The sequence below is a fragment of the Chanodichthys erythropterus genome, chromosome 21 (genome assembly GCF_024489055.1).
Source record: "Chanodichthys erythropterus isolate Z2021 chromosome 21, ASM2448905v1, whole genome shotgun sequence".
NCBI classification, from domain to species: Eukaryota; Metazoa; Chordata; class Actinopteri; order Cypriniformes; family Xenocyprididae; genus Chanodichthys; species Chanodichthys erythropterus.
The window spans coordinates 6,851,523-7,397,555 of record NC_090241.1 but is presented as its reverse complement, the minus strand read 5'-3'; the positions used below and the strand labels follow the sequence as shown (position 1 = coordinate 7,397,555).

General features: G+C 37.4%; 20 protein-coding genes and 4 non-coding genes across 39 annotated transcripts; 13 read left to right on the top strand and 11 right to left on the bottom strand.

The window, feature by feature from the left end:
• The first annotated feature begins 15,401 nt into the window (after window positions 1–15,401).
• abcc4 (ATP binding cassette subfamily C member 4 (PEL blood group)) lies at window positions 15,402–67,456 on the top strand. The gene is made up of 30 exons (XM_067372592.1): window positions 15,402–15,618; window positions 16,899–17,009; window positions 22,112–22,232; window positions 25,125–25,349; window positions 25,733–25,822; window positions 29,511–29,674; window positions 30,955–31,080; window positions 33,260–33,509; window positions 35,100–35,207; window positions 39,469–39,558; window positions 39,679–39,870; window positions 40,174–40,268; window positions 40,739–40,825; window positions 43,422–43,518; window positions 43,604–43,813; window positions 44,049–44,186; window positions 44,280–44,317; window positions 48,567–48,670; window positions 48,759–48,905; window positions 50,955–51,034; window positions 55,393–55,543; window positions 55,682–55,801; window positions 55,888–55,998; window positions 57,058–57,158; window positions 57,432–57,623; window positions 57,705–57,950; window positions 58,266–58,438; window positions 58,546–58,651; window positions 61,733–61,867; window positions 64,692–67,456. The coding sequence occupies exons 1-30, from the start codon at window positions 15,533–15,535 to the stop codon at window positions 64,779–64,781; spliced, it is 3,984 nt and encodes a 1,327-aa protein (XP_067228693.1). The 5' UTR covers window positions 15,402–15,532; the 3' UTR covers window positions 64,782–67,456.
• Window positions 67,457–88,956: 21,500 nt separating this feature from the next.
• On the top strand, window positions 88,957–89,993 carry sox21a (SRY-box transcription factor 21a). The gene has a single exon (XM_067373780.1). It carries the CDS (start codon window positions 89,240–89,242, stop codon window positions 89,954–89,956), a length of 717 nt encoding a protein of 238 aa, XP_067229881.1. The 5' UTR covers window positions 88,957–89,239; the 3' UTR covers window positions 89,957–89,993.
• Window positions 89,994–93,078: 3,085 nt separating this feature from the next.
• On the top strand, window positions 93,079–103,362 carry ccdc65 (coiled-coil domain containing 65). Its single transcript, XM_067374640.1, has 8 exons — window positions 93,079–93,222; window positions 95,575–95,742; window positions 96,080–96,249; window positions 99,156–99,294; window positions 101,113–101,310; window positions 101,444–101,656; window positions 102,761–102,913; window positions 103,009–103,362. Exons 1-8 carry the CDS (start codon window positions 93,079–93,081, stop codon window positions 103,300–103,302), a joined length of 1,479 nt encoding a protein of 492 aa, XP_067230741.1. The 3' UTR covers window positions 103,303–103,362.
• Window positions 103,363–111,344: 7,982 nt separating this feature from the next.
• fkbp11 (FKBP prolyl isomerase 11) lies at window positions 111,345–117,521 on the bottom strand. The gene is made up of 6 exons (XM_067373899.1): window positions 117,125–117,521; window positions 116,844–116,906; window positions 115,351–115,438; window positions 114,225–114,258; window positions 113,970–114,040; window positions 111,345–111,565 (listed from the first exon to the last, which is right to left on the bottom strand). The coding sequence occupies exons 1-6, from the start codon at window positions 117,236–117,238 to the stop codon at window positions 111,357–111,359; spliced, it is 579 nt and encodes a 192-aa protein (XP_067230000.1). The 5' UTR covers window positions 117,239–117,521; the 3' UTR covers window positions 111,345–111,356.
• An 11,391-nt stretch (window positions 117,522–128,912) lies between these two features.
• arf3b (ADP-ribosylation factor 3b) lies at window positions 128,913–143,952 on the top strand. 2 transcript variants are annotated; one of them, XM_067373554.1, is made up of 5 exons: window positions 128,913–129,002; window positions 133,548–133,831; window positions 134,456–134,566; window positions 137,343–137,467; window positions 139,717–143,952. In XM_067373554.1, exons 2-5 carry the CDS (start codon window positions 133,684–133,686, stop codon window positions 139,876–139,878), a joined length of 546 nt encoding a protein of 181 aa, XP_067229655.1. In that variant the 5' UTR covers window positions 128,913–129,002; window positions 133,548–133,683; the 3' UTR covers window positions 139,879–143,952. The 2 variants fall into 2 exon arrangements, with proteins under 2 accessions (XP_067229655.1, XP_067229656.1); XM_067373555.1 differs by lacking the exon at window positions 128,913–129,002 and adding an exon at window positions 132,417–132,880.
• A 3,020-nt stretch (window positions 143,953–146,972) lies between these two features.
• erbb3a (erb-b2 receptor tyrosine kinase 3a) lies at window positions 146,973–185,799 on the top strand. 3 transcript variants are annotated; one of them, XM_067374751.1, is made up of 29 exons: window positions 146,973–147,702; window positions 157,201–157,358; window positions 157,478–157,664; window positions 159,301–159,426; window positions 159,581–159,643; window positions 161,560–161,678; window positions 161,777–161,918; window positions 162,066–162,179; window positions 163,271–163,388; window positions 164,433–164,506; window positions 164,589–164,679; window positions 165,583–165,600; window positions 166,639–166,856; window positions 168,955–169,087; window positions 169,479–169,572; window positions 169,661–169,818; window positions 170,532–170,585; window positions 170,668–170,809; window positions 170,888–171,007; window positions 171,182–171,280; window positions 172,902–173,087; window positions 173,188–173,343; window positions 174,028–174,103; window positions 174,192–174,338; window positions 176,589–176,686; window positions 176,791–176,901; window positions 182,709–182,777; window positions 182,984–183,254; window positions 183,980–185,799. In XM_067374751.1, exons 1-29 carry the CDS (start codon window positions 147,597–147,599, stop codon window positions 184,822–184,824), a joined length of 4,293 nt encoding a protein of 1,430 aa, XP_067230852.1. In that variant the 5' UTR covers window positions 146,973–147,596; the 3' UTR covers window positions 184,825–185,799. The 3 variants fall into 3 exon arrangements, with proteins under 3 accessions (XP_067230852.1, XP_067230850.1, XP_067230851.1); XM_067374749.1 differs by having other exon boundaries at window positions 176,791–176,970; XM_067374750.1 differs by lacking the exon at window positions 165,583–165,600 and having other exon boundaries at window positions 176,791–176,970.
• A 1,683-nt stretch (window positions 185,800–187,482) lies between these two features.
• On the top strand, window positions 187,483–200,947 carry pa2g4a (proliferation-associated 2G4, a). Its single transcript, XM_067373176.1, has 13 exons — window positions 187,483–187,693; window positions 190,758–190,886; window positions 191,102–191,207; window positions 193,173–193,242; window positions 194,508–194,600; window positions 194,799–194,862; window positions 196,441–196,519; window positions 196,841–196,919; window positions 197,053–197,186; window positions 197,432–197,526; window positions 197,627–197,754; window positions 197,840–197,893; window positions 199,579–200,947. Exons 1-13 carry the CDS (start codon window positions 187,609–187,611, stop codon window positions 199,639–199,641), a joined length of 1,179 nt encoding a protein of 392 aa, XP_067229277.1. The 5' UTR covers window positions 187,483–187,608; the 3' UTR covers window positions 199,642–200,947.
• Window positions 200,948–202,074: 1,127 nt separating this feature from the next.
• On the top strand, window positions 202,075–275,815 carry myh10 (myosin, heavy chain 10, non-muscle). Of its 3 annotated transcripts, XM_067374340.1 has the most exons (43): window positions 202,075–202,222; window positions 203,363–203,737; window positions 209,496–209,652; window positions 230,458–230,485; window positions 233,598–233,700; window positions 234,521–234,550; window positions 236,623–236,640; window positions 238,237–238,329; window positions 239,006–239,069; window positions 239,513–239,611; window positions 239,841–239,984; window positions 240,582–240,677; window positions 241,504–241,622; window positions 242,012–242,164; window positions 243,287–243,460; window positions 243,674–243,847; window positions 244,428–244,542; window positions 248,736–248,929; window positions 249,052–249,173; window positions 249,277–249,346; window positions 250,292–250,452; window positions 250,613–250,721; window positions 252,355–252,486; window positions 252,656–252,862; window positions 253,028–253,165; window positions 253,282–253,405; window positions 253,490–253,661; window positions 255,257–255,469; window positions 255,896–256,040; window positions 256,255–256,461; window positions 257,630–257,734; window positions 257,862–258,014; window positions 258,259–258,507; window positions 259,182–259,394; window positions 260,480–260,692; window positions 262,747–262,908; window positions 264,152–264,280; window positions 264,411–264,499; window positions 265,601–265,724; window positions 265,833–266,041; window positions 266,151–266,259; window positions 268,731–268,903; window positions 273,832–275,815. In XM_067374340.1, exons 2-43 carry the CDS (start codon window positions 203,384–203,386, stop codon window positions 273,965–273,967), a joined length of 5,979 nt encoding a protein of 1,992 aa, XP_067230441.1. In that variant the 5' UTR covers window positions 202,075–202,222; window positions 203,363–203,383; the 3' UTR covers window positions 273,968–275,815. The 3 variants fall into 3 exon arrangements, with proteins under 3 accessions (XP_067230441.1, XP_067230442.1, XP_067230443.1); XM_067374341.1 differs by lacking the exon at window positions 236,623–236,640; XM_067374342.1 differs by lacking the exons at window positions 202,075–202,222; window positions 203,363–203,737; window positions 209,496–209,652; ... (4 more) ...; window positions 238,237–238,329; window positions 239,006–239,069 and adding an exon at window positions 239,083–239,159 and having other exon boundaries at window positions 239,506–239,611; window positions 273,832–275,814.
• Window positions 275,816–277,460: 1,645 nt separating this feature from the next.
• On the bottom strand, window positions 277,461–295,893 carry ubn2a (ubinuclein 2a). 3 transcript variants are annotated; one of them, XM_067374091.1, is made up of 17 exons: window positions 295,295–295,893; window positions 294,020–294,136; window positions 293,823–293,924; window positions 293,407–293,535; window positions 292,116–292,216; window positions 291,431–291,947; window positions 290,619–290,689; window positions 290,417–290,546; window positions 288,823–288,932; window positions 288,582–288,692; window positions 288,290–288,430; window positions 288,166–288,213; window positions 285,654–285,699; window positions 284,216–285,529; window positions 282,066–282,273; window positions 281,747–281,815; window positions 277,461–278,992 (listed from the first exon to the last, which is right to left on the bottom strand). In XM_067374091.1, the coding sequence occupies exons 1-17, from the start codon at window positions 295,595–295,597 to the stop codon at window positions 278,946–278,948; spliced, it is 3,564 nt and encodes a 1,187-aa protein (XP_067230192.1). In that variant the 5' UTR covers window positions 295,598–295,893; the 3' UTR covers window positions 277,461–278,945. The 3 variants fall into 3 exon arrangements, with proteins under 3 accessions (XP_067230192.1, XP_067230194.1, XP_067230193.1); XM_067374093.1 differs by lacking the exon at window positions 293,823–293,924 and having other exon boundaries at window positions 277,462–278,992; XM_067374092.1 differs by lacking the exon at window positions 281,747–281,815 and having other exon boundaries at window positions 277,463–278,992.
• A 779-nt stretch (window positions 295,894–296,672) lies between these two features.
• ift56 (intraflagellar transport 56) lies at window positions 296,673–307,221 on the bottom strand. The gene is made up of 17 exons (XM_067373742.1): window positions 306,831–307,221; window positions 305,540–305,686; window positions 305,357–305,449; window positions 304,770–304,884; window positions 304,325–304,374; window positions 304,083–304,228; window positions 303,753–303,924; window positions 301,441–301,618; window positions 301,299–301,354; window positions 300,640–300,693; window positions 300,441–300,504; window positions 299,315–299,403; window positions 299,149–299,232; window positions 298,993–299,062; window positions 298,675–298,781; window positions 298,246–298,379; window positions 296,673–297,112 (listed from the first exon to the last, which is right to left on the bottom strand). The coding sequence occupies exons 1-17, from the start codon at window positions 306,831–306,833 to the stop codon at window positions 297,001–297,003; spliced, it is 1,674 nt and encodes a 557-aa protein (XP_067229843.1). The 5' UTR covers window positions 306,834–307,221; the 3' UTR covers window positions 296,673–297,000.
• Window positions 307,222–307,481: 260 nt separating this feature from the next.
• trnar-ccu (transfer RNA arginine (anticodon CCU)) lies at window positions 307,482–307,554 on the top strand. The gene has a single exon. It is a non-coding gene; the product is annotated as a tRNA-Arg (tRNA).
• Window positions 307,555–309,643: 2,089 nt separating this feature from the next.
• rpsa (ribosomal protein SA) lies at window positions 309,644–314,453 on the bottom strand. The gene is made up of 8 exons (XM_067373265.1): window positions 314,378–314,453; window positions 313,583–313,754; window positions 311,935–312,053; window positions 311,407–311,652; window positions 310,923–311,051; window positions 310,104–310,272; window positions 309,912–309,947; window positions 309,644–309,793 (listed from the first exon to the last, which is right to left on the bottom strand). The coding sequence occupies exons 2-8, from the start codon at window positions 313,713–313,715 to the stop codon at window positions 309,699–309,701; spliced, it is 927 nt and encodes a 308-aa protein (XP_067229366.1). The 5' UTR covers window positions 313,716–313,754; window positions 314,378–314,453; the 3' UTR covers window positions 309,644–309,698.
• LOC137011781 (small nucleolar RNA SNORA62/SNORA6 family) lies at window positions 311,734–311,872 on the bottom strand. The gene has a single exon (XR_010893526.1). It is a non-coding gene; the product is annotated as a small nucleolar RNA SNORA62/SNORA6 family (small nucleolar RNA).
• LOC137011778 (small nucleolar RNA SNORA62/SNORA6 family) lies at window positions 313,264–313,405 on the bottom strand. Its single transcript, XR_010893524.1, has one exon. It is a non-coding gene; the product is annotated as a small nucleolar RNA SNORA62/SNORA6 family (small nucleolar RNA).
• LOC137011780 (small nucleolar RNA SNORA62/SNORA6 family) lies at window positions 313,831–313,972 on the bottom strand. The gene has a single exon (XR_010893525.1). It is a non-coding gene; the product is annotated as a small nucleolar RNA SNORA62/SNORA6 family (small nucleolar RNA).
• Window positions 314,454–315,164: 711 nt separating the features above from the next.
• slc25a38b (solute carrier family 25 member 38b) lies at window positions 315,165–326,499 on the bottom strand. Its single transcript, XM_067374090.1, has 9 exons — window positions 326,334–326,499; window positions 325,878–325,959; window positions 325,579–325,705; window positions 322,354–322,475; window positions 320,094–320,178; window positions 318,769–318,948; window positions 318,232–318,400; window positions 317,978–318,144; window positions 315,165–317,436 (listed from the first exon to the last, which is right to left on the bottom strand). Exons 3-9 carry the CDS (start codon window positions 325,591–325,593, stop codon window positions 317,314–317,316), a joined length of 861 nt encoding a protein of 286 aa, XP_067230191.1. The 5' UTR covers window positions 325,594–325,705; window positions 325,878–325,959; window positions 326,334–326,499; the 3' UTR covers window positions 315,165–317,313.
• Window positions 326,500–327,303: 804 nt separating this feature from the next.
• Window positions 327,304–349,467, bottom strand: myh9a (myosin, heavy chain 9a, non-muscle). 2 transcript variants are annotated; one of them, XM_067374572.1, is made up of 41 exons: window positions 349,300–349,467; window positions 345,105–345,436; window positions 342,978–343,134; window positions 342,863–342,890; window positions 342,674–342,767; window positions 341,886–341,906; window positions 341,388–341,480; window positions 341,235–341,298; window positions 341,009–341,107; window positions 340,632–340,775; window positions 340,300–340,395; window positions 339,820–340,091; window positions 339,565–339,738; window positions 339,263–339,436; window positions 338,823–338,937; window positions 338,330–338,520; window positions 338,104–338,225; window positions 337,858–337,927; window positions 337,589–337,749; window positions 337,345–337,453; window positions 337,128–337,259; window positions 336,826–337,032; window positions 336,554–336,691; window positions 335,826–335,949; window positions 335,452–335,623; window positions 335,068–335,280; window positions 334,728–334,872; window positions 334,223–334,429; window positions 333,980–334,084; window positions 333,648–333,800; window positions 333,261–333,509; window positions 332,876–333,088; window positions 331,657–331,869; window positions 331,398–331,559; window positions 331,063–331,191; window positions 330,831–330,919; window positions 330,619–330,742; window positions 330,293–330,501; window positions 329,067–329,175; window positions 328,667–328,839; window positions 327,304–328,519 (listed from the first exon to the last, which is right to left on the bottom strand). In XM_067374572.1, the coding sequence occupies exons 2-41, from the start codon at window positions 345,429–345,431 to the stop codon at window positions 328,411–328,413; spliced, it is 5,886 nt and encodes a 1,961-aa protein (XP_067230673.1). In that variant the 5' UTR covers window positions 345,432–345,436; window positions 349,300–349,467; the 3' UTR covers window positions 327,304–328,410. The 2 variants fall into 2 exon arrangements, with proteins under 2 accessions (XP_067230673.1, XP_067230674.1); XM_067374573.1 differs by lacking the exon at window positions 341,886–341,906.
• Window positions 349,468–356,818: 7,351 nt separating this feature from the next.
• plppr2b (phospholipid phosphatase related 2b) lies at window positions 356,819–422,832 on the bottom strand. The gene is made up of 8 exons (XM_067374074.1): window positions 422,783–422,832; window positions 412,657–412,765; window positions 394,463–394,651; window positions 376,724–376,844; window positions 372,158–372,408; window positions 369,688–369,864; window positions 366,732–366,871; window positions 356,819–356,927 (listed from the first exon to the last, which is right to left on the bottom strand). The coding sequence occupies exons 2-8, from the start codon at window positions 412,732–412,734 to the stop codon at window positions 356,819–356,821; spliced, it is 1,065 nt and encodes a 354-aa protein (XP_067230175.1). The 5' UTR covers window positions 412,735–412,765; window positions 422,783–422,832.
• A 5,076-nt stretch (window positions 422,833–427,908) lies between these two features.
• palm3 (paralemmin 3) lies at window positions 427,909–487,346 on the top strand. Of its 3 annotated transcripts, none has more exons than XM_067373605.1 (8): window positions 427,909–428,302; window positions 464,230–464,284; window positions 466,941–467,021; window positions 472,142–472,260; window positions 479,202–479,307; window positions 481,442–481,472; window positions 482,301–482,360; window positions 484,688–487,344. In XM_067373605.1, the coding sequence occupies exons 2-8, from the start codon at window positions 464,237–464,239 to the stop codon at window positions 485,602–485,604; spliced, it is 1,362 nt and encodes a 453-aa protein (XP_067229706.1). In that variant the 5' UTR covers window positions 427,909–428,302; window positions 464,230–464,236; the 3' UTR covers window positions 485,605–487,344. The 3 variants fall into 3 exon arrangements, with proteins under 3 accessions (XP_067229706.1, XP_067229705.1, XP_067229707.1); XM_067373604.1 differs by lacking the exon at window positions 427,909–428,302 and adding an exon at window positions 438,447–438,570 and having other exon boundaries at window positions 484,688–487,345; XM_067373606.1 differs by lacking the exons at window positions 427,909–428,302; window positions 464,230–464,284; window positions 466,941–467,021; window positions 472,142–472,260 and adding an exon at window positions 477,947–478,354 and having other exon boundaries at window positions 484,688–487,346.
• Window positions 487,347–489,129: 1,783 nt separating this feature from the next.
• On the top strand, window positions 489,130–499,835 carry misp3 (MISP family member 3). Of its 2 annotated transcripts, XM_067374119.1 has the most exons (5): window positions 489,130–489,499; window positions 490,916–493,310; window positions 496,175–496,251; window positions 498,499–498,593; window positions 498,706–499,835. In XM_067374119.1, the coding sequence occupies exons 2-5, from the start codon at window positions 490,928–490,930 to the stop codon at window positions 498,713–498,715; spliced, it is 2,565 nt and encodes an 854-aa protein (XP_067230220.1). In that variant the 5' UTR covers window positions 489,130–489,499; window positions 490,916–490,927; the 3' UTR covers window positions 498,716–499,835. The 2 variants fall into 2 exon arrangements, with proteins under 2 accessions (XP_067230220.1, XP_067230221.1); XM_067374120.1 differs by lacking the exon at window positions 498,499–498,593 and having other exon boundaries at window positions 489,213–489,499; window positions 498,706–499,830.
• A 1,872-nt stretch (window positions 499,836–501,707) lies between these two features.
• LOC137011081 (alpha-1B-glycoprotein-like) lies at window positions 501,708–510,502 on the bottom strand. 3 transcript variants are annotated; one of them, XM_067373660.1, is made up of 10 exons: window positions 509,573–510,502; window positions 508,954–509,226; window positions 507,999–508,340; window positions 504,137–504,418; window positions 504,024–504,053; window positions 503,831–503,926; window positions 503,607–503,637; window positions 502,394–502,443; window positions 502,209–502,243; window positions 501,708–501,938 (listed from the first exon to the last, which is right to left on the bottom strand). In XM_067373660.1, the coding sequence occupies exons 1-10, from the start codon at window positions 509,628–509,630 to the stop codon at window positions 501,846–501,848; spliced, it is 1,290 nt and encodes a 429-aa protein (XP_067229761.1). In that variant the 5' UTR covers window positions 509,631–510,502; the 3' UTR covers window positions 501,708–501,845. The 3 variants fall into 3 exon arrangements, with proteins under 3 accessions (XP_067229761.1, XP_067229764.1, XP_067229763.1); XM_067373662.1 differs by having other exon boundaries at window positions 501,728–501,938; window positions 503,831–503,922; XM_067373663.1 differs by lacking the exon at window positions 504,137–504,418.
• Window positions 510,503–513,132: 2,630 nt separating this feature from the next.
• klf1 (Kruppel like factor 1 (erythroid)) lies at window positions 513,133–516,889 on the top strand. Of its 3 annotated transcripts, XM_067373830.1 has the most exons (4): window positions 513,133–513,418; window positions 513,730–514,609; window positions 515,715–515,937; window positions 516,790–516,889. In XM_067373830.1, the coding sequence occupies exons 1-3, from the start codon at window positions 513,353–513,355 to the stop codon at window positions 515,888–515,890; spliced, it is 1,122 nt and encodes a 373-aa protein (XP_067229931.1). In that variant the 5' UTR covers window positions 513,133–513,352; the 3' UTR covers window positions 515,891–515,937; window positions 516,790–516,889. The 3 variants fall into 3 exon arrangements, with proteins under 3 accessions (XP_067229931.1, XP_067229930.1, XP_067229932.1); XM_067373829.1 differs by lacking the exon at window positions 516,790–516,889 and having other exon boundaries at window positions 515,715–516,754; XM_067373831.1 differs by lacking the exon at window positions 516,790–516,889 and having other exon boundaries at window positions 513,678–514,609; window positions 515,715–516,754.
• Window positions 516,890–525,868: 8,979 nt separating this feature from the next.
• nfil3-3 (nuclear factor, interleukin 3 regulated, member 3) lies at window positions 525,869–528,386 on the top strand. The gene is made up of 2 exons (XM_067373983.1): window positions 525,869–526,390; window positions 526,984–528,386. The coding sequence occupies exon 2, from the start codon at window positions 527,097–527,099 to the stop codon at window positions 528,072–528,074; it is 978 nt and encodes a 325-aa protein (XP_067230084.1). The 5' UTR covers window positions 525,869–526,390; window positions 526,984–527,096; the 3' UTR covers window positions 528,075–528,386.
• A 9,506-nt stretch (window positions 528,387–537,892) lies between these two features.
• On the top strand, window positions 537,893–545,787 carry nfil3-5 (nuclear factor, interleukin 3 regulated, member 5). The gene is made up of 2 exons (XM_067373824.1): window positions 537,893–538,450; window positions 541,757–545,787. The coding sequence occupies exon 2, from the start codon at window positions 542,282–542,284 to the stop codon at window positions 544,070–544,072; it is 1,791 nt and encodes a 596-aa protein (XP_067229925.1). The 5' UTR covers window positions 537,893–538,450; window positions 541,757–542,281; the 3' UTR covers window positions 544,073–545,787.
• The last annotated feature ends 246 nt before the right edge of the window (window positions 545,788–546,033 follow it).

Sequence of the window (546,033 nt, the reverse complement as noted above, 5' to 3'; positions counted from 1 at the left end):
TGGAAGGGCCTGAAAAGCCAATGCTTCCAGCGGATATTGGGGAAAAGTGTTCAGATAAGGGTCTGATGTTCGAGATAGATCTTTAAAGCATGTCATTTTGCATATAGGATTCATTTGGACCAGTGTTATTTTATATTAAAGGGTTAGTTCACCCAGAAATGAAAATTCTGTCATCATTTACTCCCCCTCATGTCGTTCCAAACCCGTAAGACTTTCGTTCATCTTCGGGACACAAATGTAGGTATATTTAAAGAAATCTGACAAGTTCATAAAGCAGTTTAGTCCAAATTTTCTGAAGAGACACGATCGCTTTATATGATGATCAGATTTAGGATTTTATTCACATATTGATCAGTGAACATAAACAAGCTCAACCGTACATGCTTTGACACACAAGAATAAACCTCATTGGTTCTTGTGGAAGCTCGAACGTGCTATGTAACATGAGAATGTTGGTTCAACATGTTGGTTCTCGCATGTCAAACATGAGTTTCTGTTTACCATAACAGATGTGTGCAGTGATGAATTTTTATATGTATATATGTTTTTATATATATCCGGGCCATAACCACCATAGACATTGAGGGGGACAAGAAGCTTGGTCTTTTTGTAAAAAGTGACATTTGCCAAATTACTTGTCTGGTCCGCATAATACAGAAAAATTAGTTGTGTCTGCGGATCTATGCGAACTGGAATAATTTTGATAACGTTTTACCTATACATAGGGAAAGGAAAGGGAAGGAGGCCTTCGCGGGGGATAGTTTAGTTGACACTTCAGTGCTGCGTTTTCATTGTGTCTAGATGCATGTCTTTCATCTCTTCTGGATTGGCTATGAATAAGAGTGAATATGGATATTTTAAAATAAAATATTTGCAAATAGTTTAAATTGATTACTTAATAACTGTTCTTCTTTCTTTTTCTTTATTCACTTTTAATCCAATAATTATTTAATTCTTTCAAATAAAGACCAAACCCCCCCCCTACACACACACACACACAAACACATACACGCGCACAAAAAATTATAATTGGTACCCCCATGAATAAAAGCCTAAATTAATTAGTGTTCATCATATAAAGTGAACAAATCTCTTCAGAATTTGGACTAAACCGCTTAAAGGATTACTTCACTTTATAATGAAAATTAGACCAAGCTTTACTCACCCTCAAACCATCCTTTCTTCTTTCTGATGAAAACAATCGCAGAAATTTTAATAAATATCCTGATGCATCTGACCTTTATAATGGCAGTGAACGGGATCACTGGGTATGAGCTGAAGAAAGTGCTTTCATCCACATCCATCCATCCATCAAAAACGTGTATTACACGGTTCCGGGGGGTTAATAAAGGCCTTCTGAATCAAAGCGATGTGTTTGTGTAAAAACAAATCCATATTTAACAAGTTATGAAGTAAAATATCTAGTTTCCACACAAGCCACCTTCCGTATTAAACACGCAGAAAGTGTAAAACTCTTGCAGTTCATAAAGCTTACGTTACGTCCTATTCCCTATTCAATTTACGAAAAAAGTGTAACAGACGTGACGGCAGTTTAAACTTTCTTTGTATCTACAATACGGAAGGCGGTCTGGCGGAAGCTACATATTTTACTTCATAACGTGGAACTTTAAATATGGATATTTTTTACACACAAACGCATCACTTTGCTTCCGAAGGCCTTTATTAACCCCCCGAAGCCGTGTGGAGCACATATTTATGATGGATGGATGTGGATGGAAGCACTATCTTCAGCTCATACTCATTGATCCCTATCACTGCTATTATAAAGGTTGGATGCATCCGGATGTTTATTAATATTTCTGCAATTATGTTCATCAGAAAGAAGAAAGTCGTATACACCTAGGGTGGCTTGAGGGTGAATAAAGCTTGGGCTAATTTTCATTTCAAAGTGAACTAATTAACCTTTTTGAAGTGTCAAAGTGGTAGTTTCATAGACTGTCAATTGAGGGACAGAAATCTCTATGATTTAATTAAAAGTATCTTCATTTGTGCTCCTGAAGATGAACAAAAGTCTTACAGGTTTGGAGCCATAGATATGTATAGGTAGTCTGACTATCACCAGACCAAGCTCAATTTAAAATTGAACATTGGTCTGGGGAGTTTGCTATGTATTTCCTACTGCACAAGAGGCGTGATCAATGAGCATTAGTCACGCAATTGGATAGTCCTTAAACCAATCAGATCAACGATCCGGATGATGTACTTTGCAGAGCGATGCGAAAACTCCAGACAGGTTTACCGTGTGTCTCAATCAGCTCCCTAGTTCAGTAGTCAGGGCACTGATCAGGGAATCAGCCACATTCACTTGCATGATATACTGATTCACGACCTAGGGAACTAGGGAGCTGATTGAGACGCAGGGTTAGTTTGTATTGGTTTGTAGCATTGATCCGCGGTTTGCAAAAGCAGCAATGGCATCGAGCGATTTTTGCAGGTTGTGCAAAAAAACATGTAAGTGATCGGTATTTACACCCACTCGAGCAATTTGTTTGCTAACTAAAGAAGTCATTCAGCATCGTCGAGAGTTTAAAAGGCGTTTTGGTTCAGTGTAAATAAATACGGAATATAGCCGCCCTAAACTACGTCATTGTCATGACAACAAAAAAGAATTCCAGTCAGCTCAGGTGGTCCGAGATTCAAGAAGCAGGGAGACGAAACATATAGAGCAAATGATAAAAATATTGTCTAACATCAAGGGGCATTGAAGTAAAAGAGTCCTGTACTCACATCGTGAAGCAAACCACCAAAATAACTGCAGAGAATCATCGTGTGTCATTAATCGCTGTTTGTAATCTTTCTATGAAGAGACTGTCGGATCAACGCTCTGCTACATTTCTCTCAGATAAGGTAAATGCTTAACACAGTTGGCGTCACTGTGATTGTGCATTGTTATTTTGGAGTGACGGTCGTGCGAGAGACGGGTCGATCAGATAGAGTTTGAAAGCTGCTTGCCGTTGCTTCTCTATCGTCATCGTGTTATACCCGCCAATAGCGAGCAAGGTGGATAAGCCAGTCTGTGATTGGTTCCCGCGAAAGTGTAACAGCGCAGCAGAAATGAATGCACAGGTTTCCAGACTGAGCGAAATCAAATCAAAATCAAATCGCTGGAAGATCAGGCTGGGTTTACCCAGACTAATGTATAGGTACAGTAGATGCCAAATACAGCCACTCCAGACATGTTGACGCTTCTGAACATGAAAAGTATGAGCATGTACAGCACTCAATACTGGGGCTCCTTTTGCCTGAATTACTGCAGCAATGCAGCGTGGCATGGAGTCGATCAGTCTGTGGAACTGCTCAGGTGTTATGAGAGCCCAGGTTGCTCTGATAGTGGCCTTCAGCTCTTCTGCATTGTTGGGTCTGGCAAATCACATCTTCCTCTTCACAATACCCCATAGATTTTCTATGGGGTTAAGGTCAGGAGAGTTTTCTGGCCAATTAAGAACAGGGATACCATGGTCCTTAAACCAGGTACTGGTAGCTTTGGCACAGTGTGCAGGTGACAAGTCCTGTTGGAAAGTTAAATCTGCATCTCCATAAAGTTGGTCAGCAGCAGGAAGCATGAAGTGCTCTAAAACTTCCTGGTATACGGCTGCGTTGACTTTGGACCTCAGAAAACAAAACCATCACTGACTGTGGAAACTTTACACTGGACCTCAAGCAATGTGGATTGTGTGCCTCTCCTCTCTTCCTCCAGACTCTGGGACCCTGATTTCCAAAGGAAATGCAAAATTTACTTTCATCAGAGAACATAACTTTGGACCACTCGCCCAGGCGAGACGCTTCTGACGCTGTCTGTTGTTCAAGAGTGGCTTGACACAAGGAATGCGACAGCTGAAACCCGTGTCTTGCATACATCTGTGCGTAGTGGTTCTTGAAGCACTGACTCCAGCTGCAGTCCACTCTTTGTGAATCTCCCCCACATTTTTTAATGGGTTTTGTTTCACAATCCTCTCCACAATCCTCTCCACTTTTTTTCTACCACATCTTTTCCTTCCCTTCGCCTCTCTATTAATGTGGACACAGCTCTGTGAACAGCCAACCCTTTTTTGCAATGACCTTTTGTGTCTTGCCCTCCTTGTGCAAGGTGTCAATGGTCGTCTTTTGGACAACTGTCAAGTCAGCAGTCTTCCACATGATTGTGTAGCCTAGAACTAGACTGAGAGACCATTTAAAGGCCTTTGCTGGTGTTTTGAGTTAATTAGCTGATTAGAGTGTGGCACCAGGTGTCTTCAATATTGAAGCTTTTCATAATATTCTAATTTTCTGAGATACTGAATTTGGGATTTTCCTTAGTTGTCAGTTATAATCATCAAAATTAAAAGAAATAAACATTTGAAATATATCAGTCTGTGTGGAATGAATGAATATAATATATTATATGAATGAATATAATATAATTTTATTTCAGTTGATGTTTATTATCAAAAATGTTTTTATGGTTTTGGTTTAACTACAACAATCAAGATTTGGACCAAGGTTGAGGTTCTGAGGTTTCGTTGCTATCTAGAGGTACTGTAAGAATTTGGGTAAAAACTCTTTGATTTGAGAATCAGAAATTATTAATTGTTATATAAGCATCAGTTTTATATCTTGTTGCTATTCATGTTTTTGTATTGGTCCTGCAATTATGTTTTTATAATGCACATAAAAAGAGTGCTTCAAAACTCGTAGAAGGGAGTCCATGTAAAATATCCACACTGTCTAGAATTTCAGTCATGCTTCCTGTGTGAAAACCACACCTTGAGCTTAAAATAACAGATCTTCACTTTACTAAAATGTCACTGGTGTTTTACTGCTGTTTGATAAAAAAGGGCTATTTGGCAAGAATATTTAAATGGTAAATGTGTTTGTATGTGTGAGTTGGAGAGCATGTTTGTGTAACCAGGAGTCTCCAGTTAGCAGAGGTCAAATGGGTCTTCCTGCCTGTTTTCAGCCTCAGATCCTGTTAATGGTTTCCCTCTGTCCCCCAGAGGGAGTTACAAAACATAACCTGACCTGACCAAAACAGTGAGGCTTCTTCAGTCAACAGCTGCTCGGCTCAGCCAAGAACACATAAATTACAATTATGTAATATTTGAAGGTAGTATCAGTTACATTTATCATTTCATTTAATAACTAATTAGGTCAACAAAACATTCTCAGGAATGTAACAAAACCTTTACAAAATAAATATTCTACAAAAATAACCAAACTAGATTTACAAGTTCTGAATAAATTGTGAAAAGTCATGTGGTTTCAGTAAATGAGGCTTATTTCCACCATGACCGTTTCAAAATGTTTTAAACAGGTGAACGTGATGTTTATTTATTTATTTATTTTTTAATCTGACCTTAGATCGGTTTTATTATTTTAAGGCCACATTTGTATAATAATAATAATAAAAAAAAAAAAAGGGGGGGAAGAACATTATATAATATACTATACACTTACAACCAATTTATTAGGTACACTTTGCTAGTACCATGTTGCCTTCAGAACTGCCTCAATTCTTCATGGCATAGATACAACAAGGTGTTGGAAACATTCCTCAGAGATTTTGGTCCATATTGACATGATAGCTCACGCAGTTGCTGCAGATTTGTCAGCTGCACGTCCATGATGCGAATCTCCCATTCCACCACATTCCAAACATGCTCTATTGGATTGAGATCTGGTGACTGTGTAGACCATTTGAGTATAGTGAACTCACCATCATGTTCAAGAAACCAGTTTGAGATGATTTGAGCTTTATGACATGTTATGCTGCTGGAAGTAGCCATCAGATGGTACAATGTGATCATAAAGGGATGGACATGGACAGCAACAATTCTCAGGTAGGCTGTGGAGTTTAAACGATGTTCAGTTGGTACTAAGGGGCCCAAAGTGTGCCAAGAAAATATCCAACATACCATTACACCAGCAGCAGCCTGAACCATTGATACAAGGCTGGATGGATCCATGGTTTCATGTTATTTACACCAAATTCAGACCCTACCATCTGAATGTCGCAGCAGAATTTGAGACTCATCAGACCAGGCAATGTTTTTCCAATCTTCTATTGTCCAATATTGGTGAGCCGGTGTGAATTGTAGCCTCAGTTTCCTGTTCTTAGCTGACAGGAATGGCACCTGTGTGTCTTCTGCTGCTGTAGTTCATCTGCTTCAAGGTTCAAAGTGTTGTGTGTTCAGAGATGCTCTTCTGCAGGCCTCAGTTGTAACAAGTGGTTATTTGAGTTGCCTTTCTATCAGCTTAAACCAATCTGGTCATTCTCCTCTGACCTCTGGCATCAACAAGGCAGCCACTTACTGGATATTTTCTCTTTTTCGGACCATTCTCTGTAAACCCTAGAGATGGTTGTGTGTGAAAATCCCAGTAGATCAGCAGTTTCTGTAATACTCAGCCCGTCTGGCACCAACAACCATGCCACATTCAAACTCATTAAATTACCTTCCCCATTCTGATGCTCAGTTTGAACTTCAGCAGGCCATCTTGTCATCTACATGCCTAAATGCATTGAGTTGCTGCCATGTCGTTTGCTAATTCACGCAAAAAAAAAAAAAAAAACAGATTTTTTGATGCTGTTCAGTTTATTTAAACAATTTATTTTGATTTAACACCATTGTATCAGGTTTCTGGATTAAATGTGATTGATTCATGTTAAATTGACTTGAAACTATTACTCTTTGACTTAACTTGATGTTTTCATATTGGAATAACATGTTTTAATCAAGTAAACCCAACCAGGACTCAATCAAACAGGATTTTTACTTCCCATCATGCTTTGCAAAGGGGCTGAACTAGGAGTGTAAATGTTGAAATAAAGTGTTATTTTAAGAAGTTTTTAGAAAGATGAGAAAATGGAAAGACTTTTTAATGTTTACTATTATGTTGGTATTTAAAAGTTTCTGTTAATTAATAGTTTTGGGGGGACCATTGTGGTGAATTGTTGCACTTGTGCTTGGGTTGAGGACCTGCTAACAAAATTTCAAATTACTTTAATAAGAAAGTAATCACTGTGGTAGTGCTCTGGATTGCATTTCCTAAAAGCACTGTAAGCCTATGTTTATTGTTAAACCATTGCCATTAATGGAGTTATGATCAATTTAGGCTTTACAATGTTTTTGGTTAAGGCAGTTTAGAATGAATCCAGTATCACATCTAGATTTCTAACTCAGAACATCACAAAAGTTATATAAATCACAAAATTAAACAAGTAATTGTAAAAATCAATGTATATGAAAACTATTTATTTATTTATTACTTTTTATTTATTTTCCAAAACATTGCAAATTAGTTGGGCTGACACTATTAAATTAAGCTGTGCCCAACCATAGTACATAAGTTGAATCAACCTTAATAAATTAAGTTGATCCAAAGTAAGTACATTAAATTGGAATAACATAATTGCATAATGCTGAAATAAAGCAACTTAATCATGTGGAAATTCTTTCCATAATTTTTTTATGTTCGTTCAAAGAGTTATTTTTTTGAGCGTTAGATATTTGTGTTAATTAGCAGTTGAACAGGTGTACCTAATAAAGTGGCCGGTGAGTGTAGATCAGTGGTCTATGACAACAAAAGCAACTTAATAAAATACAAAATTACTAACAACTTCTTTTTCCACTAAACATGTTAGAGAGACATTCTCTCTTACGCCTGTGGGGATGGATGACTCAAAACAGCCTGTAATTGTTTTTCAGGTGAGCTGTTGCTGAGTGATACAAGGTCAGCGAGAACGTCAAACTAAATATCTGCTGTCATAGCAACCACATAGATTCCCTCGAGGAGACCCCTGTTCTAAATCTGATTAAACACATGGATCACCTCCAATGTGCAATTATATTGTTGTAAATTACATGTGTGAATTTAATCTTGCCATATAAAAAGGAGAAGGTGGTACTTTTATGATTTCAGAATAATTCTGATGGGGTTAGATGGAAGCATGGTGAGTGAGATTATGCAGTTATTCATCTTCAGGAAGCTTAAAGGTCACAAACCTCACATCATCATGACATAATACTATGACTTCTTAGAAAAATGTGAAAGACTCAAGTCAATCACACAAAACTAGTTTATATTTGCATGTCAAACAGAGTACCCTGAAGTTAAGATTTACACATGAAAAATGTTAATCAGAATGACTTCATGATAGCATTCCCAAGAAAGTTGACTGAACATGACTGTACCTGCTGTGCAATGCACCACTTACTGTATTTACACCACACAAATTTAAACTATTTTTTTTTCATAACCCTGAATAATAAAATTTGTGATGCTCAAACAGAGCTAAGGTTAATAGTTGGTCACTTTCAGCACTGCACAGTGATAAAGTAGCTAGGTGAAAAGGCAGGAATTTGTTTTATAATCAGTGCTGTCAAAATTAATGCATTAACGCATTAATTAACATTAACTTGTGCGCACAGAAAGCCGATTCGGCCTCATTGAGTTCTCTTTCGAGCTTCAACAGACAAAAACACACAAAATTATGCCAGAATGCCCATTTTGTCGAGTATCCTCATAAGCACAGTCTTAAATGAGTCTTATATGAACATAGAGAGTTGTGAGAAAATAGGATGTAGTCAGTGGGGCAGGTCTTAAAGTGACAGCAGCCTAATAAACCTGTTACAGTCTGCCTAAAGGGTTAGTTCACCCAGAAATAAAATTTCTGTCATAAATTACTCACCCTCATGTCGTTCCAAACCCATAAGACCTTTGTTCATCTTCAGAACACAAATTAAGATATTTTTGATGAAATCTGAGAGGTTTCTGAACCACACATCGGCAGCAACGTCATAGCACCTGCATCAGCATCACAAGCATGCGTCATGATTATGATTACATGATATATGATTACATGATATTTTTAGTGATATTTGTGAATTGTCTTTTTAAATGTTTCGTTAGCATGTTGCTAATGTACTGTTAAATGTGGTTAAAGTTACCATCGTTTCTTACTGTATTCACGGAGACAAGAAAGACGTCGCTATTTTCATTTTTAAACACTTGCAGTCTGTATAATTCATAAACACAACTTCATTCTTTATAAATCTCTCCAATAGTGTAGCATTAGCCGCTAGCCACGGAGCATAGCCTCAAACTCATTCAGAATCAAATGTAAACATCCAAATAAATACAATACTCACATGATCCGACGCATGCATGCAGTATGCATGATGGACATCTTGTAAAGATCAGTTTGAGGGTTACATTAGCTGTGTGTACTTTGTAAATACACTGTATTATAGTCGAGAGCTGGGGGCAGGGAGTGCGTGATTTAAAGGGGCCGCGCTGAATCGGTGCACAGTTAATGATGCCCCAAAATAGGCCGTTTAAAAAAAGTAATAAAAAAAAATCGATGGGGTATTTTGAGCTGAAACTTCACAGACACATTCAGGGGACACCTTAGACTTAAATTACATCTTGTAAAAACTGGTTCTAGGGCACCTTTAAGGTTGAACCACTGCAGTCACATTGACTACTTTAACAGTGTCTTTACTACCTTTCTGGGCCTTGAAAGGTGCAGAGACGTTGCTGTCTATGAGTGGTTCAGAAATCTCACAGATTTCATCAAAAATCTCTTTGTATTTGTATTTGTATTCCGAAGATGAATGAAGATCTTACATGAGGATGAGTACTTAATGATGGAAACTTCATTTTTGGGTGAACTAACACTTTAATGTTAATCAAAGAACAAAATAAAAAGAAAATCACTCACTGCTCTTAACTGAATAAGTTAATAAAATGAATCTGTATTTTAATCTAAATTATGCAGTGAAGACTGTGAAGTGTTTGATAACTGCTTTAATTCTGGATATTTCCTACCTGTCATATCAAATATTTAAAATATACTGTCTTTGTGTTGCTTCTACATTAATTTGGAGTATATAAAATATAAAAATATATTAAAAACTTTAATGTTAGATGTGATTAATTACTATGAATGTAACGATACCCTAATGTCACAATTCAATACATATCACGATATTATTGCCATACTTCAAGAAATAAGGTTAAAAGGTTAACAAAAAAAGAACTGTTGATTAAAATGCTAAATTTGGTATTAGATTGGGGGTGGAAATTAATAGGCTTGGACCTGGTAACCCAATGCACAGGACAAAGTTGATACCAAAATAAAAAATATTCATGATTCTGAAGCTGAAAATACAGAAAAATATGAATATATGAATATGCTTGCACTCTTTTTACTGTTAACACAAGACATTTGGCGTTATCACGACCCACAGATGTTCCCCCATTGCATTATTATTATACATTATATTCAACATTATATATAGTAGTTCCTAAAGCTCACATTTTTTCTCACACAGTAATTTTCATTTTGGGTGAACTATTGTAACGTAGGACTCAGAGTGAGATCCATATGCAAAGCTTTATTAAATGTTGAGCGTGGTCGTACAGGCATGGTCAAACGGGGCAAACAGGAACATCAGAGACAGGCAGGAACATAGTCAGAGAACAGGCAGTGGTCAAAAGGCAGGCAGCTATCAATCACCGAACAGTAGAATCAGACAGGGATCAGAAACAGGAACTGGAACAGACAGGATAAACAGGACAAACGCTTGGAAATGTTACACTGGGAAAACAAGACCTAGCAATGAGGTGATGTGTGTAAGAGTCTTTTATAGTCCTGGTAATGAGCTGCAGCTGGGTGTGGTGATTAGTGATTAGTGTAAAGTGTGTGCAGGTGAGTGGCAGAGAGGATGATGGGAGATGTAGTCCGGGAACTGACAGGAACAGACGGTGATCATGACATAACGCCCCCCTCCCGGAAGGCGCGTAAGCGGCGTAAAAGGAACAGCTAGGGAGGGAGGGTGGGTGCATTGGAGACCTGCATGCAGACAGGAACGGGGTCCCCAATGCAGGTCCAGGAGCCTCGGGCAGCCACGGCGGGTCAGGTGGCTCAGGCGGCCACGGCAGGTCAGGTGGCTCAGGCGGCCACGGCAGGTCAAGAGCCTCGGGCGGCCACGGCGGGTCAGGAGGCTTGGGCAGCCACTGCGGGACAGAGTCCAAAGATGTCCATGGTGGGTCAGAGTCCATTAGTGACCACAACAAGTTGCAAACCAAAGGTGGCCGGGCATGGTCCCCACCCACAAGCTCCCCACCCTTGGGTATACTGCCCCCTCCCAAAAAGTTCTTGGGGATTTCAGCAGGGTCCTTAGTGGGTTCGTGGACAGAAGGCCTGGGTGGCGCCAGCAGGGCAAAACGCTTGGGCGGCGGCGGCAGGGCTGGCCAAGGATGCTCAGTGGCCATATCAAGGAGAGCGGACAGCTCAGTGACGGCAGCGGGCTCAGGCTGGGGCTGCTCTGGGACGGCAGCGGGCTCAGGCTGGGGCTGCTCTGGGACGGCAGCGGGCTCAGGCTGGGGCTGCTCTGGGACGGCAGCGGGCTCAGGCTGGGGCTGCTCTGGGACGGCAGCGGGCTCAGGCTGGGGCTGCTCTGGGACGGCAGCGGGCTCAGGCTGGGGCTGCTCTGGGACGGCAGCGGGCTCAGGCTGGGGCTGCTCTGGGACGGCAGCGGGCTCAGGCTGGGGCTGCTCTGGGACGGCAGCGGGCTCAGGCTGGGGCTGCTCTGGGACGGCAGCGGGCTCAGGCTGGGGCTGCTCTGGGACGGCAGCGGGCTCAGGCTGGGGCTGCTCTGGGACGGCAGCGGGCTCAGGCTGGGGCTGCTCTGGGACGGCAGCGGGCTCAGGCTGGGGCTGCTCTGGGACGGCAGCGGGCTCAGGCTGGGGCTGCTCTGGGACGGCAGCGGGCTCAGGCTGGGGCTGCTCTGGGACGGCAGCGGGCTCAGGCTGGGGCTGCTCTGGGACGGCAGCGGGCTCAGGCTGGGGCTGCTCTGGGACGGCAGCGGGCTCAGGCTGGGGCTGCTCTGGGACGGCAGCGGGCTCAGGCTGGGGCTGCTCTGGGACGGCAGCGGGCTCAGGCTGGGGCTGCTCTGGGACGGCAGCGGGCTCAGGCTGGGGCTGCTCTGGGACGGCAGCGGGCTCAGGCTGGGGCTGCTCTGGGACGGCAGCGGGCTCAGGCTGGGGCTGCTCTGGGACGGCAGCGGGCTCAGGCTGGGGCTGCTCTGGGACGACAGCGGGCTGCTCCAAAGTCAATAGGGCTCGAGTTCCTCAATGCACGCATGACAGCCAAGACATAAAAAGTGAGCACAGCCTTCTGGGCCAGGACAGGACAGACCAGGAGAGCAGGCTGCGCTGGAGCGGACTCACTGGCTAGAGCGGACTCACTGGTTGGAGCGGGTTCTGGAGTGGACTCAATGGCTGGGACGAGCCCTTCTATTCCAGACACTGAAGGGCCGGCCATCTTGCCCGTGGGCACTGGCGAAACGGCCATCTCGTCCTTCGCATCCAGAGAGTTTGAGTGCGTAGCAACCGGCGGACTCGAACTTGAGTGCATTGAAACAGACGAGCTTGAGTGCGTTGAAACAGACGAGCTTGAGAGCGAAGCGGCCGGCTGGCTTGAGAGTTTTGGAATGCCAGCTGCTCGTGCTGTAGTCAGTGGAGGATCATTCGTGCTGGATCGCAATCCTCTCCACTCTCGGGCAGGACCAGCGACGTGACGTGACACTGGGCGATCAGCGGAGACGTGACGTGACTCTGGGCGATCAGCGGAGACGTGACGTGACTCTGGGCGATCAGCGGAGACGTGACGTGACTCTGGGCGATCAGCGGAGACGTGACGTGACTCTGGGCGATCAGCGGAGACGTGACGTGACTCTGGGCGATCAGCGGAGACGTGACGTGAAGTCGTAGTGACCGCCATTTTGTGAGTGTTCTGATGCTGAAGCGGCGGCCATTATGTGGTTTACTACGGTGTCGCATTTCCCCGTGACACCCACCGTAAAACGTGAACCAACGGTAAGCAGGGCAAAGTCCAAGAATTCCATAAACGTCCCTCGGGGACCATTGGCGATTAAATAACCCTTAAGAGGTTTGTTTAGTCCATGGGCAAAAAAGTCAATCAGGGCACAGTCCGGTAAATCAGAAAAATGAGAAATGTCCAGGAATATCTGAATATGTGCCTCCAAGGTGCAGTTACCTTGACGAAGGCCTACAAGGCACATTGCGGGATCCATGCTGGGACTAGGACGCCCAACAAAGCTGCTGGATCTTGATGTGGCTAGGTCTTCTGTAACGTAGGCGGGACTCAGAGTGAGATCCATATGCAAAGCTTTATTAAATGTTGAGCGTGGTCGTACAGGCATGGTCAAACGGGGCAAACAGGAACATCAGAGACAGGCAGGAACGTAGTCAGAGAACAGGCAGTGGTCAAAAGGCAGGCAGCTATCAATCACCGAACAGTAGAACCAGACAGAGATCAGAAACAGGAACCGGAACCGGAACAGACAGGATAAACAGGACAAACGCTTAGAAATATTACACTGGGAAAACAAGACCTAGCAATGAGGTGATGTGTGTAAGAGTCTTTTATAGTCCTGGTAATGAGCTGCAGCTGGGTGTGGTGATTAGTGATTAGTGTGAAGTGTGTGCAGGTGAGTGGCAGAGAGGATGATGGGAGATGTAGTCCGGGAACTGACAGGAACAGACGGTGATCATGACAACTATATACAATACATATTGTCACTATCCACGATAGTTATTGTTGCTTTTTTGTATTGCAACATATTGTGACACGATATATTGTTACACCCTTATTAATTACAGAAAAATGTGTGATTAACTTTTTTTATTTGTTTGACAGCACTATTTATAATACAAATTATAATTCTAATTTTCATGTCACCCACAATAAAACATTTTGCCCGTGAGAACAAGAGAGAATCCACAAGCTTGCTGTGTTTTCAAACATTGGAATGAACATTTGGTGACCAAAATAAATAAATAAATAAATAAATACATAAAATCCCAGAATGAAGAAATTTACCAGACTCTATTATAACCGGAATGTTGTTGATCCATGTTTCATTGTTTTTTCTGAGTCATGCATTTTTCCACCAGAAATATGTAATCCCTTACTAAATATGTAATCCCTTACTTGGACTTTGTTGTAGAGTTCACGTTTAAGATGTTTAGCAAAGTAATAATGACTCATGCTTTTTTTTTTTTTTTTTGCATTACAGAACATGGCATGGAAGTCAATGATTCAGTTCTAGCTCCTCCCTGCTATTTTTCTATATACTTTGTCTTGGAGGCTTCAGATAGGCTAAGGGCCTCCCTTCTCACGTGTGTGTATGTGTGTGTGGGTCTGTGTCTGTCAGCATTACCTTTATCAGTGTAGTGGCCAGCTGCTCTGTCTCATTGTGGGTCTCTCATCTTCTGTTCTTTCAGTGCTTTATCTATATCGGAAATCCAAGAAAGAGAGAGAGAGAGAGAGAGGAAGAGAGGGAATGAACGTACATACAGTGTGTTTCCAAAAAGGAATGAAAATGATATGATTGGATTACGATGTACTAATCGTTTTTTAATGAACTGCTTCACAAGTGAATATTTTTATTTTACAGACTAATTTTTGTGTTCGTTATCTTAGAGTTGGAATATAGCGCACAAATCAAATCAAATGAAATTGTAAATTATACTTTTATTATGTATGAAAGAACAACCAGTACATTATTCAAAATGTATCCATTTGAAAAAAGAAAAAAGAAAAAAGTCATATGGGTTTGGAATAACATGAGGATGAGTAAATGATTTTCATTTTGGAACATTCTATATGTTAATAAATAAATAAATAAAAGATTAGTTTTGTGTAACTTTTTGTTTTCCTCTGTTTAGACACTCTAATTAAAGATGATTGCTTCCAGCACACTGCATGAGTGGGTTGTGTATGCAGAGCTAATAAAGAACAGATGGTAGAGAAGAAGCCTCCTCATCCAGTACATACGAAGCACAATAACACAATCTCATGTATCAGAATGGGCGACCAAATTTGCTTAAAAGAAAAATAAACATAAAGTTGTATCCTTCACCAATTCCACCTAACAACAATTTTTCTGCGGTTTCACCCTGAGTTCGTTTAATCTTGATCTCAAATTCGATCCAAATCTAGAAAACTACTACTACGGTAAAGGTTTGAGTTATAAATATTAATTACATGACGTTCGCCCAGTTGGTCTGATTGGTTGCAAAGTCGAATATAGTAAATAAGTGGGCTGTTGAGCGGCGAGAACATGAATATTAATTAGGTCACTTGAAGCGACACTCAGTGAGGGTTACCAAGCAACGTATGTATTCTGTAATCATTATTCATGAGATAGGTCTTCACCATAGTAGGATTTGTAATCTTGTAAGTAGGCTTGATCAGTGTGTGTGGAATATGTAAAACGCCTTGCCTATTAGTCCTCGGAGAGCCAATCAGAGTGACTCAGCTGCTCGGTCAGAGGCGGGGCTTACTCAGCGCTCACACTCACAGTAGGAAATGAACGGTTTACCTCAGCCTGTAGTTACCGACATGTGCGTGATAGAAAGTTACACAACAGTTTATAAGGTTAATGTCTCGCTCTGATAACAGGTTATGCGTGGAGTGGCAGTGTCCGGCTGAACTTCAGGGAGGATGGCGGTCGATATGGAGCCAATAAACAAAGATGCGAAAAGCAACCCTTCCGCAACGGCTAATCTCTTCTCACAGATATTTTTCTGGTAAGTGTTTACGAATCTAGACTGGAGAAAGAGGGTGGCAGATGATCAGTTTCAGGCTATTTTGTGTTTTCTCCCGTGAAGTTAAAAGCCTTCACCAATGAATTTAAGCGTTGTGGTGTTTGTTACTTTATGTGTACGTTACATTGTCTAAAACTAAAGACATTATTAGTTCAACCTTATTTATTAAAGCTGGTACTGTTCAGCAACCACTTCCAAAGATTTTTTTATTTTATTTTTTTTGTTCTTCTTCTTCTTCAGTATTCACATTTATATCTTTAATGTGTCGGCAATGCCATATTATGATAAATGAGAGCCCATGATGATAACAAAATTATTAGGAATATACGTTAACCTTTGTATTCATGTTAGTTCAAAGCATTTCTGAAAACGTGTATAATTACTTTATACCAAAAAAATAATTAATGAGTAACATTTTAAGTGGTCAAAATTAAACTTTTCTTTTACAATATGTAAACTTTTCTTCATTTTAAGAATGTGAGTGTACACAGCTACACTTTGATTAAATTTTCAAATGCACACATGTATGAGTCATTAATATATTAGATAATATTAGATATTTTTGAAATGGGAATCATTTTTATTTCACAGGGCAGAAATTTAGCTGCTTGTTGCTTACACCACACTGACATTGAATTGTTGGATAAAAGTTTTTCAAATAATATTTCAAAGCAGATTTTCTTCACTGCTATTTTTTTAAGGAAAGAAATAATAAAAGACAATTTTATATATATATATATATATATATATATATATATATATATATATATATATATATATATATAAAAGAACCATTACACAATACAGTAGGCATTTTTGACATTAATCAGAAAATATTTAGAACTGACTTTTAATTTAGAAATTAAAAGCAGGTTTAAGTATCTGTAAGAGTCACGTTTTAATATATAATGTTATTCTGTGTTATTTTAATGTAATACATCTGGAAAAATGTCATGTCATGGACCCATATGCTTAGAGTATTTTTTTGTTTGTTTGTTTGTTTGTTTGTTTTCAAACGCTTCACTCTCAGAAACACTCTTTGCTGACACAGGAGAGCATCTGTTACTGTCATTTTAAAATGATTGTGTACCTGCATCATGTATGTTGGTTTTGTTTAATTACTGCTTTCACTGTCATGAGACATGTGGTTTGTACACTTTAGGCCACTGCCATCACTCATCAATAATTTAGCATCGTTTGCCACACACCTTTTAAAGCATTCTGTTTACCAAATCCTTTTTTCTCTTCTCAATTGACATCAGCTGGCTGAACCCTCTTTTCCGTATCGGATCTAAGAGAAGACTTGAAGAAGATGACATGTTTAAAGTGCTTCCAGAGGACGGGTCCAAGAGACTTGGGGAGGAACTGCAGAGGTGAGAAAGCTGCTGGGAATAAACCGATTAAACAACAGGCTGTTCCCATACAAACCCTCAGAAGACTTATCGTGAAATATGAGAACAGGGGGTGGTGCGGGTCCTATTAGGTGTTGGGAAGGTGATGCTCCCAACTGTTTGTGCATTGAGTGCATTATGCAATGTTGAGTCCTAGTGAAAAGTCATTCACAAATTAATTATACTGAAATGAAAGGATGAGTTTAGGCTGGTTTAGTATTCCTAGAAGGAGTTGTGGATGGACACATGGGACCTGAGGCAGTTGATCCTGGTGGTGTGGCTCAGCGGATTAAGATCTGTCTTGGTAACCCTGGAAACTGTAGGTTCAAAATTCACAAGGGGACAGATTGCTCCAGAAGTACTGTCACTGTAGGTAAAATGTGCTGTAAGTTGTCGTGGTTATTTGGCCAGGTGAAAACCATGTCAGATGACAGAGAAAAGCAATAGAACACACATTTTCTCATGCCACATGATTTGTTGATCATTCATGTTTGTAGCACAAATGGTGTGGGACAAGTTATGCATCAAAATGTAGTATTTATGGCTAGGCTATATTATGCTCTGTTACAAGACTTGATTTTGTTTTTGGGGTCTACTAGAACAGGTTTTCATGCATGAATGTTCAAAAAACACCTTCATTTTCACATATTTTACATTGTTGCAGCACCTCTCTTCCCAGTCTGTCAGTAACGCTCTGGAGTACATTTCCCAAAAGCATTGTTAGCCAACTATGGTCGCAAGCTCCGTTGAACTGAATTGGTAACGACCGAACTTGCGACCATAGTTGGCTTCGTGAAATGCATCCCGGTTTATTTCCTGTCTCTATGAAGCCCCTCCTTCTGAAAAGCGCAATGTTTTGTGATTGGTCGGCTGGACCAGTGTGTTGTTTCAGAAATGTCCTGACCCTTACCATAACCACAAGTTTTAACATACTATTATCTAACGCAATCCAACTAGCCATCGCCCTGCCTTTATTTTGCATACGCCTTGGTGGGAATTATTTAAATGAGGGATATTGTAACCTGGAAGAAAACGTAAGACTACAATCGAGTAGGGGTGGTGGAAAAAATCGATTATTGATTAATCGCGAGTATGTTATGGACGAGTATGAATCGATTATTAAATTTTCAAAAATCGATTTTTTTATTTATTTATTTTATTTTTTTTTTGCATTATTTTATTTTGTAAAAAATGTTATACCGGGAGTTGAACGTCACGAACGCGCCCAGTTCCAGTTAGCAAGCGCGTGTAACGGCAGCCAGAGCAGGTGTGTCAAATGGAAGAACCAGGAACGAGCAACCAACCGATCCACCCAGCCAGGGGCGGACTGGCCATCTGTGTGATCTGGAGAATCACAGAACGGCCGGTACTCCAGGACGGCCGGCGGGCCGGCCCACCACCCACCGCCACGCACGCAGTCATCATCTGTTTTTTCCCCCCACTAATCTGTTTCACACTCCAGTACTGTAGGGGGCAGCAATGCACCTTTAAGTTGGATGCCAGCTGCACTGGCCGTGGCCGCCAAGTAAGCAGCAAAGACGTTAGATCAGTGGTCTCAAACTGCCGGCCCGCAACTGATCTCAAAAATAAAACATAATCCGGCCCGCTAAATTATTCTTATTCTTATTCTCTAGTTGCTACCTGTCTGATATGCAAAGAAAAAGTCGCCGTTCTAAGGGGCATTCACATATCGCGTCCGCGCCGCATTCTCCTTTCCAATGCGCTTTCGCTCCAGTGGCGTCTGTCGTTGCTATGCAACCATGAGCCGCGCTCTCAATCGCTTCTATTATGAGCGCGCCTGCCTAAATTACAGTAAAAGCACTCGACTTTAAGTCACAAGCGCCGATTTAAACCACCGAAACTTTTTCTTTACCTTGACATGTTTCGACTGCAACCTGCAGTCTTCCTCCACCTGAACACATTGTCTTTCTAGAAGAAAATTGTCCAATTTCTACAGTATGTTGGTTCTGATCTACTTCCTAAAGGAAATAAGCCTTTCATTTATTTGTTATTGTTTAGTTCAACTTGATGAGTCACAACACAATGTGATGTATTCATTTCTGTGTTCTACAGAACATAAGCTACATACAAATAATTCTGAAGTTATAACTACAAGACACAGAAAGTGCTTTGAGTTGTTGTTACTCAATGAAAGAGTTAAGTAATTCAGTAGCTGACTTTTTTTTTAATACTGCAATCACTTTGTAGTGTATTTTCGTTTACTGTTCTGAAATGGAAAATCAATAATCGCTAATCGAGAATCGTTAATAATCGAAAATCGACTGTAATCGAATCGGGACTTCAATAATCGTAATCGAATCGAATCGGGAAATCAGACAGATTAACCACCCCTACAATCGAGGTGTTTCAGAGGGTTCAGAAACAGTGCTGATTGATAAATACAATAACTCCCTTTGGAGTGACTTTGTGTTTTGTAAAATAGCAGACCTTTTTCATGCTTAATACACTCTAAAGAAATTTGAAAATGTGAAAAAGCATAATAGCTCCTCTTTAAGAAACACAGATAATCTGTGGAGCCACAACAGAAGGGCACATAATTTGGAAGGTTCTACTGTTGCTATTACAGGACAGAACTCTTGGCAGAGGGTACAGAGAGCAGGATGTCAAGTTAACTGTCTGTCTGGTATTCCTGCTCACTTTCTTTGATAGTTTTCAGGAAGCTACTCTGAAACTAAAGCTACAGGCCACTCATAATGTATAGTATTTTAGCAGAAGTTTAGCTACTCTTTTGAAAAAGAAGCTACAACTGCAAACAGATAATAAAAAGTTGTTAACTACATTAAAGGGTTAGTTCACCCAAAAAATCAAAATTTGAAGTTCTTTTTGGAAAACTGGGATGCCATGTCATCCGGACTAAAGAGGACAAGGACAACCCAAGTTGTTATCAGCACTCATCACATCAGCAGCTTACACATCTGGAAAGGCACCATTAATGCTGAAAGGTATATCCAAGTTCTAGAACAATATATGCTCCCATCCAGACATTGTCTCTTTCAGGGAAGACCTTGCATTTTCCAACATGACAATGCCAGACCACATACTGCATCAATTACAACATCATGGCTGCGTAGAAGGAGGATCCCGATACTGAAATGGCCAGATCTTTCACCCATAGAAAACATTTGGCGCATCATAACGAGGAAGATGCGACAAAGAAGACCTAAGACAGTTGAGCAACTAGAAGCCTGTATTAGACAAGAATGGGACAACATTCCTATTCCTAAACTTGAGCAACTTGTCTCCGCAGTCCCCAGACCTTTGCAGACTGTTATAAAAAGAAGAGGGGATGCCACACAGTGGTAAACATGGCCTTGTCCTAACTTTTTTGAGATGTGTTGATGCCATGAAATTTAAAATCAACTTATTTTTCCCTTAAAATGATACATTTTCCCAGTTTAAACATTTGATATTTCATCTATGTATCTATGTACAGTGTTCCAACTTTTTTTGGGGTTTGTATTATTTTGTAAAATAATTGTAATATTCTTTTTATGTATTACTGCAAAAAAAGTGCAAAATGCTGCACAGGCATCACTTTTATCTAACAGTTGTTTAATGTTTCTGAGTTGACTGTGCATCTTATTTGACTGCCTGAAACTTGAAGTCTACATAAAATCAGACATTACTCTAACTTAAATACATGGTCCTTGTTTTATTGCGATCAATTCACAAGTCTTTCTAACCTTAATTCAAATAAAACTGGTCCACCTCTGAAAAATCGTTCCTTTTTTGCTTTTATGAAATGCAGCCTTTTGGATAATGTTTAGATAAACATTAGGGAGTAATCCGTTTAAAACTCATAACATTACATTTGTGCATTTGGCTGACACTTAAACTTAAATTTGGACTAAACCGCTCAATTCATATGGATTAGTTTTACAAAGTTTTTGAAACGTCAAAGTGGTACTAACCCATTAACTAACCCATTAAACTGCATTCAAGATAAACATTTTTATCAGTTCATGTATTGCCTGGGAGTCAAACCCATGACTGGTTTGCTTACGTTCTGATATCGAATGGCCCCTTTTCACCATCCAGTAAATTAAATTCCCTATGACGTATCCAGTGTCAAGTTTTATCTTATCACTTTTATTGCTCATTGAATATCCTGTTTCATTCAAAAATATGTCACATTAGTAAAATGGGTTGCGTAAAATGGGTTACTTCGGTATATATGGATATTTGTTACTGCGCAATTGAAGATTCCATGGTGGTTATTTGTTCTTTTAGTCTTGATTTTACTGATTATTCACAGACACGGCACATAACACACACTGTAACATAAAGATCACTGCTCTCTTAAGTATAATTAGTCTATCATGTTAGTGAGGTTTTATTTCTTCACCTTGAGGTTTTATTACATAAGAACAGATAAGCAGATAAATGATTTGCTGACCCTTTATACAGCAGAGAAAACCACTGATAATCAGCAGTCTCCCACAAAGTTCTCATATAATCTCATTCTCCAGCCGTGAAGGCATGAAAATGAATGACAATGAACACAATCCTGTCTTTCATTAAAAAGCACCTCCACACACAGTGTTTCTCTAGCCTCTAAACGTACACTTTAAAATGGATCATTGCTGGTTCGTTTAGCACAGAGCTCTGGGCTTTGACACTAATTAGTGAAGCTTTTACTGCGATCAGCAGCATGAAGAGTGGCGGGGCCTAGGCGTAAACACAAATGTTCTGCCTTGAAGTAAACTGTTATTTGCAAAAGTAAAATTTACTGCCGGACGTTGCTGCTGGAAAACATCAACTGAAGAGTCTAAGCAGCTGTTTTGAAAATGCGCTCTAGTAGTTTTCCTGATCTGGCTAGAAATGGACCTTGTTTGGTCTGCATTTTTCCTGTGTAATAAAGAATCAAGATTTTTAGTGACGACAATTTTTTCATAGTGAAATCATTTTGTGTGCGTTGAAGTAATTATACCATTATGTTGTATGTGAGATTACACAATGTAGGTAATAAAGGGGAATTATAATTCACAGATTGTTTTATGATGTCCTCTCTCAGCCTTTTTAATTTAGCCTTATTCTTTGTTTTCTTTTTCTGACACTCATAGCTACTGGGACCAAGAAGTGGAGAAAGCAACCAAAGAACTCAAGAAACCAAAACTTACCAAAGCCATTATCAGGTGCTACTGGAAATCTTATGCAGTACTGGGAGTCTTCACTCTTATAGAGGTACGATCTAATCTGAGACTTTGCATAATTTTTTTTTTTTTTGTAAATGGTACACAAAGTAAAGGCAGTAAATCCCCCCTCTAATTAACTGCAAGCCTGGTGTATATTCAAACTACATTTAGTTTAATTTTTAAACCAACTCCACTGGCTGTCAAATGACACAGCACATCTTATAAATTCTGTTGATGATTCACCGTCTTGATGCGAGTCACCTGAAGTGCATCACACAGAAGTCAGTTTTAAGAGTGTTTATAGCCAATGTTCCCTTAAATTTTTTTTCTTGCTGAGCAGAACTTTTCTGTTGAGCGCACATTTTGGCCACCTAAAAACAAAAACATACTTTATATCAGACCTGTACAATGAACGTAAACACACACAAAAAAAATGTAAAAACACTTTAATGTGCCGTTTCTATTTTATTTGGCCCTTGATGTAACTTAGTGATATATTAAATAATGTTTGAAAATAAGCAGTTCAGTCACTAAATTAAGCACATTTTAGGTTACTTGAGATTTTTTCACATTGCTGTATATGTACCAGACTTTACTGAGAAATTCTATTAAAAAATAATTTCTGTCCTCCTGTAGGACAGTTCAGTTCTTTTATAATAATATAATTGAGCAGTTACAAAGATGGTTTGGGACAACCATAATGTGTTTTTGTACAGTCAATTATTAGCAACAGACAGTGTTAAACCATCAAAATTACAAATTATTGCTTATGAATTTCCCAGATTTTACATACCAGGAGGTTAAGATTTTTTTGTGGCAAGGAGCCCTAAACAATCCCCTTGTGAGATCAATTTTTTTATTAGGCTTACATTATAATATAATCAAATATAATATAATATTTAAGCATTTAAACTGATATACAGTATTATATCAGTTTAAATGCTTCCATTTGTTTTCATATATTATAAAGTGAAAACAAACTGAAGCATTTAAAAAGATCTGATAGCTAAATATTTTTAAGAAAAGTGAACATGTTAACTCTTTTATAGTTATCTAAACATCCCTGAAACCCACACCACCACCACACACAATAATCTATTTAAACTGAGGTATATCACTGATGTATTTTGAGTTTGCAAGCTACACTTGTGGTGGGTGTGTGATTGTAAATGTCTGTTCAGTTTTGTTAGCATTCTGTGCCCATCATCCGTTATTTTCAACACTTTTCATTAAAACATGACGTTTTATTTCACATTTCTTTTTGTTTCGCGTTGCCTCTCGTATTGAGGTATTTAGTCCGCAAACATGACAGTATTCTTACCGCTCAGGGCCATCCAGCTCACACTAGCTCAATCGTTCTCTTTCTATGAAACCTGTAAACCGCATTCACCGGTTCTAACTCTATAGTGACAATAACTCCATAGCGGTTGTCCAGAGCACTGCAATTATTTCTCATTTAAACTACTACTATCAAATGGATTTTCATGATTTTCATGTCTGTTCTCTGCGCGGCAATAATTTTTTCTGCACGGTCACGGCTTCAGAAGTGCGCGGCCACGCACGCGCGCAGCTTAGAGGGAACATTGTTTATAGCACATCCACGAGACCTGAGAGAAGGGTGGTCGATATCCACTGTTCCGGGGGTTTTGGAACCAATTGGAAAGTGCATGTAAAGGTGAATCGTTCACCAAAAAATGAAAAAGTTGTCATAATTTAGTCTATTGTCCCTCTAGGTAACTCCTAGAATTTTGGTTGCACTTTATTTGACAGTACATTGACTTATAGTGTATTTACAAAAGAAAGTACTGAGTAATATAAAGTAAATACTATAATATAAATATAAATAACTATAATAATAAATAAATAATATTTGTTAAGGTTAAGTTTATGGTTGGTTTCAGGGTAAGTACCTACCTAGCTATTAAGTACATAGTACATATAGGGCCCTATTAAGTGTGGGCGATACCCGTAGAAATTTGTTTACCGGTAGAGATTTTGGAAAATTGTCTCTGTTGTGGTTATGCTCATGTGGCGTTTCCGTGCTGCGGTGTCATGAAAGTGTATAATTTGCATGCATTTTTAAGCATTGTGGTTTAAAAACAAGTGCTTTTTAAACCGTTGAAGTGCAAAATGCAGTACCCAGTGAGTACTGAATTGAGTTCTTTTTGGTGCCTTATGGCCCTTTCACACAGGACGTGGAATGCGCTGCGCTTGCTGCTAGGTTCAACGCAGCCCTTCAGATACAAAGCGATTTGTGCTATGCTGGCCAGAGCAAAGTAGGCAGAGGTTTCAAAACTTTTAGCGGCATTTCTATGCGTCTAGTCATTTGATTGTTCCACCTTTCGGTCAGCAGCAAAATGTGTATGTCCCATGCTAAGAAGCGAACGATAGCACTAGCCCTGCCAGTAAGAAGAAAGATGGCAGCTCTTGACGATGTCTGTCATGTCTCCATGAAACGGCTTTTCTCCAGAACGCAAACTTGTATTGCATAGCTCTGGAAATTCCGACACACACCGTACTAGCTGTTCATCCATTTTGCTTTCCACGTTTGTTTGGATGCCCCGTCTCTATTGGTCGCACAGGTAATCGTCAAAGAACGCAGTGGCAAAAGTTTAGAACTTTGACCGCGGCGTGTGCAAGCTCGCCAATGGTGCGCTCCACTGCGCGTGCGCTTTGGTCGACCGTCCTGGTGCAGCGCAAGCCATTGAAATAAATGGGTTTCATAGTGCAGCGCATCGCATTCCACGTCCTGTGTGAAAGCCCCATTATTGTGCTTGAATGCGAACAGTCAAATACTGTACACACACACTCATGTATCAAAATATAAAATATATCAGAATATTTTTTGAGGGGGGATTTCATAGGGCCTTATACATACAAGTAGAACAGGACAATTGTTTTTATATTATTATTATCGGATGTCTTCTCTTCCCCATTATAGGAGGTGATTAAGGTGATCCAACCAGTGTTTTTAGGACAACTCATTCGGTATTTTGAGAGCTATGACCCCGATAACATGGCAGCTTTGTACAAAGCTTATGGATATGCAGCAGGCGTCTCTCTCTCCACTCTGGGTCTGGCATTACTCCACCACCTCTACTTTTACCACGTCCAAAGAGCTGGAATGAAAATCCGCATTGCAATGTGCCACATGATCTACAAGAAGGTAAGATTTTCTTATAATAAAATCAAATAAAAACCTTCAAAAAAAAAAAAAAAAAAAAAGAAAAGGTGCCAAGTTACAGTGTTGGTATCAAATAGTAGTACCAGGATTTTTAATAAATAGAATATTTGTATACCATGTCTGGATTCTAAAGTTCTTTAAAGAATGGACCAAAAAATTCCTCTGTACTTTTATTTTGTGAGTGTACCACATCTCTTTTTTTTAAATAATATGTCTATAGATGTAAGCGATACGAATTATTTATTTAATTATTATTATTAATAATAATATTGTTATTTTATTTTTATTTATTTTTTTGGCTTGGCTGAGGGTTATTGCTTATCACAATTTGTCCCACAAACCTCTGCAATTGTTTCTTCTTGTAGGCGCTGTGCCTTAGTGCCACAGCTATGGGCCAAACCACCACAGGGCAGATTGTTAACCTTTTGTCGAATGACGTCAACAAGTTTGATGAGGTAGGAAATTTCCATAACTTCTTTGTCTTCCACTTTAGGGTTATGGTCACAGGTTGTCCATTTCCTGTTTTTGAAGCAGGCCTTTTTCAGTGTTTTTTTTTTTTTTTTTTTTTTAAAGAATTAGACATGGCACTTGTTTGGTCAGGGAATTGTTTTGTGTATTTAATTTTCCAGTTAAAACAGCCAAAGGCAGCACGAGTGATTTACTGTAAAGGGCTTGTGTTACCGGGTAACAGGTTGGCTAGCGTTCAGAGAGCGTGTTAGGAGAGGTCGCAAATAGTTTGTCTTAACCTTTTGTGCATTTACGGCCGGACTTCAGATTATTAGGAAATTAAAATGATTAGTTAAACAGTTTTAAACTGTAGTCATTCATAAAGTGGACTTTCCCTCAGATGAGTTAGTGTCACTCTCAACACATATGTTGGCTTTGTGGCATGAAACATTACTTTAGAGATCTAATGCAGCTCCATAAACATACACACGTTGACATCATTTTAAACCATGTACATTCTATCGGAGCAGTTATGTCTAATCCAAATAGGAATGTCATTGTTTTAAATCGGTCCTTTGAGGCTTTTCTCCTGCATTTACCAGCAGACATCAGAGGGGTTCTATTAAGAATTACAGGAAGTTCTGTTTTTGTTCAGGCCATGTTACCCAAAATTAGAACTTTGAAGTTCAAGTTCCTTTTGTGGATTCTGAAATAATCTCTTGGGCTGTTTGAAATATAATACTACAAATGCAGTACACCATATCCCAAGTACTACACTAAATTTTTCTCACATGAACTACGTGCAAACATCATGGTTGTATTGGGATAGAATTGTTCCTTTATTCCAAATAAATAGATTATGACAATCCACAAAAATGTAAAGATAGGTGGGAGTCACCCATTTGTGGTTCTGTCTGCACAAATGTTTGCGGCGAACCACAAATGCACAGAAAGCCATCCACAAATATACAGGAAGAAATTCACAAATTAATGCTAGAGTTGTTTGTGACAACATATTTGTGTATGTTTTTTAATTTGCAAATCTCATTTTATTTATTTGTGAATGTAATTCATTTTTGTGAAACTCCTAACATATATTTGTGGATCTCATTCGATTTGTTTGTGAAAATGTTTATTTTTTGTGAATCTTTTTACATTTATTTGTGGATCATAATCTATTTATTTGGAATAAAGGAGCAAAACCAACCCCATATGGTTGTGTGCCACTATTTAAAAGCTTAAATAAATGAACACTGATGCATTTTATTATGGCATCCAGAATTTTGTTTTTACTTTTATTCAGCAAGGTTGCATTAAATAGATCAAAAATGACAGTACATTTTAAAATTTAAAATGTTACAAAAGATTTCTATTTAAAAATATGCTGTATTTTTACTTTCCAGTCATTTATTCATAAAATTATCCCAAAAAAAAATGCATCACTGTTTCCACAAATAATATTTATATTGCTTATTAAAGGTGCCCTAGAATAAAAAATTGAATTTATCTTGGCATAGTTAAATAACAAGAGTTCAGTACATGGAAAAGACATACGCTGAGTTTCAAACTCCATTGTTTACTCCTTCTTATATAAGTCTCATTTGTTTAAGGGTGCTTTCACACCTGCCTCATTTAGTTCGGTTGAATCGTACCAGAGTTCGTTTGCCCCTTTGGTGCGGTTCGTTTGGGCAGGTGGGAAAGCAGCAATCGCACTCGGGTGCGCACCAAAAGCGGACCAAACAAGCGTACCGAGACCTGCTTGAAGAGGTGGTCTCGGTACGCTTTCAAACGAACTCTGGAGCGGTTTGCTTGAGATGTGAAAGCAATCGACCCAGTTAACGGACCAACGAACCAAATTATATCATTTTCATAACGGAAAATATGATATAAAAATCAGTAATGTCTGATTCTGTGAGTGAGCACATTATTTACAATATCTGAAAGCCAACGATCGCCTCTGGTGTGTAATTACACTTCTCCGTGCGAGAATGCTGTCCCGACGAAGTCTCAATTCCCGCTCTGCTTCATTATAAAAAATTCAAATGGTCTCTCTCGACAAACACACGGACAACAGGTCGCCTACCAGACAGCGCTGGGAAATCCAGAGATGGAGAGAGAGAAAGAGCGCGGGTTTGAATTTGCCGCAGCGAATTAACTGCGTGAGAGACGGCTACATTTATAAAGTGTTTGTGTGTGTCTCGACAGTTACAAATAAAGCCACAATAAGCTCATGGAGCTAGCTTGTCAATCATTATTTTGATGGATGACGCAGCGAAAACTCTGACCAATAAGAGGACAGTTGTACTCGCATGTGACTTGCCTGAATGCATTTTGGTACGCTTTGAAATGTTGCCATGTGAAAGCGAACCGAACCAAGAAGAAAATGCAACATTGTAACAAATGTAGTCCCTGTTTCGGAACAAAACAAGCGATCCATAGGTGTGAAAACACCCTAAAAGACCTCCGAAGAATAGGCGAATCTCAACATAAAACTGACTGTTACGTAACAGTCAGGGTGTACGCCCCCAATATTTGCAAATGCCAGCCCATGATCGAGGCATTACATAAGGGCAGTTAGTATTACACAAGGGCAGAACGTCTGGATGTGCACAGCTGAATCATCAGACTAGGTAAGCAAGCAAGGAAAACAGCGAAAAATGGCAGATGGAGCAATAATAACTGACATGATCCATGATAACATGATATTTTTAGTGATATTTGTAAACTGTCTTTCTAAATGTTTCGTTAGCATGTTGCTAATGTATTGTTAAATGTGGTTAAAGTTACCATCGTTTCTTACTGTATTCATGGAGACAAGAGCCGTCGTTATTTTCATTTTTAAACACTTTCAGTCTGTATAATTCATAAACACAACTTCATTCTTTATGAATCTCTCCAACAGTGTAGTGTTAGCCAGTTAGCCACAGAGCATAGCCTCAAACTCATTCAATATCAAATGTAAACACCCAAATAAATACAATACTCACATAATCCGACGCATGCATTCAGCATGCATGACGAACACTTTGTAAAGATCCATTTTGAGGGTTATATTAGCTGTGTAAACTTTGTTTAGGCACTGTTTAAGGCAAGTGCGAGCTCTGGGGGCGGAGAGCGCGCGATTTAAAGGGGCCACAACCTGAAATAGGCACGTTTCTAATTATGCCCCAAAATAGGCAGTTAAAAAAAATTAATTAAAAACATCTATGGGGTATTTTGAGCTGAAACTTCACAGACACATTCAGGGGACACCTTAGACTTATATTACATCTTCAAAAAAAAAAGGTTCTAGGGCACCATTAATATATTAAGCAACACAACAGTTTTCAACATTGATACTGTAATAATAAGAAAAGTTTCTTGAGCATCAAATCGGCAAATTAGAATGATTTCTGAAGGATCATGTGACACTGAAGACTGGAGTAATGATGCTGAAAATGTAGCTTTGCATCACAGGAATAAATTACATTTTAAAAAACATTAATATTTAAATACAAAGCAGTTATTTTAAATTGTAATAAATTCACAATATTTATGTTTTATTGTATTTTTGATTCAAATAAATGCAGCCTTTGTGCTTTTTTTATATATAATATATATTAATTATTATTAATGATTATTTAATTTTTTTCTTTGTCTCTTTTTGATAACGAAGTAGTATGGTTTAATGCTGTTTTGTTTACATCTGTTTTCCAGGTGACTATTTTTCTGCACTTCCTGTGGGTGGGGCCTCTTCAAGCTGCAGCTGTTATTGGTCTGCTGTGGCAAGAGATCGGACCATCATGCCTTGCAGGCATGGCAGTTTTGGTCTTTCTTATGCCACTTCAGACCATGTTTGGGAAACTGTTTTCCAAGTACAGGTACAATCTCAGGATTACTCTTGACAGGGATTTTTTAAATTGGATCAGAAAAAAGGAATCCTGTGAATGTGAAAGGTTTAATCACAGTCACAAGATGCTCCTCGTGTCATGGTGAATAGTCTCAAGTAGGCTTCAGAAAACATGTAAAACACATTTATCTCTTAACCTCTGCAAACAAAACTTGGCCCTTTTAATTGTTAATAATACTTTCAGTCATTTTTGTTTTTCAAAAATCAGTTCTGATTAAATAATTAACAAATGTTTGCTGCTGAAGATGGTGTATTTTTCTGTTTCTAGTAGTAATTCTATCAATAATGAGATGTTAATCATCATCTCCAATCAAGTAATTTATAAAACATTATTGTGGTCAGTCTTACAGTAAGTTACCACAGTACTCAAACACAATGGATCATAGTCACACATGTGACCACATCCTCTTTCCTTCTGGGGTTATGCACTCTTTCTGTCCAAGGTCTGACTTCGGGTTTGAAATCCATATGATTCAAGTTAGAGGAACCTTTCTGTCACATAAGACTATTTTAAAGAAAACATTCCTCTAAAAAACATGCTTCTTTAAAGGAAAAATAATACATACATAATAGTTTTAAATTCAAATACTTTAAATATTAAGTTTAAATATTTCAGAATTTCTTAATTTTTTTACTTGGACTTTATAGTGAACTCCCTCTATAATAATTAAGTGTTAAATCAGAAAAATTTATTTTGCCTTTCAAAGTTCCCTAAAGTAAACAATGCCCCCAATTCTCCTGTCATTACCATCACTTCAAACATTCAAACAACTTTTATTTTTCATAAAAAGATTAATATAATAAAGGCCAATGACAGAACAGATGACTGATAGTATGAAAATCGAAAAATGTATTTTCACATCATGATCTGAGACCTTAATTTGGTGTCATTGCTTAATCATTATTTCTTTGAACATTTTAATTGTTAATTGGCTGCTAGCCAACTTCTTTTAGCAAGTCCAAAACTTATCCAACTGTTTTTTTTTCTTTTGTTAAAAAAAAAAAAGTTATTACCAGCACACTTTATTACCATCGCACACAATATCAAAAATCCATTTCTAAGTTGATTAAAGGCCATGGTCAGATCCAATTCTAGGGCATGTAATATGTTTTAACAAAGATGAAACCTTGTTTTAAGAAGTTACATTTTTTTTGCTCCTAATTGCAGGATCACTCTTATGTTTTATAATATATCCCAAAAATGTTCTCCCTCTCTCTCACTCACTCTCTGTATGTTCCTCTCTCTCACAGGAGTAAGACCGCAGCCTTGACTGACAATAGGATACGTACTATGAATGAGGTGGTATCTGGTATACGTATAATTAAGATGTATGCCTGGGAGAAGCCATTCGCAGCACTGGTTAATGATGTACGAAGGTAAATTATATACTGCAGGCTTATTTAGTCTTATTATACTGCTATGGCTCTGACATAGGTCAGCAGAATTCTTCACTGAGGACAAGCACATTGTCAAAGATTTTACTTTTGACTTAGTCTTAAAATGACTGTATTTTACAGATCTGTAAATCTTAGGTCACTCAAGGGAGTGATAGAACATGCCTCTGCCATTAAAGTGGATTTGATATTATCAGGTGGCTGTATATAAACGGTTATAAAACTGACTATGGAAAAGAATGCGCAGCATTTACTGTCAATGCCATAACATCACATGACTAGAACCGGTTGTGTTTACATTATTTTGTTGTATGTTTCAGGAACTAGGGTGAATGCCAGCCAGCATGTCAAAACATAATGTTTATCATATTTTGAAGCCATGAAATCTCAGTTCACAGGGTTTCCGCGGGGTCTTAAAAAGTCTTAAAAAGTCTAAAATTCTGAACTTTAAATTTAAGGCCTTAAAAAGTCTTAAAAACGGCCAGATTTTCATCCAAGGTCTTAAATTTCATTTAGTCAGGTCTTAAATTTTTTTTACCCATTTCCAGAAACGCTACCTGCTGAAAGTTATTACAAAGTAGCATAAAAGTAGCGAGTCGTAGTTCTTTCTGGGGTATATTGGTGTTGGTATACGCGGTGATAAAACTACAAATCCCGTGATAAATGCAATACCTGCCCGCGAAATACGTCTGCGTCTCCTCAGAGTTTGTTAAAGTTCGGCTACGTGTGGAAAATGGGAGTGTACATTCAACGAGACATGGCTAGATCACAGCGATTTCTGCTGTTGGTTACAAGCGGTACCCAGCTCCAGGTACGAGGCTCACTGCAAACTTTGAAGAAAAAAAAAAATCAGTTAGAGAGTCTGGGTGTGAAGCGGTGTAAAGGCGCTGGAGTCACACGACAGAGCGGAGAAACACAAACTAGCCGCAAAATCCCTTCAGCGGACTCGGCCAATTAGCCTCACCACTGCCGTCGTACTCCTCAATGCCTGGTCCCTCCGGTCTCCAGCGCAATATCATCACACCTCCGTCGAACAACCTTCGGGGTACTTTTGGAGCGACTGACACATCGGAAGCCGAGGTGATTTGTATACTAACGTACACACGCGGTGACTAAACAAACACCACTCATTTAATAGCAACAGTGAGATTAGCGATCTCTTTCAAGGGATGTTCCCTGATTCAGTAATCGTGAAGCCGTTCTCTTGCGGGCCCAACAAGATCGCTTATGGCGAGATTCGGATTGGGGGAGTTTATAAAGAGGGAATTGATTCGTACTCTTACCGGGCCGTATGTCGTAAAGTTCAATGAAAGCTAAAATCAGACCACCAGGACCATTGTTCTGGAACAATGGAATTGTTAAGTCGAGGTACCTGGGCTCACAGTTTATGGGACAGTGCGGGACACACACATACACATACACACATACATATATCAGATAATCCATGTTAGATAGATACTCTAATTATCCCGAGGTAAGTATCTATCTATCTATCTAAAATGGATTATCTGGTGTGTGTGTGTGTGTGTGTGTGTGTGCTACATTGGTTGTTACATGGGTTGGAGTAGCCTGTTCAATCTTTATTAGGCTATTAATATGCTGTTTTGTAATGTAAATAAATATGAGATGAAATCTATTCTATTTGAGGGCAAGTTTGTTTTAGCCTATTTTCATTTTGGGCCTAAGGTTTTGGGCATTTGGCACACTGATGTGTGTGGAAGGTTACTAATGTGATTGCTTTATCTGTAAATTAAATTAATGCTTTTTCAATGACTGAATTCATTGAAATAAAGTGATTTTTTTTTTCAGAATTTCTTTGATTTGAATATTTTTTGGTAATGCGTCGTGTAGGTCTTAAATTTCAATCTTTATGGTCTTAAAATGTCTTAAAAAGGTCTTAAATTTGACTTACTGAAACCTGCATAAACCCTGGTTCAGCTTTAAACTTGCAGTGCCACAAACAGTGCATCTTTTAATCTTATCTGTGGTTCTGCATGTAATCTGTCTTTTTAACTGTGAAAAGACAGAATGAACATTTATTGTACAAATCGACCTTGTAAAGTACTATGCAGTGTCATCCAGCTCTAGGACGTAATATATTTGTGATTTCTTAGGCATGAATAGATAATGCTCTTATTTTTTTTTTTTTTTTTTCTTGTAGGAAGGAGATCTCAAAAATCATGAGTAGCTCTTACCTCCGTGGGCTGAATATGGCCGCATTCTTTACGGCAAATAAAATCATCCTGTTTGTGACCTTCACCGTGTACGTGCTAGTGGGCAACACCATCTCTGCCAGTCGTGTGTTCGTGGCCGTGTCGCTGTACGGTGCCGTCCGCCTCACCGTTACTCTGTTCTTCCCTTCCGCAATCGAGAAAGTATCTGAGACTGCCATCAGCATCCGGAGGATCAAGGTACCACCTCCATCATTAGAAAAACTAATCTCAATGAAGTTTATGGAAAACCTAAAGTTGTGTCTGGGAAAGCCATGGAAATTATTACAGTCTTGAAAGAAAAACTAGAGCATACTGCATGGAATATGTTTAACATCTCTTTTATGACTCTATTATTTTATCACACTGGCTATATGTGATTTTTACACAAAATTAAATTAAAAATGCAAAAATGTAAATTTCCAAGTTGACAACTGGACACCACTAACATGCAACATGGTGTCCAAAAAGTCCCTTCATGTTTTCTTTTCATACTGTATAGATTTTTTTTAAAATTCAATTTTTTGTCTTCAAGGCAAGATAAAAACTTGTGCTGGGCATTGACACAAATGTCATGATTTGATTCAATTTTGATTCACAAGCTTGATATATTTCAGTGAGTTTTAAGTTTTAACATACTTTCTGAGGCCTGTTGCATGAAGCTAACTGAACAAACTCTGAGTTTCAGAGTAGGTTTAGAGTTGACAAATCCAGATAAATCCAACCTGGTTTAGATCAGGTTCAGCGGGCTCACAAGACTCGGTATAAATGTTCTCTGTCAACTCAGGGTTTGATCCAGAGTTTGAGATTAGCTCTGAAGCATGTGCACCTGAAAGTGTGACACGTGCGGCAAACAGCCAATCACACGGAACATGGACGTTCAGCCGTTTTGAACGTTTGAGAAGGCAGCTAAAAAGAAAATGTCTGACAATATCAATGCATGTGAATCAAAGAAAAAGGCCTAATAATTTATATAGCTTCACAAATAGCAACAGCCCACTGATGTTCATTCATGTTTATTTGGTGCTGTAACTAGTAGTAAAGAGGATGAGATGATCGCTTCACAGCTACTGTATATGTCAAGAGCAACAAAATGATGATAATTGTTAGAATTGCGTATCATTTACACAATTTGAAAGCTAAGATTTTGTTTGATATCAAAAGTAACAAAGCTTATTGCAGTTTATTGGATGGGAGGTGTGCTACAAATATTGTTTAGTGAAGTTTTGTACACGCATCAACTGAACACAGCATAGACTCAATGATCGATTCTTGAATCGATAACAGTTCATAAAAATGAGAATCGATTAAAATGTGATGAGAAATCTATATTTTCAGAAACTTGCATATTAGAAATGAGCAGAATTTATATAACATAAATATACAACTCTCAATACAAATAACAAGTGAGTGAAATGTTATGCCATAACTAATAAGATATAAATCTCTGGCTTCTCTGGTTGTGCTGAAGTGCTGCAGGTGTCATTTTCAGGGTTAATTTTAGATCTATTCCAAAGTTCCCACTGACGCAGCTACTGTTGCATAAGTCCAACATGAACCTGCAGATTTTGTAATCATGGAGTGTCTGTTTAGAAAAAGCTGATCATTTATTTTGCGATTTGATCACACTGAACTCAATTCTTCTGCTTATTGGACAATCCTAATTTGCGTTAACCACAGAAACTCCAAAGTACTGCGACTACACTGTCAGAGTGTTATTACAACAGTTTTTTGTGTGATAATCTTGTGTTCATGCATCATGAGTGTCTGTGGTCTTTCTCTCTCATGTAGAAGTTCCTGTTGCTCGATGAGCTTGTGAAAACCCATGTCCCACTTTCTCAGGAGGAGAAAAAAGAGGCGTCTGTGGAGATTCAGGATCTCATATGTTACTGGGACAAGGTGAGTTCAGTGTATATAAATATAAAAAGTACAAACACTTTCCCCAGATTTATACTTTTGGAAATGCAGAACTGCAAGCTTATATAGTGCCCATCGAGCAGCTGAAGTTTTCTAGAAATCTTCTATCCGAAAAGCATGTTAGCTCAATTATAGTGACTTTTTTTTTTTTGGCTTCCTTATTTATTTTATCAAATGTTTTTGTAGTAGATAAAATGTAATAATAAAATGAATTAATTAGTGTAGATGTTGTTTGTTTTAATTAGTTTTGATATTATGATCAGTTGAACAAATAGTTCCCTCTGTGATTCTGTATTTATACACATCATGATGTTATGAAAAACATTTGTAATATTAAGTTAGAAAATGTGTTAATAGGAAAAACATATATAATGGGAAGAAAACTGCACTTCTTGAGCCATTTCATAACACATTTCTATTACAACAGGAAGTTTGGTTGGGATTTTAAATAAAGAATTGCCAGTGGGCTACCACAAAGATATAGATATAGAAAGACTGTTCACTCCTATTAGTTATGAAAGCGAAACTGCAAAACACAATATGGTATAATACGTCCTGCTTTCTGAATAAAATAGCCATTTGCTGATTTATAAATGCATTGCGTCACTGCAGCTGCTGTTAGAGGCTCCGGTTCCCATAGAAACCTGAGAATCACTTAGGACTGCACATGCGCATTGACTGATCTAGCCTGAAAAATAAGCTTTTTTTTTTAATGCTATTTGAGCATAAGTAACAACATTTATGGGACAGTTCATGTCAGATTTTTTTGCTGATTTGAAATATGTTATTTAATTGTGATTTCGGCAAGTAGTTTTTGAGATTTCAAGATTACTCCATTCAAATAGATAGGACTTGGTCTTGGATGCCCAAAATAGCTGTTGTTGCAATATGGTCGCCGAGTGAACAGATTTTCCTTGAAAGGGACTTTGGCTACCATCAAAGATGGCATTAAGAGGGAAGGGACATCAGTGTTTTACTCCATTTTCTTGGAAGAAAAAGTGCACTTTTTATTCGTTAAGTTTGCTTATTTTGTCAACCTAACCCTAACCTCAAAATGACATTTTATAGATGTTATAGATAGATATTTTATTTAGGTAATAATGAAATAAGTACAATATAAGTTGTATAATAAAGTGTATATACAGTGCTCAGCGTAAATGAGTACACCCCCTTTGAAAAGTAACATTTTAAACAATATCTCAATGAACACAAAAACAATTTCCAAAATGTTGACAAGACTAAGTTTAATATAACATGTTTAGCTCATAACATGAAAGTAAGGTTAATAATATAACTTAGATTACACATTTTTCAGTTTGTTTTTTTTTTTCAAATTAGGGTGATGCAAAAATGAGTACATCATTGTCATGTTGGAAAAGTGATCGACGACCAAGGGCACGGAGTGATGGTAGCATCTTCTCTTTCAGTATAGAGCAGTACATCTGTGCATTCATGACGCCATCAATGAAACGCAGCTCCCCGACAGTTTTGAAACCATCAGTTCCAAAAACATTTATCTTGGTCTCATCACTCTAGAGCAGGGGTTCCCAAACTTTTCAGCCCACGACCCCCAAAATAACGATGCCAGTGACTCGCGACCCCCACTATCCTCGGAGGTGGTTAACGAGTTGTGCACAAAGGCGAACACGCACTAACGCATGTTTCACACATACTCTGTTTGCAGTGTGCATTTTTTTCTGTGCCCATATTAACGGATTTCACACTGCACGCGGATGCGGTCCGGCAGTGCGTTCCAGGAGCGGTGCGTCCAACGTGCGTCTGCAGCAGTGCAGCGATCATTTACGCGCCGAGTCTATTTTTGCTGTGCTGCACAGCGCTGAATTAAAACGACAGCGCACTGTTCGCATTAAAATAAACGTGTATTGACGCGAAAAAACTAGTAATTTCATCATAGATTCATATAGTTCAGTCTCTGTTACACAGTTTAAACACGGCTGCCTCGGGTAAAGCAAGGAAAATAACACCTTACCAGGCAATTAGGTGAACAAGGAGACATAAACAATAGCACTCGCCTCTGAAGGTGGAAAAACAGTTCTTTATGACCTGAGGGATTTATTGTAAAAAGATTTAAAAGGAAAGAAAAGACGAGAGTCGCCTGTTTTTGTCTATTTTAAGTTTAAAAAAAAAAAGTTTTTGATTTTAACATAAAGCTTAAGTTTAAATGTTTTGCCACTTGCGTGAGCAATATATAAATCTAAAGTATTACTTCAGATAAATATAAAGTAATGAAATTAATAAAACGTTTAAATATAGTGCGTTTAAACGTGACATCTATGAAATATAGTGTAGGCCTATAAAAAGAGAATCGCTGTGCTGACAAGCCATATTCAGTAACAACTTTTGGATTTGAAATAAAAATAAGTAAATGTTGTGTTTGTGATACACAGCCATGGATCAGTTGCGCACTGCAAACGCGGCATGTGAAACGCGTGCTTCTCCGCTCTCCTCCGCTGGCCTCCCTTGTCTTTTTTGATCGATATTAACCAACGTTTCATTTTGACAAAAATAATATCCAAAGCTTAAAGCCTAAAGAATTACGTGCACATGTCTTAATGTTTAACATGTTGCAGTAAACTGACCCTCTGCAGCTGTCGTAATCACCTCAGGAGTCACGGCCAAGCGAAAGGAAAATCGAAAGGTTGATGGCTTTTTTTTATTTGCATGGTTTTTGTTTTTAATTTAACTACTATTTTTAGTATTTTGTGACAATTATTGATAGAATATACTATTTCTAATCGTTTAATTATTTTTTATTTTATTATTATTATTTTTTTTTTTTTTTTTTGATTGCTGGAAATCATCTCGCGACCCCTTCCTCACTGTCTCGGTGGGTCGCGACCCCGACTTTGGGAACCACTGCTCTAGAGTATAGAGTCCCAGTAGTCTTCATCTTTGTCAGCATGGGCCCTGGCAAACTCTAGGCGGGCTTTTTTGTGCATGGGCTTTAGGAGAGGCTTCTTTCGTGGTCTTGTGACATTTCTCTTCCATGTGGTGCCATTGCTGACAGCATGAAATGGGAAGGGGTTTTAACACCCTTTTATAGTCAACTGTCTGCTGGACACCTGTGTAATGAATAATTAGACTCACCTGTGGTTGAATTCTTGTTAAATTAGACATTTTTAGTCTAAAATTTAGCTTTGCTCCAGAGACTTTCAGTGGGGTGTACTCATTTTTGCATTACCCTAATTTGAGTAAAACTGAAAATTTTGTTCTTTTAAGTTATTTTATTAACCTTACTTTCATATTATAAGTTAAACAGATGTTTTATAAAACTTTGTCTTGTCAGCATTTTGGAAATTGTTTTTGTGTTCAATGAGATATTGTTTAAAATTAGGGATGCACTGATACTAGTATCGGTATCGGTCCCGATACCAAGCTTGTGTACTTGTACTCGTACTCGTACTCGTACTCGTAAAAATCCCCCTGATATCAAAGACCGATACCTCACGTGATGTAACTGACAGAATTTCCCATGCACAGAGACACAGACGGCACCATAGCCTAATTAAATATGTCATTAATGTTAATAAAACGACAAAAGATTAAAAAAAAAAAAAAGTTAAATGTATACATGGTATATAAACCTACTGTATCTGAAAAAACCTACTGTATCTGAAAAACAAGTTTATTTAATTTGTATCTCTATAGTATTATTATTATTATTATTATTATTATTATAGTATTATCGTTTGAAATTTGTTTGAAAATTTCTTTTTATATAACAACAATTATATATATTGGTAATTATGCCCTTTTGAAGGTGAAATTTTTGTTTTTTTAAGTTTGTGACAAGCACACTAAAGCTGCATGCTCATCAAAGCTGCATTTATTTGATCAAAAAACATCACAGTAAAAGCAGTAATATTGTGAAATATTATTACAATATGAAATGACTGTTTTCTGTTTTAATATATTTTAAAATGTAATTTATTCCTGTGATCAAAGCTGAATTTTCAGCATCATTACTCCAGTCTTCAGTGTCACATGATCCTTCAGAAATCATTCTAATATGCTGATTTGCTGCTCAATCAATATTTCTTATTGATACATTTTTGTTCAGAATTCAAAACTGAATTGAAATGTCAAAAGAACAAAATGTATTTGAAATACAAATTTGTTGTAACGTTATGAAATGTTTTTGCAGCTTTCAGTAATTTCTAGTGAAATGGTTTTCCCTTTTTTCATGTTAAGATTAATATATTTTCTCCTTTTTATTTGGCAGACTCTTGATGCACCAACATTACAAAACGTGTCTTTTACTGTGAAGCCAGGTCAACTTCTGGCTGTTATTGGTCCTGTAGGGGCTGGAAAGGTCAGTCACAATAATTCAGTTTTCTGACTTCCCAAACTTCCCAAGTTTGCAAATTAAAATAGAAGTGATCATGTCAACCACAAGTGTTTTTAGTTACTAATCATCACCTGTATCCTGCAGTCCTCTCTCCTCAGCACTGTTCTGGCAGAGCTTCCAGCAGAAAAGGGTGTTATAAAGGTCAAAGGTGAGCTGACGTATGCCTCGCAGCAGCCTTGGGTTTTTCCAGGGACCATTCGCAGCAACATACTGTTCGGAAAGGAGCTGCAGCCCCAGCGATATGAGAGGGTCCTCAGAGCCTGTGCGCTCAAAAGGGTGAGACGCTTTTTAGTTATTCATCCATCACACTCTTGCCTTTCTGATCTTTTCCATCTACTTCCATATTAAATTGTGTTGTATTTTGTCTTTTCAGTGTAATTTTCTATTTATGTACCGGGATTATTTTAAAGAAAAACATTAATTCCATCAAATAACACATTAAACTGACATCACTAGTTTTAGTATTTGTGGTTCTCCCCAAAGCTATTAAAGTTTAAATTGACATCTACACCAGCATAAAACTTAAGTTATAAGCAAACTGTAGTATACTAAAATTGTAGTTCTTTCTTTGTCATATAGGACATGGAGCTGCTTCCTGATGGGGATCTGACTGTGATCGGAGACAGAGGCGCAACTCTCAGTGGAGGGCAGAAAGCTCGAGTCAACCTGGCCAGGTATCCCAACCTGTTAAATAAACACAACCCCTTTCCTAACCTTAACGGATACATTAGTCTGAGCAAAACAAGAAAGAAAAAAGGAAAAAAAAAATCATATAGCTTGTCACAACAGCTACAGATAAAGCCACAATATATATATATATATATATATATATATATATATATATATATATATATATATATATATATATATATATATATATATATATATATATATATATATATATATATATATATATATATATGAAATGCATAATATGTGCATTCAGAAGACTGAATCCTGAGGATATATTTAATGTAAACATTGATATTTCGTAAGGTGAATAATACATAATAAAGTGGGGGAAAGTCAACCATAAGCCATTTCTATATAAGCAAACTTGCATATATTTACTAATAGGAAGTGTATATTTTAGAGCTGTTTAATTAGATTTTGATGCAGACCAGTTACTGTCTGTGCGTTTTAGGGCAGTGTATCAGGATGCTGACATTTACCTGTTGGATGATCCATTGAGTGCAGTGGATGCTGAAGTAGGAAGACACCTGTTTGAACAGTAAGTCCATACTCTTCATGGATCCTGTTGCATTTGATTGTTGCTCTTCATGCTGTTCTTTTCCATACAATAAGAGCTTTTAGTGTTTAGGGATTGTCAAACTCCAAAAAGTAAAAAAAGAACCCATAAAAGATTCATGAAAGTAGTTCATATCAAGACACTAGTGATGGGAAGTCTGATTCTTTTCCGCGATCTGGTTCTTTCTGACAGTTTCAATAAATCAGTTCAAAAAACATTTTACCAGTTCAAATATGTAATCATGCAGTGACGTCATGTGTATATATACAATAATGATGTGAAACGTGGATGGTTTTACATATCTAAAGCATATAAAGTGAATAAATTAGTCTCACCTCACTCACCTTTTTACATAAACCATTGGAAACCATTAAAAAGTTAATTTCGCTCCGTCTTTTGAGTAAACTGCTTGATTTACACATGCCAATATCGGCAGCTCATCAGTTCAAAGACAAAGACATCAGGAACATACATTTTGGCCCCATTTTGGTACCATTTTGGTTCACTAAAAAGAACCCGTTCAAAAAAAAGATAATATGAGGGCGTTTTCACACCTAGCTCTTTTGGAGCATTTGTTTTGGAACCTGGTGCGTTTCCTCCCTTAGTTCAGTTTGTTTAGGCATATATAAACATGACAAGTGTGCTTGGATCCATAACAAAACAATCGCTCCGAAATCGCCTAAACAAGGTGGTCTCAGCCCGATTGAAAATTAACTCTGGAGTGGATCACTGAGGTGAGAAAGCAATACAATCCAACGAACCAATCAGTATCGTAATTCATAACAGGAAATGTGTTTTGTATAAAAAGCAGCAGTGTCACATTCTCACATTCTTTGAGTTTTTGTGGTTGAAAACCAAAGAGTGCCTTGTCATCTTAAAATGTTGTGTAATTGCTCTTCACTGCATTACAAGAATGCTGTCCCGACAAGCCTTGTTTCCCACTCTAACTGCGTTATAAATTATATATAATTTAAAAGTCAGTCAGAGCGGGAATCAAGGGTACGTTCATATAGCTTGTCACAACAGCTACAGATAAAGCTTATCAGCTAACTTATCAGTCCATCTTGATGGATAATGCAGAGGAACATAAACTGTAAACTCATATGTGACTTACATAAACGCACTTTGATACACTTTGAAATGTTGCCTTGTAAAAGCGAACCAAAGCGAATGATCTACAGGTCTGAAAAAGTCCACTAATAGTGTCACAACATTGCCTGCATTAGTGTCAGTGCCAAAAAGCACCACACTTTTATTATTATTCAGCAAGAACGCATTAAATATTAATCAAAAGTGACAGTAAATATTTATACAGTACATTATTACAAATGAGTTTCAATTTCAAATAAATGCTATTCTTTTGAACTTTCCATTCATCAAAAACCCTGAAAAAGTCTTCTTCTTCTTCATAATAATAATAAGAAATGTTTATTGAGCAGCAAATCAGCATATTAGAATGATTTCTGAAGGATCATGTGAACCTGAAGACTGATGACAAACTTTTGAAATTGTCAACATCATTACTCCAAAGAATAAATTACATTTTAAAATGGATTAAAATCGAAAACAGTTATTTTCAATTGTAATAATTACTCTATTACCAAAGTAATTGTTAGAAAGCCCTAGAAATATCTGTCGATTTTGACAATTAATCGAGTAATCAGATTTTTGTGTGGTAATAAAAATAGACCTAAGCAAAGACCTAAGCCTTTAAAATGACTTAAAATACATATATAATAGCAATGAGGCAATAATATTTGATTCAAATAAAGTATCAAAAGCATATAACATCAAATATAAAGCATAAAATACACAATATAAACAATCATCTTGACTTATGTACATTATGTATTATAACAAATGCCTGCAGAGGGCGCCAACGGCCTGGTGCTGTTACACTTTACAGCAGATCAAATTCTTGTTTAATTTTGCCCAAACAAAATTTATTTCAGATGTTTACTTGATCCTTAATATTTGGCCACTTCGTTATGAAAGAAATGCTACAGCCACTGTATTTCTTGAATATGAGGACATCAACATTGCAAACTCAGAGCGAGGGTTTAAACTTTTATTTTTATATCACGATGAACAGTTAGCATATTTAGAAACATATTGATGTCTCCTGTGTTGCTGTATGTTTATAAATGATTTACCTTATAAATCTGATGAAACGGCGCACATAGCATTCCCAGATGAACGTTATAAGCAACCCAAACAAATAAATAAATAAAAATATATAAATAGCACTATGCTATAGTAAGTTTTTTTAAATGGTTTTAATAATGCGGTTCATGGATTCTTGTCCGTGGAATGTGCCCCTTCCGGTATTTTGACAGTTATTTAACACTGGTAAATTGCAATCAAGGACATTTTTTTAAATCGAGTACTCCAATTTAATTGAGGAATTCGTGACAAGATAATAGGTTTTTATTAAATAAATTTAGCCATTTCAGACTTTTTTTCAAAAACATTAACAAATCTTACCAACCTCAAACTACTGAACCAAAAGTTGTTGTTTTCACTGTTATGTTAACGTTTTCTTTGAGGTGAGTATTAAGAGCACTGACTGTCCTTGCAGGTGTATTTGTGGTATTCTGAAGGAGAAGCCGAGGATCTTGGTTACTCATCAGCTGCAGTACCTGAAGGCCGCAGATCAGATCCTGGTTTTGAAGGAGGTGAGCCGTAGCACTGCACACCATTCAATTTGCAATCCACTGGTGAATAAATGAAACATAAGTGAACTAATTTGATCTCTCTCAGGGGCACATGGTTGCAAGCGGCACATTCTCTGAGCTTCAGCAATCAGGAGTGGATTTCACCTCTCTGCTGAAAAAGGATGAGGAAGAGGAGGTTGGGAGTGAAAAAGGAGAGGCTCCTCGCTCCCCCCGCAGACGGACCATCTCCCAGAACTCCGTTCGTTCCCACTCGTCATCTGTTCTGTCTGTTAAAGATGAATCCGATCAGCTGCCGGTAGGTGTGACTTCACCACCACATGGTTTTTGCAAGGAATAGAATAAAATTGTCATGATTCACTCACTCTCTTGTTGTTATTTTTGGGTGAACTTTCCCTGTACATTCACATTTACAGATCAGATGGGTCAGAATAACTTAATCTAGTGGATTGGTGGGATTTTATTTACTGATCATGATCATGATCTGATCATGAACATAGACATTTCTAACTAAAATTGTTTGTAATGGGTAGGTGGACCATGTGCATACCATGGTCGAGGAGACTCGCTCAGAGGGGACCATCGGATTTCGCATGTATTGGAAATATTTTAGAGCTGGAGCCAATGTCGTCATGTTGATTCTGCTTGTGGTCCTCAACCTGCTGGCACAGGTAAAAGGCATAGCTGTGCTACTGGAGTTATACAATGAAAGACCTCTCGCTTACACACAGAGATTCATGCTATTGCTGTTTTCTGCTCCATAGGCTTTTTATATCCTGCAGGACTGGTGGCTTTCATATTGGTGAGTGAGCTATAGTGTTAATATCTTCACTGCCAAGCTTCCATTTTTAAAGGGATAGTTCACCCAAAAATGAAAATTCTGTCATTATTTACTCCCCCTCAAGTTGTTCCAAACCTATATGAATTTCTTTGTTCTGCTGTACTCAAAGGAAGGTATTTGGAAGAAGGTTAGTAACCAAGCAGATCTCGCCCCCCATTGACTACCATATTAGGGGGGGAAAAAAACACTATGGCAGACAATGAGGGGCGAGATCTGCATGTACTGCAGACCAAAGAAATTCATACAGGTTTGGAACAACTTGAGGGGGATAGCCTGGGTGCCAGCCCGAACCCCGCCCGCAACATTTTTTGGACGGGAAGTTCGGTCTGGACTCGATCCATTGTGGAGTAAGTATGCTCGGCTCCCAGAAGGCCGAGCCAATCAAATAGCCAGGGCGGGCTTTAATCGATGATGGACAGGCTATCTGCGGTTACGTAACCACTCACGTCATCAAAGAGCGCTTGGTTTGTATTGGTTTTCACCAACGATGACTGCAGCTGGAGAAGTAAGATGTTTAGATTCCGCTATCACGTCTGTAATAAAAGAAATCGACAGCGCATTAATTTTAAAAGACGAACAAAGAACCGCATTCAAGGCATTTGTCAATGGGAAAGATGTGTTTGCCGTCCTTCCAACGGGATTCGGTACAAGTACAAGTTCAACATACGTCACTTACTGCGTTGCTCTGATTGGTTGTAGGTCTATCCAATTGAGTGCAGAGTTTTTTGTTTTTTTTTACTGGTTCGGTTAAGACACGCCCCATAATTCAAGTGCAATAGAGCAGTATCAGACTCACATTCTGCCTAGAATATGAGTATGACGAAGTCAGGCTATGAGGGGGAGTAAATGATGACAGAATTTTTTGGGGGAACTATCCCTTTAAGTGCATTACTGCATTAATGTACTGTAAATGCATTTTTAAGTAAATTATGTATACTTGTACATGCATATATATACTACAGTTTTTAAAGTTTTTTTTTTTTTTTAATATATATAAATTAAATTAATCAAAAGTGACAGTAAATAATGTCTTAATGAGTGCTGAGTCATCATTCTAAAACGTAGTGTACCGCCCGTGGGCACCACCTAATAGGTCATTACAAAATAAGTGTCATTTGAAAGCTTAGAGTCTGAACTTTACAATGAATGTAGCCAATTTGATGAACTCCTAAGTACTGCTGAGTTATTTGCTGAAAAACATAAAAATAATTTCTGAAATATTTTTTTGTACCATGTACTCCAATGTGTCAAAAGCATCATACAGCTCAGATAATCATGTTGTATTCTACTCCGTGAAACCCTTTCAAATGACATATAAAACGAGTATAATTGTTTTGGGCTTTTTGTACAAACACGATTCCAGAAAAGTTGGGACACTCTACAAATTGTGAATAAAAAAGGAATGCAGTAGTTTACAAATCTCATAAACTTATATTTTATTCACAATAGAATATAGATAACATATGAAATGTTGAAAGTGAGACATTTTGAAATGTCATGCCAAATATTGGCTCATTTTGGATTTCATGAGAGCTACACATTCCAAATAAGTTGGGACAGGTAGCAATAAGAGGCCAGAAAAGTTAAATGTACATATAAGGAACAGCTGGAGGACCAATTTGCAATTTATTAGGTAAATTGGCAACATGATAGGGTATAAAAAGAGCCTCTCAGAGTGGCAGTGTCTCTCAGAAGTCAAGATGGGCAGAGGATCACCAATTTCCCCCTATGCTGCGGCAAAAAATAGTGGAGCAATATCAGAAAGGAGTTTCTCAGAGAAAAATGGCAAAGAGTTTGAAGTTATCATCATCTACAGTGCATAATATCATCTAAAGATTCAGAGAATCTGGAACAATCTCTGTGCGTAAGGGTCAAGGCCGGAAAACCATACTGGATGCCCGTGATCTTCGGGCCCTTAGACGGCACTGCATCACATACAGGAATGCTACTGTAATGGAAATCACAACATGGGCCCAGGAATACTTCCAGAAAACATTGTCGTTGAACACAATGCACCGTGCCGTTGCCGGCTAAAACTATAGGTAAAAAAAGAAGCCATATCTAAACATGATCCAGAAGCGCAGGCATTTTCTCTGGGCCAAGGCTCATTTAAAATGGACTGTGGCAAAGTGGAAAACTGTTCTGTGGTCAGACGAAACAAACTTTGAAGTTCTTTTTGGAAAACTGGGACGCCATGTCATCCGGACTAAAGAATACAAGGACAACCCAAGTTGTTATCAGCGCTCAGTTCAGAAGCCTGCATCTCTGATGGTATGGGGTTGCATGAGTGCATGTGGCATGGGCAGCTTACACATCTGGAAAGGCACCATCAATGCTGAAAGGTATATCCAAGTTCTAGAACAACATATGCTCCCATCCAGACGTCGTCTCTTTCAGGGAAGACCTTGCATTTTCCAACATGACATTGCCAGACCACATACTGCATCATTTACATCATCATGGCTGTGTAGAAGAAGGATCCAGGTACTGAAATGGCCAGCCTGCAGTCCAGATCTTTCACCCATAGAAAACATTTGGCGCATCATAAAGAGGAAGATGCAACAAAGAAGACCTATTATTAGACAAGCCTGTATTAGACAAGAATGGGACAGCATTCCTATTCCTAAACTTCTCCTCAGTCCCCAGACGTTTGCTGTTATAAAAAGAAGAGGGGATGCCACACAGTGGTAAAAATGGCCTTGTCCCAACTTTTCTGAGATGCAATGGAATTTAAAATCAACTTATTTTTCCCTTAAAATTATACATTTTCTCAGTTTAAACATTTGATATGTCATCTATGTTGTATTCTGAATAAAATATTGAAATTTGAAACTTCCACATCGTTGCATTCTGTTTTTATTCACAATTTGTACAGTGTCCCAACTTTTTTGGAATTGGGTTTGTACGTGAAGCCCCACAAGACCCATATGTAAATAATAAACTGATGCAGCATTTGTCATGTTTTGGCTCCTAACTTCAAGGAACATGCTCCGATTGTGGAACAACATTATTTACAGCAGATTCTCATGATTAAAATGAGTCCAACATCAGCATAATCCAATAAGCCAATCACGAGATATTGATCATGCAATTACGACACACAAAACTCCACAGGAGCACAAATGCTAACTAAAACTAAAATGTAGCTATCACTTGGCATTTCCACTTATAAATTCATGAAACATGCATAGATTGTAGAAAATGGCACATCATTATTTAAAGTGGATTGTCACGATAGAAATGAGTCCAAGATCAACATAATCCAATAAGCCGTTCACTCTAGTTATTGAGCGTGAAAAAGCGATTTTAAAAATGCCCATCAGGGGGTGCCAATGGACAAACAAAAAGGCTACCTTGGTTCCATATGCTGTAACTTTTGGATCACGAAATTTGATCCAGATACAGCTCAGATATAGAGGAACATCACCAAAAAAAATTGTCGTCCTACCTTATTTCCTCTCGGAGTTATTGCATGTCAAATAGGAAATATATGTAAAATTTCCCTTGAGCAAACTTTTATTTTTTGTCTTTGTCAGCAGTTTCTCAGCATGAGAATGTCCAAATAGTTTCCTTTCAAACGATACCAACCTTTTGACTCTCCTTGCTATAGTTTTGGAGTTACTATTTGAAATATCCTAGCTATTTGAAATGGTAGTAATATTACTGCTTTGTACTGTATTTTTGATCAAATAAATGTTACCTAGGTGAGCAAAAGAGACTTTCGAAAAATTGTTATATTATAATATATTATATTATATATTACAAACTATAGTAAATTATATTTATTAAATTATACATCTTTTTTTTCATACTTTTTCAAAACAAGTCTTTTTTGTCTAAAAAAAAAAAAAAAAAAAAAATCTACACAAATTTAACACCTGAAAATACCTTGCTATACATTTGACTTTACCCTTGTGTTATGTGTAAATTTCAGCAATGTTTTTGTGTGGGGATCAAAATGCCCCCAGACATCACAAATTGGGTAAAAATGTGTACAGACATTTTAAAAACTATGTAAAACTGTTTATGAATGTTTATACATTTTTCTAATAAATACAATTAGCATATTTTTCAGAGATGTCAAAGTTGCTTTGGGGTCAGTTTGTTACACAACCTAAAGTAGTGCTTAATAGCTGGATGTGCAGAATGGATGTGGTGGTGTTCTGGTGAATTACTAGCTACTGTAATGTCATTATTTTGTGATTGACAGGGCCACAGAGCAGGAGAAGCTGGACTCCGCTAACGTCACTTTAACAAACGGCACTAACACAACTCAAACGCTCAACCTGGATTTCTATCTGGGCATCTATGCAGGTATGCTCATAATCGAAGTCAGCTAAAGTATAAATGGAGACCTGTTGCATGTGTCTCCAAATTGTGTATCTTTGCTTATCTTCATCAGGTTTAACAGGAGCCACCATCATCTTCGGCTTCATGCGCGGTCTGATTATGTTTAACGCTCTGGTGAGAGCGGCGGAGACATTACACAGCCGCATGTTCAACAGCATCCTGAGAACCCCAGTCCGATTCTTTGACATCAACCCTATTGGTGAGTTCAAAAACAGGAATGACTTGTTATATTCCTGTCTGTTTATTAAGCTAGTTTGAGAGGCAGTGTTGAAAAAGACCAATAGAGGGCAGCACATCCTGTGAAATGTTCTGTTCTGTGCTGTTCTTTCTGTACTCAACAAACAAAATCCCTCATACACAGACTCCATATAGTATCTCAATATTGGGCATTAGAAGAAATACTAGTGATGGTAGTGCCCTGATACTTTGATACTAGATAAAGATGTTCATTATTAATGGATTATTGATTTAATTGTTATTAAGTAATTGATTAAGCTTATCGATTGTCATAATAGCCAGCTGCGTCAGCATCACATGTATGCGCCATGGTGCTCACGTGTTCAGCTTCGGCCAATACCGAGTTGGCGTTTGGTACCTCTATAAAACAATGTAGTTACTATGGTAGTGGAATGTATTTAAGTTTTCTTTTGTACCCTGAAAATATCATGTCCAAATAAAACATGTTAATTTCATGGTACATTTTGCTACTTATTTGTTAGTGTCTGTGTTTTTCTTTTGTAAGGATTGTGGTTATTGATTGTTGTTGAACTTAACTATTATGTGCACTGTCCAAAAACGTCTTTAATTTAGTGCTTATCGGTAACTATTGTTACTGAAAAACATTAATCTAGAAGTAGTTAGTCTTTCAGGTGCACTTTATCTGTTTCAAAGTGATTTCCAGACTTCCTCGGTGGAGGGGTAATGCTGTGTTTTCAATGATGTTTACCCTAGATTTCAGTGTTTACTCTGGTGTATTGTGTAAATGGCAGCATTTGAGGCCTTTGCTCATGCTGCGAGGTTGTTGAGCGTGAAGTGTAGGTGTGTGTGAACTCAAACCTTCAGCTCTCACTTGCTGTTTTGCCTGCCATGTTTCTCTTGTACGTATCTATATAAAATTATGCTCTAGATTGAGAAGTCATAGAGCATTATTAGGACAATTTGAGCTGTAGCCTTTTATAAGCCTGATGTTTTTTGCTATTGCACCTTATTTGCTATAACATTTCACCTATACAATAATGAATTAAATTATTTGGAGATACCATCAAAACTTCCTCTGTTGGGGAAAAAAAAAAAAAGAATATATATATATATATATATATATATATATATATATATATATATAATATATATATATATATATATATATATATATATAATAAATTATCAAAGCACAAACGCATCAGTGTATTATAATGATAATTGTGCCAGATAATGGTGGTATCCTGAAATGGCCAGTACGGTACAGTTTCTTCTCACCTTCTAAAGAGCAAACAGCAGACCTGGGTTCTGTCATCATGGTCTCCTTATCGGGGTGTTACTGTTGATAACACAAGCAAAAGAGCATTTACAAGTCTCAAAAGTCTAATAGATAGTTTTATGACTGCTGAAGAGTCAGTTGGAGCCCTTTTCCATGATACTGTTATCAGCAGCGCAATTACTGCTAGATGCACTCATAGAAATCACATTTAGAAAAACTTTTATGGTTGGAATAAGCTTGTGGTGTGGATTAATTGCCACAACTACTGTATCCTGTGTCTCTACGTTCTAGGCTTTTTTGTTGATAATTTATGGTCTCTAATAATAAAGAATGGTTAACACTAATGGGTGTTTATGTGTGCCAATTCTTTGGAACTTGTAATCTCAGCATGATTAGCTATAAACATTTCTGACAAATGACAAATAGATATCCAGCATGGTGCCATTGTTGATTTGAGTTCTCCTTTGTTTGCATTATTTGTGTTTAATCTGTCATTTATTATCCTTCCAGTCATTCAAAATCGTGGGTTAAAGGCCTTTATTGCTAGTATCATCATAACCAGTTAGATAAGTAAATGGCATTATGGGATTGTTATTGATAAAATAATGCAACAGAAGAAAACAAAGAAAAACAAAGCTTGTTCAAATATTAATAAGGGCTTTGTTTCTCTTTAATTCCTTTTATCACGCTGTCCTGTCTAGTTAAATTGTTTAGTATTGTTGTTAAGGAAGCAGTTATGTTTGCTAAATGGCTTTTCCCTTTTCATTTCAGGAAGAATCCTCAACCGATTCTCTAAAGACATTGGCCAACTTGATTCCTTACTTCCGTGGACATTTGTGGATTTTATCCAGGTAAGTTTTGTAGTTCAGTGTCTTTTAAACACAGTGTATAATATGCACATTGCTAACGTGGCTGTATTAGAACACCCATCACTTGTGGCCATACGCATTATTATTCGCTCTGGTAAACCAAGTGTTGTAGTCCAACAACATATTGTGGCTTTTCCCCTGGCAAATGACAATGTGGTCAATGCGTGGGTGACAGGCGTCACTTTATGTGCTCAGAGCGCTATTGTCTAAAGCTTGACAGACTGAGTGGAAGTACAATAGTCTTTCTTTTAAGGAGCTTTTCATTGTGTGGGGCTGCAGAATCCTTCTCGTTCTCTCTCAGGATGAGAAAATGCTGCAGTCACTATAGCCTTTCCCACAGTCCTCTCTCACTATTGGTTCCCTTTAGTGTGACCACAAAGTCAGCATGCATTGTTGAATGCTTCCTAAAGAATAACATACCACTATGCTGCTTGTACTATGTATTGGTGCCTTCAAGTCTGAATGATTGTACTTACTGATGTACTTCAAGCGGTGTCTTTTAGATGAACACTTGTAGGAATCGTGGAGGAAATTAATATCGTGTCTGATTTCTTGCATTTGTGCCAATAATCTTCTTGTGTTTCTCTGTTTAGTGAAAGTACAGATGAAAGAATCTTTGCCCAACGCATTCATTTTATTTTGAGTAAAATCACTTAGTGTTAGTTCGCCGATTTTTAACCTGCTTTATTTTGTTACAATGTCAGTAGTATAAGTGAACGATGTTTACTCTTTTTCTGTGTTACCTGGACCTTCAACTTCCTATTTATTTGTCAGCAACACGTTGGATGTTGCAAAACATGTTATTCAGACTTTTGACAGCTCCGGGGCTTTCGTGGAATCTACAGATTGTACTTCTGCATTTTTGTATCCCTACTCATAGACCGCCGGAACGACAGAGGGTTATTAACAGAACAGTTGTTGTAAGAGTAGGTTTATCGCTGAAAATGGTATTGCACTTTGTCTGCTCTTGAACCAGCATTATGGTAACGGCTTTCTTAAAGGGATAGTTCACCCAAAAATGAAAATTTGATGTTTATCTGCTTACCCCCAGGGCATCCAAGATGTAGAGGACTTTTTTTCTTCAGTCGAACGCAAATTATGATTTTTAACTGCAACCGCTGCCGTCTGTCAGTCAAACAATAGCAGTGATTGGGAACTTGAACAATAAGAGTCGAAAAAACTTCCATAGACAAATCCAAATTAAACCCTGCGGCTCGTGACGGCACATTGATGTCCTAAGACACGAAACGATTCGACCAACCATTCGACTGAAGAAACAAAGTCACCTACATCTTGGATGCACTGGGGGTAAGCAGATAAACATCAAATTTTCATTTTTGGGTGAACTATCCCTTTAACTGTATGCGACGCCATTTTGTTTTGGGGGTTGAGCAGAACTGACGGACTGAACCAATAGTTTCTTTCAGTTTTTTCCCCTGGGTTTGACCTAAAATACTGTTCATTGTCATCCAATTTGAAAATACGAACAGAGGTTTTTCTGCCACAGCGTTGTCTGCATATTTATGATTCTTTGCTGCCTTTAGCCACTGCCTACAATGCGCTGGATCCTTTACTGGAAACTAAAAATAACTGACTTCCGTTAAACGTTTACTCTTTGAATTCTTGCACCCTGGAACAATACATTTTGACACCATTATAGCTAAAAGTTTGCTAAGAAGTATTTCCTACTAAAGGGTTTCACTCTGGTCAGATGTATCCATTAGGGCTGGGTATTGACACATTTCACGATTCGATTCGATTACAATTTCGATTCACAAGCTTATGATTAAGTTCTGATTCGATTCAATATTGATAATTTTGGATATATATCAGGTACAATACATTGCAAATTTTCTCAAGGAAAAAAATCTCTCAACTAATGTTGTAAACTATTCATGAGTCAGTTGGTACTACATTACCAGGTAATATTAAAGGTTAAAATGAACTGATTTGTGCTTAACACTCTCGGGTTGGTGGTAACGTGTTTTTTTTCTAACCAGTGTGAAAGAGACTCAAAATACTCTGTCAATGTTGCACATACAATTAAGAGCTATACACCATTTTAATCTGTGGAATATCTTCTTTTATTTGTGTACACTCAGAGTAAAAACAAAATGTTGTGCTTTTTGCAAAATAAAGAAAACTAACATGATGCGTGATCTCTCGTCTCCCTCTGAACGAAGTCCAATCTGATAGTTCTCAGAAAATGAACTAACTTGGTGAATACTAATCACAAAAAAGAGACTTCTGTCTAAAAACAAAAGTTGAAATGTCAGGTTTTAAATTGTGTAAGTCAAATCGAAAACAAAAATTCTGTGTTTATGTAATCTGTATGAAAAGAGAGCCATGTCAGAAGTCAGTGATTCAGCTTATTATCCGCTAATGCGGCCACGCCCACAGAGCCAGCGCTATTCAGAGGCAAATTCTGAGGCAATTCATGCATTCATCGTCTCAATCGTGTATTTATTGTCTTGAAAAGTGTTTATCTGGATGTTAAAGCCATGGTTAGTGAGCTCTAGAAGACATGCAGTTAGTTCCTGGTTCTTCTTCTTTATATGGATTTGTGGACTAAAGGTGTACAGAGCGCCCTCCGGCTGCAAGTATGAATTGAAAACAGTATCCAGCGTTCATAGTGAAGACAATAAATATTGAATAAATATTACTCCACTGTATAGAAAATTGACAAACATATGAGAATCCATCAATATTTCTCTAAATGCGCATGCTTTTAAGCTAAAAGCCTATATGAAATGCCATAGAGGTAACATAACTGTTCAGACACTTTGCATCACAGAAATGCATTACATTTTAAAGAATATAATAGAATACCATTATTTTAAATTGTAATAATATTTCACAGTATTGCAGTTTTTTCTGTATGTTTGATTTACACCATGATGAGCTGAGACATGATTTTTTCACAGCCTAACTGACTGAAAGAGCTCATTATTTATGCAGCTCATTAGAGCTCTTTATGCGATTCTCTTGTATTCTCAGGTGAGAAGCACCCATTATTCATGATGATTCACACCTCCACGCATACTGTGTTTCTTGACCAAAGATGTTTTAGAAAATTTAAATCTCTCTATTGTTTTATATGAACAAGCAGGCAGCATAATTTTTACCTCATTTTGAAGCAAAAACTCTAGTCTACAACCTCCAATACCCAGAAGTCTTGTGAACACAAATTTAATATATATTTTTTGGCTTTATTTCAGTGACTTAAGTTTTTTGTTTTTTCAATAACCATGCATAAACGTTATTCCTTCAAAAATACAAACATGTACATACATGTTCCTTACATATTATTGTAGCCTAGTTTGTGCTGAATACAGTTTAATGACACTTTTTCCATTTAATAGGTTTATGAACAACTGAAAAAAGTACAAATGTAAGGGCATGTCAAACCTTCTCCAGGGCCCCAAAAATACTCAGACCCCTGAGGGTTAAATTACACTTTTTTTTAAAAATGATAATAAAGTTATAATGCTAAGTTTACAATCACAATTATATTTCAACTCCAATTTGCTGTAACTGTAACATTCTTTAAAATATCATCTTTTGTGTTCAACTTGAGGGTGCGTAAAAGATGACTGATTTTTCATTCTTGGGTGCACTATCCCTTTAACATCTCCTCGTAATTTCTTTGGACTGCCAAAATTTTAGGCATTTTGTGCAAAATTGGATTACATTGCATATGCAAATGAACCATAAATTCCAAGATCCTGACTGGATCCCAGTTGCTAAATTAATACTACTTTTTAGAATGGTTTTTACTACATAATTCATACATAATTTTTGTAAAATAGTAGGCATACACTGTATAGTGTATGCGCAGTATTCTGGTTTTCCATTCTGAATATGACCACGCTGAAATTGCGACCAAAGCAGTTTCTAAAAGAAGTTTTAAAGAGGGAGATCTCACTCTGACGTTATTGTGGATCTTTTACGTGGCGAGTACCAAAATCACGAGCACAGTAATGCCTCTGTCAGTTTGTGTTCTGCCATAGTCTGTGGTCATTCTCACACTAACCTTAAGTTTTTAACATGGTTGCGGGGATTATGGGTCATTTGAGTGAGATTGCACTCAGAAAGTGTCGAGTCATGCTGTCATGGCAGTCTCACTGTTTTTCTTCCGTGTTCTTTGATAAATGTTTGTGGTCAAAAGGAGCAGCCAAAACCACAAAGTGCATTTAATGACAGCAGTCAACTGCCATGACGCAGTGTTTCTAAAGCTCGCTTCCCATTTGGAACACACTTTGTTCACTTATTTTACGGTTTATTTATTTTAATTTTTATTCTGTACATCTCTCCCTTTTTCATGCTTTTGTGTACTACAGGTGTTTCTTCAAATCATTGGAGTCATTGCTGTGGCATCTTCAGTCATCCCATGGATTCTAATTCCTGTGCTGCCCCTATTGATTTGCTTCCTGTTTCTACGCCGCTACTTCCTGCGGACATCTCGAGATGTCAAGCGCATTGAATCCACTAGTTAGTGTCTTCAATTTTCGCAAATCAAATCTGAGAATAAAATCATCTTCAGTAATGTTTCGTCAGAACATCTTCTTATGTGTCCTATGAGTTAAGTCAATCTGATGTTGATGACTGTGTGTATTTGCGTTCCTACAGCTCGAAGTCCTGTATTCTCCCATCTGTCATCCTCACTGCAAGGCCTCTGGACCATTCGTGCCTTTAAAGCCGAGGAAAGGTTTCAGCAAGCGTTTGATGCCCATCAAGATCTTCACTCAGGTCAGTTCAGGAGTCGGCCAATTACAGGACTCAACTTAGCTCTTACCTTATGAATGTGGTGTTTAAAATGTTGTGTACTCCTACAGAGGCCTGGTTCTTGTTCTTGACCACTTCACGCTGGTTTGCAGTACGTTTGGATGGAATGTGTTCTGTGTTTGTGACCATCACAGCCTTTGGATGTCTTCTTCTTAAAGACAGTAAGAAATCCAGATCAAAGCATAAAAAAAACATACAAAGCACTACTCAACAAGCGCAATCCTCAGCGTTCATGGTGACAGTGCACTTGAGTCTTGAGTACTGGGACAACACAAGCTACACAACTAGGGGGAGAAATATTATAGATATTATGCATTTCATAAATATTTAATGGTATTGACAAAAAGTAGCTGTGAATCCTTAAAGATTTTTTAAATGAAACACTATAATTTAAATGTACTTTAATTTGAAATACATATTGTGTATATGCACTACTGTTCAAAGGTTTGGGGTCTTTTTTTGTTTGTTTGTTTGTTTTAATAAAGAAATGAATATCTTTATTCAGCAGTTATAAATATCTTTACTGTCACTTTTAATCAATTTAATGAAATTGATTAAAAGTGACTGTAAAGACATTTAAAATGTTAGAAAAGTTATATATTTAAAATAAATGCTGTTCTTGTGAACTTTGTATTCATCAAAGAACCCTGAAAAAAAAGTATCTTCACAAAAACAATGATTCATATTAGAATGATTTCTGAAGGATCATGTGACACTGAAGACTGAAGTAATGATGCTGAAAATTCAGCTTTGATCAGAGGAGTAAATTACATGTTAAAATGTATTAACATAGAAAACAGAAATATTATTACAGTTTAAAATAACTGTTTTTACTGTATTTGCAGCCTTGTTTGAGCATAAGAGCCCAAATTTTTGAATGGTAGTGCATGTATGTTTATACGTTCATACATTTATTCTATATGAAGCATGAAGTGAAAATGTTGCTCTCATAGTTATATGGGATGCCCCATGTCTCAAAAATGTATGGTCTTTGATGCTCATATTGCCTCAGATCACCAACTTTCTTTGAAAATAAACTTCTGGATGTTTCACTGTCAGTGGAAACATTTTTTTTTTTCTAGGATTAATATCAATTTTGTTTTAAAATCATTGTTACCCAACGCATTATGTTACTCATTATGATACCCAACTGTACTAGCTGAATCTCTTTTTTGAGACCAGTATGTGAATGGAGTATTGATTGTGTCTGATTTTCACAGGTATGAAGGCGGGAGATGTGGGATTGGCCTTGTCTTATGCAGTCACCCTAATGGGAATGTTCCAGTGGGGCGTTAGACAGAGTGCCGAGGTGGAGAACATGGTAAGAACCTTGAAATATTTGTCACATGATCTTTCAGAAGTAATTCTAATATGCAGATTTTATGCTCAAGAAACATTTATTGTGGGGAAAAAATATTTATTTAAAATAGAAATATGTTGTAACAATGTTAAAAAGTCTTTACTGCCACTTTTGATCAATGTATTGCAACCTTGCTGAATAATAGAAGGATGAGATCCACTGACGTAAACCTCTTATGGTGTGTGTGCATATTTACATAAATTAATATGCTTTCTGAATGATGTGTCCTTCTAGATGACGTCAGTGGAGAGAGTATTAGAGTACACAGAGCTAGAAAGTGAAGCACCTTGGGAAACCCAAAAACGCCCCCCTCCCGACTGGCCAAATCGGGGCCTGATAACCTTCGACAAGGTCAACTTCTCTTACAGTTCTGATGGACCTGTCATCCTCAAAAACCTCTCAGCCATGTTCAGACCTAAAGAGAAGGTGAGTCCAGCACCAGCTCCAGATAATCATACGAGTCAGTCAGGACATTTGCGCTGATGTCTTCTGCTCTGCGTTGATCAGGTTGGAATAGTTGGACGGACTGGTGCAGGGAAAAGTTCTCTGATTTCAGCACTGTTCCGTCTGATGGAGCCAGAAGGAAAAATCTTTGTGGACGGAGTGTTGACCTCGGAGATCGGCCTGCACGACCTCCGCCAGAAGATGTCAATCATCCCACAGGATCCTGTACTGTTCACAGGAACCATGAGGAAGAACCTAGACCCCTTCGGCCAGCACTCAGACCAGGACTTGTGGAACGCTCTGGAAGAGGTGAACACTCGCTGTAATAGAGAGCTGCAGGGATGACGTATTTATGTAGGCCAAAAAACGAGTTAGCATTTCAATTTTTAACATTTAATAGGTTTTAAAAAATATAACAACTTTTGATTTAAGTGAACAATCTTCACATAAACCCATTATAATAAATGTCCACATGATTGAATCACCCTAGATTGATCTTTTGTAACGGGCACATAGATCCATTTTCCAATGGACCTTTTACCTCAGTAGACTTCCATTACTATTATAGATATAATACAGTTAATAAGTGATCTCTGACTTCTGGCATATGCTGTCTGCTCAAAGGTCCAGCTGAAGGCTGCTGTGGAGGAGTTGCCTAGTAAGCTCGAGACAGAACTGGCTGAGTCCGGATCAAACTTCAGCGTGGGTCAACGGCAACTCGTCTGTCTAGCTAGAGCCATTCTGAGGAAGAACCGTATTCTCATCATCGATGAGGCCACTGCAAATGTGGACCCTCGGTGAGTCCTTTACCTAGTTACTTTTGACCTGGCTCTGAGATTGTTGAATATATAAATGAATATATAGGCACTCTGAGAGCTTTAAATGTATGTTATGTGTCCTACAGGACAGACGAGCTGATCCAGAAAACCATCCGGGAGAAGTTCAAGGAATGCACCGTACTCACCATCGCACACAGACTCAACACCATCATAGACAGTGACCGCATCCTGGTGAGTGCAGAGATGAAGAGCTCTTTATAATGCATTCGAATCCATTATGACCTGGGGTGCGTTTCCCAAAGCTAATCATCATCGCAAGTTCCGTCGTTACCAATAGAATTCAATGGAACTTGCGAACATAGTTGGCTAACGATGATTTTGGGAAATGCACCCCTGGAAAAGAAACAAAAATGCTTAGTTTTTAGTTCAGAAACTAAACATTGAAAATGAGCCAAAACTATTAAAATACACCATTTATTTAATTTCTATAGATTTTTTAAAAGATATAGCACCATTTACAAAAAAAAAAAAAAGGTAACACCTTTTACATTAGGGTCCACTTTACCCAAGCATCAACTGAGGCTTTACAAATTAATTAAAAATGCATACTTTTGTTTTTTAGTTTGTTTGTTATTTTACATTCGTAACATTGTAAGTTACATTTGGCTCGGAAATACCATAGACTGTAAAAAAAATATGGACGTAGTGTCCGTGACGTCACCCATAGAGTTCTGAACAGCAGTTTTGACGCGTAAATAAGGCCGCGGCCATCTTAGCTGTTCGTCACCGCACGTCACTCCCGGATAACTGAAAATGGGCAAAGAGGCGGGACGAAGTTGGAGCCTATGCGACTTGTTGCTGAAACCACGTCCGCCCTAGCTATCTATCTTAGATACTATCTAAAATATTAATAAAGATAACAATATCATTAGAAAGTACTAAAGGATTACTGTCAATCTACGGTGATTTTTTTTTACGTTATAGATGCTCCAACACTAGTAGGCTAATTAATTTGTGTGGGGTGTGCAAATAACACAAATCAAATGGGATTTCATACCTTTATAATGAAATGGAGATTGCGAGATGAATCCAATCCGTGGCACTTGGGTAAAATAGATGTATATCTCTCAAATGTTCTCTCAAACTAATGAGCACGTGTCCAAAGCATAATTTTTCAAAATAGTGCAGCATTTTGAGTTATATCCAAGCAGTGCTGTCGGAGTTATATTTCCTAGCTCCTGGTATTGTCATTGTAGTAAATCTCAGGAACAAAAATTTTAGCCAATGCCACGACGATCCAACAACGTGTGTTCCGCATGCGAGCACATGTACACAGACTGACATCTGTCTCAAGTATGCAGCAAGCCATATATTGTATAAAATAATCCAGAAAAAAGCACAAATACGACTGAGATGCCAAATTCAGCGGCTGAAATGAGCTGTTGAGGTAACATGACGGCTCACAGACAGCAGCGGCATACCTGTCACTCAAGTGACCACACCCTTAATTATGCAGAACTTTAAGGCTTAATATAATTTAAACAGATGAGCTATAAAAAAATTCACCCCCCTCAAAGTTGTCATGAAGGGCAAAATTTGCAGTATAGACCAAAACCACAATATGAACCAGAGTGTAAACATGTTTTTTTCTGCTGTAAACTTTGCTAATTTAATATGATGGTCAATGAGATTCTGCTCACTTCTGCAGCCTGTCCCTAGCGGCCAGTTGATGAATTGCAGTTTAATTCACTTCCGTATTGGCTTCACGAGAAACAGGGGGAGGTTGCCGCTTGGGAAATACTTAAAAATTAATTATCTTTTATCTGAAATTCCAGAGTAGGGGTGTAACGGTACGCATATTCGTACCGAGCGATTCACGGGGAAAGTTCCAAATGGAAGTGATCATCCCTATGCCCTATGTGATCATCCCTATACCCTATGTGATCATCCCTATGTGAGCAGGGCACGCGCGTGCCATATGTAGACGCTTGGAATGCACTTGGCTAAGAGAGCGGCATAATTTCCTCATTATCTTCAGCTGGGATGTTCCCGTGACAATGCAGCGCCAGCATAAATAATATACAATTCATATTTTTAAAAGTTTTATATATATTACTTTTTATATACAGTATTATATAGCATATTTTAAAAACTTTTTAAAATATAAAATGTATGTTTTTATTTGCAACAGTTAGGCTAAAAAAAAAAAAAAGAATTGTGCCGTCAAAACAGCGACATCTGTTGACGGACACTGTGCTGCGTTGTCACTGGAACATCCCAGCTGAAGATAATGAGGAAATTATGCCGCTCCCTTTGCCAAGTGCATTCCGTGTCCTGCTCACATAGGGCATAGCGATGATCACTTACATTTGGAATTTGCCTCGTGAACCGTTCGGTACTAATACGCGTACCATTAGACCCCTATTCCAGAGTAATATCAATGTTGTTTTGTTAGAAAATGAATATGTAGGTTTCATAAATTTGGATTGTTTTTGAGCAGTCATGAGTTCGAAGGAATTTAATGAATTTCAATGGAGTTAATACTGGTAATTACGAGATTATTCTTAGAAATTTCATATAATGATATATTTAAATAAGAATTCAGATGAATTTTGAAAAATATATTTTTTCTTGCACCAGTTTTTTTTTTTGTAATTCATGTAAAATTTCTCAATAGTTAATTACAAGAATTAAAAAGGGGTCAATGTAGTAAAAACACTAATTTAAAACAGATTTTTTCACTCATTAATGAGAAGTTATTAATATGGTTCCAGTTCAAAAATATTAAGTTATGAAAATCATATGCAGATTTTGAATGTTTTATGAGGATTAAAGGGATAGTGAAAATAATGAAGATTCTATCATATTTACATAATTTCTCACCCTCATATCTTTCTAAACCTTCATGGTTTTCATCCTGCTTTTTTCCATGCTACATAAGTGAGCCATCAAGCTCAAAGTCAACAACAAAAAAAAAGGCACCATAAGAATACCACAAATGTACTTTTATAGTAATTTTTATGTATGCTGCATATTTATGAACAAAAATGATTAAAGTAATCACTTGCTGTTTCGGTGAGTGAGCCAGTGGACTAATTCGAAGCAATAACTTGTGAGTTTAACTGACTGATCTTTTGAGTCTTTTTATTTGATTCATTAAAAAGTACCAGATCATAAGAGTCATTAGTTACCAGATCTTAATTTCACAAATCATTTAGTTCCAGTATTTTTCTTTCCAATGGAACCAGTTTTGTAAAGGTACTCAATACTAAAAGGGAGGCATAAAAAAATAGATGTTTATTTTTCTTGCAGGTTCTGGATGCAGGTCGGATCCATGAGTATGACGCCCCCCACGTTCTCCTACAGAACCAGAACGGGATCTTGTACAAGATGGTGCAGCAGACAGGAAAGGCAGAGGCAGCCTCGCTCCTGCAGACCGCCAAAGAGGTAAGCAGATCACTGGACGTCCACAGGAGCATGGTGACCCCCTGCATCAGTTTAATACCGATGTGAAGTCTCCCATCCATGTTGCCCTGTCCGATGGCCAAATATGTGCCACATGTACCTGTGCCAGAAACCCACAATACGCAGTGTTTCAAAGAGCCCAGGCCTTTGTGCTGTCAGTCAGTATTAGTTTCCCCCTCCTCAGCGGCATGTTGTTCTCCCTTCGGATCAGGTTCCTCTCCACCTCCTTCAACCGGTGAGCTCATTCTCCGAACCGGCCCCTCTGGAGCTGACCGCCGGGGCTTTCAAGCACACATCTACCTGATATTAGACCACTCTGCCTTTGTGTGCTCTGAATACCGGCTCAATTGAGAGTATATCTGATAGTGTGGCCAACTGTTTGTCGGCCATGCTTTGTGTTGTTGGGACTTTTCTCTGTGTATCTGCGGGGGGTGTGGGTCTGAACACCAGGTGCTTTTTCTTCTTTTTGTCTTTACGCTCATTGTTAGCCATGGGTGCTTTTAAATACAATGAGAGGTTTTGATTACTGCATAATAATGATATTAAATAAGGGGGGATTTTTACTTCCATTCAGCCTCCTGTGTTCTGTCCCCTGTGTTTAGAAAAGCATTGTCAGGGAAGGTTTGGGAAAAGAGTGACGCCTTTCATCCCATTCCAGGTCTCATTAAAGGGTCATATATATATATAAATACACAGTGCTGGGTAGATTACTTACAAATTGTAATGCGTTACAGATTGCAAATCACATGATAAAAATCGTAGTTATTAATGTAATCTGTTAGATTAAACATTTTAGGTAAAGTACCTTCTGATTACTTTTAGATTACTTTTGACCTAATTCATTGATCATATTGATTTAAAATATTAATACCATATTGATGTAAAAATACAAAGAGAAAGAAAATATATTCCACAATATTAAGGGCATTAACCCCCTGCAGTTTTTTGGGAAACCATGACAATGTTTTATTTAGTGAGTTCATGAAAAGCTGCTAATTAATTCAATCATAAAAAATGCAAATTAAAGTAAATAAATAAAAACAAATCAAATATGAAATATTTTATTTGTTTACCTGCATGTCATGTGACCGTTAATCAGCATCAGAGAACCGTGAATATGCGAATGTGTTGTTAAATTGACTTAAATATATATATATAAAAGAGGTGCAGCTGACAAAATGACTCACTGAGTGATTTGTTGTATGAATATCTGAACATACAACATATTAGGGCTGCACGATTAATCGAAAATAAACTGCACGTGATTTGGCAAATGGCTGCGTTTGTTTTGTTGTTTTTTTTATGCGCAGCTTGTCAGTGAAGTACGGCTAAATGCTGCTCCATATGAAAGCCGAAAGCTGCAATAACTAAACTTATCATTTTGTTGGCAGATTGTAATCCAGAAAGGTCCAAATGACAATCATCAGTGACAACTGGAGATTCACCCATAGTCAAGATTTATTGCTTTTTTTCTCAGTTGGTCAGAACAAAAGTAGCAGACATGTTACTTGCTTGTTCAGATGACATGTTCTTATTTTTTTTCTTAATAAAATTCTTATTTTGGTCATACTTCCAAGATGTAGAATCTGTGATTCTGAAGTATAGTACCCATAGTATCCACACCGACGTAGTGATTGACGGCAAACATGCGCTGAGGAGCCGTGCCGTTGCACAACCCATGTAAAGATGATAATTCCGCAAATAACTGCAGTTGCAGGTTTCAGACAGAGATGGCGACAAAGAGGCAAAACTTACGGCCTGCAGCTTTAAACATGACTAATAAACACACGACTACTACAAAGTATGGTTTATCCGAGTTCTTCAAGCCTTCTCGGGTATTTTCATGATAATAAAGTATATTTATAATGCAATGCCAATCGACATAGCCTTTATCACTGTATAGAATACTATGAAATATGTGTGCTTTATTCTGTGTAAGAAGCCACATCTCACAGAATGATGTTATTTCAAACACTCAACTGACATTATGTGAGTTTTAAGTGAGACATTAAGTGAGTTTGGAGTAAAAACATGCTATTACATGTTGTCTTTTGTTGGACAAGAGGTTCATAAATGCTTATGTTTGAAAAGATGTTTGATGCATGTTGCTTTTTCAAAAGCACATTATAAGCACTCTCAGTGCTTTCAGATGGAGTAGCATTTACTTCTGATCACAGAGCCATGCTTCACTGACAAGCTGCGCATGAAAAAAAAAAAATCACACAATGGTTTAAGCACGATTTTCGGATTTCAGGGGACTACGCATTGTGCATAAGCAATGCTGTTATCGCTTGTTTCTGCTTCTTTTTTTTTTTTGGCTGTGTTTTGATCTGGAGATTCTCTCCTCTTTCAGAAGATGCGTAATAGCGTATAACAGTGAAAACACTGAAAGCTGGAAAATTCCATTAATGGTGGGGAGAGAGTTACAATGTGTTCATCAGGATTTAATTAGATATGCAATAGAGAAAACACTCCTTAAATGTGAAATGATTTCTGTAAATTTAGTGGTCAAGAGCTGTTGCCTTTCTGTACTTGTGGCTGGTGTGTGCAATTCCACAAATCGAGAAGACTTTACCAACATCTATAAGTGATAAGCTTTTTTGAAAACTGAAAAGATAAAAAAACATGATGTGGGGAGAATCAATGAATATATAATCTAAAAATGTAACATTTCAAAATTCTCATAATCGGACTATAACTACAATTTTTGGAATCTGATTATGGAATCCAGATTACATGTAATCGGTTACTACCAAGCACACTGCGTGTACATCACACTAACCACGCTCTCTCTTTTCATTTTCAGTCTTACATGAACCGCAGTCCGGCCCACCAGCTCAATGGTTTCGCCACCACTGGAGATGGCAGCTTGGTTATCTTCGAGACAGCTTTATAACAGCCTGGAATGTGATGTACATGGGGCACAGCTTCCCCAGCATCCTCAGCTTCTGCGGAAGACAACAGCCAAACGTTCTGTCTCCCTCGCTCAAGACACCAGGCTGAGCGGAGCAGGAGATGCGTACATGCGCTGAACGCACACGCCAATGACTCCAGAGAGGACGGGCTGCAATCACACGAGAGGAAGCACCAGTTAGACTTTATACACCAGCGTTCTGATTTCTCCAGTATCCTAGCGATAGGTTGTACACTGTATATTATGATTATAAATATGTGCCTTAATGTGTACCAGCACTGCTATAGGCCAAAGAGATTGCTTGCCTTTGCTCAAATTAAACACTATGCTATGAGCTTAGACTAACTTAGTTTTACTAACGGTGCCTTTATACTCATGAACCTTCTGAAAGTTACAATAAGGCCTTATAAACATTGACAACAATGTACTGAGAGGGCTCTAAAAAGTAGTTTAAAAATGGCATCTATTTTTATTATTATTATTATTATTCTGACACTCCATTTGCCTTAATCAAAAACAATAATCACCTTTTAGAGACAGCTTGGAGAAAAACATTTGCTGGAAAACAATCTTTCTGTAAATGCTGTATTGTATAGAATATGGAGACTCTTAATGTTTGACACAATTTCTTGTGCAATACAAAAAAGACTGAGCTGTTACTTTTGAGATTAATGTTCCCTTTAAATGCAAAGCTGTCCCTGATTCTTTTGATCTTTAAAAAAAAAAATTTTTTTTTAATATAATTTGATTTGTGAATTTGAAACTGAGAATGAAAGGGATGTTGAGTGACTGAAAACACCATTGTAATTTATATATACACGTTTAGTCCTTTTTACGCTTTCATTTGTTTTGTTTTTTTCACGGAGGTAAAAAGAAAGAAAGTTGCAGTACTAGCCAAAAAGATTTTTTTGAAGTGCAGTTTAGCTCAAAAGCTTTATTTAAAATTTACATTTATTTAAACTTGTTGGTTATTTGTTCAAGAATTAAGTTAAATATTTGTCAAATACCATCTGGGATTGTGTTCTGTTAAAAATGACTGCTGTTTAAGGAAACAGCATTTGCTGTTTAAAAGTCAAAAGTACATGTTTGTCTTATTTGTCGTCATGTTAAAATTTGTGTTTGCAATTGTGTCATATCAGATTCTTATATTTGGATTAAACCACTTTGATAAATATAAAAAGAGAAAGATGTGGCAAAATGTGATTTAAACAATCTGTGTAATATAAGTGTACAATGAATATACATTATTATCACTTAATAGTTTAGTTTGAACTTGTTTGTTCGTCTTTGGCTCAAAGCCACTTGCTACAAACGTTTCTTCGCGGAAGCTTTAATTTCAGTGAGTGAGATAAAATATTTCAACTCAATTTTGTGTCCAATTATTTTCCAGATGTAGTTTTGGTATTAATGTCAAAGTTAACTTGCCTTGTGTTCGCTATACAACAGTGGGTGATGTTCATGAAGACGACTCGGCAGATTTGAAGTGTTTCCCCATATTGCAGCTACTTTCTTTTTGCATGTTCGATTGAAGGGTTAGTTCACCCAAAAATGAAAAGTCTGTCATTAATTACTCACCCTCATATTGTTTCACACATGTAAGACCTTCGTTCATCTTCGGAACACAAATTAAGATATTTTTGATGAAATCTGAGAAGTATATGACTCGTCCATAGACAGCAATTTAACCAACACTTTCAAGGTCCAGAAAGGTACTAAAGACATCTTTAAAACAGTTGAAATGACTGCAGTCACTTTTTAGTTTTAGCGACGAGAATACTTTTTGTGCACAAAAACAAAAAAATAACGACTTTATACAACAATCTCTTCTCTTCCCTGTCATTATCCTTACGTAGTTGCAAGTACAGTGAAGGCTTTCATGTTCACGTCCAGCCAAAGCTGATCACATGAGCAGCACGACGCATGCTTTGATGCTGACGCAGGAGCCGGCCAATAATGAGTCGGCGTTCTGACATGGAAGCGCTGGACTTTAACAACATGAGAATGACACACCAGAGAAGATATTATTGAATAAAGTCATTATTTTTGTTTTGTTTTTGTGGATAAAAAGTATTCTCATCACTTTATAAAATTAAGGTTGAACCACTGCAGTCATGTCGACCTTTTTAACAATGTCTTTAGTACCTTTCTGGACCTTGAAAGTGTTGGTTAAATTGCTGTCTGACGAGAGTATTGTAGAAAAGAGAACATGGCCCCTTTAAGTATTTTAGTTACTCTTTCTGTGATCTAGTCTCTTATTGGTTGTTCAGTTACGACTGCGGTCACGTCCACTGAGTGGCAAAAGACTGAGCGGCAACGTTTGTTTTCAGCGTGAATGTCGCGAAAAACACGCAAAATCAGAGCTTTTTGATTGACTGTACAAATCGCTTTGACACAAAACTTGAGGTATATATTTAAAAACTGCAGAAAGCAACAGAAAAATAAGCAAATGGATCACTGAAATTCACAGAAACAACTGGACTCCAGCAGAGAAACATGATTTGCAGTTATCATTTTGTGTCAAATTGTTGGTTTTTGAGGTAAAATCATACCGTATATGTTGTATTGTTATATATTATGTTGACAACTCATCAATTAAATATTTGCCATCTTATTTTCTGCATAATTTGGTGTTTTTAAATAAACAACACTGACAAAAACTACACTGCGTTCCAAATTATTATGCAAATGACATATAAGATTTCAGTACAATAAACATTCAGATTTTAGTTTTTCTAAGAAAATGTTTGTTTGTTTGTTTATCCATGTCTTTTTAGACAACTGGTATCAATCTCAGACAAAATAATTTTCCAGATCTATGGAAACCCTACTTAGAGGTTGTTCCACATTATTAAGCAAGTTATGGTTCTCATGCAATATGGGGAGGGAGGAAGAAATATCTTTCTGAAGATGAAAAACATGAAATGGTGCAATGTTGTGCAAAAGGCATGAAAACAACTAATATTGTGTGAAACTGAATGGCGATTATCGAATTATCATAAGATAATTACATTTAAATACATTTTCAAACAGTTTTATTGCTGTGGTGTTTTTTTGCAGCATGGGATAGTGCATAGTGCATTGTACAATAGTGCATTGTACTATGCACTATCCTCCTTTTTATACCATAGCTGAAAATGGCCAGTTATGAACTCCACATATCTTGCAAAAGTCATTTTAATACCCTCCATCTCACTTCCCAATATTCCAGTCCAAATCATCACCCGCCAGCTCCTTGCAGACGTTACAGTCTTATTGGAACGTGGTGGCCATTCACCAACCATCCAGGAATCCATCCATTTAGACCATCCAGTAGTAGTACAGCATTATTCAGTAAATAAAAGTATTTAAAAATTAGTCTTCATGTATTTCTAAACCCACTGTAAATGTTTCTCTTTGTGAGGTTTGGTTTGGAGTGGCTGAAATGCATCTTTACGCACAACTGCCAGCCTGCATGGAGAGCTTCTTGAGACTCCAGAGGCACCAGCAGCTTCAAATACCTGTTTGCTGCTCAACACTGGCTTTTTTATAGCTGCCCTTTTAATACAATAAATTTTTTTTTAATGGGACTTTCATTAATAAGCCTTTATCTGACCGAGTTCTGCTGTGCTCTAAATCACTCACAAATCTTATGATAATTCGATAATCTCCATTCAGTTTCACACAATATTAGTTGTTTTCATGCCTTTTGCACAACATTGCACCATTTCATGTTTTTCATCTTCAGAAAGATCTTTCTTCCTCTCCATATTGCATGAGAACTGTGACTTGCTTAATAATGTGGAACAACCTCTAAGTAGGGTTTCCATAGATCTGGCAAATTATTTTGTCTGAGATTGATTCCAGTTATCTAAAAAGACATGGATAAATAAACGAACAAACATTTTCTTAGAAAAACTAAAATCTGAATGTTTATTGTACAGAAATCTTACTGATTTGTCTCTTGCATAATAATTTGGAACGCAGTGTATACTATAAAACTATATATGTTTTAAGGCTGGACAATATGACGATATAACATTGATATAAGTGATTACGCGGATTTAGACCTACCGATATTGGAGTTATATAAAATATTCACAGGCAGATTTACTATATGTATTTCCCCACAGTCGAAAACAGGCACATATAAATGTCAGGAAACACGATTCGCTGCATGTCAATATCCATGGATTAGGTTTATTTAGGAACACTATGTTATAAGGAACACTTTCGAGTCCAACCTTTAGTGTAATTCGTTAGTTTTAGTCGCGTTTTCGCAGTTTCCTCTATTAAATCCAGTCATGCAGCAGGTTCTTTTGCCACTCAGTCCACCTGAGGGAGCGCGTTTTCAGCGGGAAAGTGACGTCGTTGCATACCCTCTAAAGAGCGTAAAGTTACGTTTTACTTTAGTTAGTTTTTGGAGTCGCTCGCATGCTCATCACACGTCGGAAAAACTGCCGTCCTGTGCCGGAGCAAGAGCGCCTATATCTGCCCCATCAATTTCAAATAAAGTGTGTGTTCATGAATGCTATACTGTTGGTGGGTACGCTGGAACTTTGACTTACATCTATGCATTAGTTCAATGAACTCTGTGAATGAATCTCCTTGTCGTGGTTCATTTCACCCACGTTTCCATTGCATCAACTCAAATCAGTAGCATGACAATATACCTCGCGGATTTCATCAAAAAATATCTTAATTTGTGTTCCGAAGTTGAATGAAGGTCTCACGGAACGACATGAGGGTGAGTAATAAATGACACAATTTTCATTTTTGGGCGAACTAACCCATTAAGTTTCCCTCAGGACTTTTGTAAAAGCCAAATGACCATACCTCAGATTTGGTCCTCATTATGGTTCACATATCACGTCTAAAAACACATGGAAAGCGCAGCCGCGCTGCTTTCTTCTTCTTTCTAAAGCGCTTGTGCTCCTTTAGTGTCTGTCATTGAACTGCGCTCTCCTTGACGACGAGGAAGTTTCAGCAAAGGATAAATTGATTTCTAGCCCTTACATTAGCTCTACTACTAGATATATTTATGGAGATGAGATATAAAAACCACATTGTACAGCAATGATCAGCTGTCCAGCTGAGCTTTCAATGTTTTGTTACAGAAAGCCCATAGCTGATCAGTTGGTTCTTGTCACATGACCTGCGGTGCACTTGCAGCATTCTGAAAAGTTGAGAATTTTTCATCTCGATGCGCCTGGAAAACGCACCGCACGGCATGCGTCATGATCGCAAGGCTTCCAATATGAGCACGCCTGCCGCAAGCCTACATTTGAAATAACAAATTTGATTGCGCAAAAAACGCAATATGTGAACGGCTCCTTAGAAGGCTGAAAAATCTCCTGAGCACAATCACTGCCTTCTGCCATTCCTTCTCGAATAAAAAAATAAAACGTTGTATGCTGCGCCTGCGTCAGGCTGTTGCTGGCTGGACAGGATTTACCGCGAGTTTTCAAAATCGTGTTAATCAAACACTGTTTTAATGATAATTAAATATTAAATGGTAATACTAACCATCAGTATTTTATCGTGATTTATTGTAAAAACCGGTAATCGTCCCATCCCTAGTGGCTAACAAAATATCTGTGTGTACAATTCCATAAAACTTTTGAGAAAGGAAAATTTAAAAGATAAAAAAGAAGAATTTGGGGGAATCAATGAATTCTGAATAATTTACTGCCATTTTGAGAATATTAAGTATTCATGTAATCAATAAAAAATAACTGTAATCTGATTGCGATATTTAAAAAATAAAAGTATTGTAATCTAATTACAAGTAGTTAATTTTTGGAATCTGATTACATAATCCAGATTACATATAATCAGTAACTACTCAGCACTGGTCAGGGGCTTGATTAATTCATATTGCATTTTATTTTATTTCCCTTTTTTTAATTAATCTCACTAGAATGACTACACTAATAATTATCATGTCACAGTGCATAATATGTTATCCTAACCTTCATTTCCATATGGGTTGATTACAACTGGGAAACCCCCTGTATTCCAATAACCCGGAGAAGAAAAAACGTTGTCACTTTACATCCCGCCCCATAATGTCTTTAAGATTTGGTGCCGGAGGTGACAGCAGGTATTTGTTTACAGTCTGTCATCCGTGTCTCATGGTGTTTTGAGACGATGTTATGTTAGGGCATAAAGGAATTAACCTGAAGGCAAAATCCTGGATTGACTGAGAACAAGAGGCAATGTGTTAGGCAAGCAGGCATCGAATCACAGCCTCTTGTCCTCAACATTTGTGGCTTTGTCTGTAATCGTAACCATCATCTCTGGAGAGTAAGTGATACTGTAGGCCTTTCTCCTCTTGGATGGACAAACAAAAGTGTGAGATCTTTGCAGTAGACGATCCTATTGTGTTCAGTTCAAAGGTGTGCACAAGAAGGAATGCTTGCCTTTACTTTTCCATTGAAAAAGCACTTTCAATACACTCTGGTAATGCGCAAAAATTGAGAGAAGATATGAAAGGATAGCCAGATCCATTATTATAGGAGATATGTGGTATGCTTCCCTTACAGCGATGATCTCATGAAAAAGCTGTACGCACACTCGCACACACACTCTCTCTTAAACATGTTGATAAGTAGGCCAGAGTTACTTTAATTCTGTGCATTAATCGTGTAATTTAGCCTGACCTTGTATATTATCATTTGAAGTGGAATTTGCAATACCATTACATAACCATTATGCACCATTAATCAAAATGATTCTCACTGGATGAATTTGTGTTTAAGCTTTTGAATAATACCTAATTTATGATAATTACTAAAATATGTGATGGGGGGGGGGGGGGGGGGGGCAAAAAAAAACCCACCAAGTGTCCCGCTACCAGGACAGCTAAAGAAAGCACAAATATTTCTATTGTTAAAAATGATGATGTGAACTTCTTGTAGGTAATAGAGTTTATTCACAAATACCACTATGTTTTGAAGAATGAGTGGTTTAGTCCAAATTTTCTGAAAAGACATCACTTTATATGATGAACAGATTAAATTTAGGCTTTTATTCACATATAAGCTTTGATCAGCAAACATAAACAGAAGCTCAACCAAACCTGCTTGACACACAAGAACAAACCTCTTGCGGAAGCTCAAATATGCTGCGTTACAGACGAAAATAGACCTCATTGGTTCTTGAAGAAGCTCAAATATGCTGCATAACACATGAGAATGAACTTCAAACGTGCTGCGTAACACATGAGAATAGACCTCACTGGTTCTTCCGGAAGCTCAAATGTACTGCGTAACACATGAAAATGAACCTCGTTAGTTCTTCCGGAAGCTCAAACATGCTGGGTAATACACAAGAATGAACCTCGTTGGTTCTTCCGGAAGCTCAAACATGCTGCGAACACACAAATGGACCTCATTGGTTCTTCCGGAAGCTCAGACGTGCTGCGTAATACACAAGAATGGACCTCATTGGTTCTTCCTGAAGCTCAGACGTGCTGCGTAATACACAAGAATGAACCTTTTTGGTTCTTCTGGAAGCTCAGACGTGCTGCGTAACACACAAATGGACCTCATTGGTTCTTCCGGATGCTAAGACGTGCTGCGTAATGCACAAGAATGAACCTTGTTGGTTCTTCCGGAAGCTCAAACATGCTGTGTAACACATGAGAATGAACCTCGTTGGTTCTTCCGGAAACTCAAACATGCTGTGTAACACATGAGAATGAACCTCGTTGGTTCTTCCGGAAGCTCAAACATGCTGTGTAACACATGAGAATGAACCTCGTTGGTTCTTCCGGAAGCTCAAACATGCTGTGTAACACATGAGAATGAACCTCTTTGGTTCTTCCGGAAGCTCAAACATGCTGTGTAACACATGAGAATGAACCTCGTTGGTTCTTCCGGAAGCTCAAACATGCTGTGTAACACATGAGAATGAACCTCGTTGGTTCTTCCGGAAGCTCAAACATGCTGTGTAACACATGAGAATGAACCTCGTTGGTTCTTCCGGAAGCTCAAACATGCTGTGTAACACATGAGAATGAACCTCGTTGGTTCTTCTGGAAGCTCAAACATGCTGTGTAACACATGAGAATGAACCTCGTTGGTTCTTCCGGAAGCTCAAACATGCTGTGTAACACATGAGAATGAACCTCGATGGTTCTTCTGGAAGCTCAAACATGCTGTGTAACACATGAGAATGAACCTCGTTGGTTCTTCCGGAAGCTCAAATGTGCTGGGTAACACACAAGAATGAACCTCATTGGTTCTTCCGGAAGCTCAAACATGCTGTGTAACACATGAGAATGAACCTCGTTGGTTCTTCCGGAAGCTCAAACATGCTGTGTAACACATGAGAATGAACCTCGTTAGTTCTTCGGGAAGCTCGAATGTCTGCGTAACACACAAATGGACCTCATTGGTTCTTCCGGAAGCTCAGACGTGGTGCATAATACACAAGAATGAACCTTGTTGGTTCTTCCGGAAGCTCAAACGTGCTGCGTAACACACAAATGGACCTCATTGGTTCTTCCGGAAGCTCAGACGTGGTGCATAATACACAAGAATGAACCTTGTTGGTTCTTCCGGAAGCTCAAACGTGCTGTGTAACACACGAGAATGAACCTCGTTGGTTCTTCCGGAAGCTCAAACATGCTGTGTAACACATGAGAATGAACCTCGTTGGTTCTTCCTGAAGCTCAAACATGCTGTGTAACACATGAGAATGAACCTCGTTAGTTCTTCCGGAAGCTCAAATGTACTGGGTAACACATGAGAATGAACCTCGATGGTTCTTCTGGAAGCTCAAACATGCTGTGTAACACATGAGAATGAACCTCGTTGGTTCTTCCGGAAGCTCAAACATGTTGTGTAACACATGAGAATGAACCTCGATGGTTCTTCTGGAAGCTCAAACATGCTGTGTAACACACGAGAATGAACCTCGTTGGTTCTTCGGGAAGCTCGAATGTCTGCGTAACACACAAATGGACCTCATTGGTTCTTCCGGAAGCTCAGACGTGGTGCATAATACACAAGAATGAACCTTGTTGGTTCTTCTGGAAGCTCAAATGTGCTGGGTAACACACAAGAATGAACCTCGTTGGTTCTTCCGGAAGCTCAAATGTGCTGGGTAACACACAAGAATGAACCTCGTTGGTTCTTCCGGAAGCTCAAATGTGCTGGGTAACACACAAGAATGAACCTCGTTGGTTCTTCCGGAAGCTCAAACATGCTGTGTAACACACAAGAATGAACCTCGTTGGTTCTTCCGGAAGCTCAAACATGCTGTGTCACACACAAGAATGAACCTCATTGGTTCTTCCGGAAGCTCAAACATGCTGTGTCACACACAAGAATGAACCTCATTGGTTCTTCCGGAAGCTCAAACATGCTGTGTAACACACAAGAATGAACCTCGTTGGTTCTTCCGGAAGCTCAAATGTGCTGGGTAACACACAAGAATGAACCTCGTTGGTTCTTCCGGAAGCTCAAATGTGCTGGGTAACACACAAGAATGAACCTCGTTGGTTCTTCCGGAAGCTCAAACATGCTGTGTAACACATGAGAATGAACCTCATTGGTTCTTCCGGAAGCTCAAACATGCTGTGTCACACACAAGAATGAACCTCATTGGTTCTTCCGGAAGCTCAAACATGCTGTGTAACACACAAGAATGAACCTCGTTGGTTCTTCCGGAAGCTCGAACATGCTGTGTAACACACAAGAATGAACCTCATTGGTTCTTCCGGAAGCTCAAACATGCTGTGTAACACACAAATGGACCTCATTGGTTCTTCCGGAAGCTCAAACATGCTGTGTAACACATGAAAATTAACCTCGTTAGTTCTTCCGGAAGCTCAAATGTGCTGTGTAACACACAAGAATGAACCTCGATGGTTCTTCTGGAAGCTCAAACATGTTGTGTAACACATGAGAATGAACCTCGTTGGTTCTTCCGGAAGCTCAAACATGCTGTGTAACACACAAGAATGAACCTCATTGGTTCTTCCGGAAGCTCAAACATGCTGTGTAACACACAAATGGACCTCATTGGTTCTTCCGGAAGCTCAAACATGCTGTGTAACACATGAGAATGAACCTCGTTGGTTCTTCCGGAAGCTCAAATGTGCTGTGTAACACACAAGAATGAACCTCGATGGTTCTTCTGGAAGCTCAAACATGTTGTGTAACACATGAGAATGAACCTCGTTGGTTCTTCCGGAAGCTCAAACATGCTGTGTAATACACAAGAATGAACCTCGTTAGTTCTTCCGGAAGCTCAAACATGCTGTGTAACACATGAGAATGAACCTCGTTGGTTCTTCCGGAAGCTCAAACATGCTGTGTAACACATGAAAATGAACCTCGTTAGTTCTTCGGGAAGCTCGAATGTCTGCGTAACACACAAATGGACCTCATTGGTTCTTCCGGAAGCTCAGACGTGGTGCATAATACACAAGAATGAACCTTGTTGGTTCTTCCGGAAGCTCAAACGTGCTGCGTAACACACAAATGGACCTCATTGGTTCTTCCGGAAGCTCAGACGTGGTGCATAATACACAAGAATGAACCTTGTTGGTTCTTCCGGAAGCTCAAACGTGCTGTGTAACACACGAGAATGAACCTCGTTGGTTCTTCCGGAAGCTCAAACATGCTGTGTAACACATGAGAATGAACCTCGTTGGTTCTTCCGGAAGCTCAAACATGCTGTGTAACACATGAGAATGAACCTCGTTAGTTCTTCCGGAAGCTCAAATGTACTGGGTAACACATGAGAATGAACCTCGATGGTTCTTCTGGAAGCTCAAACATGCTGTGTAACACATGAGAATGAACCTTGTTGGTTCTTCCGGAAGCTCAAACATGCTGTGTAACACATGAGAATGAACCTCGTTGGTTCTTCCGGAAGCTCAAACATGCTGTGTAACACACGAGAATGAACCTCGTTGGTTCTTCCGGAAGCTCAAATGTGCTGGGTAACACACAAGAATGAACCTCGTTGGTTCTTCCGGAAGCTCAAATGTGCTGGGTAACACACAAGAATGAACCTCGTTGGTTCTTCCGGAAGCTCAAACATGCAGTGTAACACACAAGAATGAACCTTGTTGGTTCTTCCGGAAGCTCAAACGTGCTGCGTAACACACAAATGGACCTCGTTGGTTCTTGAAGAAGCTCAAATATGCTGTTTAACACACGAGAATGAACCTCATTGTTCTCGCACGTCAAGCAACATCTGTGGTTAGGACACCAGTTTGAAATTGAGGAGAACAGACTTCATATAGCCACTAAAAATCACCTTTGACAATTTTTTTTTTTTTTTTTTATGGAATTTTTTTTTAATCAAATCGACTTCCCCTCCCTCTTGCAACGAAAGGCAGGACAACCTGTCACTCACATGAGATCGACCAATAGCAAACCACAACCATCCAATTAATTCCCCTTGGACAAAATTAAGTCCCTACATTTTTCCTTGTTTGAGAAGCTGTTTCACTCGAATATACATCACGATAGGAATGAAAAGACTATCACAACTTCCATTTCATGACAACTTTAAATAACTGGACCATTGGCTCAGAAAAGTTTGTTTTTGCAGACACTGCTTGATTTATTTTGTATTCTAATGTGAAGACATAAAGACATTTTAGGTGTGGCCTAAGTATCCCAAAACATTTAGGAGTAGTTTATCATGTTGTTTTATATGTGCCATTTCCTTATGAACAGAACAAAATAACTATAGTTAACTCTTCTAAACAAAACACTTTCTGACAGAAATTGCTTTTCTGTAGCAAATTGCTTAAAGAACCAGGGAGAGAAGCATTGGTTATGCTACCACCTCCATTCTGTGTCTTATGGCACGGTCTTAATATCAGTTGCAAAGCTGCACAATGCCCTGATGAAGGTGACCGTGCCTTTAGAAATCAGTGTGACATGGAAAGCAGCTGTTCGCTTCTCTTTTGGACCGCTGCAGTCTGCAGTGACAATGTAGATTGATAACTGATTGCACTCGACACACTAAAATGATTTTCCTATAGTTCAAACCTAATTAAGTTCTACTGACGGCATCTGTGATTTCTGTCATTTCCCAATGCATTTACAGTAAAGCTCTTACAGTAGACGTCAGAGGGGCAAAGCATTGCACCGGTATAAAAGTTTGCTCCACTAAAGCTACTAAAAATATGATACATTTTTGTATGTAAGAATTAATATTAGAGCTTTAACAAACAAGAATGTGTTGCTCCCATAGACTTCCATTGTGTATGTATTAACGTTAACATTATTTAAAGTGGTGGTTCACTGTTTTTTTTTTTTCTTTCTTTTTTTTTCTGTCCTGGAGGACCCCCAGCCCTGCACATTTTGTATGTCTCCCTACTTCTGATACACCCATTTCAGGTCTTGCAGTTTCTACAAATGAGCACATGAGTTTAATCAGGTGTGATATATGAGGGAGACATACAAAATGTGCAGGGCTGGGGGTCCTCCAGGACAGGTTTGGGAACCATTTTTCTAGGCTTTACTGTGTTTATGGGGTGCAATTTAACATGTCTTAATGCTTTTTCAAAAACACTGTATTTTTCATATATTTTACCTTTAATCTACACTGCTGTTTCCCTTCGCCTAAAAACGCTCTGTTAAGTTCCAGGTTCTATGAAACCCCTCCATCAGAAATACGTAATGGGCTCAGATTGGTTAGCTGGCCCTGTGTATTGTGATTCGGAAAACGTTGTCATGATTCGCATTGACGGGAAACACCACAACCCTTACTATTACGGGCAATAGTAGCATGTGCTTCGGTGGAAATGTAAATAATGGCGTCAATATTGCTGTATGAATTTGAGCCCGAATCAGACCCAGATAGCAGTAATGAAGAGGGTCAAGCAGAACCTCTGCAAGCACGGCTTTTAAAGGATGTTTATGAATGGTAAGTATTTTTGTTTTATATTTGTGTTAGTGTGTTTAGATATGCTGTCTCTTGTAAATGTTACTGCTGTTTATGTTAGTTTTCAATATACAGTTTTATCCTGATTAAAGCTTTACTGTAGCTGAATACATGACTGAGTAGTAGCATTTTTGTAACGGTATTGTTTAATTTGTGGGTAAACACAACATAAAAGCCATAATGTAACAATGCTGTACACTGATAACAGAAACGCCAACAAACACCAACAGAAGTTCGCTGGTATGATTACATAGAAGTTTTTTGGTGTTTGTAGGCATTTGTTGGAGAAGTATGAAATAGAATTTAGCTAACTGGCTAGTGAAGCCAAACCACGTTGGTCTTTGTTTGCATCCCAGAAACGATATAACTTTATAAACAATAAAACATACTTACAGTTTGAGGCCCATAAACAGCAGCTTCTGCTTTTAAAGTGGGAACTGCTTTCATCTTTCAGTAATAGCTGGAAGCTGTCTTCCGTAAAATGTGCAGCACAGACAGCTAAATTATTATTATAATGGTCAGGAACAGAATTAAACATACATTTTAAACATTGTTCCCGAAGTCCAGCATCTCTAGGTAGGCCAAACACAGACATGGCCTCGCCCACTTTGTTGTGTGTTCCCGGGGGCAGTGTTTATGTTAATTGCAGGGTTTATGATGTCACCAATCCGGAAAAGAAGCTTGTTGTAGTACAAACCGGTCATAATTGTAGGCATTAAACTGCCATAACAATATCTCAGTTTGCATTAAACTTTCAGCGCTGTAACTTTGCAGATACTGTTTATGCTCAAGCAGCAACATTACACACTAACTAAAGTTAAAAAATTCAAATCGGAATGAACCACCCCTTTAAAATGAATTTTAAAATATTTTGATTATTTCAGTTTTCTATTAAAATGAGAAGCTAAACATCATAAATACAGTATAGAGAGATTGCGATTTATAATCGCTTGGGAACATGATCACTTTATGTTATGCACTCTATCATATTTTTGTAACTTTTTCATTCATTCATTTTTACTTGTCTAGTATTTTACGTATTAGGGATATTTATCTTTGATATCTTTACATTATTTTGTTTCCACTTAATTCTGTTTTAAACATAATTTCATATATTTAATTTAATAATAAATATAATTTAAATATACCATGCTGTTTCCCTTTGTGGACCTCACGTTTGTTGTAGTGCATGCCTTATAAGAAAACTAAGTAGTTTATTTGAAAAAAAAAAAAAAAAAGTGAATTAAAAACAATTTTCTGTGACAACTAAAAAGCGTTATGTATTTAAGAGCTTGAAATATGTAATTACAAAGCTAATTATAGAAGAGTTTGTCATCAATTGTATAAATTTAACCTCCAAAAATTTTTTCAAGGTTTCATAGTCCATAACAAAGAACTTCAACAACAACAACAACTCAAGCCGTTCTCATGCACGTGATGGTCGAGCATGTCTGATGACTTTTTGAGAGAATAAACGTTGGCTTTTCTCTCCAATCCTCTCCATTCATCCCGTGTTTTCTTTGGACCCAAATCCCTGTCTTAAAGTCCAGCTGTCATGGTGATAGATGGGGATTCTTCCCCTTTCTGTCCTTTTGTTCACAGGCCCAAACTCTCAGCAGTTTCTGTTTCGAACAAAACCTTCAAATGACTCTGAGTGAATGTGATTAGGTTGAAGGACCTCAGACAAATTGAGTGGACAAAAACACTGGTCATTGTCCTGCCATTTGCTCCCATTGTTACCATTCTCCACAGTGAAACCCTTCAGAACATTAGCCACACAGTGTGACCATCCTTCACTCTCACTGGAGCTGTCCTTTTATCTCCTTTCACATTCACTGGATTCATTACGGCCTACAAAGGACAGCCAACAAAACAGCTTGTGATGTCAGCTGGATTCTGGGTTCGTCATGGGAGGGCTGTGTGCTCGACGCTGGAGTGGGTGAAAAGACTCAGGACCCCTGTAATGGCGGCCCGAAAGCACGTCAAGCGCTGGGTGGCCGTATGTTGTGGTAGATACTGCATGTCGTCAATGCTGAAGGATGCTGTATGTTATAGACATTTCAAGTGGAATTCATTCAAATGATCAGACTGTTTCATGCGCAGTGTGACTCGATACTTTTTAAGGTTTCATGATTGGTTATTGGACCCGGAGAATTTCAAATCCATTCCTGGTGCTAACTTGGATATAAGCAGTGTTGGGGAAAGTTACTTTTAAAAGTAATGTGTTACAATATAGACCCCTTAAAAGTTTGTAGACATTGCAATGTTTCCTGGTGGGCGGGGCTTAGCTGGAGGCAAAAAGGCTTATTGTCTAATGTAACCTAACGCTGGGCTAACTATGATTATGGCTAGCAATGTGGATTATTTTAATAGACCATTCAAAGGATGCAACACACATTAACATTTAAAGGAACACTCCACTTTTTTTGAAAATAGGCTCATTTTCCAACTCCCCTAGAGTTGAGTTTTACCGTTTTCGAATCCATTCAGCCGATCTCCGGTTCTGGCGGTACCACTTTTAGCATAGCTTAGCATAGTTCATTGAATCTGATTAGACCGTTAGCATTGCGCTTAAAAATGACCAAAGAGTTTGGATATTTTTCCTATTTAAAACTTGACTCTTCTGTAGTTACATCGTGTACTAAGACCGGCGGAAAATTTTCTAGGCTGATATGGCTAGGAACTATACTCTCATTCCAGCATAATAATCAAGGAATTTTGCTGCCGTTCCATGGCTGCAGCAGTGCAATGATATTACGCAGAGTCTCTCACAAACGTCTCCATGGTTGCAAGGCACGTTCCCTGTGCAAGCAGAGGCTCACAGGCGCTGCGTAATATCATTGCACTGCTGCAGCCATGGAACGGCAGCAAAGTTCCTTGATTATTACGCCTGAATGAGAGTATAGTTCCTAGCCATATCAGCCTAGAAAATCACAACTTTTCATTTTCCGCCGGTCTTAGTACACGATGTAACTACAGAAGAGTCAAGTTTTAAATAGGAAAAATATCAAAACTCTTTGGTCATTTTTAAGCGCAATGCTAACGGTCTAATCAGATTCAATGAACTATGCTAAGCTATGCTAAAAGTGTTACCGCCAGAACCGGAGATCGGCTGAATGGATTCTAAAACGGTAAAACTCAACTGTTTAACTCTAGGGGAGTTGGAAAATTAGCCCATTTTCAAAAAAAGTGTAGTGTTCCTTTAAGCTAGCTAGTGCGCTGAAAGTTGGCGACTTTCAGCCAACACACCATTACATATGCATCAATTATTTTACCCGATATGAAGTGTGCACTGCAAACACGAGTATTATTTATGATCGTCTCCTTTCAGTCTGTACGCCGTATTGCTTTCAACCACAATTATCTTTTTGATTTCTGTGAAGGAATGTCTGCTGGGATCTGGTAAAACTTTAGTTTTTAGCCAAAAGTCCTGTTCCTTCTATTCTGGCAGCCAAAAACACAACAAGACGACATTTTAAAGTCCAAACCTCAAACTTTTAGTGTGCCTGCTATTAGTTCTTCCTTATGTTTTGCCTCCAGCTAGAGCGGTTACGTCACAGTGACGTAGGCGATTAAGGGGTCTATAGGGTTACTCCCTATAAAAGTAACTAATTGCTTGACTTAGTTACTTTTTATTTAAAGGTGCCCTCGAATGAAAAACTGAATTTATCTTGGCATAGTTGAATAACGAGTTCAGTACATGGAAAAGACATACAGTGAGTCTCAAACTCCATTGTTTCCTCCTTCTTATATAAATCTCATTTGTTTAAAAGACTTCCGGAAAACACTCGGATCTCAACATAACACCGACTGTTACGTAACAGTCGGGGTCATTAATATGTATGACCCCAATATTTGCATAATGCCAGCCCATTCGACGCATTAGACAAGGAAAGGCAGTATTAACGGCTGGATCTGTGCACAGACAAGGTAAGCAAGCAAGAACAACAGCGAAAAATGGCAGATGGAGCAATAATAACTGACATGATCCATGATATCATGATATTTTTAGTGATATTTGTAAATTGTCTTTCTAAATGTTTTGTTAGCATGTTGCTAATGTAAGTTACTGTTAAATGTGGTTAAAGTTACCATCGTTTCTTACTGTATTCACGGAGACGAGAGTCGTTGCAATTTTCATTTTTAAACACGTGCAGTCTGTATAATGCATAAACACAACTTCATTCTTTATAAATCTCTCCAACAGTGTAGAATTAGCCGTTAACCACAGAGCATAGCCTCAAACTCACACAAAATCAAACGTAACCATCTAAATAAATACTTTACTCACATAATTTGAAGCATGCATACAGCATGCATGACGAACATCTTGTAAAGATCCATTTGAGGGTTATATTAGCTGTGTAAACTTTGTTTATGCGATGTATATAGTCGAGTGCTGGTGGGGCAGAGGGAACGCATCTCTTAAAGGGGCCGTGCTGAAAAAATCAGTGCATAGTTAATGATGCCCCAAAATAGGCAGCTAAAAAAATTAATTAAAAAAAAATCTATGGGGTATTTTGAGCTGAAACTTCACAGACACATTCAGGGGACACCTAGGACTTTTATTACATCTTGTAAAAAAACAATCTAGGGCACCTTTAAAGTAATGTGTTACATTACTTTTGAGTTACTTTTTCTCACCTGGGCTGGGCTTGCTTGTTTGTTTTTGATAACAAAAAGATTCTATTTTTAGCAAATGTGAAGGCCCTTTCACACCAAAAGTGAAATAAATATAAGCCTCATGCTGAAGGAAATGCAAATTCAGGCCTGTACAGTAGAGGGTGCAGCTCAAACAAACCTTTCAGCTGTGCTGCCATTCTGGATTACAGAAGATAGGACACAGGAGGAGAAGGTTCAACACTCTTAACAAAAAATGAAACACAAATATGATGTTTAACTAAAGTCGTTTTTGCTTATTAGTATGGTTTAATTGAATCATCAAAGGTCAGCAGCAAAGGCACTGGTTAATAAAGTGAGATTAAACACATAAAGTATATTTGTATTAAAGGTCAGCAGCAAAGGCACTGGTTAATAAAGTGAGATTAAACACATAAAGTATATTTGTATTAAAGGTCAGCAGCAAAGACACTGGTTAACAAAGTGAGATTAAAAATCATTTAATATAATTTAACATTTATTACACGTACATGAAATCAGATATAGTAATTTATGCTTATTTGGCGTGCTGTCCTGGGGAGGGCTCCGAGCTCGGAATTTGGCCCAAACCCATGTACTCCCCCTCCTTGACTGGGATAGAAATCAGCCAAGAGTGAGGCGATGGGGTGGTGGAGGGATGCTGTGAAACTGTCGCGGGACAGAGGTGAGGGATGCCTATATACACCGGCTTCCTCTTGTGCTGATTGGTTGATTATATGAACGTGCTCCTCCTGAACTTTGTTAAATAAATCTTAATTTATTGCAGTTTGCATTTCACTGTTTTTATTTATTTTGAGGGATACTGAATCTGTTTTTGTGCAAGTGAGATGAGTAAATGCATTTCCACATTTAGTCTAGAACTACAATAAGCATCATGTTCACACAGCACACACAACACCTCTGCACTAACTCCTGATTTCTCTCAACATGGGGACGGGAGAGCTCTCAGTCAATAAATGGGAAAACAAAGTAACACGTTAATTATTTGAAAAAGTCACTGAGATATTTTGTTGTTAATTGAAAAGTAATCCATTACTTTACTCGGTACTTAAAAAAAGTAATCTGATTACGTAACACATGTTACTTGTAATGTGCTACCCCAACGAATAACAATAAATTAAACTAAAATTCAAAGAAATGTATGTAAACACAGTGCAGCGCTTCCGGGTTCTACATCAGACCACCAGCTCAGCATTGGCCGAAGCTGTACATCGACACACGCGTGTGATGCTGATGCAGGAGCCGGCCAATAATGAGTTGCCGCTCTGACGTAGAACCTGGAAGCACTTCACTGCGTTCAATACATCAATTGCGTAGAAGAGACTGACAGGGAAGAAAATAAATTGTTGAATAAAGTCGCTATTTTTGTTTTGTTTTTGCGGACAAAAAGTATTCTCCTCGCTTCAGAACATTAAGGTTGAACCACTGTAGACACATGGACTATTTTAACAATGTCTTTACTACTTTTCTGGGCCTTGAAATTGGTTATGACGTTGCTGTCCATAAAGAGGTCAGAAAGCTCTCGAATTTCAGCAAAAATATCCTAATTTGTGTTCTGAAGTTAAACGAAGGTCTTACGGGTTTGGAACGATATAAGCGTGAGTAATTAATGACAGAAATTTCATTTTTGGAAATTTCATTCTTAGTTCATGTTAACTAAAGTAGTTAACTAATGAAACCTTATTGTAAAGAGTTACATTTTTAACTGGAAGAGCAAAGTTTGTCAAAACATATTTTGAATTCTCGCTTCCCAAAACTTTTCCCATGAATGCATTGAAGTACTATTCAGCAAATTCCTATTCCTGTAATAATATTTCAAACTCCAATTTAGGTTTCTGTGTGTTGTTGCCAATTCAGTACAAATTTACACTCATGAACTCATTTTTCCCAATCCTTTGCACCATGTACATTTTCTTCAGTAAATATATAGTTTATCAATATTGTTATAATGCTACTTTCTTTTGCACAGTTATATAACTGATTCTTTCTGCAACACGTTAATGTTCTTTAGAACACAAATGTTTAAAGCTCTAAAAGCTTTGGTTGTTCTGTCAAAGCGCAGTGGAGATGAAGTACTGAAGGCAGGGCAAAGCTGGACATATACAATGGCCCTTCTTCTAGCTGAAAATTAAAGGATTTCTCCTTTTAACGCATTGTTCTTTTCTTCCGCTCTCTCCAAAGGACCTTCTTTTCCTTTCTGCTAAATAAGCTTCTCTTTGAGAGATAACCGAGAGCACTCATGCAGTTCCAAGATGCGTTCCAAGATGTTTTCAGGAGAATAAAAGGAGGCTAAACACAGAGCCGGTTTTAAGAGTCATTTGTTCCTTTAATTACTCCGGAGCATATTGTTCTGTGTGGTCCTGACTCATGACAGACACCTCCTAGTTCTCAGGGTGTGACCGCTCCAATTACAAAAGGATCTTATCACTTCCTGTTGATGAAAACATGGTTTGATTTCTTGTTCATTTGTGTATGCAATAATGAAATACAATGAAAACACATTGACTAGTGTCAATGTTTATTGTACTTGAGTGAAAAAAGAGATCACAGGGCTATGTTTGTAATAAATACTAGTTAACATTGTAACCATAATAAACATTGTAACCAGTAATATTCTACATTGTCACATGACCTCATCACATTGCATGTAAATGCCATCCAGTTATTTAATATACTTTTATAAGAAGCACAGTTAAGCTGTTATGCTTTATTGCTGCCAATTTGGGCTTGAGTAGTTTATATTACAAGGATGTGAGGCTGATCGTCTGCAAATAGTACATCCATGGTTACAAGCAGATTATGGAGATGAACAAAGAGACACCATTAACAGAAACAACAGTGTCGAATTTCCACTTGCTTGTCTTAATAATAAGCACTTCCCTTCTCTAGAAACCCTCTAATATTGAAAGCCATTCAACAAAATGCATCATAATCACATAGTAACGGAAAAACGCATATGACCTGCAGTTGGACACAAAACTGAACTTCTCTGGGTGTCTTTTAATGGCACAGTATCTGAGGAAATGTAGTGGTTAAGCACTGAGTTGCCAAAACAAAAGTGACAACTTCTTTTCAGCCAAGTATTTATTTATACAGGTGCTGGTCATATAATTAGAATATCGTGAAAAAGTTCATTTTTTTATTGTAAATTATTTTTAAAAATGAAAAGTTTTTTTTTTTTTTAATTTTGATTACAGCGTACAGCTCATGAAAGTCCAAAATCCAGTATCTCAAAATATTAGAATATTTCATAAGATCAATCAAAAAATGGATTTTCAAAACAGAAAAGTTCAAGTTCTTTAAAGTATGTTCATTTGTACACTCAATACTTGGTCGGCAGCACATATTACAGCAAATGACTTGCTCCTAGCACAAATTACAGCATCAGTGAAGTGTGGCATGGAAGTGATCAGCCTGTGGCACTGCTGAGGCACTATTGAGCCTTCAGATCATCTGTATATTGTTGGATCGACTGTTTCTCATCTTTCTTCAAATATCCCATAGATTCAGGGGTCAGGCATGTTGGCTGGCCAATAAACTACAGTCATATCATGGTCAACAAACCACTTGGAAGTGGTTTTTGCACTGTGGGCAGGTGCTAAAGTCCTGCTGAAAAAGGAAATCAGCATCTCCATAAAGCTTGTCAGCAGATGGAAGCATAAAGTGCTCCAAAATCTCCTGGAAGATGGCTGCATTGACTTTGCACTTGATAAAACACAATGGACCAACACCAGCAGACGTTACGGCCCCCCAAATCATTACTAACTTCAGAAACTTCCCACTAGACTTCAAGCAGCTTGGATTCTGTGCCTCTCCAGTCTTCCTTCAGTCTCTGGGACCATGATTTCAACATGAAATGCAAAATTTACTTTTATCTGAAAAGAGGACTTTCGACCACTGTTCACTGTCCAGTTCTTTTTCTCCTTAGCCCAGGTAAGATGCTTCTGACGTTGTTTCTGTTTCAGAAGAAGCTTGGTAGTCCTTTTCCTGAAGATGTCTGAGTGTGGTGACTCTTGATGCGCTGACTCCGGCATTTTTTAACATAATTTACAATAAAAAAAATGAACTTTTTCACAATATTCTAATTATATGACCAGCACCTGTATATCCATTTAGCCTTGGAGGGCTAATTTATATATTCTTAAAATAACTATGTCCCAGGAAATGAACTGATAAAATGCACACCTTCAATGCGATGTAAGTCACTTTGGATAATGCAATAATTGTAAATGTAAATTTTCACCTCAGGTTAAACAACATTAAAAAACAAAAACACATTGTGATTTCAATGCATTCATCAGGATGCATACAGGTCTCAAAATAGTTGGGACAGGGGTATGTTTACCATGATGTAGCATCTCCTCTTCTTTTCAAAACAGTGTGAAGATATCTGGGCATCGAGGTTATGGGTTTCTGGAGTTTTGGTGTTGGAATTTGGTCCCATTCTTGCCTGATATAGGTTTCCAGCTGCTGAAGATTTCATGGTCATCTTTGATGTATTTTTCTCTATAGGTGAAAGATCTGGACAGCAGACAGGCCATTTCAGCACCCGGACTCTTCATGCTGTTGTAATAGCTGCAGTATGTGGTTTTTCATTATCCTGCTGAAATACACAAGGCTTTCCCTGAAATAGACATCGTCTGGAGGGGAGCATACGTTGCTCTACAACCTTTCAGCATTCATAGCGCCTTCCAAAACATGCAAGCTGCCCATACCGTGTGCACTTATGCACCCTCATACCATCAGAGATGCTGGCTTTTGAACTGAACGCTGATAACAGGCTGGAAGGTCTCCCTCTTTTTTAGCCAAGGACACGGCGTCCTTGATTTCAAACAAGAATGTCAAATTTGACCATAGAACACTTTTCCACTTTGAAACAGTCCATTTTAAAAGAGCCTTGGCCCACAGGACACGACGACGCTTCTGGACCATGTTCACATATGGCTTCCTTTTTGCATGATAGAGATTTAGTTGGCATCTGCAGATGGCACGGCGGATTGTAGTAATGTCTCATTTAGTAATGTCACTGACACAATCATGCCGTTGAGTGATGCAGTATTGTCTGAGGCCCTGAAGACCACGGCATCCAATAAAGGTCTTTGGCCTGGTCCCTTACGCACAGAGATTTCTCCAGTTTCTCTGAATCTTTTGATGATGTTATGCACTGTATATGATGAGATTTGCAAAGCCTTTGCAATTTGACATTGAGGAACATTGTTTTTAAAGGGGTAGTTCACCCAAAAATAAAAATTTGATGTTTATCTGCTTTCCCCCAGGGCATCCAAGATGTAGGTGACTTTGTTTCTTCAGTAGAACACAAATGATGATTTTTAACTCCAACCGTTGCGGTCTGTCAGACGTATAATGCATTGAAACGGTAACACCATCTATAAGAGTCAAAAAACACGCACAGACAAATCCAAATTAAACCCTGCGCTTGTGACGACACATTGATGTCCTAAGACATGAAACGATAGGTTTGTGCGAGAAACCAAACAGTATTTATGTCACTTTTTACCTCTAAAACACCACTATGTACAACCGCCCTGCGCATCCGGTTAGTGAGGTCTGAATGCGCTCTGACAACAGAAGTGATGTCTCGCACTCATTGAAGCAAAGCGCAAGACATCACATCCGTCATCAGAGCGCGTTTTTTGACCTTACTAACCGGGTGCTGAATGCAGCTGGAAATAGTGGTGTTTTAGAGGTTAAAAAATTATATAAATACTGTTCGGTTTCTTGCACAAACCGATCGTTTTGTGTCTTAGGACATCAATGTGTCGTCACAAGAGTTTAATTAGGATTTGTCTGTACTTGTTTATTTGACTCTTATAGATGCTGTTACCGTTTCAATGCATTATACAGCTGACAGACCACAACGGTTGGAGTTAAAAATCATCATTTGCGTTCAACTGAAGAAACAAAGTCACCTACATCTTGGATGCCCTGGGGGTAAGCAGATAAACATCAAATTTTTATTTTTGGGTGAACTATCCCTTTAAAGTATTCCACAATCTTTTCATTCACTCTTTCACAGCTCTCTGCCCATCTTTAATTCTGAGAGACATCCCTTTTATAGCTAATCATGTTACAAACCTGATATCAATTAACTTAATTAGTTGCTAGATGTCATCCCAGCTGAAACTTTTCAAAATGTCTTGCTTTTTCAGCCATTTGTTGCCCCTTTGCCAACTTTTTGAGACCCTGTAGCAGGCATCAAATTTGAAATTAGCTCATTTTGTGGATAAAAGTGTAAAATTTCTCCATTTAAATATTTATGTTATCTATGTTCTATTGTGAATAAAATATTGCCTCATGTGATTTGAAAATCTTTTAGTTTTCATTTTATTGAAATTTTAAAAAAAGTCCCAACATTTATGGAATTCGGGTTGTACAATGAACTAATTATCTGTTAAAGATTAAATAATGATATATTCTCATCGAAGTAGAAGACGTGCAAAACTGGCTCACAGTGCTGCTCAGCGTGTAGTATCTAGATTTCACAGCGCAGTGACGGCATTTATCTCAGGCCGAAGTGACACGCCCACTTCATTCAAAACTCAGCGCAGGCGGCACAAATCTAAGCAGTGTGATTCGCTTTTAAGCCCAGGTCACTTCAGAGACTCCCACACACACCGTGCGTCCATGGATAACAACTCCAACTACTGGCACTTGTTTGAAGAGATAAATAGGACTATCTGATGGCATTTTTGTAAGTCAGTGATACTTGACAAATAGTAAAACTTATTTCTAGGCGGAGACTCAGATTTTGGTGCCATGTTACAAAGGTAAAATCCAGGTCTGACTGAACTGTGCGTGAAAGGAACTTTGGGCTGCTTTCCGTTGGACTGAACTGAAAAAGGAGCACCAGACAAACTGTTTCAGAAATGGCAAAGCCTATGGACCATGTTAAGCGTCCTATGAACGCTTTTATGGTGTGGTCGAGAGCCCAGAGACGGAAGATGGCACTGGACAACCCGAAAATGCACAACTCTGAGATCAGCAAACGCCTCGGAGGCGAATGGAAGCTCTTGTCAGACTCTGAAAAAAGACCTTTTATCGACGAAGCCAAACGACTTCGAGCCGTTCACATGAAAGAACACCCGGATTACAAATACAGACCGCGGCGAAAGCCCAAAACCTTGATCAAAAAAGACAGGTATCATTTTAATGTGACGTATAATCTAGGTGACAGCGACCCGTTGAAAAGTGCGCGGTTACCCGGTGACGCGCTCACGGACTCGCTGAACGCGGAGAAAACGTCTGTTGCTGCTACTCGGGTGTTTTTCAGTCACCACCACCTGTCCGCCAACCCCTATCCGTTTCTCGACCTGTCCTCCAAAATGACGGAATTACCGCCTGCACCTTTCCCACATTATTCTTTGCTCGGGTATCCCGGTGGAGTCTCCGCGTTTCCCGGCATGGGGGTTCTGGCCGGTGCGCCACACGCTCATCCGTCTCCGGGTAACCCGGGCCACATGGTGCCCTATAACTGCCTGGGCTGGCCGGGTTCTGGACCTGTTGTTCCTTCATCTTACGTGCTTTTACCAGGAATGACCAAAGCTCAGCATGAACCTTACCTGACTTATGCAGCAACGATATGACTGGAAATTAAAGAACCACAATGTTCATGTGGTATAAGGTCACGTGCACTTGTTTAAAGTTTTGCATTTGAATAAATTTCTTAAATATTATTTCTGCAAAGAGTTCGCTTTTAATTTTTCTTTTGTATTTTATTGCATTTAAAAGGGCAGCTGATAAGAACTTTGCTGTAAAAACAATGATGTTACAAGCATTATGGGCATGTTGGTGGCTACATTTTACAGTTACTTACTGTATATGTCATTATACCTGCTTATTATAGAGCTATTAAAAATGTTACTGTAAAATGTGCTGATAACAGGTGGTAAATGCAAAGCCACATGTGGTCAATAATAACAGTTTTACACACACAAACACACGACACCATGAAATCATGTTATAAATCTTATTAACTAATCAACATAAAACTCTAAAATGTACATAATTACAAAAAAAAAAGTTAAATACTTAAACTTTTTGGAAATGTCCCTATCGGCAAAATTAAATTATGAGACCATTCATACTTTAAATCATACTTTAATACCTAAAAAATATGTGCATTTTTTAACTGTATTGTACTTTGATGGTAGGCTATGTATAGTTTTCTTCATATATTATAAAGTACATCAAACTTTTGCAATATATTTTCTTTAACATTTTTATTTTATACCATGTGTTTAAGTAACGTACAGTTAGCCAGATTTTTACTGTAGTATACATTCTTCTGTTAAAATTCATTTAATGTTTACAGTAAGAAATAACAAAATTTACAGAAGGAATCATCTGCAGTCACCTTCTGATATATCTGTTTGTTGTTGTCAAAATAATTTGTTTCTTCTAAAAGACCAGTTTGAAGACTAATAATTCTGCAATATAATGAGAACAACAGACAACAAGTGACAGAATGGTGAACGAACAGGGAAACAATCTGTTGAGAGGACAGCCATCAAACGCAGAGACGCCATAACAGCAGCTAGCTCAAAAATCAGCTGGTTCAAAAGCTTAAGCAGATCAAACCAAGAACAGTCTCTGAGTGATGTTGAGAAACATGAAGACAGTCTTCAGCAAGCTCTTAAGAGGGAAGTGAAGGAAAAGGCCATAAAAAATACATAACAAAGGCAACTCAGACACAACTAGCTCCTCTTTTCACCAGCTCATGTGATGTTAAATTGCACTTCTCATCCTTTTGCTGGCTAAACTCAAGACACAAAGAAAGAAGTAAGCAATAAGTGTTTTGATGAATAAATTGAACTGAGTTTAGAAAAAGGTCTTTCTCCATGGTGAGTTTTAAAACTGGCAGAATTTTTCAGAACAATTAATCATATAACATCAGCGACCTTCAGTTAATAAATAGCTTTAGCATGTGCTACCTGATATTATTGACATCTTTAGGCCAAGCAATACAAATGAAACCTGTTTTGCATGTCAGTCAACTGAAAACACCTTATAAACCCAGTGGTATGTTGTCTATCTATAATCAGCTGAAAACAGGTTACAAAGATCATGAGTAATTATCTGCACCTTGTGTTTTATATAAGTAAGATAAGAAATCATTAATAGCACAATGATTACACAGGATGCAACTGTTCTATTATATTTTTATATATATATATATATATATATATATATATATATATATATATATATATATATATATGTGTGTGTGTTTTTTATATATATATATATATCAAAATATGCTAGAAACTTTTATAAAAAAAATTATCCTGGGACCAAAATACTACAACAGCATTAAAAGTGTCATGTAGGCCCTATCTATTAACTTAAAAAAGCATAAGAATCTTTAAGAAACCCTTTTTTTTTTTTTTTAAATGACATCTCTCGAATAAGACAAAATGTTAATAGGCTACTGAATTTGAGAAATTCCAAACTAATTTGCGTTTTTGCTGCAGCTCATAATTAAAGAGTCTTTTATTGTAGAATAAGAATATATGTACAATTAAAGTAATAGCTCCCTCTGCTGCTAACAACTAGTATCACAAACACACACACACACACAAATCGTGGACGTGATTCGAAAGGGCTATGGTTAAATGCTATTAAAATGAATTTTTAATTTAAAAAAAAAAAACGAAAATACCGATTTTTTTTTGAGAGGTAGCCTACAAACAATCTGCAAAACATTCTACAAAAGAAGTTAAATAAAAAAGTTAAATAAAAAATAATAAGGAATGTAGGCCTATGTAGTAGGCTAATGTATTAATTAATTGTATGGATTAATTAATTCTATTATGTTGTAAAAATTGTAAATAGGCCTATTACAATATAATAACAACATACATTCTACTTAAATTACCACAAAATACAAACTATTAAATAAAAATATTATTGAAAAATAGTTTATTAATAGCATTTATTACATTGATTTTGATATATATATATATATATATATATATATATATATATATATATATATATATATATATATATATATATATATATATATATATATATATATATTACATTTGGAATCCTTCATTGACTTTATCCAGTGTCAGAACGGTATCAACTGTCTGTGGTGTGAAAGATACGCGCGCACTACTGGAAAAATGTGGTAGTGCAGTCGCCTTTATCGGGTGGTTGCTAGGAAACGGTCAACAGAAACGCGTCAGAGGCGGAAGACGATAAAACATCAGAGGGTAAGACGATAAGAAATAATGCTAGTAGCCCTAAAATATTTTTATTTTTACCAACCAGAATTGTAAATATTAAAAATTGATACGTTTTGTGTATCTTTTTCCATTTCTAACACTTACTGCATGGAAAATGTTTAACGAAGGTCGGCATGGAAAAACAGCGTGTGTTTTAATATTTTCAACATCTTGTTCTTTAATTAGCCTGAATGAAGATTAGTACAAACACCTATCTATCTATCTATCTATCTATCTATCTATCTATCTATCTATCTATCTATCTATCTATCTATCTATCTATCTATCTATCTATCTATCTATCTATCTATCTATCTATCTATCTATCTATCTATCTTATGGCCAAAAAGAGAATGTTTTTTTAATATAGTAAATTGTTTTTAATTTGGTGTGTTGACAAGCCAGTTCTGATTTTGTGTAATAAAATGCATCTTTTGAGGACTTTTGAATCTGTGATCCACAGAAATTCAGCAAACATGTCTAAAAAAGCAGGGAAGAAAGGAGGTGGAAAACATGCCGGGATGACAGAGGAGGAGAAACTTCTGTACCTGCAGCACAAGGCTCAAGCTGAGGAGGAGATTGCCAAGAGAAAAGAGGACATGCTTACCCAGTTCCTCAAGGTGTGACAAACAGTGATTGAGAAGCTGACAACAAATAACATATCAAATATCTATGAGCTGAAGTAAATATTTTAGATTTAGAAATCGTTGAGTCATGTCGTTTATTTGTATGCCGCTTTTCACAGTACACATCGTTTCAAAGCAGATTGACACAAAAATAAAATTTCTGTCAGTAATGACTCACCCTCATGTCGTTCCAAACCCGTAAGACCTTAGTTCATCTTCAGAACACAAATTAAGATATTTTTGATGAAATCCGAGAGGTATCTAAACCACACATAGGGAATGTTATTACCACTTTCAAGGCCCAGAAAAGTAGAAAAGACATTGTTAAAATAGTCCATGTGTCTACAGTGGTTCAACCTTAATGTTACGAAGCGATAAGAATACTTTTAGTGCGCAAAAATAAAACAAAAATAGCGACTTTATTCAACAATACCATCACTTCGGTGTCAAAAAAATTGTGTATTCAGCAGAGTGGTCCAAGACCTTAGGACTTTTGTCACACTTGAACTTGTAATACACACACACACACACACAAATGTATGTGGTTGAAATTTAAAAAAGTAACAAATCCTTTCCTCGCGGGTCAGTATGGAAATATAAAAGAACAAACAAACATACAAATGAAGGCATGAGACTATAGAACATCCCCAATGCAGAACACACTCACATGCACACACACACACACGTACACACACACACCTAGGAATTTCCATTAAATTAACAAGAGGTCATATAATGGGGCAGTTTTTTTTTTTTCTCCAATTTTTTTAAAATAAAAATCAATCAGTCACAATGCAGACTGCACACAGATATGAAGTGGTTAGATTTGAACACATTTAGAATGCAGAACATTCCCCACCCCACACAAATGCTAAAATAAATGGTGAAATTATAACAGCATTTCTTGAAGATGTAACAGCATTTTTTTTTTTTTTTTTTTTACTCTGAATTGAAATCAGCATTTCCAAATAAGTATTTTTCTAGGTTTTACTTGTTTTCCACTGATGTTCACCTTACTAACCTGAATTATTACAATATCTGACACTTCAGTACATACATAAAAAAAGGTAAAAATTACAACTAAAAATGCTAAAACTTTAACAAATGTAATTTTATAATGTCTAAATAAATACCTGAATGCATACTAAAGAAGAAATCTGAATGAAACTGTCTTTTGGACTCAGGGGAAGAGCTCATTTGCTCCATATAGAGCTATACGGCCATCTAGTGGCAAGAGTCATGAAATATCATGTTATATTATTTTTTTTCCACATGAGTTCGTTAGAGACACCCAATGTGAGATATTTTGAGCTGAACTTACAGAGTTATGATTTTTATTTTATTTTTTTTAAGTTGAAAGAATGTGCTTAAATTATTATTTATTTATAATTTATTGATAAACGTAGTAATTTAAAAGTAAAAAGAAAAATCTTCAAAAAATAAATAATAATAAATAAATATAATTTTAGGGCTTTGGGTCATTTTGACCGTGAGGGACGGATTTGTTACAATTTGCGAGGAGAGGATGAGGGTTAATATATTATTTAATAAATATAGCTACATGAAAGATTTAGTAAAATATTTTAAGTAAAATTCACAGGCCTTTGGTTTGCCCTAAAATCTCATTTTGTAAATTAAATTTTATGCATAAAATATTTATCTATGAATACATATTTATGCATAAAATCATCAAAAAAGGTGGTTTTATTATTTATTTTTATTATTATTTGTGTTGACGGTTTTTGGTGTATTGCATAATAATCAGGAGTTTTTTTCTTTTTTTTCAAAACATTTATTTACTTAGAACTTATTACAGTTTTTTAGAATCTCTAAAGGACACATTTCTGTCCTCTTTTGCACTGATGGTAATGAAACTGAACTAACTACTGACTAACACCTGTGTAGGTGTTCAGCTACAACTAATTGTTTTGATTGTATTTCATTTTTTAGATTCTGAATGTATTTCAGTATGGCATTCCTGTAGAAATGTAGCAAATTACTGTCTTGTTCATTTTTGCATCATGCTAGGTTTTGAACTTAAACTGAACAGTTTTGAATAGAGTATAAACATGCAAATTGGCCTGTAGGTATATAGAGTTTTGATGGTGTTTGCGTTTAATTGAGAAAAGAATTCATGTAATTTGAAAGATATGATCATCGAATGCTTTTTGTGCCAGAGCAGTGATACGTAAATGATCCAAAGTTTAGACCGCTGTTGTTCTCGCTGCTTAGTGCATACTGTGTGAAGAGTTTTGAAAAAGTGGCCTAAGTATTGAGAAATGGGTCCTGGCGATCTTAAAAATCTCAGACAATGGAGTTCTGCACCAGAATTGATTTGTTTTTTAGGATAAACTGCAGAAAGAGGAGAGGAACACCATTCTGAATCTCCACAAGCTGCGGCAGCAGTGGCGTGCTGTTTTAACACAGACCAAGACAGCAGAGCTACGCAATGACATGTCAGTGCTCAGCCAGAGCTTTGAGAGAGTCCTCGACTACAAAGACAACATCATTAAGGTGACTATATATAAAATATATAGACTTAACTCTCACTTTTAAATTCAATAGCTTTCATTACAGTGTCTGGGAGTAACAAACACATGTCTATGTGTGTGTTCCTGGTAAATCCTACATAATGGGGACAAAGTGGGTCCCCATAACGTAGGGTTTACCAGGACCACACACACACAGCTTATAAATCATACCAAGTTATGTTTTTTGAAAATGTAAAGGTGCAAAGTTTTCTGTGATGGGTTGGTTTAGGGGTAGGATATACAGTTTATACAGTATAAAAATGTCAATGGAATGTTCCCATAAAACATGAAAACCCAACTTGTGTGTGTGTGTTTTACAGAGTTTGGTGGTTGATCTGTCTGAGAGGGAGCAACAGTCAGAGCTGGCGCGCAGTTCTCATCTGCAGAACGTGGACTGTCTGCTAGAGCTTCATAGGAGTCGGCTGGCAGATCTAGAGCTCAGCTTCAACACCAGTCTTGAAGAACTTAGCTCAGAGTATAATACTGAGAGGTAAATAAAATGGTATACCAGACTTTTTAGAAATATACTGGTCAAGCTCAGGCAATTTTGAATTATATCCTGATTATTTATGCAATGACAAGAAGGTTAGGTAACACTTTATTTCGTTAGTCTGCTTTAGACATTCTACTAACTATGCATGTAAGTAGCTTTGCAACTACATTACTATCAGTCATTAGAGTATTAGTAGAATTTCTGCTTAATATCTGCTAACACTTTATTTTGATGCTCCCCAAGCAACATTCTAGTCAAGTCAAGTCAAGTCAAGTCAAATTTATTTATATAGCGCTTTTACAATTGGTAATTGTTCAAAGCAGCTTTACATATTAGAAGCACAGAAAAAGGGAAGTGGTTAAAAATAAGCTGTACAACCAAGCGTGGTAATATGTAACATATACAAGATGGTGCTACATTAAGCCAATGTCGGCTGACTCCCAGGGGTGGAAAAAAACCCCTAGGAGAAAAACCCAGCGTGCTAGCACTGGGAAAAAAGTCCTTGGAGGGAAAAAACCTCTTGGAAGATATATATATAATATATGTAAATGGATATGGAGATCAAAATCTGAATTATACATTTTTATTATAGAGATTAAAAATAGATTATATATAAATACATGTAAGCGGATACGGGGATCAAAAATCTGAATTATAGATGCAGCCAGAATTGGGTCTGTAGGCCCATTGTCTCCTGGGCTACGTTGTAGTCAGGTCCAGATGCAGGTTCTCCATCTGATCTGGATACGGCCTGAATCCAGCACCCGGCAATCCTCAGGATAAGCAGAGAGACAGATATTAGCGTAGATGCCATTCTTATTTCTGATGTACAGGTATATCTAGTGTTATAGGAAATGTTCTCGGTTCCAGCCGACCTAAATATTGCAGCGTAACAATCCTTTAACGGATTTGAAAAATGTTAATGTATTGATAATGTGTTATGTGTATGCAAGAGCAAAGAGATGTGTTTTTAGTCTAGATTTAAACTGACAGAGTGTGTCTGTGTCCCAAACAATGCTAGGAAGATTGTTCCAGAGTTTAGGTGCTAAATAGGAAAATGATCTGCCGCCTTCAGTTGATTTTGATATTCTGGGTATTATCAACTGGCCTGAATTCTGAGATCGCAATAAATGTGAAGGACTATAATGCATTAAGAGCTCACTTAGGTACTGGGGAGCTAAACCATTTAGAGCTTTATAAGTAAGTAGCAAGATTTTAAAATCTATACGATGTTTAATAGGGAGCCAATGTAATGTTGACAGAACTGGGCTAATATGGTCATACTTTCTGGTTCTAGTAAGAACTCTAGCTGCCGCATTTTGGACCAACTGTAGTTTGTTTAAAAGCCGAGCAGAACAACCACCCAGTAGAGCGTTACAATAATCTAGTCTTGAGGTCATGAATGCATGAACCAACTGTTCCGCATTTGTCATTGAGAGCATATGCCGTAATTTAGATATATTTTTTAGATGGAAGAAGGCGGTTTTACAGATACTAGAAACATGACTTTCAAATGAAAGATTGGTATCAAAGAGCACACCCAGGTTTCTAACTGAGGATGAAGATTTGATGGAGCACCCGTTAAGTATTAGAAAGTATTCAAGGTTTTTTCGTGAGGAAGTTTTTGGTCCAAAGATTAGGATATCATGTTTTTAATTTTCTCTCTAATATTATCAGTCTTGCAAGTAAAGAAGTTCATAAAGTCATTACTGCTGTGCTCTATGGAAACGTCAGCAGTTGAATCTCTGTTTCTAGTTAATTTAGCCACTGTGTCAAATAAATAACTAGGATTATGTTTGTTTTCTATTAAGAGATTTGAAAAATAAGTAGATCTAGCATTTCTTATAGCCGTTCTGTACTCAATCATTTTTTCTTTCCACGAAAGGCGAAAAACTTCTAGTTTTGTTTTCTTCCAACTACGTTCAGCTTTTCTAACAGCTCATTTTAGAGCCCGAGTGTGCTCATCATACCACGGCGTTGGATTAGTTTCCTTAATCTTCTTTAGACGTAAAGGAGCGACTGCATCTAATGTGCTGGAAAAGAGAGAGCCAATAGTTTCTGTTGCAGCATCGAGTTCTTCTAAGTTGTCAGGTATACTAAGGCGATGAAACTGCTCGGGGAGATTATTTATAAAGCAATCTTTAGTGGTAGACGTGATGGTTCTACAATATTTATGGCTGGGTGGTGGTTTTGCAGCCTTGGCTAATTGTATTATACACGAGACTAGATAATGATCTGATATATCATCGCTCTGCTGTAGAATTTCAACAGCATCAATATCAATTCCATGCGACAGTATTAGATCTAGGGTATGATTACGACAATGAGTGGGTCCTGACACGTGTTGTCTAACTCCAATAGAGTTTAAAATATCTGCAAATGCCAATCCAAATTCTAATGACTGTATATAACTTTGCAAGTACATGTCAACTTATTCTACTAACCCAAACCCTAACACCTAACCTTAAAGTCTACTAATACTCTGATGAGAGATAATTGACATGTAGTTGCAAATTAATTAGAGTTAGAATGTTTAAAGTGGACTACATTAAGTTTAACCAAAGGTTAACAACAGGATGGAACCTAGGTCTAAAAGCTATTTCAGCTTTGTAGTAGAATTTGTATATTTTCTAATTATCTATTAAAATATTATCATAAGGATTTATGGAATTTAATGCTAGAAACTACAGTAATACCACAAAACATCACCAAATTCACAAGATCATTAGGCTACTAATAATGATGTTTATGCTGTTGTTTTCCCACTAAAAATTATGTCATGAACTGGATTTCACAAAAAAGTAATATTTTATATAATAAGACACATATGGGGACATGAAAATGCACTGAAAAGGAATGAGCCAATGTAGCATCATCTCTATGTTATTTCTTTTAAATTCCAGGGAACAAATTCTTTCACAGCACCAGCAGGAGAGTATGAATTTGGAGAATGTGATGTTTTCCATGGAAAAGCACTACGCTGATCTTGACAATGAGGCTAAACGTGACCACGAGAGCACTGGCAATCAAATTATAAAACAGGTACTGCTTTTATATTTATTCATTTGGCAGATGCTGTTATCCAAACTGACTTACAAATGAGGAACATCACAAACAATTTGTCATATTACCAGCAATATTCAAAAGCTTAGTAAAAACTAGATTAATTCAACAAGCTAGAGCAGAGGTGAAATAAGGGTGCGTTCACACTTATAGTTCGGTTCGTTTGGTTCATTTGGTCCGGACCAAAGAAGAAAAAAAAAACATTTAGTCCTGGTCCGGTTAGCGTTCACATTGGCAATTTTATCACCGAACCAAAAGATACCGAACCTTAAGGCATAGGGATACATTCACAACGTGATTGATCGGATTTTATGACGTATCGCCAATTTTGAGACGGAACTTACCGAACATCCAAAACAATGCTGTTTTCTGAGGTAAATGCGCTCGTTGTGTGTGCGTAGCGGTGCGTAGCCTGCATGTGATGGTATTTTGGCCAGCTGGGAACTCGTGAAGAGCTTATAAAATGTGTAAAGTAGTCAAAACAACGGCGGGAATCCATCCGTCACACACACAAATGATCTGCTGCTTGGAGACGCGCGTCTGATGCCTGTCATGGGCAAACTCGTGTCTATAACGAGAAAAACCGACATGCGTGAGGATTCTGTCCTTTTAGGGTCTCGTCTTCCTGTTTTTGGTTCGGTTACATGTCTTTGGTCCGTGTTGCGTTCATATATCATTCGAACCGCACCAGAGTTCGTTTGGAAGTGGACCGAGACCCATCTTTTCAGCGGTCTCAGTCCGCTTGTTTGGTGCGCACCAGGGTTCGGATGGCAGCGTTCACATATGTTCAAATGAACCGCACTAACCGAGCAATCGCACAAGGGTTCGTTTTAATCGAACCAAACATGGTAAGTGTGAACGCACCCTAAGAAAGAAGAAAACTGAATTTTTTAAAAAATATATATATATAATAAGAGTTAGAGTAAGTGTCTTGGTTTACAAAATCATAATTATTGCATTAACCTAAAATGTATGCAGTGCTATACAAATATAAAAAGATGTACTCATGGATTACAAAAATACAGATTACACAAATATATGTATATATGTGTAAACTACCAATCAAAAGTTTAGAATCATATTTTCTTTATATTTTTAACAGAATCCTTTATGATCACCAAACCTGCATTTATTTGATCAAAAATAAAAACAGTGATATTGTGCAATATTAATACATTTTTATTGTATTCATATTTTAATATAATTTAGAATGTGCATCATTACTGCAGTGTTCAGTGTGTCACATGGTCCTTCAGAAATCATTCTAATATGCTGATAACATTCCTTATTATTATCCATGTTGAAAACAGCTGTGCTGCTTAGTATTTTTTGTGGAAACTATGACATATTTTCTTTTAGGATTTTTTAAGTTATATTTTTGGCCTTTTCATGGCTTTATTGAATAGGACAGTACAGACGAGACAGGAAAGCATGGGGTGGAGAGAGGGGAAAAGATCTGCAAAGGACCTCGAGTCGGGAATTGAACTCGGGTAACCGGAGGCGTGCTGCCCACAAGGCTATCGGCGCCAACTATTTCAGGATTCTTTGATAAATATAAAGTAAAAAAAAAAACAGCATTTATTTGATATATAAAGGGGGGAGAGGGTGTGATGTTATGCATTAGAAGTAAGGGGGCACAGCGACCACGGTAGCCGGGCGCTGGCGCTGTGGTATGGTCACTACAACAGATGGATGCTGTGCTAATTAGGTTTTGAAAATGTGCTTGGACAAAAGGTTGTTAGCAATTGAAAAAAAAAACTGTAATGTAATAATAAGTTATTGGTTTTGTTTCTGCAGAACAAAGAGGAAAAGCAAGCAGTGAAAGATCAGATGGAAGGGGTGTTGGAAAAACTGTGGCGAGACATGCAGGTGGTTTTACACGAATATAATGTGTCCACCAAAGACAAAATCATCGCAGCTGACTCTCTGCATGTCAAGGATAAACAAAGTGCTAAAGAGATTGACGCACATAAGAAGCACATTCAGAAGCTGCAGGTCAGACAAAAATCCAGTGTGGTATCTGTTTTTTGGAGACTACTTTGGATAAGCTTTTTTTCTTCGAATTGTGATATTTCATCATTTTGATGATTTTATTGTAATTTAAAATGTTAAAAAAAAACTTTTGCAGGAGTCCATCTCTGCTCTGCGCTGTCAGCTGAGCTCTAGTCAAACCGGAGAAACAGTTCTGCAGCTTCGTTCAGACCGTGATGAGCTCGCCCAGGAAGTTCAACATCTCAGAGTCCAGCTCGGTGCGGCCCAAACGATTCGGAGAAAGCAGCTCACTAAACTTACCATTCAAAGCAACAATGCTGCTAAGAAACTACAGGAGACTGTAGCACTGGTAAATTTAATACACCCACATTTATTGTTTACATATTTCCACACCACCAAACACATATTGTTCTTATTTTTCCAAACAACTGCTTTATCCCTTCAAGTAATGGTCGCTGTGATTTTGCCAAGTAAGACGTTCCTGGAACAACATCTTGCGTTGATCCTGAAGCAAAATTCCTGTCCAAAAACATTGTCCTAACCCTATTCATACCCCTAAACCTAACTTCAGAGGGACGTTATCCCTCAATTCTCATTTGTTGATTGGAATGTTGTTCCAAGATCAGCAAGGATGTTGATCCAGGAACATGGTCTACCTGATATGCAATTTTGGATTGCTTACCATTTTTTAGCTTACACACAAAATCCTTACTTGTCACACAATTACTGAAACCTGACACTCAAACACCAGAACCACACACCAAATCTGCAAAACCATACACTAGTTTTCAATTTCATACACTTTATGCAAAACACAACACGCAATTCTCTATGTAACACACAAAAATCTAACAGGAAGTATCTTGATTTCCTTTTTCAAACACAACTATTGTTTATGTCCAACTACACATGGCTGATGTATTTCTTTTCTTTCGTATTGTGTAATACTGTATTCACAACCACAGTAAAAAACAGTAAAAAAATAAAAATAAAAAATTGGGGTTTCAATCTTTCATGTTTACCGTGAATTTTTCAACATCTCTCTGCCTATCTACAAAACCTTACAATGTATATAGTATCCAATCATGTGCTCAGAATCATGGACATACCTGATTAGCAGGTTGAATATTGGCAATATATTTAAAAACATAATTTCCTGCTACATGCAAAATCATATCAGAACACTGAATGCATTTTAATGATACATTTAAGCATTTTTATTCATAAAAGATTCAACTTTATTAGTTAATATCTCAGTCAAGCTGAACAGGGAGAAACTGTCTTGTATCATTAGCAGGCCAGATTAGTAGACCAGAATTATTTTCTTCTTGCAACAGGGATCCATTTTGAAAATGTATTGGAAGAGGAGATTATATGTAATTCTGGAATTAAATAAATACATTTTAGCAATACTCCCAACATCTAATCAGTCAAAATTTTGTCTCTTCCATAGGGGGAAAGGTTGGTGCGTCTCTCTGAGGTGTGTAGTAAGATGGAGACAGAGCATGAGAAGGTGCGGCCCTTCTACAAATCATCACTGAATGAAGAAGAGCTGAATCAGGAGAGAGCCTATGCCATGGAATCACCGACTGAGAAACTCGCTCAGGTTTATTTTCCATTATTCTTATAATTGGTTAAATTCAGTATATCATTTGTGTTGTCTTTTGACTTTCCTCCCCTTGTCCTGTCCTCTGTCCACAGCTAATACATGACTATTCTCCTCTTGGGAAGTTCTGGCAACGTTACAACAAGGTTCAGCTTGACCGTTTGTGTCTGAAGCGAGAGAAAATGCTTCTGTTACAGGAGAATGAACGACTGAGGATATATCTGAAGCAGTACCTGGATGAAGTTTCGGTTTCTGATGAGAGTTTTCAGCAGAAAAAGCTTCTGGTGGTGTCATCTCCAACTCTACAGGCCTCCGCTGCCACCGAAAGACGTGATCAAAAGCGCTATGTGGTCCAAGAAGCAGCAAATATTGTGCAGAAACAGCTTTAAGGAATACATGTGAAACATGTAATGCAAAAGTGTGTTTCTGGAAGCAATTAAAATGTTTTATGCCTGGCATTCAATCGGGCAGCCTGTTTATTGCAATGATCTCAGTATTTTATATTAAATTTAACCTAGATAAGGTTTGTCCAAGAAGTTGCTAGATTTTAAAAAAGTCTCAAAAGAGGTGGTGAAGACACAAAATCTAGTGACAAAATCCCTGAATTGGCAACACTGCTTACAGCCTTTTCTTAAAGGGTTAGTTCACCCAAAAATGAAAATTCTGTCATTTATTACTCACCCTCATGCCGTTCCACACCTGTAAGACCTTCATTAATCTTAAGAACACAAATTAAGATATTTTAGTTGAAATCCGATAGCTCCATAAGGCCTCCATAGGGAGCAATGTCATTTCCTCTCTCAAGATCCATAAAGGTACTAAAAACATATTAAAATCGTACAGTGTACAGTGGTTCAATATTAATATTATAGAGCGACGAGAATATTTTTGGAGCGCCAAAAAAACAAAAACAAAAAGAAGTGTCCATTGCTCCCTATGGAGGCCTCACGGAGCTATCGGATTTCAACTGAAATATCTTAATTTGTGTTCTGAAGATTAACGAATGTCTTACGGGTGTGGAACAACATGAGGGTAAGTAATAAATGACAGAATTTTCACTTTTGGGTGAACTAACTCTTTAAAACTATATCAACTCTATATCAATAACGTAGATGTGACGGTTCTAGAGCAAAAAGTTCATTGCCTCAAGATGGCGCCAAATCATCGAAGATTATCAAGCAAAGAACAACAAATGAAGTATGGATTTTGTGCCCTGAAAATCCAATATTGAAAGTGCTGTATGAAGATTTGCTGCAACAAAGTCTACTACTAAGGGTTTGTCTGCACTTTTCAATCTGCTTAACGATGCTGACCTGGAGCAAATGTTATATTTTACTTGTACTCACATGCTAATGAAAGATGCTAATCACAAATTTGCATGAGAGACTTGAAGCATCTACATTTGTTGCTGTGTAGACGAACCAAACATTCTCTCAACAAAAATCCTATTTATACATCAGGAAAACATATTAAAATACATATTAAAATGTAAGGTAAGTTGATTAAGTTGAAAATAGACTCTTTTATTATTATTATTATAGTTATTTGAAACTCGTCATTTAATGTCAAATAAGCCCAACTATATACGCTCTATCACTCATAGATGCATGATGTCTAGTATAAAACAGGACAACAAATAACATGAAGCTATGTTTTAGAGACATGGAGCTTGTTAATGTAATATATAATATTTATGATGAGAAATAGCATACTGGAAAAATGAAATTTTGAAGAAAAAAGGCCTCACAAAACAAATGTTTTATTTTGCACTGCAAATATAAAAATCAAGGCAACATGATTAGGATCTCAAAATGTCTTCATTTAGCCAACTTGAATTGTTCATCATTAATGCAAAGCTGTTGTATTAAAAAACGATTTTAGTGAGAATCAAATCCTCAACACAACATAAACCTCAAAATTAACTATCATTTATTCATGCTGGGAAAACACAAATCCCTAACAAATCTTCATTATGAAAGGCTTAGCACAATATATCGTACAGTTGAAGATGGTGCCTAAAGATCTGCTGACTTAAAAATCTAATCCTAATCTTTTGTCTTTGCCCTTTAACCCTTAACCCTTAACCTCCACTGCTTGCTGATAATGCTGGACTGATCACCTGGAGGAAAACATTCTTTCCAGAGCAGAGAAAGTCAGAATTCCGTTTGGAGAAGCAGTGAGTGCTGAGCTCTATCAAGTGTCTTGATTGAATTTTGGCCAACTGAAAGACCTTTAACCTGCAAAACATGCAATATTACTGATAGTTATCTTGATTATTTTAAAACATTTTATCCAAAGCGACTTGAATTGCATTCAGGTTAAATATTTTTATCAGTTCATGCATTCACTGAGAATGATGTATGCCGATTAATTAGAGACGCATACTACAATGTACTACCCAGCTAACAAAAATATAGTCTGAGGATATTTTTCTAACATTCCCATTAATTTATGAAAACATTATTTCTGAATTTTCCGTAAATGTTCAAAACGTCCAGTTTTTTAAATTGTTTTAAAAAAAAATTCTTATAACAATGTTAAGGGAACATTCCGTTTTATAATTTTCAAACATTATGGGAACATTGCTTTTGAATGTTCTCTGAAATTATTCAAAAATGTTACACAAACGTCCAACTGAAATGTTTCAGAAAAAAAAAAAAAACGTTCCATGAACGACGTATAACTTAAATACAACTTTTTTTTGTGCTAACATTTTGAGAATGTTATTAAAGACCACATAACTTTGAATGAACGTTCTATTTACGTTACTGAAAGAACGTTTGTTCATAACCTTAAGAGAACCTTGCCAGAATGTTGGCTAAAGTTCTGAGAACGTTTGCTGGGGGTCATAAGGGCCACTGATGTTATTTGCATACACACATACATCTCTAACACTAGTTCATTTTTAATCAACAAATAAAGACAAAACTCACTGATTGGGATAATCACTACTAATCTATATTTAGACTGGCCTTAACAACTTTTAAAATCTGAATAATGCCAAAGTTGTAATGTTTTACATTTAAACAAATACAACCACATCACACAACCTAAGAACCTAGTCACAAGTTGTTTACATACAGTCTGTATTGGTCATTAATGTCCATCCCTCATATTCCTTGTAATCTAAGATAAGTGTAATGCTTGAGGATGTGTTGTGTGTTAACTAACATCAGCATGTACACACAAAATATAATTACTCATATTATAAAGCATTTACTGTTATATTTACCATATACCACTGTAACAATTATACAGCAAGGGTGTTATTTATGTAACACTTCATGTACATCTAGTTTAATTGTATGTGGCTCAGTTAAGTCATACACTATTATTCAAAAGTTTGGGGTCAGAAAAGATGCATTAAATTGATCAAAAGTGACAGCAAAGACTTACAGACTTTAGTGTTACAAAAATGCATTTCAAAGAAGTGCTATTCTTTTGAACTTGATATTCATCTAAGGATCTATGGAGTTTCTTTTGTGTCTTTTTTATTCAAACAAACATATTGTGTTTGAGAGTAAAACTAATCATTTTGTAATTAAAAAATATATATATTGCAAAAAAAGTCTTCTTAAGGTTCAAAAATAAAGAAGTTGATAACAGAATTATTTGCAGTGCGTGTAAATCTTTAAAAACCTTTATTTTTCCTTGTGCACTTCGAGAACTTTTCATCCCAAACCCACACATTTTGCTCTCTTTTCTGCTGTCTTTTTTGCGGGTCAAAATATTTTGCTTGCGAGGTGAATAGGTTTGCAAGCTGAAAAGTTTTGCAAGTTGAAAAGTTTTGCGAATTGAAGTTTTGTTTGCACGTGAAGCTGTAGCTCAGTGGGCGGTCTCTACCAACCAGGATGAAAGGCATTTTTCTATTGGTCACCCTCGATTGAAGTGACAAGTTGGCCACACCCACTACGGTTTCCCGCCGCTGCTGCTGCCACCGAGAAGATAGAGAAGCGAGAATGGCGAGCAACAGGTCGTTTACTGGGTAAGATAACTAATTTAGTATCATAAACGCAGTGACAAGTGAACTGAATGATTTTCTCTTCTTATGCTGTCCCATTTAAATACTTAACGTTGGCTAGACCAGTCTGTAGTTAGTGTTACCGTTGACTAGATTTTATTAACGTTAGCCAACACTAGCAGCCAGAGCCACCTTTAGTAACGTTTGCCGTGTGGTCGATGTCCAGTGTTGCTAGCTGAGCTGACATTCATAATCACATTTAGATTTTCTCAGCGTAAAGGTTGAGAGGCACTATTTTCGATGTTCGTAGAGTTGGGCCTAGGTTCTGGGGTAAAAATATCCGCTTGTTAACTCGTGACGTAAGGAACGCCGTTTCTGGGTCCAAGCCCCGGCTAGTTTGATTTGAGAATGCCATCTCCGCGGCCGTTTATGAGCGCTATTTATTCATAATAAACATTTATCATTTTAAAGTTACACGTTTAAAATACTTAGTCTATACAACAGTCTCCATGGTCACAGCGTCACAGACATTAATATTGTAACGATTTATAAAAGATGAATCACTGTCTGGCCATCTGGGATTTTGGTATGGAGGTAAAGGTTATGATTATATATATATTTTTTGTAGTATTACACCACATTATGTCTGTATATTAGCACCGTTTGTTGTTTTCTTACGTCACGAGTTAACAAGCGGATATTTTAACCCCAGACCAAACTATACGAATTGTAGATCCTGCAATAAAAATAAAGGTATGAGTGACAGGTGCACTAACACCTCACAGCACCAGTAACTGAACCCTACCTAGAGTGGTTTTCCTCAGTGTTAGTGATGTCTGCACAGAGGCAACATCAGACAGCTGCTCGAAGATCTCGTCTTTGTACTCAAAGTAGTAAAAAATACTTAAAATTAAGATTACACCAGAATGAGCTGCTTTTCTAACACACAATAATGATGATAAATGCTGACAAAAACGTTTACAGTTTAGTTTTACTTTTCATTTTACTACTTTAATAAAACAAGGAAAATGTAATGTTTAGTTATATGACAGCTGTGCATGAACACAGCTGATGTGAATTCATGCATTAATTCATTGCTTAATATATACATTTACTGATAATAGCATAATTAATAAGTAAAGAATTAATAAAAGTAATAATGACAAATAAATGCATATACAAGTCAACAACACACAAAACAAAGCTTTATTCAAATGTATTGATCTAACAATCAGGTATATACAGTCCTGTTGTCATCTCAACACAGCTGTGCCAATTCTGCAGCTTTATTCTGATGAAGCAGCTGATGAACACCTTCATTATCATGTCCCTCACTGCTGAAGATGATGATGATGGACCCCTGAACCCCTCAACCCTGGAGCAGGAGTGGGAGAAGTTGTGCGGGACAATCTGCTGCTGCAAACATTCATGTGCGCTCCATCAGCAGATTAAAACATTTTACAATTAATTCATGTCAGCATTCTGTTTCTTGCATATGGCATTTCATATTTTTACCATTACTTGCTAATTTTTGTCGTGGCTTCATTCGTTTTGTGGTTTTATGGTCTAAACCACTGAGCTGGTCAGCAGAAGGTTGCTGGTTCGATCTCTGCAGCGTCTCCTCCAGTGTGTCCTTGATAGAGACACTTGAAAGGAGGAGTGATGGAGGATCTCGTCCATGACATTGAACCATTCCCAGGATCTGCTGTGTCTCTCCATCCAGTCTGATGACATTCACATTGTACAATAATGCACAAATATAATACAAAAGCAGTCATTTTAACAGCACAATGTCACTTGATTTGTGCATTAGAAATAACAAAGTGATCTTACTTTATATTTTGTTACTTTATATACATTTTTATTTAGTTTCAGGTTTTCCTCTTTTTCCTAACAAATACTGTCGTCAGCTTTTCTTGCAGGTCCTGCTCCACCAAAGCTTTGCAGCAAATGCACGGACATCAAGAATCAGAAAAGTGCTGTAATAACTGTTTAAATTCCAATAATTAAAATAAACTAGACTTTAGATTTAAATAGACTTTGTATTCATTTCTGTAGTATCCACACTCAAAGCCTTTGATGGCATCATTCCCCAGATTCAAGTTTCCTCTGAGATTTATGTGCTCAAATCTACATTCACATGATGATGTGTTAACTCACTTCTTATCCAATACAAATGTTCCTTAATTTATTAACAGTACTAATGGACAAATAAAATAGATTAAACTTGTGTAGTTACTGTAGATTTGTTTATTTACATTCTTTTCATTCATGTAATGTAAGCAGTGTTGACAACAGTGAATAATAGCACAAACACATCACTCATAATACATAACCAGCACTCATAAATCATAATACTTGCAGAAGATATTCGTGTCAGATGTTAAATAAACATTTAGTAAGCATCTTTAAGATGTATATGGTTTAGAATATGTAAAACCACTTTGGAAAATTAAGGTGTTTAATAGAGATCCCGTTATCTATACATAATAAATCGTGATTTTACTGCAAAATCACAACAATAGTGTCTAGCATCTTTACACATTCAGCAGTTTACTCTACAGTAGTTCAGCAAATGTGTTTTTGGTTTTCAATACTCACTTTTGACACATTTTTCTCCTCCGTGTTTGTTTATGACGTATCCTCAGCCGTGGCCTCCTGGGATAGAAAAGTATCCAGCGAGGAATACTTCAGAATCCGGGCGGAAGTAGTAGGCCATCCGGGAACTCCTCGACTACTATTTTATGACTACTGAGGTTTCTGACATACTTATTTGCTCGCCTACTGCTTTTCCCTATTATATATTAGGTAAGTAGGCGGTTTCGGTCGCACTTTAAGTAGGCGCTCGTCCGAATCTCGCGAGAATTAGTACGTCACGCAGGTACTTTTCGCCTACTCTTTTTGCTTCAGACATACTTATTCGCTCGCCTACTGCTTTTCCCTTACTAAATAGTAGAGAAGTAGGCGGTTTCGGACGCAGACAATGTGATTATGAATGTCAGCTCAGCTAGCAACACTGGACATCGACCACACGGCAAACGTTACTAAAGGTGGCTCTGGCTGCTAGTGTTGGCTAACGTTAATAAAATCTAGTCAACGGTAATACTAACTACAGACTGGTCTAGCCAACGTTAAGTATTTAAATGGGACAGCATAAGAAGAGAAAATCATTCAGTTCACTTGTCACTGCGTTTATGATACTAAATTAGTTATCTTACCCAGTAAACGACCTGTTGCTCGCCATTCTCGCTTCTCTATCTTCTCGGTGGCAGCAGCAGCGGCGGGAAACCGTAGTGGGCGTGGCCAACTTGTCACTTCAATCGAGGGTGACCAATAGAAAAATGCCTTTCATCCTGGTTGGTAGAGACCGCCCACTGAGCTACAGCTTCACGTGCAAACAAAACTTTTCAATTCGCAAAACTTTTCAACTTGCAAAACTTTTCAGCTTGCAAACCTATTCACCTCGCAAGCAAAATATTTTGACCCGCAAAAAAGACAGCAGAAAAGAGAGCAAAATGTGTGGGTTTGGGATGAAAAGTTCTCGAAGTGCAAAAAAAAAAAGTTTTTAAAGATTTACACGCACTGCAAATAATTCTGTTATCAACTTTTTATTTTTGAACCTTAAGAAGACTTTTTTTTGCAATATATATATTTTTTAATTACAAAATGATTAGTTTTACTCTCAAACACAATATGTTTGTTTGAATAAAAAAGACACAAAAGAAACTCCATAAGGATCCTGGGGGGAAAATCTATCACATTTTCCACAAAAAATATTAAGCAGCACAGCTATTTTAAACAATGGTGATAAGAACTGTTTCTTGAGCATCAAATCAGCATATTAGAATGATTTCTGAAGGATCAGAATGTGATACTGAAGACTGGAGTAATGATGCTGAAAATTCAGTTTTGCATCACAGGAATAAACTACATTTTAAAATATATTAGAATAGAAAGCACTTATTTTTAATTGTAATATTATTTCATAATATTTACTGTTTTTACTGTATTTTTGATCAAATAACTGCAGCCTTGGTGAGCAGAAGAGACTTTTTGGAAAAATTATTTTTTTTAAAAATACCACTGACCCCAAACCTTTGGACAGTAGTGTATATTTATATTGAATCAGGTATTGGCTGACTAATATATCAAAGATGTTTGAGGTGGAATGTCTACAGTTTAGGCTAAACATTGTCTGAATAAATTACAAAAATATATATATATATTCCTGCTCTCCCCCTATTTCTGATATACTTGAAATGCGTCTAACAAAAGAATACTTTACATTTTTTGTGTAATTTTTTTTGGGACCACTGTACATCCTAAACACACAATTTAAAGTATCTGTTCAGTATCTTAAACATAAATGTAAGAGACTTTTTTTGATGTTTTAATGACTCAAACAAGTCACAAGAAAAAATAGAAAGCACCAAACAAAGCATTTTTATTTATTTAAATAGTTTATTCTTTTTGGCTTTGATCTCACTTCTTCTTGCTTTTCTTGTCTTTGTTCTTCTTCTTGCCCTGAGGTTGAGCGTGTGCTTTGTTGTAGAGGTAGAGACCCACTAAGCCCAGTAAAGTGGGAACCAGTGCCAAGCACAAAAGAGGCAAGACGTCGTTAACTAGCTTCTGCCAGGGCGTTTGCTGGGACAGAGAGATCACCTCCACTTCAAACTCAAGTGTGCTGTCCCCTGTGAGGAACAGACAGATGGAAAGATGAAGAAAAAATGATCACATCGAATAACATTTAATCATCCAAAGATTTATCATCATTGCTCTCCAGCTTTACTGCTAAAAAATCTTGACAATTTTACTACTTCTGATGGTGATGGATTAGTTTATGGACTTTTTCTTTTTACATTTTCAACTTTCTTTTAGTATGTAATATTGCAGTTTGAGCATGAAAACGTCACACCAAAGTTATTCTCTATATCAGTGAGCACTGTTTCTGAACTCCCTGAAATGTCTCGATTCAGCAAATCGAGAGAACTAAATAGTAAATCGTGCGTACCATTTAGCAAATCGAGAGAACTAAATAGTAAATCGTGCGTACAATTTAGCAAAACGAGAGAACTAAATACTAAATCGTGCGTACCATTTAGCAAAACGAGAAAACTAAATAGTAAATCGTGCGTACCATTTAGCAAATCGAGAGAACTAAATAGTAAATCGTGCGTACCATTTAGCAAATCGAGAGAACTCAATAGTAAATCGTGGGTACAATTTAGCAAATCGAGAGAACTAAATAGTAAATCGTGTGTACCATTTAGCAAATCGAGAGAATAGTAAATCGTGCGAACCATTTAGCAAAACGAGAGAACTAAATAGTAAATCGTGGGTACAATTTAGCAAATCGAGAGAACTAAATAGTAAATTGTGAGTACCATTTAGCAAATCGAGAGAACTAAATAGTAAATCGTGCGTACCATTTAGCAAAACGAGAAAACTAAATAGTAAATCGTGCGTACCATTTAGCAAATCGAGAGAACTAAATAGTAAATCGTGCGTACCATTTAGCAAATCGAGAGAACTAAATAGTAAATCGTGGGTACAATTTAGCAAATCGAGAGAACTAAATAGTAAATCGTGTGTACCATTTAGCAAATCGAGAGAACTAAATAGTAAATTGTGCGAACCATTTAGCAAAACGAGAGAACTAAATAGTAAATCGTGGGTACAATTTAGCAAATCGAGAGAACTAAATAGTAAATTGTGTGTACCATTTAGCAAATCGAGAGAACTAAATAGTAAATTGTGCGTACCATTTAGCAAATCGAGAGAACTAAATAGTAAATCGTGGGTACAATTTAGCAAATCGAGAGAACTAAATAGTAAATCGTGTGTACCATTTAGCAAATCGAGAGAACTAAATAGTAAATCGTGCGTACCATTTAGCAAATCGAGAGAACTAAATAGTAAATCGTGGGTACAATTTAGCAAATCGAGAGAACTAAATAGTAAATCGTGTGTACCATTTAGCAAATCGAGAGAACTAAATAGTAAATCGTGCGAACCATTTAGCAAAACGAGAGAACTAAATAGTAAATTGTGGGTACAATTTAGCAAATCGAGAGAACTAAATAGTAAATTGTGTGTACCATTTAGCAAATCGAGAGAACTAAATAGTAAATCGTGCGTACCATTTAGCAAATCGAGAGAACTAAATAGTAAATCGTGGGTACAATTTAGCAAATCGAGAGAACTAAATAGTAAATCATGCGAATGATATAGGAAATCGCAAGAAATAAATAGTAAATCGTAGGTACAATTTAGCAAATCGAGAGAACTAAATAGTAAATCGTGGGTACAATTTAGCAAATCGAGAGAACTAAATAGTAAATCATGCGAATGCTTTAGGAAATCGCGAGAAATAAATAGTAAATCGTGGGTACAATTTAGCAAATCGAGAGAACTAAATAGTAAATCATGCGAATGATATAGGAAATCGCGAGAACTAAATAGTAAATCGTGGGTAAAATTTTATCAAATCGAGAGAACTAAATAGTAAATCGTGCGTACGATTTAGCAAATCGAGAGAACTAAATAGTGAATCGTGCGTACGATTTAGCAAATCGAGAGAACTAAATTGTAAATCGTGCGTACCATTTAGCAAATCGAGAGAATGAAATAGTAAATCATGCGTACCATTTAGCAAATCGAGAGAACTAAATAGTAAATCGTGCGTACGATTTAGCAAATCGAGAGAACTAAATTGTAAATCGTGCGTACCATTTAACAAATCGAGAGAATGAAATAGTAAATCATGCGTACCATTTACTTTTTTTCCCTGCATGTCATGTAATTTTCAATTAAAAATGGTGAAATTAGACAAAAGTAATATGAAAATAAGCCAACTATGGTCGCAAGTTCCATTGAATTGTGTTGGTAACGACGGAACTTGCAACCATAGTTGACGTCAAGAAATGCACCCAGAGCGTTACTGACAGACTGGGAAGTGAGGTGCTGCAATGATGTAAAATATCTGAAAAATAAGGTGTTTTTGAACATTCAAGCATAGAAACCTCTTCTAGTAAACTCTAAAAGCAAAATCAAGACTTTGTAAAATGGTCCTTATTAAGTGTGTTGCCATGGTACCTGGAATGGTTGGAGGGTATCCTCTCTTTCCATACGCTAGATGAGCTGGAATCGTGGCCTTGATTTTTTGCCTGTGCAAAAACATAGACAGAAAAGACTGAAAAAAGGCTTTCAAGTGGGTGATTCAAACCTCACCCTAAAAGACCTTTTCTTTAAGTGGTCTTGAACATATTGTTCAACAGCTGTACTCTCACCATCTCTGCCAACATGCATTGATACAACTGTACATCCCAAACTCAAATACAGTCGACTTACCCTTCACACACTCCGACCAGGGCTTGCTCTAGACCTGCCAAGCAAAAAAAAAGTTTTAAAGTATGTGCAATTGTGGAAACACCACATCATTTCTGATTATTATGTTTTTACAGAAGAAAACACAGCCCAAAAAGCTGTCCTTAGTAATTATAACCATCTTTTTCAAATTCAAAATGACATTATAGTTACCCTAAACCAGAAGTATTCAATTAAAGTTCCAAGAGGTCCGGTCTCTATATTTCCTTCCCAGCTGAGGTCCAGACAATACTTTTTTTTTTTTTTTTTTGGAATAGTTATATACATTTCCCTCTGGGCAGCAGTAGTACTTTGTAAAAGAAAAAAAAAATCCTAAACAGTCAAAATAGTCATTAAAGATGAAGATATTGGGTCCTGAGAGCCAAAGCAGTGGCGACTGAGAATTTATTTATTTTTATATTTAAACAGTTGAGGTAAGATCAGATGTTTTATCAGGCTATTATTATTTTCTACGTTTAGATACCTATGAATGGCCATGTGACTGATAAAAGATACTGTAAGATGGTTCAAGGTTGTCCTCTTGAGGTCTGGAGCATTTTTAAATTTTGCTTAAAATAAGTATAACAAACAAACTATTTACATAATTATCAAAATGCTCTCATTTTGAGCAGAAAACAAAGTTAACTAATTTCAAAGTTTTAATTGTCTTTCCTTGCCCTCTACAAATAATTTTCATAATTATATCATTGTTTATTATGAAATGCTCTTAACATGCTGATTAATAGGCCTAACTGTAGCCTAAATGTAGATAAAAGAAAAAACATCTCGTCACACACCTGGTTTAAACGGTCTGGAGTCATATACTGTGTGTACGGCAGACAAAAATAACTACATTTGCTGCATTCTCGTTTTCTGAAGCATTTTAGCGAAAGTATCTTTTCCCCCTGCTACTGTATAATGGTATAAATGGTAAAACTGTGCTACAGATGTCATTTTGTCTCGCGGTCCGGTTGGAACAAAGCCTGCAGTAAACTATACAAGAATATATTCAACCTAAATATGATGAGTTCTGAAATCTGTGTCTGTTTTACTTCTGTTGTTATGAACATCATGTCATTTTGGGTTCCACTGAGATGACTGAGCCTTGTACCTGTGATGACAGACCTCTTGCCCAACTCTACGACCAGAGGCTCACGAGACAGAGAAGTGTCAATCACCTTCCCGTCCATTAATCGGCCCTGCACAGGAGATGAAAAAGAGTTGCCGGTTAGTTGCATCCCTTTTTATGTAGATGCAGCAAATGATCTGTAGTAAGTACCTATAGAATAAGACTCAATAAAAAACAGCAAGTATTAAAAAGTGACAGCCACCCAGGTCACTGCCAAACCACAAAATTAGTGTAACAGAACCACATCAGCCTGCATTCAGACAAGGATGAACTATACAGCAGATTTTAAAAGAAACAATATTAGGTTGGGGCATGTTGTCACATGTTTTATATGTAAAAATGTTATACATTTTATTAATTACAATTTCTGTTTGCCAAAACAGTTGTTTGTGTGAATATTTGTATAATATTTACCTATTAAATATTTAAAATTTATTATATATATATATATATATATATATATATATATATATATATATATATATATATATATATAGAAAGAAAGTTAGTATTTTTTAATTAATTTTGTTTTAATTTTAATTTAAAATTGTTTTTGTCATTTTATTAGTTTTAGTTATTTTAGTACTTCAAGTTAAACTAAACGAAATGTGATATACAATAAGAATTTTTTTTATTTAATATTTTGTGTTTTTATTTTATTTTCAGTTAAAGTTCATTTTAAGTAACAATAGTAATATATATGTACAAAAAAAAAATATATATATATATATATATATATATATATATATATATATATATATATATTTATACAAAAGTAATTGTACAACTTTTTTAAAAAGTTCAACTTGGTTATAATGGCACGTTTAATATAGTATACCCCATACATGACAAAAAAATGGGGCATGTTGTCACAAAATGTAATATATTAAATTAATTATTTATTAATTTAAAAATCCTGATTTTTCTTATTTGTAGAAGACTTTAAAGATTTCAAAAACATAAGTTAAGAACCATTCACAGGAGTAAAAAATAAACAAATAATAAAAAATACTCGGTCTCCCCTACATGTTTCCTGTAGCGCGAGTGCGAGTGCGCGCGCACACGGCTCTCTCGCGCATTTCCTCGAGTCCGAATCGACGCTGCTCGCCCTGACTCAAATGCTGACGTGTTGCTCCGCCTCCTCCAGAACATTTGGTTTCATTTAAAACTAAAATACTATTACAAATAAGTGCATTTCGAAACTAAACGTGACTCCGTGATAAACTTCTATTCTGTCTGAACTGAAAAGCAATGTGTTAATCGTGTTCATCCTTCACACGTAATGCATTACAACAACTCTATTTTCATTCAGATATGGCGAGTCCAGATGTCAGCTCGAGTCTGCCACATCACTGAATGACTTCATGTGCAAATAACCCCGCATTAGTCCATTTCGTGTGTTTTATGCCATAATACCAAGATATTTCATAGGGAGGTGCCTCGCTTTACAACATAATAACGCTTCATTTATATACCGTGTAATGGATTTGAAGTGTGTCTCCCATCTCGGATGTAATCGTGCATGTCTCCGGCATCACCTAAAATAGCCAACATATTACTGAGAAACATTGAAGAGTGGCATTGAAAAGGAAATGAAATGCGCAGAACATTGGCTTTACTAAAATAGATGCAACATTGCATGTTTGCACTGAGACGTTAACATACATTTGTGATAAAAGCACGCATGCAGTGATCTGCTACGTGGACTCTTGTAATAATAGTCATTTATAAAAATAAAAAACTTGATCCAACTTACCAATGTCTCCACAACCAACTGTTCGATCACGCTTTCTTTGCTTTCTCCGTCCTCAGCTGCAACAAATGCAAAAGCTGCGAGAAAAATCAAGGCGATCCCCGTCCGAATTCCCATCGTGTGTCACGTTATGAGAAAATAAGCACTGACAATAACCACAGAAAGGATAAATGCTACTCTAATGGCTCACTTCCGTCACGAGAGTCTCGCCACTGCAGCCTGCAGCGTTGGGGGAGGCAATAAATACTCGAGCGGATGATCAGATTCAAGAAGTCGCTCAAGGCTAGATGCCAGTTAAAGCTGATGTGTTATTATAGTGAAGAGATAACGGCGGGTAAGACGACCCTCGAACACTGGACCAATACCTGGGTCACTGGAATCCCCGCCTCATAATCCTCCAGCATCCCAGAAGTCTCTCCACATGGCTGCTGCTGTTAGAGAACTTCCCCGCTAGAGGGCGCTTAATATTCTGAGGTTGAAAAAAAAAACCTGCATCCTTCTGCTGTTTTTTCTTTATTTAAAGGCACAATATGTAAGAATTTTGCAATAAAATATCCAAAAACCACTAGGCCAGTGTTATATATTTTGTTCACTTGAGTACTTACAATATCCCAAATGTTTGCAAATATTTGTAAATCGTGAGAAAATTGCAATTTTAACGTGTGAGGAGTCGCCTGTCGATTGTGTCATGCCCGCGTTACCCTCAGTTTCCGTAAAAACCATGGAAACACCAAAGACGCTTTAATATATTACATGTTTTAATGGGCAAGGGAACAATTGTTTTGATATATACATGGAGAAACTAATTGTTGTTATCAACACAGTCTTATTGTTTAAATCTAATTTTCTTGATTTTTTGTGAGTACCATGCTTTACCATGCCTCGGAGAAAAACTCTATTTTGTCAAGTAGCTAACATAGCATAATCAGATGCAGCTTTATTTTTAGTAACAGCTTACAGCATTTTCTCCATCATACAATACGTTTTAAAATTAATTGCATGCCATTTATCAACACAAGCCATCCAGCATTTAATATGATATCCTAAAATCGATCAGGCTTGCTGCACTGTGAAACAAGTGTCTCACAACAGCCACGAGTGAACGCACAAAGTAATGTTATAACATCATTTTCAACACTCTCAAATGTATCTAATATGATAAACAGAGCTGTGTTACCTCATACTCATGACCGGAAAAGTGGAAGCGGCACCGGCGACTGTATAAAAGTTCCACTGCTCGCAATCGCTCCAGCGGCCTCGTTCGGCTCCCTCGGTTCTGCTCTTCTTCATACTACAGTAACGTTAATAATCTCATCCATGAACATGATTTCTGCCCAAGTCCTATCCCAATTATTTTCCACTGGTTGTGACTGTGAGGTGGAGACCACATGTCCCAAGATTCTGTGTATAAACTTGGCGTCATCAAGCTACGCCTTTGTTTTGAATAGGCCTCTAGCGGACAGAAAATTTCACATATTGTACCTTTAAAGGAAAAGTGTGTAATTACTACATCACAAGCATCACTTAAAAGGAACTGCAAAAATAATACTTGTCAAACAAGTTTCCTGAACACTCCCCCATCTTCCATTGGTCATACAAACAGATAGCCTGGCCCCCAAACTCATGCCAATGGTTGAACCAATAAGCAATGTTTTGAAACCGTGATCAAAGTCAACATTAAATAAAAATGGACAATTATTATTTCTTTCTTTTCTTTATTTATAAAGCACAGTTTAACAAAAACAGTTGCCCAAAGTGCTGTACATAGAACTTCAATATAATACTATTGATACATAAAACAAATAGCACAAAAATAACATGCATACAACATTAACCCTCTATTTGTTATGGAATATTGCCATATAGATTATAAATGGTTTATCCATGTGCATCATTTTTTTTATTTTTTTTTATTGATGTGCCCTTGTAATTTTAATCTAAATAACTTCCCCTCCCTCTTGCAATGACATCCCTTCTGTTCTCTGATGATGTGTTTACTGGCTCGAGGGCGGGGCAACCTGTTACTTACATGAGATTACTGCAATAGCCAGTGTTGGTGTTAAGATTGGGTCCCCTGCACCAGATCTCTCGGGCCGCCAGAGGGAGCCCTCACCAGAGTACTAGTTTCATTCAGACTACATTTCCCTTACACCCACATACCTGGGACTGATCACACCTGCACCTGCCACCAATCTCCTCATTACCATTCACTATATAACACGCATTCTCACAACAGTTCTTTGCGAAGTCTTGATCAGCCACGGTTATCATTTCTGAGCGTTTATTACTGATTGTTTGCCTGTTATCGATTGGACTGTTATTCTGGACTGTGATTTTTGCTGCCTGCCTTTTGACCTGCCTGTTATCGTTTATCCCTGTCTGCCGCCTGCCACGACCCTTTGCCTGTATTCTGGTTTATGATTCCTGTATTGCCCTTGTTACTGAATAAACTGCAAATGGATCATCACCCGTCTGAGTCGTTACAGTTGGGGAAAGTTACTTTTAAAAGTAATGCATTACAATATTGCGTTACTCCCTAAAAAGTAACTAATTGCGTTACTTAGTTACTTTTTATGAAAAGTAATCTGTTACATTACTTTTGCGTTACGTCTTCTCACCTGGGCTGGGCTTGCTTGTTTTATAACAACAACAACAAAAACAACAAAAAATCTATTTTCGGCAAATGTTAAGGCCCTTTCACAACAAAAGTGAAATAAATAAACCTCAGGCTGAAGGAAATGCAAATTTAAGACTGTACAGTAGAGGGCGCAGCTCAAACAAACCTTTCAGATTAGAATAAAAGAAAAATAGGATACAAAAGAAGTAAGTTCAACACTATAATTTCTAAATCTAATCTACAAAAGAAGTAAGTTCAACACTATAATTTCTAAATCTAATCTAAAGTCATTTTTGCTTATTAGTATGGTTGAATTAAATCACTGAAGGTCAGTAGCAAAGACATTGGTTAATAAAGTGAGATTAAATACATAAAATATATTTGTGTAATTTAATATAGTTAATTACTACATATTTGTGTAAAATTATGAGATTGCATTTCATTGTTTTTATTCATTTTAAGGAATACTGAATGTTTTTGTGCAAGTGAGATGAGTAAATGTATGCTCTAGATTAGAACTACAATAACCATCATGTTCACACAGCGCACACAACGCCTCTGCACTAACATGGGGGCAGGATCGCCTGTCAGGCAATAAATGTGAAAAAAGTAACTTGCGTTACGTATTTGAAAAAGTAACTTAGATATTTTGTTGTAAATTGAAAAAGTAACTTAAGTTACTTGTAATGTGTTACTCCCAACACTGGCAATAGCAAACCACAACTATCCAACCATCCTATCAATTCCTCATGGACAAAATCAAGCCCCACCCTATTTTGTTTTGTTTAAGGCCCTGTCCCAAATGGCACCATAAACACTTGCAGTCTTCCTACGAGTCCGCACTTTCGTGACATAATGCTGCTTTGGCTGTCGGGAAGAAGTCTGCTGCTGAGCTCGCTTCTGTGGGCTGAAACTTACAAATGGGACACCATATGGTCTCATGAATGTAACGGACATGCACACACGGTAGCCAGTGTAAAGCCCAAAGTGTACTTCACTTATTACGCATACGCGAGGGTCAGCGAGTAAAAGAAGAGTATGCGCCTACTGTATGCACACCCCCAAATTTTTGTAACCACGCGTACTTGTACGCACAGGTCGCACATACGCATTTAATTTTTTTGCAGTAAATAGTTTATCCACAAGGTGGCAACCTTGCCCTGTGGGCGTCGATTCAAAAGGTAGTCAAAGAAAAACCGCATAAACAGTATGGCAAGCCGTTTTAACATTTAATCCTTAAAACATACTAATATGTATTTTCATGCTACTAGTACTTATTTTTTCGATACTAGTGTCTATTCCATTAAGTACTAGTACTTATTCATTAACTACTAGTGCTTTTTCTTTAGATACTAGTACCTTTTTAAAAGATACTAATACTTATTTATTAGATACTAGTACTTAATCATTAGAGACTGGTACTCATTTGTTAGATACTACCTATTCATTAGATACTAGTACTTAATCATTATTACATTGTGTGGCGAGGGGGGCGTGGTTCAGCGAGGTCTGCAACCGGAGAGAATAGCGGGAGACGCGTGGTAAGTGAGTGGCTTGAATACAAATCACGAACACCTGTTTTTCATTCCAGTGATTGGCGCGGAGACAGGACAAAACGCCGTGAGAAGCAGGAGTGTGTGAGAGAGAGGGGAACTGTTGACTGAGTCGAGTCGAGGTTCGTGGAGTGAAGCCCTTGTGGATAGTGTAAGCCCAACGTGGAGTGAAGCCCTTGTGGATAGTGTATACCGAACCTGGAGTGAAGCCCTTTGTGGATTGTTTATTTTCGTTGTTGTGCGTTGCACAGTCCTTCTGTTTGACATTCAATAAAGACTCAGTCACCAGTTGTTCGTCGTCCCTGACCACTTCCTTCCCCACTACGAACTTAAGTTTACTACACTGGTGCCGAAACCCGGGAAGGAAGTCGGTGTGCACGTCGCCATGCAATCGTCGTCCTCCGCCACATTTGCGGACATCATCGCGTCCCTCGCGGTCCTGCACCGCGAACAACAACAGGCCCTGCTGGAGTTAAGAGGCGACCAGGAGCGGTGTTTTCAAGCCATCCTACAGACCCAGCAGGAGGACCGCGAGGCGTTCCGGAGCTGGATTGACCGGGAGGTTCCCCAGGAGCCCATCGAACCGCCCGCTGTGCCTGTCCACCTGCCCTTAAATAAGATGGGCCCACTGGATGATCCAGAGGTGTTCTTAGACCTCTTCCAGAGATCCGCGGAGGCGTGTAAATGGCCGCGGGACCAGTGGTCGATGAGGCTGGTCCCGCTCCTCTCAGGAGAAGCACAGGTGGCGGCACAGCAGCTCCCCGTCCCGAACCTCCTGGTCTATGAAGACCTACGACGGGCCATCATCCAGCGGGTCGGTCGGACCCCGGAGCAGCACCGACAGCGCTTTCGCTCCCTCGACCTGGGTGAGTCCGGCCGGCCCTTCACGTTGGCCCAGCAGCTCCGGGACTCGTGCCGCAAATGGTTGCTGGCTGAGGGAAGCGACGTGGACCTGGTCGTCGATCGCGTGGTGCTGGAGCAATTCATCACTCGGCTCCCGGAAAAGACGGCCGAGTGGGTCCAGTGCCACCGCCCCACGTCGCTGGACTCAGCCATCCAACTGGCGGAGGATCATCTGGTGGCGTGCCAAGGGGGCGGCGAACCCCTTCCAGCTGCCTCTCTCTCTCCCTCTCTTTTGTCCCCCTCTCTCTCTAGACCTGTCCCTTTCCCTAGGTCTCGTCCGCCCGGCCCACCTCGTGTTCCGCCCCGAGGGCGGGGCGGAACGGGACAGGCACCTTCCTACGGACCCAGAGCCCCGCCCAGGGGGGCGGGACTCCCTGCTGCCGGGGCGGATCCCGCTCCTGCTTCCCCCCTCTCCGCGCCATGTATTCAGCCCACTCTCTGCCACTGGAGCGGCGGGCAGGTCTGGGCCGGCCTGTTGGCGGTGCGGGGATCCGGATCATTTTGTGGATAAATGTCCGGTTATGGAGGTCGGGACGGTGATCCGGGTCCCCGACGATCCTCAGGCCGCCCCTGGTCAGGCTGGCGGGTACCAAATACCTGTGAGTATCAAGGGGGGTACCTATCAGGCTTTGGTGGACTCGGGCTGTAACCAAACCTCTCTCCATCAAAGCCTGATTTCGTCTGGGGCATTGGATACAGGCCGCATGGTTGGGGTTCGGTGCGTGCACGGGGATGTGGTAAGATATCCCGTAATGTCCGTCATAATTAAATTTAGGGGACAAAAGCATAGTGTTGAGGTGGCAGTTAACCCGCACCTCCGGCATCCGATAATTTTGGGGACGGATTGGCCCGCGTTTAAACAATTATTGGGATGTCTATGCTCGGATGCCTCATGGGGGGAAAGAACGCGGGGTGAGCAAGCGCGAGTGCAGGTCGGAGAGACTGATCAGAGACCGGAGAGTTCTGCTGCAGGGGATCTGAGTGAAGCCGGAAGACTAATTCTTCCGGAACGCGATGATTTTCCCCTGGAGCAGTCTCAGGATGAGACATTAAAGAATGCTTTTGATAGGGTCTCGATGATTGATGGTCAGCCTCTCCAGCCTGGACGTCCGCTTGCTTACCCATATTTCGCGATTATAAAAGATAGGTTGTATCGAGTGACCCAAGACACTCAGACAAAAGAAGATACAACCCAGTTATTAGTGCCAAAGAGCCGCAGGGAAATGCTTTTCCACGCGGCTCATTCTAATCCAATGGCGGGGCATTTGGGACAGGCAGCGACACTAAATCGTCTCATGACCCGGTTTTTCTGGCCGGGCATTCACGAGAATGTACGCAGGTGGTGCGCGTCTTGTCGTGAATGCCAGTTGGTGAACCCACCGGCCACCCTAAAAGCGCCATTGCGCCCACTTCCCTTAATGCAGGTCCCCTTCGAGAGAATTGGTATGGACCTCATCGGGCCATTAGAACGATCAGCAAGGGGACATCGCTTTGCATTAGTCATTGTTGATTATGCAACACGATATCCTGAAGCAGTGGCTCTCCGCAACATTTCTGCTAAAAGTGTTGCGGATGCACTGTTTCGCTTAATCTCCCGGGTGGGGATTCCAAAAGAAATCCTCACTGATCAAGGCACGGCGTTTATGTCACGCACGTTACGCGAACTGTACGAATTATTGGGCATTAAATCGGTTCGTACCAGCGTCTTTCACCCACAAACGGACGGGCTGGTCGAACGTTTTAATCGCACGCTTAAATCCATGATTCGTAAGTTCGTGCAAGAGGACGCCAAAAATTGGGATAAGTGGTTGGAACCTCTGTTATTCGCAGTGCGAGAAGTCCCGCAAGCCTCCACGGGGTTTTCCCCCTTCGAGCTTCTCTTTGGGCGCCAGCCCCGTGGGGTGCTGGACGTCCTCAGGGAAACTTGGGAGGATGGACCATCTCAGGCCAAAAATGAAATTCAGTATGTGCTGGACTTGCGATCAAAACTCCACACTTTGGGGCGGCTATCAATGGAGAATTTGTTACAGGCCCAGCACAGACAGAGCCAACTGTATAACAGACGGTCTAACCTACGTAAATTCGCACCGGGGGAAAAAGTGCTTGTATTGCTCCCTACTTCCAGTTCGAAATTACTTGCAAAGTGGCAAGGACCCTTTGAGGTCACACGGCAAGTCGGCGAGCTCGATTACGAGGTGGTACGGTCCGACAGGAGGGGGGCACGTCAAATCTATCACCTCAACCTACTAAAAAAATGGAATGAGGCAGAATCAGTGATGCTGGCGACGGTGATTAGTGGGGAGGATGATCTCGGACCAGAGGCGAATGTAAAAACTCAATCTCTCGCTCTGGTCCCGGGGGAGATCACCTCTCGCCCTCCCAGCTCACTGATTTATCCAAATTGCAAAAGGAATTTGCAGACGTGTTCTCTCCCCTGCCGGGGCGTACGAACCTTATTCAGCACCATGTCGAGACGGAGCCGGGCGTGGTGGTTCGCAGCCGGCCGTATAGGTTACCTGAACACAAAAAAAAGGTAGTTCAGGACGAATTAGAGGCAATGCTGAAAATGGGAGTAATAGAAGAGTCCAGCAGTAACTGGGCGAGCCCGATAGTTTTGGTCCCTAAGACCGACGGCTCGGTTCGTTTCTGTGTGGATTATCGCAGGGTGAATGCAGTGTCGAAATTCGACGCGTATCCAATGCCGCGGGTGGACGAATTGCTTGACCGGCTAGGTGCGGCTTGATTTTATTCGACACTGGACTTAACGAAAGGGTACTGGCAGATCCCCTTGTCGCCTTTATCCAAAGAAAAGACAGCTTTCACGACGCCGTTCGGATTACACCAATTCGTTACGCTTCCGTTCGGGCTGTTCGGGGCACCGGCTACCTTTCAGCGACTCATGGATAAGATTCTCCGGCCCCATGCTGCGTATGCGGCTGCCTATCTAGATGATATTATTATCTAACGATTGGCAGCGGCATATGCAGCATGTGAGAGCCGTCCTGAGATCGCTGAGAGGGGCTGGGCTCACGGCCAACCCGAAGAAGTGTGCAATTGGGCGCGTGGAGGTAAAGTATCTGGGCTTCCACTTGGGGCATGGGCAGGTGCGTCCCCAAATTGACAAGACGGCAGCGATTGCGACCTGTCCGTGCCCCAAGACCAAAAAGGAGGTTAGACAGTTCCTCGGGCTGGCGGGATACTACAGAAGGTTTGTACCTAACTATTCGGCCCTCACCAGCTCGTTGACTGATCTAACTAAAAAGGATGCTCCAGATACGGTCCAGTGGACGGAGCTGTGCCAGCAGGCCTTCACCCAAGTAAAGGCTGCTCTGTGTGGCGGGCCACTACTTCACTCTCCTGACTTTTCTCTCCCCTTTCTATTGCAGACTGACGCGTCGGACAGAGGGCTGGGTGCTGTCCTGTCCCAGGAGATAGAGGGTGAGGAGCGGCCGGTACTGTACATTAGCCGTAAGCTCTCTAAGAGAGAAGCTAAGTACAGTACCGTAGAAAAAGAGTGTCTGGCTATCAGGTGGGCCGTCCTCACCCTCCGCTATTATCTCCTGGGACGGGAATTCACTCTCTGTTCGGACCATGCTCCCCTGCAGTGGCTCCACCGCATGAAGGATACCAACGCGCGGATCACTCTTTGGTATCTGGCTCTACAGCCTTTTAAGTTCAAGGTGGTCCACAGGCCGGGTGTTCGGATGGCTGTGGCCGATTTCCTCTCCAGAAATGGGGGGGGGGGGGGGCTGCAGGCCGGACGGCTCCCCGGCCTGAGTCGGGCGGTGGGGGTATGTGGCGAGGGGGGCGTGGTTCAGCGAGGTCTGCAACCGGAGAGAATAGCGGGAGACGCGTGGTAAGTGAGTGGCTTGAATACAAATCACGAACACCTGTTTCTCATTCCAGTGATTGGCGCGGAGACAGGACAAAACGCCGTGAGAAGCAGGAGTGTGTGAGAGAGAGGGGAACTGTTGACTGAGTCGAGTCGAGGTTCGTGGAGTGAAGCCCTTGTGGATAGTGTAAGCCCAACGTGGAGTGAAGCCCTTGTGGATAGTGTATACCGAACCTGGAGTGAAGCCCTTTGTGGATTGTTTATTTTCGTTGTTGTGCGTTGCACAGTCCTTCTGTTTGACATTCAATAAAGACTCAGTCACCAGTTGTTCGTCGTCCCTGACCACTTCCTTCCCCACTACAAACTTAAGTTTACTACACATTGGTACTAGTATTTATTTATTAGATACTAGTACTTATTCATTAGATACTAGTACTTATTTCTGTAGTGACTAGTAACTATAATGATACTAGTAACACATTTAAATTATTTCGGGTTTCGCATAGCTCAGTTGGTAGAGCATTGCAATATACAACGATATGCAATCATGTGATCATGCAATTGATCCCAGGGAACACATGTGCTCATTAAGTGTATATGCACTATAAATCACTAAGGGTAGGTTTAGGGTTGGGGTAGGTGTAGTCATTAATATACAGTAAAAATGCGTTTTGCCATATAGAAATAGGATTTTGGGTAAGGGACTGTATAAAAAGTCCACAAATTGCATTTAAATGAACACACATTTTGATTGGCAACAACGGTCATACATAATAAGGTGCTCGAAAAAACGACCTATAGGGTCATTTTTTGGAGGAGGACAGTCTCTATTTTTTAGATAGTACCTATTACTAAATACTATTACTTAATTATTAGAACTTCTTTATTAGATACTTGTACCTGTTAAAAAGATACTAGTACCTAATAAATAAATACTAGTACTTAATCATTAACTACTAGTACTTATTCATTAGCAACTAGTACTTATTCATTAGCTACTACCTATTAAATAGATACTATACACATTTATTAGATAATACTATTTATTTAATTGAACTATTTAATTTATATAATTGAACTATACAGTGGCCATTCTGACTAGTCATAACATAAGATGAGTAAAAAAGCAAACTGGTAAAATAAGAAATGTTAGTTACAAAACAAGTTTAAGGATTAACGTTTTAAGGATTAAATGTTAAAACGGCTTGCCATATTAAAGGAACAGACTGGAACGCATGCAAGCTACAGCGACGATGGAGGCCTACATAGATGAGAGATTGTGCAAAGAGGTTAGAAAGTAACCTCATTTGTACAACTCTAGAATGAAAGAATACAAAGATGCTTACATGGGTTGTAACTCGTATCGAGATTGCTCAAAACTGTGCATGCGTCTAACGCCTGTGTATGCGTACGAGTCAAATGAAGTATACATTGCAAGGCTGTGTGCTTGACTGTGCGCGTACTGGCCTATGTGTAAAAAAACTAAGTGTACCCAGGGCTTTAGTCCACAAGACCGCAAAAGCATGAATTGTTCCATTTGGGACAAGGCCTAAGAAGCTTTCACTATTTGTTAGAATAGGGAAGAAAAGACTATCACAACTTCTGTTTCATGCTGACTTTAAAATCACATAGACCAACTAAATGAAAATGTAGGATTGATTTTCTATTCTTTTTTGTTTTGTTTACAAATTGTACATTTTAATCTACAATACTTTATCTCCATATAAGCTGTAAAGCAAGGTGTACATCTGCTGTGAGTTTATGTAATACGCTGAAGATTTACTAATGCTACAGATGTGTTCTCCTTAGGGCCATTTCAGTTCATACAATGGGTTATCAGTTTAAATAATTATTAATATTCATATGTTGGCAAATACTACGTGTATGAAAATAAACACATGAAAATATTACGTTTTGTAATAATTAAGCTGTTTATTAAATTCATATTAGCTTAAAAAGCAAAATGTTAATAAGCTTAAAATGGTGCTTCTGATTGGTTGTGTATGTGCGTGCATCTTCTCGTTAACTGGGAAGTTCTCGCAATGCGCTTCATTCTCAGTACTTTGAGACTATACTTAAAAACCTTGTCAAAAACAAAAAATAAAAAAGCTGGCATTTTATTAGATTTATTGGAAAATATATAATTTGTTATCATGTTTTTATTTATCCCCTGTAGTTAATCTTTATTTATTAATATAGATGGATTAAAAAAAAATGTTTTTATATTCTATGTTAAGTCTAAGCCCATCTTAACATTGATGCTTTTGAATGTAAATTTCGTTTTGTAATTTTGTTTTGTAAATTTGTAATAATTTTGTCAATATTTCAATTAAAAAAAAAATAATAATAATAATAAAAAGCTTCTTTCTAAGTAAAGTTATGATTGTGAAGCATCGCGTTTGAGTATTTACCTAACATCCTCCCTTACTGGGGTACTACCTACATATAATTAATTACTTCTTTGAATTCAGATTAGGTTGACAATCTTTTATTTAACAGTTTATTCATTGCTTCTAACAATAAACTGTTGCTACCTAATCATTTCTGTCTTAGGATAGGAGATATTTAGGCTACTTAAAATTAAAAATATACCATGCTGTCATAATTTATTCACTATTTGTTTTTAATCATTTATTCTTGGGTTTTTTATTTGATGTTTCAGAAGTTCATACTACAGTAAATGCAAGCCTGCATCTTTTAGGCTCAAAGAAATAGGCTACAAAAATGCTAGAAATTTGTTAAGAATTTCCAGTGAAGTTGTAGTTTGAAAGAGTGTTGTAACACCTCTAGCGTTTCCTTGATATGTCATTTATTTGACTAAAGGCTACCTGACCTGACTGACTGGAGGCAGTCTCAAGATGCGAAAACCAAACATCGCGAGAAATCCCCATCGAAGCCTGTGCTGTCGGTGTAAACTCTCGCGAGATCTTCTCTCCGTTTCTCCGCGTCCAAAATCGGCTGGTGTCATCTCGCAAGGTAATCCGGATATGTTCATTTGTTGTGATTGCTTTAAAATGAAACCCTTCGAAATGGTCCTGACTGGTTGAAATGTTGCTTGTGTGTTCGGTAGAGTATGACAGCCATCTTATATTCATATTGGAAACAGGGAGGCGACAGGCCTTCTGCGAGGCACGCAGCGTCTCTATCTTTCCAAATGAATGAAGATCAGTATCACAGATGATGTGCTGCCGTACGCCTCTTTAGACATTAAGACGGCTTGTGTTGCGCTTGGGTTGTGATTGAGGCCGGTTTGCTTTCGCTTGAATTGTGGTGATCTTGCATAAGAACTATTTCAGCCTGCTTCGTGCCAAACGCCTCTCTTCACGGAGAAGCTCCGATCTTTGTATCCTACGCCGACATTGTCAAAGGGTCGTGGGCCTTTATGAGCAAACCGGCAGTAATCGAAATATATAATTGAGAAGCATATTAATGTTTTTAAAGACCATCGTGTTAGATATAATGTGGACAAGCGTCTAGCGCTGTAGTATTTTGACATTATAGCCTACATTGTTGGTGTCTCTTGCACGGGTTTCTGTAAGCCTGGGTTTGTCGAATCATTCCGACACAAGGAAGCTTTTAAAATGAGAAAGTCTGTTACAAATCTCCGTGGAAAAATATACCTGGAGTGTTTTCTGGGGAAGGGATTTTCTGGAGGTGGGTCGGGCGTCAGCACCATGGACAGCGCAGCCGGAGTCAGACCCCCCTCAGCTTCCATAAAGCATCATTATTATCAGATTATTCATTCTCACAACCACACTATTACTGTTTTAGTGGACACATTTACATGTGCATCACGTAAAGATCATTATTGTTTGTTATGCACCTTTTGATTTGATTTTATGTAGTTAGATCTGTTAATATTACTCATGATAGGTTTATTTTTAAAAGTCAGTTTCTTTATAGGCATGTACATTACTGTATTTGCTACACAGGGTTATTGAACATTTCAACTGTGAAATTATAAGATGTAAACATGCACACAATGTAAACATGCTTAATTCTAGGTTTTTGAGAAAAATGTAATATTTGAAACATGAAACAAGTCTTGAAACTGCAAACATGTAAAATCTGATTTTAGAAAATTACAGCATTTAAAACATTTGAGAACCTGAGATTTATGAAAATAATCTTGTCCTTGAGCACACATTTTGGTTCAAATCTAACTTCATTATATAGCTGACTGTTGTGTATGTGTGTCAGCCTTGATTTGTTTACTCAACAGTTCTGTCAGGACCACTATCGTCGAATATGATTGATAATTGCTTGGAGTTTGTATTGGCGGTATGGTTCTGTTCTGGGCAAGAAATCCCCGTGCATCCATGCAGCCTAGCATGGATAAGAGCAGGAAGAGGAGCAATAAACTCCCTAGTGTAAACAGAACAGAACCAATATATGCAGATATAATTAATATCAATAATTTAACATGTACACACTTTTCAAGAATTAGTTGATTCAGGGGAATCATAAGGCCGATCCTGACTGAAGAGAGGAGGAGCTGGGGATGGAGGAGGGTAATTAGCTCCTGAGAAATGCAATAGCTGCTGATAATACTGAAGAGCTTATATATGGGTGCTGTTATAGGCGTTGTATTCCTATAGGTAGACGTGAGTCAGTTGATGCGAGCTTGACTGACGTGACCTGCCAGAACTGATGCTAACGCTGAATTTACTGCAAGAATATGGTGATTGGTATTTTAGTTTGTAGGGTGGAATTAAGAACAACAAAAATCTAATTTAAAAGGGATTAAAACTAGTTATTCGACACTGACTCACACAGCCACTGAGAAAGCAAACATTTTTGTAATTGGACATTTTACTCAAAACCTTATAGCAACAGTGTGACTAATAGCCGGTCACTGTGATTTTGTCTACATACATATATATATATATATATATATATATATATAATTTTTTTTTTTTTTGAAAATTTAGTTCCAACCCTAACCCTACCCCAAAACCTAACCCTACTCATAAGTCATCTCTAAAATCAAAGGGAAAAGATAGGTGAAATATGAATGGTGGAGGGGGCTAACCCTTGTTGTAAGCCCGAACTTGATATAAACTCTAAACTTGTCCCTCAAATCTGATTGGATGATTGGAATGTTGTTCAGTGTGATTCATCAGACCAGGCCACCTTCTTTTATTGCTCCGTAGTCCAGTTCTGATGCTCACGTGTTGGCGCTTTCGGCGGCGGACAGGGGTCAGCAATGGGCACCCTGACTGGTCTGCAGCCCCATATGCAACAAACTGTATGTATTCTGACACCTTTCTATCAGAACCAGCATTAACTTCTTGAGCAATTTGAGCTACAGTAGCTCGTCTGTTGGATCGGACCACACGGGCCAGCCTTCGCTCCCCACGTGCATCAATGAGCCTTGGCCGCCCATGACCCTGTCGCCGGTTCACCACTGTTCCTTCCTTGGACCACTTTTGATAGATACTGACCACTGCAGACCGGGAACACCCCACAAGAGCGGCAGTTTTGGAGATGCTCTGACCCAGTCGTCTAGCCATCACAGTTTGGCCCTTGTCAAACTCTCTCAAATCCTTATGCTTGCCCATTGTTCCTGCTTCTAACACATCAACTTTGAGGACAAAATGTTCACTTGCTGCCTAATATATCACACCCACTAACAGGTGCCGCGATGAAGAGATAATCAGTGTTATTCACTTCACCTGTCAGTGCTCATAATGATATGCCTGATCTGTGTATCCGGTTGCACTTGGTGAAATCACGTTCGCCGTGACTAGTCTCAGTCTCCCTTAAACAAGTATAAGCTTTATACTTTGACATTCATGAATTAGGACAAAATGGTTATCAGGAAATGTGTTCTACATCTTGGATAACTCCATCTGGGAATGTTCAGGGATGACTAGTGGGGGTTTGCGTGATGGAGGGAAATGAGAGGGATGAACAGATTGCTATACAGCCTGAAGACATGGCAGGATCATAGTTTCTTCAGTTCAGTCTGTGTATGTAGTTGTTCACATTCATGTAGCTTCTACACTTGAAGCATATACTAGTGAAGATAAGAAATGTAAAGACGCATCCAGAAGCGTCATGCTCATTCAACCCGCCCCCTCAGAATTTTGAGACGTGGATTTTTCATTGCAACTTCCAAACACCTCTTTGTTGCAAGATTACAGCGGGTACAAGAATGTTTATCTGAAACATTTCAGATTACACAGATCGCCATTCAAATGCCAAATTCAGTCAGTCGAATTGAATTGCACCTTATGAAGATTGTTTGCTTTAAACTGAAACCTCCATGCTGCTCATGTGACTTTTTTTCTATGGAATCAATTTTAAATTTGCTTTTTTCCATGCTGATCTCGCTCTCTCTGATAAGAAATTGTTATACAGGTTGATTGTTAAAATTTTGAATAGAGATAAATTAAATGGTAAAATTGACACTCCACAGAGAGCTCGCTCAAGTCTTATTGATGGTGTTGGATCTGAATGGAGAGCGCTGTACAAAGCAGCATTGTTGAAGATGGTAGCCGATTTGCAATGGTGGTTACATACAGCCATGGCTGTTAAAGGTGCCCTAGAACCAGTTTTTACAAGATGTAATATAAGTCTAAGGTGTCCCCTGAACGTGTCTGTGAAGTTTCAGCTCAAAATACACCATAGATTATTTTTAATTAATTTTTTTAACTGCCTATTTTGGGGCATCATTAACTATGCACCGATTCAGGCTGCAGCCCCTTTAAATCGCGCACTTCCTGGGGGCGTACATTTTAATGATCCCGACTGTTACGTAACATATGTTGAGATTCGCCTGTTCTTCTGAGGTCTTTTAAACAAATGAGATTTACACAAGAAGGGGGAAACAATGGAGTTTGAGACTCACTGTATGTCATTTCCATGTACTGAACTCTTGTTATTTAACTATGCCGAGGTAAATTCAATTAAACAAAAATAATGACTTTATTTAACAATTTGAACTGTGAACAGAGTGCAGGTTTCCAGGTTCTGCATCTGAACGCTGACTCAGCCGGCATTTGGATGTAAACACAGAAGTCTGCACTGTGTTCATTATGTCAACTGTGTATGACAACAGTTCAAATTGGTAAATAAAGTTGTTATTTTTGTTTTGTTATTGCGCACAAAAAGTATTCTCGTTGTATTCTCATCCAAACCATACATACACACTACGTTTATATGATGAAGTAAAAGTAAAAGCAGTGCTATAATATTACAACAATTTAAAATAACTATATATATATATATATATATATATATATATATATATATATATATATATATATATAGTTATATATATAGTTATATATATAGTTATATATAGTTATTTTAAAAATATATAAAAATATGAAAATATAAAAATAGAAGAGTTATTTAAAATAATAATATTTCACAATATTATTATTTTAAACAACTCTTCTATTTATATATTTTCATATTTTTATATATACACTTAATAAAGGAATACAACAAATATAGTTTAATTGATGGCCATGTACATGTCATCCACATTGATTTTCTTTTTTCCCTTTGCAGGACTCCAGATTCTTTTTCTCAGCTATATAGTCTTATTTCTCGAGGCTTTCAGTCTTTTACCTCAGTGGATTGTTCTACAAAAAGGACTTGCAGCTTTCTGGATTGTGATTGGCTAGAGGAAGCAAAACATTGAATCATGGGGAATATTTTTGGCAATCTGCTGAAGAGTCTAATAGGGAAGAAAGAGATGAGAATTCTGATGGTTGGATTAGATGCTGCTGGTAAAACCACCATCCTTTACAAACTGAAGCTGGGAGAGATCGTCACCACCATCCCAACCATTGGTAAAATCATTCTCTTACTTTATTTTATCATTTTGTAGATTTTGTTATAACACTGTTTAAACAGGTATCTGTACATCCCCCGACAGAATTCAAGGTCATTTCAAAAACACAGTATATATAAAATTGTATTTGTTTATGTATTTCGTCATATAATAAGTAAACTTTTTATTAACCAGGGAGGAACAACATTTCTAGATCATTTTCTAGAATGCTTTGATTGTGTAGAATTCTACTGTTGAAACTACAAATAAGTAATTTTTTTTTATTTAATTGGCCTCATAAGTAATTTTTTTTTATTTAATTGGCCTCATTCTGCAAAGAGAGTTGTGGAATGAGGCCAATTTAAAAAAAAAATTCTTGTGAAATGAAAAGAAGATTCTTTAGTTCTGATTTTTGTCTAAACCTGTTGCACTGTAGCTGGTGGCTTCCATATAGCTGAATATTTTATTGCTGCTATAGAGTGCATCAGTGACTGCCCACTTTTGAAGCAGCGTTGATTCAGAAAGTATTTTTTCCATTAATTTCTCCAATAGGGTTTTTTTTTTTTTTTAAGTCTTCATTAAGTGGTATAAGCCATGAACCAAACTAACCATGTTTGATGTGTGATGTTTGTGTTTTGGTTAGGCTTTAATGTGGAGACAGTGGAGTACAAGAACATCAGCTTCACTGTGTGGGATGTGGGTGGTCAGGATAAAATCAGACCACTCTGGAGACACTACTTTCAAAATACACAGGGTGAGTTACACATGCACTTAACTTCTCCCACTTAAACACAGGTTGTATTGAGTTGTCTGTGTAAATGACTGTAATTTAGTGTGCCTGTACAGAGCCACCTTGTAAACATCAGTGAAACAGGGTTATTATACTTAACTAAAACTAAAGCCATAAAAAAAAAAAATGTTACTTCAAATAATATAAACATTAACCACAATAAAATGTAAAAATCTAAACTTCAATTTCATCTAGTTGCCAAGGCAACATTTTTCATTTAGTTTACCTTGATGTACTAAACTAAAACTGAAATGAAACTTTATTGGGTACACCAGTTCAACTGCCTGTTAACGCAAATATCTAATCAGCCAATCACATGGCAGCAACTCAATGCATTTGGGCATGTATTCGCTGTAGTTCAAACTGAGCATCAGAATGGTGAAGAAAGCTGATTTAAGTGACTTTGAATGTAGCATGGTTGTTGGACGGTCTGAGTGTTTCAGAAACCGCTGATCTACTTGGGATTTTCATGCATAACCATCTCTAGGGTTTACGACGGAAGAGGATTAGGGCCAAGCAATAATAAAAAAATAAAACCATCTCGAGATTAAAGTTGTTAAATGTTGAGAAAAAACTTGTTAAATTTCGAGAAAAAGTTTAAATAAAATGTTGAGAATAAAGTCATTAAATTACAAGAAAAAAGTCGTTAGATTATGAGAACAAATTCGTTAAATTATGAGAAAAAAAGTCGTTAAATTTCGAGAAAAAAAGTCGAGATAAAATGTTGAGAATAAAGTAATTAAATTACAAGAAAAAAGTTGTTAGATTGTGATAACAAATTCGTTAAATTATGAGAAAAAAGTCGTTAAATTTCAAGAAAAAGGTCGAGATAAAATGTTGATAATAAACTCATTAAATTACGAGAAAAAAATCGTTAGATTATGAGAACAAATTCCTTAAGTTATGAGAAAAGAGTCATTACATTTCGAGAAAAAATTCGAGATAAATGTTGAATAAAGTCATTAAATTACAAGAAAAAACTCATTAGATTGAGAACAAATTCGTTAAATTATGAGAAAAAAATAGTTAAATTTCTAGAAAAATGTTGAGATAAAATGTTGAGAATAAAGTCATTAAATTACGAGAAAAAACTTGTTAGATTATGAGAACAAATTCGTTAAATTATGAGAAAAAAAAAGTTACATTTCAAGAAAAAGTCAAGATAAAATGTTGAGAATAAAGTCATTAAATTACGAGAAAAAATTAATAAGTTTCAAGAAAAATGTCGAGATAAAATGTTGAGAATAAACTTGTTAAATTACGAGAAAAAAATCGTTAATTTCGAGAAAAAAGTTGAGATAAAATGTTGAGAATAAAGTAATTAAATTACAAGAAAAAAGTTGTTAGTTTATGAGAACAAATTCGTTAATTTCGAGAAAAAAAGTCGAGATAAAATGTTGAGAATAAAGTCATTAAATTATGAGAAAAAACTTGAGAAAAAGGTCGAGATAAAATGTTGAGAATAAAGTCATTAAATTACAAGAAAAAAGTCATTAGATTATGAGAACAAATTTGATAAATTATGAGAAAAAAAGTCATTCAATTTAGAGAAAAAAAGTCGAAATAAAATGTTGAGAATAAAGTCATAAAATTACAAGAAAAAAGTTGTTAGATTATGAGAACAAATTTGTTAAATTATGAGAAAAAAAGTCGTTAAATTTCGAGAAAAAAAGTCGAGATAAAATGTTGAGAATAAAGTCATTAAATTACAAGAAAAAAGTCGTTAGATTATGAGAACAAATTTGTTAAATTTCGAGAAAAAAAGTTGAGATAAAATGTTGAGAATAAAGTTGAGAATAAAGTCATTAAATTACAAGAAAAAACTCGTTAAATTATGAGAACAAATTTGTAATTTAACAAATTTGTTCTCGTAATTCAACAACTTTTTTCTCGTAATTTAATGACTTTATTCTCAACATTTTATTTTTTTAATATTGCTTGGCCCTAATCCTCTTTCGTAGTTTAAAGAGAATGGTCAGAAAAAGAGAAAATATCTAGGGGGCATCAGTTCTGTGTGTGAAAATGCCTTGTTGATGCCAGAGGTCAGATGATAATTGCCAGACTGGTTCAAGCTGATAGAAAGATAACAGTAACTCAATAACCACTCGTTACAACCGAGGTCTGCAGAAGAGCTTCTCTGAACACACAACATGTCCAACATTGAAGCAGATGGACTATAGCAGCAGAAGACACACCGGGTGACACTCCTGTCAGCTAAAAACAAGAAACTGAGGATACAATTCACACCAGCTCACCAAAATGAGTCTCGATTTCTGCTGCGACATTCAGATGGTAGGGTCAGAATTGGGTGTAAACAACATGAAAGCATGGATCCATCCTGCCTTTTATCACCGGTTCAGGCTGGTGCTGGTGTAATGCTGTGAGGGAGATTTTCTTGGATCACTTTGGGCCCCTTAGTAACAACTGAGCGCCATTAAAACTAATAGAAATGACAAAAATAGAACAAAATGAATAAAACATTCATATTTAAATACATTTAAATAAAAACAAATTCAAAAATATGAATAAAAACTATAATAGTGTTTCAATGATATAAAACAACACTGGTTAACATTGCAAAATAGCTCAGAAGTAATATCATTGTATGTTTTCTTTCTAAAGCAAAACATTGCATAGTTGGATACAATCTGTGTATGCTTTTGTGTTGTGTTAATGTTTGTTGCTTGTTGAATAATAATAAATCTGTATTCTTTATCTCTGCTGGTTTTTCTTACCTTAGGTCTTATCTTCGTGGTTGACAGCAATGATCGGGAGAGAGTGAACGAAGCGCGGGAGGAGTTAATGAGGATGCTCGCAGAAGATGAACTGCGTGATGCTGTTCTTCTTGTCTTTGCAAACAAACAGGTACTGCGCCTCTCCTTCATGTGACATATTCTTGACATATTTACAGCTGGACTTTTTAAAGGGGCTATATGTAGAATTCAGAAACCTGTTATTAGCAACACCAGTGGCCATTAAGTGAACAACAGCCAGCAACTTATCACTCATGCTCGTGCTCGCATTTGCACTCATAACAGAGACTGAACGTGACTCAAGGCAACTATACACTCACTGCAAAGTTCTTTTTCATTCATTGGCTTGGAAGTAAAAAGATGTTGGAAATACCTCTGCAGTGACATGCTGAAGAGCGACATTTAGATAAATATGTAAATATATTCTGGCCACTTTCCTCTCAATTTCAAAATTAACACACAACAAAAATGACAGCGGTGAGAGAGCAGCAGTTAAGAAAGCATCTGATCATAGTGATTTGGATATGTTTGCACAGGCTCAGCGGCATCATGGTGACAGATGAAGTAATGACACTGTTATGATAGTTTGAATATAAAGTATGTTTGAGAAAATAAACTGTATAGATCCGGCTATTGGAGACTATAGTTTGAATTAATCCATTTGTTTTGAACAACACATTGACAATACAGTATAGAATAGCACTTTCGGCATTATCCTGAACATAAACATTTGTTTCATGTGTCATTTAATGGAAGCACGTGTGTAAACATCACATCCTTTTGATTTTCCTTCACATAAAAATCAGTCTACAGGCTTTCATAGACAACCTAGGAAGTTAGGAAAGGTCTCGTTTTTTTAAAGTTATGTTTCACACAAGCTGTTCACACATTGGCAAAAAAAAAAAAAAAAAAAAACGGTTAAAGGTGCCCTAGATTAGATTCAAAAATTGAATTTAGCTCGGCATAGTTGAATAACAAGAATTCAGTACATGGAAATGACATACAGTGAGTCTCAAACTCCATTGTTTCCTCCTTCTTATGTAAATCTCATTTGTTTAAACGACCTCCGAAGAACAGGCGAATCTCAACATAACACCGACTGTTACGTAATAGCGAAAAATGGCAGATGGAGCGATAATAAGTGACATAATCCATGATAACATGATATTTTTAATGATATTTGTAAATTGTCTTACTAAATGTTTCGTTAGCATGTTGCTAATGTACTGTTAAATGTGGTTAAAGTTACCATCGTTTCTTACTGTATTCATGGAGACAAGACTGTCATTATTTTCATTTTTTAAACACTTGCAGTCTGTATAATTCATAAACATCTTCATTCTTTATAAATCTCCAACAGTGTGTAATGTTAGCTTTACCAACGGAGCACTATCAAATTCATTCAGAATCAAATGTAAACATCCAAATAAATACTATACTTACATGATTAGACATGTTGCATGATGAACACTTTGTAAAGATCCATTTTGAGGGTTATATTAGCTGTGTGAACTTTGTTTATGGTGTTTAAGGCAAGCGCGAGCTCTTGGGGCGTGGAGCATGAGATTTAAAGTGGCCACGTACCCTGAATCGGCGCATTTATAATGATAGGCAGTTAAAAATAATAATAATTTTTAAAAAAAACTACGGGGTATTTTGAGCTGAAACTTCACAGACACATTTAGGGGACACTTAAGACTTATATTACATCTTTTGAAAACATTGTTCTTCGGCACCTTAAATACATGGAAATTCGTACATATAGCCCCCTTAAATTGTGGCAATAGCCTATAAAAGAGCTTTAAGCATTTTTTTTTTTAAATCTACTTCCTGACAGATATCAAAAAATAGATAATAAAATATTTTGATATTTACACTACCATTCAAAAGTTTGGGGTCATTGATAACAAGGTTGTATTAAACTAATCAGAAGTGATGGTAAAGACATTTACTTTCTATTTATCAAAGAATCCTGCATCACCGTTTCCACCAAAAAATTAAGCAGCACAACTGTTTTCAACATTGATAATAAAAACTGTTTCTTGAGCAGCAAATCAGCATATATTAGAATGATTTCTTAAGGATCATGTGACACTAAAGACTAATAGTAATGATGAGTAATGATGCTGAAAATTTAGCTTTGCCATCCCAGGAATAAATGATATTTTATAATATTATTGTTTTTACTGTTTAAAAAATCTTACCAGCCCCAAACATTTTGAAAAGTAGTACATATGTTTAAATTTCAATTAATCATAATTTATCGTCTGTAAATCTGCTGCTAAATTGTGTGCTTATTTCAGAATAAAAATGTATGGTTCTATTTACTCATCATCTCTATTTACTCTATTTACTCATCAGGATCTGCCAAACGCTATGAATGCAGCTGAGATCACAGATAAACTCGGCCTCCACTCGCTCCGCCACCGCAACTGGTATATACAAGCGACCTGTGCGACCAGCGGCGACGGTCTGTACGAAGGGCTCGACTGGCTTGCCAATCAGCTCAAGAATAAGAAGTGAGGGGCGGGATTTTCATTAGGTGGCCGTCTCTCGCTTTGGGAAGGGGGTGGGACTAATTTGGCCTTTGGAATCCTTATGTTTGATTTTTCTTTGTTTGATTTTCTTTATTTTTGTTGTATTCTGGCAAATACAGTATGTGGTTTATAGAGCCTTCTATGCTCTGTGTAAATCATCTGTATGTATGTACGCACACGCATTTCAATGCACACTCGCAGATCAACAGGCGTCTAATTTTCTCTGTTCACTTTCCATTTTCACTGTATAATGAACGCCGGTCAGTACAGTGTCGGTATATAGCATCAACGTTTGGTCGATATCATCACCGTCTCTCCCACACTCACTCACTCTTTCCATGTTTACAATCAGTGATCAGTGTTGTCCTTGACTGCAATGAAAAAGATAGCTAGCTATGGTCTCAGCATGCTCATGTGTTATGTAATATGCTTTACCTTGTATTGTCGAAATGCTCTGTTTTTAGGAGATGCGATTATGATGCAGTTTGCCTCCTCACGCACACACAATACCCACAGTCTACGAGCCCCGCGGTCTGTGATTGCGTTAGATACCCTGCTGTGTTTTGCATGGCTCTTTCTCTCGGTGTCGTGTGTTAAGCGTTGTGGTGTAGTAGAGGTTAGATCTGCATGTGTGTGTTTAGTCACACAGAGCTGGCTGGTGTTGCATGCTGCTTTGTGGCTGTGCTGTACTAGAATGGACACAGTGATTGGATGCTGTACAACGAATGTAGTTTGTTTCTGAAAACTTCCCTCGCCTAAATTATGAGTCAAATGTGGTGCTTTTGATAGTCCATCATGAACCAACGCATTCGAGTAAAGCTGTAAATAAAGCTTTTTTCAATCAAACGCCCCCCTTCACTCTGTTGTACTGTAGAATTGACTTGGCTAATTGTTGCATGGGTAAAACGGTAGTATTGTTTCATAAGAATCACTAGCATTGTCTGCATGGCATGCATGCTGTGCTGTTAGTTAGATAGATAGATAGATAGATAGATAGATAGATAGATAGATAGATAGATAGATAGATAGATAGATAGATAGATAGATAGATAGATAGATAGATAGATAGATAGATAGATAGATAGATAGATAGATAGATAGATAGATAGATAGATAGATAGATAGATAGATAGATAGATAGATAGATAGATAGATAGATAGATACTGTTTAACATAGTTGCTAGTACTAATTTGCCACTGACATGATAAATAGATTGTAATGACACTAAACTGCTGGCTGTTTTTTTTTGCTTTTGCTCTCTGACAATTTGAATCATATTAGCGAACAGCATAAAAACAGCACACAAGTACACAAAACCGTGGTATGTCAGTGGTCTGCGGCAAACTGCATAATATCGCATCTCCCTCTGTGTTAGATTGTTTGTTTCATGTGCGGTGTGTTTTGTGGGTTCAGACTAACATATCACCCCCAATGAATGTGAATTTTGTTGACACATTTTGGCTTTATTCATGGTGTTTTTTATTAGTATAGGCTAGTTCAGAAACAAGAAAAATATATAGATATATATATATTTAGGTTGTTTTTTTGTGTTTAACACTTCAGGTTATAGCAAACATCACAGATACTAGTGATGTTTAGATTAGTACTTACATAATCTATATGTGTCACAGACTACATAGACAAATGGAAGATCAAATACCATACTATTTTACCGTACTAGCTAGTGTAAATAATGTGTAATGCATCCTTCACACAAATCTAATAGCAACACAATCTGTTTGAAATTGTAGGCTATTTGTTTTTGGGAATAGCATTGCTCTTAGTTTGCAACACATATGTGGCATTTTCCCACTTAAAGGGATAGTTCACCTAAAAAAATGAAAATTCTGTCATCATTTACTCCGCCTCAAGTTGTTCCAAACCTGTATAAATTTCTTTGTTCTGCTGAACACAAAGGAACATATTTTGAAGAATGTTTGCAACCAAGCATATCTCACCCCCATTGACTACCATAGTATTTTATTTCCTACAATGGTAGTCATTGGGGGGCGAGATCTGCTTGGCAGAACAAAGAAATTTATACAGGTTTGGAACAACTTGAGGCGGAGTAAATGATGACAGAATTTTCATTTTTGGGTGAACTATCCCTTTAATGTACACTAAAACCCATTATTACGACTCTTACCACTGTAAAAAGACCAAAAACAAACAAACAAAAAAAAGTTTTAGTCCCTGAAATTCACTGTTATGAACCAGTAAATTCAGCTTGTTAGACTTCAACTAAAATGGCATTTGCAATGGCAGAGTTAAATCCTTTTTACATTTAAAATTCTTTCGGACATTCCGTTTCTTCCTAACTGACAGTTTATGCCCCATTTCCGGAAAGGAGCATCGACAGAAAGATACAAGTCCTGAGCTGCCTTAGCTCTGCTATGCTTTTTACTCTGTACACAGATGACTGTCATTCAGATAGGTCTAATCAATGTCTTAAAGTACTCAAAGTGAGCCTTGAACTGCATAGATTATTAGAGTGGTGTGACAACAATGGCCTTGATATTAATATCCAAACAACTGAGGAGATTTTATTCGGGATATTCGTACAGTGCCTGTCGTTATACACAATGAAAACATCAGACAGGTACTAGGAGTAATGATAGATAATAAAGTATCGTAGACAGTATCTGTAAAAAGACAACGCGGAGAATATACTTCCTTCGCCGTCTCAGGTTTTTTGGAGCGAGAAAACAAATTCTTTTGTAATTTTTCATGTCTGTGTTTTACACTACTGTAATTCCGTATGGTACATTCCAAGCTGGTCTGTTAGTTGCTGAATCAATTTAAAAATTTGCTCTAAGATTGAAGGTCAGCCTCTCAAAAAAAAGTGTATGAATTATCCTATTATAAGAACCTGTTACGGTTGGCTAATAATCATGTGCTGCATAATGAATACGTGCTCTTGCCATCTAATCAGCGTTACTAGATATAATCGAGTTAGACTAAAGCACCATTTTTTTGTGCATCAAGCTGTATTTTAATTGAATAAGGTATATAAAAAATCAACTGCAACTGTTGTGGAATTATTAATTTTGTTTTATGTGATGACAGTATTGTGGATTGTTAGGGTTTGGGGATGTATGGGTAATAGTGGTGAATGCGTGAACACTGTCACACAAGAAAAATTTCAGACTTTGTCTGACAATGAAGTTATATCATCATCATGAACATTTTAAAAAGGCAAGTCTTTTCAATCTAGGACATGATTGGAGTCTTGTTTTATTTTGAGTGCTGTCGCGTGTGGGTGATGCAGGAATGGGAGACTTACCAAAACAATTGTGCTATTTAACAAGACACTTAACCTCAAATGATTCAGTTTGACTATGGAACATAAGCATAGTTAGTGTAACACACCCTACAGTTCAGTAGTATTTCAGCATCGAATGCAAACAACGATACGTCTGCAAGGCCATTTCTACACAAGTCTGCAGTGTGAATCGTCCAGTCTGTTAAGTTTCGTGGCCTTATCTTCTTACAAAAGTGTTTTCACATGGTTATTTATTAACTAAGTTATTGGGTCACTGAGTTACTTGTTTAGTTTTTAGTTGATCTGGGAACAAAAGGGGATAAAACATCTCAAATATATTGTTTGCTTGATTTCAAAGAATTTATTCTTTGCATTAAATAGTTTTTGTGCTTATTGAGTAGCTAGGGTTGACCTTTTAGGATGGTTTAAAGATTTTATCTTCTTCAACATTATATTTTTATGTATGTATTTATTTTGGTGAGTGTTTTGGTGAATGTGTTTTTACCTCTGTGTGCTTATGCATTTTCTTTGTTTTTTTTGTTTTTTGTTTTTTTTACTGTGTTGGGTAAATCATTTTGATGGCTTATACAGTGTCAGTGAACATAATCAATGAAGGGGAAAACAATTTCTCAATGAATAATAAATAGAACTCTTAGAAATCATGGATGAAATGTGTAATTATCTGTTACAGTAGATTAAAAAAGACTATTGTTGATTATGATGTAGACACCAAAATCTTTCTCTCCCTCCGATCCTCTGACTGTAACACTACACTCAAATAAAAACATGGAAATGACCATATTCTTTGCAGTGTCTTCTCTAATTTATATTTGTTCCATTTTACATTTTTAATGCTTGCACTAATCAGATGAGCAACATTTGTATCCAAGATACAGATATATAAATCTTATATAATGACTGCACCCCTGCTGGCAGATTAAAGTGGATTCTGTTGCATTGTTTAATAAACCTCCTGGTCTGGAAAATGCTTTAGTAAAGCCACCCAATGACTTCATGAGATTGTAAATTATGTGTAATATCTCATAGTGAACTCTAGTAGGCGCCAGAAATAATCCTAGGTTTAATTACAGTATTCACCCAAGAACAGCGTTGCCAAGTCTGCGGTTTTCCGAGCAGATTTGAGCTACTTTAACACTGCTGCACTGGGTTTTTTTTTTTTTTTTTTTTTTTTTTCCTGGAATACACATTTTACCTGGGGAACCCCGCCAAAAATGTGAACCCTGCCCGGAATGCGATTGGGCTAGTTTTGGGCTAGTTTTGAGTAGCAATTAGGTGGGCTTTGTTGGGAAAACCTGGCAGCCCTGCCCAAGAATTAACAAATTGTCATTAATTACTAACCCTCATGTGGTTCCAAACCCATGAGACTTTATCTTCAAAACACAAATGAAGATATTTTAATGAAATCTTAGAGATTTCTGTCCCTGACAGTCCACACAACTATCACTTTAAAAGTTCATAAAGAGATCAAAAACTAATCCATATCAATCAAGCGGTTTAGTCCAAATTTTTTGAAGAGACACAAGTGCTTTAAATGACAAACGTATTTATTTAAGCTTTTATTCTCATATAAACATTCATCAACTCACACATAAGTAAAGCTCAGGCTCATGTTCGCTTGATATGCGAGAACCAATGAGGTTCATTCTTGTGTGTTAAGCAGCTCGTTTGAGCTTCCGCAAGAACCAATGAGGTTTGTTCTCCCGTGTCAAGCATGTACTGTTTGAGCTTCTGTTTATGTTCGCTGATGAATATTTATATGTGAATAAAAGCCTAAATTCAATCTGCATAAAGTGATTGTGTCTCTTCTGAAAATTTGGACTAAACTGCTCAATTCATATAGATTAGTTTTTAGATCTCTTTATGTGCTTTTTGAAATGACAAAGTGGTAGTTGCGTGGACAGAAATCTGATGTTGATCAGATGAACAAAAGTCTTACGGGTTTGGAACGACATGAGGGTGAGTAAATGATGACCTTTTTTTCATTTTTGGGTGAACTAAGCCTTTAATGCTTTGCATTATTTAATGCAAATGTCTTACAAAGATAAACTGTGCCTTGAAACAACTGGATTCTTGGAGTACATTGAGTGTTTTTCTGCACTGCAGTCCCTTATGTCAGCCAGAAGAGGGCAGAACTGTTATGAGAACCCACACGGGTTTAGACACTTTTCAGTTCAGGAAAGGAAGGATAACAAATGTATTCTTTCTCATCATGGCATATATGCATAAATATGTCTTTACTAATGTATAATATACAGATATCCAATGCTAAATATAATTATACAAACCCTCAACCTGCTGAGACCAGAGAGTGTGTGAGAGAGCTCAATGAATGAGGGTGTGTTCTGGCCCATAATGCTGTTTGCTGGTGAGATATTAACAGACAAGGAATGTGCTCCAAAATGATAAAAGACCTTGTTTATGCAGTGCATCTGTCTGAACAAATGATATGATGCATAAGAGCATATAGAGTGAAGAATTCATTATGGTTTGTTGTTCAAGAATATCTGTCTGTCTGTGTTCTACTTGTTTGTTCAATCGGTGCCTCACAGACCGGTAGTGCTGGAAGAGCTGGTCTTTAAAACCTGTTTTCCAACTGTGACTACAACACACTCACATGCTGCTGTTTGAACGCAGAACAAGGGGGAAGTTAATTGTTCGAAATGTACCAGCATGATCAAAGCTGTAGAAAAACACACTCAAAATCATGATTTTTTTAGAATTTAAGTAATTATAAGGAATAAATTAAAAAAGAAACTTAAAAATAAAAATGTAAAAAGACACTGTATTATGTATATTTTTATTTTCAAATAAATGATTGCTAATATTCTGAATTATAATTAAGTGCATTGTTGTGAAGCGTTATGTGTGCTCTAAACTTAAAGTTTAGTGTTTACTGTTGAGGAATTACAATGACTATACAAAAAGGACATTAAAATGCAATATATACAGTCAAACCAAAATTTATTCAGACACTTTTTATTCATTGATACAGTTCATTCAAAATGGTAATAAAATATGACAAGATCTCAGAGTTAAACTGTCAAAAAATAATAATCTTAATTATGTCAGATAAAACCTAAGCAAAACATGTTCAGGTCAAAGTGTCTGAATAATTTTTGGTTCCAAATTTTTTATCAATTTTACTGGTAGTCCACTGTATCAAGAAGTTTTGGGTATAATATTTCACAGTTTACTTTATTTTGCTATCCTCACTTACATAAATTAACTATAGTGTCCTGCGCCCACTAGCAAAAAAAAAAAAAAAAAATTGTTATATATATATATATATTTATATATATATATATTATTATATATATTTATTATGTATTATTATATATTTATTTTTTTTTAATGTCTGAATAATTTTTGGTTTGACTGTATGTACAGAGAGAGATTTGTATACCTACTTTAAAAGTTTATTTACTATTGAGGTATTTGTAATTTGAATTGCACTATTAAAAAATATATTATGTATTATTTAGGCAGTTATTTTTTTAATGTCTGAGAATGATGTGTGCTCTGAACTCAAACACTTTCTTGTCTCAGAGTTCTAAAGCCATCTGAGCTGAGGGACAAAGTTGCCTTTGTGAGACTGTGAGTCCAGAGCCATCAAAGAAACAGTGATAAACTAGTGGACGATACCGGGACACAATGCCACCCTTGACTTGTACACAATGAGACCCCTCACTCCAAGATGACATTATTATCGATACAGCAAAGCCCAGATGTGTGTGTATGTGTGTTTGTTCAGAGAGAGAGAGAGAGAGAGCAATCTTGGCACATGAATGTATCACACTCTCGTCGGTGTTTTCGGTGGAGGCTGTGAGGACTGTCGGTTACTGAGGGGAATTTAGAACACTGTCTGTTTATAATGGCAAAGAGCACACTATCAAGGCTTAATGACTTGTTTACATGTTTGAGATAAATCAATGTTCGGGCTTTGGAATTACACGGTCGACGTCACAGCCAATCAGCGTACAGCATCGTTCACCTGTCCTAGTAAACAGGTAACAAACCTCGAGACAACATTCCTCCCTGCTCGAGCGTTTTCATGTTTACAAGCCTTTTAACCTCTTCTGTATTTCTGATCGCTTTCCCACCAACATTTTGATTGTATTATTATGTTTCAGTCAAAATGTTTGTTTTGAACTGACGTATGGGCTACTGAAGGATTTTACAGTCTACAAACTTTTCGTTAACAGAAGGAAACGGACTACTTGATATTTTTTTTGTTTGCTCTACACCGAATGTATTATTTTGAACTCTCTGGGGAAAAAGGCAAAGAAAAAATTCCTGTCAGACTCGAACAAGCCGAAGTGAAGGGAGCATCATCTCTTCCACGCTTCTTTCGCCATGGATATGTGACTGTCTGTTCAGCCTGACGGACTGACTTCACATTGGGAATATTCTGAGAACGATAATGAAGATGAAGATGAAGATGAATGCTGCTGCGCTGCAGATGCTCGCGCTGTGTCTCGCGCTCCGTTCACCTGCGCGCGCTCAGACGCAGGACGGGAAACCTGAAGGTAAATCTGTTTTTACAGTCTGTGACCAGAGCAGTAAAACAGCATAAACGTTTTGCACTGGAATCTTTACAATGTTTATGCATTAACTATATCATATATGCTACCTAAAATTATATTTTACATTATGTATCTAAGTTGCATTCAATAGGCTAGTAATAATAACGTGTAATCTGCATATAAATATATAATTTTATCTCATTTAAAAAGGTGTATTTCCAAACAGCTCCACCAATTTGTAACAAAATGTGTTTTTGAATCCAAATGCACATTGCTTTATTTTGTTGCCCTGATAAATATCCCAAAATAGTGATGTTGCTCTCAGTAATGTATTCAGAAAACCTGTTTCTGCACCATTGTTTAAGCGCGATATGTTTCTCTTAGACTATGTGTAAAAGGAGAGATTTGTTCCTGTACTAAATCAGTGCTCAGTTCAAATAACAAGTGACTCAACCAACCTGTAGATTTTGTTAAACCTGTTTCCTGACTCAACGGCTGTCCTCTGAAAGGAAATAATCACAGAGGAGTTTAAACTTGTGATGCCAACTGTGTTTTCTGTTGAATCTCATAAGTTTTAATTTTTTAGTTTCACAAATTTGTGTAGTTTTATATATATATATATATTTTTTGCCCCGGGGTCTGTATGTCTCTATTCAATGAGAGCATCCCAATGTTCAATAGTTCAATATAGTGGTCTATTATTATGTTGTTGTTGTTTTTTTTTTTTTAATTGGTTAATTCCTAAACTTTTAATACCCCTCTCCCCCCATATTAATTATTTGGTTACATGCATGGTTAAATATGTTGTAGATTATTTGCATGTGCACATAAGCTCATTTTGCTGATGAGGAATTATCTGCTACAGGAAGTATCCAAAAGGAAATCACAGTACACAACAAGGAAAACAATCTGTTTTTAGCTCACACACAGAGACATAGTGAGATTTGATTTGTTGATCTTTGGCCTCTTCAGTAGTGTTGACTAAGAAGGGTGGCGCACAATCGGCATGAAAAACAACAACAGGTGTATAGTCCAGGTGATCTCACTGGAAACAGGTGGAACTATACTGGACAGAGTCGCAAAATTCCACGTCATCTCTTATTTGACTGCAACCCCCTGAGTGCATGCAGCTGTAGAATCCCTTACAAATCATGCATTACTTTCATTTTATTGTGAATAACTAAGACAGTGTTGGAGATAGCATCTAAAAAAAGAACAAATATACAGTAAATATAAAAAAAATGCATCATTGATCTCAGATTACTTTTTTATATAACCTATACTTAAAGGGATTGTTCACCCAAAAATGAAAATTCTGTCATTAATTACTCACACACATCGTTCCAAACCCGTAAGACCTTCAGAACACAAATTAAGATATTTTTAATGAAATCCGAGAGGTTTTTTTTTTAATCTCCCATAGAAAGCAATACAATTAACATATTAAAGGTCCAGAAAAGGTAGTAAAGACATTGTTAAAATAGTCCATGTGACTGCAGTGGTTCGACCTTAATGTTATGAAGCGACGAGAATACTTTTTGTGTGCAAAAACAAAACTAAAATAAGGACTTTATTCAATAATTTCTTCTCTCCCCTGTCATTCTCCTATGCTGTTTACGTTGTTCTATGTCAGAATGCCAAATCCTAATTTCGACATGAGGGTGAGTAATTAATGACAGAAATTTCATTTTTGGGTGAACTAACCCTTTAAGGCTTATATCACAAAAAACAAATGTTTTAAAATGTAAATTAGTCCTTTCAGATCAGTATTCTTTAAAAAAAAAATGTACTTTTTATCCATGCAATTGGATCAAATGTTGACTGGGGTTGTTAAGCTTCAAAAAGGACACAAAAGCACCATGAAACTATCATGCACTATATTCCAAGTCCAATAAAGGTTCTTTATTGGCTTCAGTGGTTCCTTGAAGAACCTTTTAACATCCATAGAATTTTATTTATAGTGAAAAAAAAAGTTCTTTAGATTATTAAAATGTTCTTTACTCTAAAAAAAGAGGTTCTTTTAAGAACTGTTCACTGAACGGTTCTTTGTAGAACCAAAAATGGTTCTTCTATGGCATAGTTGTGAAATCTCTCTTTTGGAACGTTTATTACTGAAGCTTACAGATCAAAATTTAATTTGTTATTTGGTGAAAAGCTTGCCATTTACATTCTTGAGAGTTCAGAAAAAGTAGCAATCAGATTGTTTCAATGAATTGTTTAGATTCAGTTCATAATTTGGTTAGATTCCACTTTATGAATCATGCTGTTCTTGTTCTGATGACTCAGTGATCTGGTTTCAGTGGTTAACAGCTCAGTCGAGGTGATGGTTATCCGTGAATAACAACTTCAGCTTTGCTTTTCTTTAAAAATTCTCCTTTTGTGTTTCATGGAACAATTGTTGTTTGAAATGACATGAGGGCGAGTAAAGGTTGGAATACACACACAACCTTTAAAATCTGAACTACCAGATTTTTCGTTGTTTTACCGAACACAACAAACTCACATAGAAACATGCGCCTTGTTGCATGACAGATGAAAAACAATGTTTTACAATCGTCTCAAAACAAGTTTGATATCCTGATGGAATCAAATCATCATACACTACATGATTTTCCGTGAAATCTGTCAACTCCAAATGCCCAAAATATGCAAAAATCTGTGCAAAAGTCATGTATTTTAATTTCTGGGTGAACTACCCCTTTAGCCTAAATGTTTTTAACTTATTTCTGCTGCAGTCATTATAAAGAATTATGAATAGCACTCATAATTTATCTGCATGGCACTCTAATGTTTGTATCAATATCATATTGGACAGCGAAATATGTTTATCTAGCTTCCGGAGTTATGTTGGAATGTTTCAAGCTATTCTTCTGTACTGAATGTACTATGTACAGAATAGTTTTCATGGTGACAGACTGCCATTGTCATGTTATGTCACAATGAACTGCAGCGGTACATGTAGGAAAACAACAAACAGGACATATAGTGAATATAGTTTCTCTACAAAACATGTTTGAAAGAATGTATTCAGGAACACATGCGCCAGTCATGTTTATTGGAAATGCTGAGACAGTACACTATTATTTTACTAATATGCAACACTGGCTTATCTGACTACATACTTTTCAGATGACCAGTACACTTGAATGGTACAACCAGATATATTTCAAATGTCTCATAAAGATAACGGCAGTTGTCAACCTTTTGGCATTGTTGTTATGTTCTGAGAAGAGTTTGAAGACGTCAATATGAGTAGAACAGCGTTTGTTAAAGGCTCCCACACACATACTAAAGGCCGCTCCTCCAAGAGTGTTGAATAGATTCAAAAGCGCAGTGTGTAGCCTCTCTGTTTCTGCCATCGCCTCTGCATTCATTGAAAATTCATTTATGGAAATACTCCGTTTTGAGCACTGCCAAACTCTTGGTTTACGTCAAAGAATCATTTGAGTGAACAGCAAACAGTTAGGCCCAATGTTAGGCCGCAAAGAGCAGGATTCGAACCATGGTCACTGGCATTGGAAGCGGGTGCACAAACAAGTCGCTAGTGTGCCTTTTGAAGCCAGGGGAGTGAAGTTTACCTGCTCAGCTCTTTACTAGCTGGCCTCTGTTACATATTGAACCTTTAATTAGAAGATTATAAATTGATGAAGTCGAGTGGGTAATTTCTGTTCTGTTCACTGTTTTTGAACAGGTTTCCGAAAGCTCACCTTGTATCTCATTTGTCAAACAAACAGATATACTCAAATATTTGGCAAGTTTGGTAACATTTTACAATAGTGAACTACAAATGTTTCATTTGTTAAAACAGCATATATTAATCTTAATGTTAATTTCAACATTTACTAACACATTTTTGAATTAAAAATGGATTGTATGTGTTAACATAATGCACTTTGTTAACATTAACAAAGGTTAGATAGATAGTGTAAAAATATATTGCTCATAGTTAGCTCATGTTATCTAATTAACTAATGTTAACAAATGAGACCTCTTTGTAAATTTTTACCCAGCATTTTAATAGCGCCATTTTTCTCTACATATTAAGATAAAATTTATTTATTTATTTATTTTCTCTTTTTTAACTGCTAATTATTATATTTCCAGTATTCATTAGAGCTGATCAACACCAAAAACGTTTATAATTTACTATGATCGGTAAGATATGGCAACTTATATTTTTACATTACTTTAACTCATCAAAATAATTGAAGCAATTTCAACTTTATATATTATATGAGATTCAACGATTTTTTTAAGTCAGTTTAATATAATTTAAGTTGAAATGACTTGTATACCCAATGCTTAAAAATTGAATGCAGCAACTGAAGTTGAAATAGGTGGACATTTTACACTGTGTGTTTTTTGTGTGTGTAATGCTGAGCGTCTAGGATTGCATGCACAAACTCACATACCCAAACATGTGTCTGATAAATCATAATACCTTTTCTTGCCCGGGGAACAGGAGTAACCTGTGACTTAAAATGGCTTTTAGGTGCAAAACAAAGTCATTAAGCTAGGCATGGTTTCTGTGTGTGTGCATGCCTATGTGTTGTGTGTTAGCTGACCCAGTAATGACAATAAATGATTCAGACATTAATGTGTATTTATGCTCATGAGAACCAATCAGTCAGGTTTGCATAATCTCTTTGTGATCATAGCCAAGTTTCTGTTTACAAGGCAGCTAAGACATGTCTGTTGTCTGCAGCTTCAGACCTCCCCTGGCTTTTGTTTTTTGTACCTGTCTCTGTACCTTTGATGTAAACCTGATAGTTGAACCTAGCGTGTGTATTTTGTGTGCGTTTGTTTGAGTTTTGGCGGGTTCCTACACTTGTTTTCGCGCTCTGGCTGAATGGGAGCATTGTATCATTGTCTGCACAATAAGGGGCCTTTCACACGAACACGTTCTTGCATTTAACACAGTGAAATGGAAAAGTATGCACATGTGCTTTTAAGCTTCTTTCTGCTGTTAGCATGCTTTCATAAAAATGCAGAATCCATGCGTAAGTCATGCAGGAGTGTCCAAACGTGGTCCTGGAGGGCCACTGTCCTGCAGTGTTTAGCTCCAACTTGCCTCAACACACCTGCCTGGAAGTTTCTAGTATGCCTAGTAAGACCTTAATTAGCTCAGGTGTGTTTAATTGGGGTTGAAGCTAATGCTGCATTCACGCCATGATGTAATTAACGTAATTTCGAGATGACAACACGTGACGTTCTACTTGGAGCTGTTGATACCCTCGGACAGATCTTAATGAATCTGCAGCGGTCAGGGTACAGCAGTCACATGGTACAAGTAGGAGCTCTCAGAAAATTCCCAGCTTACAAGTTGTAATCATGAATTATATGAAGAGGTGAATGCTTTATATAAGTTGAAATCTCGTAGTTACAGTAATTACAACATGGCGTGAATGCACTTTAAACTGGAAGCTTGTTTCCGCCAATAAATAAAATATGAATAATGTAATTGCAACTTTTTATCTCACAATTCTGACTTTTTTCTCTCACAATTGCAAGTTTACATCTCGCAATTCTGTCCTTTTTTTCAAAATTGTGTATAAACTTGCAATTGCGCGTTATAAAGTCAGAATTGCGAGATATAAACAATTCTGAGAAAAGTTTTTTGCCTCAGAATTGAATTTTATACCTAACATTTGCGAGTTTTGCGACAATTGCGAATATTCTGACAAAAGAAGTCATGTACATGTTATTTACAATGAAATGAAAATGCATTATACTAAGTAGGACTTAAGTACATCTTTATAAGTAATTACACTCTAAAAAATGCTGGGTTAAAAACAACCCAAGTTGGGTTGAAAATGGACAAACCCAGCGATTGGGTTGTTTTAACCCAGCAGTTGGGTTAAATGTTTGCCCAACCTGCTGGGTAGTTTTACTTAACTCAACTATTGTTTAAAAATTACAGTATTGCTTACTTAAAATGAATATCCCAATATCTTGAAAATTAACATTTATTAATATGTTTAATAAATGAACATTTTAATTTCATTTTAGATTCATTTTAAGTCAGCCATAGTTGGGTTAAATAAAACTACCCAGCAGGTTGGGCAAACATTTAACCCAACAGTTGGGTTAAAACAACCCAATTGCTGGGTTTGTCCATTTTCAACCCAACTTGGGTTGTTTTTAACCCAGCATTTTTTACTACTATTGTCTGAAATATAGTTAAAGTGTACTACTAAATACTGACAAGCATTTATGGTAAAATATTTCTAGTGAACCTTATATATCACGCATTTAAATATATTTATAATGGTAGTACATTTGTAATGATGACGTTGCAATTTAGTGCATTTAATATGCATTGACTTTAAATGTAATATCAAATAACACACTATAGTTAAAATTGTATTAAAGTTCTTTGCATGTGCTTAAGTGTTCTTCTTTAAAGCCTTAGAAAATATTATTAAACATGATGATTTAAAATGTAGGTCTATTTTAAAGTAAAACTTTTTTTTAAGTACACTTAAGAGGACTTTTATTTAATTAATAATATATTATCTGCAAGTAAAATTTTTTTTAATGCTTTTAAGATTTTAAGATTATAAGCGCACATTCATTTCAATTAAGCACACTTATTTTTCACCAGGGGAGTTATGAAATTATTCTTTACTTATAGTTGTTCATTTTATTGTCCTGTGCTGGTTTGAAACATTACAGGTGGAACGCAGTGTTACTGCTACCATTTAATGGCTTCTGTGAACTTAAACCTATAGGAGAATTGCAATGCTCAGAGGTGGTTATGTCATAACACAGGAGATGTAAAGAGTTAAGTTTCATTTAAGTAGCAAATAAAAACTGAAACAAATGCTGGCATACAAATGAATAGCATATAGCTCAGATGTGACAAAAAGTTTAATATTGAAATCTCAAAACTTTTAAATGCAGACTTTAGTGTTTTGAGAGATCTGAGCAATGTTTAAATACATTCTGAGGAGAAATGTGAGATTATGGGGTCGTTTTCCTCAAGATCTGATCATCTAATAATCTGAGCAGGAAAAAGTTCAGTACGTTTTTTACCTTTAAAAATGCAAATGTCTGGTTTGACTGATGGTTCAAAGCCATTTCTGACATTACTGGCCTTACCTGTCCCATTTTTGTCCCAAAAAAGGCATCATTTCTTATTTTTTTTATAATAAAACTGTATGGACATATTTTGAAAAAAACATAATAAAATTACTAAAAGTTTAACCAAAAGTAAAGTGAAAACAGAAACTAGTATAATAACACTGCTGTGAAATGTGTTTGCACTGTGTTGTGTGTATGGGTATATGTCTCTGAAACATTCACTACGTTTACAAAAGGAGAAGTTTGATAAGAGCTAAAAGGTTTCCAAATACAACCTGGACCTACAGGAATTCTTTCTTAAAAGCATATCAACACGATGTCTGACCCACATATCATACCTTTGTGGTTGGACTGAACACCTGTTTGCATTTCACAAGAGACTTTTAGGTTGATTTGTTGGACTCTGAAATGCTGTTAAAGTTTATGTGTGTTATCAGAGTCTGTGTTTCTCAGTTCCTATAAAAAGAAGAGATATATTGCTTTATTTGTGAGATTAGAAATATATAGACAGTGTTGGATAAAAGTTACTTTTAAATGTAATGTGTTACAATATTGCGTTACTCCCTAAAAAGTAACTAATTGTGTTACTTAGTTACTTTTTATAGATTACTTTTGTGTTAATTTTTCTCACCTGGGCTGGGCTTGCTTGTTTGATTTAAACAACAACAACAACAACAGTAAAAAATCCTATTTTTGGCTAATGTAAAAACTCTTTCATACCAAAAATGAAATGAATAAGCCTCAGGCTGAAGGAAATGCATATTTACTCCTGTACAGTAGAGGACGCAGCTCAAACAAACCTTTCAGATGTGCTACCATTTTGAATTGCAGAAGAATAAGATATAGGAGAAGAAAGTTCAACACTCTTACTTCAGCAATAAAAACATAAAAATTAAACAAATTTGATGTTTAACTAAAGTCATTTTTGCTTATTGGTGTGGTTGAATTGGATCATCAAAGGTCAGCAGCAAAGATATTGGTTAATAAAGTGAGATTAAATACATAAAGTATTTTTTTTTTTTTTGGTTTGTAATTTAACATTTAATTATGGCAGGTTTTCGTAATATTATGATTTTGCATTTCACTGTTTTTATTCATTTTGAGGAATACTGAATCTGTTTTTGTGCAATTGAGTAAATGCATGCTCACATTTAGCCTAGAACTACAAGAAGCATCAGTTTTCTCAACATGGGGACTTGAGAGCTGGCAATAAATGGGAAATCTTGCATACTTATTTGAAAAATGAAACTCAGACATTTAATTGTTTTAATTTAATTTAATTTAAAAGTATAGCATTACTTTATTAGTTACTTGTAAAAGTAACCTGATTATGTAACCCACGTTACTTGTAATGTGTTACCCCCCCGCACTGTTTTTTTATTGTAGTTGCAGAAACCCTATATAACTGTGAGATTAATGGGAAAATTACACCATAGCTCTAACCAAAACATTTTTATACACCTGCCTTTATCGATGAGTGATCTCAAATGCTCTATTATTTAACCAGCATTCTGAACCTAATGGACCATTTTCCTAAGAACTCTGTTTCTTTGAGTTTTAATCTGTAAAAGCTCCTGGGGCAATTCCTGAGAACCTCTTTGAGTATTAGCGGGAATATTTTTTCCTAGACTCCCCCTCAGTAATGGCTTGTTTTGACCATGGCATATTTGAACCAAGGACAAAATTTGAAATGCAAAGTAGCTTCACCTCAAACTCCCTCAGTCCTCTTTTACTAAGATTACCTCTCTGGTGTCACTACATGAACAACAATGCAAGAAAAATGGCAACAGCTGTATCAGTGTTATCATCAGCTGATGCACATTTTAAGATTTTTTGCATTAAATAAGGCATAATGTGCAGTCAGTCGGTTATTATTTTAAAATGACACCTGTCTAGTCATTACCCCACTAATTACAAGGCTTCTTACCACATAAATATATAAATGAGCATGTTTCATATTAGCTGAGAGTATTGCAATTGACATTATGCACTTTAGCAATCATTATACAGAAATATTTGATATTTATTTTAATTAGAAATGTATTATATACATTACCATTTAAAAGTGTGGGGACAGTAAGATTTTCTATTTTTATTTTTTGAAGAAATTAATAGTTTTATTCAGCAAAGATCCAATAAATTGATCAAAAGTGATAGTAAAGACAATGTATATTGTTTTAAACATTAATAACAATGTTTCTTGAGATGCAAATCAGCATATCAAAATGATTTCTGAAGGATCATGTGACACTGAAGACGTATGTTTTCATCAGATATATGCAGAACAAAGACAAAAGAGAACAAAAACATTTAAAAATTGTACCGATCCCAAACTTTTGAACGGTAGTTTACTGACTATATATTCAACATTAAATTCACTCTCTCTCTCTCTCTCTCTCTCTCTCTCTGTCTCTACAGTGGCGATGTGTACAGGCACTCAGAACTTGTTGAGTGTGACAGGAACCTCTGAGGTCCAGTACAAGCTCATGAAGGAGATGTACACAGGCTGCCAGATTGTCATAGGAAACCTAGAGATCACACAGATGGAGCACAACCGTGATTTCTCATTCCTACAGGTGGGGAAAACAGACCACGTTTGTAGGATTTAAAGGATTTAACAATAGATCCATGTCTGAGTGTGTTGTATATCTATTATGTTTCGTCTTGTGAATGTGTAACCCATCCCTCTTCACAGTCTATCCGTGAGGTAACAGGGTACATCCTCATCGCTATAAACCAGTTCAGACGTTTACCGCTGGAGCAGTTGCGAGTCATCCGAGGGACGTCTCTGTACGAAGATCGGTTTGCTCTTGCCGTCCTCGTCAACTACCAGAAAGATGGGGTGTATGGACTAAAGGAGTTGGGCCTCACACACTTGACAGGTGCGCTAACACATACTTGACAGGTGACACATTCTCACCCACAGAAACACATATGTCAAAACACCCACGCTGTTTCCATGGCAACACTCTGTAGGGTGTGGTATAGAAGAGTGAGTCAACGGACAGAAAAAAAGATTTTTGTGTGTGTGGTTTATTAAAGGAATTGTTCAACCACAAATGAGCCATCGCTCATCATGAACCCAAACCTGGACCGATAAACATTTGCGACTGTCCTATATTTACATAACATTTGCGAAAAATCCTATATAATATTGTTCCTCATGAGAAATTCCAGGAGATTGATGTTAGATGGCTACAGTTAGGCTAGAGCATGCTCCGACCTGCTTCAGCAAACATGACATGTCTGATGTGTAATAAAATCCACGTACTTTTATCTTTCCATTGTGTGTCTCAGTGAACAGTGTGTGAATCAATGAACATGTTTGTCATCCTTTCCAGTGCCCTTCCTTTAACCTCTTACTGATTCCATTGTGACTCAAAGTGTAGAATCAATATGAATGTTACTTATTTTTAAACTCAGCACATTAGTACTTATCTTTATTAGTAATGTTTGATTATTCGTAGATGTTTTTCAAAATCTCTAAGTGCATAATTTGTTCTGTACTGTTTGTGCTATGAACTTAAAGGGTTAGTTCACCCAAAAATGAAATTTCTGTCATTAATTACTCCACACCTGTATGACCTTCGTTAATTTTTGGAACACAAATTAAGATATTTTTGGAACACAAATTAAGATATTTTTGATGAAATCCAAGAGCTTTCTTGCCTCCAATAGACTGCAACATTATTACCACTTTCAAGGTCCAGAAAGGCAGTAAAGACATTGTTAAAACAGTCGACGTGTCTACAGTGGTTCAACCTTAATGTTATGGAACGACGAGAATCATTTTTGTGCGCAAAAAACAGACAAAAATAACGACTTTATTCAACAATTTCTTCTCTTCCCTGTCAGTCTCCTATGCAGTTGACGTAGGGAACACAGTGGAACGCTTCCGTGTTTACGTCTGAATGCTGGCTCAGTATTGGCCGACGCTGTACATGTGATCACCACAATGCATGCGTGTGATGATGACACAGGAGCTGGCCAATAATGAGTCTGCGTTCTGACGTAGAACCCGGAAGTGCTGCACTGTGTTTACTACGTCAACAGCAACTTTTTGTTTGTTTTTGCGCACAAAAGGCCAGAGAGGCCAAAAAGCTCAAAAATCTATTTTTTTGTGTGTGTGTTCCGAAGATGAACAAAGGTCTTACGGATTTGAAACGACATGAGGGTGAGTAATAAATGACAGAGATTTCATTTTTGGGTGAACTAAACATTGAAATGATTCCTTAAATGAGCAGAGGTGTGCAACCACCTTACACACCTTAACATTCACCTAACAAAACCTTAACAAACATTCATAAAACCCTTGAATTGTGGTAGTAACTTTTAAACAGTGAAGCACTGCTCAAACTGTCTTCAGGAAATCATAAAATTCTATCCTTCATAAAATCTCATCCTGGCTATATATTTATTTTCTTCTGAGAGTTTAGAGAACATGTTTTGAGTTCTACATTTGATCTTATCTTTTTTTTTTGATATTTCTATATTTCTCATATTCATTATGATCTACAGAAATCCTGGAGGGTGGAGTGCAGATCATCCAGAATAAATTCTTAAGCTATGCGCCGCAGATTAACTGGTTAGATATTGTGAAGGACAGTGGAGCAGAAGTCATCATCAAAGACAATGGACCAGAACGTAAGGAGACAATAATATATGCACACGCAATATGTATAATATGCTCTTTCATAGTTTAGAAGGCTTAATAGTGTGGCCAAATAGATAGACAGACTTTTACTTAGACTGATGATCTTATGGAAATGTCTCAATTATAATGCATTTTTTTGTTTAGTTCCCTGTCATGGGTCTTGCGGGGCTCGGTGTTGGGGTCCAGGAAATGACAGTTGTCAAATCTGTAAGTCTCTGGAAACCTCACACACACACACACACACACACACACACACACACTGGTTTCAATGTTTTATCAGGACTTCCCATAGATGTCATTTTTACTGTATATTCTACCCCCTACCCCTAAACATATCCATCACAGAAAACTTTCTGCATTTTTAGATTTTCAAAACACTTAATTTAGTATGATTTATAAGCTGTTTTCCTCATGGGGGCCAAAAATGTCCCCATAAGGTCAAAATTTAATGGTATGAAGCAGAATTTATCTTTATTTGCTTTATTTTTATGCTGTTTTTACAAATGAGGACATCCCAATTTACAAATTTGTCCCCAAATTATGGCTAAGTAGTTACACACACACATACACACATCTACTTTGGATCCATCAGTTTTTGCTCATTATAGACCTATCTCAAAACTCCCATTTCTATCCAAACTATTGGAGAAGGTTGTATTTGGACAAATGAATTCATTTTTAGATCTACATGGTATTCATGAAGTGTTTCAGTCTGGTTTTAAAGCACTACACAGCACGGAAACTGCACTGTTGAAGGTTTTTAATGACTTACTACTTATCACTGACTCTGGTGACTGTGCTATCTTAATTTTAATGGACCTTTCAGCTGCATTTGATACAGTTGACCATAATATCCTGATTTCGAGGCTAGAACAATGTGTTGGTATTAAGGGTACTGCATTGGAATGGTTTAAATCCTATTTGGCTGAAAGATCTTTTTCAGTTCATCTTGGAGACTATACCTCCTCAACTGCTGCACTCACATGTGGGGTCCCCCAGGGCTCCATTTTGGGGCCTATTCTGTTCTCCCTGTACATACTCCCATTGGGTCATATTTTTAGGAAATTTGGTATTTCTTTTCATTGCTATGCAGATGATCTGCAAATTTATCTGCCCTTGAAACGTAAAGATACCTGCTCTTTAGCACCTCTTTTGCAGTGTTTTGAAGAAATTAAGACCTGGATGACACTAAATTTCCTTAATTTTAATGAAAAGAAAACCGAAGTGGTGTTGTTTACGCCAGGGGGAACCTGTGAGACAGTAGACCTAAACCTCGGAGAGCTGAATCCATATGTGAAGCCCCATGTAAAAAATGTAGGTGTTGTTATGGATTGTGATTTTAAATTGGATAAACAGATTAATTTAGTAGTTAAATCATGTTTTTTCAAATTGAGACAACTCACCAAGGTGAAACCTTTCTTGTCATCTAAAGACTTTCAAAGAGTTGTGCATATTTTCATTTCAAGCCGCCTTGATTATTGTAACAGCCTTTATTTAGGCATTAGTCAGGCCTCTCTCTCCAGACTGCAAGTGGTCCAGAATGTGGCAGCTCGCCTATTGACGGGCACACGAAAGCGGGAACATATCACTCCCATTCTTGCGTCTCTTCACTGGCTACCTGTCCATTATAGGATTAATTTTAAAATTTTGGTGCTCGTTTTTAAATCTCTTAATGGTTCGGTGCCAAGTTATTTATCAGATTTGATTAATCTGTATTCTCTGTCACGAGCACTAAGGTCTGCTGACCATTTGCTTTTAGCTGTTCCTAGGGCAAAACTGAAGAGCAGGGGGGACAGAGCATTTGCAGGGGCGGCCCCGAAGCTCTGGAACAGCTTGCCTCTCTATATCAGACAGGCTCAAACACTTGAGGTCTTCAAATCTGGCCTAAAAACTTATTTTTATAGTCTGGCTTTCAATGCCATGTGGGAGCTGCTTTCTTTTACTGTTTTATTGTGTCTTAAGTGTTTTTTCTTTTATGGTGCTGACTGTTTGTATTATTGAATATGTTTTCTTTTTGTATGTACAGCACTTTGATAAACACTTGTTGTTTTAAAAAAGTGCTTTATAAATAAACTTTGACTTTGACTTTGACACACACTACTCACTTCCTCTCCGGTTCTCAGTGACGAAGACAGTGTGCGCACCGCAGTGTAACGGCCGCTGTTTTGGACGCAGCCCCAGCGAATGCTGTCACATAGAGTGTGCCGGGGGCTGCACTGGACCCCTCGACACCAACTGCTTTGTATGTTCAAGAAACTCTCACCAGTTCTTCAACATGTATCACTCTAAAATAACAACTTCACTTTACTTGCTTTGATATGACTATGTATGTGTTCACAGGCCTGCAGAAATTTTAACAACTCAGGGTCGTGTGTGCCGCAGTGTCCCCAGGCTCTCATCTATAACAAAGTGACGTTTAAATTGGAACCGAATCCTAATGCAAAATACCAGTTTGGCACGATGTGTGTAGCACATTGTCCTAGTAAGTGATTCTTTTGTCATTTCATGGATTACGCAGTGTGTTTACCTGTAGCCTATATCATGTCAAAATATTGAAGGATGTATGGTGTAATCTAATTGTTTGACTTCCTGCCTTTATACTTATTTGCTCTCTTCTCTTGTTCTTCAGCTAACTTTGTTGTAGATGGTAGTTCATGTGTTAGCAGCTGTCCAGCAAACAAGATGGAGGTGGATAAAAAGGGGATGAAAAGATGTGAGCCGTGTGTGGGTCTCTGTCCAAAAGGTAACATGCACACCTTTGTTTACCTAGTTGTCTTCAATGGGAACATATCGGCTTCTGTTGTTTTTATACCTTCGGTCAAAAGTTGGAATAATTTAATGTTTTTGAATGTAGTCTCTTATGCTCACCAAGGCTGTATTTATTTGATCAAAAATACAGTAATATTGTTAAATGTTATTACAATTTAAAAGAATTGTATTCTATGGTAAAGTGTATTTATTCCTTTGATCAAAGCTGAATTTTCAGCATCATTACTCCAGTCTTCAATCATTGTAATATGCTGATTTGGTGCTCAAGAAACATTTCTATTTATTATCAATGGTGAAAACTGTTTTTGCTACTTAATATATTTGTGGAATCTGTGATAAAAACTATCATTAAAAAAGTTTGGGGTAAATAAGATAAAAAAGCAAGGGTGCATTAAATTGATCAAAAGTGACAGTAAAAAGACATTTAAAAAGTTACAAAAGATATACATGCTGTTAAATAAATAAATACTGTTCTTCTGGTTCATCAAAGAATCCTGAAAAATGTATAACTGTTTCCACAAAAATATTAAGCTGCAAAACATTGATGATAAAAAAGCATGATTGAGTACCAGTATAAACTAATGATAATTAAGCACCAAATCGGCACATCAGAATGACTTCTGAAGGATCATGTGACCCTGAAGACTGGAGTAATGATGCTTTACATCACAGGAATTTTACAATATATTCAAATGGAAAACAATTCTTTTACACTGACTATAATAATAATATTCTTTTTCACCATATTACTGTTTTTTATAGTATTTTTGATCAAATAAATGCAGCCTTAGTGAGCACAAGAGCACAAAGCATTTTGCATTTGTAGGAAAAAACATACTTTACAAGCAAAAATCTCTATTGCTCATGACCTTGAGTGATTTACTATGTATGTATGACTCCTCATCATAGATTTGTCTCAAAAGATGAGTTACATTTCTTGGAAATTTTTTTGAAAGTTGCATCACTGTCCATTGAGAAACAAGCACAGTCTCCTTTATGTCCATCTTAATGTGTTCTCAATCATAACCATGTTTCTTGTTTTGTATTTTCCTTCTCTTTGTGCAGCGTGTGTTGGCACTGGTACACCTTCCAGACAGACTGTAGACTCACAGAACATCGACAGCTTCATAAACTGCACTAAGATTCAGGGCAGCCTGCATTTCCTTGTAACAGGAATTAGAGGGTGAGTGGGAGAAAATTCTTGGGAAATTAAAAGTAAATCTTCTGAAATTAAATGCGTGTAAACTTTAATTTTAAAATCGGTTGTGGTCAGATTTTGTAATTTGATCAAATTAGAAAATATTGTATAATCGTGATTATTAAGGATACATGCAGTATGCTAACTGTAAAAAAAAAAATGTTTAAAATGTCATCACCATTCCACCACAGAATGTTATTTAACAATAGGGGCTTTTGCATCGAATAGTTCTAGGAAATAGCCACTAGGATATTCCCTGGGAACTAATTTCTCCCCCAGGCCATGTTCCTGGTTGCATTCGCACCGGTAATAGGAACTCTGAAGTGGCCGACAACGGCATCTATAAGCATGGCATTTACAAACGCTAAATGATGGAATGTAAATGCATAATTTACACGACTGAAAGAGCAAAAAGTGGGGCTAAGAGACTAAATCTCCTATGACAACTTTCAGTATTACATACATATCATCAAGGTGGAGAAAAGAACATCTCCCTGCAGACAACAGGTTAATGCTGTTATCGCTGTTTTCCATGTTCTTGAAGTAAATATGTTTAAACAGCTTTTTAAAAATGCCGGGTGTTTGACATACGTTTGACCAATCAATGTACATTTACGTCACTCATAGTTCCTATAGTGCTGGTTTAGACCCTATTCTGAAGTAGGAGCTAATTTAGTTCCCCCAAAAGGAGTTCCTAGAACTAAAATCGTTCCCATTTCCTGCGGTGCGAACACGGCAAAATCTGAGTACTCCAGCAAATAGTTCTAGGAACCACGAAAAGGTTCCTCCAGTGCGAAAGCGGCTAATATGTCATTTAAGAAGCCTGGTGTTTGAAATATTCATGACAAAAATGAGTTCTCCTTTCTGTTGGAAATAGTGGACAAATTAAACAAGCGAGAGAGTGAAAGGGTTTTTTTTTTTTTTTTTTTAAGGGAGTTTATTTTACAAAAATTCACAGGGCCAAAGTGCCCAGTTGAAGGTGCTGGGTAATGGTTCATCTGACCTTTCACATCTCTCTTTCATCCACAGTGATAGTTACAATAATATTAGTGCTCTTGATCCAAAGAAACTGAAGATCTTCAACACTGTCAGAGAGATCACAGGTGTGTGTGTTTCTCTGTGTGTATTTTTGCCATTTCTTTTTCACTGTACACCGTCTAACTCATTCTTCTGTCCGCTTGATAGACATTCTGAGTATTCAGTCTTGGCCCGACGAGTTGGAAGATCTTTCTGTCTTCTCAAATCTTGCAACAATACAAGGACGAACACTGTACAGGTGAGCACACAGCCTGTCCTTTGTTTGTTGAAAGGAGTCATTTACCTGTCTCCTTATTTCTTAACACTTAAATGCATCAGCGTAAACATAGTATTAATATTATTTCTACTAGTGTATGCACTGTTTGTACTATGAGCAAGATTGATACTTCAATCTGTTCAACTTGTTGTGGAGAGGTGTGCTATCACTTTTCAAAGATATTGGATTTATCTAGCCAACAATTAAACAATAAAAATAAATAAATAAATAAATAATTTTTTTACTTGCATTTAAAGTGGGAGGATATTTATTGTAGGGATTGGATTAGAATATATTGGTGGGCTTTTTTGACTTGGACCAGAAACCACCTAGCAGCAGCCTAGCAGCCATTTAGAACCAGTGATATTTTAGTATTATTTGTTTACTTTATAGTATTTATTAATATTTTATTTTTATATTTTCTGTTTTCATTTTAATTTTGGTTTACATTTAGTACATTTATGTGCTTTAGTTATTTTTATTAGCTTTTGTTTTTTATATTTCTTTTTAGTGGTAGCTTATTTTTATTTTAGTTTGTTTTAGTAATTTTTTAGTACTTAAAGTTATTTTATTTCAGTTATTTGCCAAGGCAACACATTTTCATTTGTTTTTTTTATTTTAAGTTTTTCCATCTAATATTTATATTTTACTTCAACTTTGTTTTAATTAACATTTCAGTTTTAGTTCTCGTTTTTGTATAAATTTTAGTTAAACCCCATAGCACCCACTCAGAACCACCTCACAAAGTTTCTTTAGAAAAGTAAAAAATTAGTTATTATTACAACACAACAATAATTGTTGCCTGACATTTCTAGAAGTCATGTAATATTCATTATTCATGTTCATTATTATTATTTTCATGTTCCTGTCTTGTTCTTCCTCCAGAGGAGTAAGTTCTAAGAGGTAGGATTGTGTGTCAGCTTTTAGATTGTACTACTCATTTTCTCTCTTTGTAATTATTTTACAATCAGCTCAGTGGTGTGGTATTTCTAAGCTTCAGATTGGTGGTGGGAAATCCTGCATGGGGAACATGGAAACCTTTCTGTCGAAAAAGCTAATTTACAATGTTGATTTCACCTAATCACCAGGAATAAAGCTCTTGAGATGTTGTTTGAAGTGTATACTCTTCATGAAATTAGATGGGAGCGATGTTATTTTTTGATCGTTGATCCCAAGCTAGCAGATTGTCTTAAAGTCAACATGAAATGCTGTTCACATTCCGTTTTACTTCCTTATCTGACATACGCTACCATTCAAAAATTTTGAGTCTGTACGTTTTTTTTATTTTTTTAAAGAAATTAATGCTTTTATTCAGCAAGGACGCATTACATTGATCAAAAGTGAATACATATTTCAAATAATTCTTTTGAACTTTGTATTCATCAAAGAACCCTGAAAAAAATATTAAGCAGCACAACTGTTTGCAACATTGATAATAATCAGGAATGTTTCTTCATCATATTAGAATGATTTCTGAAGGATCATGTGACATTGAAAACGAGTAATGGCTACTGAAGATTTAGCTAAATCAAACATTTATTTTGTAATAATTGTAATAATATGTCACAATATTACTGTTTTGATCAAATACATGCAGAAACTTCTTTCAAAAATATTTTAAAAATCATCCCGACCCCAAACTTTTGAACAGTCATGTATGTCTGAATGAACATTAAATCTAAAAAAAAAAATAAATAAAAAAAAAAGCCCGAACTGACATACACAGGATATTCAGTGGGACTTGATTTTCTGTATTGTGAATCTGTAGACTTTTGTATTTCTTCTGTAGAATCATGTACACCAATAAATCGTGCACAATGAAACCAGCAACTTCTATTAAGCAAGTAAATAGGGTCAGCTCATTTCATGTTGACTATAAGTACCATGTAATTTTATTTGTCTTTTATCTTTTAAATGACATTTCCACTCGCTCTGTCTCAGGGGTTACTCGCTTTTGGTGATGAAGATTCCTACGTTGAAATCCCTGGGTCTTCGTTCTCTCAAGCGAATTGGTGACGGAGGCATCTACATTACAGGAAACAAGCAGCTCTGCTATCACCACACAGTTAACTGGACACGTCTGTTCGGGAGCGGCCCCAGAGCCGTGCGCCGCCAGAAGTCCCTCGACATCAAAGAGAACCACCCACAAGAGCTATGCAGTGAGTATTACCAAAATTACTTTTTCACTATTGACTATTTATGGGTTGTCGAATGACTAGTTAATAGGGGTGTGATGAGAAATTAGGATAGAATATGCCACCTCTTCGTTCACATTAAGCCTTCACTGTCATTTTACTTTTTATAGAAATAAAAACCATTTATTTTAGTTGGATAATGGTCGCTTCAGACCCATCCAGCTCATCCAACACGAGCTGCAGCCTGCAGAGTCGTACATAGTGCAACAGGAATTAGAGTTCACTAATCACGTGACGAGAGTAAGTGACGAGATGACTGACAAGCCCATGGCGGAGGATTTGTTTGTACAACAGAGCTGAGCTTAAGTGTCTGACAAATGTTTAATCTTACAGAATGCGTGCTCATCACTGGCGATCGCGAAAGCGAAAGTAAAACGCAAGTGCGCATTCAAACGCGAATTCAATATCTCGCATTTTGAAAGCGGCTCCCTGGTGCATGCAAATATCTCCCAATATGAAAAGGTGCTACAGAGGATCTTTTCGTCGACTGAGAAACCAAAGACTGTTAGTGAGTTTATTTCGAGGGAACGCCTCCCAAAACTCGTGCACGAGTGTTTACCACCGGCATTCGCTGTGTCGTGTTAGTGGATTCATTGTGTCGGACTCACCGCAGGTAACTCATAATCTGCAGTTGTTACTCCTGACAAAAACATTGCATGCGGCGCCTGTGGAGTGTGGAAAGTTACTGGAGCGCGCAGTCACACTCATCTCTCACAAGAAACGTCATGGCAGTGATTGACAAGCCAGAGGGCCAATTGTTTACGCGATGATCGAGTAAACGATTGGCTGATGTTTTTAAGGCCCTACCTCGTGCACAGATGATGTATATTAATATTATTCCTTTCAGTGCACCTAATAAATAGTCTTTTATCAGTTAATATTGTAATATTGCAAAAATATATAAAACAAAACATCCTCTGTAGCACATTTAATAAGACTAAGAGAAAACTGTTATTCATTTTTATGGTAATACTTTACAATAAGGTTTCATGAGTTAACTACTGCAGTTACATGAACTAAGAAAGATCTATACTTCTACAGCATTTATTAATATGTTAATGTTAATTTCAACATTTACTAATACATTATTATAATCAAAATTTGTATTTGTTAACATTAGTTAATGCACTGTGAACAAACATGAACAAACATAGAATAACTGTAACTAACATTAACAAAGATTAATAAGCACAGTAACAAATGTATTGCTCTTTGTTAGTTCATGTTAGTTAATACATTAACTAATGTTAACAAATGAGACCTTATTGTAAAGTGTTACCTTTTTTGTACTGTTTTTATTTCTATGATCAATTTGTGTTCAGTTAGGAGGTCAAAGGTTGTAAAAGCTCATAATTCATGTACAGGTATAAGGTCTGAAGAGACTCATATGAAATCATACAGGAGAGAAGTCAGTCAGTTGAGTTTGTGGCAAAACCTTTTATAGTGCTTGAGTATTATTGTCTTTTACTGCTTATGATAATTCATAATCAGAAAGTAGAATTGAAATGACATTCATTATAAGATGATTAGTTAAAATATTTCAAATACACCTGCGGACTATTTTTTTAGTCAAAATACTGTGTAAAAACATGACTTGTCTCGTTCTCGTGTCCTCAATCTCGTGTCTCGTCTCGTGAGCAAACTGTCTTGTCATACCCCTACTAGTTAATCATTGGGAAGTGGTTGTCACCATAAAATCAAAATGGACACTTTAATTTTTTTATGAAATATTGTAGTATTTATTATAAGTGATTTATCATTATTTTTGAAAAAATGTATTCCCTTGTAATCTTTAATCAAAATATCGTCCCCTCCCTCTTGCAACGACATCTCTTCTCTGATGAAGTCCCACCCTACGTTTTTTCTTGTTTGAGAAGCTGTTTCACTCTGATTTATCACAATAGGGAAGAAAAGACGCGAAAATCCTAAAAATATTAAATACATGATATTGAATTGAATATATATTAATGAATAATAAATAAATGTATCACTAATCAACTCATTACTATTTAAAATACTATATAAAATCTCATATTCAGTATTGCTGTGTGTTTGTTTGTAGTTGAAGAAGGGCATGTGTGTGATCCCTTGTGTTCATCTGAGGGCTGCTGGGGTCCGGGACCCGATCAGTGTCTGTCCTGCAAGAACTACAGCAGAGGAGGAACATGTGTACCACACTGCAACTTCCTGTCTGGGTCAGTATAGGACAATGGCTGTCTCTCATTCTGCACCATACTTCCTTAGTATATTGCGGACAAAAATTATTTGTATTGTTTAGCATGCATCTTTATTGTAACTGTTAAAAAGTGTATGACATTTGGGCTCATAACCATTTCTGATGACTATATTGAATACTTTGAGAAATCGACGCTCACAGGAATGTCTCTGGAATAAATATTGGAATGATTTTAACATTTAATAGTGCTTAGAAATGGCCGACTCCCTTGGCAGTGAACTAGGGAGTGGATTGAGACACACCCAAAGTGCCCTTTTGATGTGTGTGTGTTGTAGATAAGAAAACAATTAATTATTTTGTACTATGAGAAAGGAGATGTTCTGAAGAGATGACCTCTGACCTCTCCACAGTGAAAAACGCGAGTTTGCAGGACCTAAAGGAGAGTGTATGCCTTGTCACCAGGAGTGTGCAGTGCAGGACAACAAACTCACCTGCAAAGGACCGGTAATCTAGTGTTTGATAGAATGTCACTCGCTGTTTGCACGGATTGTTTGATTTATTAAATCATCTCTCCATCTCATTTGTCCCGCAGGGTTCTGATGAGTGTGAAGCATGTGTGCATTTGCAGGACGGGCCGTACTGCGTGTCCTCGTGTCCAGAGGGGGTTCAGGGGGAAAATGGGCTCATCATTTATAAGTTCGCCAGTGACCAGTACAAATGTCAACCATGCCATGCCAACTGCACCCTGGGGTGAGGAGGCTCAGAATGTCAAATAAAGTGCAATAAAATACATCAAATAAATATGAAAAATTGTTATGCGCATTTTAGAGCTTTTATCCAAAACATTCAGTTTGCCTGGGGATGATAAAATGAAGAGAAAAAAAAAAATACATAGACTTGAAAAAAATGAGGAAATAGACAGAAAATGAGGAAACTTTGGGGTTGGTAAGAATTCTCTTATGCTCATCAAAAATACAGTATAACAGTAATATTGTGAAATGTGTTTACACTGTTAAAGAACTGTTTTCTATATGAATATATTTGAAAATGTAATTTATTCCTGTGATGCAAAGCTGAATTTTCAACATCATTACTCCAGTCTTCAGTGTCACATGATCCTTCAGAAATCATTCTAATATTTTCTGCTCAAGAAACCTTTCTTATTATCATCAATGTAAAAAACAGTTGCAGTGCTGCCTAATATTTTTTTGTTGAAACGTCATACTTTTATTTTCAGGATATTTTTGGCAAAAAGAAAGCTAAAATAGAACCGCATTCATTTGAAATAGAAATCATTTGTAACACTATAAACTTTTGATCAAATATTTGTCCTTGCTTAATAAAAGTATGATTTTTTTTTCAAAGAAAATATCTTACTCACCCCAAACTTTTGAATGGTTGTGTATATCATTCTAATTATACTATTTTTGCTATCAGTTAATTCTGTATATTTCTCATCTCAGATGTTTGGGTCCAGGTCAGAATGATTGTGTGAATTCGTCCAGGTCGGCTGCTGGGTAAGTGTCTCCCCCTGATGGTGTGATGTATCACCTGCAGTTGCCAGTAAGCCTCTAATTGTGTAAACATATTGTGTTGCAGCTTGCCGGTGACAGCAATAGTGCTGAGCGTTATATTCATGGTGATGGTCGCATTCTCAGTGTTTGTGCTGAGTGTTCTTTATCGCAGAAGTGTTGCTATCCGCCAAAAACGTGCCATGAGGAGATACCTGCAGAGTGGAGAGGTGTGTAGTCAAAATGAATTCAGCAAATTGAATTGGTGAAGCGTTGTGGAGTTTTATAACATTTAAAAATGTATTTAGAGTTTTGAACCGCTGGATCCCGGAGAAAAAGGTGTGAAAGTTCATGCTCGGATTTTGAGAGGGCCTGAACTACGAAAGATCAAACCTCTCGGCTCTGGAGTGTTTGGCACTGTGCACAAGGTATTCTGATGTCATTACATGAGCTCATACTGAAACCTGACTATAACTCGGATAAGTTACTGAACTGTTTGCTCAAGGTGTTCTCGTAATACATTGTTTTCTTTCTTATTTTGGCTCTCTTACTCTTTCTTCATGCTTAGTTCTCTTTTTTTTTTCTCATTTGTTTCTTCACAGGGAGTTTGGATACCAGAGGGAGACACAGTAAAGATTCCAGTGGCTATCAAGACTATTCAAGACCGTACAGGACGACAGACCTTTCAGGAACTCACAGATGTAAGACACACACACACACACACACACATAGCCTGTATACAATACCATTTAAAAGTTTGCGGCCAGTAAGTTATTTTTTAAGAAATGAACACTTTATTTTAGGGTCTTTTTAACTAGTTGCTTATTAGCTTGCTTATGACTAGTACATTGGCTCTTTATTAGTTATTATTAAGCACTTATTAATGCCTCATTCTACATGACCTTATTTTGTATTCTTAATCCTACCCAATACCTACATTTAAAAACTACCTTACGAACTATTAATATGCAGTAAATTGGGAGTTAATTGAGGGAAACTTCATAGTTAATAGTGAATATGTGTTCCCCATATTAAAGTGTTACCTAAATTAGTACTTGTATTCAGCAAAAATGCATTAATTTAAACAATAAAAACAGTTATACTGTTACAAAAGCTTTCTATTTCTAATAAATGCTATTCTTTTGAACTTTCTATTCATCAAAGAATACTGAAAAATATTAAATACTGTTTTCAATATTGAGAACAATATGAAATGTGACCCTGGACCACAAAACCAGTCATAAGGGTCAATGTTTTTAAAATTGAGATTTATACCTCATCTGAAAGCTGAATAAATAAGCTTTCCATTGATGTATGGTTTATTAGGACAATATTTGGTTGAGATACAGTACAACTATTTAAAAATCTGGAATCCGAGGGTGCAAAAAAATCAAAATATTGAGAAAATCACCTTTAAAGTTGTCCAAATGAAGTCTTTAGCAATGCATATCCACTCACAAAAATACATTTTTGATATATAATTATATATATATATATATATTTTTTTTTTACAAAATATCTTCATGGAACATGATCTTTACATAATATCCTAATGATTGTTGGCATAAAAGAATTTATATTTTATCGATAATTTTGACGCATACAGTGTATTGTTGGCTATTGCTACAAATATACCCGTGTGACTTATGACTGGTTTTGTGGTCCAGTATCACAAATGTTTCTTTAGCAGCAAATCAGCACATTAGAATGATTTCTGAAGGATCAGGTGATTCTGAAGACTGGAGTAATGATGCTGAAAAAAACAGATCACAATTTTGCCATCACAATTTTACATTAAATTACATTTTTTTTTAAATTGTAATAATATGTGAAATATTATTAAAATGTAAATTAAATGTTTTCTAAATAATTTAAATAAATGTAGCCTTGTTGAGCATTACTTCAAAAACATTTTAAAATCATACCAACCCCAAATTATTGAATGATACAGTAGTTTAGGGTTGCCCTGTGATTACTAAATGAATGCAATTTATGTTAATTTATTTCATTTTTAATAGGTCATAGTGACATTTAGTTCATCCAAAAATGAAAATTCAGTCATTAATTACTCACCCTCATGTCGTTCCAAACCCTTAAGACCTTCATTCAACTTCGAAACACAAATTAAGATATTTTTGATGAAATCTGAGAGATTTTTTAACAAAAATAATGACTTTATTCAACAATTTCTTCTCTTCCATGTCATTCCCCTATGTTGTTTACGTTCAACGCTTCCAGATTCTGTGTCAGAACGCCGACTCAAAATAAAAGCATTGAAAAACACAAAATGACATTCTGAATGATTTCTTTTCTGTCTTGCAGCATATGTTGGCTATGGGGAGTTTGGACCACGCGTATATAGTGCGGCTCTTAGGCATCTGTCCAGGGCCCAGTCTGCAGCTGGTCACTCAGCTCAGTCCACAGGGGTCGTTGCTGGAGCACATCCGGCAGCGCAGAGAGGGACTCAACCCTCAGAGACTGCTCAACTGGTGTGTGCAGATTGCCAAGGTGAGTGGGACAGAAAGTCTGGCTATGCGTTTTGAGGTATTCAGATCATTTCAAGCCCACTTAAACAAACTAAAATCTTTCCTCGCTTGTTCCCTCCTAGGGTATGTACTATCTAGAGGAGCAGAGAATGGTCCACAGGAACCTGGCTGCTCGCAACATTCTGCTCAAGAGTGACTTTATAGTTCAAATAGCTGATTATGGCATCGCTGACCTCCTTTACCCTGATGACAAGAAATACTTCTTCAATGAAATTAAGGTAAAGAAGACTTCCAAGTTACACTGCCAGTCAAAAAATTGCAATAATAAAGTTTTTTTGGTAACACTTTACATTAAGGTTTCATTTGTTAACATTAGTTAATCTATTAACTAACATGAACTAACTATGAGCAATAAGTTTGTTACAGTATTAATCTTTGTTAATGTTCACAGTGTATTTGCAACTTTTGATTTTAATTATGTATTAATAAATGTTGAACTTAACATTAATAAAGATTAATAAATGATGTAGAAGTGCATTACATTATTAGTTTTAACTAATTAAAACTATTTTAACTAATGTAGTTAACTAATGTTAACTAATGAAACCTTATTGTAAAGTGTTACCGATTTTCTTTATGTTTTTGAAAGAAGACTTATGCTCACCAAGGCTGCATTTATTTGATACAGTATACAAAAAACAGTAATATTGTGAAGTAAGATCAGCTTTACCATCACAGGAATAAATTACATTTTAACATATACTTAAATAGAAAACAGTTATTTTAAAGTGCAATAATATTCCACAATATTATTATTTTTTTAATGTATTTTTGAGCAAATAAATGCAGCCTTGCTGAACATAAGAGACTTTTTTCAAAAAAAAAACATTAAAAAAGTGTTCCTGAGCCGGTAATCACTATACTGTGGCTCTGACTTTTTTCCTAATGTTTGTAATTCCTAGACACCAATTAAGTGGATGGCCCTTGAAAGCATCTTGTTCCGCAGATACACACACCAGAGTGATGTATGGAGCTATGGTGAGTCCATGTGTTGCAAGATAAAATGGCACTGTAAAATACTGCACTTTGGAGTTGGAGATTTAATAAAACAGCTCTCTATCTCTAGGTGTGACAGTCTGGGAAATGATGTCATATGGGGCAGAGCCTTACTCTGCTATGCGACCACAAGAAGTACCTGATCTGTTAGAGAAAGGGGAACGCCTTTCTCAACCTCAGATCTGCACCATTGATGTTTACATGGTCATGGTCAAATGTGAGTCTAATAGCCCATAATGCAAAGAGGAACTGATCTTATGCTTCTTGATTTGATCCCATCACATACATCATCTAGACACAGGCATGTTAGCACAAAAGCTTCTGGAAAGATTGTAAATACAAATTAAGGATGCACAATATATCAGTGCCATATCAGAGACTTGAAAGTATGTCTATATTGGCCAGTTTTGGACATTGTGCATGCTTATTTCCTCTATTTTTTTATTTGATGTCATCTCATGCACAATTAAAGTGAATTGTTTATTATTTAATAACATTTTTAAATATAATATTTAGCAAATATTAAAGTTAATATCCATTTTAATATTGTACATTATAATGTTGTGAGTCCTAAATTCACTTGTAGCATTTAAAATAATTGCTTTTTGTTTTAGTTTTTATTATTAATGTATTTTGACAAAATATTATACAATTTACACTACTGTTCAAAGGTTTCTTAGATATAGTAAAATATAGTAAATATAGTAAAAGCAGTAATATCGTGAAGTATTATTAAAATGTTATATATATATATATATATATATATATATATATATATATATATATATATATATATATATATATACCTGTATACAGACTGATATATTTCAAATACTTATTTCTTTTAATTTTGATGACTATAACTGACAATTAAGGAAAAACCCAAATTCATTATCTCAGAAAATTAGAATATTACTTAAGACCAATACAAAGAAAGGATTTTTAGAAATTTTGGCCAACTGAAAAGTATGATCATGACAAGTATGAGCATGTACAGCACTCAATACTTAGTTGGGGCTCCTTTTGCCTGAATTACTGCAGCAATGCGGCGTGGCATGGAGTCGATCAGTCTGTGGCACTGCTCAGGTGTTATGAGAGCCCAGGTTGCTCTGATAGTGGCCTTCAGCTCTTCTGCATTGTTGGGTCTAGCATATCACATCTTCCTCTTCACGATAAAATATATGGGGTTAAGGTCAGGCGAGTTTGCTGGCCAATTAAGAACAGGGATACCATGGTCCTTAAACCAGGTACTGGTAGCTTTGGCACTTTGTGCAGGTGCCAAGTCCTGTTGGAAAATGAAATCTGCATCTCCATAAAGTTGGTCAGGAGCAGGAAGCATGAAGTGCTCTAAAACTTCCTGGTATACGGCTGCGTTGACCTTGGACCTCAGAAAACACAGTGGAGCAACACCAGCAGATGACATGGCACCCCAAACCATCACTGACTGTGGAAACTTTACACTGGACCTCAAGCAATGTGGATTGTGTGCCTCTCCTTCTTCCTCCAGACTCTGGGACCCTGATTTCCAAAGGAAATGCAAAATTTACTTTCATCAGAGAACATAACTTTGGACCACTCAGCAGCAGTCCAGTCCTTTTTGTATTTAGCCCAGGCGAGACGCTTCTGACGCTGTCTGTTGTTCAAGAGTGGCTTGACACAAGGATTGCGACAGCTGAAACCCGTGTCTTGCATACGTCTGTGCGTAGTAGTTCTTGAAGCACTGACTCCAGCTGCAGTCCACTCTTTGTGAATCTCCCCCACATTTTTGAATGGGTTTTGTTCACAATCCTCTCCAGGGTGCGGTTATCCCTATTGCTTGTACACTTTTTTTCTACCACATCTTGTCCTTCCCTTCGCCTCTCTATTAATGTGCTTGGACACAGAGCTCTGTGAACAGCCAGGCTCTTTTGCAATGACCTTTTGTGTCTTGCCCTCCTTGTGCAAGGTGTCAGTGGTCGTCTTTTGGACAACTGTCAAGTCAGCAGTCTTCCCCATTATTGTGTAGCCTATAGAACTAGACTGAGAGACCATTTAAAGGCCTTTGCTGGTGTTTTGAGTTAATTAGCTGATTAGAGTGTGGCACCAGGTGTCTTCAATATTGAACCTTTTCACAATATTCTAATTTTCTGAGATACTGAATTTGGGATTTTCCTTAGTTGTCAGTTATAATCATCAAAATTATATGTTTCACTTTTTGAATGGAATTAGTGAAATAAATCAACTTTTTTATATATATATTTAAATTAAATTTATTCCTGTGATCAAAGCTATATTTTCAGCATCATTACCCCAATCTTCAGTGTCACATGATCCTTCTGAAATCATTCTAATATGCTGATTTGCTGTTCAAGAATTTTTTGAACTGCTGTTTATTGTTTATTGGCCTTAACTTGAAAATAATTATCGGTCTGGAATTCTATATCACTCAGAATATTTATATATCTGTGCATTCCTACTGTTTAAACAGGTTGGATGATTGATGAAAATGTTCGGCCAACTTTCAAGGAGCTAGCCAATGAGTTCACCCGAATGGCCAGAGACCCTTCTCGGTATCTTGTCATCAATGTAAGGCAAACAAACAGAGTACTTCAGTGTTTACTGGTTGCAAATTACATTTCAGAACATGGAACTGTTTGGCTGACTGTTGTTGATTGATGTTTCACCACTAGGAGGAGTACAGAGCTCCTGAATCGGCCATAGAAGAGTCACATCAGAGAGGAACTGAGATGGACATTCTAGGAGTGGCTCTGGATGACCAGGAAGATGAAGTCTCGGAAGATGTAATAGACATGCATCGCTATGTAACGCCATCTAGAAGCTTCTCTAGACTGCGTATAGATTCTCATCGGGTGCGTTATATTATATCTAATATTATACTGTAACGAAGGTTCTTTGTGTAATGGGAAGGAAGAGGACAGGAATCGGCTTTAGGGCTGCTGACAGTCTTTATTCTCACCAGAGAAAAAATATCCAACACATAAACAAAAAGACGGTGCAACGCACACTCAATAATTCCACATCCAAGGACGGGCTTCACTCCACGACACGAGCACAGCTCACTTAGTCCGACTGTCAGCAGTCCCTCTCTCTCTCCCACGCTCCTGCTTCTCCTGGCGTTTTATCCTGTCTCCACGCCAGTTACTGGAACGAGAAACAGGTGTTCGTGATTTACATTCAACCCGTTCAATCACCGCACATCCCCAGACACTCCCTCCTGCCGCAGACCCCGCTAAACCACGCCCCCCTCGCCACATACCCCCACCGCCCGACTCAGGCCGGGGAGCCGTCCGGCCTGCAGCCCCCCCCCCCCCATTTCTGGAGAGGAAGTCGGCCACAGCCATCTGAACACCCGGCCTGTGGATCACTTTGAATTTAAAAGGCTGTAAAGCAAGATACCAACGAGTGATCCGCGCGTTGGTGTCCTTCATGCGGTGGAGCCACTGCAGAGGGGCATGGTCCGAACAGAGGGTGAATTCCCGCCCCAGGAGATAATAGCGGAGGGTGAGGACGGCCCACCTGATGGCTAAACACTCTTTCTCCACGGTGCTGTACTTAGCCTCTCTCTTAGAGAGCTTGCGGCTAATGTACAGCACCGGCCGCTCCTCACCCTCTATCTCCTGGGGACAGGACCGCACCCAGCCCTCTGTCCGACGCGTCTGTCTGCAACAAAAAGGGGAGAGAGAAATCAGGGGAATGAAGTAACGGCCCGCCACATAAAGCAGCCTTCACCTGGGTGAAGGCCTGCTGGCACAGCTCCGTCCACTGGACCGTATCTGGTGCATCCTTTTTAGTCAGATCAGTCAACGGGCTGGTGAGGTCCGAATAATTAGGAACAAACCTTCTGTAATATCCCGCCAGCCCGAGGAACTGTCTTACCTCCTTTTTGGTCTTGGGACGCGGACAGGTTGCAACCGCTGCTGTCTTATCAATTTGGGGACGCACCTGTCCATATCCCAAGTGGAAGCCCAGATACCTTACTTCCACGCGCCCAATTGCGCACTTCTTCGGGTTGGCCGTGAGCCCAGCCCCTCTCAGCGATCTCAGGACAGCCCTCAAATGCTGCATATGCCGCTGCCAATCATTACTAAAAATAATAATGTCATCCAGATAGGCAGCCGCATACGCAGCATGGGGCCGTAAGATCTTGTCCATGAGTCGCTGAAAGGTAGCCGGTGCCCCGAACAGCCCGAACGGAAGGGTCACGAATTGGTGTAATCCAAACGGCGTCGTGAAAGCGGTCTTTTCTTTGGATAATGGAGACAAGGGGATCTGCCAATACCCTTTTGTTAAGTCCAGTGTCGAATAAAAGCGAGCTGTACCGAGCCGGTCAAGCAATTCGTCCACACGCGGCATTGGATACGCGTCGAATTTCGACACTGCATTCACCTTGCGATAATCCACACAGAACCGTACTGAGCCGTCTGTTTTGGGGACCAAAACTATCGGGCTCGCCCAGTTACTGCTGGATTCCTCTATTACCCCCATTTCAAGCATTGCCTCTAATTCTGCCTGAACCACTTTTTTTTTTGTGTTCAGGTAACCTATACGGCCGGCTGCGAATCACCACGCCCGGCTCTGTCTCGATGTGGTGCTGAATGAGGTCAGTACGGCCCGGTAGGGGAGAGAACACGTCGGCAAATTCAGCCTGTAATTTGGAAACATCAGTGAGCTGTGAGGGCGAAAGGTGATCTCCCCCGGGGCCAGAGCGAGGGATTGTTTTTTTACATTCGCCTCTGGCCCGAGATCATCCTCCCCGCTAATCACCGTCGCCAGCATCACTGATTCCGCCTCACTCCACTTTTTCAGGAGGTTGAGGTGATAAATTTGACGTGCCCCTCTCCTATCGGACCGTATTACTTCATAATCGAGATCACCAACTCGCCGTGTGACCTCAAATGGTCCTTGCCACTTCGCCAGTAATTTTGAGCTTGATGTGGGGAGTAATACGAGCACTTTCTCTCCCGGTGCAAATTTACGCAGATTAGTTCCCCTGTTATACAACCGGCACTGTCTGTCCTGGGCTTGTAACAAATTCTCCATAGATAGCCGCCCCAAAGTGTGGAGTTTTGTTCTCAAGTCCAGCACATACTGAATTTCATTTTTTGATTGAGACGGTCCGTCCTCCCAAGATTCTCTTAGGACATCCAACACCCCGCGGGGGTGGCGCCCAAAGAGAAGCTCGAAGGGGGAAAAACCCCGTGGAGGCTTGCGGGACCTCTCGCACAGCGAACAACAGGGGTTCCAACCATTTATCCCAATTTTTGGCGTCTTCTTGAACGAACTTACGAATCATGGATTTAAGCGTGCGATTAAAACGTTCGACCAGCCCGTCCGTTTGTGGGTGAAAGACGCTGGTTCGAATCGAGTTAATGCCCAACAATTCGTACAGTTCGCGTAGCGTACGTGACATAAACGCCGTGCCTTGATCAGTGAGGATTTCTTTCGGAATCCCCACTCGGGAGATTAAACTGAAGAGGGCGTCCGCAACACTCTTAGCGGAAATGTTGCGGAGAGCCACTGCTTCTGGATATCGTGTTGCATAATCCACAATGACCAATGCAAAAACGATGCCCTCTCGCTGATCGCTCTAATGGCCCGATGAGGTCCATGCCAATTCGTTCGAAGGGGACCTGCATTAATGGAAGGGGGCGCAAAGGCGCTTTTGGAGTGGCCGGAGGATTTACCAGCTGACATTCACGACAAGACGCGCACCACCTGCGCACGTTCTCGTGAATGCCCGGCCAAAAGAATCGGGTCATGAGGCGATTTAGTGTCGCTGTTTGTCCTAAGTGTCCAGCCATTGGGTTGGAGTGAGCCGCATGGAAAAGCATTTCCCTGCGGCTCTTTGGTACTAACAACTGGGTTGTATCTTCCTTTGATTGAGTGTCTTGGGTCACTCGATACAACCTATCTTTAATAATCGCAAAATAGGGATAAGTTAGTGGTCGTCCAGGCTGGAGAGGCTGACCGTCAATCGTACTGACCCTCTCAAACGCACTTTTCAGCGTCTCATCGTGAGACTGCTCCAGGGGAAAATCATCACGGTCCGAGAGAATCAGTCTCCCGATCCCGCTCGGTTCCCCTGAGGCAGTCACCACTGGTCCCCGGTCAGTCTCCCCCGCCTGCACTCGCACTTCCCTTCCCCGCGTACACTTACTCCAAGAGGCACCCGAGCATAAATGCCCCAATAATTTATTAAATGCGGGCCAATTCGTCCCCAAAATTAACGGGTGCCGGAGGTGCGGATTAACTGCCACCTCCACACTATGCTTTTGACCCCTAAATAGAATCCCGACTGACACCAACGGATAACTCGCGATATCCCCGTGCACACACCGTACCTTAACCACGCGGCCTGTATCCAATGCCCCGGATGAAATCAGGCTTTGATGCACGGAGGTTTGGTTACAACCCGAGTCCACCAAAGCCTGATATGTACCCCCCTTGATACTCACTGGTATCTGGTACTGACCAGCCTGACCGGGGGCGACCTGCAGGTCGTCCGGGACCCGGATCAATGTCCCCACCTCCATCACTGGGCACCGGTCTATGAAGTGATCCGGGTCCCCGCAACGCCAACAGGCCGGCCCAGACCTGCCCGCCGCTCCAGTGGCGGAGAACGGGCCGAATGATTGGCGTGAGAGAGGGGAGAAGCAGGCGCGGGGTCCAGCCCGGCGGTGGCCAGTCCCGCCCCCTGGGCGGGGCTCTTGGCGCCACGAACTGCCGAGGATCCGTTCCACCCCGCCCTCGGGGCGGAACACGAGGCGGACCGGGCGGACGGGACCTAGGTAGAGGGACAGGTTTAGAGAGAGAGAGGGGAAGAAGAGAGGGAGAGAGAGAGACAGATGGCAGGGATTCGCCGACCACCCCTGGGCACGCCACCAAGTGGTCCTCCGCCAATTGGATGGCCGAATCCAGCGACGTGGGCCGGTGGCACTGGACCCACTCGGCGGTCTTCTTTGGGAGCCGAGTGGTGAACTGTTCCAGCACCACGCGATCGATCATTTGCTCCGCGTCGCCTCCGTCGGCCATCAGCCATTTGCGGCACGAGTCCCGGAGCTGTTGGGCCAACACGAAGGGTCGGCCCGCCTCCCCCAGCTCCAGAGACCGGAAGCGCTGACGGTGCTGCTCGGGGGAGCGGCCGACCCGCTTTGCAGGATGGCCCTCTTGAGGTCGTTGAAGACCAGGAGGTTCTGGACGGGCAGCTGCTGTGCTGCCACCTGCGACTCGCCCGAGAGCAGCGGGACGAGCCGCATGGGCCACTGGTCCCCGGGGCCAACCTGAGACCTCAGCAGCCTTTTCGAACAGGTCCAGGAAGGCCTCCGGGTCATCTTGCGGGCCCATCTTCTGCAGTGGCAGCTGGAAGGGGCCAGCAGCTGCCGCGCTGGTCGCCGTGGGAACCTCCCGGTCTATCCAGCTCCGGAACCTCTCACGGTCCTCGTGCTGGCCCTGGATGATCGCCTCGAAGCGGCGTTCCTGGTCACTCCGAAGATCCATCAGGGCCCGATGTTGTTCTTGATGCAGGACCGCGAGGGATGCAATGATGTCCGCAAACGGCTTTCCAGCGGCGGGGGATGCCTGCATGGCGGCGGCTTCCGTCTTCCTTCCCGGGTTTCGGCACCAGTGTAACGAAGGTTCTTTGTGTAATGGGAAGGAAGAGGACAGGAATCGGCTTTAGGGCTGCTGACAGTCTTTATTCTCACCAGAGAAAAATATCCAACACATAAACAAAAAGACGGTGCAACGCACACTCAATAATTCCACATCCAAGGACGGGCTTCACTCCACGACACGAGCACAGCTCACTTAGTCCGACTGTCAGCAGTCCCTCTCTCTCTCCCACGCTCCTGCTTCTCCTGGCGTTTTATCCTGTCTCCACGCCAGTTACTGGAACGAGAAACAGGTGTTCGTGATTTACATTCAACCCGTTCAATCACCGCACATCCCCAGACACTCCCTCCTGCCGCAGACCCCGCTAAACCACGCCCCCCTCGCCACATATACATTGTAATATTGCATTATAATATTGACCATGATCAAAACATAATGGTTTGAAAATAGACTAATACACTATTGTTCAAACATTTGGGGAAAGATTTTTGAATGTTTTTGAAAGAAGATTCTTATGTTCAGTAAGGCATTTATTTGATCAAAAAAATACAATGAAAACAGGAATATTATGAAATATTATTACTATTTAAATGGAATGTTTTCTATTTTTAATATATTTTGAAATGTAGTTTATTCCTGTGATGCAAATCTGAATTTTCAGCATCATTACTCCAGTCTTCAGTGTCACATGATCCTTCAGAAATCATTCTAATATTATCAGTGCTGAAACAGTTGTGCTGCTTAATGTTTTTGTGGAAATCATTCCACATTTATTCCAGGATTCTTTGATAAATAGAATGTTTTTGTAACAAATGTTTTATTGTCACTTTTGATCTATTTAATGCATGCTTACTGCATCATTTCTTTCAAAAACATACTTTGAAAAAAGAAAAAAAAAACTTACTGACTCATATCTTCAGATGCTTTGTGGAGGCTGTTTGAATAACATGACACTTTCTTTTTATTGTTACACCAGTCAAGTCTGACTCCATCCAGTATCGCTGGATATCTACCAATGACCCCTGGTCTGGAGAGCTCTGTGCAGGTCAGTGTTTCACAATTATGTCTAAAGCTCATTTCAGAGCAATAGTTTTAAGCTGAGACCATCCATATGGAAAAAACATTTGATAAGTTATGAATGAATATTGGAGGAATAATGGACTTGTTATTATTTGAGGAAAAAAATGGAAACAGCATGTCTTAACACCACTTATAATAGCTCAATATATTTTCCACCTCATTTTGCTGTAGACGACGGGATGGGCATCTCGTTCCCGTCTGGACTCTGCGTGCACTGTTTCTGTGAGCTCGGAGGGACCGGGAACTGCAGTGGAGCTGGAAATAAACGAGGACTTCCCATTGGTTGGCAGCACGAGGAGGGTCACGCATCGCGAGGACAGTGCTTATATGTCACAGCGGGACAGCCTATCAGGTCCTCTGGAAACAACCTCCACAGGGACTCAAGGAGAAGAGGACCAAAATGAATATGTGTTGCCTGGATTTGGTGAAAGTCCAGAGAAAGGTGAGGATAAGCAAATTAGAGCAGCATGTGTGTGTGTAACATTTATCAAACAATTTCTGCAAAATTTTGATGCTTTGAACTTTGGATGGTTCTGTGAAGCCATAACGAAATATCTGCGGAAGCCCATTTCTACCTTCAGAGTAAAATTAATATTAGATAATGTTTAATATAAGAAATACATTTATGTTGTTATTAAGATTGTTTTCTGACAGTTTAACTCTGAGATCTTGTCATATTTTATTACCATATAGTGAATAAACTGTAATAATGAATGCAATAGTCAAGGTGTCTGAATAAATTTTCTATAGATATAATCAACAACTTTAAATGAATAGTTTTATATTTCTTTCTATACATCGTTTTTAATTCGATTATGTTGCTCGCAGTGCTTCATGGGATTGTAATTCTGTCTCTCATTCAAGCCGTTAAGTACACAGTCTTGTACTTTTGTCTTTTTGTCTGATTTTTAAATACTTTTGTGCTTCAAATAAAACAGTTTAATGTTGTGATTCACATCATAGCAGGCTGGCTTGGTTCATTGCACTTTTTAACATCCCTATGGGACAAATAAATGGAAACAAAAATTCTTCTGGAACTAACACTGCTAAAAAAGCTAAGAAATAAGTCGCATTTTTTTTTTTTTTTTTTTTAGCATTGGTGGACATTAGCTTCTGTATTTATGAGTACTCATGTTAACACATCTCTTGTTTTATGATTTTCTTTAGAAACTCATCTATTCACACCATCACATGCAACACGTTCTCAAAGGAGACTGTCAAGAGGTCATTCCGGGGACTTTTTAGAAGCCCACACCAGGGCAGGTGAAGAATACGAGTATATGAACAACCAGACCCTCTCACTCAGTCATATACCAGGGCAGCTTAAAGACTCCAATCAGCGACCGCCGCGAAACCGCAGTGCCTCCTTCAACCCTGCGGGGTTGTACAGCAATCACAAACCTCATGGGTCCGGCAGACCCAGTAAGAGATCATCAATTGAGGGTTCAGAAAGTAGTGGAGGTCTCTCCCAGTCCTCGACTGACCAAAGAAGTCACAGCGACGGCGATTTCCTGTCCAGTGAAGCAGAGTACACGGACGCTGATCTGGATCTTCAGGAGGTTCAGTACGAGTACATGGACATCCGTGGTGGAGGAGGAGGACCACCAAGCAACATGGTACTCAAACTTCACCTCCCGAGACCAGTTTCCCACCCTCTTCTCAAAAGGTCGCCACAAGACGATGAAGATGAGGATGTGGAGGATGACTATCAGTACACTAACCACCAGCCTCGGCTGAGGAACTCACTCAGGGTGCAGGGGTTAACAGAAGGGGATGGAGAAGTGTATGAATACGAGGATATGGACTCATTGGCTGCAGGTGGAGCCTCGGCAGCTGAATACCAGAACATGGAAGGAGAAGACGAGGAGAGCGTTGGGCTGAGGAACGGAGAGTGTTCAGGGGGGCCTGGAGCGTATGTAAAAGTGCACGCAGGGATGGAACATAAAGCTTTCGATAATCCTGACTACTGGCACAGCAGGTCGTTTCATAAAGCTAGTGCTCTCCGCACATAGAAACGGAGAATGGATTGAAGGAACTTGATGCAAATGAACAAATGCAGGTTGTCTTCAGTGACCAATGTTCAGGACATTATTCAATATTGCACTTCTTACTGGCATAAATCCATGATAAAACTGATACAACCATGACAAAATAAATTTATTTTAATGTAAAATGTATTCTTGATGTGGCATTAAGTGGTTGAAATATCTTTATGCCAGAGCAGCTTTGTTTTTTAATACCCTCTTAAAAATAAAGGTTCTTTATTGGCATTGATGGTTCCATTAAGAAACATTCATGGAACCTTTCCATTCCACAAAAGGTTCTCTATAGTGGAAACTATAAACATTCTTTGGACTACAAGGTTCTTTCACACTAAGAAAAACATTGTGGAACCTTTAATTTTAGGAGCATGTGGTGGAGGTCCCAGAATGACCAGATTTATGAGCTTCACATTGAAAGCACTGATTTTTTACGTCTGGATTGTGTATGTACCATGTATGCCAAGTTTGTGTAACTCATCAAGAGAAGCCATAAGTTTGCTGTTTGTGTATGTGAGAGTGAGTGTTCTTCTTAAATATCTGTTATACTGTGTATTCATGAAGTGCCCAATTCAGTCAACAGCTGTTACTGCCATTCCACTGTGCACTCGAATTATCTTCCAATGTCAAATCTGGGGTATTTGCAGTTGGAATTTATAAAATGATGATGTGATAATGTCAGTTAAATAGCATATTGATTGAATTTGGGTAAAGTTTTTTTTTTTTTTTGAGTGGTGTTGTGTATGCCTTATGAACAAATCATAATGAAGTACTTGTATTATATTTCAAATGAAATGGCCAGTAAACAAGCTTTTACAACAAAACTATAGTTTTATAAACACATATCAAACTAAAGTATTTTCTCAACTTTGTAACCGTTTGAAATGATTTTTATTCACTGTTTGAAACCTGTTATATTACGCTTTTAATAAAATGTTTCTATGTAAACCTGAACAAAACTTTTGAATCCTTTACTCTCATACTCCCCCATTTTTCTGCATTCTGTGTTTTGTTAAAATGTGGTAGTTTCTCAGCACATATTTTAATATTATTTTATAGCTAGCTATATGGCCTAGTTTCACAGACAGGGCTTAGATTAAGCCAGGAGTAGGCTTTAGTTAAAATTAGGACATTTAGGCCCAGTGTCTCAGACAGGGGTTAGGCTAAGCCAGGATTAGGCCTTAGTTCAATTAGGATATTTAAGTATCTTTTATAAAAGTACACTAGAAAAATCATTACGGGTGTGCATCTTGAGACCAAACAATGGCATTGACATATTTTAAGATATATCAAAACAAATTGCCTTCAGTTAAAACAGCTCAAACATGCATTTTAGTTTGGGACTAAGCTTAAGCCTTGTCTGTGAAACCAGGCATATAAGTAAGAACAATAAAGACAGTTCCCATGAACAGCCAGACAGATTTATCCTCTGTGTGTGTTTATGTGTCTCAAATGGTTGTAGGTGGAGAACCTCTTAGTGGATAATGAACTGGTCTAATTTTCAGACATGCTACTTACTATATCTGTGACCCTGGACCACAAAACCAGTCATAAGTCATATTTGTAGCAATAGCCAAAAATACATTATATAACAATTATCTTTTATGGCAAAAATCATTATGATATTAAGTAAAGATCATGTTCCATGAAGATATTTTGTAAATTTCCTACCATAAATATATCAAAAATTTATTTTTGTGAGTGGATATGCATTGCTAAGGACTTTGTTTATCCTAATAAACCATACATCAATGGACAGCTTATTTATACAGCTTCCAGATGATGTATAAATCTCAATTTCAAAAACTTGACCCTTATGACTGTCCTTTTTTTTTTTTTTTTTTTTTTTACAAAATATCTTCATGGAACATAATCTTTTTCTTAATATCTAATAATTTTTGGCATAAAAGAAAAAGCTATAATTTTGACCCATACAATGTATTGTTGGCTATTGCTACAAATATACCCGTGTGACTTATGACTGGTTTTGTGGTCCAGCCAGGGTCACAGATAAGTCATTTACAACAGAAAAAATGCATATTCTTAAAGATAAAAGCCAGTTTTATGATTTATTTTTGTATATTATAGTAGATTTATCAAGTGAAAAGAAAATTATTCTTGTGTTGACAAATTAATTAATTAATTATCAACTTATGGTTTATAATATTTCAATTATAAGTAATTTTTATTTACACAAATGTAGATTTGTTAGCTTTTTGTGCAATTTAAAAATGATTTGAACATTTTATTTCAATCCATGAAGCAACTGAAAAAGAGTGTCTTAAAACTCTCTAAATTACTTGCAGTAGGCCATATGTTGATTAACCCCCTAAAGTAAAATTTTATTTAAGTTATAATTTGCTTTTATATATTTTGCCATTTATTATTTGTAAGTTATCTTTTTCTTTCAATGTTAGCTGAGAGGTGTAGTAAAGGTTTAAAAACTTACTGTGAATTGTGAATTGTGCACAGATAGATGCTATATTATAAAAAAAAAACTATCACCAAAAAAAAAACTATTTTTTACTATTGTGCCCTTTATGGAAAATATCCAAAAGCCTCGGTTGGTTTTTGGCGCCATCGTATATGACGACACCTCTGATGTGGCTGCGTAGTAGGCGTGGCTACGCTGTGCGTGGAGGCCGTGGGCGGAGCGTGACGGTCGGCGAGCCGCTTGTGCCTGTAGTAGCGTGACTGATTTCTGCTGTCCGCTCAACATATTGACAGAGAGAGAGACGTCTGAGAGCCGGTACAACGATGTCCGACGACGAACAGCAAGAGCAAACCATCGCCGAGGATTTGGTCGTGACCAAATACAAGATGGGCGGTGACATAGCCAACCGTGAGTTTGACGTTTGAGTGATGGAGGTGTTGAGTCGGTGACACGGGCCTCCACGCTGCTCTCTCGTGCATGCCATGTGTTAGGACGAGCTGAGCAGCGTGGGACATCCAATCCCAGCGCTCTGACCTTGTGCAATATACAGCCGCTTAAGACTTGTTTTAAATGCATGGCTGTTCCTCCAGTGCATGTCTATAAAGCTTGTACACTTTTTGTAGTCCTACAGTATGGAGGGACCCTTTCTGGAGCTAATGCTAGCTAGCATTAGCCCTTAGTGCATGTCAGTGGACACTTGTGGCTCTGGCACTGCCAGCTGGTAGGGGTTAGTCCTCAAAGGCATGACTTATTTGTGAACTCTCTACATGGATATGTCCACTACTGCCTTACTATTGCAGATCACAGTGTCTTGAGAGCTTTCACATCCCATCTGTCAGCATTGCTCACACAGGCAGTGAACACCATGAAGATGTTGAGGGGATGCTGATGACCGGGCTTTTGATATTATCAGTCCAGTGCAGTTGGTGTCCTAGGTCATTGTATTTTTTTTCACAGTGAACTTGAATGGTAGTGCACTACTCTTTGAGCTCCATTGATGACTCAATGATTTGAAGTTTTGCCATGTTTGTCGTCTTTTCTGAGATGAAATTAGGATGTGTTGTGAAGTTCCTTCCATCATATTAGCTCAAACACCTGTTATCCGCATATCTTCTCTGTATTAAAGGGTTAGTTCACTTAAAAATGAAAATTCTGTCATCATTTACTCACCCTCATTTCATTCCAAACCCGTAAGACTTTCGTTCATCTTCGGAACACAAATGAAGATCTTTTGGTTGAAATCTGAGAGCTTTTAGTCCCTTCATGGACAGCTACGCAACTGAAACTTTGATGCTTCAAAAAGTTCATAAAGAGATCGTAAAACTAATCCACATGAATTGAGTGGTTTAGTCCAAATTTTCGGAAGAGACACGATCACTTTATATGATGAACAGATTGAATTTAGGCTTTTATTTGCATATAAACATTGATCAGCAAACATAAACAGAAGCTCATCTGAACCTGCTCGATGCACAAGAACAAACCTCTTCCGAAAGCTCAAACGAGGTTCATTCTCATGTGTTAGCACGTTTGAGCTTCCGGAAGAGGTTTGTTCTCGCGCATCATTCAGGTTCGGTTGAGAAATTGAACTTGAACATTTAAACGCGGTGAAATTAGCATGATCTTGTGTTTTCTGTCTCCTGCATTTGCATGCATACGCATGGAAGTAAATGGAATGAAAAGTGTATTGTGAACGCACCTTTAAATGTGGATCTCAGTTGGTTTTGTTTCAGGACTCTTTTTTTTTTTTTAGTTAAATAAAAAATGTCCTTAACATCTGATGTTGAAATGTATTAAAGGGTTAGTTCACCCAAATGAAAATAACGTCATTAATTACTCACCCTCATGTTGTTCCACACCCGTAAGACCTTTGTTCATCTTCGGAGCACAAATTAAGATATTTCTGATGAAATCCGATGGCTCAGTGAGGGCTCTATTGCCACTTTACCAGCAATATCACTGAACCTCTCGATCCATAAAGGTACTAAAGGTGTATATAAAACAGATAATGTGAGTACAGTGGTTCAACCTTAATTTTATAAAGCAACAAGAATACTTTTTGTGTGCCATAAAAACAAAATAACGACTTATCAACAATATCTAGTGATGGGCGATTTCAGAACACTGCTTTGAAGCTCCATTTATGTTCGGAGCACCAAAATCACATGATTTCAGTAAACGATGCTTCGTTTACGGGATCCGAACCATTGATTCGAATGCAAATGCTGGAGGCCAAAACTAAAGCTCATGCGAAGAAGTTTGGCATTTCATTGCGTTCGAAAGTTCAAGTTTGGTGAACTCTTTTTGACCTGCAAATTTGTCAGATGTGAGACCAGAAGAAGATTGATTCATCATTTAGCTTTTTACATTGCGATTAATGTTGTGGTCACACACACTACACTTTGTGCATGCAAAATTATATTCTATGGACAATGCAATCATCGTAATATGGTGCCGCACTCTGTTGCATTTTTTTTTTTTTTAAATAATTCAACAAATAATGCATCTAGAATGTAAAAAAAAAAAAAAAAGGTTTTACTGCAATTCTGCAGATTTAAAGGTACCGTATGTAATATTGACAGCTAGTGGTTGAAATGGGTATTGCAGTCCAAATTCAAAATATTTGAGAATCGTTTCCCCCGCCGCCACCTCGTCAGACTTGACACTCGCATGGGTTGCCAGTTTGAGAACACGTAACAGGAGTGAGCACAATTGACAATGGAAAGCGAAGAGACTTCATCAAGTTGATTAGTTGATTTTTCCGCATTTTAATATGCTCTCGTTCATAGAGATTTTTAGATGGATGCCAAGGCTTTTTAGGTTGGGTAGAATCTGTGATCTCTGACCCAGTTTGTTTGCTGGCTTCCAAGGCTGCAATACACTGTGTTTTCCATCAACGGGCAACCTGGGGTGTCGAAATACTATTGGGTAAATTGGCAGTGGGCGGGATCACACAGACCAAAACAAAAACAGACAGTTTGACACTGGCTGTAGCATTGTTTTTCAGAGAAACAAGCATGTTTCCTAAATATCTGCAAACATATTATGCTATTTTTATGCTTTAGTACAGTCAAAAAGTTACATACAGCACCTTTTAAAGTTTTTAATTTTAATTCAGCTAAGAAATCACACCGTGGCGACATAATCGTCTATTAACATGATACGATATATTCACCAAACTTGTGAAATTTGCATTTTCTTGGACGGAATCCAGCCATTTCAATAGGAATCCACACTATTGGGAATTTCGCGTGAGAGCGAAAGATTTCCCCATGCAAATTTTGCTGCAGGTTCAGTTTAGATGCACGGATTCGCCACATTGACCAACAGAAAGCTGCTTGGTTTGAAATGGACTTCTTTGTGAGCTATGCTTCATAAATTGGTACACTATTGACAAAAGACAATTAACTTTTTTTCCCCCCGAAATTTGTGAACCACACCTTTAGTCTCTATTTTTGTGTTCTCTCTTTAGAGGCGTTGAGGGTGGTCATCGAGGCAGCCAAACCAGGAGTATCAGTTCTCAGCCTCTGTGAGAAAGGAGATGCTTTCATCATGGCAGAGACTGGGAAGATCTTTAAGAAGGAGAAAGACATGAAGAAAGGTGAGACAGAAAGGTAGACCTGGCTAAATGCTTGTGGTTGCATAAGAGAGTGAGTGGGCTTTTATTAAGAGGTGTCCTATTGAGCCCATTCAGACTATATCGCTTCAGGTTTAATCTCCTCCAGAGAAATCTGCAAGTCTAATTTGAAATATCTCTCCTCACAAATTATGCAGAAGGTTTATTTGTTGAGGATTGGTGGTTGTCCTTTCTTGCAGGCATTGCGTTCCCCACCAGTGTGTCAGTCAATAACTGTGTCTGCCACTTCTCTCCCCTGAAGAGCGACCCAGACTACACGATGAAAGATGGAGATTTGGTCAAAATGTAGGCAAAATCCCTCTCCAGTTTGTCTGCATCTGTCTAACCTCCCCATGTCTCTTCCTTCCTCTCCTTTTCCTTCTTGGTCCACCTTGTCTGCAGTGTTCTCCACTCTATCCCCCAGTGACATCCCAGTGCCTTCTCTACCCCTTCCAATTGTGTCTTCCTGCTTGTTTCCTTGTTTTTTGTGATTCACTTTGCACGTTAATGTCACGCTTAACAATTTTTAACAAAGTGTTTTTATGTAGATTCTGCAATACAATTATAAAATCTCTTTTAGAGAACATGTCATTTTCTGTGTAAATGTATTTCCTATTAGAGCAGGACATATTGAGTATATTGTCCTTTTTTAAAAATTGCCTTTTTTATTTTATTCATTTGGAGATGCTCAAAGTTTTGCAATGGACCCTTTTCACATTTCCAGGCTTCTCAGAAGCGGAAGTCATCATAGTTGATTAAACTTCTACAGTGGGGGAAATAAGTATTCACACAGTTCCACGGTTCCAATGCAGCAATTCACATAAAATTTTGACCAGACACTGGTATTAACTCTAGAAATCACACAGATAAAGAAATCTATTACAATCCATAAAAACGTTATATTTAGTAAAGTGGAATGACTCATGGAAAACGTATTTAACACACTTAGAAAAAGCAGTACACCAAGGCAGGAAAGACAAGACCGCAGCAGATTTCGCTAAGTAGTTCTACCTCCTACCTGTGCAAATTAGAATCAGCTGGGTTAGTGCATGTTGATAGGTTAGAAAAAGACAACAGCGGAACTGGTTACTGACGGATTTCACAACTCCTAAATGTTCCTGTAAGCACCATTTGGGGCCATTATCTGCAAGTGGAAAAAACAATATTCCATTATCAACCAGCCATGCACAGGATCTCCTTGCAAAATTTCTGATCAGGGAGTCAGAAGGTTAGTCAGAAGAGTAGCCTAAGAGCCAAGGACCACTCGGAAAGCTCCAGAAAGACTTGGAGGCAGCAGGTACAGTTGTCAAAAAGAAAACTATAGGCAATGCACTCCACAGCCACAGCCTCCATGCATGCTCACCCCATTATTGAAGAAAAGGCATGTTGAAGCTCATTTGAAGTTTGCTAGACAAAATTTGGAAAAGCCTGTGAATTACTGGGAGAATGTAATCTGATCAGATGAGACAAAAATCCAACTAATAGAAAGAATAGAAATAAAGAAATGGCACGGACAACAATTCAAAACATACTGCAAAGGAGACTCTGAATTGGTTCCAGAGGAAGAAAATAAAGTTGTTTTGAATGACCCAGTCATTCACCAGACTTAAACCCAGGGCTCCCAGGAATATTCAAGATTTAAAGACAGTCTGTTTAGAAGATTGGACCCATATCCCACCTGAGCACTGTGAGCGATTAGTTTGTTAATCTTGAAGCTGTCATTGCAAACAAAGGCTTTTCCACCAAGTATTAAATACAATTTCAGTTAGCGTGTTCAATACTTTTCTGTCTCATTTCACTTTATTACACATCATTTTTTATGGATTGTAATATTAGGATTTCTTTAACTGTAGATAATCCTGTAAAACTGTAAAAAAATCCACAATAGCATTTCTGTGGCTTTCCAAAATAGGAAAAAAATATTGAGAGATCGATTGCAGTGGTCAGAAGTGAGAAAGAAATCAAATTTGCCATCAGTCCCATAACTAGTTTTAACACAGCACTATTAACTAGTTTTCTGAAGCTTAAGGCCAAGGTAATAAAACACAGTATTGTGTTATAAATGAACATTATATTTAAAAAATAAAAAAATAAACGTAGCTAGATTTATGTTGTTAATAACTGTAGAAACGCATCATCACATCTGTGAAAAGGGTCCGTTTTTTGGATGCTCTCTGAAAACACATAGGAGTTTAATGGCTTTGCTTAGGTTTCCCTGTTTATGTCTATATTTCTGTTCCCTTATAAACTTCTCTTTATTTCTCTCAACAGTGATTTAGGAGTACATGTTGATGGCTTCATCTCCAACGTGGCCCATAGCTTTGTTATTGGTGCTACTAAGGTGTGTGTGCACGCATATATACTTTTTCCCCACTGTTATTACATTTTACATTTTATAAATCTTCATAACTGTATGGACACCTAAAGTGCAATTATAAAGTTTTATTACATGCCTCACTGGAATATTTCTGATTGGTCAATCACTTAATGGTCAGAAAGTTTTGTAAAACCCTTTTTAAACCCTTTTGAAATTGTTTCCCTTCCCAGGCAAACAATTTCTTTCATCAATATGCTAGTTTATTTCACTCATATTGGTCTGCAGAGCTGGGTAGTAACGGATTACATGTAATCTGGATTATGTATTCAGATTCCAAAGATCAAGTACTTGTAATTAGAGTAAACTACTTTTTAAAATACTCGTAAGAGTAAACTACTTTTTAAAATACTCGTAATCAGACTACAGTTTTACAGACTTACAGTTTTTAATGGATTACATGATTACATATTATTTACACAATGGCAGTTAGTTGCTCACAATTCATTGATTCTCCTAATTTTTCTTTTTTTTAATGTTTATATTTTTTTCATAATAAACCTGCCGCTTATATACGTTTGTGAGTTTTTCCGCCGGGTTGGGGAAATATAGATGAAATATATATTAAATAATAATAATAATAATAATATATGAAATATAGATGAAATATTTGATGTAGCAGTGATATTGCTGTGAATTTCATGTTTTTCAATATTTGTATTTGTAATGTTGCTGTTATCTAAATTTACTTAATTTTAAGTAAATATGTTTTAAAATTTTATTCAGTGTTACTATCAGCAAACACTAACAGGTACATTAGTGTTAGTATTTTGAAGTATTAACTGTCCATACATTGCAGTTTAAAAAGAATCTGTTGAGGCTCTTGTTGGTGAATATATTTTGTGGAATATATTTTTTCTTTCTGTTAAAATGGTACAAGATTATCCTACAATAGTTGCGACATCAAATAAGGGTTAGCACAAAAGTAATCTAAATGTAATTCAAAAGTAGTCAGAGTACGTTACCAAAAATGTGTTGGGATAATCTATGAGATTATATTACTGATTACAAATTTTGTCATGTAATTTGTAATCAGTAACTGATTACAATTCATAAGTAATCTACCCAGTTCTGTTTCCTCTACTACATAATAGAATAATTAAATCAAAATTTCATGTCCATGTAATAAGTCTTGTGATAAAAGCAACATAAACCTCAACACAAAACAAATGACTTTCTGGCTGACAGTACATTATTCCTTAATTTTGTGATACAATTTTGATTTCTTTTAGGAAGCACCTGTGACCGGAAGGAAAGCTGATGTCATCAAAGCAGCACACCTGTGTGCAGAAGCAGCTTTGCGTCTCGTCAAACCAGGCAACCAGGTTAGTACATACTTCACACAAATTAAAGTGGAAAATAAATAAGGTTGAAACTCTTTAACATCTGAGACCATTAGCTGCCAGCTCCTCAACACAAGATTGTAGAGAATAAGGCAGTATGTCTTATGTTTAAATATAGCAATGGTCTGTTTCTCATGCAAAGTCTTTTATCTTCTCCATCCGCCCCATTTACCTTTGAAGAACACTCAAGTAACTGAGGCCTGGAACAAGATTGCCCAGTCATTCAAGTGCAATCCAATTGAGGGTGAGTTATGGCTGTTATTTCATTTGGGACAGCCCAACCACAATTAAAACATTATCCGCTCAGAGAGAGGTTTGTATTGTGGACTTTGAAGGTGTGCTTAATCTGAGTAAACTCATTATTCAGCAAAACTGAGAGTGAGAACAAATTACTTGTTCAAAAAGGGATTGTAGTGATGTCTGATATTTGCTTTAAAAAGAAACTTCTCCCAAAAATGAAAATAATTTTGTCCTCATTTAACCACCCTCATGTCATTCCCTTCCAATAAGACTTAATCTTTGAAACACAAATGAAAATATTTTAATGCCCGGTTCAGACTGCACAATATTTTCATCTGTTATGACACTGTCACAGTGTCAGAGTATGCAGTTTTGACTCCTAAATTCTTGTTTCGTGGATAAGAAACATGTCAGACTATACATTGCTTCCCAACCAATCATCGCTTGCCATCTTTAATGTCATCGAGAATGTGTACCTAGCGACTGACTTCCAAAAACATGAGCGTAAACAAACATTAGTTACCAAAGTGGTGTGTTAGTTTAATGCTAATTCCAGTACTCACCGGGTTACTCGCCAGCATTTATCTGTCGTGGTATCTGTCCCTCAAGGAAACATCATATAGGCAAGAGTATTGTTGCCATGCGGACAACATTTTATTCTATTATACATATTACACCCTTTGCAAACAATGCTACATACGAACTATGCGAACAAAAAAACTAGGCTAACATACAAACGTTCTTTTCAATTCTGGAGTAACAATAAATATAACTATGTAATGATATTTGTAGAACATAGTGTAACACGGGCTACTTTGCCTGGTCGGTGGACATGGTTTCCAAACGAGGTTTCTGCATTCGCCTGTTCCGTCATCTTAGTCAACAAATTCAAGTGTATTGTGCTGCCTACGGGGAAGCTTATACAACGATAGTATTTACGGCACTGGTAAAAGACAATTGCGCTTATCAACCACATGGGGGAACCGTAAGCAAATGTTCCATGGTGTTGCTTTAAATGCAGACGCGGCGTCAGTTGTCTTCCACTATGACACACTATAAGAGATAAAATGATTGATTTTTAGCGTCTCGATGCCCATTGTTGTTTACGAATCAGCACAACATCCTACGTCAAACGAATCGTGCCAATTTCTACCTGATATTGTGTAGTCTGAACCCAGCATTAATGAAACCTGAGATTTCTCTCCTTGTCCGCACATCCATAACTTTGATGCTTCAAAAAGTACATAAAGAGATATAAAAAAAGTAAGCCATATGAATCAACTGGTTTAATCCATGTCTTCTGAACGGATACAATTGCTTTATATGATTAACATTTTTAATTTTGGCTATTATTCACAGAGAAACTTTGATGAACACACACATACACATAGAGCACATCAAATATAATAAATGGAATTTCAAACATTTCATTTTTGTTTTTTAACTAACCCGTTAAACATATTTAATCACACAAAACATCCAAAGTACCTGCAGATGCCAATTGGAAAGTCTGTCTGTGATCTGCCCATTGTTCAAAGAAGCATGTGTCCTTATTCAGTTTTTCTCTTTTGTTCATGTGTAGGTATGCTATCTCATCAACTAAAGCAACATGTTATTGATGGAGAGAAGACCATTATCCAGAACCCTTCAGATCAACAACGGTATAAACAAAACACAGTATTGTTCCTTGATTTCAAATAAGCAAGTGTTTATGCCACCACAGAGCCATAGTGTTTAAACTTTTTGGGGAAATTGATTAACAAATGGTTTATTTGGAGTATCAGCTTGTAAAGGTGGGATATGAATTTTAGTATTAATAAAAATGGCTGTTTAACTGTAAGATCTTTGCCTGTTGGATGATATCTTGTGAACAAAGTTTTGGGCTAGGTAGGCTCTTTTGACTTGAAAGCAAACAATCACCCTAGCTACCACATGGCAACATATTAAATATTAAGAACATGTTTGACTTTGTCTCATAACAGGAAGGACCATGAGAAGGCAGAGTTTGAGGTTCATGAAGTTTATGCCGTGGACGTGCTGATCAGCACAGGAGAGGGGAAGGTAAGTGATACCCACACTTTATGATTGACACCTGCCACTGTGAATCTGTTCTGCTTGATTGTAATCCCATATATTTGAGATTCTAATACAATGGAGACAAATGGACATTTAGCCTGTATGATCTATCCCATAGGCAAGAGATGGAGGCCTGAGGACAACCATCTACAAACGGGACCCCAGTAAGCAGTATGGGCTGAAGATGAAGACCTCCAGAATGTTCTTCAGTGAGGTGGAGAGACGTTTTGACGCCATGCCCTTCACTCTTAGGTGGGCAACACCATTTTTCAGTCCTTTAGTTCTTACTTGGCTAATCATGTTGCTAGCAAAGAGGTGTATCTGCATTAGGTATTCTGTTCCTCTATTTTGATGTACAGTTTGACTAGAAGGATGTGGACGCTGTGAGAACTTGCCGGAACAGTGTTGTCGAGTTTTTGATAACATGCTCTATATTTGTATTGCCACATGAAAATGCTAGGAGAATGACTTAGTAATGTCTTCTATGTGTCCCACAGGGCGTTTGAGGATGAAGGGAAAGCTCGTTTGGGAGTGGTGGAGTGTGCCAAACATGAGCTTCTGCAGCCTTTTAGTGTACTGAATGAGAAAGAAGGTCAGTCTCATTATCATTGCACCATTTTTTCCTGCTTTGACCTCTTTCTTTAGCTGCTCAAATGGTAAATCTCTCTTTCCACCTGTTTCTTTTTATTTAGGTGAATTTGTTGCTCAGTTTAAGTTCACAGTGCTGCTGATGGCCAATGGGCCCCTGAGAATCACTAGTGGACCATTTGAAGCAGAACTCTACAAGTCTGAACATGATGTTCAAGATCCTGAACTGAAGGTATGTTAGACCATTTATTCTGTTTAAATTTACATTAAACGGGTTTCTCCTACCTTGATGTTTTGGTTTCTTCTGTCATTTTCAGTCTCTGATCCAGAGTTCTGCAAGTCGCAAAGCACAGAAGAAGAAGAAAAAGAAGGTGAGGCCTCATGTTGTTTCCAAACATATATGTTTCTTCTATCAAAGACAAAATGAGAAGCTTAGTAAAATGTCCTGAATGCTCTTTTCCATACAATGAAAACTGAATGGGGACAGATGCTTTGAAAATGCACCATTAAATTTCCTTAAAGGTAGTCCAGATGTCTCGTGTTACATATTACAAAGCTTTAGAAGCTATACAACAATGATATGGAAGCTTAGAGGAACAAAACAAACATTTTAAAGATGATTTTAAGATTAGACATTTATCAGATGCTTAGGCTCTGTTGCGCAACGAATTATCCGCCATGGTCTTGTCAGTCATCTCGCGTTACACTGTGTCCTAACCAGACGCGCCGTGACACGTGATAAAAGGATCTTTTCCATGTTAATTTGAGTTTTTGTCTTAACCAGCCGCGATGGCGACACACGAATATTAGAAACTGTTTCTATTTCTCCGCGACATTGCGGCTGGAACAGCAACACAAAGTATGGCAATGATAATATCAGGTACTGTTTATGTGCTTTATTTAATGTTAAAAGCGTCTAATGTGAGTTTGAATATCATTTTGTGCTCCCAGCATTTTAGCTGTAATGAAAACAACATTGGCTCACCAAGAGATCTTGAAAATAAATAAATGGACACAGGAACGTTCAAACTGTCAACTCAATGCGAACAAACAAGTGTATTCTATGACAAAGATTGGTTTAGTCACTCAGGATGTACTTTAAACAGTGTTTAAATTTTTGATATGTACTTGCCCATTTCATTGTGTCTGCTGTGCTCTTGCTGAGAGAGCCCACCCACACTCTCTTCTGATTGGCTGTGGTTTTTGATTGATTTTTATCGCTTCTCAATGTCGCGTCACGTCTAGTGTGGACAGTCAAATTGCTCGTCGCTGGAATCTTACAGCATCGCGTCTGGTTACTTTCGTCACATGATCAGTGAACTGATTCCTGCTGCACTGTGTGCGACTCTGCAGCTCATGCTGGATGAGCAGAGCACATGTTTACAATTGAAGAGACCGTTATCCAACTGAATTAAATGGTTTTTATTTCTATAAAAAACGCAAACTGCAGTGGAGGTCATGTAAACGTGGCGGTAGGGCTGGGCGATATATTGCATGCGATTGTACATTGAACGCGATATTGCGTAGCTTGTCAGTGAACCATGACTCTGTCTATTAAATGCCACTCCATTTGAAAGCAGGTGATGGCGATTTAGCGGTAATCAGGGAGCCGGCTTTACTGACAAAATGCGCGTGACAATCGCATGCGATATATCGCCCAGCCCTACGTGGCGGTGGCATATTCTATGCTAATGTGATTCGATTCCAACAAAATCATTCCTCTGTGTTGTTATTGTTCTAGCTGTGGCATGGACTTCCTTATTCTCATAGAATTAGAATGATTATTAAAACTTTATATCTTTATAGCTTATCGTTACAGTTGTTATCCTTGGTGAACTGGCCTTTAGCCTTTATGATGCTTTTGTCATTACGACGCTGACTGTCCCCATTCATATCAATTATATGAAAAAGTCTGCGTCAGCTTGCTCAAAGGAATGACAGCCATGCGTGTATAAAGCTATTTGAATTTTATGGGTGCGCTGTAACCTTTTTGGCTAGTTTACATAATTGAATATCATCAGTCAATTGTCTTCATTCACTTGTCTGTCTGTTACAGGCCTCTAAAACTGCAGAGACTGCTACAGGCCAACCAGCTGAGAATGAAGTTACGGCCAAATAGAGGCGACACAACTCCACCCTCTCACGAAACCCCCGAAGAGCAAAAACTTCAACATTTCACTCTCGCCCTACTGTTTTAACCTCTTCTTTATCAAACATTTGATCAAGAGTCTGTGTTAAAGCCTTGTTTAAACATTTTCGCCTTCCCCTGTAACGAAGAAATGTCATTTAGATTTGGACTCCAAGCGAGTGCAACAAATTTGTACTTTCATAATGAATCTATTTACTCTTTTGAAGCACTCGATTTACATTTCAACTGGAACGCTATGCCTTTTTCAAAATGTAATTAAAAAAGATTCGCAATTCTTTTGTAGAGTTGCGTTTTTCACAAGTACTGTTGACTGTTTGAAATGCTTCGATTGGCCCAAAGGTTAATTTGAAACTGCATTACACGAGATTAGATTAAGTGGTTTGGAGAAAGGAACTAACTCGATTTGCAGCTATTTCTCAGGGTTCCTAAGATAAAACAAAGTCTCCCTTATCTGAGAAGTAGTTTTGTACTATTAGGATCGAGAACGCATCCATGGAGAATTTCATGACTTACTGGGGCATTAGAATTCGAATTCAATGTACAGAATTCCTAAGCACTCCAGTCTTGTGAAGCTATAGTGTTTCATAACAGGGAAAAATCACGTCTCTTCTCTTACTGCCATCCATTTCCACAAGTGTCATGTTTAGTATGTGCATCTGAAGATGACTCTTAAACGTTAGGGAATTTTTTTGATCATACTTTGTTCTTGCCCATTTCCTTTTATTCACGTTTTGGTGTGTCTAATTATCTTTTGTTGGTGCAGGGAGATTTTCCAAACAAATTTTAATTTGTATTAATTCAAGTTGATATTAAAAATTCAGATTTATTAGGGGTTTGGTTAAAGGTCTGGTCCAAAATACACTAAAGCTACTTCTACCAACTGAAGAGGGTTATCACTTCCACTTGCCAAGGGCCAACACATTATCACTTTATCTTTACTTCTACAAAGCAATAGAGTGTTTGACTGAGTATTCAGGTCAAAACTAAGCTCGGACTGGATTGAGAAGCTTTCCAGGCATTATTTTACAAGCCTGTCTGCAGTTATTTCAAGAGCGGCAATGAGAAGCAGCTCTAGAGCATTTCTGGATCAGTCCTATTATTTGAGGTTGGCTCAGTAGATCATTTGAAATGTTGGTTATTGTGACTTTTTGTTCTGTTTCCAGATTGTACAGGTTTATGTGGGAGAGGAGGCCGAAGGTTTGAAATTGACACAATCTTGTTTTTGTAGTAAGAACCATCATATGGGACTATTTTACAACTAATGAAATAAAACATAACTTTGAATATAATTTTTTTTAAAGATTGTCATCATTAATTGTAAAAATTGACACTGCCTTTGCATTGTTGGTGTTTCATTTGAGTTCTATGGAAACTTATGAATAAGCCATTTACAAGTTCAATAGCAGTAAGTGAATGGCTCCGAGATAAAATAACAGAGGTTTTGTGTCGATGTTTCTATATATAAACCAGATAACTACATATCTACCGATTTATTTCTATCTCCAGCTAAAGAGAAGTCGAACCTTTGAATGGATAAGTACATTTATTTATATATATGGCAACAGGGGGCGCTGTGCGGCCAAGATTATTAAAGCCCTGCTAATATTAATTTATATCCTTGGTCTACCAAAACTTTGTTTAATTGTGACAGAAACATTATTAAAGTCGATAAATACCAAAGATAGACCATTATGCATACGTTCAAACTTGGTGTTTTTATCTTCGCTGTGACATGAGGTACATCTTGGATTTTGTTAACAATGAAAATGTCAGTGAGGAAATCAATGGATAAACATTTATCCTAAAATGCTACCGATTTTTTAACGAATCATAATTTGGAGTCGGATCTTTTAAATGAATCGAAAAGTAAGTTATCATAGCCCAATAGCAGAAATGTTACAAATACAACGTACTGACATTTATATTTGCGGTTTATATTAATTGAATAAATATAATAATAAATTATTGTATATAATAACTGTTTGAAAGAATCGTTTGGAAATCAAAATGTAAGAAGTATTTCCCTCAATAATGCGTCAAGATAGGTAGACTTTCCATGCTTCACAGTTTTATTTTTCATATTCAATTTTAAAAACCGTTTTTTTTCTCTCTTATGTAGGCTATTTTGCGTCTATTAAATAAAAACGCCCTCCTCTCTTCGGTAAACATTTCATGCTCATCGCCTTGCAACCAATATATTTCTATGGATCCAGCTCCCGCTAGAAGAAAGCTTGCATGAACAATCAGTTTTGTTGGGGGTGTAATGTTAACAAACCAATAGCTTGTGGTCAAGCGCCGTTACAATCCAATCCCCGTTCCATAAGGGACCCGGTGGGTGTGACCGGAGAGGCGGGCGCAAGAGAGTGCGATGCTGAGTTCGGTTGAGGAGTCCAGAGTGAGCAGGGCTGCGGACGGCGGCATCAGTGTGAAGGGGCGAAACAAGGGAATATTTGGCCGACTTTCAAAATAACTGGATTATAAAAACTGGACGCGCTGGATAGCAACTCATTCATCTCTTCGTGCACGTAGGTCTCATCGCTGACAGCCCCTGGTAAGTTCATGCGTCTTTTAATTTTGGCCCAGTTTTTTTCCCGTTGCCGTATAACGGATTATTTTTCGCATTACTTTTCAAGCAACGGGGAGAGCTCGCGCTAAGCTCGCGCGCTAACCCACGTTAGCGAGCTTGTTATTGCGGTTCCTTTAAAAGCAGAAATATACATTTCCAATTTGTAGAATCCTTTGGCAAGTCACGAGCACCATATGTTGGCTAATGCACTAAGAAAACGTTTGTCCGCCTCGCCACAGGCCATATATACCGGGAGATGATGATGATGATGAGGAGGAGGAGGAGAAGGCGCGTGCAGCTCCCGGTTTGCAGGCGCGAGGAATGAGCACGAGCTAGACGGCCGCAAACTTCGGCTAGTGCAGGAGAAAATGTTTTCTCAGTCAACGGTCACTTCGTCGCGTGGTTTATATATGTAACGTACTAATATAGTATTTGTCGGTAATATCAAACTATTTGTAAGACCGTGACCGTTAGAAAGTTGTTTTGAGGGGGTTTATCATTGAATTAATTTTTGAAGGACTGTCCCGGCCCGCTTCATTTCACATCATCCGCATAACGGCTCTCATCGGTGAAATAACAGGCACGACCCATCTTTTTTGCCCTGCTTGCCTTATTTTAGCCTCATTTTTTCCTCCGCGAGAATTACAGTAACTCTTAGTCCAGTTGTAGGCCAGACCATCTGGCTCCTGCTTTTATTGGGTTGTTGTTTTTTTGTTAATGCGTCTGTGAAGGTCCACTGGAGGTGGTACTGAGATATTTAACCTATGTTAACCGTTATTTTTCAGAAACTGTTTTACATGAAAATTATTCAGCTGTATGTTCCACCATGTAGTATTTAACTATTCATCACCTATAACAGTGAGCTACAAATCCATACATTTAAAATTCATACAGTAGTCTAATGTTTATATCCTAAGAAGTTAAGCAATTCACTACAACTATTTTATTATTATTATTATTATAAGAACTGGTTTAAAATATTAACCATAGATTAAATGCATGTCGATGAACTTTCTTGGCTATATCCATGTAAAACCAATGAAATATTTGACTATGCCAAAGCTGTCCCATATTCTAGTGAATTTCTGCTCTTCCATCACTAACTCCCTCTAACTATTTTTCCAGGTGGCCTATTTTTAATTCCTCATGCCGGAGATGGCACAGCGGAGCGGGCAAGAGGACCCAGAGCGGTACCTCTTTGTGGATCGGGCCGTGGTCTACAACCCAGCTTCCCAGGCAGACTGGACGGCCAAGAAGCTGGTGTGGGTTCCTTCCGAACGGCATGGATTCGAGGCAGCCAGCATTCGAGAGGAACGTGGAGAGGAGGTGCTCGTTGAGCTTGCTGAAAATGGCAAGAAGGCCCTGGTGAACAAAGATGACATCCAGAAGATGAACCCGCCCAAGTTCAGCAAAGTGGAGGATATGGCAGAGCTCACCTGCCTGAATGAGGCATCCGTTTTACACAACCTGAAGGATCGTTACTACTCTGGGCTCATATACGTAAGTGTGATGTGATGATGATTGCTCTCTTTTTTTGCTTTCAAGTTGAAGTCTTTTTCTACCTTGGTTTTTGAGGTGTTTTTAATTTAATAAGAGTATATAGGCTTGTTTGAGAGTAGGGAGTAGGGCTGCTACTAATGATTATTTTGCTTATCGATTCATTGGATAAAAAAATCTAATTTTATTTTCTGGGTGCTCATTCAGTGAAGTCTGAAGTTTAACAGAGGGTAGCTTGCTGTCAGGACAAACCTTTGTTCAAAATGGAAATGCTCATGAGAGATTCTAACAATCACAGATATGGATATAATAGTAAAATGTAAGTTATTTCCTGAGGAAAATGCATCTCTAAACACATTAAACGGCACACACATCTGACAAAGCACCTGACCGGGCAAGCTGCATTAAACTGTATGCTTACGAGTTTATTTGAAGCGCATAATAAGAAGCATCTCATGTTCAGCTTAGTTCATGCATTTTTTTTCACAGTGTCCTCCTCTATATTTCAGATGTGTTTTGTTTATAGAAATGCATTTTTTTACGACCCTAAAGTGATGTGACTGGTGGATGTTTTCTGTGCACAGACATAATCCATAATCAAATTTGTTGATTATTTTCATTACTGATTTTATTGATCAGTTGTTGCAGGCTTGCAGCACTAGTTGGAGTTCATCTTACCTTGTGATCTTGACCCACTTTTTACATCACGTACTCCGAGAGAGAGAGAGAAACAGGGAATTTTATAGTTCAAGAGAGAGAGAGAAAGAGAGTGTGAAGCAAGCTGTTTGGAGTTGTAGCACCATCATTTCCTACTTTTCCCCAAGTGTGGAAGAGCTGCTATGAGGTCATTATGGAATCTCAATGAGAGAGGCCACTTGTCTTCACACTGTCCACCAAGAATCTCACTCTGAAGAGCCTCTTCTGTTGATATTCCCACCCAGTTGCAGAAAGTAGTGGATTCAATTTATCCAGTTGAACTTTTAATTTCCCATCATTGAAATATTTTTCAGGTCATTGGTAACAGAAATTATCTAGATTGCATGCTTTCATAACGTCTGAAGTGCAGCCAAAGTTCTCTTACATTTTGAACTATTAGAGAGGGCAGACAACTCTCCCATAGCCGTTAGCAGCATGGAACATAGTCAGACTGCTCCCTGCCTTGTTATTTAAGCCTATGTTTCTGTGGCTGCTGTGCTCCCTCCCTATAGGCTACAGTAATTAGCTCTGGAGGCCCATGCTTGGCCAAGTCAAAGCTGAAGTTTTATAACAGGACCTTTGTTTGGCTTTAAGCCAACTGGCTCGTAATATCTGAAAGATGTCAAGATGTTAGACTGACTGTTGATAACACCTGCATACCTCAGCATTCCCCAAATTTCTCGGTTTCCTGATAGCTAATTATTGTTGGGCTTATTATTGTTGTATTAAGACACAAAATGGAAGAATAATATTTACTTATAGGCAAGGCACAGTGTGTAATATGTTTTGATTAAAATATATATGAAAAAAAAAAAATACTAGAAAAATGTTGACTTGTGCACTTACTTTATCCCAAATGTTTCCAACAATGTTTAAATCCAGAGAAATCACTGGTTAAAAATCAGTGATTTCTCTGGCCCATGTTATTGCGTCGTCTGTCAATGACTTCATATCTCAATTTCCTGTTTTACTTGCGTAGAAACCATGGAAACACTAAATGCGCTTTAATGTATTATGTTTTTTAGTCAGGTGAGCAACCGTTTGGATACATTTATCAACAGAAAACGAATCTTTATATAGCTCAACACCGTTAGGGCTCGTTCACACACAACGTGTCTTTGTGTCTAAAAATGTGAGACGCAGTGCTCAGGAATGGTTTTAGGGTGCTTTCACACTTTGTTCAATTGCCTGGACTGAACCCGAGTTGGATTGCTCCCACCACACTGGACTGTGTGGTCATATATTATTTGGGTGCGACCTACAGTTCGTTTGTGTCATCAAACCAGCAACCGTTTACTCCATTGCTTATAGGGCTGCAACAATCTATTCAATAAAATCGATAATGAAAATCATCGACAACGATTCTCATTATCGATTAGTTGGCTCCGCCCACCGTGCACGGAATAACGCATTTCTATGGACCAAAATGCATCTAAAAATAGTGGAAATCAAAGCTGATCAATGAGAATTATTTATTTTAAGCTTCAAGCTAATGCATTAGCGTAATGGCTTGCCCTGTCAGGCGCTTTGACAGATGCATGTGCGTCCTCAGCTGCGCCTTTATTATTTTGTATAGGCGACCTCTAGCGGTGAAACGTACATACCGTGCCTTTAATAGTTATCTATACTTTTCGTGTGTGTGTGGATGGTGACCAGACCTCAGGCTGGTGTGTGGTATGTGCACTCATAACTGCTGTGTGGGCAGAGTTGCTGCGTTCCTCTCTGCCTTCCCACGCCCCTCTGTTCTTGAATTGGATGGTGGGTGATGTTGACATTGTATCGGAGTGAATCGTATATTTCATTTCTCTCTATGGGTTGTTTAAAACCTATGTTTTCCAGTTCCTTGAAGTCATAAGCATATGTTTCATTTTTAAAAAAAATTCACCTGTAACTTCAAAATGTTACATTCTCTCTGGTGGCACATGCTGGACTAATGCAATAATTTAGTCCCATTAATCCTCGCCTATTTCTTACGGTCACCTGCAACTTTGTATTCAAACCAACTGATGGTTACTGTAGAACCAAGTCCCCACACTACATTTTTTCTTTTCTGATAATCTGTTTGTTACACTCAAATGTACATCACATTATTGAAAAAAAAGGGGATCTGCTGCTACTTCCATTATTGCAGAGAAAACACAAGTGATCTGGTGTGAAGAGGCCCTTTGAAACAATGGCCTGGGCCAATGTTGCCACCTTGTAGACAAACAAATTAGTGGGGATATCCCGATCATTTTTTTTTTTGTGGCCCCAATACGATAAGAGTCATTGAATATTGAGTATCTGCTGATACCAAGTCCCAAACTGACACTTGTAATTTCCTAGTGCTTGGTGCACACTTCAAGTACATTCAAGTTATTAAAATCTTATGTATACAGGGCTGTTCAGAGAGTTTCTCTGGGGCAGGGGCTCAAATTCCAATATTTATCCAACAGTTACTACAGTAATTATATTTAAAAGCCTATATATACTTTATAAAGAAAACATTGGTAGATGTAAACATCTGTTACAATAGTAAACGTTGCACAGACTGTATGGTCATAATTATAAATATGGGACTGCTGATATAAATGTGTTGCATTTTATTTGTACTATAAGAAAAGTAATTGCAACAAAAAGGGAAAAAGAGTGGACTTGAGGTTAGAAAGCATGAAGCTTGCATTGTCAGAATGCCAGTCTGTCAGTCAAGTCTGAAGCAAGATGCAACCCATAGCAACACGTTATGGCAATGTCATTTCAGATAGTCTGACGGCAGATAAACGGTAAATGAATAACTTTTGAGTTTGTTACAAAAGTGTGCATCAGATATGCTAAACACAGAAGCTCGAACATGCATGTGATGCGCTAGAACATACCTCATTCACGCACACACATTGAGCTTCTTTTCCTTTTAATGGTGATTAAATCACCACCTACTGCACAACACCTGCACGACAGCTGACATAAAATAAAGGATTGGACTTAGGAGAGCTTATACCAGTCAGTTAAAAAAATGTTAAATTGGCCCTGATACTGATCTTTGAGTTTGGCTCGGGACATGCCTACTAATTAGTGCAAAAAAATGCAAAGCGTAACATTATATTTTACAGGGATTTTCAAAATAGTCTGAACAACTAGTAAGTTTAAAGCAATTTCTGTGTAATTAGGCTGGTTTAAAAAGTACCAGTCAAATGCATTTTTAGGGATATATGGCTGTTGAGCATTTCAATATGGTGACTGGCAAATTATTTGTTGGATAAGCTTTGAAGACTCAGGATTCAGTACAGAAAATGGATTCATAACTGATGCAGTACATTAAAGTTCTTAAGTGTTCAATTGTTTATGACTGCAGTTGTGCATATATCATATATGGGAAGCATTTTTCCTCCATATATTCCCTGACAAACATGTGAGAATGATGCTGGAGAGAAACAAATTTCCAGCCACAAGTCTCTTGAGTCCCAAGTCTATTGTTCTGGCCTGAGATCTAGTTTGGCAGGATGGCTTTGTCTGGTGGGGACTTGGGAGTGGGATGTAGACCGATCTGTCCTGAATGCACCCCCATATATATATATATAATAATATATTCAGATTTCCTCTCCCCTGACTTGCCCCTTCACCATGTGTCAGGATCATCCAGCAGTGGCCAAAGTCATTCAAACAAACAAGTTGCTCTCAGTTATAGACTTGTATGTGGAACAGCCTGAATAGGACTAACGAAGTGCATGCTCACTGCAGGACAGCTGCACTGGCAGTGAAAGCATGGCAGCATTTCTCAAGAAAAATACCTTTGTTTCATTCTGTACTCTTAATGCAGATATCAGTATTAGGCCCTTGATGTGACAAGTTTCCACTGCCCCTTCTTAAAAAAGATCTTAAATTCATGATGATGAATTTAAATGAAATCTGTATTTTATCTCATTACTATATCGTTATCGTTATAGCTGTGGTGTGGACTCTGCTATTCTTTTATATTTAGAATGATTTTTAGAACTATATCTTTATAGTTATCATTCTTGGTGTGAACAGGCCTTTAATCCTGTCTCAAATATTCTGTTTTATTCGACTGAATTTCGGAGAAAATTTGTCTAGTTTTAGTCAATATAAAAATGAGTACATTTTCATCATACATGATGGTTAAATTGATAATCATGACTATTTTGCTCTAAATTATAATCACAACCATTGTTGCATTTGAGAAATTAATTTTTACATTTTATCAGAATTATTACACTTTAACATAGGCTATAAGCACAAATCATTGTCAATTCATATGAATTTTTTTTATTACCTCATCTAGTTTCCTGATTAATAACTGCTATTTATTATATAAATTAATGTACTCTCAACATTATGAAAACTGGTAAATCAAGAAACTTCTCTCAAATTAAAACGGTGAAAGTCCTAATAGTAATTCCAATAATTACAAATTACATTAATGTTTTTTGATTAAAACAACTGCAAAAAAGACTTCCAATCACAAATACAGTCGAGATCCATGTTTGGATTTATTACAGTTCATCACTTAGAAGTTTTGATCACAGATTTAATCGCAGCAAACAGCGCAAGCAGCTTGTGAAGGAACACAGTCTGACTGAATGACACTTTCATTTAAGCAGAATATCTCAAATGCAGATCGCTGAACTCCAGCTTACTTGTTTGTTGGTGTTTTCAGATCATCCAGCAGCACTTCCACAGTGTAGAGCGATTGTTCATGGTTGCCAGATTGCAAATATTAAGTAAAAAGCGGGGCAGAAAATGTATCTTTTTTAAAAAAAGCTCTGAATTAAAGTCTTGACATCTGGCAAACGCAAGCATGAAAGCTCATAGAGGTTTGTTAAAAACAGTCAAGAGAAAAACAAAGAGAGATTTTGGTAAAATTATTTTTTTTAGCTACATTTTAGTGTCTTTTTTTTCTGTCAAAGATATTGCATATTGATGTTGGTGTCTTGGTCATGAGGAGAAAAGGTCGTAAACAAACTTTTTTTTTTTGTCATAGTTAACAAAATTAACACTATTTAACATGAATGATTTATTACATAAATCATTCAGTATTATCTTTTTGTTTGTGTTCTTGTCTCTGCAGACGTACTCAGGACTCTTCTGTGTGGTCATAAATCCATACAAAAACCTCCCCATATACTCAGAGAACATCATTGAGATGTACAGGGGTAAGAAGAGGCATGAAATGCCACCTCATATCTACGCCATTTCTGAATCGGCCTACAGATGCATGCTTCAAGGTAAGAGCATAAATATCAAATATTCCTTCCGATGAACTGTCTCAGTCAGTTCATCATGTTAAGCTCAAATAACACTTCTGGCTGAAGAATTCTGGATTTTCAATGAGGATTTTGCAGCAAAAATAAAGAGGGTGTGTTTACTGATTTTTTTGTTCAGCACTTGCTGCTAGATGAAGATAAGACCACCAGTTTTTATTAAGCAGAAAAATTCTCCTTCTTTTGTCGTTTTAAGCAGTTCAAGATTTCCTAAACCATAAAACAGAATATGAAATTACTAGCAGTTTGAGCCAACCTTTAATGTTATTGGCTGTGCTGTGTTTCATAGTATCATGTGACATAGACAGAAATGGAATGGTCACTATTTCCAATGGTATCTATTATATTTCAGTTTATTTTTCCACCCCATGAGATAAATTAATTTTCTCTCCCACATCTGGTGTTCTCAGATAAGCCCAGAGAATGGAAAGAAAAAAGGGCTGGATTTTTTTCATATTTCACTGTGGTGGGCTTGAGTTTTTCTTGTCTCAGCTGTGGATCTGTGCCTATTGAAGTGAGAAGTGCAAGATAATATGTATAAGAACCTTCTTTATCAGACACTGTTAAACTACAAGGTTACTAAATACTCCAGAAGTTTCAGTGAGTCAGGCTTTTGAATACAGCACTGTTCTTTATCATGTGTCATTGGCTGTGAATACTAAGCCTCTGTCCATCACAGCAGGAGATCAGACAAAGTAAGCCCCATCGCTCCTCTTCTTGGACAATTGGAGCTTTTTCAGACCATTTCCTGTGTGTTTTCATACTGGTTCTCTACTCAATGAAGTAGATCGGTTATGGCTGATTGTGTAAGGCAAGATTAGGAGGTGTAATTCTGTGATTCAGTCAACCATAATTTTTTTTTCTACTGCTGGCATAATCTTTAAGTCATCTCTTAGTAAATCTGGGGCAGTTGGATATTGGAGTGGGCAACTGTGTCACAGATTAAGATGGCGTTTGGCAGAGATGTTAGTGTGTTCCATTACAACTGAATTAATTTAATCTCTTAAAGGGGCTCTAAGTAGGAATGACACCCAGTGGTCGAAATAGATACTGCAGTCCAAATTCAAAAATATTGTTTGCCCCGCCCCCTAGTTCAAAGACACGGGTGGCCAGCTTGAGGACACGCAACAAGAGGGAGCGCAATTGACAATGAAAGCTGAGGAGACTTACACACTGTAAGCTGATAAGTTGATTTATCTGTGTTTTAATATGCTGTCATTCATAGAGATTTTTAGATGGATGCCGAGGCTTTTTACGTCAAGTAGAATCTGCGATTCTCTGAACCAATTTGTTTGATGGTTTCCATGGCTGCAATACGCTATGTTTTCCGCCAACTGGCAACCTGTGATGCCGGAATACTATTGGATAAACAGGCAGCACGCGGTTTCGCACAGACCAAAACAAAGACCGACATTCTGACACGAAACACACATTTCAAATTAGAATGTCTGGCTGTAGCATTGTTTTTCTGAGAAACAAGTAGGTAAACTTAGCATGTTTTCTAAATGTGTTTAAACATATTGGGGTATTTTTATGCTTTTATTAAAGTAAATGCACACTTTTGATTTGCATAAATGTAGCTGTATTATGTAATATGGGATTCGTATAATAAATAAATGCATTTAAAAAAAACGAAACTTACTGACAACAATCTTTTGAACGGTAGTGTATCTATAATATGTAAAATGTAATTGCACTGCAAGGTACATGACAATTATTTAAAAAAAAAAAATGTCATAGACATAAAATTGAATTAATTTTATGAGTCCTTTCATTGGTGAATTTTTGTTAGTAGTGAACAATCATCCAAACTTGGAATCAAAGAAGTTCATCCAGGAAATGGAGAAGCATTTGGCATGAATGCAATGCTGAATTGTCCACCAAAGCTGTCTCTCTTACATAGGACAGACCAGTTGTCGTGATCAGTCAGAGGCCAGGGAACAAGAGCCGTCCCAGGCTGGGAAGGAGAGGCTGACCTGCATTGTGGGGTACAATGTTGCCTTTGTGTGGCGATGGTTGGGGGGAAGTACGTACTGTGACGTGCTGGGTCAAGTGTGGCTGGGACACATGGACCTTGGTGTCTGCCTCTGGAGGAAACACCCCCAACAATGCTGCATGTGCCGGTATCATTAGATCTACAAGGATTATGGCAGTGAGTTGTTTATTGTTCCTCAGAGTTGTTTCCTCCGTCATGGCTCCGTTCCAGTTTTGCCCAAGTGCACTTGTGGTTTTAATCACATTTATGGCTCGAAACCACTCTTTTTACACTCTTTTATCAGAGTGCCAAAACTGTTCAAGGTTTTATCAAAGTTTCTAATGTTTCTTGTTGGCTGTTTCGGTTGTTCCCCTTGTTTGGTGGTCCAATCGTAAATTGGGAATCGAACTGATTTGTGAAATCTGTGTCAATACCCAGCCCTTGTAGGTGAGGTAATATAACACTCTATAGTTGAGTATAGGGCTGCACGATATTGGAAAAAAATTACATTGCGATATTTTTTTTCCCAACGATATATATTGCGATATTGAGAGCCATCAATCCAGGCTAAAGTCAATAAAGTCAATAACTTAAAAACAAAAGATTGTGAACCAAAATGCTTATAAGTTGTTTTATAAAAAATATATTTATTTTAAGTCAACTTTTCTTAGCAAAAGTGCCAAAGTAAAACAGTGTTGGTCATCATCATAATCATGGCTAAACAAAATGAAATAAAACTTCTAAACTGAGTATTCTTTAGCATGATCATGACCATGCATGTGTATGCTGTATGCTTTGCTTACTCAAGGTTTTTAGCTAAGAACACAAGTCTATCAACCTTTGCAGGCTTGAGACAGGTTCGTTGGCAAGTGACCGCGATGCGACCGCAAAAGGCACTTTCACTTTCACGATCAAAGTGCACGCCACTGATAAGCATTGAAATGCAGTATTCCAGTATACACATACCAATGAAACGCACAGATCTCCTCTCGTGCGTCCTCCACTGGATGAGGCAATATCACTTTCGTTTCTATTTCAGATATGTTTTATGGATGCCATCAATGCTTTTGCCTTTCAAGATGTAATTACCGAAATCAAAACAGTCCATAAACTATAAATCCTCATGAAAACGTCAGTCAAGCCAGCTCGCGCGTCAACCTGAGAGAACAGCCTCCTTACCTTAAAGTGTCAAATTTCTCGGTTTCTGAATGGACGGTTTGGCTTGATTGACAAACGCTAACGTTCGGGCATGACTTGTATACCATCGACCTGTCCTAAAACGTTAGCACGCTATGATCGATGGTTTGGAGATCGCGTGTTTCTCCGTTTGAGAGCGCATTTCCTGTTCACATCCGCAACAAAACAGCTGATTATTTATGAACGAAAGCTCACAGAAACGTGAAAATTGTCTCATTTGAAAGAAAATATCCTAAGCTAAAAGGTGATATAGTGTGACTGAAGCAGCCCTTATCAAAAGTGCGGGGGTTGACTTCTAAATTTTCAAAACCAAGGGGGTCCTGACCCCCCTGTCCCCCGTGCCAACGGCGCCCCTGTTTAGCAGTGAATGTTGGCTGTGAGCGGTGAGCAGCGGAACGTGCATGTCACCCCAGCAACAAGCCATACAACAAACTCGTGTTTGTGCTACCCTGGTGCTAACGTTCTCTTAATACACCATGGGCTACTATACCCTTCACATCGCATGTTCCGGCGATGTGACTATCGCTTGCGCGCACATCGCGATGTCGATGTTAAAACAGAATATCGTTCAGCCCTAGTTGAGTATATTGCTTTATTAAAGGGGGACTCTGTAATATTTCAAATACACTGTTTGGAAGTTAGTCGGGCCGATACCAACAACAGACATCTAACCAATCAGCATTAGGGGGCGTATGATGGTTGAGGAGAGAGAACGAGCTCAAAAGAATATCATTGGAATGAAGGTTTATGTCTGGGCAAGCGCTTTAGGACTTTTATATTAGAAAAGCTTTCCAGCGCTGGAGAGAGCTAAGTGGGAAGGCCTGAAAACAGACGCAGAGACATCTGCGCTTTATTTTTCCTGGAGCATTTTGTTGCGCGTCAACTGTGATAAACAGACATCCACTCGCATTGCGTGTGTAACAGCGGCCAGATAGTGAGGGATGTTAAATCACTGCACACTGATGACCACCAGAGAATGCGGTGTTTAGCATCATTGGTGCATTTGCCATGCATGCCAGCAGTGATTGGGCCGGGTTTGAGGCCGACTCGGAGCAGGGTGGTTAGGATTAGAGTGTGAGATTTGGAGGCGGAGCTATGAAGAGAGGGATGGATTTGTTTGTCCAACAGCGTAGTTCAAATACTACTTACAGCACCTTTTTAAAGGAGAATATTTATTTTCTGACATGTCTGATATGCAGCTTTAAAGGTTAAATGAGACTTGGCTCATACAAAGGTACATTTTATAATGTCTCTGGACACACTAACTTACACAACCACACATCTATTCACATCTGTCTTTGATTCGTCAGCCAGAAACCAGCCACAATCCCCCTCTCTGGCTGTTGACTGAACTTGGTTACAAAGGGCTAATTATAATAACTTTGAAAACTTTGGAAGTGCTGATCTTCACTTCAACAATAACCTTTTTGGAAAAGGCCCAGTCAGTACAACCACTGGAGCATAGGAATGTCAGTGGCACCCGTCTCTCTTCATATGGAAGCTATGAAATCTAAACATGGGCACTGACTGAAAAGTTAAGTTTGAAACATAATTACAACCTTTGAAAATGCAATCTCACAACCACATTTACCCAGTGTAGAGGCACACTTAAATTTCAAGTATGCTAAGAGATGTCGAGCCCCCCAATTTATCTGTTAGGTATGGGATGGGATGGAATGGGTTGTGTGCTAAGATGGTTACTGTTCAGGGGAGTTTTTGGAATTTTTGACCCACCTGTTACCAATACATGTGTAATGAGCAGTAATGTATTTCATGACTCTGTCCTTTTGAACTCAGTCCAGGTGGTTGCAGAAAGATCTCATCTGTCCTGACTGAGTCCACTGGAACATAAAGATCTTGTGTAGATAATGGTGACCAGAGACTCTGTTTCAAAGGCATTCCGAGGGGAGCTCAAAAACATTTTTGTATCCGTTTCAAATCAGCTGTGCTTTCTTCAGTGCTTCTCAGACAGGGTAACTAAGCAATACTGTAGAGCAGGGACTCAAACTCAAATTGGCGGGTGGCCGTTTCTGTGATTGACACCTCATAGGAGGGCAATAACCTTCAAGCGCAAGAAAGCGCAACATTTCAGAAAATTTACTTTCCTTTGCATTATTTCTCATTTACATCAAATTTGCCTACTAAAATATCTTTATAACTATACTCTAAATATTCTATTTACCATACTAAATGTAAACAGCAGTGTCTCTCTCATTGTTACAGTGTGTAATATAATTATATAATACTATTACTAATATAATACTACTAGACCTAATATACTATTAATTGCAATAGTCTGGTGCAACTTCTCAAATCCAACAAGGTGCATGGAATAAAAAAAATATAGTAATTTAGGAACAAAACCATCAACACTTGTGGTGTGGAGGGGTCAGAAATAAACAAAAAACTGGAGCTATATATCAACTTTATTTTGCCCAAAAATAAAAATCTCTCATTGTTACATACATTATTAGTTTTTAATATTTAGTGGAAGTATTTTCCCTTACTTTATGTTAGCTTAAATAACATTAAAATTGCACTGACCAACACTGTACTGAACAAATACAATCCCTGAAGACATTCGTACACTCTTCTGTTACTTGACAGACACCTGGCAGCGCATTTGTCCAAGATGCCGTTTGAGCATCGGTAACGTTTAATGGCTGCATCGGACGCGTTTCGGTGGTTTAAATCGACGCTCGTGACTTAAAGTCGAGTGCTTTTACTGTAATTTAGGTAAGCGCGCTCATAATAGAAGCGATTGAGAGCGCGGCTCATGGTTGCATAGCAACGACAGACGCCACTGCAGCGAAAGCGCATTGGAAAGAAGGAGAATGCGGCTCGGCCGCTTATGTGACGCGATATGTGAATGATCCCATAGAACGGCGACTTTTTCTTTGCATATCAGACAGGTAGCAACTAGAGAAGAATAATAATAATAATTTAGCGGGCCAGATTATGTTTTATTTTTGAGATCAGTTGCGGGCCGGGTAGAGAGGGAGGGCGGGCCGTAAATGGCCCGCGGGCCGGCAGTTTGAGACCACTGCAGTGCTGTAGAGGATACATAAATATTACTTTATAGTTCTCATGCAGCATCTGGATTAATCTTGCTTGTTGTTTGAGTTAACCAGTGTACTTATATTTAGACTGAGCTCCACCTAAAACTTTCAGTTTTGAGAGGAATCTGCTCAGAAAAAGGCCAAACGTATTTTAAAATTGTGTTTTGTAAATCAGTATTACTAATTATAACTATACTTTCCAAGTTTCTGGAGTTGACGTTGCAAATTTCAGTTTTTGGTCTGTGCAAAGGTACTGTGATACAACTGACAATTATGAAACTACGTTTGTGCCAAAATCACTGAACTATAAAGTGTCAAAGTAAAATTTTGAGAGAGAATTAACACCCTTTAAAGTTCTGGCGCTGTCGCTACATCTTCAGTTTTGACTTTAAAGCTCATATTCTCTCATTTGATATTTTTATTTGCTACTTTTTTGCTTGTTTGGTTAGGGTTATGATGTTTTATGTTCAGTACTTTTCATGTATAAATAATGCTTGAGTTAAGTATTTTTTTGGACCTCTGCATAGCATGAAGCTCCAGGGTTGTTTGTGTCAGACAGTCGTGACCTTTGAGGTGTTTGTTTTTCAGTAGTCTGGGGCTGGCTGCCCACACTGCAGCACACACCCCTTCAACACAACAGGATCAGGAAACAACTGCCCTGCATGGCTACAGTATCCCATAATGCCTCTGTAAACTGAGCCTCTGACAAAGCAGATGAGATATTCTTAGTTTGCTAAACATCAGCTGCTGCCATGATACACTTTATTATTTAATTCCAGCAAGGATTACATTTTTTTCCCCTGTCTATAAATCAATGCCTTGTAGATACTATTTTAGCCACATAGTGGGAATGTCAGTAATGTAGTTAGGACATAATGAAATTGCACAGCATTTGTTTAATTGGAGTATGAATGTCTGTAGATGTTTGTTTGTGTTGACGTGTGGGACGATGTTAAAGAGTTATAAGCACAATATATCGGTGCTGTGCTCGTGCTGACACAAGTGCACACACAGAAAGCTGCCTCTCTCAGAAGGTGATTACGAATTTGGGATGTGCTTGATGTTTTAAAAATGTGTTAAGCACAATAAGCATTAAAATTGACTGACACAGCGTGAGCGTGCTCACAGAAGGCAGTGTCTCTCAGCATGTGATCGCAAATTCAGTTCTCTTTCATGTCTTATTGTGCTTGAATGGTTGAATACACAAGCAGTCGGTTTTTTTGTTTTTTTTTAACCCTGTTAATACTTTCCCCTTAAAAACATACTACCGTGTGTGTAGTCGCGTGACTCCGCCCCGTCCAGTCAGCTCGATGAAATCAACACAGAGGCGAACTGAAACACTGTGAACAGTCAGACAGTGCGAGCCCTCAGTGAAACTTTGTCAGTTGTATGTGTTTTTTTTAAGGCTTGCCAGTTTGGACATTCATGGGATTTTTAGACTCTGCTGTGTATCATTATATTGAGCTACTGCGCTGATGCATTGTGGCACACGTACACTCATACAGCTCACAGTGAAGATCGTGTGCTGAGAGAGGGGTGCAGAAACTCACTGTCAACGCTGTCCTGTGATTTATCAGTAAAGTAGCTTAGAAACTCACAACTTATAGCATATATATTTGTTAAGTTGGAGCACTCTGTCATTAGGAAAAAAATATCCCACCTTTTAATATTTAAGCATATTTACAGTACAAACCTTGTCAGTGAAATATGAGGGCAAAACAAAAACAAAAAAATCGTTCATTAATCGTAATCGAGGTCAAATGTTCAATTAATCGAGATTTTGATTTTTAGGTCACAATCATCCAGCCCTAATCATGATGTATATTTTTATCCTGAAATAAGAATTTGGTCATGTCGCCCACCCCTAGGTGTGACATCCAAACATGATGGTGTTCTGTGTAATAGATCTGCATTCTCCAATAGTTATTGTCACCTCTTATCAGGCCATATCTGGCTCATCTCACTGAGTAGCTAGTGAGTCATATTTCTCTGTGTGTGACTGATGGGCTCGTCACTCCAAACGGCTCCATGCTAAATTCCTGCGGACAGCAATTGCAGCAGATGGGCTGTTTATTCTGTTGCGGATGCTTGTCGTTGCCCTCTTGTTGCTTGGCTCTGTTGTACTGCAGTTCATACAAATGATTCACTCAGACCAGATTATTTTTGTCTATGAGCTCATGTGGATTATCTGTTTACTTTTGCCATTGTCATTTGCTCAAAGGGTTAGTTCACTCAAAAATGAATATTCTGTTATTAATTATTCACCCTCATGTTGTTCCAAACTAGGGCTGCACGATTAATCGCATGCTATTCTCACGCGCATTTCGTCAGTAAAGCCGGTTCCCTGATTACCGCTAAATCGCCATCACCTGCTTTCAAATGAAGCGGCATTTAATAGACAGAGCCGTAGATCACTGAAAAGCCACGCAATATCGCGTTCATATCGCAGATGAATCGCCTGCGATAATGAACGCGATATTGCGTGGCTTGTCTGTGAACTACGGCTCTGTCTATTAAAAGGCGCTCCGTTTAAAAACAGGTGATGGCGATTTAGCGGTAATCAGGGAACCGGCTTTACTGACGAAATGCGCGTGAGAATAGCATGCGATTAATCGTGCAGCCCTAGTTCCAAACCTGTAAGACTTTCGTTTAGAACGCAAACGAAGATGTTTTTAAAGTCTGAGAGCCTTCTGTCCCTCCATGGACAGCTATGCAACAGCATTTAGTCATAAAGGTCTAGAGTGACAGACCTTCTGTCTGTTATCATTTAGTATTGTATCATCTTCCAGAGAAGTCATTCTGACAGGCTTTGTTTACTTTGCACTTTACTGCCTCTCTTTATCACCATTATGGGTGAAATAGACTTGTATGATCAGTTTGTAAACACAGACAAATTCAAATTTAGAACCATCGTCACCACGTATTGTAAATTGAATGCATTATTAAAATATTTTCCTAACCTTATGCTGCTCTAGATGAAATTGTCGGCAGCCCTTTTGGCATTCAGTATTAGTTTGTTTTAATCTCTGCCGTCATTTCTTCCGGTGGTGTAGATGTTGTGTTGAACCCATTTTAGCTTAAGCATAAACAGGCACAAGATGTTTTGTTTGTTTTAAATTGCCTGTTTAATCGTCTGCAATTTTTCCAAAATCCTTTTTAATCCATTTTAAGATCTGTTCAATTCTATGCAAGCAAAATTGTGCATTATAATTTTTTCCATACTTTGTGCAGTTCCCAAAACGTTGCTATATTTCAGTGCTGTCTTGATATTTTGCAATAAACTCTGTTTGTTCGAAACCAGTTGTGAAGCGAGGAGTTCAGTGTGTTTTGTGCCCAGCAGCTCAGTTTTACTAGCACTGGCACACATGCATAAGAAAGTGTAATGAATGTTTGTTTGTGCATCCCGTGTTACTGAGGTGAAAGAGACTGTAGCTCTGACATTGAAAGGTTTTTCCTTTGTGTCTGTGTCCACTCTCTGGTGTCTGGCAGCGATGTGGTTTGGTATGTGAGGAATGTGTCCTGTTGTAGGTTAATCCAGTAGAAGGGGATGGGCCAGCTGAGGGGGTGCCGAGTGAGAACTTGGAGTTGAAGCTCATGGCGCTCTGTGTGGAGGTTTGGGCAGGATAAGCACCAGACTACCCTGACATTAACCCCTTAAACACAAAGTGTAACCCTGCGAAAAAATTCATAATCAAATTACTAAGCAACCACTGAATTGAATAACACAAAATAGGTATCATTTTAAAGCTTAGAAACTTTTTAACCATTTGATCAACACTTAACATGTGTTGAGTAGTCCCTTTAAAACTGTAATTTTAAAGAGTTTTTGTACGTGAAACCCTGCAAAACCCATGTGTAAATTATACAGATAGCATTTGTCACGTTTTCGCTTTAATGAAACATGCTCAGATTGTGGAATATAGCACATCATTATTTACAGCAGATTCTAACAATTAAAAATCCAAAATCAACATAAACCATAGCAGTGCTTCCCACAGGTTTGAAATATACTTGCGGTGGTAGCCGGGTGAAAAATCCTCCTATTACCCATGGCACAAAAATGGTCTACTACATGTGACAAACAAGTAATATGTGATTTTTAACAGTATTTTTATTTATTTAAATTAATTTGAATTACAAAGCATACTATTACATTTATTATGCATTATTATGCATTGTAAATTATTCAGAATTACAGCATTTAATGGTATAGTTCCCCTTGCTATGTCATTCAGTGAATGGGACACAGATTTTACTAGTAAAATTATATAATGAATAATATGCATGTCAAATGATGTTCTTAGTCTTTTCTTCCTGTGGGGGAGACTACAATAATTTACTATGAATTAAATGGAAATCAAATTAAATACAATTTATTGTGTAACCAAAATGTCAATAATGCTCGGAAGGAAAAAAAAAAAAACTTGGCTCGTTACTTTTAATTATAAACAAGTCCGAAATACACAGGGACTCTTATTTTGAAATGTCTACACAATTGACCGTTCGCAAAGACTTGCCCCCTTTAGTTACTGTTGCTATGTCCAGTAAGCCATGCCGGTCTCTCGCCTAACATCATGTTCTCACGCAGTGAAAAATGCATCGCAGAGCAAACAGGACACTGACACTGTGACAGACAAGACAGAGCAGGTTACTTTTGATATGAAACAAAGTTTCAAATTTCAGATGTTGTCATTTTTAAAGAAATTTAAACCATAAATACCGTTTTGTGGCTCTTTTAATGTAGAGCCCGACCGATATATTGTTTTGCTGATTTTATCAGCCGATATGAGCCTGTCGCCGATATATCTGCATCGGCATAGATGGCCGATGCAGATATGATCATTTATTTTTACAGAACATATAATGCAGATAAAATGGTTGTAAATGGTGTGATTACGTAGTTTGTCCAGCAGAGCGTACTCCATTGTTCACTTTCACTAAAGAGGCCTCTTGTTTGGGCAGCTACAAGCAGTCAAGCAGTGTCTTCACGAGAGTCAAATCGCTGTCTTAGCGGTAAGTTGCTAACTAGTTTGTGAAATAATACATAACTTACTGTAAAGTTAATAAACCCCCCCCCCCCATAAGTTTCCTTTTTCAATATATCCATCCAGTATAACAAGCGTGTCTGCACCCCCTTAAAACTGCAATGTCACTCATGCATATCACATCACTCGCATCACATATCCTAAATTAGCATAGTTTGTCAGTACAGGCAGTTAACGTAGTAGATTGAAAAGTTGGTATATTACTGCAGTTGAATGGACTGCGGTGCGGTGGTGTCCTGAGTCTGTTGAATGGTGATTTAATGCTACATTGTCACCTAGTTGGTGAAACGCGCTGCTATAAAGTAAATAAACATGTTCCCATCTTTTACTCTTACAATGAGTTCAACATACTCGTTTGCTACATTAGTAGGATTTCCATGATGCAGAAAATGTGGACGAAATCACGGAATCCAGTCATAAAACAGATTTTACTGTATAACACGGAATGTGAAATATCAACCGTGTCTCTGCAACGCAAGTGGAAATTTCAGCAGGAGTAAACAGTTCTCACGCATACAGAACGAGCAGCTACGAAATGCGTAGGGCGAGGGGAGATTTTCCAACTAGTTAATCAATCGTGGATGGTTTCATTATCTTGGGCGGATACAAAAGTATGAGGATAAAAATAATAAAAGCATATATGTGTCTCCAAATATACTTGGGAGGCTGTTAATATACCTGGGCGGCCCGCCCAAGTAAAGTCTGTGTGGGAAGCACAGCTATTGCGTCGATCACGAGATATTCCTCACAGAATTGAGACACCTAAAGCCGGGCACACATTTAACGACTACCTAAAACCATAGACTGTAAAAAAAGATGGCGACGCCGCTTCCTTCCATTGTAATGAACTGAAGCCAAAATGGGCCGACGAATGGCCGCCGACACGTTACGCAATATGTCAAAAAAATAAAAGCTTGGAGCCTGGGCATGCACAGAAGGAATCGTCAGTGGAGCCCGGAGGTGGAGTCGTGGTATCAAACTTCCGCCCAGACGACTGCGTCATCATTCATGTATTTTAAATAGACTATAAAAATTATACACAATTTAAAATTCTACCTCTAAAATAATAGGCTATTCTGTTTCTAGAGCAGTAATATTTTTGAAACAGCAAATTCAGTAGATAAACTCAATATAATATGCCACTAGAAACAACTCTAAATCGTCAGAAATGGTCCTGCCATTTTAAATTAAGTTCAACTAACGTTACAGGAGATCAATTGCTGTAATTAGAGTAGGCTATCATTAGTTTTGTCCTGCTAATTATTATTTTATACCCATAAAAATAATAAGTAACTGCCAGATAACGATCACCGGCTTTTTCCCGACATGGTTAACATTAGTTGTGTTATCTTAACTAATAACATTTATTAATTGGCTTATGAAACCCACATTTAATGTTACAGAAAAAAGTTCAGTGATCCGTCAGATCCTGTAGGTCGGTTAGGACAGTTTACTGCTGAACAGCTCATTTTGTTGGTGTTAAATAACAAAGAAATCGAAAATTAATAGTTAGTTAATACATCTTCAATCTCCCCTTGAAGCTCCGACAGTCCTCAGACAAGCTGTCAATCAACTGCAAATCATGATGACACGGCCCGTTTTTATAGTATCAAATTGCTAGCTAAAATCTAAATTATCACACAAACGAACAATTGAATAGATATCAGCGTGTAACAACTACCTTAAATGACCAAAACCATCTTTCAGAAAGTTTTATTTGAAGCAGAATTTATTTTTAAGTTTTCACTGAAGTCTCATTGGACTGCATTGAGAGGGCGGGGTTTATGACCTGTACTGCATACAGCCACCAGGGGGGCGATCAAGGAGCCCGCAGCTTCACTTTTCAGGACGTATGAGACACACCTGCCTAAAACATTCTAAGACTGTGCTCAAAATACAAGCGATTGTTTCCTGCGACTGAAGCAGATTTATATACTTACCCATGGAATTTGAACACCGACTGTAATCGCAGACTGAACGCAACTGGCTCTGACTGGAGGCGTTTGAGCGTGATCAGTCATAAGTATCAATTTACCTTCATAATCGGCCTTACAATCGTTAAGTGTGTGTGCGGCTTAACTCCACAGGTGCACATATCCAAGTAAAAGCAAATGTAGCTTTAACATGAAGTTTTTCGATCATCACATGTAGAGGAACTTCGCCAACAAAGATTTTTCCTCCTACCTCATTACCTTCAGTTATTGCATTTCAAAATGTCATCTTTTATCAGCAGTTTCTCAGCATGAGAATGTCCAAATGTAATAATTTTAAGTTTTCTATGAAACAGTACCAACCTTTTGCCTCTCCTCGCTATAGTTTTGGAGTTATGAGTCTTTTACTTTTTTGTTTGTCACTCTAAAAAGCCTTCAAGGGTTAACTAGAGAGAGGCTGATAATGGGTTTGAACTATCTGTATCTATAGATCTGTATAATTTTAAAAAGCTGAATTTTCAACAACCATTACTCCAGTCTTCACATAAGCTGTTTATTTTGAAGAGTTTCATTCATTTGGGTCAAAACCAGACTTGAATCATGCCCCCAACTCTTTCAGTTCTGATCAGGTTTTGAACTAATCAGTGAACAAATTAAATGTAAATGGAAGAATGCAAGGTATGATCTGCTGACCTAGCCTTGTCACGTTACAAAAATAGCAGGTTATAAGTAATTTTTGAATGCTTGTTTGGGAGCTCCATTTGATTTTAATTGTAATTTCTACACATTATTACTCTGTGTCTGAATTATGCCTACTTATGCTGGCATCTCTGTAATCAGCCATTCTTGGTTCATAGAAGAGTTGCTAAGGCCTTGACAATGGATGCAGTGAAAAGAAGTCAAGAGCCCTCTCTTCACTTGATTATATGCTTCCCTTTTCTGCAGCTGTGCTGATAGGAGATGCCATTCTTCAGAATCCTTGGCTGCCATATCTGTGTCTCTGTATCCGAGACAGATAGTGTCATAAACGTTCACAGAGGTTGATGAACACCACACAGAAGGAAGTGCCTCTGAGAGGCCTCCATCCTGGGAACAGCTTCCAGTTCTTGTAACCTGAGTCCTGAACTTTTTATCTAAAACATTGTCTTTGAACACGAACATCTATCGTAGTTCTGCTTAGGACAACATCAATCCTACATTCTGTTCAGGTTGTTTCATGCATAAGGACACAATGAGTTATACATTTTTTGTGTTTTATGCTATCTAGCTTTTAAACAAAAGATCTTCCAGTGCTTTTCCTTTTTTGGTATTATCATTCTCTCCCACATTCTTTTACGGGTTTGGCCTCTGCTATAAGGGCGGGTTCTCAAATGTTAAACTTTTAGTGAGCAAACTGAATCCAGGTGGAGGAAACCCCATACTGAGGGTCTGCCCAGCTCTAGATCCTCTTCGTCCCAGACAGCCCTGACCTCCTGCAGCCAGAACGGGAAAGCAGTCAGCACTATTTTATCTTCATGCATCCTCTGTTCCCATAGGTGGACTTAGTCAGATACCCCTGTGATTCATTAAAGGACTGCAGAACAGACTCCTTTCGATGCCTAAAAGAATGATTGATTTTGTCACTCTAAACAGCCTCACTAGTTTTTAAGAGTTTGAATCCTCTCCACAATTTCTTTGAGGATGCAAATTATGTATAAAGCAATCATAATTTTGACTGCTTTAGCGGAGCAGTGTCCAGTATCCAAGCAGTCATTTAAAGCACTGCTGGTATTTTATTTTAATAAAGGTCTTGGATCGATTTCCTGCAGTCTGTTCAAACAAGGAGGCATGCGACAAAGCTAATAAAGCTCCCAATATAATGTTAATAACGAAGCAACCTTTTATTTTCTTTGGTCATTGCATTTTGCTCTATGCGAATATGCCTTTATCACTTGTCATGTTGCAGGTACCAGGAGAAATAATCATATAATTCCTGATCTAAAGTAAAATTTTTTTATAAAGGTTTTGTGGGTGGTTTTGGCTGGCAAGAACTGAGAAATTACTTATTCATATTATCTGTAGCACAAACAGCACTGAATGAGTTACATGGCAAAATTTCATACTTGGAGTTTAAGAAAAAATCTCATTCTCTCTATATTAACTTTTTAAGGGAATAACTTTTTATAGGAATTGCTCCTGTGAAGAAAATATGTCTGTAACCATAATTTTTGGGATGGGTTGGTCAGGTTTATCTTATCTAGTACTTTTTGGTTCCACCAGACATACACAAATGCCTGACATTTCAGTGATGGCCTGAACTCAGCAGTTATCTGATACTGCAAGAGCAACAGTTTAACAGTGACGTGAAGTTATTTATCTACATCATTAGCAACATTCTGCAGCAACAGATTCGGGAACAGAGACACCACCCAAATGATCACTTGGAAGAGATCCCAGGGTGGCTGCATGTTCAGTTACCCCTGGTTTACAGAAAATGTTTAAGGATGCAGAGAGTTGTTATGCTGTAAAACAAATGAAATGCATAATCCAGTGTAGAGGTAGGCGATATGACCAAAATCTTATTTTATTTTGCAATAATGATATGTCCTGTTACAAACTATTAGGGCTGCCCTGGAGTCAAATTTTTCTGGTCGACTAGTAGTCATTCATTTTAAGAGATAGTCGACTAATTGCATGTTTTATTATTAAACCATATAAATCATAATAAAGAGCCTTTAATGCCTACATAGCCTAATCAGCGCTCAAGAGCATGCATAAAGCTTGCCAAAGTGCACTGGCAGAAGTAATGATTATGAATTTGTTGGGGAAAAACAGCATGAAGACTGTTTTAACAGTGTTTTCTGTATTTTCGGCCACAGTGATGAAGTCGTCGATGCTGACTTGTCATCTCCGCGGTAGTGGACGAGTATATGCACGTTTCATACGGATTACATAACCTAAGAATATTTATTTTTCAGTTGAATTGGTTCATTTAAAAGTAGACATTTCACTTTCTGTAGATATAATTTTCATGTCTCTGAGGCAAGTTTGATGAAAATGATTTTTATTTTAAGTGCAAGTGATTGCATCATGTGATCATAACACCAGTCATGTTAGCTGTCATGCAGTGAGCGTGCTACTATTGAGCTTTCACACTCCACACAAACACTTGAATAGCTCACATTTTTCTTGGTTAATGTTAGAGCGAGCGGCCATGTAAAGTTGCTTCTACTTACATGTTTCAGATGATAAGCCATATTTGAGGTTGATGAATGACAGGCGAGTTTTTCGATGTCCTTCCCGATGTACTGTAATTACCACATAGACCAGCTGTTAACAATCTGTCCATCACAGACTGTGTGACTTCGCCACTTCTTGTGGATTTTTTTTCTTTCTGTGACCTAATAAGATTTTGGCCAACTAGGCCTCTTTTCACCGACTAACAGTTAGTCGACTATTAGGGGGCAGCCCTACAAAATTTTATTACAAATGATAGGAAAAATACAATAGAACAAAGATACAAATTAAATAAGTTTAGGTACAGTAGGTTTATTTACCATGTGGTAAGAAGTACTACAGAAATTGAATAATCAAAATAAAATAAACTGCATAGTCTTAATTCACTTTATGAATTTAATTTAAATTGATTCTTATTGAAGTTATTCAGTCTTTTGTTGTTTGAACATTAATGACACTGATGGCAGCAGGTATATTAGGCTGCTGTCACTTTGAGACCAAATGCTCAGAGTAATATAATGACATGCATTTGGTTTTCACCCAACTGTTCACGTTCAGTTAGACAGACATAAGACATAATCACCTGTGGTTGTGAATACTCCAAACGATGGCCATTTTGACATAATTGTATATATTTGACCATTCAAGTGCAATAAACTGCGAAAAGAAATGAAATTCATACTTCTTGCTGTCTTAGAGCGGTGTCATTCTCTATGTCCCTTTCTTAATCTTTCTCATGCGTGATACTTCACTCTAAATGTCTAACTTTAAGTATTACTGTGCTGCATCATGAATATATTTGCATACTGCAATATCAATATAGCAAAATCTCTGATTACTTTATATCATCCCATATCGTCCCACTTTACATCATATATCTGATACACTTTATATCGTCTCCACGATATATCATCATACTGCCCAGCCCTGCTTTAGTGTGATGCACAAAACCATCCTGAAACATGAGGAGTACTGTGTATTTGGTTTTGTAACTGATGTACAATGCGGAGGAAGTAGTTTACTTTATGAGCTTATTGAATCAATGTCCTGCAGCCTCCTCCTCAAGCAGGACCTCTAAGTAGTACATTGAATCTGCTGATCTGTGTCTATTTGGATTGTTCTGTCTCTGCCGCTCCACGCTGGGCATGACCTGAGCCCACTCTGGCCAGTATTGGCCATAGTCTCTTAAAATTCAAAATCCAATTAATTGTTTGATTTAAAATGAGCTGAAATTAGAGATCAGTGCACTTAAAGCATGATTTCTCATGCACATGGTAATGTTCTTGCAAGTTTTTCTGACATATACCCGAGTTGTCATTTAAAGTGCATATTGCAGGTTAAAAAATTTTTTCGAGATGAATATATAACCTTGTACAAAAATACTATATAAAAGGTACTGCAGGGTTTAAAAATGTTTTGCAGGACATAAGAGCATGAATTTAGTAGATAAAGTGATGGTCTCTGTAAAAAACACTTTTTCTTTTCAGCATCGCGTCATTTTACGTCACTCAAGGGAGTCGTTCGCTGAGCTCTGTGTTGACTCAGTGCAGCTTAGGTTGGTATTCAGTAACAGCGAATCAGTGTGTTTTCAGTAGTTTTTGTATTCTGTTTATCATCGTCGTGGTAAATTGTGTTTGTGGAGGCTGCACAAACTCCAGCCTGTCAGGACATTGAGTACAGAGGTTTACTAACAAGAAAAGGACGGTGCTATCTTCCGTGCCGGGGTGTGTTTTGTGCAGGTGAAGAGACAGACTTCACTTCTGCATCTGCTTCGATAAACGCGTTCATTATAGACCGGAGGATTATCATCCCGGCGTTATGATGGAGTTCAACATTGTAATAGTACTGTAAATGATTATATTAAATGAATAAACTTACACACGCGATGCTGCTTCACTGTTTTTACTTGAATTAATTTCAACTGATGAATACAAATTATGTACACAAATACATAGTCTCACACTCACACAAAACAGTTTTGAATTATGTGCTGGTAATGTACTCCAATGAAATGTATATAAACTTGACTGTAAATGTATAGCCTATACGTTCAAGTTCACACAACTACATAATCATGGCGTCATATACATCCTCACACTATCAGTGATCGGCACGGAATAAACTCACATAATTAATGAATAAAGGATAACATTAAAAGTAACGCTGCATGTTCGGCCGCCTAACATTACCAAATCAGTCGTGATGAGAAACCGCTATATCACGCAACATTAGTGTGAACGGATATTAAGGAAGTTTATTAGTTTGTTATTAGTAATCAATAACGTTACTCTTAGATGACCAATAGCTTTGCTTTTGCCTGATTCATGATAATAATCTGTACAATATTGTGATCTGAGAACAGTGTTACATATCGATTGTTAACGTGTATAGGCTTTCTATAAGCTAACACCTGTCTCCTACCCTGTTCTCCACTGGTTCTCCTCACACAACAGCTCAATTTGTCTCTTTTGACCGTTGTTGTGAATAATCCTGGCCTGTTGCTGCTCTCTTGACCACATAGCAGGCTAATTGTATGGCTGTGGTTTGTTATACGAGTATGAAAAAACATTTACAATTTCCTCAGCATCCGAACGGTCATTGCGATCCATTGTTTTCCTATTATCCAAATATTGATCGCGCTCCCTTCAGTTACGTCACTTCCGATTTGGCATTTTTCAGATGTGGAAGTAAAATTTTCTCACAAAAAACGACTCTAGAATCCAAGTATATTTGAAGACATAATACATTTTTATCCTTTCATACTTTATCCATCCGAGATGATGAAACCGTGATTGAATCTATGTGCACGAGAACTGATTACTCCCACTGACATTCCCATGTGCGCTGCAGAGACACTGTGGATATGTCACAATGGCGGCGCTGTTGCGTGTTATAAAGGCTCACGCAACAGCGCTTCAGACTGCTTCAAAGTGATTCCCAGTCAGTCAATCAAGCGCACATTTATGCCAAGCAATTGCTAACGAACTCGAGTTGATGAATTATGACAATGTCTACTTTTTTGGCCTTTATATAATGTTTTAGAGATGGCTGTAAGAATGCATATTTTATCTCTCTCATCTGAAGGATCAGCCTGCAATAGACATTTCAAAATAAGAGTCCCTGTGTATTTCGGGCTTGTTTATAATTAAGTCACATTATTGGTATTTTGGTTACACAATAAATTAGAGTATTTAATTTGATTTCCATTTAATTCATAGTAAACTATTGTAGTCTCTGGATGGGATGGTCCCCCACAGGAAGAAACGACTAAAAATATTATTTGACACATATTATTCAATACATAGATTTTACTGTATCAGTAAAATCTGTGTCCCATTTACTGAGAGAGACACTATATGACAAAGCAAGGAGAACTCTACCATTTAAATGCTGTAATTTTGCATAATTTACTATGCATAATAATGCATAATATTAGTATGTAATTAAATGTAATGGTAGCCTATGTAATTAAAATGAATTTCAATAAATAAAAAATATTGTTAAAAATCACACATCATTTGTTCTGTCACACGTAGTAGACTATTTTTGTGCCGTGGGTAATAGGAGGATTTTTCACCTGGCTACCACTGCAAGTATATTTCAAACCTGTGGGAAGCACTGACATCAATATCAGTAAAACAACTTTGCGAATCAAAATCCATATCATATAAGCAATATGATATATGCCATTTAAAGCCTTTTATAAACCCACCCTCAAATAAGTGGTCATATGACATCTCTTATCTTTCTCTTGCAGAAGTTTAGTATCACTATGAAATAGCTTAAGAAATGATTGATTGCTTCAGAATTTTCCTATAAACCTTCACTTTTGAAGTTGCAAAACCATTCCGTTTTGTGGAAGACCAACCTGTTTATGAAGTGAATTTTACAGATGAGTGAGAAACCTACTTTGAATATAGACAAGATTTGACATAACGAGATTCACAGATGTTTTCTGGCTTGCATTTTAGGCCAACACAGCATTTTCAGTTGGCACTCATTTCCATTGTTTTCCTCCATGCTGTTTTCTTTTACTAAAACTTTCCAGCTGTCAAAAAGACAGAATAGTCATAATGTACAATGTTGATGATGGTACAAATATGATGGTAGGTTGTAATCAGAGGAGAGAAACCTTAAAAATAAGTTTTATGGTTTCTTTTGCAGGATTGCATCAGTGTACGTGTCTTCAGTATTTGATAAATTACTTTCTGGTGAAATGTTTTTTTTTTTTTTTTTTTGCTGTTTTAGGTCCTTTTTAAATCTCAACGTGTATTGATTTGAATTAAAGGCTCAGATGAACTTAAATGAAAATGCTGACCTATTTTTCTTCTCTGTCTCTTTTGCAGATCGTGAGGACCAATCAATTCTTTGCACGTGAGTAACCATTAGGTCATCTCTTTTCAGCAGTTACAGGTTACGTCAATCAGTTTGGGCTAATGGAAGTGATGTCACATCCCCAGGGCTGCACAGGAATCAGCTTTTTTGGAATCATACGTGTACAGCCATTCCTGAAAACATGAGTCATGTATCATTTCGGCATTAAATATCAGTAGCTGCAGCTGTTCGGCATGTAGAGCATCTCACACTATGAGTCAGACCCATGGCAAATATTTCTAGTCAGTCTGAGAATTCATCCATAGAAATTTGAGCTCTTGATGCATTAAGCCTGAATTATTGTCTTTGCGCATTGTAAATAAGTAAACAGCCTCGTGTCTTTTATAATGTGTCCTTATAACTGTATGAGAGTAGGTTTTTACATCCTCTCTCAAAGTCGACCCCTTCTGACCTACTGATACCACTGCAGCACATGCCATTCTCTCTGCACACCCACTGTGATGTCCATGAAGCCATATGTCCATAGAGCTGGAATGCAGGGAATTAAGGAGTCTCACAGTCAATAGACAGAAAAAAGCAGACATATTTTTCTGTGGAATACAAGTTAATTTTAGCACAATGTCCAAGCTGTTCTTTTCATTTTACAGTGAAAATAAATGGTGACTACAGTTCATTGCTTAAGAATACTTGAGGGCTTTTCACACTGCACTTAAACCCTGGGTTATCGCCGTTCTAAACCCCACTTTTAACAGCAGGTATAGAAACATTTCACAATTGTAATTCAGAAGCGGGCTTAGCACCACTTTTTACTAGGGGTTATGAAACCCTGCACCAGAGCAGGGTCAGCACTAGTGGTCGACCGATATATCGCCAAGGCCTACATATTTCTCTTTTTTTAAATTTTTTTTTATTTTTTAAATATCTGAATCGGCTGATAAGTTTTTCTGTTTGATCGATTTGTTGGACTCTTCACAGCCCTACTAATTTTAATAAATAAAGTTAAATGGTGATATGGAACTTCTGTCATTACTGAAAAATTATTAGTAACAAAAAGCTGAATTTACCGCCAGCATTTCTCATTCTCAACGTTTTCATTTACCGTCACCCAGGACTAATTGTTAACCACAGGTAAATTATGAGAATGAGAATGACCCAGGGTTAAATATTTCAAGTGTGAAAAGCCCTTTGGAGTATAGTGCACAAGTCAAATGGACTACTTTTATGATGCTTTTTTTTTTTTTTTTTAAATTATAATCTCTTTTTATTTATTTTTTTACCTTTTTGGAGCTTGAGGGCCATATCCACTTTTATTGTATGGAAGAGAGCAGACGTTCTGCTCAAACATTCTGCTTTTAAGGGTCTTAACTTTCTTAAAGGAGTTTTATAAACTGGTTGTTAGACAAATAATCAACCATCTATTTGGCACATTAGTGACAATATCCTTAGGGTGCTTTTTCAGTAATGACAGAAGTTCCATATCACCATTTAACTTTATTTATTAAAATCAGTAGGGCTGTGAAGAGATCTTGTGCCATGAGATCTCGCAAGATTACAATCTGACGATTTCTCGTCGAGGTGAGAAGTTGCCTCATGAGTGATATTGCCATGGCAAAGTGTGAGGGTGAAATTAGTATAGAATATGCCACCGCTACATTTTCATTACGCCTCCACTGTCGTTTTGGTTTTTATAGAAATAAAAACCATTTAATTCAGCTGGATAATGGTCGCCGCCGATCCCTATACACTGAGTACACGTGATAGCGAAATCGAAAGTAAAAGCAAGCGCGATCTCAATACTCCACACTTTGAAAGTGGCTCCCTGATGCATGCTGATGTTGATTAAGACACATTTTTTCCAAGACTGTCTTTGTCTAATGAATTGTATTGCTTTTGTTGTTTTTGTTTTGTTCTATTACTGTAGCACTTTGGGTTTAAGAAAAGCGCATTACATAAAATGTATTATTATTATTATGCAAATATCTAATAACTTAATGTTAATTTCAACATTTAGTAATACATTATTAAAATCAAGAGATGTATTTGTTAACTGAACTAACATGAACTAGAACTAACAATGATTGACACTTTTTATTAACTAATATTAACAAAGATTAATAATGTAGCAGATGTATTGCTCATTGTTAGTTCATGTTAGTTAATACATTAATGTTAACAAATGAACCTTATTGTAAAATGTTACCATATTTTGTATTCTATATTTTTATTTCCATGATCAATTTGTGGAAAGGAGTTCAGTTAGGAGGTCAAAGGTTGTAAAAGCTCATAATTCATGTACAGTTCTAAGGTCTGAAGAGACTCATATGAAATCATACAGGAGAGAAGCCGGTCACCTTTTACAGTGCTTGAGAATTGTTGTCTTTTACTGCATATGATAATTCATACTCAGAAAGTAGAACTGAAATGACATTCATTCCAAGATGATTAGTTAAAACATTTCAAATGCACCTGCGGACTATTTTTAGTCATGTATTTCATCATTGAGGATTTCTTAAAAATATTGTGTAAAAATCTTGTCTTGTCTCGTGAGCTACCTGTCTTGTCACACCCCTAAAAATCTGCATTATATTCAACATAACGTCAAACATAAGATTTTGCTATTATATTTCTTTGAATAAAGCCAGTATTAAGTGAATGACTTTACAGGCCTTTGTGGAAAAAGTCTGGCTGTGTTTTTCTAAAGATTTTTTTTTCCATTTATGGGCAGATTAGGGAAAAGAATATTTGAATCAGACTTTTTATGACTTTTTTTTCTTTTATCCGTATCACTGTGTTATAAGGTAAAGTAATTAAAACACCATCTTAGGCATTCCAATAATATTAAATAAGACTTTTAATGTTTACATAATAAAAGCCATTGTGTAACGCTTCAGTAGTATAGGCCAAATTCTCCTCAATTAGAGTTCTAGCTGCTGAAAGGAACTGCAGCTGGAAAAACAAACGACAGTGCTAGCAGATACAGGATGTAGCCTGATGGCTTATTTAGCTTGTGGAATGCATTGATCATGCAAATGTGCATGAGTATGTGCCCAATCTAATGTTTCGTTTTATTTTATTTTGGGTAAAGCTTCTAAAAAGGCTGTTGTCTTATGATGTTTTGATGTTTGCTGTTGATTGTGATCTTCTTTTGCAGAGGGGAATCCGGTGCTGGAAAGACAGAAAACACTAAAAAAGTCATCCAGTACCTGGCTCATGTTGCATCGTCACACAAAGGAAGGAAGGATCACAACATTCCAGTGAGTTCCTTTTCTCTCAGCCATTCTGAATCATTAGGGCCCGAGCACCAAAAGGTGTGAGGACCCTCTTGGAATTGCTCTGTTTATTCATTTTGAAATTCATGTGGAATTCCACCAGTGATATAGGTGTTTATTGACATGCCTTCTTAAAAAAACAACAAACAATGAACAAAAACAAAGTGGGATGTGTTGCAATGGGAAAAGTAAACTAATCATCTCTTTATGAGAGGGTTTTACCAATTTTAGATGGTTAGACAAAGTAAATCAGCGTGAGCTGCTCGTAATGTCACATATACATTTGCTTTGCAAATCATATTAGTCTAACTTATCTGTAATGCATTTACAGCTGAAGATCTCACAAAGTAATTTATTTTATCTTAGACACAGTAGTCACAGTGACATCAGGGTGCTTTTGCTAGAAGAGTAATTTTAACCAAATTAACACACATCAATGGATAACATGCACTTGTATGTCATGGATAGTGTTGTGTGTAGATTCTAATGTACTAGTAATGTTGGCTAGATGTTCATCAAGTAATAACTGTTGGCTCTGATGTGTGTATAAGTAGTACACATGGGTCTGTATAAGAAATCATCTTAAAAGTCTGCAGTGCTGGCCTGATAACATGTATTTCCTTCAAAAATATATGAAAGCATGCTGAACAATTTTACATGCTGCAGTTATTGGTCTTACTGTATTCGCATGGCCAAATTTATGCAACATACTAAAGGCTTAGATCTTTCCCGTGGTCTAAGATACTTGCAGAATGTGGCCCTGATGCCTTCTAACATATTACATTTGTTTATTACATACAAACAGCCAGAATCACCTAAAGCAGTCAAACTCCAGGCAAGTTCCCTTTAAGCTTTTTATACCTGCTTTGCTTGTGCATGCAAAACTAACCTGCTGTATAAACATGAATGGAATGTAGCCAATCCAAAGTGAATTTTTCTGCACTCTGGGATATTCTTGATAAAAATAAACGGGTTTGAATGGTTTACTTTTGATTTATTTGTGCACAATTTGTCACATGTGCTAAATAGTTTTGAATGTATGCAACCTTCAAGATGTGTACAATTATTTTAAACAACTTTAGTGTTGGATAAAACATATTAGAGATTAACCTAGGTAACATGCCTAGTTGGCTTGGGGCATAGTGGTGGTATATTTATGCTTGCATGATGTGAAAACCTGTCATTTTACTGAAATTTCATCTTTAACATAGTCTGGAAGTAATGAGTTTATAATACAATCTGACTTGATGTGTAATGAAAGGTTCAGACTACATAATATCTTTTTTTTATTACAATAGTCACTGATTATGTGATTTTTGACTCTAAATTTTTGTGTCATGGATAAGAAATATGTCAGACTACAAATTGCTTCCCAGCCAATCATCGCTTGCCATCTTTAACGACGTGCTTGATGTCATTGAGAAGGCGGAACTAGTGACTTACTTCCAGAAACAAGAATGTTATCAAACAGGCTACAGAAGCGGCGTGTTAGCTTAATGCTAATTCCTGTACTCCCCGGTTTACTGAAGCACCTCCTTTTTTTCCATTCTGTCATAGTAGTCCCTCGAGGAAACATCATAAAGGCAGGAGGATTGTTACCATAGCTTCACGAACCTTTCCTCTATTACATAAATCCATCAAGTAGCACCAAGGGCTGCCCCCTAATAATCAACTAATTAGTCGACTAGAAAGAATTTTCAGTCAACCAAAAATTGTATTAGTCGCAGAAAAAAGGGGGCATGACATGGATGTCTGTGCAATAACAGCGGAAACCACTTAAAATACTGTCATTTTTGGTCATACAGATGACACAAATACATCATTAAAAACCTTTGTAAAGTATAGAAAACACATAGGGTGTTTCTGCTGTCTTGGTCTCTTTGAACTTGAGCGCATCTATAAAATAAACCAAAACTCAGTGTATATTTGCCTCACAGACATGAGAAATATATCTATAGAAAGCCTGAAATGTTGAATGATTGTCAACCAATTCAAGTTGAAAACAAATATTCTCCGAATATGTAGTCCGTATGAAACGTGCATAGGTCTACAGAGTAACTCTACAGCTGAAAACAGTCTCCTTGCTGCCCCCCCCCCCCCCCCCACACACCGACAATTTTTTATATATAATATAATATAATATAATATAATATAATATAATATATGCAATTAAAGGCTCATTATTATGATTTACATGTCTAATAAACGTGCGATTAGTCGACTAATCGCTTAAATTAACGACTACAGGTTGACTACAAAAATCTTTAGTCGAGGGCAGCCCTAACCAATACCATCGTCTCTCTTTCGTTTCACCATGTTTGAAAGCTGTGTATGGAAGAGCCTCTGTGCTCCCATTGGTCAGTGCCACAGATGTGATGGATCTTGTTGTGGAGGACCTCAAAAAGAATTAAACATTATAGTGTCTGTCGGGACGTAGTGAAGCGTCACAGACTCGCCGTCAATTGTCATCCACTATGACACGCTATATGAGAAAACGATTGATTCTTGCATCGCTATAGCCATTGTCGCTTTACGAATTGCCATGACACCCTACATCAAACAGTTCATGCCAAAATCGGCCTGATATTGTGTAGTCTGAAACTGGCATAAGAATAATTGTGTTACGGATCTTTGCATGTTTAAAGATTTTGTATCAAAAGAACTAATGAAAGCCGAGATTTTTTGCACCACACATATAGTTCAGTTCTGTTGTTTAGAACAGCAACATTTTAAACCAGCAAAAGCCTTGATCCCAAACTAAGAATGCATCCTTCAGATATGTTCACAACACATTTGTTCAACTTATAAATCACCCCTTACTGAGTGTGTTCTGTCTCTCATGTGTTTGTGTGCATTTCCCTCTGTGACATTAATACCTCTGTTTCCATTATAATGATTTGATTACAGAACGGAATCCTGTTTTATGTGAGTAGCTTGTAGTCCCTTGTTTTTCCCCTGTTTTCTTTTTTATATATCACCACATCTTTTATGGGCACAATAAACCTGTAATTTTTATTTTACTCTCATCTTTTGTTTATTTATTTGTTTTTACTAATGACTTCTCATTCTGCTGTATAACATCTGCTTTCTTAATTATTCTTTTCTGTTCTCAGTGGATCCATTTTACTATACTTTTGGGGTGATGTCAAGTAATTTCTGTAAAACTTTACACTGTTGCATGTAAAAATACTGCATTATGGTTCTGTGGTCACGGTGCTTAATTCCCATTTCTCAAGTCACGTTACCTTGCTCCATCCGTACAGTTAGAAGGTTCTGGAATGTCTATTTACAAAGAGCTCAAATACAAGTAGTTCTTGGCATATTTTCTATAATGATTTGAAGTGACTTTTTGACATATGTAATCTTATCAGACCAGAAGTTGTCATTGCTAAAGCAATTTTGTCATATTAATGGTTAATTTATTTCCTATTTAGATGAGAGCGAAACCTGTTACTGTTCTTATAAAGCTTCATTACTAATGCTTTTTAAAAAGTCAATTGTTCTGACTTTAGTTACTGACTTGTGCTGTCAGATATACCCAGATATGTTAAAACAATTCAGCAATTACTAAACAGAGAAATGGATTCATCTTGTAGTCTATTTTAGGCTCTTTATAATAATACATTTTAAAAATTTAAACCACAAAATTCCCTGGACTGTACCCACTATTCTGCTCGTTTTGGTTACGTAATGGGAACAGTGTGTAAAATCGCAGTGGTCATTCTTTCACATTTGTGCTGTGATGTTCCTGTCTCATGACAACAGCAAGAACAATGGGACACCTGTCCAAACTTCCTATCAGATGGACATGAACAACACTGAGGGTGGCTAGGGGGAATAAAGGGGTGGATGTTCCAGATTTGTTGCTGGGGGAGCTGTGATGTGGCGCATCTGTCGTTGCTAATTTGAGGAGTTTCCTGTCCATTCCCTCAGTGCCTGTATTTCAGGCAGCCAGGGAGAATTTGCACAAAAACCCTCTCATGGCTACCCAGGTTTTAATTAGGTTTGTAGGTTAGTGTATTTTTACTCCATGTAGATGATCTGCTTCTGGTTTGAGGGTCAAATGAAGAGAAATGGCTTTGCTGTAGATGCAAGCTGATTGTTGTTAGCCATACAACATCTAAACAAAATACTGTAAAGAATGCTGCAAACAGATTCAATTTGTGTTGTAGATGATATGGAATATTTGAGTTTGGAATTATTCATCCCCCTCAAATTTACGTGTTTAAAAGGGGGATGAACTGATTAATCCATGATAGTTGGGTTAAACCTTACAACTTGTACAACCCAGGATGGTCTGAAGTGTGCTGTTTAGATAGAAGACTTTGGCTTTCACTCTGTTTGTTGATGTTAAATGGCAAATATTCACTGGGTTTCTTGTCTAGGTTTCCCAAAGAATTTATTGCTCTTATTTCAGTTACACACCACCTTTGAACCTCAGTTGCATCTGTTCTTGTATGAAACTTAATTTAATCATGTGTCTTAATAGTTTTTTTCTAACCAGTGATTGTTGCATTACAGGGAGAGTTAGAACGTCAACTTCTGCAGGCAAACCCTATTCTGGAATCTTTTGGGAATGCCAAGACAGTGAAAAATGATAACTCTTCACGCTTTGTAAGTTTTTTTATTATGACTGATGTGATAATTTCACTATTGTTTTTCTCACCGTAACATTACTTTGAAAATTGCTGCAATGTTTTGTTACTTTCTTGTTACATTTTGGCAATTATATTTATTAAGCTTATTGTTAGTTTTTTTTTTTGTTTTTTTTTTTGACTCTGCATGTTGCATCTGGAAAGGGCCATTTAGGTACACACTCACTAAAATCCACATTCAGCACTCTGAAAGAGCTAGGCGTCTGTCTTGCATCTGCTCCTCTGGCAATCTGATTGAGTTTTTGCTGGCATGCTTTAAAGTCAGCAGAAAGCTTTTAAGCATACAAACAAATCAAAAGCCGTAGAGGAATTTGATTCTTCTGGCCTTTCTTTAGGTAATTATTTTGGGGACATTTGCTGCAAATAAGCATGTCTTTTAGCCACTTATGCATGTTTTGAGTACCGTTTCCTTTTAAGTAGAGCTGTTTAAATATGCTGCATATCACGTACACATAAGCCCCTCTGTTCAAACAATAAAAGAGACAATCATCTGTTCAAATGGATTCTTAGAAATGTTGATTAGGCCTATAAAATATAATCATAGTTATGACGCAATGGTATGGCTTATAAAGCATGACCAGTATAACACATCATGGAAAAAAAAATATGCATCTTAAATATTTGTTTTTCCACAGGGCAAGTTCATCCGCATCAACTTTGATGTAACCGGTTACATTGTGGGGGCCAACATTGAAACCTGTATCCTGATCTGATAACTGTTCAGTTACATTTGAGTAATGCTGCAAACAGCTGTGAAGTCAAGGCGAGCCTTCATTAACAATGATATGGGTGAATTTCTGTGTCTTTATTATCAGCAGAAATGTATTCAAATTAACTTTCTATGTGCTTTTAGACTAGTGAAACCATTTTAAACCATTACAATGGCTTCAGTTAGTATGCCAGTTTTGCCAGGAACCACATCTGAAAGTTTGCTTTGAGGGTTATATAGATATTTAATAAATAAAATTCAAAACAAATTATGATATATATATATATATATATATGTGTGTGTGTGTGTTTTATTGCATTTAAATAAAGTGCCATAAAAAAGCTGTACAATAGCCCATCATGATGTAAATGATTTGACACAGTGAACAGTGAGCTGTAAAATAGGCTTTTCCTGCCCTTAACTCAGTCTCAAGATCTTCTTGAAAAGTCCAGGGCCATTCGCCAAGCCAAAGATGAACGCACCTTCCACGTCTTCTACCAGCTGTTGGCTGGTGCTGGGGAACATCTAAAATGTGAGTATTTTTTTGTTACGTAGTTACAGCTTGATTTTTAGTAAGAGTTTTTAATGAGATCCCTTATTATAAATGCAAGGTCAATATGGACATGCTTGTTTCCTGTGTCATGAAGCAGGCTTTGGGTATTTTGAATGTGTGAAGGTATCTGCCTGATTATGGAGAGTTTGATGCATTGTGGTGTCTAAAGGCTGCAGCTGTCTTATTAATGCTCTTGTTCTTCTGGCAGCTGATCTACTCCTGGAGGGCTTCAATAACTACCGCTTCCTCTCCAATGGTAACATTCCCATTCCTGGCCAACAGGACAAGGACAATTTCCAAGAGACCATGGAAGCCATGAATATTATGAGCTTCTCCCATGATGAAATCTTATGTAAGCATACATGAAACAAACACACCTCTACTAAATTGTCTATTTACTGCTGGTTTTATATATGTTTACTAGTAAATTATCATGAACACATGCTGCCATTTCCTTTAAGGAAAACGTTTCTTATATTTCTTCACTTTTCCAAAAAAAAAAAAAAAAATCTTTTTACTATTGCATTTAAAATGGTCCTTCAGTGACACAAATAAATTTACAGTACAAATGTTCTGTGTAGTCTCTTAATTAATGAGTACATAACTGCATGCATTGAAATAAAAATAAATTCAATTGAATAAAATCAATATAATAATATTTATAAATTATTGATTTAAAAAGTTTAATGTGTATTTTTATACAATTTCAAAAATGTAAAATGTTTGTGAGTGAATAAAATTGCTGCATACATAAATCAACCTGTCCAGTTTAATGTTGTAATCGATTGAAAGTCCTAATAATGAGTATACAAGAATCAGCAAAATGCAGGTTAAAATTGTTTTAGATTGAGTCTAAGCCACACCGCAGGACATCGACTTCCCAAAAATATTTTGTGTCTACTACCCACATACCGTTGACTGTCTTGTCCTTGTTTTTCTGTCAATGCAGCAATGCTTAAGGTGGTATCAGCTGTCTTGCAGTTTGGTAACATTGTGTTCAAAAAGGAGAGAAACACTGATCAGGCCTCCATGCCAGAAAACACAGGTACCTCATACTTTCTCATCTGGGTTTTTTACAGGTTTCAAAAATGCATAAAGCCTTATTTTAGCACAGAGATAATGTTTCTTTTTTCAGTAATGGAAAGTAATGTATTATGTGCCTCAATAACTCTGTAAATCTTTTGGCAGTGCATTAGCATTAAAGTGTTTTCGGTATCCAGAGTAGCCTTTGGTCTAAACTCTTGCACCATATGGTTTTGTGCAGTTCTCCAATGCACTGTTTTGACAAATTACCCGTTGGATTTCTCTTGGGCTTCCATGGTGACAGCTTGAATGGTTTTTGGAGGCATTTCATATTAAAAGAAAATACCAGAATAGTTGTGCTAAGTTGTGTTAAATCAAACGTGTTTACATAAGAGCCCCAAAAGCGACTGTTTTACCGTCATGATGCATTCCAGCAAGCATACTCCACTGACATTTTGATTAATTCATTTTTATCATCACCGTTCATGGTAAGATATTGAAACTTTCATCTGTACAGGCCACCAATTTGTTTCATTCATGACATGAAGCTGGAAAGTTATAGTCCTGCTGGTGGTCCAAAGGGGGATCTCTTGGGGTTTATTTGGCTGCTAAATGTGCTGTAAGGTTTTAGAAGTCAGTAAATTGCTATAACGACCTAACTTATTTCAAATATCTCTTATACTCATGAGCAAATATGTCTTATCATAACTTCTTGCACTGCCATTTAAGTGCATAAGGGAAGCTCCTAAAATCCTATCAATCGAAATAGAATGTCACCATTTTTGGTCAGTTTGCATTACAGATGACCATTTTCTGAACAAGTGTTTTATTTTTCTTCTGTTTTTCAGCTGCTCAAAAACTTTGCCATCTGCTCGGCATGAATGTCATGGAGTTCACACGTGCCATCCTGTCTCCAAAAATCAAAGTGGGCAGAGATTCTGTACAAAAAGCCCAAACTAAAGAACAGGTAATGAACTATTCAGTTCTCCACTTATATCTGTCAGAGTAGCCTCCCTCCTATCTATGAAATAATGTTTTCATTAGTGTTTTACCTCTCTGCCCCTTTCAGGCCTGATCGTTGACCAGTGCTATACTTTTGTTCGTCACATTTCCTTTTCACCTCTGTCCATTTACAACAATAGGCTGATAATGTCCTGTCGTTAAAATGTCATCATAATAAAATCCACAGATGGGAGAGCGTAGGAATTTTCAAAAACTTCCACTGTAGGGTCCTTTCAGGTTTTGCACACTTTATAGTGTAATCTTAATGCATATTTTTGTAAATCCAGATGTATGTCACTTTTTCTTTTTCTTTTCTTTTTTTGCCTGATCCTGTCTCTCTGTTCCTCTGACCAGGCTGATTTTGCAGTGGAAGCTCTGGCCAAGGCCACATACGAACGGTTGTTCCGTTGGCTTGTTCACCGAATTAATAAAGCTCTGGACAGAACCAAGCGCCAGGGAGCTTCCTTTATTGGCATCCTGGACATTGCTGGCTTTGAGATATTCCAGGTGTGGCTTCCTCGGATTTAGTGCTCAGCTGTCTCTTATGCTAAATCATAAATATTAATCATTATACTGCAACAAATCAGAGGTCATATGTACCCAGGTATTCTGTATTTTTTGGTTAAAAAAAGGATATTATTTGGGACCAAATTTTATTTGCATATAGTTTACCACAGATTTAGCAGGTTTTATACCTCAGATTTAGAGGGTTTTGTTTCATCACTAATTAAAAACAACTATTGTACAAAATGATGGGATTTCTGTTGAGGGAATAATGTGTACAAGTTCTTAGGAGGTTATTGGATGGCATGGTAACATGCAAAACAACCCATCAAAATAAATTGTGACAGAATCATATTACTATAGTGCAATAGAATTTAATTCTTAAAGTAACAATACAATTTTTGTAACAGATTTATTAAGAAATATCAATATTTTACTAGTACACCTCTACAAATAAAAAGAATGGCAATTATTAGTATTATTTTTTTTTATTTACATTTTAAAAGGTTAATTGAATTAAATAAAAAAAAATAAAAAGGACAACACAGAATTTCAGAAAAACATTTATTAACATATTATTATATTTTTTAAAAATAAATTATAAAATTGTTAGTTTTATGAATTCAAATTATTAGACATGCTTTTTGATTATTAAAATGTAATTAAACCATTAAAACACAATCCAGAAAAATAAAAAAAAAACAGGATTTGGAAAAAAATAAATCTGAAAATGTAACTTTTGTTAAACCTTTTAATAAATTGTTTTAAAATTTGAATTCAATTTGAAAACGAATTTGTGAAATAACAGATTTCATAGGGCCCATTTTGTGCCATTAAGAAAGTTTCTTCCTTCAAATTGTGCTTGAGGATGTCTTTGCTATCTTGGTGTTGGGCATTATTTCGGATAAGATGCAGTAATTATAATTATCTCATAGTTAGGAAGAAATAAGGTTTACAGTAAACTGTGTAATTGGATACCCACTCATAGCTATAGTATTCAGTTAAGTGATATTGATATTGATGATACTGATATTGGTTAAAGAATCAATTATGTATACTTTGGGACTAAAATGCTATGGACAAAAACAATTTGATCATTTTATTGCTCTCTCCATCTTTTGGCAGCTGAACTCATTTGAGCAGCTCTGCATCAACTACACCAACGAGAAGCTTCAGCAACTGTTCAACCACACCATGTTCATCTTGGAGCAGGAGGAGTACCAGCGTGAAGGCATCGAATGGAGCTTCATCGACTTCGGCCTTGACCTGCAGCCCTGTATTGACCTCATCGAGAGACCGGTAAGCTCCCGCACCAGCTCTTTTATACATATTTTTTTATTGCAGTTGTGTTTGTCCTCCAATTCTTTGTTCTGGGTTGCTATGAATATTTTCTACCCCAAGCATTTGCAGAATTTAATGTGATTTTAGTTACTGTGCAATTAAAAATGCTTTTAGTGTTTTCTTTCAGCTTTTCTATAGTTGTTTTGATCAGTCATATGTTGCCGTTCCCAGGCAAATCCTCCCGGTGTGTTGGCTCTGTTGGATGAGGAGTGCTGGTTCCCAAAAGCCACTGATAAAACCTTCGTGGACAAACTGGTGCAAGAGCAAGGCACTCATGGCAAGTTCCAGAAACCACGGCAGCTAAAGGACAAAGCCGATTTCTGCATCATTCACTATGCTGGCAGGGTACGTCTGCATTCATAATTATGACACCACACTTAGCTATAGGATTGACCTCTTGTACATCAGTTCTGTGATATTTCTTATAATTTAGTTTTTTTTTTTTTTTGTAAGTGTTTAATTGCAACACGGAATGCATCATAACCTTATGTAATTGGATTTAGTCAGGTCATACTGGCTTGCAGTAAAATGTTGCGTTTCTGTCTTTCAAAGGTAGCAGCAACCAGCTGTGGTATGTGCTAACCATAGGCCACATCTGTTTCAGATCAGTGAACTGTTTGCAATAGAAACTTGACACTGCATGAAATGAGGAACTTTTGATATTTTTCTCCCTTTGAGCTATGTTTGGGTTAAAAGTCAGAAAATTAGAGCTTGCTTTGTTTCCTGTTGTTTAAGCAAAGTAATATAGTGCATTGATTTATACTTTATCACTTTCAGTAGTTACATAACACTATGCAAACTGCCAACAACTGCAGAACCCCTTAAATCAAACGATCCAGATTGAACCAATCCTGGCCTAATTCCATTATTACCATCTTGAGTGTTTTAGTGAGTTAACATAGTGTTTATTTCCCTCATCCTGCAGGTTGACTATAAGGCAGATGAGTGGTTAATGAAAAACATGGACCCTCTAAACGACAACGTGGCCACGCTCCTGCACCAGTCCACGGATAAGTTTGTGGCTGAACTGTGGAAGGATGGTAAGCGGTTTTCTTCTCGAGTGCCTTCCAGATTCCTCCTGACATATGAAACGGCCATTTTTATTGCTCTACCCTCCCACTCTGTGAAGAAAGAGACTGTTGTTTTCAATCTTCAGTTTCATGTCTTTTCTGTCTTGTAAAAAGTGCTTGTCATGCATTTCGGTGGTTTGACGCAAATATTTTAATGAAGCGGAAGGGAACTATTAATTCAGTTACAAAGAGTCAAACTTGGGGCTGGGCAGTGTTCGAGAAAGGATTTTCCAACACTGTTGATACCACAGTGGTTATACATTATATGTAGGCAAGACTGCTTTACATTACATACAGGTGAGAGAAGTGAAGAAATATGGAGTAATGCAAAAATACAGACTGGGGCGTATCATATTTTGTGTCTTATTTATGTCTGACAGCATTTTTCACTGCATTTCCCTATATGTTACATTAAAGGATTAGTTCATTTCAGAATTAAAATTTCCTGATAATTTACTCACCCCCATGTCATCCAAGATGTTCATGTCTTTCTTTCTTCAGTCGAAAAGAAATTTAAGGTTTTTGAGGAAAACATTCCAGGATTTTTCCATGGACTTCACCAGGATACAACGGGTTGAAGGTCCAAATTGCAGCTTCAAACCAGCCGAGAAGTAAGGGTCTTGTCTAGAGAAAGATTGGTAATTTTCAAAAAAAAAAAAGAAAATTAAATACTTTTTAACCACAAATGCTCAACTTGTACTGCTGTGCAATGCATTACACAATGTTGGAAAGGTCACACGTGACGTAGGCGTAAGTACCACGGTAGGGCGAAAACTTTCTCCTCCAACTTCAAAATCATCCAACATCGTTTTACCATTTTTTTTTTTTTTTTTTTTTTTTTTTTTTACCTTAACCTTAATTTCTTTTCGACTAAAGAAAGAAAGAAAGACATGAACATCTTTGATGACATGGGGGTGAGTAAATTATCAGGAAATTTGGAAGTGAACTAATCCTTTAAAATAACCTGATATAAATGTTTGTTAAATTATTTATACTATGGCAAATAATTACTTAAAAGTAAATGCTGTTTGTGTGTGCGCCAAGATTGATCAGCAGGATCTTAAATTGTTAAAATTTAAAAGGACACTTAACAACCCGATATATTTAAAACTAGTGCAAATGGAATGATGACTTACTGTTGCTTGTTCTCACCTGTGTTGCATAGAACTAACCAGTGTTTACTGCCATGTATGTCTTTATATGCTAGCTGTGTTCTACTACTATTTTATTTTGCTTTTTTTTTTCTTGTTTATCCCCCTTTGCCCCCTTCTCTGTCTCTCGACCATAGAGATTCAGAATATCCAAAGAGCGTCTTTTTATGATGTCTCTAGTCTCCATGAATCGCCAGGTGAAGGTATACGATGCTGTAGGTCTCTGCTTACCAGCGCATTGTGTACTTTCAAACACACCCATGGCTTGTAGACCTGGGCCCTGGTCCCTCTAGCTGGCTAACTTTAGAGTTAGCTGGATCCATTTGGAAGAAAGCTTGACTTGGCTGATTCATTAGGATGCCCAAACTGACCATGAATGAAGATTGCATGAAAAATGAATGCATGTGCATAGCGAGTAATGCAGAGTACTGACACAACACAACATTTAAAAGTGACCTGGGTAACTCTCTGGGTGTGCTGGCTACAAGGATTAGGGGCCCTGCTTGTTCCTTGAGTGCCTTTTTTAGCATTTTTGACCACTTCACATGCCCGCCAAAATATTTTTCCTCTAATTTGATAGTTTAAAAGGTGCACCTGTAGTATTTTCAGTCCAGACAGAGTTGAAAGAGTCCATTTTGACAGAAGAATAGATGAATCTCACAAAACTTTTCAAGAACATGTGCGAGTCATATTTCAACCTAAAATCAAATATAACACATGATACTTCGCTTATGGAAAATAAGTTTTTATTAAATAATCAGTTCAATTTTTTAATTTATTTTTCGCTTTATTTTGATAGTACAGTGCAAGGATAGACATGAAATCAAAGACATAAATGTTTTTTATAAAGTAAAATTATATAATTTATATATTATTTATTATAAAAATAGTTTTTAGAATTTTTTTAAATTAAGCTATTTAAAGATTTTAATCATAATAAAGCACATGAAAATTCCTACTTTGGTCATACTTCAAGACTACAATCTGTGATTCCGAAGTACAGTATCCACACCTGTATGGTGACTGACAGCAAACATTAGATTCATCCGTGCTGAGGAGCTATGCCGTTGCACAATTCACGTAAAGATAATAATTCTGCATATAACTGCAATTGCAGGTTTCAAACAGAGATGGCGACTAAGAGGCAAATCTTACAGACAGCAGCTTTAAAAAGAAATACTGCATTACAGTAGTAAGAATCATCAAGAATAATATCCTGAATGCGTAGTAATTAGTGTTTTTTGTTTTTTTGTTTTTTGTGGAAAATGTGCTTAATTGTCATTAAAACAATGCAAAAAAAAAAAAATTAAAATGGGCTTCATCCAATCTGTATGTTAAATATTATTCCCTTTTTTATTCTTATAACTTTGGAGTGAAATATGACCTGGACCTTTCATAAGATTCCCCCGAACACAGCTTGGTTTTCAGCAGACAGTGCAGTGTGTGTGTGTGGTATGGTGGTTATGCCCTTGCACCTCATGGTCAGACTACTTGTTTGTTTTAAGTGTCAGACGGCGATTTAATAGGCCGTGTGAGGGAGATAGAGTTTGGGTGAGGGGTGGAGGAATTCTGTAGTGTCTCCGACAGGGAACGTGGAACAATACACGTCTTGTTTCACTGGAATCCGAATGACTCGCTCAGCTCTGTGCCAGTCAACACTGACAGCTCAGTAGATTCTCCATGGAGGTAAAGGAAGCCACGTCAGGAGCCCAATTATGAGCAGAACATTGCTTGGAAGCAGTTCTTAAGAATGACATTTACAGGAATGCTGCAATATCTAAAATTGTAGTTCTAGCAACAGTAGGTACTGTTGGGGACTTGGCCAGCCCCCACTGAATCAAAAACAAAATGCAGTCTGATTACTTGGACGTTACATGATTGAAGTTTGACTTGTTTTGTCCTATGGCACTGTTATCAGACTCAAATTTGTGAATATAATTTTTTTGATTGGTATCATATTTATTGCTAAGCATATTTATTCACATTGATTTATTCAGTAGTTGAAAGGAGACATTTTAGTTATATTACTCAGAGGGAGGGAATCACCAAAAAAAAAGCACATTTTCAAAAAATTCTAATTGATGTAATGTTAATGTTTTACTTTTGAATGTATTTTGGTCATTTTCATTGTTGATTCTCATTAGAAACTGACTTGTTTTATTAAAATCGGTATACATTTTAGGCAGTACAACAAATACTTACACAATGTATCATTACTTTACAAAGCACATTTTTGTAGTACAGTAATTAGACTGAAATTATTCTGCATTTGTCTTCCTTTTATCAAGAATGAAATAAGAGATTATAAAGCACTGCTAAATCTACTCTACCATTGCTGACATTCCATCTCCGCACCAAAAGAAATCAGATTTGCACTAGATACTAGATTTGTAAATATGAGCTGCATTCAAAGATATATACAGTGTGTAATCAGTGTAGGCTGATCTCAAAGAATCAATGAGAGCAGTTACTGAATTACCATCTGACTCACTGAAGTGCAAGGTATTGGGGTGATACTTGTCCTGGATATGATCTAGGTTTTGAGGTTCACCCTTCCATTTTATTTATTTTGCAGCTTGTGCTTGTTAATAGATGTAGTCTTATCCCTGTCACTCTTCATCTATTTCATATCTCCATTTGCCTAGCACTGGACTTGCTGGCATAGTAGGGGCCATTGGCTCTTGAATTGGCTGTCTGAACTTGTGGCATTGAGTCAAAATACACTGTACTAACTTTCAGAAAATTATTTCTTATTTCTTCTATGATTTATTTTGGGATATGATAATTAAAGGCTTTTAAAAAAAAAATTACAGCACAGTTTGTAAAAATGCAAACAATCACAGCGTATTTTGACCACCTGCTTGGTGTTGTTGAATTAGAGCTTTAGTTGTAGATTCCATCTTCACATGATTTGGCTGTGCTGTGTCACTCTTCTTTAATTAGATTCTGTAAATACTCTTAATATCAACCTAACCGCTTGGTATCTTTCTTTTCTCTTACCCTTCATGGTAGTGGATCGTATTGTTGGTTTGGACCAGGTGGCAGGGATGAATGAGACTGCATTTGGAGCTACGTATAAGACCAAGAAGGGCATGTTCCGTACTGTGGGTCAGCTCTATAAAGAGTCCCTTACAAAACTTATGGCCACACTCAGGAACACCAACCCCAACTTTGTCCGCTGTATCATCCCCAATCATGAGAAAAGAGTAAGTGACATTTATCCCTTCAGTTGTAAGTAAATATTCTTTTATCTGAATTAAATAAATTTGACTAGAGTTTATTTAATGTAGTCATGCAACTCATTGTCATTGCTGTTCTTCTCTGTTAGGCTGGTAAACTGGAGCCCCATCTGGTTCTAGACCAGCTGAGGTGTAATGGAGTTCTAGAAGGAATCCGGATCTGCAGGCAGGGGTTCCCTAACCGTATCATCTTCCAGGAGTTTAGACAGAGGTGTGTTACAGATATCTCATTCAGATACCTCCTCAGATGCTGTAGCACCAATATTATCATATTTTATCAGTGATTAAATCTGTTAAATCTGTTTTACTATCAGATATGAGATCCTTACCCCTAATGCAATACCCAAAGGTTTTATGGATGGCAAGCAGGCTTGTGAGAGAATGGTGAGTTTTCTTAAACCTCAGATGACTGACGTGAGGTTGACCAGTCCTTTTTACCATCAAGTTTCATATGGAGGTACAAAGCCCAAAATAAAATAATTAAATCACAATATTTTAAAATATCAGTATTTTATGAAATATTCCATGAAAACATTCTCACTACCATTTAAACGTTTTGGATCAGGAAGATTTTTTTTTTCTCAAAGAAAAAAAATAATACTTTTATTCAGCAAAAAAAAAAACATTAAATTGATCAAAAGTGACAGTTTTACATTGTTGCAAAAAAACAAACATATTGAGCAGCACAACTGTTTTTAGCATTGATAATAAGAAATTTTTCTTGAGCAGCAAAGGATCATGTGACACTGAAGACTAGAGTAAAGATGCTGAAAATTCAACTCTGCCATCACAGGAATAAATTACATTTAAAAATGCAAAAAATATATTTAACTTATTTTAAATTGTAATATTTCAGAATATTATTGTTTTACTGTATTTTGATCAAATAAATGCAGCTTCGATGAGCATAAGAGACATTAAAAAACGTACCTACCCACACTTTTGAATGGTAGTGTAATTATGGTTTTAAAAATGTCATAATATCCATTTTAATACTAAATGAATCATCATAATCATGCAAATAGTATGTCCATATGTCACTTTAAATAATAGTAGGCTTCATTTCCGAATCGCAACTGATAATGCATTTCCCCAAGTAGCTTTATCATAATGATTTTTATTATTATTATTATTATTATTATTATTATTATTATTTTTTTTTTTTTTATAAATTTAGAATTGAATTCAAGAGCTACTCCAACATAAACATTAATCATTTAATTAAGTACTTTGGTCATCTGTAGTTTCATATAATTTTCAATGATGCCTAATATTGAAAAATTAGCATCTTAGAATCTGCCAAGTATCAACTAATATTGTCATCTGTAGATCCGAGCCTTGGAGTTAGACCCAAACCTCTACCGGATCGGTCAGAGTAAGATCTTCTTCCGCACTGGAGTTTTGGCACACCTGGAGGAAGAGAGAGACCTGAAAATAACAGATATTATCATCTACTTTCAGTCGGTCTGTCGAGGATACCTGGCTCGCAAGTAAGTCCATATGCAAATGGCTGATATAAATCTGCTCTTAAAAGGGCCAGTGGTAATATGCAGCTCTTACTGTTTTTAGTGTAGAGAACACAATATATAAAAAGTATTCCTATGAGACCTTATTAGTGAACTACTGCTGTTTTGTGGTTGTGTTTCTCAGAGCCTTTGCTAAAAAACAGCAGCAGCTAAGCGCTTTGAAAGTCCTCCAGAGAAACTGTGCCGCCTACCTGAAACTACGCCACTGGCAGTGGTGGAGACTTTTCACCAAGGTTGGTCTCGGTTTTCAGTAGAGACTGTTTACAGTTGGAATGATTTGACTAGCTTTTCTGTACAAGCAGGGTACCCGCGGGGTCTTAAAAGCATTGAAAAAGTCTTAAATTTGATAATCTAAAATTAAGGCCTTAATAGCCTTGAATTTGGTATACAAAGTCTTGGATTTCGTTACAAAGGTCTTATTTATTTATTTAAAGTTCATACTGTAACAAAATGAACTGTTACTAGTGTAGGCTAATTAAAAATTCATGCAGCGTAATGTTGAGTGCACCTCGCGCTCCACGTCATAGCAGTAAGCGCGAAAGCTCGCGCACCCGTTACTATAGTTACTAGGCAAGTGAGGTAAATTAGAGATGAGCCAGATACTCGGCTGAAACGAGTATCCGGTACGGATAAAGCACTTCTGCCGAGTACGAGTATTATACGAGTAATACGAGTCAATATCTGTGCTCGGAATGAATGAAAATCATCATTGGGTAGCTGATTGTGTCAGCGTTCTGTGAAAGTCTAGTCCAGTGGTCTCAAACTGCCGGCCCGCGGGCCATTTACGGCCCGCAACTGATCTCAAAAATAAAACATAATCCGGCCGCTAAATTATTATTATTATTATTATTATTATTATCATCTAGTACGCGTCACATACGCGGCCGCGCCGGCATTCTCCTTCTTTCCAATGCGCTTTCGCTCCCGTGGCGTCTGTCGTTGCTATGCAACCATGAGCCGCGCTCTCAACCGCGTCGCTTCTATTATGAGCGCGCTTGCCTAAATTACAGTAAAAGCACTCGATTTTAAGTCGCGAGCGTCGTTTTAAATCACCGAAACGCGCCCGATGCTACCATGTCAAGAAACAGAAGAGTGTACAAATGTATTCAAGGGTTGTATTTGTTCTGTACAGTGTTGTTCAGTGCAAGATTTTAATTTTATTTAAGCTAGCAAAGTAAAAGTAAAGGAAAACAGCCTACTTCCACTAAATGTTAAAAACTAATAACAATGAGAGATTTTTATTTTTTGGCAAAATAAAGTTATATATAGCTTCACTTTTTGTTTATTTCTGACCCCTCCATGGCATCTATGAGTGTTGCTGGTTTTGTTCCTAAATTACTAATTTTTTTTATTCCATGCACCTTGTTGGATGTGAGAAGTTGCACCAGACTATTGCAATTAATAGTATTATATTAGTATATTAGTAGTATTACATCAATTACATTAGTAGTATTACATCAATTTCATCATAGTATTAGCCTATACAATTATATTACACTCTGTAACAATGAGAGAGACACTGCTGTTTACATTTAGTAGGCCTATGGTAAATAAAATATTTATAGTATAGGTATAAAAATATATGCCGAATTAATTATTTTCTAGGGTTCAAAATTTATACAGATTTGACATTTTCCCCTCATACTTCTGTCAGAATGGGTACGATCTTGGCATTGAATTTCATTTAAAATGGTATTAAAAAGGTCTTAAAAAGCCTTGAATTTCATTTGGAGGATCCTGGGGGTACCCTGACAAGTAAAATCTGTGTCTGTGTGGTTGCAAGAGAAATTTACTCTTTAACAACTGATTTGCAGTATGATTGTGAGTAGTTTACTCTTGAGACATGCATTACAATTGTGCCTGCAGGTGAAACCTCTCCTCCAGGTGACCCGTCAGGAGGAAGAAATGCAGGCCAAAGATGAGGAGCTCATTAAAGTGAAGGAGAGGCAGGTGAAAGTGGAGAATGAATTGGTGGAAATGGAGAGGAAACACCAGCAGGTTAGCACACACATTACAACTCACCTGCTCTCTCTGTTTGGACCTAATATCTGATTTAATGAGCCACATTCAAAGCCATTATAACGTAACTGCTATATATGTTTACCTGAGAGCACATGCTTGCTAAAATCACTGTAACTCATGGTCTCTTGTGTGATGTTTGTTTCAGCTTTTGGAGGAGAAGAACATCTTGGCAGAGCAACTACAGGCCGAGACAGAATTGTTTGCTGAAGCTGAAGAGATGAGAGCTCGCCTGGTGGCTAAAAAACAAGAGCTGGAAGAGATTCTTCATGACCTGGAATCCCGTGTAGAGGAGGAAGAGGAGAGGAACCAATCGTTGCAGAATGAGAAGAAAAAAATGCAGTCACACATACAGGTGACAGCTTTATGGGGGAAATATAATCTTGGATCTGCTGTAAACTTATAATAGTAAATCTGTATCTAAAACTTCTGCAATAAGTACTAGCTAATAGTAAACACTATTGCTGTCCACAAACCATAAGTGTGTGTGTGTGTGTGTGTGTGTGTGTGTGTCATATAGGACCTAGAGGAACAGCTAGATGAAGAAGAGGCTGCCCGACAGAAGCTTCAGTTGGAGAAGGTGACTGCTGAGGCCAAGATAAAGAAGATGGAGGAAGATATCCTGCTGTTGGAGGACCAGAACTCCAAATTCCTAAAGGTCAGTGTGGATGTCAAACTTCCTGACACAAAATGTAGCCCAGGGCCTTTGCAATAAGGATTCTTAGAGAAAAACTTTGAGCGAACTGAACTCTTCCCTCCCTCCCTATCCCTCAGGAGAAAAAACTCCTGGAGGACCGTGTCAGTGAGATGACCTCCCAGCTGGCTGAGGAAGAAGAGAAGGCGAAGAACCTTGGCAAAGTGAAAAATAAGCAAGAAATGATGATGGTGGACCTGGAAGGTGAGGACAGGGTTAAATATGAATCATTTTAATCAAGTAAAACAATGAGACTTATATGTTTGTGTGTGCGCGTTTGACCATCAGAGCGTCTGAAGAAAGAAGAGAAGACTAGGCAAGAGCTTGAGAAAGCCAAAAGAAAACTGGATGGTGAGACCACAGACCTACAAGACCAGATAGCTGAGCTGCAGGCTCAAATTGAGGAACTCAAGATCCAACTGGCCAAGAAAGAAGAGGAGCTGCAGGCTGTACTGACCAGGTGAAGATCAGTGAGGAGCACAGGTTAAGAGAGGAGGTTATTTTGATGAGTAAAATATAATAGTTGAGCCAAAAAACTTTGGCTGTCATCTAGATGACTATTGTCTAAACCAGTGGTTCTCAACCTGCGGCCCATCAAGAAAGCAAACGCGGCCCGCGATATGCCGACCACAATTAAAAAATAAATGATAGTTTTACAATTTATTTTTGTATTTAATTTAAATTAAAATGGATTAAACAAATATAAATTTGAGCTATAATGTTGTATAAAATAATTTTGGCGGGCATTTATTGTTTTAAGACACGCACAGACCTATATGTACTGACGCAATTACGCAGTTAACGAACACTTTCAAGCGCGCGCTTTGGCAGAATTCCAACAGTAGCTGTTATTTTTGTAAATTTAGAGATCAAAATGGTCAAATTTGTTATTAGAGGAGAAAAACGAAATGAGGAACATACAATGAATGAACATGCAAACAAGAAGAGTCGTAGCATCAGCAGCAAAGGTAAGAAGAATGGAAGAATCCGTTTAATGAGCGAGATGGGCAGCCTTCCGGTTTGCTCTGTAGTAAAGTAACGTTAGCCTGCTTGACATTTGCAAAACCTACAATTTCAAAAGACATGAATTCGATGTGTTTGATGCACTTGTATTTTAAATCAATAAAAATGACCGCATCAGCGCACCGCATCTGGAATGAGGCCAATTCGGGCACTGCACGCTTGCGGATCCGATGCTGCGCGAGGGATTGCGACGTTACAGAATGCTTGATATCGTCAGAGATTGTAATTACAATGTGCTCAATGTTGATTATAAAAAGAGCTGAGCAACATATGATTATTAAGACGTTTGTGGGATTGTTTGGTGACAGTTGTACAGAGTTAAATAGCTACTTAAAGTTTATGTTCATGAAGAATTATTATTTGATTACTGTAAAGCTAATGTCAGTAAGTTTTTATTTGGTGGAATACATTGTTTGCAATATCTAGGTATAATAATAATATTATTATCTGCTAATGCCATAACATTAAATCTGATTGGTTTACTTTGGTGACGTCATATGCAAATTTTATGCGGCCCGTGACACATGCAGTTGGACCACTTTGTGGCCCACTGGGAAAAAAGGTTGAGAACCACTGGTCTAAACAATAACTTATGGTTGGCTGAGTTATGCTGGAATCAAATAAATTTGTATATTAGTCATGGAATATTCTTGACCACCTTGTTTGTGTTTGTCTTGTTTATTTAAAAATAAATCTTTCTTACCCCAAATTTTCTTACCTCCACTTTGTAGAGTGTCTTCCACAAAAATAAGCACCAAAAATGTTTCAACATTGATAATAATGAGAAATGTTTCTTAAGTACCAAAACACCCATTCAGTAATATCAAATTTCACATGTCAAGAAATATACCAGTCATAACAGAGGTTATTTACAAATCGTCTTAAAGATACGGTAGCAAAATTGGCCTAGATTTTAAACTGGCCTGCCTCTATTCTAAGGATCAAAAAGAGTTTGAAAAAAAATAAGTGTAGAATATAAACCCTTAAATTGTGCATCGTTTTGCAAATAATCTTTGCTTTTATTATTCACAGAGGTGATGAGGAAGTTGCTCAGAAAAACAATGCCCTGAAACAAGTACGGGAGCTGCAGGCCCAAATAGCTGAGCTGCAGGAAGATTTGGAGTCTGAGAAAGCGGCCAGAAACAAAGCTGAGAAACTTAAGAGAGATTTGAGCGAGGAACTGGAGGCTCTGAAGACTGAGCTGGAAGACACCCTGGACACCACTGCTGCCCAGCAGGAACTGAGGTACAAGAGTAAATAAATCCAATCTACCACAAAATGAAATTGGGGACATTTTTAATCCATCCCCATTAAAAAAAAAAAAAAAAAAAAAGCAAGAAGAAATATCCAAGTTTTTTGTATAAGTGTTCCGATATTAGAATCATGGTGCAGTGATTAACATGCCTGCTGCAGACACGTTGCAGGTTCAAGTTGTGTGTTGCACAAATGGTTTGCTCTGAAAAAATATTTGACTTTCCATATATCTCATAGCTAAATAAAACAATGATTACCCTTCCATGTGTGCCTAAGGCCCTCAAAATGGACATTTTGGTATTGTAAGTGGAGAGCGATGTAAGCCAGATTGAGTTAATTGATATCTGACCTTTTCTGTTTTCTTTGAGCCCTGCTTCCTAAATTTGTCACCTAATAATGTGTCTTTTGCTCATAAAGGACCAAACGAGAGCAAGAGGTGGCAGAGCTAAAGAAGGCCATCGATGACGAGACGAAAAACCATGAGTCTCAGATCCAGGAGATAAGACAGAGGCACGGCTCTGCTTTGGAGGAGATCTCCGAGCAGCTGGAGCAGGCCAAGAGAGTAAGCCATAGAGATGAAGACTACATGACTCATTACTGTAGGGAGCCATTTCAATTCTAATGTCTTGACTGGAACACTGCCAGTCATCTGCTGTCAAGAGTGATGTGTTTGGAATTCATTTCCTTGTTCAGTGATTGAATGTGCTACAGTCTCCTGTTGATACAGGTCAGGAAAAAAACCTGGCTCTCTCACACTGTCTGTCTGTCAACACTAGGTAAAGGCAAATCTGGAGAAAAACAAACAGACTCTGGAGAGCGATAATAAGGAGCTGGCCAGTGAGGTGAAGACTTTGCAGCAGGCCAAGTCTGAATCTGAGCACAAGAGAAAGAAACTTGAGGCTCAGCTGCAGGAGTTCATGGCCCGCTTCAGTGAGGGAGAGAAGGTTAAAGGAGAACTTTCAGACCGCTCCCACAAACTACAGGTCAGTTCTGTTACACTGTCACATCAACTACAAGTGAGTGCTGCAACACTTCCCCTCATAATCTTCTGGTCATTTCTTTTACACCCAGTTACACAAACTACCAGTACACTCTCTCCCCCTCTCATAAACTACAGATCACTGTTGTTTGATTTGATTTTGCAATAAATAAAATTGGCTTGCTGCAGTGTTTCCCATACATTGATTTGTTTGTGGCGGCCTGCCACAGTATCAACATTGACTGCCACAAATAGATTTCAGTGCTTTCCATTCATTAGACTCTGGTGGCCCGAAAATATATTTAATATGTACTCATTATAACATAAAAGGTTTTTAATGTTGTGTTTTGCGGCATTGCTGTTAAACAAACTAAAATCGAAAGCATGATAAGGCTTTGTGTTCTTATCAAATTGCAAAAGACTGTCCGTTTGCGCTGCTCAATGAGAAGCGCACACTTCGTTCAGGCGATCAGCACGTGATCTGCTCCTCTTGGTTCACAGTGAATGAATGCACTGAACTCCATCTCTGCATGTGCTCAGCTTCGCATGCATTTGTGCACGTAACGGCCCCAGTTACACATTATTTCTACATTTGCATAGTTGATGATTACAGTATTTCAAACTAGATTTGTAATAAGTTTACAAACGCATTTGTAAGATTGTTTTTCCATCAAATAGAAGCTCGACTGCAGTTTGCATCACAAATAAAAGCCATTTTATATCTTGCAAATATAGAAATTAGGACAGAACTAATTATGAAAGTTTCATTTATTTTTTTGTGCATTTTTTTTTTTAATACAATATATGGACCGAGGGGGGGTCCAAGGTCGACCGAAGTCCACCCACCAGAGTTTCACAAAATCCTGTGGGAAACACTGCTTGGTGTGATCATCAAATTATTAAAGATTTACTGTTAAAATAAAAAAATATTATTATACAACAATAAACATGTATTATTATTATTATTAATATTAATATTAATATTATTATTATATAATCATATTGATATATAAACACAAAATGTATTTTTTTTATTTATTTTTTTTAAGCAGATACAATTTGACAATTCTGGTAAATTCTGACTCTGTCTATGGTCATATACCCTTGTACATTTGAAATGGATCAGAATACAGGGTACATGTAAAATATCCTTTGTTTGTCATTTGTTGCAGACGGAGCTGGACAATGTTTCTTCTCTTTTGGAAGATGCTGAGAAGAAGGGAATAAAGCTGGCCAAAGATGCCTCCAGCCTAGAGAGTCAGCTTCAGGATACTCAGGTAATGTGTCTCTACAAACTTTAGAGTATGAGAGCATAGTATGCTCCTGAAGTATCTTTATTGTTAAAACGGCACTAAAAAACTGCACAGATTTAAAAAAAACAGTTGTTTAATATTATGTATGTAGGAGCTGCTTCAAGAGGAGACACGTCAGAAGCTGAACCTGAGCAGCCGTATCCGTCAGCTGGAGGAGGAGAAGAACAACCTCCTGGAGCAGCAGGAGGAGGAAGAGGAGGCACGAAGAAACCTGGAGAAACAACTGGCAACATTACAAGCCCAGGTACACATGACATGCCAGTTCATATCAACATCTAGCGCATTATATGACACATTCATCAATGATGTGTGTTACTCTGCCAAATAACATGTTGGCAAGAACGTCACAAAGCCTGTCATTTCACAAAAGTTGGGTGATGTAAAAATTAAATTTTTAGACTTCTGCTTAGAATGGAAATCAATGTACTCTTTACTACTTAACATTTAAAAAGAAAAGCACTCCAATGTAATCCTCCTTTTTTGGATAGCTGGTTGAGACGAAGAAGAAGCTGGAGGATGATGTGGGAACTCTTGAGGGTCTGGAGGAGGTCAAGAGGAAGCTGCAGAAGGACATGGAAGGGACCAGTCAGAAGCTTGAGGAAAAGGCCATCGCTTATGACAAGCTGGAGAAAACCAAGAATAGACTGCAGCAGGAGCTTGATGACCTTATAGTAGACCTGGACCACCAAAGACAGATTGTCTCAAACCTAGAGAAGAAACAGAAGAAGTTTGACCAGGTATGCATTGGTTTTGCTTAAGGAATAGTTCACCCAAAATAAAAATAAAAAATGTCATCATTTACTCAACCTCATGTTATCCTAAACCCATTTGATTTTCATTAATCTTTGAAACACAGATAAAGATATTTTTAATGAAACCTGAGAGATTTCTGTACTTATTTTGAAAGTCCATTCCGCGCAAACGTTGATGAGTCAAATGAAACATTTTAATGCTTAATTTAAGTCTTCTGAAAAGATGTATTCTCTTTATAAATCTGTTCATCATAATTTAAGCTTTTATACACATATTGACAGATGAACGCACGTACATAGAGCACATAAAATATGGTAAATAAGCATCAGTTTTGGTGGAATGAACTTAAATAGAGGGAAAGAAATCCCAGGTTTCATTTAAAATATCTTCATTTGTATATAGAAGATGATCGAAAGTCTTATGTGTTTACAACAACAAGAGGGAGGGTGGGTAACTGATGACAGAATTTAGATTTTAGGTGAACTATCCTTTTTTTTTTTTTTTTTTTAAATCTAATAAAAAGATTTTTTTAATAGCATTATACAAATTGTATTTGTTTTTTATTTTAATATACAGTCATTGAGATCATCTTTAGGTACTACTGAAAAACTTTTGTTAATAATAAAAATAACCTTAAAGCATTTGATGTGTATGATAGATGTTGGCAGAAGAGAAGAACATCTCTGCACGTTACGCTGAGGAGAGGGACCGCGCTGAGGCAGAGGCTAGAGAGAAGGAGACCAAAGCGCTATCTATGGCCCGAGCTCTGGATGAAGCTCTGGAGGCTAAAGAGGAATTTGAGAGACTCAACAAGCAACTCAGAGCTGAGATGGAGGATTTGATGAGTTCCAAGGATGACGTAGGCAAGAATGTAAGTATGTTATTGGACTGTTTTATGAGGGTAATGAAGTTAGTACTGTTTATTATATGTGTAATGGTTCTTCATCATGATGTTTTAAGAATCTTTGGTGTTTTGTAAACAGCAGATTTTGTCAGCTGTATTTGTTTTGAGACCTAATTTTTGTGCTGATATCATGTGCTACATGTGCTAACCAAGTGTGAGGCAGCAAGTTTCAGGTGTCATGTCATTTGCGTGTCATCACTGACAACAGAATACTTAGCAAAGCAACAAAATTAGCAAGTCGTAACATATGCACGTTTAATATACAACATGTGGAGCAAGATTTTGGGCTTATGGGATTTCACTGTTGCTGGATCTATTCAGCAGTTGTGATTGCAATTTAAAAAATAAAATTAAAAATCCAGGTTTGCTGTGCTTGTTTGTTGGGTTGCACAGTTTAGCCGAAATTTTGTTGATTATCAGTATGGCTATATAATAAAAATAATATATATATTTTTTTATAAAAACAAATTACATTACAAGTATGGGAATATGGTGGGCACATGTTGCGTTCCCAAATGCATGTTAAAGCACCCCAAACTCAGAGATGGCGTTCATGTGGAGCAGCATTTACTGCAAACCGAGCCTCTCTGAGCTGCTCTGAGATGCTGCAAACTCCGGTGGATAATGAGTTGCTCACGTGCAAGAACACAGTGCTGCACTTCACTCTGAAACACGCAGCATGTATGTTTATTTCATTAAATCGCAGACTTTGTGATTTTGGTTTTATTTTGGTTAATCATGCAGTGCTAAAGCAAGCAATAAAATGTTGTGCTGGCTGTAGCCATGATGGAAATGCAAATGTTAAAAGTGATCAGAAAAATGTGAAATTTCTATTGTGAAAATGTATGAAAAAAGGGAAATCTTCCTCAGCAATCTATACAATATTTTTGAAATGTCGAGTAATCATAAATGACTTGAATGGACCAAGACAAGTCATGCAAACTCATTGTTTAAAATAGTGTGAATCCTGGATTGATCATTTGGCCCTTGATTATGATGTGACCGGTTAGGACACTGTTACTGTGTATTTATTTATATTCTGTAATCTGTAGGTCCATGAGCTGGAGAAATCCAAACGCACTCTGGAGCAGCAGGTGGAGGAGATGCGCACTCAGCTAGAGGAGCTGGAGGACGAACTACAGGCCACAGAGGATGCCAAGCTGCGTTTGGAGGTCAACATGCAGGCAATGAAGGCCCAGTTTGACCGAGACCTGCAGGCCAGAGATGAGCAGAACGAGGAAAAGAAGAGAGCACTGGTCAAGCAGGTGAGGGGAATTTACAGTTTTTTGAGGATTACAAGTCATTTGAAGATGAAGATTATCCATTCATTTAAGATTAAAAGTGATTTTTATTCACTCATACCAGTTTCCATCAACTTAACGTTGCAGTAAAAGAGCACTAAAATCCATGTAGCCAATCAGCAAAAGGGGGCATATGGTGGGGGTGGAGAGAGAGTGAGCAAGAGGGAGGTTTCTAGAAAGACTGTAGAAAGAGAGTTAGCTGAGATATTACCAATCTATAATTGGAATATAATTGGAAGAAGAAGGGTTAGGACTGCGTTAATATTGGAAAAGCTTTCCAGCACTGGAGAGACATTAGAGAGCAGGAAGGCCTAGAAAATGGAGGCAGAGGTTGCTGTTTCTGCTCGATACATGAGTAACATTGTTTTTTTGCTATGTTTCATGGCACCAAGATATGCTGTTGTTGCTGAATCACATCTGATTCATCCATTCTTGCACAAGCTGTCTGATGCAGCAGCTGTTAGTGGCTGCCTGTTATAGTCCCTTTCAAGGAAAGTCTGTTCACTCAGCGGCCATATTTGCAATGCCTCCGGGCAGCTGTTTCAGGCATCCAAGACCAAGTCCTATCTATTTGAATGGGGGAATCCTGAAATCTCAAAAACTCACAATTAAAATCTTGGCGAACTCACAATTAAATAACATATTTCAAATCAGCAACAAAATCTGACATGAGCTGTCTCATAAATGTTGTTTCTTATGCTCAAATAGTATTAAAAAAGCTTATTTTTCAGGCTATACGAGCCAATGCACATGTGCAGTCCTAAGCTCGAGTCTCGGGTTTCTATGGGAACCGGAGCCTCTAACGCAGCTGTAGTGACACATTGACTTTATCAATCAGCGATGGGCTCTTTTACTTAGAAGGCGGGATGTATTCCCCCATATTGTGTGTTGCATTTTCTCCCACTCATAAGTAACAGGAGTGAACAGTCTTTCTATATCTGTAGTCTTTGCTGCCTGTGCATAGCGTGTTTGCTATTTGGGGGCAGGGCAATGAAGGGAGGCGGGGTTATTTTAGGTGTCTATTTCAAATATCAACAGTGTTTCTCAGAAATTGCTTACTGTACCTTTAATTTATAATTTGTTAACACTCCATTAATTATTTTCTAATGTTTGATTTTCTTTCTTTCTGATGAAGAGCCTGCATGCTTGAAACGTCATCTATGTGAGTCCATTATTAAATTTTTGCCTTGGTGTGCCGACTTCATTGTCTGGCTATCAACAGACCAAGCTCAATTGAAAATTGAACATTGGTCTATGAAGTTTGCTATGTATTTCCTACTGCACAAGAGGCGTGAACAACTAGCATTATTCACGCAATTGGATAGTCTTTCAACCAATCAGATCAACGATCCGGGTGACGTACTTTGCAGAGCGACACGAAAACTCCAGACAGGTTTGGTTTGTAGCATTGATCAGCGGTTTGCAGAAGCAGCAATGGCATCGAGCGATTTTTGCAGGTTGCGCAAAAAACATGAAAGTGAGTGGTATTTACACCCAGTCGAGCGATTTTGTTTGCTAAACTAAAGAAGTCATTTTGCATCATTGAGGCGTTAAAAGGAATTGGATTGACTGTTGTGCGAGAGACGTCATCGTGTTATACCCGCCCAGAGCCATAGAAAGAGCTCTGTACCTGCCAATAGTGAGCAAGGTGGATAAGCCAGTCTGTGATTGGTTCCCGCAAAAGTGTAATAGATGCAGCAGAAATGAATGTACGGGTTTCCAGACTGAGTTGCCTGGCGAAATCAAATCGCTGGCAGATCAGGCTGGGTTTACCCAGTCTACCGACTTCACCCAACTTGAGCATTTTTGCTAGTGATGCGTGTGCTTTTGTCCCATTTTTGCTAACTTGTAATTATTAACCATTTTATTTCCATTTTATGTAGATCATATGCTTGCAAAGTGAAGAAAATTGGATTGTTATCTTTTGGAAGCATTGTGTCTTCAAGAAAGACAGCAACAAGTTTTTAAACGAGACAAACCTGGCTCAGCGTTTTGATCCATGAGCCCTGTTCCTTCAGGTGCGTGAGATGGAGGCGGAGCTTGAAGATGAAAGGAAGCAGAGAGCTCTTGCTGTAGCTGCCAAGAAGAAACTGGAGCTGGACCTCAAAGATGTGGAAGCTCAGATCGAGGCTGCAAACAAGGCCCGTGATGAAGCCATTAAACAGCTACGAAAACTCCAGGTAGAATCTTTCCCACAATGCTGTTGTTCATGCACAGAAGTTTATCTTCAAAAGCTCCTAGCAGCTAAAGAGCACCAGTCATTTAGTAGTGAGACAGATGTCTGCAACACTGACTGCTAGGGCTGGGTATCAATACAGATACCCCTATTCAATTTCAGTTTGCATTTTCTCATTTCGATTCAATTCCCAATTCGATTCAATTAATAATTTTCACTGGCCCCACCACAAAAAAATAATAAACAAATAAAATAGTTGTTGTTTTTGACCCATGTAACCTTGAATTGTAATAACGTTATGACACCAAAATTTTTAGATACCAGTGAAATTTCACAATTCTCGATTCCAATTTTGATACCACAGCTAAAACTCCCTCTCTACAAGCAATAGCAATTTGAATAATCAAATGAAAAATAACACTGCATAATCTGTATAAATGAAATATAGAATAATCCTATTACAGTTACAAAAGTTATTCAATCAAGAGTAGTGAGTAATTTTTCTTTTCCTTTTGTTGTTTGATTAACATTAATGACAGGAATATTATGCTGTTGTCACTTTAAGACTAATGCTTGGATCCAGTATACCCGATACACATGTTGTCTTTCTCTACTGTTTAAGTACGCTTAAGCCATAAATGACTATATTTACAAGGATACTCGCCTAGAAGAGCATTTTGACATAATTTTGTGTGAATTTGTCCATTCAAGCGCATTAAGGGGAAATGTAGTTTTCGCACGCTGAGACGCTCAAAATTTCTCATACAGTGCTGTACTGAATTGAGTTCTCTTTCTCTTTGTCTTGCACGTGAGTGTTTAAATTGGCAAGGCTTAAAAAAACGAGCAAATGAAAAACTTTCAATGCATCAGTCGGGCACTGGGACACTAACAGTTGCTTCAACTGTCCGGAATATCTTTCACGCTGTTAAGCACCATGTTAAGCACTGAATGAATGACAGACTCGCCGCAATATAAATAAGAGGATGACATCTAGTGCAGGAGACTAGTAATAAGATACTCGTTAATCAGGTATTATTTTCAATATTTGCGGAAATATATACACGGAAAAAATGTTCATTGCTTTTGTGAATCGAATCAACCACATTTAAAAAAAAAAATTATAATTGAAAAATCTAATTTTTTTCCCAGCCCTACTGACTGCATTACTGATTATATAGTATTAAGTCTCTAGAATTAGTGCAGAGATATGAATTAGAAGCACAGATGGCAACATCTCTTCAAAACAGGCCCAGATGAAAGACTATCAGAGAGAGCTGGAGGAGGCACGCACGTCTCGTGATGAGATCTTTGCTCAGTCTAAAGAGAATGAGAAGAAACTCAAGAGTCTTGAGGCTGAAATTCTGCAGCTGCAAGAGGTGAGCCATCTGAAAAATACATCTGAAAATAGCCTTTCTGAAGCATCTGTTGCTTGTTTTTCCACACACTGTTTTAAATGATTAGTTTGACTGGCAAGTCTTTATGGTTTGGTTGTGATTGTGTTTTTAGGACCTGGCATCTTCAGAGCGAGCCAGACGTCATGCAGAACAGGAAAGAGATGAGCTGGCAGATGAAATCTCTAACAGCGCCTCTGGAAAGTAAGTCATTGTGCTGCAAAGTTTCTTAAAGGGATAGTTCACCCAAAAATGAAAATTATCCCATGGTTTACTCAAGGGTTACTCTTTTGCTGTAAATCGATGCGTACGGCCGTCTACTGGAAGCTAGTTAATGAAGTTAAATTTTGTTTTAAAAATGGATATTTTTCTTACAAAAATCCATCACTATACTTCAGAAGGCCTTTATTAACACCCCTGGAGCCGTATGGATTACTTTTATGATGGATGTATGCGCTTTTTGGGCTTCAAAATGTTACGTCCCCTTTCACTACAATTATAAATCTTGGAAGAGGCAGGATGATTTTAAATCTGTCTCCGATTGCGTTCATCTGAAAGAAGATAGTCATATACACCTAGGATGGTTTGAGGGTGAGTAAATCATGGGATAATTTTCATTTTTGGGTGAACTATCCCTTTAAAGTCAGCTTGAACCGGACGTTGCAATTGACTTCAGTATTTTGACGTATTTCTGAGTGAAGCGGAATAGGAATGCCATTCCAGAGGGGAAGTGATGTATTTTTTTTTTTCTGTGGATTAACAGATTAATTGTTAACCACAAGACTAGTACTTTAGCAAAGTAAATATGGTGACTTGAAATCAAGTCCACATGAAATCAAAATTGACCCTGAGATCAATTCTTATATTTGATGAAATCTTGTGGTGTTTTTTTTTTTTATAAATGATTTATTCATGCACTTTTATTTCTTGCCCCCTCAAAGTCTTTAAACAAAAACATTAACTTCCCCTGCCACTCGCAGTTACATCTCTTCTGACGATATGTGTACCGGCATAACGGCAGGACAATAATCCCTCCTCTCCAGCAGCTTGTTACTCGCATAAGATCGCAGCAATTGGCCAACAAAAACAATCCGATCAGTTCCCGATGGCCAAAATCAAGTCATGCACTCATTTCACTCATTCGAGAGGCCGTTTCACTCATGCATATCAGAATAGAGGAGAAAAGATGATCACAATTTCCATTTCATGCTGGCTTTAATATATTTTACTGTTCATTCATTTGCTCCTGTTCATAGTTTGTACAAAAACAAGTTTTATCATTCATTCACATTTGTTTTCCTTCAGGGCAGCTCTCTTGGATGAGAAGAGAAGGCTGGAGGCTCGTATCGCCCAGCTGGAAGAAGAGCTTGAAGAAGAACAAAGCAACATGGAGCTTCTCAACGACCGTTTCCGCAAGACCACTATGCAGGTGCAGTGTTGAGGAAGCTACTGGGAAACTTGTCTAGTTTTTAAAAACATCAAAGCTCAAAGCTGTATATGCTTGGGAGCTTTGTAAGATGCATAATCTACATTTCAGGTGGATACCTTGAACACGGAGCTGGCAGGAGAGCGCAGTGCTGCCCAGAAGAGCGAGAACGCCCGTCAGCAGCTGGAGCGGCAAAACAAAGATCTGAAGGCCAAACTGCAAGAACTGGAGGGATCCATCAAATCAAAATTCAAGGCATCTATCGCCGCCCTGGAGGCCAAGATTATCCAGCTAGAGGAGCAACTTGAACAGGAAGCGAAGTAAGCAACAATGAAAAGAAACCATTTAACATCACATTCTGTATCTACCAAAACACAAATTAGTGCCAGTGGTTTTTTGTTAATGATGTATGATCTGTGCACTTCACAGGGAGAGAGCTGCAGCAAATAAGATTGTGCGTCGCACAGAGAAGAAACTGAAAGAAGTGTTCATGCAAGTGGAGGATGAGCGTCGCCATGCCGACCAGTACAAAGAACAGGTGAATGAAACCCAAAATACTAATCTTCATTCTCAAAGTGTACTGGGTCGTGAGCTGCTTCTACTGATTAAATGCAATAAATTAAACTAAATTTCCACTTTCAGCGTTTCAGTCAACATTTCCATGGGCTGTTTATGAAACATGTGATGCCTACAAAAATGGCAAACTGTCTGAAGTTGTCCATTTCAATTTGATTGGCTTGCTTTTCCAAAATGTATTTTGCCACCAAGGCACCAGACTGCTTTTGTGGATAAACTAGTCACTGGACTTGCCAAAGTTCGTGAGGTTCATGTCAACTCAAAGACATCCACAGGTTTGTTTGAGACACTTGATGACACATAAGCCCTTTGCAACAAATCAGCATATTAGAATGATTTCTGAAGGATCATGTGACACTGAAGACGTGCATCAAGAGTAATGATGCTAAAAATACAGCTTTGATCACAGGAATAAATTACATTTTAAAGTATATTCAAATAGAAAACAGTTGTTTTAAATTGTACTAATATTTCACAATATTACTATTTTTGATAGAGAATTTTGGCTGCCAAATGGCATTTTCAGTATTTGGCAAAAAGGCCGAAAATATGTGCTGAAAATATGCTGCCCCGCCCCACCCTCAGTGTTCAGTGCTCAAGTTTCACTCTTGCTCTAGCCGTTATCGCTGCACGGTGTGAAGCTCTGCTCAATATTCCACTTAATGCACGTGTGCTACATTCAGTTGCTCACGGCCCATGCAAATGCTCCACTCATGTACCGCTCATGCTTATCCGAAAAGCAAAGTCGGCTCAAATAATGTATCGACATGAAATTTCTATGTAGTACTTTACTTGTTTCTGTTTGCAGTAGACCTACTTGCTGTAACATGGTGTGGTATAGCCATGCTGGGCAACACTGGTAAAATGACACTACCCTCTCGTTCACTGATCCACTCCCCGCTATGTTTTGCTCACATGCTCTGATAATAATAGCTTTGTAGGACTATACATTATTTGGATAATTGGTCAAAAAACAAATCTGTTTAATCTGATTCTGTCGCATAGAACCGAATAAAGAATAATATATTGATATTTAATATTAATATATTTTGTTACTTTTGTTAGAAGTGTGGTTATTTTATTTAATTGGTTATTGGTTTTATTAGTACAATTCTAAAAAAAAAAAAAAAAAAAAAAAGCTAATTTAAAATAAGAAATAAATCATCTTTAAAAAGCGGTTTCGGTTTTCAGCCAAGTGCATCCAGAATTTTCAGTTTTGGGCCAAAATTTTCATTTCGGTGCATCCCTAATTTTTGATCAAATAAATGCAGCCTTGGTAAGCATAAGAAACAAAAACATTTAAAAAAAAAAATCTTATTTATTCCAAACTTTGGACTGGTAGTGTACATATCAGCTTACTATATATAGGTGGGCCTTCAAATATTGTCTTGCACAAAGTCGGGCCTTGGAGTCAAAAAGGTTGAGATCTAGTGCACTATATCCCACTTTGCTCTCAGAGCTGTATTCAAATTAATATTTACAACCCTAAATCTCATGGACAATAAATCTTGGTTAGAGCTGGGGGATATGGCCAAAAAATTAGCACAATTTAATTTTTTCCTAACATTCAATATATAGATAATTATCACAATAAATGTCAAATCTTTAATTTCTTTCAAGTTTAAAAGCAGGTTTTCACTCCCAACTGTAAACTGTAGAAACCAGACAGTTAATTATGTTTTGTCTCTTAAAAATGCCCATTTGACAGTAGCTTGAGTTGGGATGCAGTTGGAATACATTAACAAAAACCGTAACATCTGTGAAAATTGTAACAACCTCATTTTTAATAGGGTAAAATTTGGTCTTCCATATTATTTGGATCATGTTAACCACAGGTTAAACCACACATTGGACTTCACTACCATGGTAAAATGTACAAGTTGTCTCAATGTTTTGTCTTGTTTTCCGGATCAGTGTTGTTGAGAATGTCAGCGCTGTTTCATCTGGCCTTTAAACTAGTTTAAATCATGAGGTGTTTGATTTGTGGTTTGTATGGCCTAACTCCGCACCAAACTCAGACACTTCTCACTGGATCTCACGGCACTGTTCAGTGGTTACTTGACTGAGATGGTCAGCGAGTAAATGCATTCGCTCTAAGCTCACGCCGAGGTGGATTTTGAGCCGAGCTGATAAATTTTCCGTGTGGTGCACGGTTCAAACGAGCAGCTCTGTGTCATTGCGCTTTTGGCATGTTTGCTGTTTAATGTTTCTCGTACGCAACCGAAATGGCAGCGCTTCTCAGTTAGGCGTATTGGTACTGGCACCAGTGCGACGGTCTGCAACACGCATGTGCAGCATTATTCGCATAATGCATAAACATTTTATCAAACACTTGTCGAATTCGGCCCTAATTGTGGTTATTTGTTTATCTCTTATCCTGTCAATTACAGCAATATAAGAAATCAAAGACTCACAACTTCTGTCTGTCTTTAGATGGAAAAGGCAAACTCCCGCATGAAGCAGCTGAAAAGGCAGCTGGAGGAGGCTGAGGAAGAGGCGACTCGAGCTAACGCCTCACGCAGGAAGCTGCAGAGAGAGCTGGACGATGCCACCGAAGCCAATGAGGGTCTGAGCCGTGAGGTCAACACGCTCAAAAACCGTCTCAGGTATAGGCCTGTGCCAATATAGTTATATATTGATGTACTTTAGTTTATTTGTGCTTTCATGTCATGTCCTACAGTTTAATAATGAAGCAGCAAATGGTCAGACTGTCAGTGCGGACAGTTGAGCTGATATTTACTGCAATTTCAGACAAAATGGATCCAAAAAAGCTGGATCAACTTTAAAAACAGACAAAGTCCTGTCAGCAGTGAAACAGTACAGTCCCATAGCAGCACTTTTGGAATGACAACCTAATTGGTGGACTGGAGCTGATTGTTGTATAAATTGTAAATTCATTGGTTGGGTCTGTGTTGTTACTGTTGATTTAAAACTAAACCTTTTAAAAATAATTTTCAGAAATTGAAATAAAGCTGAAATTAAATAAAATATAAATATTAGATGGGGAAAAAAAAACACTTAAAATTAGTGATCGACTGATATTGATTTTTTTATTTTTATTTTTTAGAACCGATACTGATCATTTATGTGCCCAATAACCAATGTGCAGAACCGATATTTATTTACTGTTATGCTTTTGTTTTTGACACAATTACAACACCACTGAACTGAACAAATCACTATTTATAACAATCACTCCCTCATTGCATAGAAAACAAAACAAATCTTATTTAAAAAGCATCAGCAGCAACACTAATGTTAACAGTAAGCAAAATAAATGTAGAATGTCTAATGTTTTCAAATGGAGAAAATAAATTAAAAACAGGAGTCATATTAACTTTGCAGAAATATAATACTTCATTTTAAACTACAATTTTAGTAGATTTATAAGCTGTTTAATAGGCTAAAGCAGGGGTGGGCAAGTTCGGTCCTAGAGAGCCGCTGTCCGGCTGAGTTTAGCTCCAACCTTAATCAAACACACTAGAGCCCTGCGCGGGACAGTTTTCTTCATCCCGCTCCCACCCGCGCCCGCCGAATTTCTAACCATTACCGCCCGCTCCCGCAACGTATGTGTTACACTCCCACCCGCTCCCGCAATATGTATGTCCACTCCCGCCCGCACCCGCAAAACTCTGAGAATTTATTCCCGCACAATAATAGAGATGCATTGATTTTGTGTGTTCTCCCGTCCCGCAGGAAAAAAAAACACGTATTTGTATTGATATTATTAAAGAGATTCATGGGGTTGTTTGTTTCGTTACCCTGGCCTGCATGTAAAAAAAAAAAAAAAAAAAAAAAAAAAAAATACAAAACACACAATACATTCAAATACAATTTCGTTTTTATCAAAAACTTTGCACATAAAAATAGACTGCTTTGCAAAAAAAAAAAAAAAAAACATAAAATGATAAACTAGGCTACATGAAAAACAGCAGTTTTACAATTATTAGCCAAATGTCGCAGGTATTCTGTTTGAAAAATAAGAATAAAAACATTCAAACTTAGGCAGCCTGCTCAATAACACTGGCATCATCACGCCTCTTGACCTAATTAACAAATGGCAACGAGGGGCTGTGCTCAAAAAACACTAATAAATAACGTAAAATAAACAACGTTAACGAATGAATTTAACAAATGAATCACTTTGCAATATTGCTGTGGAGTAAGAGAATGTTGCTGATCGACTGCGGTCCCAATCCCGTGCGTCTCTCTTCCAAGATGCGCCCACAGACACTAAAGGCCCGCTCTGAAGGCGCACTGGATGCGGGGATACTAAAGATGAAACGTGCCAGCTTTGCTAGCGCTGGGAAGCGCTCTTTGTTGAACTTCCACCAATGTAAATACCTCGTTTGAGGTTCTTTTCTACATCATCTATTGACATCATCTCCATCATGTCGCTAGGCAACCTCCCTATCCCGCGGTGTTTTTTTTAGCCGCCCATTCCCGCCCGCAGCAAAATTCAAACCGCCCGCTCCCGCAAGATTTGCGTTGGGTCCCGCGGGACCCGGCGGGACTCAATCCCAATGCAGCCCTCTAAAACACACCTGAACAAGCTAATCAAGCTCTTCAGGATTACTAAGGCTATAGGCAGCTGAAGGTTTTTTTTCAGGGTTGGAGCTAAACTCTGCAGGACAGCGGCTCTCTAGGACCGAGCTTGCCTACCCCTGGGCTAAAGAGTGAAGAATAATTTGCTGGATAATGTAAAATAACTGAATAATATTCTCTGGAATATAGAAATATAACAAACAAAACATTGTATTTTATTGCATTTCTCAACTGGTATGTTATATCAGAATTATTAATAATGTTTTTGCCATTCTAGATTATGAAATATCTGCTGACAAAGCGCTTTTTATCTGTGTTTTAACAAGTGAATCTTGTTAAAAGTTACATGCGGTGGCCGAGCATCAACCCCGCTGAGTGAACAGCAAAATGCAGATGAGACTAATGATGAGCATAGCAGGAGAGAATTAAATTCAGTGCTTTTATTTCCAACATGCTCATTCATGGCTGTATTATTTAATTCATGCAAAGTCATATCTTTATTGGGATAGGATGTGACGGATTATCTTGCGTGACTCTGTGAGCTTGTCTCTATTTCTTAGAGACAAGCTGCATAAACTAGCTACATTTCAGGCATTTATGTAACGCATCTAATTTGTGCATTAATGGCTGTTATGTTAAATAAAGTTTATTAATAACAGCAAAGCAGATAAGTATACTTTACCCGTGCACGCCTTTGTCTTGTCTCCCCTCAGATGCGCTGTAATGGCGATCATGCACGCAATTCTCAAAACACCCACAAGATGGTGCTGTTTATCGTAAATCCGTTATTACAAAACCGATATCCGATTATGGTAAAATGCTTAAATATCAGGGAAAATATCGGTAAATCAATATATCGGTCAATCTCTACTTAAAATACTTAAAGGTCCCGTTTTTCGTGGTTTTTTTTGAAGCTTTGATTGTGTTTATAGTGTGCAATATAACATGTTCATGTTTCGCGTGTAAAAAAAAAACACAGTATTTTTCACATAATTTACTTATCTGTATACCGCTGTTCCCACTGTCATAAAAACGGGCTGATGACTTCCTTGTTCTATGAAGTTCCTCCTTCAGAAATACGTAACGAGTTCTGATTGTGCCAGCGGTTCCTGTGTTGTGATTCGACAGCTCTGAGCGCATCTTGCCCGGAAAGGTCACGCCTCTTACCATAACGTGGAGATGCACGCGCTCAGTGTTATTGTAAACATGTCTTTAATTTTACCCTATCAATTTGAGCCGGAATCAGACCCGGTGATTGGACTGCGGGATGAAAATAACTGCGTTTTGACGACATGGCGACAAACACACTCTACAAACGCAACTCTTGTGTATTCCTGTGGGCAGAGGTTAGTCAAAAAACTGTTTTAGTGACGTCATTAAAGAAGGAAGTAGAGGGATGTAGTCCAAACTGGCCGTTCGATGTAGGCGACTTCTGTTAAATAAAATATCTCGCTTGGCATTGAACTTTGAGCTTTAAAATTTTACACATTTTATTTATACTCTAACAACAACATTACACACTAACTAAAGCTTGAAACATGGGATCACGAAGAACGGGACCTTTAAAGGTGCCATCGAATGTTTTTTTACAAGATGTAATAAACTGTATCAGTGAAATATTTAACCCTCTGGTCCTCTTCATTTAGGGGTCACACTTGGCTTCCTCAGGGTCAAAAATGGCTGAAGCCTTAAAGGTGCCCTAGAACTTTTTTTTTTTTTTTTAAAGATGTAATATAAGTCTAAGGTGTCCCCTGAATGTGTCTGTGAAGTTTCAGCTCAAAATACACCATAGATTTTTTTTAATTAATTTTTTTAACTGCCTATTTTGGGGCATAATTAGAAATGCGCGATTCAGGTTGCGGTCCCTTTAAATCGCGCACTCTCTGCCCCCGAAGCTCGCGCTTGCCTTAAACAGTGCACAAACAAAGTTCACACAGCTAATATAACCCTCAAAATGGATCTTTACAAAGTGTTCGTCATGTATGCGTCAGATTATGTGAGTATTGTATACTGTTATATTGTTTACATTTGATTCTGAATGAATTTGAGGCTGTGCTCTGTGGCTAACGGCTAATTCTACACTGTTGGAGAGATTTATAAAGAATGAAGTTGTGTTTATGAATTATACAGACTGCAAGTGTTTAAAAATGAAAATAGCGACGTCTCTTGTCTCCGTGAATACAGTAAGAAACGATGGTAAATTTAACCACATTTAACAGTACATTAGCAACATGCTAACGAAACATTTAGAAAGACAATTCACAAATATCACTAAAAATATCATGCTATCATGGATCATGTCAGTTATTATTGCTCCATCTGCCATTTTTCGCTGTTTTCCTTGCTTGCTTACCTAGTCTGATGATTCAGCTGTGCACATCCAGACATTAATACTGCCTGCCCTTGTGTAATGCCTCAATCATGGGCTGACATATGCAAATATTGGGGGCGTACATCCCGACTGTTACATAAAAGTCTGTGTTATGTTGAGATTCGCCTGTTCTTCGGAGGTCTTTTAAACAAATGAGATTTATATAAGAAGAAGGAGGAAATAATGGAGTTTGAGACTCACTGTATGTCATTTCCATGTACTGAACTCTTGTTATTCAACTATGCCAAGATAAATTCAATTTTTAATTCTAGGGCAACTTTAAATGAAAATCAGAAATGCCTTAACCAAAACAAATGAAGTACTAAAATTATGTAAATTGAAATAAAAAAATAATACTAAAAAGAAATATTAAAGATGATTAAAAATTTAAAAAAGCACAACAAAATTGCTAAAACTGAAATAAAAATAAATGAATGCTAAATATAAAAAAAAAAAACTAATAAAAATGACAAGCACATAAAATTACTTAAATTAAAATGAAAATATAAAAATAAAAGCCAATTCAAAATAGGAATAAATCATCTCATAGTATATTAATAATATTAAAGTGACAGTGGGTTAGGGACCCTCTAATGCCCTGTTGGCTCTCTCCTGCAGGCGAGGAGGTCCTGTTAGCTTCTCATCAAGCCGTTCTGGGCGCAGGCAGCTGCAGATGGAGGGAGAATTGTCTGACGATGATGCAGACAGCAAGGCCAGCGACCTGAACGAGAACCAGTCGGCTCAAGCGGAATAGAGCACAGCGCCCTCCTGTGGTCATCCAGCCCCACTGCTTCCTCCTCTATAAAATTACACCTTGCAGCACCTCATTCTTCTCCTTTAGCTATGTGGGGTCAGCGGTACAGAAAGAGGACCAGTGAGCTATGTACACACACACACACTAACACTTCCACATACTCACTCAGACATAAGCTACCCTCAGCCCTACATTTCTATCCCCACCCTACCAAAAGAGCTTCAACTCTGCCTTGTTCTTAATACAAGATGCTTCAAGACAGCATACACACACCAATTAGTGTTTTCCTGCAACTGTAGCCTACAAAATACTGCGCTCACAACAGATCACACTAGAAGTACAAGTGCATTTCAAACATCAGAGTTTGCTTTGTGTACATGAATATGCTCATTCATACGAGCGTTAGTTTAATGATGTAAAACCATCAGCTAGCTAAGCAAATGTGACAGATCGGATCTTAGTTGTACAGTGCAGTTCTCCGGATTAACACGTTCTGCAGATTTTGGGTCAATTTGAGATGCATGTGCTGCTCGTTTGCTACAAGCCAACATTTAAAGAAAAAAAAAAAATGTCCTGTGGCACTGGACCGGATCTGAAACGGACCAGAAAAGGAAAAAAAACTGTGAAAAAGCTGCTCACTTCAACATCTCATTACCATTTAAACACATTAAATAGTTAAAAGACAAGAAATACGGCAGGTGACTGTGTTAGTGATCGATCTTCATTTAACTCGAGGTCCGTTTATCTTATTTGGGAGATTCAGCTGACAGATGTGTTTTAAGAATTTGGATCTAACTGCAAATCGCTTTTAACTGCACATTGTAAGAAAAGCCGTACGAGGCCACTTCAACTGGAAAGGAAATATGAAGTATTGTGGATGCAAATGCATGCCAAGATGAAGCATTACACGCCTTTACATACGTAATCTCTTTATGGTTGTTTTCCCCCTATATGTGACAGAATGATGGTACTTCTCAAATCCAGCTGCTCTATTAGATACACTACAAGTGAATATAGCCACCAAAGGAAGTGGATTGAAACTTAAAGATGTTTGAAGCGCTTCAGTTAGGTCCAGACGTCAGTGAGAGATCTCATTCATCAGCGCTGAAAGCAACTGGAAATACTGAACACGATAATTCACAGGCACTTCACTGAATTTTCCTAAACTCAAGAGCATCTTCTTCAAAGACGTTGAGTTTAGCTGTGGATGGGATGCTTTGAACACTAGTAGTATTAAGAGAAACCGTACTAACATGTTTCACTGTTAGCATTTAATGACGTGTTTCTTAAAGTGCCTTAGACACTAATTAGAAAACATCCATGAAAGTATGTCACGTATCCGTAATGAAGAAACGCTAACATGAAGGCAAAACTGGCTGAAGGCAATTGAAATAAAAATGCGATGTAACCCTTTTTTTGTTGTTCTTTTGTATTTTACTGTGCTATGAATCATATCCAGTATATAGGTCTCCTATCCCTTGTATTCTCATGCAGATCTGAGGGAAATCAGTGTTAATGATGGTTTGATATGAAGAAGCCTCTGCCTCTGGCAGCGAGGAGCAAGTGTGATTTCATTTGGTTTAAAGCTTTATCATCCACGATCTAGTTACTATTATTGCAGTTATCATTATTATTGCGATATTATCACTTCTATTATTGGACTGGCTGTTGACAACCAGGCGTTCAACTGCAAATGTCTCTCCTCTTGTTTTTCTCTTGTATACTGTAACTATTTCTAGATGACAGTGAGTTTTGTAAAGGAAAAAATAAAACATTCATTGTAGAAGCAGCATGATTTTTTTTCCTGTTTCTGAGGTTGCTCTTCATTTCTTATTGAAATAAAAAAAAAAAGGGTGACGAGTGTTCATTACAGTATCATATGTTACGTAGTGGTTAACAGATATGGGATTTTTAATGCTTGCTAACTATACACGTATGTATGTATGTATGTATGTATGTATATATAAATGTGTGTGTGTGGGTCAAAGACATTTAGAGGTCCGCATCAATACAAATTTACAAAATTGATTTTATATAGATAGAAAGCACATTAAATGCAAGTAAAATGTCTACTTTTAAGGTTCAAATAAGTTTTGGGAGAATAAAATATCAAAATGTTGGTGAAATAATGCTCCATTGTCATTCAGTGTAACATTTATGTAAAAATTGAAGAAAAAAAACATTCTGACCTGTATGTATTAAAATACATAAGTGAGCATACTAAATTTTATTGCATTTAAATGATTAAAATATTCTTGCTTTAAAATGTGGCAAAGTTTAAAAATGTAAAATTACAAGTAATTAGCATTTGGGGTAATGGCATAGATTTTTTGTTGTAAATATCCCTGACCAGATTGTTTCACTGAATGACATTTTAGTGGGTGTCTTCTGTAAAACATGGTAAAAATGTATATTTATTTTTTGCTCAGGAAAAAAAAAAAAAAACAGGACCGATTCTGATGCATTTAAAACAATTCAAAGCTGTATTACTTATTTTGACGCTTGAAAACCCTTTTTTAGGCCTCATTTATGCAATGTTGCGCAGAAACCGTCCTAAATTTGATCTTACTTTATTAATTTCTCAGATGTGCATCCATGTGATTCATAGAATGAACGTACACACACACAGGAAACGAGCGTACGCCTCTTTCAGATGTGAAATCTATAAATCACAAATGATCCTGATCTTGCACGCAGCTGAATAGTTTCAGTTCTCCGTATTGTAAACGACACAATGTCATTTACATATAAAAGAACACTAGTCATCGTCCAAATCCTTTCATTTAGAATGGCGAGCTGCAAGCATAGATTAGATTTACAAAAACCTGCAGTAATCTGACAAGAAGTGTGTACGTCTGCTCAGACTCGGATGTGGCGCTATAAACACTTTTCCACGTCAAAGACCGTTTTTATAAAAATTAGCGTTGGAGTGGATTTAAGCGTACGCACACTTTATAAATGAGGCCCCATGTGTATATTATATTGTTATATTATGGGTGTTTTTGTGATCTAGTTTGTCCAGTATAAAAACCATTGCGCATATAGAATGTCCCCATAATTCACAAAAGCGTGTGTGTGTGTGTGTGTGTGTGTGTGTGTGTGTCTGTATGGACACATCTGTTTGTATATAACCGGGGTGTCTAAACTCAGTCCTGGAGGGCCACTGTCCTGCAGAGTTTAGCTTCAACCCTAATTAAACACACTTGAACCAGCTGTTTGGAGCGAAACTCTGCAGGACAGTCATATTTTATATATATAAAATATCTATCTATCTATCTATCTATCTATCTCTCTCTCTCTATATATATATATATAGATATACACAATTTAATGGGTTATTTACTGAATTTCTGAATTTAATAATAATGTGTATTTGTACCTGCTATTCATGTACGGGTAGTCAAGGCTGCTAACTTCGAAATGGCCAAATAGCCTAATGAATCATCCTGGCTGGTATATTGATTGACCATGAATATTAAAGCCTTGTAAACTAACGCATTCCTCACTTAAGCTAGTAACATCACCACCTCCGCCAATTTTTTTTATTGAATTAATTTTTAGAGCTTGTACTTGAAACAAAAATGACAGCATTTTAATTCCAGAATCAAGACAAAAATAATCTACCCAAATAAGAATTTTTCTTCAAGGTGAGCATCAGAGCACCCAATTCAGCATTTTTAGAAAATAAAATAAAGCAATATATAAAATTCCATTTTAAAAGTCTGTCCATCACAACGTCCACAGAGACAACCAGAGACCACACATTTAGCTTGGCCAACAAATAGTTACAGGATGTTACACCGAGCACAAACCGACACCTGACCCGTTGCTTGCAAACTCTGAGCGAATGCTGTCATCTTTGGTGCCATTTCTCATTTTAACACAGTCATAAGATGCAGGTGAGCGGTGCCAGACATTTTGAAGGATATTTAGTGAAAGAAGTGGTGATGAGACAGGATGAAATGGAACAGAGACATCGAAGGAAGAACTAACTGTCCAGTGAGGTATCGGGGCAGAAGAGACCAGACAGATGTAGTAAGACAAACCCATCAAACACACAAAGGAATCTTCTCCACTCAGAAAACACACAAACACAACTAATGGTTAAAAGTGGAGCTCTAAGCAATAGCTTACTTTGCATTGAAGCATTTACAGTCCTGCATAGTTATTCAAACTTACAAACTAAGGCGTTTTATTGAAAGTCTTGGGAGTTCTTGTACTGATATTAAGCAAAACTAAACTGAAAGTTCAAGTAGGCTATAATCTTATAATTTTTCTCTATGAAAAGCTTTCACACATGATTCATTCATCCATAAAAGAACGTTTTTTTTCTTTCACAAGGTCCAGTGAGATACGCAGCACCAAAGACAGCAAGACATCTGCACGCACAGATCATACATACTGACCTTGAAAGAAAATATATCACATAATATTTATGTATATTTTATATACATACCCATTTTATTCTACTAATACACTTAAACATCATAATATGTCCCTGTCAAAAATTATAAATAATTTACCCATATGTATTATTAACAGCTACTATTCTAACAGTCTGTAGAAGGAAACGGTTGGACTACCACATCCCTTTAGGAGTTTAACAAAAATCTACTAAGAAAATAAACACGGGAATGCACGTTTCCAGCCGACATTAACTTAAATAGAAATTATGTTGCTTTGTCTCGTACTCCTCTCACGTCTAGCTCTATGTCCACAGTGATTAAGGTCTTGTGTAAACATGTTGACGGACAACAACAAAAAAAAATTAAAAAGCGCCCGGCTCGCTCCAATCATCCAGAACACTGATCGATTAAAAGCAGAATGACGTTAATTGAAGAAGGGTAGTTAATGAAGTTCCGTCTGAATGAAAGCGCAGAAGGTGTCCATCCATAATTCGAACTTTTCAGTTGAGAATCTGAGCAGCTGAAAACATCCGTCACCAATGGTGTCGAATTGTACATTCTGGTTCTGGTGGTCAGTGGGTCTTCCTCTTCGTGTCTCCCCCCTGACTTTGGTTTGCATCTGAAGAAAAATCGAGACAAACTCTTCGGTCATGGTGCAGTAAAGGATTTCAGTTCAGTACAAAATCTGCATTTCAAATGACAGAACAAATGATCTGTTCCAAACCCTAGAGAGATGTCAACGTTTCTGTTCCAAACCGTAACCCGTGAAAAGGATTCTGGCCGTAGCTTGTGAATTGAGACGGGATAATAAAAGATTACAAGAAAACATTTTATTTGATATTTGACAGAAAATTGTCCGTATTAATCTTAGTTAATGATGAATGAGAATTTAAATAATACATTACTAAAATCAAGAAGTTGTATTTGTTCCTGCTGGACTTCAGCTAACATGAACTAACAGAGAACAATTGTATTTTATGAAATAAACAAAGATTAATAGTAGTGTATTGTTCATTGTTAATATATTAACTAAAGTTAACACATCTTATTGTGGAATCTTAAAGTTTTCCTTAAGAAAAACTGACATGTACTGCACCTGAAATATTTCAAAATGAATCAACTGTGAATTGGAATCGAATGTGTGAAATCTGAGTCAGTACCCAGCCTTAGTAGAGTCCTTTACCAAACACAACGCCACGCGATAAAAGGTATCTTTTCCATGTTAAAGGGATAGCTCACCCAAAAATGAAAAAATAAAATAAAAATAAAAATCTTCTAGGAGGTGTCTAAACTTACAACACTCCTACATCCTGCACCATAAATCGCATCAGAGGGTTACTCATTTGGCGCAAATCGACTTGCACATTCTGCGTACGGTCGTCCGCTGGAAGCTAGTTATTTGAATTTATAAAGTTTTAAATATAACAAAAACGCATCGCTTCACTTCAGTAGGCCTTTATTAACCCCCCAGAGTCGTATGGATTACTTTTATTATGAATGGATGCTTTATTTTGGCTTCAAAATGCTTCTATTTTTCTGTGACGTCATGGCTGGACCAACACCAAAAAGTATGGCAATGATCTCAGGTACTGTTAATGTACTTTATTTAATGTTAAAGGCGTCTAATGTCATTGTGTGTATTTTACAGCCATACTGAAAGCAACAACGGACAATAGAGTGCCCCAGGGATGACGCATTTTTGAAGGCAAAACCCGGAAGCGAGTTAGCATTTTAGGACTTCCGGTTCCAACGTCGTAAAGTCTATGGGTTTTTGCTAAATCGCCTGAAATAAGGTCTGTGGTTAACAAAAATATTTTCACGTTTTGATCTATGACATAAAACACACCAGTTATAACCTGCTTGTGATTTTTTAAACCTTTATTGTGTCTTAAAAACGGCGGTTGCTAACAAATTGCTAAAAGGGACTACTTCCTTTGGCGGGGACTTTAGACGTCATCATTAAAAACGGGACATTTGAACAACATTTCTCATGAAAAAGTGGATAAGTATTCATACACAGCGCAGATCATAATCAGCGAACATGTTTTTAAATAATGTTGTTTTTTTAAATACAGTTTGAGGAAGCTTGGTGGTGACGACGTTGATCCGCGACCATGGTGTGCTGTAGTCCGTTTATAGTCTACTGTTAGCCTTCTATATCTGACGACTTTAGTTAGGCTTAAAAATGTATTTATGTTGTTTTAACTTGATTAGAACTTTTCTGTGATTTTCCTATAGTCTATGGGAAAAACGCATAGGCTTTCAACCGAGGGAACCCGTGCGCTGCTAACTTCCGGGTTGGCCTACAAAAACGCGTCATCCCTGAGGTACTTTATTGACCCTTCTCCAGGAGTTTGATTGACAAATGATCCAACCAATCATAATGCCAAATCTGCCATTTTATCCGACAAAACAGGAGTTAGAGGATTAACCTCGGTCGACTTGAACTTGAAAAATGGTGTGTACTGACGTCTTTCCGCATTTTAAACATTCCTTCTCATGTTCATTCATGTTTATTTGATGCTATAAATTAACTAGTAGGAAGAGACGATCGGTTCACGAACCGCTTGAGCTACAGCAATCGGTCACGACACAGATCTTCAAAATAAATTAAAGGAAACAAGAACGTTCAAACTGTCATTGTGAACAGAAAAGTGTATTCTATGACAAAACATTTTCAGTAACTATGTATTTTTAATAATGTTAAAAGGTGTAATATTCATGAATTTGAATTTGATTTATGTACTTTATGTCCATTTTGTTGTGACGGGAGCTTGCCGATAGAGCCCGCCCTCATGCTCTCCTGATTGTATGCGATTTTTGATTGAAATTGGGAGTAACTATGAGACATAAAGTCATAGAAACCATTTTGAGACTGATTTAAATCCAATCACTGGTTTGAGACGCATTCCAAATTAAACTGGACAAGTGTAAATCCATCTGGTTGTTAAACCACATGTGGTATATGTATATGAAAATTTTATTCCTCCCAAAAAAAAATAAATGTGTGAGAGCATGTTATACATATGACAGCACTGCTGCAGATACTGTATGGCTCGCCACAGAGGAGAAGCTGAGTATCTGTTCAGCAAGCCGACGTGCAAACTGCTGCAAATGAAACTGAAAACACACAGTCATCACAGTCTGTGCCGATGCCACTCTGAAGAAGAGGGTTTCAAATGAGGTCCCTCAGAAGGTAGCTGCCAATGTAGACAGTGATTAATTCACTAGGTTTTGGAACAGAGCTAATATCGCAATAATGAAACACAAAAGGGGATTGAAACAAGCAAAGGGGAGTAAAGGGTGGGTCAACATCAACAGCCTAAATCTAAGAGAGAGCGACAGTGAGGCGGAGGGTTTTTGCAGCATTTACCTGAGAAAGCAAGCTGCAAGTGAGGAGGTAGAGCAACCTGAGACCCTGGCTGCAGACTCTTAAACAGATCTGGGGGACAGCAGGAAAGAAAGAGGGACACAGTGCACAGCAATCCAGGAGCAAATGAGATGGAAGAAATGCAATCACCAAAACAGGATGTGATGTGGAGAAAGAGGAAGAAAAGAAGGAAAATTGAAAAAACATTAGGGGGAGACAGAAAAACTCTAGCCACATTACATAAACACGGCAAACACGATACACGTGAACACAGAAGCACAGAACGCATGAGCGCGGATCCGCTGAGGGTGCAGACACTCACTCTGGGCCAGGGTGTATCCTGAGTTGGTAGCGGGTGAAGCCCCCATGTTGCTGCAGCCAGGAACTCCAGGGCCTGTGGGGTTGAAGTTGAGGAGCGACGGGAACTGGAAGGGTAAAGAAACAGGCACTAGACCCCCGAGCATCCCAAAACCCAGGGGGAGGGAGGGGGGCACCGAGCCCAAGAGGTTACTTCCTGAAGATGAAGACACCTGAAGGAAAAAAGGGCTTGATTAATGGTTACAAAATACTGGAGAAAAAAGGTTTAGATGGCTGAATGAATTGTTTGGCATCTGAATAAACTGAATAACAAAATTAAAGTATATTTGCAAAAAAATTCTCACAAATAAATGATCTTTGGCTAAGCCCCGCTTTAGAACGGTCACTGACAAATTCTAACTATTGTCGTCTGTCCATTTTTTCAGACAAACTTTCGCTCGTTTCTATTATAGGTCCTGTGTGTTTGGAAAGTTTTAAAAATGATTTTATGGAAATTATTCACAAATACGGTGAAAGGTTGTGTGACACAAGATGCATTTTTCCAAATCTTTAAATAAGTGCATCGTATAGATTAAACTACACAACCATTCAAAACTTTTTAAGAAATTAACACTTTTACTTGGAAAGGATGCACTGAATTGTTCAAAAGAAACAGAATTTTATGGAACTATGTAAAAATCATTACTATTTGAAATAAATGCTGTTCTTTTAAACTTTCTATTCAAAGAATCCTGAACAAAAAGTCTAACTTTCCACAAAAATATTAATTGTTTTAACTGTTTTCATCATTGATAATAAGAAATGCTGAAATTCCACTTTACCATCACAGGAATAAATTACACTACTACAATATATTAAAATAGAAATCAGATATTTTAATTGTAGCAATGATTAACAATATTGCTATTTTTTACTGTATTTTTGATTAAATAAATACAGCCTTGGTGACACTTTCAAAAACATAAAAATAAAAAAATAAATAAAAAAAATCAAACTTTCAAACAATAATGTACGTGTCAATCCTCTGTTCTAAATGCACTTCACTAACATCAATACAGGCTCCTACATTTGCTCACAGGGAAATTTAAATTTAGGGTTGTCAAACGATTAATCGCGATTAATCGTACACAAAATAAAAGTTTGAGTTTGCATAATATATGTGGGTGTACTGTGTGTAATTATTATATATTATATATATATATATATAATAATTACACACAGTACACCCACATATATTATGCAAACTCAAACTTTTATTTTGTGTACGATTAATCGCGATTAATCGTTTGACAACCCTAAATTTAAATTTCCCTGGGAGCATATTATATATATATATATATATATACACATACACACACACACAAATTAATGTATATATTTAAGAGAAATATGTTATGTAAAAAATATTTTTATATATAATATAAATTATATAAAAATATAAAGAAATACATATACTTGTAAATATCTCAAATATATAAATGAATGTGTTTGTATTTATATATACATAATAATTACACACAGTACACTCACATATAACTCATATATATTAATTGCGATTAATCATTTGACAGCCCTATTTAAATTCATTCAAAGATTTGATGTAATTATTTATGTATTGACTTAGATCAGTCAAAGAAACTGACTCAAAATACTTTCACAGTTCCACAATGAATGTTCATTAGTAACATTTCTGTTGTTTACTTACACTAAAGTTAGTTCTAATTACTGTAAAAAAAAAAAAAAAGTCTGCATAAATTCTAAGTCACCATCTATTATTGTTAATCAATTATGCTGAAATTTAATTTCTTTAAAGAAAAATGGCAGATGAAACACTTTGCAATGTCACAATAATTCCAATATCAATAATAATCCATTTTTTTTTACAATTTAAATGCAACTACAATAAGAAAATAAGGTACAATAAGAAAATAAAGACTTAAAGCATAGTACTAACAATGCCAAAGCAATGTGTTCTCAGGGAACACATACTGATCTACTAAGCAACCAACTACTGAAGTCACTCTGCATAAAAACAGCTGCCAAATGTATAATGTATAGTGCTACCACTTAGAGTTAGCAACTGCAGAAACAGGTTTAGCATGACTCGACATTTAGTACGCGCAAGTTTGGAGTGATAGAGGCTGCTGGACTCACCTGTGACAGATGAGAGGAGACAGGAGGAGAGGGCAGGGTCATGGCTGATGCCCGACTCGTTGAAGACTTGGCACTCTGACTAGTCCCTCCCACTGGCCTCTGCCGCTGGCTGTGATTGGCTGGTACTGCTGAAGGGGACGGGCTACTATTCTGGCACCCTGCAGACATAGGAGTGGCCATCGAGGTGGAGATGGTGTTGTTTGCTCCACTGCCAGGCGGACTGGTGGATTTGTGTCCACCTGCAAAACTGTAACTGGCTTGTCCCGATCCGGATTTGACTCCAGATGCGATTCCAGTTCCTTGTGCGGTAAACGGCGGCCTAAAGGCCGGGCTCTTGGGGCTGTACTGGTGCGAGCTGGGAATAATTTGAGGTCTGGGGTGGGCAAGAGAGGGAGTTGATGAAGGAGAAGGTGAGGATGAAGGAGGAGGTGTCGGAGCAGGGGGTCGTGGTGTGAGTTTGATGATGGGAGAACTGCTACTGTGGGAAGACTTAGTAAGTGTGGCCTGCATGGGCGTGATGAAGTTTGACTGGTTGTGTGGGATAGAGGTTGTCTTGGTCTGTGACAGCAGGGTAGAAGGAGAGGAAGGAGTAGGAGGGGGAGACTGCTGAGGGCTCATCTGTGAAGGATGAGCATTCACACGAGGCTGTTGGGAAACCACGGTACCGCCACCAGTACCGGATTTGTTAGCGCAGTTTTTCGCTTGTCCACCAGGAGGCGGAGTCTGAACCAGCTTCACTCCCATTGTCCCAAATGGCCTCTGCTGAGGAGGCAAGAGGGGCGAGGCGGTAGGGGGTGGACGGGGTTTTGCAGACTGTGCTGTGCTCATTCCTGAAATGCCAACTCTGTGAGTTGGTGTTCCTAAGTGTCTCTGCACAGACCCGCCATCCTTTAGCATCCCAAAGGTCTCGCCTCGCATGGAAGCTGAAGGAGATGCGGTGAGAGGAGTGGTGAGGGAAGGAGAGGTAGATAGACTGCTCATATTCGCCAGAGAGATACCAGAAGGCTCCATTTTTCCTGGAAGGGTGGAATGTGACAGAGGAGAAGAGTAGTGGCCGACTCCAGTTGAGGATCCAGGGACACTGGGAGAAGAGGCGGCGGGAACGCCGTTGTTTGGCGTCAGGCCCTTGGCAGCATTACTGAGGAGAGCAAGAGCCTGGGAAATGGAGTCCAGAGAGTTTGCCGCCAGATCCTCATCCAGTGAATCCGAGAGGCAGATGGGTTCAGAGGGAGAGGATGGCGGTCTGCACCCTGGGGCAGGTAAGGCAGAGGTGGATCCAACACCTGGAGCAGGTCTCTGTGTCCAGCCCACATCCTGGAGCAGATCATGGGTGGAACGACAGAAAATACAGAGCTTAGAAATCTCATCATAGTCAACAGGAGGACATATAAAACTGATGAATTTGAGTATATGGACATAATGATGTGAAGTTTTATACCGTAATTTTGGCAGCTTTTGGGGGTGGAACAATTCTTTTCTTGCCACTGTTGAAACAACAATTCACCAATCACAATGTTGCATTAAAAAAAAAAAAATCAACAATATTGAAGTAGTTTAAAGGATTAGTCCTATTATAAATAACATTTTCCTGATAATTTACCCACCCCCATGTCATCAGAGATGCTCATGTCTTTCTTTCTTCAGTCGAAAAGAAATTAAGGTTTTTGATGAAAACATTCCAGGATTTTTCTCCTTATAGTGGACTTCAGTGTCCTCCAGAGGGTTGAAGGTCAAAATTACTGTTTCAGTGCAGCTTTAAAGGGCTTTAAACAATACCAGACGAGGAATAAGGGTCTTATCTAGTGAAACGATCTGTCATTTTCGAAAAAAATACAACCGTGTTACTTTATAAACACAAATGATCGCCTTGCACGTGCTTCCGCTTTCCGTATTCTCCAAAACGCTTATGCTGTATGTCCTACGCCTTCCCTATTCTACTTATGGAACAAACGTGGTGCTAGTTTCATTTTTTCTGTAAGAGAATAGGGAAGGAGTAGGACATACGGCGTAAGCGTTTTGAGGAATACAGAAAGCAGAAGCACGTGCAAGCCATTAATTTGTGTTTATCAAGTACATGCAGTTGAAAATAACCAATCGTTTCGTAATTTTGACCTTCAACCGTCTGGAGACCATTGAAGTTCACTATAAAGGAGAATAATCCTGGAATGTTTTTCATCAAAACCTTCATTTCTTTTCGACTGACGAAAGAAAGACATGAACATCTTGGATGACATGGGGGTGAATGAATTATCAGGAAAATTTTATTTAAAAGTTTATTTAAAATTTTATCTAATCCTTTAAAGGCCCGTCCACATCAAGAAATATTTGGTGCGATAAACACTGCAATTTGAATGTTAATGCATCTGTTCAGACCATCACAAACTCTTGCATGCTGCCAATGCGACTTAAGTTTTGTATGGACTGGTATTTTTTATCTCTTATCCACTCCATCGCACTGCAAATAAAACTGGCCAAACAAGAGATGCACTTTTGGTCACATCAGCCACTGCTGTAACATAAAACTATGACTTGGTGGTAGAGGTCTGCATTCTCATAAGACCCAACACATCTGAGTGCAGCATGGGACAACTTTTGAATTGCCGAGCGTAGGTGTGGGGAGGAAGAAACAGACATGTGCACGGGAAGCTAGAGAAAGAAATGACTTGTGGGAAAAATATAAATATCTAAAAATAAAAGTAACTCATCTATTGCTCAACAAAAATAAAAGATTTACAGGTGCAGAGTTGGACGTTCTCAGTGTTTTTCGTTCTCAATCTTGCAGTAGCGGGACTGAAAAAAAAAAAAAATCAATCCTATGCAGACCTCTACTTGGTGGAGCTCAGGAACAGCCTATTTTGCCAAGCAAAAGTGAGTAGCAGAGGTCATCTTTCTGTTGTTTCTTTTTGAACAGCTGTTTGAAAATATTTAAAAACTGTTTGACTTCCTTTCTTCTCCATGACAAGTGTGTGTCATAGTTGAGCAGTGCTTTGTGTACCGGGGTATGTTTTTTTTTTTGTTTTTTTTGGTTTTAATAAGTGCCACCTACTGTCAGAGGGTAAATATGCATTTTCATTTAGCCCGTCTGCCATTTTTGCTTTGGACAGAAAACTCAGATGCAAAAATTGGACAGATCTTTAACGCCGAACATTAGTTTTGATGTGAACAGGCCTTAAAACACAGATTCTCCATGTAATCCCATGAAGCCTATTTTAGGACCATCAGGATAATTTTTGTATTTAGACACTAATTTCACAACAGCCAAGCACATTTGCCCTCAAACCAACACTGCCATAGAAAAGCACCAATTTAAGTTCAAGGGATGTCCCTTTGGACTAAGATGAGGTTAAATGTGTTGTCCTCTAGGCAAGACAACATGAGAGATCACTCACACACCCTATTTATATTTCAGGATGTCTGCCATCAACTGAAATTAGAAGAATATCTATAACATGGGGTGCTAGAAATACAGCTTCTCAACAAATCAGTAGAAATCTTTGTTTTTTCAAGGGGTAAATTGGGACATATTTTATCTTATTTTGCAGCAAATCATTCAGATTTTTATAAACCAACCAGGAAAAAGAAACATTCTATTTGGATGCAAAGTTTATAAATTATTAGTGTTACCACTGGCACACTTTATTGCTAATCTTTAGCCAAATAATTTACATGTTTTTTTTTGTTTGTTTGTTTTTACACATCAGCAACTCACCAGTGAGATATATGCTCTTTATATAAGTCATGTTCAAAAAAAATTAAAGTTTCCTGGATTAAAGCAGTGACAGCTTATTCAGTCACCTAACTGACTCTACTCCCCACAATGCATGTTCTCTTTGGTGATTGCAAACAGTGTGAATATACACTTGGTTGCACTTTGGTCAACCAAGGTTGTTTTATAAATAAATTGAACTTGAAACAAACTTGAATATATATGAAAAGGCTGATCTACTCACAGGCCAGTGAGATGACCATGTACCGCACGACTCTCCTTAAAAAGCATCCTGAAAAAGACGGAGAGTTTTAAATCACATGGTATTTTTCCAGCAGAAGGTAACGCCGGCACAGTCAGACACACACCTGGTCTGCATCCAGCCTTTGGGCCAGAGGGGCTTGACTTCATTCTCCATGAAGGCTTTCAGATAGTCCTCCACAGACAGAGAGCACTGCTCTAGCTCATAACAGCTCAGCTTCACACGCACCAGGTTACACAACAGAGTCCTGGGAAAACCAAGACACATGTATGTTTATGGGATAACCCTCAATTTCTGCCATTGTCAACCAATTAGTGGCATTTAAAAAAAAAAAAAAAAAAAAAACTGATGTGTTCTCTGCTTCATTATTAATGATTTTAACTTGTGAAAGTCAAAACCTGAGTTTGTCATCCCATATGAACTTCTTCCGTGGTCCCATCACCCTCTTTCCTGGTTTCTCTTCATCATCATCCTCAGATCCATTCTTCTCTCCATCTTCTATTTGTTGCCTGTAATGCACACAGTGGACCTTTTCTAAATATCTACGTCATCCATTTGCCCTTCTTCACAGTTTCTTTCGCAAATCTAAACAAGCAGATCATGAAAGCAGGAAGGAACTTGGGAAAGATTACTACTTACTTAGCAGCAGCTTTTGCCATGCAATCCATGTTATATCTGGCGATCTGCTCTGGCATCACGCTGCACACAGCCAGTTTGAGCTTTAGCAAGGGTGTGCGCAGCCGGTCATCCTGCAGAAGAGGAAAACACAGACACATTAGCGAGATTTAAGTTGTATCCAGTGTTGGGGATGTTACTTCGGAACTATAGGCTGTCTTACAGTCTTTCTGCTACAGACTACTCATAAGTTAAAGTAGTTAAACTAGCCACTCACGACATTTGTCGAGGCTGTATTTTTATCCTAAAAATCATGTTCAGATTCTTGCACAGACCAGTCGTTTTGCATCATACGACCTCAATGTATCGTCAGGAGCCACAGGTATTAATTTTTGTTTTGCCTGTTTTTTGACTCCCAAAGTGACGGTAGCCATTGACATGCATTATATGAATCATCAAGGACCACGGCTAAAAATCTTCTACAGTTCTACTAAAAAAAAAAAAAAAAAAAAAAAAAAAAAAAAAAAGACACCTACATCTTAGATGGCCTAAGGGTGAGTAAATTAACAGCAATTTTTCATTTTTGGGTGAACTATCCTTTTAAGGCCCTGACACACCAAGCCTATGATCGGTTGCCCCAGTTTTTGTGGTGTTCCACACCGTCAGCACTAGTTGGACCTCGTTGGTGGGTTTTTGGCCGATTGAGCATGTTGAATCGGTGTCAGCACCGTCAGGGAGAGAGGTCGCTCTGCTGTTCAGTTTAGCGAACGAGTCAGGCCCTATCCCAAATGGCACACTTCATATGCACTTACAGTCTTGTGGCTTTACAGTGGCTGCCCAAGAGACTGTAGTGTGTCCCATTTGTCATTTTAGGCTTCAGAAGGGTGCTGCTCGTGAGCGCCCCCTTTGTGGTTGATATGCACCCTCAATGTGCACTTTTGCCAAGCCCACACTGAAGCTAGCTCTGCAGCAGACTTCTTCCCGACAGTCAAAGCGGTGTAATGTCACAAAAGTGCGGACTCATAGGATAACCGCAAGTGTTTAGGGGCCTCAGAGAACGAGAATAAAAGCCAAAGTGATGAAAGTGAGCAAAGTCAAAATGGCACAGACAGAAGGGTGTTCTAATTTTACGTCATCTTACCTAAGCATTCCAATATGCAAATATTTTCATAACAATATGAGCCACCTGGAAGAAAATGATCAGCATGATTGATATTCAAAATGGTAAGCAAGCGCTGCTTTGTATATCTGCAGTCCTAGATTCCGTTTCCCTTTTTGAATGGCGAATATATATATACTATTTATACCTGCAGATATAGACAGTCATTTCCTTACATGCAGATGCAGAACGCACGTGCTAGTTGACAGTTGACTGCAGTCCTTTTGGTGTGTTCAAGCGCAGCTTTTTGTCCGAGACGCAGCCAACACAAAGCGACAACACAGTCGGCTTCCATCGCTGCTAGTTCTTTTACGTCGACTTGGTGTATCATGGCATTTAGCTACTCCAACACTACTTGTATCATTATTGTTTGTGAGAAAGCAACAAATACCATTCTGGTTTTAGTGTAAAATCTCAATACCCTCTTTAGGTAGGGGAAAGCATAGTATAGTCCTTCACCTGTATGTTGAGGCTGAGTTTCTTGAGTCGTTTGAGTAGCGCTTCCTTGTTACAGGGCACAAAGGCCTCCAGGTGAGAGTAGACCTCCGAACGCACGTTTGCGGGTTGCTCCTGAACCTGCAGCTCAATACTGAATGAGAAGAAAATGCTCAACAACAAGAAACGACTTTTGTGGATGAGAACAAGATGAGATTTTACTTACTCCAGCAAGATATTATTCATATCCAGAGTGAAGAATTTCTTTCTGCCTTCTTGATCAAATTGCCTCGATGCCTGAGTAAAAAAAAAAATAAAACATATCAAGTTAGGGAGGAAAATGGTATTACTGTCAGAACATGAAGTCCCTGAAGTGTTTTTAAAATGAGAAGTGGATTTGTGGGCGGATTATTTGCTCTCTGTACCTCTATGCATTTACCTCCAGTGAAAACATTTAATGCATAACATTTTAAATTTAGATGTAATGCAGATTATATAACTGGCATCTATGTCAATATTCATCAGTATTATATTCAGTTCCCTTTATTCTATAAATGTATCTGATCTCACAAAACAGGCTGGGATGGACTTTAAACTTCTAATGGCTTTAAAGAGGTAATTTCATACATTTTCCCATTCAGGCCTATTAGAAAAAGCAATAATTTCTAAGACTTCTATATACACACTCCTACATTGCTTTGCTCTCACTTGGGCTGTGGGTTTGCAATATAGTTTGAACTGCCACATCCTTCAATAGCAGTCTCTCTGCAAATCCTACATTACAATGTGAGAGATTCACAAAACAGGCTGTGCTGAAATGTGCCACTAAAACTGACAAGATCAGACTGAAATCATAAGGGATCTTGTTAAAAATACACTTCAGTCGCCTAACATTAGAGACATACACAGCGTTTTTTCAGCGTGGATTTTTTTGTGAACTGAGGATGGATTTTTGTGCCTCAGTATGGTTTTGACTTTTCATACGACACCGTTTAACTGAAACGAGGGCCGTAGAAAAACAACCAAAACGGGACTCACAGCTCGTAGGTCCTCTATGCGCTTGATCAAGGGGGCTGGAAGTCCATCGGGGAGAGGTGGAAAAGAGATGAGACTGGCCTGCCCTCGATTCAGTCCCCCTCCTCCAATCTTGTGCACAGATGATGAACCCAACCCAACCTGACCGTTCTCCCTGCCTGATGGGGGCATCTGAGGCCCTGCGTCCAAAAAACTAAAGTCCAGGTCACGCATGATATCCTGAAGCTCGCTTTCATTGGCTGAATTAAGCAATGTCATCATAGCGGGGTCGGCCGTCAAGTCGGCTAGCGAAAGGTCACTGTTGTTGGCGTTGCCGTGGAGGTGGGAGTTTTGCAGCAGGTTGTTGGAGTTGGGAGTGCTGGTGAGACCAGGGCCCAAGTGAGACGCACTGGCATCCCGTTTCCGCATCTCTTCCTTCTCTCGTGTGAAACGGCGGAGCATTGCAGCCAGACAGAGCGAATCCTTCATCAGTTTCTTCCTCTTCTTCTTCTCGGGACGATGAAGGCTCAGACCAGACACTCTGTAAGGTAATATAAAGGTAAAAAACACCTGCATTCATAATAATAAACTTCAGTCTACAAATGGCTTACTTGCAAATCAAACACTTCACCTTTAAGAAAACTAATGTGACCTGATTTATACAAGTAGTTTTATAAAACTACTTTTTACAAAAGCACTTTTTCCTCACCCTTGTTTGGCTACTTTGTTCTTTCTGGGTTTTTTCTCCTCTAAACTGGTTCCATCTTTCTTCTTCCTTCTTTTTATCAGTGGTTCCTCTCCATCTCTCATCTACAATCAGAAAACAATCATCAATCCTACAATCATATCCAAGACACAAATCAAAAATGGGGTCTTATGAAAAACAAACTCTTACACCACATCTACTGGACGCAACTAGAAGCTGTCCACACCGGACACAACAAAGCGATCATTGCAATCCATTAGTCATTTGCATTGGAAGTAGTGCGAGCACTTGAAGTACATCAAAAGTAGAATGAGGCATCAGTTTACCAATGGGAATTTGTCATGTCGCATCCAGTGTAGACAGCATCACTGATTATAATGGGTTCTATTTGCTTTTGTTGCGTCGTGCAGCACACATATGGTGTAGACAGTGTAAAAATTATATTCACCCAAAAATTACAATTCTGTCATCACTCATCCTGTCCCAACTTTAGCCAAACAAAAATGTTAAATGTTCATAGTCTTAAGGTACACAATCTTTATGTGATTAACTGAATTTAGTTTTTTTTTTTTTTTTTTTTTGGGTTCAGATGTATTTTTAGATTTTAGATTTAATTTAGACTTTTATTTACACAAATGATCAGAACAAACCTCACTGGTTCTCGTGCATCAAGCATGATTGGGCTTCTGTCATTATCATATTTAATGTGGTCTATGTATGTGCTCAACGATTACACGTGAATATAAGCCTACATTAAATCTGTGCATCATTAAAGCAACCATGTTTTTTCAAAAGACTTGTATTAAACTGCTTGTTTTTGAAGAGTTGAGTTTTGCATGCATGGAGAGGTAGCAATCTCTCAGGTTTCATTAAAAATATCTTAATTTGTATTTGAAAGATGAATGAAAGTGGTTTGGAACAACATGAGAATGAGTAAATTGATACAATTTAAATTTTTGGGTGAACTGTTTCTTTAACAGGTCTATATAACATTTAGTGGCCCTGCTTTCAAATGGTAATAACATCCATCTGTGGTGATTTGATCACATGTGGTCAGTTGAGACAGATATTATAAATAGAGGTGTAAATGGAGTCCAAATTGTTTTGTGATCTGATCACTCAAACCGCATTTGAAGGTAGTCGAATGTGACCAAGGGTTTTTGCTACTTAATCTGATAAAACCAGATGTAAACGACAATCTGTCTCAACTGACCACTTCTGATCGGATCACCCGACACGGATATTTATAACCAGTTGTACAAAGGGTCACTTGGCAAAAACCATGGAAACTCACCCTGGATTTTACATCTTTCCCCCCGTCCTCTCCCTCAGATTCAGAGGCAGCTCTGAACTGCAAAGTACCCGTATTAATGTAGAATCCGCCAAGCTTGGTGGTCAGGGAGGCTGGTACAAGCTCATCATACTGACAGGAAGAAGACACAGTGATTTACAGATGTGTTAGTCTGTTTGTTGGCTGAAGTTAGGTCAAAGTTGAAGGTCGCTATGATGCAACAAATGACTCCAAAACCACACATTTCAAATCTTATCGATAACATAAATCTAAATACATCTATCCATCACTGACATGAATATGAAAAACACCCTTAAGTTCAGAGAGCAATGAGGCAGAGTTGGTAAACAGCATGTTAAATGCCAATCGATCATCTCCATAGTGATGTCTGTCTGTTGCCATGGCAAGTGCCCACTCACAGCTTCCGAGTTGTCTATGAAGGGGTCACTCTCATCATAGCCGAAGCCAATGTCAATCAAATCCTGCATCCGATCTTTCCGCCTCTTTTTCCCTGCGTTACCCTGTAAGGACGTCAGCGGTAGCGGCAACGTGACATTTGGCATTTGAGCGCCCACACATTTTAAAATGCAACTTAAAATCATAGAGCAATACTTACATATTTGCTTTCAAACTTTTTGGCCAGTGCCTCAACCTCCAGACGTTCTTTCTCGTCATCATTAAAGGGATCGTTCGGGTCCAGGGAAGACTTAGAACTTGGTGGATGCTTCTTGGCCTGTGGAGGGAAAACGTGTGAGCCAAATTAATCCAACAAGTTTGGACATTTTTCCAGTTCGGATTAGTGGATCAGCATTTGTACAATATATTCTGTATCAATATCATTCTTTATTACGCTGATGACTGCGATGTTATACATGTTATTTTTCCATTTACACTAAAAGGAATAGTTTTGATTCCCATCGACTTCCATTGTATTCTTTGTGCATTAAACAACACTATTTTATAACGAAACTATATGATTATCAATATTCATTTTGGCGTGAACTATCCCGTTAGGCCCATTCACACCAAGGACATTAACTTTAAAGTTTTAATAATCATTCTAACTCTATGAGAATAGAGAAGTCCACACCACAACGATAATGACACAGAGGAATGGAATTGCTTTCAGGACAATGAACAATAAAGAGTGACGGCCAATCAGAGTCCACCAGAATTTAAAGAGCTCAAGCAATTAAAGTGGCAGATGGTATAAAAAAAAAAAAAACAGATTCTATTTGAACTGGTGTTGCTGTTGACTCCACTTTCATATTGTGTAGCAGTAGTATTAAAATGTATATTATTAGTAGAAACTTAAAATGCTGGTCATGTGATCTCAATATGGTGGCACCCATGAGGTGGTGACCCACTTCACGTAGAACAAAACAGCTATTTCTAGAAGACCTTATCGCAAGTCATTTTAATTATATTTCTCAAAAGTGGCGTTCATTTATTAATTCATTTACAAAACTTTTTTAATTAACAAAAAAAAAAAAATGACTTGACATATGTCAAAGGCCAGGTTTACTAAGCAACATGAACAGCACTTGAATTAAGTTATCAGCAATTCAGCTCTCATTCAACTCCATTTGGGCGCAGAGGGGCCTGAGGGCCACAAAGGTCACATACTCAACAAAGTGCTCCAAAGTTTATAAGCACAAAGTATAGAGACACTTCATAAAAATTAATCGCGCTTCACACTCGCTCATAGCATATGTTACACTTGCCATTAAGACGAAGATCCCCTGAAGAGGACTTTATTTTTAACTCCTCAGCTAACAGGCTAATGCATAAGCAAACTCAGCAAAAAACAAACAAGAGGTGTCTTTATAATAACAAGCAAAGGTTCGCCTGCATAATCTCTTTTCTAAAGTGGTCCGGATAGTTATTGTACCTGTTGAGACTGGATGAGCTCGCTGTAGTTAAACTCGGCCGAACACTGCTCGTTTGGCTCGGACAGACACAGGTTGAGGCGTACTGTCTTTCCTTTGGGCTCTTCGCTGTCTCTCTTCCCGATCAAAGCCCCGCGGTCACCCGCTGTCGTCACCCCGGTCCCCATCATCTTCATCCTGCCCTCTCTGTCAAAACTCATCTCGGCGGCTCCGTCCTCCTCCAGCCGCCGTCTCCTGCCCTCCGCACCCGGACCACCGGCCAGGGCCGACAGGGTGACAAACTGCACTTTTCTCGGTTCGGCCATTTGGATGTTCAGTGCTCTTGGACACTCACTCACTCACTCACTCTCAGTGGCGGGGCTTGACTTCGCCAAACAACTTGATTTAAAGAGCTTCAAGCCGGATGGAAAGGGCGCTCGGAGGCTGTAGTGATGCTAGAGTCCCCTCCACACCTCACGGGATGCGCATGGGAAGGGATGGCCGGGTGAAAGTTGATTTTGGAGGCGCAAGCATCCTCGGTCGCTACGCTCGGGGGACTCAGGAGCTCCGAACAGCCATCTTAGATGAGAGAGAGTAAATAAAAGAGTGGAGACGAGCGAACTGAGCCTGCGCGCACACGGACACCGGAAACGGCGTGCGCGACGGAGAGGTCGCGGTGGCCAATCAGAGGACGCCGACGGCAGAAGCTCGTCCAATCAGAGGCGGGCCTACAGGCAACAGACGCTCTAATGAGCAATTAGAGATGTTACAGTGGACAAAAAGGATTCCCCTTGAAATTGAACTAATGTGGATATAATAGAGGAAAGTGTTTTTCAATGAATTGTGGTTCACGATGTTTCATAAGTGCGCGACTTGTATGTTAAGAGGTTCTGTTGTTTTGGATTTAAGATTTAAATAGCCCAGAAGTCTTTAAATATAATAAAATGGTAACACTTTACATTAAGGTTCCATTAGTTAACGTTAATGCATTTAATAATATGAACAATAAACAATACATTTGTTAAAATATGTATTAATCTTTGTTAATGCTAGTTAATAAAGGTCCATTAAATAATATTAAGAGATACAACTTTTGACTTTAAGATGACTTTTTTTACTTTTGACAAGTAGATGTCTAAATAATCAAACTAAGATGAATAAATTATTTAATTTTTCAATGTTAATGTTAAATAATGTAGTTAACTTATATATATATATATATATAAAGTCACCTTTTCTGAGGTTGTAAGTCTGCTTTTAAAAAAATGTTAGTGCGTTAGTCATTGCTATCACTTCTTCCAAAGGTATAAATTTAAAAAATATAATGCCCAAAATTAAAACACAGACGTTTGTTGCAAAGATATGAAAAGATATAAACTTTATTTGTTGCATTGTTGTCCGTCTCACAGAAAACATAACTGACATGGACACATTGTAAATATAGAGATTTCTCTTTGTGACAACTGAAAATATAAAAACAAAGATACAATGTAACAAACACTAAATAAATGTTATAGTGAGGCCGCAGTTGTTGAAGCCTTGAAGATGTTGAAGATGTTTTCTCCTTCTAAGATGCATCTGAAATGTTGTGCTTATCACATATTTTGTTGACAGACAAACAAGCAGACATAAGGATACCATACAAAAAAATATATTTTTAATAACATTTACAAAAGAATTAATGTCCAAGACCAAGTCCTGGTGTGTGTTGGCTCATTTGTAAAGGCGATCAGAGAGCCACTCTGTTGTCTTTGGCCCATTTCTTCATGATGCGGATGATGTACTCAACTTGTGGGTTGCCAGTGCTTCTCAACATTGGCAAAACCTCCTTCAGTGTCTCTCTGAAATCAAACAAAGCAGAATAAAAAGAAAAATATGAACATAGAAAACATGAGCAAAGTTCACAAACTCAGTCTCAGCCACTTAATGATGGTGCTGAGCTACAGATGTTCATTTTAACCCTATAATATCATATTTAATACACAAATTTTTAAAACCTCCAAATTTTCAATATGATCCTACAATCTGCTACATTCCTTCTGGCATCTGATTGATAGTTCATACTTTTTAGCAAGTAAAAGGCCATTTAGTGTAATTATAAAAAGTCCCCCTTCAGGTCGTGGTTCTGCTGTGAAAATATTTACAGATTTTTATAAAGTAAACATAAGAAAACCTTTATTTTGTTAATAATATTTCAATACATAATATTTTTATTATATATATATATATATATATATATATATATATATATATATATATATATATATATTATATATATATATATATATATATATAATTTTTTTTCTTTCTAAAATGTGAGTATCAAATAATACAGCTATGGAAAAAATTAAGAGACCACTCCAAGTTCAGAAATCAATGTTAAGTGGTCTCTTAATTTTTTCCATAGCTGTATATCAGGCTTTTAAGAAACAATTATTTGTTCATCTCTTAATCATCACTGTATTGCATTGCATTTTATGTTTTGCCCCATAATAAAAACTAGATAGCTTTGATTATAAAACCAATCATTTAAATATCATTTTATTAAGACAGATTATTGGAAGATATATATAGTGGCTGACAACTGATAATTATATGGATTTCATGTACATAGTCTGCACTGCTGTTATAAAGTAAATCTCATTGATTTACATTAAGCTATCAGAATTTAATTTTACTTTTTGGCCATATAAATATCAGCAACTGCACCGAATTGCATATTTTTGCTCAGTTTGGACCTCTGAATAAAGGTGTTTTTTGAGCTCTATACTCTCATATATGATATGAGCAATAAAAGCCTAATGTGTATTATATTACTAATATATACTTTATGAGAACCCTTGACCCTTTACAGGATCAAGTAAAGAGCTAATAAGAGTCCAATAAGAATTTAGTTTAACCATCTGAACCTAATAACAATGGCTTTTAACTTGATTTAAACATTTCATTGCTCAGGTATGGCATTGGTTCATACCTAGACTCTCGGCCTGCCAGTATGAGCTGGAAGATCCCAACACATGCTCCACGCTTCCCCTCCCAGTACTCAGGGTTTTGATCCAGTCTCTCTAGAGCATCAAACGCTTTAGCTGCATAGTAGAACTGCCCCATCTGAAAAGAGGTCAGAGAATAAATATAAATAATCCAGAGAAACTTCAGAAGAAAACTTTTTTTGGGGACACAACATGCAGAATTAGGGATGTAGAAGCAACAGCAAAACCTGACGGTGTCTGAAGGACAGTGAGATGAACAAATGGTAATGGTTATCCTCAGCTACTTGCAACGGATTGGTTTAAGTTATTGCAATTTTCTTAGCAACCAAGTAAGAAAGTCATATGTTAGTGACACAATTAAGCTGATATATTAATGAGAATGTGTTTACAGAATCAGAATGATAAAATTGCACCTTGTAGCAGTCATTTGCGATGAGCTGCAGGAGGCTGAATGGGTCAGATGAGGTTTCCAGCCTCAGATAAAGCTCCCAGGCCTGTCGAGCCTTCTGATTCATGATGTCTACAACAGAGGGGGGAGGACGACATCAGAGAGTGAGTGGTCTGATGTGTCTAGAAATGACTAATCAAAAAGAGTTGCCATGTTAAAGAAGTTTCCAAAGCCATTCATCTTCTTTACAGGCAAAGCAGAATTTTACTAAAGCAGAATAGAAAAATCTGCTGGCCACAGAACAAAATGGTCTAAAACTTTTGAAACACATAGAAGAACCTACAGCAGCGTGCCAACCAGCTCAGGTAAACGTAATCATTCTTGATCTTCTCACTCTGGATGACCAGGAACACCTGTTCACATTAAATTCAGATTTAGTCAGACTTGCAATTGGTGCCTAAATCATATAATATTTACTGAACCCCCGGTTGCTCTGTACCTCTTCAGCCTCCCTGTAGTTTCCCAGGGCAGCCTTGGCCTGGGCGTAGTTAAAGCTGAATGTGTCGTCGTTGTAGAAGTAACTCTGCCAAGAAACCAGATGAATATTTGAGGGTGATGTTTTAATGTTTCTGCTCTCAATTCAAACACCCTGATATGTGAACTACCTTGACTGAGTTGAGATATATAAGCACATCTTCAAACTGTTTCAGCAGGAAGAAACAAGAGGCCATACACTGCCTGCCCGGTATTGTGTCTTATATAAAAAAAATGACAGAAAATACATCATTATATGCATTTTACATGTCCAGGAAAAAATAAACTGCATCCTCTAATGTACAAAATTTATATTTTTAATTATGTTCGATAAGCAAAAAAAGGCATATAACATTCAACAAGTAAAATTAAATAAAAAAATAAATAAAATAAAAAAAATATCTCTTTTGTGAGTAAATAAAGTTATTTTATTACGCTGTAATCAATCAATCTATCTATCTATAATAATAATATAATAAATTATCATTATTATTATTATTTTTTTTATAATTTATTATTATTATATATACATTTATAAATTTAAAGGAAACCCATAAAGAAACATTATGGTAATATTACTGTTGCGCTGTAAAATAAAAGATAATTATTACTACATATTTAGATATTTATTAAATAAATAATTAAAAATGAATAATAATAATAATAATAATAATAATTAAACAATAAATAATTAAAAGTAAATAATAATAATTATTATTATTTATTTTTTATTTTACAGAACAACAGTAAAATTGCAATACTAATATTAATGGCTGTAATTTCTCTGCTTTCAAACATTTAACCATAGAGCTTTTATTTTGGCAGAAACCTTATTTTGTTGATCACAGATCCTCATTCCAATTTTTTTTTTATTTTTCATCAAAACATCTGCTGCTTATGAGTAAATAAACAGTGCCACCATTCAAGCACTATTCAGATCTACATGAATCACACAAATTACCTATTTTGGCGATTTTTTTAAATTGTTTTCAGACTGTTTTAAAACAGCGTCCCTGCATTATAGACACACATAATTTTAATAAAAATATTTATAAAATAATACTTTATTTTGACCATGTTAGGGACACATTACATTTAGTACTAAAATAGAAAAGACATCTAATTGAGAGCCACCTTTTCAGTCTAGGTTCAGGCATAGTTTGTGCCAAGAAAACAAACTCCCTTCCATACAGCACAGGGGCCCGGCTGCTGAACCAGCGCTAATATTGTTATTGTTAGCCTAAACAATGATGTTACCGCATTCACTGGCTGAGCCTCCAACCAGCTGGAAAAACTGCTGGGCAATTTTTAAATGGTCCCTCTGTAAAAATACACAAACATATAACAAGATAAGAGAACATGGATTTGGGAAACATGCACAAAGGCTTTGCTGAGAAATGGAGTTTGAGAGGAAATACTGTTATCTTCAAAACTGATATAAATAAACCTCACGAACCGATCCAATTTCTTGTCCCAAAGCAGCATTCACCACCCCTTTCAGAATATATTCCTGTGAATCACACCAGAGGATAACATGCTATCATTAGACCCACAATGTATTTAAAGGATCATGAAATGCTAAAGCACATTTTTTAAAACATATTTACAGGTTGCACATCAATAAAAACAACAATAGAACAACTCATTGTGTTTACTATTAAGGGGAATGTGGTTATATTTTACATTTTTCTGAGCCATTTCGTTCTTAAAACATAGTCAAACCAATGTCACAAAATGTGAGGTATATGCGTTAATTCAGAGTGGTGATTGGCTGCCGTGGCTGGAGAATGCATGTCTACATCATTAGTTTCTGAGATTTTCTCTGCATTATTCATGAAAATGAATTATTTTTATCCAATCACTGCACTGTATTATGCATGAGATTGCATTACAGCGGAGAATGTATGTAGTGTCTAGCCCAAACATGATGATAGAAAATAGTGGCATATGGTGGAAAATATTATTTGATTTGTTTATAATTGTCAGTCCATTCAAACTTGTATGTCCAAGATGATTACAGCAGATAAAACACTCTCTAATCAGTTATAACCCCTAATCTAGTCACTGAGAGAAAATAAAAAATAAGAGAAACAATCATTAGTGTGGCCTAAATACCTGGGGTGTGGTGGGCTCAAGGTCTTTAATGAGTTTGTAGGCCTCCTGAATGTCATCTAAAGTGAGATGACAAAGTTATTAACAAACCTGATAAGCCAGTCTCATTCAGCTAAAGACAAAAGGCCACGCCTGATCAACATACCTTGTCTGAGATAATAGATGACCAGGTTGAGTCTAGCCTCTGATATGACGTCAATCAGAGGAGGCAAAACCTGCAAGGCCCCCTCACCCCCACGAAACACCACCAGATTGTGCTGAATGAGCTCTTTAGCAAACTGAAACGAGCTGGAGGAGATATCTATCAGGTTCTTCAACTCAGTCTGAAGAGTCAAGAGGGAGAAAAATGTTAAACAGAGAATTTAAAACCACATGCAGTTTCCTCTAAAATGAGAAGACCTGAAACCAGTTTAACATTGTTTACACTTAAAGGTGCCCTAGAATAAAAAATTTAATTTACCTCGGCATAGTTGAATAACAAGAGTTCAGTACATGGAAAAGACATACATTGAGTCTCAAACTCCATTGTTTCCTCCTTCTTATATAAATCTCATTTGTTTAAAAGACCTCCGAAGAACAGGCGAATCTCAACATAACACCGACTGTTACGTAACAGTCGGGATTATTAATATGTACGCCCCCAATATGTACGTCTGGATCTGTGCACAGCTGAATCATCAGAGTAGGCAAGCAAGCAAGGACAATAGCGAAAAATGGCAGATGGAGCGATAATAACTGACATGATCCATGATATCATGATATTTTTAGTGATATTTGTAAATTGTCTTTCTAAATGTTTCATTAGCATGTTGCTAATGTACTGTTAAATGTGGTTAAAGTTACCATCGTTTCTTACTGTATTCACAGAGACAAGAGCCGTCACTATTTTCATTTTTAAACACTTGCAGTCTGTATAATTCATAAACACAACTTCATTCTTTATAAATCTCTCCAACAGTGTGTAATGTTAGCTTTAGCCACGGAGTACTATCAAACTCATTCAGAATCAAATGTAAACATCAAAATAAATACTATACTCACATGATCCGACGCATGCATGCAGTTATATTAGCTGTGTGAACTTTGTAAATGCACTGTAATATAGTTAAATGGGCCGCACGCTGAATCGGTGCATAGATAATGATGCCCCAAAATAGGCAGTTAAAAAAATTTATTAAAAAAAATCATGTGGTATTTTGAGCTGAAACTTCACAGACACATTCAGGGGACACCTTAGACTTATATTACTTTTTTTAAAAACTGGTTTTAGGGCACCTTCAATATTACCACACTTCCTTTCACATTTCTTAATCCAACCAAATCACGGATGGGTAAAATTAAGTGCTACATTATTTCTACTGAATATTCAGTTTCACTCAAAAATACACAACACAAAATACACAACAGTTTGAAGGTTTGAAGTCAGTAGGAAGGTAGGGTAGGCAATTTCTAGCTTTGAAAACAAAATCCCACCCTCCCTCAAAAAGCCACACCTCCTCCGCAACATATGAACACACACAGCAGAATCTGCAAAGCATCACGAGATGAGAGAAGGCGGTAAATTACTTCCACAGAAGATATATGTACACGTTTTAATATTTAGACAACTTCTATTATTGATTGCTATCAGGATGTGAAGAGAGTTTCAACCAGTATAACAAAAAGTAACTTTTTTGTATTGTAAAAAAAAAAATTGTATATATATTATATATATACACACATATATATATATATATATAATTTTTTATTTTTTTTTAAATAAATGCTGTTCTTTTGAACTTTCTATTCAACAAAGTATCAAGGTTTTCACAAATATAGTAGGCAACACAACAGTTTTAGACATTTGAAATTTTTCTTTAGAAACCAAATCAGCATATTAGAATGATTTCTGAAGGAACATGTGACTACGAAGCCCCTTAAGGGACATGGTGGTGGAAAAAAATGTGATGGGAGGAAAAATAATAAGTCAATGCTTTTGCGTTCCGCCGAGAAACTCACAAAATCTTTTGAGATGTTTGCGAGCAAACGCAAAGTTTTTCAGGGGAACGCAAAACATTTGCGAGTGAACACAAAATAATTGTCAAATAATTTTTCCTCCATCTCATATTTTTATCCTTTAGGAGCTCCATTTGTGACACTGAAGACTGGCGTAATGATGCTGAAAATTCAGCTTTGCCATCACAGGAATAAATGGCATTTTTATTCAAATAGAAAACAGTTATTTGAAATTGTAATAATGTTTCACAATATTACTGTATTTTTGATCAAATGAAATTTCTTTTAAAAAACATTTTAAAAAATCTTACCTTTGAACGGTAGCGTATGTCACATTACCGAATGTAAATTAATGTTGCTAAGTTCATAATCATCAAAATAACTTTGGTTTTGACTACACAATCTCAGCCCCTAATGTCATAAAATAATTAGTATACTAGTATACATGTTAGTGTAACTGACCTCAGCCGCTTTGCCATTGTAGAGTCTGAAGTGGTTGCAGGCTTTGAGGTTGAGGGCGACAGTCGAGTCAGGAACACTCTGAAGATACACGGCCAACACCTCCTGAGACACGTCATAATAATCCAGCTTATAGTAACACAGAGCCACATACACATTCAGGGCAAGAAAGTCCCTGTAGAATTTGAGAGAGACAAATCATTAGTTAATGTTGTGCTGTTGACTATAATAAAAACATGTTTTATATGATTGTATTTTAGTATAAATGCATTCTATTGTTTCTCAGAGATGCTAGTTCAGATGTTGATGTGATGAAGATGTGTTGTGAAGCACCTGTTCTGCAGTAAGATGCGTTTGTAGATGTCAATGGCCTCCTGGTAATGAGAGCGCATGTAGTGAATGGAAGCCAAGCTCAGTTGATCCTCTGTCACGTCCTCCAGGTTCTGATGGAAACCCATCAGCTTCTTTTCATCATTGAACTTCAGAGAGCCGAACAAAGCAGATAATACCATTATCATCAGATGCGCTACCATAATAATGTCACGTAGGGGATGAAATATTATGGAAAAACTGACCTTATGAGCTAAATGAAAGAGTAGGCGATTCTGAAGCTGAGATTTTGGCCCTGAAAAAGACAGTATGTTATAATGTTTGGATGATGAGCTACAAAAAAATATGTATTTCTAATAAATGCAGTTCTTTCTATTCATAAAAGAATCCTGAAAAAATGTACCATGGTTTCCAGAAATATATGAAGCAACACAACTGTTTTTAAAATTGATAATTATTATAAATGAGTAGCAAATCAACATATTTGAATGATTTCTGAAGGATCATGTGACACTGAAGACTGGAGTAATGATGCTGAAAATTCATCATAAAAATAAAATAAATAAATTGAAACAGAAAGCAGTTATTTCAAATTATACTGCCTTTTTTATCAAGTAAAGAAGAGACTTCTTTGAAAAACATTTACAAATCTCATTGACCCCAAACTTTTGAAAAGTTGTGAAGACAAACCTTTTAGCGCTGCCTCCTCCGCCTCTTTATAAAGCCCCAGGAAAAAGAGAGAACAGCCCAGATATACCCAAACATCCTCTGGACATTCCGGCCTCAAAGTGAGGGCCTTGTACTCCTGAATAAATGTAACAAGTCAGAATATTTCATGTTACAAACAACCCATTTCAAATGACAATAGTGTCCCCCAACATCACTCTTTAGGGATAGTTCACCAAAAAAATTAAAATTCTGTTATTTACTCCCCCTCAAGTTGTTCCAAACCTGTATGAATGTATTTGTTCTGCTGAACACAAAGGAAGATATTTAGAAGAAGTTTGTAACCAAGCAGATCTTGCCCCCCATAGACTACCATAGTTTTTTTTTTCTTCTTATGGTAGTCATATGGGGGTGAGATCTGTTTGGTTACAAACATTCTTCAGAATATCTTCCTTTGTGTTTATACAGGTTTGGATCAGCTTAAGGGTGAGTAAATGATGATGAAATTTTCATTTTTTGAATGATGAACTATCCCTTTAAATGTGATTTATCCCCCAATAAACAGATTGGTTACAATATCCTTCAGTTTCTGCAGAATCTCTTTCACTAACCTCCATTGCTCTCTTATGGTCCCCCAAATGAAAAGCACAGTAGCCAATCCAAAGGTCTGCATGCTCCACTGACTCTCCGCCATTACGCTGGAACTGATATTACAGAGAGTTTAGTGTACGAAAGTTCGTAAGATCATATAAATAGCATAGAGTTGTAATCTGTTAATGTGGTTGTTTTTGTACCTCTAATAGAGTCAGAGCTCCCAGGTAGTCTCTTTGGTTTAGATAATCCTCGAGTCTTGGAATCTTTTTTGTTTTATTTTTCTTTTTCTTCTCATTAGAGCCGGTGGATGCCTCACCACCCACTGCTGGCTTCATCCGTGACAAGAGCTTCAGAACACAAACAAGAGTTTGATGCTATCATGATGTAAAACAGTTCACCTAAATTATATATTTATTTTATCCTAAGCATGTGCATATTTTGTGCGTGTTTAATCATTTCACACAACATTTGCACAATCCTTGCACATTAGTCATGCACTGCAGCTCATTTTTGCAGAAAGTGACTATTTTTTAAGTATCTATTGCATTTACTGTAGATAGTACTAAATACTATTATATAGTATACTATAAATATTATATAGTATACACTACAATTTAAAAGTTTGGGGTTGGTAAGATTTTTTAAAACTTTTTGAAAGAAATCTCATGCTCACACAGGCTACATTTATAACTATGAACTATTATTACAGTTACTTAAAAAAACTGTTTTTATATTGATAGTAATTTTGTACATTAAAATGTAAAAGCCATTACTCTAGTCTTCAGTGTCACATGATCCTTCATAAATCATTCTAATATGCTGATTTGGTGCTCAAGAAACATTTCTTACTATTATCAATGTTGAAAACAGTTGTAACTTTACTGCTTAATATTTTTCACATTCTTAGAAATCTTTGACGAATATAAAGTGCAAAAGAACAGCATTTATTTGAAATAGAAATCTTTTGTAAAATGAATTTAGATTAGTTTTTTTAATATTTAAAACTAGGAATGGATACATTATATATATATATATATATATATATATATATATATATATATATATATATATATATATATATATATATATATATATTAGTTCAAAAAGTAAAGACACCAGCAAAACAAATCTTTAATAATAACCCATACAAAAATTAACCATGGTTTTAATACGGATTAAAAAAATACATGGTTATTGTAGTTATTTCATGGTAATCACAAATTAACCATGGTTTTGCTTTAAAAACCATAGTTTAACTATGGTATTTGTGTGGTTATAAAAATGGTAATTAATACGACAAAAAATGGTTTTACTATAATGAAGCTATGGTTAATTTTCATAAGGGAATTAATTCTTAAAGTATCCTTACAATGAGCATATGTTCTTGAATAAAAAACGCAATTACGCTTGCTTGCTTGCTTACTGCATTTTATTGTATGAATTTAATAACAAACCCAAAGCAGCAGAGAATATATGTTGGTTGATACTCACCATGGTGATGTTTCACTGTCCCCAAACACACAGTCCTGAAACTAGCCTGTTAGCCAGTCATTTTACTATCACTTTGACCACCATAAAGCCGAAAAAATGAATCACTATATCTACAAACAACGCTGACTTCGATGACCGTTAATCCAGGAACAGTATTTTCTGTAGGTGAGGTGAATTAGCCAGATAGCCTAATGGCTAGCAAACTTGCTAAGCGAATATGTTTAGGCGTGCATACAAGATCTTAAGCAGATCCGCGTTCACTTTTGAACAACACACCCGGTCCTATCTCCTGAATTAAATCAAATGATATATAATAACACGAGTATGAATAAATTTGCTCGTGGAGTTGTGTGCATTTTCCCTAGCTAATCTCGACAGCCATGTTTGGCGGCGCGGCGTCACGCTGTTGCTACGCAACCCACTCTTCACTAGATCAATGACAAAAGACCACCATCATGTGATGTGATTCATGCAGCGCTTTGCCGTTTGTTTTTAATCGAAAAATTATTAAACTATCACAGAGATGCCAAATAAAATATATGAGTCAACCAGAAATACAAATATGAGTTTTTATTATTATTATTATTATTATTATTATTATTATTATTATCATTTATAAATATACTATGTTGTCACACTGCAAACATAAAAGCCCCAGTGGCCTAATGGATAAGGCACTGGCCTCCTAAGCCAGGGATTGTGGGTTCGAGTCCCATCTGGGGTGGAATGTTTTCGTTATACCTCAAACAATACGACCATTTGATTGGTAAACAGACCCGCAGTATGTCCCAAAAGGCAAAACGAGCAAATCTGAATCAGATGTTTCAGTTCATAAGACAATTATGTTTAAATTTCATTCTGCTCCCTCATTTCTGCTTTATGAACTGACCACAGCTGGACTGATATGCAAACAAATTTGGAATACAAGTGCTAAATTGTTCAACTCGAAGTTTGAGGAGTTTGAAAGGTTTGTTACCTATATTTTGCCCAAGGATGTTTTGTCTTAAGATATACACCAGGGGCTGTATTCACAAAACATTTTATCTTACCACTAAGAGTTTTCTCTTAAAACATATTCACAAAGCTGCTGAGACCAACTTTTTACTAAGGAATAGACTGAAGTCTTAAGCTAAGAGTAAGGGCGGGGCTGACCTCGTTGCTATGGAGTATACACACAGTGATTGGCTGATGGGGAGGAGTCAGCAATTTAATCATAGAAATATTGTAGAATGAGGTGTCATGTTTCCACATTAAAATAAAGGTTTTAAAATACAAATGTTGCCCTATTCAAATAAATATGTTTTAATAAAAATGTTGCCCTATTCAAATAAATATGTTTTAATAAAAATGTTGCCCTATTCAAATAATGTTTTAAAATGTAGGCTAAGTGTCACTTATTAAACTAATATTTACAGTTAATTGTGGACTGCCTCATGGATGTCTGCATCTCAAGAGAATGCAAAATGCAAGCTCCCAAACTTTGTTTTATAAACAAAGTTTGGGAGGAACACATTCAAACGGTAACTCGAGAGGAGGAATATATACACAGATGAGTTTTCTGCATCCCTCAGCCACCTCGTCCCTCACTCTCGGGTGGGGATACGGGGGAGAACTCTTGGGCTAAATTTCAAGCTCGGAGCCCTTGATCCCCTTGGACAGCACACCTTTATATATAAATATATATATATATATATTTTCATGTGCATTTTTTATTTGTAAGTGTGAATTCATGAAAACCATTGTCACAGGTAATCAGATAATATTTATTTGTTAAAGATTTTTTTTGCCATATCATAGATTCAAATCTATAAATCAAAATGCATTGTATTTATGAAGAAAAAGTTGAGCACCTAAGGCTCTATCGTTATTGCCTCAATGGTGTACAGTGTCTTTGGGTGGATTAGGACTGTTTGTGATTTGGTCTTAGTGACTTAGGAGTCCTCTTGACTACTCCTAACGTTTCACAGATTTAGGAGCTAGTTTTAGCGCTAAAATGCTTTGTGAAATTTAGGACTCCTAAAATTAGGACTGACACGCCCATTATTTTTAAGTTTCTCCTAAATCGGCAAGTTAGGAGCTACTTTTAGCCTCAAGATGTTTTGTGAATATGGCCCCAGTAATACACCCGTTTATAAAAGCCATTTAAATATCCTAATGAAACTAATCCTAATCCCAGTCTGTGAAACCAGGCCTATATGTGAATTGGTACCACCATTTGCAATCAAATAAAGCTTCACAACAAACAATACAAGTGAAATACTTGGATTAGATTTATCACACTATCATCCATATTGTGATAAATCTAATCCAAGTATTTCACTTGTATTATTGAATGGCTCAGAAGAAAACCAAATTACAACTGACTTAGTGATTTCAGTGGTCAAATATTGAATGACTGCTATCCAATGCAACCTGTCACTGAAGTGTCTGTACCCTGTTATGGTTTATTATATAATACTGCTCAGCTGACATCATCCCTTCATTAAACCATCACTTAAAATATGTCAGTGCCATCGTTGTCTCAATACAAACCAGTAATTTTTTTTTTTTTTCTTTCTTCATAGGGTGCGTTTATAAAAGCTACTTAAATGTCATAATTAAACTAAGGCCTAATCCTGCTTTAGCTCTAACCAGGCCCACATTTCACAAGACTTAAAGCATATCCATCTACATCCATAATGTCTGATTTTTATAATTACAGATGTAGATGCAGGAAAGGTGGACCTGGTAGTCAAAAAAAAAAAAAAAAAAAAAAAAATCACTATGCTGTTAAGCCTTAATTACTTGTTCAAATAAATGCATCAGAAGCAAGATTTTAAACAATCAAATTTATTGATTCACAAGCATAACACCAGGTTAACGCTTCACTTAAGACCAGTCAGCAGCAGTGCCGCCCCAGTCTCCGGCCTGAGCGGTGGGGGCAGCAGACCAATCCTCAGTGGCAGGCTGAGCACTCCAGTCCTCTGTTGGAGAAAGAAAAATTCAAAGTTACCCAAAATGTTACAGACTTCAAAATTATGCATTGTGTAGTCTATTCTATTATGTCAATTTGATCTCAAAAAGAGGGAAAACATTGCTTACCTGCAAACACCTCAGCAGGTGCAGCTTTGGCAGGAGCTGAAGTTCAGAAAAGTTGATTATTAGTTCACAGTAATTTCTCATAGCATCATCAAGTTACATTTAGTTCAAATATAATTGCTTGAAACTTGTGTTCACCCAAAACTGTTCAATTAACTATAATTTTTGGGGAAATTAGTATAAAAGGCAGCTTACCCTCTATGCCAGCTGGGAACTGCTGGATGGGAACAGATGGAACCTGAACACCTTCAGACCAGTCAGCAACCTCAGGCTGGTTGAAGTCGGGAACAGGAGCGGTCCATTCACCCTGGAACTCCTCCTTACCAACAGCCTTCTCAGCAGCAGCCTGCTCTTCCTTCTCAATCTAGGGGTGGAGAAAAATCAGTCACACATAAGCCCATTCTGAATAAACAAGTGATGCTATAAAGCTACACCAGAACGGATTCTGAATGTTTGTTGGATATTTAAATTTGCAATATCGGTTTCACAGACTATTACATGACAGACAGATTCAACATTTGACAAATACACTAAACATTTGATAAAATTGAACTTAGGAAAAACTAGTTATATACATACTATATACACAATACACTATATACACAACTCATAACTCATAAAAGATCCTCAATGTACTCGTTTTTTCTTGGACCATCTTACAAAATAAGCCATTTAAAGCTTGTACTGATAAAGTTTGTCATCTTATGACATTAGCACATTACCTGTCAGTGTCCCTTTTTAGTGCCCCAAATATTTTAGTAATCAAATTAAAGTTTAAACAATTGATCCTGTGAAAAGTTCTGAAATCAGATTTTTTTACCATGGCAAACAACTTTAAACCTTTTTTAAAGCTCAACTTCAAATTTGAATATTCAACATATGGCTTAGATTTAAGCAAATTTAGAGTTCAAATTATTTTGTAAAATATATACTTTGTATAAAAAAATGTTTAGTTCAGGACAATTGCTTTACAGTAAACAAACTTTACATCTGACTATACAAAATTCCACATACCTCTTCAGGATCTCTGTAGAAGTACAGATCAGGCATGACCTCCCATGGGTGCTCTCTGGAGATGGTGCCCCTCATCCTCAGCACCTCTCTGGCCAACATCCACCACATCAAACCCACAGAGTGGGGACCCTAAAACACAACACATTTAAAACTATAACATTTGTACACTTGGCAGATGCTTTTATCCAAAGCAAACTGCATTGCTTTCAGAGTAAACTTTTTCCAGTTCTTGCTTTGCCTGAGAATCAAACCCTGATGAATTGTTCACAATAAGATACAGAAGTCAACATTTGAAGTGGATCAATATCTTTCATCAAAGTTGTCCTAAAACCTTTTTCTTTGATCCACTTCAAATGTTGACTACTGTATATAATATGCATTTAGAAAACCGATGGGTTCGATTTCCCTGGCGCCATGCTCTGCTGTTTGAACTTCCCACAGAACAAACATTGCATGCATTAACAGTTGGGTTTCTCATTCATACCTTGTTGTTGCATGGGATGGCAATGTCGACGTATCTCAGAGGGGAGTCTGTGTTGCAGAGGGCAATGGTTGGGATGTTGACGTAAGAGGCTTCAGTCAGCGGCTGGTGGTCAGCGCGAGGATCTGTCACGATCAGGAGGCGGGGCTCCCTGAAAGCAGCCTGAATCTGATTGGTGAAGGTTCCGGGTGTGAAACGACCAGCGAAAGTGGTCGCGCCAGTGGCAGAGGCGAACTTGAGCACAGCCCTCTGACAGGAAAGAGCAGTGACAATCAACATCACTGAAATCACCCCAACAGTCATGTTCTCAAAGAAAACATCCAGTAAAAACATTGTGGCTCAGGTCACTATCAAACCCCAGTCATGGAGCAAAGCCCTCATGGTGTTAGCGAAACCCCGGCCAAGTCACTCTAGCACACTTCCGACACCCAAACACCAACAACAGTGCCAGGTTTTAATAGTGTGCCAGTCTAAAAAGCGTTTTATTTTTAAACATGCTGACGTCATCTAGTCGCTGAGTTTGACAATTACCTGACCAGTGTTTCTGGAGGAGATAACGCACACATCGGCTGGATTCTCAATGGCAACGATAGCACGAGCAGCCAACAGCAGTTTCTCCCAGGTCTTTTTAAGGTTGATGATGTACACGCCTGCAGAAATGCAAAAGTCAGATCAGTTATGGTCTGTTATTAAAATATCACTGGTCAAGTGTATCAAAACTATCACCTGAACACTTTTGAAAAAAAAAAAATCTTCTTGAAGTACCCCCTGAGAACAAGTTAATCTTCCATATTTTAACAGATTCATGGTTTACATAACCACAATCTGTCAGTTAATGGTCAAATGGAGTTAAAGGTGCAGTACGTAATAATTCTGTCCGCTAGAGGCCTATTCAAAACAAAGGTGTAGTTTGATGACGCCAAGTTTGAGAGCGGTATCTCGGGACATGTGGTCTTCGTCTCAACGGATGGGGCAAAAGAATATGGATTGGACTCGGGAACAAATCATGTTCATGGATTTGATTATTAACATTACTGTAGCGTGAAGCAGAGCAGGACCGAGTGTTGTGGGAGCTGAACGAGGCCGCTGGAGCGATTGCGCAACACACGCCTCATGAGCAGCAGGACTTTTATTACAGTCACCGCCACTGCTATTCCGGTCATGAGTATGAGGTAACAGCTCTGTTTATCATATTAGATACATTTGTGTTAAAAATATGTAATATCTAATATGTGAGCGTGTTAAAAATCATGTTATAATGTTACTGTGCGTTTGTTCGGTGACTGCTGTGAGACTTGTTTGAGACACTGCAGTAAGATAGATCGATTTTAGAATATATTAAATGCTGGATGGCTTGTGTTGACAAATGGCATGCAGTTAATTTTAAAACGAGGAAAAAAAAAAAAAAAGACTAAACTTGTTGAGCTATATAACAATTAGTTTTCAGTCTATAAATATATCAAAACAAGTTGTTCCCTTGTCTATTAAAACTTGTAATATATTAAAGTGTCTTTGGTGTTTCCATGGTTTCTACAAAATAACCGAAAACTGAGGGTAACGCGGGTATGACGCAATTGACAGGCGACTCCTCACATGTTCCTGAGGCTTGGTTAAAATTGCAATTTTGTCATGATTTACAAATAGTCGGAAACATTTGGGATATTTTAAGTACTCAAGTGAACAAAATATAACACTGGCCTAGTGGTTTTTGGATAATTTACTGCAAAAACAATTACATATTGCACCTTTAAATAATTTAATCTTGTTTTATTTTGATAATTTTATAATTTTTTTAACTATTTAAGCACTACTATATTAATACAGTTGTAGTTTAAATGTTATTACACTACTAATTTGGATGAATGTAGCTCTGGCCACTATCAAACCCCAGTCATAGGGCGCATCAGCCCTCATGGTGTTAGCGAAAACCCAGCTGAATCACTTTAGCACACTTCCGACACCCAAACACCGACATCAGTGCCAGGCTTTAACAGTGTGCGTGTTGTTTACAGATTCAACACCAATCTTTCATCATTATCACCTGAGATGCTACACATGTTCAATGCCAACTCAATGAGGAAACGTAACATTGCTTATATCAACTAAGTTATAGTTAAACATTGATAAAACACCTGCAAGGCATTTCTAAGGCATATTCTAGTCTTCTTTCGCTTCTTACCGTCACTCTTTCTTTTGTAGACGTAGTGCTCCATCTGGAAGTCCAGGTTGGTACCTCCCAGATGGGTTCCTGCGGCCAGGAACTTCAGCACATCCTCCTCCTTCATTTGAAGGACATCCAGACCTCCGGACATCGTGACCACTTTCCCTGTGTAACGAGTTTAGTGGGAGAGCTGGAAGAAAATACACCAACATACAGAGTTAGTCGAGAAGTTGATAAGTGGAACATTTTCTAACATGAATTTGGATGAATGTAGCTCTGGCCACTATCAAACCCCAGTCATAGGGCGCATCAGCCCTCATGGTGTTAGCGAAAACCCAGCTGAATTACTTTAGCACACTTCCGACACCCAAACACCGACATCAGTGTCAGGTTTTAACAGTGTGCGTGATGTTTACAGATTGAAGATAACTTAGATCTTGCATTATTAGCACATGAGATGCTACACAACGTTACTCGCGCCAGTTCATTGAGGAAATGTATAACTTAATCCAACAACTACCTAAAATAGACTATAAAAACTAAGTAGAAACATAATGTCTATCAAAATACACGAGTGTTAATTAAATCTCACGATTGACCACCGCGCGCGCACTACACTGACTGTAGTCGTACACGCGCTTCCTTGCGCGAGATCACACGTCGCGTTTAAGGCCTTCATATTTTAAGGGAAGTAGCGCAAACTTAACGTTTAACATAACATCTGATGAGTATTTACAATTATAACCTTTATTCAAAAAAATCTGACTCAAATAGACGTTTAAAAGTCGTCAAAATAATACATTTTCTGCTCACCACGAGACAACGCCGTATGGAGTTCTGCACCTCACGGCGAAAAGAGGGCGGGAATAGGAAATGACGTACATTTTATACCAGAGTGGCCACCAATCATATTAGGGAGGTTTCTTGCTCTCTGCATTTCTCCTGTCTACCCAAGACATTAATATACTACCCCCTACTGGAGGAGGATATTAAATTTGATCGGCCTAAAACTAAAGCCTTAAAAACATTTTCTTTACTAAAAATAACAAAAAAAAAAAAAAAAAAAAATCTAAAAATAATAAGAACTAAAACATTACTCATTTTGCTTAATTTGCAACATTACACCATCCTGCTGGTTTATGATGGACATTATTGAGATATTATTTCCGAGATCCTAGCTGGTTTCTGATGCAGTTAGGTAAATAAATGCTGACAGGAGTCTCTCATAACTCAAAGAGCTGATGAGGTTTGGTGTCTGAGTTATAGTTACAGCTCCCCTTTTGATGTGTGTCATTGCAGTGATTCAGCCCTCATACCTGACCCCATTTATTATGTCTGGCTGGATGTCTGGGGACACTGATGGCTATCAGACTGTCAGTTTTTGTGCCATCAGCAGAGCACAGCGTAACAGTGACGCAAGACCACTTTGTGCCATGTTAACAATATACTAGACCACTGTTCTGTACAGGCTATTAAAGCAAAAAGAGCATCAGTGATTTTTATGCAGTGTTAAAACTCAGTGACGAAAGCCGAGAATGTAGTGCAAGTTATAAAACTAGATGCATAAAATAAACTTTTACCACCATTTATAAAACGGGGCAGATTTATTCACATATTAACATAGGCACAACATTTGCATGTGCAAAAATTCTCACATACAGACAAAATATCAACAATAATGCTGAAGAGACAATACTGATTGTGTGAAGGCAAAAGAATATCTCCACAGTACAGCACAAAGGCTTACATAGCAACATGTGACCAACACACACACCACAGATTCAGTTTGAATGGAGTCAACTTTATGGAGTTTAAAGTGCTTTCACAAACTATGTATGTAGTGTGCAGTGTGATGGAAACTTGTAAACCCTCTTAATGGATATAAAACTAGTGTTTTGGCTCCATGTGTCTTCAAACTTCATATTATGGTCATTAAACTGCATACTGCAGATCATCTTGCTTTGTAGGGGAGAAGCTAATAAATACAATTCCAAACAATTAGTTAACTGAATTGAATTCAGCTAACTAAATGAAATTATGACTCAAATACATCAAATTCCTCAAAGTATATAAAGTGGCAAATGACAAAGTACCATCACCAAGACAGAATGCTGGAGAGAATGAGAAACCCAAAGGCTTATGGGGTGAATTTCATGAAAACGTGTCCCGGAGATGTTAAGGAAAAAAATGATAATTAAAAAGAAAGAACTTATATTTGGCTTAAAGAAACTGAAATCTATTTAAATACATTAAGATTTTTGCATTTTGACAATTAAGCATATTTCCCCTAAATTCTCATTATTGTAATGCATCCCTGCATTGTACTTTTAAGGTTTTCTCCCCAAAGTTGTTATAGTAAAAATATTTATATATATATATATTATATATATATAAAAATTATATTGAAGGCAGTACAACAAAGACTACTATGGTGTAAAAAAAAAAAATAAATAAGTGTGTGCATGTATATATATATTAAAATAAAACATCACATTAAAGTAATGATAATTTGGAAAGAAAATGTGCCTAATTGCACTAAAAATATATATCACAATGCCAAAAATCCTAATAGTTCTAACAGATTTCATTTTCTTTAACATTTTTATTGGTTCTCTCTCTTTGTTAAGAGTAAACAACAACCACCCGGACATGTTCTTGGCAGATTTCATAAAATTCACCCTATGGATCACGTAGAATTAACATTAAGCTGTTGTGTTCACACCAAGCACCACTGATGATACTATGGCGTCTTACAGCAGTTATTACACAATACGTCAATACGAAAAAAAGTCGATTAAAATTGTCCGACAACACGTTTGCAAATACGATAAATTAAGTATTGTAATTTCTCACTGTAAAAAAAAAAAAACTTTCCATTTCAAACATCATTTTCTTAGGAACTATAACACTTGTTTCCATCTTCCTTTAATAAATATTAAGCATTTCTCCTGGTCTACATCTTACAAAGTCTCATTCTATCCAAATCCTGCCTTTGTCTGTGCCAAGCAGTGAGTGATCAAGAAATTAAAAGCCCAGTGTACTGGAATGCACTGATAAATCCATCCAGTCATATAACACAGGAGATCAGTAGAACAGCACAAATCATCGCATAGAGACGCGCAATTATCAGTCGGAACGGAGTGTGTTGATGAGACAGTCATGTGTTGTCAGTTCAGTTTCTCAGCCCTAGAGTAATTCGGTCTGATTGTCGGAGCGCTGGAGTATTATGTCAACATGTCTTGGATACCCTGCTAGCCTCATCCTCGACTAAAAGGGATTTTCGAATCAGTAGACTAGGCTTAAATGGTCTCAAACACAGGGTCGTCCATTTCTGAAAAACCTGCAACTTTTTTTTTCAAATGACACCAACACGTGTGGTATATGGAGTTAGGTATATGGAGTTTATCACTGGTTAGTGAGGACGTTTCAAAGGATTTAGGGAGTGATTTTCTTGTGAGCTGACGACACATGATTTAGCAGTCTGTCTCTCATTGGTATTCTTCAGTGCGGACTCCTGTCTCAATGAGCAGGTGTCTACAAGGCAGATAAATGTGGCAATTTAGGAATGTCACTGTCAGAGGTGTCACAGGGTAAAGCACTGAAAGCACAAACACATACACACAACCATTCTATTACCGGCACCTCAGCCAAAACGAGCCGCTTTCGTTTTTATCAACTCTTCAAGGATGACAGAACGCTATCTTTTGCCAGTGTCTGAAAAGTCTACAAAAAAAGTGCATGAGATGACTTTAGGACTTCAGGCCCATGCGCGCCATCAGCTGCTCGTACACAGTCCAGGCCATGGCAGCCATCAGGGTCCTCCTCAGAGAACGAGGAACCGCTCCCCGAAAGAACCCGTTCAAGCCATGCTTCTAAAAAAGAAAGAAAGTGATGTTACTTGTAATGCGACATAGTCAAGAAAATAATGTTGGGTGGGACTTAATTTTATCATTAAAGAATTGACTGAATACTGAAAAGTGGAAACTAGATAGGATATGTTATTATGAGTTCATACTATTTTTCAATTGCATCTATAGAAATCACTCCAGATGAAAAATATAAGAACAAACATTTTCATTTTTAGAACATCATGACTCTTGAGCAACACCAGGAACATTTATAAAGTAAATATGGTGCCATTCAAAAGTTTGGTTTGGTAAGATTTTATTTTTATTTTTTTAAATAAGTATTTTATGTATACCATGGCATAATAATTTCCTATTTTAAAATCTAATTTATTCCTGTGACACAAAGCTGAATTTTCAGCATCCTTACTCCAGTCTTCAGTGTCACATGATCACGTGTTTTAGGGACTTCATACCATGTTTAAAATAACATTTTGTAACTGAAGGTACTTTATATTTGAAGAGATTATTAAAGGTCAACAAATATGTTTCGTCCCATGATGCTTACCTCATAAACGTGGCGTACAGCATCGCTGGTCTTGCGATACAATGCCGGGCTGACTTGCATGTGAGTTTTGATCACATCCGCTGGTTGAGTGGCTAGAGAGGCCAAAATACCAGCCACCACACCACAGCCAAAATTAACCAGTGGGACAAAGGATGATGAGCTGATCTCTGAGTGAGAGAGAAAAAGCAGACATTATTCAACAACGCCACAGCCTCAGATAACAACATCATTTTCACAACTGATCAGAAGCTCACCCTGTGGCAAAGCCTTTTTGGCCTGGCTATAGAACATGACATAGATGCCAGAGAACGGAGCGTCTCTGAGCAGAGTCGCCGTGAGCCCGGAGTAAAGAGCCCTTGGACCTTCGTTCTGACACACACTTTTAAGAGCTCCAGCTACGCTTACGTAATTGTACCGCCCACTCTGAAATAAAACATGCAATGGTGAATAAACATACAGATACAGCTGAAAATAAGTATTTTCAGGGCTCAAAATTAACTTTTTGAGACTTTTGGGCATTTTTTCCTAAGAACAAAAAGATGAAGTTTAATTGGTCATGTTATAGAACGGTGGACACCGTCCAGCTCACAGCAGGCACATATTGTGCAGTAATTAGCCAGATTTTAAGAGAAATGAAACGGGTTGCACCTCAATATTGCATTCGCAAAAATGTCCCCAAATATATTTTGAGGAAACATACATTAAATTTAGGGAGCATATGCGACCAAAATAGGTGCAATTTCGAGCCTTGATTGTCAATGTATATGCAGTGTCTCAGCAATGATCCTTACCTCAAAACGAGTCTTAATGACTGTGATGGGCAGCATGGCCACACCTGCCACACAACGAGCCCCTGCCCCTAGCAACACCGCCTCCCCAGCACTCGGAGAGCCATCCTGGAAGTAATGCTGCTTCAGCGAGTAAAATGTGCTGAAGTAGATCCCTACACCAGGGATACAGCGCATGAATGACTGCAAGACAGAAAAAGAGAGAAAGAGAAATTCATTGATATACAAAAACAAAACAGGTGCTAGAAAGTGCACTTCTAATCCATACAACATGTTATAATAATTCTCACAGGTAGGGATGCAAAAAGTGAAAAGACAGAATACATTTTCCCGACACGTGACGTTTTTATATAACACAATCAAATAGCAAGCAGCATAGAGTAAGAGGCACATCCAAAGCAAACATGTCGGCAGTGTGGAAGCATTTAGTGTCTGAGAAAGACGCAAGAATGTCAGTTTGCAGACACTGTTCTGCTGAATTGTCCATTTCATTATCTCCGTTTTTAAATGAGCAACTGTCAAAAAATGACAATATTTAAATATTATTGATTCTGATCCTAGGTACTTGTCTGCTCCATGCACAAGCACCGGCAGCAAGAGACTGTTTAGAGCATCAATGAGAGGAGAAATCGACTTTCATGTGAGAAAGCAGATAATCTACTTTTTATAAAGAACCTGTCACTTTTCCTAAAGAAGTAGGCTAAGTAGGTTTATGTCAAGGATGATTATTTGTTGTGGGTTCATCCAGTTTTTTGCACTCTTTTCAATGCACTTTTTGATGCACTTTTTTGTTGTAGGCATATAGAGTACGTTGCATTCTTTCAGCAGTTAGTCAGAGGCTTATTCAAGAAGGGGGGCTCAAAGATAGCCAAATAAAAATATTTTTATTTTACTAATTTATTTATTTTAAGTTACATTGTGCTTTGTTAGTATAATGTAATGTTAAAAAATGTTCAGTGTTAATTATTTTTAAATTTTAGTTTTGTAATAGATTTTTTTCTTTGAACAGCAAGACAAAATAGTAAAAGGCACATTTTGACTATTTAATTTAAGCAATGGTGAAAAATTAATGACAAAATAAATGAGGGGGAAAAAAATGCAAAAAAAAAAAAAAACGTTCTGTTTCAGCCAAGAATTTTAGTTTCGGTGCATCCCTACTCACAGGAGTTCTTTTTGTTTGTGCCACATTAAAAATGCCGTCTACTCTGACAAAGGTCTACAGTTGCAATTAAATGAAAAACAGGACATATCCCTGAGATCAGAGCACTGGTGCTGTTGTGAGCGGGGACCAAATGAAATGGAGAAATCAGCCACCACAGTTGACTTACCGGTGAAACCCCCTTCCACAGGCCAAACAGCTTCTCTGTGCGGATCACGTTGAAAAAGACTGTAATCATTCCCACTTTAGGAGCACTGAGAGACAAAGACAGAAATAGAAATGATCACAACAGACATGGGCAGAAAGACAAAGAAGGGGCGAAAACAGACAGAAGGAGCCAAAAATCTTTATGTTTAGATGGCATGTCTGAGCATATGAGGACAAATAATTTGACACGGGTACAATGTTATTCTCTGCAAAGCTGAGAGAGGCAGACAGTTTAATAATAGAGCTCATGACACTCCCACACAGCATACAGAGAGGGCACAGTTATATAAACAGACACAATGATACTCAACACGCATCTTACCAAAAACAGGCTAAAACCTCACAGTCGCCACAACAATCAAAAAGGGTAACAAAAATGCTAAATCAAACCAAAAGCCAGAGAATTAAAAAAAAAAAAAAGTTTAAAAATAAATATTTTTCAGAACAAGGGGTACTGGCTTACCGTTATGTGGTTGCTAGGGTGTTGCTATGCACTTGGTAAAGTGCTCGGAGTAGTTTGTAAGCATTGCTAGAGTCGCTGAGGTACTGCTATGAGGTTGCTAAAGTATTCAGTGTAGTTTTTTTTAAGCATTGTTATGGGCTTGTTGGGTACTGCTATATGGTTGCTAGGGTGTTGTTATGTGGTTGATAAAGTGGTCTGAATTGTTTTTAGTGCGTTGCTATGGACTTGCTTGGGAACTGCTATGTGGTTGCTAGGGTGTTGTTAATGTGGTTGGTAAAGTGCGCTAAATAGTTTTAGTGCGTTGCTATGGAGTTGCTGGGGTAGTCCTATGTGGTTGCTTAGGTGTTGTTATGTGGTTGGTAAAGTGCTCTAAATAGTTTTATATAATCACATTCTATGACTCAATTGGTAGTCATTAAATTTGGCCGATCTCACAAACCGATTGTAATTTCTTGTCGTAAAACTGTAAAAAGTTGCCACCGGTGCGCATGCAAACAGTATTACAGACGAGGCGTTTTGCACCACATTCTGCTTTGTAACATCGCAAAACATTAGTAAACCATCGTAAATTGTCTTTATTTAGAACAGGGTGTCTCGTTTCAAATGTGCCCATACACAACATAACATGATGAGTGACATGACATGCTGCATGGCTAAAGCTATAGATTTCTGGAATCCGATCGCGTCGTGATCATGAAGCAGTGTTTTTCAACGTCATCTGTAGGGGTGTGACGATATTCAAACAAAACCGATACAAAAACCACGATACACCACCCACGGTACATACCGTGGTACTCTCATGTCATACTGAATGCTAAGCCCTGGCCCATTGTTGAGTTTGACCTCACTTATGTCACAAAACTAAATTCTTCTTTGGTACACTTTCATCTTTTTAACCGTACACGTATTCATCCCGCAAATCTTTGGTACGTGTCTTGTGTACACAACGAATACAGCGTAGTAGCATAACCACCATTAACCACCAATAATTGCAATAAGCCCCAAGTTTAGTTCCTTTCGGTAAGAAACAAAGTGTCATCTTGCAAATTCTGTCTATTTTAATCACAAAATTCATCAAAAATGTAGTTTTAATGCTAATGTGGCGTGACAGATCACTGTATAGGCGCCTCAGTTCAAGCGGCAGCGTGGAGCACGAGTGAACGCGATCATCTCTTCCTCTTTAATACTAGTTACAGAATAAACATGAATGAACATCTGAAGGTATGTTAAAAGATACAGTATTACTGAAACGTATCATATCTCATGTAATCGCTCAATTAGTGTTTCAACGGAGAAAAGACATCAATAAAACAATGTCATGTAGCATCTACCTCAACCAAGTCATTCAGTGTCCACAGCTTGTTAGTTCGCCAGAGAAATTAACTCTAAATATATGCACTGTATTAGCCTATTTGTTAATTATATTTTGCTGAACCTGTTAGTGATGTTTTGATTATTTAATGTATGTTTAAATCACTCTGTCAAGAAAATGACAAGCCACTGTGTAAATGATTATATTTCAACAAGGAATTGGAGAAAAAAAAAACATAATTTTATAATTAGATTTAGAAGTTAATGCAATCCCTAATGCATCCCTAATGATTATGCATTTTAACTGTGCAGGACATGTTTATTATCTGTCAAGCAAGTCATGAAACCCAGCACTGACACCTAATACCAAACAAAGACCAGGGCACAAAGACTGCAGGGTTACGTCTAGACATGGTCAGCGCAGGCGTGTCGGTTAGTGGCATCTCACCCCGGGTGCATGTTCTGCAGGGTCTGCAGTCTGGTCTTCACCAGATCCAATGGCTGGAACAGCAGAGTGGAGCAGGTGCCACTGAGAGAGCCGCACATGAAGGCCTTCAGGGCAGGATGAGCCTGAGAGAAAAAAAACAAGAAAGACAGAATTTGAGAAAACAAGGACTGAAGGAGGAGACAGAGGTTAAAGCTAGAAAAGGGTATGAATGGATGGATACAAAATGTGGGGTGACAGCAGAGGAGAAGACAAATAATTGTGAGATGAATAGAAAGATCAGATTATGAAACTGCAGTTTAATGGAATAGAATTCAGGAAGCACTTTAAAGGGGCCATATTCAACACTGACTGCTCTACCATTTTATTTTATTTTTAGTCCACTGTTAGTCAATATTTCTTGCATCAAATTAAAAATTAAATACCTGTCTAATGACTGACTAACCTCCATAATTTACAAAATTTGTTCTGTAATGAGCACTTGGTATATACTTCCTGAATACCAAGCAAGCATTCATATGTTAATAGGGCCCTATTATTTCTGCTATGTGGAAAATCACGGAATCTAGACATAAAAAAGGGATTTGCGGTATAGCACAAAGTGTCACAAGATTTGGCAATTCATTAATCAAATATAGCAAATACAACACAGAAACTTGAAGGCCTTCACAACAAAACACCAACATAAAAGTTTGGTTTAACTTGAAATTATGACAGAAATATATTGCCTTTACAATAAAATTATGCAAAACTTTATTTGACAAAAAAAAAAATGCAATGTTCTGTTGTAATTTATATTTTCATTTGATTATATTTTAAAAGATTCCTTAAAATGAAATCCGAAAAACAGAGAATTTGAGGGGACAAAACTAAGATGAATTTAGGAGAAATAAAAAGGACTTCATACTGCTGGAACATGGGCAGTCATATGCTAATTTGCTCATGGCTGTGATGTCATAGTCATGATGATTCCTGATGATGAACATCATATTTTTGTAGCTTGGTTTTCATTTACTGTGTGGACTAGGGAGGAAGCTTTGCAAAATGTTTTCATGTTATGCCCCCTTTAACAGGCTTGGGTATAAAAACTGCCTTCATTTTCTTAACACAAAAGTCACCATCTACTGCAGGAACACTAAAAATACCACAGTGACCAACACTGACACCCCAGAAAAAAGGATATTCTCATATTCTCACACACTGAATATCCATTCTACATTTGGTGCCCTGTATGGATGCCAAACCTTACAATACACAGTGTCATTTGCATGTACATGTATGCAAATGAAACAATTTGTGTAAGTGTGCATGACCACACAAAACAAATGATGCACTTCAAAACAGATTGACCGTAGAGAATCACACCAAACACATATGCATAATCACACACTGACACTGTCAGCATCATCACACGCATATTGATATGCACATCAAGACTCGAGCTCTGCCGACAGGCTTTTCGGAGTGCCGAGATTCATTTAGAAGCGTGAAAACACCAAGACACAAGTGATGGGAAGACGCGCACACACAGCTGTGCATATACACAGAAACGCACAAACACTGACTAGAGAAACATACAGTGAGCCACTGACTAATCTGCCCTACCTTTCCCAGGCTGCTGGCAGATTTGGGCTGAGGGTCCTTTTTCTCTTGCATCTCTCTCTATCACACTCTTACTGCTGCCACTAACAGCACATGACAGAGTAAGCCTCCATCTCTCTCCTCTCAAACACAATACCCAGAAATCTCTCTTTAACCCCCTCCCACCCCCAGCAGGAGATTCAGCGGCTTAATCCATAAGCTTCCATGTTTGCTGCTGTTCCGCACTCCTTCTCACCCATTTACACCTAAACACACATCCGTGGTTTCACTCTCCACGTTTGTGTTCCTCTCCACCGGATCAAGTGCTTTCAGCACAGCGTGAGTCATACAGTTGCCGAAGGCATATGTATATGTGCGTTAGCATGTGCTTGTGTGGATGTGACAGAAAATGTGGGTCATTCATTGGATGCATGTATCCTAATATTCCAACATAGGTTCAGCAGAGTTGCACAACAAAAAAAGAATGGCTTATAGATCTCTATATGACATTTGCACATAAAAATGGGTTATGTTCTGGGAAAACAGTGTCATCATAACATACTGTGCACACTCTCTCGAACCTCCAAATACAAATAAGTAGCAAAAAAAAAAAAAAAAAAATCTGATTGCATTTCTCTACTGGTGATAGACTGATATGTCAGTCAGAACAATCATTCAGTCAGTATTTGGCCATTCTGAGATAATCAGCATCAGCCGGCGACTATGACTTATTGGTCATATTAACACAAGTGGAAGGTTCTGCTTGCATCATTTTCAATATGACTGCCTTCTGAAGTGGAGCGATGCGTTTGTGTAAGGAAAAATATCCATATTTAACTAGCTATAAAGTAAAATATCTAGCTTCCACCAGACCGCCTTCCATATTCAACTTACAAAGAAAGTGTAACGCCTCTCGCAGTTCAAAACGCTTACTATACGTCTAACGCCTTCCTTATTCAACTTATGAAAAAAGCACAACTGACGTAACGTCAGTTAAACTTTTTCCGTAAATTTAATACGGAAGGCGGTGCGGCGGAAGCTAGATATTTTACTTTATAACTTGTTAAATATGGATATTTTTCTTCCACAAACGCATTGCTTTGCTTCAGAAGGCCTTTATTAACCCCCCGGAGCCGTGTTGAGTACGTTTATGATGGATGGATGCACTTTCTTGAGCACCAAACTCATTGGTTCCGTTCACTCCCATTATAAAGCCTGGATGCATCAGGATATTTATTAATATAACTCCAATTTTGTTTATCAGAAAGAAGTCATGAACACCTAGGATGGCTTGAGGGTGAGTAAAGCTTGGGGCAATTTTCATTTTACAGTGAACTAATCCTTTAATTTCAGCAATTTTCTGTGTGTTTCTTTTGGTATCATTGCAAATTGTATTACATGTTGACCTCGACCCCTAAAAAACCCATTTCAAACAACCACTATTCTCCCCTGAATCTAATGTCACACATTCACGCAGACCTTAATGTAATGCAATCAATCTGTAATGTAGATTATATAAGAAAAGCATGACATTTAAGTATTAAAAGCCTGCTGAACCAACCTTCAGGTTACAAATATTCAACATTTTACATTTAACTTCAGCAGAACAAATCAACGCTAAAGCAAACAGTAATGCCACCAACTCACCAGGGCAATCTCCATTGCAGATGGAGAGGAGGATGCTGAAGCTTGCACAGAGGAAGAGCTCAACTCCCTCCTTTTTATCTCTTCTATGGCCGTTGTGATGTCTTACACGTCAAAGCTAAGATTCCGACTGCATGAGGGAGAAATTAAGTTAATACCCAACCTGATTAATTGAATAACACTGCTAATAATTTCACACAAAACCAAGCACAGAATCAAGACGAACCAGAGTGACGTATATTAAAGCCTCCAAATAAAAGAAGAGGCTGTCAAGACAGATTTAAGTTCTGTTTAATGTTTACCTGTCTGTTAAGGACCGAAGAGAAACAGTAAATGAGGACTGATCTTCATCATGATTCTCGCTCTTTCTGTCACTCTACACAGCTGTCAACAGTACAAAAGAGAGCGCCGACGAATTTAGACACAGAAACCACCATTTAAATAATGAAATACTACGTAAACATGTAGAAATATGCAGCACATCTCAGAAATAAATGTCAAATAAAAACAAAACTACTATATCAGATCGGAGTGAAAGCTAATGCTAATTCTTCTGACCCAGCATAACGCGTTTCAAATATTCTGCAACGGCTAACAACTTATATGTGTTTTTCTTAATAAAATACAAAAAAGACAACAAACACAACGAAAATATTGGAAATTAGGTGGTGCAACACACGTCAGCTGATTTCTGTCAGTTAGCCGGTAATGCTAACAGTCACCGTTCACTCCATTATTATCAGTAAACTTTAACTTACATACAACAGTTCTGTTTTTCGATGTCTAAAACTGCGTATTTTCGTTCCAAACAATCAATACATGTTAACAGAGCTGTTAAATAGCCGGTGAAACAGCAGGCGTACGCGTACGTCACACAAGAGATTTCAAGACCGTGATCTGTGAGTTTGGAGTTACGCTCGCGTAAGAAAGTTCTGCGTTGTTTGCGTAACTCCTACGTACTTTTTGCTTAGTCTCCAGAACAACGGGCAAGAACCGGTTTCAGCTCGATTATTCCAGCGGTGCCGGTTTCACACGTGCTCCGGGGAGAGACACTTGATGCGTGAGGCTCGATGCCCCCCACTGGAGCACTGAGGTACATGCGTTTCCTTCTCTTAAAAAGTGACTCATTTAAAGCAGAACTAAGCAAGATTCGCGAAGCTCCCCCTACAGTTTCCTTCAGTGAATGACACTGTCATAAATACTCCAAGTTGCAAGTGCTGTATTCTGGCACTGGCATAGACGTGCCAGAGGGGGTTAGTGCTCGCCTCAAACACACCACTACAAGTCAATTAACCATCATAAGGACTTTGAAAACTATTTATGAAGGTAAAAAAAAGTTACTTAGTTCTGCTTTAACACTTCATTCTCTTATAAATTGGTTAACAAAACTGAATTATGCACCATTTGGGAATTAGAGTTCCAATAAAAATATTAAAATCTATAGATTTTAAATGGTTTGCCCTCTAATATTATTAGAGACTGGACTTTATTACTAATTTTGGTCTTTATAGATCTAGTAAATATAAATAAAACCCACCAAGAAGCTGGTTTACTTTGGTCAAACTCAGAAGCATCATTCACCAATTCAAAATTACAGAGACAGCCTCAATAGAAGCAGCCTTGTGTTTTATATTTCATGGATAAAACCTTCTTGGGTTTTAACCTACAGCCTTTTAGTCAGCACAGAACTTCAACCATCAGATCACTCCATTTATTAAGAAAACAACTCTTGAACCAGTTTCCAAAATTGATGTTTTTAATGAAATACTGCTGTGTTTGGAGAAATATTAGGGGTAAAATTGAGAGTACAAAAGACAAAGCTTTAATCAGAAGCAATGAAATCGTATGTGACATTAAAAGTGAGAGGAAAATAATTTTCAATTGTTCCAAATACAGTCGTTCCACTACCATTGCACTGGAAGTTTAACAGTTTATAGGACTTTCACATGTTTTACAAACATAAAAAAAAAGAAAAAAAAAAAGAAAAGTGGAATATCATTTAGGCAAAACTGTATGCAAGAAGAACGTTAGCAAATAAATTGAAAAGTACCAAAAATAAAATGTTGACCAATACAAATGAATTTTTTTTTTACACCCCCACCACCTAAAGTGTAAACTTCAAAACATAATGCAGGAATTTACAAAGAAAAAAAAAAAACAAAAACCCTCGCAGTTTGTATTAATGTGGTGTATGAGTGAGAACTCACAAAACATTAACAATATTTTATGTAATTAAGGCAAACAGTCTTAATTTTAAAACATGGTGGAAAAGTGCCAGTGAAATGATTAGAAAAAGGCTTAATTGGTGCTGAAGTGCTCTTGAAACAAAACTGAAAAATTAATCTCTTTGGCTGATGGGTAATATCCTGCAATATGCTTCCTAAATTGTAATTTTATTGCAAAATGAAATTTCTTCCCATTATCAATTATAAAAATTTCCCAACATTTAATTTACTTTGTAAATGGATAAATACTCCCATGTAAAATATAAATAGCCAATATTTATTCAATGCATTGCAAGGCAGTTATCAATAGGGTAAAACAGATTAGGCCAACTGAAAGGATTCAGTTTTTTTGGAAAGTTAAATGGCAAGATGAAAAATTCTCATCCTGAATCACTTATTTTTTGTTCATCTTGGAAGCAAAGTTAGTCTTATGGCTGGAATAACTGTTTGGCTCAAAATCTGCTTTAAAACATTGAAAATTGCAGTGAAAACCCCATTAAGCATACAGTTGCCTTCAGAACATACAAAAATCATTGACAAGACAAGCATGGTGGAAAATAATAGCTCCTCATCTGGTAAACCCGTGGGCATAGTTTTCATACGCTGAAATTTACTCAGGAGTTGGCTCTGATGCATCACTTTTCAGATCATTCTCCTCATCACTATCCACACCAGAGCGTCCAACTGCACGGCGTACGTTGACGGTGAAATCTCCACGTCTGGAGAAGACGAACATAAGTTGTATATAAACAGTAAATACATGGCAAATAAAATTACAAATGTTTCAGGCTGATTTGTCACCAAGTTTAAAGGAATGTTTAAAGAGAAATGATACCACGACTATCACAAAGCAGCAGAGTACACACCTGAGTTTGTTCTTTAGGATGCCGACTTCTCGGTTCATAGTATTAGCAGATTCCGTAGCATCTTCCAGCTCTCTCTGCAGCTTCCTGCGTGAGGCATTAGCTCGAGCCGCTTCCTCCTCAGTCTCCTCTAGCTGCCTCTTCAACTGCTTCATACGCGTGTTCAGCTTCTCAGCCTGACAAAGAAGATTCGTTACAAATGGCACTGAAAATTACCACAATTTTTAAAATTTCAGATAAAGAAAATGACAAAAACAGGCCTGGAATTTAAGTTAATTTTACAGTTTTTGTTTTTAAACCACATTATTGAAATCAATCAATCATAATCATCCTCTTAAGATCAAATGCTTTGCAGTAGTTTGAACACAAGCTTATTGCATTTTAAATTCACTCCACAACCCACCTCATTTTTGAATTGGTCAGCATTCCGTCTCTCATCCTCAACCTGCAGTAACAACTCTTTGATTTTCTTTTCCACACGTCGCACCTGTTTAGTGGACTGCTGCCTCTCCCTGAAGAGTTTAGCACAGAGGAACAATGTAAATGAAGTGTCACTGAGGAAGACTAACAAAGACCGTACAACTCAAGCTATCAACTGAAAGATTGGGGAAATTGCGGTTCTGTATAGCCTAGATTATTAGGTAGGAGTCCATGAAGATATCCATATAGCAGGGGCGTTTCCGAGGAGGCAAGGAAGGCAGTGCCTCAAAAATAGTTCATGTTACAGAAACAAAAAGCAAATATTACAAAACGTAACATTAAAAAGTGTGTAAGTCACTCGTATTTCTAAAGGAATAGTCCAACAGCGACACCCACAGGTAAAGTTACAGCGGGAGTCCACGTCTCTCGTGCCTCCCTTCCCCTCATAGAAAACCAAAAGACCCCCTAAAGTGTGCGGTGGGTTTTGTGGGGGGTAATTGAGAATGAATGGGGGAAAGCCATGTGAGAGGCAATGCCTCCATCGCGCTATGATTGGATGAAATTTGTTATGATTGGATATGATTGGTTTGTGCGATAAATCCTGCCTCGTTTATGTGCGTGTTCCACACGTCAGTCTGAAAGAACAAAATTATGGCATCAATGGGAAGACTAATTGAACAGCAAGTAAACGGCTCAGCCACTTAGATATCCCCGCTTTGTCAAGTCAAAATTAAACTCAAAGACCCAAAAACATGATAACTGCAGGGGTTTTAGTGCAATCAGCTTGGTGAAATTAAAGATACATTGTGTCTGTGACACAGGCTATTTAGGATCAGCAGTCATGCTCTGTAAACTAAGTTAACTCTTAAAAAGAACAGCCAAACATCAATACACAAAATATATCGTTTAAATTGTTACTGCCTTTAGTTATTTTGGAATAAATGTAAAGATGCTTATACACTAACTTGATGAGATTAACAAGTCAATGTAAAAATACAAAATAAAATAAAAGTAATATTCATTTAACGAGGAAAATGTGACAATGTTGAGTGTAATGCACATGAATTTACATTTTATTTATAAAAAAAACCAAAAAAAAAAACCTTGCCTCCTCATTTCAGAACACCACTGCCATATAGTATGCCAGTACTTGTGGAGTATGAAAGTTGATTCTAATAACCTACATAAACCATCTCTACCATTACTCACTTCATCTCAATATCCAACTGCTCTTCGAGCTGTGGGATCTTGGCCTCCAGTGCAGCAATGGTGGACTTGTACTTGCTCTTCACAGCTCCTTCCAACTCTTGAAGCTTCTGCTTTAGATCCTTGTTCTGGCGCTCCAGCTGAGAGCGCAAACCCTCCAAACGCTGGCTATTACCACGCTCTGCAGTCAACTCCACTGTAACCTGTTCAGCCTGTGGTTCAAACAAAATAAAGTCATTAGCAGCAGAGTATCATGATGAACATATACAGTTCTCACATCCAAAGAGTTCCCAATTTTCCATCATCTCATGAAGCTCTCAGTACTCTACCTGCAGTGTTGCCTTCTTCATTCGATCATTGACCAACTCCACATTGAGATGTTCTTCCTCAAGTTCCTCCTCAAGCTGAGCAATACGTGCGTCCAGTCTTCTCTTCTCATCACTGCTCAGTGAGCTGAGTGAGAGGAAAAAAAAAAAAGGCACAATTAAGCCACTCAACACTATAAGCTAACCAATACACTTTGATTTTCTTGGTAACTCACTTCTTGGCATTCTGGCTATTGATTTCATCCTGTAGCTCATCTCGTTCTTGCTGGATTTGTCTCTTTGCTCTGTCAGCAGTAGCCAGATCCTAAAGAGATAAAAAGGGAAACATTTTCCACATGCCTAATTCTACCCTAAATAATCCTTTAGAGTAAATGAACACTCAAATTGACCCTAGAATTTCAAATTGAAGTACAATTCTGATCCAACCTGAAAAACAACAAGACAAACCTCATGAAGCTGAATGATCTCAGCCTCCATGCTCTTGATCTTGCGCTCGTTTTCTTTGGCCTGGTTAAGAACTTCATCTCTGGATAGACGCAGATCCTCAAACTCTCTCATCTGTTCTTTCATCTGGGCCTGCAAAGCAAACGAGGGAATGACTTAGATACCATGTCAGAGTCATGAAGTTAATGCATTAGCGGTTAACGCATGTGCTTTAATTGTAATCAGGCAAAAGTACAGACCTGATCTCTGGTTCTACACACCAAAAATATGTCCCCACAAATTTAATACAGAAGTAATGCCCTTGCTCATGCAGAATGTGTACGTGTAGTTTCTTATACCTGCAGTTTCTTGAGCTGTTTGAGGGCCTCATCTCGAGCCTTGTTGGAAGCGTCGATCTGAGCAGCCAACTCAGACAGATCCAACTCAAGCTTCTTGCGCACAGAAACGGCCTGAACCCGCTGTTTCCGCTCATCCTCGAGCTCCATCTCCATTTCACGCACCTAACATTCAAGCACAATCAGTAGTTTGGTTTGTGTATTATTTCCGTTTCCCAACATTTATTTTAGTTCTGCGTCAGGCAGGCAGGAGAGCGCGTACCTGTTTGACAAGCTGCTTCCGTTTCTCCTCACCCTGCTCATCTCTGGCCTGCAGGTCTCGGTCAAACTGAGCCTTCATGGCCTGCATGTTGACCTCCAGGCGCAGTTTGGCATCTTCCGTGAGCTGCAGTTCATCCTCCAACTCCTCTAGCTGAGTCTTCATTTCCTCCAACTGCTGTTCCATACCTCGCTTGGCCCGCTCAAGCTCATGCACCTTAAAAGAAAAAAAAAGAACAAAAGTTTGCACACAAGATAAGTGGCAAGAATAAATCATGACCTCCATTTGTAGAAAATTGTTGAAGTGCACCAGATGAGCCAGGTTTTATATTTGCCCACCAGTCAAACTTTCAATCAGTAATGAATTTGAAAGTTTGATAATGATAATGAATTTTACATGCCAATAAAAAATAAAATTAAAAAAAAAGCGCTTTACCACAATGAGTTAATTTAATGCACAAAGAATTACATCTTTAAACTTAAAAATTAACAGATGCTTTGTTTATATCTTGGCTTGTAGACATTAGCTCTGTTCCAAAACAGTTAGCATGCTCTAAAGCCATTTTTAACTCTCGAATAATTTAACAGTTGAACCATTTGAATAAGTTGTTTTTGGTATTGAAAGACTTAAATTCAACAATTTCTTCTCTTGCCTGTCAGTCTCCTACACTGTTGACATGGTAAATGTAGTGCACTTCTGGGTTCTGCGTCAGAATGCTGGCTAAGTATTGGCCGACTCTGTGCATGTGAGCAGCACAAAGCATGCGTGTGATGCTGATGCAGGAGCTGGCCAATAATGAGCCGGTGTTCTGATGTAGAACACGGAAGTGCTGCACTGCGTTTACCACGTCAACAGCGTAGGAGACTGACAGGCAAGAGAAGAAATTGTTGAATCAAGTTATTTTTGCACACAAATATTCTCATAACATTAAGGCTGAACCACTGTAGTCACATGGACTATTTTATGTCTTGATTACCTTTCTTTTGGCCTTGAAAGTTGCAGTGAGGTTACTGCCTATTTGTGGTTCAGAAACCTCTCAGATTTCATCACAAATATCTTAATTTGTGGTCCGAAGATGAACGAAGGACTTGGAACAACATGAGGGTGAGTACTTAATGACAAATTTCAGTTTTGGGTGAACTAACCCTGGCAGCTTAGGTTTTGGAACAGAGCTGTGTTCTTAATACACATGCTAGACATAAAATGCTTGCGTTTCACATACACTCTTGCCAGCGTCGTCCTTGGATGACATCAGGTCCTCCATCTCAGTTTTGAGCTGCTTGTTGACCCGCTCCAGTTCATCTTTCAAATCAGTAATGGCCTCCAGCTCTCGGGTCAGAGTCAGGGTTCTGGTCTCCTTCTCACGGGCCTCTGCCTCAGCACGATCCCTTTCCTCAGCATACTTCAGAGAAATACTCTTCTCCTCCGCCAGCATCTGCACAAATTGAGGTATTTTATTACTTAAAAGGACTGCAAGACTATGAAGGCAATTGAAAATGATTTTTTTTTAAATTTGTCAAACACCCAGAAAATTAGCATTTGAAATGCCCTATAAAATATGTTCATAAATTCATTTCTGCTCCATTTACAGACAAACTATTCTTTACCTGGTCAAACTTTTTCTGCTTGCGTTCCAGCTCCTGAACAGTCTGACGCAGATGATCCTGGTCTACCAGGACATCATCTAGCTCCCGCTGCAGACGTGTCTTGGTCTTATCCAGTTTATCGTAGCCAGCATTCCTCTCCTCCAACTGCTGCATGATGCTTTCCACCTCTCTCTGCAACTTCTTTTTCCCATCCTCCAAGCTCTCTAGAGATTGGGCCTCTTGCTCAACCTTTTTCTTCATCTCTGCCAACTAAAAACAAAAAGCAAAAACAGAATAACACTTCTAATCTAAAAATCTAAGTGGAATAAGAAAGTTCTCAAACAAACTGCTCCTAAGCCAGCATTATCATCCACCAGAACATGTCCACAGACTCAAGATCACACACACCTGAGCTTGAGCAGTGTACAGCTGCTTCTCAACATTTTTCTTGCTCTCCTCTTCCTCCTCCAGCATCTCTTTCAGGTTGTTCTGTTCATCCTCCATTTGCCGAAGACGAGTAGAGAGCGCAAGCTTCTGCCTGGTCTCCTCCTCCAGCAAGGCCTAACCACATAGGAAAAACAATATAAACCAATTCAGAATGGTCTTTACCTGCAAACACCAGTTAGCTCACATTAATATTAGGGCAAGCAGGAACTACTTGTAACCAACAGTAGAGTCACTCCGCAACCTCCAGTGATAAGTGAGCGAATGGTGCACAATAGTGCATGAACAAGTTGTACCTGCGTGTCTTTAAGTTGAGATTCAACAGTAGAACAATCTTTGGCAGCTTTGATGGATTTGCTCTCCACCTTGCTCAGGGTCCCGTGAAGAGCATCAAGCTCCACCTAAAAATTAAATTTAAAAATTAAAGTGTATAATTATATTATATTGTGTGTATTAAAGCAGGCACAAGTTTGCTCTAAATGGATCTCATAGACCGGAGACTTTTATACTTTGATGGATAATTGCACATTTTAGTCTACCTGCATTTTAGCCACTTTATCGGCCAGTTCCAGTTTCTGTCTCTCACTCTCTCCATGTTTGACTTGCAGCTCCTGGAGCTGCGATTCAGCTTTCTTCCTGCGGTGCTCCGACTCATTTTTACCTTGGGTCAGTGACTGAAGTTCAATCTGAAGCTCATTGCGTTCACTCTCCAGAGCCTGTTTAGCTTTTTCCACAGATGCTTTATTCTGAGGGGACACAACAGTGAGAGTCAACACTTTTCTACAAAGTTTGCTTTTGTGGATGGAAAAAAAAAAATCTACACATCTCAGAGAGACACTACCTTACCAAAAGAAACTGGTCAAATTAGAAAAACAGTTATCCTAATGAGTGCCATTATGTACAAAATTATTTTAATCATAGCAGCACCTTTTCAAATGAGACACTCATAAGATCAGCACATTTTTTTCAAGATTATCATTCCCTAAATATTAAAGCAGCACCACTAAAAGCCATCAATGCTTTAGGAGAGACACAAGGTCTTACCCTCTTAGACTGCTCAAGCTGTTCATTGAGCTCCTCAAAGGCCTGGTTGTGTTTCTGTCGCACTTCAACTAGCATCTGTTCATGTGAACGAGCCTCATCATCCAGAGTCTTCTTCAGTTGAGCAACTTCAGTCTCTCTCTTTGCCCTTCAGATAGGAAGCAGCATTTTTTTAAATGATATAGGATACTGCAATACCTTAATTTTCCCATAAGAATGGCACACTACCCATACACTACTCTAATTAAAACGTTGTTTTGAATTTATCTTTGGAAATGAAGAAACAAGATGTTGCAAAATATCTCAGATAAGTCAAGCCCAGTCAGTTTTCCTCATGGCTGACCTGAGTTCTTGCTGAGCAGCAGTAGAGTCCAGCGTGTCCTCAAGTTCTGTCTTTAGAGCTTCCAGCTCCTCTGCCAGGTCCCTACGCTGTTTCTCGGCTTTAGCACGAGCAGCTTTCTCCAGCTCCAGATCTTCCTGCAACTCTGAGATCTGGGCCTCAAGCTCACGAATGTTTTTCTGGGCAGCGTTCTTCAGAGCAGCTTCCTCCTCAATCCTACAGCGAAAAACAAACAAACAAATTACAAAATGTAGCTAGAGTAGAAAAACACAATTAAGGGAAAGTGTTGCATGACATAGAAGTGGAAGTGATGGACCATTCGATGAAATGGACACACTGAGCTGCAAGTTAGTCTCAAATTACAGCTAACAAAAATGTTTCACTCACCTCGCTAGTGCAGCCTGGAGCTCTTCCTCTTTCTTGGCCAGTTGGGCACGGAGCTCTGCAATCTGGGCCTGCAGCTCTGCGATCTGATCATGCAGCTCTGTCGAGTCGCCCTCCAACTTTCGCCTGTTCTTCTCCAACTCTTGCCTCTGCTTCTCTTCCTTCCTTAAACGATCTGAGTGCGTCAAGGAGAGAAGTGAACAATTAAGCTGTATGGAGATGGACCAAAGAGAACACTACAACAATTATTTGTTGCTGCAAATACAGCAACACAGTTAGACTCAAGTTTATCATCAGCATTCTTGGGCTGACTTTAGACGCAAGAGTGTTTTCAAAATCCGGTTTCAAAATGACTTGAGGGTCCGGAGTATACTTGCCCTCCAGGTCAGTAATCATGGCCTCATGTTTGTTCTTGAGTTTCTGCAAACTCTTGGATTTCTCTTCCTCTTCAGCCAGGTTCGAGGTGAACTCAGCGACTCTCTCTTCCAGCTGCTTTTTTTCCTGTAAAAACAGATACCCGCATACAACCATCACTTTCAGGATAAGAAGCACTAAATAGTTTTTGCAGCAGATTACGCAGTCACTGCAAGCAGGTAGAAGAGATGGTTGACTTTAAGGTTGGAAATTGAGAACTGGTTGTTCAAAACAACTCAAAAAGAACCAAGAATTGTTATTAACTGTTAATTGTTTTTTATTGGTGCACTAAATGTATTCTTGTCGCTTTATAATATTAAGAGAACGACTGAACTCACATTATTTGTTTCAAATATGTTTTTAGTACCTTTATGGACCTTTATTATCTTGAGAGTTTCAATGGCTTTGCTCTCAATAGTGGCCTCACTGAGCCACCGGATTTCATCAAAAATATATTAGTGTTCCGAAGATAAACGAAGGTCTTACGGGTGTAGAACAACATGAGGGTGAGTAATTAATGACATTATTTTTATTTTTGGGTGAACTAACCCTTTAAACGTGTAGCATTAATTGAATTGTTCAGGACAAGAATCATATGGTGGAATCCAAGTCAGATTTTGATTCCCCCAATTTCTGAAATTTGAATTGAAACTACATTGTTGATTTATGTAAAAACAGAACCATTTCACACCTTGACAAGTTTGTTGTTTTGGTCATCAAGAAGCATAATGTCCTCCTCAATCTTCTTTAGCTTGGAATCCATGGTGACTTTCTCCAACTGCAGCTTCTGTCTGGCAGCCTCTTCTTCATCCAGTTGCTGCTCCAGATCCTGAGAAAAGAATTTTATTTTCTTCAATTACAATTACCAGAACCAGACAACTAACTTGGTATGAAGTTCTAAATGCCAACCTCCCAAATACAAACTCTAAATGTCCATTTCATTCACCAAACGTCCTCGCTCACCGATATATTCTGTTGCATCTTCTTCTTCTCTGTCTGAAGCTGTGCGACTCTCTCCTCCTCTTCCTCCAAGCGGGACTCTAGGTCATGCAGGACATCCTCCTGCTCATGCAGGCGTGTAGCAAGACGTGCCCTCATCTCTTCAGCCTCTTGACACAGTTCTGTCTCAGCCTGCAGCTGCTCCTGCAGGGCCATCTTCTCTGCATTTAACTGTTACAGGGAATGACAATAAGTTTATGGACACCAAGAATGAATAAACAGTCATCTTGTAGTGGGGGAAAACAAAACACAAAAACACTATATACCTGTTTTTGTTTGGCCTCAAACTCTTTCAGCTGATCTTCAGCCTCCTGCTGTCTCTCCTTCATCTTTACCAACTCTTCCTCTTTAGCAACCATTTCCTCTTCTTGTCTGGTCACCTGCAGTAAAGGCTTCACCTGAAGAGAAAAACGTGGAGACATTGCTTTTAGATCTCCGTTTGACCTCTAGTAAACATACAAATTTATGAACCCTGATGTATACCTTGGTAAAGAGTCGCCACCAATGCCAATTCCTGAGTTTCAAATAGGCTGCACAGTTCCTCTGGATCACCCTCATGGCAGTCAGCTGCTGCTGCCTCTTAGCAAAGGCTCTACATGAAACAAACCAAGAGGTCATTGTCAAACAGTCCTGTTTAATTAGCACCTCACAGACATCTTCAATCATCTACATCCAAGACAACATTTCAGAGTCATTTAGAAGCTATTAGCCAGAAATCTATATCTACCTCCTAGCTACATATCCTCTACACCAGGCCTGGAAGGTGATAATGACATCAGTGATCTTCAGATCTCTCTCCTCTTCTAGGTGGGCAAGAACACCAGCCCTGAAGAACACTTTACTTTGACCTATGCGGTACAAGTTCGAATCCAGCTCCAGGGCCTTGACCTGAGAGAGAAATTAATTTTATGCATGTTAGATAAGTTAATTTTTCAAACACAAATGTATCAATTGTCAAAGCTGAAGAGTTGAATAAAGATCTGCATACACTCTTACCATGAGGACACAGGCCTGCTTCCCATCCATAAAGCCCTTGGGGATAGCATTTGGTGTGAGGATTTCATATCTGAAATTACATTAGGGGAAAATAAATTTGAGACCAAGTTGATTCAAGAAGTCTATAGATACTAAAAAGTCAAGCCCTGCATACTGGATATACATAATTCCCTGCTAAGTAGTATGCAGAAAGCAGTATGTCAGACAAGCAGTTCAAATACTCAACATTCATGATAATCCAAATACCTTTGTCTGAACTCTTGGAAGACAATGCGATTGGGGAACCCTTGTCTACAGATTCGAATTCCTTCTAGAACGCCATTACATCTTAGTTGCTCTAGAACCAGGTTGTGTGCCAATTTACCAGCCTAGAAGAGTTAAAAATTGTTAGAAGCCTCAAAAGATGCGTGAACCACCTGGCTGTACAAATGTGTTGAGGATGGAATGGGGTGTAAAGTTTCTTTCTTCACACCTTCTTCTCATGGTTGGGGATTATGCATCGGACAAAGTTAGGATTGGTATTTCTAAGGGTGGTCATCAGATTTGTCAGCTGTTCTTTGTACAGTTGTCCTACTGTGCGGAACATTCCCTTACGAGTCTTGACAGCTCCATGCAAGGATTCAGCCATTCCGGCCACTTTGTCTAATCCCACAATTCTATCCACTGATGAAAAAGAAAACAAAACATTATGCAGGAAACCAACACAAGAGTGTTCAAGATGACTTCATCTTTAACTGTGGAGTCTTTTAGTGTCCAGGATGAACAGTAGCAGACAATCTGCATATTACACACTGGCAGAACCAGACTCACTTTTTTCTATGACGACCTAAAAGCCTGACACACAAAAGCTCAATGCAGCAGGTGGATTGTCGTCAAAACTTTAGACATTAGCAACATCTGTAATCATACTCCAATTATAATTCCTTAAATCAATCTACTGGTTAATCATCTTTAGGGTCTCATACCATCTTTCCAGAGCTCAGACACAAACTTGTCCACTGACTGGTTAAGCAGAGTTGCCACATTGTCATTAAGAGGGTCCATGTTTTTCATTAGCCATTCATTTGCCTTGTAATCAACCTGTAGAGGACCAGATAGACACATACATGATACACTTTTAAAAGCAAAATTCTCCTCTTCAACCCTATTCGGATGGGATTAGTTTTACATGGGGAGGTGAGGGAAATGTAATGGTCAGAGCATGTAAACTAAATTAACTAAATTCACTTTTCATACTGTGCTTTATAACATTGTGATGCCTGAATTCAGTTGTCCACCTCAGCAATTTCCAGAGACATTGCTTACCCAATATGACTTCATGATAAATATTACAGATGTTCACAGTATCCTTTTACAAACACATGAAAAACTAATCCCAGTATTTAAGACGCATAAGAGTTCTCACTTTGCCAGCGTAGTGAATGATACAGAAGTCAGCATCATCTTTGAGCTTCTTGGGTTTTTGAAATTTTGGGTTGTTGCCCAATTCCTGGACTACTTTCTCCACAAAGGATTTGTCTGTGGCTTTGGGAAACCAGCACTCCTCATCCAATAGAGCCAGGATTCCTGGAGGACCATTCTGATGGGGGGAAAAAAAAAAGACAAAAAAAACAACAAAAAAAAAATGCATCAATGCATGCAGGGTTTGAATTGGGGGGGAAGGTCTAAAAAGTTGAAAAAAAAAAAAAAAAAAAAGAATAAACCTACAGGCTTCTCAATGAGGTCAATACAGGGCTGCAGATCAAGGCCAAAGTCAATGAAACTCCATTCGATGCCTTCACGCTGGTACTCCTCCTGCTCCAGGACGAACATGGTGTGGTTGAACAGCTGCTGAAGCTTCTCGTTGGTGTAATTGATGCAGAGCTGCTCAAATGAGTTCAGCTACAGAGAGAGAATGAGAGCTTTAATCAAAATGGTCAATTATAATCAAGACCAAAAAAAATAAAAAAAATAAAACCACACCTCAAAGATCTCAAATCCAGCGATGTCCAGGATTCCGATAAAAGAAGCACCCTGACGCTTGGTCTTGTCTAAAGCTTTGTTGATACGCATAACCAACCAGCGAAACAGTCTCTCATATGTGGCTTTGGCCAGGGCCTCCACCGCAAACTCCGCCTGCTCCTGAGTCTGAGCCTTCTGAACGCAATCACGGCCCACTTTGATGCGCGGTGTGAGAATGGCACGTGTGAAATCGGTCACATTCATGCCCAAGAGATGGGACACCTTTTGGGCAGCTGATAAATAAAAGTTAAAATAATGAACATGACTTTTAGAGCTCAGAAAAGATGTTTGATTCCAATCTAGAATAAGCAATGTATAAAACATGCAAGAAGAAAACAAGCAGAGGATGTGCATTCTGCCATTTTTGTTGCAAATACAAGTAGGGGTGATGAAATTAACTTGGGACTGATTTGTAGTGCAAGTTAATAAAGAAAGTGAGACCTGTGTCATCGGGCATGGAGGCTTGGTCTGAGTTGCGTTCCTTCTTAAAACTCATGCTTCCTAGCTGCAGCACAGAAGAAACCACCTTCAAAAGACCTGGGACACAATAACAGAACACCCATTACATTTTCTCAGACATGAGACAATAAACGCATCACCCCGCAATAATTTAAACCCCAAACTTCAAGTTCAGTCAATATACTAGAACAGTTCTAGTTCTCAGCATGAGACACTGGTGATCTTTCACCTGATTCATGAAAGACGTCACACCGTTAGGTGAATAAACACATTAGTTGTGATTACAGATGAAAGGGTGCCTTGTTAATCTATACCTGTCTGCTCCTCCTCAGAGATGCCCATAATCCTGAAGGCCTCTATGGTTTCAACAAACAAATCTTTATCCTGTTGTCCGGGGATAGTTACATTTCCATTCGACAAGAAACGGTACTTTTTGTAGTCCTCTAGGCACAGCTCAGCTGTAGAGTAGAGAACAAACTTTATAAACTTTCCATAGAGATTAGTCCCAGAGCATATTACACTGTCACATGTGTATTCAGTATTAAATTCCTGAAATAAGTTTGCTATATACTGGGAAAACAGTTTTACATTAAGAAAAGATTTATACATGTTCCTTTTGACCCTAACACTGCATGTATGATTTTAAAGAATTCATAGCTTAAATTTGTTCATGACAAGAAATGGTCCTCACCACGCAATTTGTCTCCTGCTCCTGATAGCAAGTAATAGAAAATATGGAAGGCCCGCTCATCTTTGGCCTGCCTGATTGCACGAGACTTCTCTAAAAGATCTGAAAAACACTTGTTAAGGAATTAACAGAATAAGTCAAATCCATTATGCATGAGAACTTTAAAATGGCAATAAGCTAACATTACATATTTCAGTTTCCCAAGAGATGGTTCAGTCAAAAAGGATACAGGTCTCAATGTTGGCTCCAACGATGTAACCATTGACATCGAAGTTTATCCTGATAAACTTTCCCTGTGAATAAAAAGCTCATATTGATTCATGTCAACATTTTGTGGGACCCTTTAAAAGGGAGTCAATTGGATTTGTCTGTGCACACTTACAAATCGAGAAGAATTATCATTCTTCACTGTCTTGGCATTGCCAAAGGCCTCCAGAATTGGGTTGGCCTGGAGCAACTGTTTTTCCAACTCACCCTGGCAGACAAAATAATTGATAGAAGGGGAGGATAAGTGCATTTAAAGTTACAATTCACAGTTGCAGGAACTAATAGACCATTAGTGAAACAGACAACATTGTGAAACAAAAGGTCCCAAACCATCAATATACAGATTTGCAAACGAAAGCTTTGCCAAATAACTGATGCCCATTTGTGCACATTCTTCAACTACATTTATAATGCCAAAAACCATACATGCATTAAACTTTCCACACCAGTGTTAGAATTTGCATTGACCGAAGCAGTTAGGAGACTTTGCAACATAACACCATATAATTAAGCCTGTAGAAAACCACGGTCACATGACCAGGAAAGTGGGGTGTGAATACAACAGGAAAAGTGAAGGATGGTATGGTTGGACAAAGATAGGCGTATAACTCACATGTGACAGGGTGACACTGCTCTGCAGGATGACAGAGAGAGAAAGTCTCAAAATATGGACAAAAATGAAGGGGGAGTATTTTTAAACCATATGGGGCAACATTGAACAACTGGATGCTTGAAGTGTCTTTAAAAGGGCTTAGTATATAAACACTGAACAAAATACACAGGTATTCACAGTCATTAGATACACCATGGGAACAGGTCTAGGCCTGATACAGGAATGCGAACACAGAATTTTGACTTCCTTGTCCAAATGACAGAGATGGGAGTATTAAACCCTCTTAAATAAAAGGAGGAAGACTTTTGACAGGATAAAAAAAAAAAAAAAAAAAAAAAAAAAAAAAAGGGGATGAAAAACAGGAAGAGATAAAACTGACATCAACAAAACATTTACCACAAAGGGGGTTGGAGACAGAATAGCCGATATTAAAAATGGATGTGGTTATTTATGAACAGCTCTGCCATGATAATCCGCACTCTTCTTATCTGGCGGTTGTGCATGCGAATCAACATTCACTTGTCAATGACTGTTTTCCACAACTGTAAATCCATGTAAATGTGTTCATGGCACCTCAGTGTACAATATTTCTGTAGCTTCTATGCAGCTTAAAACCACCAGTGGAGACAGACTGGAGAGTGGAGGGTAAGATGGGGAATGGGATCAGGGAATGAATCAGGTCAATTCAAATCTGAATACTGTGAATACACAACTCTTGTATGTCGTGAACACATGCAACACCCACTGTGCCACAACTCTGAGGAAAAAAGAAAAACTATTGTACTCACTTGATCTTTCTTTGTTTTGAAGGATGATGCTACATGTGCAAGGTACTGAATGACCTTTTTGGTGTTTTCAGTTTTTCCAGCACCAGATTCACCCCTAAGGAAAGAATAAGTTTAGAAGAAGCTACAATGCTGGCCATTTTAATACTTTATTTTGGTACTGGTATTTCACAAGTGGCAAGTCAAGCTTACGTGCATAATATGGACTGATCCTCACGATCTAAAAAGGATCAAGAAAAATGAATTAACAGTGCTCCATCACATGAACAGAAGTGGCAATTTGGCCTGAATAATAGTACATTCTCACCCTGCATCATACTCCTGTAGGCCGTATCCGTGATGGCGTAGATATGAGGCGGCATCTCGTGCCTCTTCTTGCCTTTGTACATCTCTACGATCTCTTCCGTGTAGATGGGCAGATGCTTATATGGGTTTATAACCACACAGAAGAGCCCAGAGTATGTCTGAAACAATGATTTACACATGCCATTCATCACAAAAAGCACATTTGTATCAAGCCGATTGAGTATCAGTCAAGAGTAGTCACTCTTTACAAACATTTTACAAAAATTAAAAATCAAAAATACCTTAGCATTAGACGATTCTCATGCTTTAATGATCCAAGCAATGATGAAACTACATAACTGCACATTTTCTACATTAGTTTTCTGCACTGTTTGTGTTCATTTGTTAACCTAGACAGTATTATTTCGAAAAATCACTATTTACAACGATTATTGGAGTTTTACAATAAAATTCTATTTCAGTCTTTTTACTTCAAAATTTCACATTCAAATCAATGTTACTTGTATTTTTTTTCCCAGTAAAATGTGTATTATTTAATGCCATGCGAGCTCATACCATCTGTCCTAAATAGTATTCAAAATTAGAATTAGTGTGTCCCAAATCATAGTATGTAGAAATGAGTATTCCAAAGATACACTGATGGTCTACTTTTTCCGGTTAAAAACCAAAGTGCAGGTATGTGCACACTCTACCGGCTAATATTGCCCATAACACATTGCGCTGTGGACAAGGATTCGATCAGAAATAAAAATGCGTATAAAAAAAAAAAGTAAAAAAAAACAACAAAAAACAAACATGATGGATGTGCGAGACTGACGGTTAAGCAGAGCGGTTAAGATAAAGGGGTTTGAGTGACTAATAATCAGTAGGTGTTTCTCAATGTCAGGGAAGGATCATCGGAAGCCAGAATTGAGGATGCTACGTCATCGACATCCATCGAAGGACTGTTCCAATGTCGAGGATCCTCGGAATTTCAAACAAGGACTGAGTCCTTCGTTCGAAAAATATCCCATATACAGGAAAGGATGCATATGTGTAGCCTTTGCGCTCTCAAATCACCCACAATCCTATGCGCGCAGCTTTGCGATCTTGTTCAAAAAAAAAAACAAAGTTGGACGTTAGCGGGAAATATGCTTTCAAATGTAAGTATATTTACGTTACCAAACATGTGTTATAACTGTAGTAAATATGTCAGATAAATAAAGTTTAACATTTAAATGCCCGTACAAATGACTACCGTATTGATATTGTAAATTATACAAATAACGTTATTGATGGCTAACTGAACCGGACCGTCATTTAACAATTGTTAGCTTGGTTGCGGTCACCGGCATTTCTTTTATAAAAAACTAGTTAAGTTGTCCAAAGTAATTTAACGTTAATATTATACCATTATACCATTCACAGCGTTTATTCATAGCTTTCTCGTCTTTTTTAACTGGGACCAAGGAACAAACGGAGGTGTTCATACGTCTCTGAAGAAAACAAGCAGCCGTTTACCGAAAGCGGACCTTTTCACTGACATGACGACGTGCACTTGCTAGTCTGTTCCATTTACGTGTTCTCCGAATGCTAAAGAGGAGCCTTGCCTAGCCTCTGAAGGAAGTGACTTGGAAGGACCAGTCCTGCCAAGGAAGTATCCTTGACATTGAGAAATGCCTAGTATCTAACCTGACAAATATATTCATTAAATGTTATCCACATTATATTTCATCTGCAACAGCATTGTGAACTTTTATAACAATGCGTTTGGTCATCAATATTTAAATGCATCATTATGCAAAGATTCTCCACATACGACTACATTTCTCTCCAAAACAGTAGGAAGTTAAATTGAGGATTTTAACTGCGACAAGATGATTGACAGGGCATAGTTTAAATGGTTACAGGTTGCGTAACAGAACATCCGTTAAAGGCGCAATTGACAAAGTAATAGGTCCCAAAGCTTGCACACTCTTCTGCTACACCCTCAAAAGTATGTACTTTTTCTTCACAAAAACAATACATACTTTTAGGTATAGTTTAAGTAGGCAAATTGGGACGCAGAAAAAGTAAATCAAACCAAATACCAGAACATGCAAAAAAATAAAAATCCTTAATTCTCAGTCACATTTTAAGACAGACTTACATAGATAAGTCCCGAGTAGTATCGCTCCCTCAGGTTGTGCAGAACAGAAGCTTCATTCAGGCAGGTGAGCTCCGCCATATCCTCCACCTTGCTGAACTTGGGTGGGTTCATCTTCTGGATGTCATCCTTGCTCACCTTGATTTTCCTGCCAGAGTCGGCCAGCTCCACAAGACACTCATCTCCAGTCTCCTCTTTGACGGAGCCAGCCTCAAAGCCGAGCTTCTCTGAGGGAACCCACACCAGCTTCTTAGAGGCCCAGTCTGCCTGCGCCAAAGGGTCGTTGATAGTGTTGCGGTCGGCATAGAGGAACTTCTCTGCGTCTGACATTTTGGCTACGTGTGAGAGAATGAGAAAGTATTTATGGTTGAATGTACTAGTTTTGTGGTTTTAAAAAGTTTCACAGGATACCATAGTAATACTAATGTTAATCAAAAAGGATCTGAGAATTAAATCCAGCATGACGACAGCATCTTATTTCCTCAATTGTACACAAACATTTACACGGTGACTCGTTCGATCATCTGACTCTTGTATGTCAATATTGTCCTATAAAATGACAACCACATTTACTCAGGCCTGACTGATACTGTACTACCTCAATTTTTATGCTTCCCTTTCCCTTTTTATTCTTAAAAAGGTAAATTATTTTAACAACCCCCAATTATAAGAATTCCATAAATTCCCACACTAGTTTCAGAATACCACCAAATTGTGTTTTATAATTGCATATCACCAAATACAAGTGCTTGGTAATGTTTTGTTGGGCTAGAAACCAAGTCTGACTAACCTGGAAAGTGGTAAAACACAAACAGTAAGTGGGTGTGTGCACATGTTTAACATTTTCCTTGCAGATTCAGCAAAAAGGTCATAATTTAGGATAAAATGTACAACCTATTTAAACACCACATTTAACCCAAAACCTTTACATTTATAATTTACATGATGCATTTTATAATTTAAAACATTCTGAAGAAATTGTGCATGCACAATTTTGTGCACAGAACTATGCAGCAACAATGCAATTCTTAGTGAATTGGAGATTATTAGAGACCCACAGTTTCCATATTACCTTAAGTTTTGCAGCATTTATGGTGTCATGCCTACATTTAGCTAGTGTGCATTAAAATTCCTTCGCTTACTTGTGCTAAAGCAAACATACACAAGACACACGCTCCTATTGCTTTGAAGAAAGGAGAACATCTGCTTTGAAGGAGTAATTCCTAAACAAGTTTGGACAAAGACAATTTCATTATCCGCCACACCCTGTGGAAGACTCCAGAACTCAGAAATTAACACCTTTCTGTCGAAAAGAGCAAAAATGTAACCTAATATGGCTCAAACGGCTTCGAGCACATGTTTAAAAATGTTTAATATAACTGCACCTCAAGAGCCCACTTAAATATTCAAATGGCAAATAAACATCAGATGAATGATTAATTATGCAAAGTTCCTTTGGAAAGGGAAAAAAAAATTATATATATATATATAGTCTCTGGTGCCAGAGCTGAAATAGCTAAATCCTAATATACATAATATGAATATCATACCAATGTTACTCAAGAAGATAAAGATAAAGTAGGCATCCCTACACATACATCTCTACTGGTGTATGGAAACCAGTTAAAAACTCTAGATGTCTGTGGGTTTTGGGGTGTGTCTATAGTACATGGTAAATTTACATACAGTATTACAGTATCTAATCAGATTTTGGGTTTTATATTTTTAGCTCATTCGGAGGATTTTAGTAAAATAGACCAGGAATGCAAGTTGACGATGCCACAGTAATGAATATGCACATTCAGCATTTGTTCTTTAGCAAATTTTGCAGGCAGCTACCACTTTAAAAGGTCAATCAATATATATATATATATATATATATAACTTGGAAATAAAAGTTTCATTGCTTACTGAAACACTAACATAAGCAGCATGATAACATATTCATGCCCAAGATATTTTTTTTTTTTTTAAAACTGGAAGAATACAAAATTATGCAACTCCACACCACTTGCACATCATCTTTTAACAGAATCAAAGATGCTCAAAGTGGTCAAGCTTTTTTTCCCCCACAAGATTTGAATATGAAATGTACTTGCATGCGTCCTTACACTCATGAGTGTCAAATCAGTATCAGTTTAAAATTGCAACTTTAAAAAAATATATATTTCTCCCCACCTCTAATTTATATTGTCAATTGTTTTTCTAATTGCATACAGGTTCTCTTTTCTTTCATTACACAGTCTTTTTTTATCCCATTGTTATTTTTATTATTTTTTATTATTTAAAAAAAAAAAAAAAAAAAAAAAAAAATCAAAACCTAAATAAGTGCCCCACAGTTAGGATTTTTCTAATGTGACTCAGGTGAGCAAGTATTTCAGTGTCCCATATATACCCATCACTCAGAGGGGAGGGAAAGACAGGATTCTGGGAGTCAAAGTTCTATACCCATTCAGACTATGAATGTACTTCCTGTCAGTGACCTCTAAACTTATTTGAATCTGCCAATTCCTATCCAGGAAGACAAATAGAGGGTCAACCAGAGTGGGAAAGAGACCAAAAAGATGCCAAACAAGGTGTGGCGGTACCAATCGCAGCACTGAGAGTAATCTAGAAAGTGAAAATAGATGACAACAGCACAGCTTTAGTGTACTGTTGAGATGAAGGGATAAGGGGATTAGCAGGGTGTCATCTCTGTCTGCAAGTTCATTAGCAGCTCAAATACAGTCGCTGTGATTAAATGCAGATGACAGCACGTGCGTGTGCACATGCACCTTTATCAGGCTGACCCACGACGGTTTGTCATCCGATTACAAGAACAAAAAAGGAACAAACTATGAGTGCATAATATACATTTAATGGACACAAGAGTTAAACAATCATAGTTGAGCAAAGAGGAACAAAAGGCCATCAGTGACAGAACAAAATAGTGAAATAGTTTCTGGGACATGTTGATATTGAAAAGTTGCTTCACCACACTGACACACTTCCTCTAGAAAGCATTAATGCAAGACCTTAGAAGGCAACATGTTAGAGCTTGTTATGTGCCTGAAAAAGTTTAACAGAAGAACCGCAGAAAACTTAATTCTACGGTCTATAGCTAAAATGGAGAAATTCAATCAAATCTGGTTATATTTGACAAACACAAGAGTTGGCAAAATATCTATTATATTTAACCAAAAATTTGAAAAAAAAAATACAATGTTTCAGGTCAACACCCATTTTGCATCATCATTAGTATTGGTTGTCCTGCCTTTAAATGCCAATTTTATGTCGACATTTATGCCCTTTAAAGCCAATTTCATGCCAGAAAATACAAGCACAATAAAACTGTTGCTTTTTAAAAATGGCCCTAAAATAGGCTTTAAATTAAACCAATTAGATTTATTTTATTTGAGTGCGAAATATGCCCAGATCAAGTCTATGGGCAAATTAATAAATGGCATTACCTAGCAAAACTATTTTTATTTGTTTGCTTTTTGCAAGGGGAGGTAATATGGGACATGTTTTTATATTCTATTATATATAAAAGATTCACTCTTATACAGCGAGTTTGTCAAGGAGTCTGTCCTGCAGTCACAGTGGTCACCTGCAGTGCCATACCTTATTTTATCCTTCAATCAGCACGTTCTCTCATCCCACTGATCTTGGCTTATATTCAATCCTTGCTTATAGTTCAAATGCCAAGAGCTCTGAGATGAAGTCAACAACAGCAACACAGGAGACGCCAGTGCTCACGAACAGAGCATTTTATGCAGTGCAAGTTGGAAGCACTCTAGTGCAAAAGACTTCACAATGAAATTAAGACATTAAAGTAACTTTGTAACTGGTATTGTTACATAACAGTTGAGGCCTCTTGTTAAGAGTGTGATCTGAATGTGTGTCCTCAGGGCTGAGCAAATCAGGTTGTGTCCATGCAAGAAACTGGTCTTAAAGCAAACTGGGCGTGTTGCAAAGAGCAGACAGATCACCTGAACTGAGATGTTACTGATAGCGGGGGGGAAAAATGTAACAAAATGTAGTGATATTCTGGGTTGTAATAAGTTTAAGCGAGTCAGCCTAAATTAAGATTACTTTCTTTTCATTTAGGCCACATGAAATAATCACTTCATAGAGCAGCACAACTACACGCGCGTGCATTGGCTGATTGTGCGGAACAGGTTCAGGTGAGAATGTGGCTGTTAAAAAGTTTACTGACCTGTTTTCTCTCAGGCGCCGTTTGTTGAGAAGACCCGCTTTGCCCACTTTTTTGTAGGAAAAATGACACAGCTGAGACAAATGTATCCAAAAATATCTGGGGTTTGTGATACTTTCCTGCTTTCTCATCGGCGTTCCGCTCTCTTGTTTCCTCTCACGTCTCTCAGTAAAGTGCCTCTGACTCTTAAATCAGCTGTGTGGGCGTGGTTTACAACGTCGTCAAACCTAATGTCCCGCCTCTTTTGATTCTTTGGAAGTGTCAATCAAGATATGTGCTTTCATTGATTGGTCATTAATTTAGCGCGTCCATTATTGTGCCAAACACTTCAGTTTTTTAGGCTGTTAGGTATATCCTGGAGATATACATACGTTTTAGAATTTAGAGTTTTTACTTAGAAAATATACAGGAAATATGTATATAATATACACAAGACATATTTAAGAGCTGCACAAGAAATAATGAATATAGGGGATTCATAATAGATAATCCAGGAAATAAACAAAGGTTTAGGTTTAAGCTTTTTTTTTGAATATTTTCACATTAAAAAACATAAATTGTTATGCTGAAAATATAATTTGTAATGAAAACAAATGCAAAATAGAAGCATTTCCATATGTCGTCTCAGACTTCATTATGGCCTATGTTATTTATTCACAACACCTGTTCATAAAACCATCATAAAATTGATTATTACATGCCTTATTACTTCTATAATTATACAAAAATCATAATGTATTTTGTAGTTCAGAGGGAGTTTATAGAATATTAGCCTAATTGTTGGAAGCTGGACTGCAGGAAGGCTGCTGGTGGAGGGTGAAGGAATGCAGAGCTTTGTCTGTACCTGCAAACCTGCAGTGATTTTCCTCAGTATATTTAAAGAGTCGTGCTGTGGAGGTGGAGACAGAGAGAGAGCATGGGACTAAAATGAGCCTACACTGCTATTGGCATGAGTCATCCATGGGATATCATAAAATATTAAACATTGGTCAGGTGATAAGCTGGCCTGTAAACTACTGACAGATTATCTTCATGGGTGTTTTTAGATATTGCATTTTTCACTGTGTGTCAATCAGGGGTTGCCAGATATGTGCATTGATTATTGTAAATGATGCTGTTATTGTCAACTAAGTAAACATGCCTCTTTTACAGAAAAACAAAAAGTCAAAGTTCATGTAGGGTCACAGAGAAGCTCGGACAATGCAAAGATTCGTCCAAGTATCTTATGCTAAACTGTCTTAAGGAAAAAAGTTTTCTTTTACAAAAAGGAACAAAATGAATGCCCACAGCAAAACACGCTTAAGTATGAGTCTACCTGGCCTGGCCTGGGTTGATTCTTCCTTATATGGTATGAGAGCGACGCAAACACAAAGTGAAAGGATGGGCTGTAGTTTAAGCAGCAGAGGTTTAGGATTACCCATAATGCCAACCCCCCACACCAGCACCTTCCTTCTTCCTCCTCGTCATCTGAAATGTTCAGTGGCATGAAAGATAGATAAATGTTCAAGAAAAGGCTTGTTGCTTCATGACCTTACACCAGATAAGCAGACAGCAAATGAGATTGCTAAATTCTGCTCATGTTTGAACATTGCTCGGCTGTGTTCTGCTTCATATACACTGTGGCATCAGTAATCTTATCCATAGTATGAATACCATTCGTACGCAGGGTGTGTAACTTGGCTGGCTTGTCTAGCCATGCTATTGTCTCAGCTATTCTCAGCCTGATGCAGTTTTCTGTGGTTTTTACTCCAACAGAGCAGATGACATGACACGACACAGCAGTGTCTTGCACAGTGACATAATACTATACTGCATATATACACTCAACGGCCACTTTATTAGGTACACTTGTTCAACAGTTAGTTAAAGGTACAATATGTAACATTTTTGCAGTAAAATATCCAAAAACCACTAGGCTAGTGTTATATATTTTGTCCAGCTGATTACTAACAATATCTCTAATGTTTTCAACTACTTGTAAATCATGAGAAAATTCCCATTATAAACAGTGACACGGGGCAGTGCAGTCGCCTGTCAATGACGTCAGTTACCTTTGTTGCCGCCTTTACTGACGTAGAAACCACATGACAACAGTGCCGTGGACAAATGCGGAAGTAGAGTCTAGCGTCCAGCAAACCCATAGCAAACCACTAGCTTGCTTCAAGCAGTTCCTTATTTACTTCTTGCACGTTTTATGGTGGACTGTGTTACTTATTTATGGAACATAATTACTGTTTACCATCTTTCGCTGGTTCTGTCGACAAGGACAGCTCCCGTAAACTCATGACCGGAAAAGCGGAAGCGGCGCCGGCGACTGTGTCACAATAAAAGTCCCGCCGCTCGTGAATCGTGAGGCGTGTGTTGGTGCTGATCAATCGCTCCAGCTCCTCGTTCAGCTCCCGCAACACTCGGTCCTGCTCTGCTTCATACTACAGTAACGTTAATAATCGCATCCATGAACATGAGTTCTTCCAGACTCCAATCCCTATTCTTTTGCACCGTCCGTTGAGATGGAGACCACATGTCCCAAATTTCCGCTCTAAAACTTGGCGTCATCAAACTACGCCTTTGCCTCTCGCTAGGCTTCTAGCGACCTCTAGCGGAAAAAAATATCACAAATTGTACCTTTAATGCAAATATCTAATCAGAAAAATGCCTTGTTGATGGCAGAGGTCAGAGGTGATTGGCCAGATTGGTTCAAGCTGATAGAAAGGCTTACAACATTACAACCGAGGTCTGCACAACACGCCCAACCTTTAAGCAGATGAGCTCCAGCAGCAGGAGAGACACCGGTGCCACTCCTGTCAGCTAAGAACAGGAAACTGAGACTACAATTCACACAGGCTCACCAAAATTGGACAATAGAAAATTGGAATGTTGCCTGTTCTGAATTTTGCTGTGACATTCAGATGGTAGGGTCAGAATTTGGCATAAACAATATGAAAGCATGGATCCATCCTTCCTTGTATCAGCAGTTCAGGCAGCTGGTGGTGTAAAGGTGTGTGTAAATATTTTCCTGGCACACTTTGGGCCCCTTAATACCAATTGAGCATCGTTTAAACTCCACAACCTACCTGAGTATTGTTGCTGACCATGTTCATCCCTTTATGATCATCTTCTGATGGATACTTCCAGCAGGATAACGCTCCATGTCACAAAGCTCAAATCATCTCAAACTGGTTTCTTGAGTTCATTATACTCAAATGGCCTCCACAGTCACCAGATCTCAATCCAATAGAGCATCTTTGGGTTGTGGTAAATACATTTGCAGCAACTGTGTGATTCTATCATGTCAGTACGGACCAAAATATCCGAGGAATGTTTCCAGCACCTTGTTGAATCTATGCCATGAAGAATTAAGGCAAAAGGGGGTCCAACCCAGCAAGGTAAAGTGACTGGTGAGTGTGTATATACAGTGGCAAGAAAAAGTATGTGAACCCCTTGCAGAATCTGTGAAAATGTGAATAATTTTAATAAAATAAGAGGGGTTTTAAAAAATGCATGTTATTTTTTATTTAGTACTGTCCTGAGTAAGATATTTTACATAAAAGATGTTTGCATTTAGTTCACAAGACAAAACAATATGAATTTATTAAAATGACCCCATTCATAAGTATGTGAACCATTGATTCTCAATACTGTGTGTGGTTACCTGATGATCCACGACTGTTTTTATGTTTTGTGATGGTTGTTCATGAGTCTCTTGTTTGTCCTGAGCAGTTAAACTGAGCTCTGTTCTTCAGGTCTTGCAGAAATTTCAGTTGTCAAGCATTTTTGGGGTATTTGAACCCTTTCCAGCAGCGATTGAATGATTTTGAGAGCCGTCTTTTCACACTGAGGACAATTGAGGGACTCAAACACAACTATTACAAACGGTTCAAACATTCACTGATGCTCCAGAAGGAAACACGATGCATTAAGAGTCGAGGGGTGAAAACTTTTGAATTCAAATATCAAGGTAAATTCTACTTAATTTTTTTCCCGGGAAACAAGCAAGTATCTTCTGTTGGTTCCGAAGGGCAGTACTAAATGAAAAACAACCTATATTTAAACAAAATAAGGAAAATTGTGACATCTTCATCCTGTTCAAAAGTTTTCACCCCCCGACTCTTAATGCATCGTGTTTCCTTCTGGAGAATCAGTGAATGTTTGAACCTTTTTTAATAGTTGTGTTTGAGTCCCTCAGTTGTTCTCAGTATGAAAACACAGATCTCAAAATCATTCAGTCACTGCTGGAAAGGGATCAAATATGCAAAAATGCTGGAAAACTGATGAATCTGCAGGAGCTGGAGGATTTTTCTGAAGAACAGAGCTCAGTTTAACTGTTCAGGACAAACAAGAGACTCATGAACAACCATCACAAAACAAACAAACAGTTGATCATCAGGTAACCACACAGTATTGAGAATCAATGGTTCACATACTTATGAATGGGGTTATTTTAATAAGTTCAGCTATTGTTTTGTCTTGTAAACTAAATGTAAACATATTTTATGTAAATTATCTTACTCAGGACAGTATTAAATAAAAAATAACATGCTTTTTTTATGATCTCACTTATTTTATTAAAATTATTCACATTTTCACAGATTCTACAAGTGGTTCACATACTTTTTCTTGCCACTGTATATATATATATATATATATATATATATATATATATATATATATAATATATTTTATTCAGCAAGGTTGCATTAAAGTATTCAAAAGTGAAATGTATAATGTCTGGTATTATAATGTCTAATTTTTATTTCACATAGATGTTGCACATCAATGTTGTAAATTCTTAGGGTAGGCCTATTTGTGGGTCAGTCTGACCTGAACTGGTTTTAATACAATTCATCAAAAATCACGCTATGAAAAATAGTAAATAGTAACCATTGGTAATTGCAGACAGATTAAAACTATATTATTATTATAATATATTATATTAACAAAATTATAACTTTACAAAAATAAAATTAAATAAGTATGGTGTAAAACAACCTAGTACACTGTTCATGCCCTGTTGTAAACTATAGTACATAACATTAGTATGTGTCCACAACCGACAACGAGGGGTAATGCCTGCGTCTCAATGTGCATATTATCCATCCTAAATAGTATGTGACACTAGTAATATTCAATACTATTTAGGGTGGATAGTATGCACATTGGGATGCAGGGAGAGTGTGCTCTGTTCTCATAGGTTCTTCATGGCTAAAGTAGCGGCGCGTGAACAAATAATCACTTGCAGCCCCCTCTGATGGTTGAAAATAATCACTACACGACTGCTCTGGTAACTAGCAGGCCAAATGTTTGTTTGAAGTGGTTCCCAAACCTGTCCTGGAAGACCCCCAGCCCTGCACATTTTGTATGTCTCCCTCATCTATCACACCTGATTCAACTCATGTGCTCATCAGTAGAGACCTGAAATGGGTGTGTCAGAAAGTCCTCCAGGACAGGTTTGGGAGCCACTGGATTGACCGATTGATTGTAAAACGGGGACATTTTCAGGGAAAAGTTAAATTAAAATAAATAATAATAATAATAAAATCTAAATAAACCCTTACTAAAAAAAATGAAATATTTTATTTGTTTAACTGCATGTCATGTGACCATTACTTGACTTCAGATACCTCTGTATATGGTAACTTAATTAACTTATTACCATAAAATCTCAGAGGGTACTTCAAGTAAATAGGCTATATTAGGTCCAAAAAAGTTAATCAGTACTTGATGGTATGCTATGCTGAAATCATTTTACTTCTTAAAAGTGAAAAGATTTCTGTAAATCCAGTGATCAAACTGTGGATCTCAGTTTTCAGTGACAAGCTCATGACTAGCGGCTGGTCTGGGTGGGCAATTCAACAAACCTGGAAGACCTTCTGAATGTACATAAGCAGTATATTTTAGAAAGGAAATTTTTAAAAGATGAAAAGAGAATCAGTTAATTATGAATATTTTTTTTTGCCATCGTGTGAATAATATGTAATCATGTAATTTATCAAAAAGTAACTGTATGCTTATATTTTAAAATGTAATATAATCTAATTACAAGTAGGCCCACTTAATTTGTGGAATCTGATTACGTAACCCAGATTACATGTAATCAGTTACCCGGCACTGCCGGGGGCAATCTGCAATTAAAAGTTCCAGCCATTTCCTTTTAATTAAATGTTTAATTAACAATCAGGCGATCTGTTTTGCAAGAATCATCTATCTTCATATTGAACCTTTTTTTTTTTTTTTTTTTTTACAAAATGAAAGGGGAGCTATACCTGAACAGTCACATTCAAGCACCATGTTACATACAGAGGCTTTATCTCACTTCCTTCAGTGGACAAACTATGTAGAAAAATGCTGGCTTACAAAATAGCCAAAAACATCAATAGACAAAATGTTTGACAACAAGCTAAACAGAATATATTTCCCTCTGTTTAGTGGTCAGTTTTCACAATCTCTCACTCTCAAAAAAAAAAAAAAAAAAAAAAAAAAATCACAAATTAGTGTTTCACATAAGTCTCTTGAACACGTGATCATTAAATTCTACAGACTAAAGCTGTTTAATGATAACATAGCAATATGTTTGTAAAATGCCAAAACTGATGTGAAAAATACAGTTATTTACAAAACATGATATACTCTTATGGAGAGACAGTCGGCAGATGTAGCCCATTAACCTTAGGATGAAACCTGAGGTAATTCCTTAGTCTCTGTATTTTTGGTTCTGGATTATATCTCTGAATTGACTTAACACGTCAATAATTCTAACAGGAAATTTCCAAGGGAAAAACATTCACATTTTATACAATTTAAGATATAAAACATTTGCTACATCCTGTACATATTTGTCTCCTTTACATCCCAGCTTACTGGTGTTGAAATTTACTTAAATATGGTATAGTCTTGAAAACTGTCTCTGTACAGCAATAGTTTTGATTAATATTTGATTCATGTTATTTCTGAATAACACTTTTTTTCCCCATGGATACTTAATAATAGTGCTAATAATCTATTTAATATCTTTCAAATACGCTTACTAGTAGATTGCTACATCCTACCAATCTGTATTTCCAAAAATAGAATTGCTTTTCCACTTTTCTCTCTTAAATGTCAATAAATGTTAATTTAAATCTTAAATTTCACAGTTGATATTCAGTTTCTGTATGGCTGTTAGATGAGAAAATATTTTTAGAATGTACATAAAATGTCAACATTTGCCATTAATAATGGTAATACTCTACAAAATTATAGAGGTGGAAGATTATTATCTGTTGGAACACTTTCCTTTAATAATAAATAATAAAAAAAAACACCCAAAAGACAAGAGACGGAAACCAAAAGGATTCAGATAAACATGAAATGTTCTCATTAAAAAACAATTTCCCGATTGAAATGTGTGGATATTGCTGTCGTTGTCTCTGTCAGCCGGTAGGGGGCAGTAGAGGTGAATACAGGAGCCTCTAGACCTGAGTGGAGTATGATCTTGTGAGAGAGGGTCTAGGGCGGGCGCAGGTAGAATATTCTGAAGGCATGTCTAGACTGCGCTGGAGATGGAGCGACGTGAGTGGATGAGGACATCTGGAGGGGCGGGGGCCAGGTATGGCTGATGGTCATGTGATGCCTGTGTACAAAACCCCTGGAACCTGCTGAGCATAGAAAACAAAGCGTTTCTGAAAGAGTGTGAGAGGGAGAGAAAAGGGTTAAGGTAATATTTAACTACTGAAGGGTATGATGCTGCTCAATATATGGTGACTATGATATGTTTTAGAGCATCTAAAGCACACATGATGCCTTAAAATGTTGGAACAGAGCTAATGAGACACTTTGAAAACCTCAAACACAATGCACCAAATTCTCCTTCATAACCAAATAAATAAGTATTTCCCCATCCTGGATATCACTCTTAAAAATGCTGGGTTAAAACAACCCATTTTAGGTCATTTTGGCAGCCCAGCGCTGGGTCTAAAATGCCACAAACCCAGTGTTAGATTGTTTTGATTCAGCTGTGTTAGGTTAATGTCTGACCCAACTCAAACTCAATTGTTTAAAAATGACTATACTGCTGGGTTAAAATGGCTTGCACATTAAAATCATTTTAACATGCGGAATGACTACAGGAACAACACAGCAACAGTAATAAACAAAAGGTGAGATTTATTAAAGGTGCCCTAGAATTAAATATTGAATTTACCTTGGCATAGTTGAATAACAAGAGTTCAGTACATGGAAATGACTCCATTGTTTCCTCCTTCTTATATAAATCTCATTTGTTTAAAAGACCTCAGAAAAACAGGCGAATCTCAACATAACACCGACTGTTACTTAACAGTATATTTGCATATGCCAGCTCATGATCGAGGCATTAGACAAGGGCAGCCAGTATTAATGTCTGGATGTGCACAGCTGAATCATCAGACTAGGTAAGCAAGCAAGGACAACAGAGAAAAATGGCAGATGGAGCAATAATAACTGACATGATCCATGATAACATGATATTTTTTAGTGATATTTGTAAATTGTCTTTCTAAATGTTTCGTTAGCATGTTGCTAATGTTCTGTTAAATGTGGTTAAAATTACTATTGTTTATTACTGTATTCACGGAGACAAGAGCCGTTGCTATTTTCATTTTTAAACACTTGCAGTCTGTATAATTCATAAACACAACTTCATTCTTTATAAATCTCTCCAGCAGTGTGTAATGTTAGCTTTAGCCACAGAGCACTATCAAACTCATTCAGAATCAAATGTAAACATCCAAATAAATACAATACTCACATAATCCAACGCATGCATGCATTATGCATGACGAACACTTTGTAAAGATCTATTTGAGGGTTATATTAGCTGTGTAAACTTTGTTTATGCACTGTTTAAGGCAAGCGCGAGCTCTGGGGGTGGAGAGCGCGATTTAAAGGGGCCACGACCTGAATCGGTGCATAGTTAATGATGCCCCAAAACAGGCAGTTAAAAAAATTAATAAAAAAAATCTATGGGGTATTTTGAGCTGAAACATTCGATGGCACCTTTAAGCAAGAACACCTAGAACAGGAAAAATAAAAAAAATATATAGGCAAAAGTAAAAACATGTGTAGAGTGTGAAAAAAAGTACAGAAAATGGCAAGTCAAAATATAAAGCTTATAATAGCAATGAAGCAATAGCAATAGGATATTAGAAATAGCAATAAAGTTGCTATTTGTGAAATAAACATTGTTGAATACATTTTTAATAGCTTACGTTAAAGTTACCTTGAAATCAAAATCAACATTTTTTTTATGGAATGTTGCAGCATTTATTATAAATGATTTATATGTGCACATTATTATTATTTTTTAATTCATGTGCCCTCGTAATCTTTAATCAAAATAACTTCCTCTCCCTCTTGCAGTAACATCTCTTCACTTCTCTGATGATGTGTTTACTGCAACCTGTCACTCACATGAGCTCAACCAATAGCAAACCACAACCATCCAACGATCCAATCAATTCCCCATGGCCAGAAATCAAGTCCCGCCCTACATTTTTTCGTGTTTAAGAAGCCATTTCACTCAGAAATATGCAATTATGAAGAAAATACTATCGCCTCAGGCTTTGAGTGCTGCCAAGAAACACACAGACTGAAAACCTAGTAATAAACACTAAAAAGTGAGAATAAACTGTGTATAGCGAATCGATAGGATTAAAGTGTTTTTAAAGTGCCCCTATTATGCTATTTTAAACTTTCCTAATTTTGTTTTGGAAATTAGGAAAGTTACATACATCCAATGTAAAAAAATAAAAAAATAAAAAAAATAATTCCCAATATACACTGCAGCATCACCTCTTTTCTCACAGTGTCTGAAACAGTTTGATAAAGGATTCATTCTCTCTAAACCCCTCCTTTCCGAGAGTCTACTCTGCTCTGATTGGTCAGATGGCTCAGTCTGTTGTGATTGGCCTACAGCTTACAGCACGAGCCGGAAACGAAACCGTAACTATATTTTAATTTCAGCTCCAGAGGCTTCCTATTATACAAACAGTAACAATAGTGTTGGTGTGGCAGGGGGGCGAGGTAAAGCACAGTCTGTGACAGGAGAGAGAGTGCGGAGACAAGCAGTAAGAATTGGGTCAAGAGCTTGATGACTAACACCTGTCTCTGATTCTAGTAACCGGCGGAGAGATAGGATATAAGACACCGGAAGACCAGTGAGAGAAAGAGATGTACCCGTGTTCAGTTAAGCTGAATGAAAGCTCTTTGAGTTGATTTAATAAATACATTTGGAAAGGATTCTCGCCGCCCTGACTTCTTCCCCAACCCTTGAACCTTATCACAGTCAGTTTTACTGTACCAATTCCAGTGCGAGTCCTCATCCTTTGAAATAAGGAAATATGGAAGTCCACACAAAGTGGATTCGCAGTGCAGAAAAAAGATGTTTGCTACAACATGTTGCTTTTTGGGGGGTCAAAGTGGTAACACTTTACAATAACAGTACATGAATAACCATGAACTAATACCTGAGTTAATAGTTACTTCAACATGAACTCAAGATTAGTTAAGATATGAACTAATGAAGAGTGATCCTACGACAGGAGTCATAGGGATTCATGCATGAAAACAGAAGCCTTAACTATGCGTTAATACATGTTTGATAATTAATGCATTAATTAACATTTAGGGTAAACTAAATCAAACATCTCTATAAGAAGGTATAATACATATTTGGACTTTGAAATAAATTTAAACAATTTATTATTGTCAGAATTTAAACTACTGACATCAGCAGCTTCATTATAAACATCACTGAAAGGCACATGATTAGTTTGCCATTATTTTCACTTATCCTCCTTATCAAACATATAAAATACTAAATACACTATTTATCTTAAAAGGTCTTAACATGTTTTGTGATATTCTTTCCTATCAAACTAAACTACTGTGACTTACATCAGTTCCTTAGGAATCGGTTCCCGAAAAAATAACCAAACAGGAAACATGAACTAAGGTCAGGGAGCGTTTGCTGGTATCAGATTCAGAAGATCACTCTCCATCCAGACGCAGGCCGTGATCATACTGTACCTCCATTCTCTGACTTTTTGAAAAGTCACACAACATCACTTAACTGGGCTGAATACTTATATAGTTGTGTTAGTACAAGTGTATTTGATAGTAAGTTAATGATAATCATGAGCTGAATTTGGTAAGTAGTTAACAGTGAGTTAATTATGATTGTGCCCCCTCAAGTAAAGTCATGACATAAGTATACATTAACAAACCATTAGTTGATGTTAGTATATGCTTAGCTAATAATGAGTTAATTATGATTGTGCCCCCTCAAGTAAAGTCATGACATGATGCACATATCACACATCATTAACTAATATATGAATAAACACTATAGAGTGCCATCCTTATTCCTTTACACCCCGGTACAAAAAATAAAAAGTATTTGTATTTTACTTTTATTTATATAATTAAACATATATGGACTTGAAAGCAAGCCATAAACATACCTGTAAAGACACACATAAGGCACATTTACATGTAAAATCGCGAGCGTCCACAAGCTAATGCTAATCAAAGCATATAAATTTAAATGACAAAAATACAAATACAGTTAATAACTGCACATAACCTCCTGAAAACCCCAATAAAACATACATGTAAATATGTCTTTAATTATTAATTCGGCTTACCAAAGCAGTCAACATTTATTAGTTTAAAATGCCAGCAACACAACAAACGCGCCAAGAGAACACCTAGCGTGCGCCACTAATGAGTGTCCCGCCAGAAACAAACCCTACATACTTTAGTTCCGGGAATAAACTAGGCCTATGACTATTTAGCTATGACTAAATGTAAATGAACTATAAAAATCAGAAAACAGTTTAGATCAAATTAAATTTAATAGTGGTAGTTAGTCTATTTTCCACATTTGATTAGACAGATCTATGTAATTAATGGCTAAATAATCATGTGCCATTGCAATTATTTGTCACAAAGCTGCAGATGGCAGATTATGATATTACAGTGTAAATTATGACAGTATTAAATCACGTTTAATTCAAATTCAGAGTACTTCTTGTTTACTCTTATGGAGGCTGATTTATTTAGTTTACCCCTAAATGTTAATTAATGCATTAATTAACAAACATGTATTAACGCGTAGTTAAGGTTGCTGTTTTCATGCATGAATCCCTATGACTCCTGTCGTAGTTAAGGATCACTCTTCATTAGTTCATATCTTAACTAATCATGAGTTCATGTTGAAGTAACTATTAATTTATGTATTAGTTCATGGTTATTCATGTACTGTTATTAGGGGCCAAGCACCGAAGGTGCTTAGGCACCTATTGTTATTGTTGGCGTTCCGTACGCTTATTAGGGGCCAAGCACCGAAGGTGCTTAGGCACCTATTGTTATTGTTGGCGTTCCGTACGCTTATTATTATTCTTCCGCTTCTTCTTCCGCTCTTGAAGTCTATGGCAGCCCATAGAACCGCTTGCGGGAAAGTTGTGAAATTTGGCACACAGTTAGAGGACAGTCTGACCTTTGTCCATAGCAAATTTGGAGTCTCTAACTCAATCCCTCTAGCGCCATCAGCTGTCCAAAGTTGCACTTATGTTTATGTTAATAACTTTTGAACCATAAGGGCTAGAAACAAAATTCTTTTTTCCTCTGATTCCTTGGGTCAAGACGAATCGACTGCACCATATGACGTCATTTTCCGTCATGAAAATTTTTCCGCCATTTTGAATTTTCTGAAAAACGTACTTTTTCGAACTCCTCCTAGGCCGTTACTCCAATTTTCACGAAAATTGAACCAGATCATCTTCAGACCATGCCGACAAAATGTTATGGAATTCAAGTTGATTTCTCAAACCGTTTTCGAAAAACACGCAAACGAATTGTACGTAGTGCTTGCGAAAATAGACATAAGGCTGTATCTCCGCAACGCTTTATCGTATTCAGACCAAACTTGGTAACTGTCATCACAAGCATGACCTGAGGCAACATGCAGCGTTTCGGCGCAGCGCCACCTAGTGGTGCGGAGATATGAAAAATGGCTATTTTTACTTATAACTTCTGATGGGTTTGGCCAAAAATCATGAATTTGGTCTCGTTGGATTCGGGGAATCATGCCGAGTCGAATGATATCCAATTTTCCCATATTGGACATTTTGGCCGTAGGCCATTTTAAATTTGGTGCTAAAATGCTGTATTTTACGAACGCATTAGCGTATCGTTATGAAACTCGGTATGGGTCATCAGCACAATGCCCTGAAGGAGCATACCAAGTTTAGGACCAGCGCCACCTTGTGGTCAAAAGTTATAACAAAATTTACAAAAATGCTAATAACTTTTGACTATATTAACCGATTGTAATGAAACTGTTTTCAGTAGATTCCTTGGGTCATGCTGAGAACATAGATATCAAACTTTCCATAGTCAGCTGAACTTCCTGTCCGCCATATTGTTTTTCTTTAAAAACCTACTTTTTCGAACTCCTCCTAGACCGTTGCTCCGATTTTCACCAAAATCGAACCGTATCATCTTCAGACCATGCTGACAAAAAGTTATGGATTTCAAGTCGATAAGTCAAACCGTTTTCGTATACCAGAGCAACGAATTTGAGGCATGATGCAAAAATGACTCTTGAAGCTGTATCTCTGCAATGCTTTATCATATTCAGACCAAACTTGGTATGTGTCATCACAAGCATGACCTGAGGCATCATACAATGTTTCAGCACAGCGCCACCTACTGGAGTGGAGATATGAAAAATGGCTGTTTTTGCTTATAACTTCTGATGGGTTTGACCAAAATTCATAAATTTGGTATGGTTCATCAGGACAATGCCCTGAAGGAGCCTGAGAAGTTTCGGACCAACACCACCTTTTGGTCAAAAGTTATAACAAAATTGACAAAAATGCTAATAACTTTTGATAATATCTACCGATTGTAATGAAACTGGTCTCAATAGATTCCTTGGGTCATGCTGAGAACATAGATATCAAATTTGCCATATTCAGCTGAACTTCCTGTCCGCCATATTGTTTTTCTTTAAAAACCTACTTTTTCAAACTCCTCCTAGACCTTTGCTCCGATTTTCACCAAAATTGAACCGTATCATCTTCAGACCATGCCGACAAAAAGTTATGGATTTCAAGTTGATAAGTCAAACCGTTTTCGTATACCGGAGCAAAGAATTTGAGAGATGATGCAAAAATTACTCTTGAAGCTGTATCTCTACAATGCTTTGACATATTCAGACCAAACTTGGTACGTGTCATCACAAGCATGACCTGAGGCATCATACAGTGTTTCGGCGCAGCGCCACCTACTGGAGTGGAGATATGAAAAATGGCTATTTTTGCTTATAACTTCTGATGGGTTTGACCAAAATTCATTAATTTGGTATGGGTCATCAGGACAATGCCCTGAAGCAGCCTGAGAAGTTTCGGACCAGCGCCACCTCGTGCTCAAAAGTTATAACAAACTTGACAAAAATGCTAATAACTTTTTTTTCTAATTGCTCACTGCTGCTGTTGGTCTGATGCTCACGGCCATGTTGGCTGGCTTCTTGTGCCGTTTTTGTGCTTGGCCCCGTAATTGCTGCTTGCAGCTATATTTATTATTCTTCCGCTTCTTCTTCCGCTCTTGAAGTCTATGGCAGCCCATAGAACCGCTTGCGGGAAGTTGTGAAATTTGGCACACAGTTAGAGGACAGTCTGAACTATGCCCATAGCAAATTTGGAATCTCTAACTCAATCCCTCTAGCGCCACCAGCTGTCCAAAGTTGCACTTATGTTTATGTTAATAACTTTTGAACCATAAGGGCTAGAAACAAAATTCTTTTTTCCTCTGATTCCTTGGGTCAAGACGAATCGACTGCACCCTATGACGTCATTTTCCGTCATGAAAATTTTTCCGCCATTTTGAATTTTCTGAAAAACGTACTTTTTCGAACTCCTCCTAGGCCGTTACTCCAATTTTCACGAAAATTGAACCAGATCATCTTCAGACCATGCCGACAAAATGTTATGGAATTCAAGTTGATTTCTCAAACCGTTTTCGAAAAACACGCAAACGAATTGTACGTAGTGCTTGCGAAAATAGACATAAGGCTGTATCTCCGCAACGCTTTATCGTATTCAGACCAAACTTGGTAACTGTCATCACAAGCATGACCTGAGGCAACATGCAGCGTTTCGGCGCAGCGCCACCTAGTGGTGCGGAGATATGAAAAATGGCTATTTTTACTTATAACTTCTGATGGGTTTGGCCAAAAATCATGAATTTGGTCTAGTTGGATTGTGGGAATCATACCGAGTCGAATGATATCCAATTTTCCCATATTGGACATTTTGGCCGTCGGCCATTTTAAATTTGGTGCTAAAATGTTGTATTTTACGAACGCATTAGCGTATCGTTATGAAACTCGGTATGGGTCATCAGCACAATGCCCTGAAGGAGCATACCAAGTTTAGGACCAGCGCCACCTTGTGGTCAAAAGTTATAACAAAATTTACAAAAATGCTAATAACTTTTGACTATATTAACCGATTGTAATGAAACTGTTTTCAGTAGATTCCTTGGGTCATGCTGAGAACATAGATATCAAACTTTCCATAGTCAGCTGAACTTCCTGTCCGCCATATTGTTTTTCTTTAAAAACCTACTTTTTCGAACTCCTCCTAGACCGTTGCTCCGATTTTCACCAAAATCGAACCGTATCATCTTCAGACCATGCTGACAAAAGGTATGGATTTCAAGTCGATAAGTCAAACCGTTTTCGTATACCAGAGCAACGAATTTGAGGCATGATGCAAAAATGACTCTTGAAGCTGTATCTCTGCAATGCTTTATCATATTCAGACCAAACTTGGTATGTGTCATCACAAGCATGACCTGAGGCATCATACAATGTTTCAGCACAGCGCCACCTACTGGAGTGGAGATATGAAAAATGGCTGTTTTTGCTTATAACTTCTGATGGGTTTGACCAAAATTCATAAATTTGGTATGGTTCATCAGGACAATGCCCTGAAGGAGCCTGAGAAGTTTCGGACCAGCACCACCTTGTGGTCAAAAGTTATAACAAAATTGACAAAAATGCTAATAACTTTTGATAATATCTACCGATTGTAATGAAACTGGTCTCAATAGATTCCTTGGGTCATGCTGAGAACATAGATATCAAATTTGCCATATTCAGCTGAACTTCCTGTCCGCCATATTGTTTTTCTTTAAAAACCTACTTTTTCAAACTCCTCCTAGACCTTTGCTCCGATTTTCACCAAAATTGAACCGTATCATCTTCAGACCATGCCGACAAAAAGTTATGGATTTCAAGTTGATAAGTCAAACCGGTGTCGACTCACGGAGCAACGAATTTGAGAGATGATGCAAAAATTACTCTTGAAGCTGTATCTCTACAATGCTTTGACATATTCAGACCAAACTTGGTACGTGTCATCACAAGCATGACCTGAGGCATCATACAGTGTTTCGGCGCAGCGCCACCTACTGGAGTGGAGATATGAAAAATGGCTATTTTTGCTTATAACTTCTGATGGGTTTGACCAAAATTCATTAATTTGGTATGGGTCATCAGGACAATGCCCTGAAGCAGCCTGAGAAGTTTCGGACCAGCGCCACCTCGTGCTCAAAAGTTATAACAAACTTGACAAAAATGCTAATAACTTTTTTTTCTAATTGCTCACTGCTGCTGTCGGTCTGATGCTCACGGCCATGTTGGCTTGCTTCTTGTGCCGTTTTTGTGCTTGGCCCCGTAATTGCTGCTTGCAGCTATATTTGTAAAGTGTTACTGTCAAAGTAGACGTTGTTTGTGGAAGACCATAGGAAGACTATAGGCTTTCATTATGCAAATTTGTTACAAACCTACGTAGATGTGTTGACTGGAATTGCTGATTTTCGTTTGGAAAACTTGGCTCATTTCACCAAGTTAGAATTGATTCTGTCTTTTAGGAGACAAGTGTGAACTCTGATCTTTGAAACTTTGCAGACCTTTACATTCACAAACAGCTGTATTATTACACATTACTGGACACACTATTTTCCACACTTATTCCTCTCATGTGTGCCACGAACATAGATAGGCGAAGTTTAATTTGAACCGTTTGAACTTGCGTGATATGCTCTTTCACATTACTGTTACTGGTTACTGGTTATGAATGATTATTACCCCAAATCAACCCAGCTTCCTCACCTAACAGTCTCAAACCAGCATCTAGGTTAAAAAATCACTAGGTTATTTTTTAAAGTGTATGATACAATTATTCATGGCTTTTTAAATACCACAAGTATGTGGGAAGCAGACCTCATTCAGCTGAAGAATAGGCACATTATTATACAGTACAGTTAGCAGTTAGATTTCCCACGCTTCCCCTCCCTATCTCGGTGTCCAATGCACCCACCCGTCACCCCTTACCTGAGGGCCACTTAACTTTTCGAGTGGACTCTCTACGCAGGGCATGGCCACCATGGGCATGTTGAGCAAGGGCTCCGGGCGCGGAGGGTGCACAGGGGGCCGTAAGGGTGGCAGATAAGGCTGGGTCTGCTTGAAGTTATTGATCACACATGTAACCTAGAGGTGAACCAAGAAGGGAGGATTATAATGACAACAAAAATGTGCAAGACATATACTGTATGACAATGTAGGATTAAGGCTTAATGCCCAGAGCATGTTCAGCCTTGGCATGTTTGTGATTGTACTAAGAGGATGAAGGATGAAGTCTAAAGCCAGTGGATTAGCTGAAGACTTACTAAACATCTGAGTACTAGTATTAACTGATAAACAGGTAATGACCTGTTTCACCCTCTGACATGGCGTGAGACTTTAGATGTATTCCAATTAGATTTTAGTTTGTTGAAAATAGTATTATTTCAGCGTGGGTTTTCTGGCATTCTTTTTGATGGAAATAACATCACAACAGTTATTTACATTAAGAAGTACATCAACTTTTGGTCAAGATCTTGTATTGACAGTGCAAGAGGTGAGCACTCTGTAAAGTCGTCTCCAGCACATCCCTCAGACTTTTAATGAATTTAAGGTCTAGACTCAGAGGTGCCAATTCATGTGTGAAAAACCATTCTTTCACAATTTGAGTCTGATGAATCTTGACATTGTCATCCAATATGGCCATGATGTGTCTTCCTACATGGTTGTTTAAGAGATGAAAAGCTACACACTCCATCAATTAGGGTTAGAAGCTGTTCCCAAACATATAACATGCTAGAAGCATAATAATCACTGCAATAATGATCCAGTCATAGACTCTTAAAGGATTAGTTCACTTTAAAAAAAAAAATGTCCTGATAATTTACTCACCCCCATGTCATCCAAGATGTTCATGTCTTTCTTTCTTCAGTCGAAAAGAAATTAAGGTTTTTGATGAAAACATTCCAGGAATATTCTCCTTATAGTGGACTTCAATGGCCTGCAAACGGTTGAAGGTCAAAATTAAAGTTTCAGTGCAGCTTTAAAGGGCTTTAAACAATACCAGACAAGGAATAAGGGTCTTATCTAGCGAAACGATCGGTCATTTTCGAAAAAAAAAAATGTAAATGTATATGCTTTATATACACAAATGATCGCCTTGCACTTGTTTCTGCTAAAACCGCACTTCCGTATTCTTCAAAAATCTTACACTGTATGTTCTACGCCTTCATTTACATTTTTTTTTAAAAATCGTTTCTCTAAATAAGACCCTTATTCCTTGTCTGGTATTGTTTAAAGCCCTTTGAAGCTGCACTGAAACTGTAATTTTGACCTTCAGCCGTTTAGAGGCCATTGAAATCCACTATAAGGAGAATAATCCTGGAATGCTTTCATCAAAAACCTTAATTTATTTTCGACTGAAGAAAGAAAGACATGAACATCTTGGATGACATGGGGGTGAGTAAATTATCAGGAAATTTTTTTTGAAAGTGAACTAATCCTTTAAGTATTTGCCTTAAATCCAAACAGTGACTTCTTTTTTGGCTGGGCAGTGTATTATTACAATTTAAAATATCTGTTCTATATTTTAATCTATTTGACAAAGTAATTTATTCCTGTGATGCAAAGCTGAATTTTCAGCATCATTACTCCAGTCTTCAGTGTCACATGATCCTTCAGAAATCATTCTAATATGCTGATCTGCTGCTCAATAAACATTTATTACTATGTTGTGCAAAAAGAACAGCATTTATTTTTTGTAACATATCTTTTGTAACATAATAAATGTTACGGTCACTTTTGATCAGTTTAATGCATCCTTGATGAATAAAAATGATTAACATCTCTTAATATATATTTTATATATATATATACAGTACAGTCCAAAAGTTTGGAACCACTAAGATTTTTAATGTTTTTAAAAGAAGTTTCGTCTGCTCACCAAGGCTACATTTATTTAATTCAAAATACAGTAAAAAACTGTAATATTGTGAAATATTATTACAATTTAAAATAACTGTGTACTATTTAAATATATTTGACAAAGTAATTTATTCCTGTGATGCAAAGCTGAATTTTCAGCATTGTTACTCCAGTCTTCAGTGTCACATGATCCTTCAGAAATCATTCTAATATGCTGATTTGCTGCTCAATAAACATTTATGATTATTTTCAATGTTAAAAACAGTTGTGTACTTTTTTTTTCAGGATTCCTTGATGAATAGAAAGTTCAAAAGAACAGCATTTATCTGAAATACAAAGCTTCTGTAGCATTATACACTACCGTTCAAAAGTTTGGGGTCAGTAAGAATTTTTATTTTTTTGAAAAGAAATTAAAGAAATGAATACTTTTATTCAGCAAGGATGCATTAAATCAATCAAAAGTGGCAGTAAAGACATTTATAATGTTACAAAAGATTAGATTTCAGATAAACACTGTTCTTTTGAACTTTCTATTCATCAAATAATCCTGAAAAAAAATATTGTACACAAATATTTTGTACAATTGTACACATTAAATGTTTCTTGAGCAGCAGATCAGCATATTAGAATGATTTCTGAAGGATCATGTGACACTGAAGACTAGAGTAATGATTCTGAAAATTCAGCTTTGCATCACAGGAATAAATGACTTTGTGAAATATATTCAAATAGAAAACAGTTATTTTAAATTTTAATAATATTTCACAATATTACTGTTTTTACTGTATTTTTAATTAAATAAATGTAGCCTTGGTGAGCAGACGAAACTTCTTTTAAAAACATTAAAAATCTTAGTGGTTCCAAACTTTTGGACTGACTGTATAATATATATATATATATATATATATATATATATATATATATATATATATATATATATATATATATAAATATATATATATATACACACTGAAGAACACATTGAACAGTCTGGCTGCGGTGAATGTATGTTCTAGTCTCTAAGCTTGGCAGATTCTCACCAGAAAAGCAGCAATAGCTCCTCCGGTGAGATATCCAGCGAGAACATCAGACCAGTGGTTGCGGTACTCAGCTACACGCACGATGCCCACCAGAACAGCCAGTGAGATGAGAGTCAGACAGAGAGTGGGTTTGGTCAGCCTTGTGCCTTTAGTCTTCCATACCAGAGTTACATACATCTGAAGGAAACACAAAAATACACATTGGTATGCATAAATACTTATTTCCTGACAGTTCTCTCAGCTGTATGCAATACAATGAAACATTATGCAATATAAAACATTTGTTGTAGGGAGCTTCTAACAGCACAACACCTCGGACATAGATTTATGCATGCATAATACTCTTGTCGAATCATTTTTCAACTAAACTTTGCCTATTCTGTCCTTTTATTTGTGTTTTTACTTCACAGCTCTGCCTGAAGGCCAGCAGCAGCATCTCAGAGTCTTCTCTGCACTGTTGCAGGAGTTTATTGTGTGCAGAGCTTCTAGCTGTTTCTCAAACTAGAGACTCTGATGTACTCCGCATCTTGATGTCTGGGCTGTGCACTTTTCTCTGTGGTGGTTAGATTGAGTAGTCCATGGAATAGACTTCATCTATTAAAAGAACAGCACTAATGGGGCTAATAGGTTTTTAGAGGAACTTGTTTGTTTTTGGCCCTTTTTAAATCCAAAATTTGACTTGAAACAAGTATACTCTATACTTCAGCAGTGCAAAAGACACTGCACTGCCGTCTCCACGCCTCATTAAAGCTGCATAATCATTCCCAAGTGTGCTAATAATAGGAAAAAGATCTCGAGTACCAAATCGACACATTATGATAATTTCTTAAGGATTATATAACACAAAATTTCCTTAATACACTGGATTAATGGCTGCTGAAAACAGGAATTTGCAATCACAGCATAAAAAATAATTTTTAAAATATCTCAAAATAGAAAAGTTATTTAAAGCAGTAATAATCATTTACAATATCACTTTTTTGTATGGTATATTGATTAATTAAATGCTAAATTGGTGAATAGTTTGTGAATTTCTTACAAAAACATAGAAATGTCTTAAGAAATTATATTTTAATTTGGGTTTTAGCATCACAGTAAACATGTAATTTTAAAATGATCTAAAAATATAAAAGTTATTTTAAACATTACAGATTATGTACCATATTACATTTTTTATATTGTGATTCATTAAATGCTACATTGGTTTCAAACATATAAACATCTTAAGAAATTATATTGTACACTGTCATCACAAAAGAAAAAAGTAATTTTAAAAAATATCTAAAAATAAAAAAAACTGTAATTTTAAAACAGTCATAATTACTATATTATGTATTCTTTTTTGATTAATTAATGCCACATTTGGAGAATAGGATTATGAATTTGGCATCATGGCACATATAAATAAATAAACATTTTTTAAAAATTAAAAAACAAATAAAAATATCTAAAAATATATTTGGCATTAATAATTATTTACTATATTACATATTTATTGTATTTTAATTAATTAAAGGTGCTAAAGAGGATATTTTGTTTTATACATTTTTGCAATATTACTTGAAACTGTCTTTACTAACTGATAAAAGACTATTTATTAGGTGCACTGAAAGGAATAATATTAATATACATCATCTGTGCACAAGGTAGGGCTTTAAAAACATCAGCCAAATGCGTAAACGATTGGCCCTCTGGGTTGTCAATCACTGCCATTACGTTCCTTGTGAGAGACGTGCGCGGCTGCGCTCTCCAGTAATTTTCCACACTCCACCGGCGCCGCATGCAATGTTTTTGTCAGGAGACAGGAGTAACAACTGCAGATTATGAGTTACCTGCAGTGAGTCCGACATAATGAATCCACTAACACGACACAGCGAATGCCGGTGGTAAACAAACACTCATGCACGAGTTTTGGGAGGCGTTCCCTCGAAATGAGCTGTGAAGGAGGGGGGTTGTTCTTACGCATGCGCTCATTTCAAAAACTCACTAATAGTCTTTGGTTTCTCAGTCGACGAAAAGATCCTCTTTAGCACCTTTAAATGCCACATTTGCGAATAGAATTATGAATTTCTTTCACAAACATAAAAATGTCTTAAGAAATGATATTGTAAACTACGTTTTGCCATTACAGCAAAAAATGTCATTTTAAAAATATCTAAAAATATAAAAAAATATTAATATTTAGTTATTTAATGGTACATTTGTGAATTATGAATAGAATTATACATTTCTTTCAAAAACATAAAAATGTCCGAAATGATAAACTGGGGATCAGAATTCAAAACAGAAAGTTGAACAGTCAGATATACTGGTCATTTCAGCAGAATCATGAGCAGAACAGATATTCACGATAGCACAGGATCTAGATCTCTGTCGTTATAACATCAGCTCTACTGAAGGAGAGGAGAGAATGGCAGTGATTTCTTCATATGCTGTGTCATGTTTGATGACTTGTCCTGGCTGTACTCACCACCGTATAGACAGCGGAGTACATACTCAGCGCTGCGTCCTTCGAGGGGAAAGATTTGCGGGCAGAGATGATGAGGTAAGGGTTGCCGGTGCACGCTCGGCGCTCTGTGATGTACTGCAGTGGTGAATGGCAGCCCAGTGCTGTGTAGTTTGGGCGGCATGTAGACAGGAAGTGAGGTGTCTGGTTTCCTGTCACTACCTGCCCTGCATTGGCAAAGATGGTGGTGGTAAAGAGGCCAAAAGAATACACACCTGAGAACAAGAGGAAGAGGGGGAAAGATTTAAAAGTTTCATCAAACACTTGATAATTATAAGATTATTTTAAAATGCTGGCCATTTAGAGAGGTTTGATATACACTACCGTTCAAAAGTTCGGAAGCATTAAGATATATATATATTTTTTTAAAGAAATTATTTTCAGAAAGGATGCATTAAATTGATCAAAAGTGACAGTAAAAACATTCAGCCTGTAATGTTACAAAATATTTGTATTTAAATACAGTAAATGCTGTTATTTCAAACTTTATATTCATCAAAGAATCCTGAACAAAATGTATCATGGTTTTCACAAAAATATTAAGCAGCACAACTGTTTTCAACATCCATAATAATTAGCAAGAAAATCATCATATTAGAATGATTTCTGAAGGATCATGTGACACAGAAGACTGGAGTAATGATGCTGAAAATTCAGATTTGCATCACAGGAATAAATTACATTTAAAATATATTAGAATAGAAAAGTGTTGCTTTAAATTGTAATACCATTTCAAAATATTACCGTTTTTACTGTACTTTTGCTCAAATAAATGCAGTCTTGGTGAGCACATGCAGGTGACATTTTTCGAAAACATTAATTCTACTTTGCAACTACATGTCAACTAACTACACTGTTAACTTGAATAAGTTGGCAAAACTGAAAACAATTTTTAAGTTAAGAAATTCAAAGTTTAAGTAAGCAGAACTGGCAGATTTTTATGTTATACTAGGACTACATTTTAATTGTTCTTAACTTAAAATTATCATATAACCCCAACGTAAATATTTTTATTAGTGTAAAATTAGCTAGCTATAACAAGCTAATTCAGAAAATGCTAATTTGCCAACATGTTACCTAGAATGTATAGCACTTGCTGAAGGAGTACACTAATATAAAGCATTTAACATACTTGCTCTCAAACCAACCCACATGCGCCACTTGTCACCATGATGGTAACTCTCCAAAACCCAACATTAACAGAAACTCTTCTAAGCATAACAAAACGTTAAACACTAAATTTCCCATATAACAATAATCTTGCACAAAAAAAACACACACTATATAACACTTAATTTGAGGATTTACTGTCCCTTTCGAGTGCCATAGTCAAAGCATGCTAGGAAATAGAAATCCCAGCCCAGTTTCAGATAAACTTAAGTTAGTCTAAATTAAAACAAATAAGCTCATAAAACTGAAAACAATGAAACAGTTCAGCTTACTTAAAAAATATCAGTTCTGTGAACTTGAAAGAAAAAAGTACTAAATACTCATAAAAGCTAATTTGACTGAACTAATTTGTTTCAATTAATTATTTTGAGCGTTAGGGTTTACAGTGGTAGACTGTAGTAGACTCTTAGGTTATGGTTAGTAGAATAGCTGACTTGTAATTGCAAAGTTACTTTGTAACGCAGTTCGTATATACAGGAAGGAGGAGGCGGGAACCGGCGAACATTCAACAAAACTTTAATATAAAATAAACAAAGAACAAAACAAAAGTAATGCCTCGCGGATGTCTGACGGCCACACAAACATTATAAAACATAACATAAAATCCAGGCCTGGTCCTCTCTCGTCCTTCAATGTCCTTTTTATGCTTCCGGAGCTTCTCCGTGATGGATTCACGGCCGGTGCTAATAAATTTAAGCAGCAGCTGCTGATACAACGGCAACGGCATTCTGGCGTTCCATTGCGCATGCGCAAATTTAACTGCTACTTCTTGTCGTTCTACTGTAACCGTCTACTACGGCAGGGTAGCCGATTTGCCGTAGTCGATAATACGTGACAGACTAGATAAGTAAATGTTATGCTCTATGGTTATGTGGTATTTTAGTTGTATCTGTATGTCATTTAATGCCAACAGCAACCATTCTCTTGCTTTTATTTACATGTAATGTATTGTTTACTATGTCAAATGATCCACGCCATCCTCTTTGTTGTTGCTTAGTGATTTTTGCGTTCTTTAGCTACGGCAGTTGACAGTTTACTTCCGGTCGTCGTTGCCGTTCCATCAACAGCTGTTGCTTAAAGTCCCATTATCTTCTCGCGTCACCGGCCTCGCGCCGTTCCCTCACGGCTCTCGCCCGCCCTGCTCGCCACATACTTTTAGGGTGTGTCTCAATCAGTTCCCTAGATCCCGAGCTCGTGAATCAGTATATCGTGTACACGAATTCGGGCACTGGTAAGGACAGTAAAAGATACTGGTTCACTAAGTTACACATTGGGACACTCATGACTCTATTTCCAGCGACGTGACAACGTCCTCATTGTACAACATCACTACTGGTATTTATGAACAACAACAGATCTGATATTTTCTGACATTACTTGTAATGTTATTTAAAGTACGTTATGATTAATTATTTGCTTGTTACATATACGTGCAACATTTCAGCCGTGAATAAATTATAAATGTTAGCTAGATTATGTTCATTAACTTACTTGTCTAGCGATGTAGGTTTATGCTGAAATATAATAAAATAACGGTTTGTATTTTTAAAAACATCTATCGCGTATCGTTATGTGTAGTGAGTTGGCTCACGTGATTCAAGTTTCGCGCTTCATAGGCTGCGTTCCAGTCCAGTTTTAGACACACACTCGCAAACTTCCCTAAACACTTCCCCTCCGGGGAATCCCTGCCGCCATTTTGAAGTGCGTTCCACTTCGCGAAGTGGACGAGGGAAGTTTATGGACAGACCCTCGCTCCCTCGATTTTGACCGAGGGAGCGAGTCTACTTCATATGTACACTTCAGGCAGCTTCATAACCCACAATGCAACAAGATTATGACATCACCGCATATCACGTTTAATTTACTCCACCACAAACAACTCTATGATATTTTAATTATTTTTTAAAACATTTAAAACACACATATATACATATAGAATGCTGTATTAAACAATTTTTAAGGGGACAAAATAAATAATAAATCAGCTCCATTGCGAATTCCAAGTGATGAAGGGCTTAGGACGTTCCAGTTCAGCCCATTGCAAGGTTCCGCCAGAAGTGGGCACTCGTGCAACGTAAGCAATGGCGTACATCCGAGTCAACGAGACCGAGTGAAGTTAGCGAGGGAAGGGCATTTATAAACTGAACTGGAACGCAGCCATAGAGTGCCCCAGGGATGACACGTTTTTGTAGGCCAACCCGGAAGTTAGCGGCGCACGGGTTCCCTCGGTTGAAAGCCTATGCATTTTTCCCATACACTTTTGGAAAATCGCAGAAAATAAACTCTGTGTTTAACAAAGGGTTATGACACTTACACGTTTTGTCTATCAAGATAATCTTTACAAGTTAACACAACATTTATACATTGTGAAGCCTAAATAAAGTCGTCAGATATAAAAAGCTAACAGTAGGCTATAAACGGACTACAGCACACCATGGTCGCGGATCAACGTCGTCACCACCAAGCGTTCTCAAACTTTATTTAGAAAACAACTCTATTTAAAAACATGCTCACTGATTATGATCTGCGCTGTGTATGAATACTTATCCACTTTTTCATGAGAAATGCTGTTCAAATGTCCCGTTTTTAATGATGACGTCTAAAGTCCCCACCAAAGGAAGTAGTCCCTTTTAGCAATTTGTTAGCAACCGCCGATTTGAAGACACAGTAAAAGTTTAAAAAAATCACAAGTGGGTTATAACTGGTGTGTTTTATGTCATAGATCAAAACGTGAAAGTATTTAGAGGCTTTGTTAACCACAGACCTTATTTCAGGCGATTTAGCAAAAACCCATTCAAAAAACCCATAGGCTTTATGGCGTTGGAACCGGAAGTCCTAAAATGCTAACTCGCTTCCGGGTTTCGCCTACAAAAACGCGTCATCCCTGGGGCACTCTATTGTGGGACTTTTCAGGGAGCGAACGTTTCAGTGCCCTGAAAGGATTCTGTGATTGAGACAGCCCTTAAAATGGCCGACTCCCTGGTCAGTGCCCTGACTACTGAACTAGGGAGCTGATTGAGACACAGGGAAAGTTAGTATAATGTCTAAAGTGGACCAGATCGAGTCTATAGAATAGACTTCATTCCTTAAAAGAATGGGGCTAATATGTTTCTAGAGAAACCTTTTGGCCCTTTTTAAACTCAAAATTTCCGTTAAAATTTCTTTATTGAAATAAAGTGTTATTAAAAATCTTACCAACCCCAAATTTTTGAACAGCAGTGTAAGGTGCTTCACACCTACACACATACCCATTTCATAAAGAAGTTGTAACGTGGCAGGAAAAGTTTGATTCTATGTGTCTGAAACACTAACATTTGAATAAGAACCCTAGAAGCAAAGGAAACTCAAAGCATTGCTTACCAAGGAAGCGGACGATGCGTCTCAGCAGCGGGTTGAAATAGCAGCAGTCAGCCGTAACAATCGTCTTCTCCTGTGTGGCCTCAGGTTTAGTGAAGAAGGATGCGAGCTCCCCCAGCAGTATCTGCAGGAGACAGGCGTGGGAATGAGATTTCTCAGGTGCATATAGCTTACAAAGAACAGCGCTTAGGGGGAAACACAATATTTATTTTCCTTAAACTGATTAAAATGATTGCCAAATGTACAAGGCAACATTTGTCATTGTCAAGACTGCTCGTGTTCCAGTTCCAGAATTTACAAGAAATTTACGAGAATAATAGAATCTCATTTTCAATCCCATGAATGTATAAATGCTAAATGTACCAGCACAGCTGAGACATACATGTTCAATGTGCTCTAATGAGACTGCATTCATAAAACATGAATCCTCACAGATTGGAAAGCTGACAAATTAAAGTGTCTATGATAAAGAAAATATTTTTTTCAAAAATGTGTTCTTAGAAATATATAGGCCTATATTTATGTTGGTGTTACATGGTTTTGAGAACCATTCTCTAGAAAGGTTTAATCACTCTAAAAATGTCATGTGGTCTAACCATCAAGTAAAAAGTAATATTTCTTTATACAGTTTTGAATATTTCAAGGGTTAGTTCACACAAAAATGAAATGTCATTATTTACTCGCTCTCATGTCGTTCCAAGACCTTCGTTCATCTTCGGAACACAAATTAAGATATTTTGATGAAATCCAGGTTTGGAAAGACATGAGGGTTAATGACAGAAATTCAATTTTTGGGTGAACTAACCCTTTTAAGTGTATTTAAAAGTAAGTGTATTTAAAAGTATTTGTACAAATATCACAAATTATGTTCTGTTTTGTGTTTTTTTCTGCAATATCTTATTTTGTAGGTCACTCATGCCACATTTTGATGACTTTGATTCAGCAGACAAACTTGTTTTACATATTAATAAACAATAAAGCAGTTTCTAACAGTTTCTAAGAAATAATTATAACTTTTGGCTTTTTGTTTCCGTCACTATGACAGTATCACTTTTTTACTTTATGCTTCCCCACCCCTTCCACCACCAAAAATAGCAAAAATTCAGAAATGAAAACATGCTCATCATCATTTATGCATCATATATGTTTTCATATGTCATTGTATGAAAGAATTGCATTTTCAGTAATTGCACTCAATGAAAAAACAATTATATCAATACCAAGAAACATGGACAAGCAGAAAATACTTTTATTACTTTTAAAAAGATACAATTGGCTATGGTATTAAGTGTCTGAGTTAGTTGCACTTGTGAAAATGTTTGTTTGCAGCAAATGTCTGGTGTTAAATATCACACCGAGACACCTTTTTATGTGTTACTTAACCTAACTGAAAAGTCTTTGAACTATCTGACCTCCATAGACATGAAGATCAGCGTTTTGTAAAAGTGGTTGTTGCCTGTGCTAAAAGATCTCTAATGCCTAATTTTTATGTGTTGACAAATGCCACTCCAACCCTCTCACAGAGCGAAAATGGATATTATTCAGGGACATAAAAGCCTGAATTTCTGAGTAACCTTCAAATGTTTAGTGATGCTCTATGAATGATATTTTGTGGGGCATATTGTGCCGTTTTGAGGGCTCTTGTGTTGCGGTTTAACAAAAAAGGTGAAAATAGACAGATAGAGGAAGAGAAAGCGAGAAAATAAGAGAGAGAGAGAATGAATATTTGACAAGAACATCCTTGATATATCAGAGTGCTCTGAAGCTGCAATGTTGAAGCAGCAGTGATACTGGCAGCCATTATGCTTTCAAATCCTTAACACACATCACGATTATAACACATCTGCTCTGAAGAGACACACACACAGATAGATGAAACATTTGGAGTTCACTGAATGCCTCAGTGTCAAACATTAAAGGAGCTCAAAGCACTCTTAGTAGAGTTCACATTTATGGACACATTAGGATTGTTTTGTTGTGGTTACTTCTGCGTTATCCTTCCATAAAATAGAGTAAAAAATGTATTCAAAATGAATTAATGGTTCAGTCATTTAAAGAAATAGATTACCCAATGTCATCATTTATTCCTCCAAGTTACAAGTGGCCTCATACAAGTTACTCCAAACTCATGTGACTTTCCTTTTTCAATTTTATAATACTGAGAAACATACAGTAGTTGCTAAAAATGATGTCTGTTCTAGAAAAACTTTATTCAAATATTATTAAAAATTTGTCAAAGATTTTATACGCGTATTGAATAGTTGTACTTGGAGTCCATTGTTTTAATAACGCAATGAAACATGACAAATTGTGCGGACATCATTTTTGGCTATATGTCATATAAAGAAATTGAACTCTTTTTTTTTTTTTTTTTTTTTCTTTTTTTTGCATAGTAAAATAAAACCTGTAGTTGACGACACCCATTGACTTCCATATTATTTTGTTCCTACTATGGAAGTCAATGGGTGCCATCAACTGTCTGGTTACCAACATTGTTCAAAATATCTTCTTTTGTGTTCAACAGAAGAAAGAAACTCATACACATTTGTAACAACTCAAGGGTGTGTAAATGATGACAAAAATTCCATTTTTGGGTGAAATTTCCCTTTAAATTTTGGTTTATTTATCACACATTACTACTTCAGAAGACTTAATATAGCATCATATGGTACTTCAATGGAGATTTTTAGCACTTTAGGAGATTGAAAACCCACTTTTATCATGTTTTTATGTTCTTGCTCTGACAAAATGACAAAGTTAGGTTTACTTAATTTTATTTTCTACATTTCTTTTATTGTGAATAATTTACCCTTGCATAAGTTCCATTTGAATAAATGTCATAACTAGACCTTCTGGTGAAAAATACTTCTCTCTGGTGACATATCCAATAATTTAGTTCACTTAAACCATGCAAGCTTGCATTCATCTGCCTCCACTTTTGAACTCAACGCCCATATATCAAAATCCAATCAACAACCGATGCTTAGAAGAACCAGGTCCCCACCCTTTTCTTTTATAATAATCCATTTCAATAGGATGTACATCATTTAAAACAGTAGAAATCATCTCTTGCTAGTTCCTTTTCATCACATCTCCTTTTGTGTTTTGGAGGAAATTAAGTCAAATGGCTTTGGAATGATATGTGGGTGCGTAAATAATGAAAAAAACTTTCATGTTTGTGTGAATTATCCTTTTAATTTATTGTTTGAACTGAAACGACTCAATTATTTTACAGTGACATTGTCAGTAAGCATTTTGCTGTGGTTTGCTGCATTTTGCTGTAATTGACATAGATAATGAGAATGAAACTGATAAACCAGCAAGAAGTGCTCAGCAGTATAGCAAACCCCCAAGGCAACATCATCCTTGATCCTCACTAATCAGACAAAAAGGGAGCTGTCGGTGTCATTTCGTATAAATTAAGACACAAGGTTTAACTTGTCCTCTAGAAGCTGCAGCTAGAGAGGACAAAAAAAACACGGTCTTTAGAGTGAATTAATGGAAGCTGTTGAAGTGAAGTGCTTACATGTTTAATTGATGAAACAGCTCTACTGACTGAAGACGGAGGGAAAGACAGACGGAGGGTACAAGGAGTTCAAAGCATGGTGAGAATGAGATCGATAGTGAAAACAAACCACCAAAATAGGGGGAAATAAAAGAGGAAAGAGAGCTGAAGTGGCGGGCCTGTCTGTTTCCTAAGGAAATCATATAGTACTTGAACATAGATACAGACATTTTGTGGCAGCTGGGAATGCTGTCAAATCCAAAGCTTCTAGCAAAAAAGCAGAGCACTAAAAAATGTAGGCACTTAGCGATGTTGAAAACCCTTTTTGGTCTACAGCGGGTGTCAGACTGTCGGTCAAAAATAAACCATACAAACACCGCAGAATGCCGAATAATCCGAACGTTCTAGCAAAGGTGTCATGAAAACAAATCCCACACTCTTAGCCCGGATTTTATATTTACTTAAAAATATAATTACAATATACTTAAAATATTTAAGTTTGGTTGCATTACTTATAAAATATAAGTATATTCTACTAATTTGTGGGTGTATTTGAATGTGTTAATAAATGTAAGTTAAATGCACTTACAATTATGAAGTTTTTCTCCTGGCCACGCCTCCTACACACTGGTTTGCGGCAGGTAATGATGCCATTTTGTCGTGGTGTGTGTGAATTCAAGGAGCTGTTGATGAGCAGTTGGAACATTTGTTTTGGCTGTTCTACAGACATTTTTTTTCCATTTACCTTTTTATAGTTTTTCACCAAAGGAGAAAATCACAATTTTTAAGTTACCATCATCGAGGTCAGGGTTTGTGTTAGTTGAGCTCTTGACCCTTGACTTTTTAATATTACATTTTGTTTGGGCAGTTTTAACTGCATTAAAACCAACCAGACAAGCAAAGTTAAAAGGTGACCTGAATCACTGAACTCATTTAGAGCCCAATCTCTGAGTTAGATTTACATTATTGATTACAGCAGCACTGTGATCCTACAGCGGAGGATCAACTTCTACAAACCACTTTTTTTTTTTTTTTTAAAGTTGTCCTTATCACAAAAAAAAAAAAAAAAAAAAAAATATATATATATATATATATATATATATATATATATATATATATATATATATTGTGTGTGCCTAAAATATATATATATATTTTAGGCACACACAGACATCAAGAATCAGCCTGTGAATCTCAACGACGGTGACAAGCAACATATTCTGATAAACAGATCAACTCTGAACATTTGAAAACAAGCTACTAAAAAGTCACAGAAAAACAGCCAAATTTAAATAGTGAGAATAAAGACAATTAAGACAATTCAGCTCATAATTTATTCATGCAGCAATGCATGATGGGAGGCATGGATGAATTTTGATTGGTGGCAAGTTAACTTGCTTAGTACATTGAACTTAAATATACTAGTTGTAATAACTACAAAGTAATTAATATTACAAAACATTTTAAGTTAAATGAACTCGAATTATAAAGGTTCACATTACTTAATCATTACTTAATTTTTTTAGGGCAACCAGTTTCCTCAAATTTTTTAAGTAAATTCAACTTATCCGGGCTAACAGTGCATGCTGCAAATCATGAAATCAAAAGGGAGTGGGAGTAAGAGTATATAGGGACACCAACTCAACTACATCATTTACAATGCTTCCTGGGAGTGGACAGCCACTGTTGACTTATATTGTACTGATGTTTAACACAGTACTCTGATCAGTGGATCTTTCTTTTTAACATTATGGCTATTCAGTTCTTCACATGGAATTTGGCGATTCAGTTTGCTTATGCTGATTATGATTAAGTTGAAATACCACTAACTTGTGAATTCAATAGATGCATCTACCATTGATAACATCAAGGTAGTTTTGTACTGAAATCAATTTCACTATGTATAAAGCAATGGAATGACTGAAATATCTAGAATTGTCTAAAGTAAGTAAGGTCATAAGACTGACCAAAAATGGGATTGCATTTTTACATCAGATGGGATGATCAGCAGTACTTGAACCACCAACTGTTATTTTACTCAGAAACTTGGCAAAAGGGTCTAAATCGAAAATGAAGGTGCAGCAGGCAGCCAGAAGATTTGTGCACAAGGACCAAATTAGCTTTAATTATGGCTTTTGACAAAGGTCAAATTAAATGAGAAGAAGCATTGTGAAAATACATCTTAACAGAAATTAAATTTCTCAGAGGATGCCTGAGCCAGAAAAGCAGTCTGCAATTTGCTCTGTAATTTTTACTGAGCTTGTGTGAAGAAAAATACAGACGCGCTTGATTAAGTCATAAAGCACGTCTGCCAAATTTACATAGCCCTGTCTTGTCTGACACTGCACTTTTTCAGACCAGGGGCCAGTTGCATAAACACAGCCATAATGTTAACACTGTCTTAAAGGGTTAGTTCACCCATCATCATCTTTGTAACACAAATTAAGATATTTTTGATGAAATCTGAAAGCTTTCTGACCTCCCTATAGACAGCAACGTCATAACCAATTTCAAGACCCAAAAAGGCAGTAAAGACATTGTTAAAACAGTTCATGTGACTACAGTGGTTCAACCTTAAAGGTGCCATCGATTTTTTACAAGATGTAATATAAGTCTAAGGTGTCCCATAAATGTGTCTGTGAAGTTTCAGCTCAAAATACCCCATAGATTTTTTTTAATTATTTTTTTGGGGGCATAATTAGAAATACACCGATTTAGGCTGCGGCCCCTTTAATTGCTCGTGCTCTCCGCCCCCTCCCGAGCTCTCGACTCTATCATTGCATAAACAAAGTTCACACAGCTAATATAACCCTCAAAATGGATCTTTACAAAGTGTTCGTCATGCATGCATACATTTGATTATGTGAGTATAGTATTTATTTGGATGTTTACATTTGATTCTGAAAGAGTTTGATAGTGCTCCGTGGCTAACGGCTAATGCTACACTGTTGGAGAGATTTATAAAGAATAAAGCTGTGTTCATGAATTATACAGACTGCAAGTGTTTAAAAATGAAAATAATGATGGCTCTTGTCTCCGTGAATACAGTATGAAACGATGGTAACTTTAACCACATTTAACAGTATATTAGCAACATGCAAACGAAACATTTAGAAAGACAGTTTACAAATATCACTAAAAATATCATGTTATCATGGATCATGTCAGTTATTATTGCTCCATCTGCCATTTTTTGCTATTGTTCTTGCTTGCTTACCTAGTCTGATGATTCACCTTTGCACAGATCCAGACATTAATACTGGCTTGAATGCCTTGAACATGGGCTGGCATATGTAAATATTGGGGGCGTACATATTAATGATCCCGACTGTTACGTAACAGTCGGTGTTATGTTGAGAGTCGCCTGTTTTTCTGAGGTCTTTTAAACAAATGAGATTTATATAAGAAGGAGGAAACAATGGTGTTTGAGACTCACTGTATGTCTTTTCCATGTACTGAACTCTTGTTATTTAACTATGCCAAGATAAATTCAATTTTTAATTCTAGGGCACCTTTAATGTTATGAAGCGACAAGAATACTTTTTGTGCGCAAAAACAAAAGAACTTTATTCAACAATTTCTTGTCTTCCCTGTCAGTCTCCTACACTGTTGACATTGTAAACACAGTGCAGCGCTTCCAGGTTCTCTGTTAGAAAGCCGACTCATTATTGGCCAGCTCCTGCGTCAGCATCACATGCATGCGTCATGATGCTCACATGTACAGCGTTGACCAATACTTAGCCAACGTTCTGACGTAGAACCTGGAAGTGCTGCTCTGTGTGTAGATATTGGTTATGACATTGCTGTCTATAGGGAGGTCAGAAATCTCTCGGATTTCATCAAAAATATCTTAAATTGTTTTCCGAAGGTGAACCAAGGTCTTACGGGTTTGGAACGACATGAGAGTGAGTAATTAATGACAGAAATTTCATTTTTAGGTGAACTAACCCTTTAAGAACAAGTCTGTTTATCTACAGCAGTTACCCAAGGGGTAATCAGACTTATTTTTCAGATTCAAATAGTTAGTTTTTTATGTAAATGTCTTTAAAAAGTTATGGCCCATCTTAAAGAAAAAAAAAAAAACTTGTAAGACTAGTCTTTGCAGTTTATGTAACCAGCTACAGCTTAAAATCAACATAAATCTCCATGCTGGTCAAAGCCGTTTCGCTGGTCTGGCAGGCTGACCAAACAAATCTTGCTTGTTTGACTAAGGAACCTGCCCCACAGCATCAAGTCTTCTATGACGATGACCAAAATCAAAAACACTATATAGTTATGATTTATCTTTTCTGCAGGATGGAACAACCATGTTTTTTGCGGAACAGGACCGTATCACACCACCAACAGTACTGGACATTTCACAAGCAGTGCACTGCCCCAGGCGCTGGCCCACTTCTCTTCTGCCAAACCAATTCTCTCGGTGGACTGAGTACTTATAATATACCGTCCAGTCCATAGTGACATAGAACAATATTAATAATTCACTGTACACTTCACATGCCTTAAAGAGGCTGTTTGGAAAAGGAGCAAGGTCATCGTTTCTAGGGAGAAGAGGGAGAAGATCAGAATTCCTAAAGTAATAGTTCGACCAAAACAAATGAATATTCTATCATCATTTATTCACCCTTATATCATTCCAAATCAGAATGTTTTTTCTTTCTTCCATGGAACTGCAATTACTGATGGCTCATTTACTTTTGGGAGGCAATAACTCCACTTATCGTGAATTTTGATTTTTAAAACTTTGCAGACCTTTTACATTCACAAACAGCTATATTACAGTCTATATGAAAGATAATATCCAAAAAAGCATAATAGAGGCACTTTAAATCACTACTCATGGACCGTCTTTCCCTCCACCTCCGCTTGTTTCACATTTTTTTCTACACACATTCCCATATTTATGTGAAAAGCAGCGAAATTAACCTTCTGCTACATATCTTGTTTGGTGTTTCACAGAAAAAACATGTCATTTGGGTTTGGAAAGACATGAGGGTGAATCAATGATGACAGAAAAGAAGAACAAATTGGACATCAACTTATTCGGAAATGATGCACTCGCTAAGCAGACTTCCAGTTCCTCCTGAGACTGGCAGCCCGCTTAGGATCGTCTTTCCGGGTGACATGCTCAAGGATACAACCTGCTCTGTTGTCATAGCGTTACCATGGCATCGGTATGACAGCTGATGCACTCATGCTCCTGCTAATCCAATGCAGATCACAAATAGACCGCACCACATCACAGATCACATTCATTTCCACATGCTGTCAGCCAAATTTTTAGCTGTCGTTTGATTACAGCAAACTGAGAAACCAGTGCCAGTGTGTTTACATTAATCTTTCCTGTCCATAATGTCTGTTCACTGTTATCACAACCTTCTTAGATTTCTTTCATCTAGTTGTTCTTTTTTTCTTGCCCTTTTTGTGGGTTTTACACTCTGTCATTCCTGATTTCTGGGATTTTGTCCTTCTGTCTTTCTGCAGGCATCTCTCCAAGTGCCGTATAGGGAAACTGGGTTAGCATCATCCCTCTATCTCTCTCTACCCACCACCAGCTCTTGTTTTTTCTTCAGTTCACATGCTTTATTCTCCTCTGTAAACTCAACATGAAATCTAATTTGACCCCATTTATTTTCCTAATGCATCTTTTTAGTCCCATTGTGGATTATTCATCAGTGCACATTACTGCAAGGAAAAACAAATGTTAGTCTTTGTAATCATCAAAATGTAATAACGCTCTTCCTCTGAAATGCCTTTTCTTGGTGATGCAGGTCTAAAATACAGAGTGCTATCTGTTAGCATTCCCATCTCAATGGAAGTTGCTTGGTTGGTGCAGGACGTACACAATTTGAAATCTGCCAAATTTTGGGCACAGAACTGCAGCCAATTTTTACTTTGCAGCTGCAGAAAATGACATCATGACAACACTGATTGGCTGATGGCACCACAAGACTACACACAAACCCATAATTATTGACTATCCTGACCTGTGACATCAAAGGCAGTCAAAACAAACAGGGCACTGGTAAAATATATGCTATATATATAAAATATATGATCCTTTCTGGTAACGCCCACTTTTCATGACCCAATCATTTCCCAATCAAAATAAAAGTCCTGTTTTTTCGTACTCAGTATCCATTCTCACTCTGAAACACTGAAACTACAAAGATGTAATATAAGTCTAAGGTGTCCCCTGAATGTGTCTGTGAAGTTTCAGCTCAAAATACCCCATAGATTTTTTTTTTATTAATTTTTTTAACTGCCTGTTTTGGGACATCATTAAATATGAGCCGATTTAGGCTGCGGCCTCTTTAAATGCTCCCTGCCCATGGAGCTCGCGCTTCCCTTAAAAAGTGCATAAACAAAGTTCACACAGCTAATATAACCCTCAAATGGATCTTTACAAAGTGTTCATCATGCAACATGTCTAATCGTGTAAGTATGGTATTTATTTGGATGTTTTCTCCTGCATTTGATTCTGAATGAGTTTGATAGTATGCTCTGTGGCTAACGGCTAATGCTACACTGTTGGAGAGATTTATAAAGAATGAAGTTGTGTTTATGCATTATACAGACTGCAAGTGTTTAAAAATGAAAATAACGACAGTCTTGTCTCCGTGAATACAGTAAGAAACGGTGGTAACTTTAACCACATTTAACAGAACATTAGCAACATGCTCACGAAACATTTAGAAAGACAATTTACAAATATCACTAAAAATATCATGATATCATGGATCATGTCAGTTATTATCACTCCATCTGCCATTTTTCGCTATTTTCCTTGCTTGCTTACCTATTCAGCTGTGCACAGATCCAGACGTTAATACTGCCTGCCCTTGTGTAATGCCTTGAACATGAGCTGGCATATGCAAATATTGGGGGCGTACATATTAATGATCCCAACTGTTACATAACAGTCGGTGTTATGTTGAGAGTCGCCTGTTCTTCGGAGGTCTTTTAAACAAATGAGATTTATATAAGAAGGAGGAAACAATGGAGTTTGAGACGCACTGTATGTCTTTTCCATGTACTGAACTCTTGTTATTCAACTATGCCGAGGTAATTTCGATGGCACCTTTAAACTTCTTATTTTGATGCACATTTACAATTTCAATTAGCTTTTTCTCTTTATAAACATTTCCTTTTTGTGTGTGTGTTAATGAATAAATTTTCTGCTGTTAATTTTAGTTGTTATTCTCTAATAATTTTGGTTTGATGAGTGCCTCTTTTCTATTGTAAACTCACTTTCTATTTCCAGTGGATTACTGTGCACACTTCCTGCTTTCTTGCTACCTAGCAACCTTGTAGAATCGCTATCTGCCAAGCTTTTCATGTGAAGGTCACAGCAGTGTACGATGCTTGGTTTGAGCTGCGCGCTGAAGTCCTGACACAAGTCAGGTGAAAGGGCCTTCATTTTCTCCATTTTTCACATTTCCATCCACAAACAGTCCTGCTTCTCTCTTTACTCGAGCACATCTCTCTCTCTCCATGCCCACATGACCAACTCCCAGTGTTCCCGAAGCTGAGTAGGAGTGTTAAACAAAAGCTGATGCTTTAATCTAAGGCTTACTAAGATTAGGCTGTGGATCGTCTCCACAGAGAGAGGTTAAACACATCCCCTGGGCATTGCTGTACACTTACGAGAGCTGAGTGCGGATGACACGGATCTCAATAAGAATATCATCTTTATATGTGTGTCTCTTCCTCTATTCCTCTTTTTACACCCTATTTTCCATCAGTATGTTTTCCATTTCTCTGCCTTGCTCAAACACTTATTAGAGCGGTAAGTAAAATAGATCATTTCAGAAGTGAGGCTGCTCCATTAAAACTAATTCTCATATGTGTTTCTAAACAATAATGATAATTTTAACTGTAAAACACTGTAAAAATGCTAAAGTAAAAACCTGTTAATCAGTTATCGGTAAGTCGCCTAACTGGTGAAATACTGTAATAAATCTAATGGGACATTTCATATCATTTTATAGTAAAATTCAGTTAAATGTACAGTTTTTGGAAGTGAAAAAGAACAAGTCATCTTATGTGTCATAATTTACAATGAAAAAAAAAATGTAAATTGACATTCGCAGTTTTTCACTGAAATAATTCTTTACTTTTTCTTCTCAGTTATGGACAATAAGGTCTTATGTTGTTAGATTAATGTTTATTCCATATTAGTCTCATGTGACCATGAGAGTGTTTTTTATTTGCGTGCACCTTCTCTATATTAATATTTATCTCTGCTCATGAAAAAGCTATTACATCAGTTAATAAAAAAGTGAACATTTACTGTAAATTTAAAGGGGACCGATATTATGTCCCTTTTTACAAGATGTAATATAAGTCTTGAATAAGTAACTTAGTAGAGTTAATAAGAATACATTTCTTGAATCTTGAATGCTGCTGTGAAATGCTCTGGCGAGGAGATAAACATGGCGGACTCAGGGCGGGGTCTATGCTAATAGAGTGCCTCAGGGATGACGCATTTTTGTAGGCAAAACCCGGAAGCGAGTTAGCATTTTAGGACTTCCGGTTCCAATGCCGTAAAGTCTATGGGTTATTGCTAAATCGCCTGAAATAAGGTCTGTGGTTAACAAAGCCTCTAAATACTTTCACGTTTTGATCTATGACATAAAACACACCAGTTATAACCCACTTGTGATTTTTTTTATAACTTTTAATGTGTCTTAAAATCGGCGATTGCTAACAAATTGCTAAAAGGGACTACTTCCTTTGGCGGGGACTTTAGACGTCATCATTAAAAATCGGGACATTTGAACAGCATTTCTCATGAAAAAGTGGATAAGTATTCATACACAGCGCATATATAATCAGTGAGCATGTTTTTAAATAAAGTTGTTTTTTAAATAAAGTTTGAGAATGCTTGGTGGTGACGACGTTGATCCGCGACCATGGTGTGCTGTAGTCCGTTTATAGCCTACTGTTAGCTTTTTATATCTGACGACTTTATTTAGGCTTCAAAATCTATAAATGTTGTATTCACTTGTAAAGATTATCTTGATAGACAAAACGTGTAAGTGTCATAACCCTTTGTTAAACACAGAGCTTATTTTCAGCGATTTTCCAAAAGTCTATGGGAAAAATGCATAGGCTTTCAACCGAGGGAACCCATGCGGCGCTAACTTCCAGGTTGGCCTACAAAAACGCGTCATCCCTGGGGCACTCTATAGAGTCTGTCGGTAGTCGTGGGCGGGGCATAAGCATTTGTGATGTCACAAGCTACAATCTGCAAACGGCTTATACTGAGACACTGCTTGTGAAATGAATATTTTTGCTACTGCCATTTTTTTCTTTTCCAGTGTATGGTAAGAACATCATCCTCTCTCACATTAACAATTATAGAGCAATTAGTTCCTGTCCTCAAATTTGATTACCCGATCAGTACCGGGAAATGTCACTGTTTGTTTGACTCCAACTGTCTGTGTTCCCAGCATTCTTCAGTCTCTCTCTCCACTATCATGTGAGCATCCACAGTCAAACAGAATGAGGTCACAGAAACACACTTATGGCAAACCCGCATTACTGGCATATAGGAGCACATAGTCCCCAAACATCCATCATGAATACAGAATTGTGACATCAGCAAGCTGCAGTTTCTCAGTGGATGACGCTGTACATCTCTGCTGGGCCAGAGCTCGCTTCAGATCAAAGGCACAGACTGTACCAGAGCTGCCATATTTACCAGAAAAAACAGACTGCCAAAAACTCAGAGAGCAGCATGAATAATTTAAGGTGCATTTGTTAGCATTTGTAGACTTCATTAAAAGCAGCATTAATGGAATAGTGTCACTATTTACTCACCCTCATGTTGTTCCAAACCTACATGCTGTTACTGGTTACATGGAACACAGAGAAAGATTTTTTTTCTTCCTTTTAACGACAAAGAGGTGATCTGATTTTAAGTGGTTGTTCACTAGCCCACAACGACAATACATACGATCTGAGGTTTCAGTCATGTCCGTAACAAAAAAACAGTGTGAGTTTTGAGTTATGCGCTATAAAGGTTAGTTTATTAAAATCACTAACCCTATATGATCAATAATAAAAATAACAGTGATGCATTTACCTGTATCAACAAACACAATTGAGAGAAATTATTTTTTAATTAAAGAAATGGGAAAGCTGCCAGTGGAGGTTTTCAATATATATACTTTTAATTCTGCTTTAAAAATAATTTCAACCCAGGCTTCTTTGGAAAAACGTTCCTGTGGCAACATTTCAGCAAAATTATATTGCTTCTTAACATTTTACAACATTTTCAAAGTGAAATGTCTAGTGAGTTGTACTAAAAGCATGTTCAGTTTCAACCAAATTAGATGAACGTGTTGGGGAAAATAATGCATTACAATATTGCGTTACTCTCTAAAAAAGTAACTGCCATAGTTACATTTAATGGAAAGTAATGCGTTGCGTTACTTTTTCTCACCTGGGCTGGGCTTGCTTCTTTGTTTTTTATAAGAACAACAAAACAAAAAGTTATATTTTTGGCAAATGTAAAGGCCCTTTCATGCCAAAAGTGAAATGAATAAGCCTCAGGCTGCAGGAAATGCAAATTCACACCTGTACAGTAGAGGGCGCAGCTCAAACAAACCTTTCAGCTGTGCTGCCATTCTGAATTATAGAAGGATTGGATCCAGGTTCAACAATCTTCAGCAATAAAAACATAAAAATTGCACAAAAATATGAGTCAGCAGCAAAGACATTAATAAAGTGAGATTAAATACATAAAGTGTAATTTGTGTAGTAACTTGCATTAGTAATTTAAAAAAGTAACTCATATATTTTGTTGTAAATTTAAAAGTAATGCGTTACTTCACTACTTACTTGAAAAAAGTAATCTGATTACGTAACTTACATTACTTGTAATGCGTTACCCCTAACACTGAATGTGCATCTGGCAATGTTTCACTACTTTGGTTATTGTACATATAACAGCAGTTCGGAAATGATCTTCATCCGGATGAGATAAAAATGCAACCATGCTATTTTAGCTTGCTTCTGTAAGTCTTTGAGCTTTTTTTTTTTATCTCTTTTAGTTCTTTTTATTTCTCTGTTAATTGTCTACTATAAAGGTAAACATTCAAGGAAGACTTTGAATATAATGTTGTTAAACTAATTGATTGAGATTTTAGTAATATTCTGAGCTTGTCAGCCCTTTACTCCTATTTCTAAGGACAAGACCAGCCTTTACATTCTGACAAATAACTGTTTTTGTGTCTGACAGAAGAAAGTAAGTCATGTGGGTTTGGAATAACATGAATAAATGTTGACAAAATTAAAATTTTTGGTGAATTATTCATTGTAAGGAATTTAAGGCATGAAAATTACTCCCTCCTGTTAAAGAGAAGACAGTTTTTGTTTGACTTCCATTATATTTTTTTGTACATTCAGTGGAAATCAATGGAAATCAAACCTCTTTGGATCGAAATGAGGGTGAGTAAATGATGACAGAATTTTCATTTTTAGGTGGACTATCCCTTTGAACTAGCCATACTGAAAAGGAACTGACCCCAATCCAGGACTCAGTGGCACTCCTCTCATTAGAGAACACAAACGTCGATGACTGCTGAGAATTAGAGGGCCACTTGACATCTTCAGATGTGGAGAGGAAGCATATCTCAATAATTAAGCCCTTCAGCGGGGTTCAAACACGTGTTTACAGCGGGAAAAGCTGCCTTGTTTAAGGCGCTAGAACTGACGGGAGAGTTTTTCCCTTTCACTATCACCGTTTCCAGCTTCAACTCTCAGCAAAAGATAGAAAGCTCTAACCGCCCACACACACTCCAAGATCCCACATATTCACACACGTGCACACTCATACATGCATGCACACACACACAGAGGGCGCAGATGCAAATGCTCACTATCCTCAAGACAAAGAGATAAGGGCAATTACTCACAAAGAGAGCATGCTCGCTCTCTCACACACACATTGCATTTCCAACGTTTTATGGGGACTTTCCATAGACATAATGATATTTATACTGTACAAACAAATTTTTTCTAACTGTAACCTTAACCCTACCCCTTCTGTATGATTTATAAGCTGATTTCCTTATGGGGACCAAACCCTAACCCTATAAACCGTATATTCTATCCCCTAACCCTAACCCTACCCATCACAGAAAAATGTCTGAGTGAAATATGACCTGAAGGTTTCATGATTCACCCCTCTATATGTTCTATATGTTCACAGACACCTATACATACATTCTTTTTTTCAATTTCCATTTTTCCATTACAATTTATTACATAGGCCTAATATAATTAGTAAGATACAATAAAAAATAATACAACACAATTAAAATAAAACACAATCACAAAATACACATGGCAAAAGATATCATCACTAAAATAATTTCGTACTGTTTTCAGAGTTCACATTCACAAACAGAGACACACACGGCAAAAAAAACACACAGCTTTGCCGAAATTAAACCTCAGGTGACTCTCAGCACGCACAGGGAGCCTCAGGTGTCCCTGTGCACACTGCTGTCATTTCCTTGTGAAGGAAGAAAAGAGCTTTTTCCACCTTCTGCTCTCATTTGCACAGATGAGGAACGTGTATGTATGTGTGTGCAGTGTGTGTATAAATACTCAAAAGTGAAGAAAGCGCCTCTGATGTCTGATGTTGTGGTATCTCACCATCTGTTTCTGTGATGTTGGGTGAGAGACAGACATTAATTCACCCTTCCTCTGATAATGAATCATTTGACACCACTGGGAAATCTGAATTTTTTTTCCTGGCTAGCTGAATCAAGACTCTTGTGTTGACCTCTTCTAGCTTCCATTCATTACATTGTACCACACTGTAGATATCTGACCTTGTTAATGTCACTTTTGTTCGGTCTGACCTAAAAAATAATGACATCTCAGCCCTTACATCCAAACAGGAGACAGAGCAGGCCCAAAGCATGCTCTGCGCAAGTACATGGACTACCATTCAAAGGTTTGAGGTCCATAAGATCTTTTAAAAAGAAATACTTACTTTTATTCAGCAAGGATGCATTACATGTATCAAAAGTAAAAAAAATTAATACATTGTTACAAAAAATTCTATTTCAAATAACTGTTGTTCTTTTCCTGTTCATCATAGAATCCTGAAAGAAAAAATTATCACAGTTTTCACAAAAATATTAAGTAGCGCAACTGTTTAACAATGATGATAAGAAATGTTTCATAAGCAGCAAATCAGCATATTAGAATGATTTCTGAAGGATCATGTGACACTGAAGACTGGAGTAATGATGCTGAAAATTCAGCTTTGCATCACAGGAATGAATTACGTTTTAAAATATATTCAAATAGAAAACAATTATTTTAAATTGTAATAATATTTCATAACATTACTGTATTTTCATCAAATAAATGCAGCCTTGGTGAGCAAAAGTGACAATGCAGTCACATTAGCAAAATTTTGTAGGGAAAAATGTCCATTATCAACTGTAGAGATGCATCAAGAACTGCTCACACTTTCAAATCAAGCCGCTTCCCGTTGGTCAACATGCAAAAATTTGTATGACCAACTTGAAACCGATGCGGAATATTTCACCCTAAAGGGAAATTCCTGATCACATGGATTCCAACTGAAATGACTGGATTTCATCTGCAAGATTCACTGAACAACAGTAAATGTGAGCAATGTAGGCTCCTTTAACCTGATGAAAAAAAGCTTAAACCAGTTCAGACCGTTCCAAAATGGTCTCAACTAATTTTTGATTAATAATTCTGGTCTGTATCTGACACAAGAAGCTGTTTTTTTGCAGGTAAACCAGCCTGACCAGTGTGACCGTGGAAGATGACCAACCAAAACCAGCATGAAAGTGCCCAAAACAAGCCAAATGCAGCTTCTTAAATCAGTTGAACCAGTTAAGATAGTCTAGGGTGATTTTATTATTTTTAATTCTTAGGTAAATCATTAATTTAACCAATGCAATAAATTATTATTTCTCTTATATTGCAATGAGATTAAAAAGCATTTGAACTCAATATATGTATATATATATATATATATATTTTTTTTTTTTCATTTTCATTATCGAGATTGTTAACAAATGGCAAACAAAGTTGAAGTTAGTGAAATATCCAATGCATAAGATCACGTTGAGACATTCACACAGTCATTAACAATCCCACATGCAGACACACTGACGTACACACACGTGTGACACCTCAGAGAAGTGTGAGTTTATGAATGGCAGTAAAACTCTTACGGTGACAGTGGGGATGGCGGTGACCAGCGAATACACCAGCACCGGGGGAGCTTTGCTGTCATCTTCAGGTCCTGGATACGGCTTGGAGAAGGATTTATCGAAGCAGAAGAATCCTTGAACGTGCACCGGGAATGTGTCCGTATACTCAAAGTAGTATGCCAGGAGAACCGTTCCTGCCATGATCACCAGCTGGAAATAGAACATGATTCCAGTTTAGAATAGAAAATCCGTTCTTATACGTGGATGGTGGGGTTCTGGAATAAAACACAAGCTGCAGTCAGAATCTTCGGCTGAGTGAAGGAATAAGAAAAAGACAATTCTCCCCCGTGAGAGAAGTGATAGAAGATTTTGTGGTGCGAATGAGTGGAGGCAGCATGAAAGGATACTGAGAGAATGGCTAGAATCCCTTCAGCTGTGCCTATCTATAGAAATAAAAAAAGAGCCATGGAAGACACAAATAAAGACAGGCATTTTATGGAAAAGGAAATAAGCAGATGAGAATGATCAAGGAAGAGAAGAAAAATAGGGGAGGAGGAAAAGAGATGGCAATGTTATAGAGAGAGAAAGAGAGGGAGGATGACTGGAGATGGTAGAGAGAGAGAGAGAGAGAGAGAGAGAGAGAGGAAGGGGGGCGTGTGCATCTGTGCTCACAGCGGGAGAGGAAATGGGTACATTGCTACAAGTAAAGCATGCAGATCTTTAGATTTTGGGGCAGATAAATAGCATGACATTTATTACAATAATTTATTGAATGGCACTTTCAGTCAATAGGGTACAAAAAAGTGTCTGAAACTCTAAAAATATATATTTTTTTTCTTTTCAACAAATGGTCAGTGAAATGACATGCTTCGTTGCAAATTTTTTTTTGTATTTTCTAGCAATACATACCAAAATAAAAAATGTACCAAAAATAGGTTACACTTTATATTAAAGTGTCCGTGTTACAGTGTATTTATGCATTTAAGTACTAATAATAATAATTAACTACATGTAGTACAGGGTTAGGGTTAGGATTAGGGTGTAAAAAGGACACTGTAAAATAAAGTGTTACCTAAAAATATCATGGCAGAATGAGAAACAGGGTCCATATTTAGGCTAAACTGTTGGGGTTTGCTAGTTTTGGATCAACTGTTGGTTTACATTTGAATACATGTAACGTGTAACAAGGAAACAGTAAAATAAAGTGTTACCAAAAAATATGATGGCAGAATAAGAAATGGGGTTCCATATTAAGCCTAAACTGTTGGGGTTTGCTAGTTTGGAACCAACTGTTAGTTTAGATTTGACAATCTCATAAATAACTACATGTAACATGTGTAACAAAGACACTGTAAAATAAAGTGTTACCTAAAAATATCATGGCAGAATGAGAAACAGGGTCCATATTTAGGCTAAACTGTTGGGGTTTGCTAGGGATCAATGGTTTACATTTGACAAGTTCATATTTCCAATAGATTAAAGAGGAAATAGAAATATATTTCCAATAGAAATATATTTTAATTTAATTTTTTTTTAAACAATAACTTTGGTAACAGAGCTGAATCTAATCTCTCTAGTTCTTACTACATAAAAACATGTTGGTTTGTTGTTCTAATGCATGAAAAAAAGCTTGAGACAAGTGTATTCATGGAAAGTATGTGCATGCATGTGTAGGTGCAGGTGTGTGAATCAGCAATGACATATTGGATCCATAACCATCTTGTGCCAGTGCTACCAGTAATGTTCTATGAACAACTTATAGTTCAGTACAACCTCATACTGTAGCAGCTGATGTTCAGATTTATCAACTAAACATGTTTTTTGTTTTGTTTTGTTTTTTTATGGTTGTAATATTGCTCACCTTATCAGTCAACATGGTTCTTCCTGGCTTCTGAAATCATTTAGTTTTTCAACATATGCACGTGTAAAGCTATCACGACAGTGACAATCATGACAAATTCCATTCACTTAGAGGTTCAGAACCTGCAAAACATACACTAAACTACATACAGTTGCTTTATCACTATTTACTGTGCAAGCCAAAATAATTTTAATAAAATAAAGCAATTGTATTTTTAAAAGTTTGTTTTTTATCAGAATTGTTTTCATCAGCCAATCTGCATGTCTCCATTCATTAAAATTATATCTGTTAAATAAAAATGTCTTTATCACTCTTTTCAACACTGACATTGCCCCCTTTAACAAATAAAGTATATTGGTACTGCCATCATATTTTTATTTATTTATTTTTCTTACTGTATTTATCAGTATCTCATTTACACATGATCTTCTCAAGCTCAGTAGTTCAATGTTTTGGGAAACATCACAGGGATCCATTTTTACAGACAAAATATTTCGCTCTTAGCACAAAGAAAGAATATTGACTGTGAATAATGTGGTGTGGTGCAAATATATTTGCATTAGATTGCACTGATCATCAAACCCTGTAACATTTAACTCCAAAACCCCACTAATGTAAGAATTGCCAATTGTTGACCACTAATCACAATATTGGAGCTAATGCATCCATCTATGGTGGCCTCTCAATGTATTTCTATGGTATTTACAGCTTTTTTTCAATATAAACTTTTGAAATTATATTCAGTCATCATGAATAGCATGATGACCCATGTACAAACTACAGTTAAATTGTACAAGAAAGGATAGAAGACATGCAACTTCCAGCATAGACTCAGGAACTTCCTCAGGAACATCTCAGATCTTGAGATGTTCTACAAGTATAGTGGTTAGTGTGTTTTTACAAAGCCTAAATAAACTTCTGGTCTCTTTGGAGTCAGTGGCAGAGATAATAATTGCCAAATTCTATCATCCATTAGTGGTTCAGTTCATGATAAGCAATTCTGAAATTCCATGAAGCTCTTGTATAAACCGTTGCCTAGTTATCGCTTCATTCTTGTTTTACTCTACTATGATCTTTTCTGCTGACTTCTTCTGTCTCCCCCACTGTGCCTGCTTTCATGTTATTTCTAGCTCCTATCCCACATGAACACGAACATGAGTTTTCCACTCTCACTCTAAAAGCGATCAACAGAGTTCTGCACCCAGCTTTAGTCTGCTTTATAAGCCCTCACAGCGTGTCCTAATTTATTTATTTATTTTTTTCATCCAATAGCTCCACGAGGTAGCCTTTCATAAACACCAAACCAGAAATGGATTTCACTGATGTTAGACTGGTCATGTTCACACAACAGCAGAATATGGCTATTAGTCCTGTATTTGAGTCCTTAATACGGTTACATTCACACACAGTACGGTAATTTACGGGAGTGACAACCATATTCTATAACCAAACTCACACCGTAAATTTTCAGGACTCACAACCGCATTCTCGGAAAACCCACACTGTGTGAACAGAACCAGACTGGACCCCTAAGCTACATTCACACTGTCAGTTTTTGGGATTGACAACCATATTTACCTAATGGTGTGAGTCTCAAAATGTCCCGTTCACACAGCAACTTACAGTAGCGTCTTGAATACTGTCTGAATGAATGTGATGAACAACTAGGTCCTGTTCCGGTCACCGTGATTTTGCCAAGTAAAACATGTTCCTGGATCAACATCTTTGCTGATCCTGGAACAACATTCCAATCAACCAATCAGATTTGAGGGACAATTTTACCGTTTATTTCAAGTTTAGGCTTGCAACCAGGGTTAGGTGCTTCTACATCAATGTTATTCACCTATCTTTCCCCTCTGATTTTAGGGATAAGTTATGGGTAGGATTAGGTTTAGGAGTAGGAACTGGAATGTTGTTCCAGGATCAACAAAATATGTTGATCCAGGAACATGTCTTACTTGGCAAAATCACGGTGACCGTCCGGTTCCGTTCACACAGTGTGTATTTTCTGAGAATGTGCTTGTCCTGAAAAATTATGGGTCTGAGTTCAGATATAGAATGTGGTTGTCATTCCCGTAAATAATCTCTATTGGTCACTGTTCCTATTGTTAGTGTTAAGAGAATACGGGCTTGAATCCTGTTGCATGTTTATACAGACAGTATTTGAGACGCTACTGTAAGTTGCTGTGTGAACGAGACATTTTGAGACTCACACCTGTAAGTAAATGCAGATTTCAATCTCAAAAACTAATACTGTGAATGCAGTGTTTAAGCAGGGCCGTAGCTAGGGTATCTGGGCCCCCAGTTGTTGCTGTGGGCCTCTTTGAAATCACTTTCTGCTGATAATAATTTTAGAAATTTTTCCTGAAAGGAAAGGAAAGATAAATCCCCATTTGATTCCTTCCACTTTCACAGTCCTACTGTATGTTACAGGGTTAAAATGCAAATGGCAAATTAATATTTTCCAAAGTAGGTTACAGCTAAATCTTGACACAAGGCTCAGAATAATAAATTCATGTCTCAAATCCTGAGTTGATAACAATATTCTAAACACAAACATTCTAATTCAGTTTTAGTGTGGAATTAACCATTTGCTTGAAGATAATAACCCTCATCCAAACATAACACAGAGAAATCCTCTCTGAACTGGTTTGTAATAAAACTGGCATTTAGAAATAGAAACTGATAACAACTCGCAATAATCTGAAGATTCCAACTACAAACCTTAAGAACAAATATTAAGTTGTATTCATATTTTTGGTTATTCTCCACATTATATATTCATTTTTAAATGATAATATAATAATATTTTATTAATAATAAACATTTTTTTTTACACAATGCATACAGGTACTGTTCATACTGTCATACTAATACATTAAATTGATATATTTAACATTGTTACAAAAGAGTTCTATTTCAAATAAATGATGTTCTTTTGAACTTAAAACATTTTTTAAAATATTACCAACCTCAAACTTTTGTATATAAAAACTTTTGTGCATTCTATTGTGTACTATAATTACTGTCTTAAAGCTCAAAATAGTTTAATGTAAAATTATTACCAGGACAGAAATACAATTCCATTGCCTCAAGTGCACATACGGTTGAAAGCCAATGAACTCGACTGTGTATTTAATTGAACAACAATCCCTGCATGTTTAACTGTAATGTGAATGCTTGTTATATAATGTAATCAGTGCAGGCTAATCCTTCAGGTTCTTTGTCAAGATGAATAAGTGTGGAAAATAAATGCATGACAGGAATGACAGAATTAAGTTCATTATCTCACTTTCAACAGACCTGCTAATTGACAGCAGAAGGCATCTGCCCTTGTTTAGCAATGCTGAAGAAGAAAGGTCACACATTTACATAAACAGCAGGAAAACAGAACAGATGGACACAAAGTCAAGTGAACCAAACACTTTCAGATGAAATAATTATAAATATAAATAAGAAACATGACCACAGTTTTGACAAATCTTGGGTGAGTGCAGTGAATGCCATATATACACATCTCAATTTATTCGTTGAGAGAAATGTCACAGATGTGTTTGATTACACATGGGACTTTTAAAGAGCAGTCCACTTTTGTGGCCTCATTTCTCAGAGTGAGTCCATTGCTTAGTCAGTTTTTCACTCTTTCTGAATTTTTTAACTGCTGTGCCAGCAAATAAAAATTCAGCCGTCATGCTAACTCTGCCACTCTGTCAAAAACATGGAGAAAACTGACAAGATGGTGACAGAGAGATAGAAAATGTCTTTGGCTAACTTTAGCTTTTACCGTTAACTCTTACACACAGGAAAGAGGAATTGCCCTGTTGAAAAAAAAACAAAAAAAAGAGCTTAAACCAGTCTAGGATGGTTAATCAGTCTCCCACCTTGGCCAAGCCAGATACGTTGGTATTAGATGGGACCAGCTGACCGACTAGCTAAACAAGCTTCACCAAGCTGGGGAAGCAGATAAATTACCTTAAAAGGGGGCCTATTATGCCCCTTTTACAAGATGTAATATAAGTCGCTGGAGTCTCCAGAATGTGTCTGTGAAGTTTCAGCTCAAAATACCCCACGGATCATTTATTATAGCTTATCAAATTTGCCCCTATTTGGGTGTGAGCAAAAACATGCAATTTTTTGTGTATGTCCCTTTAAATGCAAATGAGCAGCTTCTCCCGGCCCCCTTTCCAGAAGAGGGTGGAGCTTTAACAGCACACGCTTCGGTTGCTCAACAACAACAAAGCTATAAAATCTCACTCAGCCAAAATGACAATTTTCAGTAACGGTGTTCAGACTTATATTGTTCAAACCGGAGTCGGACACTGATGGAAAGACTCAGGAAGAAGTTATAACTTTTAAAATGCAACTGGATGTTTCTGAATGGTTAGTGGATAAATTTATGAAGTTGCTGTGGAGTTGATTCAACTCATCCACTAGCATGTGCTGTCATGATAATCTTTTGTGCAAATCCAGTGTTGAATTGACCCTCGTTTGTGAAGCAGTCCATTGTAAACTGACGGCATGGCATCAACACTCTTTTACAACAACTCTTCCTCTTCTCTAAAGCAGCCCAACATGGCCTCACACCCTTTGTTGTGTGTTCCTGGGGGCAGGGTTTATGTACATTTTAGGGTTTGTGATGTCACTGACCCGGGAAGAAGCTCATTGTAGTCCCTACCAGCTGTTTGTTGTAGTCCTTAAACAGTGAATTCTTTAAAAGAATATCTCCCTTTGCTTTGGAATTTGAGCATAGTGACTTTGCAGATGTGTTTATGCACAAACAGCAACATTTAAAAAAATGTGGAGAAAAAAAGTAAAATCATAACGAATCACCCCTTTGGTTGCCACCAGCAAAACCATCAGATGCAGAAATGAAGTATTTTTGTTTGTTTGTTTATTAGCAGGGTGATTTCAAATCCATTTTATATCTCTGTAATTGTGAGCCATTTAAAAGTAAACAAGCCTCCCTGACAAAATACAGTACAAAAAATCTAGTATCTTGATGATGAAAAATTTATAGCAATATTAAAAGTTTAATAATCTCACAGACCTAAATAAGAAATTTGCCTGTGAGCTTCCCACCCACACCAGTGGGATAATTGTGCCCTCTGCTGTTCACAAAACTTAGTTAAAAGATTTTTAGTTTTTTTAGTTCAGACTCATCTGTCACTGATATCTTGATTATTTATTATATATAGTTTCATTAGAGGCTTTCTTTAATTATCCAGGTCTAATGTAGGGAACAGTTATCTGACAAAAACATGATTTGTTGAATCACACACACACACACACACACACACACACACACACACACACACACACACACACACACACACACACACACACACACACACACACACACACACACAGTCTATTGTATTTGCAAAGAATTTGTCAGATGCTTTTATGCCGAGTGAGTGTATTAAAAAAAAGTGATTTAGCTTCACATGCCAAAATGCCGTTGTGAACAGATGGCAAGCATGCAAAGTTAGGTGCTGGATTAAGGATTTTATTAATAGAAGTACAAATAAAAAATGGTCAGAAGTGGATCATTTCTATTAATCTTATTCTTCTTTTTCCAGAAACCCAAAGAGCCACTAGCTGAGAGGTTAGCTGCATCTTTTCTATAGTATGCATAGTATACATAGTATATGTATATTCTACATAGTCCAGTGCTTTTTACAACAACTAAACCATATATAATCCTACAGTATATTGCACTGTTGTATTCCATAAAAAAAATGACAGTTTGCTGTATGTAGTGTAGGCTGCATGACATTTGGGTTTTACATTTCGCAACTTGTTGATCGTAACCCATTTTTCTGTAGATGAAAACATAATAAAGTGGCAGAACTACTGAAGGAGTGAGTTCATAAAACTGGCTCACTGAAACTCATGTAGGATGTTCAATGATGCCCACACGTTGTTAAAATAACTGATCTGAGATGAATAACAAACTGGGTCTGTAAACCCCAGAGGAAAACAACTTTGAACAGAACTCTTTTGTATGGTTTTATTGTTGTTTGCTTCAGCAAGTTACCAAATGAATGCAAAATTGAGAATTCATAGAGGCACACCTACCAAATTATTCAGTGAAAAAAAAATTGCATGACTGCCCAAGCATTTCTGTGTGCAAGAGAATACATTAGTGAAGATTTTACCTAAGTAGATGAGCACATGAAAAGAAACACCAGAATAATTTTTCAGAAAAATATTTTTTTTTTGTGTATATGCAAACTGCTCAAATTCTACCAGATCTTTTTTTCCCTCAACAAACCAAATTCATTATTCATGCAATGATATTCCTTTTAATGATTTTCCTTTTGTCTTCTGTTAACATTGTATGAGCACTGTATTCGGTTCTTCGGAGAGTTTACATCTGTTCTCTACTTGGGTGAATTTTTCCAATGGATTCTTTCTTTAAGTTCCATATTTACCATTACATTTTTATGCAACACATTGCATTTTTCATCTAATTCAGTTTGGACTTGCTTTTGTGATTGGCTGCAAAGAACTAAGACAAATTGTGATCAAAGTAAAGATCTTTCCTCTTGGCAAACACTTCCATGTGTTCCGCCCACCTCTGCTGTTCTGTGGAAGTTTAGAATTAGTCTCTTATCTGTGGTCTTATCTAATCTCCAGCAACACATGCTGAACATCAACACAGGAATGAGTTTTCTCCTCTGGGGGACATAAGTGGGACTTCAAAAATTGATCCCTAACAAAACATGCCTAACAGATTACAAGAACGCTGGTGGCAGCTCATGAGATGAGAAGATGGGCTAATAGCCCAAAGGATGCAGGTTCAAATCCCAAAGGGAAGATTTGTGATTTATAGCAGTGTTTTTCAACCGGTGGGAGGCAAGACTGTTTTGAGTGGCTCTTGGAGTGTGTAGCCAAAGAAACAACAACAGAAAACTATTAAGGGCCAGATTTAGGGCTACTAAACAGAGCAAATTAGCGTAAGTGCAATTCCAAAAAGTACCGATGGGAGTGGAAAGTTCTGAGCGTGATTTACCATTGACACGTAAATTAAAGACCACCGATGCAGCCGGATCGTTTCCATAAAGACAAATGCAATCTACCAAGAGCAGCACAAATTAGCAAATAAGCTTTTTCCCAGAGTAGTGACATCACTAACCCTATAATTTACATAAACCCTGCCCCCGAGAACACGCAACAAAGGGGGTGAGGCCATGTTATTGCAATATTGTAACACAAACGCAATAGCATGTCATAAAAGCAAGATGACAATAACCATAATTAAACTAAACTATACCTGTTCTTCATGCAGCATATATTCTCTGGGTCTGTAGGCATTTTACAGCAGCAATTGTGAGGAAGACGAGCCCATGTGTATAATATATATATATATATATATATATATATATATTACAGCAGCAATTGTGAGGAAGACGCGCCCATGTGTATAATATATATATATATATATATATATATATATATATATATATATATATATATATATACACACACACACACACACAGGTATCCACGAAAAGAGGTTTTGGTTTTGGGTTTGCTCGAGGCACCACGGTAGCACTCTTGCGTCGACTTGGTAAACAAGTACTGTCTTTAGGTTTGGCCTGGTTTTTATAGGCCAAACCCCGCCCCTTTTTGGGCCACCCCATCTTTAGGTACATATCACAAATAATACACATCCAAAATACTTTTACAACTCTTTTGATATCCAATATGATAAATTAATTCATAAAGATATATTAATATACACAAAATATATATAATCCAATCACACATAATACACTTAACACATAATCTGGACATTTAAATACACACTCAAACACCTATTCACAATGGACAATGGTTTCATCAGCTTCCGGTTGCGCTGCGCCGGTGCGACCAGGCCATGACGTCATAAGCGGCTGCCGCTCAATTGTTCGGTTTGGCCAGCGCAGCGTTTCCCACCAGAAGACTGACTACGCCCACAGCGACAAAAAGCACAGAGTCGAAATAAGATGACAAGTGCAGTGTAGGTGTATGAAATGACCGGAAATTGATATGGAATTGATGATGGGAGGACAGTGGAGAAATGGGAGAATGTCCATGTGCTATCGTGTGTGCACCCGCTACTACGATAGCGGCAACGGCTGAGAGGAACGATACAGAGAATGAATGAGGTAAGTAGATGTGTGTGTGTGTGCGTGCATGCCAGTGCTGCTTCCCCAGCGGTTGCAGCTAAAGTGACTTTATCACATCATTTTCCCCCTCTCCAAGCTGCATACTGGCCAGAAACCTGACAGGTAGTCGGGTACCACATTGAGGTTGCCAGGTTGGTGCCGTATCTTAAAGCGGTATGGCTGCAAAGCGAGGTTCCACCGTGTGACTCTGGCATTATGTTCCTTCATGGACTGGATCCAGGTTAGGGGCAGTTTCTAGGTCGAACTCTCGGCCAAGGAGGTAGTAGCGCAAGCTGTCTAGGGACCACTTGATGGCAAGACCTTCCTTCTCGATCGCCGAATATCTAGTCTCCCTGGGCAGTAGCTTGCGGCTGAGGTAAACAACTGGCTTCTCTTCTCCGGCGGTTCCCTGGGCAAGAACCGCCCCTATCCCGTTGCAGAATTGTCTACTTGCACCAGGAATCTTTGGGAAAAGTCTGGACTCTGCAGGACAGGGCTGGAGCACATCTTGTCTTTTAGAGTATTGAAAACTGTTTCACACTCATCGGTCCATGAGATAGGGTTCATGACCATTTTGGACAACAGGTTGGTCAGGGGAGCCGCGATGGAGGCGAAGTTTGGTACAAATCGTCTGTACCAGCCCACCAGTCCTAGGAATGACCTCACTTCTTTCTTAGTCTTTGGTTGTGGGCTCCTTCGGATTGCCTCCACCTTGTCAATCTGTGGTCTCAGTTGTCCATTGCCCAGGTGATACCCCAGGTAGTTTGCCTCTTGCCTTGCCCACTCACATTTTGAAGCATTTAACGTCAGTCCTGTTTCCTCTATCCTCTTTAGAGTTTGTTGGAGGTGTTGGAGATGCTCTGCCCAAGAGTTGCTATGAATTACCACGTCATCCTGGTACGCTGCAAACCAGTCTTCACAGCCTTGGAGAACTCGATCCATCAGTCTCTGGAATGTGGCCGGTGCCACGTGCAGACCAAAAGGAAGGACCGTGAATTGGTATACTCCTAGCGGAGTTTGGAATGCGGTATAGGGTCTGGACTCAGGGTTGAGGGGTACTTGCCAGTATCCCTTGCACAAGTCTAATGTGGTGATGTACTGTGCTCTTCCAATTTTCTCCAGCAGATCGTCTAATCTGGACATTTAAATACACACTCAAACACCTATTCACAATGGACAATGGTTTCGTCAGCTTTCGGTTGCGCTGCGCCGGCGCGACCAGGCCATGATGTCATAAGCGGCCACCGCTCGATTGTTCAGTTTGGCAAGCGCAGCGTTTCCCACCAGAAGACTGACTACGCCCACATCGACAAACAGTACGAAGTCGAAACAAGATGACAAGTGCAGTGTAGGTGTATGAAATGACCGGGAAATGGATATGGAATGGATGACGGGAGGAGAGTGGAGAAATGGGAGAATGTCCATGTGCTATCGTGATTGCGTGTGCACCCGCTACTACGATAGAGGCAACGGCAACGGCTGGGAGGAACGATACAGAGAATGAATGAGGTAAGTAGATGGGTGTGTGTGTGTGTGTGTGCGTGTGCGTGCACACCAGTGCTGCTTCCCCAGCGGTGGCAGCTAATGTGACTTTATCACAGCGATTTATAGATTATCATGACAGAATATGCTAATCAATGACTTTATGATAGTTAACTCCACATCAGCTACATAAATTCATCAACTAACCATTCAGAAATGTCCTGTTGCTTTCTAGATGTTGTCACTTCTTCTTGATTCTCTCCATCATTGTCCGACTCCGGTTTAAACATAAAAGGCTGCACAGTTTCTGACATTTTTTAGTAAGTCTGCGTGAGGTAATCGGAGCTGCTAACCATAGACTGTAAAACATGGGCTCTTGAATCCCCCCCCCTCTTCTTAGGAGCATCAGCTCATTTGCGTTTAAAGGGACACAAACAAAAACTGAGCATTTTTGCTCACCCTCAAAAAGTGACAAATTTAACATGCTATGAAAAATTATCTGTGGGCTATTTTGAGCTAAAACTTCAGATACACACTCTGGGGACATCAGAGACTTATTTTACATCTTGTAAAAGTGGCATTATATGACCCCTTTAAGAAATGCTTTTTTGGGGATGGTAAATAATGGCACAAATACCAGTAAATTGACTAGCACAAACCTTAGTAAATCACCTTGCATGATTCATTTAAATAGCCTACTCTCGTCCCAAACATTTTGCATCTGAAAGGGAAAATCCTACAAATGCATATGTAATAAGTTCAGCCACAAAAATAACTGTCCACGCCATTTCAGTAGGGATGGGCGATATGGCCTAAAAAAATTATCACGATAATTTCAGGTATTTATTGTGATAACGATACCAATGACGATAATTATATATATATATATATATATATACATACCATAAACTTGATAGTCATCAGTCAGCAAGAAAAATAAGAAAACAAACCATTTAAAACAAAACGAACTGGATTACAAAACTGAATTATTTAGTATAAGTATCATAACTTTATTATTATAAAATATACCTAAACTGAGTACTTGTAATCAAACGCATCATTTTATTTTGGAGACTGAACTCGCGCTCTGCTGCCACACTGGAGCGCACTCACCATCTACTGGGCAGGGGTGGGATTTACATTTACAAGCTACATCAGCCTCAGAAATCTGTCAAAATGACGGACATTTTCCGTCATTGCTAAAAAACAAAAACAGTTAACGCGACCTCATATATATATATAATGTCACACGACCGCGGTGGCGCGATTGTCATGCCGACCGTAACAGCCCTAACTGTATCAAAAAGTAACAATCCCAACTATGTCTTCAGATAGTTTACAAAATATATCTGACGCAGCTCTCCGTGTACGCGCTTCAGATGAGTACACACAAATCTCCTCACAGCGCGCACAAGTTCTCTTTTGAATGTTTAATGTTGAATGTTTAAAGTGGCAACTGGCAAGGTTTAAATGAGTTTAGTTTAAACAGTAGCAACGTGAGATGTTCGGGTCTCACCTGCACTCGCGCGCTATCAAAACCCGGGTGATGATGGCGTGAATGACATACGGCTCATTCATTGAACATTTGTTTATAGTGATTACCGTAGTTTGCCCCACATCTGATTTTCTATAACCACACCAGTTCCAAATTGTGAAGGGAACTCTTCGCTTAACAACAAGCTGCTCCTCAGCCTCACGTCTTTCGTCATGCTTGTTTTAACTCCACACGTGAACAGTGAATCGGTCGCGCACAAAATACGTCAACAACTAGACTTATCGTAATTATCCAGTGCCCAAGGAAGTCGACCGGAAGTTGAAGTCTGCCGCGTGCCGCCATCTTGTAGCAGAACTTCACTTGCGTTAGCATCCCATTGACTCCCATTCATTTTGGCGTCACTTTGACAGCGAATAACTTTACATCTGAGGCGTTTAAAGACTCCATTTGTCCATTATTTATTTCTAAAGATACACGACAATGTATAAAGGGCTCCATTACCTTCTATGTTACATTATGGCCCCGTAGAAACAGTTTTTGTAAAAATAAGCTAACGATTGCGTCATAACCACTCGACACTCTCTGTCGCACAGAAGAGAAATTACCATACAGACAGGAGGAGAAGCTCGCAGTCAATAGTATGCATTAACTTAATATGGCGTACTGCCGTTACATTTTAAAATACTATACAAAATAATTAATCAGAATACTTACTCCTGCTCACTCACGCCAAAGAACTCCCCGCTCAAGCTCGCCGTCTCTGCAAAATTAACGATGGCAGTTTGCACGCACAGCTACTAGAAGATTTACATCTGTCAGACAGGTTGATGATGTCATCAAGCTTAGTTTGAGTCTGCGTGTCAGAAACGGAAGTGCTAAAAATCGCTAAAAATGGGCTTCACTTGTCTCAATTGAGTTCCAATGGGGTCGCTGTGTCCATTTCTTTTACTGTCTATGTAATTATCGCGAGGAGACAAATTTTTATCGTGGGGAGAATTTTCAACGGTATTTATCGCAAACGATAAAATCGCCCATCCCTACATTTCAGTGCTAATTTTTCACTGCGTGTCTTTAGTAAATCCCAACAGTAGTTTTTTAAAGCCAAAAGAGGGTTTGCGTGACCCCCCCACCCCCCTCACACACACACACACATACACAGAAAATAGTCTGAGATCAAACAATAATTAGTAGATTATTCATTTCCCCGCATTAGAATATAAAGCGTTCTGCCTAGCATTCAACACAGCGCAGTTTGATTAAGGTCTATATGAGGGCATTTTATACATATGGAAGGACATAAAACAGGTGTTTTAGTTGCCATGGAGACTGGATCAAAAGTGAAGTCAGTTTCTAAATGGAAAGTTTTTAAGTATTAACTCTTAATCCAGTTTAATAAGAAGAAACCAATCAGTTCTTTATCTACCATATTTCAATGTTCTCACTGTGAAGACATAAACAGAGCTAGACTTCCTGAAAGAAAGTTTTTCAAGGCTCACCAAGCAAGTGTTCATTGATGAAGCTTGTCAGTGCTGAGAGATCCTCAAGCTTTTAACATGCAGATAACATATTTCCCAGAGTGCTGAGATGAAGAGCAAATGAAACGGAGCTGGAACGGCATCAAGGAAAGGAAAAAGAGAAATGCCTTAGAGAATTTGACCAAAAGCATCTGATAATGAGATGCAAATGTAGAACAAAGGATTATTGGCCGCAAGAGAGGACAGGATTCCAGCAGAGAGCGCTACTTTGCTACATGAAAGTGTACTGGAGACACTGAGGAGGCTCTACAGGGCTGGTTACTACCAAACTTTGGCTAGATTTAGAATACTAGCTTTTTCTGCGTTCACACCATCGTAATTACCATAGTCTCGAGATGACAACACATGATTATGCATTTCTATGACAACACTATCAATGAACAATGAATCTGCAGAGGATAAATAGCAACTTTCACATCTTAGCTGTAATTACAAGCTCTATGAGGACGTGAACACTTTTTACAAGTTGAAATCTCGTAATTACAACATGGTGTGAACGCACCTTTTCTACTTACTGAATACTGTGCAGTATACACTGTATACTCCCCACTGTTTATTAACAGTAAACAACTTAAAATGCATTTAAAACATTTCTGTAAAAAAAAAATCTGTAACAATGTTTTAACTTTTGTCTTAACTTCTGATCTAATAATGAGTCAAAATATAGATTATGAAAGTAATTAAATAAGTTACTGTTCAGAATTTAAAAGTAATGAACAGTATGCATAGCACATAAATACTAAGAACAGAAAGTTAGTATGCTATTGATATTGTTTTTAGTTTGCCAAGTAAATATTAAAATGATTAGGCCTATATTAAAAAACAAACAAAAAGAACTAGGCCTAGATCAAAAAGTTTGTCAAGACAAACTTTGATACTTGCTTGAGAAAACCTGACCAGAAAGTTTAAAGAAGTTTTAACGGCTTTAAGTTTGAAGGTTTTCATTTGAAGTAGTTTGCAGTTTAAAGTAGTTTTAAAACTTAAAGTTTGAAGGTTTTGAAGGTAATACAGTCTAACAAAAAAAGATACAGACACAGTAACACATTGCTAGCATGTTTTAGCATGTTTCTAACATTAATTAACACACTGTTAGAATCTATTAGTATGTTGTTTAGCATTATTTAGCATGTTGCTAGCAGCATGAATTGACACTTTGCTAACATGTTTTAACATGCTGTTAACATGATTTAGCACACTGATAGCATATTTCTAGCATGAATTATCATATAGTTAGCATGTTGTTAACACGATTTACCATGATAGATCGATGATAAATAGATGATAGATAGGATGTTTTAACATGTTAACATGTTTTAACACACTGTTAGCATGAATTAGCACATTTTTAGCATGTTTTAACATTTTGCTAACATGATTTAACACATTGCTAACCTGTTTCTAGCATGAATTAACATATTGCTAATGAGGTTTAACATGTTGCTAGCATGGTTTAATACTGGTAGCATGTTTTAGCAAGTTGCTAGCATGATTTAACACATTGCTAGCATTTTTAAACTTTTAAAGATAGATAGATAGATAGATAGATAGATAGATAGATAGATAGATAGATAGATAGATAGATAGATAGATAGATAGATAGATAGATAGATAGATAGATAGATAGATAGATAGATAGATAGATAGATAGATAGATAGACTCACTTTGAAATATCCAACAACCATTTGGGAGGAACAGGCCTACTCATTATAGAAGTTTGGACACCTGTAAACAAAATCTTGTTTCTTGATGAAAATTCTAGAGCAACCAGCCAATCTGATTAGAGCTTTTCAAATTTAATTTAGTGTGCAGTTTGCAGATGGTATCTGCACAGGCTGTGGGTGGTCTGTGGACTACAAGAGCTTTCACCTCAGACTCTATTTCTGATTTATCCAATCCATGCAAGTGTACAAAGTTGGATGAACAGCATCTGTGAAATGGCAGCTGCTGAGTTTATGCTTTCAGATGTTTTTAAAGCACACAGGTTACTCCTCAGGTCAGTCTTTAGGGCAATGCTTCTCAAATGGTGGATTATGACCAAAATGGATCACAGGTTGTGTCCTGAAAACCCTGAACAAAATGTTGGGCTGCTATAGAGAAGAGGAAGAGCTGTTGTATTTTATGCCAGACTGCTTCACAAACGAGGGTCAATTCAACACTGGATTTGCACAAAAGATTAACATGCTAGTCACGGCACATGCTAGTCGATAGTCCACAGCAACTACATAAATGTATCCACTAACCATTCAGAAACGTCCAGATGCATTCTAAAAGTTGTAACTTGTTCCTGAGTCTCTCCATCAGTGTCCGACTCCGGTTTGAACAATGTAAGGCTGAGCACTGTTACTGACAATGCTCATTTTGCCTGTGTGAGATTCACCAGCTTTGTTGTTGTTGAGCAACCAAAGCGTGTGCTGTTAAAGCTCCACCCTCTTCTGGAAAGGGGACCAGGAGCAGCAGCTCACTTGCATTTAAAGGGACACACACAAAAACGGCGTGTTTTTGCTCACACCCAAATAGGGGCAAATTTGACAAGCTATAATAAATGATCTGTGGGGTATTTTGAGCTGAAACTTCACAGACACATCCAGACTCCAGAGTTACATCTTGTAAAAGGGGCATAATAGGTCTCCTTTAACTTACTTTGGAAAGCCTGTGAAATCTGTTTGCAGGCACGCAAACTTAGTCCCATCAAATTTCTATGTAAGACTGATGCAAATGTTTTTGGCTGCAGTCTTAGCCTCCGCACTGGGCCTAAGGCGATTGAAGCAATCAGGCGCTGTGTATGCTAACACTGCTCATTAGCAGGATTAATTAAGAGCACTTTTGAGGGTATATGCCTCTGAGACCAAGGAGTCATTGAGGACTCTGGAATAAAGGGATGTGGGAAGAGAACATCACAGATGAGTAAAGAGGGTCATGGAGATCTGGTAGACTGACAGTATACTGTGACTGTGTTCAAAGGATGACTGTACTGTTTATGCTAATGTTAAGTGACTCATGCGTCGCAGTCAGGTATACTGTGCGACTGTAACGTGTTCGATTCTGGAAGTGTTTATTAGAGCTGCCAGTCCTGGGAGCAGAGTTTCAGGTACAGTTTCATGTGTTTCCACTCCACAGATTATTGAAAATGGCAGAGCGTGTCTCAGGTGAAGTGTTTAAAAAACAAACAAAAAAACTCTTCTCTTTCTTACAGAGGAATGTTGAATATTTTTCTGAATTCATTTAAAGATGTTTGCACCCTCTGCACCACAAACTAAAGAAATAGTTCACCTAAATGTTAAAATTCTGCCAATGTTTACTCACCTGCAAGCCCAGATGTCATTCCAAATCCATATTCTGTTAACTGTTTTCATGGAATACAAAATAATTCTGACAAAGGTCTTAAAGTAAAATATTGACAGAATTTTCATTTTTGGGTGAACTAAATAATCACAGGCATGAGAATTCCCATGGTGAACTTGGAGAGTTACTATGATATTTCATAAGCTACAAAGACCAGATAAAATCTCAAATGTGATGCTTGACCCAAGAGGATGTACTAACCCTTTGAAGACTTTAAAATGTTAAATTCCTTTTAGTTCCACTAGAGGGCAGAACACAACATTCATGACAATCGCATGGTGAAAATGGAAGCGTATGGAAGGGTGAACTGAGAAATGAACAACCTCTCATCCAGTGAACAACTCACCTCTACGAACAAGAAGCATGGTACTATATATTTGCTCCTCTTAACTCCTCCCCTCCCCACAATCCTCTCTCTGTCCATCTCTCCTGTCTTCAGTATATCAGTCAGACACCTGGAACACACACAGTCAGAAAACAACGATTTCATTGAGATCATCTATCTCATTCATTTGGATTGTACATGCAGATAACATTTAGATTTAATTCATGTATATGATCATCTTTATAGAGTGCAGCAGTGATGACATATTTTTATAAGCCAACCCGGAAGTTAGCATCACCCTGGTTCTCTCGAAAAATACCCAATAGGATTTTATTCTGGCTTTTGGATTACTGCAGAAAATAAGCATGTTACCAACAAAAGTGTATGATTCTTACATGTTTTGTCCACCATTATAATTTTCACAAACTTTTATGAGTTTATAAATACAATTGCCATAAGTGAAAAGCTAAACGAAAGCTATAAATGAACTACACCACAGTTGCCACCACCATTAAGCCTCCAACAACTCTTTCAGTCTTTATTTAAAAACCTCTGTCCTGAAAGTTCGAGTTAGAATAGTTTGCAAGAGCCCGATTATATGAGAATTAACACATTCGGTAGTGGGCATAACATGCATTTAATCATTTATGACATTTCACATACCTTATAGTGTTTATTGCACTAGGTGAAAAAAGTACAGCATAACCCGTGTAGTCCAAGTCAAGAACAAATATGACTTACTGAATGTTCCATGCCAATGCATCATTACTTCAATTTAGCCATTAGGCTGCTCTTGCTGTGCCACCTGGATACCAAAATAAGTTCTCTTTAACTCTATACCATAATGTCACTTCTTTGTTCATGGTTATCCTGATTTCTGACTTTTATATCTATGATAGGACTACCCAATGTAATAATATGACAAGGAAAACAAAAAATGGTAATTTAAAGAGAACAAATGAGTTTTCCCACTTCATATTTCACTCTAACTTCTGGTGGGTGTCAAGATTGATTGTAGCCCTCTAGGTAGGTCCTAGCATGACAAAGTTTTATACTTCATGTTTTTAAATTTGCAAAACTGAGGTAAAAAAAAAAAAGAGGGGCATGCACTTTTTTTAAACTTTAGCAGAAAAGTTTACAGTTTTTTTAAAAAACTTTTTACACATAAAAATATTATCCTCTAAGAAATATGTGAAATTAGGGCATAAAATACTTAAAGATAACACTTTTTCTGAGGAAAAAATTAATCAGATTATTGTACTGTGAATACTGAAGATTACTGGGCGTCCAGATGCATGTTTTTGTTATATGATATATTGATCTGTTTTGTGTACTCACATGAACTGATTTAAATATATTTTTAGTACATTAATGGATCTTGAGAGGAAGTGTCATTGCTCCCTATGCAGGCCCCACTGAGCCATCGGATTTCAACTAAAATATCTTAATTTGCGTTCCAAAGATGAAAAAAGGTCTTACGAGTGTGGAACAGCATGAGGATGAGTAATAAATGACATTATTTTAATTTTTGGGTGAACTAACCTTTTAATAGTTGACTTACTCATGTAATGTAATGGGACGAGAGACAAACTAAACAGTCAAATATTTTTCAAAAGATGGTTTCTGTCGTCTTAGTTTTTATCATGCTGTTAGTTAAAGTGTACATTCTTTAAATAAGTTTGTTTTTTGTTAGTTATTTGATGCTATAAAAACACAGGGTTTGACGTCATGATTGGCAGCTGAGATTGACAGCTTCTCTGAGGCATAGTACTGACTTTTTTCTGGATCTTCGGGAGGAGATTGGAGCTTTAACTTTAAAGGTGCCCAAGAATCAAAAATTGAATTTACCTTGGCATAGTTGAATAACAAGAGTTTAGTACATGGAAAAGACATACATTGAGTTTAAAACTCCATTGTTTCCTCCTTCTTATATAAATCTCATTTGTTAAAAAGACCTCAGAAAAACAGGCGAATCTCAACATAGCACTGACTGTTACATAACAGTCGGGATCATTAATATGTACGCCCCCAATATTTGCATATGCCAGCTCATGTTCAAGGCATTACACAAGGGCAGGACATCTAGATGTGCACAGCTGAATCATCAGACTAGGTAAGCAAGCAAGGACAACAGCGAAAAATGGCAGATGGAGCAATAATAACTGACATGATCCATGATATCATGATATTTTTAGTGATATTTGTAAATTGTCTTTCTAAATGTTTCGTTAGCATGTTGCTAATGTACTGTTAAATGTGGTTAAAGTTACCATAGTTTATTATTGTATTCACGGAGACAAGAGCCGTCACTATTTTCATTATTATACACTTGCAGTCTGTATAATTCATGAACACAACTTAAATCTCTCCAACAGTGTGTAATGTTAGCTTTAGCCACAGAGCACTATCAAACTCATTCAGAATCAAATGTAAACATCCAAATAAATACTATCCTAACATGATCCGACGCATGCATGCAGTATGCATGACGAACATCTTGTAAAGATCCATTTGAGGGTTATATTAGCTGTGTGAACTTTGTAAATATATAGTCAAGAGCTCGCTGAATCGGTGCATAGTTAATGATGCCCCAAAATAGGCAGTTAAAAAAAATTAATAAAAAAAAATCCATGGGGTATTCTGAGCTGAAACTTCATAGACACATTCAGGGGACACCTTAGACTTAAATTACATCTTGTAAAAACTGGTTCTAGGGCACCTTTAACTATATTTCCAGAACTCTTAACTTCACTGACATAATGAGTCTCCTTGATATACTATCTACTTCGCTCTCACTTCTGCTCAGATTTGGGCTCCAAGTTCACTATGCGCAGACTCGAGACTCAAGATGTCAGCACCATATTGGCAAACTGGAGGCTTCACTTACTACAATGGAAGAGACTTACTACAATTTTACAGTCTGTGCTTTCAACATAAATGTCTGCGTTTAGCTTCAAAGGGCATCTTGAATGACGGTATTCTATAAAAAAATGAAGAGTATATTTTTTGCATTCTGATTCTGATATCCAAAGGCACAACAAAACATTTTTCTCTTATTCTGTGGATTTTGCCCATTTTCCTACACTTGTTACCACTATTTTTCTGCCACCAGTATGCACGCGCAGCTGCAAGTGACGTAACTGTGACGTCTGCTCCAAATTGGTCTATTTATTGCAGATATTCCATAAGCAATGGCACTATGACATGAGCTTATCCATCACCAGCTCTGTATCTTTAAATTGAAATCCTGTCTAGCAGCATTAGGAACATTATCAGCACAGCAACTGTTCATTTCATTTGCAGCAGGGACCCGAATGAGAACTGAATTCCCACTGTGTTGAACAGAAGATTAGTTCGAGAAATATAAATTCGAGATCATAATCTTAGTCCACCACTTGAGAGAGCAGAGAATTCTCTCATTTAATGTATAGGTCACAAACACACACTCACATACATGTTGCCCCAAGCAAAGAATGCATTAGTAAAGAGACCAACAATCTGAATATAAGCTCTCTTCTGAGACTCTGTAATGATCAAGATCACTTTTATGTTTTCTCCACTATTGTTACATAATGAGGGGGAGAGAGATGAATAAAGACAGATGAATAAATCATGAGGTTTAGCTTCTGTCTTTAGTGTTGTGTTCCTCAGGCCCAGAAGCAAACACAACACCACAAAACCTCTTGTAGCTGTCACCATCTACACACAGCCATTAAAATTCATTGTCTAAAAATGCTGAGGCTTAAGTTGAAAAAGAACAAAAAGTGATTTTATGCACCAATTAAGATGCAAGAACTTAGGTCTGTAACTCTACCAGATTAATAAGGAACAAGATATTTGTGCTTTGTATTGATGCTGTAAAGTTTTTAACAATTAAAAAAAAAACAGTCTATACTTACTAGAAAAAGAAAAAGTTTGGAACCACTAAGATTTTTAATGTTTTTAAAAGAAGTTTCGTCTGCTCACCAAGGCTACATTTATTTAATTAAAAATACAGTAAAAACAGTAATATTGTGAAATATTATTACAATTTTAAAATAACTGTTTTCTATTTGAATATATTTCACAAAGTAATTTATTCCTGTGATGCAAAGCTGAATTTTCAGGATCATTACTCCAGTCTTCAGTGTCACATGATCCTTCAGAAATCATTCTAATATGCTGATCTGCTGCTCAAGAAACATTTAATGTGTACAATTGTACAAAATATTTGTGTACAATATTTTTTTTCAGGATTATTGAATAGAAAGTTCAAAAGAACAGTGTTTATCTGAAATCTAATCTTTTGTAACATTATAAATGTCTTTACTGCCACTTTTGATTGATTTAATGCATCCTTGCTGAATAAAAGTATTAATTTCTTTCATTTCTTTTCAAAAAAATAAAAATTCTCACTGACCCCAAACTTTTGAACGGTAGTGTATAATGCTACAGAAGCTTTGTATTTCAGATAAATGCTGTTCTTTTGAACTTTCTATTCATCAAGGAATCCTGAAAAAAAAGTACACAACTGTTTTCAACATTGAAAATAATCATAAATGTTTATTGAGCAGCAAATCAGCATATTAGAATGATTTCTGAAGGATCATGTGACACTGAAGACTGAAGTAACGATGCTGAAAATGCAGCTTTGCATCACAGGAATAAATTACTTAGTCAAATATATTTAAATAGTACACAGTTATTTTAAATTGTAATAATATTTCACAATATTACAGTTTTTTACTGTATTTTTAATTAAATAAATGTAGCCTTGGTGAGCAGACGAAACTTCTTTTAAAAACATTAAAAATCTTAGTGGTTCCAAACTTTTGGACTGTACTGTACATCTTGGATGCCCTGGGGGTAAGCAGATAAACATCAAATTTTCCTTTTTGGGTGAATTATCCCTTTAAAAGCCAGTTGCGTGGCGGAATTTGCAAGCAGAAAAACTGAACGCTTCTCTAGCGAGGAAACGGATCTGCTCATGTGCGAGGTTAAAACGCGCAAGCAGACCATCTACGGGACAAGAATGGTAGCAAAATTTTAATTCTTTAATCTTTTCAGATTTATTTAAAAGTAAGAAGAAATAGTTATTTAAATGAAATTCAGACAGAGTTCTGGGAATTTCAATTTACGTTTTTTTACCATGATTTCACTTCAAGTTCTTTTTCACTTCGAAAAACTGTACATTTAAAAGTATTTTACTGTAAAATTACACAAGATACCCCATTAGATCTATTACATTCTATTGTGTTCAGTTTTTCACTGAATACAAACCACAAACAGGTTTTTATCGTAGAATTTTTACAGTCTTTTACAGTTAAAATTATGACAATTTTTAACAGTGTAATAAAAGGGGAACAATCTGGGTTAATCGTAACTGGGCTAAACCAAACATCAATTTCAAACACTTCTGCCATGTTCTCATGTCTAAAATTCTGTTTGAAGCCTTGTGCTGACTAGCTGCAGATGTGACAGCGGCACTAACGCATTACAGTTTTTGTCCTGAGGACCAGCTGCATCTGTATAATCCTAAAAGCCTGATTTGGTTGAGTAGGTGTAATGACTTTATACTGCTGAAACTCTTGAAAGTGAACTGTCAAAACCTCAGTTCTTATATGAGTGTTAGTGTAAACTGCTCTTGCAATTAACAATACACTGACAGACAGACCACTGACATGAATAACAAAATCTCACGCCACACTGAAAAGTGGGCCGCTACATTTAAAGCAAACACACAGCACAGGAAAAACGAGGATAGGTGTACGTTCTTCAAAAATCCATCTTCAAAGGGAAGTCTACTAAGATGCGTCTATCCTCTGAGCTCTTTAAAACATACACTCTTAGCAACAGAGAAAGGGAAAGACAAATTCAGGTCACTGCTGAGGAGTACATTAGAAACAAGGAGAGCACAAGGGACAGGAAGAACCACAAAGAGGACAAAGATAGGACAGGACAACAAGCGAAGAGTCTTCTGAAGCATTAATTGGGTTTAAAACTTGACCTTGAACAATAATTTTAAAACACTAACAATTTCAAAGTGTTAGTTCACCCAAAAATGAAAATTCTGTCTTTAATTACTCACCCTCATGTCGTTCCAGACCTTTGTTCATCTTTGAAACACAAATTAAGATATTTTTTATAAAATCCGATGGCTCAGTGAGGCCTGCATTGAATGCAAGTTTCAAACACCCAGAAAGGTACTAAACACATATTTAAAACAGTTCATGTGACAACAGTGGTCCAACCTTAATGTTATGAAGCGACGAGAATACTTTTTGTGCACCAAAAAAACTAAATAACGACTTTATTCAACAATATCTAGTGATGGACGATTTCAAAACACTGAAACACAAAACACTCCGAATCAGTGGTTCGGAGCCTGTCTCAAACTGCCAAAGTCACATGATTTCAGTTAACGAGGCTTCGTTACGTCATAAGTGTTCTGAAATTTCAATGGTTCACATGACTTTGGCAGTTTGATACACGCTCCGATCCACTGATTCGAAACAAAAGATCCGTAAAGCTTCAAAGCTTCATGAAGCAGTGTTTTGAAATCGCCCATCACTAGATATTGTTCAATAAATTCGTTATTTAGTTTTTTAATTAGTTTTTTTGGAGCACAAAAAGTATTCTCGCCGCTTCATAACATTAAGGTTGAACCACTGTACTCACATGAACTGTTTTAAATATAACTTTAGTACCTTTCTGGGAATTTAAAGTGTAAATTAACTTGCTTTCAATGCAGGCCTCACTAAGCCATCGGATTTTATCAAAAATATAATTTTCATTTTTGGGTGAACTAACCCTTTAATGCTATGTATGTCATTTAGCAGGACACTACATACTAGTAAAAGAAAATCAAACTCTGATTGGTTGATGGAATCACAAGAACGAAAACACACGGTCCCAAACCCCTCACTAGTGACTGTTCTGAGCTGTGACGTGAAAGGCAGCAGATAAATATAAGTCCATTTCACGCTTTTAAGAGCATTCCAAAAATAGGGCACTGATAAAACATCAACTATAATACTGTACAATGAAATATGAGTGATCTATTTGTCAGAATACACAGATGCCAGTGGAGAAAGGCTCTATTTGTTCCCATAATGGTGTAGTTATACGATCTATCAGCAGGAGCTAACTGAATAATTCTAACCCACAAAATCCTTGGGTATATGCTGACATCAGGTTGGCTTGCATGTCTTTGGAGGATAGTGCATTGGTTAGCTTAACCAAAAAGACATTTTTGACAACCAGCTTCATCATAAACACTGTGAAATTTTAAAACTTGACTTCTCAGGATAAATGACTATCCTGGGGTAAATTTTGAATGGTGTGAAACATGATAAGAAGATAACAAGATAATTTTAACACAGTGATAAAAAAAAGTGTGAACCCTAAGTGAAGAACTTCAAGTGTAAAAAGGCCCAATATTGTTCCTCCTGCTGTGTGAATCTATCAGTACAGTGCACTATTTGTTAACCAAATGCTGTAACTGTGAATATCTGGATTTGAATGCTCAGATCCATTGCATGTGATTTGCTGCTATCTTTCAGCTCTGTTGCATTTCAAACATCAGAAGAGGACTCAAAGACAGGAAAAACATGCCCCTTGTTCAGCCAGTATGATCTGAAGTAACAGAATGAATGTTATGACAGTGCTCAGATGTTTCATGCTCTCTGTGTACACACAGAACAGGGGGTATGTGGGTCTCTGTGTCACTCACAGTGCAGAAATCTTCAGTACCAGCTGCTGACTGGCTGCTTTATCCTCTACATGGTGGCCAAGATATGTCTACACTGTGAATTAATTACTTTGACTGAATCCACATAGTTTCAGGTATGGCTTTTGACTTGCGGCATTAAGTCTGGTCCACACTGATTGTAGCTTATTCTTGCCAAGAACAACCTACATAGACAGGAAAATGCTACTTGACTGTTTGGAAATTGACCTACTACAATTTGTTGTGTTCTTATGTGCCATATAGGGGTGGGTTTAAAAACAATTTAATTAAAATCATTTATTTAAATTACACATAGGTGTTTGGTTCATAGGCAGTTTTACAGAGAACACAATCAATATTAGCAGGAATGTGTGCAGACACTGATACGAATTTCTGTCTGTGCAAAAATTAAAGGGTTAGTTGAGCCAAAAATGAAAATTCTGTCATCAATTACTCACCCTCATGTTGTTCCAAACTGTAAGACTTTTGTTCATCTTCAGAACACAAATGAAGAGATTTTTAATGAATCCTGAGATTTCTGTCCCTCCATTGACAGTCCACGCAACTACCACTTTGATGCTTTAAAAAGTTCATTAAGAGATCGTAAAACTAATCTGGCAGTTTAGTCCAAATTTCCTGAAGAGACATAATCGCTTTATATGATGAACAGATTGAATTTAGGCTTTTATTCACATATAAACATTGATCGGCGAACATAAACAAAAGCTCAACCGAACCTGAATGGTGTGCAAGAACAAACCTCTTGCAGAAGCTCAAACGTGCTGCGTAACATGAGAATGAACCTCATTCGTTCTCACACGTCAAGCAAACATGCTTGAGCTTCTGTTTACCACAACTAATGTGTGAGTTGATTAATGTTTATTTGTGAATAAAATCCTAAATTCAATCTGTTCATCATAAAAAGCGATCTAAACCGCTCGATTCATATGGACTTTTTTGAAGCGTCAACGTTTCAGGTGTGTAGCTGTCCATGGAGGGACAGAAATCTCTTAGATTTCATTAAAAATATCTTCATTTGTGTTCCGAAGATGAACGAAAGTCTTACATGAGGGTGAGTAAATGATGACAGAATTTTCTTTTTTGGGTGAACTAGCACTTTAAGTACAGATTACAGATTTCACAAACTCAGAACTAACTAGCGTAACATACAGTTCCACCATTGGATATGTATTTTACTTCATAATGAGTGCTAAGAATTTGAGCCACTTACGATTCCACTAACCTGGCAAACTTTGAAAATCCAGTGATTATTTATTTCTCAAAAGGGCTCATTGGAAAAAAAAAAACTTTAGGGAATCTAGAATTTGAAATCAGTCCAAAGTTGCCGTAGTGTAACTTTTCATACAATACAAATTACAATAGTCATCTTTTTAGCTGGTTTTAAGTAAAACTTTATCACTAATAGAGCATGATAGGATCAAACTGCTCTGAGGTCAAGCTAATAAAGTCAGTGAAATTATGAATTTTATTGAACCCAGATGAGATCCTGCTTATGTTATACATATTGGCACTGAGCTGCAATTTTACTTGATGTATTTAAAAAGGATAATGCACTTATTTCAGCATGAAATAAACCTTGAACCAGGGCCATATGTAAAAAGTCTACCTCTGACCCAACTGGCACACTAATGGAGTACAAAAGCAGTTTAATAAATGTGAAAGTTTTTAATATTTAATATAAGTTAAGTAGAATCTGCTACATCGAAGCAAATCGATTTTGGATAGTGCGTGTCAGTTTTGAGTGTAATTTGGAAGAGAGGGTCAGCGAACAGACTGTGGGTGGACCGTGGGCATGTCGTCTGAGGCTGACACTCGAATTTGGGAGATGAAGCATTTTGATTACATACTGATTACATTAGGGCTTCGGGTTTACACACACACACACACACACACACACACACACACACACACACACACACACACTGAGCTGATGCAGTACTACCGGGAAGTATTCATCATTGCATACTGCAGGTCCTGACAAAACAGTGCAAGTATACAGTCTGCAAAGTAATAACTGCCTTAAAACCCAAATGTAGCTGTAAACAAATAGTTATCTTGTAGGCACACACACTATTAAAACCCACAAACAAAAGCACGTCATGCACTCCATCGTGCAGTCAGTTTGTGTGCAAAACTTTACATTTACATCTCTGTCACTTTTCCTCAGAGGAAAAAACAAAGTCTCTCTGTGCAACACAGTGCCACTGCGCTACGACTCCCTGATGTGGGTCAGAGCCCAAACACAGTTTCTCCCTGCAACAGCCTTGATCTAGTACCGCCTCTGTTGCTTTTGCATTCAAAAGCATTGCATCCATTACAGCCGGCTTATTGAGACACCCAAATGCCTGCCCACAGCCCACATTCACCATTATAAACACATCAACGAGAGTGAGAAAGAGAGAGAGAGAGATAGCTTACCTCTAATGGCAAAAGCAGTGATGAAGTAAAGATGCTATATTACAGCCATTCCGGCTGGACTTGAACACAAGTGCTTTTAGAAGTGTGTGAATGAAACAGCAGCACCTGCTTAACTCAGCTCTCTGCGTGTAAACGGCTGTCTCTTCACCAGAGGCATACAGCCACACTTCTCTCTCTCTCTCTCTCTTTTCTCTCCTCCTCTCACTCTGTTTCTCTCTCTTGACACACACACACACACACACTGCCAGTGGCATCAGCGCCACCCCACTTCACATTAAGAGATGTGAATAAGCTGGACTGATGTCCCAGCATTCAAGAGCAAAGATCAAGCAAATTCATTAAGAGTCTATTATTGAATGAGGGTCTGAGAGAGAATTATAGATGAAATGGGAGCACAGCAAACAAAGGATGCTGGGAGAAACTGAGAGGAGATGAAACATTTTTATGCCTGTAATTTTTAAATAATGATAATAATAATAATAAACTCATTTGCAATTGCTTTTGGTGTGCAGGTAGAAAAATGTCATGTAACCTAAAGAAAAAATGTAAGAGGTTACACTAACAAAAATAATTTGTACATGTCAGATCAGGCAAAAATAACTCATTAAGATACAGTATTTCAGAGATGCTAGTCACTATGGAATTAAAAAAATAACAGTATCATGAATATTAATATGATAATCAACAGATCAGTGTTAATGTTTACAGATATTTAGCTGTCTAAAGAACATGTAGGGGTATAGGATCTTAAATACACATTCTTTGTGATATTCAGTGTGTTTGCATATGCTGTGGGAGTTTTAAGTAGCTGGATAAAACAAAAGAAGATAGAACTGAAAAGATGTGAATAAATCTTTGTGAATAATAAAAGACAGAGAGAGGGAGGGGACTGTGATCAACCCACTGCTTTTAGTGAGCTAGTACTGCTGCATGACATTGTTAAAAAATATCACAAGGTCTACATGTAGGGCGGGAGGTAGATTTGCAGTTCCCATGGAAACTCGGGCACCATGCCTCACGAGAGAGACGTTCCCTTACACTCTTTAACATCGATGGATCCCTTGGACGATCTATGTGAAAATTGCAACGTTTCGGGTCAGCATCAGCCAAGCAAAACAAAGCAGAGCAGACGCTTTAACAATGCGTGAACAGAATGTGTTAAGCAAATTCATTTTTAGCAGAGCTATCAACAATATCAACAAGCATTACAAGTAACTTGAGTCATGTAATCAGATTACTTTAAAGTGATGCGTTACTTTTTCAATTTACAACAAAATATCTAAGTTACTGTTTCAAATAAGTAACGCAAGTTACTTTTTCACATTTATTGACCAACAGCTCTCCTTGTGTGCGCTATGTGAACATGATGGTTACTGTAGTTCTAAATGTGAACATGCATTTTACTCACTAGCACCAAAACATTTTCCTCAAAATGAATAAAAACAGTGAAATGCAATCTCAGAATTTTACACAAACCTTTAATAATTATCTATATTAAAATACACTTTATGTATTTAATCTCACTTTATTAACCAATGTCTTTGCTGCTGACCTTCAGTGATCCAATTCAACCAAACTAATAAGCAAAAATTACTTTAGATTATATTTAGAAATAAGAGTGTTGAACTTCTTCTGTATCCTATTCTTCTTTTTTTCCAGAATGGCAGCACAGCTGAAAGGTTTGTTTGAGCTGTGCCCTCTACTGTACATGGCATAAATCATTTCACTTTTGGTGTGAAAGGGCCTTAACATTTGCCAAAAAATTAAAAACATTAAAAACAAACAAGCATGCCCAGAAATCGCATACTTCCTTACTATATATAGTAGGCAAAAAAACAGTATGTGACAAAAGAAGTATGTCTGAATTCACAGTAGCCTACATATTTAAGAGTACGCAAAATGTACCCAGATGACCTACTTCAGGGGTGTCCAAACTTGGTCCTGGAGGGCCACTGTCCTACAGAGTTTAGCATCAACATGACTCAACACACCTGCCTGGAAGTTTCTAGTATGCCTAATAAGCTCACTGTTTTTTGCCTACTATATATAGTAAGGAAGTATGCAATTTCGGATGCAGCCTTGCTGGTAGTGTAATGCTAAACTAATAATGTGATACTCTTATAAACAAAAAACACTCAAATAATAAGATAATCCAATTTTATAGTGTTGAATGAAATATGAAATATACTGGATGTATAATAAACATTTCTCTTGCTTCATCCACATTTTTAGATATATTTGTTCACTGAGTTGCAATGCATTATTGCCTTCTCTATGAAGGCTGACATTGATAGGTCACATGATAAGGGCAACATGGCAAATATAGTATGTCCAGATTACATTCATACACCTTCATAATCTATGGGACATACATTTTTAGCAGTTGTAAAGTAATTACTTATTTTGAATAAGTACCTACTCAAGAAAGTATTTAATTTCGCCCATCTCTTTAAAACTGAAATCAGTTGTGAATTGAATCCCTGTGTGCTTTGCTGAGCTGCTGCCTGTAGAGCATGCCAAATCAGCCTCTTATGAGGTTTGTTAAGATGTTGCCTTAAGGGCGCAAGTATGCTTCAGCTGTTCTTTTGCAGCTATGTTTTGCACATGGTATATAATGTAAAATTCAATATCAACAGAGTTCACTCGCACTGTGCTTATGCAGCCCACATTTTCTAGATTCATGCACGTTTGCACATTTGAACCATTTGCACATGTCCCTGGAATTTACTGCACTAATTAGTGGGTCAAATAGGTGGCAAAACAGTCGGGCTGTTGCTTTTAAGAACTACTCAAAGAAAAAAAAATAGGAAAATGCTAATAATAAAAAAAAACAGAATACAACAAAAATAGATATGTTTACACCTCAAGTTTGAAAAAGCATAAAGCTGACAAATTAGTTCCCAAGGTTTTAGAAAAGAGCTTGTCACTATCAATGTTTCACAAAACTAAGTAATCTGTGTAAAAGTGCTTCATGTTCTACCACCATTCCATCCTTATAGACCTGTTTTCAGCCTGTAGTTTTGAAAGTAGCCACTTTTATTTCTCATGCAACTTTAAATGTTTTGACCTAGCATTTCCCTCCTTCCATTCAATCTTTATCAGATGATAAACACTGAAAACAGAGGGGGAACTGAATCGATGACAGGAGGGTGAAAATCTAGCCTTGCTGTGGAACTGGCACAATTCTTACACATACATCACAGGTTTCACCATATCTAGCAGCACCATATCTAGAGATCCTCCAGAGCATTGCTGCAGAGATTCAAAGTAGGTCGCCCTGAACTTGCACGCCCTGATTTATGTTATGTGGACACAGTGGCCAAGTCAATTTTATGGAAATGGCAGTGGAATTTTTGACAGGCATGTATAATTTATACATTTTTAAAAATGGAACAAAAAAGAATAAAAAAGACATTGGCACAAGCAAGACAAGAATATAAAAAATTCAGTTCAAAACTCTGAAACCACGGGAAATTCTAGAATTCGTAATCCTATTTAAATTGTAATATATAGAAAAGTGTAGGATTTAAAAAAAAAAAATGAAAACAAAGAAAATGCATTAGAATAAATGTAAATAATTGTTAAATTAATAAGAGGTGTTTAAGAAATATTCCTTCAATTGAAGCACAACATGCTCTTTGGAATGTTCTTATAGCATGCTGGATAACACAGAACATCATGTTTTAAATAAATTTCATGCAACTTGAATGGTGTCATTAAAGGCACACTATGTACATTTTCGCCACTAGAGGTCCCCTATTCAAAACAAAGGCGTAGCTTGATGACACTGAGTTTGAGCACAGAATCTTGGGAGATGTCGTCTTCACCTCACAGCTGGTGGAAAAGAATCGGGCAGAAATCATGTTCATGGATGAAATTATTAACGTTACTATAGTATGAAGCAGAGCGGGGCCGAGTGCTGTGGGAGCGGAACGAGGCCGCTGGAGCGAATGATAATGAGAGATGAACACAACACGCCTCAAGAGCAGTGGAACTTTTATTATGCCACAGTCGCCGCTTCCGCTTCTTACGGTCAAGCGTATGTGGGGTAACACAGCGCTGTTTATCATATTAGATACATTTGAGTGCGTTGAAAATGATATAAAATGATAACGTTACTCTGTGCGTTCGCTAGGCGGCTGCTATTAGACACTTGTTGCACACTGCACTTATCTAGATCGATTTTAGAATATCATATTGGATGGCTTGTGTTGATGAATGGCATACAATTAATTTTAAAACATATTGTATGAATATAAAAATAAAGCTGCATCTGATTATGTTATGTTAGCCACTTGACAAAATAATGTTTTTCTCTGAGGCATGGCTAAAACAATTGCGGAAAATCAAGAAAATGAGATTCAAACGTGTTGAGCTATATAACAATGATTAGTTTTCTCTCTATAAATATAGCCAAACAGTTGTTCTTGTCTGATAAAACATAATATATTAAAGCGTCTTTGGTGTTTCCATGGTTTCTACAAAATAAAACCGGAAACTGAGGGTAATGCAGGTATGACGTCACTGATAGTACTGGTTAAAATTTGCTTATTTCTCTGGATTTAAACATTCTTGGAAACATCTGGGATAATGTAAGTACACAAGTCAACAAAATATATAGCACCGTTCTAGTGGTTTTTGGATATTTTAATAAAAAAAATCTTACATATTGTGCCTTTAAAACAATAGCGGAGGTAAATCAAATAGAAATTCTTAAATTCATGATAATTTTTTTTAGTTCAAATGTTATTATAATGATTTTTTTTTTCCTTCAAATATTTATATATTGTTATGATATGTTTTCATGGAGAAAAAGGCAGCATTTTCACTTAAGGACCCCAGGAAACCCTAGTTTCTTCTTGTCAATATGTGTAACAGATCATGACAAGTCTCTGTCTAACAGGTTGATTTCAAATAATAGACAAACCTCTCCACTCTTTTTAACTGATAAAATGGGTCAGTAGTTGCTTAACTGCACACCACATGAGAAGTTAATTTTTAACAAGTCCAAAAAACAAATATAAAGAAGCCTTGCCGTATTTATTAAGAAAAAAAGAAAGCGTTTGCCAGGAATGGGTTGGCCTCACAAACAGGAACTTTAGAGTCAGGTAACCAGAAACCTCTCACTCCCTCTGTCCCTTCATTCGTTGTGCATGAAACGCGTGAAGTGCGTCGAGGTGGGAGAGGCACAAAGTTTTCAGTGGATGTTTGAAATTTATTACTTGTATTTTAATTCAAAACGACGTTTTTTTAATGTCGATTAGTAGCAGTTCCGAACTAACCGGCTTTAAGCGTTGAATTGAAGCCATAAAATCCTGTCTTTGTTTTTGGAGAAACTCCTCAGGTGTTTTGTTCTTCCAGCAGAAGTAGTTTTCGGATTACGTCCATTCGACGTAGATCTTCGTTCGTCTTGTAAACTCGTCTTCATTTGAACTATATTAGTTCCGCTTTCAGTTTTGTTTGTATATTTTTTTAACACTTCATTACCTACTCAGCAGGACATACGGGCCAGAACATCAGGTAAGGATGTTTTAAACCTATTGAGGGGTGTTGTTTCACATTACTTGATTCACATTAGTCAACAGGTAACGTTACGTCGTTAGTAGTCTTACGGGGATTTTCTTCGCGCGTTCACGCACAGCTAAGGCTATTTGTGAAAAGCACATCTTTTTATTGCTTGCGGTTTACGATCAGGGCTGCGTAATTATCTGCAAGAAGTAGGCTATTATTAATTTGTAAAATGACAAATAAGGATGGCTTATTATTATTATTTTTTTAAATCTAGTTTAAAACACATTTGGAAAGAAATGTAATCTTTGTATGCATGTTGGTTTTAGCCTGTGTATTGAAAAATACTATTTAAACCATTTTATAGATTTTTTTTTTTTTTTTGTGTGTGGCTCTAACTTGAGATGACCATCCAACCATGGGGGTCAAATGGGGTCATCTCTGTTTTGTTGTTTCGTTTTCGTCACATGACAAAATAATGAAGCCTTTTTCATAACAGTTACAACCACCTAGACATTTTTGACATTAAAGTGTCAACTAACCCTTAAAACATTGACCACAGTTGTGCCACAGTGCCACAGCAAGTAGTTATTCTTGCTATAGTAAAACTACAAAAGGGATAAGGGACACTTTTTAGACACTGCTGTCACTGAAACCGTCACTGAAATTGTTATCTTTAAGAGGTTTAATATTCAAATTTATTGTACTTTGTTTAAAGTTAATCTCATATGGCTTGATGTAACTTGACGTGCCAAGCAGGGTGTCTCTGTTTAAAGTAGGAGTTTGCAACAGCATGTGCTGTAGTCCCGTCAGCCTACATGGTAACAGAACTAAAGACATCAGTTTAGTTTTCACAGACTATGAGTTGTCATTTGATGCAAGGATCAGTATGTAAATGTAAGGTGCTGGATTTGTTCAGCCTGTGTAATCCACAGCAGAACAAAAGTATTATTACTGCTAAATAAGTACCAAGTTTACATATTCAATATTTTAGGTAAGAATATGTCTGATACTTGGCAGGATTACCTGCCAACCCAATTTCATGCTGCAGTCATTTTTAAAAGCATGCACTCGCAGAACTTGGATATGGCAAGTATATATGTGTGTCACAACATGAACAGCAAAATGGAGCTCTTAAAATTCACTGAACTGAATGATTGGAGAGAAAAAGAGAATCCACCTGAAGCTTTCCTCGCTTCTTAATATACCTGCTTGTCTGTGCAAGAACTGCTTACCATTGACAAAAAAGGTTTTATCTGGAATTGACAAAAAAACAGAGCAGGCCTGAAACGACTGGTAGCAAAACTGGAAACCTTCCTTGACATTGCAGTTGCAACCTGTTCAAGTGATTTAAACGAATTCCATCCGGTGCTTTTCCACCCATGAAGGGAAGAACTTTAAAGTGCAGTTCGGGTCCACCAGAGTGAGAAGTACAGAGATTTAGAAAATGAAAATAGTGCAGATAGTCAGCAAGAAAAAATTGAGTGGTATAGAGAAGGAACAGTCTTACTTGGCCATCATGTCCTGGTGAAGATTCACTGAAGTGCCCTTTGCCCCTAGAAGATGGATGTTCAGTTTGCTGAGGGGAAATTCCTCACTGCCATGGAGTCACCATGCTGTCAAATACTCAATTACCTAAAGAAAAATGGCCTGTGCAACTTGAAGCATTGCTATGTCTCTGGATTTTAAGCAGGACACACACTTTGACATAGAGTGATTAACTGCTTCTCTCTTGTGATAAAAACATTTAAATCTGAAGTGTGCAATGTTTTTCCACTTTAAAACATTTAAATCCCCCTAAAATGCAGAGACAACTGTGTTTCTGTGGCGTTATGAAAACATTACAGCTGGACATAGCAAAAATGACTCAACCAATAGCATGAGTTTGGGGCGGGACTAGCTGTTTTTTTGGACCAATGACAGATAGGGGAGTGCTTGGAAAACATGTTTGAAAACAGTCAGTGTTTTTGCAGTTCTGTTAGGTGTTGCGGAAAGTACTTCAGATTTAATTGTTGCATTTAGAATGACTTGAAATTTTCTTTAACCCCTTAGGATTCCTGTAAAATTGACCTAAATTTGACCTAAAAAAGGCATTCCCAAAGTAAAATGCATGCTGTTCTTGAACCATTTGGAGTATATGCATGTGTACCGTGTGGTACAGTGGAACATTAACAGGTTAAAGATGTTTATTAGAAGCTACAGCAAAAGTCAGTAGTTCTCTGTATTTGATGAAGAATTACAGCGATTAGTCATTCAATAATGTGGCACATCCAAATCCTAACAAAACAAGATTGTTGATTGCTGTCAAATCTGTGATATGCAAATTCAGATAGAATGCTCCAGGATGGTGCTGCAGGTGAGATGTTCCAGTTTTTTAGCTTTTTTGGTTCTTTTGGTTTCTCTCAGGCCTTTTCTGTAGGCGTTGGACCTGTTTGTTTGCCTGGATAATTTAAGAGAAATGAGAGAGGGCTACAATCAATCGGAGAATTCACCCCAAACATACACCTTCAGCATAATCAGAGAAAAATAAGCCAGAGAATTCTGCAGGCAACCTGTCTAAGAGTTTAAAAGTTTTATTTCTTTTTATCCACATGGGATGGTGCAAACCGATCTACTTTGAGACTTGAGTTGTTGTGCTATTAGATGCATTTCAGTTTCAGTGTTAAATTGTTGTTTATACATGCAACCTTCCAGAGAACTTCTTTGTACAACAGCCTGAGGCCAAAGACGCTTTTGCTCAGTGTGTAATTTTACACAGAATATTTCCCCCATCATCCCTAGCTGCTGTCTCAGTACTCATTTCTCAGTGTGTGCTTGGACCGTTTCACAGCGTCCTGCTGGTTAAAGAATTGGCTGGCTGCTGGAGACATGTTTACTTTTAATGGGGAACCACTGGAAAACCACAGGAGGACAATAAGACGACATCACATTGCTGATTTTTTTGCTTGCACACCCATGCAAAAGTTGTTAAAGAAATAGTTAGCCCAAAAATGAAAGCTTTGTCATCATTTATTCACTCACCCTTAAATTGTTCCACACCTGTATTACTTTCTTTCCTGGAACACAAAAGGAAACACACATGGACCATTTTTATTGTGCTTTTGTGTCAAATGATATTTTCATATTTGGGTGAAATCTCTTTTAATGTCAATATCATTATTAATACAAACATAGATGATCAAAAACATCCAAAATAGCCAAATTATGTGTTTCATGGGGAAAAAGCTCTTATTGTCATGGCACGGATGTCATGTTCATTCACATGGAAACTTTATTTCGGTGTGTTTATATAGTTCTTCCTCATAATAGTTTGACGGTGTAGGTATATGGTGAAATCAAACTGCCTGCAACCCATCTTAATTTCAATATGAAAAAATGCATTGGTATCATATCTCCACTGAACTCACTGTCACTCAGAGCTTATTATTATTTCATACACGAGATGCTGCCGGGCATTGGGAAGCTAACACACCCTTCTCAACGGCTTGCAGGTAATAAATCTGAAATTTACCTAGTGCCTCTGTCTATTTTTACTGGTGGGCTCAGTGGCCCTCAGAGAGGTTCTGCTCTGTGCTATGTCAGCTTTATAAGTGAGTAAATCATGGTGAATTGACTACACCTTTATATAGTTCAATAATAGAATGTTATGATTTTTTTTCTAGATACTAAAAGTGTTTTACAATAAACTTATCACAGTTCTTCTGTAGCAGCCTTGCTTTAAAGTAGTGATAGACTGATATAATGGTCAGGCCAAATGAATTAGTCAATATTTGGCCACTTGAGAATTTGAGAATTGCATCAGCCCACTTGGTCGATTAACAGGAGTAAATAAAGTGTTTCAGCTTTGTTGATAACTTTTTGTTTTGACTAAATATTGTGTATAGAGCCCCTATAGTGAGATTAAAACTCTTATGTGTGCACATAAAATATTCTGTCCTGAATGATTTCAGTCTCTTCAGACCTTACTGTACATGATTTATGAGCTTCTACAACTTTTGACCTCCTAACTGAACTCCTTTCCACAAACTGACCATAGAAATAAAACAGTATAAATAAAAATGGTAACACTTTACAATAAGGTCTCATTTATTAACATTAATGTATTAACCAACATCAACTAACAATGAGCAATATATTTGCTACAGTATTTATTAATCTTTGTTTATGTTAGTTAATAAAAATAGTCATTCATTGTTAGTTCATGATAGTTCACAGTGCATTAACTAATGTTAACAAATGAAACCTTACTGTTTGTGCTTAATAAGATTAAGAGAAAACTGTTATTCATTTTTATGGCAACACTTTACAGTAAGTGCAACCATAATCACACTCTCTCAATATTCAAAGTGCAAATAAGACCAAATTTTTCTTTGATACAGAGCTAAGAGATGGTTACAACTACATTGCCCAGCCTAAAATAGCTTTCATATTGAGAGATATTTGCATTAATCAGGGAGCCGCTTTCAAAATGCGGGTATTGAAATCGAATACAAAGTTTGAATGCGCGCTCGTGTTTACTTTCACTTTCGTGATCGCGTGTACTCTATGAATATGGAGCGGCGGCGACCGCTGTCCAACTGAATTAAATGTTTTTTATTTACATACAAAGCAAAACGACAGTGGAGGCGTAATGTAAACGTAGCGGTGGCATATTCTTTCCTAATCATCCTAACCACTCTGTCATGGCAACATCATGAGACTACTTTTCGCCTCAACGAGAAATCTCGTCACATTTTAGTCTCGCGAGATCTCGTGACACTCCTAATTATCAACATTAAATCGTGAATTGACATGTCCCCTGAATGTCTGTGGTGGTTATAGCCCTGGATATTGGTGTGAGCGATTGAGCATCAGCCATTGAAAACTTATAACAGTTGACTTGAGAACCCAGACACTTTTAAGGTCAATTCGCTCTCCATCAACAGACGAAGACCAACGGCAACAAACATTTCATCAACTTTTGTCGGATTCGCGTGTTACTCTTGTTGGTGTCTGTTGGCTTTGGTCAGTGCTAGTTTTGTTGGCTTGTGGAATGACTGAAAAGTTTTGTACTGTAATCTGGTGATTGTCCGCATTGGCCGTTGTCTGTCGATGTAGTGTGAATTGACCTTTAGACCAAGGTTTAAATACTCAGTAATCATAAATTGACCTCTCCAAATTGATCCAAAAGACACTTTGTGTTGAACTCTACAATTTGACGCAGAAATATTCAACGAATAAGCCTCACGAAGAGGTTTTAAACCCAGCAGATGCTCAGGTACCCTGCAGAGCGTGAAGGATGTGAGGTCACAGCTCTTCTGTCATCTGTGCTGTATGGAGCTGGGAATTAGTAATGAAAACTATGAATATTTTGAAAGCAGGCTTGCTGTTAGAACGCTACCTGATTAATTTCCTCTGCTTTCATGAAGGGCAGATAGGGATGCTTGTAATTATTTATGAACAGCAGTGTGTTATGATTCATATTCAGCTGCTGCTGTTGCATGCTTAAAATGCTTGAATTTAATGCTTTAAATGAACCTTTGGTGTACCTTGTTTGCACACTTTTTGACTACGGATATTGATAATATTGTCTGCTAATTTGTTCAGTATACCAAATCATTACGATTTTCATGCCAGGAAACCCTTTTCTCTTGTGTCTACTAATTTCCCACTAATTATCTCCTTAGTTGTTTACTTCAGCTGCTTTATTGACTTGAATGTGGAATCCTGTCAATGTTTTCTGACCTTTCTACCACCTCTTTATCCTGATTATCTTGTTGACATGCTACAAAGGTTTGCAGGATATCCCTATGAGATGTTGTCTCTCATTTCTCACACCCAAGTTCATGAGGGCACTAGTGTGTTGTTAAAAGACTTTACACGCTGTGTAGTTTGATGTCAGTTACCCTGTAAAGTGGGTTGAGCTATTAGGTATAATTAGCCAGTGCTGTCAGTCAAAGATAACTAAAGCTAACTTTTGTAGTTTGACAGTGCATGATAAAAGAAAACTTCAGAGAAATGCAAAAACATGATGATTTTGATGATTTAATGATATTATTTGAGGGTACATTTTATGTCATGCTGGCAGATCATCTTGGACTTCATCATGCAAAAGTATTTTTCAGTTACTGATGACTTTGTCACCAAATGGGCTATTTATTGCAACTTTTTTTTCGAAACTATTCATTTCTTTGTGTAAAACATTTTAAGTCAAGAAACAAATACTGAGTGCACCTTGTACATGAGTGCAAATGTACTATTTGTTATATAATAGTATCTTTTGCACTGTTTTTTTGTTGTTGTTGTTGTTGATGATTTTATCTACTGTTACATTGAGTGTGTTTTTGCACTGCGGTAATTAGAATTGGGGAAAAAATTTGCCTATTTGTTATGAAAATAATGCCACAGTCAACTAAATGTTACTTTTCCCTTTAGATTTTGGGGTGAAATATGACAACTTTATCTTTATTAAGGGAAAGCAAAGAAGTGTTAAAATAAGTACTTGTTGTCTCAACATTGTAAAATCATATTTTGAGCTTCACTTTGTGTTGACGGTTTCGGTTGTTTCTGTGATTTCTAACCGGTGTTATTTGTCATTGCTAACTCAAGGGCAGCAGAGAAGCATATGTGTGTTAAACATTAGACACTTAATCCACAGAGACAAAACAATGACTCTGGATGCTAAAGGGCAGATATGTTTTTTTTCAAAAAGTTAATCTATTTAACATAAAAATATAGTAGAGCAACACATGCACTCTGAACACATGTACAACGTCAGGATTAAAGTCACATGAAACATGCATTCTGTTAATGTGAAATTTGCCATAACCTTTGATGTTTAGAAAGGCTGCATTAGCTACTGCAACACACAACCTAAATAGCTATTTGGCTTTTGGTTAACATTAACCAACTGGTTAACATTAACTAACAGCTTGTGAAGGTGACATTAACTCATTAAAAGATTACACAAACATTTTCTTTCTTTGGAATAACATGCACTGATGGATTAAGCATAAGGCAGGGAACATTAAGAAAGTAAATGGATTTTGATTTATTTTCCATCTTTGGTTGTAATTTCCCACAATTACCAACTCATTACTGCATTTGATTGGACTGACAGAGCAGACGGATATGTGCATTTAATTTGGCATATGGGTTCATATGGGAAAGTGTTGCTTAATTACCCCAGAAATGTACTACATATTTATCTAATGGACTATATGATTATTACTAATGGACTATTAGTGCAGTATGTGCATAGTTGGTTTGCTCAAATTGCTCCTAGTAGGTGCACATTCTATCTTTACATTATTTGTAACTGCAGGAAAGTAGGGCACAGTTCAGAGACAATTTCAACAGCTTAAATGAAACAAGGCCATCTATAAGTGGACATGTGAGTAAGGTCAATAATAATGTTTAACAGAGTAAAATGACATGTTTGAAGTGCTGCATGTTCTCCAGGTCCTGGTGATAAAGTGTGCTGATGGCAATCGGTGTGTTTGGTTTAGGCAGGATTAGGCTAGTCTCACATTCTTCCCTAAACCTCTTTAAGAAAATCACTAATCCCAGACAACAACAGCAACATGCCGTTACATGTCACTTTGCCTACTCATCTTAAGAATATCTGGTGAAATATCCTGAAATGATTCATTATGAAAGTTCAGGTGGGAAAGTGTGCTTTGAGTTCCCTTTGGGAAAAGAGATGTTTAATCATTGACCGTGGCTTACTGGGTCTGTGTTCATTAAAGTCAAAATGAATAATTGACATTGGAGCTTAAAAGAAGCTTGGATGAATGTCAGAAGTGTTAATAACCTATCTTCATGTAGATATTCACTGTCTGCTGAAGGTTATTGTGGTTATAGTGTTTAAAACCCTAATATATCCTGATATGGCATAATAGGGCTGCTTTTGGATAGTCAGACTTTTGTCTTTTCAGCATAAAAGAGATTCCACATTGCAGCATGTTATGGTCAGGGATAGGCTGACCAGAATATGCTGGTAAGCCAAACGTAAAAAGTGAGCGTGCGTTCAATACCCTGCATATTGATAGCGGCTCCCTGATGTTATCGGTAATAGGCCTACTAGTGTGAAAATTTCCTCTCTGTGACATGTTTGTCTGACATGTTAAAGGTGGGGTTGGCCATATTTCAAAAACACTGTTTGGAAGTTAGTCGGACTGACACCAACAACACACGTGCAGCCAGTCAGCATTAGGGGGCGTATGACAGTCGAGGAGAGAGAACGAGCAAGAGGGAGATTTGAAGAAAGACTGCAGAAAGAGAGATGAGACACAATACAAACAAGCTCAAAAGAATATCACTGGAATGAAGGGTTATGACTGGGCAAGCGCTTTATGACACACGTTAATATTAGAAAAGCTTTCCAGTGCTGGAGAGAGCTAAGCGGGAAGGCCTGAAAACAGACTGCTTTGATTCCGCTTCACACGTGAGTAACACTGGGTTTGAGTGTCATTGATTGTCTGGAGCTGCTGTGCTGTTGGCGACTAACTACAAACTCTTGTTTGTATTTACTCTTGTGTAAAATGCATTAATTTTTTGTGCTTCCTTGTCATTTGTTCATCATCTGCACATTATTTTTCATGAAGCATTATTTAGTTGCGCGTCAGCTGTGATAAACAGACGTCCACTCTTGCATTGCATGTGTAACAGTGGCTAGATAGTGAGAGATGTGCAGGTAAACCACCGTGCATTGACAATCGCTAGAGAATGCGGTGTTTTGCGTCATTGTTAGTTCCCTCGCCTCGCCTGCCAGCAGCGATCGGGGTTCGAGACCGACTCGGAGCAGGGTGGTTAAGATTGGAGGGTGAGTTTTGGAGGCGGAGCAATGAAGAGAGGGGTGTGTTTGTTTGGGTTGATTTCAAATATCAACAATGTCCAACAGCTTTTTTGAAATATGGCTTACCCCACCTTTAAACCAGAAAAAGACTTTGCTTATTGGAAAACTGATAAAATTCAATATATACTGGTATCATATTGTTTATCACACAATATTAGAATTCTTTTTTTTTTTTAATTTATCATATGTTGGATATTCAGTTGTTCAGATTACTTTTGCAATCCTCAATCGCTCACTTAAAGTTAAAGGAAAATAGTTCACTCAAAAATGAAAATTATCCCATAATTTACTAACCCTCAAGCCGAAATATGGATATTTTTCTTAGAAAAACCCATCACTTCGCTTCAGAAGGCATTTATTAACCCACTGGAGTCATATGGATTACTTTTATGATGGATGGATGGATGTGCTTTTTGGAGCTTCAAAAACACTATTCAATGCCATTACAAAGCTGTCAAGATTATTTAATATAACTCTGATTGTGTTTGGCTGAAAGAAGAAAGTCATATGCACCTGGCTTGAGGGTGAGTAAATTATGGGATAATTTTCATTTTTGGGTGAACTATTACTTTAAAGGTTCACTGTAACTTTTGGTGCTCTAGCGGTTAATAACAAAACAGCATGTGAGAACGTTGCATCCGGAGCTACTTCTCTCTGTTTATGTATATGATGAGTCCGCAGCGGTTGTTGTCCCGCCTGTCTAAAATATTCAGAACATAAACACTTATTATAGGTGTACTGAAGTGATTCAGGATAACACAAAAACATGGTTTGGAAGATGGATTCATGATGTACTCGCTAATTATATAAAGATTAATAGCACTGTTAAGTGTATTTTTATTGTTTTATTTTAGATAAAATAGTATCAAATTTTGATACTGGACATTCGTTGGTTATCGTTCATAACATAAATCTCAGAATTTAAATAGCTGTGCATCTCTAAAATCTTGTGCACCTTGAGTGAAATTGTATAGCAGCCAGCCAATCAGATTGGAACTTTCGGTATGTGGATGCGCACTGAAGCCAAGACTATAATTTTGTAATATTACTGGGTGTGTTTTTAAAGGAAATTGCCCAGGAAAGTTTCGGTAAAACAGAAGTTCACTTTAACACGTTGATGTTAAATCGCTGTTGTTATCTAAGCCCATGTATCAGCAATAAACTGAATGAGCACAGGCACAACAGTGCTGCTGAATATGCTGCAATATTAAAGGTGATAAATAAATAAAAGCTTAATTTTTATATGCTGTCAGGTCTCCGTATCAGAGCTGTTTGTTCCTGTGAATGTAGGTGATGTGCGGCAGAAGTGGAATGTCGGGTGTTTTCATCTAGAGGTGACGTGCTTTTTAATGCCTAAAGCCCCAAGGCGCTGTCAGGGCCCGTCAGAACAGGTGCTCACCATCTAGGTGTCTTTTGTACCTGCTTTTTTCCACCTTTGAATGTGGTTAGTAAAGTTTAAGATTTTACAATCTCTATACTGTATGATGTTCTGTTCACATACAGTACAAGTCATGATATATTAGACATGAGTGACATGCTCCATTTGAGTACATTTATAAAGTGTAATTTATCCCTGTGGTGGGAAAGCTGATTTTTTTTTTTTTATTCCAGTCGCATGATCCTTCAGAAAATTAATTATTATTAATAATGATTCTTATTACCAATGTTGAAAGCAGTTTTTGCTGCTTAATATTTTGTGGAATTCTTTTTCAGGATTCTTTGATTAATAGGAAGTTTAAAAGAACAGCATTTATTTAAAATATATTTTTTGTTCAATTTAATACGTCCTTGCTGAAGAAAAGTATTCATTTCTTTCTTTTTTTTTTACCACAAACATTTGAATGGTTTCCACAAACATGGATGATAATAATAATAATAATAATAAGAAGAAGAAGAAGAAAAAAAGTTTCTTGAGCAGCAAATCAGAATATTAGAATGACATGATGAGAATGAAGGATCATGTGACACTGAAGACTGGAATAATGGCTGCTGAAAATTCAGCTTTACCATCACAGGAATACCTTACATTTTAAAATATATTTAAATACAAAACAGTCTTTATTAAATTGCAATAATATTTCACTATATTACTGTATTTTTGATCAAATAAATATAGCCTTAGTGCGCATAAGAGAATAATTTTAAAAACCTTAAAAAAACCTTAATTATTCAAAACTTGACGTGTGTTACGGGTTGCTTGCGCAGGAATCACACGACGAAGGAAATAGGAGATAAGTCTTTACTTGATAAATCCAACAGATACAGGAATGCACACAACACAACTCATGAGAAACGAGACTGGACAATGAACATAGGTAAAACAGGAACTTAAATACACAGAGCAATTAACCAAGATGACAAACAGCTGTGACAAACGACTTAGTGTCCATGGTGACTGATGATGGCGGGAAAAAGGAGATCATGTGACATATAACAACAAACAGAACGTGACTGAGTCTGTAACAATGTGTAGTGTATAATGTAATTTTTTATATAAAAGGCCTCAATGAAATTGAATGAATTAATATCCAGTTTGACTCCTAATTGACTCCATTAGAGGTTTGTTGCTAAGCTAACAATTAATCTGTCAGGCACAAAGCAAGTTGATGCTAAAAAATACAACGCATACAAATTTAGAATGCAACATTTTTCTTGTTTCGCCCACCATTTTTTCACTGAGCTCTGATGCACTCTGGGATTGCCTTCTTATCTGTGATGCTTCCTAAGATACCTATGAGGCTGCATAATTATGATCATGACAAACTACCTTTACATTGTGAGCATGCCTAGAGTATAATGCCTTTTTGCTAGAGAAATTTTCTGCATGTCAACAATTGACTCTTGTGCCTATTTTTATTTCTTGTGAGGATTTTTGGAGGATACATCTGAAACATGTTTATACTTGACTAAATGTGCACTTCAACATAATTAAGAATTCTCCTGAACTAAGAACCTCACTGCACCACTGCATTCCAGGCACCTGAACCGGTTCTTTAACATGCCGGAAGTGTGGCAAACGTTTTTTTGATTTATGCGTTTTGGTGTAAGGTGCTCTATATAATATATATATATAGTACAGTCCAAAAGTTTGGAACCACTAAGATTTTTAATGTTTTTAAAAGAAGTTTCGTCTGCTCACCAAGGCTACATTTATTTAATTAAAAATACAGTAAAAACAGTAATATTGTGAAATATTATTACAATTTAAAATAACTGTTTTCTATTTGAATATATTTCACAAAGTAATTTATTCCTGTGATGCAAAGCTGAATTTTCAGGATTATTACTCTTCAGTGTCACATGATCCTTCAGAAATCATTCTAATATGCTGATCTGCTGCTCAAGAAACATTTAATGTGTACAATTGTACAAAATATTTGTGTACAATATTTTTTTTCAGGATTATTTGATGAATAGAAAGTTCTAAAGAACAGTGTTTATCTGAAATCTAATCTTTTGTAAAGTTATAAATGTCTTTACTGCCACTTTTGATTGATTTAATGCATCCTTGCTGAAAAAAAGTACACAACTGTTTTCAACATTGAAAATAATCATAAATGTTTATTGAGCAGCAAATCAGCATATTAGAATGATTTCTGAAGGATCATGTGACACTGAAGACTGGAGTAACGATGCTGAAAATTCAGCTTTGATCACAGGAATAAATTACTTTGTCAAATAGATTTAAATAGTACACAGTTATTTTAAATTGTAATAATATTTCACAATATTACTGTTTTTTACTGTATTTTTAATTAAATAAATGTAGCCTTGGTGAGCAGACGAAACTTCTTTTAAAAACATTAAAAATCTTAGTGGTTCCAAACTTTTGGACTGTACTGTGTGTGTGTGTGTGTGTGTATATATATATATATATATATATATATATATATATATATATATATTTTATATATATATATATATTACAGTAGTCAACATTTGAAGTGGATCAAAAAAGTTAATCAAAGTTGTCCTAAGAAGAAGGTTTTAGGACAACTTTGAAGAAAGGTTTTGATCCACTTCAAACGTTGACTACTATATATATATGAGTACTATATATTAAATGAGTTAATTTCACTCAAATGTTACTCAAAGTTCTTTTGTACGTATTAGAAAAAAGTTGCATGGACTCAGTACTGTTTATATTAAGCTGAACTGAATGAGTTGCAGCAGATTTGTAGTTCCCAGCATGCTTTGCATCAGACTGTATTAATGTTGAAATTAAGTGTTACTTTGTGTGTTTTTGCACTACATATTGCTTATACATGCAAGTGTATATCAATAGTGGCCTTGCTAGTTGCATTAGCACTTGCTAGTGTGCTAGTTATTAGTGTATGAGCTAGTAGATAACTGCAAAAGACTTGAATTAAGATGATGTTTATGCAATTTAATTGTATGAGGTAGCTTAGTCAATATTTTCAGTTAAATTGCAATCAACATATTTGTGTCTGAACCCAAAATGTAAAGTTCTGCTAACTTAATCTTTGCATTTGTTAAATATAATTGAGTTTTGCTAACTTAGGGTTTACAGTGTAGTGGAATCTCCTCAGACTGTTTAAATGCCCAGTTTAATTGCATCATTAAAAAAGAACATGAGAAACATTTGACTGAAAATACCCTTGGTAGAAACATAGCCTGGAGGTGTTTTTTGATTTGGAGACAGAGGATTGAATTAGAAACAGACCAAAAAGCAAACAGAATCTGGGCATTCCACCAGTACATAGAGGGAGAGAAAGCACACTCGCATTCCTGTCCTTGATAAGGGCTCTTCCCTTCCTCTGTAATGTGTGTGTGAGTCCTAGAAAGAGGAAAATAAAAAGCACAAAACACTCTGTTTTCCGCCCTTCAAAGTCACAAGCATGTGAGTACCATAACAAACATTTGAGTCACGCCTTTGCAGCATGACTTCCGAACGTCACATGAACAAACAGGAAAACAGCTCTCATTGCATCCATTTGTCAGAGAAGGTGTTTATAGCAGTGTGAACTGACTGTGATCTCTATGGAGGTTATCGGCTAGCTATTTCTTTGTATTGTTGATGTTTTATTCTATATAAATATCTAAATGTTAGTGAGAAGAGATCAACCTGCATATGCAATGGACATCAGTTATGCTCATCTTTGCTCATTACTTTGAAGTAAAACAGCTCTATATTCAACAAAGCACATTCAAGACCTGAACCGGAAGCGATGCAACCTGTTTTACAGAATATGGAAGTTTGTTGCACATAACCCCCACTCAGTAAACATGAACGGCAGGGAAATTTAAGGCACCTGACATCTGTTCTGTCATGGAAACAGCATGGCACTAATATGATGCACATGCACGTTGCACGCTGTGCCTGCAGTGTTGTGGTTGTGGTGGTTATCTAGTCATGACTCAGAAGTTGCATGTCGATCCGTGGCTTTTGTTCGCACATGGCTGCATTTCTCGCAAGCCGTTCAAACAGAGCTTATTGGGTTAGCGTGATAAAGAAAAATGAAAAGTCTCTAAAAATAATCTTCGATGATAATTGATAGTGGATTTGAGGGACGTTATCCTGTATGGCTTCAGAAGATTATAGGCAGCCTAGAGGGTGACATTTTGTTGAACCTTCCAGAGATTTGACAACTTACAGCAACGTTAAAGCGCATTTGGTTGCACTGTTTAAATATGAAATCCTCTTATGAATCAGAGGATTTGATGGCTTTTCCAGTTTATAATTAGCTGAACTGTCGTCTTATGCATTTTGATGAGGGCTGACCTTTCCTTATGTGCCTTCATTTCCTTTTCTTTTTTCTGCATTCTAGCATTTCGACAAACATCCTAAATTGATTAAGCGAAGCTTGCTCAGACATTCTAGTGCAAGCCACAGAATATTTGAAATATTCCAGCTGACACCTGGAATCCACATTGAAATAAACTCATGCAGTGTTAAATCTCAAGTTAAAATCTCACCGGCTCTCCTGTTAAGCTGATGGAGAGCAGTACTTGCAGCAGTCTACAGACTTGGTTTTGAGAATCTCAGCTTGATGATTAGCTCACTATATATATTGACTCATCTTGTTTCAGTGCTTGTGCAAGAACCCAGTTTCTGATCTATGACCAGCCTTCCCCCAAAAATCTTTATGTAGCTTTCACAACATCCAAGTAGTGGAAGTTTACCAACCACTGTTGTTGTTGTTGTTGTTGTTGTTTTCAGTGATATTTCAGGACATATACATGCAAACTTTTTTTTCTTCTTATATTTTGAAAAATTTGTTTGTCCTTACAATATAAATCAATGGGATCAGGTGTTGTTGTGGACCTCATTGGCTTTCACTGAATGGACAAAAATAAATCAAAACATTTTTCGAAATATTATAATAATATAATGTTTCACAAAATAAGAAAAGACATACATGTTTGGAATGATGTGAGGGTGAGAAAATTATGTCAGGATTTAATATATATTTTTAAAATATAAGTTTATTTTTTTCCTTTTTAATTTTTTTTTATACTTAATACAAGTAAAAAGTAAACTTCCTGTCAGTGTTGCCAAGTCTGCAGTTTTCCTGTGGAATTGGGCTATTTATACACTGTTGCCATGAGTTGTTTTTCATGTCCATGTGTTGAAGCAACCCCAAATAACAAGCTATTTAGCCAGTGGAATGCAAATTTTTCCAGGGAAACCCCACCAAAAATACGGATTTTTACCATAGACTGTAAAAAAATATGGACGTAGCGTCCGTGACGTCACCCATAGAGTTCTGAACAGCAGTTTTGAAGCGAAAATGAGGACGCGGCCATCTTAGCTGCGCGTCACCGCACGTCACTCCCGGATAACTGATAATGGGCAAAGAGGCGGGGAGGTGGTTTGAGCTGATGTGATTGGTTGCTGAAACCACGCCCGCCTAGCTCGACGTGCCCACGTTAGCAAGCAAAGGAGCTATCTATCTAGATACTATCTAAATTATTAATAAAGATAAGTTTTAACATCAGAAAGTTATAAAGGTTTCCTGTCAATTTACGGTGTTTTTTTAAGATATAGATGCTCCAACACCAGTAATTTGTGTTGGGTGTGCAAATAACAACATGGAACATCAAATGGGACTTCATACCTTTTATAATAGAGATTGCGAGATGAATCCAATCTGTGGCACTTGGGTAAAATATAAATGTCCATTGCAAAACAACAAAAAAAAACATTTCACATTTATTCTGAATGATCTGCTCTCTGTCATCGTTCTTCAAGAAAGGATGCAATCTGAGCAGCGATCGTATCTAACAAACAAATGAGCCTGTGTCCAAAGTATATTTTTTTCAAAATAGTGCAGCAGTTTTAGTTATAATATCCAAGCAGTGCTGTCAGAGTTGTATATCCTCCTGGTTTTGTCATTGTAGTAACGTTAAATCTCGCAATCAAAACTTTCAGCCAATGCCACGATCCAACAACGTGTGTCTCTTCCGCATGCATGCACATCTACACAGACACACATCAGTCTCGAATATTATGCAGCAAGCCATATTTTATAATTGTATAAAATAATCGAGAAAAAAAGCACAAAAACGGCTGAGATGCCAAATTCAGCGGCAGCTGAGGTAAAGTGACGGCTCACATACAGCAGCGCACTCTACCTGTCACTCAAGTGACCACGCCCTTAATTATGCAGAACTTTAAGGCTTAATATAATTTAAACGGATATAAAAAGTTATAAAAAAATTCACCCCCCTCAGAGTTGTCATGAAGGGCAAAAATAGCAGTATAGACCAAAACCACAATTTGTACCAACTTGTAAACATGTTTTTTTCTGCTATAAACTTGGCCAATTTAACATGGGACTCTATGAGATTCTGCTCTCTTTTGGAGCCTGTCCCTAGCGGCCAGTCGATGAATCGCAGTTTAAGTTACTTCCGTATTGGCTTCACGAGAGAAAGGGGGAGGTTGCCGCTTGATTTTTACCCCACAGAACACGATTTTTATGGGGGACCCCCCTGAAATGCAATTGGTCTAGTTTTGGACTAGTTTGGAGTAGCAATAGACAAGTTTTGTTGTGAAAACCTGGCAACCCTGCTGCCAGAGTATAATAAAAATGGTAACACTTTACATTGTGTTTTTTTTTTTTTTTTTTTCATTTATTAAAATTAATTGCATTACTTAAGATTAAGTCCTATTAATAATACTCTTATTAATGCATTTATTAATCTTAGATATTGTTTCAAAATGTTCTAATAAATATAACAAGTAATAAAAATGACTTATTAAAACTCAATAAGAAGTATTTTTTGCACTGTGACTGACATATAAAAAGATTCCAGCCTGGCAACCTTGTTAAACCAAACTTTGTTCCCTGTTGGGCTGATAAAAACCTATACACCATGACTCCTGGAAATTGCGTAAAGTCAGCAAAACATAGCTTGACAGTTTGAGAAACTTTTGGTATTTTTGTGTGCAATATGCATCAGACAGTCAGTGAATGGTCAGTGGGATGTCTGTTTCCCATCAGACTAACACCAAAACAAAAAAAACAGTATCAGAAACAGCAGCTGACACTGTCAGGTTATCAATGGAGCTCATTAGATCACGGTCATGAGGCCTGTCCTGCAGGCATTACATAGACACACCCTCCTTCCTCCTCTATGCATTCCATTTTAGGGTTCGCAGAGGACTCCACAGTGTTCATAAACTTCATTGAGCTTCTTTGAAGTTGCTTTATCACCGTTATGAGTTCCATTGAGTCTCACCTGAGTCTGGAACTGTGCAGAGGATATTACAGATGGAGAGCTTTAGATGCTTGTTCCTGTCTGAACAGAGACTCTATTGTACCAGGCAACTAACGTTTAGCACAGAGGAGCACCTGACAGAGAGGCCATTGATCCATTTCTAGCAGCCCTATGCAGCTCAATAACATCCCATGCAAGAAAGAGAGACGCCCAGGGAGGCCGACACAGTCACTTGTCTGTCGGCCAGCAACCCCTGGTCCTCCCTAGAGAGGTTTAAGAAATGTTATTACACCAGTGGTTGGACTGAAGTTGCAGGCCGGAGGGTCAAATGAAAAGAACTTTTTATTGATGAGCACAGGCTTAAATTGGACTTGTTGCACCAGAGTACAGTCCACAGTTAGTCTCAGCCTCAGACATCACACCCATGGATGAACGTGGCTGAACGTCTGATGGATATGGCACACAAAATTATAAACAGTTCAGGAGTTTCGACGTCGTCATCTGATTGGTTGAATTCTACAGGATTTCTGGTACATCTGTGACAATGAACACTTATCAGGATCAACTAAACACTGTTTTTTCAAAAGTGAAGTATGTAAAGTTCGAGGCATAGATTCTTTAAAATATGAATAGTCTGTTATTGTAGGGACATCGAGTTTACATTTTCACGCCCTTAAACATGACGCGGAACAAAACAAACTGTGATTGGTTGCTTTACATGTCAGTCAGATGGTCTCTGGGCAGTCTTTGGCCAATGAAAGCTGCAGTGGAGTCCAGAACTTATGCCATCATTCTGAAGGTTTGGCTATGAGAGATTATTCCACAGTAGGGATGTGTGCCACGACTAATTTCATCAGTATTTAATTGGAAATTTTGTAATTGAGAAGTCCAAGAGTTCTCAAACCTGTCCTGGAGGACCCCAGCACTGCACATTAGTATGTCTGTCTCTCTATCACACCTGATTCAATTTATCAGCTCATTAGTGGCGACTGCAAAACTCCAGGACAGGTTTGAGAACCCCTGGACTAGTTGATTAGTCTAACATCCCCACCAGAGGACAATCAAAAAAGTCTTTATATGCAATCCATTTGAAATAGGCTGCAATCAAACCAAAGTCCCTTTAAGGCAATTAATTTCTCTCCAAGGCCATTTTTGAAATGCCTCTTGGGGAACTTTTTCAATCATGCAAAAATAGCTCCTGTCTTTTTGAATGGGGAAACATCAGATTGTCCAAAGCTGTTCACTAAGGTTTGATTAAATTTCTTATTTGAAATCACCAATGAAATCTGTCAACAACTGTTTCATAAATTTTGTTTCTAAAGGCTCAAACAAAAAAACAGAGCTTCTAACGGCAGCTGCAGTGACGCAATAACTTCACCAATTGGCGATTGGCTCTTTTATTGAGAAGGCGGGACTTATTCCGCCATATTGCATGTGGCACTTTCTCCCATTAGGAATATGAGTGTACTGTCTTTGTATATCTAAAGCCTTTGTTTAAACTGTAAAATCCCATGCTGAATGCCACTGAAAAATATATGCAATGTACTTATTTAATATATGGGATGTGCTTGACTTGCATTATGACCACTGTGCATTAAACTTACTCTCACTTAATGGTAACAAATATAGACATATTAAAATCAACTGAATAGAAAAGCATTGTAGGACCAATATGTACAAACTGATGTAAACAGAATTCATCAAATAAAAGTTAGCCAACATAAATCAGCACATCAAGGTATTGTTGTTTGTTATCAACGCTTTTGCATCCAGGTTTGAATGTGATTTTTGTGTATGAAAAGCGCCAGTACACATGACAGGCAGCAAAATTGCAAGAAAAGCTTGCCGTACCAGCAACTAAACATTATTTAAAGTTACACTACGGCTGTTGAATGCTTGATTCTGATTGGTTGACGAACGTTCTAAGGGGACCCAATCCTGTTACTGGAGATCTACAGAGTTCAGATCCAACCCTGATCAAACACACCTGTCTGTAATTATCAAGTGCTCTAAATTAGCTTCAGTTGAGATTAGGGTTGGAGCTGAACTTTGCAGGGAGGCAGATCTCCAGGAACAGGATTAGGAACCCCTGTTCTAAAGTGTGCAGTTATTTTCCAGTATACACACAAATAAAGTAGTTCCAGGCAGGTCTTCGTCAAATGATTTCAGTTATTTCAAGGTCATTGAAGCCTACGTAAACCAAAACCTACAAAGACACTGAACAAGCAAATAAATATAACAAACAATAAGATAAAAATAACAAACTATTTCCATGTTTCCCACCTTAAATTACGTTTTATTATTAATGGAAAGCATGCTCTCATTCTCCTGCTCTCTCTCACATACAGATACACACACATACAGTACACAAAAAAATTAATGCGTACAGAAACTTGTTGTCAGTGCTGCCCCGCAGCTCTATTAATAAAATAGTTTTGAATCTGCAAAACCACGACTTTTCTTAGTATCGAGGTAGTAACATGACTTTTGAAGCAGTTAAAAAAGACACTGCTCCCGAACACATTTGAGAAACACGGACTCAAGCAATTCAAGCAATCTATTAATCTCTCTCCAATAACTGCATTAGTCTGCATATCAGTGGCTCAAGCCTTTGTTACTAGCTCTAAAATGACATTTTGGATGCCTAAGAAATTAGTCCTGCACAAAAGAGTGTTTTAAGGACAAAAACCTGACAAATGTCTTGAAATGAAATTTTAGATCAATGCCTTGAGTCGTGTATAAGTGACTCCATAACTAATAACTGACTCCGGGCCAGTGAATTATAAGAAAATTAATGCACACCTGAAATTCAACGGCACGTTGCCAGTTTTTCCTTATGTATTCTATGCGTTAGCATACTGATATAGGTTTTGTATACTGATATACAGTAGGTTTTGTACTGATATTGTAAAGTAAATTTATTCATAATGGTTCCCATTTAAACCTGAAATTTCATATCAGTAGGCAATGTTCCCCTATTTTAAACTGTAGTAAACAAGCCTAATTGATATATGCCAGTTTCACATAACATAGACTACACAAAACTGTTCCATTATCTTCTATGTCAAAATAAACATGCAAAGTCTGAGGTAAAATCTAATTATTTTGTTTTCGCTCCAGTTTTTACAGAAGAGGATTAGGGCCAAGCAATAATAAAAAAATAAAACCATCTCAATATTAAAGTTGTTACATTTCGAGAAAAAACTAATTAAATTTCGAGAAAAAAGTCAAAATAAAATGTTGGGAATAAACTCGTTAAATTTCGAGAAAAAAGTCGAGATAAAATGTTGAATAACGTCATTAAATTATGAGAAAAAAGTCGTTAAATTATGAGAACAAATTCGTTAAATTATGAGAACAAATTCATAATTTAACAACTTTTTTCTCGTAATTTAATGACTTTATTCTCAACATTTTATCTTGACTTTTTTCTCGAAATTTAACAACTTTAATTTCGAGATGGTTTTATTTTTTTATTATTGCTTGGCCCTAATCCTCTTCTGTAAGTTTTGCAATAAAATTATGTATTATTTTAAAATCTAACATTAACGTGATAATAATTTGAACATAGCCTTTGTAAAAATATAAAGCATAACATAAATATGCAAAAAAGATTGAATGTAAATGACTAGTATTTCCAATGTTGACTACACTGCAAAAAAATGCTTTTCTTACTTAGTGTTATCTTGTTTCCAGCCCAAATATCTAAAAATTCTTAAATCAAGATGCATTTACTAGATGAGTAAAATGAAGATATTATGTCTTGTTTTCTGGGGAAATAAATCAAAATTTATGCTTAAAAAAGCAACATATCAAACAGAAACAAGATTATTTTTCCTACCCCATTGGCAAATATTTTTGCTTGTTTTAAGCAAATTTTGATTTCCCACAAGCAACCCCACCCCACCCAGAAAAAAAGACATAATATCTTAAGGCATTTTACTACTAGTACTAGTAAATGCGTCCTATTTTAAGATTTTTTTAGATATTTGGACCGGAAGCGAGACAAAAATACAAAGCATTTTTTACCGTGAAGTCAACAAGTCTCACACATCCCTAGTCCGCAGTACATATGGCACCTGTGAGAAAATATCACAGTGTTTCTGTTTTCTGTTGTTTCCAGGTGTACATGTCATCATGTGAAATCACATATTGGAATCTGCCCTCAGGGGTGACTAACACTAGTTGGGCTATTTGTGACACACACAGTCACTTTCTCACATGTTCACACATGCATATTCTACTTGGATTCACACACAAACTTAGTTGGAATCCTGTGTTTTCATTATGCTGTCCGTTTACAGTGTCTCTCACAGAGAGCTGGCAGCATTGTTACAACCGCCACACTAAACATTTCAAATTCCTCTCATACCCCCCAGTGTACACAAACACACACATTTATGCACACTCAGACATACACAGGCACTCACACACACAAAAGCAGTGTTCTTCAGTGCTACGGTCAAATTCCACAATCACTATTTTGGTGTCTCTGGCCTAAGAAGAATCGAATGGGGCCGGACTGCAGAAAACAGCCGCAGTGAATCGATGCTCGTAGAAGAGCAGCCTCTAGAGAAGTAATAAAGTCAGAAATGTGAACCAGGGCTCTGCTGATAGAAGAAATGCAAAGAAAGTTGAAACTTCCTCAGACTTGTGGGTGACAAAAACCACTGCAAGCACATTTAAAATGGAGAGCTACTGTAATTTAATATGTTGCACTATTATGAATGTTTAATAATATAATATGCTCTTTTGATATGTTTATATGTAATATGTTCTTTAAATGTATAATGAATTAAGATTGTGGTCATATTGTCTACCTCATGATAACCTCATGCTTTTTTTCTTTTTATCTTGTTTTCTTTCATTGTTAATATTTTTAAAATAATGCAATGAATTCCCAGACTAGCAGCAAAAATTCAGAAAACCACTGCTATGAAAAGGCATTCACTAAATCAACCGCAGTTATGTCTATATTATACTATCTTTGCATTTACATAATCACAGGACATTTGTATACACAAACCACATTGACACTATTGTATATACTGTATAATCTCTGCCTCATTTAGGTCACAAGGCATTGTATTGAAAGAAATAGTCTTCACAAAGAGCTTTGCTTTTGCTGGTGCACAAAACAACCATGGGTATTCAAACTAGACGATACGGATTCTGCAACAGAATAAGAAACATATTTTTATTGTACCGTATCTCTCAGTTTAACTGAAAAGACTTGACATATTTTTCACTCCAAGACAAATCTGATAAAATGCCTGTGTTGTTGAACATCAGGTCAGATCACTCAGCCTGTATCTAAATGTGGGGTGTTGGGTTGACATGCAGGGAAAAGACTTTCAACAACAGCTACGTACTGATGTCAGGCTAATGTAGAGCGTGTCAACATTGCAAGCAGGTGATAAACTAGATGTCTGCTTTAGACGAGCCATGACGTGGCATTAGCACGTCACATTGAAAGACGGATTGCACACAAGCCTGTCATCTGTGTTCTCTGAAGTGCACTCAAATAGTAGTCATTGTTACTATACACATGCATACTTTATAGGATGTACTTCTTAGAGGTTGCATTTTTAAGCAAGATGAGAAAATGGAGAGACTTGTTAATGTTTAATGTTCTGTTATGTTGGTATTTAAAAGTTTCTGTCAGGTTAGTGGTTTTGCGGGTTACCATTGTGGTGAAGTGTTGAGCTTGTGCTTGGGTTGAGGACCTGTTAACAAGAATTCACATTGCTTTAATAATAAAGGAACCCTTATGGTAGTGCTCTGGAAGAAACCAGTATCACTTCTGGACTGCCAACATCGAACATCACATATGTAAAGAAAAGTTTAGTTTGTTGTTATATTAATCACAGGACTTAACAAGAAGCATTAACATATGAAAACCATTTATTTAAGTTAAACCAAAACCATTCATTCAAGTTAAATGATTCTAGTATTCAAGAAAAAAGTAAAACCCAAACCCAATAGAATCAGCCATGTACAACTAACTAGAATCTAGAGTTGTCAAAAGTACCAACTTCGGTACCAAGTCAGCACTGAAATTTAAAAAAAGTGACGCTTTGAGCACTGTTGAGCGGATTCGTAAACACCTCTGATTGGCCACTGTGTTTATGCACTTATCGGATATGTCTGTGATTGGCTTCATGATCAATGCTTCAAAAACATCAGTGACATCAGAAAACATCTTCACCGAGCACTTACACAGATACACACGGAAATGTTTGAAAACAGGCGTCTATCGCAGACCAGTCCGGTGATACGCTGTAAAAAAAATCCCAGTAAAATTTACGGTAAAAAAACGGCAGCTGTGGTTGCCAGAACTTTACCGTAAAAATACAGTAGCAACGTAAAACAAAAACCTGTTAAATTTACGGTAAAATAACGTATTTCATTAACTGATATAATGTTAATTTACCAAGCTAATGAAGCACTAATATCTGTTTTGTATCTTTATAATACACTGACAGTCACCAAACACAGTGGTGATAAGAGTCACATGATGAATCAAAGTTCATCACAAGCAGATTTTCCCCAAGCTGAGAAGGACAACACTAACATATAGAAGGTGCACACAGTGTCATTCACACACACACACTAAACACCATCATGGTAACATGCATGACATTTTAAAAATGCAATAAACATTAATTTAACAACATTAGATGTAACATAAAACCCTAATGTACATAACTGATTAGAAAAAAAATGAGAAAAACCAAGAAACAGTTATTTCAATGAAAATATATCAAATGTGAAGTGTCACGCAGGGAATTGTGGGAATGTCAATTTATGGTTTTTCACTGTAAATTTTACAATGAACTGTTATTTTTCACTTCCAAAAACTGAGATACTGTGAAAATTACATTAAATGTACCGTTAGATCTATTACAGTTATTCACCGTATATAGTACGGAAACTTTCTGTAAACCAATTGACAGTTTTTCACCGCAGCATTTTTACAGTCTTTTTTTTTTTTTTTCATGTTAAAATCACCGTCATTTTTTGCAGTGTAGAGGCCTGCTTTCAATCATTCCTGCTCCCGCTTTCAAATTCAAACACTTCAGCATGCTTTCAAACGCTCCCGTGCGTTGATAATTGTAGCCAATCACAGACATATCCGATGAGCACGTGAACACAATGGCCAATCAGAAAATTTCAGATTTAAATTTTCCGAAATCAGAAAAATGTTGACAACTCTAGATTCTAGTTAGTTTACATGGTTGATTTCTATTGGGTTTTACTTGTTTCAGTGTAGAACCACAGTCTATGATTGAATCATGTTCAGCCAAAGAGCATACCTGTGCCAAAGGTATGCAATTTTTTTTAAGCGTATATAAAGTACACACTGAAAAACAGTGAGACATAACATTACGGCCAATACATAGACCAAAAAGGATGTTTTGAGGCTCAGATATTTTGAAGTCTACCTGTATAGTTGACATCAAAGCATTGGTTTTGGAAGAGAGACATTTTAAAAACTAGATGTCTGGAACTGCGTGAAGTCCTCATGAGTTTAGAAGCACAATCAGTAACAGCAGGATTTAAACCTCTAGGTTGAGAAAAAATGAGCAGTTGCTATAGAGATATCTGAAAATATTGTTATTGTTTGGAAGTGTTTATTACTGTAGACTGCTGGTATTAAGCTGCCAGTGGCTAATGCTCTGTTTGAAATTCTCTGCATGCACAAATGTGGGAAATGAACACTCAGTCAGGTCAAGACTACAAGAACTCAGCAATCGCATCAATGCAGCTTCCTGTTGCTGTTTCAGCCGTGGATATTCAAGGCTAGTTAAGCACAGATGTGTTTCCTCTCCCTGCGGAGGGCTGCGTTCCCTGCTCCAGGTGCCCTGTTGACAGGTTTGTGAGCTTTAGTACGGCTGTCAGAATTCCTGCTAGGAATCTTTTCAACATGCTAGTTGGCACTAGCACTGTGATAGCTGCTTTTAATGAACTGGTAGGTGAAAAAAAAAAAAGTGGGAAAAGTCAACCTAGAATCATTTGAAAAACGTGCCTGTGGCAACATTTCTGCAATATGATATTGCGTTGCTTCTTGCACATTTGGCAACATTTTGTCCAGTGAAGTGTCCAGTGAGTGATGCTAAAAGCATGTTCATTACGTTGGTTGTTGTACGTATCGTAGCAGTTCAGAAATGAAATGTCCGAAGTCCCGCATCACAAGTTCAGTGCTTTACCAGTTTATAGTATAATATTGTGCAAGAAACCACCTGACTGCTTTTATTATTTGATAATCTGTCCCTGTACTCAAAATTTGTGTGAAAAGGAATAAAAGTTGTTGGTGTTTTACTACAATTAATTGTATGTATCGGTACATTTTTAGAGTTTTGCAATACCTAGGTAGAGGCAGGTTTTTCCAATGAGTATTTTGGGAAAAGAGATTTCTTGTACTGAAATACTTTGGTCAACTATTTGAAGAGTCTTGAAGTGCAGCTCAGCAGTAAACAATTCTATTTTTACACTCGGCGGTTGCTAAGACTACCAGATAATTCCCAGCATTATCGATAAGCATTCATAAAGCATCACAGTTCATTGCCACATGGTGCACAGTCATAGCTGACAACTCGCTCAGCCAAGAACAGGGCCGTAACCCAGCTGTGGCGAACGTCCGCTCAGTCATATGGGGCTATAATGAGGTAAACTACATTGCTTTGTGAAAATGGAGAATATTAAAGCAGAAAACATGCAAGGCAGTGTGGGGAAGTGTGTCACTCTGTGCCAGGGGCAGAAGCTTAGCAGCGGTGGCTTCCACGTGGCTGCTTTCTACTCGATGTTTGGATTGTGACATTTCTGTCATTTGCTGCTTGTGATGGCAAGTTATTATTTTGATTATAATTTCTGTACATTTAAGTAATGCACCATGAATAAAGTATTTGACCAGGCAGAAAATAGACAGATGACCTTCAGTTAACTATTTCAGCTTGAGGGGATTGAGTATATCATTCTGTTTTTAGTCTTGTTTGTTAAGGTATGCATCACAATTTCTATTGCTCAATACATAATACTTAGGGTTTTTACAAAACTCTTGACCCTAAATATTAAACTATGATGCATAACTCATCATGCACAGTTTGAGCCACAGACATGAATGGTACCTAAAATCATGGAACGTGTTTTAGAAAAGGGTGCTTTTTTCTAAGCAATTGATTACCACAAAATAATTTTTACTCTTCCTTCATTTTCTTAAAAAAAGGCTACAATAGTCAACTTTAGACATTCTACCAGCTATAAGTAATTTTGTAACTACATGTCAACTAACTCTCATTACAGTATTAGTAGACCGTAAGTAGACTGTTATATAGGGTTAATAGAATAAGTTGTAAGTACTTGCGAAGTTACTTGTCAGTAGAATTTCTGTTGAGGAGCGTCAAAATAAAGTGTTAGCGCAATTAATCGTTTGCAAAATAAAAGTCTGTGTTTACGTAATAAATGTGTGTGTTCTGTGTATAATAATTATGTATATATAAATACACACACATACATATGTATATTTAAGAAAAATATTTATATTTATATATAATATAACATATATTTAAATATATATATATTTATACATGCATATATTTCTTAAGTTTATACATGTATGTGTGTGTATTTATATATACATAATTATTATACACAGAACACACACATTTATTACGTAAACACAGACTTTTATTTTGCAAACGATTAATCGATTAAGCCTTAGTTAGCAGATACTAAGCAGACAGTCTACTAATACTCGAATGATTGCAGTTGCAAAGTTACTTATAGTTAGTAGAATGTCTAAGTGGACTATAAACAGTGTCGCCAAAACAAATAAAAATAAATCAAGGTTATGGTTTGAATGGGGCAATGTAAAAAGCAGAAATATGAAGCTTGTAATTTTATATGATTTTATTACAATAAGTCTTTGAAAATGTCTGTATTGTTTCAGCTTTAAATAAGTTTTACAACCATTTTGGGGTTTATGGTGTTACGTTGTTATGGAAGCAAAGTTGTAAAATTTGATATAACTTTACACAAAAAAGGTTGTAAGCATTATTTCCACATTAAAATCATGTTAACACATATTGTCTAGGTCTTTATAATTTTAATACAGTGAGGATTTTAACGTTCAATTGCAACTGTATCAGGCTTTCTTTTTTTTTAAAGAAAAGAAGGGACTTTTTTTTTCGTAATCAGCATTGTCACAAATACTGTTGATTGAGCTTTACTTGTACAGGATCTAGATTCCTTAAAGATTTTCAGGCAAAATAATCCACAGACTTACATTGAGGAGGGACCGGAGTCATATATAGATCAGAATATCACAGAGACTTGTGGGTGGGCTGTTTTGACTAGCAAGCTTGACACTCTCGATATCTTAGTAACTCTGCACTGTGGCAAACATCTAGAATGTGGGTGATTGTGGTGGCGAGGCAGTATATAGACGTTTTGTTAATTTCTCAGTTCCCTCTTTCTAAAGTGTGAAGCTGACATTGATAATGAAAGAATTTTTTGAGAAAATACACAAAGACGGTGCTGACTCGCTTTGTTTCCTCAGGGTTTACTGCGGTTTCTCATGAATGTGCGTAATTCAGAGGATGGGTAGTGTAGATTACAACAGAAAAGCTATGTGATGAAAGAATTTTCTGCTACATTTGCAGCCTTCCTTCATGTAAATGGTTGAAAATTGTCAATATTATTGTTAGGGGGCGTGACGGTATGTGTGTGTGCATCTGAAGGTGAGCGAGTGTTTCATCTAAGTTCCCATGATCTCCTTCCCCCTGAGGCTCCATTCATCTCTCATGGTTTCCAGTGGGGTATGTCAGTCAGGCCTGGATTCCAGCAGGGTAAATATACACTCTGTCCAACTGCCCCAACACACATATTTGATCTAAAACCCTGTCATCTCTGCTCATAGCTGTATTTACAAGTGCTCTGCAGCATGACTTTATTTGAAGACTGAAGTCATCACTTGCTAGTTAGAGGTTTTTGCACACCCCACACTTACTTTTTGTTTTTTTACTTAATTTCTAAAATCTAAAACTATTTTAAACAAGATATTTTCATAAGAAGCAACATTGAAATTAAAAATTGTTTCCATAGACTGTATATTGAATATAAGTTTTCTTTTACTGCACTGGAAGTTTTTTCACATTTTAACTGGTTTACAAAAAAGTGAAGAAATCTGCCAAAGAAAGACAAAATACGCATTCTTTGAAAACCAGTCTTGTTGTTACGCATCTGTTTTTTTTTTTAGTTTTTTTTTTATATAAATATTCCTGGTTTGTGTACCTTGTGTTTTTATTATTTGGTCTTTTAGGTTGCATTCTGCCCTGTTCTTTTCCTGTTTCCTGTGCCATGTTTTGTAGTTTTCTTGATGATTAGTTCTAGGGCTGGGCGATATATCGCATGTGATTGTCACGCGCATTTCGTCAGTAAAGCCGGTTCCCTGATTGCCGCTAAATCGCCATCACCTGCTTTCAAATGGAGCGGCATTTAATAGACAGAACCGTAAATCACCTACAAGCAACGCAATATCGCGTTCATTATCGAAGGTGATTCATCTGCGATAATGAACACGATATTGTGTCGCTTGTCAGTGATCTACGGCTCTGTCTATTAAATGCCGCTCCATTTGAAAGCAGGTGATGGTGATTTAGCGGTAATCAGGGAACCGGCTTTACTGACGAAATGCGCATGACAATCGCATATGATATATCGCCCAGGCCTAATTAGTTCCCTGATTATGTTTTTAGTCCAATACCCTGTGTTTATATAAGGTTCGTTCACACCCTGTCTTCTTTACCATAATGATTCTGAACTGTAAAAAGTGTGCTTCATGTGCTTGTTGAACTTTACAACATGTAATCTCGTAATTTTCTAAGAGCTACGACTTGTACCATGTGGCCGCTGTACCACCTGACCACTGCAGATTTAAGGTGTGTTCGACTTGAAGTGGCGCTGTGCAGACCGATCAGTGTATGAGATCAAAGTACTGCGAGAGCAATTTGAAAGCGCCTGTTACGACATGGCGTGGACGCAGCAATAAACCCATGTTTGTTGTGTTGTTTGTCAGGTCTTTTCCTTGTATGGCTGTTTTTTTGGTGTCCTTTTATTCTTGTTTCCTTAGTTCCTAGATGTTCTGCTCCTTGTGTTTTTAGTTGTTTTGTTAATAAATGTTTATTGCAGTACTCCCCTGCATCTTTAAAGTTCACCAAATGTGTCTCTTGTCGAGTAAATTTCTTGTTTTTTTGTTTTTTTTCCTACTGTAAAATAATTTTTTTTATTAGTTTATTGGAGGGACAGTGTACGTTAATAAACATTACTGTAAATATGCCAGAGTTAACCAAAGGCTATTTTTCATCTGTAGTCCCTAGACAGAATGTCACCCTATAAAACAAATTTAACCTTTGACATTACAAAATTATTAAAATTGTTATAAACATGCAGAAAAAGATTTGTTCCAGCCTTGTGCAAACAATAATTTTCTTAATCACTATTTTTTCCCCTTGTTTTTCAATAAAAATCTAAGCATCCTTAAAACAATATGCACTATATTACCAAAAGTATTGGGACACCCCTTCAAATCACTGAATTCAGGTGTTCCAATCACTTCCATGGCCACAGGTGTATAAAATCAAGCACCTAGGCATGCAGAACTTCTACAAACATTTGTGAAACAATGGGTCACCCTCAGGTACCATGATAGGTTGCCACCTGTGCATTAAGTCCATTCGCCAAATTTCCTCACTACTAAATATTCCACGGTCATCTGTTAATGTTATCATAACAAAGTGGAAGTAACTGGGAACAACAGCAACTCAGCCATGAAGTGGTAGGCCACGTAAAATCACAGAGCGGGGTCAGCGCATGCTTGAGGAAGTCGGCTATAGCTACATACCTCCAAACTTTATGTGGCCTTCAGATTAGCTCAAGAACAGTGGTAAAGGGCTTCATAGAATAGGTTTCCATGGCCAAGCAACTGCATCCAACCCTTACATTACCAAGTATAATGCAAAGCGTCGGATGCAGTGGTGTAAAGCATGTCGCCACTGGACTCTAGAGTAGTGGAGACCTGTTCTCTGGAGTGATGAATCACGCTTCTCTGGTGTGAGGTTGTTTTTCAGGGGTTGGGCTTGACCACTTAGCTCCAGTGAAAGGAACTCTTAATGCTTCAGCATACCAAGACATTTTGGACAATTTCATGCTCCCAACTTTGTGGGAACAGTTTGGGGATGGCCCCTTCCTGTTCCAACATGACTGCGCACCAGTGCACAGAGCAAGGTCCATAAAGACATGGGTGACCGAGTTTGGTGTGGAGGAACTTGACTGGCTACACAGAGTCCTGACCTCAACCCGACAGAACACCTTTGAGATGAATTAGAGCGGAGACTGTGAGCCAGGCATTCTCGTCTAACATCAGTGCCTGACCTCACAAATGCGCTTCTAGAAGAATGGTCAAAAATTCCCATAAACACACTCCTAAACCTTGTGGAAATCCTTCCCAGAAGAGTTGAGGCTGTTATAGCTGCAAAGGGTGGGCCAACTCCATACTAAACACTATGGATTAAGAATGGGATGTCATTAAAGTTCATGTGCACGTAAAGGCAGGCGTCCCAAAACGTTTGGCAATATAGTGTATATTTACTTATATTTACTAGAAAACTGCAAAACTGCGCTTTCATTTTAAGATATTAAGACTTGTTTTCAGAGAACATTTTTTTTTTTTTACATAACTTTTGTGAGGTTTTTGCTTAAAATAAAATCACTTATCAGTATGGTGAGATATTATCTAAAATGAAGTCCAAGCAAATTTAGAGGATTTGTCTGGAAAACATAAATACATAAGACCATTGTTTTTGAGGCACATATGTGAGCAGCAGCATTATAAGATAATAAATGTTTATCATATTGTGTAATCATAATATAATTTCGCTCTCCGGATGAGTTTCCAGGTCGCAATAATAATTAAGCAGGTGTCGTTGTACCTTTGTAGATGGTGGCATATTTCCATAGCAACAGCTTGGGTGGACACACCTGATAATAAAGGGTGCAAACGAGAAAGCAGAGGAGTGCATTGTTTCTCTTGCCTTTTCTGTTGTGTTTTTAAATTCTCTTTTCGCCTTTAATTCTCCCTTCTCCTCTTCTCTTTATTTGTGCCTGACGGATACGCGAAGCTCCACATTTTAATTAGCATCGAACTTTCGGTTGAGACCTGAAGAGAGTGAATCATCAAAGGCTCGTTTTTGTTTATTCCTCGGTGCTATTCTCGGCAAAGTTTGTCTCCAGAACTCAGATGAGACAGCCTGCTCCCCTCGCGGCCGTTTGGAAGTTACCCATTAGCCTTGGGGAAGAAAATGAGTAAACACTTTCTTTCTTGGTAAAAGCATATCTCTCCTCTCTCGCAAAGCACACGAGAGACACCGGAAGGTTCTTTGTTACAGTCAGGGCCTCGTTTGACAGAGTTTATAAGTTCTGTGATTCCCTGCCATAGAAACCCAGAGGTCTCCAGAACCTGTGTCAAAACAAGCTCCGCAACAAGCTATAGTGAGAAAGAAAAGAGAAGTGTTTTGTTTAATCTTCCTGTATTTACCGGTCTGACTGTATTCATTGGCATAAACTCAAACAAAGGTGGGTTTATTCTGTGTAGCCTTTGCACTTCCATATATTTATTATACACACCCATATTTTTTCCCTCCCCAAGAAACAGACCATCTCCTGCAGGGTGTTCCAGGTATGAACATCAACAATGATCAAACAACGCGATCTGTGTGTGTTCATGTTTGCAGACTTGAACGTGACCTAAAAGGAACAGCTTCTGTTCTCAGCTCTCTGTTTTCTGTTAGCGCCTCAGGCCTGTAAGACGGCTATGAGAATGATCAAATGTCTTCCTGAAAACATTTCGTATTTGCTCAGTCAATGTATAATATATATAAAATATTAAATATATGCATTTGATTCCCAGGAAATGCATGAACTGGTGTAGATGCCCCAAAAATCACAATGAGTTAAAGCCGTGGCTTCTCAGCAAACAAAAACATGTTCCAAGAATGTTTTGCTAATGTTATAAAAACATTATTTCTGAATGTTCTCTGAATGTTCAAGACATTCAGTTTTTTTAATGTTTTAAAAACATTTTATCTTGGTTATGCAAACGTTACAGGAACATTCCATTTGATCATTTTGCAAGCATTATGTGAACGTTACTTTTGAATGTTCTCTGAATGTTCTGAAACAAGTAGTAACATTTAAAATATGTTAGATGAACATCCAACTAAAATGTTTCAGAAAAAATGTACCTTGAAAGATGTATAAATAACGTTGTGCTAATGTTTTGAAAACATTACTAAAGACCAGATAACGAACGGACATTTTATTAATGTTACTGGAACAACATTTGTTTGTAACTTTGAGAGAACTTTGAGAGAACCTTGAGAGAACGTTAGCCAAAGATCAGAAAACATTCCCTGTTTACTAGGTTTGCGGATAATGCACATAGTTATGAGTTTGAGTCTGGCTCGTGTGGTTTTCTGATCCTGTTCCCCCATCATGTCCTGTCCTCTCTCTCTCTCTGTGTCCTATTCAAGGGATCAGTGCTGGGTAGTAACTGGTTTAGTAGTAACTAAACCAAACCAAATTCTAATCCTATCCCTACAGAAAGTACATGTATTTACTTATTATTAAGTACTTAACTGTATAATTACAGTGTAATAAAGACACTTAAAATGAAGTGTAACCCTTTTTTATCGATTACTTGGTATTACATGGCTTTTGTCTTTCAAACACATTAAAATGTACAAATTCATGAAATTTGATATTTACATGCAATGCAGGGATTGCCCAACTTTTTTGTCATTTGAACCTCTTTGACCTTTATATATTTACTTGTACCTCCTGAGATTATAAGTTAGGTCAATAATAATAATAATAAATAATAAAATTAAGTTCACGGTTCTCTGATGTTCAGTAAATTTAAAGTAAAAAAACGACAGCTGTGGTTTCCAGAACTTTACCGTTTTAGGTTTTTAGGGACAGCACTTAGGTTACGGTCTATTTTACAGTTCAAAACCATATAATTTAAAGGTTTATATTGTAATAATTATGGTTCATAATCATAACTGTTTATTTTACATATTGTAAAAAGAATTCTGTTCAATTTATGGTAAAAAAACATATTTCATTAACTGATATAATGTTAATTTACCAACCTATTGAAGTACTAATATCTGTTTTGTACCTTTGTAACACACTGACAACCACCAAAAACAATGGTGATGAGAGTTGCATTATGAATCAGAGCTCATCACAAGCAACTTTTCCACAAGCTGAGAAGGACAATAATAACATATAGAAGGTGCACACAGTGTCATTCTCACAAACACTAAACACCATCATGATAACACACATGAAATTTGAAAAATGCAGTAAACATTAATGTAACAACATTAGATGTAACATAAAACTCTAATGTACATAACTGATTAGAAAAAATTAAGAAACTTATATTTTCATTGAAATAACTCTTTTATATCAAGTGACTGTAGTCACAAACACTGTCAATTTAATGGTATTTTACCGTAAAATTACATTAAATGTACCTTTAGATCTGTTACAGTCATTCACCGTATATAGTACGAAAACTTTCAATTAACTGTTTTTCACCGCAGCATTTTTACAGTCTTTTACTGTTAAAATCATGGTTAATGGTCACGTGACCTGCAGGTAAACAAATAAAATACTTCATCTTTTTTAGTAAGTGTTTTATTTTGATTGTTTTTATTTCAAAAATATTTATTTTCAAATCAATGTAATAAACAAGTTAGGTCAAAAGTAATCAAAAAGTAGTCAGATTATATTACCTTAAATATGTAATGTAATGGATAGCTACTTTACTAACTACAATTTTTGTCATTTAGAATCAGTAACTGGCTACAACTTGTACATAATCTACAGCACTGCAACGAATTATGGGTTACACCGTGTCTAGCCTACACCAGATGCGACTTTTATCACGCCGTGCCGCGCCTCAAAAGCTGTCTACACTGAACGTGACAAGACAACTGTTGGAAAACACTTGGACTACGTCAGAAATAGAACGGGGAAGCCGTTTATTGTCGGGAATTTGTCGCGTTGCGCCACATCAAGTGTAGACAATATCACGGATTATAACGGGTTTCATTGTCTTGACGAGTTGCGCCACGCCACTCGCGTCCGGTGGAGACACGATGTTAAGCTGGGTGCACACTGTTTTAGCCACGATTTGGTCGTCTGAGATAAATTTGGAGAATCCTAAAGGATTCCTGTAATCTTATAGGCTAAAATCTGTAGTCTTTGATCACTAGTTTGACATGTTCACTGACAGCCGATTAATGACCGTTGCGTTCACATTTTTCCTCCCACGAAATTCTGGCAGTGTCAGAAGATTTGGCACACAGTCCTGCAGTGTGACTTCTTTTTTTTTTTAATATATGTAGCTACACATAGCAAGATTGGTTGTATGAATTTTTTTTTTGAAAAATGATACTTATTCTCACCAAGGCTGCATTTATTTGATAAAAAATATATAGTAAAAGCAGTAATGTTGTGAAATAGTTTTAAAATTTAAAATAACTGTTTTCTATTTTAATATATTTCAAAATGTAATTTATTCATGTGATGCAAAGCTGATTTTTTTTTTTTAGCATTATTACTCCAGTCTTCAGTGTCACATGATCCTTCAGAAATCATTCTCATATGCTAATTTGCTGCTCAAGAAACATTTCTTATTATCAACATTGAAAACAGTTGCACTGCTTAATATATTTGTGTAAACTGATCAATTTTTTATTTTTTTTTTAAATGATTTTTTGATGAATAGAAGTTTAACTTAAAGCAGAGTTTCAAAGCAAGACATTGACACTCATAAAAAGAAAGACTTGTTGGTAAATGACTAGAGCATTATGGGTAGATGGATCTAAGTTTTTATAGTAAGTGAGCTGTTTTGGGGGCAGTTTATGAGAAGTGCTACAAGTGAATAATGAAATACAAGATGAAATATGTCTACATAAACTCTTAGAATGCAAAAAGTCTTGCTTTTGTTGTTGCACGTGGATTCTTTGAACAATACCGCATTTATGAAATACAAATAATCATTCGTAACATTGTAAATGTGTCTACAGCAATTTTTATAAAACTGCATCGTTACTGAACGTAAGTGCTAATTTCTTAAAAAAATGATAGTATTTATATCCCAAAATAATTGATAGAGTGCATAATTGATGTTTGAATTATTTAGCTCTTTTCATATAGCCCATGCAAAGTTTAATCATCTGTATAGTAACTGGATTTTAAATTTAAAATTAAACTTGTTTTAAAATGGAATGTAAAAAAAAAAACAACAACCTGGAAATAAATAATGCAACCAATGTCTCTTATATTCCAGGTCCAGGATGGAACAAGAAGCGGAGAAATACCAGCAGCGAGTGCAGGCTATAGCGGTACGTCCCATAGATGCCATGTTTATATTTCATATATCATTATATGACAAGCTGAACAGTGTGAGTGGATTAATTTACCATTTAAATGACAGCAGCACTTAAGCCCCGCAAACAGTGTCGTGCAGAAACATATGGACACATCCATCATATTAGCGTCTGGTGCTGTTTGACAACACTTATTATTGCAGTACCTGTGGACTTTCAGCGGTGGCACTTTTAATAGAAACATGCATGATAACAAATAGAGCATATCTCTCACAGTACACACACACAGGCATGGAAACTGGTGTTAGCTGTGTTCACGACGCTGAATTATTAAGTGTGATGGAGTCTGTCCAGACCAGGTAAAACTACACCAGACAACAGCAATGACGCTGAACCTCTTCACCTGCTCTCTGACATACAAAATATTCATGTCCTCTGAATGCATTTTAGTATTTATTTCACGTCATAACGACACTCGGGCTCAGTGGTTGATTATGTCCAAAATTCAACATTTTAATATGTAAAAACCATTATGGAAAGCTTATGGTTACAGGGGACAACAGTGGAATTGGAAATACAATCCAGGTGGAGAGATGATACTCTTGGGCAAACACGCTCACTTGTATCTTTAAGTGTTTGTGTTCACATGTTTTTTTTGTGTGTTTTTTTGCATATTACATTGATGTACTGTACACTGTTTGGGAAATATCACTAAAATAAGAGGTGTAACATACCTTGTTTCTGATTCATGGCTGTGTAAAAAAAAAAAAAAAAAGTAACTAAAACATATTGGTTAAATAATAATAATACATTTTGTTGGTTCACTACCATTCAGAAGATTAGGGTCTGCAAGGTTTTTTATTGGTTTGAAAAGAAGTTTGTTTTATTTGATCAAAAATACAGTAAAAACTACAGTGACTGGGCATGTTCGGTTCACTTAGTTTTGTTGTGGTCATGGATATGCCTAAAATAATAATTATTCTTAATTAAGAATGACAAAATAAGGGTTAAAATAAGAAATTATTATATTAATATATTATAGCCTACTATATTGCCTGCGGTGATGCCTATGGATAGCATTCAAATGAAGTTTATTATCAATAAATGATAAACAAATATGTAAGAACATAAAATAATATAGGCCTACAAGAAAACATTTTTATCCGTCCCCTCACACAGCCTTTTAAATCCAGTCACTGTATCTTTATTTATTTATTTACTTATTTATCCATTATTATACAAATTAACAAAATTAAGATAGCCTACATATTAGTGAATGGATTTATAAGGCTTTTTTTTTGTAGCTTAAATATTCTTTTAACATATAACAAATTATTTCTAACTTCATTCGAATGTTGTCACGGGCACGAGGGGCTACAAATAAAAACACACGCTCATTTATCATCAGAAATACATAATTTTTCTACAGATATACAGTCATAAATCAAAACTTTATTGGCATGTTTGGGCATTTACAGTTTTTACAAAATATATACTTTAAGTCGGCCTAACATTTAATTAAACAGGTTAATTAGGTAAAGAGATACAGGAAATGAAGGAGAAAATAAAGAAAATACATAACAATGAATAAAAAAGTAATAAAAATATTAAATAAAAAAAATAAACGATCAGTGAATACATTTAAAAATCTAGAGATAAAAACGTACAAGGCATATTCTTTTAACATTTATTGATAAACTTATGCAATATGTTAATATAACCATTATTTAATTATGTGCTTTTTATTAATTAAAAATACATATTATTATAGGCCTATCCATTTCTGATTGGTTATTTATGCATTTAACTCGTGACAAATATATTGTTCCCTTAACATAGAATCTCGTGGCCACGACTTTTTCTTGTCTCTGTGAATACAGTAATAAACTATGGTAACTTTAACCACATTTAACAGTACATTAGCAACAAGCTAATGAAACATTTAGAAAGACAATTTACAAATATCACTGTTTATCACAGACATATTATTTTAGCTAAAGTATTTGTATGAATACTGTGTGCCTTTTACCCCATGTGTGGCGTAAATGGCCCCCCTCACCACCTCATATATTTATAAGATTTTTAAACAAATTTAACCACTTTTATGATTTATTTTCACACAAAATCTGCTGCTCCATCAATGTTCAATACAAACATATATATTTTTCCTGTAATCATACACTTTGAGAGTAGCCTCGTTGTACCCTAATACATTTTGATACTTATTGATACTATTCATTGTTAGAAAGTATAATGCATTAAAACATATGACAAGCAACCAATTTCAGATATCAAGTATACTGCATATATTATAATGAATTTTAATTTTGGTTACAATTATTTTTGAAAAGATCTAATGCATTGTAACCCACATTATGAGTACTGTTATAATGCATTATACATAAAAGTTTTAAGTGTCACCGAAATGTATTATAACTTTATAAATGTCTTTACTGTCACTTTTGACAAACAAAAAAATAAAAAAAAACCTATTAATACCCATACTTATGAATGATAGTCAACATCCTGTTACCAATCAAGATTTTATCAAAAACTGCTGGTAGATGTGACATCCCCTGCCAAAACTGAAGTGTGTCCAGCTAGCAGAAAGCTGCTTTAATACATGTCAGTTTATGCATGCATCATGTCTGTTATCATTTCTGCTTTTCAGGAGAAACGGCGGATACAAGAAGAACAGGAGCGAGCCAGGAGAGAGATGGAGGACGAGCGAATGAGACTTCAGCAGCTAAAGGTGTGACCTCACATACACACACACATACACACACACACACACACACACACACACACACACACACACACACACACACACACACACGCCTGCACAACCTATAACCTTGTTTTGCAGCCAGACACGTCAGGTCACGTTTGTGTTAAGCAGGCTACGTCATGGGGTGGAATTTCACAAAAGTAGGCCTATATGCACACACAGAAAAACCAAAAATGCACACAGTCACCAGAGCCATGCGTACAACACAAGATATAGATACAGGCTCGACATTCAATGTATTCAAACACACGACCTTCTTGAGAATTGAAATGTTACCCTGAAGGCTTTATGCCTCCTCTCTCTCTCTCTCTCTCTCTCTCTCTCTCTCTCTCTCTGTGTGTACATTCTCTCTCGGTCTCTCTTTCCCCATTGTTTCATTAATATTTCCAGATTGGCGTTCCCTCTTCCTATTCCTTTGTGTTCTTAGTTGGTTCCAAGACAAAAAAAAATAAAAAAATCTACATTGTGTGTGAATGTGTGTGTACATTCATGGGTGTTTCTTCAACTGTGGGCCCTTAATTTCCTTGTACAAAGAAAGTCTCCTAAAGCAAACTTTACACACTGCTAGTTATTTCACTTCCATTAGTGATATTCAACAGTTTATATAATGCGTCACAGCAGAATGACATTTGTAATTTTTTTGTTGTCACATTAATCATTTCCACCACATCTCAAATCAAATTATTCCTAAGCAATTTTGTAATAAAATTAATCAACATAATATGTAATATATATATGGCATGAAATAAACGTGAGACATGAGAAAAAGTTGTCATTTTGTGTGTGTATATATATATATATATATATATATATATATATATATATATATATATATATACACACAAAATGACAACTTTTTCTCATGTCTCATGTTTATTTCATGCCATTCCCTGACACTTATGAAGCCTATTTCTACCACATAAGAAAAATATCGTCATCTGGTAAATCATTAGATAAAACGTCATTATGACAAAAAGTTGAAATTATGAGATACTGAATAATATTTATCAAATTGAGATTTTAAAAAATCATAATTGACATAAAAGGTTATTTTTTTGTCATTATGACTTTCATAATTTACTTTTTATCTAACTTTTGACTTTTAATCTTTGTCAATTTCATCTTTTTATATCATAATTATGTCTTTTATCTTTGTATGTCATAAGTTTTGTCTATACCAAAGCAGAAATGTGCTTCCATACCCTGTTGTGTCAAATGAGTAAACAAACTTCTGATGAAACTTTATCTGTGGCAAAATTGTTAGATGTGTATGTGTAGAATTGTCACATGATAAATATCAAACTGGTTTATGATTAATCACTGTTTATATAGCTTTTAAAACATTAAAGGTGCCCTAGAACTTTTTTTTTTTAAAAGATGTAATATAAGTCTAAGGTGTCTCCTGAATGTGTCTGTGAAGTTTAAGCTCAAAATACCCCATAGATTTTTTTTTTATTAATTTTTTTAACCGCCTATTTTGGGGCATAATTAGAAATGAGCCGATTCAGGGTGTGTGGCCCTTTAAATCTGGTGCTCCACGCCCCAAGAGCTCGCGCTTGCCTTAACATAAAAAAAGTTCACACAGCTAATATAACCCTCAAAATGGATCTTTATAAAGTGTTCATCATGCAGCATGTCTAATCGCGTAAGTATGGTATTTATTTGGATGTTTACATTTGATTCTGAATGAATTTGAGGCTATGCTCCGTGGCTAACGGCTAATGCTACACTGTTGGAGAGATTTATAAAGAATGAAGTTGTGTTTATGAATTATACAGACTGCAAGTGTTTAATAATGAAAATAGCGACGGCTCTTGTCTCCGTGAATACAGTAAGAAACGGTGGTAACTTTAACCACATTTAACAGTACATTAGCAACATGCTAACGAAACATTTAGAAAGACAATTTACAAATATCACTAAAAATATCATGTTATCATGAATCATGTCAGTTATTATCGCTCCATCTGCCATTTTTCGCTATTGTCCTTGCTTGCCTAGTCTGTTGATTCAGCTGTGCACATCCAGATGTTCTGCCCTTGTCTAATGCCTTTCATAATGTTGGGAACATGGGCTGGCATATGCAAATATTGGGGGCGTACACCCCGACTGTTACGACTTGTAACAGTCGGTGTTATTTTGAGATTCGCCTGTTCTTCGGAGGTCTTTTAAACAAATGAGATTTATATAAAAAGGAGGAAACAATGGAGTTTGAGACTCAGTGTATGTATTTTCCATGTACTGAACTTATTCAACTATGCCGCGGTAAATTCAATTTTTTAATCTAGGGCACCTTTAAAGTTTGAAAGTCTGTGTAGGGACAACAATACAATCTATAAAAGGCATTTGAAAAGCAGCAAAACTAAATTAAGGAAAGGTGACAAGTTTCCCAGATAGTTTCAACGTAACCCTTATATAGCAAAAAAGTTGAAATGTCTTGGTATTAATTAAAACCAACCACTGGGACATAAACGTGACAAATAGGAAAAACACACCCTTATGTTAAGTAGCATAAAATGTGTGTGTGTGTGTGTGTGTGTGTGTGTGTTTGTATTTGGGGTTTAATGATCAGCCACTGTTGTCTTGTGCTAGTTTATATTATTCTCTTACATTTTCAGTTTCCATGGTGCACATCACTTCCTGCATGGCATCTGGTGACTGCACTGTTCTGTGCATGTTTTGGAATTCCCCGTTGATCTACATAGAGATGTGTTTTATTACTTGTAAAAGACATAAAAAATATACTTTAGATGTCTTGATGGTTCTGATAACTTCTGACAACTCAGAAATGAGTTGCTACTTGTTTTTGCTGTTAAAGGGGAAATTAGCAGAGGAGTGAAAGTACTTCATGCTCAGCAGAAAATTTCATTTTAGACTTTAACCCTTTGGCATTTTCTAAATTGCATAAAGGATGTTTTGCAACACAATTATTCATTCCAAGTGCACTGCAACTTTTCAACTTTCTTCAGATTTTTAGTGCTTTAAAGACCCCATGAAATGGTTAGACAAACCCTTTATCTTTTCTTTGTTGTATTGTCTCCTGCTGAAACGACAGTTGAGGTTGAACATTTATATGACAACTTGTTTTTCCCCACTCTTGACAGCTTGGATAAAAGCAATGAAGACACTTCCAGAGCATGTGCGTTAGTGCAATCAAAGACATGTACTGTTATTAGTCAGTGGCAGGTACAATTAGGCGAAGGGACATTAGCTATGTTTCCATCCAAAATTTACTTATGGGCAAAATTGGAATATCACATAAAACATTTGCGAATAAAGCACCGTTTCTGTCCCATGTGTTAAAGAGTACGAAACTCCTGGGAATTTGGCGCAAAATATCTCTAATATTGGAAGTCATTGCAATCGGGGAAGCCACTGTTTCTCTTTTTTCATACAAAACTCAATAAACCCTGTAATGTTAACCTGCGTTTGGATGCCTGGTGAATACAATTGTGTGAGACAGTTCTGGGACTCAACCATTTTGATGACAGACTTTGGCTTAGGCATTTCAGAACAAACAAACTAACATTTGAGATGCAGTACAGTGAAATAGATCTGCTGGTTGATCTGTTGAGGCTAAGTCACATGATGTTTTATTTGCGCATCGAGGGATTTATGTGTTTCCACTGTAGTTTATGCACATCTCCTCTTATTGGATAAAAGAATTATCCACCTCAATTGAGCGCATAGGTTTTTTTATGTGCATTTTTTAAAATTATGTTTCCATACAGTATTTTTTTTTAATGCAGTATCCCAAAAATGCGCATAAAAATAGGTATATGGACATAAACGATTAGGATTTTATGGTGTCTTGAAAAAATTCAAACCATGCCACAGTTAACCTGTTAACTGTCATGGGCCCACCGGTTGGCCCACAGCCATTACATATTTAAAACAGTAATATTCTATACTAAACCTAAACTAATCTTGACAAACTATATATCATTTGAAAGCTTAGAATCTCTAGTTTACATATTTGGAGACTGATTTTCAAAATAAATTCCAGAGGAGCAGTAATTTATCAATTTGCAACAAGCATATTTTCATACTCATAAGGCATGTTCAGACCTTTATTTTGAAATAGCGATGAACATGAAAAATCATTAAAGATTGGTTGAAACATGTTTGTTTTCATGCCAAAAGATAACATCCATTCAATTTTTTGAGAAAAAAGGGTCTAAAAATGTTTTTAATAGAAAAAAAAATACATTTATGATTGTGGCGGTGATCTATAACCCACATGCATGTTATTTTTATGTTTATTAGAGGCTAAATTCATATCAAATTCTGCAAAACTTCCCATACTACTTCTATATAGGATGTCTACTTCATAAATTGTATGAAAATAATGTAAATATATGATTCAGATCACTCAAACCATATATGGAAATGGAGGCGCCTTTATATGGTCAGTAATGGAGCTTGATTGTCATCTAGTGAAAAAGTGTGGTACTGCGCCCAAACAAAATCTTACTGAAAGCTCATTTTTTGAGATATCAACCTGAAATTTGGAACACAACTTGTTCAGATTTTTGGCTTTGATTTCCTTGCACATTTAGAGTAAAACTTGTTTTGTAAAATATATATTTTATATAAAATATAAAATATTATATTTTAACATTTTATATTTTCATAAACATAAACTTCTATAACTTTTTTCACTTACATAAGTTATTTCACTTTTACAACAATCTGCCAAATTTCATCTTTAAAACAAGACCAGCCTTATGTCTATACTCCAAAGAATTCTTGAATTACAACCATTTAAGTTTGGATAGTGCATTTTCTTGTCTAAAACAAAAAGTGGGGGTGACAGTTAACAGGTTAAGCAACTTAACAAGAACAGCTAAATAAACAAGGTTAATATTTAGTCATTTACATTTTTGTCACTTTTGTGATCTTAAGCATAACCCTGGCATCCTGGTCATATTTGTCCATTGGTGTGAATAGACCAATAGCTCCAGAAACCAATGTGCTGCAATGCCTTCATTTGGCTGTTAGTGTGAACTGCTGATAAGACATCAATTTAAATAACATAGGCCGCAGTAATTACCTCTACCTCCTTTTCCCTGTTTCTCTCACAGAGGAAGTCCCTCAGAGACCAATGGCTAATGGAAGGACCTCCCACATCTCCTGACAGTAAAGGACCCCGATCGCCCCTCTGGGGCCAGAAAGCTCAAGAGATTGAGACTAACATTAACAAGTATGATTTTTAATTGTTAAATTTTATTTAACCCTGAGGTTGTGGATGGTTACCAGAACATTTATGTGTGGTTGAATTGTTTTTAGCACATAGCTATGTAGTTTATAGAGCTTGTTTAAAGTATCAACCTTTGCTACACAGTTGCAAGCGTGTTTTTAGTGCATTGCTAGGTGGTTGCTTGCCAGTCTAAGTCAACAGAGCCCATCTAGACGTTCTCTGATCTCAATATATGGAATTTTTCATCCATTTTATTTTCCACTAAGCATTTATAAATATATGATTGCTTAGAAAAATAATAGCACACCTAACAGCATTATTTGAGGGATCATTCATGTTCGTATTATAAATAATAACCCCAGCTGCGTGATTCCAAATCTGTCTAAAATATATTTCTGATAGATGTTAAATATGTTATAAACAGCAGAGCTTAAGAAAATGTTTTTCAGATTTATATTGTTTTTAAAAATATATTTCATTTAAACTATTTCATTTGCTAAAATGTAACAAAATGTACTTATAAAATATATATTTTTAAATATATTGTGTACAATATATAAATACATTTAGAATGAAAATATATATATATATTATTTATTATTATTATATGTGTATATAATATTCATTCTAAATGTATTTATATATTGTACACAATATATATTCAAAAATATGAGTGGTGAGTGGATTCTAATATATATTATAATATAATATAATATAATATAATATAATATAATATAATATAATATAATATAATATATTATATTATATTATATTATATTATATTATATTATATTATATTATATTATATTATATTATATTATATTATATTATATTATATTATATACAGTGCTTCCCACACATAGACTTTACTTAGGTGGACCGCCCAAGTATATTTGGAGACACATTTTTGCTTTTATTTTTATCCTCTTATACTTTTATATCCACGCAAGATAATGAAACCATCTACAATCGATTAACTAGTCATTTCGTACCTGCTCGCAGTGTAATTTCGTTGACGAATAATTTGTCATAATTTTCGTCAACAACATTTTTTCACGGACGAAAACGAGACTATGACTAAAGAAATGCGTTTTGAATGACTAAAACTATGACTAAAATCTACTCTAATTTTCGTCAACGAATAAAAACGAGACGAAAATGAAAGAGAGGGACGATTTGGGAAGATATCCAGTCAGAACTGCTGTCCTGTGTGGAAGATGCGCACATTTGAATTGTTATGTGCTGATCTAACCGCGGGAAACACGGCGCTGTTGCGCGCACTACAGGCTTGTGCAGCAGCACATCTGACTGATGCACAATTAATGAATAGCGCACATTTATGCCATGCGATTCCTTATGAGCTGATGTTGATGACTTATGACAATGTTTACTACACTATGTTTATATGGTAGCATGTTATAGACGGTTGTAAGAATGCATATTTATCTCCCTCATGAGGAGCCTGCTACAGTGCAGACTGCAGACATTTCAGAATAAGAGTCACGGTGTATTTCGGGATGTTTTATAATTATCATTTTTTTCCTGGTCATTATTGCTATTTTGTTTAAACAATAAACTGTATTTAATTTAATTTCTGTTTAATTCATAGTAAACCACTGTATCTTCTGTCACAGGAAGGAAAGGCTAAGAACATTATTTGACACATTATTCAATATATTTTACAAGTATAAGGGTTATTATTGTTAACTAAACCTAAAACCAAAGAAATCTTCATTACTTGAAATAAACATTAACTGAAATAAAAGATAAGTATATAAAAATGTAAACTTAATAGTTTCTAAGCTTTAGCATAACCTGAGGTATTAAAATAAACAAAAAATAAAAAGTTATAGACATTTAAAAGCAAAAACTAAAAGACGTAAACACAAAAAATTACTAAAACCTTTAACTAAAATTACAATGAAAGCAGGAAAAACTAAAAATCAAATCTAATAATTTTTTTTTAAATGAAATCTATAATAGTAGCCTACCTCAATGATAAGTGTGTCAATCCCTGAAAAGTACTGAATTTTGCTCTTTCATGTGTTTTTGCACTTAAACGGTCAAAAAAACGTCCGTTTTGGTGAGCAAAGTACAGTTGGGTGAACAAACAGTTTGGGGAATATCAGATGTGCCTATATCAGTGTATTGGATCTGTGGAAGCATTTTTATTGGAAATGCTTAATGCTTACAATTTAACTAAATTAGATTTTAGTCGACTAATTCTTCTGTAGATTTAGTCAACTAAAATCTTATGATATTTAGTCGACTAAAACTGGACTAAAACAATTTCCGATGACTAAAATATGACTAAAACTAAATGGCATTTTAGTCAAAAGACTATGACTAAAACTAAATCAAAATTTGCTGTCAAAATTAACACTGCGTGCTCGTTAGGTGTGCGTCAGAACTGTTTACTCCCGCTAGCATTCCCACAGGCGCTGCATTTTGCAAAGTTACAAGGGGGCACTGTTGCGCATTCTACAAACTCGCGCAACAGTGCTTCAGTCTGCTTCAAAGTGATTCTCAATCAATGAAAAGTGCAGATTTATGCCAAGCGATTGCTAATGAACTCAAGTTGATGAATTATTACAATGTCTACTTTATGGCCTTTATATAAAATGTTTTAGACGATTGTAAGTATCTGAAGGATCAGCCTGCAATAGTACAGACATTTCAAAATAAGAGTCCCGATGTATTTCGGGCTTGTTTACAATTAAAAGTCACACGCTTAGTTTTTTTCTTTTTCTTTTGGGCATTATTGGTATTTTGGTTGAACAATAAATTGTATTTAATTTGATTTCCATTTAATTCATAATAAATTATTGTAGTCTGCCCCACAGGAAGAAAAGACTAAGAACATTATTTGACACATATATTAATTATTTATTTTATAAATTTTACTAGTAAAATCTGTGTCCCATTCACAGAGAGACACTATATGACAGCAAGGAGACCATAGGAAAAGGTGAACCATTTAAATGCTGTAATTTTGCATAATTACAATGCATAATAATGCATAATATTAGTATGTTATTAAATGTAATATGCTATGTAATTAAAATTAATTTCAATAAATAAAAATACTGTTAAAAATCAAACATTTTTTGTTTGTCACATGTAGCAGACCATTTTTGTGCCGTGGGTAATAGGAGGATTTTTCGCCTGGCTACCACCGCATGTATATTTCAAACCTGTGGGAAGCACTGATATATACTGTATATGTATGCATGCATGTATGTGTGTGTGTATGTGTGTGTATATATATATATATATATATACAGTAGTAGCCAAAAGTGATTACATCTTCACACTTCAAATATTATTAAAAATTTGTTAAAGATTTTGCAAGCGCAGTTCTGCTTGGAGTCAATCGTTTTATTGTTAATAATGCAATGAAACATGACAAATTGTGTGGACATAATTTTTGGCCAGGCTGTCATGCAAAGAAATTATGAACACATGCAAAAACAAGAGAGAACCAATGAAATATTAATAATAGATTATGTTGTAATCAATGTAGTGTATGCTTTTTCCTGTGAGCTTTTTGTTTTCTATGCATTTTCTGCATAGTAAAATAAAAGCTCCAGCTGTAGTTTGCCCTATTTTGCCAAATAAGTTTGATAGATACCTTAACCAAGTTTAGTGTTTTGTTCTTCCCACATATTTTGATGGTTTAATCAAACTTTAAAACTGTCATCGAAACTCTCATGAATAATGAATGAGATGAGTTACACACTGAAGTTTAATACTTTAATACATAGGGGTTTGCTCAAATGTCTTATCATACACACAGTAGTAAGAATGCTTCCCTTTGCAAACACCACTAACTATTCCTGCCAAAGTGCTGGAGCACCAAGCAGGTGACGGGTTTTTATCCCCCAAAATATCTTTCTATTTCTGTGTGTGTGTGTGTGTGTGTGAGAAGGAGTGTTTGATGTTACTTCTTCGCACATCAGCATTTATTTGCTTGACTGAAGGAGATGGTGATTACTGTAATAAGCTGGCCGCTGAGATGTTCTTCTGTATTGAAGCAGGGCTTTAATTAGTCAGAGCAAAGTTTGGCAGTAATAAGCTGCTCACAGGTCTATAGGGAACACACTTTCATGGTGTGTAAACAGCCATCTGAGGCTTCTCGTCCTATGAGGAGTGATTCGTTTAATGCGTGTGTTTGTTACAGTGCAGTTTTATATAGCTATAAAGCATGCTGTGATTTCCAGAGTAAATTGTGAGTGAGTAAATGAGTCCACATGAGTACAGTTTCACTTGCTCATCTCATTTGTCTGATAGTAAATCCTGAAAAACCCACGGTATATATTTTGGGAACCTGTTGGGGAAGCTCCAGTGAAATTGTAGGTTGTCAAGCCAATCATGACTACAGTCAAGCTACACTTTAGGAAAAGTTCTTAGCTACACTAAAAGCTACTAATAAAAAGTACATTGAAGCCATTTAGGGGGGCATTATCAAAGCTTTTTAAAGTCAGTGTCAATTGCTCATTTTACTTCCATAATATACTAATGAGTGAAACAGGATAGCAGCCTGGGAATTGATTGGATCTTGAAAAATAGGCCATGGCAAAGAAAAATTTTGTAAAAATAGGGCACAATGTACTGTATTAATTTAACTTTATTAATTTAATTTATTTTTTACAGGTGTTTTTCCTGTATTTAGAATTTTGCACTTCACTGCGTTGTGTTTTAGGGTTAAGGGAAATGTCCATAAAATTACTGGATAATGTCCGGGTAATGAGCTGCCGGTACTTTTTCTGTTATTTTTACGGATTTGTTTTTTACAGAGCAGAATGCAGCCAACATGCCTACATAGATATTTGGAAAGTCATTTCAGAGGAAGAACAAGTTATTACATTTCATTGCTTTAGAGCTATGTGTGCTGATGAATCCGTAGCAATAAATCCTGCATCAAGAAAGTAAATAGAGTAAATCTTGAATTCATCATTTCATTATCAGCACTTGAACAGATAAATTTACACAAAATGCTTAGGTGGAGCGTGTTTAAGGCTGGACAAGGCTTCGCCTTCCCCTGGCCACGGACTTGAGACTAGCATAAAAAAAAAATAAACTCAAACCACTACCTGCTGCTGCTTCTGATTGCTTTTAGAGGGAAAAGCTGCCTATAACTACTGGTATAGGATCAGTTTTCTCCGTAATAATAGGATATTGGCAAAACAGATTTGGCAAACGATCCATTGTGTATCTGTGTTTGCGCTTTGTAGAATGTCAAAGCTTTCTATTTACATGTTTTTGTCACATTGAGCGACATATCTCTTGAATTTTTAATGAAAAAATCAACAACTAATCAGAGGTGTTTAAGTTAGAATGGATGTGGATTCTGAGATTCTCACAAACAATTATGTAAATAAATAAGAGATTCATTGTTCCGTCAGCTTCATTGATTATAACAGGACTTTGTGAGATTGTTATGAATTAAGATGAGTGGCAGCTTTTTAGTGATTATAAAGGGAGCGCTCTTTGCACACTTTCTGCCATTCCAAATCCTGCATACAGTATGCTTGCTTTTCTGTTAAAATTATCAGTCGTTTGTGAACTTAGATGCTTTTATGCTGGGATGTGTAGGTTGTGCGGTGACATGTAACTTGAAACAATTTCAAGGAAATCTATTTAAATTGTTTTAAAGGTCCCGTTTTCTGTGGTTTTCTGAAGCTTTGATTGTGTTTATAGTGTGCAATATAATGTGTTCATGTTTCGCGTGTAAAAAAAAACATTATTCACATTATTTACTTATCTGTATACCGCTGTTCCCACTGTCATAAAAACGGGCTGATGACTTCCTTGTTCTATGAAGTCCCTCCTTCAGAAATACGTAACGAGTTCTGATTGTGCCAGCGGTTCCTGTGTTGTGATTCGACAGCTCCTTGCCCGGAAAGGTCACGCCTCTTACCATAACGTGGAGATGCATGCGCTCAGTGTTATTGTAAACATGTCTTTAATTTTACCCTATCAATTTGAGCCGGAATCAGACCCGGTGATTGGACTGCGGGATGAAAATAACTGCGTTTCAGCGACATGGCGACAAACACTCTACAAACGCAACTCTTGTGTATTCCTGTGGGCGGAGGTTAGTCAAAAAACTGTTTTAGTGACGTCATTAAAGAAGGAAGTAGAGGGATGTAGTCCAAACTGGCCGTTCGATGTAGGCGACTTCTGTTAAATAGAATATCTCGCTTGGCATTGAACTTTGAGCTTTAAAATTTTACAGATTTTATTTATACTCTAACAACAACATTACACACTAACTAAAGTTTGAAACATGGGATCACGAAGAACGGGACCTTTAAAGGGGAAGGGTTTCTCCGTAGCCTTACCCTGGAGTTGGTTCACCCTCCGCCTGTAAATACCACCAAGAAATCACCATAATATTTCTAACTAAACATAGTTGAAAACATTGGAACAGCAGAATTTGACTCAATTTTATACTATTTGTAAAATTATTGTAATAAACATCATTTTGTCTATTGCTTCCAAAAAAAAGGGGTAAAATGCTGTGCAGTATTTAAATGAATCAGTGAAACGTTTTTTACCAATTAATTGAAATGTTTAAATGAACTAATTGGCCAAAATGAATTAGACTTTCATTACTTCATATGACAGGGTAGACAAACAAAAATAAAACAAAACCAAAAAATAAACAAAAAACAACATTGTTTTGTCAAGCTTCTGGAATTATATTGGAAAATGTAGTTAAGTTAGTACTGTTACTACTTTTAGTTAGTAATTCACCAATATTACCTTGTTTTTCCCAGAAATAAAACAGCTTCTAATAGGAAATGTCTTATTTCACATGTAAAAATTCAAAAGGTGTGTGTAAGGAAGTATTAATTAGTTGTAATTGTCTTACTTAAAGAACAACAGAAGCCAATAGTAGGTTCCCACCTTATAAAACATGACATGTGTATGTGCATTAGATTACAGGTGACGTCTGAGCAGTTGGCAGAGGAAGAATTCAAACTAAAGAAACTCATAGAAGACGGTTCCACTCAAACTGGCACAGATGCTCAGGCACAACATAAGGTGAGAAACCATGTCTGACAACATGATCACGCTGAATACGCATCTGTTACTGTCACATGTTTGCTTTCCTCTGCAGTGATTTCACCTCCTAAATCATTTTTGGAAGTATTTACACTATACTGTTCAAATGTTTGGGGTCAGCAAGATTTTTTTTTTTTTTTTTGTGAAAGAAATTAATACTTTTATTTAGCAAGGATGTGTTAAATTGACCAAAAGAGTAAAGACATAATTTTACAAAAGATTTTCTGTTCTTTTGAACTTTTGAAATATTCTATTGAACTGTTCATCAAAGGATCATAAAAAAGGTTTCACAGTTTCCACAAAAACATTAGGCAGAAATTTTTTCTGTGTTCATTTTTGATTTCTGAAGGATTGTGTGACACTGAAGACTGGAGTAATGATGTTGAAAAAATTCAGCTTTGCATCACAGGAATAAATTACATTTTAAAATATATTCAGATATATTTGATCAAATACAGCTTTGGTGAGAATAAGAGAATTCTTTCAAAAACATTTAAAAAAAAATCTTGCTGACCCCAAACTTTCTGAGTGGTGGTGTAAGATAAGAAGGCTTGCAAGTTAACAACATAAGACAGTTCTTCAAATCCTTAATGCTTAAACATTTAAGTCAGTATGCTTCATGTTCACAGTTTACTGTATAATACACAGCTCTCTGAAATCATTATGAGCTGCTTATAAGTAGCAGCAAGTCATTGCTGTTTTTTTATTTTACACTTGTTACCATCACAACAAACAGCCTTATACGGAGGTCAGCTGAACCGTAAGTAAACACATTATTTTGACTTTAAAAGCACACACTGCAAGGCTGTTGAGTATGGGCTGCTGTGAGACTATAGCTTTTATAATAGAACTGAATTCAAATGAAGCTGAGTCTTGGTCTTACAGTACTGCGTTTCAAGATGAATTAAATTCAAAGTGTCAACATAAATGCACAGGAACTGATGTTAACCTTCATGTTCTGTTGAGATTGGCTTGACTGACTTTAAGTTTAGGGTCCAGTCACTTGCGTGTAAAAATAACAACAGTAAATTTCAAAATTAAATCTCTTGAGTCTCCAAATAAGAAGTTGATAAGTTGATATACTGCTTATAATTATGAGAAAAAGAAAGAAAAGTAATGCAGTATCAATTTTGTTGTTCTTTTTGTTTTTGTTTTTTTAAATTTCAATTTTTCATTGATTGACTGCCTGATTAGATTGACTGCCTGAATACTGAATATGAAAAATATAGTGTTGGTGTGACTCCACCTTGTGGCAACTGAAGCTGATGTGTGTGTCTGTTAATAAATGAATCTGGCAACACAACCATATTTTTTCTTATCTTGATGAAAGATGAAAGATCTCCCCTAATTATCTAATCAGAGTGAGTGAAAGAAAGTGTTAGCGGTTATGAGCCAGTGAATGAGGAAAGCTTCATATGAATTAGATGACTGCTGATATTTACAACAATAGAGGAAGGGTGCGTTATACAGTAATACAATAAATGCACAAATCTGACACAAACCTGAACATTGGTAACTACTCTTGGGTACTTTTCAGCTCACGTTGAAATGATTTCATATTATTAGTTAATGTTTTGAATGTTCTGAAAATGGTATTAATATTACTTGAATGAATTAAAACACTCAGTAGTTTTGTTCATGTTAGATTCCAGCTATTTGCCTTCAGCCATGATTAATTTATTCCATTAGCAAAGGTGTCCTATAACAAGGGGTTTGCCTAGATACAGTGTTATACAGTTGTTCATTTGGTCATGTGATTTGAACATGAAAGGGCACTTTCATAAGCATTAAAAAAAAACTTAGTTTTTTTCCTCATTAAAAGTTTTACACACAAAGAAATTGAGTGTACCTTTAATAAATGGTTTATGGTGTTTCTAGAAATCACATTGTAACCAGAGTGCTGCAGTATTTGGGAGAAGGTTGGGTTATTGGTGTGCATGTTAATGTATTTCGATAGGAAACTTCTCTAGTCTCGAGCTGTTCCTCCCATAAATGTTCCATGGCCTTGCATAAAATATTAACCAGCAGAATGAGATGGTTTAAACAGCTAAAGAGTGTGGTGTGTCCTCTCTAAGGGCGACTGTTGACCTTTTCTCTCTTGTTCATCCAATAGGGAGAGACTGTGGTGGAGCCAGTGGGAACAGGTGAGTGTGTGCCACCTGTCCGCTCTCTGCTCTGCTGACCATCTGTGTGGATCTGTTGCCGTTACAGAACATCTAACATGTCTGCTTTCCAGACCTGATTATTGCTTACACAAAAGAGTATAATCCTTGACAAAACAGCAGTGGTGATTCTATGTTATATTATTTCCTATTTAATTAAGGTTCAGTTCGATATCATTAACTAATGCTTTAGTGATCATCAACTAATTATAAATAACAATTTCACAGCATTTATAGATCTAATGTAATGTTAATTTTGGCTAATATTAATATATTATAAAGTTATAAGTTACCATTAGTTAAAGAATCAATGAATAGACTGTTACATTGTATGTTTCACAAATAATTGCTGGAAAGAAATGTTTCTTGAGCACCAAATCAGCATATTAGAATGATTTCTGAAGGATCATGTGACACTGAAGACTGGAGTAATGATGCTGAAAATTCAGCTTTGCATCACATGAATAAATGTTAAATTATATTAGTTTTTTATTATTATTATTATTATTGTAATAATATTTAACAATTTGACTGATTTATTTTTGATCAAATAAATGCAGCCTTGATTAGCATAAGATAATAAAAAATCAGTTTTGAACAGCAGTGTATATTTATGATAATATTTATGTTATGGAATTGAACATTATTTTAAAGTATTACCTTAGGCTTAATTAGTGCATGAAACAATTTCGATGTAATATAAAATTTTGTAACGAAAACACTGTTAAAAAAATGAACAATAGAACTCATCTTGAGTTGCAAAGCATGATATCAGACTAAAATAAATCATAAATGTTTCTAATCAAACAGAAGTTGCTGAGACGGCTCCTAATGGACCTATCGTGGAGAATGGAAATGAGGAAAAGAAAGGTATAAAATATCACTTCTCTTTACATATGTTATTTACTATTATTATATATACAGTCAAACCAAAAATTATTCAGACATTTTTCATATATTTTTACTAGTGGGTGCAGGACACTATAGTTCATTTATTAGGTGCACTGTGCAAGTAAACTGTGACATATTATACCCAACAATTCTTCATACAGTGGACTACCAGTAAAATTGATAAAAATTTGGGACCAAAAATTATTCAGACACTTTGACCTGACCATGTTTTGCTTAAGTATTATCTGACATAATTTTTTCTGACAGTTTATCTCTAAGATCTTGTCATATTTTATTACCATTTTTTTAAACTATAGTGAAGAAACTGTATTAATGAATGAAATGTTCAAGGTGTATGAATACATTTTGGTTATATTCTTAGTTGCCTGGTAAAGACTTTGGAAACTTTCCGGTTATATGTGCAGAGATCATCATGTGGCTTGAGTAGGGCTGTATAGTTTATTTTTTTCTACTTACAATTTTTTCCCAGACAGATGATAAATTAGACAAAAAATTCCTTAGTTCCGAACCTTTTAAGGCATAACCAGTAAACCACCCTAGCAACCACCTAGCAACACCCTAAAAACCAACCAGAACAATCTAGCAACTACATAGCAATGTGCCAAAAACCAATCAGAACACACTTGCGATCATATAGCAGTGGCTTAGCAACCACCCTCAACGCCAGCATGTGGCTATTCTACGTTTCTTTTTTTTTCTCTCTGTCTGTATATTTATGAAAAAGCCTTTAAAATGATAGTTCACCCAAAAATGAAAATGATCCCATGATTTACTCACCCTCAAGCCATCCTAGGTGAATATGACTATCTTCTTTCAGACAAACACTATCGGAGATATATTTAAAAATATCCTGGCTCTTCCAAGCTTTATAATTATAGTGCGGCGGCACGATTTTGAAGCCCAAAAATTGCATCCATCCATTATAAAAGTAATCCGTACAGCTCCAGGGGGTTAATAAAGGCCTTCTGAAGTGAAACGATGGGTTTTTGTAAGAAAAATATGCATATTTAAAACTTTATTAACTAATAACTAGCTTCCGGCAGATTGCCATATGCATCGATTTTCGGCAGAAGAGTAACCCCTGACCCGACGCATGATGCAAACGTGGAGGTGCAGAGGATAGAGCAAAACAAAACATTGGTCACAAATTAATCTAAATTAGTCTAAAAGAGAAATGTCAGAGGATTTCGCCTAAGCTTACGATACTCCTACATCCTGCATAATATACATCGCTTCATGGGTTACTCTTGTGCTGCAAGTCGATTTGCGCAGTATGTGTACGGTCGCCTGTGGGAAGCTAGTTATTTTAGTTTATAAAGATTTAAATATGGATATTTTTATCACAGAAACCCATTGCTTTGCTTCAGAAGGCCTTTATAGAAGGCTTGGAGCCTTGTAGATTATTTTTTATGATGAATGGATGCATTTTTTGGGGCTTCAAAGTCCCCATTATAAAGCTTGGAAGAGTCAGGATATGATATAATATAACTCCGATTGTATTTGTCTGAAAAAATATAGTCATATACACCTAGCATGGCTTGAGAGTGAGTAAAACATGGGATAATTTTTTATTTTTGAGTGATCTAATCCTTTAATATTAGCCTGGGTGCCAGCCCGAACCCCGCCCACAACATTTTTTGGACGAGAAGTTCGGTCTGGACTCGATCCATTGTGGAGTAATTATGCTCGGCGCCCAGAAGGCCGAGCCAATCAAATTGCCAGGGCGGGCTTTAATCGACGATGGACAGGCTATCTGCGGTTACGTAACCACCCACGTCATCAAAGAGCGCTTGGGTTGAATTGGTTTTCACCAACGGTGACTGCAGCTGGAGAAGTAAGATGTTTAGATTCCGCTATCACGTCTGTAATAAAAGAAATCGACAGCGCATGAATTTTATAAGACGAACAAAGAACCGCAATCAAGGCATTTGTCGATGGGAAAGATGTGTTTGCTGTCCTTCCAACGGGATTCGGCAAAAGTTTAAGTACAAGTTCAACATACGTCACTTACTGCGTTGCTCTGATTGGTTGTAGGTTTATCCAATTGAGTGCAGAGTTTGTTTTTTTTACTGGTTCGGTTAAGACACGCCCCATAATTCAAGTGCAATGGAGCAGTATCAGACTCACATTCTGCCTAGAATATGAGTATGACGGAGTCAGGCTACTTTAATATGCTATCAATTATAGAATCAAAGCATTGCCTCACCAAACTAAGACAGTTTCTGTATTGTTAACAAAATGTCAATATGTATTATTTAGATTCATACTGTTGGTTTTTGTTGCAGATAATTCTGTGCATGCTGACAATCACGACGTGGAGGAAGCAGAACCACGCACTGATGCTAAGACAGCAACTGACACCACAACAACTTCAGCTGTTATTAATGGAAATGGGGAAGGAGAAACATCACAAGATACTCCAGGACAGGACGAACCTGCTTCTGCTAACGGCTTCACCAGCCACCCTGCTGAAGGAACAGGTGCTGGTGGAATAACTATGACCTTCCTTGGCTTCAAGGAGGCGGAGCCCGGGGATGGGGTTGATGAGGATGATGACTGTGGAGCAATTATCCGAGCAGAAAGAGTCATCATCACAGACGAAGGGGAGGAAATCCCAGAGGAAGATGATGGCATGGCTCAAGAACCTACTACAGATGCTAAAAATGAAGACGCATCTGGAAACACAGAAGCAACGGTTGCTGAAGAAGAGACACAGGATGATCCGGAAGCTTCTGTTGAGCCGAAGCAGGTCGAAGTGATTGAAGATACTCCTGCTGAGGAAATAGTTACGGATGTGGCAGTGGAAGGCGAAGAGCAAACCGAGCAAAATCTCCCAGACTCCACTGATACGCAACCACAAACTCTGACAGTAGATAGCCCTATAGAGGAGTCCCAGGTTCCAGTAAATTCCACAACAGAACCTTCTCCAAAAATCCAACCAAAAGTCGAAGCAAACGCAATAGAATCTCAAACCCCAAAAGACGAGGAGGCCGTGCCCGCCTCGCGCATCTCGCTCAGCCAATTTCAGGAGGTTCCACTGGATGAGTCCAACACCAAGGCCGAAACAGAGAAGCGGCGTGCCGAACAAGAACCTCTGCTGATCTCCAAAGCAGCGGCCCAGCTGGATACCAGCACCCCAAATCGAGCAGAGGACGCAATAGCGCCAAAGCGAAAAACCTGCCAGTGTTGTTCGATCATGTGAACGTTCTGCTTACGTTTGACTGTGACTTTTTAATTTTCTTTCTTTTTCATCTTGCCTGTTACTCTGAATATACAGTTTGACTGTTTTCAGCTGTTCACTAACTGCTTTGCAATGCCGTCAAAGCACAAAGTGTTTATTACGAACTGAAGCATACCTTCAAAACAGAGCCCTAAAAATGGAAAGACTGGCATTGCCCTCTCCGTATAGGATGCCCATAATTCCTATGTGTGTAAAAAGAAGCTTTGCAAAGCGCATTGCCTTGGAGGAAAGGACTGGAATAGGCTTCAGTGTGCATGTTGTTGTTGTTGATGTGTCACCATTGGTTGCATTCCCAGCCTCTGGTGTCTGATTATGATCCTGTTTTTATGTCTGGCGACTCTAGAGCTTTGGCTGCCGACCCACAGAGGCCTTGACGGTTTTAACACTACCACATGAAAATATTTTGTTTTTATCAGTGCCGTGGGAATCAACCCACTACGGTAATTAATACTTCTCTACTTTCAATAGTTGCATACTCTATTTTACAGTAAACCATTTGTGTGCCTTGATTATGAATCAAAACAAAGAGATGGAATGGTTACCTGTGATTTTATACATGCTGTAACATCTTTGGAGTTTTTTATAGCTGATGTGAATTGAGTTTCAATTTGGCTTTGTTTATTGTTAAATTGTATTCAATTGCCTGACAAGTGTTTTTAGAGCTTAAAGGGATAGTTCATCCAAAAATATGAAATTCTGCGCTGAAAATCATTTCATGTCCTTCCAAAACTCCTTGAGTTTTTATTTTGCAAGACACACAAGATATTTTGAAGAGTGTTTTGTCTGTACAGTGAAAGACAGTGGGTTCCAAAACAACTTTCTATGATAAGAAAGACGATATTTTTGTCTAGCTGAAGAAAGAAATGCATACAGGTTTAGGTCATGAGGGTGAATAAATGACAGAATTAACTTCTTTTTTGTTGTTGAGTGAACTATCTCTTTAATGTGACCCTGTTAACAGTACTATTTCTGAACAGTATATAGTATATGTCATAAATCACTTTAGCAATCTTTTTAAGGTTAATTCTCCAGCTGACATTTCTCTAAGGACTGCTTCTGGTGTCTTTTTTTTTTTTAAACAGTTGTTTAAATTGTGTGTGACAGTGATTCAAGTTTCATACCATTATGTAATCAATATTATTCAAAGCTTTCAGTTGGATTCAGGAACATCATTTTTTTTTTTTTTTTTTTTTGATGCAAGTTTGATGCAAATTCTCAGTGCCTTAACTGAGTGCCTGTATGTATAGTATATACAAAGAGCTGAATAATAAGCGGTGAGGATTTTGTATAGAAAGTAAAATAAAATGATGAAATTGAATCAAAGGCTAAAGTTTTTTCTTCTTACAAAACAATAAATATTTGAGCAGGCATATAATGAGAGGATATACTATCATGTGAAAAAGAAAGTGCAGCCTTTTGAGTTCTATCGGTTTACGTATCAGGACATAAAAAAATCATCTGGTCTTAAAATGAGATGAAAAACACCACATGACATATTACACCATGTCATTATTTATTTAACAAAAATAAAGCCAAAAAAATAGAAGCCATGTGTGACACCCTATGATTCTATAGCTGGTAACCACCTTCAGCAGCAATAACATGAGGTAATTGTTTTCTATATGACTTTATCAGTCTCTCACATCATTGTGGTGGAATTTTGGCCCGCTCTACTTTATAATGCTGCTTCAGTTCATTGAAGTTTGTGGGCATTTGTTTTTGCACAGCTCTCGCCACAGCATGAGTCAGGTTGAGGTCTGGACTTGACTGGGCCAGTGCAACACCCTGATTCTTTTCTTTTTCAGCCACTCTGTTGTAGATTTGCTTGGGATCATCGTTGACTTGTTGCATGACTCAGTTTCAGCCAAGCTTTAGCTGTTGGACAGATGGCCTCACATTTGACTCTAGAATACTTTGGTATACAGAGGAGTTCATGGTTGACTCAATGACTGCCAGATGCCCAAATCATCACCCCCTCTATCAGCGTGCTGGACAGTTGGTATGAGGTGTTAGTGCTGAAATGCTCTGTTTGGTTTTCGACAAAGTGGCGCTGTGCATTATGGCCAAACATCTCCACTTTGGTCTTGTCTGTCCAGAGGACATTGTTCCAGAAGTTTTGTGATTTGTTCAGATGTAACTTTGCAGACCTAAGCCGTGCTGCTGTGTTCTGTTTGGAGAGAAGAAGCTTTCTCCTGGCAACCGTTCCAAACAAACTATACTTGTTCAGACTTTTTCTAATACTGTCATGAACTTTAACAATTAACAATGCTAACTGAGACCTGTAGAGTCTGAGATGTAGCTCTTGGGTTTTTTTGTGATTTCTCTGAGCACAAAGTCTGATCTTGGGGTGAATATCCACTCCTGGGAACATTGGCAGCTGTCTTGAATGTTTTCACACTAGTGAATGATCTTCCATACTGCATAGACTTCAAATTGTTTGGAAATGGCCGTATAACCCTTCCCAGATTGATGGCAGCAACAATTGCTTCTCTATGATCATTGCTGATGTCGTTCCTCCTTGGCATTGTGTTAACACACACCTGAATGCTCCAGACCAGCAAACTGACAAAACCTTTTCTTTTATAGAGGTGATCTTGCTGATCAATTAATCAAAATTGCTATGGAAGCAGCAAGGGTGCACTTAGTTTGTCACACATGGCTTCTCCATTTTGGCCTAGTTTTAGTTAAATAAATAATGACACAATGTGAAATGTCATGTGTTGTTGTTCATCTGAGATTGTACTTAATTTTAAGACCTGCCAAGGACCAGTGGCCAGTTGCATAAACGGCCAAGTTAAGACTCCGTCTTAAGAACTAGTCTGACCAACTAGCAATAAGTCTTATTTTGGATTGAAATTACACCAATTTAACTTTTTTTTATAACTGACTTCAAAAATATTATGATTTTTTTATTATGTCCTGATATGTAAAACCATAGAATTCAAAAAGGTATTTTTTAAAAAAATATATTTTTATAATTTCTTTTTCACATGACTGTAGCTACTGTCAACATAAAGATAAAACAGTATTCTTTTGTAAGTTATGTATAAATGTATAAAAGAGAATCAAATAGTAATGCCTTTAAAAAAACATTGGCAATAATCCTTTCATCATAAAACATGAAAAAGAATATAGTATATTCTGTCGCAGTGTTTAAATATTCAATAGCTTGAACTTTTTGCCTATTTAACTTTTATGTTGCTATATTGGTAACATTTTACAATAACTTGAGTTAATGCATTCGATATATCATTAACAATGAACAAGCATTTATTATTTGTTTAATTATAAAGGTAATTTATGCTTAATCGATTAAAATTGATGTAGATTGAAATTCAAATATAAATAATGTATTCATATTTTAATTAACCTAACATTAATAAATGCTGTGAAATTATTGTTCATGATCCCTAATGATAACTAGTAATGATAACAAATGCAAACAAACTGAACCTTATTGAAAAGTATTGCAGTTACATTTAGGTCTTGCAGTATTGTGAGTGAATCTAAAAGTTAGAAAGAGAACAGAAGGATCCCTTGCTTTCCCTGTTCAAACTCGTGAGAGCTTTGAGAGCTGTTTGGATTAGTGATGCAAGGCCTCTGGTTTACTCAGCAGCTTTAGTGCATGTGGAAGTAGGAGAGAAAAGAACTGCACAGATTTTAACCTTGATTCCTAAGCAGGGGGTGGAGGTACAGAGAGAGAGTTAACGAGAGACGGAAACCAGGGAAAGAAAGAAAGGGAAGAAGGAGAGAGATTTCACAAAGCTTCTTGGTGAATCAGGTGGACGATTTCAGTTTTTTGTCTTTCAGCTGACCTCTGTCGTCTTTCATCTTTTTTATTTTATCTCATCAGCTGGTAGGTTATTTTCTATTTTCACCTTATTTTCATTTTCAGCTATTTTCCTTTTTCATCTTATGTTTTTATGTGTATGAATGGGTCGTGCAAGTATACTTTATATGCGTTACGTGACAATGTCAGGAATTTGGGATTACTTAATTTAACATCCACATTACTCGTTTTACCTAGAATTACTGAAGCGGACTTATCCACATTGATGATAGCTATTAATACTGTAGTTGTCTTGAGATTTGTGGATGTTGACAGTAGGTTTCAGTATAGCTAGATGTGTGCTACCAGGTTTTGTTTATATATTTAATATTTAGATTTCCACAAGATTGAACTTTAATCATAACCATTATTAAGTATTTTGTCCAAGTATGAGTGTTTTGTAATTCATAAGAACACAACTAACACCTCCTGTTATTGTTGTATTATTCCTGAATCAGAATTTCCATGTTGTTTTGTCACTTATGTCCACAGTATAATCTGATTAAATGGTATTAATCTGCTGCTTATGTAATTGGCATTATGCTATGACACACCTTTAAGTCCTTGTGTTTGTTTCCAGGGGACAATGCGATACAGAGTCCAAATATTATATTGTGAATGATCCATTGTTGACAAAAAATGATTACCTCACTTACATGGAGATCTGATTTTGCATTTAAGTAAATATGATTCTCAGAAGATCTGGTTAAATTTTTACTTTCTAAAGAATAGAGAGAAATTTCATAGACTGTGAAGGTGAAAAAGTTCCACCCTCAACCCTGCACACTGTTTAATGTTCTTCAAACTTTAATAATTTTGTTAATCATTGTCTTAATCATAGCATGTGCTAATATGGAAATATCAGTATGTGAAGGACAATGTCGTTATAGTAAAATAAGAAAATGGATACAAAAAGGTATGCATAGTATATACACTGGTACAAAGAAAAAAAAATGAAAACCTAAAATAAATATTATATAAAACTAATTGTTTCAGGTGACCTATATCAAAGGTGAACTTAATAGGAAAGGACACTAATCTGACTTTGAGGCATGGGCGTTAAAGAATAAATGACCTGATGAATTTGATTAAGACTGACATAGAGGTCAAAGAAATGTAAAACAAGAAAACAAAAGGAAGAGACTGAAACAGATTTCATGCAGTCGTACTAGCCTTCCTGGGCTTCTGGGATTGAAATACAAGATGATTATAGTTTCCTAAATCAGCAAAAAACTAAGTGTTGCCTGTATAAAGGAAAGGCCTTCAGGGGTCTTTATGCAATTAAAAAAAAAAAAAAAAAAAAAAACAGGGTAAGAAAAGCAGGAAGGGAAGCCTAGAAAGAAAGAGACGACTTTGTTGATTACCAATACAGTCAAATAAAGGAAGCCCGTTTCTGGCTTGTCTATCTGTGATTGTACACTTTTTGCCATTTATTTCATACAGATCTAGTGCAAAATGGAAACAGACTCTGTGACTTGCCCTCAGAAATCTGAATCCCAGGATGAATGCAGTAGTGAAGCAGGAAAAGTCAGCTTTACTGAAGATATGGAAACTGCAATAATGGAGGATCACATGAAGGAAAAGAAAGGCACAGACACAGACCTCCAAGACTTTAACAAGAAGGACACAGAAGCTATTACTGGGTTCGAACAAATGGAAAAACCTGACAGCAGTTTCCATCCTCAACCTAACGCTCATCCCACCTCCTCACCAGCAGATGGAGCCGTTGAGCCAACAAGGGAAGACTTGAGCAGTACAGTTGAAAATGATCTGGATGGTGACCAGGGTCAAGAGTGGCCACCAGTGCCAGGACTGGAAAAAGATATCCAACCAGAGAAGAATGAGTGTCAAGCCACTGAGATTCAGGATGAGGTGAAGGAAAACACTGAAACCAATGTTCAGGCATCTGTGCAAGACACTGAGGGTGAAGAACCTGTTACCATGACACAGGCAGACAAAGGCACTGACTCTCCACAAGTGCCAAAGTTGACCAAAGAAGAAGAGGGACCTGAGCTTGAGTCACATGGTGACTCCGACTCAATCGTGTTCCTATCAGAAAACAGTGAAGAGCTAAATATAGACTGCAAACCTTTGGATTTCCCCACCACCAGAGAGCAGTGGGTGAGACGGGACAGTCGTTGTGATGAACCGCCAAATCTGACGTATTCCAGGAGCTCTTCAAAAAGTCTTCTCACTGAGACCAAACCGGCATCAAGAATCCAAAGTACATCCATAACTGAATCTGGGGTTAATGCAGAGAACGTCCAGCAGGGGGAGCTTGAGGTAAACAACCCAAGTGGTATGAATGAGAATGAGTTGGTCCAACAGGTGTTTGGTGCTGCTCCACCCCTAGAAACAGTTCCAGGCAAGCCAGCCAATCCAGAGCCAGGTAACTCTGCCTGTATCTCTACGGAAGTAAAAGAGTCATTGATTATGTCACACAGGAGGAGGGACAGTTCTAGGGACGAGAGAGAGTGTAGTGAAACAGGTGAAGAGCGAAAGCAAACAGTGCGTTTCACAGAAACAGGTGCGACCGGAGGAAAGCAGCTGGAGGAGGTTAAAGATCAAAGACAGGAACGGGAAAACAAAGGACAGAGTGCAGAGTCCCAGTCAAACACAAAGCCTCATCCCGGAGAAGGGAAAGTCAAGAGAAAGCAGATGGATCATTTTGATGACAGCCAGAGCGATAGCGGTGTCTCAGCAGATTTCTCCCCCAACAGCACAACAGATGTTTCGGAGGGCCTTGTTAAAACTGATGCTCCTCAGCCCTTTGAATCCCCACCTAACGAAACTCCCATTGAGCGGGAAATCCGTTTGGCTGTAAAGAGAGAGCAGAGTCTACGTCGTTCTCGAGGACTGTGTGACACAACTGACAAGACTAATGAGTTTGTGGAAATTCCATTGAGGAGACCTATTCTATCCCAGGACCTCCATATAAGACCTATCTCAGGCCTTGACAAGGACCGGCAGTTTGCTGGAAAAAAGATGCAGAAGGAAATCAGCGCAGAGACAGAGAGGGAGAAGGTTCTGGTTGAACAGGGCAGACTACCTGGCTTCTATGACAAGGGAACAGAGGTACAGCTTCAAGAAAAAAAGTTGCTCTTTGAGTCATTTCAAGAACCGAAGGAATCAATCGCTGCCTTTAGCAGAAGATCTGCCACAAACTCAACTTACGTAGAGTCTGCTGCTGGAATACAGGAAGTTGATTCTGCAGTTAAACAACGTCTAATGCAATTCTCACAAAATTCTCCCTCCCCACCAGTCATGGCCCAGTATGGAGGCACCAACAGCAACCCGCCTGCTGCTCGAGGACCTGGTCTAACTGAGGGAATCACGGGCCAGATAATCATAATAGAGGCCAATTCTATTCCCATAACTGTGGGAGGACCAAACGGCGGTTATAAGACAGCCTCACGGACAGATGGAGGATCCGTAAAAGTGATGAATCAAGTGGGTGTGAGGGCTTCTTCTGCAGAGCCTGTTAGTGCAAGACAAAGACCAAATTTAGAAGTGACTGAAGATGAAGACTCAAGTATAGTAAAGGAGAACCCTTTCTTCAAGCTCCGCTCCTCTATGACTCTGCAGCCTCAGGTGGAGCTGGACATTAAGGAGGCAAAGGAAAGGGAAAGAGAACTACAAAGACAGAGAAACAGTCTTTATGGAGGAGCATCCATAGATCCGGAAGAAGAAAAGGGAACAAGAATGGATCTGAGGACAGAAAGTGGAGTGAAAGAGGGAACGGGATCCTCTAACAAAGAGATTCTTAGTTCAACACCTCCATGGACAAATCTGACTCCAACAGGCCACCAATCAGAGATGTTAACCACCACTACATCAGGTTAGTCATTGTAAAGCATCATGTGAAAATTTGGTTCACAGAGCAGTTGAAAGAAATTGAAGGAGTCAAAGCTTTGGTGCTTTCATGTTTGTGAGTGAAAAAGAGCATATTAAAAGGTGAGTTTTCATTTACATATGTTCATTTAACATCCAAAGAAACTTATGTAGCATTCAGCACACATTTTAGTAGTTCATGCATTGCTAAGAATTAAACCTATGAATTCTGCATTGCTAACACTACTACTACTACTTTGAGCTACTGGAGCATATACAGATAATCTATGCAAAAGACACGTGACTTAACAAATCTTATAAAACTCATCTGTAGGCCGTACACTCACAATTACACGTGTCATTCAAAGCAGATTATGTAGCATTCAAAATATACATTTTATCAGTTCATGCATTTGCTGTGAATTGAACCCCTGATCTTTGCATTGATAGCACCATGCTCTACTGTTTTACAGTAGGTACATGAGAGGATATATGTACAAAGGACACATGACATATCTTAAAAACTATTCATTTGAAGGCCATACATTTGGCAGAACTCTATCCAGAGCGATTTACATTGCATTCAAGATATACATTTTTATCAGTTTGTGCATTTCTTGGGAAATGAATCAATGACCTTGGCATTGCTAGCACCATATTCTACTGTTTGAGCTACAGGCAAATCTTAATAACAGCAAAACTGCCAAAACTCAACACTTGTGAACTATTAGTTAACAGTGACAATTTTCAAGCTTTTCTCTAGTGTACAAAGTTCAGTTACATAGACATTTTATCATTTGACTGGAAGCTGGTTTTTGCTTCACCGTGGCAGCCAACAAACAAACAAACAGACAAAATGCTAATATGGGCTTATGTCACTAGTATTAAATTACACCAGATATTGAAATGTTTGTGTTAGTCAAATGTGCTGAAATGAGCAAAGTATGGATAAGAGTACTGTGATCTGGAAAGGTGATAACTGAGGTGTAAGTGTGATGTAGTATTGTGTGTTTGTCTGTCCAATAGATAAACTACGATTGTGACTTGAATTTATCTTTTACTACTGTAAAGTCAGCTGAAATGCCTACTATTCTTCATATGGCAAATGACCAATGCATTTAATGACACAGATTTAGTACTAAACTGAAGCGAAGTGAAATCATTTTTACAGTAAATTTCAAGTTTTTTTCATATCTACATTATTTTTTTATGAAAATAAACAAACCAAAAATCTCCCCCTCATTTCTATTCAGTCAGAAAGCCTCGTTCACAATTATTTTGCATGATAACATCATTTCTGCCAAAATGCCAAAGTTGCTACAGATATTTTTTCTACTGTAAAATCATAATTAATTAATATTCTTCTGTCATTTCATATTCTTTCTCTGCTGATGGTGGGTAATATCAATTTACCACAGCTCTACTGTAGTAACAATAACTTTAGTAACTATGGTAATTTTGCAGAAAATGTGGTAAATGTGGTGCACTTCTGAAAGGGAAGCAAGAGTAACCGTTACAAACCAATACTGCTGATATCATAACTTTATACAGTGCATGCAAAAACAAGTACTGGAGATCATAATTTTTGTGTGCAATAGAAGTGAACTGTATAAACTGCTTCTCAGTTGTGAGTGCTGGTGTAATCTATAGTGCTTAGTAAATGATTAACATGACACAGGTTACTGTTAACGATTGTATTTTGTTTAAAGAAAAGCACAAAACAGAATATCCAGTGTGATGATATGATTACATGTTATTCTCACAATGGCAGTAAATTATTCATAATTCATTGATTCTCCCTACTACTAATATACAGTGTATATATATAATATATTATATATATATATATATATATATATATATATATATATATATATATACATACATACATACATACATACATACATACACACACACACACACACACACACACACACACACACACATACACACATATATATATACATGAAAACTATTAAGTAATTAAATCATAAAAATTTAAAATTAATTGTATTAATTACTTAATAGTTTTCATTAAACTCACTAAGTAATATTTAATGCACCTCATGTTGTTGATAACAAAGAATGGAATATATTTTCTTTCTCTTTGTATTTTTATATCAATATGGTACAAGATTATCCTGGTACAAGATTATCCTGTTCAAATCAATGTGATAAACTAGTTAGGTCAAAAGTAATGTAACGGTAATCAAAAACGGTAGTCAGATTATACCTTAAATGTGTAATGTAATGCATTATGTAACTACAATTTTTGTCATGTAATTTGGAATTTGGAATCATGTAATTTGGAATTAGATTTGTAATTTGTAATTTGGAACTGACTATGATTTGTAAGTAATCTAACCAGCATTGTCAATTATATATTTTGAATGATATGTTAATTAAACTTACCTCTACAGATATGGCTATCTTTTAAACTTTTGCCCATTTTTTAATTTGGACTCATCAAAATCTTGATCTGAATGCTTACCTTTAAATGCTTAAAATAAGTTAAGCAGAGATATATAAATTAATAAGCTAATAAAAATTAGAAAAATTAGTGCCTACGCATGAATTTCCTCCTACAGTAATGTTTTAAAAGGCATCCCAGGTGGATACACCAGGTGGAGTGGAAGTATGATTTGTTCAACATTTAAATATTTTGGCCACTGCTTAAATCCCATTCTTCATTTTTTTACTAATGTTGACTTTACAAATATCCTAAATTTGGAATATAGTTCAAATTAATGAGTAGCTGTGTCCAATAATCATATGTGTGGATATTTTCATGAACATCCAGTTCAGTAATGGCTTATTGTACATTCACTGAAATAGTTTTGACATTTGTCTCCTGCCTTCCTTTTTCTATAGTGCGACAATCAACTGGAAAACTGGGCCTAACATGGCCACCACCCCAAGCTGATGAAGAACAAAGACAACTGTCAGAGGTAGAGGACTTTTTTTTTTTTTTTTTTTTTAAAGTGGCATTATTTGTGTTCTTCACTCTTATCTTTTATGGGAATAAATGTGTACAGTATATCTCAGTTACACTAGTGTTGGTAGTGTTGTGTGGCTAAAGATTTGGGCTGGAAACACAAAAGTCAAACTCTGAATTTGGCAGACCATGAATTGGGGAGTTACTTAAACAATAAACAGATAAATTCTTCAACCTTTCAAAAGGTAATCAGAGAGTATCAAAGTTTCAGTAACCCACCCTGTGCAAACACAGCCACAGACACTTAAACATGACGCTGCTGAAAAAGTGGCTTATTGTCCTTCAGATAATGATGCCAGCGAGAGCAGAGTTCAAGCTGAATTCTTAAGAATCAAGATCAGGTCTTGACCGTCATTGTTGCCACTGAATCATTCTCCTCTGCCAGGAAAGTATAATGTAACAGAAACACAATCAAAACTGACAGGTGCTGCCAAGTGAACATTGCCTTTATCTGAAGACAGAAGCATTTTATCAGTTCAGCTCATGTCATGCTCTCATTTGCTTGGAGAAAGAGTGCCTACCTTTATAAATGAGCATGTGCTGCTCCTGTGTTTATTCTTCTTTTTAACAAAAAGGCTGTCAATGTCCAAAAAAAAGCAATCCATACAGGTTGTGCATTATACACTGCCTGGCAAAAAAAAAAAAGGTTGCTGTTTGGATTTAATAAGGACAAATACTTAAGAGTCTATGAGTGGATCATTATTGCAGTGATTATTATGTTTCTAGCATGTTATATGTTTAGGAACAGTTCTTCTAACCCTAATTGATGGAGTGTGTAGCTTTTCTTAAACTTCTTTTAGGAAGACACATCATGCCCATTTTCCAGGATGACAATGTCAAGATTCATCAGGCTCAAATTGTGAAAGAATGGTTGGGAAGGAGCATGAAGAATCATTTTCACACATGAATTGGCACCTCTGAGTCCAGACCTTAATTTCATTGAAAGTATTTGGGATGTGCTGGAGTAGACTTTACAGAGTGCTCACCTCTTGCATTGTCAATACAAGATCGTGACCAAAAATTGATGCATCTCTTGATGGAAATAACATCACAACATTTATTTCCATCAAGAGGTGCATTATTTTTTGGTCAAGATCTTGTGAAAATGATTCTTCCAATCATTCTTTTTCAATTTGAGCCTGATGAATCTTGGCTTTGTCATCCTGGAATGTGGCCATGATACATCTTTCATGGTTGTTTAAGAAAATGAAAAGCTACAAACTCCATCAATTAGAGTTAAAAATAAAACATATAACATGCTAAAAACATAATAATCATAGTAATAATAATAATAATTATATATATATATATATATATATATATATATATATATATATATATATATATATATATATATATATATATATATATAAACATTTTTTTTTTTTTTTTGACCAAGCAGTGTATTATATGATATACATTTGTGTGGGGATCAAAATTTTAAATTGTTATTCATATTTTCAAATTTCACGTGCTTATATGACGTGAGAACCAATTACAGTTTGGCACCTTTGACATCAAACCTGGTGTGACATATTTTGAGGTGCCATATTTGAATATACACAAAAATGAATGAAATTCGAGAACATTTTCAGGTCCTGTTTACACTAGTGTGTTTTGGTTTTAAAACGCATAAGTTTTGCTACGGTTATGCCTGTCATTTACACTATGCCAGCAATTTAGAACATCGAAAACGGAGACTTTCGAAAACGCAGCTCACCCCGTTTTAATTTGAAAACGCCGTGGTTGCATTTCAGTATAAACTGAGCAAAACGGAGACTTTTGAAAATGATTCGCTCTGCGTATCCTTGATGACCGTGTAAACAATAACATGGAAAATGAACTGCAATCTTTTCTGGCTTTGTTGTAATTTTTAGCAGCCATTGTGCAGTTAAACTGCATTTTGTTTTTTTTAAAACTGCAGCTATGTACATGCGCTAGAGGCAACTGTTTACACTTGTACGGGCATACCCAGTGTGCGTGAACGCTCATGTGACATGGGTTTCGGTCGAGTAGTGTAGACGGAGATCGTTTCTGAAATGCTGTGAAAACGCCAGTTTAGACGAGCATCGTTTTCATTTTAAACGCCGTTTTAAAACAAAAACGCACTAGTGTAAATGGGGCCTCAGTGAATAACAACCCAGTATGCCTTCAGAAGGCTGGACTACTATAATGATGCTTTTTGTCATTTTTTCACCAGTTAATTTCATTGCATGTAAAAGAACAGTCAAGACATTCTTCCAAATATCTCCTTCATGGAGACAAAATGTCAGATGGGTTTAAAACAACACAAGGGTTAGTCAAATGATGACAAAATGTTCTTTTTTGATCAAATTCTTCCTACAGTATGTGTGCTAGATTTCAAATGCACTCACTAATGTTCTTATTAATGTTCTGATAAATACAGAAAACACTAAAGATCCCAAGGCAGCGAAATCCGTTACTTGAACGATGGGAGTCAGGGATGGTGAACGGCCAAGAGGAAGACGACAACAACTGAGACTGAACCCCAACTACAGCATCCTGGCATTAACAACATGAACCGCCCAGACAACCGAGTGCGCCTGCGTAAAATAACGCATATGAACAAATGATCAATTTCCCCAGAAATATCTCTGATCTTTTAAAGCAAAGCAGTACCACGTGCCATTATGGGTGGATAAAGAGAATCACTTGCCTCAAAAAGACACTGCGATATGCGCATTCTACAACACACACCATGTAAATAGCTGATGGTGTTAATGTTAGGTATGATTGATTGATGTTACATGGGCTCAAATGATTTCAGTGTAATAACTATGTAATTTTCAATGTAAATCTCAGCTTTACAGCTATACAGTTATTTATAATCAATAAACATAGCTGCTCATCTCATAGTAACAAAACAGTGTAACAGTCTAAAGACTGGATTATATACAAAATCTATTTGAATGAAAATGATTGGATAGGCATTTCATTACTCATTAGAAAAGCTAAATTAAACCAATTGGGAAATGGCTTTATTGATGCATATATAAAAAAAATAAAAAAAAAATTATATATATTAAAAAATGTTATGTGTTGTGTCGAATAATTTTCCGAAACTCAAATGGCTGAATGTGACTCATCGTTAATATGGAGGTTTGGAGTCCGAAACTAGATCACTGACTTCACAATAGGCACAATGACCAGGATGTAATGCTTACGCCTTAAAGAGGGCGACGTTCTAACATTCATTCGGCTTTCATGTAAAAACGCTTTGCTTGTTTAATGACATCACAGTCCATTCTATCCTTCTCAGCCCGTGCTGTGAGGTATGAATACACGACTGCCGTGACTCAACACGCCAATGGGCATTCAAATGCGTCGCCATGGTGATGATGGTACTGTAGGAAAGGCACAAAGAAAACGTCCGAGCGAGATTAGCCGTGAGTGAGATCACAACACTCACACACAGCATGTTTTACTGACCCACTAGTTGCCTGTGAATTATTAATTCACTCTTTCTCAGCACAATTAGCGAAAGCTACATGGGAATGCTCATTTCAAATATAGCAGCAGCTTATCAATGGCACTGGAGAAAAGCTGCCCATTGCTTTAAGTTTTCAATGAGCCTAGCCTATCTGACCTTTTAAGACCAATAAATAAAACTGTTCTTTGTGACAAGAATTCTTTGACAAGTATTCTTAGGAAAACAGAACTATGATTAGTGATAAGGCTTAAAAACCCATAATCAGTATTTGTTTACAGTAGTCTGGTAACTGGACATTGTTTTGTACCAACCAGGTCTAAGTGTTTCTGTGTAATGCAGGCTTAAGTTGCTTCAGAGAACAAAGCAGAGAAGCTTCAGTCAACCATATGAGATCACCTCTGACTGGAAGAGAGTTGTAAATGGTTTATGGTTAGATAATCAACAGAGTTTTAGTACAGACAGACTATGTGAAGACATAAACTAGTATTGTATAATAGATGTGTAATTTAATTATGGGAATAGAGTTCTGGCATGACTGTCAAATAAAAGGTTCCCTTCTCAGGTTTCATGATAAGCAAAAAGGAAATGATACGGCACTACTTCAACTAAATGACATTAGTAAGACATTAGTAAGCATCTGCTGTGAAAAGAAACACAAATTAAAGCTTTTCGGCTTTAGATGGTTGAATCTATGAAATGATTTACAAAGATTTAGTGACCAACACTTAAAACTAACAAAGCTTCACTGAAACACTAATCTCACATTTTATCTGGATGTCCAGAGCCCCCTGCTGACAGAACGATTCATATCTCAGTGAAAAACAGTACAAAGAACTACAGTAGACAATTATTTACTCATAAATTATTTAAAAATACAAAATGTTTCAACTTTAAATAAACATCACAGTATACGGAGCATGTCAAACAAAATGTAGTATCTGATTGACAGACAGAATAGATAAATGGTGAATTCTTTGGTGAATAGAAAGTTCTAAAGAACATATTTATTTTAAATACAAATCTGTAATATTATACAAATGTGTTTACTGTCAATTTTGATCAATTTAACTCATCCTTGCTGTAAAAAGTATGAAGAAATGTAAATGTTTTGATCAATTTAATGCATCCTTGATATAAATGTAAAAGTAATAAGTTTAATAAGCAAATATTGTGAAGTCAAATTAACTTAAAGAGATCAGTTCAGCACTAGCCGAAATTTAAAATAGTGCGTTAAAATGACTTGTACTTTTAAGTTGATTTAACTTAATATTTTAAGGCAGCAACTAAACTTAAAGGAGTTCACTTTCAAATTAAAATTAGCCCAAACTTTACTCACCCTCAAGCCATCCTAGGTGTATATGACTTTCTTGTTTCTGACCAAGACAATCGGAGAAATATTAATAAATATCCTGACGCATCCGAGTTTTAAAATGGCAGTATACCTTACCTTGTGTATGAGCTGAAGAAAGTGTTTCCCTCCTCATCCATCCATCATAAACGTACTCCACACGGCTCTGGAGAGTTAATAAAGGCCTTCTGAAGCGAAGCGATGTGTTTGTGTAAAAAAAATATCCATATTTAACAAGTTATGAAGTAGTATATCTAGCTTCCGTGAGACTGCTTTCCGTATTCTTCAAAAAGCTTACGTCCTACGTCTTCCCTATTCAATTACGGAATTGACGAGACGGCAGTTTTGTTTTTTCCGTAATTTGAATGTGGAAGGCGGTCTGGCGGAAGCTAGATATACTACTTCATAACTTGTTAAATATGGATTTTTTTTATTTTTATTACACAAACGCATTGCTTCACTTCAGAAGACCTTTATTATATCTCTGGAGCCGTGTGGAATATGTTTATGATGGATGGATGAGGATGGAGACACTTTCTTCATCTCATACTCGTTTGGTAACGCATACTGCCATTATAAAGCTCGGATGCGTGAGGATATTTATTAATATTTCTCCGATTGTCTTGGTCAGAAACAAAAAAAAGTCATATACACCTAGGATGGCTTGAGGGTGAGTAAAGCTTGAAACAGGTGAAAATGTTTTACAATATAGACATACTAGATAGACAGACAGACAGATAAATAGATATCAGTAAATTGAAGGGTCCATAAAGGTTGTCATGGGACTGTCATAGATAGGCTCTGAATCTGTGGGTCTTCCTCTAAGCATCCCTCCAATGTCCTGTAGTTTGGAAACATGTTCATATTAAAAACTTGTAAGAGATGTGATAAGTCAGTGTTTCTAACAACGGACATAATGCAACAGGATGTTGAAAAACACTGCATGATGTAAAGAGATCTTATTCTGTGATCTCATTGTTCCTCTCTCCATTCTGTCTAAACAAATCAGCATACTGGTAACTTTAGTACTGGAGCATGATATGAGATACTACTGTAGTGGGCCTTTTGAAAAGGAAATCACAAGAGAAGGTTTGAAATGGTTCATTATTACCTCAGATCCAATGTCAACACGCTGCAGAGTGAGGTCTGAGGAAAAAATAAGTCCATCGTGAGAGAAAATCAATAAACTTCAGATATGTATGGTGCTTAAGATGTAATAATGGGGAAAGTACTGTATGTGCAGTAGGGAATGGATGAAAATTGAATTGCTTTGAAGAAATTGTCACAATGACTTACCAACAATATGATCTTTGGAGTGAACACATTGCCAGAATTTTTCTTGTTCTCTATGGAAAGTTTTGTTATATTTGTTATTGCTTTTATAATATTACATTTTATAACATTCTTTATAATTATATAACATAATAATATAATTATCTACATAAGTGTTTTAAATATTCATATAAATACTTATTTAAATAATTATAGAAATATGCACTACTGTTCAAATGTTTGGGGTTGTTTTTTTGTTTTGTTTTTTGTAAGAAGTCTCTTATGCTCACCAAGACTGCATTTATTTGATAGTAAACAATAATATTGTGAATTATTACTGAAATTTAAAATAGATGTTTTCTATTTTATTAAAATTTATAATTTAATCATTACTTCAGTGTCACATGATCCTTCAGAAATAATTCTAATATGCTGATTTGGTGCTCAAGAAACATTTTGTATTATTATCAATGTTAAAAACGGTTACGCTGCTTAATATTTTTGTGGAAAGTTTGATATATTTTTTCATTATTCTTTGGTGAATGGGAAGTTATAGTTCTAAAGAACAACATTTATTTTAAACAGAAATCTTAACACTTAAAAAAAAGTTAAATAGAAATCTGTAGCATTATATTAATGTTTACACTGACACTTTTGATCAATTTATTGCATCAAAGTATTAATTTCTTTTAAAAACAAATCTTACTGACCCCAAATTTTTGACTGAAATTGTTTAAATAACTTTTATTCCTGTAACTCAACTGGTTGAGCACAATGCTAGACTTAGAGAACAGATCAAATGTACACTTTGAATGAAACTTGAGTTAAAAATGCCTACCAAATGGATAAATGTAAATGTAATTTTAAATCAAATATCAGATACACTCTTCAGTATTGTGCACGTCCTAATATTGCTGAGTTAGATGCGTTCCTGGGTCAACATATATTGTTGATCCTGAAACAACATTCTAGTCTGAAAATTTAGTCTTAACCCTATTCCTACCCCTAAACCTAACCCTACCCATAAATTATCCCAAAAATCAGAGGGAAATGAGAGATGAATAACACTGATGTAGAAGCACCAATTCATGATTTTAAGCCTAAACTTCACATAATCTGTAAACTTGTCCCTCAAATCTAATTGGTTGATTTGAATGTTGCTCCAGGATCAACAAAAATGTTGACCCAGGAACATGTCGAACTCAGCAATATCAGGTTATGCTCAGTATTGTCTCACCTTTGTCTCCTTCTTTCTGATGTGTTTTTGACTGCAAATAAATGGATAACGATTACAATGCAATATATTAATGAGGATTACATACATGAATGAAAAACAAACAACAGGTGTTGTTCCAGTGGTTAAGCGGATTGAGAAGATAATCACCACTGAATGGATATTACAGTTCATGAGAGACCAGACTTAACCAATGCAAACTTATGAGCAACTGAAATAAGACTCACTATGTCTGTGCACGATAAAGCCCAGGAGTGACACCACCATGAGGAACAGAACACCCGCAGACACAGAGCCAACAATAAGAGCCATGTCTGTGCTGCCTTTCCATAGACATGTATGAAAACAAAAGGAGAGAATGGCATATTAGATTTGCTGCATTACTATGGTGGCAAACCCATAGTGAGACTGAAGTCTTACCTGTAGAGGCCTGTGTGCATGAGTGATATCCTGAAAAATGATGCAATAAAACAGATTTTAGGGTCTTATTTATATGACATTATGAGATATACTGTATCATATTCAGTACACACCTGTAATGCATGGGAGAGGTACTGGCATGCTCATTTTAGAGTACGCCTGAGAGTTGCCGAGTAGCACGCTGTACTGACACTGATACTGTGCACCATGTTCATAATAAGTGGGTATGGGAAATCTAACACTGAATTGGGTCAGGGAAGCCTGATGGGTCGCCTCAGGTGACAGGACACCCACACGAAATAAAGAGAAGAAGCCTTTTAGATATGAGGGGGACCCCACGCACTCCAGAAACTGACCCTCATTTTGGGATAAAGACAGAGTGGGGACTGGGAGCTCTGTGAGAGGAAACATGCACAAACAATACTTAGGTACGTTAGTAAGCTCTAGTGAGATGCCTTTCTGCATACTGCCTACTTAGGCAGCATCGAAAGAATCATATAACTTCATAAAGTGAATTATTAGAGAAATTTCAGAGAAATATCATGAGCCAAAAAGGTCTATTATTGTCAATAGGTTAGCAATGTATGATGCACAGATCTCATAAATGTCACTTTCAAACTAAGCATCATTCTGTCGGTCTACACAGCGAACTGGTGAAATTTTTGTGGAGAAATCTTCAACCCTCATTCAAAATTCCCAATCATGTGGTTTGTTTATGAAATTGTTTTTTGCACATGAAAATTCACTGAACAATGGTAATTGTGACAGCACATTAAGTGACCATTTTGGAGCGCTTGAAATAGACAGGAACTCTGTATTTTGAACCTCTCAGAGAAGGATTCGAACCTGCATTTCCGGCATGGGAGGCAGGCGCTTTAACAAGGATGCTAAAGACCACAGCCTCTAGCATCTGTTGCCTCTTGAGGCCAGGGGAGTGAGGTTTACTCACACATCTCTTACTAGCTCACCCCCCTAAATCTCACTCCGATCCGGGTCACGGCACCAACTCTCGTTCTATTCGCACTGCTCAGAGAGGGATTCGAACTGCCGTTTCCAGCATGAAAGGCAGGCGCGTTAACAAAGACGCTAAAGACCACAGTCTCTAGCGTCTGTTGCTAGGGCGCCTCTTGAGGCCAGGTAAGTGAGGTTTACTCGCACAGCTCTTACTAGCTCACCCCCCTAAACCTCACTCCGATCTGGGTCACGGCACCAATGTAATGCCTCTGATTCTACTTGCACTACTCAGAGAGGGATTCGAAACTGCGTTTCCGGCATGGGAGGCAGGCGCGTTAACAAGGATGCTAAAGACTGCAGCCTCTAGCGTCTGTTGCTAGAGCGCCTCTTGAAGCCAGGGGAGTGAGGTTTACTCACACATCTCTTACTAGCTCACCCCCCTAAATCTCACTCCGATCCGGGTCACGGCACCAACTCTCGTTCTATTCGCACTGCTCAGAGAGGGATTCGAACTGCCGTTTCCAGCATGAAAGGCAGGCGCGTTAACAAGGATGCTAAAGACCGCAGCCTCTAGCGTCTGTTGCTAGTGCGCCTCTTGAGGCCAGGGGAGTGAAGTTTACTCACACATCTCTTACTAGCTCACCCCCCTAAACCTCACTCCGATCCGGGTCACGACACCAACTCTCATTCTATTCGCACCGCTCAGAGAGGGATTTGAACTGCCGTTTCCAGCGTGAAAGGCAGGCGCGTTAACAAGGATGCTAAAGACCGCAGCCTCTAGCGTCTGTTGCTAGTGCGCCTCTTGAGGCCAGGGGAGTGAAGTTTACTCACACATCTCTTAGTAGCTCACCCCCCTAAACCTCACTCCGATCTGGGTCACGACACCAACTCTCGTTCTATTCGCACTGCTCAGAGAGGGATTCGAACTGCCGTTACCAGCATGAAAGGCAGGCGCGTTAACAAAGACGCTAAAGACCACAGTCTCTAGCATCTGTTGCTAGGGCGCCTCTTGAGGCCAGGTAAGTGAGGTTTACTCGCACATCTCTTACTAGCTCACCCCCCTAAACCTCACTCCGATCTGGGTCATGGCACCAATGTAATGCCTCTGATTCTACTTGCACCACTCAGAGAGGGATTCGAAACTGCGTTTCCAGCATGGGAGGCAGGCGCGTTAACAAGGATGCTAAAGACCGCAGCCTCTAGCGTCTGTTGCTAGAGCGCCTCTTGAAGCCAGGGGAGTGAGGTTTACTCACACATCTCTTACTAGCTCACCCCCCTAAACCTCACTCCGATCCGGGTCACGGTACCAACTCTCATTCTATTCGCACTGCTCAGAGAGGGATTCGAACTGCCGTTTCCAGCATGGGAGGCAGGCGCGTTAACAAAGACGCTAAAGACCACAGTCTCTAGCGTCTGTTGCTAGAGCGCCTCTTGAAGCCAGGGGAGTGAGGTTTACTCACACATCTCTTACTAGCTCACCCCCCTAAACCTCACTCCTATCTGGGTCACGGTACCAACTCTCATTCTATTCGCACTGCTCAGAGAGGGATTCGAACTGCCGTTTCCAGCGTGAAAGGCAGGCGCGTTAACAAGGATGCTAAAGACCGCAGCCTCTAGCGTCTGTTGCTAGTGCGCCTCTTGAGGCCAGGGGAGTGAAGTTTACTCACACATCTCTTACTAGCTCACCCCCCTAAACCTCACTCCGATCCGGGTCACGACACCAACTCTCATTCTATTCGCACTGCTCAGAGAGGGATTTGAACTGCCGTTTCCAGCGTGAAAGGCAGGCGCGTTAACAAGGATGCTAAAGACCGCAGCCTCTAGCGTCTGTTGCTAGTGCGCCTCTTGAGGCCAGGGGAGTGAAGTTTACTCACACATCTCTTAGTAGCTCACCCCCCTAAACCTCACTCCGATCCGGGTCACGACACCAACTCTCATTCTATTCGCACCGCTCAGAGAGGGATTTGAACTGCCGTTTCCAGCGTGAAAGGCAGGCACGTTAACAAGGACACTTAAGATCACAGTCTCTAGCGTCTGTTGCTAGTGCGCTTCTTGAGGCCAGGGGAATGAGGTTTACTCACACATCTCTTACTAGCTCACCCCCCTAAACCTCACTCCGATCCGAGTCATTTTTCTGTATTATGTGGACCAGTAAAGTAATTTGGCAAATACCACTTTTTTAAAAAGACCAAGCTTCTGCGCACATACACACTCAATTACGCAAATCTATAGACTAAACATGTAAATGAACGGCAAGAATGCATTAAATGTATTCGGTTTTCAGTAGGAATGGTGTCATTTAAGTGGCCCCTAAACTAATAATTACGTTTTACAACGGAAGTGATTCACTTTAGCTCGACAAGAATTGCCTTGATTGTCACTGTGAAGCTGCTTTAAAACAAAATGTATTGTGAAAAGCGCAATATAAATGAAGATGCCTTGACTTGTCTTGACATAATCCCGTCCTCTCCATGTAATCGAATGGGATGCAAGCCAAACTAAAAAGTCGAATTACACTTCAAAAATTGTTTTTGTCATTTTAGGTAGTTCTTATGCTGACATATGTTCAAGTTTTTGTTTCTCCATTCAGTTTGGTTTTAGTTAGTTATTTGATGCTATATAAAAGCAGGGTGTAACATCATGATTGACACCTGTGCTTGCGATTGAGTCAAATTACATCATGTCAACAGTCATTTTTGGGATAATTTGGCTTCATTTTTCTACAGTGGATTTACAGTCTATGGTTCAAACATGAAATAGGGAAACTGGCCGTAATTGAACTTGCTGTAGTGCATTTTGAGATTGCTTTCTGCCTTAAAGGATATAATTAGGTTATACACCTATGATGCCTTGGAATTCTGCCTCAATAAGCAGCTCACTAGGGTTTGGAAAATGTCATACATAGATCAATAGTGGTGCTTGCATTAGTTGTTGTATCAAGCCCAAGATATTTTACAAAACAAGACAATATGGACACAAGATGTAATCAGAATAGCATCAATCCAATAGTTTTCTTCTCACCTATAACAGTAATATGTACCGGCTGACTGGCTGTGGAGTTCAATTGACCCGTCTTTGGTAATTTGAGTTGGTAGAGGCAGATGTACTCCCCGCTGTCCTCCCGTCCCATTGTCTTCACACTGAAGCGAGCTTCCTGGGACTGAGACACCAGCTTGGCTGGGGCAACCATGGAGCCTGGGGTTCCTGCGGCTCTCCGGAGCAGGAGGAAAGCCTTAGGGGGCTGTTTCTGATGGTCAGGTGGAGCCTGACAGTGGAAAGACAATGTCTCACCAGGCATTACATGCCCACTAGAGGGCTCGACCTTCAAGTGAGGGGATGGTGGGGGACTGACAGAAACTACGTCTAGAAGAACAAAGAAAGTTAAGACCACTTAGTGTTTTAGAGTATATGTGTGCAAAACTAAAGATAAGAGAGAGAAATACTGACATACTGATTGAAATACAATGCTAAAGATGTAAAGCACTTCTGGGTGGAGTAGCTTGGTTTGGTGGTTACTAACAGAGGGTTTCAACGCGGTAGACAGAGCAGTTTCTTTAACCGTCACACCTTTATGACCTCAAACATTTCCCGCTACAGTGCAGCTGTGAATTATACTACCATTACTAAACCTGTGCCTCAGCCAATGTGACAACAGAGATTCATGCCGGATTCATGCAGAATCATTAACACAGAGAAATCTAATATAATAGATAAGACTTCATTTCAGTAGTCCACTTTAGACATTCTAGGACTAATTATAAATAACTTTGCTACTACATGTCAACTGGCAGTCATTAGAGTATAAGTAGACTTCCTGCCCAATATCTGCTTATGCTTCATATTGATGATCCCCAATAGACATTTGACTGACTTTAAGTAACACTGCATCAACTTATTCTACTAAACCTAACCTAACAGTCTACTAATACTCTATGAGTGTAGTTGCAAAGTTACTTATAGTTAATATAATACTCACCATTTGGCTCTGGCTGTATGTAGGAACTGTACATGCTGTTTTCATACTGACAGCAATACAGATTCTCTTTCTCTGTATCTTTTCCCCTAAGCATAAAGTGAGCACTTTGTTGTTCTGTAGAATGCACTACAGTGTCCACCTGCTGGCGAATTTTAAAAAGTTTAAATACAAGTCCACCATAACCCTGTGGAGCCTGACAAATCAACTCCAGAGATGAGTCTCTGACGGCTGTCTGGGTCAGGATTGGAGCCGGCGGGACAGAGTGTTCAGAAGCTGAAAGATCAAGGAAATACAATATATTAGGTATATATTATTACAACTCAAGTACTCAGAGTCACGTCTGCTCAAGTAGTCAACGAGCTAGATCATCTCACTACTTCATCAGACTATCTATATCTATCTTCAGTTATATATCTATTAAGAGCAGAGATTTCAACCATATGTGGACTATAAAACAACTCAATATTGAAATTAAAAGACATATTTAGATATTATGTTTACACTCAGTGTTTCATATACAGTAAAAAGATTTTGTGATGTGCTATGTGATTTAGATAACAGTTGGACCGATATGTTGTGATCATATTGAAATATAAATATGAAATGTGAACACACTTACCACTAAAATGCAGCTTGAGGATGATCAAAGCTGTGAGGAAACACCCACAAAAAGACATTCTTCCAGTGCTGAACTCCAATATTCCAGGTTCTTTGCAGCTATTAGAGCTTCAAAAATCCTATAGATCTGTGTATATGTTTTTATGACCAGTTGTCTTTATGACTTAAAGTGGTAAGACAGATGCATGAAATTACCACTAGCTGAACCTCCCTTCCCATTCACTTGCGCAAACTTCCTCATCCACGCATTGAACACACCAATGAACATGTTTCATATGCTTAAGAAAACCACATCCTTCCATCACATCAAAGAAGAAAGGCAGAACAGCACTCCCATGAGTGGCCCTTGTGAACTAATACTGAGTATGACAATGACAGGAAATTCATGTGCATGTCTATGTATGTGTCCTCTCCTTCTAAACCACATTAAATCTGTCCATTAAAGTGTGTAGCTCTGAAGTAAGCAGGACCGTAAGCCACACAGACATTGAGGAGGAAGCATTCATCCCAATATCCAGTTGGCTTGACCAATATGGTTTTATTTTTTTCCTCTCAGCCCTGAACATGTGGTTAGGATAGTAAGTGCAGGAACTGTTTTTTTAAATCTAACATCATGTTTACAGCAGCTGGAGGAACTGTGGTCATTTGATTGTTTTGTCAGTGTCACACGGACAGGAAAAACAACTATTGCCATTTCTTTGCCTTGTCTTGGCCTTTTCTCCCTGTCATTATTAATCATTAAGCACTTTCAAATTATTGGATTGATACTTAAAGGGGTCCTTGATTATAATTTCACTTTTTTAACTTTAGTTAGTGCGTAATGTGCATCATTCTGCAAAGTTATGATGCTCAAAGTTCAATGCAAAGGGAGATATTTTCTTTTACAGAAATCGCTTTTTAAAGGGATAGTTCACCCAAAAAATGTCTTCATTATTTACTCAACTTCAAGTTGTGCCAAACCTGAATAAATTTATTTCTTCTGCTGAACACAAAATAAGATATTTTGAAGAATATGGGAAACCAAACAGTTGATGGAACCCATTGACTTCCATGGTATGGAAAAAAAATACTACAGAACTCAATGGGGACCATCAACTGTTTGGTTACCAAAAATTCATACGTACGTTCAAAAGAAATTCATATGGGTTTGGAACATCTTGAGGGTGAGTAAATGATGAAAGAATTTTCATTTTTGGGTGAACTATCCCTTTAAGGACTACAAGAAACTGCTGGGAGGGACTATGACAAGCTTCTTCCCTGGTTGGTGATATCACAAACCCCAAAATTTACATAAGCCCTGCCCCATGGAACATGCAACAAAGGGGGTGAGGCCATGTTGGGATGCTTTAGAGAAGAGGAGGAGTTGTTGTAGTAGAGTGTTGGTACCATGCCTGACTGCTTCACAAACGTGGGTCAATTCAACGCTGGATTTGCACAAAAGCTTAAAGGAACACTCCACTTTTTTTGAAAATAGGCTAATTTTCCAACTCCCCTAGAGTTAAACAATTGAGTTTTACCGTTTTCGAATCCATTCAGACCCTGAGATCGGCTGAATGGATTCGAAAACGGTAAAACTCAACTATTTAACTCTAGGTGATTTGGAAAATGAGCCTATTTTCAAAAAAAAGTGGAGTGTTCCTTTAACATGACGGCACATGCTAGTCAATGAATTGTATCAACTCCACAGCAGCTACATAAATTTATCCACTAACCATTCAGAAACGTTCAGTTGAATCCAAAAGTTGTAACTTGTTCCTGAGTCTGTCCATCAATTTCATAAATGACCTTTGACCATGAAATAATATCTTCTTGTCACATCAAGCAATTCATATGAAAATTTCACAATCAACAAGTACTTTTATCTTTCATAATAACCCTCTTGATTACATTTATAGGCTATTTCTAAAATGTGAATTTGTTTGCCACAATAATAAGGCAATGATCTGATCACTCAACACATGACACACAACCCAGTAATGCTCTAAAAATAATCAGTCATTTAGCCTTGTGGTTAAATGCACAAACAGAAAGCAAAAAGCAAGCAGAGGACGTTGTGATCACTTGTGTAAAAATATACTATATGCAGTTATTCTGAAACTACTTTTAGGGAAATTACATTTATGAAAATCCCGCTGAAAAATTTCTAAAATATTACCCAGCTGTATATACAGTTCCAGAGAAAGGTTTGTAAAAATCTACATATTATTTATTATTTGTATATTCCTCATTTTAGAATAACAGTAAAGTCATGAAAAACCAAGAAATAACACAAATGGAAGTATTATCATAGTGATCAAAATACGTTAATAAAACCAAAACTCTCTTATATTTTAGCTTCCACAAAGTAGCCACTCTTGCTTGGATCACAGCTGTGCAAACTGTAGGAATTCTCTCAACCAGCTTTATGAGATACCACCTGTGAAGAGGTCTTTTTTTGAGTAATAAATTAGGCTAAACACAAGCCTGCAATCAGGTAGATATTAACCTAAGGAAATTTTTGCTATATTCTGTCTGATTCTTTAACACAGGCTGTGCTCCAGTTCATCTTGCAGACTCAAGACGAGTCAACAGACCAACAGAGTCGGATTTCACGACCTTACTGACATTACTGATCTCCTTGTGTTTACTTAGCCACTCATTTGAGCGACCTTACCCTGTTTGATTGTTCTCACAAGCAAAAAAACTGCATAGGAAAATGATGTGTTCCCATTCAAATGAGTCAGTGCAGTTGCTTTCAACAAAGGCAACTTAGCAGCGAGGTTTGACGTTGTAAATGTGTGTATGTGCTGTTATCTATGGCGAAAGAGGCATCAGAGGGACCCAGAGCTCTATTATCTCACACAGGACAGGAGGCCTCTCATCAGCCTAAGCACACTGATAACTGCTCTGCAGAACATAATCACCTACTGAACACCGGCCTTCTGAGAATCGCACACTCGCACAGACACTGAACTGAGTTTATGTGTGCCGTGTGTTTCACGAGAGATGTATCGCATGAAATTCTGAGAGTAAATGTAGACCTTGTATATTTCACTGTCCGCAAACAATGTTCTACTCATCTTAGCTTTCAACGTCAGCATATATAGTAGTTTACAGTAATTTTTTATACTATTTTGAGCACTCAGTGACATTAAATTTTTTCCAATACTACTTATTATCATTATTGAAATTATTTTTTATTTCCATTTAATTTAATTCCTTTTATTTTATTTTAAATGTTTTAAATTTTAGTTTATGATCATTATTAGCTGATTAAACTACTGTATGTATAATATATTATTAACAACTGCATTATTACTATTTCTTTCATTTAAGTTTAAAAGGCCCTCAGAAACAGTCAACAGCCATAGCAGGGATATTTTTGTATGAACAAGTATTTTACAAATGGTTAATTAAATAGGCAATAAGATAAAATAATATGTTGTTTAGTTTATTGGCCACATTGCTTCATACTGTTAATTTAGTTGAGTTTAACTTACTAAATTGCAATGCACTTTCAAAATTCTAGGCTCAAATTTTAACCCCACCCACAATCACAACTGTCAGGGGTCTTAAACGCAAGTTTATCACTGATAGAGGGGAAAAGAGAGGGGGAAAGAAAGAAGGGGAAAGAGTCACCAGCATTAATGCCACTGTGAACTTTATTTTTTGTAAATATCTTTTGAATTTAACACTAAGTTCTGGGTTCCTTCCCATTGTTCTTCCCGTATATTTTTGCCTCTTTTGGTGACATTAGAAAATTATTTCTGTATCTAATAAATGCTGTAAGGGCACCAAACGGATGGCTGTGACTCAAGCCGTATTGCCTTCGTTTTCAAACTTCTGCAACGCCTCTGAAAACATGAAGGTATGTTTGTTATCTCACATTTTATCTTGAACAAACTTGGATAAATTACTGCTTTTTTAAGGTAATCGCAACTGTAATTGTTCATTTTGATACAGTGACTTTGATCTTATGAAATCATTTTCCATTATGACAGATGACTAGTTTGATACTAAGCATGAGTGTATAATATAAAAATGCAACTAAAACCCTCGCATCTCCAATACATTACCTAAAAGAGATCTTTTTTTTTTACATATCTGATTGCACAATTGAAAAATAGTTAATCAATAAATATAAATCAATCAATTTTATAATATCTGATGACTCTGAAGGCTTGGAAGTTTGAAAAAGGCTGTTTGGATCTGGACTGCAAGGATCTACACCAAAGCAACAGCAACTACAAACCTTCACAGTTTCTGACAGATGAAGACCATGATGAGAGTGAGGGATGCTGGGATATGGAGTTCCTGCTGTCTGACTGGGGCAGTGCATCACCTGAACGGTCCAACTCTCAAAACTACACTCCCCAACGGCCAGCGCTGCAGGACCAGGTTCACAATCCTGATCTTTACCAGGTCCAAGAGTTGAATGGACCGAGGGACCAGACAAGATCAAATAGACACCAAGTGTCTGTTACAAGTTCACTGGCTGAGCTGCTTCCTCATGAAGCAACTTTAAGTTCCTCACTGCCTGACCTCTTTAATGGAGGATATTTGGAACAGCAAATGGGGAAATCATTCTCACAACCAGAAATCCCCCATCAGTTTAGTAGTTTCCCTGTTGCTAATGACTTGGACAGAGAAAATGAAAGAAACAGCATGGGGAAGATGAAGTCGTGGGATTTTGGACACTACCCTCAGCCTGCACCTCTGATACCCTTCACCGACTCCAAATTTGTCCAAGCGTCTGGGATCGCCATGGACGCACTGGTCTTTCCTCCACACCATCACTATAACTTCATCCAAAACTACTCACACCCCAGACTCTATCAGCAACAAGTGAACTACGTCCACAGGCAGCCAACCAACCACTATCTGTCCACACAGACCATGGTGCCTGACTCCACAGTGCCACCTGCAGGTCTGGAGGGGAAGCGCATTCGGAGAGGGGTGGTGAAGAGGAAAGCCACGGTACACAGTTGTGAATACCCAGGCTGCAATAAGACTTACACCAAGAGCTCTCATCTCAAAGCACACCTCCGTACACACACAGGTAATCTGAAAAGCACCATTATGTCCATGTTTAGGGCCTTAATAATATAGAATGGCATGTTTTTATCTACAAATCTGCAACAACAAATCCTACAATTAATTATTTTTTAGTAGAAAATAGCCTTGCTTGCATCTCCAGACTTTCGATTATGGCTTCACTACAGGTAATTCTAGCCAAGGACCACCCAGGCCACATGAGATCAATCTTATTTTAATATTATTTATATGTTAATATGATATGTAGGTATAGGCTGTAGGTTGGTTCTACACTCTTAAAAAATGCTGGGTTGTTTCAACCCAAATTTGGGTCAAATATGGACAAACCCAACCGTTGGGTTAAAAAATGCATTTAAAAATTTAACCCAATGTTTGGGTTTGTCCATTTTTGACCCAAATTTGGGTTGAAACAACCCAGCATGTTTTAGGGTGTATGTAGCTTTAACTTAGGCGGTTTCAGTTTTAGTAATTTAAGTACCTTAGTTAGTTGCCAAGGCAAGTATTTTGTATTTATCATTTTAAAAGTGTATATATATATATATATATATATATATATATATATATATATATATATATATATATATATATATATATATATATATATATATATATATTTTATTTATTTTATTTCCACTTTATTTCAATTAATGAAAACCATGTTTGAGCTTTAGTAACAATAACAACACTGGCTCTTTATTGGCTTCCATTCAAACACCTGCACACCATAGAGTGTGACATCATATCCTGTTGCCGATATTCATTGTGTTGTCTGAATTTATTTCATATGCTCAAAGCCTATAGTTTGACTTCACCTTTAGAGAAAAAGACCATCTGCCTGACTTGTAAAGCATCCAATTACAGCCTTTCAGGGGCGGAGTTTTCTGTAGTAGATTATACCTCTACTGACCATTGTATAAAAAATTAAATTAAATTGCAGTCTCTGCAAATGATTGCACAGAAAACACTGAAAATGTGTATAGACACTGTGAACAGAATTTCACAGACAAAAAAAAAGCAAAGCGAAATATATAAAGAATATGTAAACTATGTAGAAATGGAGCCCATTTCTTTACATTCTTACTTTACTTTACCTTCTTTTATGTCCTCAGGTGAAAAACCCTATCACTGCACATGGGATGGTTGCGGGTGGAAGTTCGCTCGTTCGGATGAGCTGACAAGACACTTCCGAAAACACACGGGACAGAAGCCATATGAGTGTATGCTCTGCCACAGAGCCTTCAGCCGGTCCGACCACCTGGCATTACACATGAAGAGACACGTGTGAGGGCAAACACAAACAAAACAGAAAAATACAAATGCATACACACAGAGGTTAGTCCATGAGGGCATTTGAGAGGACCTGTGTTCAGCTTTGTATACATAAAAGTATATCAGCACTATTACATGACCATACAACTGACATGTACATACTGTTCATTATGTGATAAAGGAGATGAGTTGGTGATTTTTTTTTTTTTTTTTTCAAATTAAACCGTAATAATAAGCAGATTTTACACTGAAATCCAGAGCTCCAAATGTATAATTACTTACAGTAAAAACATCAGACTTATTTCCAATCTGGACCCTTTAGCTAAACTGTATGAATTGGGAAACTGTAAAGAATCTATTGAAATCCACCCATCAAAAATGGATTACTGTGAAAAGGGAAATAAAAAGCAAAACATTTTCACAAAGTAAAATAGTTAACTGGCAGGACATTGTTGTAATGTTCCATAAAGGAAATTCCTGACAAATATGAATTGGAATTAGTTCATGTACATAAATATGCAGAAATGTATGTAGCTTAAAGTGTGATTTTTACAGAAAATTATTAAAAAAAAAAAAAAAAAAAATGCTGTTCAGCTGTGAGCATTGTATTATTTTATAATTTTGATTTAGTATTTACATCTAATTTATTGTCTGTTATCCTAGTGTGGAAGTTCTGTTGCATTTTAAATGTTACCAAAAGTCATAAAAGTCTTCATGTGTAATGGTAATATCGCTATTTATATAACAAAATACCATCAAGACAAAAACAAATGTATTTTGCTTTTTATAATAATGTTAATGTTTTTGTGAAGCATTTAGTGTTTTACTGAATATATAATCTAATTATTTGAACTTATCCAATAATAAAGCAACTGCAATTCTGTCCTTTCTGTATGTATCATTTCCAACCAACAGATGGCATGGCGTCCGTGCAGATACTGCTCCAGTGCACTGGATAAATGTAAATCATAAAGTATATACATATTCATAATTGATATATATATATAAATAAAACACACACACATAAAGACCCACAGTTACCACAAGCACCACAAACCATGCACACCTTAAACACGTAAGGCTATAGTTGGTTTACGGTGTTAAACCTGTTTGAGGGGTGGGGTGGGGGGGTGGATACGACTGAGATTAAGTAGCCTGGGATTAGCCCGGGTTCTGTTTTGAGCGTCAGACACACGTCACACATATGTCATCATTAGAGGGCATCTGAGGACACAATGCATTGTGGGGCTGCATTGTGTTATACCTGTTTGAGAGGCAAAGCAGGAAAAAACACTGCTTGTTTGTCAATGAAAGTATGTCTTTAATAAATTATACTTTGAGGACAAATTGAAATTCATTCCCAGTAGTTAGCTGAATCTGATACAACACAATTTTCAAGACATCTCAGTACATTCTCAATTAGAAATACATCTACTGTCTACATCTACTCTACAGTTAGTATGATCTCATGTTATTCCAGTGGCATTGTTAACCAGCGGTGGAGGTAAGACATTAGGTAAGCAATGCGAGTTATGTAATCAGTTTACTCTTTTACTAGTAAAGTAACTGGTAACGCATTGCTTTTAAATTTACAACAAAAAGTTACTTTTTAAAATTAGTAACATAAGTTACTTTTTTCCCATTTATTGACTGATACCTTTCCTTTCCCCATGTTGAGAGAAATCAGATGCATTGTTGTGTGTGCTGTGTGAACATGATGCTTATTGTAGCTCTAAACTTCATGTGAGCAGGCATTTTATCATCTCATTGCACAAAAACAGATTTATTATTCTCAAAATGAATAAAAACAGTGAAATGCAAACTCAGAATTTAACGCAAACCTGCAATAATTAACTAAATTACACAAATATACTTTATGTATTTAATATCACTTTATTAACCAGTGTCTTTGCTGCTGACCTTTGATGATCCAAATAGGGTGAATTCAGACTGAATGGGACATTTTATCCAAGTCATCTCAATGGTAAAAAGTGTCCCAATCACCCTGAACTCACCCTATGCAAAAATTATTTTAGTTAAACAACATGAAATTATTTTTCACTTTTTTTTTTATTGCTAAAGTGTTGAACTTTCCCATTCTTCTGCGATCCAGAATGACAGCACAGCTGAAGTGATTGGGCAGACCAAAGCCTAAGTTGTAGATAGTTGCAATTTTGAGGGCTGGTAGTACTCACACCATCTACACAACATCACCAAAGCTTGTCCCGATTGGCCTGATGGAGGCGCTACAGTGGTCAAAAGTACGAAATGCCTCATAATCCCTAAACCGTTCGAATTTTCGGGTATTTTGGATCTTTAGAAAAACCTACTTTTGCGAACTAGTCCTACGTTTTTAACCCGATCGGAACCAAACCAGTGCAGCAAGATACATAGTCTGATTGTCAATAGTTATCAAAAAAAGTTGAAATTCTGTTTCACGGCCCCTAAGGATCGCCAAAACGTTGGGTGTAGCCACTTTTACTAAAATGGCTATAACTCAGGAATGGAATGAGATATTTTCACCAAACTCAGCACACCTACACAGCAAAATCCCCAGTGTTAAATTAACACCCAAAGTGAACATATGAGTCCATCTTACCAGGTGTTAAAAAGTAAGACTGAAGCAGTGTTAAAGTTAATGAGATAATTGATTGATGATTGAGTGATGATTGACAATTAGTGGAGACACCGGATGATAATAAGCAGAATCACTGAAGAAACAACAAGAGAAAAAGAGAGAGACACAACAACTACAACTGACTTCCAGCCATTAAACATTATTACACTCATTATTCACCAGTTTGATTTGATTTCTGTCACACATCAACAAAAGTTCTTACTGAGAATGAACAGATGTTTAGATGTTAATGTTTGAATGAAAGTTTAGTTTGAAGTCACCATGATGGTGAAAAGCATTTCCTTTAGTTGTGCTATTGACTCTTTATTAACATTAATTTATTTCTGGCTGCTCCAACTTTGTGTTTGTAAAGCATATTTGTTATGGTCAGAGAAACCATGATCTGGACTGTGTTTCCCAATAGTGCTGTGAGCTAAAGTTGATTGATTTAGGTTTACAATGCTTTGGGAATCAAAGTCATGATGGTTTTGTTTTGATGATGACATTCTCTTTGTGAAATGGTCAGATTCAGTGGTGACATCCAGTATTGACGGTTAAATAGATGTTATATTACTTCTTTTCAGTAAATGTGTTACCACTTGAAATTCAGAAGAGCTTTTATAATCTGACGACTAAAGAAAAAAAAACACACACACACACAGACATCAAGAATCAGCATATGATTCTCAAGAACAGTGACGATAAATAAATACAAAATATTGACAAACAGATCAACTCTGAACATCACAAAACAAGCTACTGTCACAACAAAACTACAGAGAAATAAAGCAAACATGAACAATCTGCGAAAATTACAGGACAATTCAGCTGCATAATTTATTCGTGCAGCAATGCATGATGGGAGCCATGGATGAGTTTTGATTGGTGGCTCCCATCATGCACTGCAACATGAAGCACTAGGTTTGATTGTCACCATTGTTGAGGGTCATATGCTGATTCTTGATGTCTGTGTTTTTTTTTTTTTTTTTTTCTGTTCTTCTGATTATAAAAGCTGTTCTAGAGTTCAAGTGGTAACAGATTTACGAGAAAGAAATAATATAACATCTATACGACTGACAATACTGGACATCATCAATGAATCTGACCATTTCACAAAAAGAATGTCATAAACAAAACCATTATGACTGTGATTCCCAAAGCATTGTAAACCTAAACTGGTAACCTTCAGTTCACATCACTATTGGGAATCACAGCCCAGATCATAGTTTCTCTGGCCATAACAAATATGCTTTACAAACACAAAGTTGGAGCAGCCAGAGATAAATTAATGTTAATAGAGTCAAGAGGCCAACTAAACTTTCATTAAAACATTAACATCTAAACATCTGTTCATTCTCAATAAGAACTTTTGTTGATGTGTGACAGAAATCAAATCAAACTGGTGAATAATAAGTGTAATAATGTTTAATGGCTGGAAGTCAGTTGTAGTTGTTGTGTCTCTCTCTTTTTCTCTTGTTGTTTCTTCAGTGATTCTGCTTATTATCATCCGGTGTCTCCACTAATTGTCAATCATCACTCAATCATCAATCAATTATCTCATTAACTTTAACACTGCTTCAGTGTTACTTTTTAACACCCGGTAAGATGGACTCATATGTTCACTTTGGGTGTTAATTTAACACTGGGGATTTTGCTGTGTATGTAAGAGTTCATTCTGTGGTCGTGTCAAAGAGAACGCAGCGACTGACCACTTGGTGGTGATATAACAGGAAAAAAACATGAAAAAGGCTATAACTACTTCACCGTTAGTCTGATCGATTTGAAAATTGGCATGCGGTGTCTTCGTCCGAGGGGCCATGACTGTCTATGAGGACGTTGACACATCTCAAAAAACATCCACCACTGGCCACTGAAGTTTGAGCAGCTATCAGACAAGGTTAACGGAGGCTTATCAGAAGGAAACTCGCTGGGCCTGTTTGATTGCATGATTTTTCACGCACTCCCACGACATGGTAAAACTCCTCATTCTGAGCAACTTTGCCTCTAGGACCACCACTGTCCACCGAATCGTTCATTAAATATTAGAAATTATTTAAAAAAAAAAAACTTTGGTGAACTACAGGTTTTGGCTCAACCTCGATTAAACCACTGCGGTACAATTCTCGGGACTCTCTAGATCAATAGTTATCAAAAAAATTGTTGATCTTTGGCCTTTGGATAACTATAGCAGTGTAATTTTAAAAGTCTAATCAAAAGCCTATCATTGCTAAATGATAAACTAAAAACTTTGCATCATTATGTGAGCACATGCGGCACGTGATTCTAAAGAAGCATTTTATTTCACTTTTATGGAGATCAGACCATAGGTGGAGCTATAAATGTTAAAAAGGTTTAAAATTATATATTTCCCATTGTAAATTGCCTGTGTTGGCTGTAAATGTTTTTTTTTTTTTCATCTATGATATGCTTGCTAAATAAAGTAAAATATAATATTTACTCTTTTTTGCTATTAAAAAACAAGCAAGCAAGCCCAGCCCAGATGAGAAAACACAACACAAACACAAAAGTAATGTAACATGTTACTTATCATAAAAGGGAAGTACCACAATTAGGGACTAACACAATATTGTAATGGATTTTACTTTAAAAAAGTAACTTTCCCCAACACTGTTGTTAACTACTGATACCATTATGTAATGGTAGAAATAGAATTAACATCTTGTCCTCAGCTCTGGGGCACATTCAAAATTTTGATACGAGTAATATGGTTTGACATTGCTGTGTCTAATAAGATCACTGTGAAGAAAATTATGTTGTTAAACAAGGATCAGCGACCCATAGTGAAAGACAGGGAGGAAGCAGGGAGGCAGGAAGTATAAGGTCACTCTACAGCCTTTGCATAACAGCTCACGTAATGCAACACAACAGCACTTAAGTCAGCATGAAACGGAAGTCGCGATAGTCTTTTCTTTTCTATTGTGACGTTTGAGTGAAACAGCTAAATTCCATAAAAAAAAAAAATGAATTGTCAATTTTGATTTTGTGGTGATTTTAGGAGAAAGTTCATCAAAATATTTTATCATCATTTATTCACATGTTATTCCAACCCCACATTATTTTACCTTCCTCTGGTATCAGACAGATCTGTTGACAATGAACTGAAGTCTTTGGCATAGTGGTGAATTAACTTGGCTTGCATGTCCAGAGCCAAGGCTTATAATACAGTGTTTCAAAAATGAAAAAATTAATATGAAAAAAATGAAAAAAATATATATATAAAAGCACAATCCTCTTATTATTTATATGCATATTGATCAGACTGAGCTGAGTTTACTTGCAGGCTTACACAATATGCACCATCAACTGAGTGTGATGAGTAAGTGTTGACATCACTCTGTCCTCAACTCACCCTGTGATATCAGTCTAAGCGCTCTGTCTGTGTGTGTGTGTGTGTGTGTGTGTGTGTGTAGGCTCAGTGACTCAGAGACGTACATAACAGAGACCATAGCAGGTCATGTGTTTGTCCTTATTCTGCATATGTGGATTTATTCATGATTCAGATTGTGTATCAAACTGCCAACAACTGAAATCACGTGACTTTGACGCTCCGAAAAGCAGATTCGATACACTGATTCATTTGTGCTCCGAATCTTCCTGAAGCAGTGTTTCGAAATCGGCCATCACTAAATAAACTGTTATTTTGGCACTCCAAAAATATTCTTGTCACTTTATAAAATTAATATTGAACCACTGTACTCACATGAACCGATTTAAATATGTTTTTAGTACCTTTATGGATCTTGACAGAGGAAGTGTCATTGCTCCCTATGGAGGCCTCAATGAGCCATCGGATTTTAACTAAAATATCTTTTACTAAAATTTGTGTTCCGAAGATTAACGAAGGTCTTACAGGTGTGGAACGACATGAGGGTATAATTAATAAATTACAGAATTTTCATTTTTGGGTGAACTAACCCTTTAAGTGTAAATGGACAAAAAAAGAATGCTATTTCATGCATAATTTCTTTTTTCCAGTTATTTGGACATTTTAGAGCATATTTGCATATTCTGATATCTGAATGTGACATTTTACAATAATTGATGTTCTATTGAAGTGAAATTACCACTAAGACCAATGTCAGTCATAGTAATTGCTTACAAAAAAAACTCCTTTTGAAATAAACTGAAGCTCTCTATCATTAATGCAATAATGTGGTTAAGTATGATCAAATTGGTTACCCACGCAGCTGTGAAGGTGAAGGTTCTTTAAGGTAAGAAAGAGACTAATGGCAGAAATACTTGAGAAATTAGATTTCATGGCATGCTTTATTGTAACTCAATGAAGAGCTGCTTTACAAAGGGTCTTTATGTTGTTTATCTCTGGCTGTCTGAGGACAACCGTTCATTTCAAGACAGGACAAGACTTGTATATCTGTCCTCTCAAGGATTAGAATCGAATCTAATTTATTGCCAATTCAACCTTTTGCAAGCCAAGGACCCCTTGGTGGATATAGAGACAGACCAGGAATGTTTTGTTATATTTTGTCATATCATTTATAAAATTGAATGCTGCATTTAAAGCTTGGCAAATAACATCATGTGTACTGTATAGCACAGATGCAGAAAATACAGCAAGCTTGTACGGTCGGTGAGGAGCTCTGCAGGATTACACATCAACTAAATCACTCCTCTTAAGCTCTTTCTCCATTCAACATGGTTATTGTGCTGATTCATTTGGTTAAACCAGATTCTGACATAAAAAGGTGATGTTTCTGATTGGTATCACTGCAGGTGAAATCTTTTAAAGCAGCAAAGTTAAGAATGCAGGTTAGGGTTTTTGCCAGATATTCTAGCAGACCAAAAATTTCGACTTGCCCTGTGAAAAAGATCTGGGACTGACAAGAATGGTTCAGAATTCAAGATCTAGAAGTTAAAGGAATATTTCAGGTTTTAGTTCATTTTAATCAACAGCATTAGTGTAGATCAGGAATTTAGGAATATCAGATTAGGAATAGATAAGGAATTTCAACTTTCTTTCAACTAAAAAAAACTGAGTTACACTGAGGCAATTATAATGGAAGGCCTAAACGACGAGGTCTAAAAAAACTACAAATAATAACTTTACAGTGCAATTTATACATTTTTAACAGAAGTGTTAATGGAAGATTTTACAATAAGCTTTACATTTTAAATCCTCCAAAATTGGTCCCATTCCCCCAAAGTGGGACATTCTAAAACGCTTAACGTGAAAAACGCTTAACGTGGCTTAATGTACTAAGACAGTGATTTTAACTGACCAAACTCACTAAATATCATGCTAATAAAGTATACTATGTGCAAAAAAAATCAGACGAGCCCAGAATATGATCTTAATGCGTTTAATAACACGTTAAGCCTTTTCCTCCCATAGAAAACTGATATAGAAAACGCTTAACGTGGCTTAATGTACTAAGACAGTGATTTTAACAGACCAAACTTTCTAAATATCATACTAATAAAGTATATATTTTATATTCTGGGCACATCTGATTTTTTGCACATAGTATACTTTATGAGTATGATATTTAAAAGTTTAGTCAGTTAAAATCACTGTCTTAGTAGGGGAGAGTGGGGGCGGTTGCAACACTTTTTACAATTCCTTCAGTTTCTCAGCGACTGTTTGTATTAGAAAGACAAAAAATATTTATATTAAACCCATATATGTCACCTACCTGCCCATACTGTTGCAACATGTGTACATGTGATAATATGAAAGTAATTTGTACTTAAATGGACCCTGAAAAATGTTGCAACTGTCCCCATATATGGGGACAGTTGCAACAGTACCGAGGGGCAGTTGCAACAGTCATTTAGATGTAATAAAACTCATACTTCTGCATCATTTTTCAAATCTTTTTTTTAGTTTATTTGAGACCAGAGTTCATTGAGTTAACTTTTTAAAGTAAAAAACAACCAAGTACACAACCATGTAACACCTTTGTCAAAATCCCACAAACTGATTTATGTAGGCCCAACTCAAATGTGATTTTCTGCCTAATAACATCAACTCATGCAGTTCTGACGGAAGAAGAAAACTAGAGCAAGCTGTTTGCATGTGCACAACTCACCAGCACATGATGTGGGTGTTTGCCAGTGTGTTGCTATGCATTTGCAAAGTATTTTTTGTTGTTGTTACTTACTAGTCCCTCCTTCAAAGCCAATTTGAAAATCATAAATCTGAATATCATATATCTGATCATTTGCAATGAGACAGCATAAATTCCTCAACAAGATGCATAATTTGAGGCAGTTAGAGTGAGTTAGGGGTTTGCTCTAAACACAGACACTATGCATGAGCCATATTAATAGCGATGCATGGTTTAGCAAAGAGACTAAATGAATAAATGCTAAGAAATACTAAGAAAATATGCACAACATATCCAAGCACAGACCTCTAGCTTGGCTACAATATGTGCTATTTCTCTAATATGCAGTATATATGCGCATTTTCTGATGATGAACTGTATGCCTTTAATATCTTAAAAGTTGTTCAAAGCATTTCTAAGGATATTGATTTTCTGAGATGGTGAATGGGAACATGTTTTGTGTAACATTAGCAACACAGTATTTGCTGTTTGATATCGTAGTCAAACAAATGCTAAGCATATCAATTATCGTTATGTGACCTCACTGTCCTGCCATCATTGCTTACTACAGCAGCAGCTAAGGACAGAATAGGTAGAGGGACACCCCTTTCTGTTGTCCTTTTCCTGTAAAAAAAAAAAGTTGTCCATACTGAAAAAAACAGAACAGAAAATGTAGGATACACTGCAGAGTTTGACTTTTAAAAAAGCAATTTGCTGAAATACAAAGAGGAGATACCTGATTATTGAAATATGTTCTTTATCAAACCACTGAATTGCCTTTTATATAAATTTTTATCTAATTGTCATTATTATTGTCATGAGGAACAATTGCAACACCATGTGGGGACAGTTGCAACAATGCGTTGCAACTGTCCCACCCCCTGGCAGCCATCTTAAAACTAGTGATGCTAGCCTAACACATTAGCTTGAACACATTGTACCCAAGTCTGTTAAGAGCTAAGAAAATGCACATTCAAACTATAAAACTATAAAAAACAATACTTAAACAGTTTAGACAGTATGACAAAAAATCTAGTAGTAAAAAAAGTTACTTTTTTGCCTTGAATTTCAGTTCTCCTATAAGGAGGTTTAGCATGTAGCTGTTAACTTCCAGAAAGAAGGAGGGGCATACTGAGCATGTGCAGTAGGAATGTCATGACTCTAGCTCATTCCTAATTGGATAAATCAGCAATGTTGCAACTGCCACACGTTGCAACTGTCCCCACTCTCCCCTACATTAAGCCACGTTAAGCGTTTTAGAATGTCCCATGAAAGGGTAAACTGAGTCGATAAGGGATGAGTAATCATCAATATACCACAAATGCTGTTGAATAGGCTCAAATTGAACCTGGAATATTCCTTTAATCTAGTCTAATTAGATCAAGAGATCCTTTGTTTCTGTTACTACACGACCATAATACATAGAATAAGAATAGGCTACTGTATGTTACAAATATTCCATGTTAAAACAATTCAAAACACTGCCACGATTTGAACATTTGTATATTGCTGCCCTTAACAATGTGATAAGATCTTTTCAAACGGAGATAGTTTCGTGTTCAGTATGTTTGTGTGTAATCCCGCGCTGAGGTGCATCTCACGCGCGTCTGTTGCGTTCGTTGTTCGGTCTGACGCAGAGTTCAAATCAGCTGACCCGGAGAGTCGCGACCCGAGATAAACCCTTCAGAGCAAGAGAGATATGAGCAGCAGTTTACAGAGGAGGACAGACCCCTGCGTTTATACAAGGAGGACATCACTTCTCTTCTTACGTGCATCTCCCGATTTTAAGAACCATTAAGCGTTTTACTGGAAGGTAAGCAGTAATTTTGACAGCTCGTGATTGGCCGTGATGGTCCACAGACTAGTAGCTACTTGGCAAAAAGCCTCAGACTTTGAAATAATCATTAAAATCATAATAAATCATCCTAATCGTTAGTTAGCGCGTTTTTAAGAAAACATTTTGTGTTAACATGACTAGTATGCCAACAATTTAAAATCTTACCTTAGCTATGACTAAATAGGCGACATCATTGTGTTTCTTTCAAAAGTTGTCAAATATATATTCCTCAGTGTAAATATTAAATAGCTATGTTTGAGTCATGCTATCCATTTTTTTATAAGCTAGTAGCTCACGCCTTTGTATAAAAAAAATCTAAATTTTTCTGTATTTTTTAAAAAGAAATTCCTTTTGTATTTATTGATAATTAAAAGTGATATTTAAGCCACAACCTTCAAAAACGGTGGTAAATTAGAATATAAAATTCCAATGAATTACCATGTTTTTTATGTTCATATTTTCTAAAGATATTACAATATGCCTTTATTTTAAATTTGCATATTGTTACACAGTTATGTAATAGGTGAGCCTGTAAACACCTCAATTTTATCTCCGCCATCAACCACTAGGTGGAGCTAACGTTCTTCAGGACGGCAACAAAGAGAGTTTCTCGAATGAAAACATTACAAGACCTGTGAGTGTCTTGAGATTTCACACATTCATTAAGCCCCTGACTTACAGCATGAGGGACCAAAGTGTCACGCTGACAGAACAGAGAGTGATGTACCCTGAAGGAGTACCTGATCCAGTCAGTCAGGATGATGCTATATCCTTCACAGATGAAACAGTGTCCAGCAGCATGCTAGCTGGATCTTTTCTCATCCACCCCAGAGGTCTGAGACGCCAAGAAAGTTCAGAGACCGTCAGCAGTATCACACTGCGTCGCAAACGTGATTCTATCCCCGCCGAGAACAAAGATGAAGGTTATTGGGAAAAGCGCAAAAAGAACAACGAAGCTGCCAAGCGTTCGCGTGAGAAACGCCGCATCAGCGACATGGTGGTAGAGAACAAAGTTCTGGCTCTTCTTGAGGACAACGCACGCCTGAAAGCTGAGATACTGGCACTTAAGTTCAGATTCGGTTTGATCAAAGATCCCACAGATTCACCAGCACAGATCTGCTCACATGGTTCATATAACCAAACATTTCCAGCAGTACCCTGCTACTGCACCAACACAAACCCACAACCTACACATGAACACCTGTTATCGATCTCACAGCAAAACTATGAGCTCTTCATCCCTGGAGGATCAAGCATTGGAAGCCCAAGGCTCTCAGATGATGCTGTAGGTGAACATATTAGAGGACCTTATAGAGGTGATGAACATCCAGGTCATATCGCAGAAGTGGATGCCAATTCAGGATGGCAAGAGAACAATATGAAAGGTCTTCCTCATAAACTGCGTTTCAAGACGCCATCTAGAATTGAAGGTGCTGAGGTGGAAAATCTCTCTTCTTCACAGTCTCAGTCTACAGCTGAGTGTGAGTGGACAGAGGGTTTCTGGAGGCCACAGACACACACAGTGCCATCAACAGCACACCAGAATAACTCTTCAATTCACAGATGTACAGAAAGTCACAGTGCTATCAGCTTCCAGCTTAGCGCTTTGACTGAAGAAGTGGCCGAGCTCAAAAAACTGCTCTCTCAGAAGCAGCAGTGAACTGAGATCAAATCTGTAACACATGACTTCTGACCTAAAGACCTAAAGATCTAAAGAAAGAAGCTCCTTTTTCTGATTGTTACAGACAAATATGAGAAGCCAGCTGATTTTTCACTGGAAAAGTTTTTTCATTCTTGTGAAATTTTCACATGCCTGTATGCGCAACTAGTAATGTTTATGACGTGCTAGATTAAATGACAAAAATATTGTGAAAACAAAAGCGCTCCTGTTTTCTCTTGTATGCGGTTGTGGCATATTGTGCTTTGTTTAACATTCAACATTAAACTTTTACAATGAAATAAAATTGAAACCTTTTCTGTGTCTTATTCTATTTAATTTCTGTTTATGGACTTTTGGTTTACTTCCATTTAAATGCATTTGGGATATAAAGCATTGGTCTTTTTTTACATTTAATTTTACACATCTGGCAAAAGTGATTCTTGTTTCATGAATAAAGTGTATACTTTTTTTGTTTTGTTTTGTTTTTTTTTACTCAGAAAGAAGGAAGTTAAATGTTACAACTCTGATTCAAACCATGGGTCAAAGATCTGAAATAACAAAAAAGTGTTAGAACACACTAAAGTCCACAGTGACACTCAAGAGGATTTTTATGATATTTGAATACCTACATTCTTTACAACCCCAAGGTGTTTACCTCCATGTTAATAATCTATAAGACTCAACAGAGAATGAATTGTACTTTTTCAAGGACTGCATATAGTTTTGCTCAGAACAAGTGAAATACCCAGAATCTGTAAGATGTTTATCATTTCATAAATAAGAACAAAGTGTAATCATGACCATTGCATTTTTATTATTTAATACTATTAAATTCAATTCACATTTATTTGTATAGCGCTTTTCACAATACATATCATTTCAAAGCAGCTTTACAGATAATGCATGTCAAAATTACAATATTAGAAGAATGCAGTTAGCTAATAATGTAATAATTTGTGCAATTAATTTACAAACATTGTTAGCATTTAACTTTAAGGTAGAAGCAATGAGCTCCTGGAAAAATGAATTACATCAACAATAATTAGGATATATTGAAATTTGGGAATGTGCATTCTATCTATCCTATCCTGAAGCTATTTTAAACACACACAAATTATACTGTCAGCACTACCATTCAAAAGGTTTTTGTCTTTGATTACAATTTATTTTAAGGTTTCCTTGATACAGTGTAATTACACAATTTATAATTTTTACTTACTATAAGGTTAGGGTTAGAAAAATGGTTAGTTGCATGTAGTTATGCAGTAAGAACATGTAACATGGACACTAAAATAAGGTGCGTGTTACAGATTTTTTTTTTTTTTTAAGAAATTAATACTTTCATTCAGCAAGGATCCATTTAAAACGTGACAGTGACAGTATAGTGTCAAAAAAGTGACAGTTAAAACATTTATAATGTTACAAAAGATTTTAAATAAATGCTGTTCTTTTGAACTTTCTTTTCATCAAAGAATCCTGACAAAAAATATTAAGCAGCACAACCATTTTCAGTATTAATAATCATAAGAAATGTTATTTCTTGAGCAGCAAATCAGCATATTAAAATAATTTCTGGAGTATCATGTGACACTGAAGACTAGAGTAATGATGCTGAAAATTGTAATGATGCTTCGCATCACAGGAATAAATTATATTTTTAAATATATCCAAATAGAAAATTGTAATAGTATTCCACAATATTACTTCCTTGCTGTGTTTTTGATCAAATGCAGTCTGGGTTCATAATATTTTGAGTTGCCTCTTCCAGCATCGATGACTGCAGCAACCTACTTCAATTGTCCTTCTTTTAAAATTATATTTTTAAATAAGCATCTTGAAACTGCACTCTAAAAAATGCTGGGTTAAAAACAACCCAAGTTGGGTTGAAAATGGACAAACCCAGCAGTTGGGTTAAATGTTTGCCCAACCTGCTGGGTAGTTTTATTTAAACCAACTATTATTTAAAAATTGCTATATGGCTAGCTTAAAATGAACCCAAAATAGTTGGGAAATTAAAAACCAGATGCAATTAGAGACAACAATAATAGACAAAAGGTGAATGTTTATTAATAAGCTTTAATATTTTATTAACATAAATTTTATAGTTTAATAGTTTATTAATATAAATTTATTAATAGCCAATTTAATAAATGTTTATGGTTTAATAATTATTCATTGAACATTAATACATTTTTATTTCCAACATACTTTGGGTTAATTTTTATTAAGCAATACAGTAATTTTTAAACAATAGTTGAGTTAAATAAAACTACCCAGCAGGTTGGGCAAAGATTTAACCCTATTGCTGAGTTAAAACAACCCAATTGCTGCATGGGTTTGTCCATTTTCAACCCAACTTGGTTGTTTTTAACCCAGCATTTTTTTAGAGTGTGTACATACTTGTATAGTAAAATATACTTTTTATTTGCCATTTTAAACATTTAACTCTGGTAGCCAATAGCACATGAACCTCAAATTCTCAGTAGTAGACTGATCACAAGCAGCTCTTTACAGGGCAGCAGTCTATTTTGCTCCCACAGTGCTGAAGACTAAGTGGCTGATTACAGCAACAGCTTCAATGGCAGCGTCAGCATCTAAACGGCTATTTAAAGACGTGAGAGTGAAAGTCATTGATTCCCTATAGTAAGGTGTGACTTCAACATGCAAAAAGAAACATTCGGTTACGCAGGGAATGGTGTTCTTATACCAAGGAGTGAGTAGCAGAGCAGAAAGAAACAACAATTTCTGAGTTTATTTCCTCTAGAGATTCCCACAGTTCCAGTGTCTGCGAGACAGTTCAATGTCAACATCAGCACTTCTGTTGCTATTTTAAGCAGCGGGAGACAAAGTTATTGATTCACGAATGCATTTTTGCTCAACGTTAAACATGCAAAGCATTGCAAAAAAGAAGGAAGCAAGCAGCAGTGGATCGAAGCAAAAGGTTTACAGGCTCATTCGCCTAAATTGTGCACTGTATTTGGTACAGACTCAGAGTATTCTGGTTTTCGGGCCAATGTTTGGGCTGATCTGTGATTGGTTTATCTGTTGTGTATGAATAAACACATTAATTTTAATGTGTAAAGCAGCCATGTTAATGGAGGTAAGGGGTCAAAGAGTCAATTTGAAAAGTATAAAATGGAAATAAAAAAAATAATACATTTACATCATACCCTTTCGAAATAGTTACTTTATTTGTCATACAACCTGAAATCAAATGATATCTGAAAATTAATTTGAAAATTGAAAAACTAGAATAACAGGTTTGGAAAAGTCAACTTTTGCATAATCACAGCCATTAATCTTTTTGGATATGTCTGTAGCTTTGCACTTTGGGAAATATTTTTCTATTCTTCCTTGCATAATTGCTCAAGTTTAGTCAAATTCTGTGGTGAGTGGCAATGGAAGTCCATTTAAGTCACGGCTCTGATTTGACCACTCAAGGACATTCACCTTCCTATCCTTAAGCCATTGCTTTTTTCTTTTAGTATGTTTAGGATCATTTTCGTGTTGGAAGGTGGATAACCTGCCCATCTTCAGCTCAAGAATTTGGATGTACTTAGCAGCATCCAATTTCCATTCAAACCTGACCAATCTCCTGGTCCCCGCTGAAGAGAATCACCCCACAATGCGGCCACCACCATGCTTCACAGTAGGCATGGTGTGTTTTGGGTGCTGTGCTGTTTGCTTTTCGCCAAACATAGAGCTTGGATTTCAGTCCAAAAAGGTCTATTTTGATCTCATCAGACCATAGCACCTTTTGCCAGAGGCATCAGAGTCTTCCAGGTGTGTTTTTGCATTGCGCAGACAAGACTGGGTATGGCACTTTTTCAGGAAAGGCTTTTTTCTTGCCACCCTGCCATACAGGCCTGGTTTGTGTAAAACTTGTGAGATTGTTGTCACATGCACAGACAGACCAGTCCCAGCCATAAACCCTTGTAAGTTCTTCAAAGTTGCCTTTGGTCTCTTGGTAGCTACTCTGATCTGTGTCCTCCTGGCTCAGTCAGGCTCGGCCTGATAAGCAATGTGTTGGTGATGGCATATGCTTTCAACTTCCTAATGATGCTTTAAACTGCACTCAGAGGGAAAGCTAAAGCCTTCAAAATGTTTTTGTAGCCTTCTCCTAACTTGTGCCTTTCTACAACTTTATCCCGGAGGCCTTTTGAAAGCACTTTCCCAACCATGCTGAATTCTTTGCATTTCCATTCACTACTAACAGTGGAATCTTCAAGAAACTGTTTATTCTGAAGTAATCCAAACCATTACAATTGATGTCAAGTGGGGCAGTTAGCCTGGTGTTTGATCTGGAAGCTGATTGGTTGTTGAGCAAGTTTATAATGGTATACTCTAAAGCCCAAAAACTTTTTACGCTTACGCGAGGGTCAGCGTACAGTGCAGAAAAATGCGAATTTCATCATCAGAAGAGTGCACCTGTACTGTACACACCACCGCCTGATTTGTGTAACTGCGCATACTTGTACGCCATACTGATCACATGAGAATGTGTATCAATGGTTTGTGTGTGTAATCTCGTGGAATATATATGCCAAAATGAGTTTTGGCATGCATATGATACGCACTTTATGGCATGTATTTAATACGCTTTGGGAAGGATTAGTGGTGTGGGGTTCATGTGTATTACACACCATAAAGTGTGTATCATATGCATGTGAAAAACTGCCAATCATATGCAAGCATATGTACACTAGTATCATATGTACACTAGTGTCTGCGTAAAAAAAATGAAGTATACCCATGGCTGAAGGGGCTGCTCACTTTACCAAACAAGGTAATTCACTAATTAATTATTAATAATACTTCAGAATGTTTTAAAATGTTATTTTCACTTTGATGATGAGGATTATAATGTGTACATACAGCTCAAAAAAGGTAGACTTAATTTATTTTATTTTCCAGGGAGCACTTACAACAGGTAAATATTTTCACAGGGTATGATGACTTTCTATAGGCACTGTACTGGTATAATATACTATATTTACACTTCTAATACATATCCTCCAGCTTATCATTTTAATTTGCTAATAATTAATCATATATATATTAGTATCAAACATAATATTTTAGTAAATTTATGCATTAAACACCTTGTGGGGTCATGACCTTGAGCACAAGGCTAGTAATGGCTAAATTATCTTTAAAAACAAGTTTTGTTTAACAGACACAGTAATTTTTATTATGTATAAATCATTATTAACAACACTTAATTATTTAATCAACACCTAATTATCTATTTAATTAATTAATTAATTATAAAACACTTAACATGCCTCATGTTTCAAATGTTACCAATGTGGGATAGATTTTTTTTCTACACATTTATTGGTTGGCTGTTATGACGTAATAAAATTTGTGTTTTTAACCTGTACTTCAACTACAAACATAACAATATGCACATCAACAACACAAAGATGGTCTTGATTTGAAACACTGAGGTGTAATTTTTATTAGGTGTTTTTATGAATGAGGCTGGATTTCATAATATTGCCCCCACTCATAACTACTAACATCTGCTCCCCTTGGATCTCAGATCTACTAGTGGACCGGCAAGTAGACAATACAGCTTCACAGAGGATGCCTACGCTGCTTCCTGTTCCATGAACCACATTAGATAAACACACATTGGGTTCTTTGTCTCTCCCAGCACCCCTCATCAACCCCTCTCTATCTGCAAGGAGGGAGGGGGGGTGGGGGGAACCAGTTGCTAGGCAGGCAGCATAACGGTTGCCTAGGGAACTGTAGCAGACGCAGCTGTGAGTGAATGGGGGAGAATGCAGAGGGGGAGGGAAAGGCAAGTTCAAGGCCAACACCCCCAGTCTGCGTAGTGTCCGTCAGCACCGCAACAGATGAAGGTGGGGGGGGCATGGGCTGGCGGCGGAGGGCTAAAACTGGCATGTCTCCTACTGCGACCCTCTTGATCCTAGCACTTCACTAGGTTGTTCTACACAGAGCAAGAGGTCACATGTTAAAAGATTGTTGCAGCTGGCTTTAAAATATTGGTGCTACTGTAGAAATACACATTGATTTGAGTTGATTTGTATCAAAATGTTCTTAAGGTTCACATACAAAACAATTGTATATCATACTTGACATTTTACCTTCATAGACCTGAGTCAATTACATTCACAAAGACGTGTTTGAGGTGATTACTTAAAGGGATAGTTCACCCAAAACTGAAAATTCTGTTATCATTTACTCATCCTCATGTTGTTCCAAACCTGTATGAAAATTTTGAAGAATGTCAGTAACCAAAGAGTTGATGGACTCCATTGTCTTCTATAGTATTTCCCCCCCCATATTACGGAAGTCAATGGGTTCCATCAACTGTTTGCTTGCCCATATTCTTTAAAATATCTTCTTTTGTGTTCAGCAGAAGAAAAAAGTCATACAGGTTTGGAACAACTTGAGGGTGAGTAAATGATGACAGAATTTTCATTTTTGGGTGAACTATCCCTTTAAACAGTTATCTAATGATTCAAACTGAGTAAACGGTTGGAATACCCTACACTTGTTCTCTGAGAGAGGACGTTAACCATTTGTTTATGTATAATTGCCATTTTCTGAGAACTTTACTGTTGCCTATATGTTCAGGTCAAAGAACTTTGAGTAAAACAGGAAGAACTTTTTCATGTTGTGTAATATGTGACTTGGAAAAAAACCACACAAACACACACACATAACCAAATGTCTGTAAATGCATACAAGAATAGAATGTTAAGAATGTAACTTGAACTTGCCTTCCTGCTCTGAGACTGTATCCGTGGCCTGTATCATGTTGCTGTACAGGCTATGTACAAGACATACCTTCTTAAACAAGCTGTCCTGCCAGAAATAAAATGCATTTTGCACTGAAAATCAAATGTGGAACTAAAACTAAATAACACCTAAAGGATTAGTTCACTTTCAAATGAAAATTACCCCAAGCTTTACTCACCCGCAAACCATCCTGTATATGACTTCCTTCTTTTTGATGAACACAACAGAGATATATTAATAAATGTACTGACGCATCCAAGCTTTATAATGGCGGTGAGTGAGATCAAAGAGTATGAGCTTAAGAAAGTGCATCCATATCCATAAACGTACTCCACACGGCTCCGGGGGGTTAATAAAGGCATCTGAAGCGAAGCAATGCATTTTTTGTAAAAAAAAAAAAAAAAAAAGCATATTGAAGCAAGTTATGAAGTAAAATATCTTCCTCCAGACTGCCTTCCGTATTCAATTTACGGAAAAAAAACTGAACTAACGTCGTGTCAGTTAAGCTATTTCCATAAGTTGAATAGTGAAGGCGTAGGGCATAGTGTAAGCTTCTTGAACTGTGAGAGTTTTACACTTTAGCTAGATATTTTACTTCTTAACTTGTTAAATTTGGACATTTGTTTTACACAAATGCATCGCTTCCTTTCGGAAGGCCTTTATTAACCCCCCGGAGCCGTTTGGAGTATGTTTATGATAGATGGATGTGGATGAAAGCTCTTTCTTCAGCTCATACTCATTGATCCCATGCACTCACTGCCATTATAAAGCTCGGATGCGTCAGGATATTTATTAATATATCTCCAATGGTGTTCATCAGAAGGAAGAAAGTCATATACACCTAGGATGGCCTGAAGGTGAGTAAAGCTTGGGATAATTTTCATTTGAAAGCAAACTAATCCTTTGGCAGCAGGATATATATATATATATTTATATTTATTTTAAGCTCATTACTTACAACTTAGTATATATTTCAATATGTTGTATTATGTGTATTTAACTGCCATTTACTTAAAAGTTAGGTTACAATTTATTTTGATGGTCCACATTAAACATACTGAGTAACTTTGCAACTAAATATCAACTAACTCTTATTAGAGTATTAGACTCTTATAGGAGTTAGGTGTTACTAGGGTGTGGGTTAAGCTGACATGTAGTTGCAAAGTTATTACTTATAGAATATCTGTTAGGGAGAAGATATTAAACAGCCAGTCTACTAATACTCTAATGACTGATAGTTGACAAGTAGTTGCAAAGTTACACAGCAAAATCCCCATAATCAACTCTGCTTAGAGAACATATGGTCCCTCTCTACAAAGAGTTAAAGTAACACTGAAGCAGAGTAAAAATTAATGAGATAATATGCTGTTTGTGGAGTTGTTTTTCCAGATATTGAGAGATTTAATGCATTTTAACTTTACGACATTCCTTCATCACTCTCTCCCTTGCTCTCTTATCTTGCCATGAAGGCCTCATTCCCATCCTGTCCATTACTGTTATTGTGACACAGCTAGTTGAATAGTTGAATTTTGAACAGGTAGTTGAATTGCAAGTTTGCACAATTTCTCTGCATTTTCTGCATTTTAAGATGGCTTTTATGACTAGAAAGTTTAATTTCTTGAACTCTTGAAGTTCTTGGCATCTGCTGTACATTGAAAAATATTTATTTGTTAATAAATATGCCATTGGGCTAACGTTGACTTTACCTCAGAGTTGTTTGTTGGGGGGAGGGGGTTAATTGTACAATGATTGTAAATTCACAGTAAATTATTGTCAACTTGTACATTACTTTCACAGTACACACTGTAAAAGTACAGGGCCTTGTTGTAATGATGTACAGCAAAAGATTGTAATTCCCCAGTAATGTACCGTAATATCACAGTAATTGCTTTATCATTGAAGCTGTGAAGTTACAGTATACAGTTGTGCTTTTACAACAATGCATTGTAATATCACAGATATAAAATTACAGTAAATTGCTGTGAGTATATTTCACAGTATATTGCTGTAATCCTTACTGTGAAAGTCATGCAAAATTTATCCAATTATTTACTGTAAATTTACAACGAAAAATTTTGCAGTGTTCAGTTCATTTCATCTAAGCCTGTGGCTGGAAGTCATTTGTAGTTATTTTGTTTCTTTTCAGTGATTATGCTTGTTAACAGCAGGTGTTCATCACTAATGCTCAATTATAACTGAATTAATCACTTAATTATCTCATTCATTTCAACTCTGTTTCAGTGTTACTTTAACACTATATAGAGAGGGACCATATGTAATCTAAGCAGAGTTGATTTAACTCTGGGGATTTTGCTGTGTACCTATAGTTAGTAGAATGTCTAAAGTGGACCATCAAAATAAAGTGTTACCACAACTGATTACAATGTAGGGTGAATTCAGGTTGATTGAGATAATGGAAAAAGTGTCAAAATAAACCTGAAATCACTCAATGTATTGTTACACTGCACTTACTAATTTGCAACCCAGTGTAAATAATAACATGCAGATATAATACATTTACACTAATAATATACATCCTCCAGAATATCTAATATTTTATTATCAAATTTATAATAATATGTCTGATATAACCTTTTAGAGAACATAATATTTTTCTAAAATGACTTGAAGTTGTGTCAATAGTCTTAGAACATTTGTTAGAACAGTCTTTAATACATGATTGTATTCAGTAAACCACTGGAAATTGAAATATGGAGAAATATCAGCATTACATTTTTTTTCTAAACACCTTGCCGGGTCATAACCTTGAGAAGTAGGCTATTAATGGCTGAATTACCTGAATAGATAGATAGATAGATAGATAGATAGATAGATAGATAGATAGATAGATAGATAGATAGATAGATAGATAGATAGATAGATAGATATTCAATATTTTAAATATAGATAGTTTCTTTGGTTAGCATTGAATCTGTTATCAAATGAGCCTTCCTTTGAGCCAAATTGTCTTTTATGTAATAGTGAATATTTACGCAACAGTTTACCATTCTCGTAACCTCCTTCTTCCACAGAAGCTGTTGATACACAGAGGCGTGTTGGAGCAACTGCACACTGCTGCTGCCGTAGCCTGAATGTGATCGGTGTATGAGGTGAATGTCATTACAAGGAGCCAGAGAAGAGCTTTTTTTGTCCATCTCCGTCCCCGGTCTCTTCGGTCATTTCGGCAGGAGCGGAGGCTTGTGTATCGTCATGATGAACAAAAACGTGACTAGGCACCCAAAGCTCCGTGTTATGCAACCGCTGACCTACTAACACACATTCGAGGACGACAAGAGTAGAGAGTGTGTGTACGTGTGTGTAAGAGAGGAAAATTGGAGCAAAGCCTCCGACATAACACAAGGACGAAGAGGGAGGGAGAGATAGACGGCGAATAGCAGCACATTCAGGGAGTCATATTAATCGACACAAAGCCGGCGAGTGGATCACGACCCACGCGGGACATTTTCAGCCCAGACTGAAGTTATAATAGGAAGAAAGACCAGAATCGGGACGAGAAACGGCACATAGAGGCGCGGACGTGCGATTTATTAAAGAATAAAAGAGGATTCTTCCGTTTAACTAAACGAATGCGCCATTTCACAGAGGTAAGTTCAACTGCAGCCCGTTTATCATGTAATATTTCATAATATGTGTTAAATGTATTGTGTTTTACGGAGCTTGTAGCAGGCTAAACAGTTGTAGGCTAGGCTCTTACCTTGCAACGTGGTCAGGGCATGTTATTGTTCACATGGAAACCGAACTCAGGGTCTGCATGGCTCTCAAACGCTTCGCTGACTGAGAATTTCAGTGGTTGTTTATTTATTGTTTATGTTTGCCTGTTGTAGGATGTAAGGTAGCAACAGATTATCACGCATTGTGCATTGCATACATATTCGCATTCAATGTCAAGGCGAGACGGTCGTGGCGTGGGGGAGGTGGTGATCATTACGAAATCCAAAAGCATGAGTGGCTGTTGGTCAGTTAATGTCTGTGCATTGCGGTGGCACCGTTGCCGTGCATTACAATAAGTAAGTTGCAAGTCAGCGTTTCGTACAACGCATATGGATGTAAAATAACGCGTGGCGGATTGCAACGTGAAGGGTTGTCGAGATGCACGATGTTCAGTGGTGAGCAGAGAAAGACCTTCCTTTGATGGCGCGAGATATTCAAAAAGCGCGTCACGATAGTGCATTTAATTCTCGTAATGCGAGTGCCTGTCTCGTGGTATATTGTGCGATGTGAAGCGACGTAAAACTTTTGGTTGGGAAAAAGAGAGGCAGGTTTAGTTACAAGCAGACTAATGTCTTAACCATTCAAATGTTTAATCATTTATTTGTCTATAGTGTGGGGACAAAATTGTGATGCAGTCCTCATTGCATGCTTGGCTTATAAAAACTGACCTACTCCCAAACTAAGTACACTATGCCCCTTAACAATTCCACCACTCCCCATTCAGCAATGCCAGGAATCTGAAACTGCCTCACATTGCTCCCAAACTTCTTACAATATGGAGCATCAGTCCGAAAACCAAATAAGCATTCAAAAGACATGCATGTATTGGGTTTATTCCTTCATGACATAAACTAATCCGATGGGTATCCTAGTCTCTGACAAGTTGGTGTGAACTTGATTTTCATAGACAGCTATTGTGATTTCAGCATTAACCCCTGTAATTAAGAGTCTAGCCAAAACACTATCTCCCAGTCATTCTGGCCTACTTGGCCTTTAGGTTAGAAGGAAGACTAGAGGCGTAACAGTTCTGCTTGCATGTGACTGGGCGAACACATGCAGGAAGGCTTCCAGCTGTAAACACTATCCATGTGGGACGGTGCATAACCGTGTGTTTAATTGGACCTTAAGCTCTTTTTCCTCAACTGTAGACTCTTAATTCTTGGAAGAGGAAAAGCAAACAAGCTGAGGGAACCAATAACACAAATGCATGTGGTCAAAATATCATTAGGATGGTTCTTTTCTTTGATCACCATTACTATCCTAAGCCACTCATCTACCATAAAATAAATTTTACAGATTTACAGATACAATATTTATAGTAACTTAAGCTCTAAACTTAGCTCAGCATGTCCTAAAATGATCCTCAACTGTGATAACAATCTGGCATCGAGCCACAACCTGCAGTATGCTCTGATTCACATATTACAAAAGCTGGACTGTATCAGAGAAGCCTTGTGGTGTAAGAGCAGAATTTCAAATTTTGAAATCTTCCTCCCTTTCTCAATGTGTTTCAGGAAAATGCTAGTGCCTTTGATGCGTATTAATGCATCACTGGCGTGAATCATAGCCCACTTTAATCTAATATTCTGGTGCTGACGTATTTGCTCTTTTTTTTCTTTCCCGTACCTCTGCAGTGCTGGTAAATTCCTCTCTCATCCCCCATTTGGAATCCTTAACTCCTCCCTCACCCAAGCACACTATTTTTGGTAGCCACTATAATTCCTCCCCTCTTGCTCAGACGCACTCTCTCACAGACACACACCCGTGGACGCACACACACCGTTGCCGCCCCACTGACCTATTTTACGGCATAGCATTGGATCCAGTGCGCGCACGCAGCGTGTTTACGGAGCAGCCGGTTTCTAGGTCAGTGGGACACACGCGCACAACGTCCACCGCCCTCCCCGTGCTCTCATTTGCGTTCCTATGGAAAAATGGTCATGCATGGACCATGCTTTGCGCTTCCATGTTTTCTGGATGCTTAGTCCCCAAAATGCTGTAAGTCAAACCACAGTGGGCAAAGTTACCCACAAATTTAGAAACACAAAGTAATACTCACTCATGTGGTTGAAGATAAGGGAACATTCAATCAGGCTTAAACAAAACAGGCATAGGCAAAGTTCTATGTTTGCTTTTAAGAACAATGGGCTGTTTGTGTTGTACTTTTTTGTTCCTCTTCCTCTTTTTACTGTCGAACTATGAGAATGCCGGGTATTGAGGTTGTGTTTTAGTGATGGTGCAATAGCTGTGTGCGGTTATGTAACATGAACTCAGATTCTCACGATGAGCTGCAAAATCGGATGAGCTAACAAATCAAGGACAAAGGTCCTAATAGTTTAAGTACAGCAACAAAAAGACATTCTCTACTGCAGAATAAAGCACAAATCTTAACAAAATGATATCATAACAATAGCACAATAAGAAGTCATTCAAAAAGGTAGTTACGTACATTATGTGCTCATTTATAATAAACGAAATGTTCTTAGTTACAATGTCAATAAATGATGTTTGGATCACAAATAAATGATGCAAAGAGAATGAGGGTTATTCCGGATATTCCACACCTTTAGTTCCCTGCAGTCCTGGCAGTCAGTCAGGTGTCTCTGATTATGTGACAGTGCAGTATATTACACAATAAGTGTACTGCAGCGTGGCATGATCTCCTACTCGCTGTGCTACACTACTCTACTGACCTACATTTCTCTAGAGCTCATAGAACAGAGGAAAAGCAGAACATTTAAGTTGCTGCCAAAATTGGAAATGGAACACTAGGTTGTTTCTGAATTACTACATGAGAATACATTTTTGCTAATGCATCATTTGACATCCGTCCATGGTATTTATCATCAAAGCATCAAAACCTTTCGAGGAAAATTGAAAGGAAAAGGTCATCATACACCCTCATATTAAAGTTAAACACATGTTCTAATTTAAGGGATTAAAATTACTTCAAAAGTAAGTACACACAACTGCAACAAAGTTAAAAAAGACAAAAGAGAGGTAACGTCACCAGTGCAATAAAGTAGAACATCCTTTCATACATTCAGAATAATATACCATTCATAATAACTAACCCTACTCCTTTAATTATTGTTACCTTTATCTTTATGGTGTAGTTTTTTTTGTGCATTCTTGCGGACACATTTCAGTAAACTCATCCTGTTTCATTGTCTTTACAGATCTGTTCAACAGAGACTGGGATAAAACATTGAACGGAGACGGATCTGATGAGTGATCGACATCTTTCGGGGGTGCTTGAAAAAAAGTTTGTTCTCCAACAGAAATCCCAGCCTATACTACCATGTCACAAGGAGTTTTGCCAAGTCAACAAATTTACATTGTCTAAAATCTGAGAGTACTGAAAGCAAGCTAAGCAAAAAAAAAAAAGAAGGCTATCCCTTTTTTGGGACAAAAAAAACCTTGGAACACACTTATCCAATGACGGTTGTTTTTGTTGCTTTCCATCTTTTTCTTATCTTTTTGACCAGTCTGGACACTTGAAAGGAAGACTGGATAGAGTAGGAGGAAAAGAGCATTGAATTTCCTCTTTTGAGGAAAAAACAGAACCTCATACGTCATTGTACATACTGGCAATTAAGTGTGTTTTTGAAGTTTTAATCAGAAACATACTCTTCAGTATTAAAACATTAATTTTCAATGTCCACTGAGTGCCAGTTATACAAACTGGCCTCAATAGGTCCACAATGGAAAGCCTAAATCTTCCTACCCAAAACAACAGTGCCAGCTTGGACACATTAGAAACGTTCTCAAACTACAGTGAGAGTTTACCATCACCTCAAATTTCCAGCCCTCCTCGTCAAGGTCGACTAATAAAACCAAAACCCAACACCACCTGTCGACGGAAGCGGGAGTTCATCTCGGATGAGAAAAAAGATGCATCCTACTGGGAAAAACGACGCAAGAATAACGAGGCTGCAAAGAGGTCCAGGGAGAAACGGCGGCTCAACGATATGGTGCTGGAGAACAGGGTAATAGCACTGAATGAGGAAAACGTGCGGCTGAAGACAGAGCTCCTGCAATTGAAATTGAGATTTGGACTCATAAGCTCTGCCTCTTACATGGAAAAGACCCAGCAAATCAGCAATGGTTCCGAGGCAGCGACTAATGGAGCTAATGGTACAGGAGCAACTTCTGGAAATCCATATTACTCAAGCAGTGGATACTCTAGTGCTTCTCAGGTCATGATGAACTCCGATTCCTCAGAGGCTGAGCAGCCGACCAGGAGTGAACGCCACACGACGTTACCCAAGTACTCCCCCCGTGGATCACTCTCCGACATGTCAGATGGATCTTCACGGGACAGTCCTGAACCTATAAACTTTGACATCAAACACGAGAGCTCTGGAATGGACATTAACAGGCTTGAGGCAAGTGTTCTTAATGGCATGTTCAATGGCCATCAAAGTCTCGGACGACTGGAGACTCACCAACCTCAAGAAATGGAGCAAGAAGGCGCCAACAACCCAGCCCCTCCATCTGCCACGCCCCAAAGAAGTGTCATCCTCTTTCGTTCTGGAAGCAGCTCCTACCCTGTTGAGAGCCAAAGGGTTGAGGACATGGAGCAGCAGGTGGCATCCCAAACACAACAGAATGGGCAAATCACTCATTTTACTCCAACAGGATGCAGTCTACCAATAAGACCTGATGGTCTAGAGACTCTTTCAGAGGTGGCACAGCAGCTGGCCAGGAGGTCTTTGGATTCACCAAACTATGAATTCACTAACGCCAAGGCAGATGCTGGGGAGAGCAGGCGGTTTGTCATACAGCAACAAGACCTGAGTTTTCAAGGACAATGCAGAAGTCAGGTTCAAGACAGCACCCCAAATTCTTTTGCCCCAGATTTGCTCAATGAGGCCAGAAAAGCCCTTGTATGCCAGGGGTCCAATCCCTACCTCGGCACTCTGAACGAGGAGCCACCAGAGCTAACGTATGAAGGTTGCCCAAGAGCAGATGGCTACTACCAAGAGCACAGCTCCTCAGGCAAGGACAGCTCCTCTAGTGACGGAGACCCACGCAGCTCAGATAAAGAAGCCTCCACTGACGATGAATCTCCCTCATCCTCTTCCTCTGATACTGGTGGATTTCACGCCGTCCACCAGTCAGCATCCTCGCCCACCATGGTCATCAGTGATTCTTACCAGTACGGAGACAACCAAGGTGAAATGAAAGGCACTGCTCTGCCACACAAGCTAAGGCTTAAGTATAGAGCACTATCCAATGGTGGCTCCCAAGACATCCAGGCTACAACAGCTGCTACGTCACCCGATTCCGCTCTGCCTCAGCACCCCTACCTGGCGTTAGCGCAGGTTAACCAGCAGCAAGGCAGCAGCTGCGGAAGCAAGGAAGGGGAGAGTGACACAGCAGATGAACTTTGCACACAACAGTTTCCTTCCAGAGAGAGGGAAGAGGGATGGAAGGAAAGCGGGAAGAGGAGCTCAGGAGGACGAGGTAGCAGAAACAAGAAACGTGACTGAAACTGGCACATCACATCCTTTAATAGAGTTAAGACAGGACTTGATAAATGTCATCCTTACCATCCTATAGAAAGAAAAAGGAAAATGGTACCAATTCATTGCATGAAAGTCTATTGCTTATACATAACAACAACAAGAAAGTAACTCGTGTTCTTGGTCTGTTTTCTTATCAAGAGCGATTCTGTGACTTTTAATGCAGCTCTGTTCTCTCACTCTCTTTCATAAGCACTTAACTATAACTTTAAAAAGTTACAAAGAGGAAATTGAGGTCTTTTCAATGATCTTTTTCCTCTTTCAAAACAAACCTACAAAACTCTGTATAGAAACCTTTGACTCCACCTTTGAATTTTTACATATCTCTGCCATGTTTCGTAGCTTAGCTAAATTGATGGGTAGTTCCTGAACCCAAGTAGTTTTCACCACAATTCATGGGAGTTGAAGACACAAGTCCTTTTCTCCCTACTGATTTCAGAAGGAAAAACCTCAACAGATTTATGCCTGTCTCTCTCCTCGTCTGCCTTTGGACTTTAGCATTATTGAAGCACTTGGATAATTATAATACTGTGACATGACTAAACATATCATATTTCAGTATATTTTATGAAAAATGTCAATCTTTAAGAGTAGAAAAGTGGGAGAAAGACTACGAACACTGTCTACTTCTTACTGTTTGAATTCCTGTATAGTCTATTCCTAATGTTCATGTCTGATGCTTCCATTATATTTTCCAAGTCCATCGTATTTATATCACTGTATCATTTGAAAGATACCAGAATGTTCTCTTCATAGTGTTTTGGTCATTCATAGGTCATCTTTAACCAGTGAAAATCACCTTTTGTCCAGTACATTGCTATACTGTATCAATGTAAAGGAGCCTGATGGATCGACCCTCTGCAAAGGTCACTGTGACCAGTCCTTGTTTTAAAAGTTGCAATCTACCTGACATTTGGCCAAATTAGAGTAAAAGCCCTTTCGGAAATGTCAAGGTGGTCTCTTCCAAGGCAGAGTTAATATGCGGACTGTACAAAGTGTAAAATATATCATTGCCATCTCAAGATGGTCGTGTCCTCTGTGATCAGGTTTCAGAGACGCCTCACATGCTACCTCATGAGAAGAAACGGTTGAGGAGTTTCTCCTTTGGTGCGTGTAGCCCATTGCATCATCATACCCATTAAATGTTGCATATAAAAGTTAACAGTAAAATGCTGCAGCACACAACTAAGTGTTACCTAGACACAAATCCAGTCCCACTAGTTGTCTTTGTAGAATTTACCACAGCTGAAAGCTGCTTCTGCACTGAATTTTTTTCATCAGATTTTATACAATCTGTGTTTATTGTTCCCAAACAGGTGCCTGGCACTGGCCATTATGTAAAAAGTGTACAGACAAATTCTCTTTTGAGTATTTTAAGTTTGTATCAAGTTTATTTTGGCATTCTATAATAATAATAATTAATATTGTATTTTTATTTTATTTTATATTCCAATGCTATTATTCTTTTTGGGTTGATATTTCTTGTGTCTGTTGTCTGTTCACCTCAATGTGATACAGTATGTATTTTCATGTCCTGTTCATCTATTTCACCTCTGTACCCTGGTGTATTGTGTGGTATTTACTGAAGTTTTATGAAAAAAAAAAAAAGATGTTTGTTAAAAGAGGTGGGCGTAATTGTCAAGGTGCTCAGAATGACACTAAAGGAGTGGAAAGAAAAATAAACCATGTTGTATGTTGAATTTAAGTCGCCTTATGTTGTTTTTACCTCTCGAAAAGCTTTAATAGTAAAATGTTACCATAAACAATCCCAACACAAGATTTAAAACCAGACCAAAAGAAAAGCAGACAGATTTTATGCTTCCAACTTGACTGTTCCTCTCCATTTCTAGCATGACAAATTAATTGAAATTAGAGCTTTGCAAATGCATAGGGACACTTTGTACTCCTGCAGGGCACAAGAGTCATCC

Coding starts and splice junctions, on each gene's coding strand:
- myh9a (XM_067374572.1), bottom strand. CDS start 345,431: ATGTCAGACGCAGAGAAGTTCCTCTATGCCGACCGCAACACTATCAAC. Junction 341,481..341,885: donor GCAGTGTCACCCTGTCACAT/GTGAGTTATACG, acceptor TTTGTCTGCCAG/GGTGAGTTGGAAAAACAGTT. Junction 341,108..341,234: donor TGGAGCCAACATTGAGACCT/GTATCCTTTTTG, acceptor AGTGTTTTTCAG/ATCTTTTAGAGAAGTCTCGT.
- erbb3a (XM_067374749.1), top strand. CDS start 147,597: ATGAAGATGAAGATGAAGATGAATGCTGCTGCGCTGCAGATGCTCGCG. Junction 173,344..174,027: donor ACTTCTTCAATGAAATTAAG/GTAAAGAAGACT, acceptor TGTAATTCCTAG/ACACCAATTAAGTGGATGGC. Junction 174,339..176,588: donor TTACATGGTCATGGTCAAAT/GTGAGTCTAATA, acceptor CTGTTTAAACAG/GTTGGATGATTGATGAAAAT.
- ubn2a (XM_067374091.1), bottom strand. CDS start 295,597: ATGGCCGAACCGAGAAAAGTGCAGTTTGTCACCCTGTCGGCCCTGGCC. Junction 291,948..292,115: donor AACAAAGTAGCCAAACAAGG/GTGAGGAAAAAG, acceptor ATTACCTTACAG/AGTGTCTGGTCTGAGCCTTC. Junction 288,933..290,416: donor AACTCAGCCTCAACATACAG/GTGAAGGACTAT, acceptor CCTCTTCTGCAG/GATGACCGGCTGCGCACACC.
- ccdc65 (XM_067374640.1), top strand. CDS start 93,079: ATGTCTAAAAAAGCAGGGAAGAAAGGAGGTGGAAAACATGCCGGGATG. Junction 93,223..95,574: donor TGCTTACCCAGTTCCTCAAG/GTGTGACAAACA, acceptor TTTGTTTTTTAG/GATAAACTGCAGAAAGAGGA. Junction 96,250..99,155: donor TCAGAGTATAATACTGAGAG/GTAAATAAAATG, acceptor TTTAAATTCCAG/GGAACAAATTCTTTCACAGC.
- plppr2b (XM_067374074.1), bottom strand. CDS start 412,734: ATGGACAGAGAGAGGATTGTGGGGAGGGGAGGAGTTAAGAGGAGCAAA. Junction 372,409..376,723: donor ACGCATCGTCCGCTTCCTTG/GTAAGCAATGCT, acceptor TCTTGTTCTCAG/GTGTGTATTCTTTTGGCCTC. Junction 369,865..372,157: donor ACTCCGCTGTCTATACGGTG/GTGAGTACAGCC, acceptor TGTTTCCTTCAG/ATGTATGTAACTCTGGTATG.
- klf1 (XM_067373830.1), top strand. CDS start 513,353: ATGGCTGTGACTCAAGCCGTATTGCCTTCGTTTTCAAACTTCTGCAAC. Junction 513,419..513,729: donor ACGCCTCTGAAAACATGAAG/GTATGTTTGTTA, acceptor ATGACTCTGAAG/GCTTGGAAGTTTGAAAAAGG. Junction 514,610..515,714: donor ACACCTCCGTACACACACAG/GTAATCTGAAAA, acceptor TTATGTCCTCAG/GTGAAAAACCCTATCACTGC.
- LOC137011081 (XM_067373660.1), bottom strand. CDS start 509,630: ATGTCTTTTTGTGGGTGTTTCCTCACAGCTTTGATCATCCTCAAGCTG. Junction 503,927..504,023: donor ATGCACACAGGCCTCTACAG/GTAAGACTTCAG, acceptor GTCTATGGAAAG/GCAGCACAGACATGGCTCTT. Junction 503,638..503,830: donor CTTTATCGTGCACAGACATA/GTGAGTCTTATT, acceptor ATTTATTTGCAG/TCAAAAACACATCAGAAAGA.
- abcc4 (XM_067372592.1), top strand. CDS start 15,533: ATGGCGGTCGATATGGAGCCAATAAACAAAGATGCGAAAAGCAACCCT. Junction 31,081..33,259: donor CTGGTTAATGATGTACGAAG/GTAAATTATATA, acceptor TTTTTCTTGTAG/GAAGGAGATCTCAAAAATCA. Junction 39,559..39,678: donor GTCCTGTAGGGGCTGGAAAG/GTCAGTCACAAT, acceptor TGTATCCTGCAG/TCCTCTCTCCTCAGCACTGT.
- rpsa (XM_067373265.1), bottom strand. CDS start 313,715: ATGTCCGGAGGTCTGGATGTCCTTCAAATGAAGGAGGAGGATGTGCTG. Junction 311,653..311,934: donor CCTCCAGAAACACTGGTCAG/GTAATTGTCAAA, acceptor CTTTCCTGTCAG/AGGGCTGTGCTCAAGTTCGC. Junction 309,794..309,911: donor ACCTGCTGAGGTGTTTGCAG/GTAAGCAATGTT, acceptor TTTCTCCAACAG/AGGACTGGAGTGCTCAGCCT.
- slc25a38b (XM_067374090.1), bottom strand. Junction 320,179..322,353: donor CTGCAGAACATGCACCCGGG/GTGAGATGCCAC, acceptor TTTGTCTCTCAG/TGCTCCTAAAGTGGGAATGA. Junction 318,145..318,231: donor CAAAAAGGCTTTGCCACAGG/GTGAGCTTCTGA, acceptor TCTCTCACTCAG/AGATCAGCTCATCATCCTTT.
- fkbp11 (XM_067373899.1), bottom strand. CDS start 117,238: ATGGGAATTCGGACGGGGATCGCCTTGATTTTTCTCGCAGCTTTTGCA. Junction 116,907..117,124: donor AGTTGGTTGTGGAGACATTG/GTAAGTTGGATC, acceptor TGGCTATTTTAG/GTGATGCCGGAGACATGCAC. Junction 115,439..116,843: donor CACTTCAAATCCATTACACG/GTATATAAATGA, acceptor TCTCCTGTGCAG/GGCCGATTAATGGACGGGAA.
- myh10 (XM_067374340.1), top strand. CDS start 203,384: ATGCCGGAGATGGCACAGCGGAGCGGGCAAGAGGACCCAGAGCGGTAC. Junction 239,985..240,581: donor CTCCCATGATGAAATCTTAT/GTAAGCATACAT, acceptor CTGTCAATGCAG/CAATGCTTAAGGTGGTATCA. Junction 256,462..257,629: donor ACCGCTCCCACAAACTACAG/GTCAGTTCTGTT, acceptor CATTTGTTGCAG/ACGGAGCTGGACAATGTTTC.
- sox21a (XM_067373780.1), top strand. CDS start 89,240: ATGGCAAAGCCTATGGACCATGTTAAGCGTCCTATGAACGCTTTTATG.
- palm3 (XM_067373604.1), top strand. Junction 467,022..472,141: donor TGAGACTTCAGCAGCTAAAG/GTGTGACCTCAC, acceptor TTTCTCTCACAG/AGGAAGTCCCTCAGAGACCA. Junction 472,261..479,201: donor ATTGAGACTAACATTAACAA/GTATGATTTTTA, acceptor TATGTGCATTAG/ATTACAGGTGACGTCTGAGC.
- misp3 (XM_067374119.1), top strand. CDS start 490,928: ATGGAAACAGACTCTGTGACTTGCCCTCAGAAATCTGAATCCCAGGAT. Junction 493,311..496,174: donor GTTAACCACCACTACATCAG/GTTAGTCATTGT, acceptor CTTTTTCTATAG/TGCGACAATCAACTGGAAAA. Junction 496,252..498,498: donor AACAAAGACAACTGTCAGAG/GTAGAGGACTTT, acceptor TTTTTTCACCAG/TTAATTTCATTGCATGTAAA.
- arf3b (XM_067373554.1), top strand. CDS start 133,684: ATGGGGAATATTTTTGGCAATCTGCTGAAGAGTCTAATAGGGAAGAAA. Junction 133,832..134,455: donor CACCACCATCCCAACCATTG/GTAAAATCATTC, acceptor TGTTTTGGTTAG/GCTTTAATGTGGAGACAGTG. Junction 137,468..139,716: donor TTGTCTTTGCAAACAAACAG/GTACTGCGCCTC, acceptor TTTACTCATCAG/GATCTGCCAAACGCTATGAA.
- pa2g4a (XM_067373176.1), top strand. CDS start 187,609: ATGTCCGACGACGAACAGCAAGAGCAAACCATCGCCGAGGATTTGGTC. Junction 197,755..197,839: donor TTCAAGATCCTGAACTGAAG/GTATGTTAGACC, acceptor TGTCATTTTCAG/TCTCTGATCCAGAGTTCTGC. Junction 197,894..199,578: donor AGAAGAAGAAGAAAAAGAAG/GTGAGGCCTCAT, acceptor TGTCTGTTACAG/GCCTCTAAAACTGCAGAGAC.
- nfil3-3 (XM_067373983.1), top strand. CDS start 527,097: ATGAGGGACCAAAGTGTCACGCTGACAGAACAGAGAGTGATGTACCCT.
- nfil3-5 (XM_067373824.1), top strand. CDS start 542,282: ATGGAAAGCCTAAATCTTCCTACCCAAAACAACAGTGCCAGCTTGGAC.
- ift56 (XM_067373742.1), bottom strand. Junction 299,404..300,440: donor AGGCTCAGCCAGTGAATGCG/GTAACATCATTG, acceptor TTTTTATATAAG/ACACAATACCGGGCAGGCAG. Junction 299,063..299,148: donor ACTACAGGGAGGCTGAAGAG/GTACAGAGCAAC, acceptor TAATGTGAACAG/GTGTTCCTGGTCATCCAGAG.